General features: G+C 41.4%; 2 protein-coding genes and 1 non-coding gene across 7 annotated transcripts; 1 reads left to right on the forward strand and 2 right to left on the reverse strand.

Annotated features, from left to right (window-relative positions):
• Nucleotides 1-4,881: 4,881 nt before the first annotated feature.
• LOC124788593 (testis-specific serine/threonine-protein kinase 3-like) lies at nt 4,882-64,970 on the reverse strand. The gene is made up of 6 exons (XM_047255863.1): nt 64,908-64,970; nt 47,420-47,566; nt 43,641-43,852; nt 33,541-33,748; nt 24,556-24,746; nt 4,882-5,013 (listed from the first exon to the last, which is right to left on the reverse strand). The coding sequence occupies exons 1-6, from the start codon at nt 64,968-64,970 to the stop codon at nt 4,932-4,934; spliced, it is 903 nt and encodes a 300-aa protein (XP_047111819.1). The 3' UTR covers nt 4,882-4,931.
• A 56,946-nt stretch (nt 64,971-121,916) lies between these two features.
• Nucleotides 121,917-436,180, reverse strand: LOC124787711 (dnaJ homolog subfamily B member 6-like). Of its 5 annotated transcripts, XM_047254548.1 has the most exons (8): nt 436,014-436,180; nt 289,884-289,931; nt 140,305-140,388; nt 136,212-136,321; nt 131,435-131,539; nt 129,908-130,087; nt 127,320-127,578; nt 121,917-123,611 (listed from the first exon to the last, which is right to left on the reverse strand). In XM_047254548.1, exons 3-8 carry the CDS (start codon nt 140,367-140,369, stop codon nt 123,512-123,514), a joined length of 819 nt encoding a protein of 272 aa, XP_047110504.1. In that variant the 5' UTR covers nt 140,370-140,388; nt 289,884-289,931; nt 436,014-436,180; the 3' UTR covers nt 121,917-123,511. The 5 variants fall into 5 exon arrangements, with proteins under 5 accessions (XP_047110504.1, XP_047110505.1, XP_047110503.1 ...); XM_047254549.1 differs by lacking the exons at nt 289,884-289,931; nt 436,014-436,180 and adding an exon at nt 223,806-223,980; XM_047254547.1 differs by lacking the exons at nt 289,884-289,931; nt 436,014-436,180 and adding an exon at nt 166,415-166,473.
• On the forward strand, nt 124,742-124,816 carry Trnat-ugu. Its single transcript has one exon. It is a non-coding gene; the product is annotated as a tRNA-Thr (tRNA).
• Nucleotides 436,181-500,005: the final 63,825 nt, after the last annotated feature.

The raw sequence follows: 500,005 nt of genomic DNA on the forward strand, positions 1-500,005 counted from the left end.
CATTTTTTATCCATTATTTACATTTTCACATGCATTTTTCCATCCCCAATTTCTCTTGTTATTGCATCACTTCTTACTTCTGTCTGTCATATGTCTTACTTACTTTTTAGTCACTGCTGTCTGATTAAATCACAGTATTTTCCTTCACTCTGATATCATCTCTCATTTGTCATTAAACTGTATCATGTATTGTTATTTTTATTTGGCATTCAGCATACAGTAAAACACTGTGTTAAAGTTTCTTTGTTGTGTGCTAAATAAATATTGCAGTTGATTTAACAGCTTCTACCACAGAAAAACCCATAAAATGGACAATATTAAAATGGATCCCACATCTTGTGATTACCTTAACAGATTTTCTATCATTTAACTAATGTCTATAAGTGATTTCTTTCCTGTTGTACCATTTTCCTGTTGTAGTGGGACACTTACTTTTGGTGCAACAGTGAACATTAGTGTGGTCATGTGGTTTATGTATAAGTGTAACAGCGGCCTGGAGTAAATTCAGTGCTTTAAAATAAATAAAAAATAAAAATGTATACATTCCAAATACTTTGTTGCAAGTTATGGCAGTCACGTAAGGATCTAAGAAAGTAGTGACAAAGTTTTAGTTGCCAAATGTTCTGATGTAATACATCCTCTCCAATAACGCAATTATATGTAGCAGAATAAATTTTGCGAGGGACTGCTGTGCTTATGACTGGCTTCAAGAAATTAACAGAGACTTGATAAACAGACACATTTATTTTGCTCCCTTCCTCTTTTAAAGTGCTGGTGCAAAGGTTAAAAGAAAGGAAGAAATAATTTAAAATATGTAAATGATAGAAAATTATTTAGAAATATAATCAAATTGCATTTTTACAGATTAGTAATTCACAAGAAGTTGACTGAATACAAAAGTAAATAGTAAAAGCATATGGAAAAAAATAATACATAAATAAATAAAAAAGAGAAAATGGAATGAGGCATACAATTGTGCATTCAAGTCATCACATTCCAGCATTAGGTGAACTTATTACAGTCTTATTTCATGAAGAGTGTCCTTCAGTACAGATTATCATAGTACATGATACATTACTTTTTTTTTATTTATTCTGAAGATTTCCCATAAATTTTGTTCTGGGCATGTCTTATGGACTATCACTGTAATATAATAAATTATTACATGTGATTTTTACCAAGACTTTCATTTGTATTCACGACACATTGCTCCCAACTCACCTTATAATATTAATGTATTATGACATGTGGAGATGGAAATAATAAAAGTACAGAAATAAGAGACTGGACTTCAGCACAGAAGTATATATGGTAGTTGAGAGGGTGAAGAACTTCTAATCAAGTTCAAATGTATCATCTGTTACAGTGACATGTACATTAAATTCACTACATCACTCACAAATCTCAGGGCCAATGGGAGCAAACAGTCTTCTACTCCTGAAACAGATGACACGTGACACAGGAAAATGAGTTTTGAAATTGGCATCATTTCAATAAATCAAAAGTTAAAGAAATACTACACTAAGACAGTCGTAAGACTACTCCCTATTAACACCTAAATATAGAAACAAATGAGAATGTTGGACGTTTGCAAGCTGCTGTTGAATGAAGTGTTTTATGTAGTACTGGCAAAAAGAGAGAGAGATGGAGATACCACAAATGCAGTATACGCCAAGACGGGAGATGTGCCATCTCCTGGCTCTTTTCCCTGTGAATATACTTGAAAAAAGGACTTAAAATTTTTTCCGTAATATGCGAAAAGCATTGACATATTTTGATGTGAAGTGCATCAAGTGAAAAGAATAAAGGCAAAAAGCACAATTTATTACCTGCATAGACAGTGACTAAAGAAGACTGTTAATTTTCTCTTATAAAAGAGAAGACATTGTACCTTTTTGAGTTGTACTGCTGACTTAGCAAGATGCACTCTTCCTACATTCCACATTAAGAGGTCTGTAATAAGTGTAGTAATTGTTAACATATATAAACTGTTTCCAGAATACAAAATGTTATTTGTTGCTATTGAATCCATCTTTCATTTATATAAGAATTGTGTCCTTTCCTGCAGTTATTGAAAGTTTTATTAGTTATCATCTTACCCTATTGTTGTCCACCATTATGATTGGTACAACTATTTTTGGTAACCATGGCTCATCTAGCATAGATATTATTAAGATAACTTATTCAATTTGTAAATTTATGAAAATATTAAAGCATCTTCATTACTTTCATTTTATGATGTAAATTTTGCTGTACTGGACCACTCATGTCGAGTACGCTATTTTTTTCATGTAAGCACCTTTACAGAGTCAGCTATAACTAAATATACCTCACACAATTAACATTAACAAACCAGTGTGCTACTAATAACTATACATACATTTGAACCCTAAGGTTTCAAGCCCTGAGACACACAGGTATCATGTTCACATATTGTTTTTGCTTTGGTGTGCAGTAATGTATCTGCATAATAATGTAACTTCAAATAAAGGAAATAATTATAATCAATTATTTAGCACAGTGAAGTGTTGGGTGTAATAAGTCTCTGTTAACATTTTTACAGTTTAAAAGATTCTAAGAAGACCTGAGATAAAAATAATTAACCATTATCTGTACAGAAGATGTTTCCAGATATGGGTTCTTATATTCAATTTTTCTCTCAACACCACCCTCTAAGAGTCCCTCCAAGTTTGTCAGTATTGTATTATTACATTAACAGTGACCAAAATAATATGCCTGAACACCATTCAAAATCAAACCTTGAAAGATGTGCAACAAAAAGAAGAAAAATAATTGTAATAGCTGATTTCCAAATTATCTCATGTGGTTTTGAAAGTAACCATCAACCTAGTGATTAATAACAACAGATTTATCTGGTGTTTGTGACAAGTGAGACATAGACCATAAGGGTAAAAATAATGAAGCAAAGAAAGAAGTAAACAGGGGCAAAACTGAGGAGGTTGAGAAAGATATATATGGAATAATTAAGAAAAAAGAGTTGAAGGAGAGTAACATACATTAGTGTATATAAGGGATTGGGAAGAAGGGAGGGGGGGGGGGGGGAGGTGAGAGAAAGAAAAGGTGTATTCTGAATGGTAAAGAGACGAGACAAGATTGGGTTGCAATAAGAAGTTGCTGAAACAGAAAATAAGAGTGAAATAAAAAAAAAGGAAAATTAGAAAGAACAAACTGATGAAACTGAATGCCATGTGAAAAATAGCAACAAAATTTATTTTAGCCAAACCAGGTTCTTGTTATGTGGCATAGTATTCTCTTTATTTAATATTGTGTATTATCATATATTGTCCAATGATTTATTGTTACTGAGAGCTTTGAGGCTTTCATACTCATGCAGTCCACTGAAATTATTATTCTTGCACATTAGTTGACATGAAAGGAAAGTCTTAACTGAGATACAAATAATTATGCAAGAGAACACAACAATTTACGAGTTTACTGACTGCAATTGGGTGGCTAAGAGGATGTCCACAGATGTTAATGTGAAAACCCATGAAAATACAGAATGACCTGCAGAAGTTCTTCTCGTCATGCAACAATTGCCACCCTTAAGATAAATAAAAGTAATGTATTAAAGAGAAGTAGCTGGAATGCCCCATTATTAACAATCAATGGAAATCATAAATTATCTAGGAGTACGTCTGAAACAATTCAAAGTAAAATGCTGCACGTGATTAGTTGTAAGAAAACACAGATGACACATTGTGATTCATGGAAAGAACCCTAAGGAAATACGAGTATGATCCAGCATGAAGGTGCCACAGAAACATTCATCTACGTACAACAGCAGCTGCTGCGATTAAGACAGTGTGCATTATGGAGAGGTTTCTCGTCAAAATTCCTAGTAGACACATTAAAAAAATATTACTTCCTCCATTATGTAACTGTAAAATAACCTTGATAGTTAAATCACAGAAATAGAATTTATTTAAGAGACTTCTCAACAGTCATTCTTTCCCTGCACCTGTCACAGATGAAACATAAGGGGAACAAAATGACTGTACTACAGCAGGCATCTTCAAACACATATCAAGCTGACTTCTAAAGTACAAACATAGAATTAGAATAGTGTTTTCTACTGTTTTTATAGACAATGAATCTACTATCGTTTTGATCATGTTGAATGATCATAAATTACCAGCAGGAGTGGGGGATGGAAGTAGTCAACCACTAGTTAACAAGGATAAATCAATAAATAGCCACACCTTGGGGGTATGTAATGGGGAAAGATAAAATATATTATTGCTATATGGACACGAATTTTCAGCAATTTCAAACAAATGGATATAATCACATGTTCTTGGGTATCATGTATTTGCTGTATCTATTATTTTGCTATGATTTTCTTCTCTCATGCTTCTTCTTTCATCATTACAAAAGGGTTATTGACTGTCATTAATGTGATATTTACAACCATATGTATATTGTTTCCTAGCAAAAATTCTGTAGTTGGTAATTATGGTTGCTTTGATTGTCGGAATTACTTGTCCATACAATAAAAATTATTTTACATTTAAACTATTTACATTCATACTTCTTAAGACTCCTTATGGTGCACTGTTGTTGAGACATCATGTACTACTATTACTTCCCCCCTCGCCCCACCCCCACCCCCACGTAAAATATCTTATGCGTTTGCAAATGATGCACACAAAGAATGAAATCATTGGTAGAAATACCTTCATAAGCTATTTCTCTTTGCAAAAATACATATTCATTGATTTTATTGCATATTTTAACATATTTATTATTTAGTAACATAAAAGCACTTTAAAAAAATAACTTTGTCACGTGGTTTGTCACAAAAAAAAAGAAAGACTTGTGGACGACTCACTGAAAACAAAAATATTGCACAGGACAGAGACACACACACACTCCACTGGTAGGACACTAGCTTTTCGTATACATTTTCATTACAATTCATTTTTCAGCCATGCATTTTGTTTGATGTGTTTAACAGTAGCTCGTCGGGTAACATCTGGTTCCAGAAGTCGCCTGAAAATGCAAATACAGTTTGTGTATACATAAGAAGTCCAGATCACCTGTAAGTAACAATGTATAGAAATACCTTAAATATTAATAAACATGGCCAAGACAGAAAAGCGGTAATTAAGTCGCATTCACAAAACGGGCTTCAGCCAATTGATGTGTGTGGTCCTACACAAACTGTTTATATAGTTGCTGATAAAACAGTAAGTTTTGGTGGGTGTATGATTTTTTGGGATGGTTACTAAAAAGCTATTTTGCAAATATCAGACATTTTTATGTCAACAATAAAACACAAAATATAGAACCACTGAGAGCCATTAGAAACTGAACTGTCCGAAACAAATGTTTCAAATGGCTCTGAGCACTATGGGACTTAACTCCTGAGCTCACCAGTCCCCTAGAACCTAGAACTACTTAAACCTAACTAACCTAAGGACAGCACACACATCCATGCCCGAGGCAGGATTCGAACCTGCGACCGTAGTGGTCGCGTGGTTCCAGACTGTAGCGCCTAGAACCGCTTGGCCACCCCGGCCGGCCGGCCAAAACAATATTGATGCCTATACAATAGAAATTCTGAATATTTATTTAAATATGAGCACACAGACATAAAAAAAATTAACTGTATTATACCAGAAAATGACAAGATCGATGAATTAACTTATGGCCTGTCCATACAACAATAAAAAATATATGATAACCGGGACTTGCTGTTGGATCATAAAATGAGACGCTTCAGATCAATGATTATAGAAGGGCACCACCACTGAACATGCCACCTACCATCTCTCTATCCATATATTACAAAATCTTAATCACCTACAGAATTTTCTGTAATGTGTCTAAGGTGTTTCTATTATGCAAATTACAACAATCTTGTAGAAAAATGTAAGTTTATGGCTTTCAAAGTACAAAGAGTAACTGGTTCACTTCATATTTAACTGATAACCAGCAAGTGATCATGACAGACAGTTCATACACTCTTCATGATGAATCTTCTTTTGGTTGGGGCTAACTACTATAGGCATTCCATGGTATTCAATACTGAGACTAATACTCTTCTTGTCATAAATAAATAACCTTCCATCTTACAGTGATAAAACAGTAGCAATGCTCTTTGCTGATAATATAGGCATGGTAATCAAGCTGAATATGGATGCAGCAATAAAAAGTACAATAACAGAAATATTCAGAACAATTACTGATTGTGAGTAGTTCTTAATATATGATCTATCACTTATCTTAGATAAAACATAGTTCAGATATGTAATTAGATTAGATTAGATTAGATTAGATTTACTTTCATTCCAATTGATCCATAGTGAGGAGGTCCTCCAGGATGTGGAACATGTCAGAAAAACAACAATACATGACAAATATTTAAACTAAAACAAATAAGCTAATGTACCATTCCACAGGTCCCAAGTGGAATGATCGTCATTTTTTAATGAACACTAAGAGTCATTTTACAAATACTATTGCACTGAATTTAAAATAAAAAAGTTTTATATTTATTTATAAGGTAAGAAACATGTAATACAACTACTGTAATACTTATTTACAATGAACACATTACTGCACTGAAATGGTGCAGAAGTTAGATTATACTTACACACACACACACACACACACACACACACACACACACACACAAATTTTCAGTGAACACATTACTGCACTGAAATTGTGCAGAAGTTATGTTGTACTTATATACAAATCAGTTGGTTTTCCTCAGAAATTCATCAATGGAGTAGAAGGAGTTGGCCACCAATAAATCCTTTAGGCTTCTCTTAAACTGAATTTCATTGGTTGTTAAGCTTTTTATGGCTGCTGGCAAGTTATTGAAAATGTGTGTTCCTGAATAATGCACACCTTTTTGTACAAGACTAAGTGACTTTAAATCCTTGTGAAGATTATTCTTATTTCTAGTATTGATTCCATGAATTGAGCTGTTGGTTTGAAAAAGTGATATATTTTTAATGACAAATTTCATTAAGGAATAAATATATTGGGAAGCTGTAGTTAGTATCCCTAGTTCCCTAAACAGGCTTCTGCAGGATGTTCTTGAGTTCACACCACATATAATTCTTACTGCACGTTTTTGTGCCCGGAAAACTTTAGCTTGGCTTGATGAATTACCCCAGAAAATAATCCCATATGACATTATGGAATGAAAGTAAGCATAGTATGCCAGCTTTTTCATTTTTATATCCCCTATGTCTGACAAAATTCGCATTGCAAACAGAGATTTGTTAAGACGCTTCAGCAGTTCTGTGGTGTGCTCCTCCCAGTTGAATTTATTATCAAGCTGTAATCCCAAGAATTTAACACCGTCCACTTCTTCTATCTTCTTGTCATCATATGTTAGACATATACTCTTGGGACACCCCTTACAAGTTCTGAACTGCATGTAGTGTGTTTTTTCAAAGTTTAGTGACAAAGAATTGGCTAGGAACCAGTGATTAATGTCTACAAATATTTTATTGGCTGATCTTTCTAAGACTACACTTGATTTGCTATTTATTGCAATGTTTGTATCATCAGCAAACAAAACAAACTTGGCATCTGGTAATGTTACTGATGAAAGGTCATTGATATACACAAGAAAAAGTAAGGGCCCCAAAATGGAACCTTGTGGGACCCCACATGTAATTAGTTCCCAGTTGGATGATGCCTGATAGCTTGATACATGTCTCTTTCCTAATAACACCCTTTGTTTCCTGCCAGAGATATAAGATTTGAACCATTTTGCAGCATTTCCTGTTACACTATAATATTTTAGTTTACTTAAAAGGATATTGTGATTTACACAGTCAAATGCCTTTGACAGATCACAAAATATACCAGTTGCCTGCAATTTTTTGTCTAATGAATTAAGTACATTTTCACTGTAAGTGTAGATAGCCTTCTCAATATCAGAACCTTTTAGAAATCCAAACTGTGACTTTGACAGTATGTTATTTGAGATAAGATGGTTATAAAGACGACTGTACATTACTTTTTCGAAAATTTTTGAGAATGCTGGCAACAGTGAAATTGGACGGAAATTTGATGCTATTTCTTTATCTCCCTTCTTAAACAGTGGCTTAACTTCAGCATATTTCAGCCATTCGGGAAATATTCCACTGATAAACGACTGGTTACACAGATAGCTTAATATGTTACTTAGCTCAGAATCACATTCTTTAATTAACTTTGTTGATATTTCATCATACCCACTAGATGTTTTTGATTTTAAAGATTTTATGATGGACATTATTTCTGTTGGGGTAGTGAGGGTCAAATTCATATTATGGAAGTTACTTGAAATGTCTGGTCTAAGGTAATCCATAGCAGCATCTACCGAACCTGACAACCCCATCTTTTCAGTAACAATGGAGCACAAGGGAAACAAAATATGTTGAAATTTCCTGAGTGTGCATACTGATCAGAACTAGAAATGGAAATCACAGTTTAAATCTTCCGATATGCATGAGTTCAGCAATGTTTGCGATACACCCAATTGCCGATTTTGATGATGAAATCATCATAAAGCTGGCATATTTTGCAATTTGTATACTTCCTTTTGTTAACATCTTATGGGATAACTTTCTAGGATAATTCCACAACTAGACAGGAAATATTCATGGCATAGAAAAATGTTGTACCGATAATATCTGATGTGCATAATTAAGCATTATGTAGGCAACTGTTTAATGCACATGTGTATACTGAAAATGGTTTCATGAAGTTTTTTGTGAAGAATTAGTCTAGATATGAAGTTATAGCAACATTTATAAATATTGTACTAAGACCAAAAACATCCTCCATTATAAACAATTTAATCTTTCCCTTGCACCAAAAGGAGCAAAGCAAGCCACCATAATTATATTTGGCCATGCCCCATTTGAATTATAGGTGCTGGCAGACAATTAAAACAGTTTTAAAAATAAATGGAAACCATTTCTGCTTGACAGCTTCTTCTCCACACACAGATTTCGAAATATTTCATGTTGGGTTATACAGGGTGCGGTAAATACAAGTGGCCTGTACAAGATGGATATCATTGTACATGAATTTATGCATTAACAAACGAGGAAAAGACTTACAGTTACTTCCAACAGGATGGAGCAACTGCCCATACAGTCAGCCAAATGTTGGAGCACATTCACACAATCTTCATGCCTGAAAGTGTTGTTAGCAGAGGTAAGTCTGATCATGGCTCAAGCTGGGCACCCAGGCCACCTGATCTGTCACTGTACAATTACTTTGTGTGGGAAGCCCTCAAGTCAAAGGTGCAAATTGCAACAACCCTCATAGTCTTCAAGAAGTGCAGCAGAACATTACAGATGAGACTGCAACAATCCCAGCAGTCCAGCTTTGATCCACCTTTATTAACTAGCTGACCAGGGCCCAAACATGCCAAGAGATGAATGGTGATCACTTTCAAGATCTGATATAGTCAAGTTAGTATTGTATTTCCTTTCCTCTGCTTTGTTTCTTTGTACCCTGGAAATCTGTTCTCTGGGCCACCTTTATTTGCCCCATCCTCTATCCATTAAATTTTACTGTAGATAATGATTCAAGTAGAAATCTAGTTATGTAAATTGCCAACTGGTAATAATATGGTATTTTCACCAAAAATGCAACTTATTCATAAACATACTGATGCATGCAAAATTACTATGAGCTGTCACAAATGTCATTCCCAGAAGATGAAAATAACTAACAGATTTAGTTATATGGCTTCTAAATAAGAGGCTAAAAAATGAAATTTATGAACAATATTCAAAGCATCCAAACAAAGGAAAAACACACAACCACCAGTGCTGGAAAGGAGACCATTGGAACAGTGATGGCACAAATACAGGATAACACATTTCTATTGGACTGCTATCTCAAGAGACACAAACAAATTAACAGGAAATGAATTTTTGTGGAAAGTAGAACAGTTAATAGTGGCTTTGAAAAATCACTCAAAACCCTGGGTCTGTAGAGCTCTTGAGCACAGTATCTCACATTTACATCAATAATTTATCAGACATTTCAGTACGAAGGGGTACTTTCAGTTCTTGGTAGCCTATAAGGAAGTAGTACATTATTACATCAAAAAATGGTGAAAATCTGCAAAGAAACAACTTGTTCCAAGAACAGGACAGACAGTCATTTTCAAGTTGCCAATATCATTTATCCATGATGTGGTGTTACATATCACTCCAGAGGAGTGACATGAACCCCCTATGTATTCTTGCTGATAATGAGACTCATGAATCAATGCCATAATACAAGTTATTGCAGGAGAGAGCATGGATATTATGTAGATTTGTTATTTTTATTTGCATGTGGAGAATCATGGCAAGGAATGACGCAGATCTTCAGCATGGGTTGGCAGTAACTTCATGAGACTAAGTACTTGTGTGGATGCAAATATAGATCATAGTATCACTAGCCTACTTTGGAGACATGCAGAGTCCTCAGAGGATATATATATTTTTAACAAAGTTACGATATTGGTGAGGCAAATGAAATGTGCTTGAGATTACTCACATTCATTCTTTGAATAGACGTCTATGTAGAGGTTAGAAGTTGGACATTATGTTTTGATAGGGGTTTAATGTATCCAGTTGATGATGTATATGTTTATAGGTGATGTATGTATTATAATTACTTAAGGTCTTAGTATATTATTCCAGATAAATTAGAATAGCAACACTGAATTTTCTTACAGCAGTAACTATGCTATGTGAACAGGAAGTGTGTCATAGCCATACACAATATCACAGTCAAGCAAAAACAGGTAAAGAAGACACAATACTTAATCTTCATTAAATAAAACACATGTCCAATGAAATCATTACACTGATTAGGAACTTCACTTTGGAAAAGAAGCTAAAGCTTGTCATTATAGCAGTGGAAGTCCTTGATCACTATTATCTGACAGGAAATTAACATTAAAGTGTCAATAATAGTAACTCTTCTATTCATTTTACAAAACAATATTAATATTTCTTTTAAATGCTTGATGAAATTGATGGTATTAACTGCTTATTGTTTGTACACCATCAACACTACTAGTAGGGGCATTTATATATGTTTCCAGGTCCTCTGCCGAAGCACAGAAATCAAACACTGTTCAGTACTACAATCACTAATCTCTGAGGCTAAAGACCTAACTGCAGGTTTTGTATATAGCCATTATTTTCCTTTTACTGTTTATTCAATGACATATTAGCTTTCATTCATCTACTTTTTCTAGTTTGTTTCCATTATTTTAGTGTGATGTTATGACAATCATCTGCTGAAATTCCTGTTTAAAAGTTAATCTTTTTTATTTATAAGATAATTTGTGTTTTTATGGTAAATCCTAAAAGACTGAGTGTTCTTACATATAGGCAATTACCCATTTAAGTAGACTCTTGACAGAAGCATGTCATGCAATTTGTGATGCAACCAAGTGAGGAACAAAGCAGTGACTACATCCATGTGTCAGCACCCTTCCCTCCAGAGAAAGTAGGTTCTGCATTTTTGATATGGGTTTTTGTAATGCTTGAAGAGTGAGATTACCTGCACACTACTGCAAGAACCATTCCCTGCAATGTACCTATCATCATTCGCACTTATGTAACTGAAGTTGTAGCCAAAGCTTTTGTCTATAACTCCAATTACTATGATGTTATATTTCAAAACATACCTTTCACTCTGTAGCCAAACATGTACTATTTTGAAGCTTCCTGACAAGTTTAAGCTGCATTCCAGGCCAGAACTCAAGCCCAGAGCCTTGCTTTTCATGAGCAAGGCTCTGAATAACTTAACTGTCGAGGTACAACTCATGACCTATCCTCACAGCTTCAATTCCACCAACCCTATCCTCACAGCTTTAATTCTACCTACAACTGTCTCCTACACTCCAAACTTTACAGGAGTTCTCCTGAATACCTTACAAGAGCAGCAATTTTGGAAGGAAGGATTTTACAGAGAAAAAGCTTAGCTACAGTCAACAGATTGTTCCCAGAATCAATGCTTCACTCTGCAGTTGATTGTGACCTCGTTTTCCTGATAGGTTAAGACTGTTTCAGTCTGTAATGAAGTTTCGGCATATAATCTTTTCTATCAACATCTAGCCCCAGAGAAACTTAATCAATGCCCAGTACTTGGCCTAAAAATTCTGTTATACAAAGTAATCTACACATGTTTACCTGATTCAACTCTCCCATCCCATGGTGACTCCCTAGCATTAAGACTAATTCTTTGCCTTGCACCTATCTTGTCAGATTACTCTTTAACTTGTTGGGACATCTGCATATTTTGGTTCATAGACTTTGATGCACTGAATCTATTGGACATATAAATCAAAATTACCAGACTTGCACCATCTGTTGAATATTCTTGCTGATTTTGGAGGATTGACCATAATTAGTCATTCTGCTGAACCAATATTGCTGCAAACTATAGTTTGCAATTATGCTGGCTCTCCTCATGCAACTGTCTAACCTTTTCTATCACTCGTAGTAACAGTAATAATCTGTACTGCTAAATGCAAGTATGATTACAATCCAAATAGGAAATTTATTTGATGAGAAATTGTGATTTGTCTTATAACATACATATTCTAATTATTTGACTAGAGTGCAGGAGACAGGTCAAAATATAGTTAATACAGTTTCACTGATATAAAGCTATAGTTAATAAGATGGAGTTGTATTTAAACATAAATGCAACTTTTTTGTGAAAAGATACCTTTACTTATTCACATAACAAGACAATTTATAAACTACCTCCTGCTCAAATATTCACTTCATAAATCATGAAACCTTCAACTGAGTAGTAGCACCATTCAAGCAGAGTATCATGCAGCTTTATTTTCAGTGACTCTAGGTTCATACTCAAAATGTTCTTGGGTTTATAATTTTTTATAAATTTTCATTCCCATGTAATGGAGAGTCTGAGCATATAAGTTCAAAGAGTGAGCAGGGACCATAAAGTTTTCTTTATTTCTTGTATAATTATAAGTGCACTCAAAGCAGTTCTCTTCACATAATTCTAAACCGGCATGCAAAAAAATGATAATATCATAGATATTCAAGGAAGCTACTGTTAATGATTTCAGGTTTGTAGACAATGCGCAATATGATCTCCGTGGATGCAGAGCAATGTGTTTCTAATAATTCTTTTCTGTAATTTCAGTATGGGCATTAAGTTACTCAGATTTCCCCAAGAAACGATACCATGCCTTGTAAATGACTGTAAGTAGCTCTGGTATGCAGTTTTCCTTGTGTCCATGTAGGTGCCATTTGCCATATTTGCATTGCAAATGCAAAGCTACATAGTTTGTTTACTAGTTATTCCACGCGTTTGTTCCAATTTAAATTCTTGTCTTGGTTTAATCCTAGAAATTTTGCACAATCCACCTCTTCTAGAGTTTGGTTTTTATGGTTTATTTTAATTTTCTGGTCTATTGACTGCTTTATTCTGAACTGGATCACATGGGTTTTCAGGATGTTCAGGGTTAATCCATTGAGATGAAACCATGTTTCTAAATGACCTATTGTATTGATGATGCAGACAGAGATAGTTTCTGGCTCACACTCAATTAGTACAGATGTGTCATTGTCAAATAAAACTGAGTGGGCATTTCTATTGATTGATAGATCATTAATGTAGAATAAAGACAAAATAGGCCTAGGATAGAAACTTGAGGACACCTTGTGTTATTGTCTTCCGTTTGGAGGAGCAATTTGCTGCATTTGTAGAGACAACAATTCTTTGTTTCCTATTGGATAGATATGAAGTAAGCAAGTGTGGAACAGCATTCCTAATTCCATACATGTCAAGTTTATGAGTAAGAAGTGCGTGGCTTACTGAGTCAAAGGTTTTTGTGAGGTCACGGAAGATCCCTGAAACCTTATTTTTATTGTCTAATGATGTGCTAATCTTGTCAACAAACTTGTGATTTGCATCTATAGTGATTTTTCCATGCCAAATTGATTTTCCAAAATAATCTCATATTTTCCAATAAAAATCTGAATCTGGATGGCAGCTACTTTTTCAAATACTTTTGAGAGGACTGGAAGAAAAGATATCGGATATAATTTCCCAAATCCTTTCTTTACTCTTTTTTTTAACAGCAGTTTTGCCTCTGTATACTTTATCACCTCTGGGAAGTATCCATGCTCAAAAGATGGGTTTATTATTTCAAACAGTGCATTTTCTATTATTTTACACAAAATTTGGTAACTTTTGTGGGTATCCCATCCCAACCTGCAGAGCTTTTCTTTTTCAGTGTTAATATAATATTTTTTACTTAATTGCTTACACTGTTTTAAATTTTGTGAGGCTTTTATTTATTCTCATGTCTTAAAATTAAACTATTATTTGCCATTTGCTTTGCTGTCTTGGCAACTTTCTAAAACGTAATTTTGTATCGTCTAACATATTCAACAAATTCAGTATTTTTATTATATATTAGTTCATTATTTAGTTGTCTTTTATTAGTACCAATGATCTGTATACCTTGAGTGATCCATTTCAACTTTACTGTCGCTTTATTTAGACAAGTTTAAGGTGGAAACATTTCATTGAAAACATTTAAAAAACTACTCAAGAATACTGCAAAATTTGCACTGCTTGAAATATTTTGGTCAAAGTGCCATTCTGTCTTGCCCAGCTTGTCATGAAATGAACTCATGTTTTCCTGATTAAAATTCCATTTCATGCAGATTTTTTAAAACAGAACTACCTTACTTTATCTCAACTCAATAAATACAGCTGAATGATCAGAAACTCTTAAATCTGAAAAAAATTTATGTGCATCTTCAAAAACGTAATTAGTTGAAATATTGTCTATACATGCAGCTGAGCATTTTCTCTAGTTGATAACAAAAAATTTAATTTTAAACTATATTTTTCTATTATGTCAATAAATTTTGATGCTTCATCATTTTCACTCAACACATTGATTTTGAAATTGGCTGTAATTACGTTTTTTCCTTTTTCTCTTTACTGAGGTTTTCTAGCAAAAATTGAAATTTACACAGGAATTGCTTAGTTGTAACTTTTCCTGGGATTCTATAAATTGACATTATAGCAACATTTAGGTTCCTTAATTTGAAACAGTGTGTCAAAGCAAGCTGGGATGATTTTTACTTCCCCTCTTGTTTTGCCATCCACCTCCTTAAAATTCATTTTTTTCATTTTTGACTACTTATTGTTAACATACATGAGTATAAGCTGCGTTTTTGTAAAAGTGAAAGGTTGGCCATCAGTTCTAAACATAGCACCAAATCTAATTTTATGCTTAGTTTTGTGTATGTCAGCAATTTCCTAATTTATTTTGACTATGCCTAGTTAGTATCTTTTGTTATAGTGTGAAATCAGTAATCGTTTCGTAACTTAAATTCTATTGCTGACTTATAAACAGATACCAGTTCTATACTAATTATGAACATTAGGAGGAACAACTAGTACTATTCTTAAAGGATCTATTTGGCTCTATTTGAAAACATGTTAGCAAAGCCAGTCCTTAATTAATTCCAAAGTAATTAACAGTTTTGTCAGAAGTATTTTTTGTATAATGATATCTGCTAATTTCATAATTTAAACAAATAATTCAGCCTACCTCTTGTAGTAGAAGAAACTATTAAAAAGATGGAATTTTTCGATGTATTCAGTTAATTTAATGAGTTAAATTTTAATTGTAATTTCTGTAAATTAAACATCAAACTATGTGTAGTTTCAGTGCCTATTATTGTGCTGACATACGAGAGTCTGATTTTTGGTCCCGAGACACTCAGTCCACAGCCGAGTTTCAGACAAGAAACCTGTGTTGGTTAGAACAACAACAATGCATCAACTTAACCGTGAAATAAGTGTTACACCAAGAGGCCATGTGTTAAAGCAATGACAGTGTCTGTTCAATTAATCTGAAAGACTGTGAAATCTATGGTTAGGTTTTTATTGCTCTTAGATATTCAACAGTAAACTATTGTAGCAGCATGTTGATGTTTGCCTGCAAACTATTAATGAGGCTTACCAAAAGTTAAACAATAGTGCACTGACCATATAACTGTATTATTGGGAGGTTGTGAACAGTGATAGTAAAGAACTGTGAAACACAAATGTGCACCTGTCGGTGACATCATGTAAAGTAGTCAGTGTTAAACTTTCACCCCCAATTTTTTCAGCCAGTATCACAACTTAGTACATTGACACAAAGGACAACAAATGAAGAAAGAAAGCAGATGAACACCACAACAGCAACCCTCAAAAATCACTCTTCATTTAAACAGTTAAAGTCACTTCTTTCACAGTAATCGAAATGTGAATACATAAGTGGGCATGAACTCCTACAAAAGCTGGTAGCTAACTTAAAGTTTTCAAACTTATTTAAGATTTTTATTGCACCTTCACTAAGCCAGTATTCATTTAAATAAATTACTTTAATATTTTTAAACTCAGACCAAAAATTGAAATTTTAGAACATTTGTCATTTCAGTATTCAGCATTTAATTCAGTTACATTCCAGTGCATGATATATGTACTCCCAGCTGTATTTACACTGAAGAGCCAAAGAAACTGGTACACCTGCCTAATATTGCATAGGGCCCCCGCGAGCAACATGACGTGTGATAGACTCGACTAATGTCTGAAGTAATGCTGGAGGGAACTGACGCCATGAATCCTACAGAGCTGTCCATAAATCTGATAAATCAGTAAGAGTGTGAGGGGGTGGAGATCTCTTCGCAACAACATGTTGCAAGGCAGCCCAGATATGCTCAATGATGTTCATGTCTGGGATGTTCATGTCTGTGGAGTTTGGTGGCCAGCGTAAATGTTTAAACTCAAAAGAGCCACTCTGAAGCAATTCTGGACATGTGTGTCGTCGCATTGTCCTGCTGGAATTGCCCAAGTCTGGCTGAATGCACAGTGGACATGAATGGGTGCAGGTGACCAGACAGGATGATTATGTATGTGTCACATGGCAGAGTCTTATCAAGACGTTCAGGGGGTCCGGTATCACTCCAACTGCACATGACCCACACCATTACAGAGCCTCCACAAGCTTGAACAGTCCTCTGCTAACATGCAGGGTCCACAGATTCATGAGGAGGTCTCCATACCCATACAGGTCCATCCACACAATACAATTTGAAATGAGACTTGTCCGACCAGGAAACATGTTTCCAGTCATCAACAGTCCAATGTCAGTGTTAATGGGCACAGGAGAGGCGTAAAGTTTTGTGTCATGCAGTCATCAAGGGTAAATGAGTGGGCCTTCAGCTCCAAAATCCCATATCAGTGACGTTTCATTGAATGGTTCGCAGGCTGATGCTTGTTGATGACCCAGCACTGAAATCTGCAGCAATCTGCAGAAGAGTTGCACTTCTGTCACATTGAATACTTCTCTTCAGTTACCATTGGTCCCGTTCTTGCGGTATCTTTTTATAGCTGCAGCAATGTCAGAGATTTTATGTTTTACTGGATTCCTGATATTCAGGATACACTAGTGAAATGGTCATATGGGAAAATCCCCACTTCATCGCTACCTCGGAGATGCTGTGTCCCATCGCTCATGTGCCAACTATAACACCACATGCAAACTCATTTAAATCTTGATAATCTGCCATTGTAGCAGCAGTAACCGATCTAACAACTGTGCCAGACACTTGTTTTCTTATACAGGCATTGCCGACCGCAGTGCCGCATTCTGCCTGTTTACATATACCTGTATTTAAATATGCATGCCTTCACCAGTTTCCTCGGCAGTTCAGTGTATAATTTTATGTTTACTATTGGCTGAAAGTTGTTTAGATTCTTTAACATCCCCATCAACTCTTATTAGTTTCCCTTATTTCTCATGGCACAGAAAGTATGAGTGAACATTTTTCTATGTGTTTTGGAGCCCAATCTATTATGATGTCAAACATATTTTACCACACATTAATGGCTTAAGAATGTATTAGGATCCTTAAATACAGCTCCTAAGCTGTTGCAGTGCTCTTTGGTACTAAATAAATTTGTTCAGTGTTCAATGAATAATGGTAATTATAGGTTTCTAAATTTGATTATTTTGCCAAAATTGGGACTTATTCCATAAAAACAGGGTTTGCTTGATTTTCAAAAAATGAGTTGTTTTAGTGAGATGCTGAGATTAATGAAAATTGTGTATGAAATATTTAATTACTTTCAAATACACAATTGCCATCTAATAAATAAACTGGCATACCGCAAATTTGTCGCTGTAGGAGACATCAAGAGAAAAGGAAACAGTTAATGCATCTACACTTATTATTGTGCTTTCTAAAAAGTAATTCATTTACTGTATTTAAACAACCAGTTGAAATTAGGTGCAATACATGATGAGTCTTTCCTTCTCATCCCATCCAGTAGTGTCCGCTGACCTGCAGTTCTGGTGATTTTTCAGAACTCTATCCCTTTTGCTAAACATCTCCAGTCCTTTTCCTTCACCATTCTTCCTTTCCTTTCAAGTCTTCTGCTGGAAGAAGGAGCCACTGGCTCTGAAAGCTTGCATATTTTTATCTATCCAATTAAATTACACTGAGAAAAATATTTTGATATAGTAGTCATGTTAAAAATAATCATGAGGCAATTCCACATTCTGTGCACATTAAGCACGCCGTCTTCAGGCCACAAGTGGCCCATCGGAACCATCCGACCGCCACATCATCCTCAGCCGAGGATGCGGATAAGAGGGGCGTGTGGTCAGCACACCGCTCTCCCGGTCGTTATGATGGTTTTCTTTGACCCGGGCCACAACTATTCGGTCGAGCAGCTCCTCAGTTGGCATCACGAGGCTGAGTGCACCCTGAAAAATGGCAACAGCGCATGGCGGCTGGATGGTCACCCATCACATTAATCATTAATGACTTTAGTTGCTCCCTCTTTTTGTCAACAGAAGTACTTCAGAAAACGTTTCCTCGTGACGCATTGGTAGTGTTATATGCTATTCATTACTCATCTTTTCACTAAGTTTGAAATATATCGTAAGTGTTTTTGAGATTAGAATCTGACAGATTTTTTTCCTAATTTTTATTGGCATAATAATTTCTTTAGTTTCTCTGAAAGTATCCATTTACTGGAAGTGCTGAATATCAGAATTTTCACAACAATTGAAATATACATAAGTTTTCTCTTGAGGCAAATATTTTTATCATTACTCAGTAATTACCTTTTATGGGACAAAGATAGGTTTTTTGGAAGCCCAGCATTTTATTATTTAACTTCACCAACAGCACTCTATAAATACGTAAACACCTAAACACATGTGAATGTACATTTTTATCAATTGAAGACATAAAGTCTGTAACAGATCTATGACCATGTTGGCACTTTATTTATAAATGTCTGTCTTGGTAACATGTGCTATACAGTTCACAAGGACTGGTTTCAACTTACTGCCATTATCAAATCTGTTACAAGTAGAAAAACTCTAATGTGACAAAAATTTCAGGAAAACATAAGAAAGATAACACTTCTACTAAACGTACAAACCAGCCCTACATACCAGTAAAAGTATTCTGATACAAATAACAATGTCAAACACTATGTACACATAGGCACATAAGTGCTGATGATGGGCTGGGGGTGTCCTACACTTATACAAACATAAGTATAGCTAGAAGACACTGCTAGTGCTGAGCTATATAAGTGGTCAGCATCATAATTCGATAGCTTAAAGCAGAATTTGCATAGTCATATGGCAAAATGTGTATCTTACAATAAAAGATAAAATGCTGTGTGATGTGCAGAAATAAAATCCATACTTAACGACAAACAAACATGACAAGGACTCAGTAGATCCAGAGAACAAGAGATTTGTTACTACGTTATACAATGGTGTACTTTCAGAGACAATTGTGGAAATTTTCAGAAAAACTGAAGTTAAAACTGGATTTCAGACAAAAGGTACAATTGATTCTAGATTATGTCACAAAGTTGCCAATAGCATTAATAAATATTTTGAATGTAGGGTCTACAAGATCAACTGCCAGAACTAGGAAAGATTTTATATTTGTCAGATGGGGAAGAATTTTAAGACTCGCATCAAAGAACAGACCTACAGCCAAAATGGGAGTGCATTCAGTACACATTTTGATAATGAAAACCATGAGGCACCAAATATGCAGAATAATTTCAAAGTGTTGCACAGGACACTGAAAGGACAATTATTGAACCTACTGGAGGAAATGGATATCTATGCACATACAGGGTTATTGCTTAACAAACAGAATGTGTTTAACTTGAATGGCTGTTTAAATGTATTCAGGAACTTACTAGTCTCACTGGTGTTGCACACTGCAACGACTCAGCATGTGGCCATGTATACTGGCCACCAAGAGCATAATGACTGCGTCTCCTTCTACAAACACCACCAAAGGGAAACAAAAACATCATACAAGTGGCCACAAGATGGTGCTAACTGGATTCTCCTCTGAATGCTGTATCAACCATCAAGACTTATTATTATATCATTAGTGTTTCATTCATCTTTTTCACACAAGACAGTGTTTCACTTGCTTTGTCACACTGAAAGAAGTTCTGTTAATATATTCTATATTACTTTTTATACCTTTTATTCTGACTTTCACAAATTATTGTGTTATTTACTTTGTCATGATGGGTGGTTTTATTAATTTTTACACTTTTCATTTGGACTTTAAGTATGGATTTTATTTCTGCATATTTTATTTCATTTGATGTTTTATTGTTAGACACAAATTTTGGCATATGAAATCATTTTAATTAGAGACTATGTATGTTCTATTTCAAACTGCTGAATTTATTATGCTGATCACTTATCTACTTTGGCACTAATGCCTGCTACTAACTATAGCTATGTTTGTGTAAGTATAGGACATCCCAGGCCATCACCAGCAATTGTTACATACCTATGTGTACAGACTGTTTGACATGGATTTTTCAATCAGAATACTTTCAGTATAACAATCCTTGAAACATCAGCATTTCAACACTACTACCCAAGTGGAAAACCAAAAGCTTTTTACCAAATGGACATTCATTTCAATTTAATTCTCAAAATTAATTTATGTCACAAAAAATGTCCCCATTAAAGGAACTGAGCAGAATTTTATTTAATTTGGACCAGTAATATGTGAATTTATTTTTTTCTATAGCTTATAAAGACAACATGTTCAATACACATAATTAACATCAGCCATGCAAGGTAATATCTTTAAATAATAAACTATATATAGGACACTATTCACAAAGGATAATGGTTTACATAGAAATGTCCTGTGAGCACCTCTAAATAGAATCTCGGCATCCATTAGTTAGAATTGGGAAATATACCGGTACAGGGAATTAAAAATCGGTATGGCTAAAACCTAATTCAAACACTGTGTTCCTGGGTATGAAATCATCATAAGACAGCTGTTACATGTCATTCAAATCTCTCATAGTCTTGTTTTGCATTTTAACACATTGCAGTTTAATTGGTCCCTTTCATACAGTTTTCCTCTGTGTCAGCTTCAGTACAATGCTTGATTACCCATGAATAGCAAAATTTGTGCCACAGCAGCAGTTTTACCTCAACCCACTGAGACAAGACAAGTATTACAAAATTTGCCAGAATAAAAAAAATCAATAAACATCACATAGGCCTAGTTGAAACTGCTCCGTAGTACAACAACAGCATGATAAACACTTCATACACAGTTTTAGTCATTAAAATCCACATACAGTCTCTGTGCTTTGTTATCCAGAACATGAGGTTACATATCAAAATATTTCTTTGATTTTACTACCAACTTCACCTTAACTTAGGCCATTACCTAAGATATTATCCACCTCCCAAATTCTCAAAACTCTTGTAAGCCATTTGTCTCTCTACATTCTTGTATCTTTATTTTTCTCTCTTAGATGACTTAACTTATTTTTATTTATACTCAAATAGCAAAATTTAATTTGATGTTTATATCAGCTACGATGCATGAGTGAGATGGAGCAGCTGGGGAAGGTTAGGAGGCACATCAACAATGATCACACCATCAAATTTCAAGCTTTCCAAACTCGAAAATAATTGCTTAGAGTGTCAGGCATGAGGTGGGAAAAAGGAACTATGAAACATAATCCATTAAAGAAGGGAAGGGTTGATCACACTGAACTGCAAGAGAGCAGAGAGAAAAGAAACCTGTCAGAAACATCAGAAACTATGTATGTAACATTCAAGATTTTTTTTCCATTTGCACTCTTTGTTTCATAGAAGTTTTTAGCTGTTATCTTTAACCTACTGATTGGCTCCTGCTGTTACATTCAAAGTTGTATCCATCTCCTCTGTGGCTGATTTTGTATCTCTTATCATGATGTTTAAAATAACTTATCTTGCTCAGTTTTTCTCCTTTTTCGTTCATTACTTATAATGAAGGAATAACTTGTAAGTCACAAGGGCTATGTGTCTTCTGTGACTGTTCACCTGCTAGTTCAAGTGTTTGTTGCAGTTTCAATAATAGGGGAGAGGATGAAAATATTAGTCACATATGGCCACTTTATTTATATTTGTTCCTTGAATTTTCAGTAAACCCTGCCTTCGAATTTCAGTCAACAGCTTTTATTATTAATGCCATTCTTTAATAAGTAAACTTCACCAAAGAAACATTATATAGACCACTCCTTATTCTTATAAAAAAGGAAGAAATTTAATTATGGGTAGTGCCTTACAGTGGTGTACATCAATCTGACAGAGAAAAGTAAAGGGTTGTCCTAACACCAAACAAAGGAAAGTACTCTTCAAAGTGGAGAACTATCTCACAGGGAGTACCATAATGCTCAGCCCTAGGCCCTACAATTTTTCTTTTTACATAAATAATTTAGTCTTAAATTTAAATTATCATTCAGTTCTATTTGCTAATGACACACCAGTACCGACAGAAAATAAAATTAAGAGGAAATTCCTGAAAATGTCATTCCATCTAAGTAGTCTAAAACTAAATATTTCAAAAACAGCAATTTAAGGGAAAAAATAAATTGTATTCAGATTACGCACAGAAGTCAGGAACTAAACAGAGCAGAATATGTTAAATTCTTAGTAATGTAATTGGATAGAAGTCTGTCATGGTTGTCGCACATAGGCTACCTGAGAAGTAAATCAAACAGGCTGCCATTTGTTATGTCAATCATAGCCAATATAACCGACACAGACACAAAAAAAATAGTGTACCAAAGCTACTTTGAGGTTGCCACAAGATACAGTATTGTCCTTTGTGAAAATGCTAACAACACAGCAAGAACATTAGCCTTGCAGAAAAAAATTATCAGAGACATGTTTAATGCAGTACCAAGAGATCCTTGTCAGCTACTATTAAGAAACCTAAATATACCAACAATAAGTCTTCCTTCATTATACTTACAAGAAACAATACTCTTCACAAATAAAAAACGCTGTTCCATATAACTTCCAGTACAAGTATGAAACTAGGAACAAAGAAAGTTTCATGCTTCCTACACAGAGTTCATCTTTTTACACAGACCCCACAATACAGGGGAATGAAAGTATATAACAAGCTACAAGACAAGTTTTCAAAGTAGTAAAATATATGGTCAGTAAAAAGAAAATCATATAACACACTGGTATAGAAATGCGATTACTCTGTTGAGGAATTTTTTGATGAAGATTTCACCATTTGAACAGGATATTAAATTCAGATTTTGTAGTTACATGATAACAAAGATAGTGTCCTATGTGTAATCTATTATAGCTATAATATGATAAGTCTCCTGTACACTAAATCAGAGATTTAACTAATATGTTATGAGACAATAAAATATTGATTCTGGTATTTTCAAAATAAAGAAGTGTGTTGTAAGAATTATAGCTGACATCTAGAACTTCACAAAAAAAATTGTAATATACGACTGTTTAATAATACATAGATTCATTAATTACCTTGCTTATTAAGAGGACATCTCTCATTCTCAAAAAATAAAGCAAAGTATGAACATAACAGTAAGACTGGAAGTGCTTAACATTTGTACAGAAATAAGTAAGAGACACTAAAACACATGTATTCAATAACCTGGCAGAGCATGTTAAATATCTTATGGGTAATGTTGTGGTGTTTAAGAGTGAATTAAAGAACTTCATTTAAGGGAACTGTTTCTAGTCCACTGTAGGATATTTTCTCAGAAATCCCTAAAGTTAATTTTCAGGGTTAATCTGTAATTAATATTATCACAGTAATAAAATAAGACTTCATACTGTTAAGACATATTGTTGTATTGCATCTAAATAAAATGTAAATCCTGGAGTTCTTTTCACATCTTACAGACCCCTGTCCACAGGATCTGTAAAATACAAGTAATGTAATGCAATGTATAGTTCACTTTACTTTCTTCCTTGTAAAGCAGGAACTTCAGTGCATATTCTTGTGCACTGGTGTTGCTGCTCCAATCAATAGTTAACACAGAATAGAGTTCCTGTATTTTTTAAATTGTTTTGGCTTGATCTTGAAGAATAAGTCAACAGATACTAATACCCATACTTAACTATAGACCTACTGCATGGCTTATGCACATTTATGTTTCCATTCTTACCTTACAAGTTCCCTTGCATTCATTGACACAGAGTGTTCACAGTGTTTTGGGAAATTGATGACTCGACACAGCTGTGCATATAGCATGGCTTTTGAATTTGTATCATCAAAGGGCATACTTGCTGTCAGCATAACAAACAATACAACTCCAAGTGACCAGGCATCATACAGTTTAGGATTGTATGGTTTTCCCTGAAACAAAGTAAGATTACGTATAGGAGCTGTTATTTACAAGCTAGAAGACATGCTAGAAGACATGTATAGGAGCTGTTATTTAAAAACTAGAAGACATGTTACATAATGCATGAAATGAACCTAAGTTTAACAATGGAAATTAAGCATTTTTTTAATGTTAGAGGCAGTCCATTTGCATTTACTGTTATATCATTTTTATTTTTTTTCTGCAGATGTCTGCTTGTGTCTGTATATGTGTGTGTGTGCGAGTGTATACCCGTCCCTTTTTTCCCCCTAAGGTAAGTCTTTCCGCTCCCGGGATTGGAATGACTCCTTACCCTCTCCCTTAAAACCCACATCCTTTCGTCTTTTCCCTCTCCTTCCCTCTTTCCTGATGAGGCAACAGTTTGTTACGAAAGCTTGAATTTTGTGTGTTTGTTTGTGTGTCTGTCGACCTGCCAGCACTTTCATTTGGTAAGTCACATCATCTTTGTTTTTAGATATATTTTTCCTACATGGAATGTTTCCCTCTATTATAACCATATCATTTATTTGAACCCAACAATTACGTTTGTTATTGTCGCTGTTGCATTTCGAAATCTTTCCTGTCGTCTTATTTTCTCTTTATTTTCTCTTTCTGTTTTTACCAGTAGTCTCACTTTGTATTCACCTTCCCCTTTTTACCGTAATACAATTTTATCCCGCCTATATATACTCAATAATACGTAACCCGCTTCCAAACCATAACCAAAAAAATTTTTAATTTCCGCTTTCAACACTACCGCTGCTATAAAATCCACCGTTTATAGTTCAATAACAGCTGCTTTCACGTATTAAACAACCGTTTCGGCTAGTTCTAATAACTTTCACTTTATTTCCACTTCCGTTTTTCGCACATCACTGATCATTTTTAGCCGCTCCCCACAGGTTTTAACGTCATTATTTCTTCGTCAGACAATTGTTAGCCCCATTTTCGTAATCTTTCACCACAACACCACTCCTTTTAATACATTTGCACGTTTTTTTCGAAATTTTCCCGAATTTCTCTGTCCTTTAACGTGTTTTAGCGGCAACACAACCACCTAACCTTCATGCACATCGCTGTCTACCAACCCAAGTTCACCACAGGATCAACTTAACCAACACTTTTTCGCCTTTTTTCATACCAGATCTCCAATTACTTTCTAGTTCACCCTTATCTCTCCCCTTTTATCTTTCATTTTCATTTCAACCTCATGTAGATGTCTGCTTCTGTCTGTATATGTGTGGATGGATATGTGTGTGTGTGCGAGTGTATAACCGTCCCCTTTTTCCCCCTAAGGGAAGTCTTTCCGCTCCCGGGTTTGGAATGACTCCTTACCCTCTCCCTTTCTCCCTTAAAACCCACATCCTTTCGTCTTTTCCTTCTCCTTCCCTCTTTCCTGATGAGGCAACAGTTTGTTACGAAAGCTTGAATTTTGTGTGTATGTTTGTGTGTCTGTCGACCTGCCAGCACTTTCATTTGGTAAGTCGCATCATCTTTGTTTTTAGATATATTTTTCCTACGTGGAATGTTTCCCTCTATTATAACCATATATATATATATATATATATATATATATATATATATATATATATATATATATATATATATATATATATATATAAATGATTAATGGAAAATCTCATATAAGATGTGAAACAAATACTAACAAAGAGATAGAGGGGCTGGCCAGTACTTACCTCAGCTCAGTACAGCCGATAGATACACATAAAACAGAATTTTCAGTAAATTTTCAGTTCTGTTTTATGTGTATCTATCGGCTGTACTGAGCTGAGGTAAGTACTGGCCAGCCCCTCTATCTCTTTGTTAGTATATATATATATATATATATATATATATATATATATATATATATATATACACTCCTGGAAATGGAAAAAAGAACACATTGACACCGGTGTGTCAGACCCACCATACTTGCTCCGGACACTGCGAGAGGGCTGTACAAGCAATGATCACTCGCACGGCACAGCGGACACACCAGGAACCGCGGTGTTGGCCGTCGAATGGCGCTAGCTGCGCAGCATTTGTGCACCGCCGCCGTCAGTGTCAGCCAGTTTGCCGTGGCATACGGAGCTCCATCGCAGTCTTTAACACTGGTAGCATGCCGCGACAGCGTGGACGTGAACCGTATGTGCAGTTGACGGACTTTGAGCGAGGGCGTATAGTGGGCATGCGGGAGGCCGGGTGGACGTACCGCCGAATTGCTCAACACGTGGGGCGTGAGGTCTCCACAGTACATCGATGTTGTCGCCAGTGGTCGGCGGAAGGTGCATGTGCCCGTCGACCTGAGACCGGACCGCAGTGACGCACGGATGCACGCCAAGACCGTAGGATCCTACGCAGTGCCGTAGGGGACCGCACCGCCACTTCCCAGCAAATTAGGGACACTGTTGCTCCTGGGGTATCGGCGAGGACCATTCGCAAGCGTCTCCATGAAGCTGGGCTACGGTCCCGCACACCGTTAGGCCGTCTTCCGCTCACGCCCCAACATCGTGCAGCCCGCCTCCAGTGGTGTCGCGACAGGCGTGAATGGAGGGACGAATGGAGACGTGTCGTCTTCAGCGATGAGAGTCGCTTCTGCCTTGGTGCCAATGATGGTCGTATGCGTGTTTGGCGCCGTGCAGGTGAGCGCCACAATCAGGACTGCATACGACCGAGGCACACAGGGCCAACACCCGGCATCATGGTGTGGGGAGCGATCACCTACACTGGCCGTACACCACTGGTGATCGTCGAGGGGACACTGAATAGTGCACGGTACATCCAAACCGTCATCGAACCCATCGTTTTACCATTCCTAGACCGGCAAGGGAACTTGCTGTTCCAACAGGACAATGCACGTCCGCATGTATCCCGTGCCACCCAACGTGCTCTAGAAGGTGTAAGTCAACTACCCTGGCCAGCAAGATCTCCGGATCTGTCCCCCATTGAGCATGTTTGGGACTGGATGAAGCGTCGTCTCACGCGGTCTGCACGTCCAGCACGAACGCTGGTCCAACTGAGGCGCCAGGTGGAAATGGCATGGCAAGCCGTTCCACAGGACTACATCCAGCATCTCTACGATCGTCTCCATGGGAGAATAGCAGCCTGCATTGCTGCGAAAGGTGGATATACACTGTACTAGTGCCGACATTGTGCATGCTCTGTTGCCTGTGTCTATGTGCCTGTGGTTCTGTCAGTGTGATGTATCTGACCCCAGGAATGTGTCAATAAAGTTTCCCCTTCCTGGGACAATGAATTCACGGTGTTCTTATTTCAATTTCCAGGAGTGCATATATATATATAATAGATGGAAACATTCCACGTGGTAAAATTATATCTAAAAACAAAGATGATGAGACTTACCAAACAAAAGCGCTGGCAGGTCGATAGACACACAAACAAACACAAACATACACACAAAATTCTAGCTTTCGCAACCAACGGTTGCTTCGTCAGGAAAGAGGGAGGGAGAGGGAAAGACGAAAGGATGTGGGTTTTAAGGGAGGGGGTAAGGAGTCATTTCAATCCCGGGAGCGGAAAGACTTACCTTATGGGGAAAAAAAGATGGGTATACACTCGCACACACACACACATATCCATCCACACATACACAGACACAAGCAGACATTTGTAAAGGCAAAGAGTTTGGGCAGAGATGTCAGTCGAGGCGGAAGTAAAGAGGCAAAGATGTTGTTGAAAGACAGGTGAGCTGTGAGCGGCGGCAACTTGAAATTAGCGGAGGTTGAGGCCTGGCGGATAACGAGAAGAGAGGATATACTGAAGGGCAAGTTCCAATCTCCGGAGTTCTGACAGGTTGGTGTTAGTGGGAAGTGTCCAGATAACCCGGACGGTGTAACACTGTGCTAAGATGTGCTGGCCGTGCACCAAGGCATGTTTAGCCACAGGGTGATCCTCATTACCAACAAACACTGTCTGCCTGTGTCCATTCATGCGAATGGACAGTTTGTTGCTGGTCATTCCCACATAGAAAGCTTCACAGTGTAGGCAGGTTAGTTGGTAAATCACTGGGTGCTTTCACACGTGGCTCTGCCTTTGATCGTGTACACCTTCCGGACTACAGGACTGGAGTAGGAGGTGGTGGGAGGGTGCATGGGACAGGTTTTACACCTGGGGCGGTTACAAGGGTAGGAGCCAGAGGTTAGGGAAGGTGGTTTGGGGATTTCATAGGGATGAACTAAGAGGTTACAAAGGTTAGGTGGACGGCGGAAAGACACTATTGGTGGAGTGGGGAGGATTTAATGAAGGACGGATCTCATTTCAGGGCAGGATTTGAGAAAGTTGTATCCCTGCTTTGCCTACGTAGATCAACACCTTCAACCCATTACATGCAGTCTCCCATCCTTCATCAAAGACACCAACCACTTTCTCGAACGCCTGGAATCCTTACCCAGTCTGTTACCCCCGGAAACCATCCTTGTAACCATTGATGCCACTTCTTTATACACAAATATTCCGCACGTCCAGGGCCTCGCTGCGATGGAGCACTTCCTTTAACGCCGATCACCTGCCACCCTACCTAAAACCTCTTTCCTCATTACCTTAGCCAGCTTCATCCTGACCCACAACTTCTTCACTTTTGAAGGCCAGACATATCAACAATTAAAGGGAACAGCCATGGGTACCAGGATGGCCCCCTCGTACGCCAACCTATTCATGGGTCGCTTAGAGGAAGCCTTCTTGGTCACCCAGGCCTGCCAACCCAAAGTTTGGTACAGATTTATTGATGACATCTTCATGATCTGGACTCACAGTGAAGAAGAACTCCAGAATTTCCTCTCCAACCTCAACTCCTTTGGTTCCATCAGATTCACCTGGTTCTACTCCAAATCCCATGCCACTTTCCTTGACGTTGACCTCCACCTGTCCAATGGCCAGCTTCACACGTCCGTCCACATCAAACCCACCAACAAGCAACAGTACCTCCATTATGACAGCTGCCACCTATTCCACATCAAATGGTCCCTTCCCTACAGCCTAGGTCTTCGTGGCAAACGAATCTGCTACAGTCTGGAATCTCTGAACCATTACACCAACAACCTGAAAACAGCTTTCGCATCACGCAACTACCCTCCTGACCTGGTACAGAAGCAAATAACCAGAGCCACTTCCTCATCCCTTCAAACCCAGAACCTCCTACAGAAGAACCACAAAACTGCCCCACTTGTGACAGGATACTTTCCGGGACTGGATCAGACTCTGAATGTGGCTCTCCAGCAGGGATACGACTTCCTCAAATCCTGCCCTGAAACGAGATCCATCCTTCATGAAATCCTCCCCACTCCACCGAGAGTGTCTTTCTGCCGTCCACTTAACCTTCGTAACCTCTTAGTTCATCCCTATGAAACCCCAAAACTACCTTCCCTACCCTCTGGCTCCTACCCTTGTAACCGCCCCAGGTGTAAAACCTGTCCCATGCACCCTCCCACCACCACCTACTCCAGTCCTGTAACCCAGAAGGTGTACACGATCAAAGGCAGAGCCACGTGTGAAAGCAGCCATGTGATTTACCAACTAACCTGCCTACACTGTGAAGCTTTCTATGCGGGAATGACCAGCAACAAACTGTCCATTCGCATGAATGGACACAGGCAGACAGTGTTTGTTGGTAATGAGGATCACCCTGTGGCTAAACATGCCTTGGTGCACGGGCAGCACATCTTGGCACAGTGTTACACCGTCCGGGTTATCTGGATACTTCCCACTAACACCAACCTGTCAGAACTCCGGAGATTGGAACTTGCCCTTCAGTATATCCTCTCTTCTCGTTATCTGCCAGGCCTCAACCTCCGCTAATATCAAGTTGCCGCCACTCACACCTCACCTGTCTTTCAACATCTTTGCCTCTTTACTTCCGCCTCGACTGACATCTCTGCCCAAACTCTTTGCCTTTACAAATGTCTGCTTGTGTCTGTGTATGTGCGGATGGATATGTGTGTGTGTGCAAGTGTATACCCATCCTTTTTTCCCCATAAGGTAAGTCTTTCCGCTACCGGGATTGAAATGACTCCTTACCCCCTCCCTTAAAACCCACATCCTTTCGTCTTTCCCTCTCCATCCCTCTTTCCTGACGAAGCAACCGTTGGTTGCGAAAGCTAGAATTTTGTGTGTATGTTTGTGTTTGTTTGTGTGTCTATCGACCTGCCAGCGCTTTTGTTTGGTAAGTCTCATCATCTTTGTTTTTATATATATATATATCAGTTGGTTCTACTGAGAAATTCATCATTGTATTAGAAGGAGTTGGCCACAATAAATCCTTTAGGCTTCTCTTAAACTGAATTTCAATGGTTGTTAGGCTTTTTATGGTTGCTGGCAAGTTATTGAAAATGTGTGTTCCTGAATAATGCACACCTTTTTGTATAAGACTAAGTGACTTTAAATTCTTGTGAAGATTGTTCTTATTTCTGGTATTGATTCCATGAATTGAGCTGTTGGTTTGAAAAAGTAATATATTTTTAATGACAAATTTCATTATGGCATAAATATATGGGGAAGCAGTAGTTAGTATCCCTAGTTCCCTAAACAGGCTTCTGCAAGATGTTGTTGAGTTCACACTGCATATAACTCTTACTGCACAGTTTTGTGACCGGAAAACTTTAGCTTGGCTTGATGAATTGCCCCAAAAAATAATCCCATATGACACTATGGAATGAAAATAAGCATAGTATACCAGATTTTTCATTTTTATATCCCCTATGTCTGACAATTCGCATTGCAAATACAGATTTGTTAAGACGCTTCAGCAGTTCTGTGGTGTGCTCCTTCCAGTTGAATTTATTATCAAGCTGTAATCCCAAGAATTGAACAGTGACCACTTCTTCTATCTGCTTGTCATCGTATGTTAGGCATATACTCATGGGACACCCTTTATAAGTTCTGATCTGCTTGTAGTTTTCTTTCTTTTTTTTTTTTTTTTTTTTTTCAAGGTTTAGTGACAAATAATTGGCTAGGAACCAGTGATTAAAGTCCACAAACATTTTATTAGCTGACCTTTCTAAGACTACACTTGATTTGCTACTCACCATATAGTGCAAGTTCTGAGTCGCAGACAGGCACAACAAAAAGACTGCTAAACAAGTGGCCACTGTCTGTGAGTGACAAGGACACACAGTGAGCAGCAGTGCATGATGGGAGAAGAAAACTGAGTGGTGGGGTAAGGAGAGGGCTGAGATAGGGAGGGCAAGGGACAGTGGGTAAGGGTGAGTGTACAGGGATGAGATGGGGTGAGGATAGGGCAGCCAGTTGCTGTCAGGACATTGGATTGAGGGAGGGGAAAGGAGAGAGTGGTAAAGGAGACAAGTAAAAAGACTGTGAGTGCATTGGTGGAACAGAAAGCTGTGTAGTGCTGGAGTGGTAACAGGGAAGGGGATATGTGGGTGAAGGACAGTGACTAACAAAGGTTGAGGCCAAAAGAGTTAGAGGAACATAGGATATATTGCAGGGAGAGTTCTCACCTGCAGAATTCAGGAAAGCTCTTGTTGATAGGAAGGATCCAGATGGCACACACTGTGAAGCATTATTTGAAATAAAGAACGTTGTGTTAGGCAGCACGCTCAGCAACTGGTCAGTCCAACTTGGCCACAGCTTGTTGGTAGCTGTTCATGCAGACAGACAGCTTGTTGTTTATCATGCCCACATAGAATGCAGCACAGTGGTTGAAGCTTAGCTTGTAAATTACATGACTGGTAGCCTGCCTCATGACTCACTATCACCTGGGACTGGAGCAACTGAATCAAATTCTCCTCCAGGGCTTCAACTACTTTTCATTTCTTGGTAAATTATTTCCCATAGTTCATTCTATAAATTCTCTCTGAATGTTATGAATAGATAAGCATTTGAGATGCTACTAAATAGTAACTACTTTTCCCCTCCTTAGCTAAATCTTATTGATTTGAATGATTTAATGTTGCCATTTGGCCATATGAACTAAAACTGGGTATCAGCACTTCTGCATGCCCTTGATTGATACAAGATGAATTACTGTTAAAATCTGCATATACAGTGACTTTCCAGTAATCTGTGCAACGTCTTGTTAGTGTTATCTTCAGCTGCCTGATGAAGTTTAAAACATTTACTATTGATGTATGTACAATGGCAGAAATGTTTTCCAAGGTTATTACTGAAGTGTACATCTGAGACAACCGTTCAGTACACTACTCATTTAGGTCTATGGCCTGGGCTTAATTCTATCTTTTGTATGTATCATCATTTCACCTTTCCTTTCATCATGCCTATAGTGGTGTAATACCAACAACTTTATATCTATCTTTGTCAATCTATTCCATTTCTGTAACTTGCAAGTGATGTTCAATTACTCATATCACATCTGTAGAAATAAATTTAGATTTTTTAATTTACTGTAACAACTTAAGATGCTCATCTTTCTCATTTGACAAGCTTATTATGTTTTTACTGTAAAGTCTAAATTTTGTATGACTGTCATACACTGAATTGTCCATGCTGCTGTTTTTTGTTCCTTCCTTGACTGCTGCAACTTTGTGTATATTTATTCGTTGTTCGAAAGTATTAATGCTGAATAAGGCATTGTGAAAGTACTGGAAATGACAGGGATTGGGCAGACTGCTTAATGCCTCAGATACACAATGAGTGCTTTCCTATATTCTTTCCACTATTTATTACTAAATTGTTCATCAGTATTTCGCAGTCGGCATCATTTGGTTTTCTTTCCCAAGATTTCCAACCATGTGAAAATTATAGTTACTAACTTTCTAACATACATTTTATGCAACTAGCATTTTGTATCACCTGCAGGATCTCTGGAGCTGCATATGCTGCACTACCACAGAAGGTTCGGCTGAGCACTCGTCGGTTGTTCTCATCTGTGCAGCACCGAGCGAAACCAAAGTCTGTGAGTTTTACACACTCATTAGATGCGAGTAGAATGTTCTCACACTTGACATCACGGTGGCTGATGTCCTGGGAGTGGAGGTAGTCCACTGCAGAAACAATCTGGCTGTACACAACAGCAGTCTAGTCAATAACTTTCCAACAAGAAGTCAAAAGAACTCATCATATGTAAAATTTATGCATGATAATAAAAGTAAAATAAGGTGTTTAATGATTGTTCCACAAATCTCACAATTGTTTAATGAATTTAATTTAACTCCACTTACAAAATACTTAATGTGGTTATTATGGATACTATGGACCAACAAACAGATTTTAAATAAACTTTAAATTTGGAACAATTCTCAAAAAATTAAATTAAACTCTGACAGGAACTCCCAAGAAATTGAGGGTCCAAGTATAAGCAATATATTATTCAGCACCGCATGTAACTCATGGAAATACTTTGGTAAATGAAACAAAAGTTTCAATATGTCCTCTTTAAATTCACAGACCTATTTTTCGACATGGTCAACTGCCCGCTCAGTATCGCTTCTCCCAATGCTGAACTAGATAAGTGAAGCTTTCTTGAACGAACTGCAAATTCCTTTTTTGTATGTTTGCTTGTGGAAATGATGCAATAGTAAAAAATCAATTAAGTTGCATTCACAAATTATGTAAGTTGTACACTGTATAACATGAAAATCAGAGACTCACATTATTCTCTCTTGGAAAATATACTGTAAAGCCTCTTTTAGCTACACCTACTTATCTTTGGAGGTAAGTATTCAACACTACTTCCACCCATTGCTATTATTGGCCTTGGGATGTTATCCGATATACTTCACTAGCTGCCATTCTCATGCCATTGCCACATTCATAATGTTTTAGCATTGCAGAAAACACCTTTCACTATCCTGAGGAAACACTTTTTTTTTTTTCTTTTCAAGGTTTGGTGACCCTATTACATGTCATTCCAGGCATGCTGTGGGGCCATCCTTATGGCTATTAAGGACACAAGAGCCAGCATCCAGTCGGACTCGCTCCAACCTGATCTAATGGTCTGTGGCCAGGGACTTACTTATCTCGTTTGAGAGTTGGTGACTTTCTGGTGATGGTAGGTGATTCCCAGCCATCTGCTGGAAATAAATTTGAGAAAAGTTGTGGCAGGAAGCAGCCTTAAAAATGAACAGTGCTTTAACAGCTGCAGGAAATGACCAATGAGAATGTTTGCATTCTGCTCCCAAGGTTGACTGGCTGAAAGGCCCAAGTGTTTAAATATTGTTCCTGAATTTTGCTGATAAGCAGGATCCAGGATTAGCCTACAGCTCTCCTAAGTGTTGGGGACAAGACATGGGCCCTCTGTATCCAAGGAGTTGTTAAAAGTGTTAACACTTCTCAAGTCATGAGTTGGTGATTCTTTATCTTCCACCATGCTGTTCTTTCAACACAGAAAGGTATTTACATGTTCTGTTCCAATATTGACAACAGACTGTCTGCTTCACACAGTTAAGAACAATGGCCTGAATATCATTTCTTGATATAACATACACCAAATGAAGTTGGCTACTAAGAAAAATAGCATGATTGCAAAATTTGTTTGGATTGAGGTTTGTGATAATCTAGCTCACTTACTGCTGTTTTTGCAATGGTGTTTACATCATTAATTTTATCTTCAACCATTGTGCCTTTACAGTACGTTTGCCTAGCACTTTTAATGCATTTCAATAAAATTTTCATGTATGTTTTAATGATTAACCAATTCAAATACACCAGTATGCTTATTCTCTCCCCTGAGTATCCTTCCAGTTTCCACCACTAAACACAATATAGATGAGGATTTCGCAAATGGTGTGTTACAATTATTATTGTGTAGTGTACTCCTTTGCAGTGTATATACAGGGTCTTTGGGGAGGAAAGGTCAACATTTTACACAGTGACAGTATAAGTAATCCTGAACAAAAAATGTTATATGAACATAGGTCTGTAAATGCTTCGTTAGGGAGGTATGGGTATTGAAGGAAACTTTAATTCTGCAAAATTGATGTTCACAACGAGAACGTATACGCAATACAACTGGACCGTAACAATGTTACAGAGAAGTCCAATTATGTTACACATTTTTTACATAATGATTATTTACTTTTCATTTAGTACATAATGCATTACAACACGCATGTTACATGTAATCAGTTGAAAAAGACGTACGACGTCTTTTACAAACGGCTTTAACACTTATCGTGCAGATGTTGTAGGGTTCACAGAACAGGTTCAAATATCCCACCATGAACATCAATGCACTTTTGCGCTCTAACGATAACATGTGTTGCTTGTTCAACTGTCTGTGGTTGGTTCCTAATTAGGCCTATTTCAGCAGCGTCCATGATGCGACGAAGCAGTTCATCTCATGTATTTACTTTCACTTTTTGCACCTCTGTTTCATCCAACCCTATAAACAGAAATCTACAGGTGTAAGGTCAGGCGATCTTGCAGGCCAGTTAGCACTGCCATGGCCAATCCAGCGATTAGGGCCGGTGCAGTTAGAGATGGTACCTCAATCGTTAACGAGGAGGGGCACCGTCATGCTGAAAGTACATTCCAGTTCGCTTGGCTAAAGTAACGTCTTCCAATAGTTCCACTAATGAATTTTCCAAAAAATCAAAACGTTACCAATCGTGCCGCACCAAACATTTATGGCAAAATGAACTTGGAAATTGCTACCCACTGAAGTGTGTGTATTTTCCCGTGACCATCAATGATTATCGCGTGTGTTGTTTATTCCATGTCGTGAAAACTGGGCTTCGTCAGTGAATAGTATGTATGGAAGTAAATGACTATTCCCAATTACCCAGTGACAGAATTGAAGTCGTTGGGAATTGCCAACGTGGAGATTTTGGACACACTGTATGGAAAATGGATACGGATTTTCCGCCAAGTAACGTTCCCCACGCGGCACGCATGTATCCGTGGGACATTCACATGCAGGGACATTCTTTGTATGCTTGTACCGGGTCTTCGCTCAACACTTGCGATAATTTCTTCCTGTTCTTGCAAAGTTTGTTGACATGCATGCTCAGACGAAAAATGTCTACTTGGAAGAGAGCCAGTCGCACGCAAAGTGATACACACTTTGGTAAACACTCTGACAAGGGGAGGCCGCCAATTGTGAAATTCAGATTCAATTCATACTGCGCATAATAAAAGCTCATGGCCAGAGGTGTAATGTGGAAAAGCACCAAGATGCACTTCTCAGCCGTTGTCGAGAAAATCGACAGTTAAAATGAACCGTTGCTGTGAAGTACTCTCTACGATTAATAATTTTCTAAAGCGTCGTGGCGCAGCGGTAAGCGCTCGGGTTCGTAATCCGAAGATCGCCGGATCGAATCCCGCGCCATGCAACTTTTTTTTTGTATTTGTTTTTTGTAATTCAAATGTGTGTATACACACACACACACACACACACACACACACACACACACACACACTTGAAGGACAGATGTTGAATGGGCCGAAACGAGCCGCCGCATAGCAGCGTAGTTGCCTGCTAACTTCGAAAGAAGGTAGATGCGGTCCCTAGCGCAACTTATAACATCGTCGAAAATCAATGCGGACGTGAGACCTGTTAAACAAACGGAATAATGGAGGCGGTACAATTGGAGAGCGATCCGCCTTCACCAACATGCATAAGCAATTCATTAATAGTTTATATATATATATACTGATTTTCGACGATGTAATAAGTTGCGCTAGGGACCGCATCTACCTTCTTTCGAAGTTAGCAGGCAACTACGCTGTTATGCGGTGGCTCGTTTCGGCCCATTCAACATCTGTCCTTCAAGTGTAACGAGCGAGTAACGGAGTTTATATTTCATACCTGCCACAGAAAATTTGTGTTAGTGGGGTTTCTATTCTAATTCGAACGTCCGCTATACGTATTCGTTTCGGAATATCGTTTCTACGTCTTCCGTTAACTATACGTGGTTAACATTATGAAGACAATATATATATATATATATATATATATATATATATATATATATATATATATTTGAATTACAATAAAGTAATAATAAAAAGATGTTGTATGGCGCGAGATTCGATCCGGCGACCTTCGGATTACGAACCCGAGCGCTTACCGCTGCGCCACGACGCTGTAGAAAATTATTAATCGTAGAGTATTTCATGGCAACGGTTTCTTTTAACTGTCGATTTTCTCGACAACGGCTGAGAAGTGCATCTTGGTACTTTGCCACATTACACCTCTGGCCATGAGCTTTTATTATGCGCAGTATGAATCGAATCTGAATTTCACAATTGGCGGCCTCCCCTTGTGAGATCAGGTAATCGTCGAGTCAGAAAGTGCCTGTGGTATTCTTCTCTTGCAGCGGTAGCACTACCATTGCAGAAGCCATAAATATACACTATATATGCGTATTCCTCATTACTGTAGACATATGACATTTTTAGCAGTGCAAGTGCGAATACAGTTAACAACATACACTACACAGCTAACAGATCCGTTACCAGTACACTACACAATGCGGCTTACACGGCACAGCTGCGCAAGCAACGGATGATTGTACTATATACGTCACATGACCATAATACGTGGTAGGTTGCACAGCGTAAACATGGCATGTACCTGTGCATTGTTTGCAAGAAAATCACGTTACGTTTCAGCTGTACCGGTATTGCGTATACGTTCATGTTGTGCCCATCAATTTTGCAGAATTAAAGTTCCTTTCAATACCTATACCTCCCTAATGAATTATTTGCCGACCCATGTTCATATAACAGCTTTTGTTCAGAGTTACTTGTACTATCACTATTTAAAATATTGACCTTTCTTCCTCAAACACCCTGTATATACGTGTATGTGTGTGTGTGTGTGTGTGTGTGTGTGTGTGTGTGTGTGTGTGTGTGTGGTCACAAAATTTTGTCCAGTGGTCTTAGCCCTGTAAGTTTATCACACAATATCTATTACTTTTTAACTTAAACTGTAATAACTTATTGACAATTTCTGAAAGTTTGAACAAGTCTGCACATGCTACACAAAGCACTTTAGCAGTTCTACTCATTAGCATTTGTGCAATGGTAAAGAACTGGAACAGTGATTACCATAGTCTTCAGCTGAACATTAAAGCCTGCAAGAAAACTAGATGGAAATGCATTGAAACATAGTAGGGGAGAGTTAGGTTAAATGGACAGGTCAGGTCAACTGGTTTTTGCTTTGCAATTCTAGCGTAAGTTGTTTTCCGAGTCCTCCACTAAATGAGTCAAAAAATTCATTAGGTCTAACAATTTAGGCAGTTGGCAAGCAATAAGAAACTGTTTTGAGTGGTTCTGTTTCTTTGCTAAGGTCAGACTTTTTTTTCCTACCCATTTCATTTATTGCTTGTTACTTCAACAAGAGTTTGTAGATGCCAAATACACCATAACAATTGTAAGTGTTAACTCTTTACAGCAGTTTCTTTTGTTTCTGAGTACGCCTAGTTGAGCACTTGTTTTAGTGGTTTATAAAGAAAAAATGTGTGGTTAGGTTAAGTGGACATGAAGTCAGTTAGGTTATGTGGGCTGGTGCAGTTAACCACATTATAATTATTTACTATTTTAATTTGCAGACCTTTTTAATTTAAAAAATTCCAACATACTATTAGCAACAACGATGAAACATTTGGAGAAGCAGATTTTCTGTGTTCACCTGTGACAGACCAGCCTTTTGAGCATCTGAGAATGAATGATTAGTTCCAGGAAATAAGGGTTCTACTACAGCTCCAAGTCTATTCTGTCTGTTTCTTCTGCGTCTGCTATTGGACTAGTTCCTTCAAGATCTAATATGTCTGCTGATATTATTATAAAATTTCCTTTAAAGGCTTACATCAAAGATTTGAAGACGTAATTTATATCAATTTTGATTTGTATGAACACAGCCTTTGCTAAGACTGATTTTACTCAAAACTTCAATCAGTTATATTTGGTGTATCAAGGGCTAACAACTAAATGCTATTGCAACCCACTTTCACAATGTTTTGAAGATAAAATTACGTTACTCTAACGCAATTTTACTGATTTTGCTAATCAGAGTAGTCAACTTCACAAGTTAGGATAAATGATTACTTTCCAAATGAGTTAATTAGTTCAGATTTCACAATAACTGAATATAATGCAGAGCCTTTGACAACCTCATTGTAAAGACAACTTTTAATCCAGCATTCCCATGAAATTTAATGCAGACCAGTTTTAAAAACTGCGGTCCAGTTAACATAACTCCCCCTGAGACAAACATACCGTAAATAGGCACAGTTATTCAAATCAAAGTTAGTGAAACTGATATAAAACAGAATCACGGAAACAGCACTAAGTGAGCTAGATTATCACTAACCTTAATACTCACAAATAACTATTGGAATTCATGAGTATTCCGCCGCTGCAGCCAGCCACGTTCTTGTTTTAATTTGTTTTGTTATTCATCTCTTTCACTACGCTTTGCGGGAAATGATTACCATTCTCAAGTGCCTTTTTTGTGTATTACAGCATTTATGTATGATGTTTTCAACGTGTGCCATCATACACGAAAAATGCACTTGAAAATGAGAATTAATGTCCAGAATGCGTCGTACAAGAAATAAATAAAAAATTTGCGCCTAGCAGCAGCGAAAGTTATTTTGTAAACAAACTCATTGCTTTTACAATTGCAGGCTTTCACGAACCATTTCTAATAGACAAATTAAAAATTGAATTACGTCAAATGTGTTCTTCAAATGTTCAGATGTTGTTCTTGTTGTTGTTGTGGTCTTCAGTCCTGAGATTGGTTTGATGCAGCTCTCCATGCTACTCTATCCTGTGCAAGCTTCTTCATCTTCCAGTACCTACTGCAACCTACATCCTTCTGAATCTGCTTAGTGTATTCATCTCTTGGTCTCCATCAACGATTTTTACCCTCCACGCTGACCTCCTAAATTGGTGATCCCTTGATGTCTCAGACTGTGTCCTACCAAGCGATCCCTTCCTCTTGTCAAGTTGTGCCACAAACTTCTCTTCTCCCCAATCCTATTCAATACCTCCTCATTAGTTATGTGATCTACCCATCTAATCTTCAACATTCTTCTGTAGCACCACATTTCGAAAGTTTCTATTCTCTTCTTGTCCAAACTAGTTATCATCCATGTTTCACTTCCATACATGGCTACACTCCATACAAATACTTTCAGAAACGACTTCCTGACACTTAAATCTATACTCGATGTTAACTAATTTGTCTTCTTCAGAAACGTTTTCCTTGCCATTGCCAGTCTACATTTTATATCCTCTCTACTTCGAACATCATTTATTTTGCTCCCCAAATAGCAAAACTCCTTTACTACTTTAAGTGTCTCATTTCCTAATTAATTCCTTCAGCATAGCCCGACTTAATTCCATTATCCTCGTTTTGCTTTTGTTGATGTTCATCTTATATCCTCCTTTCAAGACACTATCCATACCGATCAACTGCTCTTCCAAGTCCTTTGCTGTCTCTGACAGAATTACAATGTCATCAGCGAACCTCAAAGTTTTTATTTCTTCTCCATGGATTTTAATACCTGCTCCGAATTTTTCTTCTGTTTCCTTCACTGCTTGCTCAACATACAGATTGAAGAACATCGGGGAGAGGCTACAACCCCGTCTCACTCCCTACCCATCCACTGCTTCCCTTTCATGTCCGTCGACTCATATAACTGCCATCTGGTTTCTGTACAAATTGTAAATAGCCTTTCGCTCCCTGTATTTTACCCCTGCCACCTTCAGAATTTGAAGGAGAGTATTCCAGTCAACATTGTAAAAAGCTTTCTCTAAGTCTACAAATGCTAGAAACGTAGGCTTACCTTTCCTTAATCTAGCTTCTAAGATAAGTCATAGGGTCAGTATTGCCTCATGTGTTCCAATATTTCTATGGAATCCAAACTGATCCTTCCCAAGGTCAGCTTTTACCAGTTTTTCCATTCGTCTGTAAAGAATTCGTGTTAGTATTTTGCATCCGTGACTTATTAAACTGATAGTTCGGTAATTTTCACATCTGTCTTTCTTTGTGATTGGAAGTATTATATTCTTCTTGAAGTCTGAGGGTATTTCGCCTGTCTCATACATTTTGATGGTAGAGTTTTGTCAGGACTGGCTCTCCCAAGGCTGTCAGTAGTTCTAATAGAATGTTGTCTACTCCCGGGGCCTTGTTTCGACTCAGGTCTTTCAGTGCTCTGTCAAATTCTTCACGCAGTATCATATCTCCCATTTCATCTTCATCTACATCCTCTTCCATTTCCATAATATTGTTCTCAAGTACCTCGTCCTTGTATAGACCCTCTATATACTCCTTCCACCTTTCTGCTTTCCCTTCTTTGCTTGGAACTGGGTTTCCATCTGAGCTCTTGATATTCATTCAAGTGGTTCTCTTTTCTCCAAAGGTCTCTTTAATTTTCCTGTAGGCAGTATCTATCTTACCCCTAGTGAGATAAGCCTCTACATCCTTACATTTGTCCTCTAGCCATCCCTGCTTAGCCATTTTGTACTTCCTGTCGATTCATTTTTAAGACGTTTGTATTCCTTTTTGCCTGCTTCATTTACTGCGTTTTTATATTTTCTCCTTTCATCAATTAAATGTAATATTTCTTCTGTTACCCAAGGATTTCTACTAGCCCTCGTCTTTTTACCTACTTGATGCTCTGCTGCCTTCATTACTTCATCTCTCAAAGCTACCCATTCTTCTTCTACTGTATTGTTTTTCCACATTCCTGTCAATTGTTCCCTTATGCTCTCCCTGAAACTCTGTACAACCTCTGGTTTAGTCAGTTTATCCAGGTCCCATCTCCTTAAATTCCCACCTTTTTGCAGTTTCTTCAGTTTTAATCTACATTCATAACCAATAGATTGAGGTCAGAGTCCACACCTGCCCCTGGAAATGTCTTGCAATTTAAAACCTGGTTCCTAAATCTCTGTCTTACCATTATATAATCTATCTGAAACCTGTCAGTATCTCCAGGCTTCTTCCATGTATACAACCTTCTCTTATGATTCTTGAACCAAGTGTTAGCTATGATTAAGTCGTGCTTTGTGCAAAATTCTACCAGGCGTCTTCCTCTTTCATTTCTTCCCCCCAATCCATATTCACCTACTACGTTTCCTTCTCTCCCTTTTCCTACTACCGAATTCCAGTCAGCCATGACTATTAAATTTTCGTCTCCCTTCAGTATCTGAATAATTTCTTTTATTTCATCATACATTTCTTCAATTTCTTCGTCATCTGCAGAGCTAGTTGGCATATAAAATTGTACTACTATAGTAGGCGTGGGCTTCGTGTCTATCTTGGCCACAATAATGCGTTCACTATGCTGTTTGTAGTAGTTTGCCCGCACTCCTATTTTTTATTCACTATTAAATCGACTCCTGCATTACCCCTATTTGATTTTGTATTTATAACCCTGTATTCACCTGACCAAAAGTCTTGTTCCTCCCGACACCGAACTTCACTAATTCCTACTATATCTAACTTTAACCTATCCATTTCCCTTTTTAAATTTTCTAACCTACCTGCTCGATTAAGGGATCTGACATTCCACGCTCCGATCCGTAGAAAGCCAGTTTTCTTTCTCCTGATAACGATCCGAATGGGGGACTATTTTACCTCCGGAATATTTTACCCAAGAGGACTCATCATCATTTAACCATACAGTAAAGCTGCATGCCCTCGGGAAAAATTACAGATATACATACAATTATTTTATGTGATCGCATTTTTAGTGTTATTATTATTATTTCCAATGCTTTAAAATTACTGCACCATCACGCACGCAAAGGTTTACTGTTTTGGATTTAAAATTGCTAGTGGGTAATTTGTCCCCGTAAAAAATACGCAGATCGGAGAGGGGGATCTTGGCTGCGCTGGACCGGCTACGGAGGCACGTGCTACAGCGATATCTTTCAACTGTATAAAATTATTGTTACTATTGCATACTCGAGACAGAGAGGGCTTTAGAGTGGTTTGTTACCTGAAGTAGAGGCGCGCCTTTTGCTCCGACAGAGGACCGCGACGAGCACGAATGTGCTCCAGCAAATCCCCCTTCTCACACAGTTCCATGAAGATGAAGATCTGCGAGCCGAAACCTACAACGTCGAAGATCTGGACTATGTGCGGATGCGTCACAGCGCGCAGTACTTCCAATTCTCGAGGGAGGAAGCGAGCTACGAAGTCCTTTGGCGCCTGTGTAATTAACAGACCGAGACTCACATATTGCATTACACTTCAATTCCATTATGTATTTTCAACTTATTATTATTAATTATATTTACTTCAATACATAGAAATTACTTCAGTATATTCGTTGGAGACGTGTTTGGAGGCAACCCGGCCAGGCTGAACGCCCTAGACACACTGTCCAGCGAGTGCAGCAAGGTGGAGGTTCCCTGCTGTTTTGGGGCGGCATTATGTGGGGTCGACGTACGCCGCTGGTGGTCATGGAAAGCGCCGGAACGGCTGTACGGTACGTGAATGCCATCCTCCGACCGACAGTGCAATCATATCGGCTGCATATTGGCGAGGGATTCGTCTTCATGGACGACAATTCGCGCCCCCATCGTGCACATCTTGTGAATGACTTCGTTCAGGATAACGATATCGCTCGACTAGAGTGGCCAGCATGTTCTCCAGACATGAACCATATCGAACATGCCTGGTATAGATTGAAAAGGGCTGTTTATGGACGACGTTACCCACCAACGACTCTGAGGGATCTATGCCGAACCTTTGTTGAGGAGTGGGACAATCTGGACCAACAGCGCCTTGATGAACTTGTGGATAGTATGCCACGACGAATACAGGCATGTATCAATGCAAGAGGATGTGCCATCGGGTATTAGAAGTACCGGTGTGTACAGCAATCTGGACCACCACCGCTGAAGGTCTTGTTGTATGGTGGTACAACATGCAATGTGTGGTTTTCATGAGCAATAAAAAGGGCGGATTGATGTTTATGTTGATATCTATTCCAATTTTCCGTACACGTTCCGGAACTCTCGGAACCGAGGTGATGCAAAACTTCTTTTGATGTGTGTATGCGTAGGCACTTGGTAGAACTTGCTAACTCACTGTTAATGTCGTCTAAGGTAAAAGAGCAAACTTAATCCAGACTTTTCTTAATCTCCCTCGCATGATATATCTAAATTTTTGCGGTATTGCCTCTCATGTTGTGAATTTAGCTACATTACTGGTGGGATGCCTGCATAGAACGCTTCCTCTGCTGATATCTCACGCTCACATTTAGGGTAGAAACAGCACCTCTCCGTTGCAAGTGTCGTTTCCACACTGAACTGAAGTTTTATATCCAGTCTGTAGGCCAGAGATATATGGTAAACATGTTCTTTCTACATAAAACTGTAGGCATTGCTTCTATGAGAAAATATAAGTAACTCATATAGTATCAATAAGTAGAGAAGTTCTGTTTCTGCAATAAACGATTCACACTGCCAAGACGTACGTCACCTATGGCAGAGACATGACCACATCCTATCAGTGCTACACCACACAGAGCTCTCCAACATGACCAGTGTTCTCTTTTGTAGGAGCGTGAGAATGCTATGTATTTAGGTTAGGCAAGTGGTCTGAGGCGCCCTTGCCACGGTTCGCGCGGCTCCCTGGGGTGGAGGTTCGAGTCCTCCCTCGGGCATGGGCGTGTGTGTCGTCCTTAGCGTGAGTTAGTTTAAGTAGTGTGTAAACCTAGGGACCAATGACCTCAGCAGTTTGGTTCCTTACCACACATTACCAAAAATTACTGCGCAGTTAGATGCTGAAGCCTGGTATGAAGGTAAGCCAGAGAGCGATTGAACAAGCATTTTTTTCCTAATTTATTACAACAATTGTACAACAGTAACAATTATATCATTTGTCATTATAGTTACCCTCATTTTCAATGCGTTTGATCCATCATTGCACAAACTTTCCAATACCCTAGGAAAAAAGTATGGATTTTATTTCCACGTGTTGCATGTCAGTTTATGTTTTATTGTCAGACGCTTATTTTGCTATATGAAATATTTTTAATGAATAACTATGCATATCTCATTTTAAATATTGGGCATACAGTTCTCTGGCATTACTGCCCTCTATTGGCTACAGTTATTTCTATAAATGCAGAATGTCCCAAGGCCATCACCAGCACTTACTATGTACCTAGGTGTACTGACGTTGATACATCAGAATTTTTTGTGGAAAGTATGACTGATTTGCATGGCTGTTAGACACGTTATTGTTTTTACTGTTATTTCTTCTGTATTCCTAGGCCTTTTGTACATTTAGCTTCAGCTAATTGAAGCTGGTTTGCCAACAACAACAAAATGTTCAAATGTGTGTGAAATCTTATGGGACTTAATTGCTAAGGTCATCAGTCCCTAAGCTTACACACTACTTAACCTAAATTATCCTAAGGACAAACACACACACCCATGTCCGAGGGAGGACTCGAACCTCCGCCGGGACCAGCCGCACAGTCGATGGCTGCAGCGCCTGAGACCGCTCGGCTAACCCCGCGCGGCAGTTGGTTTGTCACGCTGTTGTTTTTCTGTTTGTAACAGTCCTGAATATGGCTGTAGTCGAAACCGGTAATTGTGAATTATACACCCTTTGTGATTAAGATAGACCTTTACAAATACAGTGCCATAACATGATCGCGGATTCATTTACAAACTTAATGTCTTCAACTGATAACCTTTAGCGGAGCTCAGTCGACGGCCTCTGATACCATTTAAGTTGGAGCAGACACATGGAAACTCGACAGGGAGAAACCAGGACTGTATGCATGAAGCTTCGGCTCCTCGAAATGCTTATTCTGCAGGTTTTGAAAGATATGGATAGTCATATGTGGACGCCATTTGTCAATAGATCTTGGCAGTTGCTTCAAAATGAAGGCTTCGATTCGTGGCATAGCACTGACTGTTTAAAGTTGATCCCTTTTCCAGGTAATGTTCCAGAACTGGCCGCTGCAGACCTAAAAAATCTGTGAACATCACTTTTCCTGTAGCGAGCTGATTCTTAATTTATTTTTAACTGGACATCCGGGATATTTCAATCCCATGCCCTGGCATTTTGTCTCTAGTTCAAGGTGATGAACCCATGTTTCACCTCCAGTGATGATCCGCTTAAAAAACATTTCACTTTCATTAGCACGACTGACAGATTTTCTTGCGATTGCACCTTTGCTCTTCATTGAATAGTTCCGGGATTCATGTTGCACAGACTGAACGAAAGTTGAGTCTGTTATGGATGATGTCCATAAGCAGAACCATCACTATAATTCACATAAGGTTTGCCATTCCGTCAAAAGTCACTCGTTGGCTTTTCAAAAGAAGAGTTGTTCAGTGCTATCATTAGCATTGGATATGACTGGATGTCATGTCCTTTGCCTCGTCTCTCAAGTCTGTCTGACTGCTTTTGATTTCTTCTTCATACTTCCCCCCTCCCCTCCCAGTCTTCTGTGTTGGAAGTCTTCTGCGGATTGCATCTACTAGCACACCTTCGGACCACAAAAAAAACGGATCGCTGAACTTCGCTCATCGCTCTCATAACGGAGAGTGGAGCAACTATGTTCACTTCAGAAAAGCACGAAGCGAACAGAGTGACAACTCTGAAACTTGCCACAGGCGAAGAGAACGGTGCTATCTAGCAGGTGATGAGAACAATAAGCCGTACCGGCAGCCTAAAGACGAATAGAGCAAAAGTGTAGATAGTAACTGACTCACCCCCGCAGTTTAAATCATCGCCGGCAGAGAGACGTACCTGGCGACAGTCGAGCTGCTTGCAGGCGCACCGCAGGGGTCTGCCCCTGGGCCTGCGGAACCAAGCGGTGCGCACCTTGCTGTACGACCCGCCGCCGATGGTGCGGCCCAGCCGGAAGCCGCGCTGCTGCAGCACCTTCTGCAGTTCCTGAGGACACCCACCCGTGTTCAGAAGCTGTACCAGGCTGGCGACTTTGTTTCATCAAAACACTTTTCTGAAATTCCGATGTTTCTTCATGTTGAAATTCCAAAAATTCCTAAACCAAATTACAATATTATGAAAAGGACAGTTGCTACTCACCATACAGCGGAGATGCTGAGTCGCAGATAGGCACAACAAAAATATTGTCACAAATAACTTTCGGCCAGAAGGCCTTCGTCAGAATTAGACAACAAACACACACATACACGTTCATGCAAACACAACTCTCACACACACGACTGCAGTCTCAGGCGACTGAGACCACATTGCGAGCAGCAGCACCGGTGCATGATAGGAGTGGCGACTGGGTGGGGGTAAGGAGGAGGCTTGGGCGGGGAGGGGGAGGCACACTAGGATAGGCATGGTGGACAGTGACGTGCTGTTGGGGAGCGCGGAGGGACGAGCTGGAAAGTGGGTAGGTCAGCTATGTGCAGTCGGGAGATTAGACGGAGGGAGCAGAGACCTCCATCTGATCTCGCGACTGTTGAAGTATTTTAAAATACTCATGTGAATAAATACAAGGTTAGTCACCTAACGTTACCGCTGGATATAATTCGTAAACTACATCAAATACTGACGAACCGATTCCACAGACCCCACAGACCAAACGTGAGGAGAGGGGCTAGTGTAATTGTTTAATACAAACCATACAAAAATGCACGGAAGTATGTTCTTTAACACAAACCTACGTTTTTTTAATGGAACCACGTTAGTTTTGTTAGCACATCTGAACATATAAACAAATACGTAATCAGTGCCGTTTGTTGCATTGTAAAATGTTAATTACATCCGGAGATATTGTAACCTAAAGTTGACGCTTGAAACCTCCGACGTTCAGTTGCGTGTTGTAACAAACACGGGCCACGATCGGCGAGCAGCATCTGCAGGGACATGTTTATGATGACGACCGTGTTCACGAGTGTGGCTGTAGTGCACTAGTGCACTGTTGTGGTTTGGTCTAGCTGTCGCAGTGTCCGCATGTAGCGCTTGCTGCTATTGTTATTCTGCATTCGTCTCCGCACGCAGACCAACTGTAGTACACCGTGTTACCAGACGTCTGTGATAGTGTAGTGTTGTAGGAACTGTGACCATGGTGTATTCGAACTCTGAAAAGGCGGAGATGATACTCATCTATGGCGAGTGTCGACGAAATGCAGCTGAAACCTGCAGGGTGTATGCAGAACGGTACCCGGACAGAGAGCATCCAATGTGCCGCACATTGCAAAACATCTACCGCCAACTGTGTGCAACAGGTATGGTCGTAGCACGCAAACGGGTCCGTAACAGGCCCGTCACAGGAGAAGCGGGTGCAGTTGGTGTGTTAGCTGCTGTTGCCATGAACCCACACATGAGTACACGGGACATTGCGAGAGCCGGTGGACTGAGTCAAAGTAGTGTCATCCGCATACTGCATCGTCACCGCTTTCACTCGTTTCATGTGTCACTACATCAGCAATTACATGGTGATGACTTTAATCATCGAGTGCAATTCTGTCAATGGGCATTAACAGAGAATGCGTTGCAGTTATACCTGTTTACCGATGAAGTGGGTTTCACAAACCACGGGGCAGTGAATCTACGGAACGTGCATTACTAGCCCATGGACAATCCTCGCTGGCTCAGACAGGTAGAGACAGCGACCGTGGACTGTAAATTTATGGTGCGGAATCATTGGCGACCACCTCATTGGTCCTCACTTCATTGCAGGGGCCCAAACAGCTGCAACATACATCGCGTTTCTACAGAATGATCTGCCAACGTTGCTCGAAAATGTCCCACTGTAAACGCGTCGACGTATGTGGTATCAGCATGTTGGTGCACCTGCACATCCCGCAATTAACACTAGGCTGACCCTTGACAGGATGTTCGACGGGCGTTTCATAGGACGTGGAGGACGCATAAATTGGCCAGCCCGTTCTCCTGATCTTACACGTCTGGATTTCTTTCTGTGGGGTACGTTAAAGGAGAATGTGTACCGTGATGTGCCTACAACCCCAGAGGATATGAAACAACGTATTGTGGCAGCCTGCGGCGACATTACACCAGATGTACTGCGGCGTGTACGACATTCATTACGCCAGAGATTGCAATTGTGTGCAACAAATGATGGCCACCACATTTAACATCTATTGGCCTGACATGTCGGGACACACTCTATTCCACTCTGTAATTGAAAACGGAAACCACGTGTGAACGTGTACCTCACCCCTCATGGTAATGTACATGTGCGTCAGTGAAAAGGACCAATAAAAAGGTGTTAGCATGTGGACGTAATGTGCTGTTCCAGTCTCTTCTGTACCTGAGGTCCATCACCGTTCCCTTTGGATCCCTACGTAATTCGGTGCTCTCCGATATACACGATCGAACAGCGGAGGAGTGGTACTCAAGCGTCAACTTTAGGTAATTAACATTTTACAATGCAACAAACGGCACTGATTACGTATTTGTTTATATGTTCAGATGTGCTAACAAAACTAACGTGGTTCCATTTAAAAAAACGTAGGTTTGTGTTAAAAAACATACTTCCGTGCATTTTTAATGGTTTGTATTAACCAGTTACACTAGCCCCTCTCCTCGCGTTCGGTCTGTGGAATCGATTCGTCAGTATTTGATGTGGTTTACGAAATATATCCAGCGGTAATGTTAGGTGACTCACGCTGTATAATTGTTATACTAAATTCCTCCATCATTTCTATTTTTACAACACCCACATTCAATATCTAGTCCTTTATCAGGTACTGTTGACAGATATTAATTATTCATTTTATTGACAACAAGAGTATGAACCAGCAGGAGAAAATAGTTTTCTGAGTTAGTTTTTACCTACTGCGTGATAGGAAAAGTGGCAACTCAAGGGGGTAGTGTTTATCAGTATTCTGATATAGTTTATTCCGAAATTAGGCGAACTTTGCACTTCTTCACCTCGCACATTGAGCTTTTGGACAAAGAATTCTTCATAGACGAAAACACTCACTCATGCACACAAGCAGACACACATCATGCACGCATGACTACTATCTCCAGAGTCCAGCCACTATAGCCACAATGCAACTCTCATGTTGAATGAAAGCAACTATTCACAGTGGGACAGGGAAGGGGAGGAGGGATAGCAGGTTACACCAGGGTGTGGCAGGGTGTGCAGCGACTAGATGGCAGCGGGACAAGGCTGGCAGGCAACAACAGGACAAAGCTGGCAGGCACTGCATCGGGAGGCTGTGGGAGATAGAGTCAGGGGGATGGAACAGGGAGTGGAATAGGAGACGAGCCAACTGGAGCATAGATCAGAGGGTGCATTGGCAGGGAGTGGCGCACAATAACGGTAAGGGGATGTGAAGTGAGAGGAGATGATAGTACATAGAGGGAAGAAAACTGTTGGGTGGAGGGTCTGAGACAGTAGGTTACTGTAGGCTGAGGCCAGGACAATTTTGGGAGCAAGGAATGTGATGTAAGGATAACTCCCATCTGCACAGCTCAGAAAAGCTAGTGGTGGAGGGGGTGATCCAGATTTGTGAAGCAGCCATTGAAATCAAGCATGTTATGTTCAGTTTCATGTTGTCCCAAAGGGTGGTCCACTTTGCTCTTGGCCACAGTTTGGCAGTGGACATTCATCCTGGTGGACAGCTGGTTGGTAGTCATATCAATATAAAAATCTGTGCATGGATTGCATGGATTGCATGACAATGCACCATCTTGGATTCCTTTGCCTCATATGAGACATTGCCCTTTTGCTAAAACTGTTAAAGTGGAAGGGAGGGAGAGGGACCTTGGGTGACAGTGCCCTTTGTCCAAGAAGCATAGTCTCAGACTGGCAGGAGAAAAACAAATTTTTGTCTATCGAGCAGGGGAAACTAACATTCTTTGTCTCAGGGGGAAAACCCAGGAAATCTGACTACAATATGGGCTGGGCCAGTATCCCTGGTCAGGCATCCAGAGTGCCAACATGACTATGCAGCATTTTGGATTTTTTAATTTTCTGCCATTTCATATGTAGGACAATTGGCCTATGTCAGAGGTGTGACCAAGTGAGACACTACCTTTCCAGAACTGGGAAACGTGTGGGGGAGGAGGGAGGGAGGAGATGGGGGAAGGGATGGGAGGGGGAAGGGGAAAATATGAAAAGCCATTTAACAGAACAATAGGGGTATTAGAGAAGAGCAGCCCTTTGTTCCAGGAGGATTAGAGAAAAATAGGGGATTAAAGAGCAATAGCCCTTTCTTCTACAACAATAAACGGGAGAAGGGGAGGGAGTGATGGCATTCTTTGTTGCCGAATCAGCACTGTCTACCTACTGACAGTAGTACACAAAGTACCCTCCACAAAGCACCATATTGCTTGCAAAGTGAACATGTTGATGTATGAGAAACTTCGGTATTTCTAGACGTCCAAAGGCTTTTGATTCAATGCCATACTAACACCTAAAAAATATTTTTTCCTGTGATGTCTTCCCGGGTTTGCAACTGGATCGAAAATTTCTACGGAATGGATGCAGCACATTTTCGTAGATAGAGAGTCTTTTACAGACACTAGAGTAATATCTTGTCTGTCACAAAGTAGTGAAATACGACCATTGCTGTTCACATCACATATTGACAAACAACTGAATGGTGTTAGTTACAATCTCAAGGTTTTTGGAAATGATGTAGTTATTTATGAGGAAATTCTGCGCGATAAAAACTGAAGTAATAACCAGTTAGATCTTGACGAAATATCAGCGTAGTGCTAAGACTGGCGATTTGATCTTAATGTAGAGAAGTGTACTGCATTAAATGTATAAGGTTGGTATCTTTGGACTATAGGATTAATAAGTAATTTATAATGTCGTGTCAAATATATTTTGCGGGATAGAAATATAGAAAGACATGGAAGGAAGGAAGTTCAGATCATAACCTGTCGTCGATAATGAGGTCATCAGAGATAAAGCACGTGTTCAGATAGGACAAGGATGGTAAGGAAAACAGTGGTGTGCCTTTCAAACGATCCATCATAGCATTTGCATGAAGCAGGTCAGAGCAACCTTAGTCGAATAGAGATTTGAACCACGTCCTATAGAATGCGAGTACAGTGTGTCTGTTAACCACTGCATCACCTCACTCAGTTGTACATACACTGTCTGATGAAGAGCATCCAGACACCCATTAGTAAACATTAATATGGGGTATGTCCATCCTTTGCCTTTATAACGGCTTGAACTGTTCTGGGGACATTCTTAATGAGACGTCTAAATGCCTTTGCAGAAACGGCAGTCCACTCTTCCTCAAGATCCGAAACCAGAGAAGGTAGTGAAACTGGGCGCTACGAACTGGAGCGAAGCCGATGCTCTAATTCATCCCAAAGGCGTTCCATTGGGTTCAGATCGAGCCACTGATCAGCCTATTTCAGTAATGTTATCGTCCACAGACCAATGCATCACAGATGCTGCTTTATGACAAGGTATATTGCCAAGCTAATGGAATCATCATCTCCTAACTACTGCTCTACTGTATGAAGAATACATGTTCATATCCTTCTGCATTTAGCGTTTTCTTAAGCACAATAATGGGACCACATCCTATATGTAACATCACCTCCTTCATACTTCACTGTAGTACTATAAACTGATCAGCCAGAACATTGGAAGTCGCCACTGTATACCTCGAACCAGTCCCTCCTCCCCTCCTGACATTGTGAGATGGTGGATAATCTTTTTGAAAAATTCCATTGCTGTCGGGAAACACGATCGTGATGAAGGAGTGTAAGTGGTGTACGATACTCCTTGGCCGTCATGGTGCCTTGCACGAGTTCCACTGGACGCATGGATCTCACATGAATGTGCCCCAGAGCATAATGGAGCTGCTGTCAGATTGTCTCTGACCTGCAGTATAGGTATCAAGGAGCTGTTCCCCTGGAAGACGACGTATTCGCGCTAGCCCATCGATATGGTGAGGAAGGCATCGGGTTTCATCGGGCCATGCAAGGCTCTGCCATTTCGCCAACGTCCACCGCCGATGGTCATGTGCCCATTTCAGTCTTAGTTGCCGATGTCGTTGTGTTAACATTGGCACAGACATGGATCGTCAGCTGCCAAGGCCCATTATTAGGAGTGTTTGGTACACTGTCTGTTCAGACACACTTGTACTCTACCCGGCATTAAAGTCTGGTGTTGGTTCCGCCACAGTTCGCCGCCTGTCCTGTTTTACCAGTTTGCCCAGCCTACGACGTCTGATGTCTGTAATGAGGGTGGCCGCACAACCCCACGACGTCTGGATGTGGTTTCATCTTGGTTTAGCCACGTGTTGATGACACTCACCACAGCACTCTTCAAACACCTGACAAGTCGTGCAGTTTCTGAAACGCTCGAGCCGAACCTTTGGACCATCACACCTTCTCTCGCTCAAACTCAGATAGATTGTGCACCTTCCCCATTCTACACACGGACAGCACGCTAACTGATAATACAGTCACCACGCGCGTGTCTGCGTAGCAGCCATTCCTCGCCAGATGACACTGCTATCGTCTGTACAGATTTATATCGATAGTAGGTCGATGGTCATAATGTTCTGGCTGATCAGTGTACATGTGCGTAGCAGCCATTCCTCGCCAGATGACACTGCTACCGTCTGTACAGATTTATATCGATAGTAGGTCGATGGTCATAATGTTCTGGCTGATCAGTGTACATGTCAGGTAACGTTCCCCAAGCATCCGCCAATCCAAAACCTTTCCATCCGATTGCCACAAAGTATAGCGTGATTCGTCTCTCCACATCTCTTGTTCCCCGTCGTACACTGACCATTGGCGTTGCGTAGCACTGACTACATAAGTATGTACATTACAAGAAGCTGCTCAATCGTTGTACGCCATTACTTTTAAGTCCCTAAGCACAGTCAGTGTGCTACCTGGACTGCTGATTGCACTTTGGAACTCACGAGTGATTCTTGCTGCCAATTTCATATGATTTTGGTACAACGGTCTTGCACAATGCTCGATTGTCCCTGTGCGCCAGTATATGAGGTCTGCCTGGCCTTTGGGTTAGCTGTGGTTGTTCCTCCGCGTTTCCATTTCACATTCGCATCAACAACAGTCGACTATATCAGCTTTAGAAGGGTGAAACGTCCTTGATGGATCAGTTACTCAGGTGACATCAAATGACTAGTCCACATCTGAAGTCACTGAACTATGCAGACCAACCTATTCGGCTGTTACTGCTCCTCTACTGGCAACAGTATTCTCGTCCTCCTTTTATTCTGGCGGGTCCGCCTTTCGTGACATGTACTAGTCACTTTCATGTTACGTAGGAGTATCTGAATACTTTTGTTCAGATAGTCAACTAGTGAACAAGGCTGGAACTAGTATTCTTGGAACCTTATCTGAGAATTATGCACGAAGTTATCAATTTACTGAACAAAATGGCAAACTGTGACTTCATATCACTTGCTTTTATTTTGAAGTTCGTTACAGTTGGCAGTATTTCCTTTTTAACACCAGGGTCCACAATTTGTGTAACTTAAGCTTCTTTATGCTATTTAATTTGATGTCCGTTACCATAGTGGACAGCGCACAGGCTTGTGCCGGGAGGTCGGGGTACGATTCCCGGCTGGGTTGGAGATTTTCTCCGCTCAGGGACTGGGTGTTTGTGTGGCATTTACCATCATCATTTCACCCTCATCGACGCTCAAGTCGCCGAAGTGGTGTCACCTCAAAAGACCAGTACCAGGCGATCAGTTCTACCTGTCAGGAGGCCCTCACCACACGACATTCCATTTCATTTAATTTGATGACCTGATAAAGCCTTGTAAATATTCAGATTCAGAACTCACAAAATATTAGCGGTTGTGTGTCAACCGGGGACCTAGAAACTACAGAGAGGTTCCGTCCCCACCGTAGCCGCAGTGGTCCACAACCCCACGACGACTACCACAGTCCACTTCACCCCTCCGCCGCCCCACACCGAACCCAGGGCTATTGAGCGGTTCGGCCCCTATGGACCCCATCCCTCCCGCCCCCCCCGCCCCGCCCCCCCCCCCAGGGAATGTCTCACACCAGACAAGTGTGACCCCTATGTTTGAGCGGTAGAGTAATGGTGGTGTACGCATATGTGTAGAACTTATTTGCGCAGTAATCGCCGACATAGTGTAACTGAGGTGGAATAAGGGGAACCTGCCTGCATTCGCAGAGGCAGATGGAAAACCGCCTAAAAACCATCCACAGACTGGCCGGCTCACCGGACCTCGACATAAGTCCACCGGGCGGATTCGTGCCGGGGACCAGGCGCTCCTTTCCGCTCCGGAAAGCCGTGTGTTAGATCGATCGGCTAACCGGGCGGGCTCAATATCAGGGGTACTTGGAGAACAATACTAACCCCAGACTTTTTGCAGATGCCGTGACATAAAAAGAAGTGCAATCTGAAAGAAACTGCACAAACACTCAATCATGTCTTAACATTTCAAAAGCCTGCAAGAACTGGCAATTTCTTCAAAGTGTCCAAACATGTAAAATTGTCCATTTCATAAAACGCTAAAACATAGTATCGTATAACTATAATATCAATGAGGCACAAATGGAATCTATCAACTCATGCAAATACCTGGGTTATTAATTTGTAGTGATATGAAGTGCGATATTCACATAGGCTCAGTCGTACATAAGGAAGGTGGAAGGCTTCTGTTCATTATTAAGATACTAGGAAAATGAATACAGTTCACGAACGAAATTGCTTACAAAACATTTGTGCGACACATCCTACAATAGCTTTCAAGTGTGTGGGACCTGTACCATATAGCCGGCCGGTGTGGCCGAGCAGTTGTAGGCGCTTCAGTCTGGGACCGCGCGACCGCTATGGTCGCAAGTTCGAATCCTGCCTCGGGCATGGATGTGTGTGATGTCCTTAGGTTAGTTAGGTTTAAGTAGTTCTAAGTTCTAGGGGACTGATGACCTCAGATGTTAAGTCCCATAGCCTCAGAGCCGTTTGAACCATTTTTTGCACCTTATAAGACCAACGGGGGATATTGACCGTACACAATCAACACAGCACGAATACTCACAGGCTTGAAACAGCCTGGTAGATTAAAAATATATGCCGACTGGTATTTGAACCACGCTTTCCAAATTTCGCAGAGGTTCTCCTGCAAATGTCATGAGACGTGAAATGCTGGAAGAAAGGGTACTACAAAGAGATGCTGGTAGAAGTACAGGGCAGAAGAACAGCTACATAATGGGGAGGGAAGGGGGAGGGGCGGCGGATAGTTCACGAGCCGTGCCTGGACAGCTCAGTTGGTAGAACATTGCCAGGAAAAGGCCAGAGTCTGGGTTCGAATCCCTATGTGGGACACAGTTTTAATCTACCAGGGAGTTTCCAAGCAGTGCACACTCCGTTGTGGACTGAATATTGATTCTGGTAACAGGATTGTTTGCCCACGGCAGAGAGTCTGCCAAATGCTGGAGAATCTGAAATGTTAGCTGCATGCCGACAGACGTACGAGGGTCACTCCAAAAGAAATGCACACTATTTTTTTTTAATCCGTCTTTTATTCTACATGTTTGAAAGCTTCACAGTGTGTAGATACATCCTTTCTCCACATAATTTCCATTCCTGTCAACTGCCTTTCGCCATCTTGGAACCAACGCCTGTATACTTGCATGGTAAAATTCTGGACCAACCCGTTGGAACGGGAGTCATCATCTTCAGATCTTGTTCCACGAAGAGAGTTTTTCAGTTTCCCAAAAAGATGATAGACACATGGAGCAAGGTCAGGACTGTAAGGTGGGTGTTCCAGTGTTGTCCATCCGAGTTTTGTGATCACTTTCATGGTTTTTTGACTGACATGAAGCCGTGCATTGTCGTGCAACAGCAAAGCATCCTGCTATTGCCGATGTGATCGAACACGACTCAGTCGAGCTTGAAATTTCTTCAGTGTTGTCACATATGCATGAGAATTTATGGTGGTTCCACTTGGCATGACGTCCACAAACAAGAGTCCTTCGGAATCGAAAAACACCGTAGCAATAACTTTTCCAGCAGAAGGTGTGGTTCAAATGGCTCTGAGCACTATGGGACTCAACTTCTGAGGTCATTAGTCCCCTAGAACTTAGAACTAGTTAAACCTAACTAACCTAAGGACATCACACACATCCATGCCCGAGGCAGGATTCGAACCTGCGACCGTAGCAGCCGCGCGGTTCCGGACTGAGCGCCTAGAGCAGAAGGTGTGGCTTTGAATTTTTTTTCTTGGGTGAATTTGCATGATGCCGCTCCATTTATTGCCTCTTCGTCTCTGGTGAAAAATGATGGAGCCAAGTTTCATCATCTGTCACAATTTTTCCAAGAAAAAAAAAATGAAATGATCGTATGGCATTTTTGGCCGGGAGCCCCATGCGGGGAAGTTCGGCCGCCGTATTGCAAGTCCTTTTTAGTTGACGCCACTTCGGCGACTTGCGCGTCAATGATGATGAAGAACACACAACACCCAGTCATCACGAGGCAGAGAAAATCCCTGACCCCCCCCCCCCCCCCGGGAATCGAATCCGGGACCCCGTGCGCGGGAAGCGAGAACGCTACCGCAAGACCACGTTTCCAAGAAATTCATCTCCACGATTCTTGTACTCTTCCAAAAGTTCGCTGCATACAGTTTTTCTTGTTTCTTTGTGAGCCACTGTCAACATCCTGGGAACCCACCTGCCACAAACCTTTTTTAACGCCAACACTTTCCGTATTCTGCAAACACTTCCTTCCCCTATCTCAACGTAGCGTGACAATTCGTTCACTGTGATGCGTCGGTCAGCAGTCACCAATTCGTTAACTCTCTGCATATTGTCTGGAGTGTGTGCAATACGAGGCCTGCCGCTGCGAGAAAAATTCTCAATATTGCCGTGCACCCTTTCATCACGTAACCTGCTTGCCCACCGACTGACTGTACTGCGATCGACAGCAGCATCTCCTTACACCTTTTTCAACCTCTTGTGGATGTTTCCGACTGTCTCGTTTTCACAGCACAGGAATTCTATGACAGCACGTTGCTTTTGACGAACGTCAAGTGTAGCAACCATCTTGAAGACATGCTGTGATGGCGCCACTCACGGGAACAAGTTGAACTAAGTTTGAAAACAAGCGGGAAGGATATATCTACACACTGTAAAACTTTCACACATGCAGAATGAAAACTGTATTTTTTTACAGAAATAGTGTGCATTTGTTTTGGAGTGAGCCTCGCATATTATACCAAGAACGCCTACTAACAAAGTTTCACGAATCAGTATTAAAAAAAGGAGTCGAAGAACATACTGCAGCCTCCTAACTATCGCTTCAGAACGGTCCGTGAAGATAAGATAAGCTAATTACAGACGCATTCGAGCAGTCTGCTCCATAAATGAGTGTTATGGAAATAAACCCTAACACTTCGTACAAAAAAGGAAGAATGGGATTAGGTCATCGCAGACACTCGGAATGATTCCAGAATCGGGAAAGAAATCCCTTCTTTTAGAGGATTCACGGAAAACCTAAATCTGGATGGACGGAAGCGGCAATGAATCACCATCCTCCCGAATGGAATTCCAGAGTGTTAACTACTGCGGCACTTCGCCCCATGTCGTACAATGGGAAGTATACTAGGCGACACACTCCGCTGTGGTTTGCAAAACATGGCTGCAGAAGGGAATGACAAAAATCACACGCCTAATAGAATGCAGGAAAAACGTTGGCATTCAAAACAGCTTCCAGTCGTCTTGAAATGGATAAATACAGGCTCTGTATGGCTTTCAAGGATATATCATAGCATTCTTCCTATAAAATAGTAACAAGTTCAGGTAAAGAAAATGGAGATGGAAAGCAATCATGCACCTTCCTCTTCAAAGTAGATCACGAGGCCTCACAAGGGAACCTCCCCATCGCACCCCCCTCAGATTTAATTATAAGTTGGCACAGTGGATAGGCCTTGAAAAACTGAACACAGATCAATCGAGAAAACAGGAAGAAGTTGTGTGGAACTATGAAAAAAATAAGCAAAATATACAAACTGAGTAGTCCATGCAAAGATAGGCAACATCAAGGATGGTCAGTGTTCAGTAGCACCGTGGTCCCGTGGTTAGCGTGAGCAGCTGCGGATCGAGAGGTCCTTAGTTCAAGTCTTCCTTCGAGCGTAAAATTTTATTTCTTATTTTCAGACAATTATCAAAGTTCAGGCACTAACACATAATCAACATCGCTCTCCAAAATTCCAGGACATGTTCAGATTTGCTTGGACATATGCAGGAATTGACGGTCTACACACGGAAAAATTTGAAAACGTTAAAAACATATGTTTTGACAGAGCACAGGGAAAAGTGTGCGACTGTGAAACTGTTGGATTCATTTGTTGCAGTTTATGTGACAAACTCTTATGTTTTCATCACTTTTTTGGGAGTAATTCTCGCATCCACAAGAAAACCTAAATCGGGCAATGTAGATGAACCTTTTTACCCATTCGCCAAGTGTACAAGTTAGGTGAGTCGACAACATATTCCTGTCATATGACGCACATGCCCTCACCAGTGTCGTATAGAATATATCAGACGTGTTTTCCTGTGGAGGAATCGGTCGACCTATGACCCTGCGATCAAATGTTTTCGGTTCCCATTGGAGAGGCACGTCCTTTCGTCTACTAATCGCACAGTTTTGCGGTGCGGTCGCAAAACACAGACAGTAAACTTGTTACAGTGAACAGAGACGTCAATGAACGAATGGACAGATCACAACTTTGCAAAAATAAAGAAAAACTTTTCACTTGAGGGGAGACTTGAACCAAGGACCTCTCCTTCCGCAGCTGCTCACGCTAACCACGGGACAACGGCGCTCCTGGGTTGTCTATCTTCGCATGGACTACTCAGTTTGTATATTTTGCTTGTTTTTTCATAGTTCTACACAACTTCTTCCTGTTTTCTCGATTGATCTGTGTTCAGTTTTTCAAGGCCTATCTACTGCACCAACTTAAAACTAAATCTGAGGGGGGTGCGATGGGGAGGTTCCCTTGTCAGTAATATTGAGATCTGTCGACTGTGGTGACCAGCAGATATGCGACAATTCATCCTCGTGCTCACGAAACCATTCCTGCATGATGTGAGCTGTGTGAATAGGAATCTTGTCATCTTGGGACACAGCATCACTATTGGGGCACAAATTGGCATATGATCAGCCAAAATGGTTCATAATCCTTGGCACTAACTTGACCTTGCAGAGCAACCATGGTACTCAGGGAACACCACGATATGGCTGCCTAAACCATCACCGACTCCGCCATGTTTCACTCTTGGGACACAAACTCGGCCAGAAGTTGGAAACATTGTGAATCAAGACTCATCCCATTAAGTGACATCCCTACACTGGTCCATAGTCAAGTTTTTGTGCCTTCGGCATTATGTTTTCCTGTCACAGGCATCTGCGTCATTGATGAGTGGTTTTGGAATCCCAGGTCCCTTGAAATTCCATATATATATGCAGCTCCCTTCGTGTTGTTTTGGTGTTGTCAGGATTTGCGAACGAGACAGCCAGATCTGCACTGACTGTTACAGCTGTCGTTCTCTCATTTTTCATTCATTCAGGCACTCTGTTTTTAAAGAAGTTAAAATAACAGAAGACCCCAACGAAATGCTTCAGAATGCACAGAAAAGTGAGGTTAGCTTATTTCATCAAAATATTAGAGAACTGAGTAATAAGGCAGAAGAGCTTCTTGTCTGTTTGGAAAATTTAGAGAGCCCTGGGAAGACAGACATCCTGTGACTCACTGAGCACCACATAACCACAGGGTTAGATAGGTTACATATAAAAGATTACACTCTAGTAGCATACTGATGCAGAAGTAGTATGGGAAAAGGAGGTGTTGTTACACATATCAAACAGAACACAAGTTCAGAAACGCTGAGATTATTAAATTTTGTAATGATTAGCACACAGAAGTGTGTGTGTGTCATCCAATACTGAAAAATTGTCCACTTTCAATTATGACTGTGTATAGATACCCACTGGGAAATTCTGAACTGCTTATGAGGAATCTGGATTCCTTACCATGCTATCTGTCAGACAGCAGCAAGTAGTCAATAGTCTGTGGTGACTTCAGTGTAGACTCTGTAAAGAATTTTGAAAGGAAAAATGATCTGGAAACCTTAATTGGAACCATATAATTTGAGCTCAGTAATTAACTTTCCAACATGGGTGATAAAGGCAGTAGGACCCTAACTGAGTGTTTTCTTTGATGAAGCTCAAAGCAAGATGATAACTGTTTACCCAGTAGAAAATGCTCTCTCTGACGTTGATGCATGCTTAGGATAAATGAAATCGTGCCTTACAGTATGGCTACTCCTCTCTAGAAATCAGCTAGAATAATTAATGACTTCAGGGAAAATGTTTTTAAGAAAAGTTTACAAGAAATGATTTGAGATGAAATTTATAGCGAACCAAACGCTAACACAAAATTTAATATATTCCGTGATAAATTCATATCATTATTTGAAAATAGCTTTCGACAAACGTAATCAGAAAGTACATTAAACAGCCACGTAAAAGCCATGAACTACTAAGGTGGTTAAAGTGTCTCGTAAATGGAAATTGGAAATGTGTCCGTTGGCAACAACAAGCAGAGATACTGTAGTTGACGCACACTACAAGAAAAAATCAAGTAACATGTACATTATGTCAGAAATCAGTAATTCCGACAATATCGAATGAAGCGAAACGAGAGGCAGGTCAACCAGCCACAGAAAACGATAATATCTCTATTGACCTGAATGGATCAGCTGTAATTCGTGAGTCACAGGTAGCAAATATATTTACTAATCATTTCTTAAATACAATAGAAGGTATATGGAGAAAAAATCACAGCAGTATTTGAAAAACAACACTTACAGAATTCATTCAAATGAGTGTATCACCAATTTCTCATTCTGAAGTTAATAGAATTATATTTTCTCTAAAAAATAAAAGGTCATCTAGTTTTGATAATGTTGCCAATCGAGTACTACAGTTTTCTTCCAGTATAATAAGCCCTGTCTTACCTGAAACATGTAATGCATCACTCATTCGAGGCATTTTTCGAGAGAGACTGAGATATGCCAGTGTCAAACCCCTCCAAAAGAAAGATGAAAGGAGAGAGATAAATAACTATCAACCTGTTTCACTGGTGACATTATTTCCCAAAATGTTTGAAAAGGTTACGTATTCTAGAATAGTAACTCACTTGAGCAACAATAATATCCTCAGCAAATCACATATTGGATTTCAGAAGAGCTGCTCTACTGAGAATGTCATTTACATGTTCACTCACTAAATTTTACAAGCACTAAAAAATAAAATAGCGCTGGTATGTATTTTCTGCGATCTGTCTAAGACACTTGACTGTGCGAATCGCATTGCTCTCCTAGATAAATTGAAATTGTATGAGACTGCTGGTATAGCCAACTAGTGGATAATTTCATATCTAACCAAAAAAATGTAGAAAATTGTACTTAGTTATTCAACCAGTGTAGTCTGGGGACATTATTCTAATTGGGGAGAAATCACGTGTGGGGTTCCCTAAGACAGTCTTAGATCCGCTATTGTTCTTTGTGTGTTCAAACGATCTTTCGTCTAACATAAAAAAGCAGAATTAGTTCTTTTTTGAGATGACACTAATACTGTAATAAATCCAAGTGTACATATAGAAACAGAAGAAATCATAAGCAATGTTCTTAAAAATATCATTGTACTACAGCATTTGTAAGTGTAACGCATGGTTGGGAAATAATAAATAGGGTGGAAACTTCAAAATTTTAGGTGTCCATATTGATGAGAATTTAAACTAAAAAAAGCACATTTTGGAACTCCTAAAATAACTTAGTTCAGCCACACCTGCCTTTAGAATCATTGAAAATCTTGAAAAAAGACACATCGGTATGTTGACGTATTTTCATTCATAATGGCATATGGGATAATGTTCTGGTGTAACTCATCTTTAAGAAAGAAAATCTTCATTGCCCAAAAATGTTCTGTAAGAGTAATATTTGGTGCTCAGCCTTGAACATCTTGTAGACATCTTTTAAGCCGTTGGGCATTCAGACTACTGACTACTGCTTCCCTCATGAAGTTTGTTGTTAAAGGGGTGCACAATGCTGCGGTGATATAAAATGTCTGACAGATAACAAAATTATCTTTGAAAAAAAATTGTTTTCCTTGACAGTTTCTTATATTCCCTGCAGAAGAATTTCTATTATTGTAAAGTGTAAAAGTTGTGGGGTAGGAAACAGCATCTTAGATCTATAAATAAAAAAGAATCTTTACAAATGTTCATCAAGTAGCCATATTTAGAAATTAAGTTGCGATGTGAATGTAAGTATGATGACTTGTCCCACATAATTACGACGTATAGTGCAAATCATCCATGGAACATGATATTAACTAGCTAACTAACTCAAAATCGTCTTCAGTGACCGTCCGTTTCGATCACTCAACATGCACTTTCGTCCGCGTTGTGACTTAGCGGGTGCTGTTTTTACGCTTACGCTGACACGGTATAGATCTTAAATACGATGGCTTGTGAAATACGAACATTCGGCTGCCTTGATTACGGAAGCACACACCACGCGAGCGGCAACAATTTGCTACGTACGAATGTACTAAGCTGCGACGTAACGCACTCACAAACACACAAAACGCTGTTCTTACCACGACTGATACTTCTAACGTATTGCGAATATTGTACTGGTTCCTTTCGTTGTCAAATACGTCAGTTCAACCGGTACGCTTGGCTAGCATCTGCACTTATGTTCAGCCATGCATTTCTCATGGTGTTTTCCCTTTGTTCATCCCCTGTGGATGTAGATGTTAGATGGTTCAATTGGCTCTAAGCACTATGGAATTTAACATCTGAGATCATCAGTCCCATAGACTTCGAACTACTTAAACCTAACTAACTTAAGGATACCACACACATCCACGCCCGAGGCAGGATTCGAACCTGCGACCGTAGCAGCAGCGCGGTTCCGGACTGCCTTTGCAACTGGTGGAATGGTACGCTTACTCACCATACATGAAATGTTAGTTACGTACTGAACGCAACAGCAAAATTTCAGTGCTTAGTACCAAAAAAAAAATTACTTGCTCTGAATATCTCTTATTTATTTTAGAAAGATTACATTTCAATACTCACTTAAAATGGATAGGAAAACAAAACTAATATTCATATGCGATGGCAACAGTGTCGCCTGCGAGAAATTAACAAACATACCAGGAAACGACGTTCTTGTAACACTGTTTCTGAATAATAGCTTGAAAACTTAGCTTGGTATTTGAATTACGAATACGACATACCTTATCGGTGGAGTGTGCGCTTGTTTTCACAGAATCGACGGCTGCCAATTTAGCCACAGACATAGCGGGAAGTGTCACGGTAAAATTTTTTTTTAGGAGTGAAACGGTACTCTTTGAAAGTAACTTGGAAATAACTTGGGATTTTTGTGCTTCACATCCCAACTTCAGCTCTTCAGCTACGAAGAGTTTATGAACTGGTGTCAGTTGCTAGGAAATGTAATGTGTCGCGGTTTTCATTGTAGCAGCAACTGCAGAAGAGTTGAGCTTACGGAATGTGCTTAGACCTCCACAAGATTCGGCAACAAGAAGTCTCACAATTCATGTTTGCGTCGTTTATTTTATGAAGAACGAGGACTTTATGGCCTGAAAGAACGGCGTTTTAGAAGAATAGGCCACACAAATTACTGCTGTAGCTTTTTTTCTCGAATATGCTCAATTATGAACGATTTACAACAATTACAAATGATTACTTATTATCAAAGGTATTTGTTTCCATCTTTCTTCCTCCCAAAGTCCTTACTTTTGGTTCTGAAATGCTTTGTGTTTTGGATACTTTCTGTAAAAACATTTCGTCTTGGTCGTTTTGAGTTTCATTGGTCCAGTTATGTTTGTTCTTGTCGCTGTTGAAATATTGGAATATTTGTTTAACAACAATGAATATTTGTGGATGGAAAAATACGTGAAGTAAGGGAAAGGCAAACACTTACCTGTAGGGGACTCGTGCGTGACGCACAAAAACAAGATATAGACAAACGTTAACACTAGCATTCAAACTCTTGCTCTTTTTTATAGTAAGAGTGCACATATTCACACACACAAACACACAGACACCCAAAGTATATTTTCGCGCCGGTCGGAGTGGCCGTGCGGTTCTGGGCGCTACAGTCTGGAACCGAGCGACCGCTACGTCGCAGGTTCGAATCCTGCCTCGGGCATAGATGTGTGTGATGTCCTTAGGTTAGTTAGGTTTAAGTAGTTCTACTGCTACGTGTTTCTGTGCGCCACACACCAGTCCACTTTAAGAATACTGGTTTAGTTAATCGCTTCCACCACTCCATTTATATGTCTGAACAAAGTGGCACTTTTTCCCAGATTTTCTCGGGACGTTTCAGCACTTACCGACAGAGGTCTTTATTTCTCCTTTTTGTAGTTATATTTCTCATTTTTCATCAGTTTTCGAATCCAGAATTTTTCGGAGGTGTCCCCATGCCCCCCACCCCCCTCCCTTACCAAGTTTGAAACGCGCCTACGGGGAAGCAGTTTACTTCCCCACTAACGAATACAAAGATCGGACGTTCCTTCAGTGTGATAACCTGCCTATAAATCCCGTAGAACTTCGTGAACGACATGGTCAACCCATCCTGCGCAGAACTGAAGTACTGGGTCTCAACAAGATTTATACAGATCCAGATAGGGCCCGCGAAAGGATAATTTCGATTCCTATCAGGAAGCGTTGGGTAAGGGTTCTTCTAGTAGCGTGAGTACGTCAGTGAGATGAGTCTTAGTACTTTACGAAGAGACTCGCAGTACGATTTACTAGAATATACGAACTAACAAAGTCAGGTACACACAGAGTTCCTTCCACATACATATAGAAAAATGACCGTGAATATCAGATAAATTGAGCTCATGTGCGAGCTTACGAAGAGTCGTTCTTTGACCGCACCAACGGCGAACGGAACAGGAAAGCGAGAAATGATAGTGGTACACCGAGTGACCTGCTTCATATGGTGTTGGGCCATGCGCTGTTCAGATACGCCATCTCATGAAAAGTGTTTGGATACTCCATGCAATGCATAACTGACTATTTTTTTTTTTTTTTTTTTTTTTTGCAATTTACGTTCCATCTGTGATGAGAAAGACGGGCCCGTTTTCGAAATAACGCAATAACGCATTCATTACCGCCAGAGAATACTTGGTGCTCCTGGACGGGCGGGGGGGCACTGTTTACACGATAAGCCAAAACATTACGATCACTGCCCGTCACGTCGCTGGATGCCGCCTGGTGGTATTGCGAGCACTTGGACGCAGTAACAAAAATATGTAAACGGAGCAGACACGGACGGTGGATCACCTTATCGAAGATATGGGTATCAAATGGGGAAATTCATTGAGATAAGCGACTTTCACAAAGGGCAGATTATTATTATACTTATTATACAGAGCCTGTGAACGAGTATCTCGAAAACCGCGAAGCTAGTCTTATATTCATGTGCTACTGTCATGAGCATCTACGGAAAGAGGTAGAAAGACAGTGACACTACCACTAGACGCTAAATGACTGGACGTCCACGACTCTTCACAGAACGTGGGGTTCGGAGGATTGTGTGCTCTGTATAATAGGATAGATAGTAATCCGTGGCATCTCTGCCGAAAGAGCACAGTGCTGGTGCACGCACTCGCACTTGTCTTTTGGAGCACACCATTCATCGTACATTGCTGAACATGGAGCTCCCCAACAGACCATATAACACTCCCCGTCTGCTAACTACTGTACCATAACCTCAATGCCAGAAGCAGGTTGTAACATAAAACAATTTTGTAAAAGTAACTATGGCACAAAGCAACAGAGCAGTGTTACCCTCTGAGAGGAATTTTGTTAAGTTGACCGTATTGTTCCTAATGGAAGTGGCTTATCGGAAATGAAAGTCAGAATTACATTGATATTGGAATAGTGACAAACAAAATTTTGCCTAGCTATACTGTTTATAGAATAAGGGAAACGGTCGCCAGCCTAATTAGGCAAGAGAAAGATTAACATTCTCGTTTATGAAAGTAGGTATAAGTAACTATAATGGACAACACGACAGACACAAACTAGACTTAGCAACACGCGAGTGCAATGAACTCTAACACACATATGTTTTAAGATTGAAGCTAACAGTTAGAGCAGCAGGAACTATTTTCAAAATTATAACAGGTACAGAAAAACACTATCACTTTCAGGGTTTACACAAACTGAGTGGTCTTTATACTGTTAATATGCACACAAGAGAGACAAACACTTGGCATACATGAGAATGTAACGTTTCACAACTGCAGCTTTCTCACTTTTACTACAACGAAACACAATGTTGACAAAATTGCAAGAAACTGACTCTCCTTTTTTAGAATTTACTACAGACAACAACGTGATCATTTACTTTATAAGACTCAGCCTAAAGTTTGAGTTTGGTAACAGCACTTTAAATAACAGTTTCAATAGGCATTATTTAACAAAGCTCTAGGCTTCAACGTACTTTCAGTAAGGGCACTCGGTAATCACTTTACTTCAAACGGAGAGGACCCTGAGAGGTGTTATAATGAGGAGTAAAACCAAGGTAGGTAAATAAATTCCGATATGAATTACCTTATATTTCAGCACACTAACACATCCATTAGGCTGATCCTTCACTGTACATCAATATAGTATTACGTTACAGTGATTGCGCAATGTGGTAGCAACTGCATGTTGGTAGGTGGAATTACAGGTAGAATTGCCGGACTTTATCGTATCTTCATGGCGATGATTCATACAAATTCCAGAATAGATCCAGCTATTTATCCACCCATCCGAGGCATTGGAAAGAAGCAGTAAAAGCCTCTCTCTGAATCAGCATGATATGCACCTTTACATTGACAGTGCACAGACTGGTAGCTCGTCTCCGACTACTGGCTCATCTCCGACTGACTATCAGTTCCACCTTTTCCACCTATGCCAATCACAATTTGCGCGCGCTACATATTTCCGTTCCTGAGGGGAACCACTACACCTTTTACATACAGAATAACTAAGAGCCCTAAGTGAGGATCAGCAATTTACATAACAGCAAACAAATACATTAAATAAAACAGAACATTCTCACATATTAACACTTCTACAAAAAATTATTCACACAAAATTACAATTACATACAATAAGTTCTGTTCCCTCCAAATGGGACAAATAACTTTAAATTACAGATACACTACTTTGCATAGAATCAAATCACGACATCAAAGGTTTGACAAAGAAAAGAGTACACAATTTTATGTTATCGATTCAATCACACTTATAGAAAATCAACAACGTAACATTAAATAAAGGAAAAGCAAAATAAATTCATACAGCATAAGAGCTGTGGTGTTACAACCACCCCTACATGTTCACATGTTGATCCAAGGACATTGTCAATTATGATTGTAGTGGGCACGCGAGAAGCGGGATCTGGGCGAGATGCCCCATCCAGAGAGCATCTGGAGGCCCTAAATGGCAGAAAGTGTGAGGGGAACATACCCTCCACCACTTACCAGACGCCCTCTACCCAACAATATACAGTTGAGGCTAGCGACATGGACAGGACGAGAGAAGCATAGAAATCAGGGAAGAACACCACATCAGACAGACATGCGAGAAAGGGAAGAAGAGTAACACAACAGGTAGGGCGAGGACACCAAGCTCAGGCAGCCATTGCCCAGTCAGGACACAGGAGGCAACAAGGCGTCCTACAAAACCCTAAATGGGCTGACAAGATTGAGGATACTTCCCTTAGAGTGAGTGATAAAAAAAACCTCAGGAATAAACCATAAAACCAAGACAGCCACTGAGGCATCGTCTGCTAACACCAGGAGTAGCGAGTCAGGAAGATCAAGAGTCCGCCACAGGATGGCTAGGTTAGGCCAGTCGAGGAAAATGTGGACCATCATCAGGTGGGCACCACAACCACAGTGGGACAGATCCTGATAATCGAAGAGATAACTACAAGTCAACCAAGTATGGCTAATGCAGAGTCATTAAAGGACAGTGGAATCCTTGCAAGAGGCCCACATGAAGGGACTTCACAAGCTCACAGACTCCTTTATCGCCCACAGTGTGTTCGGCGAAGTCAGGGTATGCCCTTCCGTGTTCCAAATGAGTAAGGATGCACCAGTGGAAAAACAGATACGTTCAAGAGCACAAGAGATGGCTGCCAACCCTAAAGTGAAAACACTGCAGCCATCCAGCAAGGGCTGGAGTTCATTACATCCCACATGAATATAAGCAAAGCCAGTGTGACCATCAACCATCGAGCCATCAGTATATAATGAGAATGGAAAAGAATTTGTGGCGAAAGGCCTCAGGCAGAGCTGAGTCTTTCATAACTTGTGATAGGTCAAGACAGAGCTATGGATGGGGGATGCACCACAGAGATGTGAACGAGTGGGCCTGGAGAAGCATGGAAGAGGAGAAAGCTGTAGCTCGAAAAAAGGGACCAGATGTGGTTGGTGATCATAACCCCAGACCTGGGTCGCCATTGCAGGAAGTGAATCTCTGTATCTGGAAAGGATAGATGGTAGTTTGGGTGCTCTGGGAACAGTGGATGCGTAATGCATAAGCTATTAACTGTTGTTAGCACAGAACCTGCAATGGTAGGACCTCTGCCTCCACTAGCAGGCTGACCATAGTTCTAGTCCAAAAGGTGCCAGTTGTCAGTCGTACCCCACAATGGTATGTTGAGTCCAGCTTCTGTAACGTCAAAGGTGATGCTGAGCTGTTTGTGAGACTCTCGTAATCTAGATAGGACTGGACAATGCTCTGTAGACCTATAGCAGATTAGAGCAGCCCGCGCCCTAGTTGGTACTGCAGAGAGATTGAAAAGCGTTGAGGTGTGACGAATATGTCTGCTCTAGTTGATGAAGATGGAGAAGGCATGTAAATTGGGCATCAAAGACCTGTCTCAAAAACCAATGAGAGTGCACCATATTGAGAAGCTCAGCTAAAGAGCTGCTTCACAAGTAGTAAAAGAGGCACATAATTGTGAATTGATGAAAATCTTTGATTTGCCACGAATTGCTTTTCCTTTGAAAATGCCGAAGTTTTAGTACTAATGAACATAATTGTGGTTAGTTAAAATCACTTGCTTCGCAAGTGGTGTTATAAGGCACTTAATTTTGATCCCATTTGGAATTTAACTCTAACGTTAAATCATTTTGAAGTTAATTAAGTATGTCAGTGCTAATGGTTATAAAGCATTGCAAAATAATTAATATCAAGTGGGATTGGAAATCAGTATTATTATAACGAAAAGTGTTTCTGTACGGTGTGCACAGTTGATGATAAAGGAAGGAACAGTTTAAGGGCCCCCACTTTAATCTTTAATGGCAGGAGAAAGTTAATTTGCATCTGGGTTTTTGTTCATGAATCTGAAACATTACCACTGTGGAATGAATATGAAATGTGTTATTTCAGTGCCATATTATTGCATTTGTAATATGTATACGTGTGGTAGTTAAACTTTAACTCTTGTCAGGTACTACTTAGTTTCGTGTTGTCTTTGGGAACATTTTATGTTGAATTAGTTAAAGGCTGAAGTAACGATTATAGTTAACAGGGGCAAAACCTCTTTTACATTTCTGTGATTGCTAACTTACGCTGTTGATAACTACTGCTACCCACTGTGTAGTTCGCCTGGTCGTTGTAGGTGTTCATTGCTCTTTACTTATAAAGAATTAATGAAAGTCCCTTTCAAAAGAGTATATTTAAATCCTTTGAGACTAATGTTTTCACATTATTATGCCCAATTAGGCTTGCGACCATTTTTTTGTTTCGTTTACGTAAATTTTTCACTACTTTCATTATTTTCAAAATTATAGTCTTAATGCTTTCTACTAGTTACCCCAACACGAAGTTCATGTTCGATACCCTCTATCCATTAGGTTAATTCACGGTCAAACTTCAAAATTCCTCCCAGAGGGTAACGCTTACTGCAGGTCAAGGTTATATTTAGCATTTTACATTTCGCGGTGGCGTTATACTTGGCTTTCCTGTGACAGACTAGAAGTTCTGTTATTAGGAAACACGTAGCACGCGACGGTTCGTAGACACACGCGCCATGGTGGGCAGACGAGCATTGTCCTGTTGGAAAATGGCACTACGACACAGTCGCACATGAGCACGCAGTGACTGTGAGGCGCGTAGTCCCACGGCTCATGAATCAAGACCAGACAGATCTTTGCCTCGCAATCTGTGATGAGTTTTTCCTTTGGATCGCACAAATTAGAACATGTTCCTTAAGAGAATCATAACTGGTGACGAGACGTGGGTCTAGGATTATGATGTTGAGACAAAAGTTCAGTCTTCACAATGGCCCGTGAAACGTTCTCCAAGACCAAAAAAGCTCGTCAGGTCAGGTCAAATATCAAAGTCATGCTGATAGTTTTCATTGACTTTGAAGGATTAGTTCATCATGAATTCGTGCCACAGCGACGAACTGTTAATCGGTGGTGCTATCGAGACGTGTTGCGACGGCTGCGCGAAAATGTGAGAAGGAAACGGCCTGAAATGAGGCGAGACAATTCATGGCTCTTGCATCACGATAGCGCATCCGCACATTCTTTCCTGTAGGTGCGTGACTATTGCACGAAAAACGAAATCACTGTGCTGCTTCATCCTCCGTAGTCTCTGGACCTGGCCCTTGCGGACTTCTTTTCTACTTCCAGAGTTGAAAACCCCGTTGAAAAGACGAAGATTTGCAACGATAGACGAGATAAAAGTAAATTCGCAGATGGCGCTTCGCGCGATCCAACAAGAGGCGTACCAAGACTGTTTCCGGAAGTGGAAATGGCGTGGGTAACGGTGTATCAATTGTGGAGGAGACTATTTCGAATGAGTTAAAGTAAGTGCAGAAACATTTTGTGGACAAAGTTCGGGAATTTTTTGAACAGCCTTGAGAATGTGATATTTTTGACGCTTTGAGATTAATCTGTCTTGAGTGTTTCACATGTGTAGTAACAATGAATTATCTGATAGGCAGAGTGCGCACTAAACTCCTTCGCCCCTGACTGCACAGAAGGTGCGGTAGTAAAGGGGACAATGATAGTGAGGAGAGCTCTGCTGTAAGTGACCACTTCTCAATAGGGGATGTGCAGCTCGACAGCTGTAGTCTAAGAACAAATTTTTGTTTTGCATAATTTGTAAGTTACTGTTAGTAAGTCTGCAAACTGTCGTATTAATGAGTTATGACAGTACGACCGATAATTATACAAAATAGAAGCTCGGAGTCAATAGTTTCTCGTCACGGGATCATTTAGCCGAAGCGAGAGTGTTACGAAGATTCTCAGACAAGCTCCATTTGCAGGCGTTACAAGAGAGGCGTCGTGCATCAGGGACAGATTTACTATTGACATTTCGAGAGAGGACTTTCCGGGAAGAATCGGACAACATATTACTCCCCATCACATACGTCTCGCGTAATGACTACGAGGAGAAAATTCGAGAAACTAACGCCAATAAAGAAGCTTACATCTTCACACGCGCTATTCGCTAGTGGAACATGGTTGTTAATGGTACAAAAAGTACTCTCCGCCACACACAATTAGGTGGCTTGCGACGTATGATGTGGATTTAGACTAGAGTATCCTAAATGAAAAACGAGCGGCATTCAATATGTAATGCAACACATTTTTTTCATGGCTAATTTCGTTGGAAAATTTCGGAATCTGTTGCAGGATATCATGGAGTACTCCCGCTTCAGCGCCTATAGGTTCATGAAGTTCCGATAGCTGGCGGCGCTATCTGTAGCACTCAAAATGGCATCTGTAACGGAGGTGCGTTTTAAGCAGAGATTTGTCACTGAGTTTGTTTTAGAGGAAAGCCAGAGCATCGCAGATATTCATAAGAGCTTGCAGAGTGTCTATGGAGACCTGGCAGTGGATAGAAGCACGGTCAGACGTTGGGCGAGGCGTCTGTCATCATCGTAACAAGGTCAAGCAAACTTCTCAGATCTCCTGTGTGCCGGCCAGCAGCACACAGCTGTGATTGCTGCAATGCCAGAACGTGTGGACACTCTCATTCGACCAATAAAACAATACCAATCGCCGTTATTTAGGTTTATTCCTAGGCTACCAGTTTCGACGATACACTACGTCCATCTTCAGGCCTATACAGTGAAGGCTATAACAGAGTAATAAGTACATATTAAAATACAGAGCATATTGTCTAAAAGGTGTCACTGTTGCATATTAATTTACGTAACTAAAATATATACAGTGAATATTATAATAGAGCAGTAAGTACATATTAAAATACAGAGCCTATTATCTACAAGATGCAAGTGTTACATATTAATTTACACCATTAAAAGAACTCAGTCTTAATTAAAATCTACATGATACAACTTAATATGCACTATCAGAAATTATTTAGTTATTCGTGCATATTGTGAAATCCTCAGTAACGTAATGGAAGTATTCATAAAACAAAAGTGTCACAGTAATGTAACCATCAGTTCAGTATATCCATTGACTGCAAAAATGTATTGTTACACGTGGCAGACTCTATTGGTTTTGTCAAAAAGTAAAAGACGGGTAAAGGGACCGACTAATCATATGTAAAGTAGGTACCGCGATCACATCAGGTGAAGTAAATGGGGTACGCTACAAGCAAAGGGACTATTTATAGTAAGTCTACATAAAAGAACGACACATTAAAAAGGCATTACATCTATTGAAACACCATAGCTATATTAAATGGTTATTAGAAAATATTCCACAGGGAGGAACCAAAAGAACACTCTAGGATGATGACTGTAAGAAGTAAAAAATAAAAATACGAAAAGTAAAAAAGTAAACGTGTCCACCCATGCGATAAGACCTTGGATGCCACACCCGAAAAGTGGAGATTGCATATGGTAACTTTTCAAAAATCACACCTTCTCCGCCGCGCGGGATTAGCCGAGCGGTTTCAGGCTGCAGTCATGGACTGTGCGGCTGGTCCCGGCGGAGGTTCGAGTCCTCCCTCGGGCATGGGTGTGTGTGTGTTTGTCCTTAGGATAATTTAGGTTAAGTAGTGTGTAAGCTTAGGGACTGATGACCTTAGCACTTAAGTCCCATAAGATTCCACACACATTTGAACATTTTGAACACACCTTTTCCAACAATAACACAAGGTAACAAATTTGTTTGTGTTGCCATCCTCCGCAGCAAGCATATAAATACTTGTTTTGCAAATCAAACTGCCTTTTCCTGCTGCTATTTACTTTATTTATCCCATACGCGTTTCGCCTTCTCCTGTTCTAAGGCGCCATCAGTGGGATGTATAACGATACAGTTTCGTTAGTTATAGATTATCAAACAGTTCACTTAGCGATTTTTTGTGAACATGTAATTACTTACGATTTTCTGATCTGCGTTTCCTCACATCAGAAAGCAGGTATATACCAGTTACAGTGTAACACTTGTGAAGGCACATACATAGGGCAAACAGGGAGAACATATGATGTCAGATACAAGGAACACATGAGAGCATGGAAATAAGGGACAAACCAACCACTAGAGAAGATGACATGAGAATAATTAGAATCAACAATAAAAAGCACCTTCTGAGTATGCAAGAAAATTACCACATACATAAAACCAAAGCAGAGGGAAAAATCCTGTTGAATGACCAAGTACACATGCCAAGCAATTCATTATATACACTAATAGAATAATGTTCGCAAAAAGGATAAATATAATAATACTGTTTAATGTAATAATAATAATAATATAACCCAACATCTTTACACTTACTCCACCCCACCCCAGAATATTGAAACTAAAAGTCAAAACAGCTAGTCACCAAAGTTTTCAGCCACTCGCTAACAGCTAGTATAACCGCCACTCCCCCCCCCCCCCCCCCCCCACAGACACACACACCAAAAAATAATATCGGCTCTATCCCCCCTCTCTCTTTCACTCATACGCACACACACCGTATAAACATCATAAACAGAAGTTAGTAACGAAACGAACATAAACTTCGTTAGGGTGGCAACACAAAGGTAAACATACCAAAGACGATGAAACACGTAATGGAGTCACAATATTTACGCTGTGAAAAGAAGTGTACGACGAAATAGTTGCATCAAGTGACAGATGAACGATAGTCCAACACAAAAAAGAGTGAGAAACATGGTGAACACTGTGTGGATGGAGAAAACACAAAGATGTGAATATAGAACAGTGATAAAAGTGATAGTGCGACCTCCAGACCAGATGTGAGGAAACGCAGATCAGAAAATCGTAAGTAACCACATGCTTACAAAAAATCGCTTAGTGGACTGTTTGATAATCTATAACTAACAAAACTGTATCGTTATAGGTCCCATTGATGATGCCTTAGAACAGGAGAAGGCGAAACGCGTATGGGATAAATAAAATAACTAGCAGCAGGAAAAGGCAGTTTGATTTACAAAACAAGTATTAATAACATAAGGTTTTTATGTTTCTATTTGTACGAACACTATTTGGAAAATGGAACCCCATCAGTTATTGGGGCAGGAAATTCCTAATATCTATCTATGGAATGAATAAAATAACAGTAGTCTCGTTATAGCAAGTCGCGCAAATAACAAATATATTATTAGACTACGTCATTATGGATTTTAAATATCGAATAGCGCTCAACCAAACCGGACATTGACTGTTCCATATAGATCGCAGGGGAACGCAAAACCATGAGCAACCTCAAGTACATATCACGAAATGTTAAATCAAATGAGAGTCCACATTGGGTCCAAAATTAGCAAAGTACAGGATGATACATATTCATCATATAATATATGAATATCTCTCTTGTTAATCATGTAATCACGGAACAGTTACTAGAAAATAATCGCCACTACATAGACCATCGTTACAATATTTAAATGCAGATAAAAATTGCATAGATGTGGCAGTTACATCCGTCATTAGGGTACAGTAAAACCGAATGAACAGAAAACATCTACGTAACTAAACCTAAGGTACTCATAACTTAATGGTCTAACTATACCAAACATGTCATGTAAATCCACTACTATTTGTTACGTCGGACCTACATTCAGCCATAATTGACCACAGACACAGATCAACACGAGATGGTGTCTACTCACCTGCTTCAATCGGGTAACCTTCGTGTTACAAAATACAGCAGCACTTTTAGCTGGTCTCGTAACGATTATTCTGAAGAAAGAGGTCAACATGAGTAACAAAGTAACGAAAAATATATCACAGATACGGTCTGGTACCCACAGAAACATACTCGCATGGGCATGCGTGCTCGTTGGAGAACTGTAAAAACATCCATTCAGACTAGAGGGCCAAGATGACCTCACAATCTGCTCCATATCGCCTGGAAGAGCCTACTTGAGACGAGTCGATATATCGCAGTTCAGTTAATGGCACAGGAAAGAAGGATATATCATCAGAAGATGGACGCAAACTTGACAAGGAAGCCGATGAATGAACGACAAGTAATACCTAGTGCCCAACTAAACCCACACATCAGGTATCGTCAACCTCTAAAATACGTACGAATACACTACTGGTCATTAAAATTGCTACACCAAGAAGAAATGCAGATGATAAACGGGTATTCATTGGACAAATATATTATACTAGAACTGATATGTGATTACATTTTCACGCAATTTGGGTGCATAGATCCTGAGAAATCTGTACCCAGAACAACCACCTCTGGCCGTAATAATGGCCTCGATACGCCTGGGCATTGAGTCAAACAGAGCTTGTATGGCGTGTACAGGTACAGCTGACCATGCAGCTTCAACACGATACCACAGTTCACCAAGAGTAGTGACTGGCGTATTGTGACGAACCAGTTGCTCGGCCACCATTGACCAGATGTTTTCAGTTGGTGAGAGATCTGGAGAATGTGCTGGCCAGGGCAGCAGTCGAACATTTTCTGTATCCAGAAAGGCCCGTACAGGACGTGCAACATGCGGTCGTGCATTATCCTGCTGAAATATAGGGTTTCGCGTCCGCAGCTCGTGGTCTTCCGGTAGCGTTCTCGCTTCCCGCGCACGGGGTCCCGGGTCCGATTCCCGTCGGGGCCAGGGATTTTCTCTGCCTCGTAATGACTGGGTGTTGTGTGTCTTTCATCATCATTTCATCCCCATCGACAGGCAAGTCGCCGAAGTGGCGTCAACTCGAAAGACTTGCACCAGGCGAACGGTCTACCCGACGGGAGCGCCCTAGCCACACGGCATTTCCATAGGATTTCGCAGGGATCGAATGAAGGGTAGAGCCACGGGTCGTAACACATCTGAAATGTAACGTCCACTGTTGAAAGTGCCGTCAATGCGAACAAGAGGCAGGGATGTGTGTGATGTCCTTAGGTTAGTTAGGTTTAATTCGTTCTAAGTTCTAGGCGACTGATGATCTCAGAAGTTAAGTCGCTTAGTGCTCAGAGCCATTTTTTTTTATTTTTTTGCGAACAAGAGGTGACCGAGACGTGTAACCAATGGCACCCCATACCATCACGCCGGGTGATACGCCAGTATGGCGATGGCGAATACACGCTTCCAATGTGCGTTCACCACGATGTCGCCACACACTGATGCTACCATCATGATGCTGTCAACAGAACCTGATTTCATCCGAAAAAATGACGTTTTCCCATTCGTGCACCCAGGTTCGTCGTTGAGTACACCATCGCAGGCACTCCTGTCTGTGATGCAGCGTCAAGGGTAACCGCAGCCATGGTCTCCGAGCTGATAGTCCATGCTGCTGCCAACGTCGTCGAACTGTTCGTGCAGATGGTTGTTGTGTTGCAAACGTCCCCATGTGTTGACTCAGGGATCTAGACGTGGCTGCACGATCCGTTACAGCCATGCGGACAAGATGCCTGTCATCTCGACTGCTAGTGATACGAGCCCGTTGGGATCCAGCACGGCGTTCCGTATTACCATCTTGAACCCACCGATTCCATATTCTGCTAACAGTCATTGGATCTCGACCAACGCGAGCAGCAATGTCGCGATACGATAAACCGCAATCGCGATAGGCTACAATCCGAGATTTATCAAAGTCGGAAACGCGATGGTACGCATTTCTCCTCCTTACACGAGGCATCACAACAACGCTCCACCAGGCAAGGCCGGTCAACTGCTGTTTGTGTATGAGAAATCGGTTGGAAACTTCCCTCATGTCAGCATGTTGTACGTGTCGCCACCGGCGCTTGTGTGAATGCTCTGAAAAGCTAATCATTTGCATATCACAGCATCTTCTTCCTGTCGGTTAAATTTCGAGTCTGTAGCACGTCATCATCGTGGTGTAGCAATTTTAATGACCAGTAGTGTACCAGGTAATTCGCAAGGCATAAAACTTACGAAAAGTTTATAGGACGATATTCCACTACTATTAACACTTCTATATAACAAAGTTAGTTAGAAATATATGTACAGCAATGGATATATTGAACTGATGGTTACATTATTGTGACACTTCTGTATTATGAATACTTCCATTACGTTACTGAGGATTTCACAATATGCACGAATAACTAAATAATTTCTTATAGTGCATATTAAGTTGTATCACGTAGATTTTAATTAAGACTGAGTTCCTTTAATTGCGTAAATTAATATGTAACACTTGCATCTTTTAGACGATACGCTCTGTATTTTAATATGTAATTATTGCTCTGTTATCACATTCACTGTATATATTTTAATTACGTAAATTAATATGCAACACTGGCATCTTTTAGACAATATGCTCTGTGTTTTAATATGCACTTATTGCTCTGTTATAACCTTCACTGTATAGGCCTGAAGATGACGTAGTGTATCGTCGAAACTGGTAGCCTAAAAATAAACTCAAATAACGGTGATTGGTATTGTTTTATTGGATACTGACCAGCCGTAGTCCCATACTGCAGCCAGAAGATGTAGTTACATTCACTCTCATTCGAGGTGGTCAACGGGTCACAATCAAACACCAACGTCTCTGATGGTAGTACTGACGCACTAGTCCGGCAGTTGGGGTACTCGAAGTTGTGTGCCTTCTGTATTCGCCGCCCAACGGAAGACCATAAGGAGCGACGAAGGACCATCTGTGCAGTATTACTTACGCATTACGAGGCTGATCGTGACAATGTCTTGTCGAACATCGTCATAGGCGATGAAATATGGGTCCATCACTTCGAACCCGAAACAAAACAGTAATCCATGGAGTGGCACCACACCACCTCTCTTCCCAAGAAAACGTTCAAACTCGCGCTCTTAGGTGACGTCAGGACGTTGCACTGAACAGAGAATAGGTTTTGTAGCCAAAAGAGTGGGGAATAATATGGTGTATTGGAATACTGAATAAAGCCAACCTGATATCAGCAAAAAGAAACGTGTTGCTTACTTACTGAACGGCCCTCGTAGATATTTAAACTATGGTTTTCGGTTTATAAAACGTATTGTTTAAGGTTACTGAACACACAGATTCTGTAGAGCCTACTTGCCAATGGTTTTGACATGGATTAAACTGGACAGTGCGTCATCCTTGTACTCTCAAGAAGAATTAAAAGCAATTCTTCAACGATCTGTTCGAATTCTATGGACTTACTAAAATGTGATGTTTGATCTTTGGGGTTCATTACAAAATTAAAATCTTCAGCGAGAACTATACGATCGCAGCGGTTCCTAAAGAGAGGAACAATCTCTTGTCTAAAGAATTCGTCCCGACGGTGGTTATCTGTTGTGCCGAATGTCGTGTATATGTTGAGAAACCTTGTGATGTTAGTGGCGGAGAGACACCTGTTATTTTCGAGTCTTTTTACTTGTTTCATAATAAATGCCTTCCTTAGTGAGGATCTCGGCGCAGTTGCCAGTTCTGTGTCATTCCCTGGATTTATAACAACATTACATTCGGGTATCTGCTCTAGATGGATGTGTGACCTTCTGGCGCAACAAAATGTCGGAGTCTTCGGCGTATAAAGGATCTTGAACATTATTCAATTTTAATCCGCTGCGAATCTTATTTATGTTTAACATGGCGATTTCGTATGCTTGTAAGGAATTGAGAAGCAGTTCGAAAAAGCATTTTTGCATATATTCAGTACATTCATGGCTATACCTTCAGCTTCACCAACGTTGTTTCTTGGAGGCAGTCCTGTGCTTCTGTAGTCTGCTGAGGTCTCTGTCAATCTTTCATTGAAATTTTCTTCTGCTGCTGCACAATTGGTTGCAAGTGAGATCTCATTTAAATCCTTACAATCCTTTGCCTATGTCTGTTTTTTTTCTTTCGTCTTTATTATCTTCCTTTCATATCTTATCGGGTGCTACTTTGGTGTTTGTTGCTGAGGTCGCCACTCTCTCTTGGATTTGCGTTTTGTCAGAGTGCTCTGTGTTGGAATTTTCTCCGACAAGGTTGGCTTTCTCTCGCAGTGGCTTTGGTGCCTTCTCCGCCCCTTAATGTGCGGATCTTCGCTCTTCGTTCTCTCTCTTAGTCTGCACGCACCAACATAAAAAAAACAGCGCCATCTCTCTTTCGCGTCTGAGCAGATTACGACTCACATAGTAGTCCCGAGCGTGACAGACATTGCATAGGGCGCGATTTATGGTCTTTTCGCTTGAAATTTTGAAGATAGACTTGTGATAACGTTCAGTTTGTGCGCGTTGATGAAGGTATTGATGTATGACTCGGATAAACTCGGGTTCGGTCGCTGCGAAAGCGGCTGAGAGCTCCGAACTAGCGCGAAACAAACCATAACTCAGCGACGCCCTCCGTGCAAAGCGTTCAACTCGAGTTAGTAATAATCCAGTCCAAGTTAGCCCGTTCCATGAACCGAGTTGACCCTAAGCCCATTTAAACGGAGTTCGCAGGCAAAACTAAATTAACGATTGACGTTGTTCGCCACGTTCGCGTCTGCTCACGTTGTAACTTCTCTTAAAATACGGTAACCAAACCGAGCGAGTAGTAAAAATTTCCAGCGTTCACTTCTCACGTTAGTGTCTGCGCAGTTTGCATACCTTTTGACTACATTTTGTCTCTTATATTAAACCGGCGATCAAACTGAAAACCCTTTTTTTAGTGCCTGACATCAAATTATCTGATGTTTCATCCATTGCAATTTATTTTTTACAAGCTATGCACTGAATGTTATTATAAATCTTCTAACGTAACTCTCAGTTTTTTGCTTGAGGGCAATTCATGATCGAATTTGTAGCCAAGTGCCCCGCCATGAGCACGAATGGCTACCGCGCTTCAACATTTAAATCTAAATGGTGATGACCCATTTCACAATGAACGTAATTTCTGTATGTAGAGGTCAATGTCCCGACTGACTCTTTAACTCACAGACTCATCATGGCCCAGCCCAAATCACTAAGGATAGAAACTTGAAATTTTCAGAAGCTGTTGATCTTATACTGTAGGCGTCATTTAAGAAAGGATTTTTCGAAATTCCACCGCTAAGGGGGGTGAGATACGAGATCATAGGTTTTTTTAAAACATATCGTCATTAAGGCAATTTTCAAACTAGACCTACAAAAACGATATGTCGTTTCTCGCTCAGAAATAAAGAAATACTTGTTTCAGCATTTTTTGAAATTTAGCTGCTATGGGGGTAAAATAGTGGGTGAAAGGTTTTTGGAAAATAAATCATTATTAAAGAAACACTTAAGTATCTTAAATTCTACATATATTAAGACGAGTATTTGACGTCTCGGTTAAAAATTAAATAAAAAATTTGTTTCAGTGTTTTTGGAAACTCAACCCCTAAGGGGGCGTTTTATGAAATAGTTAATTATGAAAGCATTTTTAAAGCTAAGTCTACGAAAATCTGAATTTGGCTTCTTCGTTAGAAATAAAAGATACATCTTCACTATTTTCGTAAACTGAGCCCCTATGGGGATGAAATTGAGGATGTAAGTTTTTACGGAAATATTTAATTATGCAAGCATTTTTAAAGATAAATCTTTGACATTTCTCTGACAGGTGCAAAAAAATACATATTTCATTGTTTTTGGATACTCATCCCCTGAGTGTGAAACAAGGAAGGGGGGGGGGGGGGAATGTTTCATGAATAACTTCACCGCGAAAGCGTTTTCAAAGCTATCTACACTATGTGATAAAAAGTATTCGGACACCCCCAAAAACATACGTTTTTCATATTAGGTGCATTGCACTGCCACCTACTGTCAGGTACTCCACATCAGCGACCTCAGTAGTCATTAGACAACGTGAGAGAGCAGAATGGGGCACTCCGCGAAACTCACGGACTTCGAACGCGGTCAGGTGATTGGGTGTCACTTACCTCATACGTCTGTACGCGAGTTTTCGACACTCCTAAACATCCCTAGATCCACTGTTTCCGATGTGATAGTGAAGATGAAACGTGAAGAGGCAGAAGTGTGCAGCCCGACCTCGTCTGTTGACTGACAGAGACGGTCGTAATGTGGAATAGCAGACATCTATCCAGACCATTACACAGGAATTCCAAACTGCATCAGGATCCACTGCAAGTACTATGACAGTTAGGCGGGGGGTGAGAAAACTTAGATTACATGGTCGAGCGGCTGCTCATAAGCCACACATCACACCCGTAAATGCCAAACGACGTCTCGCTTGGTGCAAGGAGCGTAAATGTTGGACGACTGAACAGTGGAAAAATGTGTGGAGTGACAAATCACGGAACACAATGTGGCGATCCGATGGCAGGGTATAGGTATGGCGAATGCCCGTTGAACGTCATCTGCCAGCGTGTGTAGTGCCAACCGTAAAATTCGGAGGCGGTGGTGTTGCGGTATGGTCGTGTTTTTCATGGAGCGGTCTTGTACCCCTTGTTGTTTTGCGTGGCACTAAAACAGCACAGGCCTACATTGATGTTTTAACCACTTTCTTGCTTCCACTGTTGAAGAGCAATTCGGGGATGGCAATTGCATTTTTCAACACGATCGAGCACCTGTTCATAATGCACAGCCCGTGGCGGAGTGGTTACACGACAATAACATCCTTGTAATGGACTGGCCTGCACAGAGTCATGACCTGAATCCTATAGAACACGTTTGGGATGTTTTGGAACACCGACTTTGCGCCAGGCCTCACCGACCGAAATCCATACTTCTCCTCTGCGCAGCACTCCGTGAAGAACGGGCTGCCATTCCCCAAAAACCTTCCAGCACCTGACTGCATCTGCCAGCTACCATCGAGGCTAAGGGTGGGCCAACATCATATTGAATTCCAGCATTACCAATGGAGGGCGCCATGAACTTGTAAGTCATTTTCAGCCAGGTGTCCGGATACTTTTGATCAGGTAATGTATGACAACTGGTATTTGACTTCTCAGCTACAAATGAAAAAATAAGTGTTTCACTGTTTTTGGAACTTAAATCCCTGAGCAGGTGGAATGTGGTCAGAGTGGTTCACTGACTCATCGTCACCCAGCCTATACCGCTAAGGATAAGAATTTGAAATTGGAGATGGTGCGGATCTTGTACTGTAGACATCGTTTAGGAAGACATTGTTCGAAACTACACTCCTAAGAGGGTGAAATAGGGGACGAAAGGCTTTTTGTAAAGACAATTTTGAAGCTAGAACTAGGAAAATTAGTATATGGTTTCTCAGTCAGAATTTTTTTAAAAAAATATGTGTTTCAGCAGTTTTGGAAATTGAGCCGCTAACGGGGTGAAATAGGGGATGAAGTTTTTTTAAATATATTTCGTTATATTAATTTTTTTTAAAAGTCTGAAGTAATAGGTTTAACATCAGAAGAGGACCCATGTTAGCACTGAATAGGGGATCATGGAGGAATTTTATAAGGGGGCTATGCTCCAGACTGAACGCTGAAAGGCATAATCAGTCTTAAATGATGATGATGAGTAAATCTATGAAAACTAATATTTCACTTCTCAGTTGGATGTAAAGAAGTACGCCTTAGAGGATGAAGTTTCTATGGAAATACCATCAGAGGACCGCAAAAGGCATGATTAACAGAAACATTGTACTCCAGCTACCAGAACTACTTTTTGATCAAAAGCCCTTTCCGCAAATACCATGCTTCTATGACATTATTTAGCGTGAAAAGTTTAGTAGGTGTAGCAATGTGTGAACAACATAAAAATTCGATTAAAAAAATTTTTTTAAAAAATTCTGCGTAAACTATACACTCTACACGTTCGAAGCAGCGGGTGGTAAGCTAGTATTCAATATTTTCAGATTCAGGACCTTATTTACACATCACTACCTCTTTATCTCATTTCTAAGTCAAAAACAATTAACGAATTTTGTTTTTTTTTACTTTTTTTGAGGTGCACATAAAGTACATCATCATGTGATAATGCGTGTTATGGAAAATGCGTTGGTGTTGTTAAGGTTAATGAATTCCACGCTACAGGCTGAAATTTGAGTACATTCATGAGGCACTTTGGATTTCCTGTAAGATTGGACGGCGCCCGGACTATCTTAACCCCCTTGAAAATAACATTTTATCAAACGCTTCACGAAATTCGGCCAAACAAATCGTAATAGGATACTGCACTTTTAAAGATCACAGTGAATGGCATCCAGCCGGCCGAAGTGGCCGAGCGGTTCTAGGCGCTACGACAACAGGTTCGAATCCTGCCTCGGGCATCGATATGTGTGATGTCCTTAGGTTAGTTAGATTTAAGTAGTTCTAAGTTCTAGGGGACTGATGACCTCAGAAGTTAAGTCCCATAGTGCTCAGAGCCATTTGAGTGGCATCCCGTTCTGTAGGCATAGAACCAACTTGGTTCAACTTGGGTACGGTCGGCGCGACGGCGGTTAACTCCAGTCTTGGGCGGAATCGCCATCGGCAGCAGCGGCCGCCGCGCTGCGTGTGAACACAACTAGGGTTAGCAATACTTTAACTCGGGTTGACTTGAAATCCTCTCAACCCGAGTTAATCCGGTTTGGTAACTCGAGTTGACCCATCTCTGGGTAATGTTCTGAATTTAGTTCCTCATCGATAATTCCTCATTTGTGGGCAATCAAGTCCATCTCATCTGTTGATGGAGAGCAGGCCTTCTCTGTTTCCTGTGGGACACAGGTGGCTGCTTATGGTCTCTCGTTGCATTCCACAGGAGTCTCTACTTCATTCGGACTGCAGTCTTGTGTATGTTCAACGCTGCTCTTGTGCAGAGGCAAGGTGAGGCTCTAGTGGGCCTCCAACCACAACTGTATACGAACTGGACAATGTTGTTATATCGGGCTCTTGTGCGGGTTCACTTTGAAACTTCTCCTTTGAAAATTAAGAATGACAGTGCTGGAAAAACTCTTACTATATTTCATTTTCAAACAGCTGAGCAAAACTCTACCTACTCAGACATTTCGCTCTTTCCCTATTCTGATCAACACTAAACTGACACACAATATTTTTTTTAACGCAACGCAATCTGACTTTCAGTAATCCCTACAAAAGAATGGCCCTGGCTAACAATAACCTATACCTTTCATGAATCACTTACCTCACAAAAATCTTCGTTACTCGAACTACCGCAATACAGCGAGCGCCAATGCTGCCACCTAAATAAAACGCACTAACTACTGATAGGCATAGTTAGCAATGGAAGATTTTGATAGAGAACAAACAATGTGTTTATCTTAATAGTGTTCACAAGTCATAATATGTACATCAGTTCATGACATCCAGTCTTACAAATTTCCTTTTTCTGACGGACACACGTCCAGATCGTCCGCTCTCAAACTCTGCCATCTCTCTCCCCACATCCACCACTGCTGGCGGCTCACCTCCAACTGCGCAGCGCTACGCGCTGTTAACAGCCACCTGCCCAACACTACAATAGCAAATATTCCAACAACGAGTCCAACCAGCCACAGACTGCACACAGCGCTGTCAGCGATTTTTATACCTAGCACTGAGCCTTGTGTCTGCTCTCAACATATATTGCGTTCTTAATATTGTTCTGAGTCCTTCCATTCCATCGTTAATTGATTCTTTCATATTTATCGTTATGCTGCGTACGATTCTGTTGAGATTCCCCTCTGGCGGCGTGTCTGGTCTTATCGATCTTCGTGTCGTTGCTTCCTGTTAGCCTTGTGTAATGGAATAAGATCTTTGGGGGGATGGCCGGTTGGTTGCCTAGCGGTGACGAGTCGGTCGGTCGGTTTTTAAGATCGGGAATTACAGAATGTCGTACGAGAGATCACGGCGTGGCGTGGCGTGGCGGTGGAGAGTTGGCTGTTGTTCTGAGAAGCCGCATGGTCTATCCCGGCGGTGCGAGACGTGTGGGACGAGTTGACGGGGACAAGGCTGTAAGCTCTTGCTGTGAACACCCGGGGGCCACAGCTGTGGTTCCGAGTCACTACTTGGTGGGAGCGGCAACGGATGTCTTTAAATTTTCCGTCTGGAGGCTGGAATGATGGACTATAGTTCAATTCTTTTATCTTGGCGGCTCGCGCATGCCCGCCCAGACGCTGGAGATTGCTGCGTTGCCAGTTGCACACGACGCACGCGCCAATAGAAGCAGCGCCATAGTATAGTATAGTTCGCAAGCTTACGTGTAGGGGGGAGCGCGCAGTTCATGAAGTAAAGCCACCACGGCCGCATTAACCCTTTCGCTGCTACAACGACGTGCTCCCTGCATTCCGCGCTGTGGGCGATTTTGTCACTGCACTGCTCGCCTGTGCAGACACATTGTGTTCCGACTGCTTTGACACTCTTTATCATTCGATTCCACAAAAACTATTTGGCTCAAAAATTAGATTTTTACCTATCTTCTTGACTGATACCTTCCCCCCATAAATGACTTAATTTTGTTTCGATGTTCAACGCAGTTATTGTGCAGCATTAAATATAGTAAACCTTTGCAGCATTAAATATAGTAAACCTTTGCACGAAATTTTGAAGAGTTTGCAGAGGTAAAAGTCCATAGAGTATACTTTCCGTATGGTCGATTTTAGTTGCCACAATGTTGAGAATGAAATGTGGACAAGATACCTATATATTTAATTTAATTTAAGTACCACATAAGTGTCGTATGTAATATTGAGAAATATTCCACCTTTCGCGACTGTAACAAAAGTTTTACTTACACTGGGCACGTTTGGCTTTATTTTAAAGCACTTCAATCAATCAAAAGGAAGTAGACAAAATACATTAAACAAAACTGTGGACTTACAAAAACATTAGGACTTGAATATACCGTCTGTCAGTGAAGTGCTCAGAGCTATGTCAAATACAATTTTGTGTGTGGCACACACAAACAGCATTTATTTGCTAAAACACTGATGAGCCAACACAAACGTTGTATATTGTGCTACCGCAGCACAAAACTACGAAAGGTGACTTGGCAATGGAGGACACAAAATGCTTCAAAAGAGAGAAACGCGTCTGCTCTAAATAAGTCGCTTATTACAGTTGCAGAAGAGGGATATATTTCAATACCATTGGTAAAACTGCGACTGTGGAACAAAAACAAGAAATAGAACATGAATACCATTGTGTATGTGCCATACCGTTCACCGATGGAAGTGCTTTAAAATAAAGCCAAACGCGACGTGTGTATATAAAACTTTTATTACAGTCGCGAAAGACGGAATATTTCTCAATATTACATACGACACCTATGTGGTACTTAAATTAAATGAGATATTGTTATACAGTATATATTATATGAAATTTAGGTATCTTGTCCACATTTCATTCTCAACATTGTGGCAACTAAAATCGAGCATACGGAAAGTATACGCTATGGACTTTTACCTCTGCAAACTCTTCAAAATTTCGTGCAATGGTTTACTACATTTAATGCTGCACATCAAAACAAAATTAAGACATTTATGGGGGGAAGGTATCAGTCAAGAAGACGTGTAAAAATCAAATTTTTTGGCCAAATAGTTTTTGTGAAATCGAATTATAAGTGTGTCAAAGCAGTGGGAACACCATGTGTCTGCACAGGCGAGAAGTGCAGTGATGACAAAATCGCGCACAGCGCGGAATGCGGGGAGCACGTGTCTGCAGTAGCGAAAAAGTTAATGAAGAGGCAAAGCACTAGAAATTTCATTCAAACGAATAAAATTCGTGAAGTAAGGCACTCCAATATTGTTTTTAAATAAAGAAAATTTTACGCACCGCACAAGGTTTGAACTCATAACCGTTCCGCTACCTCAGCTCATCGAACAGTATAACTCCATAAGGAGTCTAACACCTCACGCAACTACTTATAAACACTGTTGGTATGACTATGAATTACTCACGCTTCGTCGAAGTACAATAGGAAATAAACAATTACCGCTGTTCTTTATTGCGAAAAAGCAGTTCGTGAGATTGAAACAAACACCTTTCCTTGCTATCGCCTGAATTAGGAGTCTTATTGCTTGTTTGGTTTAATTAATAGAATATGAAGCAATTGGTATAAAGAATGCTTTTTCCAAAATTTCTATAAAAGAAAGTCTGCTATCAAGACATTGCTTTTGTTCTATTACTTTATTTATGACAGAACGTTTCTAAAACTGAAGACACTCGTCCGTGCTCTGCACTGCAGTCGAGATCTGGCAACGTCGTTCTCTGTTCATTGGCTGACTGTGTTTTGTGACGTCAGATGCGCAAAACGAACCTAAACTCGGCCGCCAAGATATATGACGCGCACTTTAGTTACTCGCCTAACCTGAGGAGTGGTATTTCGCCGCCGTGGGTGCAGAGAAGACGAGGGCTCCGGTGACAGAGCGCGTGGCTGCGTGGCTGTGCCTACTTGGGTACGCTGGCGACGTGGACACGGTCGGGTGTGAGGAACCTTTGCATCGGAGTTCACCTGCTGTTTCTCTGATAAACTACAAGTTAAGTTAGTTAAAGGTTTAAATGTTAATTGAAGAATTTTGGTTTGTGCAACCAGCGTCTTTTCTGCCTTGTGGCCGCCTGCGTTCGGGTTTCCTGTCCCTGTCGCCTGTGTATTTATCCACAGTGATCTTTTCCGCTTCTTATTAGTACTGCCCGGTAGGAGGTGTATTTTTGGGCAGGGATAATTGTTTTAGATTACATTTCTTCTGCCTTTTGGCCTCCTGCGTTCGAATTTCCTGTCCCTGTCGCCGGTCTAATTATAGACAGTCATCTTTTGGCTTCTTATTAGTACTGCCTGGGAGGAAGTGTATTTTTAGGCAGGGATTATGGTTCCTGATTTGATTCCTCCTCCTCCCCTGGCCTCGCGTGAGGTCGATGTGATTACTGAATGTGAGGCGTTGTGGGTCTGTTAGTCCGCTTCTAGCCTGAGCATCCTTCGGGAGACAATTGTGGCCGCCCTTACACCCGGTCGGTTAATTATTTCTATCCTAGGACATTTTGATGGAAGGACATGGTATTAATGTTGTTAGTTATTGTATAAAATGTTAAATGGTTGTATTTTACTCTGATTGTTTTTGGCCACTGTTTAAAAAGGTTAAGTTTGACTTTCATTGGTGGGTTTTTAAAAAAAATTACGTGTCTTTAAAATTGTTAGTTATTGTAAAAGATGAATGACTGTATCTTTACTTTGATTGTTTTAATCTACTTGGCATCCGTTGAAAATGCTAGTTCTGCCTCCCTGTTAGCGAGCCCTTGTAATTTAATATCTTGTTGTGCCAAAATTTAAAAGAAGTGGCTCCCTACATGTTCGGTAGCGAAATTTTATGCAAATTGGTGTTTTGTTTTATTACTTGGAAAGTTTTAATTTTGTTATTAAATGCTTTTTTCAAAGTCTGTTTTAAGTAAAATGGCTTGGCCGTTAACTGTAAAGTAAATTGTTTGGAAAAGGCACTCATGCCTGCTAGCTTTTTTGGATCTGTTCCTGGTCAAGTGGTAAAGAAATGACTTTTAATGGTTGAAGTAATCAATAAAGAAATTGTAAATTGCAACTAGACAGTAACCAACTAATTTTGGCCACGTTTCCCAATTGGGGGTTTTCCTTGATTAATCGTAACACCCGTCTCAGCACTACGTGGCATTACCAACATAAAAACCTAAACAGCCTACTTACAACTTTTAGGTAAATGTGCGAAGCACCTCCGAAAGCGCTCCGCACGAGCGTGAGCGGTAGAATTACGCAGCACAACAGAATTAAAGGATCACTTTTTCGAAACTCCGTAATTGCCTTCCATTCCGACACATATTTGAAATTTGGCTCAAAGGTACCAATAATCTTCCTCTGTAACAGTGGCGCCCTGCGATGCATCCTCAGCAGGACTTCAGACAGCAAGATGTCGTAACATGCGAAAGAGACGGCGAGAGCTCAGAAGTTAATGTGACGTGTAAAGTGGGTTGATGATGGCACACTGGTACCGAAATTCATCACAACTCTGCCCAACGCTACCGTGGACATGTCACACGAGGGGGAGGTCGTCACAGCACCTCTTACCCACAATGCGCCTCTTCTTTTAACGCTTCTGCTATGGAGGTCAGAACAACGACGCCCAGATTTGAAATCATGCGGTTTTGTTGTGAGTGGCCGAGAAAAACATTGCAGACCCATGCCGCTCAGCATCGACACGAAAAGGCCTCAGGAGTGCCGTAAAGGGTGTCAATGGAAACACCCCCTTCCTTAGGACGTTGACTCCCACACATTTCGAGGCCGAAAACGACAGTCGGCAATGCGATAGCCAACAGGACGACGTTCTTGACGACCGCTGACATTGTTAAGACCTCCTGGGCGATTCAAGCCTTCTCGACGGACATCACAGGGCTGAAACCGCATTGAACGTCATTTCACCCATTTTGAGTGCAGTGCGACCTCAATTTTTGCTCTGGTCTACAGAGGGACTATCCAAGACCATTCGACGAAATTTGAACATGATCTGAAGCAGCAAAGTGTAGTTATGGTTTTCCAGTGTTCCCGTTTCACGCCCTCCTGTGGCGTGATCACGGAGGCAAGCGACATTAACACATGTGTGAATACTATGGCAAAAGGTCTGTTTAAGCCCCTCCACTTCGGCTTTACTCTCGGTGGCACCTGCCCACAATTATTGAGAATTTTAAGAAAGAACCTTTACAGAGAAAAGTTGCGATGTAATCCTAGACGCCTGGCGGCCTGTGACTGGCATCGGAAGTGTGTCAAGTCGAAACAATTTGCAGTTACATTGTTTTTAATGTTGTCATCATAAGGTATGTTATATAATTGTTGGTTTTGTGTGTGATTCTGAAGAACCTTATGATGACCAGTAGTTTTAGCAGGAAATTGAACTAAATTAATGAAGCTGCTATCATCTACATATCGCTTATATTGACCAATAGAGCATCTTATTCCTACCCGCCAGGGTAGCCAAGCACACTAACGCGGTGCTTCCTGGACTCGGGTAGGCGCTCCGGCCCCGGATCGAATTCGCCCGGCGGATTAACGACGAGGGTCGATGTGCCGGCCAGCCTGGATGTCGTTTTTAGGCGGTTTTCCACATCCCGCTAGGTGAATACCGGGCTGGTCCCCACGTTCCGCCTCAGTTACACACTTCGCAGACGTTTGAAACACGTCTGCACTATTCCACGATTTACACTGGACACAGACAGTTGGGGTATACTGATTCCATTCTGGGGGGGGGGGGGGGGGGGGGGGAACGAGGTGGCGGCAGGAAGGGCATCCGGCCATCCCTAACACTAACACTGCCAAATCCGATGTAACCACACCAACCCTGCGAACGCTGCGGGACTTTGTCACAGGGGCGGTGGAAAGGGGGCTATAGCCCCCCCCCCCCCCCTCGAATGGATTATCGTATTACACTGGACTTAAGAAATCAGTGAATATATTACTCCAACAGATTCAATCATTTTTTTTTTTATAATTATGTAGTAATATAGGTTGCAGTGTATTTCAAACACATTTTAACAAAAGAATGACAGCATCAAATAGCTTACTATCTAAACCAATTAATATCATTTAACTTAAAATGAGCGTCTTATTATTTATGAATACACATTTTTTACCCTGAACTCCAAAACGGTTACCAAAAATTGCTTTAAGCAAAACCAAATTTTACCAATTTGTTGGTTGGAGGATACCCACTCTGCTTTTGTTAGGCCTAAGTGATATTCCATTACCCCAACCCACTACCCCCCCCCCCCCATTAGCCCCTCCCTTGACCGACTTCTAGAATCACCCCTGCTTTGTCATAAGCAAAAGAAAGAAAGAAATAAATAAAGTGCGTCTTATTCCTGTATACAGTGTGTTTGGAAAAAACTCCCTAGTTTTAATGTGTCCTAGAATCTGTACAAAGTGACATACACTATTTTAGTTTGTAGTGTTTGATTCATCAACTCTCCAAGTTTGGCTCCCGTGCAGTTGGCAGGTCTGCTTGACCTTGAGACGGCACCAGTGCTGTTTTTTACCTCTGTTCCCTCAGTTCAGTCCATGCGTCCTTGCAGTGCAGTGCAGAGCAACTCAGCAACAATGTGTACTCCGCAACAGAAAGCACAGTGTGTTATTTGGCTTGCGAAAACTGAGTCAGTTATAACAGTGCAACGTAATTTTAGACGTCAGTCTGGTGGTGAAGCACCTACAGCAAAAACTATTTGTCACTGACTAAAGTCTTTCAAGGAAACCGGTAGTGTTTTAAGAACAAAATCACCAGGTAGACCGAGAACTTCTAAAGATGTTGTCGAACAGATCCGTGTTTTGTGTATTCGGAGCCCGAAGAAGACATTGGCCAGAGGTAGTCTACAATTAGGAGTGCCCAAAGTGACACTCGCTTTCCAGGAAGGTGGATATGCGGGGCTGGCCCAATACCTTGGCCACTACGAAGCCCAGATTTAACCCCACTGGGCTTTTTCTTTGAGGACCACGTAAAAAATGTTGTATACAGTGAAAAGATCAGAGACATCAATCATTTAGGGGAAAGAATAGTTGCGGCATTTGGGACAGCTACACCTGAAACGTTGGTGAATACGTGGAGAGAAGTGGAATATCGTCTCGATGTCTGCAGGGCAGCAAATGGATCCCACACTGACGTCTACTAACATTAAACAAAACTTGAAGGAATTCTCTTTCATGATATGTACTCATTGACGTAATTTTTCATTAATTTCCCCACTAAATTTATACTAAAACTAGGGAGTTCTTTTTCAAACACCCTGTGCAATTTCCCTTATGCTTATCAGCTGCAAGTGATAAGGCGAAAATACTTCCATCGAGTATCAACAGAATGTTGCAGTTATAATAAATCTCTTGCTACATGTCAGTGTCAGCGAGCAGAGGGTTTGAAGTCCGTAAATTCATGATCAGTATAAGGAAACAAACTGTATAACGTTTTAAGTGCCCTGCCATTCTCGTTCTAACATGTAAATGTCAGAAAGTCTCTAAATTCGCGCCGTTGCTGTTTACAGGTTTTCTGTAAAAACTGAGAGCGAGGAACAAAGCAAAACAACAAATTTTTCATAATTTTATAATTATCATCATATAAATGATTTTCTTGGAACTCGCCCATCATATAAAGCCTATGTAATACCGAGTGCTTCTGAATACGCAAAACAGTTTAGCTTCTCCATGATTAATTTCTGCCGGCCGGAGTGGCCTGCGGTTCTAGGCGCTGTAGCCTGGAACCGAGCGACCGCTACGGTCGCAGGTTCGAATCCTGCCTCGGGCATTGATGTGTGTGATGTCCTTAGGTTAGTTAGGTTTAATTAGTTCTAAGTTCTAGGCGACTGATGACCTCAGAAGTTAAGTCGCGTAGTGCTCAGAGCCATTTGAACCATTTTTGATTAATTTCTGAATTGTTAAATATAATAAACCCGCCTTCTGTAGCCAAGGACGCAGACAGAGTGGAAGTACCTGACGCTATTGCCACTGGAGAGGCAATATCAACTGCCGTTTGTAGTCAGTTGTACGTTGAGAACAGACTGCCATTCTGTGTTGTATCAAGTGATAGAGTTCAGCTTCAATAACTAATACATACAGCTACCTGTGGATATGAACTGTTTCCAAGTGAAGTATGTCATACAGTTCAAACTTTAATAAAGTGGTGTAATATTTTGTGTGTGTAGTAGTATCAGCTTGGTCTCCTCCCGAAGTGCATATAGACTTCCTAGAGCCCATTACAGTGCCGTCGCAAATGCCTCAAGTGTTTTTTTCGTCCGGCAATACAATATGAACAATGACTAGGGCTGCCAACTGTTACAGGAACAGATAACGTATCTTATCCCTTTCGTGAGCCGTGGGAAACATGCTTCCCACTACAATGAACTCATTACTAGCCCCGTAGGATTCACAGTTCCCACCTCTGTATGGTGCTGCCATCTAGTGAACAGTATAGGTACTACTTCCAATCAGAAGTTCCCGCCGTTTTTGCTGTACCTACGCGGCTAAGCGCAGAGGCATTGTAAGGCTGAGTGATGCTATGTAGAGGATCCTTTCAGTGCTGTTTGCGTGACATTTTGTGATTTTTATCATCAACGCTATAGTATAAGGTAAATACTTTCGATTTTTGGTATGGTGTCTTATTATTTGGTGTTCCCTGTTTGTTGTAAAATGTGTTTTACTTACATTACTTGTGGACTTTACTTGTAGTATTTGATTTTGTTGGTGGGAAGTATCCTTCCCACCGCCTCTTTGGCAGCCCATTGTTTTACGTCTCTAGAACGTATATTTCTATATTTTGCCACATTTACTTGACATTTTTTGACTTGGTGGGTTTCAGAAATAATGCACAAATCATTATGTTACTAAAGAATGTCAAGTTTACCAAACCAAACCACGTGCTTTCTACCATTGAATCTGTCATAGTGTTTTTTACACTCTCCAGTTCTCTATTTCTTTGCATTGCTTTCCTTTCAGATGTCTCATTCCCTAGACCTCAGCAATCCTAAACATGTTAACGAAATTTACAATATATTATTTTTATTACTTGATGAAAGTGATTCAGAAACTGAAGAAGATGAATGTGCTGCAGATGAACTGAATGTTCTAGATAACACAGTCACCAGTGATTCAAGGCATGTTTCTGTGGAACAAGACATTTATGTCAATGAACGTGACAGTGAATCATTCGTGCCTCTCTGACTGTTCCCAGTAGTGATACATTGGACAGTGAAAGTGAAGAATAATGGAATGGCGACTGTTCTTTCTTTGACAATGTGAAGAACAACTTTGAAACATGGATGGAAGGAAAACCAAAATTTCTCTGTGGTGCCAATGATCGGGAACTCACTTATTTTTCTAAGTTCTTTGTTGACGATGTTTTCACTCTCATTTTAAATGAAACTAACTTGTACGCAAAATCGTGGTAGTAGATGGCCATCAAAAACCTGGGTGGACAGACTACTCAAGAAATGAGAGCTTATATAGGATGTCTTATTCTAATTGGAATTCACCAACTTCCTGCTCTCTCTAACTTCTGGAGTTTGGATTCTATACTAAAAGTAGAGCCAATTGCTAATGTGATGACAAGTAAAAGATTTAAAAGATTGTAGAGAATGTTCACTGTAATAATAACAAAACTGTAAAGCCAAGAAATCATCCAGAATATGATAAAGTGCATAAATTATGGCCATTGATTGAAAAGCTTTTGCAGAGGCGTAAGAATAATTATGAGCCCTCATCATTTATGTCAGTGGATGAATCGATGATTCCTTTCAAAGGACGATCATCTATGAAACAGTATATGCCAATGAAGCCGGTGAAATGAGGCTACAAAGTGTGGTGCTTATCAGATTCACTCACTGGGTATATAATGAACTTCGATGTTTACACAGGCAAGTGTAAGGCAGATAGTGGCTTGACATTGGGCGAAAGAGTTGTTGTAGGTCTAACAAAGAAAATACATAATAAAAATAATGTAGTTGCATTGGACAGATTCTTCACCACCATGAAATTGATGTCAACACTTTTGAAGAAGTGTGTGTATGGATGTGGAACAGTGAAGTCCAACAGCAAAGATTTACCCAAATTTATGAAGGAAAACGTAAAATTTGAACGAAGAGAATTCCAGTTTGAAACGAAAGGAGCCATTTCTGCAGTTAAATGGATGGATAACTGTCCAGTCACTTTCCTGTTTTCCATTCATGACCTAAGAGAAACAGCCACAGTGAAGAGGAAAAACAAGGATGGTACTAGTACAGAGATTTTTTGTCCAGAAGTTGTGGCAGAATACAACAAAACAATTGATGGTGTCGATAAGTTTGATCAGTTACAAGAAAGGTATGCTATTGGCAGACATTCTGTAAAATGGTGGCACAGAATATTTTATTTCCTGGTAGACATTGCTATAGTGAACAGTTTTATCCTGTGGAAAATAAGTAAAAGAGAAAGTGGACAGCATGATCAGTTCACATACAGGATCCATCTAGCCAGACAATTGATCACTGGCTTCTCATCCCAAAGAAGGCGTGGACAAAAAACCTGTCTTTCTGGCAAAAAGGGTAAAGTACCTGAAGATGTTCATCATGTGGCTGTAGTGGAGCATCAACCCATTTTAGGAGAAACCTACAGGAGGTGCTGTCATTGTAGTACCAAAGCTGCAGAAAAGTGCACATATTGTGTTTGTATATATTGTCAAATGCCACTTTGCATAGTCCCATGTTTCAGAAAATTTCATAGCAAGTAATTGTGAACAATCATTGTAACAAAAGAAGTAAATTTATCAAATAAATATGACATATATTGAAAAAGTTGTTTTTGTCGTTCAACTCCAAGGAAGGGCAATGGGAAGGATACTTCCCACCTTGTTGTGTGACCTCACTTTCACAGTTGGAGCAAATTTGGTATTCTGTATCACACATACACCTATCTGTAAACTACTATCTGCTCTCCATTCTTTAAAAAAATTGCTGAATAATTTTGGCCATGGAAGGGTTATTTCAAGGACAGGTGAATCAAAAGTAAACTTCAAAAATTAAAGATTTTAAAGAGTCAGGTATTTCAGTACTTAAATACGAATTCTTCATACTTCTGGTATCAAATATGGATTTTTGGTTGGTTTTAAAAAGTTGTTACATTATAAATAAATCTTTACACAAACAAACAAATACATATTTATTCCCACTAGTTTCCAATGATCGGAAATAATTCTACACTGACGGAAAGAAATCTCAAGACCAAGAAGGAGTTGGGAGGCATGTTTCTACATCTGAAAGACGATGTCTACTCAAATTTCATGCCAGTCGCATAAGACTTTTTTGGTGTCAAGCAAGAGCTCACTGGAGGAGAGGGGAAAGTCCTGGTGTGTTTTCTGATGACAGCTGGTTCTGCATCAGTGTGGTGGTTAGGAAGAGGCCACCAACCTGACTGTGTGCTAGACACACTGGACCTATACCTGGAGTTATTGTCTGGGGTGTGATTTCACACAGCAGGAGCGCACTTGTGGTTATCCCACTCACCCAGACTCTAAATTTGTACGTCAGTCTGGTGATTCGACCTTTTGTGCTGGCATCCATGAATAGCACTCCAGGGGGTGTTTTCCAACAGGATAACATTCACCCACGTACCGCTGTTGTGACCCAACATGCTCTACAGTGTGTTGACATGTTGTGTTGGCCTGCTGGCTCACTAGGTCGGTCTGCATTCGAGCACATATGGGACATCATCGGACGACAACTTTAGCCTCATCCATAACCAGCATTAACCATCCCTGTATTGACTGACCAAGTGCAACAGGTACGGAACTCCACCCCATAAATGACATCCGGCATCTGTACAACACAATGCATGAATGCAACATTCTGGTGGTTAACACCAGATATTAATGCATCAGCACTTCATATTTGCAATGGTTTACCTCACACTTACTTTAACCTGTGATCTTGAAATGTTAATCATGTACATTATTATGTTACCTAGACAAATGTATTACCAAAATTTCATTACTGTACATCAATTATTTTTTGGTGTTGCGATTTTTTTCCATCAGTGTATTTTTATAACTGTTTTTAATTGGTTGTTGTCACTTGCTTTTTAAGTGTATAATGTCACTTGTCGGAAATATTTTAGTTGCATATATTATATATCATATTGAATTTATCTTGAGAACAACTTTTTTATCCATTAATATGATTTATTCCATTCCCACGCCACTGAGAATTTCTACAACTCAATCCAGGCATGAAGTTCACTATTCACAAGAATGTAAGGGTAACTGAGCTAAAAGCTATTTATTGGCACTCAGTAAAAAGCAAATATCGGAAAGACAGCAACAGTGACGACAGGCGATAACAGGGTGCAGTCAACACTAATGGTTTAACGATGTCAGAACAACAGAGTGTTTCCGCTTGCAGCTGAATGTGTCTGATGTGTCGACTACTTTTAGTCCATTGCACCCATAAACTTGTTTCACTCAAAAGATAGAATGAACAGTCCAACTGATATGTGAAGCTGCAACAGACTAATTGGATGTTTTCTATCTGTTGCTCTCCACAGGCTGGTTTCACTCAAAAGAATAAATTAATAATTCAACTGGTACCTTAAACTGCAATCGAATCATTTGGTTGTTTTCCATCCACCGACTGAATCAACTGTTTTCATTCAGTTGATTCCATCAATAACTTTCACAACAGTGTGCATTTATAGTCGCGAGCCGAGGAAATAGCTTCTTCTTGTAAGCATAAGAAACGAACACGAGAGACAGGAGAGCTCACTTATCTCTCTCGGTTCATTATTAAACCGTCTTCCTAGCTCGTTTTTTTTCTTTTTCAGTTAGGTTTTGCACCCTCTCTGGGCCTGCGCCATTGCCGGGGTCCTATCTCGCCACCCCTCGGGAAGGTCCTAAATTTAAGGAAAAAAAAAGAGCTCGTACTTCAGAGTTCACAAGGGAACAATTGCTCCCTCTTGCGGCTTGGAGACAAATGTGGTTCCATTAAGAATAAGAAGCATAATGATTACAGCAGCATATTTACAAGCGAATAAAGAAAGTGGCTGAAAATTTGTGGACGCCAGTGATTAGCCTAGTATTGTTGTCAGTGGTATGCCATGCCTTTATTGTGTCATACTAAGAACTTGACTCATCTTGGTCAGTATTCTCGAGTATGCTGTGTTTATGTGAGAAGAGGAATTCAGCCATTCGCCCAAGCACATACTGACCTCCTTATTACTGAATCTTCTTCATACAGGAAACGATCCATCACAATAATCTTGATTACCAGATTTCGTGTTTCTAACATTCTACATGTAGATTTGTGTAGCGCAAATGGAAGTTAATTTGATCTGCACTGTTTTTTCGCCTTGTTCCACAGAGCTCCAAACTTTTTTCTTGTAGTTGTAATGGGTTTAGCTAACAGCACAATATCATTAATATGTCCAAGCTTTTTGTTGTAAGGTATTTCAAATATTTTATGTCACAGAATGGAGGCCCTAGGACAAACCCATAGGTGGCCTGTGGTGGTGACACTTGATGTGCAAAATAACATGACGCACAGTAACAATGTTTGTTCGGGCACTTTGTTGAGCCCCACATATAGGCAGGTACACGAAGGATCACAATACGTGCAGAACCTCTGTGGGCTGCACCTGTCCAGTTTAACTTTATACAGGGTCACGTATGGCTCAGGCACATTTGAAGCAGCAATTTGAACAGCTCCGAGCCAGACGCCGCATTCCACTGACCACAAACCATCGTCATTTGAGACTTCAGTAGTGCCGAGTGAGAGTTCATTGGAGGGCAGGGTGGAGGTCAGTTGTGTTCTCTGATGAAAACTGGCTCTACCTCAGTGCCAGTGATGGCCCTGTGATGGTTAGAAGAGGCCAGTTGATAGCCTGTCTGCATGCTAGACACACTGGACCTATACCTTGAGTTGTAATCTGCGGGGCGATTTTGTATGACAGCAGGAGCAATACTGTGTTAATCCCATGCACCATGACTGCAACTTTGTTCATAAGACTGTGACTCGACCTTTTATGCTGCCATTCATGAACAGCATTCCAGGGAGTGCTTTCCCACAGAATACCACTCGCCCATATACCACTGTTGTAACCACACATGCTCTACAGAGAATTGACATATTACCTTGGTCTGCTTGATCACCAGATCTGTTTGCAATTGAGCACATATGGGACAACATCGGACAACAGCTCCAGGGTCATCCACAAACAGCATAACCATCCCTGTAGCGGGCGAGGTGGCGCAGTGATTAGCACACTGGACTCACATTCAGGAGGACGACGGTTCAATCCCACATCCGGCCATCCTAATTGAGGTTTTCCGTGATTTCCCTAAATCGCTCCAGGCAAATGCCGAAATGGTTGAGACTGATGACCTTGCTGTTTGGTCTCCTCCCCCAAAATAACCCAACCCCTCTCGTCGGCTTTTCTGTCTCTCACCCCCAATCCCTGTATTGACCAATCAAGTGGGACAGTTATTGAGCTCCATCCCACAAACTGACATCCGACACCTGTGAAAGTCAGTGCATGAATGTTTGCTTGCTTGCATTCAACATTCTGGTGGTTACACCAGTTATTAATCTATCAGCATTTCACATTTGCAATGTGTTTCTAATGGTTACATTATCTTGTGATCTTGCAGTGTTAATCATTTACATATGTTCCCTGGACAAATGTATTCCCGAAATGTCACTATCCTACATTAATTATCTTTTGGTGTTGCAGTTATTTCCGTCAGTGAATATTCAGATAGGTGAGAAAGTGCTTGTACATTTAATTATGTACAGTCTCTTTTCATAGCTTAATTAATTTCAGAGATAACAGTAACAACTTTATTTTTCCAAATGGAACTATCCTAATTTCTGCTACTGGTATTGTAATTCAATTTCACTCAGCAAATACAACTGACACTTTCAGAGTGATCACAGTATTTAGAACTTTGGGTTTAGGTTTTCTGAACATGAAACCGGTTGCTGTCTTACGCAGCAGTTTGTTATTTCATATCCAAATAATGAAATATGTCATGTGACACCAGTATAAAAGGAATCAGGAAGAGATGTAGTTCTAATTCAATCTATGTCATTCACGTATGTTGAGTGGTGGTTAGTCTGCAAAATAAATGTCCTTCACAAAGAAAGAGAAAGTAGATTTGACCCCTATTCAACCACTTTGAGTGTTGAGGTTCCCATAAATGATTTCATGTGAATGACAGAACCTGACAGCCACTCCTTTCCCATATGCTTTTGCTGATGCTTTTGATATTGGCAGGATGTTTCTTTCTTGAATAACCTGCACAGCCTTTATCTTAACATAATAGTACTCCAGCAACAAGACCAAAAGTTTCTTTTTTATCTTAGATAAAGTTAAGCTCCTGTTCATTTTAACTGTGATGTACTTACATTTTATTTTACATACGTTATAACTAGTGCACCAGAGATACTTTCAATGAAAGGAAACATGGATTGACAAGGTAGACAACAGGGGCATTCTGAGTTATATAATCAGTGATATCTTTTCTGAGGTCTACCAGTGGGTAGGAAATGTATCAAAGATTAAAATATGCAGGATTCTAAGCATGTGCATCCAACAGATGACAGAACCACAAAGAGTGTAGTGATCTTATGACTACTGGTAGATCGAAAATTATTCACAGTCTATAACATGGAGCCATCTGGTATAGCATTAAGGACTACAGGAATTACAAGGAATGTTGAGAAAAGTAGGAAACTATTTTTGCTTAGCAAGGTTTACGGGAAACAAATTGCAGAATGTCTGAGAAATAGACATCAAATATTCAGGACTGTGGGCAAAGATGAGAAGCACAAATGGATTAAAAAAGCATTAAGCAACACACCATAGACAACTATGTGGTGTGGGAAGTTGTGAGTAATGAGAAAGGACCACCATGGTTCAATAGTCATGTTAGAAAGTTACTTCAAAATCAAAAGGACTTTCATCACAGATTTAGGCAAGGTCAAGGCCTTTTTGACAAAAAAAAAAACACACAGAACAAGGCCAAAATGACCAAGAGGACAGCAAATCCATAAGTATTTACTGAATTCAAAGTAAAATGTTGTCGAACACTCTGACCAAAAATTCTAAGAAGCTTCAGTCTTACATACAGTCAGTAAGTGGATCGAAATTATCTACTCATTAGCATTAGCAATCATTATGCTTGCACTACAATGGAAGATCACAGAGAGAAGATTGAAACTGTCTCACGCCAGAAAACGGTAGTGTAGGTCTCCATGCCAGTCGTCACATGAACACTGAATAGCAGATAATGTGATAAGAGATCATGGAATAGATAATTGACCAAAACTGCAGTATGTTGGAAAGGCAACTAAACTGTATGAGATATTAGTGACGTTCTATAAAGATCATGCCAAAGAGCATGATCTTTTAGCAGCTGTTTATCACAGGTCACTGAAGCAATGCCCTGGAAAAAAATGCAGTCATTCCTGTTTTCAAGAATGGTAATGAAACAGATGCACACAATTACAGAACTATGTCACTGATGTCAATCTATTGCAGAATCATGGAATACAATTAATACTTATACACCAACTTTTCAATTGAAAAAAAAATCTCCTCTATAAAAACCACCATTGGTTGTGCAAATACATCTCTTGTGAAACTCATCTTGTCCTGTTTGTCCATGAGATTCGTAGTGCTATAGACAACTACACTGATTGATGCTATGTTCCTTCACTTCAGCAAGACGTTCAGTGCAACTCTGCATTGTCGTTTAGTGAACAAAATAAGAGCTTGCTAAATATTGGACAAGATTTGTGACTGGATTCAGACTTCCTAGCAGGTAGAATTCAACATCTTGTTCTTAACAGGGCTAAGTTGATATACATGAAACTAATCTCAGGAAGAGGACTTAAAACATAATTACTGATTATATTATATATAAATGATTAATGGGAAAATTTCAGAAGCTGTGTGACACTGTTTGTGATCAATACTGTTGTCTATAGGAAGTTCGCAGTGTCAGAACACTGTAGCAGATTGCAGGAAGACCTGATGATTGCTTTCAGGACAGGCAGTTGACCCTGAAGGTAAATAAATTGTACCATGTACAAATAGCCAACGAGGTATACTACTTTTCGATTACACTCTCCGTGACAAATCATTGAAAACACTAACAGTCGTAAAACACTTGGCAGCAACTATGCAAAATAACCTAAATTGGAGTGAGCTTATGGAACTACTTGCAGAAAAACAAAGTTCACAGACTGAGATTCACTGGAAGAATCTTAAGAAAGAATAATTTCTTGCACAAAACAAGTGGTTTACAAAACACCCGTTCAGCAAATTCTTGAGTATTGTGCATCACTCTGGTACCTTTACCTGGTTGTATCAATGGAAAAGATGGACAACGTGCAGTGTTTTGTCAATGGTTATTTAGTAAGTGCAAGAGAGTTATGGAGATGATCAACAAACTCCTGTGGCAGGTGCTACTAGACACTAGACACATATCGTGCAACATATTATTTCCTCTCACACGTTTCTGAAATTACCATAACGGAGAAAAATCAGAAAACTGGAGCTTACTGGCAGTCACACTTCTCTTGCAACATCCTTGACCACGAATAGTGTTACCAGAAATACCCTCTATCCCACACTATTAGATGGCTTGGGGAATACAGATGTAGACACTTCCACATGTTTGTTTACTCAATATGAGAGCATAATAAAAGCGTCAAAAAATTACAGAGGGAGATCCTGTAGGAAAGACACTGTGAATAACTTAATTTTAAAATTCCAGAGTGAACATTTCTAGACAAGTCAGCAAACAAATTATTTCCTTTCACAGATAGGTTGCATTATGTCAAAATTAGGTGAATTTAGTCTGGAAGTGTACCAACAGTTATTCGTGCTGTGTTGTTATCAAAAAATGAAATAGAAAAGTGGCTAAATGTTGCTCACACGCTGTCTCACCTAACCCCACACAGTATGGAGGCTTGGTGTATGCATGTAGATGCAGATATAAATCGTTACTTGAGGTGCTTCTTTTGTACTATTTCCTTTACCATTTTATGACCTATTATTTCACCATCAACCTCTGTCCACACTACATTCAATGTTCTCTATGTGTATGATCTTTCTTATAGTGAATCCTGATTCACCATTACTCTTGAGAGAAAATGCCTTCTCCTTGTCTTAACTGTTTAACACAATGACAGAGTGTGTAGTCATAAACTACAGCATGTGAAAACTGCTTCAAAGCAAACACTAGTGCATTAACATTAGTTGAGTATAACTCTTTAAATTTCCAACTGGAATCACTACCAAACATTGTGTCATTGTGTAAGGTTTCAAGTGATATGTGGTTTATAAGAGCTAGGGCTTTTATCCCTCCATACTGTTCCTCCCATTAAAATAGTATATCTTCAAGGACCATTATTAAAACAGCAAAAGTGCAATAATGTATCAGGGTGCTTGTTCTGTAGAACAAGTACACAAATTTTCTTGTAGCCTTTGGACGGGAACATGATGATGTTAAAAGGATATTGGCATTGAATTACAAAACACTCCATCATATTCCAATTTTACCATTCAGCCATTTCACTTTTTAGTAAGTTTGCTCCCGTGCCCCCAAACTTTAGATGATAAACAACTGTAAAATTCTGCACTATGACACTCTTTCCTCCTCATCAGTCTCATTTGCAGAGATCAGTTCTGACACATAACTCACACCTAATTAGATTGTCCGAAGGTCACCAAATGATGCATGGCAGAGGGTGCCCAATACCACTACTAGTCAGTTCCTTTCCTGTTCCACTCGTAAAAAGATCAAGGGAAAAACGACTGTCTATATGCCTCCTATGAGCCCTAATTTCTCAAATCTTATCTTTGTGGTCCTTACAGACAATGTAAGTTGGCAGCAGTGAAATCGTTTGGCAATCAGCTTCAAATGCCGGTTCTCTAAATTTTCTCAATAGTGTTTCTCAAAAACAACATCCCCTTCCCTCCAGAGATTCCCATCTGAGTCCCCAAAGCATCTCCATAACACCTAAATACTGTTCAAACCTTCTGGTAAAAAATCTAGCAGCCTGCCTCCGAATAGCTTCAATGTCTTCCTTCAATCTGACCAAGTACGATCCCAAACACTCGAGCAGTACTCAAGAATAAGTTGCAACAGTGTCCTATATGCAGTTTCCCTTGCAAGTGAATCACTCTTTCCTAAAATTCTCCTAATAAACCGAAGTTGATCATTTGCCTTCCCCACCACAGCTCTCACATGCTTGTTCCATTTTGTATCGCTTTACAACATTACATCAAGATATTGTAATGACACTAGTAATACTGTAACTGAACATTACACTTTTGTTTGTCCTACTCATCCCCATTAACTTTCATTTTTTTCACATTTAGAGCTAGATACAGATGGATACAGGATGGTATGAATGGATAGGGAGGGAGGTCAGAATTTTGTTTGAAATTCCATCAGTATTATATGGCTTTTGTTTTTGAGAACTTTTATGAGTCCATTAACATGAATGGAGGATATTAGTGATATTTCAAATGGCTTAAATTCATGGAATGGCACTTGTGACAGTCTCTTGATTTTTCAGTTGAACCACTTGATCCTACTTAAGCTGCTACATCCAGAAATAAATATTAAAAATACTTGCAGTTGTAACTATCAGTCACAACACAGTCATACAAATTAAGCATAACAACACCACGTGCACTGACAGATTGCCATCTCTCCCATTTTTCAATATTAATTTGTGTATCCCTGTGTTTTTAGGCTGTTCAGACAGGCACAGAACATCTGTCTTCTCATATTTTTCAACATCTCGTACACATGGAAGCTCATCTGTCTTACTTTTTAATACCCTAATGTTCTAATAAAAAAACAAACTACCAGTAGCTTTACTTTTCAAGGAACTGTTAGATATATTGTAGTCCTGTTCTCTTCTGATGTTTGCAAAGCTACTTATCTGAAACCCAGCTCTAACCTAAAAATAATAATGAAAAAGTACCTCTCTGGTTCCAAGAACAACTAGGAATTTTGCCTTTGTGCCTGTAGTCTCTTTTATACCTCTCAGAATCAAGAAATGAGCATGATTAGATCCTGTGTGTTGATCGCCATTCTCACATCACTTTGCTGCCTTAGGTGTCAATCACCACAGTTAGTTGCACACAGAGGCTGCACCTGGCAATTTTGCAGTTGTGATTAATTTTTGTTGTGCACTTTGGAAATAGAATAGCTGAGCTACCAGTGAAAGAATGCAAAAATAGATAAGATTATTATGACACTGTAAAGTGAAGTCAATATTATAAGTTAACTGGAAATGTGGTAATGAAATTAGCATGAATGGTGCAGCTGTTGTTGCAAAAACTACACTGCACCTCTAACATAAATAATGTCACCATTGAGTTCCATGCTCAACTGAAGGCACTGGTGTAATATTCACATACGACTTGTTGACATACTTTCGAGTCAATGCGAAAAGTTGTCCAGAAACTGTTACACATCGTTAATTGGGCTTGTGTTTTCCTAATTTTTATTTAGGCTGCAAAAATACACTTAGAACATATTACATCATCAGACGAAGATTTATTATGATATTTATTGAATTTTTAAAAGTCAGAGTTTTCTTGCTCTTGCACTAAACAACTTCGTTTTTTGAATATGATGTCAAAAAAGAAAAAATAACCAAGTAACTACAGAAACAACAATTATTACCACTTTACAAGTTCTGAATATGATGAGGAGTCTCACAGAATTAACAAAAATGCACTTACAAAAGTACAGTTGTGGATGTTTATTGTTGTTCTCTTTCTGATGAACTGTATGTAGCATCCGTAACAGTCCCATTGCAGACCACCTAAGTATAAAATTCATGTCTGAGGCTAGCACATACTACTCGACAAGCTTCACAACATCTTCACATTTCTCAGATTTAACTTGCAGAGGCACTTCATAAAGTTTTCCCTCAGGAAAAGCCAATGTAGTTGGGGCTTTCTGAATGATGAAATCATGATAAGTTGTGATGCACTGCAGAGAACTACATGCTTGCTTGCAGTAGTGTACTCAAAGAACCTGTACTTATGTGACTTCTTATTATCGGCACTATTAATGTTAGGCCGAAACATCTTTTTGGGTAGAACAATAAGTCTAAACATTGATCTCGTGTAACATCAATCACAGTGAACTACTTAGGTGTAATTCACATATCAGAATCTGACCAACATTTGGTGCTATCACAAAGCGAACCCTGGACATTTCTGTCTGTTACCCAAACACTGGATGTTGACAAGTCCAATTCTTGTTGTTCTTCTGAACTGGCCCTGTGGACAGGTCTCATTCTTGCACCACATGGAGTAATTTTCAAACTACGCAATGGTAATAAAATCTCATTTTTAGCCAGAAGTAGGCATTTCTGGTAATTGCACCAAAAACTTCAATTTTGCTGTAACACTCAGTCACTTTGTTGGTCTGAAACAAGTTCAGTGCATCTTTACTTCAAATTATGTTAAAGGTGAAACCAAACTTGACAAGACAAGATTTTAGAGGCTTTTATTAGGGGCCCAAAGTCCTTGGTGGCTTGTTACAAAGTGATTGTAGTTGGTCCAATTTCTTACTCATATTTATCTTTTTAAAAATGCATAATAGATCTTTTTATTTTTTTTACATTGTTTACAACTAATCACTTGATCATTTCAAAACTTTTGCAACTGATTACAGCACTGTGAAGTGTTGTTGACAACACAATGCAAACTGCTTACAGCACAATTATCTTTGTTCCTGTATAGCACTGAAAGTAACTTCATAGCAGTGCAAATGTGTCAGTGGTATGTATGGTTTTGGAAACAAACTTGTTCCATTCACTCAGGACAATTCTGTTGACAGCAGTAATCACCATTTTACTCTTCACCCTCATGCTTGCATTGAGTACTGTTCAGTTCTCTTGCAGGTTTGTTCACCCAGCAGCATTAGTTCCACATTAACAATGATACACAGCAGTCTGGGTACGTTTACTGATTAAGAGCTGGCCAACACAACCCTGTGTATGTGTGTATGGTTTCACTGGATACAATGTGTGAGCGGCACAGTGATGGTATACTGGGCTTATCCAACAACAACAGCTAGATAGTAATTTGTTCTCCTTACTTTAGTGAGTGTTCCTTTTTCCCCACATGTCCACCACTCACATTGCTGAACTGCTAATTACTTTATTTATTTATTTGCAAAAAACTGTGCAAAAGACAATTTTATGTCTTATGAGCTATATTAGCTGTAGCTGTGGTTATCATGTTGCATGTATCATATGCTGGGCAAGAGAGCTGGAGCAACAGCAGAGCCATCTAAAAGAGACAACATAGATCACAGACGCCGCCAAGCCCCAAAGATGTCACTCTAACATCCCACCACTAACAGCAAAGAATCAAAGGACACACTTCTGTCCATAGAAGAATGATCTATCTCAGTTTTTATCAAGAGTATGAAGTCGGAGCCAGCCACAGGAATGGTAATGTACAATATAGTATATATTTATAAAATACACTGGAAGGCAATAAAGGAGTATGTTTTAATTCAGTCAGACATGTTGTTCGAATTGGATTGTCAGAATGTTGTGTAGACTCAAATTGGGAGATTTTAGACAATCAGAGGAAGGCAACACATGAAGAGTGAAAAGTGTATTTTGTATAGTAGGTTGAAAAATGGTGGTGCCAAGTAAGGCTCTCTCTGAATAAGCTTAGATTGGAAAATTGACTAGTCAGATGCTAATCTGACTAAACCTCATGCCAACTAGTGCACTGCTTTTGGCAAATAAAAAGAAAACGTTGTTCCATTATCCTGTGCCTGGTACTTATCATAGTAAAGGTAATTAATATTACTTACCATAGTAACTCTTTAAATGACTCTATGCTGGTTCTCATTCTTGAATTACTCAAAAACAGGTGTAGGTCAGGCAATTACAAGAGAGTCAGATGCATATTAATTTTAAAATACAATTTGAAGTTTTTTATATTTTTTAAATAATGAAATTATTCCTTTTGTGCAACTAACTATGCACTGCTAGCATGCATTGATAGCTCTGAAGCAGAGATATTACTTGGGCAACTAGTCTCATATTACAGAGCTGTTCCTATTCAACACTACATAACTCTTTTTTTTTTTTTTTTTTTTTTTTTTTTTAACTTCAAAGGAACGAGTATAATCTTTTCATCTAACTAAAACAATTTATAATTAGTGATTTGTTCTAATGTGTTTTAGACAACAAATAAAGGAGAGCATAGCACTAATTATGTCTTGTACTAGAGATAATACTAAATCCCAAATTAAGGAAAGTTTTAATGATAACACAATTACTCAGCACATCTTGTAATAAAAATATAATGAACAGTCAAACAAAAACAAGACAGATAGAAAAAAGTGAATAAACTTTATTATTTCAGAAGTAATTACCATTAAACTGTTAACATTTATCCTGCTGTGAGACAAGGTGATCAATCCCTTCATGGAAAAATGTTTGCGGCTGCCTACGGAACCATGATTGTACTCCGGCTTGCACATCTCCATCCAAACCAAATTGACAGCAACAAATGTCTTTCTTCATGGCTCCAAAAACATGAAAATAACATGGGGAGAGATTGGAACTGTATGGAGGGTGCATTAGACTTTATCAGCAACATCTCTCCAGTGTAGTCTAAACAGCTTTGGCAACACATGGGCCTTCAACAGAAAACTTCTGCAAAGTGTCCAAGTACAAGTGTGGTGCCATGTCCCAGGAAGTCAACGGGCAGCAAGCCCTTGGGGTCAAAGAAAAAGGTCCTGACATTCATGGAGCTGGCGTTCAGAGCTTTGGACTTTTTCAGCGGTCACGAATCCATGTGCTTCCATTGTTGGCTCTGGCACTTGCTCTTTGGCTCAAAATTATGACACCCCATTTCATTTTCCATGACAATACAGGACAGGAAACAATATTCATCATGACACTATTCAAGTGCTACAGTAATGTCTACATTATGTTCAAATTTTGATCCTCCGTCAGCCTATGGGGATCCCCTTATGCGCAGATTTTCCTACTCTGTCACAATAACGTGAGCAACGACTGATGCCCATCATGAGCCAAATGTCTTCGACCATCCGCCATTGGTTATTTCTGATGGCAGCATTGACTGCATCAATAACATAAGTGGTAACAACCTGATGAACCTCTCCCGACTGCCAGACAACTTTCAATGACAATCGAACTTCCCGAAATTGTTTAACCTGCACAAACCCAAGTGCACATGACGTATTGTGTCTGCCATACATGGCAGACATTTGGGCACGATTTCAGCCTCTGACACCTTCCACAGTCAAAACTGCACTATGCCTCGCAGTTGCCCTTTTCCATCTCCTTAGTGATGTTGGATGTACACAGAACTCCCTGACACCATGTCAAGTAAAGCTAACACACAAATGGCACACTGTGCCTTTCTGACTCCTAGTAGAGAACACTTCTACACACACTCATCTACTTACGTTACCTTTGTCTGCCACTGCACATGTTGTGTGGCCTGTCTCATTTTCATTTGACTGTCCCTTACAACAATTATCTGACTACAATTACCATAGCCCCAAAGGGGTATCACATACCACTATATTTAAGCCATACAGTGTAAAAATTATTAATAGCTAGTGCAACTAATTTGACATGCACTGTTGTGGCCATTTTATGAACTCAGAGAGAAGACACTGTGGTATCTCATAGGTTGCATTACTCTTCATTGTGTGTTGTACATTTTGATAATTGCATATCAGAGCCTTTTCACTGCTGTGAAGGTATTGCACAGAAATGAAGGTAATTAGGATAACTAACTAAATAATCATAATTACATTATTATTGTGTAATGACCCTGGAAATGACAGGTCTCTCACACCTGAACACACATGAAATATTCCTGAACATTGTCTTCAGTGTCAGACACTGTTTGGCAGGTACAAAATTATTCCATCTTAAATTGTAATAAGAAATCTACAATAAATAAATAAAAAATGGTTAAGATGACAGACCACAGCGCATTTTAAATGCAAATGGTTGCAGCTGCCACTCATTCTGCACTGAAAGGTCATTTTCTTACAATATAGGTATCTGGCAATGTGACATACGTACTGACAAGCAATTCCAATCGGTGTAAACAATGGTCTCTACTAGTAGTAGAATCAGTAACCTGATTCTCAGAATGTAATCCGAAAGAAATATATTTTTAATAGTGGAGAAAATATAGAAATGTGAATTTTAAGATATTTGTATGGAATCTGAACTGCAATACTACACAGTGATGAAACTGATGGCTGGAATTTCAGTCCACATACATACAAAAATCATTTAGCATTATCAGTGTCCTAATTTGTAAAAACAAAATTAGATTTTCATGAGATAGAAAGATAATTCATTTAACAAAAGTCATAATACAACTTCATATTTATGCACAAAGACCTATCAGTTTTAATGAAAACTTGAGTATTTGTTCTTCATAAATGCACTTTCCGTGGTGAATGTTTATTTCATTGATAACCTGAGTTTGGATTTGGACTTAAGTGCAGTTATGATGTGACAACATTAGGAAAGTTACACTACTCAAACATTAGAAAATATGAATCTCACCAGCACATGGATACAAAATGTAGTTAAATAGTACAGCTGGTCAGAGAACAATGGTTTTTGTACAGTTTTCTGCTGCACAATTATTTTATTTATGTTCGTGAAAAGGAATCAGAAGTGGTGTGTATCTTTCATCACAGAACAAATTTCAAGGTATTAATGACAGACATTTTACTGGAAGTACACTTGTTTGAAACATGCAAAGCAAGCAATGATGGATTGCTTCAGAAAATGAAGAAATACTTCTGTCTGTAAAATGTCATCAGATCAAAGATCATCTAGCTTACACCTCACTAAAACATTTGTAATCAGATACAAGAAGTCACAAGTGAGATGCCATTTGCTAACTAGTGATTTCTCGCAAGTACTGTCCACTGCAGACTTACCATCTTCCACTTCAGGGAATTTTGCTGTAAAATCTTGGTAGTCCTGAATAAGATACAGATAATGTCTTCATGTATACTGTTATGTACACAGAAAGTGCAAAATCCAAAGGGTCTTTTGCTTATACAGGATGGTGAGAAGCAGTCTGAAAAGCTTGTAAGGGTGTTGCACGGGAGATTGTGCTGAGAAATAATTGTTAAGAAATAAATTTGATATGTTGCACCATTTCCAAGTTATTTATAACTGAAGTGTCCAGCCCTGGTAGCTGAGTGGTCAACGCGACGGAATGTCATACCTAATGGCCCGGTTTCGATTACCGGCTGGGTCGGAGGTTTCCTCTGCTCAGGGACTGGGTGTTGTGTTGTCCTTATCATCATCATTTCATCCCCATTGACACGCAAGTCGCCGAAGTAGCGTCAACTCTAAAGACTTGCACCAGGCAGACTGTCTACCCGGTGGAAGGCCCTAGCCATACGGCATAACTGAAGCTAGCTAATCAGGTCATTGCTTGCATAAATTCAAGCAGGCTGCCAGAGACAGTGTTCCCAAACTTATTCTTCAATTGGTTTCCTCAAACAAAACAAACACTGCTTTTGCTCAACTAGCCTAAATTTATGACTTCCTAAAATGACTCATTTTAACTGTCAATGAGCATCTGAGCAAGTGATAACTCACAGACCCACAGATCTTCCCTGTCACCCTATTACTGGATTTTAGCACATGCAGGTGCTTGAATTTGTGTTCACAATGACCAGTTTGGCTAACTTCAATGCAAAACAACTCTGAAATGGTGCAACATGTTTAATTTTTTTCTTAACAATTATTTCACAGTACAAGCTTCCATGCAACACCCTTACACGCTTTTCAGACAGTTTCTGACGACACTGTGTACCATACAGAACATGGCAGAAAATGTACATCATAAAGAAACTTCGTTTTATTTTCAAATTCATATTTGGGACAGAGCAAAGTTGACAATATTTAACCTATGTTATGCGCTTCATTGCTAGGGTCTGCAGATAACATCTAGCACTATTGGTACCACAGCACTCTTATTTATCTAGTGGCAGAGACATTTCTGTGGTAGAGGAAAAATAAGATGCACCAGTCATATTTACATATCAGATCAGCAGTGTATGTTAAAAAATCACACATTTCAACAGCATATGTGTTGCGCAAATAAAACAAGGCATCAGGAACTACTAGATCATGAACATAGAAATACTAAATGGTAAATGTAAAGATGATGCTGCAAAACTAAGAGACTTTGCCAACGAAACTGTGAAATTCACAGTACTGCCTCACCAGTTTATCTTCCATTTTGAGATAGTGTATCAGACCGTGAAAATTCCAGTGAACATGCCAGAGAAATTTAATGTTGAAATATTGTTTGCATTTTAAAAACTTCAATGTTTTAATGAATGTATATAAAAATTACTCATCTGCAGCAATTATTCACTTTCTTAACATCAAGTCTATGCAGTAAAGAAAATAACAGCTGAATAGCAATGGAGAGAGTGGATCACCTTGTCTTACAGCAACTATCACTCTGCAAACAACAAAGACGATGACGCAATAGTTGGCAACTACAGGAAAAAACAGTTGATCACTACACAACAGTCTACAATGACAGAACTATCCCTTACTCTTAGAGCCCCACGATATCCTCTAACAGAGCATAAACTATTCTCAATTCTGATCTTTGTAGAAAAAAAATCTAACGTCAAATACCTTTTGAAAGTGATATTCTGCTGCCAAGTAAATCTGAGAGATGTCTTGGTCCTGCCTTACACCATTCCTTCTCCATAACTCCATCCCTTCAAATGACGCACATGAAAAATTGTCTCAGGCACATACCCTGTACTTACTATACTAATATTTTAACAGGGATCAATGAAACAATATAATTTCTGAAAATATCAAGCCACTAACCAATACCACTTTAACTAGCATGCAGCATTTTATGCAGATGTGGATAACCGATCAGCTGTTCACACAAATCGATAAACAGCCGCAATTAATCACTAAGGCAAAGCAAACTATCCAATTGTAGACTGAGGAATAAGCTCCTAGTAACAAACAAAATGGATTACAGCAGCTGGTTTATAACCCATCATGTGGATACTGCCAATCATCTCTTAACTCTCCCATAAGGCACTGGCTGTCCAGTGAACCTCATGGTCCTGCACACTGAAGTGACAAAGGTCATGGGATACCTCCTAATATCATGTCAGATCCCCTTTTGCCCATTGCAGTGCAGCACCTCTATGATGCATGAACTCAACAAGCCATTGGAAGTCTGCAAAAATACTGAGCCATGCTGCCTCTATAGCAGGTCATAATTGCTAAAGTGAAGCCAGTGCACGATGATATGCATGACCTGACCTCTCAATTATGTCACATAAATGTTGTATGGGATTCATGTCGGGCAATCTGGGTTCCCACAACATTCGCTCGAATTGTGCAGAATGTTCTTCAGACCAATTGTGAACAACCGTGTCCCACTGACAGCGCGCCCAGTAATCCATAAAAATTCCATCATTGTTTGGGAACATGAAATCCATGAATGGCTGCAAATGGTCTCAAAAAGTAACCGAGCATAGCCATTTCCAGTCAATTAAGGCTCACTTGGACCAGGGTACCCTGTCCATTCCATGTAAATGCAACCCATACCTTTATGGAGCCAACACCAGTATGCACAGTATCTTGTTGAGAACTAGCGTCCATGGCTTTGTGGGGTCTGTGCCATACTCAGACCCTACCATCAGCTCTTTACCAATTGAAATTGCGAATCATCTGACCTGGCCATGGTTTTCAGCGAGCCAGGAGAGGCACTGCATGTGATTCTTGCTGCTAGCAAAGGCACTTACATCAATCGTCTGCTGCCACAGGACATAAACACCAATTTCACCACACTGTCCTAGTGGATACATTCTTTGTACGTCCCACATTGATTTCTGTGGTTATTTCACACAATGCTACTTATCTGCTAGCACTGACAACTCTTGCACAAACACCAAGGTTCTCGGTCGTTACGTGAAGGCCCTTTGCCACTATGTTGTCAGTGGTGAGAGGGAATGCCTGAAAATTGGTATTCGCAGCACACTCGACACTCTGGATCTCTGAATATTGAATTCTATACTAATTTCCAGAAGGGAATGTTTCATGCGTCTAGCTCCAACTACCATTCAGCATGTAAAGTCTATTAATTCCCATTGTGCGGCCATAATCATGTTGGAAACCTTTTCACACGAATCTCCTGAGTAGACATAACAGCTCTGCCAATGTATTGCTGTTATATACCTTGTGTACGCAATAGTACCACCATCTGTATATGTGGATATTGCTATCCCATGGCTTTTGTCACCTCAGTGTGGCCTCTACAGTTTGAACCTCTTAATTCCTCCTCTCTAGCCTCTCAACCCTTTTCACTCACTTCCATCAACCTCTTCAAATTTCTCTTCATTTTTTTTTGCTTCTGTAATAGTTTTACATTCTTCTGACATTTTGTTTCTCCCTCACTAGTCCACTTTTCGTTTGATTTATCACATAGTTCCTTCACTTCTGCTCATTTCTCCTCCTCCACATGCAAGACAGCAGTAAGTTTATATGTAGCACTAGGAGATATTTCCAAATTCCTAATCCATGCTCTTCCACCCCGTCAGTCTATACCCCCAGCTGTACCCATTAATTCAACTCTGAAAGTGTACACAACAGTGATGATAAAACTCTCTCTTCTCCAAAGAAGAATGAAAGTTACATGTTTCAATAGTAATCTTTTTCTACTGAGTTTAATGTACCTGTGCTCCACTCTCCATTGTCACATGTGAGTCCTAGCTTGTTCTTTTCATCATCAGTTGAGTGATAATTTCCTAGCTGCTGCAGCAGCAGCAGCAGCAGCAGTGTAGTACTGTGAGTTGACCCAACTTGTCAGTGTTCTTCAGCTTCAACCTCTTATATTTTGTGCATGTCTATTTTTATCAGGCCGTCTTCAGTATGGATTGGAACGGCCATTGCTGTGTTCAGATGTGAGCAGAGTTGGCGACCTCCTGCTCATAGCTCCAAATGGTGTTGGCTTCAGTTGTGCACCTTCAAGCTGCTGCCACTGGGCATCACAGTGCGGTGGGGGTAAAGGGAGGGGGGGGGGGGGGGGGAGGGAGGGCAAGACAGGGTGGTCGAAGGGACAGCCTAACAACACACATGTCCTCAATCGGTCCATTACTGTGGTTGCCCTGGGTACTGCCCGCAATGAGGTTGACCTCTCACCTGTGGACGACTGGGAGATGGTTTCAAGGTGTGGCTGGCAGTGAAAGACTTTCCGAGGTGCTAATTGGAGGAACATCCCCGATTCATCTGATGAAAATGTTTTGGGTGCTATCTGTGGCTGACAAAGTCCCTGAGCCAGATAAAATCTATCACCCTATTCTAGAGGAATCCTCTTGGCCTGCAAGGTCTGGGCGCTCACAGAGGATGGAATTATTGGTAGTTGGAAGCTCCTATGTTATGCGTGTATTGAGGATCCTTAAGGATATCGCTGCACAGGAGAGGGAGGAATCCAATGGGCATTCTATGCGCATCTCAGGAGGAATCATGTCAAACACGGAACACGTGCTTCCAGAAGCCACGAAGAGTATAGGTTGCAGCCTATAGTACACAGTGGCTCACATTGTTACTAGCGATGCGAGTCACTTTGGAATTGAACAGATTCTCTTTGATTTCAGGCAGCTAGCTGAAGTGGCAGAGTGCCAGTCTTTCAAGATGAAGGGGCAGCTCAACATCTGTAGCATCATCAACAGAACCAATTGTGGTCCTTTGGTACAGAGCCAAATGGAAAGTCTGAATCAGAGGCTCAGAATGTTTCTGTGATAGTATAGGTTGCAGATTCCTTGACTTGCTCCATGGGTTGTGGGTTTCTAGGTTCCGCTGAATAGATCAGGAGTCCACTACGTGCAGGAAATGGATTCATGAGTAGCGGGCATGATTTGCAGTAACTGAACGGTTTGTTAGGTTAGGGGGCCTCTGAAAAGTGCAGAAAGGGCTTTAGCTTCAAAGGGTGCAGGACGAATACAGGGAGCTGGTAGGCATAGGAACAATCAATATTATAGTGGTAAACTGCCATAGCTGCAATGGGAAAAAAACTAGAGTTCCAGGCACTAACAGAAAGCACTGAATCTCAAATTGTTAAAGGTATGGTATGCTGGTTAATTTTTACAAATAACCTAACGGTGTTCAGGAAAGGTGGATTAAATACTGTTGGTGATAGAGAGGGTATTGATGTCAGAAGTAGTTTACCCTGTAGCGAAATTGAAGTAGACACTTCCTGCAAGTTAGTATAGGTAGAGATTATACTCGACAACTAGTATAAATTAATTAATTCCTTTTACCAACTGATGACTTGGATGATACAGCTGCTGAACAGTTCAAAGAAAATTGAAGTGTCATTTCAGACAGGCATCTCCCCCCCTCAGAATTATTATTGGTGGCGACTTCAATCTAGCCTCAATATGTTGGTGAAAATATATGTTTAAAGCTGATAGTAGGCATATAATGTCATCTGAAATTGTACTGAATGCTTCTCGGAAAATTATTTTGAACTAGTTCAGGAGTCAACTCAAAGTGTAGATGTTAATGAAAACATACTTGACTTCTTAGCAATAAATAATCCTGACCAGATGAGGAGCATCATGACATACGTGGATTAGTGACCACAAAGCGGTTGTAGCTGGACAACACCATATACCGCAAACATACCAAAAATAAATACTAAATACGAAATACAACTAGTTAAAAAAGCAGTTAAAAATCTGATCTTCTTAAGACATAATCTGCACTACTCCTGATCTGACATGTAAGTGTACATCACAAGTGGCTAAAATTCAAGGAAATAGTATTGATGGCAATCTAGAGATACACACCAAATAAATTAGTAGAAGATGGTACTGGTCCCCCTTGATACAAGAAACAGGTCAGATCACTATAGCAGAAGCAACGAGAAAAGCATGCCAAATTTGAAAGAAAGCAGAATCCCTAAGACTGGCGAAGTTCGACAGACACTCAAAATTTAGCACTACTTTGAATACGAGATGCTTTTAATAATTTCCAAAACGAAACACTATATCAGAATCTGGCAAGAAGCCAAAGAGACTCAGGTCATATGTAAAGTACACCAGCAGCAAGACGTAAATAATAAATTTATTTTGGGACAAAAATGGTCATGTTATTGACGACAGCACCACTAAAGTAAAGCTACTAAACATGGTTGTCCGAAATTCCTTCACAAAAGAAGATAAAGTAAATACTCCAAAATTCAAGTCAAGAACAACTGTCAACATGAGTAATTTACAAGCAGATATCCTCTGTGTAGTGTCATACACTTCTGAAAAGCAAGACTTCTGGTCCAGATTATTCACCACTCAAGTTCCTTTCACAGTATGCTGATACAACAGCTCCACACCTAGGTGTCATACACATCCGCTCTCTCGTAGAAAAATCCGTACCTAAAGACTAGAAACTGAGGAAGTCACACCAATACTCAAGAAAGGAAATAGGAGTAATCTGCTGAATTACAGACCCGTATCACCAACGTCGATATGAGTAGGATTTCACAGTCTTTGTTTCGCCTTCCCCACAATATTATCTATGTGGTCTTTCCAATTTAAGTTGCTCGTAATTGTAATTCCTAGGTATTTAGTTGAATTGACAGCCCTTAGATTTTTGCGATTTATCATACGCCCAAAATTTATCGGATTTCTTTTAGTACCTATGTGGATGACCTCTCACATTTCTTGTTTTGTGCCAATTTCCACTTTTCGCACCATACAGAAATTCTCTCAGGATCATTTTGTAATTGGAATTGGTCGTCTGATGATTTTACTAGATGATAAATTACAGCGTCATCTGCAAACAACCTAAGGGGGCTACTCAGGTTATCACCTATATCATTTATGTGCATCAGTAACAGCAGAGGGCCTATGACACTACCTTGCAAAATGCCAGATATCACTTCTGTTCTACTCGATGATTTACCATCCATCACTACGAACTGTCACCTCTCTGAGAGGAAATCACAAATCCAGTCACACAACCGAGACGATACTCCATATGCACGCAATTTGATTAATAGGTGCTTGTGAGGAACGGAATTCTAGGAATAAGGAATTGATCTGAGATCCCTTGTCGACAGCTCTCATTACTTCATGAGAATAAAGAGCTAGCTGTGTTGCACAAGAACAGCATTTTATGAACCCGTGTTGGCTATGTATCAGTAAGTCATTTTCTTCAAGGTGATTCATAATGTTTGAATACAGTATATGTTAGAAAATCCTACTGCAAATTCAGGTCAGTGATATGGGTCTGTAATTCAATGGGTTACTCCTATTTCCTTTCTTGAATATTGGTGTGACCTGTGCTACTTTCCAGTCTTTAGGAACAGACCTTTCGTCAAGTGAGCGGTTGTGTCTGTATACTCTGAAAAGAACCCGATTGGTACACCATCTGGACCGGAAGACATGCCTTTCTTAAGTGATTTCGCAACACCTAAGATATCTACTTTTATGTCACTCGTGCTAACGGCTGTTCTGGTTTCGAATTCTGGAATATTTACTTCATCTTCTTTCATGAAGGAATTACTGCTTTAGAGGCACCATCACCAGTAACATTTCCATCGCTATCGCACAGTGACGGTATTGACTGTTTTTCGCCACTGGTGTACTTTACATGTGACCAGAATCTCTTTGGGTTTTCTACCATATTTTGAGACAATGTTTCACTGTGGAACCTATTGAAATTCTCGCGAACTAATGAGTGGTACTGACAGGGGACATCAACTTGATTCCATATTTCTAGATTTCCAGAAGGCTTTTGACATTGTTCTTCACTAGAGACTTCCAATTCAATTGCATGCCTATGGAGTAACATCTCAGAAGTGTGACTGCATTCACAATTTCCTGTCAGAAAGGTTAAAGTTCTTAACAACTGACAGAAAGTCATTGAGTAAATCCAAAGTAATACATGGCATTCCCCAAGGAAGTGCTGTAGAGCCTCTGCTGTTTCTGATCGACATAAGCAATTTAGGAGACAATCTAAGCAGTCCTCAGATTGTCTGCAGATGATGTGTTATTTACTGTCATGTAAAGCCATCAGATGATCAAAATGAATTGCAGAATGATTTAGGCAAGACACCTGTATGGTGCAAGAGGTGGCAATTGACTCTAAATCGTGTGCTCATCTACATGAGCACTGAAGAACAACCTACTAAATTTCAGTTACACGATAAATCACACAAATATGAAGGCTATAGGGATTACAGTTACGAACAACTTAAATTGGATCGATCACACAGATAATGTTGAGAGGAAAGCAAACTAAAGACTGCGATTTTTTGGTAGAACACTTAGAACATGGAACAGGTTTACCAAAGAGACCGCTTACATTTGGTGTGTTCGTCCTCTTCTGGAGTACTGCTGTGCAATGTGGAATTCACATCAGGTAGTATTGACAGAGGACATTGAGACAGCTCAAAGAAAGGCAGCTCATTTTGTATTATCATGGGGTGGCAGTCTTTTTTTTCTGCAGCAGGACGACCTCATGAAACTATTCACGAACTTTCTCCTCAGAGTGAGAAAATATTATGTTCGCACCCACCTATATAGTGAGAAATAATCATCATATAAAATAAGAGACCAGAATAGTTTAAAGGTGGTTCGGTTCAATGAACCCTCTGCCGGGCACTGAACTGCGAATTGCAGAGTAACCCTGTAGATGCGAATGCTTTTATGCTTTTCTGCTTTTATTCTTCAGCAATTCAAGTCATTTAAGCAAACTCCCATAGTTTAACCATGTCTGCGTATTCCGCAGGCTGCTGGTGGATTTCACATTGCAAATACTCTTTCCAATTACAAAATTTTGGATTAAAACTCACTATGAATTTACAAAATTTTGGATTAAAACTCACTATGAATTTACAAAATTTTGGATTAAAACTCACTATGAATGCCTGCCACACAGCAGACGATCTACTTGCAGCAGGAACTTAGAAAAAAAGACACACAAATTTGATATGTGATGACTAATAAGCATAGATTTTTCAAAAACATGCATACACACCTTCTTTTCTATCATGTTATTCTACATTGTCATTACGCACCATTTGTCGCCTTTTCTAACAGTAACTATGTATTAAGAAGCTAATGGGAATTATAGTTTATCGATTACTCCTATTTGTTTCTGAGATTACAATTTCTTACCATTTTTCCACCCTGTTCAGTCAACATGGACAACCCAACCTTTGTAGTAAAGTTCTATTAAAAGAAAATATAGGGCTGGTAATGTCAATCACAGTTTGTATGTCTGTGTAAAAAAGCAGAAATAATCTTTCACATTTATTCAGTATCTGTTGTGTGATCATTTACTATCTCGAAACAGCTCTCTGAATTTTCTTTACGAATCTGCAAGAATTGTAATGGCTGTTAAATTATCTGTAAAGATCCATTTAGTGCACAATTTTTGGAGAAAGGAGACTGGTATTGTTACTAAACATTGTTTATTTTTACTCTTACATAATACAACGCACAAAATTAAAAAGAAATATCGCCATCCACCCAAGCGTAGGGTAATGTTTCTAAATTAAATATGACATTCACTCTGGCCAAGTTTCACCTTAAGTACTTAAAATTCATTTTACAAAATACAAAACACTATTCCTGGTTTCTCAGGAACTGCCTCTAATAAACAATCAAAAAACAGGAACATTCTCTCTTAACTGAATAACGTTAATGAACTCAAACTATCACTCTCACAATTCATACTGCATTATAACTAAGATCATAATCATTAAATCACAGAGTGCAGAATTCAACAATTATGTTTAAGTAAGCTAGATGAAAATATCTTGAAGCTTCAATGAGTTAAATTAAGAAGTCTTTTGTTCACTGACAATATTACTTCATTCTTTCTTACTTTATGTACTGTCACTTGTGATCTCCAGTAAATCAATATGGCTCACATTTGCCTTAAAATATGAAGAGAAGCAGTGTAGTCCTCTCAGGAAGTCACTCAAAAATTGAGCAGTTGATCCTAAATTTAGAAAATGGCACAGATTGCAGAGGAATGTTGTATACGAAACACCCAATTATTTTAATACATTCTCAGACAACAAATGATATTTACAATGCTAATATGAATGCTGGCAGATTTTTATAATATTAAAACAGCTATCATGCCATTTGCAAGAAACTATCAAGCAATGGCATAAGTGGGAGGAGAAGTGTGGTATGCACACAGATTACACAAATGTAGTACATCTAACATTTTATGAAACACTGATAAGTTCTTTACATAATAGCTATAATGCCAATCAACAGTGACAAGGATATTTAACAGCACACGAAATTATAATACAGTAACAACAACTTTAACAAGCTTGAGATAAGCCATTTTACATCCAAAATGTCAAACATTTTTTCTGTACATATTTAATCTAATCATAGTTCAGCCCACCTGTTCATGTCCTGTGAAGAATTTACTCGGCTACTTTCTTTCTTCTGGTGGTATTAGAATGTTGTGTGCTTGTTATATTCTGTGCCAGTTCACAATCACAAAGACAAGAATCAGTTTCAAGGCTTCTTTAATGTTACAATAATGATACCACTTATTTGATAATCCACAGATTACAACAATAATTTATACAGTTTGTTCATAATAGCACATGTGCAAAACTACAATGTGACTCAAGTGAACAAAAATTTTTATTGGTCATCAATTCTTTTTACTACTGATGAAACTTACCACTGAATAGAGTTAGAAACAGTACGAAGATCATATACTTTTACATTACAGAAATGAATCAAAGGGGAAAATAATGGTAGACAGAAATACAATGCCACACATTTGCCTCAAGAATCCACAACATGAAGAGTCTGTTTAAAAGTGAGTTTGGAAACTCCAAAATGGCAAGTTTCATGTCAGTCACTTGTTTATTCAGAAATTGATGTGTAGATGGATAAGTATTTATTTCACATAAACTCATCAATAGTTCTATCTGTCTTATACCACCATCAAATAATTTTAACTTGTAAATTTATCAGTCCATCACATTTCACTTAGTTCAGGTTCGACCACTTCAACTCTGCGTGAGTGCCTGAGGAACACCATTGACAGTCTTTGAAGTTAGGGTGTCATTTTCATACACCATGACAGTCTCTCTTCCATTTTCTACAATCCTAGAAGCAAAATAAAATTACCTGCATTTATGTGTTTATCATAAATTAATTAAATTGCAATTGATATAAATTATCATGTGTTAAATCGAATAATGAAGTCCAAAAACATTATGTACAGCCACTTGACAAAAACTAGCTTTTGAGATGTGAATAAAGGAACCTGGATCAAAGACTATTGCTGAAACAACAAAGAACAGATTCAATTCTAAATAAATAGTAACTATATTGTCTTCTGCATGGTAACACAAAGTTGCTTTTTATTAGACACTTTCGTTGAGTATAATCATTAAGCTAAACCTTGAGTAAATTTTCTGAAACAAACCAAGTTTTACTTCTTATTTGCACTGTGATTTTAAGTATTGTAATTATCTTATTCTCCTAAAAATAGGTTTTCTTAGTCTTCATCTCATTTAACTGAAAAGACACACACCTTTCCTGAATTCTGTACTTTTGTTATATTTCATGAGAGGGACAAGACAATGTGATTGAAAGTGCTTAAGATTTGTACTTCTTAATGTCTTCTTTTACCCTTGGAATGATGAATTACACAAACTTTTCTGATTGATGAAATAAGTGTACTGATAGCTATAAGGAATTTCTAGTAATTCAGTATCAGAATAAAAATTTAACTCCCCTAAAATTTGTAAGACTTAACAATAACCTTTCAAAAATTTTCATGAAGACCTGAACAGTAGGCTAGTATGGTTCAGGTTCACTGACAATATCTTCATTATCTGGACTCAGGACCAGGACACACATCTTTGTTCCTTCACAACCTCAACACTTTCTCTCCCATCTGCTTGACGTAGTCCTCCTCAACCCAGTGTGCCACCTTCCTAGATGTTACCACCTCCTCTCTGATTATATTTAAATGGATATGGTGTCGAAAGAACAGACACCATATCCATATAAATATATAGTTCTGACAATACCGGCCATGACCTCCTCCTCCTGTGCGGAGGCACACATATTCCCCGAACTCTTACGGGACTTGGACAGAACGTCTTCCACGAGTAATGAGTGTGTCGGCGTCTGACACTACGACTGTAGTGTGTGGACATACAAAGCGAGAGTGTGAGTCTCGCGGGAGGTGCGCGCAAGATAGTCCCTGCAGTCACACTATCCTCTGTGCCCTCGGTGGCTCAGATGGATAGAGCGTCTGCCATGTAAGCAGGAGATCCCGGGTTCGAGTCCTGGTCGGGGCACACATTTTCAACTGTCCCCGTTGATGTATATCAACGCCCGTGAGCACTTGACGGTATTAATATAATTCGAATTCCTCTCTAATTGCTCCATCTGCATCTCTGGCCACATTAAGCCCACTGACAGTACCTGCATTTCGACAGCTATCATCCCCTTCACACCAAAAAACCTCTCCGATACAGCCCGGCCAGTTGGGGAGTACATATCTGCAGTGACAATAACTCCTTTTCTCAGTATGCTGAGGGTCTCACCTAAGCCTTCATAGACAGGCACAACCCCCGGACCTAGTCTGGCAAACAGATCTCTCATGCACTTACCCCACACTCCCCGAATCCTCCCACCAGCCCCAAGAGCCAGCCACGAAAGCAAGTGTCCCCTTTGTCACTCAGTACCAGCCCGGATTGGACCAAGGCTTTGATTACCTGTTATGCCTTGAAGTGAGGGACATCCTACCAGAGATACTTCCCACCCCTCCTGAAGTGGTTTTCCGTTGCCTACCCAACCTCCACAACATCGTAGTCCATCCCCACACCACTCCCAATCCCAACCCTTTGCCACAAGGATCACATCCCAAGTTCAAGACCTGCCCAATCCACCCACCCAGCACATCCATTTCCACTCCTGTTACAGGTTTACCCTACCCCAATAGGGACTGGGTCATCTGTGAAAATGGCCATGTCATTTACCAGCTCAATCATAGCAGAGCTCTTTATACTGGTGTGACTACCAACCAGCTGTCCACCAGGATAAATTGCCACCACAAAACTATGGCCAAGAACAAGGTAGATCACCCTGTGGCACAAGATGCATCTGAACATAACAAACTGCTTCACTACCCGAGCCATCCAGACCCTTCCCTCCACCACCAGCTTTACCGAACTACGCAGCCGGGAGTCGTCATTACAACGCATTCTCTGCTCTCTCATTCATTTTGGGCTCAACCTACAGTAACATACTGTCACAACACCCTCCACCCAACAGTTTCCAAACCCTTGTTATATCATCATCTCCTCATTCTCTACTCCCACCTTGTTTATTTGCCACCCTCTGCCAATGCACCCACCCATTTTTCCCCCCTCCTCTCAAAAGGAGCTCCTTTTTTCTGCACCTCCCTGTCCTACAACCTACCGACACTGCGCTTGCTGGTATTCCAATAGCTGCGCACTCTACCAGACAGTGTTCATTTCACTCCCCAACCCCACACTACCATCCCTTCCCCTTCCCCACCCTCGCCAGGTTGCTTGCATCTCACGTGATAGTCGCATTTCGGCCTGATATGCTGGAGTTGGCAGTCATGTGTGCATGGGGTATGCTTGCTTAAGCGTGTGAATGGTGCGTGCCTCTCTTTTGCTGATGAAGGCTGTGGCCGAAAGACTTATCTGATTTGATCCATTATAAATGGTTTTTGAAAGCCTGCGACTGTAGATACAATAGGTTTGTTTATAAATAAATAAATCTTCTGCTACCAGTCACGATTTTCTTTATTTTACTATTTGCACGACGCGTTTCGAGAAATAATTCCCATTTTCAAGTGCCTTTTTATGATGTGTGTTAAGCCATTTCTTTTGATGTTGTCAGTGTGTGTGAGTCTGCTTTGTTTTGTTGACTTTTACTGTAATACATAAGAAACGCGATTTTTAGTTGGGTATCAATATTTTCTGTGAGGTTAGTGGCTAAGGTTTGAGAACAATTTGTACTTACAATTTTCTAATGGTCCATTTGTGTAGAGAGTCACACACACTTAACATCACACACAACTTGTACATTTTACACATCGAAAATATCTTATCTCTGTGAACTACCTATAAGAAGATCTTTGTAACTGTTTTGTTTATATAAGATATTTTCGATGTGTAAAATGTACAAGTTGTGTGTGATGTTAAGTGTGTGTGACTCTCTACACAAATGGACCATTAGAAAATTGTAAGTACAAATTGTTCTTAAACCTTAGCCACTAACCTCACAGAAAATATTGATACCCAACTAAAAATCGCGTTTCTTATGTATTACAGTAAAAGTCAACAAAACGAAGCAGACTCACACACACTGACAACATCAAAAGAAATGGCTTAACACACATCATAAAAACGCACTTGAAAATGGGAATTATTTCTCGAAACGCGTCGTGCAAATAGTAAAATAAAGAAAATCGTGACTGGTAGCAGAAGATTTATTTATTTATAAACAAACCTATCGAAAGACTTATGTAAGTGTGTTTTCTTTATGGTAACAATCAGTCTGTTTTTCCTAGATTGTTGACACATCAAAATTAGATCTCTAAACAAAAATTTTCTGGTACCATTACTTAAATGGAAACTAAGGAAATTTACCTACGTGGGTTGCTCTAATGCTAACGAAAGTTTTCAATTGTCAGTGCTGCAGCATAAAGAAAAGACACTTCTTGTTATCTTCATAAAATTATTATTTTTATCCTTTATTGTTTTATCTAGATGTATGAATCCACTTCTGAGTACTGAAAGTGGTTTACATACACAATGCACTTACTTTTTAGTTGTTATCTTTTTGCCATTTATGAACCGTGTGGAGGTAGATGTCCTTTTCACAGCAGCTCCACTGCCAGCCCCACCACCCATATTTGAACTGCTGAGTGATGTGAATGATGTAAAACCAGAATTTCCATCCATTCCAAAGAAATCATCTATCTGAAAGCCACCCAGCTGCAGTCCAAATGGGCTGAAGAAGCTCGATGTTATGCTGTTGTTGCCACCATTGCGATTTCCTCTGCGTGTACCATGGTCCATGCCTGCAGTTACACAATTTTAGCATTTAGAAGTGACATAATCAAATATGCCATGCAGAAAATAACAAAATTACACCACCATGATCCTCCTAACTATGAAACTTGGATCGTTACCTGTTGCTATGAAAAGTATAAAGCATGATATTTTTATAATTTTCATGCCTGACTTTAGAATTTTATGAAGTAAAAAATTTCTTTAAGCAATAGATAAGTTTATGATGGCTATTATGAATTCTCTAGACTATCTCAAGCTCAAACGTCAGATTACTTCTACTTCTGCAAATGCAAAATGCCACATTTATAAGAACAAAGCTATAAAACCTCTAACAGAAAAACCTCTAACAGAAAAACCTGAACGAGACAATTTTTGTTTTTAAACATGCTGAAAAATTTGTGTCTGTGGGCAATCATCATTTTAGGCTTTTATGTTGTTTGCTTCATGGAAATCTGTTCTCATTCTCCACCAGGGCAAGTTTAAAGCCCATGCGACACAAGCCGCACTTGGGGCGCTAAGTTGGTAGGGCTTCCAAAGGCACTACAACTGTAACAGTTCTACACACAAAGTATCACAATTAGTTGTGGCCACATGGGGTGCTAAACTAAGAGGAGTGCCAGAGCAGCTGAAGTGCAAGACCGGTATACAGGGCAAACCACTATTAGTAGCTAAAACTGGCACATGCGAAAGTGTGTAAAGGGGGAGGGTGGGGAGAGGGGGCACAAAATGATTAGTCACTTTTGTGGAAAAATCTTCTCAAGCCAGCCCTGTTCTCAACACTTGCAAATAGAAAATTTTTGTGGAAGTCACTTACTGTTATTCCAAACATGGTTCTAATGGAAGTGACACACCTGTGCCTTTTTCCTGTTAGTAGCATGATACTACTAATTAGTGGACAGGCAGAAGTGAAAATTATGGAGATGTTAAGAACCTAGCCCGACAGCAAATGTATTGCCTGTTGTACCACTTCTGAAGAATTCTATGCACATTTAAAAAATTACTTATTGCTACATACTGCTGGTTGTAGCATACATACTACCAATTTCTGGCATCACCTGCACTACACACAGTACCCATTGTAATCCATGTTCACGTCAAATGCCACAGAACACGTTTTATTTGATTTACTTGATTGGCTTTGCTTATCAGATGCAGGCCGCCTCATATAGTCTTTTCCCCAATATCCTAGTGTGAAATCATTAACAAATGAATTGACGAACTTATTTCAGAGAATTGTGTCTGCAAGATAAAGCTTTCCAACTGGCACATAAATAAAAAGAAAAAGGAAGAGGCCAATGTAATTCCCAAAACTTCACTGAGCTCCACTTATGAAGATTGGGCAAATATTTTCATCAGAATTTTTCTTTAATCCATTTCTGTCTTACTGATCTGCCCCTAATTATCAATGTTTCCAAAGCACGCAACGCTTGTGCTTTGATTAATGTGTGGTAGTTTGTGGGTTTTGCATTCAGAGATACTAAGTTGTTCTTGTTTTACTTCATTTAAGATTTAAGCCTGACATATTTTTCGCTGGATATCAACATTTATATATCTGGGACATTTTGTCAGACTGAATTAGTATGGATTATCCACCAAGGTACTGAGTTTTTCTGCTAAATGGGTCTCCAGTTATGAGATTTGGAGTCCAGTTTTGTCTGCAATTTCTTGAAGTTTTTCTCAGGGGTTCATCACTTCTTTTCTATTTTGGAGAGGACTGCTACGTCATCTGGAAAGGCCCAGCACCAAACAAGAAATTACATGTAGTCTGCCAATACATTTTTTCTTAGATCATGATTACTTTTTTCCAACAGATGTTCATCAGGATAGACTATCCCCACATTTTTTGACCTTCCGTTTCATTATCAAACGGTTCACAATTTTTTTTAACTTTTGACATCATGATAGTTACTGTCTGTTTTACCTATTATTTTACTTTACTACTTCTCCTCATGGCTCATGTGATGTTTAAAATATCTTGTAGGCCTGCTGAAAATTTAAAGAACATGATGCATCTGTGTGTCACGTATTATGAAAACCAGGATGCTGTGTTACAGAAAGAAACTGTCCTCCCCTCCACAAGATAATTTTAATTTAAAAATTAATGCTGTGGATGATTATTTAGTCCAGCAAGTGGCATTTTGAAAATTTTTCATCATCATCATCATCAGGAGATTACACCAGAGCTGCATTTATGCACGATTTTGAAATGTGTCCTCAAAATTACACATATATCGTGTCCTAATTTCAATGAGTTTACTTGATTATTGCCATCATATTACACTATACCACAAAAAAAAGCTGTTGGTAATTGCATTGCATCAAAGTTTTAATACTTGCCTCCAAAAACATCTTGGAACGGTGAACTGCCAAAGAATTCTCTGAAGACGTCTTCGGGATCTCGGAATGTAAATGGAAAAGCAAAATTTGGATCAAAGAAATCATCATGCCGGCCTCTGGATCTTCCTCCTTGGCCAAGACCTTCTTTACCATACTGATCATACACACGGCGTTTCTTCTCTGGAACAACATTGACAGAACAATGCAGTACACACAAACCAGCTAATCATCATAAACCTAGAATACCCGCAATACATGCATTTTGTATGTGATTTATTTTAATGTATTTTCATTGACATCTCATTAAACTAAGTAATTCCAAGATAAATCAATATTGAAGAGGTATTTACAGTCTTACTCTGATGTACAATATAATATGAATTTAATACTATGTAAGGCATTATGAAAATGTTAATATTAGCAGATTAGTAAAAGCTGTTTGATATCCAGCAACACACATGCATCAACACCAAGGTAAAACAAAAAATATTTATCTTCCTCCTCCACATTTCATCACAGCATTATAGCCATAAATGCTGGCAAAACCAAACTGTTACTGTATTTCATGGTACATAAAACAAATGACAAGGAAATAACAGGTTAAGAAGGGTGATTCATGGGTGAAGTTCAACATTTCTCATTACTTATGAGCAACATGTTCATTATTGGAATTACTTCTTATATCCACACATTCAAAATAGGATAATTAATTTAGAAGTGTAACAATGATGCAAAATTTTCTAATTTTCAGTTATAAGCTTGTAATAAAGAGGATGTCTGCAACTTACAAGTGTTGCCAAGAACTGAAGAGTCCTAGTGTGTCAGACTTAAATAGAGAAGTAGTATATAGTGCAAATGCTTATGTAGCACAAAAATTTTGTAACTGCTGTTCTGACTGTAGACAATCCTTGCAAAGATAGAAGGATGTATCAGGCGTGATCCTTACCGACACACATTTAAACAATTTCACACACTACCTGTAATGAACTGAACTTTTTACATTTTTACTGTTCACTAACTGATTTTGCCAGCAGTTTATATAACAGGGAAGAGGCAGAAAGTTAGAACTGCTCACATTTGATTTCTGCTATGGGGGAAATTTTTCCATTTATTTAAAGAATTTAGCTTTTTTTAAGTAGCATACACAAGTGTTCGTACTACATATTAATTGCCATGATACCATATGATCCCAGAAAAAGGTTCAATTAAATAGCATATTTACCAGTAATAAAATCTTACTTGAAGCAATTATTATCTGTGCCTTCTCACTTATCAACTAATTCCCTCCACTGAAGCCAAATTTAAGCATATATGACTATGAAAGGGATAGGACTCTGATATACTAGAATTTAAAAGTAAGGCAATACCATCCCTGATATTTTTATGTGGACTTCAAAGATGTTAGGCTGTGGGAAAAACACCATTTTGTGGTTAGAAATCAGATCTACTCAAAAAGAAATCATATTAATTGATTAGCAATGGGAGATGGTGTTTTAAGCACTCTGAGATCTTAAAAATAAGAAATACCGAAGAAACGACGGAAAGGTGTCTCAAAAAACCCTCCAATATTGAAGCTTCGCGGGGACCTTGCTGATGCCTTCTGTCTCTGGTCGTACACTCGCCGTTTTGATTCTGCAGTGAATATGAGGAAAGAAGATTACTTTCACAAGCCATTTACACAAAAATTCGCTCTCTCACCATGGCTTTGAGAATCTGGTTAGTTTCACATGTATTCAAACAGTTAAATGTTCAAAATAGGTTAAACCAGAGCAACACATGAGAAAAGTTAACACAGGTAAATGCCATTCCAGTTACCATCTTCCCACTGCCTCAGGTATTAGCATTTGCAGCAACAATTGTGGAAATGGCTTGTAAAAAATTTTAAAAAAGAAAAACATTGTGATGCTAGATTCTTCCACTTCTCAGATTTCAAATTGTAGCCTGTTGCAAAACAATCAAGTAATTCCAGTTGTGTTGAAAGTTGTTAAACTATAGCAATGTACATGCAACAATATACATGTATTTTAACAAATCTCATCTACCTCTCAAAAGTAAAGCCTGTCCATGTACACAAGTTAGTCGCCAAGTTTTTCTTTATGCAAGTTGCAAGAGTATGTGGCTTACTACTGTATTATTTGCTGCCATTTACTCTACTGTCTCTTACAAGGTGCAAGACTGGCTGTTTTTTTATATTCTGAAGAAATAATTTTAATGGAACAACTTAAATTATCAAGGAGTGTGGGATTATTGCTATCAACTGTAGTATTTTTGTAAGCCACAGATTTAAAAATAAAAGGAATTCACTAGTGCAAATAGTGGGTACCTTACTAAAATTGTGATATAAATTACCCTACAAGCCTTGTGAAAATGTGCAGCAGCAGAGAAAACCATTGCAGATACTATATGAAAAATGCACATAAAACAAAACTGTTTGTATGACAAATGCAACAACTGCTTAATGATGTAAGTAGTCAAAACTGGAAATATCAAGCTCCTGACAACACAAAGCAAGTGGAAAAAATAAAAAATCTCACTGGCCCGATTTCAGGCAAGCACATCATCTTCCTGTTTAATATTTGTCCATAAATTATTTTTCCAATTATTAGATTACCTTATCTTTTACTTAGGCTGCCTGTTTGATCTCTCCAACATGCCTAGAAGTGTGTCCCATGTTACTTTCAATCTGATCATAATTGCACAATTCAAAGAGTAGGGCTTTTTTCAGTTATACTGATGGAAATGATTCAGTAACTCATAATGCTAATAAAAAATCCAGGATGGAATAATAACAATTATGAAAAGCTTATCTTGTTATTCACGGTATTGAAGGTATGTTAAATCACAGGCAGCACAACAAGAGAGTACTGTATGTTGCGCCTGTCTGCCACTCAACATTTTTGTGTGGTGTAAAGCAATCTATCCTTTTCATAATGTTATTATAATGCTAAAATAGCAATAAATGTAGAAAAAGTATGTAGCATTGGTGGAAATAAGGCCGTGAGGGCAAATCATGAGCCGTGCTTCGATATCTCTGTTTGTGTAGCACTTGCCCATTAAAGGCAAATGTCCCAGGTTTGAGTCCTGATCCAGCACACTGTTTTATCTGCCAAGAAGGTTCAAATCAGTTCACACTCCACTGAAGAGTGAAAAATCATTCTGGAAGAAATACAATTCCAGCAAAGAAATAAAAAATAGGAAAGGATTAGGTAATGTCATTTGGTAATCTACTGAGTATCATTCCGTGAAATTTATGTTCTCTATATTGCTGAACATACCGCATGGTTTCTCACGATGGCACAATATTTGTTGCACACGTAGTAGATGAGAAATATCAGTCTGCCAAGATAACAAGAATAAACGAAAAACACACACACACACACACACACACACACACACACACACACACACACAACAATGTATCTCAGTGCTTCACTGGAAGGTAAATAGTAGGGTAACTTTACATAAAATGACACTTAAAGATAATCACTATAGAAGACTGATAGCATCCAGCCAAGTTAATAGATTACAATACAGTTATATTCTGAAAAAAGGCTATGATTGTTTAGTAACTGACATGCACAGTACAAAATGTAACTCATTTGCCACTTGCCAAATTAAAATTGACATTTTTTCTTCAAGTCTGATATGCAGTACAATTCAAATTATTATTGTTGTTGTTGTCATGATTTAGAATAGTAGAGTTGAATATAGAGGGGTCAGAATCTGATGGTAGTATCACACGAAAAACCTGACAGCCTGCTTCAAGATTCTGCTTCCTGCTCTGAAGTCCTGTTGATACTTCTGCCAAAGTATGTTTCTTATTATCAGCAATATATGCGACATATAAAATCAAGTCCTGTCATACGGTACTGACGAGTTTCCTTATATCTCAAAGGAAATTTATGTGATCAGTGAAAAATACAAAATGGATAAAGTTTCTTCTTTTTACAAGGAACACTTTCTTTTAGAAAAAACAGACACACACACAGGTTAATTTTTTTTCCCTTGAGACTTCTTACGTGAGTCTACACTTTCAAGGAAACAACCATTCGGCAGTCCTTTTTAAAACTATATTTCAAAATAACAGTCACTGTTTTTATTGTTTCTCTTAAACTTCCTATACAGTTACAAGTTTTCATTGAAGTCTTCTTACATAAATGCCAAGAATGAAGACATGTTAAAGATCCCAAAAAGCAAGAAAAGTAAATTGGACATTTTTGCATGATACATAACTTTTGTTTCTCTTAACAGAACAGTCAAACAGAATCTATGGACACCAAATTATATCTAGTAAACAATGTGCCACTATGAGAAACAGCATTTCAGAGTAAGCTTTGGCTGGGATGAGGTTGAGAGAGCAACATTTTTATTAAGTCAGAACAATGTATCAAAAACTCACTGTGTTTGAAACATAAAATAATGAGGAAATTCTACATTTGCTATGAGACCCGTTAAACTGGAAATTACACCTTGTTCTGTCATATTAAAGCAAAACTGTCATCATCCCAAATGTTGGTTTGATCATCATACTTCTCTACAAGGCATTATTGAAGGTGGTATATACCCCTGACCTCCAAAAGGGAGGAATATGCAGTGTAATGTGGACTCCAAATGCAGCTTAGCATTTTCATACTAACAAATCATTGCTACTGGTAAAAGAAGTAAGATAGAAGACAATAAGATCAATGAGATCAAATCCCGGACCTTTGGATATGTACACTATTGCAGTGCCTGTATTCTCTGGAAGTACGATCCAATATTGACAATATGGTTGACAACATACCGAAGTTTGGGTCTGGCCATGAGGCGAGCTTGGATAACCTAATGGAAAGGTGACTGCTCGTGGTTAGCAGGAAATTTGGGTTCAAGTTCCAGTCCAGCACCAATTTTTATTATTGTCATTCTATTATAAAGCCTATGATTGTTCACATTCTAACTACTAATGCAGTTCATGTATTTTGGATATATAGACTGCCACCTACCCAATGAGCCAATGAGCCACTGAGTCGTGTACATTTATACTGAGTGAATAAGGGATGACAACAGATCATGTTAGTAGGATGGTGAAAGTTGATGGCTCCTGGTCTTTTCAAGAGACTGATGAACAGTTTGAACTGAAGACAAGTGCCTAACCAACAGCTTGCATTTCCATGCTATATCTGCTTATCTTGGAACATTTAAATGGAACAGACACACATATAGTTTCATATATATTTGTTTTACAGAGAACTCATATGCTGGTGAAATGATTCCTACTTGATGATGTGTGTGCACTGAGTGTACAGATGCAAACACTAACGCAGAACCTCTGCAGTTTGTGGATCTGGGGAAAAACTGCATCACTTCAATGAAACAAGTATAGCTATTTTTGAACCTGAGTGCACAACAAGTCAGTGGATGTTATGAGAGCATCTGTGGCATTTCACAGCAACTGTAGACGCCTTCTCACAAAAGTATCTGAAAAGACAAGTCAGCAATGTGCATTATCTGATAGAAGGTTATTATTTCGATATCTCCCCATCGGATGTTACGAACAGAAGAAAATTGCGCTAAGACATTTTCTGTGTAGTGAAACAGAACTTTTCCTGGTGAAGGTGTGTGCACACGCTCCCCTTGACACACAGCTACCATAAAACTGTCACCTGTTTCCACAGCTTACTTTTCAGAAAAATAACAATTTATGACAACTATGAGATAAAATTTTCTGAAATATGTACTAGAATGACAAATTAATATAGTTAACACTGAGAAAGAAGTAATTGTACACCATCTAAAGGCAGTCAAGAACCTGAAGGTCTACAGAACATCACGATGATGGAGTTCTACATGCAAAAATAAAATTGGTCCAGTGCAGTTTGCAGCAAATCACTTTAAATTATGTTATCAGTTGAAGGAGGATGATAACTGAACAAAGATTTGTATTTTATGCGCCTCCAAAATTTTTCAGTTCATTACAAATTCCAATGTTCAAAGGAAGCTACATAACAAGAGTGAAGACCTAGAAAGTTATTGCCAATTTAAGATTTGACATTTAGACTAAATGCTGTCCTTCAAAGTTACGTCGAAAAGTGTGTTACATGTGTCTATTACCGGTACATGCAAAAATCCCATGATTCATGCTAGTATAATTTGAGAACAAACTACTAATATCTATTCCAGCTTTAGAAGGTGAAAGAAGATCACACCGGCTCTCTCATATAGATCTTTCTTCTATAACATAGCCTTAAGTCTAACAAGTTGAAATAACATGCAAACTGTTACACAAAAATATTTTGTACAATGTTTTAAACAACAGGATACTTACCATCTGATAAAACTTCATAGGCTTCTGATATTTCTTTAAACCTCTTTGTGGCTTCCTCCATGTTGTTTGGATTTTTGTCCGGATGCCATTTCAAAGCCAATTTCCGGTACCTGATGATCATATAACCAAAGCAAGCTACAGCATTACAGAACAACAATGATTTCTAATATGAATTAAACAAGATAAAAATCAAAACGTTGCGAAGCCATTTCTTTCAATAATATACAGAAGCAATGTTTACAGGGAAGGAGACAAGGGACATTTGTGAACAATAAGAACCCTTAGTATAAGAAAGAGAAGAAAACTTTGAGCTCTGTGTATAACGAGATGGAATGGAGGAGGGAGATTGTGGATGAAAATTGGGTCACAAGGAAAAACAGGGAAGGAGTAACAAATAGATTCAAAGGGAGGGAGGAGGGAGGACATTGTGCGAGTGTAACATTTAAAGAGAGAGAGAGGGGGGGGGGGGGGGGGGAAGGAGTATCTTGCAAAATATACTTTCTCCGGTTACCCTTCCATTAGGAATGTGGGTGCATTCAACAACTGTTTTACGACTTTCAAATGATAGAGCACAGCAATCAGTCGTCCTTTTCTCGCAGGATTTATTTGGCAAATCTAGATTTCAGCTAATGCCTAGCCATTACCAATGCATCATTTCATAGTATCAATGCACATTCTAGTACATCAGTCCCCTATTGTTCAGGCTTCTGTCACTGTTCTTTGAAGAAACAACTGTGACAGAAGGCACTATCCAAAATCTGTATTTGCCGAATAAAGCCTGCAAGAAAAGGCCAACTGACTGCTGTGCTCTATCATTTGAAATAACTTTCTACTAGAAATGGCAACCATTAGCATAGGTGCAAGTACCTGGAGATGTAACAGCACCTAACAGTATGCTAAAATAGAAGTACGGCACGGAATCTAAATGCACTATAATTGTGTTGAAGTACTGATACGTAGTGCACCTGCATACTACATACTAACCAATGACGGCACTAAAATGAGAAAAAGTTTCACACATTGCCAGAAGTCTTCCCTGCTAATTGTAGTTTCCAACAAGCTGCCACAGTGAACAGTTACTTTCTTACTGCAGCACAATTAGACCACAAGTAGAAAGTTTACCACTGTGAAGTAAACAATACCATACTGTGCTTTTGTTTGTTAGAGTCACTCCAGTGGATCTGACAAGGTTAATGACAGCTGTTTATAGTCATTTGTACCAATGGGGGGTGATTTTTAGCACTGGGTCAAGCAGTATGAAGAATCCAAATTTTTTTTTTAACATCCATACTCATCACACATAAGAAGGAATGGATGCGCAAGGGATGGGGGGAGAATTTGAGAGGGGGGAGAATTTGAGAGGGGGGGGGAGAATTTGAGGGGGGGGGAGAATTTGAGGGGGGGAGAATTTGAGGGGGGGGGAGAATTTGAGGGGGGGGGAGAATTTGAGGGGGGGGGGAATTTGAGGGGGGGAGAATTTGAGGGGGGGGGGGGAATTTGAGGGGGGGGAGAATTTGAGGGGGGGGGGAGAATTTGAGGGGGGGAGAGAATTTGAGGGGGGGGGAGAGAATTTGATGGGGGGGGGAGAATTTGAGGGGGGGAGATGGCAAGGAGGAAGAAGATACTACTACTGTCAGCAGTTTGTTGCACTGTTACTGTTGGAAGTTAGTTAAACTGATTGACTAGGCTTAGTGCATCATTCCAAAATAATTTAATAGGACATTTTAATACAGAATGTTTTAGCTGGACAATTTATATTACATGAAAACCACAACAATGAAGCAAATAAATTAATGTATTAGGATTCAGTGAACGTAAGTAGATAAGAAAACACATCAGAGTCTAACACATTTTAACATCTCATAATGACAGGCCATTCAACATATAAAAGACCAAAAGGTTTCTATTTATTTCTTTCTAATATAGAATGGGAAATACTGAACTATATGAATATAAAGATGCAGCTTCTGTAACTGAAAATGGAATAGATTATTCGACCATTTTAGATCTAGAGCACCTGTATTGAAAATCAATACGAATTTATTGGAGATTCCAGTATGAAGAATGTGTAATGGTAGTACGAGTCCAAATTTTCAGTAGTGGACGGCTATGAAGGAATGAGTGAGTTAGAAGAAAGCACTGCATCTCACACATTCTGCCACAATAGGTGGCCTGCCTTTCCTATCCTAAGAAGACCTTCACTGAAGTGCATCACTTGTGCACAAGTAAACAAATGGCACAATACGTATGTTGGATGGAATACTAATAGACATTACATAATGACTCAAATATTTTAGTCTCCACTGACATGTCACATTCTTTGTGACGCTTGTAGTAAGTAGGTGGAATTCTCAAGTTCATAATCTAAAACTGGATGTTACAATAAAATTTGCTGTGTCAGAATGGACTCCTGCATATGAGTCAACAGTTTCCTAAGTTGGCTACCTCCACGTAACAACAATTTTCATAAAGGAGAAAAAAAGTGTCACTCAGTTGTAATTTGGTTTTTATTGTCATTATTTATTTATCGCAATTTTTTCATATTCTGGATGTATATTTATACTCTTCATTAATCTCACCACTATGTTTTTATTTGAAATAAATATTTTACTTTGAAGGTAATGACTTTTTGAACTTATCTGGATGTAACTTATCTGGATATAACTGTTTCTGAAAATGTTTAGGTTTTAAAATGATGGGTACAAATGAAAAATAACAGACAAAATTATTACTGACCACTGGAAAGAACAACATAGTACATACCTACTAATTAAATTTTTTGAACAGTTGCTATCATCTTTATATTAAACTAGCACATCATTTTGAGATTACCATTCTTTTTACATCACAAACTGATCTGCTCTTCAGCCTCATCTGGTAACTCTCCAACATTAGATTCTTCACCAAGTTCAGCCCGAAGACCGCTGTTGGGAGACATTCTTGTAGAGTAAAAGTTCATTAATATCCATCCAACCTGGTCTATAGCACTTCTATAAAATGATTATTACATCTTTGCTTTTTTCTCTGTTTACCATAATATGTTTACGCATTTTGCTGGTTTTATTCTCATTGAAGATTTATCCTTTTTTCAGATACTTTTACCACATCCTACTTAAGCATTATAACTTTGCTCCCGTTCAACAGTAATAGTGCTGTGACTTTTTTGTTTTAATTAGTGTACTTCTTGAGGGCTTTAACTTTATTTGCCATGCAAAGGGAGGTCTCATGGCAGCTTTAAGAGGGGTCTTCCAGGTAGCAACATGTACATCTGATCCAAGTTCGTAGATAGTTCTGAAGTTTCCAATAATCCCATAATAATCAATGGGGTTCAAGAAAGAGTTTTTTTAGGTAATGTACTGCTTTAAAATTAAGCTCACAATCAGTTACCGTCATCTTAATGACCAGCTTTTGCCTAATAATGTGTATGTGCCAAAATCCAACCTGACAGGTACACCAATATGGAAAATATAAAATACAGAAAGCTAAACAAAGTAAAGATGCAGTTTCCTCACTAGAGATATTTATATAACATATAAAATGCATTCTTAATACGATATGACAAGTGTACTGAAATAACGAATTCTAGAGATGTGTCTTTCTCAGATCATTAAATATCCACCGAATGCAGCCATCATGGATATAATGGAGTGTGGAACTTCAAACATTTTAGTTACTTTTATAATGGAAATAGCAGCTACTGGAACTTGTATAATGTTCTAAACTATGCAACCTGAAGCGCACTCTTTCAGCAAGTAAAAAGTTAATATTGGAAAAAATTGATATTACAGGTTTTGGAAATGTGTGGCTCATATATCAATTTCAAGAAATTTGTAATGTTAAGTAATAGGTCTGCTTAATATGGCATGCTGATCCATTTTATAACAGCTAACTGATTAATTACGCAAGAATAATGGAAATCTATTTTCCTTCATGTATCCTAATGAAGGATGTTGGCAGTTCAGGACTGGGATCCTATTACTGAATTAATTAACTGATTAAGTGCAAGAGGGGTCCTAAACAAATAAATGGGGACAGAACTTTGGAACAGTTTTGTCCATCAAACAGTTGAGTCAGAGACACGGTAAATACATACGCTTTTTTTATGTCTGCTGTGGAGGCTGTTTTGGAGACCTCCAAGATCCGGTAGTAGTCCACCATACCGCCACTCTCTTCTGATCTGAAACAAAACATAAGAATGATAAATTTGTAACAACCTTACATTACTCTTAAAAACTGTGTTATCCCCTCAAACCTGGTACCATGTACAATTCTGGCATTTCTTCTAACATTTCTGTTATTTTAAGTGAGGCTGCAAATATTAGAAATATCAGTTTTATAAGATGGTTTCATTGTTCTACTGATTAAATGATTGGCTACTTATCCAATGACACAAATGGAGACAATGATTACAGTTAACAGATGCTGTACAATGCTGAAATGTGGAAGGTATCATCTGTGTCCTTTCAATGGAATCATCCCAACATTCATCTAAAAGAGTAAGTGTATAACACTACACACGAAAATCACAAGTTGTTATTAACAGTGAAACAGGAAACTGTTTTGACAGAGAGAATTTGTCATTACTTGGCAACCAAGAAAAAAGTAATAGATGCAAAATAAAACTGTATTAACTGCATTTGCTTCTAAATATTATTGTTATGTTTGAATGGATATATTTTTTCAGGTGAATAAATTTTGTCATTCTGAAATGACTGCAAAAAACTGATCCTACTCTTTCAGTTCTTATCTGTGAGAAGTTATTTCCACGAAGAGTAATTTCATGTGATGTTCCCCTGACATCCAGCATGTATCAGTCTTCACACCCATCTTTCTCAGATATGAATAATTGCCTTGTTACTGTAAGAGATTATTCGGAATAAGTCATTTTATATTCACGAATTTGTAAATATGGCAGCATGCTGACCTTTTGTAGGTGTCAAGTATTAAGAAAATACACTTTAGAGTTATTAACTCCTACCTACCGCCTTTTACAGATTCCAATAATAGAAATTCTTTTACGGAGTAGTTGTTTTCAAGAATGAACTTATTCAGTTCGTTTTCAAATTTTACCTGTCCGACCAGGGAACCTCCCCATCGCACCCCCCCCCCCCCTCCCCCTCAGATTTAGTTATAAGTTGGCACAGTGGATAGGCCTTGAAAAACTGAACACAGATCAATCGAGAAAACAGGAAGAAGTTGTGTGGAACTATGAAAAAAATAAGCAAAATATACAAATTGAGTAGTCCATGCGTATCATAAGCAACATCAAGGATATTGTCAGCTCCGGAGTGCCGTGGTCCCGTGGATAGCGTGAGCAGCTGCGGCACGAGGGGTCCTTGGTTCAAGTCTCCCATCACTTTTTTGGGAGTGATTATCACATCCACAAGAAAACCTAAATCGGGAAAAGTAGAAGAATCTTTTTACCCATTCGCCAAGTGTACAAGTTAGGTGGGTGGACAACATATTCCTGTCATGTGACGCACATTCCGTCACCATTGTCGTATAGAATATATCAGACGTGTTTTCCTGTGGAGGAATCGGTTGACCTATGACCTTGCGATCAAATGTTTTCGATTCCCATTGGAGACGCACGTCCTTTCGTCTACTAATGGCACGGTTTCACGGTGCGGTCGCAAAATACAGACACTAAACTTATTACAGTGAACAGAGACGTCAATGCTCGAACTGACAGATCATAACTTTGCCAAAATAAAAAATGTAAACTTTTCACTCGAGGTGGGATTTGAACCAAGGACTTCTCGTTCCGCAGCTGCTCACGCTAACCACGGGACCACGGCGCTTCTGTGCTAACATTAACCTTCGTGTTGCTTATCTTGCGCATGGACTACTCAGTTTGTATATTTTGCTTATTTTTTCATAGTTCCACACAACTTCTTCCTGTTTTCTCGATTGATCTGTGTTCAGTTTTTCAAGGCCTATCCACTGTGCCAACTTATAACTAAATCTGAGGGGGGTGCGATGGGGAGGTTCCCTTGTGAGCACACCTTTATGTGCCGGACAACTTTAATGTGGAAAATGAACGTGATTTTTTTCTTCTGACAATGTAATTATGTTCACCATTGTTACACTGGATTACTTTGAAAAATTTGAATGAGCAAGTAAATATACTGGGAAGCAGTAGTCAGAACATTTGACATCACTGAGTGAGAATATGCAAAACGTTAGCTTGCTTGCATCTCCCCAAGATCTATGTGCAAATGTGAATGAATTAAGTTGTTTTAGGAGTTTCACAATTATGTTCTTTTTTCCACTTTAAATTCTCGTCAATAGTGACACATGAAGATTTTGAAGTTTCCACCGTATTTATTATTTCCTCACCATGTGTTACGCTTATCGCTGGCGTACTACCTCTAGGTGTGCGGAACGGAAGCGGCTCGCGGGCCCCGAGGAATCAAAGACGTCATATTGATTCGTTTTTACGCATTTGCTACTGCTGGTATGGGTTCAAAGAAAAATTCGTGCTGCAAACGTCTCAGTGGTAGTTAGCCTACATTAGTAAACTGCAGTTAATGCGTTAAAAATATTTAGACACATTGTCCTCAATGCGTAATGTGTGTTATCCCATAAATAACTCTCCCTTTTGACAAATAATTTGTAATCAGTTGGCATCAATCAATCACGTAAGACTAATATGTAACTTTGACTTCGCTGCGGATTATTATGTCACCATAATCCAGATTATTCGCATTCAAAACTTCTTTCTACATTTAATTCTGTTAACGGAAGCTTCATTCAAACAATCTGATCACGTTCCAAAACAACAGCTGAAGGCACGTCTGTATAAAAGCTGTGGCCAACGTGTGACGTCACTTACGTCAAGGGGAACAAGAAAGGAGCCTCCACGAAGAGTATGTGAATGCAATACACATACTCGGGCGTCCCCTGGGCGGTAGTATACCAGCTGATCCTTTCACTCCAGAAGCAACATGACAATCCTACAGAAAAGGACCTTATCAGGCCCAGCACTGACGATTATCTCTGTAAATATTGAAGGCCTGTCTGCATGCAAAGAACGTCTACTACAAGACCTCTGTCAGAAAGAGAAATGTGACGTCCTGTGTCTACAAGAAACTCACAGAGATAGCACACTGAAAAGACCCAAGATGAACGGCATGCGACTAGTAGCTGAAAGGCCACACCGAGAGTATGGCAGCGCAATCTTTACCAGGCCAAACATACAGATCCTTTCAAGCAGTATAAACGACATCAATGATACTGAAGTGCTAACCATTGAACTTAGTGACTGCACTGTTACATCAGTGTACAAACCACCAACTGTGGACTTTTCCAGCTCCAACGTAAACAATTTTAATAAAGACAGAATTAATTTTGTAATCGGTGATTTCAACAGCCACAGTACGCAGTGGGGCCACCAAGAAGACGACGACAATGGCACGGCTGTGATCTGCTGGGCCGAGCTAAACAACCTAAAACTGATACATGACAATAAACTGCCTGCTTCCTACAACAGTGGCAGATGGGGGAGAGGTTATAACCCGGACCTCATCTTCGTTAGCCATCAAGTAACGTTCCAATGCTCAAAAGGAGTTTGCTCACCAATACCAAACACCCAGCACCGTCCAATAATGTGCCAGATCACATCTGTTGTTAAACCCCATAGCGTACCTTTTCGCCGTAGGTACAATTTTAAGAAAGCAGAATGGTCAACCTTTCAAAACCTCATGGAAGATTCTGTAAACAACCTACCACCTGAACCAAGATTCTATGACAATTTCGTGAAGGCTGTGCAGTGGTGTTCCAAGCAATCGATCCCTAGAGGATGCAGAAGCAATTATGTTGAAGGCCTTACGCCAGAATTAGAGGATCAGTTGCAGCAATACCTGACACTGTTTGACGCGAACCCTCTATCCGCGGAAACTATCACTGCGGGCGAGCAGCTAATCGAGTAACTAGCTAAACCCAGGAGAGAGAAATGGATGAGGACAACAGAGGAATTGGACATGAAAAGGAGCAGTCAGAAAGCCTGGACACTCCTTAAACGTCTCAACAATGACCCGACTTTCTCTCCAGGACATGCTCCCGTCACAGCCGACCAAATAGCCCACCAGCTTCTCAAGAATGGGAAACCCGACACCAAAATCAGGAAGTCTGAGACCAAAATAGACAGGACTGAACACCAAGAAAATTCAACACTGGCCACGCCTCTCACAATGGCAGATCTGGGCAAAGCCATAGCGAAATGCAAGCTAAGGAAGGCCCCGGGCCTGGACGGGATTTTTGTTGAACAGATTAAACACTTTGGTCCCAACGTTAAACAATGGCTACTGAAACTGTTTAACAATTGCATGGAAACAGGTCAGATTCCCACAATCTGGAGGAAGGCTAAAGTTATTGCCATTTTAAAACCAGGCAAAAATGCTGATGACCCCAGAAATTTCCGACCCGCGTCACTTCTCTGCCATATCTTTAAAATCTTTGAAAGAATACTACAGGATCGCCTCTTCAGTGCCATACAACCCTACCTAATCCCCCACCAAGCAGGTTTCCGCCCAGGGAAAAGCACTACATCTCAGGTAATTAACTTCACGCAGCTGATTGAAGACGGCTATGAGAACCGGAAAATAACCGGTGTCGCCTTTATAGACTTGACAGCCGCATATGACACCGTCAACTTACGTCTGCTAATGAAGAAGCTGTATGCCATTACCAGGGACTTTAAATTTACATCCACAGTTAGAAGTCTGTTAGAGAACCGTAGATTCACTGTGGAATTCCAAGGGATGCATAGCAGGTGGCGGGCCCAGAAAAATGGTCTCCCTCAGGGCAGCGTACTGGCACCCTTTTTAACACACACACCAACGATCAACCACTGCCAGCTGGTACGGAAAACTATATCTACGCCGATGACCGTGCTATGGCCGTACAGGGTGATTCCTTTGAGGATGTTGAGACAAAGCTCACGGATGCGCTAGACATGCTCTGTCAGTACTGCGCCGACAATCAACTCAAGCCGAACCCTAGCAAAACACAAGTTTGCGCCTTCCATCTCCGTAACAAGCAGGCATCCCGTAAGCTGCGTGTCTTCTGGAAGGACACACTCCTCGAACACTGCGTCAACCCCAAATACCTAGGAGTAACCCTAGACAGGGCTCTGACGTATAAACAGCACTGTATCAACACCAAAATGAAGGTGAGCGGCAGAAATAATATTCTTCGGAAAATAACGAACTCCTCCTGGGGCGCAAAGCCAGAGGTAGTGAGGACCACAGCACTAGCAGTTTGCTTCCCAGCAGGCGAATATGCAAGCAGTGTCTGGTACAACTCTACCCACGCTAAACAGGTCGACATTGCTCTGAACGAGACCTGCAGGCTCGTCACTGGATGTCTGAAACCGACGCCAACAGACAAGCTCTACCATCTTGCTGGGATTGCACCTCCTGTAGTGCGAAGAGAAGCGGCAGCCTATAGTGAAAGAGCGAGGGCTGAGATGGCAGAGAGCCACCCCCTCCACAAAACTCAACCAGCCACCAAACGCTTGAAATCTAGACGCAGTTTTCTCAGAGCAACCTGGATCTAGGGTGGAGAGATGGAAGCGGTCGGGAGAAGGGCACTGGATGGAACCAAAGGAAGAATTGGCACCAGGTTACGATGAGGGTTGGGTGGTCTGGAGATCACTAAACAGGCTACGCACCAACACTGCACGGTCAAGAGATAACCTTCTGAAGTGGGGATATTCTACTACATGTAATCTCTGCGACTGTGGAGAGGTGCAGACGACCCAGCACATGTATAACTGCCCTGAATGTCCTTCACACTGCACTTTAGAGGATCTGATGTTGGCAACCCCAAATGCTGTCGACGTAGCCCGCTTATGGGCCAAATGCCTATAACATTTTGTTTCTGTGCACACATATTTGTATATATATTTTATATATAATTCATATGCCTGTAATTAATTTTTTTCTGTGTGCTATTCATTTTTTTTATATTCCTGTATCCATGGTGCTTCTGACACGAATAAAAAAAAACTTACGTCAATAAAGTTGTTTACGGGTCTAGTCACCAGGCAGCGCTTTCACGCTTTCAGCCTTTCAGATAACGTCATGAAGCGATTCCTCGGGGCCCGCGAGACGCACGTGTGCGGAACTGTGTATGCTGTCTTTTTGAAACAGAGATATCATTCGCAGAAAACCAAACAATGACACTTTTAATATCAATGTTTACCATTTCCTCTGTTGCTATCCGTATGCCTGCGTTGACTGCAAGACTAGTGTCATCCGCAAAAAGAACTAATTGTTGTTCACTGGATTGAAAATGGTTTACATAAATGTGGAACAATGGCGGACGTACGACTGAGCCTTGGGGTGCCCCATAGGCGATCTCTCCTCAGGAAGAAAATGTTCCCTGATTACACTGGTTGAAATTACAAAGTGCAACTTGCTGCATTCGTAGTATACCTGTTAAATTTAGAAACACAACAATTGTTCCTCAGTAATACGTGGGCATTTACTGCAACAAGTAGACGATACTTCTAGAGCATTGGGTTACCCCCCTCCCCCAAAGCGTTGACGTACTGGTACTCTCAGAGAAAAACTGCATCGCGAAACTGCTAGCTATTCTTCTTTATTCCACTGACGGATCTCATGACGCTGACCAATCGACAGCTATAAGGATGTATGTTACAAAACACTTATGAGCATATTTACTTAAATTGTTTATTTATGAAGTTCCGTGGGATCATGAGAGCCAAAACTACTTCATACAAATTTTACAGAACTCTGATTAGGAAATGTATGGATAACGATTAAGTAACCAATAAAACACGAAAACTGATTGTAAGAATAAGTATCACAGTATAAAGAACGTTCTCAACTACTGCACGAAACTCCTGTACGGAGCAGCAGCGTGCCACATGGAAAGCTTTCAAATTTGATTTGTATACTCTGAGCTTATCACTTAATTTCTTCAGTTCTATTGTAACTATATGTAGAATGAAGTCTGCTGAATAGTGCACACTTTTCTGTGAGATGCTTCAGGAAGTGTTAGTCAAGTGTATATAGCTTTTTCCGCCAACTTTTCACTGAATAAATGTTGCACTTTGTTAAAGTATCACTATAGTGACCAGCGTATGCCGCGATGGAATAGTATAGGGGAGTCGAATAAAAACGTGAAAGGTCAGGAAATTATACTGTTTATTATCTGAAGAGTAGTCATCATAAATTAACACATTCATCCCGCTGTGTGCAAGACCATCAATGCCTTCACGGAGAAGTGTTCGGTTGCCAACGGAACCACGATTGTACACAGGCGGGAACCTCATCGTCAGAAGCAAATCGACGGTCACGAACTCTTCAGGGCTCCAAAAACACGGAAAACGCATGTGGAGAGTTCAGGATTGTATGAAGGGTGTGTAAGGGCTTCCCAGCGGAGCGTAGTCGACACAACCTTGGCAAACATGTGCCGAAGTTGTTTAGAGTGCGCTGCGGGTCCACATGTTGCCGAAGTTCTTTCGACTACGCTGCAGACGTTCCGCGGGGAATCTTCATACAGTCCAGATCTCTCCCCGAGCAATTTCCATATTTTTGGAGCCCTGAAGAAAGACGTTCGTGGCCATCGATTTGCTTCGGATATAGAGGATGAAGCCTGGGTACAGTCACGGTTCCGTAGGCAACGGTGAACATTTTTCCGTGAAGGTTCTGACTGTCTTGTCTCCTAGCGACACGTATTAACAATTACGGCGATTAGTTTTGAAGTTTAATTACTTTTTCCCTCTTGTCTCGTTTTCATTTGACTACCCCTTACAGCTTTAACATTATACTGATGTCTTTGACGGGAAGTGAACCTTGCCACAGTGTTTAGATATGCACTGATACGTTCCACCGCGCGTACGTACTTTAAGCAAGCATCTCTCATCCTCCTGCAGCTGACTCGCAAGACAGCCGAGCGGCCCTGTACGTGGACATGGCAAGGCCGCTCCATGGCTGCATTTGTTTCTGCAGGAAGCGGGAAGCTGCTATCTGCAGACAGCCTTGAGAGCGGGTTCGTCCCCGCAGCCTAAGGAAAGTTGATCAGCCTTTCCTTGTGGTTACAAGCGTCTGCTGTTGTACCTCCAACACTCCACGTCGTGCGATACATACTTCAATGGGTGGGGGTATCAAAACAGTATTAACCCTCGTAGTATCACTGTGGTCAACACTATCCTAAACTAACTTTTTGTCCCTTGAATTTAAGATTTATGAAAATGCAATAATGATACTTAAGTTGCTTGTTTTTATGTTAGTTCATTAAAATACTGAATGTGCTAAGAGCCTGATATTACAATTAATACTATCCGGTGAGTCAATGTTTAAAATGAAGGGCGACAGTCTTTTAGCAATGTAAAACTCCACTGAGGAAAGAAAGGTATTACTTCAGTGTTTGCAGGTGACTCCACATAAAATTACGTCCCGCATTCTGCAGGTCAGGAAATTTTCGTTGCAGTCGTAAACCGGGCGAGATGTCGCACACGAATTATTTTCTTTAAAAGACGTGGGTGTTTTACTGAACAAAAAGGTTTTCGAAAGACTAGGAACACCGAATCTACCTTGTTTTCTCTGTGAAGATATCACATGTGCAGAACGAGAGTTTGGCATTAACGTTACAAAACATGTTCAAATGTGTGTGAATTCCTAAGCGACCAAACTGCTGACGTCATCTGTCCCTAGAATTACAAACTACTTAAACTTGTGCTAAGAACAACACACACACACACGAGGGAGGACTCTAATCTGCGGACGGGGCCGTGCAATTCGTGACATGCCGTCTCAAACCGCCGCCGCCACCCCCCCCCCACCCACAGAGCAATCCACTGTTAGTCATTTCCTTTCCTTTTCCACTCATAAACGGAACAAATTAAAAACGATTATCTATATGCCTCTACAGGAATCCTCTCCTAATTTTCTCAACAGTGCGTCGCGAAAAGAACGTTTTCCCTCCATGTATTTTCCCGTATGAGTTCACGAAGCATCTCCATAATACTTGCGTGTGAAGCCTGCACTTTTTTCCCAATTACAGGGAACGCATTTCCGTTCAAGACATCTGTGGAAAGTTATGGTGGACATAAGAGGTACTTCATCCGCATATTCTGTACAGAACTGAACAGGAAGGTAGTTTTTCATCGAAAGACTATTGAGGATCCGAGGCTAAAATTCCAAATTTGCATATTATTTTCAGATTCCACGTCGCTTATTAGTGGTTATTCCTAGTTCGGTTTGCGACTGAACACAAAATGTATACGAAATTTATGATTTATCGTTCAACTTATTTGTAACACAGTAACTGCAATAAGTTACATCTTTACAATCGTCCTCTAGCAGCCCGTGCCAAGGCATGTCACTGTATGATAACCCCAAGCATGAGACATGCGTGTTCAGTATGGATACGTTTAAAAATATATAAAAAAAATACTTTTGTTTTTGTCCAAATGACGAATTCACAGGTACGTGACGATTTCTCACATGCACATTAAACTCCATCCCACTGACAATCAGGCATAAAAACACTGACAATGGAGGCAGAGAACCCACGGACAATAACGATGATTTCCGAGGTTGGCGAGCAACCAACGTTGCAATTCAGTGCACTTCTTATGCATGGTCGTTCTCGGTACCGAATGTAAAAAATTATTTTTTATGTTTATTAATATTTAATTCTTCAACGCACAGTGGGTTGTACTCAATAATTAAACATGGAAAAGTATAGAAGTCAATGACTGGTAAAGCTTAGCTACATAAGTATAAAAATTTATGAACTTAGTTCAAAAGTGCAAACAAAATGAACGAAGTTAACACAGAATACAACAAACACTTACGTTCGAACACTAGTAGTGCTCGTGTGTTGATTATGAAGAAAGCCTTTACAACATGAGTTTTCAACCCAGTTTAAATTAACCAAACTTGTTGCTGAAGGATGATCATGTTGGTAAAACACGAAGTTTATGATTATGGCTTACTGTTCAAAGTGAAATGTGTTATTTTTTACTTCAGTCCGAAGACTGGTTTTATGCTACTCCCCACGCTATTCTACTCCATGTAAGCCCGTTCATCTCTGCAACCTACATTCATTTAAAATCTTTTATCTTCATCATGTGTCCTAAAATCGACCTTTTTCTTTTAGTGAAGTTGTGCCATACATTTCTGTACTACCTAATTCGATTGAATAGCCCTTCAGTGGTTATTACATCCACCCATTAATCTTCTGTAACACCACATTTTAAACACTTCTGTTCTCTACTTGTCTGGAACACTTATTGACCACGTTTCACTTCCCTACAAGCCTACATTCCCGAGAAATACCTTCAGAAAGGGTTCCCTAACACATTTGTATTACATATTAACAAATTCCTCTTTCCAGAAACGCTTTTCTTGCTGTAGCCAGTCTACACGATATACCCTCTTTACTTTGACTATGTTATTTTGTTGTCTAAATAGTAGAAATCATTTCTTAAACTACGTCCCTCGGCATCGCTGATTCAATTCGACTACAATTCATTACCCTAGTTTTAATTATGTTCATACTACAAATTCTCTTCAAGAGATGACTATTCTTTTCAACTGGTTTTCTGATGTCTCTTACTATCTCTGACAGAATTACAATGTCACTGGCGAACTTCAGTTTGTATTTCTTATCCATGAACTTTAATATTCTTCCTAAATTGATCTTTGGTTTCTTTTACTGCTTGCTCAACGTACAGATTGAACAACATTGGGCTACAACCTCACGTAACTCCCTTCTTAAAGCCGATTCCGTTTCATGCATTGTGACTCCTAACTGCAATCTTGTTACAGCAGAAGATGTATAAAACATTTCGTTCCCTGTAGTTTTCCCCAACTACTTTAAAATTTCAACTAATGTAGTCCACTCAACAATGTCAAAACCTACAAAGACGTAGGTCTGCCTTTCTTTAATCCGTCTACGGTAAGCCGTGGTGTCAGTAGTGCCTCCCATGTTTCAACATTTCTCCGGAACCAGAAATGATCTTCGCCGAGGTCAGCTTCTACAAGCGTCGACGTGAAAACGTCTATTCGCTCGTCAGTCCAACTTCCTTGTTACAATTTAAACACAGATCTGAATGGCTAATAACTACGAGACTAGTAACGCATTAACATTGGTTGAGCCTACAACGGACAGATCATGTCTGTACTTGTTTGTCACGCAGCATCTTTCCTGCTCGTACCAGTGAAGGCATGCACGTGATAAATGCAATAATTTCATGTACTCCATATCCACTGTTGCAACATATCTTCTTGCGCATCCGCTGTCACTGTGAAGTGGCGTGCTCGTGATTGTTACGAATTAGCTCGCGGAGCTATTGGTTGACAAGTTGCTCAAGTCAGATCTCGTCCCATCATAGCCCACACGTGCTCGACTGGGGAGAAGTCCAGAGATCGTGCTGGCATGGAAGTTGCTGCGCATCTTATAGAGTAGTCAGTTTCACGGGCGGGTTGTGACGTGCATTAACTTGTTGGAACAACGCGCCAAATTCCTGTTGCAAGAACGGCAAAGGAACGGTTCTAGTAACATTCTGCACGTACCCGAGCGCTTGTTGGCGAGTTGTAGCTTATCGCGCCTCAGACCATAAGGCCTACGATGGGGCGAGTGTGTCGGACGAATGTTCTCTACGAGACAGCACTGACCACGTCTACATCTTAAGCCATCCCATGACGACACCGGTCTAACTGTGTAGGCTAATGCTGCGGTATGGGTCGAAGACGGGTTAGAGGTATGTGTGCCTGTAGTCCAACTGCTATTAACTGTTTCGGAACAGTTCGTGTTGCCACATATAGGTTCACAAGCTACTTGCCGCTGCTGCCCTTACAACAGGACGATCCTGATGAGCATCTGTGCTGAGTGGCCGTCCAGAACATCGTCTACGGGTGTGATAATATTCACGTGACAACTGATATCAGCATCACTGCATAACTGACGCAACACGGCCAACTTGTGTTGCAGTTCTCCGAAAGGAGCATCCCACCACTCGGAACGCTAAATTTTTACCTCTTTCAAATTCGCTCAGTTGGCTATAGTAAGCACGACTATCTCCGTGGCATGGTTGCTTCATACTTTTGCACCATACTGAGCCTTCTGGCTGCTGGGCATTCCCTATTAAAGGGTAGACGTAAGATGGCGCTCCGGCTGCTATGCCACTACGCTATCTGTTGGCGGACGACGTTGAAACCATTATCGGTACATCTACTATCCACCACGTGGCATATATAGTGCCACCGGATCAAATTTGACGTCTTTCTATGTGTATTATCTTTTTTTCTTTTTTGCGGCAGTGTGTAAGTGAAAATCGGTATTATATCGAACATTACATAACAAAAATGTCTTGTATGACCTGTAAATATTCTCGACATAATATAAAAACAAAGTCAGATGAAAGCTAGCGTAAAATGGAATCCAAGAAGCCTAAAAATTGCACTGCCAAGCAAATGTGGGACCTACAGCAAAGTCGAAAAGGAAATGAGAAAGGAGTGACCGAGCGGTTCTAGGCGCTACAGTCTGGAACCGCGCGGCCGCTACGATCGCAGGTTCGAATCCTGCCTCGGGCATGGATGTGTGTAATGTCCTTAGGTTAGTTAGGTTCAAGTAGTTCTAAGTTCTAGGGGACTGATGACCATAGCAATTAAGTCCCATAGTGTTCAGAGCCATTTTTTTTAAATGAGAAAAACGACAAAGCGATTATGTGGCTGGCCCGTCAGGTATGCAGCGGCCAGCTACTGTCCGAACTTGTTCCGTGATCATTATACTACCTTGCGTGACCACTATATTAAAGAGATTGATAATTAACTTACATATTAATATGTAAAACTTACGATTTTATCTCCGCGTTTTCGTGATGAATATACGGCGCTGACCCGAAATGCGCACCCAAAATTGTTTTCCATTCTTCCGTAATTAAGTCGTTTGTCACTATTTTGCAATGACGACTTCTTACGCTCAGTAACAGTGACATCACAGTTTTCAAATTTATTTTCGCTGTTGTATCTCGCTAGGTCAAGGATAGTAGCCATTGTTTTACGAAATAATTAACTCATATATAACGTTGCGTAACATTTCTTGTCCATCGAGAAGAGACTATTACATCCCCATTCCCCCGAGCCCAAATTCAATGAGATATCCCTGACTGTCCAGTAAATGCAGTTTCCTTGGGAATTAACAATTTTGGAGCAAATCGCTGCCCTGGACTGTGACAACGGGATCTCGTGCGCTGCTAAGTAAAAACTGCAGAGCATTCTCCACACTGGCCACTAGCGCACAAATCGTGACAAGGACGTCGGGACGAAGTTGACAGGTGGTCGGTCTCGGAAGCAGTAGCAGTGGCAGTGGCAGAGCAAACGTGGGCCGCGCCCGCCGTGCGCGCCCACAGCCAGCGCCGGCGGTCCCGTTGCCATCCGCCTCGCTACTGAGTCATCTCAAGGACGCGAGGGCGGCACGGTACCGTCTCTGCAAAATACGACTCCTCTAAGAGAGGGCGTGCGCAAGCACCCAGTTCAACACTCTTCTTTTGGCTGTACAGTTATTCTGAAGCCATATTCATTAAGTTTTCCAGTGTATTTTCATCTAAGATACAGGGACTTCCATTTTATCATTCCGTATCCTGAAATGCATGGATTGAAGCACTCAGGTGCAGTGTTTTTTACTTTCCAAAAGTAAGTACCACACTAACAAGCAATGACTAAAATGTAATCACTTTTTAACTCTCCAGTCTTTTAACTTGTTCGATGCGGTCTATCACGAATTCTCCTCTCGAGTGAACTACTCATAGAGTATCACTTTCACGAAGTGCTCAATTATTTGCCGAATGTATTCTAATCTCTGTCTTCCTCTACAGTATCTACCCACTACAGCTCCCTCTAGCACCACGTAAGCTTTCTGAAGCCTTAACGCACGTTCCATCATCCCACCCCTCCTTATTGTCACTGTTTTCCGGATGTTCCTTTCTTTGCAGATTTTGCGGAGAAACTCCTCATTCCTTATCTTACCACTCCATCTAACTTTCAACCTCCTCCTATAGCTCCATAACTCAAATGCTTCGATTCTACCGTTTTCCTGTAGTCTTGTTTCGTTGACAGACAATGCTGTGCTCGAAACAACATCCTCAGCAATTTCTTCTTAAAATTATGGCCTAAGTTTGATACCAACAAATGTACTGTTCAGAATGCCCGCTTTGCCTGCGCTAATCTGCTTCTGATGTCCTCCTCGCTTCGTCCGTCATGTGTTATTTTGCTTCCAAAGAAACAGAATTCCTCAACTTAGACTACTTTTATAATGCTAATTCACTTCTGTCATTCCTCATTACTTTCGTCTTTTGTCGGTACCGGTGTACTCCCAATCCATATTCTGTGCTTATTAGACTTCATTCCATTCAACAGATCCCGTAATTCTTCACTTTCACTGAGGTTAGCAATGTCATCAGCTAATCTTATGACTGACATTCTTTCACCCTGAATTTTATTCGCACTCTCGAATCTCTTATTTCTGTCATTGCTCCTTTAATGCACAGACTGAACAGTATAGGCAAAAGACTAAACCATATCGGATACCGAACTAAATATTTGGCTGCATTTTGGTACGGAGGAGAGTCCTCGACGTGTAGAAGTAACTTTAGGTGTCCCCAAGGAAGTGTGTTGTTACCCTTGCCTTCCAGACAATATCAACACCCTCAGACTTTCGAAATTGATCCGATTATCTATAATGAAATTATGTCCAAACAAAACCTGCACAATATTTGCGCAGATCATGATAAGATTTCAAAGTGTTGCAGATATTGACAACGTGTTTCAGATGGCCAGAAATGTAAGATTTTGCCCTTCACAAGACGTAAAAAACAAAATTCTTCGAATACAAAACCTTTAGGTCAGAACAGGCCTCGGTAAACTCATACAGATTACCTGGGTGCAACAATTTGCCGGGGGGTGGGGGAGGGGGGGCGTAATGTCGTAGGTAAAGAAGCTGGTGACAGGCTTCGGTTTATTGATAGAATAGTAGGAAAATGGAATCAGACTACTAAGGAGATGTGCGACCCTTCCTAGAATATTGCTCAAGTGAGCAACAAGGGATATTGAACATATACAGAGATGGGTAGCACTAACGCTCAAAGATATTTTGATCCAGGGTTGAGAGTCACGAAGATGCTGAAGAAACTCAGAAACTCAACTGGCAGACGTTTCGGGATAGACGCCAACTATTTACCGAAAGCCTGCTTACAAAAAATTTGAAAGACCAGTATTACGAGGTAAAGTCAAAGCTTTACGATCTCCTCGAAAATATAAAGCTACGTAATTTTTGTATTTTTATCTTTCGTTTGCAGATAGTCATTAAAATTCCACAGTACCACATCATGGTGCTACGACTCTAAACAAAATAGCGCACTTCGTCTCCATTTTATCACTAAAAAAAACTTTTTTTTTAAATTGATAAAACTTCATGACAATTACCCCACAAGTGAGTAATGTAGAAATACATTACAGCGCACTACTATCGCGTCTGTAGAGAAAGCGAAGAAATTTGACTAACGACAGCGCGCACTGAGGCACTGAAGTTCTTTTTTCCCACTCTCCATACGAGACTGGAACGGGAAGAAATCTTAATGCGTGGTGTTATCGTAAGAACCCTCTGCCATGCGGTTCAAAGTGGTTGATGGTGTAATTTCTATAGATGTGGATGTACGGGAAGAGTGCTGTATTGCTAGTACGAGAACAAAAACGAAATTAGTTCTTTACTAATTTCTCTTTAAGGTACACACGAGCTTTTCTGACGAAATAACTAAATTTCTACTATGCTTGAGAAATGGAACGTGAGACGGACGGGGGAATCAACCACTGTGGTCCGATACCAGGGAGATGTATTTTCGTCAAATCCTACATCAGTTAACATCTTGACAATTGGTTACGGTGGATTTAGTTACGAACTTCATGCGAACCGTGGGAGGTTCCTCGAACAGTCTACAGAAATACCTGAATTATTGCTTTGTATCTGGTGACGTTAAGCCAACATTCAAATGTTTCCTCTTGTGTTTATAAAAGATACGACGAAGAACTCGGCAAAATGATCGATAAATATCTACAGCTTACGCGCGAGTTATATTACCCGCACTTTTAATAATGTCGTTAACGCAGAGACTACATGTCCGAACTGTGTGATGGTTTCCGGAGAGCAAAATGGGCTACAGAGCACGCTAGCAATATTATGCAATACTTAACATCGGTTTAAAATCAGAAAGAAAGGCGTTGAAACAATGAATTGACAACTGCAGTGGACAGAACGCAAGTAGGCACAAGGTCAATGGTAATTGAGAAGGATGGACAGCTAAGAACATTACATTTACTTAGATAGGTATTAAGTAACGGTTGAAGGAACCGAGGCAGGCACTGCACGTGATTGATTTTTCAATGTCACTGGAAGATTTTGATTGCATCCATGTTTCGTCACTACAACATAAATTAAGCGAAGTCTGAACTGCATAATTTACTTGAATATTTGGTGCTATGCACCTTGGTGAAATTGCAAATATGTTATTAATGGTTAGGTATTTGAAGCAAGCAGACGTCATTAAGCAATTTACGTCATAAAAATACGACGTCTGCATAATTTACGCGAAGTCATCCCTGGCTGCGCTACGAAATTAGAGTTCCTTCTGCTTTGCAGTGCGCACAGACTGGAGGGAAAACCAAGCAGGCGGCAACCTCGCGCCTGCCTTTTCTGTTGAGTCCTAGCCTGGCGTGGCCTTCCCTTCCGTTGGCCCCCGCTAAACCGGCCGTCACTAGCCAACGCAGTTGGCCTGGTTGAAGGCCCTGTTACCACACGAAGTGGCTGTGCGGTTTATAGATACACAAATCATCTTCAGTTTCAGACTTTATCCTGAAATCAGGTATCTTCTTAAAGGAATTGCTATGAAAATTTTAGGCGACTATATTCCCGACTGAAGAAACAATTTGATCTAATACCACGAATATAAACTTTAAATACGATTTCTCGCGCTTCTCCTGGCGATGGCCTACGAAGCGAAAACTCCGTGAACTCTACAGATTTCAGTTACATAGTGATGGCGCTCGAACATATCCCTCACTTTAGGGTTAAGCTGAAATAATGTTTCATTGTGGATTTAAAAAAATTGAAATATGATGAAAAACTAAGTGCGCCGATTGGTCGCTCATTCTTCACCCACTTTTCAGGTCTTGTAGACGCCTCCGCCGTTGGAGTTGCGGACTAATGTTGGGGATGAAATTACAGGTGAAGATCGGAACGGCTCCACTTTTGACATAGGGCCAAATGAGTCTGCTCAGTGAACAAATGATGGCAGCTCGACTGAATGCACGGAGAAAATTTGTCGGCTTCACACGGAGACGACGATGACAACAAAATTTTGTTTCTCTTAGGGATACATATTGTGCAATAGCCTTGACCTGCAGAATACGTTTCTTTGACGCAACTTCTCAAAGTAGTAGTACTTCGTACTATGGATAAATTGGAACACAGTGATACAAAATTCTTTGGATGAATATCTCTTGCCCTAAACAGAGACGGTGAACGTTTTACTAAGCTACTCAACACTTCAGATACGGACGGCTGGATTCGAAAGTTATGCTTCCCATGCAGATAGCTCAAGTAAAACTGTAACCACTGATGGAAGCAACATTATTGAGTTCTACATATGCTACTGGCAGCAGTCGATTAAATATAAATGAAATGGCTGACGCTAGTCATATGAACACCCCCCCCCCCCCCCACACACACACACACACACACACACTTTGCATGAGAAACTATGTGAAAGTTCCTTGCTGAATGAATGTGTGTGTGTTTAATGATGACCGAAAGTAAATTAGAAAAAGAATCTCGGCAATATTTGGAGCATTTTAAAAATAATCCAACTTTTGTCGCCGACTGGTTTAGTGAATAGTATTTGACTAACACCTCTTGCTAAAAACGAAACAGAAACCAAAGTACGAAGTGGAAGCCGGTGCTCCAACAACAAAACGAGAGAAGCGAGTGTCATTCGCCAGGAAAGTTTTATTGTTTTTGGGGACGCAATACGAAATATTTTTATTATCTTACGAGGTTTTACGCAATAGATGGTTTAATATGACAAGTCTTCTACCCCACATGAGCCATAAACTGAAAATAGGCTAGAATTCCAAAATAAACTATATTTAATCTAGATAATGCACGTCCTCAGTGGGACTAAAATAATGGGGGAACTGTGAGATAACTTCGAAACGTTCGACTATCCGTCCTGTTTATAATATTTAGCACTGTACGCAGTTCACTTGGAGGCGTCTGGACCTGCACAGGTACATTTAAGTTTCGAGAGTGTAGTACGAGAGGATTCACAGCCCTCCCCTGATTTCCACTCCACAATCACACTGAACACAGCTTGTTATACTGCATAAGAATGGGTTATTCCCTATTACTTTAGAGGGTGCGCAAGGTTATACTCGGTAATACTATACAAGGTGCTCGAGAGCTGCGTCCTTTGGCTAGTCGAGACGTATGTCTGCCCGCTGCAGTGTCTCCAGGAGGCATTAGCTCTCAACGGATGGTCGGCAGTACTTGCCTGAACAGAAGACCTGTGCAGTCCAGTTCCGTATACACAAAGTTAAAAGATTTTCCGACGGAGAGCGAATTATACTGGACAGACTCACCTGTCCGGTTTGCAGAATGCCGCTAGATGGCACTTGGAGTGGCAAATGAGTTACGGAACTCACGAAGATCCTTTCGACTCCCCTGTTTACAAACCTAAAAGCTGAATACAGTTTTTCTGGACACTGAAACAATAATGATAACCGTACAATTAACAGCAGGAACATAATCTGCCGACTGGAAAGACATTCGATGAAGTCCATCTACCTACGACTGGAGTACACTGCATCATAACTGGACTACACAGCATTCGTAGATCGAAAAATAATGGAATTATTAACATGAATAACATTACTTTATTGCCAGATCGAGAACTTATCTTCTCTGAGTCGAACTTATCGTTCGTTTTTCTTCTCGAACTTTTCGTTACGTTGTCTTCAGATAATTACCAAGAGTCGTCTCGAAATCTCCCCGCCTCGTTCCGACGTTGAGGAACGTGTTTGTAACAGCCGTGGCTAATGGACATGACAGCAGACGATAACTCTGTTCCGGAGCCTAGGCTGATCGCTCTCCTGCTGTCGTCTGTATGGCCGGGCCGCAGACAACAGAAACACGGTTCAGCCCACCCGGCGGGGCCTCGCCTGCCGCATATGGTCTCCCGGACACTCCAGGCTCCCACGTCGCTGTGACGACACGGCCGCCTCCAGCTCCAGACGCGCTGGGTGGCTTCGCGAGCCGCGCTCTCTTCTCCTCGTATACCGGCACGTTCCGAGTTTGGTTTCATGTGGCTTTCCAAGTCGACACTGACGAGCACACCAAATGTGATGCGACGACCACCCTTACGCAATAGTGTTCGCTCTTACTCGTACCCAAACCATTCTCTGGAGTAATTTATGCAATGCTCATAAAATTGAAGAAGGAAACGAAAGCAGCTAATTACAGACTTTGCGTTTCTGGTCACAGAGATGCGCAAGAATCGCTAAACTTTTTCTTGTGTTTATGGGATAATTGCATAGGTTTTGTTTAATGGAACAGAATTGCAAAACTGGACGCAGTTAAATTTTTCCTGCGTCTCCAGTGAATCACGATTTTCATCGCCGTTTTTGCAGCGAGGCAAAACGAGTTACAACGGGCGCACCACAGGCGAAAGTCTGGAGTAGTTATTAACACGATCCAATTTTTTTGAGGTTATATGCTCCCTTCTTAAACGCCTTGATGGTCGGTTTCTCGAAATTCCATTGTAATTACGTATACTGTCCCTGCTTTACCAAGATGCTCACTGAACTGTTACACGCACTACTTCACTTCTAGCGTACAGCTTCTATACTGTCGTTTTCGTCACAGTTTCGGACCGCTTTGATCTCTGAAAGCTAATGATTGTAGAAAGAATGCTCCTTGGTGAAGGGGGGCAAAAAAGAACACAGTGTAATAAAACAGACAATTTATTTAGAAAATTACTGAACAAAGAAAATGTTTCGGTTTAAAAATGTGCTACAGTAGCGCGTTACAGAAAAGTTGCCGTTAGAAGAGAAAGCTGCGTGTGTCACTGAGCAATGCCCTATACGGAGACGTGTCAGGGTCACCATGCCCCTACTTAGTCGCTGGAAACTTGGTTGTCAAAAGACCGTACCGAATTTCAAGCTGTTGATTCCAGACAGAAGTTGTTAAAAAAATAAAAAAGTTGTTTCTCCAACATTTCACCCATACATGAGCAATTACACACTGAAAACCAGATCGACTGACAAAATCTGTACACACGAAGTTTAGATTTTCTGCTTGCTGTTGTGAAATTGTAAATTACACACACTGGAACAGCCAGACTGGGATTCAAATGGATTTAATCATTTAGTCCTGAAAACTTCGGAAACCTCAACATCGCACCATCTTTTACTTTAGGTGCTCTGTAGTTTGTATGTACAGGGTCTACATAAAGTCCGGAAACACTTTCAATTATTTATTGCACAAGAACTAAACATTGTACAGATGTCATACATATTGTATTTTGAAGAGAAACTGTGAAAGCTTTTTTTATTTTTTTTACTTTTTTTTTTTACAAACATTCGATATGTGAACCATGAGTGAGGCGGCAAACGTCAATACGTTAATACGTTAATCGAATTCTTGTCATACCCAGCATGGCATCGTCGACTGTGGCAGTTGCTTCCCGTATTCTCTCCTGGAGCTCTGCAACATCACGTGGTAGAGGAGGTACATACACCAGATTTTTAATGTGTCTCCGCAGAAAAGAGTAACACGGAGTGTAGCACACTTGTTTTTGTCGAATTTCAACACACAAGAAGCTCGCTCAGCACCTGAACTCGCCGTGGTTGCGACTAGCGCCGACTATCGGCAAATTACCGAACTACGCTGTAGCGATATACATGAAAAATACTTTCAGGGTTTCTCTTCAAAATGATATATGTATGGTATCTGTACAATGTTTGGTTCTTGTGCAATGAATAATCGAAAGAGTTTACGCACTTTATGTACACCCTGTATTTACGAAAGTGCAGGAGTACAAGCTGTATTTTTCAAAGATTTACATGTACAAATACGATTGAAGCATGAATAGTGCCGCAAACTCGCCAACTTTGCAATTTGCGCTCTACAAATCTTGATCGAGTGACACACTGGTCACACGAGACGCGTTCAAGCGGTAGTTAAGCTCGTTGTATACCTTACGTAGCAACATCCTGTTTATGGTCAGAGCAGCATTGATTTGTTCTCTGAGCTGCTCCAATGTTTTTGGCAGTGGGGTACGTAAACACTACCTTTAGTGTACCCCCAAAACAGTGTGCCAATTCTAAATGTCAGGCGACCTTGTGGAGGGGAAAGGGGGGGGGGGCAACGGGACAGAGCCAAATCATCTTCACCAGCACGTCCGAACCACCGACGCGGAAATTCGTCGTTAAGGCAGCGACGAACATGGACGCGAACATGGACGCTCCAAGGGCTGCCCCGTCTTGCTGGAAGATAAATTCTCGGATTCAGACCCAGTTGTGGAAACAACTGCAACATGTCAAGGTAAGAGGCGCACGTCTGTCTCCTCACAGAAGAAAAATGGCACACACAGCTTCGTCCGTGGATGCACGAAAAGCATTAACATTCGGCTGATGTCTCATGCGCCACAACTTCTTGACAAGGTTCTGTGTCCCACACTCTCACATAGTGGCAATTGATCTTTCAAGATTAATGTAGCACTGCTTCGTCGCGGACACTCAGCTTGGAGGCGAAATGTTCATTATGAAATGCTTCCTGCATTGTGCTACAAAACTGACGGCATCAGCCATAATCTTCCGGTTTTAATTATTACACCAACTGTACGGTTCGAAACTCCTTCACAAACTCTTCGACTCTGTTTGCTACGGTATTCCTAGTTTGCAGCTTGGGCGGACCGTTAACTTTTGTTTGGACTGCTATCGAAACACTCTACGGTTACATCTGGCGGACTTGATCGACCGGTACTTTTCTGTTTACAGAAGCAACAAGTGTTCCTAAACTGTCGATGCCAACTAACAATGCTCTGTTCACATGACGGATCTTTTCGATAATACCTTCTGAATGGAAACTGCACTGCAAGGGACTGCACTCTTAACTCCAGCTGGAGGGCACAAAGCAAACTAATTGAGTTTACGGCTTTGTTCACGCATCAATCGTATCTGTACATGTAAATTTTGGAAAATACTGAACTTCGATAACAATGGAACCATTTCTAGTAGCCCTGAGTTTATTTCCCAGACTGGTATTCGGGCATACAGCTCTTTATCTATGGCGTCTGATACAGGGGATACACAACAAATGTATGCATACCTTTGCCGATAACATAAGAACGCTTTGTATATACAGGTTTTATTAGATTTACCGCACTTCTGCTCCGTGTGTTGTTCGTAACTGATGGTGCCGACCTGTCTGTTTCTACTAGCGTTAATGCTCGCAATACGAAGTGGAGGAGGGGGGGAGTGTACTTCATTCCAACCTTTTGAAAATATTGTAGTCTAGCCAGGTATTGCGTATCTTAAACTGTTTTAAATTTTTAATTTAAACTTAACCCAAAAATTTATGTCTTACAGTAGATCTGACTTTTCAAAATGAATGTCACGTTCAATATTGTCAGCTTTACACGTCAATCTCTCTCTAAGAAGCATGTTGCGAGTAAAAACTCAACAACACTTTATGAATTAAAAAAAGTGGGGGGTGGGCACTATTGCTGCAATAGATTTTTTCTATCTCTCTCACAATGAAACAGTTCTGCCTCAGGGCACAACACTGTCGGATGACGAAAATTCCAGATAAATATTTATGAAAATAGTTGACCGGAAAGTTGAGATCCACCCCTGCTGGAGCCAAGTGGGCCACTGTCCGTATTGCAGTGAACGCGATATTTGCAACCCACGGCAACCACGGGTTGGGAGATACATTTGCTCGTCAGTTGGGCCAGTCCACCGTCGCGTGCCCTCCAGGCCCCCCACCATCACTTTGGACTCCACCTCCCCACCCCGCACTCGGCTTGCAACACGGCCGGCGTATCCTCGGCCGCCAGCACGGAACTTAGCGGACGCGATAAACACTTCCGAGGCCGCGAGTAGCGTCACAGCTGCTGCTAATCTGCTCCCGTCACGGACCGCGCTTGACACGCAGAGCGCACATCTCGCTTTCCACACCAACAATCAAACAAGCATCTGTACATCCTTCCGCTTCCTGAACTCTAGCGCAACAGGTGCGTACTTTTACCATTTTCACTTCCCTGAACGGTCCTTCCGAAACGAAGCAGCTGAACAAAGGAAGTCTAATAAAACTACTGGTGTCACTTCAGTCCAATAATAATACCACCGATACCCGTCTACATCGGGAGTGCCTCTACTGTGGCTCTGGACGAATTGGGAATGCTCTACACGCCTCGGTAACGCTGTACTTACTCACCAGTTGTTAGTCACACTCGTATCGAGTAACGTGACTTGTTCTCGTATATTAACGTTTAATTAACGGTGTACCCTAGTATGGGCAGGAGGGCTCCCAAAGCTAATGTCTGTTGGCAACATTCGTCTACTTGAACACACATCAGCCTCAAAACGAAGCTTTACCGTGGCTATAATTTTCGTGTCTTGCAATTCGCAATACAGAAATAAAGGAAAGGAAAAATCGCAACTACAGTGTCGCTAATTGTAGCAATTCTTGCTCTCTAGTTTAAAAAATGTTCTTTTGTACTTCATTTTTACCGACCCAGACAATGAAGCATCTTTTACGGCTTTTTCTTGCCAGGGCCACCCGCCCTACTGCAAGCTGTTTTCGAATAAGCAGAGGAATCGATTTTGGGGAGTTTGCAGAGACCAGAAAACAGGTCGCCGCGCGGCGGTGTCTGCGAGCAGAGGCGGCCGGCCGCAGACGGCGCGGGCAGGTGGGCGGGTTCAGAATTAGCCCCTACGTCAAACGGCCTCTCCTCGCGACGCCGGAGGACTCGAGGAATGTGTGCGCTTCTAGAAGATCTGACTGACTGCGTGCGAAGTCCGTGTATGCAAACTGTCAGGCCAGGGAAGCCAGTTTACACAGCTGCGTGCGTCTCTACCGACTCCTCCATGTCCCTCCTCCCCCAGGTGAACATCAGCAGGTATAAACTGGATTTATAATCTCCGCAAATTGCCGCGTCCTTGAAGAAAGGAAATGTGTTTCTGAAGTTTGCCCTTAATGTCTATCATACTTATTTAGCAAAGAAGAAAACGAGTAATCACGCTTCAGGGGCAGAAGCTGATTGTGAAATGCTATCAGCAGCAGACTGAAGACCGTAGCGAACCGTGTTACATACGTTACCGGAACTCAATGCTCCGCTAAATACAGTTACAGAAACAACGAACACAGACTTCTGACAGGCTTGAAAACATGAGTATTTCTGATGAAACAAGAAATTCAAACAAATTATCATTTACAACAGATTCATTTTTCTTACTCTAAGAGCAGGGACTCGTAGAACAAAGCTGGAAGAAATTGTCTTTACCACTTGCAATCAAGAAGTCCACCACAAAAATGGAACTAAAATAACTACTATTAACTCTATTGAAGTTTACAAATCCTAAAAAGAAATCATAAGTTATTTTCGTGCATTGAAACATCAAGAGCGGAAATAAAATTCAACCCAATTTTTTATGTAATCGCATATAAGTAGTTCTGTCAAAAAATTGCGAACATTGTCTTCTCTAAAAAGAAGTGCAATTATGCTTTTAAGCATGCCCCAGCATCTGTACAGGAAGACACTGATAAATCCCTGCGCTTGGCAGAAGCTTGCAACTTTCACCACCTTCCAAAGAATTCTCTTACCTATCGAACGCTCAAAGATTAAGCATCGATACGACCTAGTAGTTGAGAAGAACAAAGCTAATGATTCGAACATCCAACTTTCGCGGCAGTAATCTGAACTGAAAGGAAATAATCACGCCTGAATACAGGCTCACCACAGTGAAAGATGGGAAGAAATTACATTGATACAAAATTTAATTCTCTCCTTGTATGTTCGTTTAACCGAAAACATTACGTCTTGTAAATGTTCAAAGTAGTTTTAACGGAATCTCTAATGCGACGTTTTTGGACCTTTATCATTAATGCACCACGAAATAGCTTATTTCTATTCATTTCATGTCAAAAATTCATTACGTCAATGTCAGAGAGGAATCAAGTACTTACGCTCCAGTCTCACACTATACATAGCATGAACAGACGAGTTAGTATTGATTTTTAGAGTTGGCAAAAATTATGCAGGTGCTGTTCTAGCGTTCTCTTCGATGCAGTGCACTAAACAAGCACACATCATCAGGAAAGGTATTCTAGACTCTGAAGTTAGAAATCTGATAAGCCAGTATTATACACATCACTGAGTGAAATGAAGATTTCACCGTTTTTTCTCCACTTCATCTAAATTGCTGTCGTATTTGGAATCTTGCGAATCGCATGAAACGTACTGCCGTACACTTAACTACGCAATTTCATAATCCGCAATAAGGTGACAGAGCTTAAGTGCGTCCGACACGCATTTACATATTTTATAAGGAAACTTAGATGGTAACTTTTACCAGGGTTAACGCTGTAGGCTATTTTCGTATATATAACTCGAGGAGATAAGGGGCTAGAACTAACACAGATCAACGTTGCGCTGCTATCTTCGTGGCGCGAGAAAGTCATCCCCTTCTAACGACTGTATAGCTGAGATAGCCGCGAGATCTATCACGTCAGCGTTTCAACATCTGCTACTTCTCGCTCGGACAAAAAGATAGTGCACGGTGTCCACGGGTGATCGATAACAGTAACACAACAAACTTTTAACGCGGAATCACTGTTGCCGGACTGCGGAGCGTAGGCGGTAGCGAGCCAGCTGGAGATCCCGAAATAGCCGCGGGCCGCTCCCACAGCTGTGACTTACAGGCGGCGGTGCTGCCTCTGGCGCTCCTGCTCCCAGGCCGAGTACCTCATGGCTGCGGAGCGCGGGCTGCTGGGCGCCGGGCGGCCGTCGGGGAACTACTGAGTGCCCGGCGCGGCCAGCGGCGCCAGCCGAGGGCCGCTGACGCACGCGATGGCGCTGACGCTGACGCCTGGCGCGCCGCCCTACCTACCTGCCCATGGCGAAGGATCCGCGAGAGCCCGCCCGTTCCGGAGGCCCCGTGCAGACAGCCGGCCAGGACCTGCAAGGCCGCTGATCCTTCCAGCGCGGCCCGCCGACGTCACCCGGAGAACCGGTACGTGACTCACCTTAGACGCGGCTGGCCGCGTGGGATTCGCAACACCGGCCCACTCGGCTGTTATGTCAGGATCAGCCTTATCCCTGGTGTGGTGGTCGTAAGTAAAAAAATAAAAATACAGCTGTCCTGAACCCGAAAGCTGACTTTACCATCATTAACACTTTACTAGGCAACTAGCCATGATCTTATTGTAGGTGGTATGCACTTGCCTTCGCCCGGATTTGAACTGTCTACCCAGACATTTATGGAGGGGGGCCTTCAGTTTAAGGTCGATTCCGAAGCACGCAACAATTTTGCGTTTTTCGTATCAACATCGACAGGAGTAAAATAAACGATGAGTTCTTGGGCCGATTGGGGATCGAGCCCCGGGACTGTGAATGTGTGTTCCGAGTCACCTAGCGTCTTACTGTTACGATGTCTTTAGTCTGAAGATTGAATTGATGTAGCCCTGCACGCTAACCTATCCTGCCCAAGCCTTTTCACCTATGATAACTAAGATTAATTCAGCTGGTCCCGGCGGAGGTTCGAGTCCTCCCTCGGGCATGAGTATGTGTGTGTGTGTGTGTGTGTGTGTGTGTGTGTGTGTGTGTGTGTGTGTGTATGTGTGTCATTAGGATAATTTACGTAAGCAGTGTGTAAGCTTAGGGACTGATGACCTTAGCAGGTAAGTCCCATAAGATTTCACACACATTTGAACATTTTTGAACTAAGACTAATTACATCCCTTTGCACCTGCTTACTGTAGCATGTACCTGTCTCCCTCCAAATCTGTCTCCCAAACCTCCCTGAATTACCAGATGTATGATTCCCTGGTGCCTCTGCATGTGTCCTACCATTCCTTTCCTTCTTTTAGTCAAGCTGTGCCGTAAATTACTGGATATATATGTACGCCTTTTATGCAAAAAAACTGTTACCCAACCATGTTTCGGCACCTCTGTACCATCCTCAGTGGGTTTCGTTATTGAAAACTGTAAAAAGTGAACATATTTTAGGTTGTAACTCATCTAACAGGGTGATTTCTTTTTGGCGTGATTTTACATTACGTGGTTTTGCAGGACCGTCTGTATGGTGCCCTGCACTGATGACTTGTCTGCAAACCAACTTCATGTTCAACAGAGAATTTTATTCCCAACGTGAAGGGCTGCCAATGGGATCACCAATTAGTGGCCTCCTAGCCAACATATACATGAACAACTTATAGAACAAGGTATCCAGACACATAGTAAGACCAAAAAAATACTTATATACTGGTACCGTTACGTCGATGACATAATATGCCTGACTGATGAACCATACACAAATAAAGAACAGCTACACAATGAAATAAACTTATTCCCAAACATTCACTTCACGTTAGAAAGAGAAAACGCACTTCTTTTTCTGCATCTTACCATACGAAAAACGAACACCACCCAAGACTTCCCAATATTCAGGAAACCAACAACCACGAGCATTACTATTCACAATCCGTCGAATCACCCAGTGGCACACAAGCAAACAAGCTTCAGATTCATGTTCCACAGACTGAACAGAACAGCCATAAGGAAACAGAATTGCACACAGGAACTTAACACGAAACAGACAGCAGAGGAAAATGGTTACAAGGTCCATATGATAACGAAGTTGCCAATGAATTTCACATATCGTTTGGTTTGCAGATGACTATCAGTGCAGGACACCACACAGATGGTCCTATGAAACAATATAAGGAAAATCACGGTAAGAAAAACGAACAAAAGCTTTCTTTAGGCCTCACTTCGTTAGATTAGTTACAACCTAAAATATGTTCACTTTGTATCATTTCATGTAGTTAAAAAGGCATACGAGTTGTATTCTAGTTGCAGAGTTGGGCGACCAAGGTAAACCCTTTTCTCATCTTTGATGTGGCGCACGTGTAAGTAACTTGCGAAAGTGGCCGCAGGATTCTCGACCATCAATGCCATTTACCGTACCAACGGTATCGTGCGAACGGAAGGATGATGCAACTAACTGCTACTTTTGCTTGACCAAAGTGAACGGGTATTCTGCAACATCAAAACATTTAATATCCAAACTTGACCTCAGCCATACGCCCCCTCATGACGCTTCTCCATATCCTAAGCCACCAAGTGATTGAACCATTGATGAACAACGTTTAGAGATGTTACCCGACAGCAATAGCAACCTAGCACAGCACGTACTGGTCCGGATCCAGAGTATTCGCCACCACAATCAGTATCACATCGTATTACGCAGGGGAACTTAACGACCTAATTACTGGCATCTCAAGTGTTGCAAGCAGTACACGAGGACTATTGGGCTGCACTATCCGCCGACAACCGGAACCAAGGTAGGAACAGATGTTCATATTGCAGGTGCGTGCGTGCGTGCGCACGCGCACACACGCACTTAGCATTAGTAGCGTCATCAAGTTCAAAGGCAGTGTTACTTCGTAATGGTAATAAATATCCCTCAGATACCGTCGGATACTCTTATTAACAAGACAGACTTACGAAAATATGCAAGATCTGCTCGTTTACTCACACTATATGTGTAACTGGAAACTGTGTTTCTATCTGAAAGTAATAAGGCTACGAAATAGTATGCAACCAGGTTACACGAAGTAGTGTTGCTTTCCGTGCAAGTGGGACAGCCACAACAAGGAAGAACATTACGTTTGTAAAGAGTGGCCTATGCGAAACGTCGTCACTCCGGGTAAAATGAGTGTGTGGTACTAGCCGTACCAGTTACGATGACGATACCTGTAAAAGCGTTCGACAGAGAAAGAAGCTTTTGCTTACCTGAAGACAAAGTTCCCAATATCTGCGTTGCAAAAGTTAGAGATTATTTATTGGTCCCCAAATATGACAGCTTATGCAAGGCACAGATTTCACCAACTCGTTAAGTGAGACTGAAAAAGATACGAGGAACGCATTTAACTGTGTGTGCGGACACATTCTTGGAACTCAATATCTAGTGACTATAGAGATTTTGTGGATAACACGCTAAGATATTTCTAACGTATGAAGCATCAAATATCACCAAAGTAACATTTCCTTCATTGCTGTCTTGAATTTTTCCCCCTCAGAACTTGGGAGATACAAGTGATAAGCCCGAGGAACGTTTTCACCATGACACTGTAGTAATGAAAAAGCGGTTAGTGGGCTGGTGGAACTGCAGCATGTTGGCAGAGTATTGTTAGTCCTTCGAGACACTGCAGAACCTTCCAAGGTTTCCGAATTATATATTTTTCGTAAGGGAAAGTACCTCTACTTTTCGAAAACTGTGTGGAAATTATTTTTTTTTTATTTCCCATAACTACGGCAAGTGAAAAACCACAATTTTATCCAGAGTGCAGACAAAAAGTTAAAATGCATTGTACAGTATTATTAGACATGACTTAACAGCACTTATCGGTAGAAGAGAGGAAGCTTCAAGTTTACATCTCTTGTATGCTGATTTGAGTAGTTGCATCGTGTTAACGATTATAGATGGAGAAACAAAAACACATACCTGAACTACAAATTTTTATGTATTGCATGTAAGAAACCAATATATTGTTCTACTAATTCATGATGAATACGCATAAAATCCCCAATTGTTGAAGTTATAAATGAGGTGAACGCAGTGGGCACACTAATTTCCTCATAGCACATCAAATTCAGTGACATTATGGGCTTAACTTTCCTCTGCATTGTTACAGTTCACTTAGACTTTGCACTCATCACCACCATTGGTGTCGTCAACGTATGCACAAATATACAGTAACACCATGTGACATAACTTTCATGGAACCACAAATCGCAGAGAGAAACACTGAATCCAAGTAGTCTTATTCTTTCCACAACTGTAGTTCCACAACTGTAGTGGTAGACAGTTGTCATTTTTCTTGTTCTTTGACTTACATTTTCCTCCGTTCTGTTTACCACCACATGGGGGCGTTATCTTTTCAGGTAAATCTGGTACCCTCAGAAGATAATCAACGGATGGTGTGAGGTTTGTTGTTGAAATGGAAGATCTAAATACGTCTTCCACCGAGATTGCGACGTTTTGAAGCTGTTCCGAGAGCTTCTTGGGGAACTTATTCGCTACTCATAGGAAAAATGCTCCTTTTATTGAATGCAACTTTGTGTATTAACTGCTTTTCCTCCAAATCATCTGAAGTACGCCCGTAGATTTGTGGAATAAGCTTGATCACAAATTATTTTTTTCTGCTGCTTTCCTTCTTCACGTATATGCTAAGAGTCGGAGCCATTGTGTCTGAAACGCAAGAGTCGTTTCCCTAAGGAACTGTTCTAATAATGATGCATCCACCTCTGATGACAAATAATCGGTATGTTCCTTAGCTAATGCAACTGGACAAATGTGTTAGAATACTTATTTGAAGAACTTGCCTTAATGAATTTTTATTAGGTGTCAGCCCAGCAAGCTACTAGTTTCCCCCTCCATGCACCACTGTGAACTAGCTGTCCTGCACTCAGCGACCATTTCCGCAAGACAGTCTTCCCTGTCTGAAGACGTCCCTGTCTTGTGGAGAGAGTTGTAATTCACTGTAGAACGGCTACGTTAGTTCTGAACAAAGAATATTCCTGCTGTTATGAAATAAAGTATGTCATAGAACAAGCTGAGTTTATCCTATACGACACAAACTGCGTTTAAAAATGGCCTTTTTGCTATCGTCTGCTGTTGAGACCTCTCCGTACGCGTAACAACTATCGTTGGATTGCACTACGAGATCAAATAGAAAATCATAGTGATGAAGATGCTAATATGAAGCGCAGTCTCAACGGCCCTTATCACTTTCAATAACAAATTTACTAGTTTGCAACCGCGTTCTTGCTCTTCAATGTATGGCATTTGAATACTTTTAAATGTTTAATTATATTACTTATAATCAGAAAGAAACAGCTAGTGCTTGCACTGCTGTAAGTGGCCCTCATGATGGTGGGGTATTAATTCGTATTATTAAGGCCATTTCCAAGTATGCCCAAAAAAGTTGCTCCATAATTTTTATTCGTGTCAGAAGCACCATATTACAGGTTAAAAGAAAAATAATTGCAATACCAGTTGCAGACAAGAGGTCTTCGAGACTGCAATGGATGGGGCAATCAAACCAACGTGAGTTGGAATGTCTGGACCTTACCACCATGGCACACGTTAGACCGTACAGGCTGCTGCTATTTTAGAAATTTCGCTTTGGATCTTCTCCTTCTTCCTGTACACAGTATGGTACAGAATCTCAATACCTCTCAGAATCTCAGAGGCTGATATTCCATACAGCGACAATGTTTTAAAGTTGGCCACATCTTCCGTTTCGGAAGAGCTTGGTATCTGCAGGCCATAGTTTTTCTGAGAAAGCTTTTGCTAGTTTAGTCTCTGTGTAGCCAGTGGAGTGTCGTGCACAAGGGTTCAGAAGCGGAACACTTCTCTCTTTGCCGAACAGTCTGTGTTGTGATTTCGGCCAGTTTGTGGGAGTAGCTTTCACAGTAAATGGCGAGTCTGCACGTTTCGTTCATTGCGGAATCAATTTTCTTATTGTGGCCGTATTTTCAGCATACGGGAGAGGCATATACGACAGCGGAATAGCAAGCTGCTAGTGCTGTTGGTTTTGTCACTTATGATCAACCCAAACTACAGACTATAATGTTGCGGAGGATATTTTTTGCCAGTGAATCATTCTGGCGTTTAAGCAGTGCTGCTTACATTCACAGTCCTGTCCAGGGTAACGCCCAGGTAACTGAGGTTGGAGCGGCGTTCCTCCCCACGTCACCTGGAATCCTCTTGACACAAGCAAGCGTTTTAATGAGTTAGGCTTCAAGTGATTCCAGTCGGTGCTGTTCGAGCCTTTCTGGGGCGTTAGTGAGCCTCTAACGCACTGGCCTAGATAGTCGCAGCACGATCACAACACATGAAGTTCACCCTGTATATCGGTAGTGGCAGGTCGCCGGAATAAATATTGAAAAGTGTTGGGGGCTAATACAGTGCTCTGTAGTAGATCATTATTCTGCCTTCGCCACTCTACAAAGAACATGAAATTTCATGGAGGCCTCTAATAACCAAGGTGAATGTGTAGCCTTGTTGCAGTACAACCTGACGACGTGGTCACACACAACTGACGTCCCTTTACTGAAAGCTTGTGACAGAGGTTCCCGTGCAAGACAGACGGGCGCCTAGCGGCGAGCAGCGCCGCGCTAGTCGTGCAGAACCCGCACGCGTGGGCGGCACGCCATGCCGCGCCCGCCTCCCACCTGCAACACCGAAAGTGGCGCCACGGTGGGCGGCGGCGTGAGGCCACGCTAGCGCGCTCCGCCTTTGCCGTCTCGTTTACATGCAGAAAGCAGTCCAATAAACGCACACAAAGGGGAGGAAAGGCTGCGTTTGCACAACGCCGTCGTGCTATACTCTGTAAATAAATTTGTCAGCAGCGACGCAGCGATCTGAACAGTAATAACGCTCAGCGGGCACAGCAAAGCACTGTTGAAAAAAGGCTGCAGTTATAGCAAAAGACTCAGAAGGAATGATGTTGTCAATAACATCGTCATCCCATAGGCAAGTTTATTATTCACTACTAAAACCTTTATTGGAAAAAAGCTGTAGATGTAATAAACAACAGAAAAGATTAGGTTTTGACGCTCTTTAAAGAAACGCATCTGCACAGACTAGACCTTTACGAAGATGCATTTATTTACGTTATTTAGTCGAAAAACATGTTATACCTTTGAAATGTAAAGTAGACATACAACTCATTCTTCGCAATCTTTCCTTTGAATGACAAGTGCACGGCTTCAATTAAAAAATCTGTACGGCTTGCATTACTAAGTAACTTTGTTATAGGGTACTTATCTTAACCGTAAAGCTGTTTACATCGTGAAAAGTGCCCTTCCGCTGTGACAAATTACACCAACTGATCAATTCATTGGCGTCTGTTGTACCACATACTTGTTCTTGTGCTCTACTGGCAAATGTGCGACGTCTCATGCGAAATAAACAAGAGTGATGCTGTAAATTTATGCACTCACTGAATACTTTGAACGAGTGGTGGCGCAATGTGAGTAGGGTCCCTTTCTGTCCACCCAGGACTACACTGGCTGCTCCTAGTGCCCACAACCTTTTCACGCGCCGTTACATACGAAACTTCCGGGGTAGCGCACGAACATGACTTGTAAACTATTCGTCCACTACCACATTGAGTTAATCGAGTAGTTGACCAAAACACAGCCCTCGGAGTTCAACTACTATGCTACAGCAAACAAGTCCTTAGTACGAGGATTATTCAGTAATTAAAGAGACAAACTGGTCTGGGGAAGAAACTGTTAGAAGGGCAAGTTTGCTTCTTTTATGGCTTTAAGTTGGCATCACTGTGATGAGCCCTGATCAGCTGATGTGTCAACAATGTTTTGTTTATAACCTCAAAAATACACTTGAAGATGGCGAGTCCGCTTGAAACGCCCACATTTGTTGTGCAATGTTCTGTTTGTTTTTTACTCGCTGAAAGCGAGAAACCAGTGACTATAGACTGTAGAATGTCTGAAGTTTATGGGTAAGGTCGCATGAATCGTGCAAATTTTTACAAGTGGGTAAAGCAGTTCAAAAATAGTCGCGTTTCAGTGACTGACGAACACCGTTCTGGCCGACCAGCTGCAGTTTCAACTCCCTCACTTGAAAGTCGAACTGATAATATTATAATATCATTCGTGCGACAGTGGAAATGATAAGGTTCAAGGTAATATAGGTACAGTTCGTAACATCTGCAACAAGTTGAAGTACCGTAGAACAGGGGCAAGATGCGTCCCAAAGGAGTAGACGCGGCTACACAAGGAAACAAGGTTGGGAGGGTACACAGAGCTAAACGAACGTTTGAGAGAGAAGGTGAGCACTTCCTCAACAAAATTTTAACTTGTTATGAAACCTGGGTTCAATATTAAGAGCCAGAATGAAAAAGACAAAGCATGAGTGGAAGCACACCAACTCACCTGTCAAGAAAAAATTCAGAACCAAGCATCAGCAGGAAGTAATGTTAACGGTGTTTTGGGATGCTGAAAGTCCAGTTTTTTGTGACGGATGGTACAATCATACTACCAACTATTAGATCATCTTCCGACGTACTGTCAATCGCAGTAGTCTGGTGGAAGGGATGATACGCGGAACTCCCTGAAACTTCTCGTTGTATTACATAATTCAATGCTCTGCATCAAAATTTAACTGCTGTTTTTGGCGCTTTAATTAAGAAACCACCAAAATTAAGGAACAAAGATAGCGCATAACTCGAAAGGACTCCTGTGCACGAAACCTTCGAAGGAAGGAAGACACGATTTAACGTTACAATATAAAGGCGTACGGCACAAAAATTGTGCTTTATTCAGTTGTGATTAGAAGGTCTGAAAGTAATAGTTATCAGCAAGCCGTAATATCATACGCAACTGAGGGCGACGGGACTGCGGAAGTTAAATGTGTTTCTTCCAATACATTTAACAAGGATACAGTCTTACGCCATGTTGGGAGGCTTTCTCGGTGGTAATCTCGCAGCTGAAATCTAATTTTTACTGGTTGGATATTTTGGTCTCCGGAAACCACTGTCAGATTCAGCTGCTGTGTCATTCAAAACAATACGAAGCCAGACAGCGATTTTTTTTAAAGTAAAGCTATCCTTAACCCGAAGGCTGTGTTAAACAGCACAGTGCTTTAGTGGATACGTTGCTAGAGGAGGACTAACTGGTCCGTCCAATTCACACACAAAACCACTGTCAGAGGTGAAACAAGCGGAATCACAGAAAAAAATCTTAGTACCCACTGTGTCATTTCCCCGGACGTTTATACTGGTTAAATAATTGTCTCAAGTCGGAAGATGAAAAAGGGGAACGGCGTTATGGGAGGGGGGGAGGGGAGGGAGAGAGGGAGGGAGAGGGGAAAGAAGAGACAGGGTGGGGAAGAGAGAGGAAGTGACAATGGGGCATAGAGGATTTGAAGAAAGGTGACAGGGCACAGCAGAGGCTACTGGCCGACGGCCTCGGCGATAGGAAGAAAGAGGCAAGAGGTTGGGGGAGTGGGTGGGCGAGGAAACAATACAGGAAGATAAAGAAAAAAGGAAATACGAAGAAAAAACTGTAGAAAGAAACGAAAGTAAGAACAGGACGACAAAAAGCCGGTAAGAATGCGGGTCTACGATGTGTTGTTAGTCTTACGTTCCGACCATCTCTCTTCGCACAGGAGTATCCATTACATTGATGAAGTTACTTTTGCTTGATTCTCCCCAGTTCATCATCAATATTGCTATCCACATTTCCACATGTCATTTCTATTACGTGCCATGTGGCTCAAATGCACATATGGAATATTTGCGTGCGGAGATTAGTAACATTTCTTATCGGAAACATCCCACCCATCCAGTGCATTTCCGCACTTCTGAGGTCTTCCACCTCTAAATGACCCGCCGTGAAACATTTATCGCGCAAACGACCGCTTCATGGCCGCGCTGTTGTGTTCGGTTATAATTGATGTCGCGAGTATCCAACTAGTTAGCGCCTGGGTGCCGCTTAATCATCTTCAGGTAGGGTCTAGAATCTTCCGAAGGTCCTCGTCCTCGTTCTCCTCCTCCTCCTCAGCCTCCCCCTACCCCCCCCCTCTCTCTCTCTCTCTCTCTCTCTCTCTCTCTCTCTCTCTCTCTCTATCTACCTATCTATCTCTATCGCACACGCACGCACACACACACACACACACACACACACACACACACACACACACACACACACACACGTACTTTACTTTTCGTTTGCCTCACTGCTGCTTTTTCGGCGATGTTCTATTCATCATACGTGCGCGCAGGAAGAATAATGACGATCTCTTTTTAAGATTAAAAAGGAAAAAAGCTTCCTAAACATTCTGCAAAATTTTGTCACGAACTGAACTATGGAAAAATTTATGACGCGAAGGATTTAATAGGTAGTACGAGATCTCGAAATGCACAACTCAGGTCCTTAATCATAATCTTCGCTAAAATAACATACTAAAGAAATGTTCGAGGAATTTGAAGGAGTATCCTTGGAAGAAAGACGACGCAGTTCTCACTAAACCCCGTTGGCTAAATTTAGAGAACCTGCATACAAATATGATTGCCATCATCATGCTACAACAAATTTATATCTCGGGTAGAAATTATGAGGAAAAGATCAGGGACCGTGTAGGACGCATATAGCAGAGGTATATCGAAAGTATTTTTCTCCTAGTCCAATATAGGAATATAATTGGAAAGAATACTGATAATACTGGTACAACGTATCCTCCGCCATGCACTCTAAGTGGCTTGAGAGTATTTGTGTAGTTGTAGACTTCGCCGTGCGTTAGTCAATATGTCTCATCTAGCGTACATTCTCAAAATACCGGAGCTTTGCCATGTGGTCAATGTTTGTCACTCTACTTTTACTGATAGATATTTTATGGATGTCGCGCTGGTTTGAACGTATAGTCTTAAATTTAAGCATTATCTGGAAAAAGGAAAGTAAGAAGTAAGCAATCACTGTGAATTACCATCAAGACTGTCACAAACTGGAATACTATTATCTGTATTAGATTAGCTATACGACTCAAAAGTAACTAAAGACACTGCAATAAACCAATAGTGCCACTCTCGTGCTGTAGATTTTTTTGTTAGCAGGGTGCATTCTCTTGGTAGCGTTCACAATGTAGTGTAATGAAGATGCCATTTGACAGAACCTTTGGGACAAACTGAACACAGATAGTCTCAACGGTATCTAACGCAGTACAAATTGACATTCGAATTATTTGATGACGGTTGAGACACACGGGAAATACAAATCACAAATCAGTATTTCGTACACGATGATGAAACATAACATTGTTACAAATTATATTGTAGACACTAATTCAATACCGTAATTACTGGTAAGATAACGTTTATTCTGTGCTGAGAGATCACAACAACGTTACATTTCTATTTCATGGTATGACCTACTGTTGGCAAAATCGATACAGTGAACTAAATGGGAAATACGTATAATGTCTTTTCACTACAGTTTTTATTATGCGAATGCACATTTCAAGTCACAGCTTCATTGTCAGCGACTCAGTTATTATCTAAGAGCCCTCATTGGAATTTCAACATGCCAGAAACAACTGTGTGTGTGTTATAATTGTCATCTGCGAAACTATGGTGGAATATATACAGAAGTACAAAAGACAATGTCGATAGTTCATAAAACTTTCAGTATACCTGCGAATTTTGTTGGTTTTTTTATATTTGACATATAACGAAGTTCCTTCTATAAGCTGTTTTGACGTTGTGATACATACAAAAGAGACCATATTCGAACGTATATTATCAAATTTAATAAAAATACACTATCTGGCCCAAAGTATCTGGGCTCCTATTAGTGAACAAGAACATAGGATGTTTCCACCAATCCTCCTCTTGACAGCTTGAAATTTGCTGGGGACGTTTGCAGTGATGCGGCTGAATGTTTGTGGAGGAATGGCAGCTCATACTGCCTCACAAAGAGCCGAAACTAGCGAAGGTAGTTTATGTAGGACGCTTTGGTGTGGAGCGAAGACGTCGTTTTAACTCATGGTTTTTCGAACTGTGAGGCGCTGTTCCCAGGGATGTCGCGGCCATACCGTAATGGCGTCACGGTCGTTTGATAAAGACACTGCGATTTTCCTGCTCTTCACACTGCTTTAAAAGACATTGACTTTCAGCTGAGAAGAACTGATTTCAATATTTGTGGATCATTTAACTGAACTCAATGATTACTTTCTGAAACTTTCCAGAAGTAGTTGATAAACGCCAAGTCGATCAATAACCCTTAAGTACAGAACTATTTTCAACGCTTATCACTGAATAACACGAGCGATTTATGAAGATTTCTTTAGACTCCACACTGAAATTTAACTTCGTTTCCTCATCACTGCTTTAGTTTTGGAAGTCTGAAATGTGAGTATCTGCAAGCATCTAACAAGGTCCTCCGGGTTTTAATACACTTTTACTTACGTGGTGTATGTTTCGGTGTTGGCACTTCAACACAAAATACAGATCCCGAATGACTGGACGGGAGAGGAAGGAAAGGAGAGGAAGGAAAGGAAAGGAAAGGAAAGGAGAGGAAGGAAAGGAAAGAAGGATGAAAGAAGGAGGGAGGGAGAGAGGGAGAGAGAGAGAGAGAGAGAGAGAGAGAGAGACGCGAGTCGCGATTTCCAGTCTTATGCCAAAATTTCATGAACTGATGATAAAGAACCATGCTTATCCTTCCCACTGATTTCGCTGCAAGAATACGATGTAATAAATTAAAGTTTATAACAATGCGTTATGTCGACAGCTGATAACGAATTAACTACTCAATTATTATTTTCGAAAGTTTATTTGTCGCACACTTCCGAGTCGGATGTCGTGTACGACCGAGTTGTTGGTATTCATGTTCAGGTCAAGGGAGCAGTGGACTTAAAAAGTTCGAAAACCACTATTCTAACTCATCCCAAAGAATGTTCCACTGGGTTCAGGTCTGCGCTCTAGGCAAACAGGTCCATTTCACGATTGTTGCTGTCAACAAACCATTGCCTCAGAGATGCTGCTTTATGACAGGGTGCACTGTCAAGATAAGGGAAACGGTCATCCTCAACTGTGTTAAGTACACAATGCTATGAAGTGTGTTCATATTCTTCCGAATTTAGCGTTATCTTCAGCGTAACCTCTGCGGTGGACGGCAGGCATTGTCAGTACATGAGGTCTGTATGAAAGAAAATCAGGAGGGATGGCTAGCAATATGTGACGGTGAAAGTTGGAAATTTGTGCCGGACCGGGACTCCAACCCGGATTTACCGCTCCTCGTGAGCGGTTGCCTTAATCGCATCGGCGTTTGGACAAGATCCTTGGCCGACTCTTATTTCCAACTTATCGCTCGTTGCAATGCAGCATCCCTCGTCCATTAAGCCCCTACTCGCAAATTATTGATTCCCTTGCGAGTTCGGGCGATATTGGCTCTTACGTATTGAAACAAACATGAAGGAGCCGTCGCATATGGAAGGTGATCTGCCTGGGCTTGGTATAGCTGCGGTTGTTCCTTCACGTTTCCGCTTCACTATCACATCAACGGTCGGTCGATTTGGGCTAATTTGGAAGGGTTGAAATGCTCTTGCTGGTTCTGTTATTCACTTGACATCCTGTGACCACACGTCCGAAGTCACCGACCTCTCCTGACCGACCCACTTTGCTGTTACAGCTTCTCTACCAACAACGCAATACTCCCCACGTTCTTGTTGTGGAAGGTTCGCCTCTCGTAGCATCTAGCGTTTGATTCCGCATTACAGAGAGACGTTCAGATAGTTCAGAGAGTATAGTGTTCTCTAATTGTATGTACAGGGTGTGTCAGGGATGTAAGTGCAAATGTTGCTATTGGTCACTTGGACAACATTACATCAGTATTTAGTTCATTTAGAGACTAGTAACTACTGCTATTACGAGTCGTATGTTTTTTGCTTGGTTATTACCTCCATGTACTTATGATACAAGCAAGCCAGGGGAAACCTGGGCACCAAGGAAGAAACAGATGTGGACGCAAAATGGATTGTCTATACTGACAGGCACTGTCCGCTTCATGGCGCTGTTACGACGGTGCAGAAACATCACTTAGTAAATTTTTTAATGTGTTTGCGGAAAGAGTGTTAGACGCACAGAAATAAGGAAAACATTGAAATTGGTACATGTTAACGTACCAATGATAACATCTGTGCCTGTGCCTGTGTAAATGGCTATTAAGAATGCACTGTAACAGATGTGCATTTCTGAATAGTTGACATCAGTAAATATCTTTACATAACTGAGCCTCCGATGAAGCTATGAGTGAAATGTACACTGGAAAAGTCAAAGCTATACTTTAGAAGACAGTCGACGAATTTTATTAAGTTTTTAATGAAATTTGCAACATGCTCAGTTCTGACCAGGAGCAACTGATCAGATTGTCCATATCTGTCTCGCAGACTCGAGATCTGGCCGCCATAAGGGTTTGGGCAAGGTGCCAGCCCGCTGAGACGGTGGCAGTGCAGCCGCAGCCTACACGTGCGCCTCATTGTCAGTCTGGCTGCGGACGGAAGGCTTCCGGGGCCTGCCTGCTCCCTCCTCTCGTCTCCGCTGCCTGCCGCTGAAGCACCCCGTGCGGCCTACGCTGCAGGGTGCCGCCGCTGCCGCAGCAGCAGCCTCCCCTGGCGTGCTATTTGCGGCGCCGCGGCTATTCCAGGCGTGGGGAGTCCAACTTAGCGGCGCCCATAGTAAACAAGCGACGCCACGGGCCGCTCATCTTCCGTACCTACGTCCAATGGTCCGAAACAGGAAACGAGCAACTGCAACCATACTAGTCACACTCCAGGTACATAATTCGTCAGAAGTACCACTTCATCAACCAAACATTTTGCAACACTGAAAGCAGTAGATGGGTTTTGCTATTTGGATAGCAAAATAACTGAGGATGGCCTAAATACAGAAAATAAATTGCACACTAGCAATGTGAAGTATCACTTTTAAAGAACTAATTTGTTAACATCGAATATAAATTAACATGTGAAACATGGACGATACTGTTCTAAAGACAAGAAAAGAATGTATGTTTCTATGCATGCATGAATCTGTACAAGTACGATAAAGATTATATGGGTAGGTCGAATAACAAATGAGGCACTTAATCGAACTGAGGAGATAAACTAACGGATCAACCCGGATCGGCTGACAGGACACCCTGAGTTAATAACGAATCGTCAGTTTGGTACTGAATGGAAGTGTGACGGGTAAAAATACAAAGGGAGACCAAGGCTTGAATACAGCCAGCATGTTTCTATGAGAGAAAGTTGCAGTAGTTACCCAGAGTTGGAGAGGCTTGTACAGAATCCACTAGCGTGAAGGGTTGCCTCAAACCAACTTCTTCCTGATGACTACAGCAAACAGAAAAGCAAGACTGCGAGACCTACGGTCGATGCACACCTTAGAGAGTATTAACCTCAAATTCATCACCAACGACGAGGATTCGTATGAGGCTGACTTATCAAGTGATACCCAGGTTATTTTTCAACTTCTACATTCACACAGAGGAAGTGACCCGTCAAGTAGCAGAGCCCTTGTTTTGTTAGAGGACCACCCCCCTTTGGCAGAACAACGAACGACCATCTGTAACCACAGAAAGCAGCAGATAAGTAATCTTAATCACAAGTAAAATTCGTTCCTGCATATCAGAAAGAGGAAATATGGTAGTAACAGCGGAAGGTTCCACTACAAGGTCCTAAATTATTCTCACTTAATACTTACATAGTACTTCGTAAATAAAGCTTGTTGAAAAATGGGCCAAAACTCATATTTAGACAAGAAGGTGATTACTTCGGGTGCCATCATCATTTCCCCTTCCCTTTTCTATTTGCGAATGGTCCATGGGATGAATGACGATCAATAAATAACGGCATGAGCTCTAATTACTCTCATCTTCCCGCCGTAGTCATTTAGCGAGATGTGCGCCCGAGCCTCCTATTTACGTACGCTCTCTGAATTTTGATAGTAACTTCTCCGTGATGCAACAACCCTTCTCTTGTGTCTGCCAACAGAGTTCGGTGAACATCCGTAAGCTCTCGAACCCGTAATAAAACGTGACCCTCTTTTTGTCATCTCTATCTCCTATTCCCATTGGTTAAGTTTTCGAGCAATATTGAACAATCGAATGGACGAGTATTTTGTAAGCCGCTTCTTTCGTGAATGAATGACATTTCCAGTGTCCCACCAATGTTTCTTACCCTGGAATTTGCATTTCCAATACTATTTTTGTATGGCCGTTTCACGTCATGTAGACCCACTCGGATACTCGTTATTTTATGGCTGTTATTCTTTTCACAGACGTATTCAATAACGTAATACACAGTTTCGCTTGCTTATGAGCAATACGTTATAATTGTTTACAGTGAGGGTTAAATGCTAATCACTGCACCAAACAATCCTCTGTATTTCGCTGTAGTTGTTAGGTGTTTCAATCTTGCAACATACTTCCGAATTATTTTCAAACAGCCTCTCTCAGCTTCAGGTATTATCCACTAGATTATTTATAAGAAACAGTCAACAGTAACCGCCGTGTAATAATCCCATGGGCTCATATCCATTCTAACGCAAGTCGATTTCGTTCTGTTAAGAACAATCTTCTGGCTTTATTTGCTAGTAGTTCCTGGATCAAATCGCAAGACTGATACAACATTCGATAACTTCATATTTTATTAACTAGGACACTATATGCGGGACTGTATTACATTCCGGAAATCATGAAAAATGGCATCAATCAGATCATGATTATCTACTACCTACTAGAACTCATGGTTGAACAGAACGAACTGAAGAAAGAGATTGAGGAATCCGTGCTGATTCTAAAGAAAGCTTCCTTCAAGAAAGCTTCCTTCTCTGTCATAACACGGTAAAGTAGAAGTAATATCAGAACTCTACAAGACTGACGTCAGTCATATATACCCTTTTTGAAAGCAGGAATGGCTTGTTCCTTTTATCAGAAATTACTTCGTTGCTCCTACAACCTCCGCTAAACTGCTGTTAGAAGGTGGGCAAGTCACTTCACATAATCAGTCTGAACAAAATACTTTATATGGATATATGTTGTATTCCGAATGAACTCGCAAATAGAACACTTTTAACGTAGTGTGTTATTTTCTGTACTGTTCAGTACCTTGTCATTTTTACAACGTACCACAGTAGTATAGAGGAATTTGAGATGAACAATATGATACAGGACACTGGTGTCTATCAAGTCGTAAAACCACCTCAAATTGGCCCTCCAAACTCCCTAAGCTATAGAGCATGCACGCCGCGCGAGATCTTCAATACCACCTCTCACAAACTATTATCTCCCCCCCCCCCCCCCCAAAAAAAAAAAAGAGGTTCAAAAAATGGCTCTGAGCACTAGGGGACTTGACTTCTGAGATCATCAGTCGCCCAGAACTTAGAACTACTTAAACCTAACAAACCTAATGACATCACACACATCCATGCCCGGGGCAGGATTCGAACCTGCGACCGTAGCGGTCGCGCGGTTCCAGACTGCAGCGCCTCAGAAACCATTTGGAAAGGACATATGTACATATTAAGTTTGTTCAGTATCACCAATAGGCACCCCTCAAATCGTGTTCCTTTTTTCCTGAATTAACTTGCATAGAATTATCTGTCTTCGTGACGTTCGTGCGATGACTGAAGTGGAACTTTACTACAATCTTATTACAATTTCGTAAGTTAAAATTGAGTATATCGCCATTCTCTCTTCAAGCTTCGTTTAGGTGGTTCCACGATCTGCAACCGTACCAAAATTTAGACATCGCTACTACTAACGTCTGACTGCTAAAGTATTGACGCTATATAGACTGAGCTCACGTAATTTACACGAGAGTGATACTGCGTGTTTACATTCACAATGGCATATCTTCGTCTGAAACGCCTAGCGCCGACTTAGAGATAAGGGATCGCATTTACAGGACTAAAATCCAATTTTCCGTGAGGTATGTAGAAATGTTCTTCAGCCATCTAAGTGTAACTCCCACAGACGATACTGAACACAAATCTTTCAATATTTCGTAAATAGACAGGCCAGAAACCTTAACAACTGGATCATGAGAAGAACACATTGCCACTGACTTTACAGTACTTCAGTATAGACACGGAAGAATGTTTAGGGTGACATTTTCCATTGGTATTGTGTTGTACATGTGTGAGGGATGAAAATAGCTATCCCATGATTTTACACACTAAAATCCTCCATATCGTCTAAACACTGATGAAATGTTTTGAACACTGAAACACCAATACCGTTACCTGTACAAATCTTACTACAGAGATTGCACTACAAGCCGGCTTTGCAAAGTATGAAAATCCATTCGCCCTGCAGACATTTTTGGATTCCACAATGATGTTCTTTCATTAGTTTTACGCTTTCAACAGCACTACTGAATAATTTCGAAGGGAACTCTAGAAATCGATCACTGTTCGACTATAAATTCATTTCCCCAGCAAAATAGCTATTGATTCGACATCTTTCAACACATTTTGTTACATCTCGCAAACATATTCAATGACATTGCTTTCGATGCCCTGACTGCTTATCAGTAGCGACGCAGATACACAGAAAGCAAAACTTTATTTTCGGGTAGTGCCACCTGTTTCAGCAATCTCCTGTTCATTATCTTATTTTGCGGTCACTGTAATTTACAGTTTTATTTATTTCCTCTCAGCTTCCCATAAACTGGACAGTTTAACTCCATTAGACTAGGTGACAAAGAAGGGAAGCACTCTCGTGCAGTGAAAGCACACTTTAATCTGTTAATTTGCTGCTCGGAATACCTCTACAGTGTTCCCTAAATTCAGCAGCAGCGTTTCCATTACCAGACCTGGACCCAAATTCTGTATCGATACACCCAAAATTTTTAAATACGTGTGGCATTCTCAAACGATACGCTATAATTGGATAAATAATCATAATCGCAATTGGGAACTCAATTATGTTAACTCAAGCACAACATTTTCGAAACAAATATGAAAATCTATAAATAAATCCTAAACATGCGAAATGAAAACTTCTCCGTAACCAGATGCATCCCTGCTGCCAATAACTGGACACACAATTCCACAGCTTCTTGTCAGATTAAGCCCGCAATATATAGGCTACCTATGTATTTTCTCTAACAGATTTTGCAATAAAGTGAAAATGGTTCAATTCCAAGCGCACATAATAACATCGTTGTAAGGACCGAAAGTTCAATGCAATGTTGAGCCCTGTCGTTGCGTCTGAAGACATGCAGGCTGGTATATACCGCCATGCGTTTAAGTTTGCAAAACACAAAAGGAATTTTTCTAATGCAGAGAGTACGCTACAAACATTTGCTAAGTGTCGTTGACACCTAAATATAAACACACACAAGTATCACGTTTGCAGTGAGGAGGTATTTGTAAAATATGAAATAGGCAACTGTTCGAGAACAGCCCCAACAAGTTTGTTCCCTGAAGTGGATTATATAAAGTTTTACCGATCTTTCCTGCACCTATTCGATCCTAAACAGTCACCGTTTATCTCCGCTGGTCTTTGTTCACACAGAGCAGCCCGCTTTTGTTCATCGACCTACAAATTATCGTCAGAGGAACTCGTCTAGGTGCTGGCTTTACCGGATATCAACTACATAAATTAAGGAAAATGATGCCGGCGCTGCAAATTTGTCACACGACGCAGTCTAGTTACGTACTTATCTTCTGGAAGCATCTGGTTACTGTAGAAGTAAAGGGGACGGTTGACAACACTTACTCTAACACTGTATTTTTGCCAGAAATGACATCAGTGTTGAACAAACCACAGAAACAGTTGAGCTGTTTTAGCACAAAAGCTCTGCTTTCATGAGAACGGGTGATTTATCCATAAACAGAGCTGACAAGAGGTTGCTTTGCTGGATCTACTTGAATAGCTCGCAGGAGTAATGCCAGTTCCAATCCCGACACAATGACAGCAGCAGAAATTAACTACTAGTGACACGAGCATTAACTTCGTATCAAAAACAAATATTAATGAACAATCCAAGTAGCAAAACCACTACCTCGATCCCGAAGCCATTACAGGCACGCTAGCTTATTGGCGCTATTAATCACAGCCTCGATACACTGCCACTGCTGGAATTCTCTCCTTTATGAAATCTGTAATTCCAGTACACGACCGAAAGCCGAACTACGACACTCACTCACTACGCCGGCGCACCGTGGCGCTGCGAGCAGCGAACCTGACCTACGTTAAGGCGAGGCAGGCGGTGCGTTGCGCGCGTGCGCCATCTGACCTCTTTCGTGATCACAACACTAGGGGGAGGTGGCGACTTGCTTCCACTACCGCAAATTACGCGAACATTCTCGCGAATCAGCAATTGCTACCGTAAGCCGGAACGGAGGTGCTGCCGGCAACAAACAGCCAGCAGCAGGCGATCGCGTTGACGGGCACATGACCCACATAGGCTGATCAATAGCAAACCGGCCGGGCCTGACGTCAGACTCACACAGCTGTCGAGCCTGGACCCCTTGCTTGGCCAACGCCTGCCCTCGGCGCACTCACCCCCGAAGCCAGCGAGCGCTGCAAGTGGAAAATTTTCCGTGCACCCGCCCTACGATCGATAGCGCCTGGCGGAGCCCCACCAACCTGTTGGAATGCTGGCCGCCGGCGACCGAGACCTCGCGAAAGACATTAAGGTCAGCCTATCGGTCTTAAAACGCCTGCGTACTTGTATTTACATAACTATCAAAAGAATTAACTAAGTAGTGTCCAGCGTCTCGTCGATAGCAACGAAATTATGAACTGAGCATAATTTCAGTTGGAGGAGGATTGAGGGTAGCTCTATTTGCTCAGTCGTATCTCTTTTCAATTTATACTTTAGAGCCTTTTGTTTTGTACCGGAAGTTTTCCATTTTTACATAGAACAGAGGAAATATAATTTGTAAAATCTAATTTAAGACAAGAAGAAATAATAGAATATAATAAATTAAATCGTACCGATAACCTCAGGGGGAGACGCTTCATCCTTGTAATACCTCTGGAGGAGGGGTGGGGGTGGGGGGGGGGGGGGTGCTTCATGCGCACCTGTTGAAAATGTTATTTTGTCAGGTACTATATACTTTAAAATTCGGAGAAAAATATTTGTTTTTGATACAGTCGCCTGTCAGAATCTAGAAATGGTTCGAATCTTTCAGTTAAACGTAATCCAAAATTTATGACTTAGTAGTACAAGTGATTTTACAACGAGTGTTGTTAATGTAAGATGATTTTTTTTTAAGGATGGGATAAAGTATGTCCGCCGCCTTTTGGTAATACAGGTTATTGAAAATGCGTTCGTATTATTATAATTAACGCGAACGCAAAGACCAAATTTTATATCCTGTTTTTTGGAAATAACTACATCTTATTACTCAACGAAATCTCGCGACAAGGGTAATCATACAATGCACTGGGAACAATAAGGAAAAAAAAAGTTAACGTGATGAAACAAAATGTCTCAAAATGTACGCACTACTTTCTTCAGACAGAACCAGCTTATATTATTTCTGAATCAACGAAGAAGATAATCTTGCCTATCAAGTCTAAAACCTAAGAAATTTATAACTTGCCATGATGTTTTTGAGAGCATCCTGATTTGTTTCTATGCAAATTTACTGTTCAGTTGGTCAGGCGTTCCCTGAAGCATTTCCACCCAAAGTTGGAATAATTGCCTACACACGTTGTCCCTCCGAAGAGTAGTCAGGCGCATTTTCTCTAATATTTGGCAGGTATTTGCAGTTCCGTTTTTGAAATGTCTACCCCCGATGGCCTCAAACGAAAACTGCTCATCACGTCTCTCTTTCGACGCCCAGTGTCAACGGGAAGCGTCAGTTCCTCGTTACAAATAAAGGTTTTCACGAGTCCGTTTGATACAGTGGCCCATAGTGTGTGATTTTTTTAACGATGTGCATTAACAGGGGCAGTAAAACAGAACAACTAGCACTCCAGATAAGACAGCTCCGCCCTGGCCCGCGATGACTGCTACCTCCATGCAGCAGCGCCGGAGTATCTAGTATTCGTGTGTTTTACTGTCCCTGTCAATATATGTAACATATATAATCTCAAGTATCACACTAATATCGAACCGCTCTATCAAACTAGCACGCAAAATTCCGCTTTAAAAATCATTCTGTTTGTAACGTGAAACAAACCGACGTTTTCCGTCAACATTGAGCGTCGCATGAATGACGTGATGAGCATTGTTTATTTGGGCTGATTCCAGCAACACACTGCAAAAACGAAATTGCAAATATCTGCTGAAACATCAGAGAAAATGCGCCTGACGACTCTTAGGAAGGACACCCGGTATATTTGCTCACTCTTCATTCTGTTAGCGCGTTGCTCTTGGCATTTGCTGCCCTGCAGTCAGTCACAGTTAGCCTGTTCACCATCCTTACTCCGTGTACCAGACTACGTTACGCCTCGGCCGAACACTGCCAGTGTCAACCACGTGGTAGCAAAACATCACAACACTTCCTTTGTTGCTTTGGTCGTGACATATATTCAGTGTACGTACACACACACACACACACACACACACACACACACACACACACACACACTTGTGGAAGATTATTCGTACATTCTCTCCCAAGCTGAGAACCAGTGTAGGCTTGTTTTAAACAACTGTATATGATTTCATGTAGTTCAGATCTCTCCTGGTGCACCTTGTGTTTCTTTGTTTCACACAACGACAGTGAAGGTACATTTTTGTAACTCCATTTTCAGAATATACGTTATTGTTAATATTCAACATTATATTTTTCTTCAAATTCCAGCTGTAACCGCTATCCACCTCCACCAGTCTCCTAAGTATTGTACGAATGATAGGAGTCGCCATATACTGCAGACTGTAGTAACAGAGAACAGAGGGGCCAAAGGACGCCAATTACTTGCCAACACATTCTGGACAGTAACAAACTGTGAGCAGACATACCATTTAGAATCACCATCTTGCGATGGTGTACACAGTTCATCAAAGGACAGAGCTTAACACCACCGCTCGACGCTGGAATAGTAGTATCTGTCTGCACTAGTGAGTGCACGTCAGTAGACGCCAATGGCAGGTTACGAGTGCGCTGACAACCATATGAAACCATAAATGCCGCTTCTCAACACGAAACTGTTGAGACAAGTGATGCCCTTACGTAAGGGGACGTTTATACGTCGTCATCGAGCGAGATGCCTGTGTCTTGGACGCAGCTATGTTATGGGCTGCAACTGAGCGTTCATGGATCGAGATCACTGCCCAACGCTTTTTGAAAGCATAGAAACACTCACGAAGCTAGCACTAAAACAATTTCCAGTTACGAGAAAATTATCAGACAATGTCCACGAATCTTTAGTGTGATCCTGCGAGAACGAACCACACGTATATCAAGCTCAAAAGTCGTAAAACACGTTAAGTTCAACAGCCACTGGTGATCGAGTGATATATGCCTCGAATAGACAGCTTTTTTACAGCGGTGCACAAAATGTAGGTAAGAGTTTAAACGTATTGCTTTCTAGTTTTTCTGGGAAATCACATGTTCTTCACATATCCCTCCCATCGCTCTCCTCAGGAAGAAAGCAGTAAACGACAAAGCTCACAAACCTTGTGTGTTCAAACTAACTTTCGGGTTGACAGTAGATTTAGGTAATTATTCTAGAAGGTTATACTTGCGACCGTAAAACGACTAGCTTTCTTCTTGCAAAGAATTAGTAACGACGTCTTCAGCCCAGGTCTCTTCACTGACTTAGTCACAGGTTGCCTCCACAATATAAAACAGTCCTGTAATTTTTCCAGGACTGAACGTGCTAACACGTGTAAGATTCTGAAAGGTACCGCCAAGTCTGCGAGGGCCAATTGCAGTGGCAGCGAGCAGCGCACTAAGACGTCTCGCCAGTCGCTCCGGAAGCTGGCGACGTCAGGCACTCACTCCTTGGAAGGCCAAGTGTGCCGAGAATGGAAGACGCGGCCCTGCAGTACAGCTGCAGCATATAATCCCCACCTCCTCAGTCCCTGTGCTTTACACAACATCCAACCCCACACCCTCGCCTCTGTTTCCTTCTACTCACATCCCATGGTGACTTACCTGTCACGTGCTTCGTTATTAGCATAGTTGCCTTTGTTATGAACTCTGTGTGACGGAACACACTGCCGTGGTTAAAATCGTCTGTTTCGTCAAAAGCGCCTTTAATCACACCCGACATTATGAAGTCAGGGAGGGTTGCACAATTATATCGGAATGCAGAAGCTGTCTTGAATCCTTGTAATGGAAAGGCCGCAAAGCTCTCCCTTCTCAAAACGCGGACATGCGCGACAGAGGAAACGTTCCACAAATGGCTCCAATGCCCGTAGTGCTTAACGTTACTCGCAGTAAACAAAACCTAAATACCTGATAACACCGTAACGGCATCTTTGGAGAATAGGAGAAGCCATGCGACAACGGTCTCTGTATTGACTAATAACGACCAAAAACAGTATTAACCACCTGCCTGAGAATAAAGATATTGACAGTGCCTTCGCTCACAAGAACAAAGGAGCATTCAGGAAGTAAGTTTCAATGGCGCAATACCAACTAACACATTACGGCGGGCACAAACTGTTAACTTGTGCAGGCGAAGAAGACAAAAGGCATGTTACTACTTATTTTCCCATTTCACTTTAAGCCATCAGGCTACTATTTCCGAGAAAATAAGTTCTCTCTCTCTCTCTCTCTCTCTCTCTCTCTCTCTCTCTCTCTCCCTCTCCCTCCCCTCCCTCTCCCTCTGCGTGTGTGTGTGTGTGTGTGTGTGTGTGTGTGTGTGTGTGTGTGTGTGGCGCGCGCGTTTTGCAATAATGGCTCGATCTACTGAAGTTTAATTACTCCATCTCTCAACTGTAGGTTTTATTAGCGTACTTTGAGGCCATTACCGACGTAGCGTAATCACGGATTGTTTCAGGGATGGGGAAGAAAATGGGCCGTGTCCTTTGAAAGGAACCATCCTCGCGTTTCGCTGGAGCGACTTGTAATAACAGACAACCTAGATCTGGATGGACGGGCGCACATTTTGAACCATCGTCATCCGAAATGCGTGTGCAGTGTGCTAACCACTGCGCCATCTCGCTCGGTGTCTCGCCAAGGGTAGGAATGGATATTATCCAGGGTCTGTGTAATTGTTATTATGCGGATTCCGTGCATGGATTCCTTAATTTGTTCCTCCGTGAACCCTCTACAATACCTCGAAGCTCCTCGACATTGTTTCAAAATATCATGTACAATGCTGCTATATCCAACGCCAGGAATGAAAGTAATTGCATTGCGCTCCTTGAGTTGTCATCTCAACCGATCATTTTGTATATTAATGACCTTGAGGAAAATGTTAGTAGTAAGCTCAGACTCTTCGTAGATGATGCCGTTGTCTATAATGAAATACAGTCTGAAAGAAGCTGCACCAATATTCAGTCACATCTTGATAAGCTTTCACAGTGGTGCAAAGATCGTGAACTAGCTTTAAACGTTCAGAAATATGTTGTGCGCTTCACAAAAGGGAAAGGTTTGTATTCTGTGATTATGGTATTAATGATTCACAGCTGGCATCGCCTAACTCATACAAATGTAAGGGTTTAACACTTTGTACGGATATGAAACGGAATGATCAAATAGACTTAAACGTGGGCAAAGAAGGTGGTAGACGCCCGTTTATTCGTATAATACTGAGGAAGTGCAGTCACTCTACAAAGGAGATTGCTTGCAAATCACGTGAGACCCATTCTAGAATACTGTTGAAATATGTGGGAGCCGTACCAAATACCACTAAGGGGGGACACTAAGTAAACAGAGAAGAGCAGCACGAATCGTCACAGATTTGTCTGACCCCGGGAGAGTGTCCCAGTGCTGATGAAAGAATTGAAGTGGCAGACTCTTGAAGGAAGGCGTAAACTATCACGAGAAAGTCTACTTATCGAGTTTCAGAAATCGTCTTTGAATTATGAGTCTAGGTATTTACGTCCCTCAACACATCTCCCACAGGGATTGTGAGGGAAACAAATTACAACGTGGACGGAGGCATTTAAACTTTCTTCCTGTCCTGAGTGCGTGAAAGGAATAGAAGGAAGTCCTAATAACTGGCACAATGGGGCTTGTCCCCTGCCGTGAACTTAACTGTGGTTTGCTGAGTACAGACGTAGATGCGGAAAACACAGCTGTACACGTATCTTTCTAGACCTCAATACAGTGGAAGACGAGAGCAAGGCTGTTGCGTTTTAAACCTTTGTAATGACTTAACCATCTGAGGAAGAGCCAAATCGGGTTAGAACTACAAATGTGAACGTAAGCAATAAGAATAACGTGGTTTTCATTAAGTTTATTCCAATTGTTCCATTGAATCGAATAACCACTATAGCTGTGTACTTCAGCGACAGTAGATTCTACCGCCAAGTATTTAAATTTCATTTTAACCCGGAATGCTTAGAAGAGAAAAGAAAACCAACCGGCCACGACACTGTTCCTCCAAAATACACCGCCGAGAGGACAATGTTAGAACGGAAGCGAAGCGACCCCGACACTTGTGCGCACGCAAGCGGCCGGTTCACGTGCTTCTGTGACGTCGGCATGCCGGAAGTCAGCTGGTCACACTGTATCCAGACAAAGGCGGCTCAACTGTTAATAGGCTGCCCCGTTGCTCACAGCTGCGTGAACGCTTCGCCTGGAACTAGTTCAGCGTACCACCTGTAGGGAGGGGGGGGGGGGCACACTAAATTACTCCTATGTTCTATCTAACGCAAGAGTATGCTGTAATGAACCGGAATACAGGCGCGGATCTAAGAGTGAAAGTGGGCGCAGTTCCGTCTCATGCTGGTCATGACACCCCCACCCCAACAAAAAAAATCATTGTGCTAACAACTGATGTCAACCAAATTATTACAATTATATTAAAATAGTTTATATATGTCTGGAACGTTAAATGTATAGGCGACAGCAACATTGTACTTGGTCGGGAGGGAAAGAGGTGAGGTAGCCGGGAGGAACAACCGTGGTAAAAAGCCCACAGAGGACGAAATAGTTTTCTTTCAGTATCAGACGAAGCGTTGGTATACGGTACCACGGTCGCTGATTTGGTCTACCACGTCCGTTGATTCCAGACGCAATTAACGAACAACTGAAAGTGAAAGGAGAAAACAAATTGACTATCCTTTTCTCAAATTACGTTCACTAATTTTTGTGTCGGGAGATACAGATGAAAACAATGACGAAAACTGCACCAGCTGCTATTTGTAGCCATTCTACTGGGTGATTTTTAAAACTTGCAGCTGCTGCCGGTGTGTTCTTCCTATTTTTTCCCGTTTCTATAGTTTTGTTTTGCTTTACGGCGCAAAAAACAACTGGGGTCATATGCGCCCAAGTCAAAACACTACACTACAGAACAAGGCAAAACTGTAGAACAAGTAGACAGAGAGGAGTTAAGAAATTGACATGAAGACAAACCCAAGCGGGGACGTAAACGGTTAAAAAATGGACATTCTATTGGTTAAGAGCTCGTTAGAGGCGGACGAATGTCTCAGACTGGGAATAATACTTCCTGGTTCGCTGGTACTGATTTTGTGTTTTCCGTGAAATTTGCATCAGAAATGGCTGGCCAACCAGGCGTCGTGATGATTCATGTTCTTTGACAAGAAGTGGTGGTGGTGCACATTCTTATCTTCACGAAGTAAGGTCTACTCAAAGCTCTTTCTTCATGGCCTGGCGACGAATATATTTCTCGCAACGAGAGATCAGTTCTTTAATAACGTCACTGTAGAATGTTTTACTTCGTTGACGGGGCTACGAACTCATCTCTACTTGTACCGCTGGAGCACTACATTTGATGGGTCCAAATCGAGACAGGAGGGTGGTTGATTGCAAAAAAACCCAAGGTGTCTAATTGCGACAAGTGTGTGGTCTGGTACTGTCACGCCGAAGAAAAGGATGCTCCATGTGTGAACATCCTCTCCGTATTAGAAACTCGAGCACCGACATAGTTACGTTATACACCGCCATGCCGAAGCCACAATTTGGAGCCCTCTAGCTGTACAGGGCTGCAAATATGTAGACATGAAGAATAAAGGTACAGAATGTTAATACCGTTTGCTTTACTTACAAATCTTGTAATAATTTTCACATAAATTCGGAGGCATTACTTTTCAGCACACCCTCGTAGCACCATTCGGCCGTTCCTCGTTCGACCCCATTGTGTCTCCTAGAGACAGCGATGACTCCTCGTCAGTGCCGATTACTAAGAACTGCTGCTCGGCAAAAGCAGCTTTTTATGGCGAAAGCAGTTCCCAGCAGGATGAGGGTGTTGGAAGGAATCTAAAGCAGAGAACAACTTATAATTCAGCTATCACCACACTAGCTGCCCATATCCTGTTCATGTCCACAATTACGCAAGTGCTCTTAATTTCGCATGACACCAGCTGTTATTGTACAAAAGAACAGAGATGCAAAACGGATTTTTTTTTAATTCCACTGAATGAACAACAAGACTGAATACATTTCATATCTGAGGATGCCCACTGTAATGACATTCGGTGCCTGACGTCAGCTGAGCGCATTGATCCCCACTGCCAGGAATACAGCTCCTCTCGATGGAGCAGCTGGCCCAGCAGTGTTCGCGGGAGGGCTCTCAAGGAGACTAGAATGGGTAGTCAGGCACGTGGGGATATCCGAGTGGCTATAGCGATAGTCACTATCACTACTTCTAAAATATTAGCTCAAAGTTAAATATTAATCCGCCTCAACAGAATGAACAATCTCATCTCGTTAAATGAAGAATTATGTCAATTTTAACTACTTTTCAGATAAAAAATATCTTGCACAGTGAAGCTTGTACAAGTTTAGTCGTCATCGTACTTTTCGTGAGCATATTACAGATACCAAAAGAAAAATAGAAACAAGTAAAGGGAAGGAGAATATTGCTATTATAATGACTGCCGTAACTCAAGAATACCGGGTTCACGGTTGGAATTTCTGTGGAATGCGCCGTCCTGGCGAACTTATCTCGTGTGTGTGATTCAGCTTCATCACTGAAGTGTTAGCCACCACGTGAATGGGAACCGAAACTGGTGTTACTGATACAAATGATGAACTCAAACGTACTTCTGAAGCAATGTCTCATATGGCTGATTTGGAACATTTCAAACATGAGGAACTGTGGAACAAATCTTCGTAAGAATGTACAGCAAGAATGGATCAAACCCTTCCCACCTACATAGGATCGGAATGGAGTATATGCTGTGAACTCCACCAGTTACCCTGCAGTTTTTTCCGAAAAGCAGCGAAGCAGCTCTACAAATACATGTGCTTATGCTTCCAAACGATCTTCAGTTTTACTTTTTATGTCACAAACCGTTCGTACTTTCAGTTAGACTAAATGCATAAAACTAAAATGTATAAGCATATTTTTTTTAATGTTTCTGTAGTGTTGGCAGAAGAGCCAACACTGTTTTTCTAGAGGAGGCCGAAATGCACGCGTTTAATTACACGCTGACTGGCGTGAGGTCTGGAACAGGACAATATCTTGAGAATTGCAAATAAAGTACGTAGTTGATATAATACTTAACTTTAATCCACAATTGTAGAACATCTCTCGTTACGGTACATGCTTCATAATATTAATTATCAATCGAATACGGCGCCTTGCTAGGTCGTAGCAAATGTAGCTGAAGGCTATGCTAACTATCGTCTCGGTAAATGAGAGCGTATTTGTCAGTGAACCATTGCTATGAACGTCGGCTGTACAACTGGGGCGAGTGCCAGGACGTCTCTCTAGACCTGCCGTATGGTGGCGCTCGGTCTGCTATCACTGACAGTGGCGACACGCGGGTCCGGCGTATACTAATGGACCGCGGCCGATTTAAAGGCTACCACCTAGCAAGTGTGGTGTCTGGCGGTGACACCACAGCTTCAGTCACGGAATTTGTTTTAATTGGTTTTAATATAGAAAGGCTTGTCAAGAAGAATGACTATGAAACATGTAAAACACGTCTGACGCTGCACTTTCCGTAATATGGTGCTAAACTGTTTCTATTAATCAGGCTGGTAATTTCGGTCAACGACAACGATCTCCAGACCTGAGTATATACTACACAATTCGTGTCACTGACCATTTTAATGGTACAATCACATTAATTAGCCCTACAAGCTTCGTCAAAATTTGAGTACCATGGAAATCATTACGCCAGAGATGTTGACACTTTATGGCGTAATGATGTTAATGGTACTCAAAATTTGTAACACTTTAACAGTGCTTGTAAGTCAAATTAATGTGTGTGTGTACACCATGAAAAGTCGGAATGAAAATATTTGTGTAGTAGACTGCATCTACTCAGGCCTGGAAGATAGTCATCGTTGACGGAGATTAACAGCCTGACTAATAGGCGTGACTGAACTGTTTTCCGATATTTTTCCGGTGATTGCTGCATCTGGTTGTAGTTATTACTGTACAAAGCTTTGACAGTACGGGAAAACAGCAACACTTCAAGAAGCCCGAAAGTGTGGTGAAATTTTGCAATGTGGAATTTAATAAGCCGTTACGAACGGAACCCCTATGTCCCTAATTAGAGTCGACGACAAGCACTTTGTCACTGGAATTTAAAGTATTTCCAAGATATAGCAATGTATAAGGTCTACATTATACTTGCAGACACTATAAATAACATCACATGACAGACGCTAAACGTTGCAACTCCTCGAACACTGATGCATAATGTTGTCATTCAAAGTTAGATAAACATGTGGAATTTCATCTCCAGGCGCGACCCGGAAAATGACAAATGCAATATCTGGAAACTGCAGTAGTCTAAAGTTAAACAGAGTACGCAAATGAGAGAGAAGACAAAACGGAACACGTGGATAGGGCACGCAATGAACAGCTAATTTCATAATAATTAGATAGGTACAATTGTGAGGAAGCAAGTAAAGGCCTAGCCCGAAATTTAGTTCCAAAACACAGTTGTGTTCATAACAACGGTCTACCGGCACGGAAGCAAAACACGCTGTTACGACCTCAACAAGTCACGAAGCGGACTCACGCCGCAGTAATTTGCCCCAGCTGGCGGCTGACTACCAGACAGGCTTGTGGGCGAAAATGCAAAATTTTCACGGCGTTGCTTTAACAGCATTCTCTCTACGTCCTTCGTAGTAGCAAACATGGTTTCCTTGCCTGCTGGCGTAATCCACACTCTTGTGGGTGTGGATTACGACGTATTGTTCGTGGTAACGAGTATTGAACTAACAAAAACAAAGTGCCACAATTTTAAACCCAAAGTGTAGCACTTCTCGTCGTTCTTCATCAAATTAAAGATGAGATTTCTAAGTATTCCTTCTGCAAAACAGTGCTACACCCTTTCCTGTACTCTACGACTTCAATAGTTCAGATTACTTACGGAGTCAGATATAATGTAGTGAAGAACAGAACCCCAGACTTTCTAGATTTTTCGAAATGCATGACATACCGCCGCAGCGTACGAAGAGGAATTAAACGAATTGGATGGAATACGGTGGGTTCAGTGCTTTTAATACAGTTCTCGTTCTGAAGAAACCGCACATAATGAGAAGTTTACTTTGAAAATGAATTCAGTTGCTTTTGGTGTATTGTGCATAATCAAAGACATCTACCGACTGGAGTGTAACACGCCCTTACGTCCTGGAAACAGCAATGACACTTCGTGGCATGGACTCTACGAAATGCCTAAAATATTGGAAGGTAATCTTGATGAACCACAGGCGCTAAACCGCAGTCCACAGTGCAGTGACTTGTCGTAGCTGGGTCCAGGGCGCACACGTTTCGCTCGATGGCGTCCTGATATTTTAAACAGCGCTTACGACCAGTGACCTGAGATTCACACAACAATCTTTAAGCTCGTGAAGTGTCCCTCGAACCTTGTCTTGGGTCGGATTGTTTGGGGGAAGAGACCAAACTGCGAGGTCATCGGTCTTATCGGATTAGGGAAGGAAGTCGGCCGTGCCCTTTCAAAGGAACCATCCTGGCATTTGCCTGGAGTGATTTAGGGAAATCACGGAAAACCTAAATCAGGATGAACGGACGCAGGATTGAACCGTCGTCCTCCCGAATGCGAGTCCAGTGTGCTGCGCCACTTCACACGGTGAACCTTGTCTTAACTAACTGATGGTACAGTCGCCTGCGGAGTGCTACGGACAAAAAACAATGGTATTTTATTGCTCAGTAGACTCTTCATTGTTCGTCGCCGAGAGAACACATCCACAGATAACCCACACGAAAATACTTGCAATACTTATCTGATTTCAAACGTCAAAAACTTGGATGCACCACCTCGTATGTTTTCGACCAATTAATAGCACCTTGACGTTAGCGTGTACTAAGGTGTAATGCGGTTCATCAGTCCAGGCGACCTTTTTCCATGCTGCCAGGGTCAATGCTAAGCAATGTGCCGTGTCACATGCTATTGAAGACACATAACGCGAACAGACAGACATAACTGAAGCGTGGTTTCTATACCCCAAAGCAACGTGGACGGTATGGAATGAATGGCTGTTCGCTTTTGGTGGTTGTTATCCAGCACTGAACTGGCGAACTGTTTGCTGCACCGCGGCGCGTCTATCCCCCGTTACAGTATCCAATAGCCGACGCCGACCTCTGTCACCAACATGGTGTTGCCCTCGGCAGTTTACTTTGGTCATCTCTGGTTTCCCCGAGTTGCGGCACGGACGGGATTCCCGAGCTGGTACGTGAAAAGCCAAGTGCCCTCTGCATTACCTCCGAGATAGTTGGTGTCCCAATGGTGGGGAAGACACGAACTAGCTGCAATCAAATGCGCTGATTTCGTGCGCCACGCCTGTCACGGTAGAGCGTTAGGTAGAGGACTTCTCACGAATTCTGATGACATCGCGTTCAAATGACCGTGCAACTATTTCGTTTGACGTGACATCAACGGTTTTCTCTATCACAAGAACTGACTCCATTTTCATCACTGTTTCTTTCCAAGTATTAGGCTAAGGATGTTATATCGAGACTCGGCACAGAGACGGTGTTCACTTCAATATCTACACTTAGGCGATAAAAGTCATGGGGTAATGATACGCGCATGTACACACGACTGTAGTATCAAGTACACAGGGTATAAAAGGGCAGTGCATTGGCGGAGCTGTGCTTTGTACTCAGGTGGTGGTTCTTGTGACGGCTTCAGACGTGATAATGGCTGCACGACGGGAATTAACGAACTTTGAACGCTTAGTGGTAGTTGCAGCTAGGAACATGGGACATTCCATTTCGGGAATCGTAAGGAATTCAATATTCTGAGATCCACAGTGTCAAGAGTGTGGCGAGAATACCAAATTTCAGGCATTACCTCTCACCATGGACAATGCAATGGCCGACGGCCTTCCCTTAACGACCGAGAGCAGTGGCATTTGCGTAGCTGTCAGTGCCAATAGCCAAGCAGCAATGCGTGAAACAACCGTGGAAATCAATACGGGATTTACGACGAACGTATGCGTTAGTACAGTGCGGCGAAATTTGGCGTTAATGGGCTATGGCAGCCAACGACCTACGCGAGAGCGTTTGCTAACTGCACGACATAGTCTGAAGCGCCTCTCCTGGTCTCGTCACCATATCCGTTGGACCGCAGACGACTGGAAAACCGTGGTCTGGTCAAATGAGTCCCGATTTTAGTTAATATGAGGGTTCGAATGTGGCGCAGACCCCACGAAGCTATGGACCCTGGTTATCAACCAGGCACTAAGCATGCTGATGGTGGCCCCACAACAGTGTGGGCTATGTTCACATTAAATGGACTGTGTCACTGAATGGAAATGGTTATGTTCGAGAGCATGATTTGGTCACCCAGATCGCTCGACATGAATTCAATCGACATAATCGAGACGTTGGTTAGTGCACAAAATCCTGCACCCGGCAACACTTCTGCAATTATGGATGGCAATAAAGGCAGTATGGTTCAATATTTTTCCAGGGGACTTGCAACGACTTTGTGAGTCCTTGCTACGTCGAGTTTCTGCACTACGCCGGGCCAAAGGAGGTCCAACACGGTATCAGAGGTTTCGCATCAGGCAATGACGAATCATTTAATTCATTTGCCACAAGATTTACAAATGGTGTTTTTCAGATGCAAAATTGATTCATTTATTTACTACTTGGCAAAGGGTTGTACTCGTGATTTGGAGTCGACGTTAAACTGAAGGTCCCCCCCCCCCCCCAACAGGATGCGTAACTCAGTGCAGAGGTCGGAGGATGGCAACGGTGTATCACTTTCAGTGTGACCATGCACTGTGGTGTTCAAATCAACCATTCGGCTCATCACAGAGCTACCTTCTTTAAGGGTTCTGTCAGCTATGCTATAACTGGTGAATACTATGTATGTCTTACGGCTCATATACATGAAAAAGTACGTGGTAAGAGGCACTGACCGCAAAAACAAAATCAATAGAAACATAAGGAATGTGCTCTGGCAACTACGCTACGTACTTATGTATTTTACGCGAAAATTTTTGGAAAATCTGCTACTTTCACCAGTTTCGATACAATTACGCGTCCACATATTCGTTCACCTAAAAAAACGTTGCGCCTAGCAAATTCTTTTGGTGTAATGAAGACAACATTCAGCGGTAGATGGGTGCATGCTAATCCCCCCTCCCCCCCGAACCGAATTCCAGGGATGGGATCTACGAGAGCTATTCGGAAAGCAAGGTCCGATCGATCGCGAAATGACGAAGCTTTGCACAGATGTATTGGACAGTTTCTCTAGTACACCCGCCGATCGCGTCACGTCGCTCTTTTCAGTTCCGAGCGCACAGTGAGCAGACAAAGGTGCCCACATAAATAGTGTCTCCCGGTTAAGTATGAGGGCCTGTTGAGCATGAGGGGCCTAGTAGGAGACTTAGTTCGACTTCGTACAGCCTACACTACATAACCGTCATGCATTTCCTTCTTCATGACAATTCTCGGCCGCACACTGCAGGGGCAATGAGAACGCAAATGCAGCGTTTTCGATGGGAAGCGTCTGATCATCCACCATACAGCCCGGACTTCGCTCCCTCTGATTTTCATCTCCGCACACACGAACCGCTGGAAATTAAGACAACCTTTCGCCACAGACAAGCTGCAGATCAGTGTAGAGAATTGGCAGAAAGTACAAGCGGTTGCCTTCGATGATGAGGATATTACTTGGTTGGTACAGTACTAAGACACGTTTCTTACTTGGAGCGGCGATTATGTAAAGAAGTAGCTGTAAGACGTAGCTACTTGTTACAAATAAAACTTTTTGATTTTCAGTGTGGTTCCCATTTCGCGAGCGGTAGGACCTTACTTTCCAAATAGCTCTCTACTTACGGGATCAGCGCTGGGGAAGTGTATAGTGCTAATAGGTAACGACGTCGAAAATTTAAGTGCATTTTGGCACAATAAACAGCATCCCAGTGCCAGGGAGATAACAAGTGACCTAGCAGAAAAGGTTAAGTTCGGCAGGTGCGACGCCCGCCCGCGTTGCAGGTGCTGCCCGGTGGAGGCGGATGCGTACATGTCCTGCTGTCAACTGCGCCTTATTTTCCACAGTGACAGGTGTGTCTCCTAAAATAGAAGCACATCCGGTCATTACAACGGTGCTAGCCTTTGTATCACCACATCTGTCGCCACGTCTGAAGAAACAACATCGCAGTGTTTGTAGTGTGGTTCTCCATCAACAGGCACCGCAGCTATGAGCTAACGTTCCGTCTGTCAACGCCTCGAGGATATCGTTAATTTATTTTTCCTAAAAATTCTAAACGATTTATTTTTATTTTTATTTAAGGATAATTAATCTCAGTGCAAGTAAATTAATCAGATAACTTTTTAAAGGATATACTAAGGATTAATACATCACCACCAAAACTATTAAAACTGAATGGCTGTAAGTTACAGAAAGGGTTGTGCCATTTGAAGATACGAAATGTATCACGCCCAGATGTCACATCCAGATGCGGCGTGCGCCTAACCTGAAGGCTCGATGTTTGAGTGTGGCGTTACTGACATTTGTGAACTGAATACGGCATGACGTCGCGAGTTAACGGACTTTGAGCGTGATATGATAATTATTGTGCATGGGTCATACCATATCGGAGATTGCACAAGAACTCTGATTTCAGAGGTCAACAGTGCCTAGGGCGTTTGCAGTATTTCACACTGCAGCGTGAGTGGGCGTTGTCTTGAAACTTCCGGGCTCCGTCATGGTCTGAGCTGTGTTCACACGGTCGGTATGATGTCCCATTGTCCGATTTCGAGGACCAATGGCAGGTTCGTGTTATGTGGACATTCTCGTATAACATCTGCATTAATGTCCTTTGGTTGCATGTTTGTTGTCTTGGTGAACAGTTCAGTTCAGTGAATTCAAGCCCATGGGTTGCCCCTCCAGATCGCCCGATCCTAAGCCAGTCGACGTCTATGGGATGCTGTCTATATCAGAACACGCTCGTGTACCTGGTACCATCTGCCTTGCTTACCAAAAGGCTCGTGTAATTTATTTCATTTTTCAGCATACACACCACAACAAGAACTTCAGTCAGTGAAACTGCATTCACAGTGGATTACAGGACAAAACTGCTATGTGATAGCTTTGAACAACTAGAAGCGGAATGAGCACGCGCTGTGAAGTTTTTAAAAATATTATGGCAAGTGGAGCTGGGGGAAGCCAAACAAAGGAAAACAATCTGTTCGGATTTGCCACTCTAGATCAGAGTCCCAACATTAAATAGTACCTTGAGCAATGAACTATGAAGATGATATCTGTGACATCTTTGGGATTACTCTTATGCTGATTACGGAAAGCTGTTCTTAACACTTGCGTTTAACATATCGTAATCAATTATTGAGACCTAGAAGACCTTAATTCACAAAGATACATCAGAAACAACAGGTAAAACCCGTTTTTCAACCGTACGTATAACTAGGTTTGGTGCATGATTAGTGTTAACAAAATGTATGTTAGTTAAGGCTGTGGATGTAACATACGATCAACTAACTTCAGTGAAGACCTTGAGCATTAAACAAACGCAGAATGACACACTGGCAGGAGGGATCAAAGGCCGGCAATGAGCTCATCAATACAAATACCAGCATAGTGATTTCTCACTTTCTCTGTAATGACCTCGTTTATTAGAAGTTGACTATTATGGGACGTAGAGGCAAATCCATTGCTCGATACCTGAGAGCGGAGAGAGAGATTTCCATGTAATAAAACTACCGTAAGGCCTGGTACGGCGACACTCGTGAGATTTTTAGGTGGTTGCCACACCCATCTCAAGGAACACCGAAATTCTCCAGAGACTAGATCCAATAAATAAACCGATTAATTTGACTTTCTCCTTAGCATGCGTGACCCCGAACTCCCAAACCAGTGTTTCCTACTAAAATACAATGTAGAAGATTAAGCTGCCCATTACGTGGTAAGTGCAACTTACAGCGTTACAGACTATCTTCAAGCCCTTAGAGGACACGTGGTTAGCGTAGACTATGGTAATTATTTTAACACAGATTAGTGGATGAAACAAACGACACCTCAGGAATAACTATTTTTCCCCTTTACCCTACTAGTGATTGTAGCGACCATGACGGAAAGAGATTTCCGTTTCTTTGCTAGAGCCCTTCAATCGTTACGGGATAGGGCACTTTGAAGATGTTGCTTATTAAATAAGTCGAGGATTACCGCATTACATCTGATAAAAAGCGATTCTAGGACTACCTTAACGTAAAGTCACTTAATCACAACGAAGCTTTCCAGAGAGAGAAATTACGTTCGAAAGAAATATTCGTTCTGCCTCAGCGCCAGGTTGCTTACTTTGCCTCAGAGTTGAATGAATGTACAAGAACAGCACTATTTTATGCTAAGTGCTTAAATCTTTTTTATGTGAAGTTACGTCAACTTAGGTGTGGGAAATAGCTAAGTTTCCACTCTTTTATATTTTGGATCAGTTCCAGACCTAGAAGAACGATCTGTTATTCCCAGAACCAGATTAGCTGTATGTATGTGCCTCGCTGTAAATTTTCTTTTTTAACAACTTATCGTGTGCCACCACTGGTTTCATCCTAATTCGACTATCACATACATCTCAACTTCTAACTCCAGTTAGAGCACACTAACACATCTGCGTCAACAAATATCTGATCTGCCATTTTCTGGATCTCTCGCTCCCCTCAAAGGAAGACCACGACTTTTTTGCAAATTCATTCCATTTGTGACTGACGTAACATCTACATCTGAATGCCACTGTCGGTTTACAAAGCATTGTGGAAGGAAACAGACGTACCTTTGCTGAAGTTCGTATTCAACATGCGTAATTGAAAATAACTTTGAAAACAATCACGACAGTCCGTCAGAGATTTTAACTTTGGTTCTCCTGATAGTAGTTTACAATCATCAACCTGCGCCTCATTCCATACAGTAAATCACTAATCTTTTTATTACAGGTTGTGTGGACGTCGAAAGTATACAAAGTCACACTCCCATGTCTACAAGAACAACATTTTTGTGTGAAGCTTGCGTTTCGAGCGGTGACTAAATTCTCAAAGAGTGTGTTGGGAGCAATTCAGGAATACATTAATGCCCTCCTCATGGAAGGTTTTAATGGAGGTGGTTTGTCGTTGCCCCTCTCCAACGTATTTTAGAGTTTTAAGTGTACCGCTCGCAGCTCGTGGTCTTGTGGTAGCGTTCTCGCTTCCCGCGCACAGGGTCCCGGGTTCGATTCCGGGCGGAGTCAGGGAATTTTCCGGCCTCGAGATGACTAGGTGTTATTGTGTTGTCTTCATCATCATCATCATCATCATCATCATCATCATCATCATCATCATCATCATCATCATTCATCCTCATTATGGTCGGAGGAAGGCAATGGCGAACCACCACCTCTAGGACCTTGCCTAGTACGGCGGTGCGGGTCTCTCGCATCGTCCCCTACGCTCCTCGGAGTATGGGACATCATCATCATCATCATCATCATCATCATCAACAGGAATAAGGAGCCCAGTGAGCTTAACTAACATTCCTGTTCGCTCACTGTCTACAATTTCACGTGCCGTTCCCCTACGTGTCGCACTATGGAAAAGTTTAGTGCTTAATTCAGAATAATGGAACAAAGTCTGGAAACAGAGTACTTCGTGTCACCGTTTTTCTTCCCTAGTCAACAAAATGCTAGCAACGAAAATGTCTCGAAGAATTCCAACGGGATATCACGAAATCGAATGCCGCAGCGTAAGGTCGCATTAGCGACATTGGCTGTATCAGGAGATGAAAATACTGACCCAAGAATTTCGGCACAATCACATCGCCCATTCGCAGAGTCATGAGCAAGTTAAATATTTTCCATATTGTGATACGGGCCGAGTTTATCGAAGTTACGTACACTGTGAAGGAAATACGAGACAGTCGCAGTGACGCACTTACCTGTTTTACAGGTGCTTCACGATAACGCGACCAGCGTTTTGGACTGACGTGTCACAAATACAGGGCTATTACAAATGATTGAAGCGATTTCATAAATTCACTGTAGCTCCATTCATTGACATATGGCCACGACACACTACAGATACGTAGAAAAGCTCAAAGTTTTGTTCCGCTGAAGCCGCACTTCAGGTTTCTGCCGCCAGAGCGCTCGAGAGCGCAGTGAGACAAAATGGCGACAGGAGCCGAGAAAATGTATGTCGTGCTTGAAATGCACTCACGTCAGTCATAACAGTGCAACGACACTTCAGGACGAAGTCCAACAAAGATCCACCAACTGCTAACTCCATTCGGCGATGGTATGCGCAGTTTAAAGCTTCTGGATGCCTCTGTAAGGGGAAATCAACGGGTCGACCTGCAGTGAGCGAAGAAACGTTTGAACGCGTGCGGGCAAGTTTCACGCGTAGCCCGCGGAAGTCGACAAATAAAGCAAGCAGGGAGCTAAACGTACCACAGCCGACAATTTGGAAAATCTTACGGAGAAGGCTAAAGTAGAAGCCTTACCGTTTACAATTGCTACAAGCCCTGACACCCGATGACAAAGTCAAACGCTTTGAATTTTCGGCGCGGTTGCAACAGCTCATGGAAGAGGATGCGTTCAGTGCGAAACTTGTTTTCAGCGATGAAGCAACAATTTTTCTTAATAGTGAAGTGAACAGACACAACGTGCGAATCTGGGCGGTAGAGAATCCTCACGCATTCATGCAGCAAATTCGCAATTCACCAAAAGTTAACGTGTTTTGTGCAATCTCACGGTTTAAAGTTTACGGCCCCTTTTTCTTCTGCGAAAAAAACGTTAAGGGCACGTGTATCTGGACATGCTGGCTCATGCCACAACTGGAGACCGACAGCGCCGACTTCATCCTTCAACAGAATGGTGCTCCACCGCACTTCCATCATGATGTTCGGCATTTCTTAAACAGGAGATTGGAAAACCGATGGATCGGTCGTGGTGGAGATCATGATCAGCAATTCATGTCATGGCCTCCACGCTCTCCCGACTTAACCCCATGCGATTTCTTTCTGTGGGGTTATGTGAAAGATTCAGTGTTTAAACCTCCTCTACCAAGAAACGTGCCAGAACTTTGAGCTCGCATCAACGATGCTTTCGAACTCATTGATGGGGACATGCTGCGCCGAGTGTGGGAGGAACTTGATTATCGGATTGATGTCTGCCGAATCACTAAAGGGGCACATATCGAACATTTGCGAATGCCTAAAAAAACTTTTTGAGTTTTTGTATGTGTGTTGCCAAAGCATTGTGAAAATATCTCAAATAATAAAGTTATTGTAGAGCTGTGAAATCGTTTCAATCATTTGTAATAACCCTGTAATGCACTGGCCCACACACTGTGTACTGAGTTAACGGATTCAATAGAACTTCGTCTCCGAGTTAGAAAGCTCCGTCCTTCTGACAAACTGAGCGTTCGATTTTTTTGAACCTGAGGCGCCAAGATGAAGGTCCCAAGTTTGAACTTGGGAAAATCAGAAAGTCACATAGCAGTTACAACATTGCCGACTGTATAGCCCGGTTAGGTCGAGGGAAGTTGCTGTCTGCAAAGCTGTCCCAGTCCACAACAAATGAATGCAATTGCCGTCCGGTCTCATTTTTGTGACAAGGTAGAAATATTAGGTAAGGCAAAAGAGAACGGAAAGAAGGTTGGCGAGTTAGGAGGAGGAAAAAGAAGAGGAAGATGGAGAAGAAAAATGGGGGCAAGGTCTGGAGGCCGCAGGTCTGGGAAGTAGTGGGAATGTACGACAGGAAATGACGGAGAGATTTGGCCTGGATTATATTGAGTAACAACCCCAAAAGACCCATCTTCCTCTATTTTGGACATGATTATTGCTTACGGCTACTAGACTGGGATACTCTCGCTATGCTGAGTAAGCCAAAGCAGCGAAAGTGTAAAATATGTTTTGTGTTTCTTGTTTGGTTTGCGCCGACTTTGCGTTCATCGACAATGTAAACATGAGAAACAAATCGCGATATTTGATTATTTTCTATCATGGGAATGCAGCTGCGTGATGTTTTTTAACTATAAACGCATTATCCTCTGGCTGCAACGTTGTTCTTAATTTTTATTCAACAATCGATTCCGGGACTGCCAGTCCCATCTACAGACGCACCTTGCACATCTATTGCAGCCAGGGGTTAATTTATTTATAATTGCAAACCGCAATATCGTTGCTAGCAACTGTGTGTTGAATCGTGTACTGAACTGTATCATTAAACATAATTACTGAAATGTATATCTTTTACTATTTTATAACGTCGTGTATATTTCAATCAATGTACAAAGCAGCGATGGGGTTTAAAACAAATGGTGACCTCCTAAGCGAGGGGGGGGGGTGGGGGTAGGGGGTGGGGAGGTGCGCAAGAAGTCTAATCCTCCCCATGATGCCATTGAAACCACGTCCACTTCCGACTGCGGCAGAACAATCGGGTAGCCTTCGACTCAGATTTCGGTTCCAGTAAGCCCACTGCCATTACAACATTAAAGTGAAGAAACTGAAGTGAAACTTGCTGGTAAATTAAAATTGCTTGCCAGATCGGAACCTTTGCCTTTCTCCATTTTGCTCTATCGCCTGAGTGACCCAGCACTCCAGGAGCGCCAGTTCCGCAAGGTATACTGGAGAACTACTGAGAAGTTGAGAAGGTAGGAGACAGGTACTGGTGGAAGTAAAGCTGTGATGGTGGGTCAATGAGTCGTGCCCGAATAGTTCAGTGGATAGAGCACCTGACCGCCAAAGGGAAACGTTTTGGTTTCGAGTACCGGGCCTGAACACAGTTTTAATCTTCCAGAATGACTCAAATAGCGCACACTCCACTGAAGAGAGAAAATCCATTCTGGAAAAAACGGAAGGTCAGCCGGCAAGTTAGACCTAACAACTGCAACTCAGGAATGTTGTGAACTTCTGCTCGCAATTTGGTATCTGTAGTGTTCAATCGTCCCCACTGTCAATACCGTACACATCAGTTATTCGACGTTAAGTTTGCCGTGGGAAATTCCGTGTTTATATGTGGATGTTTCTATCATGTGTCTATTAAAAGTTACACAAAGGCTGCACCTACAACTGCGAGCGTTTAGGTGTGTTTACGATATGTGCCCACTACGAGAAAGCGACCGTTGCACGAAGAGGTGAGGTGAGGACAGGACACCGCGCGCAGGCGCAGGAATCTCCCCGTCCCAGATGGGAAGAGATGCGCAATAGTAGTGCGCTTATTCTCCGTTTGGCGCTTTTTGTTTTACTACGTTTCACTGTTGAAAGTTTCAATTTTTCGCACGCATTCAAATGGACTTTCGCGTTAGCACTTTGGCAGAGTGGTCTACCGAGGAACACATGGAATCTGAACAGTATTAATTTATTTTCTCCTCTTTCTGACTAGTAAATTCAGTAGATTATAAACACAGAACGAAACTAAATAATTTTCAACAGTTCCTCACAAATAAGAACAATCTGGAAGGATCAAACGGAAACTTATACAAAAAGAAAAATCTTCGTCCGTACTTCTGATGAATACATGTGGAAGAAGGCTGATTCTGAGTCCCTTGATGTGCCGAAGCCGTCCTGGTTCCTCCTCTACGAGCCGCTCTGATTCACAAATAGTTCGTGTCGACGACAGTAAATAAAAGAACACTGAGATATCTAGCAGAAACGCGCATCCAGAAACCACTTTTTGATTTGCATATCAATTCGGAAATGCAAAATCTACTGTGATATATTTTCACTAAAAACCTATAAGGACTTTAAAAAAGGCTGGATTACCGCAGAAAAACAGCTACTAAATGTTCTATAGACCCGTTTATTTCTCTCATTAAGGGTTTCGGGCTCTGACCAACTTTTATGGCTCGATAAAAACCCAGTAACGCCTTTATGTCAACACGGTGTAGTCAAAACAACGATGTCTTAAATAAGCAATGTAGATGCAACATATTTGCACATTTATTTTTGATGGAAGAATACTTCTTTCAAGTGTTATATATAACTTCGGTTAAGTACGTCAAAAATTGTCCGGAAAACCATGAAGATAATCAAAATAGCCGCAGTAACTAGGTACAACGCCCTAACAAGAACAAAACTTCAGTGAAATAACAGGAGCGGCAGCTTTTTGCCTGCTGGGTAGACAATCTAGCGACAGATGGCATGACTATAGTGGCGCCGCGTTCCATTATAATTTCATCGTTATCCGCAGTTACATATCTGTACATAATATTGAAAATCAGACTTTAAAATGATAAATGAAATTAAGTACTTATTTATGAATTTTACGAGCAGTTCCTGCCAAACTGTAAGGTAAAAAAGGCATATAGAAGGAAATATAATATCATATCGTCCCATAAGAACAAAATAGTGATGTTTTTCTGTTTTTAGAAGAGGGAAGACATGAAGACAAACAACAAAAGAAAAAAATTACCTCCGTGACAAGTATTTTACAATTTGGTTTTACAAGATTGTAAGAGATTATAGACAGCCTGTCCTTTCATTTAGTATTAATCACGTTATGTGTAGTTTTCTTCTGTTGCCCATTTTAATAAAGAAATTAAACTGTTTGTATAAAAAATTCATTTCCTTTTATATATCTTTTTGTCTCGTATGTTGATACGAAGAGCTCTTTAAATTTATAAATACATATTTCATTTCATATATTATTTTAACTAACTTTCATTATGCACAAATATGTAACTAACGACAACAATGAAGCAAAGTTGTAAAGCAGTGTCGCTATAATCACTTATCTTTTGATGGATTGCTTACCTACCAGGCATATTATTCCACTTTAAGTTTTCTCCGTGTTAGTTCATCGTGTCTACTTATTGCCGCTATTTTGTTTAACTTCATGTTTTCCTGACGATTTTTGAAGTACTTGTCGAAGATGTTTAAAATGGTATGTATTCGTGTATCAAAAATAACCGTTGGGCAAATATGCAACAACTACGTTGTTACTGCGGTTTGTTTTTTTAAGGTCATCTGGAGGTTGGCAGAGCCCGAAACGCCTAATGAGGAATAAAATACACATGTCTAAAAACCTCTAGTATCTGTTTTTCCGCTATCATCCACCTTTTTTTAAATTCCTTACAGTTTTTGTGATTGTAATGGACACACCCCTCTACCAACACCTTCAGTCAATTACGATATTTCTTCATTAGCCGCCAGCCAGTTCCCGTGTGTTGCAGATCCATGCACTGCGGTAACTGCTTTCCTCTATGCTGCACTAACCTTAATTCTCAGCTAACTGAATTCATTGGAGCAGCAGTAAAATGTACAGACGTCTCAGACTCTTGCCAGTGCTTCAATCAACGGGTTCTTGAAGTGACGAAAACGTATGCATTCATAATATAAACTGAAGGACTTTCCAAGCATGTTTATTTCATGATTGTTAAGTTTCCTCATGCTTTGAATTCATCATCATGATTTCACCTTTCGCGAGGTAAATAACTGTAATTGCATAATTTTGACCTGTTCATTGTAAATGCTGAAATCTAGCAAGTGGTTTGTTCCTCAGAGGAAGCCACATGAGCGATGTTGAGTGGCCTTCAGGATGCCTTAAGAGGGCACGTTTATGGCGCGGCCTCCCTCATACGCATCGCCTCTGCAGATGCACATCGCCAGCTCACCTGGCTGGCACTGATAACCGAACCTAATGCCGACTGGCCAGCCACACAAGCGCATTTAACTTGCAACTGCAGCCTGATCATTGGAGTGGCGTTCGTGCTGCTCTCTAGATATGAATGGAATCACTGATGTGCACATGTTGAGAAAGACACAGACACCAACACGTTTTCCTCGATTTGCGTGAGGCGCAAACACAGGCGCACGGCGACTAGGTGCAGGGCGCACAGGTGCAAACGCACCTTGAGCCTGATATTCAAGACGGAAGGCCACCGGATAAAAAGTCCCAGCAATTGTGCGAACTAAATGCAGTTTACACACGGCGTGGGCGACCACGTTGTGGCAGCGACTGACAGGCGCGTCTGCAGCGTGAATCGAGAGTCGGTGCGAGCGAACAGACGGAGCGGCATTCGGTTCAATGGCGGACGGCGGCTCCGAAATAGCAGCAGCTATTCGGGGAGCTACCGCGCGCCGGCCGGAGGCTCCCCGCCCGTTAAATTTACACCACTTACCGCACACCTTGCGCAAACCACGGGGCCGTCGCCCACCTGTGCTCCCATCCACGCACGCTCTCCGTGACTGATCGTAAATAAACGGTAACAAAACACCCGGCAGCGACCGCAGGTAGCGTTCTCCTCAATGAAGTGGCTACCCTGAATACTGTCCTTAGCGGCCAATTAAGCCTATCTAAACTGAATTTATAACTCTATTTTGCGGCGTCGGCCATCGAGTGTCATCAGCCGTAAACTTTCCGGCCAAAGGGGTTTGTCACGGCACTCTTCCAGAGTTAATGTGTAGCCGCCCCAGTTTCGAACATGACTACTACGAATAGAGTCCACTGCTGAAGTGCGTGTAGTCGGACTTGGTGTGTCATTCTACCATTCCAGAGCGAGGACACTTGACTGATTTACTATGTCTGAAGGAAACATACGAAGAGGCCGCCCACCGAGTGATTTATCAGAATAATTCACACAGTGATAGTTTGCTGGCGACACTGTTTGCTCCATCTCTTAAGGCGCTCTGAAGAAATTTAGGACATTAATAAAAGTTGTCATTGTTTGTAGTGAACGATGGCCCAATGCAAAATATAATTTACAAAACAGATATTTGGACATTAATGAAAACACCGATGGCAGGTTACAAAGCGTTATGAAGTGGAAACAATGACACAAGCGAAGAGTTAGGCAACAGACTTTTGACGTAGTGAAGAGCGTCTACTCATACAAAGCCCTAGTTCGACTTGTTCTTTGTTTGGAATTGTAATGAGCTCCGTCCGTTAACAGAACCCGGCGGTACCAACGTTATCGATTGACCGCGCGTCGGCTCACCGTTCTCTCGGCCGTCGTCAGTATTCGTGAGGTGAAGCCGCTACAACTCGGTATAATAGCTCCTCATTTGGCGTCACGGCGCTGAGTGCATCCCGTCCCGCCGCCGCTCCCACCAAGGAAAAAATACCTGGCAGTACTAGGAATCCAACCCGGGTCCTCCGCATGGTAGTCAGCAGCGCTGACCACTCGACTACGGAAGCGGACGTAATCGTAATAAGGGCGACGTGAAACAAGAAGCTCAAGAAATATGGGCGTGCTGCACACGTCCTGTTCAGCCAATACAAAATTTTCCGCATACACTCGACAAACTTACAATGGATTCGTTGACATGCAAACGAACTTTCCGGTGATGGGCTGCTTGGTAAATTTGGCGAATCACCACTGTGCGAAGACAGCAAAACTATTATTTTGCCCCTACTTTACATTTCCACCAGAACAAGACAACAGCTTGGGGCTCTTTGGGAGCATTTTGACTATTTATTATATTCACTCATTCCATGCAAAATTTGAGCTTGCATTGTCACGCACTGTACAGAGAGTAGTGGATCAGGTAAGCAGCTACAGATGAAAAAAAGCTTCATGTTGTTTGACACTCCCTACAACAGCAAGTAGTGTTTTCAACAGGTATATAAGCTAATATTTACACAGGCGTGCTTTGTATTTGAAATATGTATAAAGGATCGCAAATTACTGGAAACCAAGACAGTTTTACGGGGAACGTACAAAGGCTGCAATGAAGGTTTTGTGTGTGAACTAATTATCCGGCCTTTCCGAACTAAATTACAGTTATACATTTACATTAGTAGGCCACTTACGTACATGGAGGGTTCGTAGAGTAAAATGCCATTAACCTTGAAAAAATATCGATCTGCAGAGGATGAAATACCGTACTACAGTAGTAGTGACTTTTTCTGATACTGGAATTTTTAAGCAGATGGATTGAAGAACGTGGTCACCACTGTGCTCGAATGCTAGTTACGCATATGCTATCTACAGATAAAAGAGCAGCACGAGGGTATGAGTAATTCGTTCCTTTATCTGCAATGTCCATATGCTCTCAAAACATGCATATCACGAGACATGAAATGGTATGAGATTTTCTAGTAAGTTACTGGTACGACGGTATAATGATAACTGCAAAATATTGTGCTGTTCAGCACGGAAAGCTGAAGCCTCGATTCAGACTGAAAAGCTATGTTGAAGGCGACGAAACATTACTTCCTCAACAGAGTGAGGAATTGAAGAACCCACGTCTGTCAACATGATATTAGGAGTTTTCTTTAAGATGATTAAAACTTGGCTTGGTCGACTCCCACTGGAAGTGATACGTACCATGACAACAACAGTTTCATACTGTTCCTTAAATGCCGTAATGGGTTTCAGAGCTGTTAAGGACTCTCCCTACAGCCTCATTCATGCTATGTTAGTGCCCTATTTGAAGTATGGTTGCCGTACGTCCCAATTAATCGGGAATCTCCCAATTTTTCATTCTTTGTACCGGTGTCGCAAACAGGCAAACCCGATTTTCAAGTAAGAGAACAAAATATTTATATTCCACTGGGGATTGAGCAACAGAAGTGAAAACAACACATTTAGTTGATTATAAACGAAGCTTGTGAAGGACTTGGAAAGAGTGGGCTGTCCAGCACACATTTTGCATAACACTGTTATAACTGTTGTAGGCTTGTCTGTTGATGTCGAGTTAACAGTGATGAAACTTTGTAACTACTTTTCCGTCTACACAATCAGAACCTCAAAACGTACTGACTTTTGTGTATTAGTGGGTGCTTGCCACAGAGGACTTTCGTCACGCTCTGAAACTACACGGCTGTCTCTGATCCCTGCAGTCGAGATAATTTTACAATTGTGGGAAGCTCAGAAATATTTTTTCTTGTCTGAAGAAAAACCACCAAAGATCTTGGCAGAATTTTTCTCTGCTCCTTTAAGTGATGCTTACATTAGTTTATTCACCATCAGTTGAATTCTTGGACAGCAAATAAAGAAAATTTAAACTAGTAATATATCTGTGATCGAAGTGAAAGTGATTGAGAATACAATAATTTCACTACGAGCGAAAGGTAACTGTTGTTATTTGGGTATGAAAACTACAGAAATTTTAAAAATGTAGCAGGACATTGCTCTGAACTAACTATCGAAAAATTTCTGTGACCTGAAACAATTTTATTATATTGCCATTACTTATCTTACAACATGGTCTCAACTATAAGGTTTTGACATTTTTGAGTGTTTGTCTTTGACTAAATTAGCGGAATGGGAAGACACAGAATGGATATTAGTTTATTTAAAATGAAAAGAAGTAGATATTTGTGGACAGCAATGTCTGATCAGTACGTGTATGTGAAGAATTTTCTGGCTCCGAAAGTTTCACGGGATAATTGGAAGTCAGTATTAGCTGCCTAGAACAAATGGCTGGAATACAGGAAACAGCGTTCAAAAGTCGGAATTGATAAAGATATGCCAATATATGTTTTCAATCGTAGCAGAAAATGCCGAAGTTGAGAGATTTTTTTATTAATGGGAGCTCAATGGACTGAGGAATGGAATCCTTTGGATGTATCGATAATTGAACGCATCTTACAGTGTACTTATAGAGTTCAAACGAGCTGTGCACAGATTTATAATTGTGGACGTAAACAAATTGATCTTCTAAAGGCTGTTACATCAACTGAGAAGCATGACTGGTCCATAAAATAATCTTTGCAAAATTGTGCCTGTGAGTAATTTATGTCTTTTCAAATATTTTTATACGAGTATTGTGCTCAGTAGTCACGTTAATTTTTCCAGGCATCTGTTCCTCCTCACTCTCATCTTATGATTGGATTTCTGTGGATTTTGTCCCTATTTTAGTACAAATATTTACTGCAACCCTAATTTTAGAGGGACTCTTAACATTTTATCGATTATGATTAAAATAACGTCAGCCGGTATCCAAAATTAAATTACATTACGTTTAGAAATAAGTGAATTAGACGTAAGTAATGTTCGTCCAAATGCACATAAATCTAGAAGAAGGCAGAAAAAAAGCATTTTCCTCTAACGACAGGTCTATCTTAAACGCAGCAGGAACAAAATGGCGGCAGTCACTAAAATCAGAATTGTAACAAGAATAATGTTTGAAAGTAGAATAATCTAGAAGCATTCTAGTTCGTCGTTTACGACGGAGACTACCTCTATCCTTGCACACACTGATTGGGGTGTGTGTGTGTGTGTGTGTGTGTGTGTGTGTGTGTGTGTGTGTGTGTGCGTGTGTGGTTTTTTGTTTGTTTTCTCCAATTGAAAGTACATATAGCATCCTTAAAATAGCTTTCGCTTCTATTTCTTCCACGCCACGAAACGAGTTTTTGTAGAATCTCGACATGCTTTCTCTACCTTACCAGTACCACGGGAGGATTTTCAGCAAATCTTGACCGCCTTTTAGCTAACGCCGTGTCTTCCTTGGGGTATTTAGGGAGGCGGGCAGGTCAGAATAGAAATTTTTTAGCTAATTCTTTACTGACTTTAAACATTCCTTAGAGAGTATTTTTTCGATTCATTCCATAAAGTGTGCCATAAATGTTAAAATATGTTAAAACCGCGATTTACTGCTTGGGGGTCTGGCGTATCACAGCACTCGAATGCAAACTAGGTAGTACTAAAATCGTTACCGACGGAACAGGGGTTCTGTTAGCTTCGAATGGTATCACAAGGTATTAGTATCAACGGAAATGCTTTTCTCAGTAAGATTTCTCTTCGTAGCATAATTTGTTTACTTATGGTGAACAGTCAAAGCACGTAGTTTTCCCGCGTCCGCTTGTTTTTACGTGAAGTAAAACGAAGGGTGGACATGTCATTTTGATTTTTGTATATTATTGATATTCACGTGGAGAGAGAGAGAGAGAGAGAGAGAGAGAGAGAGAGAGAGAGTTATGTTACTTTTAAACCATCTTTGGTCTTCTGGCACAGTCTTTGCCTCTGTGCAGTCTAATACATTCTTAGTGGAAGTGTGGTAGGTGCTGAACGTATTCAGTAGTGCTGTGTTGACTTCTGATTGTATCTGTTAGATGAAGAAAGGTTTATTGTAAAGGACAGCAAGGATGAATATTACATATGTTGGAAAGTGAAGATAATATAAAGTTTTAATAATGTTATTTTGGAAGAGAAGTAGTTTGAGGCACTGACTGCAGCACTGCGAAGCTAATTTGTTAGAAAGACTATTATCAACTAGTTAACTTGCTCACAGCTGAGGGAAAGATCACCCTTCTTCCCTGAGTCATGCATTAAGGTATCAACTGATTACGCTGTTTGGCGTTTTATAGAAATTTTATGTTAACATTGTACCCTTTTCGAAACATTGCTCACTTTTGTGACTGAAGGCTTTCACTTTGTTACGCATAGTATTGTTGACACCAATGTTGTGTGTGAAGATCACGCGAAGTACTACTCTGTCTCTTTTAACACACACTTCGTTCTAAAATCGTTGTCTAATTTCATAGGAATAAGTACTGTTTAAAGGTTTATCACTACGCATTACTATTGCACCATGTGATAGACCATAGTTTGAATACTTATTTAGAAATAGGAAACTAGCTTACCCGCTGCCTCCTTGCTTTTCGCAATTGTGCCTTCGAGATATCTACAACAATGTTGTCAAGTAGCGCCAGGTAATGGATTTAATTTCCTCAAAATTAGTGAGAATCAATATAGGCGAAAAAAGGCAAACTGTACGGTAGCATTGTTAATTAAAGGTTTGTTTTTTCAGAATAACATTTTTCGAATTGGCGGTGGCTATAACCCAGGAAATATACAAGCAATTGCATTATAGCTTTTCGCATACTGACTTCTTTCAGAGTGCCGGCATTTTGTTGAATTTTTTTTAGTATTCCACGTACTTGTTGGACAATATCATAAAACCAGCTATTGAAATTCTGTTCTATGATGAACCGCCCTCGCACTCCGCGAAGGCCTTTCGTCGATATCGTGTAGTGTCTTCTGGGTGCAACCTTTTTTTACTTAAAAAATGAAGTAAGTTTTGCAAATTGTTTGTTATTTTATTGAAAACAAATCATGAATATCAGTTCAAAACTCGAGCGTCAGTCTGGTCTATCCCTTAAATTATATTCTGAAACCAGCATCCTCTCTCGACACAGTTTACGTTGTGTTCAACCGTCTTTCAACTTTAGATTGCCCTCTTCAATCACAGTAGCTAATTCTGAAAGGAAGGATGAAGGTGAATTAAGGTTTCATGTCTCATTGGCGACAAGGCCATTAGAGACGGAATTCAATTTTGACAAGTGCCTGAAGTTTCGTTTGGTATACCAATATTACGCAATTTACAGTATCGATAGCAAACACACCAAAGCTAAGATGACGACGGTGCAAAACTTAATCCGACCATGCTACTGCTGTGCCGCTGCTGACGCCAGCTGCCACCGGAACGCCATCTGCAGTTTTAGTGCAGAATCATTGCTTATTACGTGAATGGTGTGTTGTTGGCAAATTTCGAAACTTTGGATAGTGAGCGCAAAAAATCACGGCTTCAAAAATGCAAGCAGAACGGCGCATCGCAAGAAGAGACTCAAAAATGCTGAACAAACTGGTGATTCCTTAAATACTAATAAAAGCAGACCAGTAACCGAAATTTATCTTCTTGGACATGATATTGTACTACTTTTTTCCTTGAGTGCCGAAATGATATCATTAAAACGCCACTGTATCCACGGCTATACTATTCAGATCCTGCTAAACGCGGCATTTCCTTTAATTCCTTTGAACTGACTGACCGACCCACTTAGTTGTAAGGAGGCTGATTAGGTTAGATTAATACTGTAATTAAATATCACCAGCCGCGTTGTATCTGTATGTGAAAGCTAATCTCAAGAACTGGTGTACGGATTTTAATACGGTCTTGAGTGATTGATAGACCGATTCACGGGGAAGATTTGTGAATACATGTATTTCATTACCGCTACGCCAGAGAAGTCGTCCGCCCGTAGCCACTTAAGTGTTACCCGTGCGGAACCGGGACGGGTCGCTAGTACTTACTAATGATCATGTAATGAAACCAATTGGGGAGAAAAGAGCGTTCTGGCACAATCTGATTATAAGGTTTGATGGAATACATCATGATGCATCAACAACCAGTTAATTTGGTAATGGTACATAGCTGGCAGGTATAAACATCGTGCAGGGAAACTTCGGCATTGTTACAGAAATCAGGTTCTACATTTACATTTGCACTTGGCAAACCATTGTGGAGTGCATGGCAGAGAGTACATATCAATACACAAGGCATTAGAGTTTCTTTCCTTTCCATTCCTGTATGCGAGAGCGGAAAGAGTGATTGCCTTAACCCGTGAGAATTCTCTGACACAAAAATTAATTTCGATAATTGTGAATGAGATCACATAACTAATGAGGAGGTATTGAATAGAACTGGGGAGAAGAGGAGCTTGTGGCACAACTTGACTAGAAGAAGGGATCGGTTGGTAGGACATGATCTGAGACATCGAGGGATCACCAATTTAGTATTGGAGAGCAGCGTGGAGGGTAAAAATCGTAGAGGGAGATCAAGAGGTGAATACACTAAGCAGATTCAGAAGGATGTAGGCTGCAGTAGGTACTGGGAGATGAAGAGGCTTGCAAAGGATAGAGCATCATGGAGAGCTGCATCAAACCAATCTCAGGACTGAAGACAACAACAATAACAACAACAATTGTGAATGTTATAAACATGATAGCGCGTCGAGCGTCTCAGTACCTTATTCATCCCCTCCCCGTGCACCACACTATGCGTCGCTCAGTGTGCCTGTGACCTCGCAGTGAATCGGCTGTGCACGTTGAGTGCGGCATTTTGCTCAACGCGCGCCTATCCGTGGAAGTACTTTTTTCTTGTTATGTAAATATTTATTTCTTGCTTTATTGCGTTTTAAGAATCCGAAAATAAGTATTTTTAGTGATTATGTTCTTTATTTATACAGCTTACAATAATCATTATGGCTGACCGACAAACAAAACAAATACATACTTGCATGGCTGGAAGACCCTGATTTGCACGAAGAATGTATATTGGATGCGGATGATACGGACGACAATCGTGTAGATAACCCTGAAAGCAACTGCTTCGGTATTGATAATCCCCATCAGTCAGATACGGAACGATCTTCGGATGAAGATGCACATGAAGCGCCACGCAAACCAAGAGGTAGGATACCATTTCATACTGGAAAAGATGGGTCTACAAAATGGCTTATACACAAACCCATACCTAATATACGTACTAGAACTTGGAATATCGTAATTCATTTGCCAGGGGTCAAACAAGCAGCTAAGAATGCACTAACTGCTTTAGAATGGTTTTTGGATGATGGAATGATAGATAAAATAGTTACATACACAAATATATATATATACTACAAAATTAAAAGAAATATTTTCACGAGAACGGGACTGTAGAATGTGAAAGAAATGTGAACTGATGATGGTACACACTTTTTTCCCCCCAGAAACAATGGCCATAAAGCCCTTCTTTTTTTGTTACGAGTGTTGCGTTTTGATGAAATCAATACTCGGGAGGTAAGAAAGCGCCTATCCGAGAAATATTTGAGGTCTTTGTTGGACACTGTAACGACAACTATAGACCCGGAGAGTACTGTATTACTGATGAAATGTTGGAGTCATTCAGGGGCCGCTGTAAGTTCCGGGTGTGTATTTCAAATAAACCCGCGAAATACGGCATAAAAATCTACGTCTTCGTAGATGCGAAAAGCTTTTATACGTGTAATTTGGAAATATATGCCGGAAAACAGCCACCAGGAACTTTTAATTTGAGCAACGCTGCTGCTGACGTAGTCAAGAGTGTTGCTGCTCCTGTACTGAGCAGTGGTAGAAACATAACACTGGACAATTATTTCACGTCCATTCCACTAGTCAAAGAATTGAAAAATGCCTACAGAACAACAGGCTGTCGGCACATTACGCACAAATAAACAAGAAATCCCTCCATTATTTTTGTCAACAAAGAACAGGCCGATGCCGAGTTCTATTTTTGGTTTCGGTGAAAACAATTGTCATCGTATCTTACGTACAAGGGGAAAAAAACGAAGAAAATTGTAATTATGTTATCCTCACTACACAACAACGATAATAACGATCAAGAGAGAGGTATTGAAGTTAAACCAGATAGATACATTTTATAACAATACTACAGGGGGTGTGGACGTTGTTGACCAAAAGAAAGAGTATTACTCTGTCGCACGAATTTCTTCAAGGTGGCCAATGAGACTGTTCACTGTTTTGAATATAACTGGTATCAACGTGCAAATTATATACAAAGAAACCACACAAAATGTAATTGCAAGACGTGTATTCCAGAAAGATGTGGCTCTAGAGATAGTGAAATCACATACTTCACGAAGAATAACACTGCAGAACATTTCATCGGATCTCAAGTTCCGAATGAAGCGGTTGGCACCTCTTCCTAACGTGGAAACAGACAGGACCCAGTGGCTTTTGTGCGCTTTGTCCAAGAAGGAAGAAGAGACGCTCTAAAAAAGCATATACTTTGTGTCACAATGCGCTGAGCATGTGACATTCATGTGCAAGGGATGTCATGAAAGACACTTTCTCCGGATACTATGGAAGACTGATTAATTGAAATATAAGCATTTATTGTTTATATATTATATACATAATATGCGCAGCTAGTAAATAACCGAAGTTCTGAAGATTTTACGCCTAAGACTGCATTTTTTGTTGCTTATACCTTAATAACTACTGTAATTACGTAGATAAGTGCCTTTCATTTTATAGTATTATATTTCCTTTTTCCTAAAAAAAATACGATTTATGTAGTGTGAGCATTTTGCTCCTTCGCGCCAAACCGTGTAACTTTCTAAGGCGCGTCTTCTCACGGGTTAACGCCTCGGAGCTTGATATGATCAATTCCTATGGACGCGATACATAAGAAGTTGTATATTACTACTCTCCTCACTCTTTTTGAAACACTAAGTACGCTTTCGCAGGACATCTCTTGAAACGTAATCAATTTCGTGACACACTCCTTGGGTGAAAGAAAGCTGTGATCATTGGTGCTGACTTTCACTATATATTGTCGATAACTCCAGGTAGTTCTATAACAATATTCAATGACGGGTCGCGCAAATGCTTTGTAAGTGATCTCCTTTTAACACCGATTGTATTTTCAGAGTAACCTACCAATGAACCGAAGCCAGTCACCACCTTCATCAACGAGTGAGCCTATACGGTTATTCCACTTCACTTCCCCTACAAACAATGACACCCAGGCACTTGTACAGGATGAGTGAAAAATTAAATTAAATGATCATATGGCATCGATGGCCTGGAGTCCCCACCCGGTGATGTCCGTCCGCCGAGTCGCAACCCTTTTCCACACGGGGGCGAACTGCGCGTCGATGATGATGAAATGATAAGGGCAACACAACACCCAGTCCCCGACCGCAGAAAATCGGCGATCTGGCCGGGAATCGACCCTCGGGTCGCTGCATGTCAGTCACGCTCTGACCACTCGGCTAAGGGGACGGAGTGTATGAGTTGAGTAATTTCAGTTGTGTGTCGCGGATAATGCAGACAAAGGATACTACTTTTCTCCATTTTGTGAAATACACAATTTTACTTTTATGAACATTCAAAGCAAGTTGTCGTGCTTTACACCACTATGAAAACTTACCAAGATCTGACACTGTCTCCGTCTGGCTTTTTGCAAAGACAGAGGTTCATTATAGAAAATATCATTTACAAGAAGTATGAGGTTACCATTAATATTATCTGCCAGGTCGTTAACATACAACATGAACAGCAAGGGTGCCAGCACACTTCTGTGGAGCACTCCTGAAAGTCACTTCTACCCCTGTCAGTGATTGTTAACCCAAGACGACATGCTGCGTCATCCCTGCGAACAATCCTCAATCGAGCAACAAATTTCGAATGAATGTATTTTGCTGTAGTTCTGCTGAGATCATGAGAGTTATACAAAACAAACTGCCGTGAAGATCAGCACCTTTTCTGTCTTCGAACTCAAAGCTACAACTTCAAAATAACAACAATGATTGTAGTTATCGGTAACATACTCTCCTTCACTATTTACAACGCTTTGAGGGATGTTCCAAAGAGAGCGGAAAAGGTGAAAATCTGAGGGCGCAGTATCAGATGAGTAAGGTGGGTGCGGGATAACTTCCCAACCCAACTCCTCCATAGCGTTTCTTGTCAGTCTAGCTGAATGCGTGCGGCCATTATAGTGGAATAGTATCACTTCACGCAGTCCTCCTGGTCGTTGTTCCCGGACTGCGTCTGCAAGACGTCGCAGCTGTTGACATTCATTGTCAGCAGTGATGGTTACACCTCGGGGAAGCAATTCGCAGTACACCATACCGTCGCTGTTCCACCAGATGCACATTATCTTCCGTGAATGCGCGCAGGTCTTTGTACTGGGAGTTGCTGTTTTGTATCAATCATTCCTTTGTTTTCCTTAAGCATTAAGACAGCATTGCTTGTCACCAGTAACGATACAATATAGAAAATGCCACTGTTATTCCGAGCAAGCATAGATGCACATATGGCAAATCGCTGAGTCTTTTAATTTTGACTTAGAACACGCGATACCCATGAACGCCGTTTATGAACCTTCCCCATTGCACGCAAATGTCACACGTTGGTGGAATGACGAAACATCACATTTTCTAGCTCCCGAGAACCTTGACGGGAATAATTGTGGATTAATACGTTAAAAGATCTTCATAGAACTTCAAAGGTCTTCCTGAATGTGGGGTGTCCTTAAAACGAGGAAATCATTTTCTTGCCGTTCTCTGTCCAATGGCATTATCCCCACACACGGCGCAGATGTCTCTGGCTGACTCCGCTGCTATCACGGTTCTACTCAACTAAAACACAAGAATGTCAGAAATGTTCCGATTTCTCCATTTGGCATTCCATTACTAGCGTCCACAGCTACACTATCTTTTAACTACAAACAAAAAACTGACAGATAAACCCATAGCAACAGGAATACCAACATGCAAAATAGAAACGCTACGAACTTACGCACGACCCTTATATTTTCTTCCGTTACCTACTACGAGACCGTGGTGCAAAAATCAACGATTACTGGTTGACCTCTGCACAAAACCAGCTACTGATCGGCTATCACTCGCGCAGCAGTGGTCAACGGCTTGTCAATTCATCGTAGATGCATAGGCTCCTTGGTAACGCATCAGTGCAAGAAAACGACAAGAATGGCAGAACCGCGGATTCGTAACACTCACCGAACGACGTAAGCTCAGCTGCACTGCCCTGGCACTACACGGCATCCAGTGCGTCACCCCATGTGGCCGGACGAGGGAGGAAAACGAATCGATGGCGTGCTGTGTGGAGCGTGAGAACCGAAACCAATAGCGGAGCCCTCCCAGCTGCGCCTGCCTCCTGCGTCCCGACCCGCTCCCGTGGAGGTCCTGGCGCGACTGACCGGCTGGAGCGGCTCTTGCCTTCCCTTCCCCTCTGGCCCAGGGAGCCGGCTCGTTTATTGTATCCTGCCTGCGGGTCCGTCCTCAATGCGCGAGCGCGCCCCTCTCGTCGGGCGCTGCGACGGCCCGCCGCATCGTCCCTTTTGTGCGAAACGGTCCACCGAATATGGAGGACAGCTGCGCACGATCCCTAAAATTCTGTCACGGTACAGTGCATTGGCAAACCGATCAGTATATTCCTTGCTGAAAGGCTGTGACGTGGCAAACCTTGAGCAGAGTTGTACCCAGGTGATCCTGCGCCCCTGGCAGAATTCCTAAACCTGAGGACCTACTATCACTATAAACCCGTCCAGGCGATAGTTTCATCTAGCGAGGAATGACTGCTTGTCAGACACGCGCACGGTGCACGTAGTATCAGTGTGCTGCCGTGTGTATAATGGAGAAGGTGCGCCATCTATTTGGTTTCCACCAAGGGGTACATTGTGACGGCCCGGAGGCTCCTGACGAACATTTCGGAAACTGCACGACTTGTCAGGTGTACACGAGGAGTATTGTGGTGAGTCTCTTCTATACCTGGCAAAATCAAGGTGAAATCACGTCCGGACTTCGTGGGGTTGGGCGGCCACCCCTCAATACAGATGTCGGACGTCGTAGGCTGGGCAGATTGGTGAAACAGGATAGGCGGCAAGCTCTGGCGGAACTAACATCGGACTTTAATGGACAGATTACAAGTGTGTGTGAACACACAGTACACCAAACAACTCCTAACGACGGGCCTCCGCAGCCGACGACCCGTGTACGTGCCAATTTTAACACGACGACATCAGCACACGACGACATCAGCCGCTAGAACTGAAATGGACAGATGACCATCGGCACTGGGCGTTGGCGCAGTGGCAGAGCGTTGCATGTCTGATGAATTCTAATACCTTCTTCACCATGCCAATGGGAGATGTACCGCGGGACGGAGACAAGCTGGCGGCGGCTCCATAATGCTCCGTGGAACATTCACTTGGGCAGCCATGGGTCCAGTAGAGGTCATGCAAGGCACCACGACGGCCAAGGAGTCTAGTACAGTGGTTGCAGACGACGTACAACCCTTCATGAAGATCCTGTTTCCTGGCGACAGTGACACTTTTCAACAAGATAATGCGCCATGTCACAAGGCCAGGAGCGTGATGGAGTGGTTTGAGAAACACACTGGTGAGTTCCAATTAATGTGCTGCCACCCCTACCCCCCCCCCCCTCAATTCGCCAGATCTCATCGCCGCACGTCGACAGCTAGGTCGTTAGAGACGGAGCATAATCTCTAACTGTTTTTGCCTGAGGGACATGACGAAAACCTAAGTATGGGTGGTCCGTCGTCCTTTCGAATCAGAATCCAGTGTGCTAACCACTGCGCCAACTCACCCGGTCCCTTTCAGTCAATGGCAGTTCAATAAGGTGACCAAAATCAAAAAACCAACGGACATTTTGCAAGGTTGCATTTATTTTGCCACTAAACAGTATAAACAGTTGACAGTAGAAACAATTTAAAGAATACAGAACGTAAGCAACTCTAACATGCGTAACGGTAGACAAAAAATTTCTTCGTTTTTTCCAACTTAACAGATTTGCACACACAACTGATTGAAGTGCTCAGAATGGGGTGTGACTACCTCTGGCAGCAACACAGGTCTGACAACGACGGGACATGCTGTGAATGATGTCATCAATCTCATGTTGAGGCAATAACACTCATTCTTCCGGCAGAGCTGCTCTTAACTCTTCGGGAGTGGTTGGCGGATACTGATGTGATGCATCTCAGACATGTTCATTGGGATCCAAATCGGAAAAGCGAGCAAGCCACGCTTTGTATGCAATATCTTCCGTTTCCAAGAAAACATCAACCACCCACGTTCTATGAGATCGAGCATTATTGCCCATCAATAGGAAGTCTGGGCCCACAGCACCTCGCCACAACAGTACCTTACGTCCCAAGATCTCGTCACGATACCTAAAAGCAGTTAAACCCTACCGATTCACCCGTACAATTTCAAGAAGAGCTGTTCGAGTGGTCAGCATAATCTCTGTCCACACCACTAGGAATCCTCCTCTATTTTCAGTTTGTTTCCATAATGTTTGGGTCCCGAAATTGTGTTCCATGTTCCCTCCAGAGACGAATCTTCGAGAATCACTCTCCAGACCAAATCGGGACTCATCACAGTTCTACCGTCCAGGTGGCACGTTGACGACTCCATTCTACACATTCCCTTCTGTGAAGAAGCGTCAAGGCCACTCTGCCGAAACCTTCCGTACACCGTTTGTCTCAATACATCACGTCCAGTGGATACTGCGAGGTCAGATGCCAGTTGCCGTGCAGTACTAAAGCGGTACCGTTGTACCCATACAGCCAAATAACGGTCTTCTCCTTCTGGTGTTATACGTGGTCCGCCCTGCTCTTGTCTTAGGGATACAGTTTCGGCCTCTACGAACTGTCGCCACATTCGAGAAACAACAGAACGAGTCTCATTGCGCCACCGGGCCATACCAGTTTGTAACAATCCTGCTTTCATTCTTCCTACGGCACTCCACTGCAGCGATTCTGGTAGGCGTCTTCTCTGTGCCATGCTGCACCGTTTGTGACGTGTGTACACAACGATTGTGGACGTGGAACTTCCCCACAAATACTACCCCGTTTGATGGGTGCCCTGACGTCAACACTGGCGTGGTTGTCGGTTGACTGGAATGCCATCTTCCGTGCAGAACACGATCGTACGGGCATCTAGTGACGGTTTGTATGATTATATCGTGAATTAGACGCAGCAAGGAGAAATAGCAGCTACTTTTTGCTTTAATTTTGGACACCAGTGTAGTTTCATACTCATCGCCAACCGCTAAAGGTCTCAGAACGGTTTATACGTACTATTTAATCACTTGTATTTATCATTCATTCTTTAAACGTTCACTATACAATTCTGTTGACGCAGACTGTATTTCACTTGTTTTTCCCACACCCTTCACCTGAATCAGAATGTACCTGAAGTCTCAACGACTAGAAAAATTTGGCGAAGAAACTCTTTCAGATTCCAAAGGAGAACAAAGAAATAAGACAGTTGCAAGAAACGATAGCAGGAATTCAACAACGAAAAGAGCTTTCCATAAAAAGAAACTGGTGCTAACAGCCAATAAATATAAACCTCGGGTCTACAAAGTTATTCATGCCAAGCTATGGTTAAGCATAGTTCTGCACACCCTCGAAAGCTGAACAATAAGGAACACACAAATACAGCGATCAGAAGCCTCCGACGTAAGAAGTTAGACACACACTCGATATTTAAAAAGGGTCGAATACTTTGGATGTGGTAGTACTCGTCGAAACAAGAACACCAAGTCCAATAAACGCGGGATCGGATACGTTTAGTTTCTGCAACCTGAAACTCATTCGAAGGAGGTACTCAACGTGAAGTCCAAATGGTTCAAATGGCTCTGAGCACTATGGGACTTAACATCTGAGGTCACCAGTCCCCTAGAACTTAGAACAACTTAAACATAACTAACCTAAGGACATCGCACACATCCTTGCCCGAAGCAGGATTCGAACCTGCGACCGCAGCAGTCGCGCGGTTCCGGACTGAAGGGCCTAGAACCGCTCGTCCACCGCGGCCGGCCAATGTGAAGTCTATCGGTTACAATGCATCCGTCCGCCCTTCGGAACATGGATTCGCGCTTATTTTGATATGCAGTAAGTGCTGCTCAGTTAACAGGATGACACACCATTCCGATGCACCAACCGCCACACAATTGTTCCATGGATCTCAATGCACAAAATGTAGCACTCGTTCTTCCTTGTCACGCGTACGGAATGAAAGTGGTCTTCCACTGTTTACCTTTCTGGGTCCTCGAGCACCTGTGTTCGTAAGCGTTAAAACTCAGCTGAACTGCTTATCAAGTAGTACTGTGCGATACGCGTATTTTTATGGGTACACGACGCAGGCTGTCAAAAACCATGGCGGAAAATCATGACTGCAATACGATTTTTAAAGTAGATGGCTTCCAATGCTTGAAAATGGTGGAGAAAGAGGTGTAATGAACCATTCCTACGTATAAACACCACAATAATAGAGAGAAGAAATTTGTGCAAGTAGGTAAGGCACGCCACGACACATACCCTGAGTTACGAGGAATAATTTATTGTACAGAAACACGAATGAAACTGAAGTACAACACAAACTGAACCAAGCAACTGACTGCAAACTACCAAGTCTCAGACTGATGTGAACTTAAAAGAGTACTGAGGTAAAGAAAAGCATTAAAAGACCCCTGAGCCTGCAGACTTAGAATCAATGAAACGGCTGTGTTTATCTCCACAAACCAAGTCTTTCTGACAACTCCTTCCCGAAATTATGGATTTCCGGTCCCATATTCATTCAACGCTTTTGTTTTTTCGATAAGTCGGGCATATCTCCTAATATTTGACTTTTGTCCACACGCTGTATACTGTAGGTCGTTTATGGAGGGTTCTGCAGTTATTCAGACATGAATACGATGACTAGCAGGCAACACGTCGGGGAACTGCATAAATCAACCTTAGGCGATCGATTTAAGGCGCTGAACAGTAAGGCCATCAGCGCCCTTAATGGATATCAACATACACATTTCGAGGTGTTAGCAGTGTCTCTTCTGACAATCTAAACTGCTGCTACGATAACCAGGAACACATATCAGCACATTTCTTCAGACTGTCTGGTTTAAGTAGACACAAATGCGTGTATTAAAATACTTCAACTGATTGGAAAAACATCTTAATGACACAGTCTGCTATGTGGATGGCTGATCACTTTCAACAAAAAACAGAGGGCGACCCACCAAGTCAGATCTAAATTTCCTCTGTACAAAACTTTACGTAGGAGAACGAATACTGCGCTTCAAAAAATTTTAAAACGCATGTTACACGTTTGCCGTTGTCAGCTACGGTAACAAATGGGTCGCCATCATTAAGGTTGGTGAGCGAATCAACAACATAAATGAGTAAGCAAATAAAGCACAACATGCAACATGAGAATCAATTTTGGCACCAAACACCATCATCTACGTTATCGCTTCGAACCGTGTTAATTAAGAAATATACAGAATTTGTTTAGTTATGACATCTAAACGGGATCTGTACCAGGCTCATTCCCACAGCAGAGTTAAAAGTAGCATCAGCATGCATGAGGACTCCTACTCCCTCTCTCGCATTGTGCCCGCACCACTGAACTTTCAGAACTGAACGACGGAGACCTTCGTAGCTGCCCCACTACCAGACTGTGGTCGCTGCTTTGGCAAGCACCGATCGCCCGAGTATGCCTGGCATGACAGAACACCGTTACGCCGTCCTACGGCCGACTTTATTACAACCGCTGCCGTTCGTCACACGTGGCCGCACGAGAGCGACTGCGAGCAGTCTGCGGTCAGGCAACCGACACGGCCGATACGCCTATATCCCTCGCAGAGCGCCACCTCGTAGCTGCCATTTGCAGATCCGTTAGCGGCCAAACAACATCTATGAGGGATATCGGCTCCTAAAACGCCTGCACTCTAACCTAAGAGCAATACGAACCTTGTTCCAACGTCGAAGTGCAACAGTTTTTGTGAGTTTTTTGTGCTACAATTTCTGGCTTCATCACATTGCTCTCACGAACAACTACCGAGCAGATAACACAAGAAATTATACGATCTGATCAGAAGCATCCAGACACCTACTAGTGGTCATTAATATGCGGTGTGTCAACCCTTCCCCTTATGACGGCTTGAACTCTGCTGGGGCACTGCCAATGAGTTGTCTACCTGTATGTGGAACAAGGCAGTCCGTTCTTCTTCTTCTTCTTCTTCTTCTTCTTCTTCTTCTTCTAGAGTCGAAACCAGAAGAGAGAATACTGGACGCTGGGTCTTGAGCGAAGTCCATATTCCAATTCGTTCCGAAGGTGTCCCACTGGGCTCATGTCGCGACTTTGCGCAGGCCAGTCAATTTCAGGAATGTTACTGTCCACAATCCATTCTCTAAAGGTACTTCTTTATGAGTCGAGTGCACTGTCAACCTGATACAAACAGTTATCGTCTCGAAACTGTTGTTCTACTGTTCGCAGTACACGCTGCTCCGAAATGTGTTCCTGTCCTTATGCATTTAGCGTTTTCTTAAGCGCACAAACGGAAGCGCACCGTAACCACGAAAAACACCTCACGTCCGTAACACCGCTACCTCTGTATTGCTCTGCTGACACTATACATGACTGCAGGTGACGTTCTCCAGACATTCGCCAAACTCAAACCCTTCCGTTGTATTGTATCCAGAATACAGCGTGATTACGAATCACTCGTTTCCACTCATCCACTGTCCGGTAGCGTCAATATTTACAACACCTCAAGTGTTGCTTTGCACTGACTACAGAAATCTGGCTGATGATAAGCTCCCCCCCCCCCCCCCCTCCCCACACACACACACAATCGTTGTTCTAGGGGACTGCCTGTGGCACACTGCAACTCGAGTGATTCCTCCTGCCGATTAAACGCTCAACGATCCCTGTCCGTTAATACATGTCGTCTGCTTGGTCTTTATTTTGCTTCGGTTGGTACCTAGCCTTTCCACTCCACAATCACACGAACAGTCTACGTGGGCAGTTTTAGAAGGGTTCAAATGGACTTGTCGCCCACGGGACATCCTATGACTAGCAGACGTCCGAAATCTGCTGAGTTCTCCTGACCGACCCACTTTGCTATTACTGCTTCTTCTAGTTGGCAACACTACACTCTCTGCTTCCTATACTGGCGGGTCCGACGTGCGTGAGATCTAGGAGTCAAATCTGCATCACATGTGGTGTAAGGATACTTTAGAACAGATAGTGTTTGTTAGAGGGCATATAACGTGAACAAAACTTGCATTATGCACATGCAAATAAAGTGACTACCATTCTGTCAGACCACGTACTACATGTATCGGGAGTATCAGATCTTCTGCTATGCCATAACCGCAAGTGCGTGCTGGAAGCAAAAAGGTAGTCCGCTGCGTTTCGAGTTGCAAATCAATCTCCGTTTCTCCTGTTGATTCACTGCTTGTCACCTTCAGGGTGTGATCGTTTTTGTGACCGACTTGTAGCGAGAAGACAAGAGGATATCTCACATCAAGATCCATAGAGCAAACCCTGTGTCGTGAGTAGCCCAGAACTCATCCTTGAGCAGCTCGGAATTGAGAGTTGCTGCGTTGAACTATCTTGCGTTGACGCCTATGAGGAGTGGATGTATTATTTTAGAGAGCAGATGCTCATTGGACATACCAACAGTATAATCGATTGTAAATACTTTCTATAGCTGAATATTGCACTGATAAAACTGACAGGTCCCAACATCTTTCTCAACCTTGCGGGCAAAGGTACGATCAAGAAGAATTTCGAGATACCCTGAAGAATATTTTAGCGGATTCTTCCGAAAGTTTTAAAAGATTTACGCCAACCTCGTGAAGTCGTAAAGACGCAGTTCTCGCCTATAATGGGCACAGCCTTTTTTTAAGATATCTTAAGACTGGTGTGAATATTGCCTCTAATTTGGTACTATGGGTCGAGTTGCAATATGTGCTCACATTCATTCAATGACGTTGGATGAATGTATGCAGATGATAACCCTATACATGGCACGACTTCTCCCTATCCACCGAAACCACCTTAGACTGGCCTTTGAATGTTCTGAGTCAATCTCAATTTTTGTCAAGTTGTTGTTGTTGTGGTCTTCAGTCCTGAGACTGGTTTGATGCAGCTCTCCATGCTACTCTATCCTGTGCAAGCTGCTTCATCTCCCAGTACCTACTGCAACCTACATCCTTCTGAATCTGCTTAGTGTATTCATCTCTTGGTCTCCCTCTACGATTTTTACCCTCCACGCTGCCCTCCAATGCTAAATTTGTGATCCCTTGATGCCTCAAAATATGTCCTACCAACCGATCCCTTCTTCTAGTCAAGTTGTGCCACAAACTTCTCTTCTCCCCAATCCTATTCAATACCTCCTCATTAGTTACGTGATCTACCCACCTTATCTTCAGCATTCTTCTGTAGCACCACATTTCGAAAGCTTCTATTCTCTTCTTGTCCAAACTGGTTATCGTCCATGTTTCACTTCCATACATGGCTACACTCCATACAAATACTTTCAGAAACGACTTCCTGACACTTAAATCTATACTCGATGTTAACAAATTTCTCTTCTTCAGAAACGATTTCCTTGCCATTGCCAGTCTACATTTTATATCCTCTCTACTTCGACCATCATCAGTTATTTTACTCCCTAAATAGCAAAACTCCTTTACTACTTTAAGTGTCTCATTTCCTAATCTAATTCCCTCAGCATCACCCGATTTAATTTGACTACATTCCATTATCCTCGGTTTTGCTTTTGTTGATGTTCATCTTATATCCTCCTTTCAAGACACTGTCCATTCCGTTCAACTGCTCTTCCAAGTCCTTTGCTGTCTCCAACAGAATTACAATGTCATCGGCGAAACTCAAAGTTTTTATTTCTTCTCCATGAATTTTAATACCTACTCCGAATTTTTCTTTTGTTTCCTTTACTGCTTGCTCAATATACAGATTGAATAACATCGGGGAGAGGCTACAACCCTGTCTCACTCCTTTCCCAACCACTGCTTCCCTTTCATGCCCCTCGACTCTTATAACTGCCATCTGGTTTCTGTACAAATTGTAAATAGCCTTTCGCTCCCTGTATTTTACCCCTGCCACCTTCAGAATTTGAAAGAGAGTATTCCAGTTAACGTTGTCAAAAGCTTTCTCTAAGTCTACAAATGCTAGAAACGTAGGTTTGCCTTTCCTTAATCTTTCTTCTAAGATAAGTCGTAAGGTTAGTATTGCCTCACGTGTTCCAACATTTCTACGGAATCCAAACTGATCTTCCCCGAGGTCCGCTTCTACCAGTTTTTCCATTCGTCTGTAAAGAATTCGCGTTAGTATTTTGCAGCTGTGACTTATTAAACTGATAGTTGTCAAGTTAGCTAGCCTGAAAATGAAGTACTTGCACTTTCGCTCTGCAGCTTTATAATCGAAATCCAACTAAACCAGGACCAAGAATGTATAGTGCAAATGCGTATACGCTATCACACTCTAGATAAAACTTCTGACTACCATTAAACGCGCACTGGTAGCATTCGTGGCGACATGCTGGCGACTTTTAGACCACGGCACGAATACTTCACGAAAGAATGCTGAGGCGACAAGCCATGCGTTAAAACGCCAGCGCCAACCGCCCCGCCGACACTGGAGACTGTCGCCTTTGTTCGGGCCTTTACTTCAGACAGCGTAGGAGAACAAACGGACGCCCGCGAGGTGCGCTGGAAGACGGAAGATCGCCGCTGTTGACAATGGCTGCGGTCCAGGCACGGCAGACGGCAGACGTGCGCTGCAGATCGTTAGCACTGCGCCGTGGGCGGTGTTGCCGCGTGTGCGCGCAACCCCAACCCAGCCTACCTGCAATTGCATCCCCTCTGCGCAAATTAACGTCCGGGCTGCGAGCGGGGTGCGCGCGGTGTACAGCTCGCGCTTGGCGTCGACACAGCTACCGTGCTTGGTTTAAAACGGACGGGAACCGCGCGAGGCAAAAAATCGACATACGGCGACAACAGCACCTATGACGTGAAAATACTGCATTTTGAAAACTAGAAAATAGTATTATCAGATGTAAATGCACTGCGCTTGCCTTCTCCCTTTCCACCAGCACCTTTGGTCCGTCGAAGCTGTTGCCAGCGGTGTTCTGAAACTTTCAGGAGCATCAAGATTCATTACGAACTTTACCAACATTTCATGTTTTTGTTCTATCTTTAATCTCTCACCTTCACTTTAATATGTGCCTCGTCCATTGGTACTTTCTTTTGCTTGGTTTCTCGTTCTTTGCACATGCGCCTCTGTTAAAGAATTACGTTTCGCATCTACGACTGTGTAACCGGTATTTTCTAGGCTGGTCAATTTAATATGCTCTTTTTCCATATTCTTAGATAAGCTCTCATAATCTAATTTCTGACTTCCTGCCTGATGATTTTTCTCTCTAGCTTTGTAAATGCAGTATCAAGCGGAGGGTGTTCTATTTCCCGCACCATGTAGTCATAAGAGGGCGAAACTTAGGTGACATGAGACGAAGAAAGCATCAGTATTATTCAATCATAGACTCATTCAACGCATATATACACTGTTAAGTCACTGACCACCTGTCAAAAGCTATAATAAACACCTTGTACAGCGCGGATCGCTCCGATACGTGCATAAAGTGTGTCAATGAGGTTCTGGAACGTCCCAACTAAGTGTCGTGCCCAGCTGCACTAGACTACTCTGTTGAGGGTCCATGGCGCGAACAGCCCGATCGAGATGGTCCCACAGATTCTCAATTGGGTTTAAATCCGGGGAGTTGGTGACCACAGAAGAACGGTAGACTCATCCTGATGCTCTTCGAAGCAAGCACGTACAGTAACACGTTGCATTGTCCTGCTGATAATGCCATCGTGCTGAGAAGAAAAACTGAACGTAGGGGTGGATTTGGTCTCCAAAGATAGATGCATGCTTGTGTTCATCAGCTGTGTCTTCGACGAGATCAGCCGTGGAATGTCCTCCACCCCGTACTCTTCCGAAGATCCTTGCAGGGTGTTTGTTTTCAGACGTTTCACGCGATGTCAGCGGCCATTTCTCCGATGGAGCAGAAAACGTGATGCATCTGAAAACGCCACCTATCGCCGCTCAGTGGACTTCCACTGCGGTTTTGGCGTGCAAATTTAAGCCTTCATCGCCGATGAACAGGAGTCAGCATGGGCGCAAGAACCAGGCTGTCATACGTAGCAACGTTCGCTGAACAGACATTGTTGTTAACCCCATGTTTCATCTGGGCGGTCAGATGCTCGACAGTTGCCCTTCTAACCGCCCGTACACATCGCCACAGCTTGCCATTCAACACTTATCTACGGCCCGTTGTGCACCACAGCTGCCTCTGCCACGGTTTTGAATAGTGCCATTTTGCGATGCACGGTATACGTTAACCACAGCGGCACGCGAACAATTTACAAACTTAGCCGTTTCGAGAATGCTTCCACCTTTGGCATGAAAGGCAATGATTTTGCGCTTTTCGACGTCAGATAAATCGCTCCGTTTCTGCATTACGTGAACGACCGAACTGCTTTTCGCGCGTCTCCCCGCCCCCCTTAGTGCTAGTGCTGCCACCTGCCGTCTGTGAGTGGTTGTTGCACAATGACGTCGAACACAGGCTATGGTCACATTAATGTCACTGAACTATGTATTTTCTGTGGCTAAACGACATTCGTGTTTCATTCGCCTCATGTTTCACCGAAGTTTCGTCCTCGCTGACAACACAGTGCAGGAATGGAACAGCCTCCGCTTGACACCGCATTAACCCTTTCAGACCCTCTGGCGTCTTAGTTGCAACAGACCTATTTTTTCATAATGTCCGGCTCCTTAGCGCAGCGGTAGCGTTACCGACTACCATGCACGGGGGCCCGGGTTCTATTCCCGGCAGGGGACTGGGTGTCGTGTGTACATCATCATCATTTTCATTATCATTGACATGTAAGTCGCCGAAGTGGCGTTAACTGAAAAGACTTGCAATGCGGCGGCCAAACACCGAAGGGGATAGCCTGGCCAATAAATGCCATACGATCATTACATTTCACAATGGAAACATGAGGTACACATTTATGAATATTCAACCATTTCATCATGCGCAAGTGCTGCGAACTGTTGGGCATCCCTAAGCAAGTCAATATAGCAGTGAGCAGCACTGCGTAGCAGAACATGGGGATAAGGTTGGTTCGATATATTCCACTGTACAATTCAATATTGTTACTGGTATTTTGCGTAGTAATTATTGAATGATTATTACACTATTTATTACAATAGAGAATACTTCGTAATCAGTTATTTTAGTCCATAAAATGAAACCAAATGTACAAAGTAGGTTTTCAAAACGGGTACATATTGTTGTATAAATCTTGCACCTAAAATCATTAGAAAATCACCTACGAGCATGACCACATAAAGAGAACTTTTCCTTCCTCCCGCCGGAGGTTCGAGACCTCCCTCGGGCATGGATGTGTGTGTTGTTCTTAACATAAGTTAATTTAAGTAGTGGCGCGCACACACACACACACACACACACACACACACACACACACACACACACACACACACACACAGAACTGCACCCGTCCCCCTCCCCCTTCTTTGCAGTATGCTTTATGAAAAAGTGTTGGAATTTGTAGGGTTTAGGTACAATGACTTTCCCAGAATGGCTTGTGTCTTCTAGGTCATGTCTATATACTTTCGTAGGAAACAGCACCCTCGATGGGGGTGTTGTTAAAGGGAGCAGGAAATGGACAATGGACGTACCGGTATGTACATTCTGCTTCTGAAGGGTTGTTATAAGAATTTCGTGCAGTGTTTTTGGAAGCTACCGAAATGCGGAGTCTCCAAGTAGCACACTATCTTATTTACAGATACGGAACTAATGGTCAAAAATGATAGTTTAGTTTTTTATTGAAACAAACAACTTATAAATTATAGCAACGACTTAAGCTTATAGCATGCAATTAAGATTAACTAATTTACTTTTGATTTTGTGTCTGTTGTGAGGGCGGACGAGAGGTACCAAATATGCAGTAATGATTACACCGTTTATGACTACTTTTCATAAATTTCGCGGGTCGTGGCTGCTACTAATTCAGAAGTTGACAGTTTTCGACAAGATGGCGATTTCAGCTGTAATGCAGCCGTTAGTTCGTCGTTTGAACGGTCTTCCGTGCAGGGATACCCCGCAGAGGCGCCAGAAAAGCAACTCTGACCGTTAAAGGAAGGAGTGCTAGACAACAACCTAACTAAACTTTGCAGCCTGTCCAGAACTGTGCCAAGGAGCTCTTTTACGCTGGGTGTGAAAAGTAGAGCCTTCAGCACAGTCCGAGACCGAACTTTTCCTGTCTAGACGCGTGTCCGGGTATAGTCAGTTTTCAGACCACATAGCTAGGTGCTATGCGGAGGTAGAATTCTACATCCACGAAGAGGTCGCTCTCATAACATGGATTAGTCGGTGAATCAATGCACGGTCTCGTTGCCCGCCAGTTTCGATAATCTGACAGACTGAAATTACGGTCGCAGTCGGATCCCTGATGACTGCACGTCGCCGCTAAGGTAATATGCCTCGCTCTGCCGCCGAGTACCGTCATTACACCCTTGTATCTCACTCGCCCTCGCAAAAGTGTTTTATTTCTTCCTGTTGTTAAGTGTTCGCTAGTAATTTATATGTACAGTTTTTCTTGACTGACAGTTGTCTACCGATCCTGGTATCACTATATTGCCACTAGCCACTTTTGCCACTAATTACTAAACCATTTTACTTACCAATTTCATTATTGGTATACTTGTTATTTTTTCTTTCAAAATTATACGTCTTTCGGCTGTTATTTCCGTAAAGTTGTGCTACCCCCTTGTGTCCTTAATCTATCATACGCAAGCTACTCCCCTGCGATTGTGTAGACGAGAACGAATCACGCCTGTAGCAGGAAATGAATTCGATTCCTTAGGCCTGGTCAGGACTGAGAGGGGTGTAATAGGTTTGTGTTTCCGAGCCACACAGCTGGGAACGCTGACCACCTTTTCACACGTACCGTGAAAAAATCCAACTAGCGTCACATTATTACTTTCAGCTCCGATCACTAGAGTGTAAAAAGAGCAGTGCAAAGTCACTACACGGTTTCCAAATAATTTCCAGTGACTGACACCGATTGTCTCCTCCATAAACAACACAGGATAACAGAACTGAACTCAGAAAGGAGAAGGATAGACACGAACACCATAAGTAGTTTCAACTGGGACAAACTATTACACTTCGCCAAATCTGCCTTTTTCACTAAACACGACGCGCGCCCTAGCTAATGCCTCCATTATCCGCCATGCTGCCACTTCATACCAAATACGTGTAAACTCACTAAACTGAAACACCCTCCTGATAAATGGCAAATGACCACGACGAATTCTATATCCGCGCGCGGAAACAATCTTGGGAATTCCTTTTATATATTTCTGCAAAAACAGAACGATTGTATTAATCACTGAGTGTCACACACTCGCAACGCGAGATACTCAACAGACTCTGAACACCACGTCCGCCACAGTGTCCACGGCTCACGACCTCCAACCCTCACCAAATTCTTATAGCATACGTACCTATCAGCCAATCAACTTCAGAAGCAGAAAGTGCGTATTTCCGTTGTCCGTTTCCTACTCCCATCAACAACCCTCCTATCGAACGTGCTGCTTCCTACGACAGTATATTAACGACGTGGGCTGGGAAACACTAGGCATCCTGGGAAAGTGACTATACGTCCAGCCTAGCAATACCAACGGATTTTTCCATGAAGCGTACTGCAAAGAATAAGGGAAGCTCAAAAATCTTCGTCACTGATATAAAAAAAAGATGAACCATCCACTCAGAAATAAATAACCTATGCAACAATTTCACCAGGAGGCTACACAACACGCAAGAGATTAAAAACTTTTTCTACATTCTTCTCATTGTTATTTAACAAACAAGAATAACCGTTATCAAGAAAAACTGTTGCCCACTTGTCAGAATATAAAATGCAAGTAAAACGTCGGACGCCAGAAAGACAGCACACTGGCGGCTTCTCCAGCCTCACGAGGTGCCTATGTTTCAGAGAAGAGCGCCGTATTCTAAATCGAGTGGAATCAATTGTTTTCACCAGCATTAATTTGTTAGTCGGGCGTTCTCCGACATAATTTCTCTCAACAACAACGAGGTAATGGCCCTTCAGGGAACAGAACAGGGTAGCACCATACGTTATTTACTTGCATGCATCCTTTGCTGAAGTGTCAGCTTGCTTATTTTACAGAATTGCCACATGGCTCGATGCACAGCAAAATTATACTTCCTTTCTGAGATGTTTTAACGTGTAAAGTGTGTCTTGTATGTTTTGTACTACTTTGTCTGCCCTGCTGGATAAACATGCTGGATATAGGACACTTACGTAATCAGACCAGACGACAAAGTCAGTCCATTGATTACACCTTATCTGCTGAAGTGTCTTTAGGATTGCATGGAGTTCTGTGCCAGAGACTGGAATTTCGTCCGCAAGCGTAATCATGAATAAACTAATGAGCAGCAAACAATATGGTTCTGTTTAGACCTATCAGCGTGAATCAATGTTGAATTTTCTTCATCATCTAAAAAACCCTAAAAGGCTTTTTTAAACCAAAATTTGATGTACATTTTTTTATAATTTGTTAAATTAAAAACTGTGTTTGTCTCACTACTCACCTGGGGAATACTTGCTCTAACCCTACGTTAAAACACTCAGATCCGCCACATACAGCTCTACAAGTACCTTCTTTGCTCTCGTCCCAAACAGTCTTTTTTTGTGATTTATTAAGAGTCCAGTCTATGATCTTCCATCAATTGTATAATTTGGAACACACTATACTCTTTGTTGCGATAAGAATGCTTTGTCATCTTACAGCTAGATGTGTGTACTGAGCTGTTATTTTCAGACTAGTCATTGGCAGGAGCGATGAACACAAATAAGCAACAGCATCGTGCATATAGGGCGACACATCTCTCTTTTAGGTTACCGGAATACTGTCCGCTGAAACAGCGACCAATGCAACTAGAAAAAATTGTTTTAGTCTATGCTAGCTTATTTTACCAACTGGCTCGGTTTCGCTACCAAGCACTATCATCAGATTATCCAATGAACAAACCATCACAGCACATAGTTAAAGTAAGTCTTTAATAAACATTTACAAAATATTTTTGTCTGTGATAGCGAACGCATGGTATAGACTGCACACTTAAAATACACAATGGCCTTGCCTTTTGTGCGCAATCGTCATGCTCGCGCTTCCTAAGTAGGAGCGTAATACATTAAAAGTAAAGGTAAATGCTATCCTTTAAATTGCGGCCATCAGCAATTTTGTGACGCTACCGAGTGAGCCACGCGGACTATCGGAAAAACCGCCGTAAGAAAATTTATGTTCCTCAGTATCATCAATGTAAAGTTTCTCGGGAATTTTTAAGTTAAATCGAACTGGTTTGTATGACGTATTTGGATTCTGTCCTTCACGTATCATAATTATTAAATATAAAAAAAATTCTAACTGTAGCGTGTCTGAAACTTCCTGGCAGATATAAAACTGTGTGCCGGACCGATACTCGAACTCGGGACCTTTGACTGCCCTGCAAGGTTCGCAGAAGAGCTTCTGTGAAGTTTGGAAGGTAGGAGGACGAGGTACTGGCAGAAGTAAAGCTGTGAGGACGGGGCGTGAGTCGTGCTTGGATAACTCAGATGGTAGAGCACTTGCCCGCGAAAGAGAAAGGTCCCGATTTTGAGTTTCGGTCTAGCACACAGTTTTAATCTGCCAGTAAGTTTCGATCAGCGCACACTCCGATGCAGAGTGAAAATTTCATTCTGTAGAGTGTCTCTTTAAAATATCGTTAACAGAGATATATTATTCTGTCGTACGTAAGACACAAACTGTGTTGGCAAATCGGGAGCAGTGAACCACCGAAAAAATTACAACAGTTTCCAGAGTGAAAATGAGTTAACTATGAAATGTGTCGTGCGCCAGTCTACATGAAGGATGGGGCTTTTGCTGCGAACGCCGGGTCCGTGTGCCAGAGAGGTCACTGTCACCTTAACAGATCATTTGCACTATGCAACTAAACTCTCCATGCGTAGCAAAATCCTGTCACAACTATACCAGTTGTTGAAAATACCGCTACAGTTGTAAGGTTCTTTTATTTAACAGACGATCGGTTTCGGGCTCTTATACGGTATTTTCAATCTCTGGTATAATGCTGAGTTGCGGATGTTCCTCCGTCAGGATTGTTTGCCTGTCGCAATTGTTTATCTGATCATTCCCACGGTCAACTGAATTCTGTACGTTCTTCTAATCATTGTTTATGCTTTGAAAGTCATTAAGAATATACGCCGATTTTATCCAGAATTCCTGTGTTCATACATTCTTTTGCATATCCAGCTAAAATTTTGTGTTGCTATCCCGACCATCTCGCAGCTGTGGAATCTACCAACGGTCACCATCTTTCTGTCCAGCCTTTAAAGTAGCGTCATAACGACTCCCTTTGAACAAGGGTATTTCTGTGAATACTATTTCGATTTACGTGTCTTTTAGAAGAATCGTTGAGTAACATTAACCAGGTGGGCGTATTTTATTGAATGATTTCAACTAGTCATACAGCGCAGTTGCTGACACGAGTAATTAATTTCAGGCGGAATGCGTGGGGAGAGAAAGAGGGATGGGGAACCACCACATCAACAACCAAACGGTTTTCCCGCGTTCATCTCATAATTCCGTAACGGTCTCGAGATGAGTTCGCCGCTTCCCCTCTCTGAAACAAAACAACAACACGGTGGTTAGAGTTTGTGATGGAGGCGAGAAGGCGAGCGCATCGGCACACAGCTGTACGGCGCAGTGCCAAGGCTGGAAATACGCGCCCGTGCCGAACTCTAATAGCGGCCCTGCAACGGCTGCTGGCGCCTGCAACCTCTCCGCGACCTGCGTCACGGCCGCTGCTTGACGCACGTGCCATCTCTGCACGACAGCCACCCCCTGTGTCTTCCGCGCCAACCGGAAACAATAAAACACGGCGGCCCCTTCTCACAGGCACTCGCTGCGGCCGCCACCACCGTCTTTCCACCGGTGGTAAGTCAGCCTGCTCGATACGTGTTATCTGAAAGCGAGCTCTCACCAAGCGGCGCACCTGCACGCTGTCTGGTGGGCTAAGGTGGCTACGTCAGCGCGATACCTGTGGCCCCGAGGCCGGCGCGATTCCGCAACTATCTTTGCGTCAACTCACGGGCGCTTAGTGCTGACTAAGCCTCGTCTGTTATTGCTCCGAATTGGGTAACGGCGTTGACTCACCTCCATACTTCCGGAACGGGGAACGAAAGCGTTGGCCCGGTGCCAGAACAACATTATGATCTGCTCTTCGATGTTCCTTTTTGGTGTCGCAGCACAGGCCTCTAGCAACATTAAGCAGTACCCAGGTGTATTACTTTTTACGTATACGCAATTTTTCACAGCAGTTGTATACGATGACTACACGTAACGGTGCTTAAGCCGTTGTTTCGTTCTTGTATTTAGCACAGGCAAAGAAAGTATTCCTCACCAAAGGAAATGTACCAGTATCAAATAGTGGCCGTAATTTGAGAAAGAAATTTCTGAGAATGTTCTGGACAGCGTTTTATGCAAGTGAATCATGGACATTCGGGAACTCGGAAAAGAACAGAATCGACGAGTTTGAGAATTCTGAAACTAAGGTGGATTAAGTTAACGGATGAGAACGTTCTCACAACGGGCGTGGGAAGAAAGTGTGAAAACGCTTACAGGCAAAAGGGACAAGGTGACAGACATGTTATGGCATCAGCGAATAACTCTCGTCTCGTGGTAGTATAAGGAGCCGTAGAGGGTAAAATATGCAGAGAAAGACAGAGATTGAGATAACCAACAAATAATTGAGAAGCTTGCGTAGAATTCCTGCTCTAAGATTATCGTTATCTTCTCACGCAGATAAAAGCTACACTTAAAAACGCGACTTCCGCCTACTTTATCCCCGTGAACTGAGCTGCGTCATTAAGATCTAATTTCTTTCAAAATCAAAGAACAGAAGAAACGGAACTGGCATGAAAAAGAGGAAACTCTTAAACATATTAAAATAATTGCAAGGATTTTCACATTCACTGAACACCGCACTACTTGTCACAAGTCTTGTACTCTAAATACAAGTGCCCTGGTTTAGGCTCAGGCAGCACGTATCAATACACATTATAAATTAAGGAATTAAAACATCCCGCATTTTGATACTGTTTTCAGTAACAGATTGATTCAAGGGTAAAGTCTGTACATAAATTTATTACCGCTACGCCAAACAAGTCGTCCTGACGTGGATACTTATCAACTTACATGACGACGTAGGTAGACCACTGCCTTTAAAGAGCAAACAAATAAACTATCAACCTTTTATCTTTTTGCCACCAGTTTATTAGTAGTACATCGACAGGTTTCCCACTTGGAATATATTTCCTTTCATATCGAATGACGGAAACAGTGCCGTTAAAATCTACGAACGAGCTCCAGTCTCCACCCTACTACCTATGAGTGAAAGAAAAAGAAGTCCTACGTTTTAGATTACTTTACAATGCGGTGCTTTTCTTGTCTATCGTTTCTACAGGTACCACAATTCCGAGCAACAAACCTGATGTATTAAAATACATGCTGCTATTAATATTCAGCCATCCTTTACGACTTTCACCTCATGCGCAGTAGTCTTGACCAACAGGGAAGAGTCAGTTACGGCATCTCACCGAATATTAGCACAAACAAGAAAGTCAGAAGATACATATCGCAATGAGTACACAATCGCCATTTTACATCATAAACCAGAATATTATCAGCATGTTAAGCTTTCTACTGTTAGGTCCGCTTTTGTATGCGCCATGCTTCGTTTGCAGGTCTTTACTCCCTTACGTCTGCCTACTGATTTTCTGCCAATAATATAATCAGTAATTAATTTAGATTTTCTATCATCCTTGACACACAGTTTTTTCGACCGTTCTATAACATAATCCTCATCCTGCTAGATTAGTATGTTCTTTCTCCTGTGTGTTATTCTATAGCCAGACATCCCACTCAAAAATCTTCTGACTTCGTTAAGATGGATTCTGTGATGATTTCCTATTTTTGTAATCCACATCTCGATGCAACATGCGCCGTATTATTGAATCCTGTTTTCCCGATAACGCTACACACTCTACAATTACCGCATATCTGCGTTGTGTTGAATTTAATAATTACAAAGGGTACTTTTCTCCCAAACACAGAGCACACAACATTTTATACGGTTCACATTTACTAACTAGCCGAATCTAATGAAGTTAACCTTCCTTCTACTACAATGCACAAAAGAATAAAATGTTTTCTTCGGATGGCATTCTGCGAGCAGGTTCCGTGAGACAACGAGATTATTATTATTATTATTATTATTATTATTATTATTATTATTATAATACAATCGCAACGTCTTGTAACTGATGAATAATTACTCAATTACTGCAGTGACAGTAAGAGAGAGAGATAATTGAAGTCGCTCGTGTGGTGGTGATCATAAAAAATAAAATGTTTCAGTAAACCGTAAACTATAGAGCCGCACAAATTACAGCGAGAACTAAAGCTTCACCTAACTACTCCACGATGCTCCAGCCAGTTAGAGGGAGGGGGGAGGCTATGGTGTGCAATGAGCCTTGGTTATAACTAGTGGCTACTTTAGTTGGTAATATTGCCCGTTAGTTCAGAGCTAAAAGAAACAACAATGTCATGAGTTTGGCACCAGCTAGACCCTTCGGCACAGATCGTTAAGTTTTGGCACGGAACATTGCGGAGAAACTGTGACTCACGCTAGGGTGAATAGTTACCAAGCTCCAGCCAAACATGGCAGCGGACCTCAACTGCACACGGTAAACAATGGAAAAGTTTCTACAAGAAAACGCCCGCTATATGATATTTACAAACAAAAATATAAAATTGCCAATAGCACAGGCAGCAATCTGGCCATTAGTTTACAGGGGAACTTAGTTATAATATCCATGAACGTTCATGGAACATCCTGGAGCAGAGAGACACTTTGCTCAGCGCAGTGCGTGATGGGTCTGGGCCAAGTAGATTAATGACTGACTAGTGCTAGTGCAGCGTAGTGTGTGTATGTTCTTATGGGTGTTCATGGAGAGAAACAGAGAAAATGAAACCCAGTGCAATCATAGGTCATACTCAAGTTGATGCACTCATCGATATTGCTAAGCACAACGTTCTCATGCGATAGCGGGTCACCATGAACCACGCCGTTTGCCTTCACTCAGTAACACTCTGTGGACAGGTTTGACAAAGGGTTAAAAGTAAGAGGCAGTATACTGACAGATAATTTCTTGTTGCTACACCCCCCTCCCCCTCTCTGGTCACGCACTGATGTTACAAATTTTGTCCAGCTTCAGGATTAAGAGCGGCTACATCGCAATAGCATACATATAGAAATTTTACTGAAATATTGTTGCCAAACAGATCGAAAATTCTTGGGTGATACGATAGCAACAACTTATCGCTGACCCCCTAGCAAAACATTTATTTTGTTCATAAAATAGACGCTGTCTACTTTTCAAAGAAGGTAGGAAATACTGCCCAATTGTACACACACACACACACACACACACACACACACACACACACACAAAAAACACACACACGAATGAGGAGTTATATTTTTATCAGCACGAATAGTAAAGGAACTTCCTTCGAATTTAGCATGATATTGGGAACGAAGAGTTTTTTTTTTACTGGTTAGCCATCTAAGCTACATAGTTCTCTCTCTCTCTCTCTCTCTCTCTCTCTCTCTCTCTCTCTCTCTCCGTCCGAACAGGCCTTGGAAGGTCCAACGCTACCGACCGGCGGCCGTGTCATCGTCAGACAACGGGAGTCACTGGGCGGATATGGAGGGGCATGTGGTCAGCACACCGCTCTCCCGGCCGTATGTATGTTTCCGAGACCGGACCCGCTACTTCTCAATCAAATTGCTCCTCCGTTTGCCTCACAAGGGCTGAGTGCACCCCGTTTGCCAACAGCGCTCGGCAGACGGGTATGGTCACCCCATCCAAGACCGACAGCGCTTAACTTCAATGATCTGACGAGAACCGGTGTTACCGCTGCGGCAAGGCCGTTGGCAGCTATATAGTCAACTAACTAAATAACAAATCTAATTTGCACTAGTTATATCTATAAAGGAAAAATAGATGTTACAAATCGACCATTTAAGATATATATCTGACTACTTCTGAAGTACTGATTGAATCTATTACGAATCTGAAATAGATACAGTTGTGTACAACCAGTAAATAATTTTCAAAAAGCTTGTATTCCCATTTTCTCTGCAGAAGTTTCTTGGCTTGCTCGAAACAAATTATTTTTTTTATATCGACAAAAAGAATCAATGTCACCTCCCAAAACAAACTGCTAAGTATCGTTGAAGACCTCGATACCTCTAGGACCGCTAAGAGCGCTTCATAGGTATATCTTCAGCATGTGAAAATTTGGCAGAGGAACGCAGACATACTGAGTATGAGGCGACATAAAAATGCTCATTTTACACTAACGGTAAATATATAATAATTTGGAGAAGACTGTACTTCACGTCGTCCTAATATGCAACTGTGGAACGCACAAATCACGTATATTGCACCTATATTCTTGGACAGGTAACTTCTAGTGCGCTAATGTTGATAAATCACAATACGATCACAGTAACTGAACTATATTCTGCAGAGTAAAACTTCCATCCTGTTGCCTGCTTCACAAGAGCCTCCAAATTCCTTTTTAGCTTCACGTCTTAACAATCCCACAAATTGTCACACAGTGACACTTTGCTGATGTCAAACATCGCAGACGGGATGTGTAACGCAATAACGTACATTACGTTGACAGTCAACACAAAACACTGCATACTGCCGACATCGGCACTGGTGGGCCCACGCGACTTCCGTCCGAGGAGGCCACAGCCCCGACGTCGGTGACCGGCTGATGGCCATGGGAAAGCGGAGGCGGCCGTAAAGGAGGAGAAAGAGCCGACAGGCGGTTTGTAGGCCGTTTAAGGCGTGGCCTGCTGGGAACAACGCTCCCCTGATCCGGTAGCCAGCGCCGGAAGTGGGACGACGCACATGCGCAGCCCATCCCGGCCAATATCCCGCGGCGGCGCTGCGTTTACCACCACAAAAACGCGCGCGCCTAATGAGGGACCGCTTTCCAGGTGCCCCCGACACTCGCCAAAGAAACTCCAGGCAAAGGCGAGCCCGCCGCGTCACGCCTGGCTTCCCTTCGACACGGTGTCTGCACCGGGATAAGCAACCACGAGTTAAAAACGACATTTATAACTCATCCCACACTAAGTTACGCGAGCGATCTCGTGCGTGCCAGTTCCCGCGGCCAAATGAAGCCGTTATTTTCGTACACGCCGATCTATAAACCCGCCGCCTTCGTACGGCTTGGCAGAACTCCTTCGTTCATGTTGGACTGCTGCGGTGTAAATAAACGGACCCTCGCGAAACTGCAGTAAATTTTTCGCGCGACGGTAGTAAACGAGCTTCTGTTCCCGCGGTCACATATCCTCTTGCACCGGAGAAACCTCTTCTAGAGACGCAAAGGAATTTCGCGCATGGAGAGTAAGATGGTTGTCCCTCTTCCAGAATGGCATCCCTAAACGGAAGTTAGGAAAGGAAATCCGCTGTGCTCTTTCAAAGCAACCGTCGTAGTATTCGACTTCAGCGAATTAGGAAAATCACAAGAAAGCTAAATCTGGAAAGTAGTACGGGTATTTGAACCACCGTCCTCCCATCTACTACTCCAGTGCCTTACGACTAAGCCATGTTAATTGGTCGTGTTATGCCTAGAAGTAGTCAGCTACTTCAACAACATCCGATCTACTCTGTTACTTCCATGAAGAACGCTTCTCTTTAGAGCTTGAAAAATAGGTGCACTCTCTTAACTACTTCATACAGCTATATCTAGGAAATTGCGAAACCAGGCTGACACGGACAGTGTCCGGAACAGTTCATGGCTTTCAGCTGTCATATGACAACCGCCAACTAAGAGGAGCAGATGTTTCTCCTCTGCGTGACTGGGAACTTGCAACTCGACGCTGCCCGTATGGTGCTAAGTCATGCGTCACAAAATGTCGCCATCTGTATCTTATTATTATTATTATTATTAGCCAAACGGAAGATGAAAGTGGAGGCATGGAAATCCCTTGGAATCAAATTCACGTAACACGAAACAAATTTACGACCTATGACGGAGCTTTTCCACTTTGGGTGGCGCAAACTGTCGACATGTACACTGTTACCACAATCGCGAGACGTTGCTGGCGTCAAGTACGTGGGAAAGTATTGGAAGGAAAGTAGTATTTAGTTCAACGTTATAGGCCCCATGCAAACTAAAATACTAATCAGCACGTGCTAAGCTAGGCAGCAGTCGGATGAGGCAACAAGGGATATAAGACCCAAAATGGTATTTACGGTTGGCGCAAGGTTTTCGATGGGACATCCCAGCGGCAGTCCACGTCAGCGCCCAAGCTGGATTCCCCTGGAAAGTAACGATATCGACAGCAGGAAAAATCCGCCGTCTCAGACAGACAGAGAGCACCGAAGCGATTCAACTAGCTGGTTAGATCAGCTGCGCACGACGCATATCGTGAGCAGCAAAGCTAGGAACGGAAATAGTGCATACGAGGGTTGAAATGAAAGCCATAAGTGACATATTAGTATTATTTCCACAAGTATATTTTGATCTGAATGCTTAGCAGGTCACCCACTCGAGCAACTTTATAACTGTGAATTCTTTCTACTTACATCGGAATGAGAGAGAGAGAGAGAGAGAGAGAGAGAGAGAGAGAGAGAGAGAGAGAGATACCAACTGGGAGGCATTTCATTAACTATGTCGTTCGGGATGGTTAACTTTTCACGGCTCCATGTTGAGAAGTGGGCACATTGCTAAGCATCACGTTGAGCGCCCAATAGTTAGTGGTGCTTATTTGTTGACTCTACAATGGAAAACCATTAATGCAGTGACATTTCTCTCGTAGATCGCTAACGGTAGAACGTAGTCTCGGTGAAAATTTATGATATAAAGGGGCACTCTAATTAGACACATGAAAAAAGTAGGTAAACTGTTTGCTATTTCAAAAGCAACTGACATAGCTGTTAATATATTTATCATGCTGTATGACGAAAAGGTCAACGCCTTCATGGGAAAATGTCTGCGGTTGTTTACGCAACCATGATCGTACCCAGGAGTGCACTGTTTATCATTTAATCGCCATAACTGTTAACACATTTATCCCATCGCGAGAAAAGACCGTCAGTGCCTTCACGGAAAAAAAAAAAAGTTTGCGATTTCCTACGGAACTCCTCATGCTATTTCCGACACTATTTACATTACCTTCAGAGACTAACATTCATCAGCTTTGTCCAACTGCTCAGAATAACACAGTTTTTCACCACCCGTGGAATGGTAGGAGGGGGGGGGGGGGGAGGAGGAGGAGGAGGAGGAGGAGGAGGAGGAGGAGGAGACTAAATAGTAATTGTCAATTGAAAATTTTGCTTCCCCCAGTGCAAGAACAATGTTCTTCTGCCTGCACAGTTAGGTAGATCTCACATGTGCTGGCACCTTTCATCGTTGACAGGTCTCTCATATCTTGTTTTCTTCAGTCCCAAGAGTGGTTTGATGCAACTAACCACGCAAGCCTATCCTGTGAAAACCTCTTCATCTCTGTGTAATTACTGCAACCTAAATGCATTTGATCCTGCTCAAGATAGTCAATATTGTTACATCTACAGCCAGTTGCAGTACTAATCTGCCCTTTAAAAATTAGTACAAATGAGTTTATCACCTCAAATTAAATTTCACATTAATGTACTACTCGATTTATATTAGCAGTTAAGGGCAATAAGCCGTTTGTTAATGATACAACTTTGAAATTTCGTGATACGAACTGTTCAGTCATGTTGCACCAAATGTTCTTGAAAATTTACCTCTGCCTTATTTCTGAAAAGCTACGGTGTTTATTCGTTAGCTACGGTGTTTATTCGTTACGATCATCTAGAATGATAGCTTACTCGAGATCAAATCGAAATACTATTAATAATATTTTATTCAAATCAACGGGTCATAATAACTAAAATATAATTCATATTATTGTACTTTACATTCTTTGGAATTACGCGTGGAACTATAGAAAATTTTCCTAATTACATATCAGAACTGATAGGGCAACATGTGGAGTGGGCCATTTTCTGATATATGTAACCAAAATTATCTAATGACTTAATTGTCATTCTGTAAAAATTTCAAATTCAATACTGTATTCGATTGTTTTGTTTTATACGCAAGGTAGTGGGGCATGAGCCACGAGGTCCGTCTGCATTATTGTCTTTCGGAAGCTGTGAGAGTCTTGAGGAGACTGACTGACGCCCAATGTGTATTTCACTTATGCACTTGGTAATCAGTCACAATATATGACAAGAAAAGTATCAGACTGTTTTATTTCGAAATTAGTACTGTAGCGCCGCAAATATCGAGGACTTTCTGAAGCAACAACCCCAAGGATATCGAAGTTGAATATCTCATCATATGGAGCAGTTAAGTTATTATATGAACTTTCATTAACTGTGATTCAAATTTTCTAGTTTCACTCGTCTTCGTACTTGTGAATGGTGGATGTCCGAATTATTAAGTTGCTCCGGTGGTATGATTGAGAAGCCATTATTACCACTTTCCTACTGCCAGAACTTGAGATACTGTATAATTTACTCATTCAGCGTCTGTGGTAATTAAAATGGTTCCCTGCTCTCACTATTAAGTGTGGCATTTTAATCCACAGTTCTTCGTTCCCAACACTTCCCTCTATTATCACACTGATGATTCCTTGATGTCTCGTGGTATGTCCTATCAATCGAGCCCTTATTTCTGTCGAGTTGCTTCATAAATTTCTCTTCTCACCAATTCGATTCAGCACTAGATATCCTATCTGCCGACATAATTCTTGGCATCCTACTGTGGTTCCACTTTTCTTCTTGTCTGAAATGCTTAGTGTCTACGTTTCACCTCTGCACAAGGCTACCCTCCACCTTGCATTTAAATTTATATTCGATGTTAACAAACTCTTCACTTTCGGAAACATTTATACCGTCAGTTATTTTACTGCGCAGAAAACACACTGTCCAAGACAGTTTCAGGAATGACAATGTAGACTACGCTTTAGTGGTACCACACAGCACCTGGTTGCCAATATCTGCTCACACTAAAAGGAACTGAAAGACTACAGGGAACACAGCACTGGCTGCTACTGCCCTTGAATGCATGACATAGTGAGATTCAGCAGGTATCGAGGGAGGCATGATGGTGGGTGAACAATGTTACGGATCTCTTATGGATTGATTTAAGACAGTTGCATGGAATGCGCGCATCACTGCTTCTATCCAAGGAAAGTGCCACACAGGCATTACCCTGCTGAGTTACGAACAGAATAGTAGCAGCAGAGGTGGCACCAGTGCATACTGAGCACTAAGCAACGGTCATTAACAATTGACTCACAGAGAGCACCTGAAGAGTACGTCTCCTAGTTACAAATGGAGTGCAGTTTCTTTCAACATAACTTGGTGTGCTGTGGCGGGTAAGTCGGGATATGAACAGTAACATTATTGCATCATGTGGAGATATTCCTACGAGGACCATCGGTAGTTTGGATTCTGGGGCTGTTTGCGTGTGTGATTCCCTGGAGCCAATAAAAAAAGAATGAAGTCGCTCCATTCTCTTCCCATGGGGGGCGTTGACACAGCTGCAGTTTAAACTGGGCTGAATGAAAAGGAATGGTACGTGGCACCTCACATTTGCTCTATGTTCAAGCAACGGACATCTCACGGAGCTAATCAAAAATTGATCCTTCGTTGTTGCATTACGGGAATCTGCCCGCTCGTAATGATGCAAGCACTATCCAGTTTTTGTCGATCCTATCATTGCGCCCAGATTTAAGCTTGAGTAATATCTTCGCGACTACGAAAGTGCAGAACTAGCTACCGGAGACGGTACGTCTATTCCCATAAAGATTTTTTCTAGTTCTCAACAAGTTACCAATGAAAATGTAGAATAGAAAAAAAATTGTTTCCTGGATATGTTTAACTCGACGTGTTCTGTATAACAACACATTACAGAATGTGAAGACAAAACAAGAAATCGGTACCAAAACAAGAACTTAATATTTTCAGATACAGACAAACAGAACGGCGCGCAGCTATTGACAATGAATACCGTTTGCATCCTTACTGTCCTAGGTAAAAAAAAAGTTTAGGCAAACATAATTCTGATCCTGGTTCGCCAGACAAACTAACCGATCACAATTCATATAATTCATTAAGTTTCGAGAATAAAAGCAGCTGTAGTCACAGACACCAGACGTGAAATCTCCGAACTATTCCGCCATTTACTATGAAATTAACTCTTTGCTACTCCTTGAAATAGCTCCCTTCTTCCTCCACGAAGCTGAATGAATACCTTGACAAGAGTTTCATTGGAATAAAAATCCATCAAATATGCAGACTGTTAAGTTGCGAGAGCGGGCTGTAGTCTCATATAGCGGCGAACCATTAACTCATGTAGCGTGAGAAGCGGGAGAGTCACAGGTTTACTTCGGGAGGCAGGAAAACTCAAGTGGTATGAACATATTTGTAAAACTGTTCATCCCTTGGGCTGACTTCTAAATACGAATTATGTGTCGGACAATAGCTGATATCCAGTATGAACAGGAGGAAAAATGAACGCTTGAAATTCAGCTTTCCAGCTATGTTATAGCTGCTGACGTATGCTACAATCATGCGTACATAAGTTGGTACGGAGACTGGTTATTTTTCATAAATGACGTACATACATTTTGTCTCTGAAAAATTTAGCCGCAGTCTCGAACAGAGGGCCTGATTGCGTATTATGTCCTCGAAACAGGTAGCCTATAAAATAAACTGGAAATGAACTTACAGCTGACGGCTTTTTATATATTTATTACACATACATATCAATCCACCTGAATATGGAGATTTAAACCTCTCCACAGGCAAACTAAACTGTAATTGGTAACGGTAAACTTTTAGTTTGAGTCGAAGCCACTTACCTAAAAAAACACACTGCATTTTGCTTCTGCGGCTCGTGCACGGAACGGAGGTTAAGCACAAGACGGTTGAGCACATTACACGAACAGCAGCGATAAACTGAAGTACACGCGTTTTCTGATACTGGACAGCTGAACGATACCAATGTGATCAAGAAAGCACCATGGACTTACGCGTAATGTAATTAATAATCTATTTATATGGTCTCCCGATGAACCAGAAAAAAACTAAGCACTTTTTTTTCAATCAGAATTGAAATAATGCGTGGATGAAGATTTAGATCCGGGCCTCCGCATTTCGCAGACAGTATACAAGGAGAATTTCCGGTTCAAGTGCTATCCGTGTGCAGAACTGTAGTCTATTGCGTGTATTTATACTAGCTCAAGCTAGAGCACAGGACGAGTGGCACCATAGTATAAAGGAAGTCATACCCTTCTCCTAAGAATTCCAACAATGCCACGTTAATTAAAGAGGTTTATGGAGCTTTAATAAGGACCCCAACACTTAACGCCTAATTTGATATTAAGTCATTTTCGTGTTTTCCGTCGTTCCTTAGTTCCTTCTGTATTTCTGGAGTTGTGGCCCGTCTACGTAACTAAATGAAAGGCTATCTCTGTTTTGTGCATACGGATTTCACTTCTTTTTATTTATGAAGCATCTTCAGCAACCAGTAATACATGTTGTCATGATAATCGCGTTGTACAATGATTCCAGATGAATTATATTACAATTTTTTGTTATTTTCTTACTGCTAAATAATGAACAGTTTCATTGTGTATGTTAAGGTCTCCTCTGGGAAAAGGGAGATTTTGCCGGCCGCGGTGGTCTCGCGGTTCTAGGCGCGCAGTCCGGAACCGCGCGGCTGCTACGTCGCAGGTTCGAATCCTGCCTCGGGCATGGATGTGTGTGATGTCCTTGGGTTAGTTGGGTTTAAGTAGTTCTAAGTTTTAGGGGACTGATGACCACAGCTGTTAAGTCCCATAGTGCTCAGAGCCATTTGAAAAGGGAGATTTTGAGTTGGGGGAATCACAATTCCGGTAGGAAGTGAAGTCTTAATTAGCCACAACTTTTCTCCTTTTTTAATAGATATTGCACTGGATACTTACAGAGATAAGCAATGTTAGACCATTCTGTCTCGCAAAATTCTAGTGGCGATCATGAAATTATTTTCTGTCGTCACTCTAATATACAACATAGTAATAACAGTAGACGTAATCCCATGGCATACGAGTAAAGAGGTTACTGGAGAGGCTTCCTGATTACGGATTAAGCAGGAAAACTCAAGCTGATTAACACTGTGAACACTAACAAGCATTCTAAAACGGAGTCCTTGAAACAGGGACACACCTTCGAAAGCAGTGTATTACCCGCCATCTACAAGTAGAGAAAAAAATCGTCAGATTTTATTTTTTTCTGTGTTTACCGATTTCGAAGACTCAGAGTCGTCGTGACTGACACTGAAGTTGCCGTCTGTCGCGCCAGGAAAACATTTCACACAACACGTCTTCGGCTCTATTAGCTGCCTTCGCGCCATTCGTCGGTACACAGTGAAAAGTGTTTTCTGGTCTGAGAGTGTACCTCGCGTCACATGATGTGAAGTTCCACCCTGGCATTATGCCACACCAGCCTGGGGAGGAAATTAGTCACACGGGTACTGTCTTTTTTTACCTTGTGTAGAACCAGCAGTATGCGGAACCACGGGCTTTGCTCCAGAAGGAGCAGCCAAAACATTGTTAGTTCTGTACCTGTGAAACAGGGCAACCCCCCCCCCCCCCCCCCCCACACACACATACACACAGCCAGAGAGAGAGAGAGAGAGAGAGAGAGAGAGAGAGAGAGAGAGAGAGAGAGAGAAATACACTCCTCATACTACAGGGACTTTCGGGTCAGAACGCTTGCGAAAGGGAAACAAGATTCATACGATTTCACAGGGCTTCTACATATGTGAAGATAAGAGATCTCGGGTGCATTTCGACTTGTTCACAGGGGCAGGAGAATGAAGTTTTTATTTTCAAAAGAACGTCATATTTTAGAAGACCTTTTACATCCCATCCCATTTAACATTCGGTCATTCTTGCAGAAAATGAATAGACGCTGATCCAAATACTAAATTACCTAAACCAAGTCTGTGTAGCAGACGGTATGAAAATAAACAAAATGGAAAAATGAAGGCATGGTTATAGACTCAAAGAAAAGAAGAGTCAAGAATAAGAAAGAGCCAAAAAACACTGAACAGCTGACCAGCATTTAAGTATTTGGGGAGTTGGATTAGGGAAGGTATGCACTGTGAGTAGGACATCAAACTCAGAACTGCGCTGGCGAAAGAGCCATTTCGAAAGCAGAAAAGATTCTTATACAGTGGTTTTAACACACAATCAAGAACATCGACACTGAGAAAGCAGGGCCACAGGAAGACTGAAGCTTGTGAAATGTGGGAATGGCGAACAATGGATATCAACTGGACTGATAGTTTGGAATGACGGTGTACAGAGACGAGTTGGAGACATTCGGAGGATGTTGCTGACAGTGAAGAATAGGATTCTAAACTTGTTACGACAGAATTTCAGACAAAACTGCCTTCTAGTAGAGGCAACTGAAGGTTTTATTCTGAAGAAGAGAGATAAGGTCAGAAGATATACCAGACACGGATGACGTCAGTAAACCATAAGGAGGGTACCAAAGAATGATGAGAAAAGCAGAGGACATAAGCACGGAGAGCTATGAAACTAAACCTACCGCAAGTACATAACCAAATAAAGATGATGATTTATATGATTGCACACACACCTTTCATCCAAAAAGTTCCGACATTAATTTTATTCCTGACATACAAGCGACTTAATCTAAAAACTTTAAACAAAAGATGTGCATTCTACCAGTCAGTTACGAGCAGGAAGTGTTATGTAGCGGTTGAACGGCTGTAGTGTGGTAGCGTTGTTGCGTCGCAATGGAGCAACGTCTCTACAAAAGTGTTTAAGACATTCTCCAGAATTTTTTTGAAAATGAGACAAGTGTGTGCGACTTGGTGTTATCAAAAAGGACCACTACAACAGGCAGAAATTCACGTGAACTCTACGACATATAACCGGCATTCAAGACAATGTGGACAACACCCACAGGAGGACTTTTATAACGTATCTCGACTACGCGTAGTAGTGGATGGAGGGAATGAAGCCGTATATGATTAGCAATTACAAATGAAATAGTCTCTGGTTGTAAGGATGGTTAGAATTACTCTGACACATAATAAATTTTGGAAATGCCTGCCCTATCCAGCAAGTTTGCTGATCGATAATTATAGCCAGCTGTTATTCTGGAAAAATACCATACATTGACTTGATGTGCATTTTAACGTGCGTCTAAAATGTCGTCGAAACTCCAGGAATCAATTACGCATTTAAAAAATTTAAAACCATCCTTGCAGGCAGAAGCTACTTTACTTATAATCAGCTGTTACAACTGTGCTCGCATGTCAGTAGTTACGTTAATATGAATGATTGAGTAAGTGAGCTACCATACGTGCAATACCATCAGCTGGCCTCACGTCTGCGCTGTTCAGGTAAGTATAGCTCGTTATGTGCCTCGCGCCCCATCTTCCGCCCAAACGCACGACGATGCATCATAGAAGTGTCGCTGCCGACTGGTTCGGAGGGGCGTGGGCAGAATCGCACATCTATGTACTGTGTTATGGCAGTAGCTATACCTTTCACAACGTGTATTACTAAATTTGTTGTATAATGTACTTTTCATAATAGTTTGTGTTAACTGATGTAAAAAGTGATGTTCCACTCACTCCATTTTAGCATATGGCTTACATTCCCCACTTCACCCCGTTAGGATTTTTTTTCCTTCAAGCTATCTCCATACCAAATTTCATAGAGTTTTTGTATGTCCAACCTTGTGATAGGCCTGGTGGGATTTCAGCCGTTCACTTATGTAAAAAAAAAAAAATAAAAAAATAAAAAAATGAAACACCTACAGCCGTCTTTATGATGTCATTTATTGTATGGCTACCAGTTTCAGTGCTTCAGCACACCAACTTCACGCCTTAGCTGATGCTACAGGGGTTAACACCATCCGCATAAACGATGCATCAGTGGCCAACATCTACAGCTGGTTTACTGGTTGATGGTTGGAGAGAGAACATCAAAGTTACAGGTAGTCTGCGTAAAACAGTTACGTTGGCCACTGATGTATTGCGTATACGGATAGTGTTAACCCGTTTAGCATAAGACAGCTGTAGCTGTGAAACTCCTGGCAGATTATAACAGTGTGCCATGAAATTTCGTATCAGCACACACTCCACTGCAAAGCGAAAATTTCATTCCAGCTGTGGGTGTTTCATTTTCTTACACAAATTTTATCGAAGTCGGTTACGTTGTGAAAGGGTAAAAGAGAAACTTGCTTTCACATTAATATTAGTATGGATCACTTTTGACAGTTTCATACGATTATACGAACGTTCTGAACAGTTCTCAAATGTGTGTCTTGGGGTGGGGTGGGGTGGGGGTTAGTAGACGACGATCTATGGAGAACACCTGAGGTATTAAAACTATCATATTAATTTCTTGATTTTTATTAATCCTGACCCTAAATATTTTGGACTTACGGTATACAATCGACAATTACTTGTAATTATTTTTTTTAGAATTACAGTTTCCATTCACCTTTCACGAATGTGCCTTCCATGGGACAAGACTATCAGACGCCAGTCAAAACTCGGGGTACAAACCCACAGTTGTTGGATGTGGAGGTATATAGATCGTACTGTCAGATCAGGCGACCTTTGAGGCCAATGGTGCAATGCAATATCCATATTCCCCAAGCGCTGTAGGTGGTGTGGTGCCTTACTCTCGACGAAACGCACACTGCAAAGTTGCAGCTGGGCTGCGCCTGTGGAACGTAGAACGAAAAACGCATTCTGTTGCTGTATTATCGGCATCTCGACTCGACTCACATTGGGAAACGAACGAGCACGTTGCACCAGGGACAGCCCTACAGGAAGCCAGGTGAACCCGGTACTTTCTACTGGCACCTTAATTAAAATATATCTTAAGTTTCTATCTTCAACAATGACGACGATATGTGAAAGTGGGTAAATTTTTGTGAAACATCTTATATATCAGCTCGTACAGTGGCGATGAAAGACTGCAGCAACCAAAGAAAATCATGTGCAGACAAGAATCCTGCCAAAATAAAATACGGGCAACAATGTAGGAGGGCAGTACCCCGACCGGTAACGCTTCTTCCTTCCTTGCAGCGACTGTTATGTAGGTTGAGCGAGTTGGGCAGCTTCGGTTGCGCGCTAAAGTTTTTTGTCTTCACGACCTGGCACTCGTCTCGTGTTTTCCTCCCCGTTTGTCGAGCGCGAGCCGCTAACACTCTACACGCTAAAAGTAGCACGGGTGGGAAACAAACAGGATGTCTGCTGGTGAAACGCAACTTACATTAAGCCGCCCAAACGTGTACAGCATAGTGTTGCAAAACTCCCGCACGACGTGTGGCTCCAAACAAAATTTCCGATGGCAGAACGATCACTATATAGTATTAACCATGTCATCAATAAGGTCGTAAGAGACAGAGTGTACTTTAGACATATGAATGACCAACGAAGGATTTGTCAGAGGAAATATCCTCAAACTCGCCTGCAGTGAATAACTGAAAAGAACAGGAAATCTAGGCAAATATACCTGAGACGGAACTTAAATCACGGGATCCGAGTTGGAATTTATCGAACACACAACGCAGCTTTTTCGTCACAGACGCGTGGAACTGGCCACCTATTCGTTTCGCACGTCACAAACAAAACGATGTGCTCAACTTGCTGGCTTGCGAGGCATGACAGGTCTGGATTGCCAGTCACGACCAAGTCTATTACACCAGACAGACTGAGTGGTTTTTAGGAGCTCTTTCATAATGATCTGCGCACATGTCGGGATGGTTCCCCATGCTCGTCTCAGGAACATAATAAACCAACAGTTAAAATACGAATACGCACAGAACAGGATTCTCTCTTCCTTACGATAACTGGCTTTTGGGGCGACGGAAAGATATCCTTGTCAAAATAAAAATAATTCCAAATCGCGGAAGGCAAGATATTTTCAAAAAGACTTATAGCGTTCCTCAGGAGCCAGCAGAACATCGTCCTCGCTGATGCCTGCTGCTAATATGTAAATACCTCCTCGTCTTCTTCAATCTGAACTTTTCCAGGTTACCTCTCGTCCGACTCTTTAATATTATACCCTTGCACGGAATGGTTATCAAATATGACGTACAGATGAGATACACAATGCTCAACCAACAACAACATGTTTCTGGAGTCACCACCAGTGCATCAAAGACAGACCCAAAAATTCCCACAGGAAACCATAAAAGAAAGGCGGTGAGTTCCGCTTGTTGGCCAAGATAGATATGACTTTATGGCACGCGACAACTAAGGAAACTGGTGTCATCTGATACACCAAAATGCAGCTCGAGTTTAGCGTTATTGATGTAAATGTCCTTCACCAGCTGGCAATCAGAGGGTTTCTGTTAAGATGTTGGACGTCTTAAACTTCGAAATAACTCTGTAGACACATTAGACGTAATGGTAGTCATAATTCCTTCTGTTCATGGACGTGAAATTTTTTGGTGATAAAATATTTATGCGTTACTTCTGAGTCCAGCTCATCACGAAATCTTGAAACGACTTAAATATTATTTCGGCCAAGGTGTAGACGGATTTTACTTAGGAAGTGCTCTATGTCTTTTTCCTAATTGGAAATATAGTAAGTCTAAACCTACAGTTGAAGAATTCAGTATTACAGCGATGACAAATACCAGCAACGTCACCTTACTTTTCTCTCATTATTGAGAGCCCCAATGTGAACTCAATCTGCTGCAATATTTTGAGTTTGTTTCACACTGCAACGGAGTTTTCTCACCCCGAAGTCCAAAGATTTTTCATTAACATGCAGCAAGACAAGAAAACATTTCCTCCTCCTCGCTAATAAAATCACCTAAGTAGATAAAATTTATTAGTACAAGGACGTAACATACTCCATACATGTTTAGTGGCGTTATCTCAGTTAACCTCATCGTTGCAAATTCTCTAGTCTTAGTATACTTGGCTATAAAATCGAATTCTGGGGAAATAAAATTGCGATTTGTCACGCAGAATGCATTTTTTTAAATTTTTTTTTCTATAAATGCACTTATGACCTAAGTCTCCATAAATAGAATTCTCCTTCAAACAAGTACCTGAATACTTGCATAAAAAGTTCTCGGTTTACTTGCCGCGTCAAATTTGGATAAAATCCCAAGCTTTCGATGACTACCTCCGTCATCTTCATCAGGGGTAAAACTGACTGTCGTGGACCGGTGAGGCTTCCGCTTTTATAAGCAGTGGACGGCTTCTCATTGGCTGGATGACGTCACGGTGAAACAGGCGCGTACTGAGGTGGCGGCCTCTATATCCATAGATTTTGTTTGCACGCTTTATCCAGCGTTGCTTGCAGCGCCATCCATCGCAACAGGCGGAGAACTGCGAAGAATGTAAGAAGTCTCCCTCTGCGCTCTTTCTTTATCAATTGCGCGCTTCCATGCATTGCTGAGTGCATAACCGGAGTCTGTTGGAATTATTTTCACAGAGTCTAATTTCAACTGCTTCCCTGATGACAGAGTCCCAATAATTTGAAGCGTGAGCAAGTAGTCTTGTTTCATCGAATAAAATCTTATGTTTATTTAACAAACTGTGCTCAGCCACCGCTGATTTTTCTAGATACCTGTTTTTCAGGTGGCGCTGATGTTCCACACAGCGATAGGCAACAGTTCTTATAGACTGGTCCACATAATTTTTCCCACACTCGCAAGGAATGCTTTAAATTCCCGGTACTCTCAGGCCGAGACTATCTTTCACGGGTCGCAGCATTTCCTTAATCTTCCTGGGTGGCCGGAAGACTGATCTGATTCCCTGCCGGCTCAGGACTCTGCCGATCTTGCTGGTCCAGAATGGTAGCCGCGCGATGTGTTGGTCCTCTTGATCTGTTCGAACAGCATCCTTCCTTGGTTTCTTCGCCGCCAGAGTAGATCTGATATCACGATCGGAATATCCATTTTTTATGAATACCGTCGTCAGATGGTTAATCTCGGAGCCGAGATGATCCTTGTCCGAAACAGTCCTTGCTCTGTGTACCAAGGTATTCAGCATAGCTCTCTTCTGAGCTGGGTGGTGAAAACTACGCGCGTTTAGATATAAATCTGTATGCGTCGGTTTTCTGTACACAGAATGTCCGAGACGTCCATCTGATTTCCGCTCCACCAGCACATCTAAGAAGGGTAACTTTCCCTCCTTCTCCACCTCCACTGTAAAGTACCTGCATAGGTTCGATACACGGCGTACAGTAAGGTAAACAAACTGTAGCGTACTTTAAGACGGATCTTTGTTTAACACCGAAAATGCAGATAAAATATCTTCTGCACCATCCAAAATTTTTCGGCATTTAATATCCGTTGATAACTTGTACTGTATTTCTAATTTTGAATAAGTAAGCTTTATTACAGACACTATTTTTAATATATAACTGATGTAATAGTGTTTTGTCAAGGTATATAATGTATCATAATTTTAATGTAAATATTGTAAATTGCTGGGAAATTTATGTAAGTATATCGATAGGAACGACGAGATGGCAGTAGCTGTGTCGTTGTTTATCTTCGCGTATGGAGAGTGTTTGTCGGGCTGCGAGCAGTGAAGAGACACGGCAGCTTGAGTCGTGAAAGAGTGCGGAAGTGTCTGTTGGGTGCTCCCGCAGACTCTGTGTGCAGCTATGATTGCACCGGCGTAGGCACACCTAATTCGTTAACCCCTGAGTATTGAGAGCACGGTAGTAGTGGGCAGGTGGAGTAACCTGCAGTTCTAACTATTGCCTGTCCCATAATTATCCGTGGCTTTGGAAACGACTCGTGGTTTCAACCAGCAGCGACGGCGGCGGCTCAGCATTGTCGTGGGCTACATTCTTCGTCATCCGCACAGCTACAACAGCGTAAGACTATCAAGTAATAAAATACAACTAACACTGTAAAGGCATCATTGAGTGGAATTTCTTTCAGACAGTGTACCGAACTTTAATATAAAACTAGTAGGTCACCTGTGTTGTCATTGTTCTGAGACATTCAGCACAAATTAAGAGCGGGCAATTTCATTTATTCTGCATTTAGCTTAGCGAGTGACTTTTGAAGCCTTGGTATGCATTTTCTTGTTGTTACATTGAAAGAAATACCAGTTGCTCATTTGCTTAACCCTTGGGTGGGCGCGCCTGCGGCAGATAGCAGCAAAATTTAGTTTTCTGTTAGTATCTCAGATAGCGTTACAGTTGCATCCACGTCCAGATACGTATTTGTTGTTCTCAACGAATGTCACCACTTACTACATTTGCGCTATTCATACTTTCAGAAGTTTGGTCGCTATTGTTGTTGGAAACGTGAGTTTTGCGTTTGCGGTGTGTTTGCCGCTAGGCGCCTTGTGATGTAAGTATTTTCTATACTTCTGTTTTTCTTTCGCCTCAAGGCACAACTGCTTTTATATTAGTATATAATGAATATTCGAATCGAATCGAATCAAAGTTCCCATATGCAATTTTCATTACTTTTTAAAGTCTTGGATATTTATTTGCTACAATATATTATTTTTACAAATACATGTGTTTCATTACGTCTCATAAAAGCGTGGAAATAGAGGAAATGAAGGCATTTGATAGGCACCGTCTAACTGTACGTCCTGAAGACCATGAGAAAATACTGCGAGAACTGTCAGAAGAAGAATTAGAAGACTTGTCAGATTCATGTGAATCTGAGTCGGAAGAGCACGTTTTTGAAGAAGAAAACCACAGCAGTGACTCCGAAAAGTCAACAGAGGAAACATATGACAACTTGGTTGAAGAGGGGAGACAACAAACGGAGTATTGCCGATTTTACGCAGGAAAAGATAAAGAAACTATTTGGATAAGTGAACAGCTTCCTCCTCCTCCTAAAACCAAGGCCAAGAACATCCTAAAAGTTTTGCCAGGTCCAAAAGCAAGTGCTGAAATTACGGAAAAAGAAATTGATGCATTTTACCTATTTATTACTGATGGGATGGTTATTTTTCCTTGGGTTAAAAATTTAAAACTAATTGCGGTGCAAAAGCCGCAACGAGCACACTCTTGGAAGTATTAAATGCGCGCCCACCGAATGGTTAAAGTAAATTCAAATCAATCTTTCTAAATTTTCCATTACGTTGCACTAAGGTTGCTGAAAGCTATTCATTACATAACTAAATTTTAGTTAGCACCAGTCATTTATTTAACCAGTAACTTCATTTAACTTTACTTTCAAAATTTAGTATTTCATAGTAACTACAAAACCAGTGCTTTCTGATTAATTTGTTTTCTCGTGAGTTGCTGTGCACTTGGAAAGCGAAACAACGTTCTGTTGACATGCCAGCGATTATTTTCTTAAATTTCTTTGCCATTACCTTTCTTAATATTCTGGAAATTCATTGCCACAGCGGGCTAGCAACCGTTTAAGTATTCCCATTTTTGCTAATCAGTATTGTTTGTCTTATCAGTACTTTTTGTATAGAAAATATTACGTGGTACCCCTTTCCCTCCGTGTGGTTCGTTAGCGATCTTACTAAATTTTCACCCATTTCACAATTATAATCAGCATTTAGTTTAGAATAGATTCTTCCTTCAGAAGGGTCTGTTGTACACTTTCCTCCTAACAGGTATTATTTTCCTTAGCTAACGATGGCCTTATTCACTGTAAAATTTCACTGGGCATACGCAATAACAATCAATCACATCGCAATCCAGTAGGGCAATTAGGAAGGGGGAGGTTACACAGGCCACTTTCCTATACAGAAAGACGTGCTGATAGAGGTCCAATTTTACACACAGAGTCGTCGCAGAGTTAGTTGAAAGGATCTCACCGTTAAGAAGCGGAGCAAATGTTTAGCAACTGTAAATTCAAAGTTTATAGCTGTTTAAGACCGATTGACGACGAGTTCAGTTTAGCAAAATTTCGTTAGAACGGGTTGCTTGTCACTCCATTGCGTTTGTTGTTTTTTCAACTATTTGGTAACTAAATGGTCGGTGATGTACACATTACAGAAAAATCACTACTTTCACGAACAAAATTGATTTTTTGGGCGCACATTTCAATAAAAATAGCCTTTAAGGAACAGTATACCAATACTGATGATAGATCTGTGAAACGCCGTGACCGACTGTTTGTCTAAACACGCTTATCTTTCATGGGATTTTCACAGATAAACTTACGTACAGCTTGGGGGCACCGTATAGGCTTTTATTTCATCAAAATATTTACTCTTTGACTTTTGATCTTTGTCATATTTGTAAAAAAAATGCTCTTATTGATTGTTGTGTGCTACAGGATACGATTCACAGTAATGAGTAAAATGCTTACACAATCTTCAATGTATTTAATCCAACCTTTTGCACTATTTGTTGCACATTGTATAATCTATAGCTACCTCAGAAGCACGATGCATAGGTGCACGCTTCCTGCCCATGCCCCTCTGTACGCAACGCTGTGATGCCGACGCATCGTGCACTGGAGCCGGGCGGAATGGCCACTCGGTTAGAGGTCTCCTATCAAGGATTGCAGGGCCGCTCCTCCCGGAGGTTCGAGTCGTCCTTCGGACATGTGTGTGTTTTGTTCTTAGTTTAAGTTAGCTTAAGTAGTGTATAAGTCTAGAGACCGATCACCTCAGCAATTTGGTCCCTTAGGAATTCACACACACACCGTGCGTTGGGGGCATACATCACGAGCTCTACTTACCCGAACAGGCAGGTTACAAACACCGTCAACGACTCGCCTTAGTTCTCTCTCATTTCTGAGAGCAGCACATACAGTAGCCTGGTTACTCCCCATCACTCACTATAACAAAACAACTGATGTGCGAGTGCAGCCGCACGTAATAGCCAACCCTTAATACGATGTACATCCGAGTTTTGCGATGGAGCGTTGCAAGCAATCCGTATGTCTTTCAGGAACTGGAGGTACTCTAAGTAAAACACGAGCGGACCCTCTGTCTAGTAGACACCTAAGATTACGAGCAATAACAGATACGTGCCATTGATAGCACCCAGTCCAATTCAACAACGTGTTGATACTGTAAAAAACTGCATAGTATTAACACTGTGCAAAACATAACAGTTCGCTAAGTGTGTACAATGTTGCTATGTTATATCAAATTCATATACAATGGACTAATAATCATGTAAATGCTGTATGTTTTTAACACTGGTAGAAACGAGAATTTGACCAACACTTCAGAAACACAGCACCTAACTGCATGAAAGGCAATTTAACAAGACACCAACCTGCAACGGAATGGATAATTCAATCGGTATCGTAAGATGTCGAACTCTTGTCAGATACATGAATGTTGGCGGGCTTCGAGATTTAAAGAAATTTTGCTTTGATTAATGGTTTACTTTAATCACATCATCAGAAACTAGGCTACAGCCCAAATCCCACATGTAACATATCAGGATGCTCTTTTGCCCCTTTTCAAATTTGAAATTGGGCCGGTAATGCTCTACGTACAAAGCCATAAAAATAGATAATCTTGGGATTGGATCTACGTAGAAGGCAAGAACATCAAACAGAACCGCACTGTCACAATAGCTGTTGTGATCTCGCCCGTGGCAATATAGCTAGATACCAATGAACAAGAACGTTTCATCTACTTTCAGACGCAAATTTACTCAGCTATAAATGGGATTTCAATGAATAACGTTCTCTGAAGAAACAAAATTCAACATGAGTGCAGATGAAACAGCGAATGTTAAATGCGTATCTTTCAAGTTTACGGCCCCAACACACAACGGAACTATTCTTTGGTCGGCAGACGAACAAGATGGTGGGACAGAATGAGTATGTCGGGCGATCGAAGGCGCGTGGCTAGCGCAAAGGTCGCTCGCTATATGTCTGCCTTTCTGAACCGGTCTGCAAGCAGCTCGCCGAAAAAGTCCGCTCCACGAAGCTCGATGATGCTGTAACTGGACGCAACCGCAGCTGCCACCACACCATACATGGTGTGGAATGGGAGCGAAATGTAATGCGTGCAGTTCATAGCATGGAAATGATTTGATGCCACTCGAAGCAGTGTTGACAGTCACTGACAGTTACCTTCAATATACATGAAACAGAGTCCAGAGTAATGTATATAATCACAGCCTTTCAAAGAAACAGAAAATAAAGCGACGAAGCTACTAATGCAAGAACAAAGAACTTTTTTAAAGTCAGCCCCGTGCGTCAGACCCAGAACTCTTAGTACATGGTTTGCATTATGCTGACAACGTTCTACAACTGAGGGAAACAAACATACGAATTATAATATACCTGTCCACTAATCACCAGTACGGCAAGTTGGCCGAAACTTACTGCGTTAGGTACAAATGGACCAAAGGTCATTGTTACGAACACACTGTCGTAATTGATGTTATAATGGTATTTTAAGTATTACCAATTTACGTAGTTTGATGTCATGTACAGGCCAAGAAATTCACGTATGCTACCAGAGATTACGCCGCTGTCGGCGAAGGACGATGTTTCATTACCGGTACCGATCTCTTCTGAAACTTTCTGAATACAGTGTTTCCGTGTAGCTGAAAAATGTAGTTCCTAGTGCGCCATTTTCAGCGCACAAAGGCACAAGCAGTGTGTGACAGTTTTTCCACTTCACTGTTAAAGGATTGTGATACTGATACCGTAAAAGCAACCAGTGGAAAATGACAGCAGTTACGTCTTACGTCTGAATTTGTTACCCTTTACTTTAAACGTAAACACCTACATTTTACTACAACGATTCTAAATTTCAGTTTGCCTCCAGTGGGACGGCATCCGTATTTCAGAGCCAAAACCGGAACTAGGTTTGCAGTAAGGATCTTGCCTTGCACTGATGCGCTTAAACAAACATCACTGTACATTTATATTCTTTGTTTCGGAGTTTACAACATAAGAATCACGTTCAATGAAAAACATTAGGTTGCCTTCTATTTGCATCGTTATAATATAAACGAATTACGATTTTAAGGCGGTTATTGTATTTCACTTCAATGACATAATAGTCTTCAAAGACGCTTTCTAATAGCACGACCACATAACAGGGCCTGGTTTCCGTAGCAATTCGATTGACTCGCTTTATTACAGCAAGAGTGGAAGTGATCTTACAGAAACCGAGCACATTGATTTCGGAGTATAAAGAAAAAAACTTTTGTCTGCAACGCAAAAAAAAGGACAGGATTAGAATCAAGTCTCTCGTTATCACGAGCCTAGAGTTTCCTCCCCCTCCCCCCCTTTCCTTCCTTTGCCCTCCCACTCCTTCAAAACCTACCAATGTCGATTGCTGATCATCTGACTGTTAAACTGAAACGGAACTAGGCATACCACATGTACTGACGGACATGGACCGTACAGTGTAGCAGAGGGTGGTTGTAAAAATAATCTCATGAAATCGGTAGTGCTACCAGCATCCAGCTAGCACAATAGCTGTGTGTAGGCAGTTACAAGAGCGACACCACTGGACAGTGGATGATGGGAAACGAGTATGATGAATCATGCTACACCCTGTGCGGCAATCCGATGGAAGGGTTTGGGATTGGGGAATGCCTGGAGAACGTACCTGGCATCATGTAGTGTCATCAGTGAATTACGGGGGATGGTTCAAATGGCTCTAATCACTATGGGACTTAACTTCTGAGGTCATCAATCCCCTAGAACTTAGAACTACTTAAACCTAAGTAACCGAAGGACATCACACGCAGCCATGCCCGAGGCAGGATTCGAACCTGCGACCGTAGCGGTCGCGCGGTTCCAGACTGCAGCACCTAGAACCGCTCGACCACCCCGGCCGGAAATATGGAGGAGCTAGTGGTAGTACGGTATGGGAGTGTTTTTCGTGTTTAGGGTTTAGTCCCTTTACTGTGCTTAAGAAGATACAGAAGAATACGAACACATTTTACAACATTTTGTACTACATACAGCGGAAGAACAATTCGGACACGATGACTGATTTTAATTGCATGGCGTTGTACCCCACCATAAAGAAACATCTAGGCAGGTAATGGTTTGTGGATAGTAACATTTCTGCAATAGTCTAACACGTCCACAGTCCAGACCTGAACCCATAGAACACCTCTGGGATGAGCTAAAAGGTTGACTTCGCTCCAGGTCCCAGTTTCGGTTTTTGAGAAAGAATGGGATACCATTGCTCCACATACATTTAAATACCTGATTGACAGTATCCTAAGCAGAGTTAAAGCCGTTATAAATGCGAACGTTGGACATTGTTCATATTAATGTCCACTGATAGATGTCCGGATACTTTTAATCACATAGTGTATGTCCGATCTCAGATACAGGGCAGCGTATAGTACTGGTAACGTTAACAGACGCGTTCACGATATTTTCACTTCATTTCTCTCACCTTACTGACATAACAGACACTGATAAACCAAAACATTACGACCATTGCCCACCGTGACGCTGGATGACGCCTGGTGGCACTACAGGCACGTGGCGCAGTAACAGAAGTCTGTAAGCGGAGCAGGCACGGACGGGAATCACCCTAGCGAAGATATGGGCAGCAAGTGGGGAAATCTTTTGAGATAAGCGAATTCGACAAAACACACATTATTATTACGCAGAGCCTGTGAACGAGTATCTCGAAAACAGCGAAGCTGGTCGAATGTTCACGTGCTACTATCATGAGCATCTACGAAAGGAGCTAGTTCAGTTAAATTACCAGTAGGCGCTAAGTAGTTGGACGTCCACGACTCGTCACAGAACGTGGGGTTCGGAGGCCTATCTGCTCTGTGATGTAGGACAGATGGTGATGTACCGAAAGAGCACAACGCTGATGCTCGCGCAAGTGTTTCGGAGCACACCATTCATCGTACTTTGTTCAACATGGAGCTCTGCAGCAGACCACCACTACGTTGTCATATACTGCTCCAATGGCAGCCAATTACGACATGAGTGGGCACGGGACCATCGGGATTCGACTGTCGATCAATGGAAACGTGCCGGCCCTGTGGGTGAATCATGTTTGCTACACTAGGTCGATGGTTGTCTCCACAAACGCTGAGTTGAACGGCGGGCCTGTGATAGATAACAAAGATACGTTGATAGCTGCGAACCATCTGCATCCCTTAATGTTTGATGTCTTTTCTGACAGAGATGTCATTTTTCAGCAGTATAGCTGTCCATGTCTCGGAGTCAGAACCGTGTTACAGTGGTTTGAAGAGCATTATAGTGAACTCATTTTGATGTCTCGGCGATCAAATTCGCACGATGTAAATCCTTTGGAATCCATCTGCGTCGCTATCGGGCATCGTCACCATATATGCAAACCAGCGGGCCGTTATTTACGCGAATTACATGACCTGTGCGTAGACATCTAATGCCACATACTTCCACAAATATACCAACAAGCTGTCTGACACCTGATACGCAGGATCAGTGCTGTATTTCGTTGTAAAGACGGAAAACAAGTTTTTAAGCAGGTGGTCATAACGTTTTGGTTCATGAGTGTAAACTGCATACTGGCAATGGATTTTCGACACTTTTGTGACCGTGCAACAGGCACTGTTCATTGCTGGCAAGGACTGACACCAACCTACCTGCATTCCTTCAAATTCCCCCTGCAACGTGACTTTACATTACACGCCGCGATAGTCACACGTCGCCTGCGCTGAGCACATTAGACGGACGAAGAACAGTTAATGGAATGAACGCACAACAGAAACTCCGAGTGCAAGGAACCCGCGCCTGTGTCCTTGGCAGGGTATCGCGTGTTCCGCCGCGGGCAAAAACCTGTTGCCAGGACAATGCGTGCACGTCGGCAGCGCCTCTGCCGCTCGCGGTGGACAATGGATAGTTTCCGATGGCGGACACGAGCTCCGCAATTCGGAAAAGGTCGAACAAGTATCCATTAATCCCTCCCTCCAATTCCACAACTTGCCCCTCAGATAAACGAGCGCGTGCACATGAGTCCTCTGCAGTTTGGAGAACGACGAATGCGTATTAATTTCTATACTTGCTTTAACTACGTTTGAATCTGCTCATACTAACATTTACAACTGTGTTAGTAACTTTAGGAGAGTGCAAACAGACTCTTGCATTCGGCTACGTAGTATTGCCTCTAGTTGTGTACCAAAAACAGACCACTATACATCCAGAAAAAAATCGTGCAATGGAAAAATGGTGTAACTGAGATTGCGTTTAAAGAAGCGTGTTTCGTACTAATGCCCGCTGATATTCGGCACAGTTTTAATGTTCCAGGAACTTTCGTATCAGCGCACACTCCGATTTAGGGTGAAAAAGTGATGCCGGGAACATCCCCCACGCTGGGGGTAAGCCATATCTCCGCAATGTTCTTTCTTCCTTGAGTGCTAGTTCCGCAAGAAAACTGAAGTTTGGAAGGAAGAGGAGCGTCGTCCTCTCACGATTCGTTAGTCGTGCTTGGGTAGCTCAGTTGGGCCGGCACGGTAGCGCAGCGAGTTCGGTCAGAAGGCAGGTTGCTCTCTGTAATAAAAAAAATTAAGAACGAGAATTTTTCAATGACGTCCGCCCAGACCACAAGCAGAGAGGAAAAAAAAAAAAAAAAAACAAAACAACAACAACAACAACTTCGGTAGAGCACTTTCCAGCGACAGGCAAAGGTCCCGAGTTCGAGTCGCAATCTGGCATAGTTTTTAATCTGTCAGGAAGTTTCCTATCAGCGCATACTCCATCGAAGAGCAAAAAATTAATTCTGGAAGCATGTTTTCAACTATCTTCACTTTGAACACTTTTTCGTGCTCCTTCTGGCAGTTAGGGTATTTAGACTGATAAATAACCCATTTTTAAATTTTGTGCTAAAAACGAATTAGTATATTTCAGCTTCACGTTGCTTCACTACTACAATTTGCCTTACTGGCTTGTGGGGAGTGGCCAAAAAAAATCGAACATTTGCTTCTGTTACGATTTCGAGTACTGGCAGCAAGGCTATTTTGGGCAGATTAGGGAATTGTGGAGTTGAGCAGGTAGAAGTTGCCGAGTTCGTGAGAGATGTACTCCGATATCTTGCAGGTAAGTTATATACGAACTGTGCTAATCCTGTGATAATTTTAATTATCTCCAGGGTTCTCTATTTCCTCAACAAAGTTGGTTTTTTTCTATTGATAAGCGTAACAGAAAATTCACTAAGTTATTTTATCAATGACGGGCATGTCAAGTATTTCCAGTTTCAAGAAAAACGTGAATATTAACGGCAAATCTGCGCAGTAGTAAGCATTGTTGGTCAACTAAATAATGAAATTTCTTTCGAAGACTTTTTTCATTAAATACGTGAAGCGCGTATCTCACGTGTCAGACGAGCACAGTAATACGATTCGATTACATTTTGGTATGCACCTGTCTTATGCCTTCCACCATCTGTATGAACGCAGTGTCATGCCTCACCTGCCGTGCCGTGGTCTACAACTGCGGTTCTCATGCTTTGACTGCGTTAAATTTCCACTGCCCAGAGGACGGGTGACTGCCACAGCGGTTCAGCGTTGACATGCCGTGGTGCGACTTGCTACTGCAGTAGTTGACACAAGCGCTTCTCTAGCACAGCACTTTGATGTGGTGGAATACAAGATCCACTGGATTGTAGCAATACTCGCGGACTCTCGACGCGTATCATTTGCTCTAAACCAGGGGTCTGCAAAATATTGCCTGCGAGCCGGTTGCGGCCCTGGAAGAATATTTCGGCCCGCGCTTGAGCGAAATTTTTTTGTAGTTGTACGCAGTTCTTCCAGCCCGTGTAACTCTACGTTGAGGCCGCTTGACTTCACTTGTTCACCAACAGTGATGCCACCAGGGGCGTTCTGCCTGCAGCTGACTGGCTTTCTGGCTGTGTTGTTGTTTAAAGTTTTCTTTCTCTCGAGTGTGTGTGTGTGTGTGTGTGTGTGTGTGTGTGTGTGTGTGTGTGTGTGTGTGTGCACGCGCGCGCGCGCAAATTGTCCACTGAAAGTAAAACGAGAAGAATGGATAGTGATTGTCGAATCTTCAGTACAACGTTGGTCGTGAAATATTTCGTCAAAGAGAGAGCCAACAAACCTATGTGTATTGTCTGTAGCGAAGTTATTGCTGTTCTTAAATGAATGCACTACTCGTCGCTACTACGAAAGTGGGTAATGCACAGTCTGATAAATTCAAGGATAAGGTATGTAAACGTGAACTTTTAACGCCGAAACGTGGGCTGTTTTCAATAAAACATATTTAGGAAACGTTTTCGCGGAAACAAGTTTAGGAATTGTCGATAAAATCGTCGAATTAAGCAAGCCAAACTGTTCACTGACGGTGATTACTTCAAAAGGTGCATTACAACTAAGAAACTGTTTCCAGAGAAAACTGGTTACTCTTTCAATAGCGGCGCGTCGACTTCAAGATACTGTTTGTAACTGATACAGTCAGTAGCCCTGAATGGTGTAACAACAGGCGAGACTAACTTTCACAGTAGAAATGTGTTTAACAAATGGCGGGAGATGTATGGCAAATGATGCAGGTTTCGTAGGAAGAACGTGAAGCCGATGGTGTAACCAAATCCTTGACAATACACTGCGTTCTTCACCAGGAGTCATTTTGAGCAAAGTCTATGGTTACGTTCTGTGTGACGAGGCCATTCAGGTCTAATGTTAATTTCATTTCATGTCCTGGACTCTAACACCGTCAATTCATGTCTTTCCAAGGAAAGATATAATATTTGTCAAGCAATTTTCCACAATGCACGGCAGTAACGTGAGCAAATTTTGGCAAAATTTTGTCAAGTGTCTTTTCCTTGAGAATAGAGATTAAAATATTTCTGAATGAGAAAGATAATCCTTTGTAAGTCGTTTCGGACATATAGAGGCTATGGAAACTAGCTTTCTTGGCTGATATTGCTCTCCATTTGAATGACTCGAATAAAAACTTAGAGGGGAGACATAATTATTTGCGACCTTGAAACGTATGTTAAATTTTTCAGACACAAATTTGCTTTTTAAACACAACGCCAGACAGAAAATTTTCTCACACTTAACAAGTTGCCGGTCACTGAAGGCTGAACGGTGTTCATGTTTCCCACACCTGTTTGCAATGGAATTTCTTAGTGACCTGAAGAAAACGTTATCTTCCAGATACACAGATTTATACGCTCATTCGAAGGAGATCCACATTTTCCGGAACACCTTTCTTGAGAAGTGCAAAAGGAAATAGCTGATTTGCAAGACAATGACATCATGAAGAACAAGTCTGAAGAAGAAAGCTATGTTCAGTTTTACAAGACTCTTCTAAAAAATACCTACCTCAAGATCAAAGACTTTCCAGGCGGTTTGTTATCTGTACTTGGCACTACCTACATCTGTGAACCAATGTTTCCTTTGCTTGAGTTTCAAGAATCTAAACACATAAATAACTTGTTTCCTCGAAGTGCCAACCTGTATGCCGCAGTGGTGCTTAAGGTACTCAAACTTTATAACTTAGCGACGATGATTGATTTGGTAATTACTGTGACTCCTCTAAATATGTAACGGTATCAATTCACGTCTGAAGATGGTCACAGACTGATATCAATAACCTCATAGATCCGCGACCCGCGACTAGAATTAAAGTAAATATTTTCCGGATCGTCGCAAAAAGTCTATTATGACTGTCGCAACTCTAACATTTACGAGATATTTTTTTCATATAATATACTAAGTTAGAGCCCTGGTTTTAGAAAATATTTGATTCAAAAAGCAAATTTCATACTTCAAAATCTTAACAGCAACTGTATAAATCCGAAGAGATATGGCAGCTAAGGAGGGGAAGAAATCCAGTGTGCACTCCGTGTGCATTCCGGGTGGAGTCATTCCTGATGTGGAAAGGGTCCTTCCGGATGCCATGAAGAGCACAGGGTGCTGCCAGCTGCAGGTGGTGGCACATGTCGGCACTAATGAGGTGTGTCGCTTTGGATCTGAGGAAATTCTCTCTGGATTCCAGCGGCTATCTGATTTGGTGAGGGCTGCCGGTCTTGCTTACGAGATGAAGGCAGAGCTCACCATCTGCAGCATCGTTGACAGAACCGACTGCGGACCTTTGGTGCAGAGCCAGGTGGAGGGTCTGTATCAGAGGCTCAGACGGTTTTGCGACCTTGTTGGCTGCAGATTCCTTGACTTGCGCCATAGGGTGGTGGGGTTTCGGGTTCAGCTGAATAGGTCAGGAGTTCACTACACTCAGCTGGCGGCTACACGGGTAGCGGAGGCTGTGTGGCGTGGACTGGGTGGTTTTTTTTTTAGGTTAGAAGGCCTCGGGAAAGTACGGGGTGGGCTGCAATCTCAAAGGGTTCATGGCAAATACAGGACGTGCTCGGATCAAGGAACAGTCGGAATTGTAGTTGTAAATTGTTGTAGTTGTGCTGGGAAAGTCCCTGAGCTTCAAGCGCTAATAAAAAGCACAGAAGCTGAAATCGTTATGGGTACAGGAAGCTGGCTAAGGCCTGAAATAAGTTCTGCAGAAATTCTTACGAAGTCTCAGACGGTGTTCAGGAAAGATAGATTAGGCAGAATTGGTGGAGGAGTGTTAGTGTCTGTCAGTAGTGGTTTATCTTGTAGTGAAGTCGAAGTAGATAGTCCGTGCGAATTGGTATGGGTGGAGGTTATACCTAACAGCCAAACTAAGTTAATAATTTGGCTCCTTCTACCGACCCCCAGACTCCGATGATATAGTTGCTGAACAGTTCACAGAAAATTTGAGTCTCGTAACAAATAAATAACCCACTCATACGGTTATAGTTGGTGGGGACTTCAACCTTCCCACGATATGTTGGCAAAAATACTTGTTCAAAATCGGTGGTAGGCAGAAAACATCTTTCGAGATTGTCCTAAATGCTTTCTCCGAAAATTATTTCGAGCAGTTAGTCCACGAACCCACGCGAATTGTAAATGGTTGCGAAAACACACTTGACCTCTTAGCCACAAACAATTCAGAGCTAATAGAGAGCATCATGACTAATACAGGGATTAGTGATCACAAGGTCGTTGTAGCTGAGCTCAGTACCGTTTCTTCCAAATCCACCAGAAACAAACGCAAAATAATTTTATTTAAAAAAGCGAATAAAGTGTCACTAGAAGCCTTCCTAAGAGACAATCTCCATTCCTTCCGAACTGACTATGCAAATGTAGACGAGATGTCGCTCAAATTCAAAGATATAGTAGCAACAGCAATTGAGAGATTCATACCTCATAAATTGGTAAGAGATGGAACTGATCCCCCATGGTACACAAAACAGGTCCGAACGCTGCTGCAGAGTCAACGGAAAAAGCATGCGAAGTTCAGAAGATCGCGAAATCCCGAAGATTGGCTAAAATTTACAGACGGGCGAAATTTGGCACGGACTTCAATGCGAGATGCCTTTAACAGGTTCCACAACGAAACATTGTCTTGAAATTTGGTAGAACATCTGAAGAAATTCTGGTCGTATGTAAAGTACACAAGCGGCAAGGGCTCTGAGCACTATGGGACTTAACTTCTACGGTCATCAGTCCCCTAGAACTTAGAACTACTTAAAACTAACTAACCTAAGGACATCACACAACACCCAGCCATCACGAGGCAGAGAAAATCCCTGACCCCGCCGGGAATCGAACCCGGGAACCCCGGCGTGGGAAGCGAGAACGCTACCGCACGACCACGAGATGCGGGCACAAGCGGCAAGACGCAGTCAATACCTTCGCTGCGCAGTGCCGATGGTACTGTTACCAACTACTGTGCCGCTAAAACAGAGGTACTGAACGCAGTTTTCCGAAATTCCTTCACCAGGGAAGACGAATGGAATATTCCAGAATTTGAAACACGAACAGCTGATGGCATGAGTTTCTTAGAAGTAGATACCTTAGGGGTTGCGAAGCAACTCAAATCGCTTGATACGGGCAAGTCTTCAGGTCCAGATTGTATACCTATTAGGTTCCTTTCAGATTACGCTGATACAATAGCTCCCTACTTAGCAATCACATACAACCGCTCGCTCACCGATAGATCTGCTCCTACAGATTTGAAAATTGCGCAGGTCGCACCAGTGTTTAAGAAGGGTAGTAGGAGTAATCCATCGAACTACAGACCTATATCATTGACGTCGGTTTGCAGTAGGGTTTTGGAGCATATACTGTATTCAAACATTATGAATCACCTTGAAGGGAACTATCTATAGATACGTAATCAGCATGGTTTCAGAAAACATAGTTCTTGTGCAACGCAGTAATGGCCGCTATCGACAGGGGTTGATTCCGTATTTCTAGATTTCCGGGAAGCTTTTGACACCGTTCCTCACAAGTGACTTCTAATGAAGCTGCGGGCCTATGGGGAATCGTCTCAGTTGTGCGACTGGATTCGTGATTTCCTGTCAGGGAGGGCGCAGTTCGTAGCAATAGACGGCAAATCATCGAGTAAAACTGAAGTGATCTCAGGTGTTCCCCAGGGAAGCGTCCTGGGACCTCTGCTGTTCCTGACCTATATAAATGACCTGGGTGACAATCTGAGCAGTTCTCTTAGGTTGTTCGCAGATGATGCTGTAATTTACCGTCTAGTAACGTCATCCGAAGACCAGTATCAATTGCAAAGCGATTTAGAAAAGATTGCTGTGTGGTGTGGCAGGTGGCAGTTGACGCTAAATAACAAAAAGTGTGAGGTGATCCACATGAGTTCCAAAAGAAATCCGTTGGAATTCGATTACTCGATAAATACTACAATTCTCAAGGCTGTCAATTCAACTAAGTACCTGGGTGTTAAAATTACGAACAACTTGAGTTGGAAAGACCACATAGATAATATTGTGGGGAAGGCGAGCCAAAGGTTGCGTTTCATTGGCAGGACACATAGACGATGCAGCAAGTCCACTAAAGAGACAGCTTACACTACACTCGTTCGTCCTCTGTTAGAATATTGCTGCGCGGTGTGGGATCCTTACCAAGTGAGATTGACGGAGGACATCGAAAGGGTGCAAAAAAGGGCAGCTCGTTTTGTATTATCACGTAATAGGGGAGAGAGTGTGGCAGATATGATACGCGAGTTGGAATGGAAGTCATTAAAGCAAAGACGTTTTTCGTCGCGGCGAGATCTATTTACGAAATTTCAGTCACCAACTTTCTGTTCCGAATGCGAAAATATTTTGTTGAGCCCAACCTACATAGGTAGGAATGATCATCAAAATAAAATAAGAGAAATCAGAGCTCGAACAGAAAGGTTTAGATGTTCGTTTTTCCCGCGCGCTGTCCGGGAGTGGAATGGTAGAGAGATAGTATGATTGTGGTTCGATGAACACTCTGCCAACCACTTAAATGTGAATTGCAGAGTAGTCATGTAGATGTAGAAGGGAAAAAAAAAAAATCAGCCAACCAGTTGCAAAACAATGGTTTATTAGCCCTTCGACTAGGTTTCGATGGTTCTAAAAATGTCTTCTTCAGAAGGAGTGGGAAAACTTGTGGTAAGATCCTAAGGAACCGAACTACCGAGGTCAACGGTTCCTAACTTTACACACTACTAAAACTAACTTACGCTGAGGCCAACACACACACACACACACACACACACACACACACACACACACACACACACACACACACACACACGAGGGAGGACTCGAACCTCCGACGGGGGGAGCCCCACGGACCGTGGCAAAGCGCCTCGACCATGCGGCTATCTCGCGCGGCAACAAGAGTGGGGTTTGTTACATCACTTAGTGGTCCATTACATTAGCTGAAGCCGAGCGGCTCTTGTCATATATAAAACTGACATATCATGTGTGATGTAACAAGACCCACTCCTCCTGAAATAGATATTTTTATAAATATAGACTCCTAGCAGAAGGATTTTTGCTCCATTTGGCTGCCTGATTTTTTCAATATCTTCAAATTTCATAGCTCTCACTAAGTGTGCTGAAGAGTAATAAACGTACCTGTGGTTTTCACTTAATATTATGTCTGTGTTCCATAACAACAAACTTCGTTACAATTTTCTTCTTTAATTTCTGAGAAAATCTGTCATTCCGCCCCCATGCTCCAAACTAATCACATGGCATTTCACTTAACGCTGCACAACTTGACTGTCAGTTCGACGTCAGCACTCAAGTTTCAATTTTGAGGGACTATGTCAATTCTGCATAATGGAGCATTCCTGCGAGACTACTGTTGTAATAGGCTACAGTAAATATTCTAAATAAATTTGGCTAACTATCCCAGAAGTACTCCAAGGCTGCGAACACTAACAAAGCTGAAAAACGGTGAGAATGTTAGAAGTCTTTGGTACATACTATATAGCAAGAGGCGTGACAACGCATCTCCCGTAGCACAACTGCTAAGTCTCGCAAATAACAGTCGAAGGCTTACGCGCATTGACAGACCATACTAAACTTCGTATTTAAGGTACCGCCAAGCGGGAAAGTGGGTGAAGGAAACAATAAGCTCATGCAAGACCTCCCGGAAAGTAACGTACAGAAGCGTTCTGCGCAACGCAAAGCAATGTTTTGCGCAAAAAGAATAATAATGTATACAGGAGGAAGTATGTCACAGGTAATGAGATAGACAATCTGCTGTTGACAAGTGCGACACATAGCTGTGCAAAATGTTAGAGGTAAAGGGAAAGTTATTTGAAATTATGTTCTTCATCTACATATTCATCTGCATCTATACTCCGGAAGGTACCTTACGTTTGATGGTGTAGAGCACCTCTGGGATCACACAGTTTCCACCTTACCTTTTCTATTCGTGAATGGTGCGTGGAATGTACGACTGTTCATAAAATTCTGTTCCTCGTCGTCGTTATTCCGCGAGACGTATGACGGCGGAAGTATTATCTTACCCAACTCTTTTTCGAACGTACACTCTCACAGCGTCTACAGTAAAAGCTCTGCGATAAACAATGCGTCTCTTCCGCTGGAAATTTGTGAGCATTTCCGTCACGAAACACACCGTTTCTCGTCAGACGGTCTTCTCTGTTCCATCAGACCTACCCGGTAAGGATCCCAGGTTGACGAACAACACTCAAGAATAGGTCGAACAAGCGCCTAGTAAGTCACTTCCATTATGGATGAATTACATTTCCTTAAAATACACTCGATTAATCTCAGACGGCACCTGCTTTTCCTTAGTTTTATGGTCATTCTACTTAAGGTCATTCAGGATTGTTATTCCTAGATATTTTACGGTAGATACTGTTTCCAGCAGATTGTCATGAATGGTGTAGTTGTCCAGTAGTTGATTTCTCTTCCTTTGAGCACGCAGTATGTTGTATTTATTGACGTTCAGGGTCAACTGCCAGAGCCAGCACCATTCAGCAAACTCTGCAGGTGATTCTCATATCGTTCTGGCGTTGTTACTTTTTTATGGAGAATCATATAATCTGCGAACAAAAAGAGCATCCGACGTTTTCTACTGCATCTTTTATACGGATTATAACAACAATGTTCCCGTCACACTTCCTTGGAGGACTTTGAAAATTACCTTTACATCTGTTGAATTTGTTCCTTTAAGAGCGACGTGTTATGTTCTATCTGCAATGAAGTCCTGAATACAGTCGCGAATCAAGTCCGATACCCAGTACGTTTTTTTTTTTTGTTTTCCCCCTCCTTCACTGAATGGCAGTACGGGACCGTGTCAAATGCTTCCTGAAGTGAAATACGGCATCAACGTGAGCGCACAGTACTATGTATCTCACGGAGGAACAGGGCGAACCGAGCTTCGCACGCTCTCTGTTTACGGAATACATGTTGATTTTTATAAAGGAGATTTTCGTTCTTCAAAGAAGTCATAATACGCGAGCACAAAACATATTCCGTAATCCTACAATGGGTTGATGTATAGGTCTATAATTGTGTACATCTGTCCTACGGCCCTTCTTCGAAACTGAAATGACATGCACTTTCTTCCAGTTGCTGAGTAGGCTTCGTTACTCCGGCGATCTACGATAAACTGCTACTAGAAGAGGAGCAAGTACTTTCGCACACATTTGGTAAAATCTTGTACGTGTATCATTTGATCCTGTTGTCTTTCCACTACTATGCAATAGTAGCTGCTTTTCTATTAATCTATCAATTACCTCAATATCTGCCATTTCGACGATCTTCTGCGGCGAAACAATTTCGGAAGATTGAATCCACTATTTCGGTCTTCTCTCTGTGATCTTCCATTTCGGTGACAATATGGTCAGAGACTGAATGATTAAAGGATTTTGAACGGGTTACTGATTTTACATAACACCAAACTTCTTAGGGTTTTTACTGTTATCGGTTGATAAAATTTTACTTTCTAAGTCATTCAAAGTTTTCCACATTGCTCTCCTTACGCTTATTTTTTAAATATTCTTCCAGTAAATCTTAACCAGGCATCTGCTTTAGATGCAATTAGTTTTATGTAGTCATTCAACTTTTAAGTCGCTTTTGACTATTACTCGTAGGAATCTTGAGGTTCTTACTGCTTCCAGAGATTTTTCATCAATAGAGTAACCGAAAAATCGAGCGTATCTTCGCCTGTTTCATTTATTTACGTCCAGCGTCAATTGCAGATACCTGCATCAATCATCGATCCTATGCAGATCTTCCTGTATTTCGCTAGTCTTCTGGCGTCGCCGTGTTCCAATGTACTGCACAATGCTATCGTCCACGAACAGTCTCATGAAGGTTGCACTGTTATCCACTAAACTGATTATGTATACTGTGAACGATAACAGGCATAGAGCACTCTATCTTTGTTATTCCCAAAATTACTTCTGTATCTGTCGATTTCGTCACGCTAAGAACAACATATTGAGTTCCATCTCCCAAAAAGCCCTGAATCCGGTAACACATATTACCCGATAACACTCTAAACTCATACTTCCTCGTTGTTCCCTCGTAACTCTTTTAGTCCGAGTTTTATAGACTTATTTCTGGTATAGGCCAGCAACCTGCCGTGTGGAGCCCGGCATCATGGAAAGTGCCAGGCGGTGCGGCCGTGTAACCTTACTCTCTCGCCGGGCTGCTGCGGAGTCGCGCACCGTCTCACACGGGTGCCCGCAGATACTTCTCACGCCGAACACGCTTCCGCGTAACAGGGCCCACCTGCTGGCAGAACACGCCAGGAACTCTGCATTCAGACTCTGTTGCTACTTCACAGAACACCACCTCTCTCCTCCGTTCATGTGACGTCACACGGGAGGCGAGACAGAGCAGCGCCTTAGAGGCGGTCCTACACAGGGAACGCAAGCTGTGCAACGCATCCGGGCGCCGAAGCCAGAGCGCTCGGTTCATCACTGACCTCATCATTAATTTGTACTCACAGCTACTGTATTTTGCATGTAAATATAGGCAACAGATCTGTTTTATTTATATGCCAACCTTCTGAAGACTAGTGACTCACTTGTTTAACTGGCTTTACTTTCAGTCTTTTCAGTAGTTGCACAGACAAAAATCGGGGTGATTGATTCGGAGTTGTAACATTAGCCAACACTATCTTACTATCCTGGTACTATGAACGACTGAAAGGAAGTGGGAATCTACAACCATTACCTTTCGCGACGGCATGCAGTCTACTGCATGGCTTAATCATGATGGCATGCTCTTGGGTAAAGTACTTCGGAGATAAAAGGAACTAAGCTCTGACGCACGTTACAGTAATTATGCTGTGATGAAGAGCTTCGAACACAACACATTAGCATGTCGATCTGCATCAAAGAAGTCTTATGACTCCGTATAACAAGGGCTGGATTAGCTAATCAACGTAGCTTCAAGATGAGCCTGGAACGTCGACGTAGTGTTCATACATCAGAGGAGCATAGGCTAGGGCCGTCTCTTGAAGGTCAAATGACGGCGTGTCTTAATTTTACACGGCCACAACATGAAACTATACGAGATACACAGCACTGGTCTTCGTATGAATGATAGTCTGTGTTTGGTTTGTTAGTTGATTTGCAGTATTTTGTGTGTGGGGGTGGGGGAAATACTGGGTTGTTTCTACACCGTGTCGTCATAAAATATTTCATTTTGCACGGTTTACTGATTATCCATCTAACGTCCTACACTCCTCCCACAAATGCCACATGTGATGTCAAAAACCACGACTTCAAATAAATAAATAATAATAATAACAATCATAACAAGCCATATATTATATTGATCGCATGTATGCCTGTATGTCAGTTTGTGTTCCACACATTCTAGCCAATGGAACAATTTCAAAGAAATTTGGTATAAACATCACTTGCTATCTGTAACAAATCGCTTTTGGGTAAGGACCAGTTACCTATCAAAGGTATGGGAGTGTAGCTTACGAGGCAGGAATCCCCAGACTTTATTCATCCAGTATCTGACAATGAGAGTACTTAGCAACTGGCAATAAACTTTACACCTAATTTCAAACCTTCACGAAACTTGTTCTCGCTAAAACCCCCCCTCAAAACGACGAATGGAAAGAAGTTTATTGCTTACTACTTTTTTACAGTTTACGCAGTACAGCTGTCGCATCATGCACGACGTTTAAATTTATTACTTCTTTGATACTACGTATGTACCCGGACACCTGGCTGAACATGACTTACAAGTTCGTGGCGCCCTCCATCGGTAAGGCCGGTATTACACTATCAAATTTCTTTGTCCAATATCTTTGTCAAAGATATTTGATAGTGTAATAGGAACTTTGTCAAATGTCGTCCAATATTTGATCAAATCTAGGGCCTCGCTGTATATTTGATCAAAGAAACCGCTTGTCTTCTGTTCACTGCAATGTGACATGTTACCACATGGAGCGCTAGCATCGCTGCCGCGTTCTGTCGTCTGTAGTGTTTTTATAACCATTGCCGGTACATACAATTGGTGTGTGCCGACAACTACAAAATTAATAGAGATGTCTGAAGCTGATGACGCACCCTGAATACAAAATTAGATTAAGAAGATTGGAGACCTAACCTGACCTAACCTAACATAACCCTCTCCTGTAGCAAGGAATCGGAGTGTTATAGTGAGCTTGTCTTCTGAAGATGTAGCAGTTCTTAAGTGAATATTGTGCTTTGTGATACGAGGATACACTTCATTGAGCACATACAGAAATGTATGCTCATCCATCCTTAAGTAATTGATGTACGACTTGACGTCTTCCACTGTAAGCTCACGTAACAAGTTTTGTTGAATGCTTTTATCGTGTCGTCGTAAAACCCACGGCTTCACCCAGATTAGATTAGTTTTTCGTTCCATAGATCCGTGCTGAGGAGATCCTCGTGGATGTGGAACATGTCGATTTTTTTAAAAGCTGAAATAACAATACTAGTAGTATGAATAAATACAATACATCATTTGTTTCTATTAAAAATTTCGCCAATATAGTAGAAGGAGTTGGCCAGTAGTAAGTCTTTCAGGCTCCTTTTAAACTGATCTTTATTTCTAACTAAATTTTTTATGTTTCCTGGCAAATTATTGAAGATGAGTGTTCCTGAGTAGTGGACCCCTTTTTGAACTAAAGTAAGTGCTTTTAAGTCCTTGTGCAGATCATTTTTGTTCCTGGTATTGTATGTATGAACTGAGTTGTTTGTTGGAAAAAGAGATATATTATTTACGACAAATTTCATTAAGAAGTAAATATACGGAGAGGCAGTAGATAGTATACCCAGTTCTTTGAAGAGGTTTCTGCAGGAGGTCCGTGAATTTACTCCACAAATAATACGTATTACACGCTTTTGGACCTTGAAAACTTTTGTTTGACTTCAAGATTTACCCCAAAATATTATCCCATATGACATTATGGAATGAAAGTATGCAAGCTTTTTCATTTTTATGTTGCCTATGTCTGCTAACACTCGAATTGCAAATACAGATTTGTTAAGGCCTTTCTGCAGTTCTGTGGTGTGCTCCTCCTAACTGAATTTATTATCAAGTTGTAATCCCAGGACTTTTAAGACTGTCAACCTCGTATATATGGTTCCATTTCCCCCCCCCCCCCCCCCCCACTTCTTTTCTGCATGTGCACACAATGCAATTGGAGTACGTAGAACTGCTGCGGTTAATAACAAGTTGTTGTCAGTGTAATACCCCTTGTAGCGCTACGTCAAAGGTCTTTGTCAAATACATTGGACGGAATATTGGATCACATCTTTGATCAAATATTTGACAAAGAAATTTGATAGTGTAATACCGGCCTAATGCTGAAATTCAATATGGAATTGGCCTTGATGACAGCCACTCTCGCAGGTATGCGTTCAATCAGGTGCTGGAAGGTTTCTTGGGGAATAGCAGCCCATTCTTCGCGGAGTACTGCACTGAGGAGAGGTATCGATGACGGTCGGTGTTTCAAAACATCCCAAAGGTGTTCTATAGGATTCAGGTCAGGAATCTGTGCAGGCCACTCCTTTACAAGGATGTTGTCGTGTAACCACTCCGCCACAGGCCGTGCATTAGGAACACGTGCTCGATCGTGTTGACAGATGCAATCGCCATCTCCGAACTGTCCTTCAACAGTGGGAAGCAAGAAGATGCTCAAAACATCAATGTTGGTCTGTGCTGTGATAGCGCCGCACAAAACAACAAGGCGTGCAAGCCCCCTCCATGAAAAACATGACCACACCGTAACACCACCGCCTCCTAATTTTACTGTTGGCACTACACACACCGGCAGATGACGTTCACCGGGCATTCGCCATACCCACACCCTGCCATCGGATCGACACATTGTGTACTGTGATTCGTTACTCCGCACAACGTTTTTCCACTATTCAATTGTCCAATGTTTACGCTCCGTACACCAAGCGAGGCGTCGTTTGGCATCTACTGGCGTGGTGTGAGGCTTATGAGCACCCGCTCGACCATGAAGTTCAAGTTTTCCCACCTCTCGTCTGTCATAGTACGTGCAGTGGATCATGATTCAGTTTGGAATTCCTGTGTGGTGGTCTGGATAGATGTCTGCCTATTACACATTACGACCCTCTTCCACTGTCGGCGGTCTGTCAACAAACGAGGTCGGCCTTTATGCTTGTGTGCTGTACGTGTCCCTTCACATTTCCACTTCACAATCACATCGGAAACAGTGTACCTAGGGATGTTTAGTAGTGTGGAAATCTCGCGTACAGACGTATGTCACAAGTGACACCCAATCAGCTGACCACGTTCGAATTCCGTGAGTTCCGCGGAGCACGCCATTCTGCTCTCTCACGATGTGTATTGTCTACGGAGGTCGCTGATATGGGGTACCTGGCAGTAGTTGGCAGCACAATGCACCTAATATGAAAAACTTATGTTTTTGGGGGTGTCTGGATACTTTTGATCACACAGTGTAGCTCTATTCGCAACACACTTCGCGGACAATATCCACATATATCGTTGAATTTACATACAAAATTTGTACTACACATAGTTCAAGAGATATGACGTCATAAACATTGAGCTGCCTGAAAACGAAACTGTACGGCAAATTCATTGTAGATACGAGTAAAACACATGTACAAATATGAGAAACTGCGGACAAAGTCAAGGGTAACAAGCCCTATATTGACATCAACCGAACTTCGTACACATACTTCTTACTATCTGGAAAGAAGTATTGCGTCGGGGCAGGGGAGAGGGAGAACCAGCATTCTCCTATACGGATACTGGCGATAAAGCGGAGAGAGGGCGGGGGAGGGGGGGGGGGCAGACAAACGGAGGGGGGAGGCAGGCAGACAGACAGACAGAGAAACGGAAGAGGACAAAATGGAAAGAGAGAGGGAAAAGGAGGAGTCGGACAGACAAAGGAAAGAGGACGACTTGGATAGGGAGTGGGAAGCGACACAGAGCGGGGAGGGAGAGATGGGTGGTGAGAGAGGGGAGGAGAAGACTGACATTGTGACACATGAAAAAACATTATTTCGCAGCCTTGTTCGCAATTTTTTTTAATAGAACTCACCTGATACTGAGTTCGCCAATTTATGGTATCGATGACAAGTGGGTCCTAAACTTTGAACTATAAACGAAACTATGTCCCGCCAGATGCAACAAAAATATTGCACACTGCTTTCTCACATTTAATTCTTAATGGAACAAATTTATGGTGGCACTTATTTTGTGCACTTGATCGAAGATGGTTCAATCCTATTTTGTGTATCGCTCTAGAATAAAATAAGTTTCTTCGCAGGAATCAGCATAAACAACAAATATATAAACTCGGTATGGCTTCCGGAAACAAAAAAAAAAAAAAAATTCTATCGCACAGCATTTACTTCGCTCTCTTCAGGCTTATCCCCAGTATCAAGGAAAGAGGAAATGAGGTTCGTGTGGCATTTCTAATCTTTCGAGAAAGTATTGAGTCAGTATCACATCGATGATGTCTAACTAGGTTAGCAACTGGATAGAAATATTCTGGCAGAGGGGGCGCAACACGTTAAGGTGGATGGAGAGTCGTCTACAGATGCTGAAATAGTTATCTGGTGCCCCTCATATGGTTGCCATTCATGTTCCACATTACAGATAATATTAGTAGCCAATGCAAACATTTGACAGAAGACGACAGCATATACGAGGAAATATACCACCACCTGGTAAAAAGTTTAGTAATATCCAGTCGATAAAATATCAGCCTGGTGAGAAGACTGGCAACTGTAGTACAAGCGTCTATTGTTGGGTAGGATACTGGAAAACTGCAGTTTGTCCACGGTCAACGTAAGAGAGAGCATACAAAACGCTAGTATGGCCCATACTTTTAATACCTCTGAAGTGTACGGGACAGTCATCAGGTGGCACTAAAATGTGAGAGACGGCCAATGTACACAAAGAAGGGTTATGTGAAGGGTCACAGGCTTGCTGAATCGGCGAAAGAGTGTAAGGAAATGTTGAAAGAATCTAAACTGACACACGCTAGGTGAAAGATTGCGCTTATCAGTAACTATTGCATCAAAAACGGTCTTTCAGGACGAAGTACAAACACATATTCTGGAGCCTCCCCTACACGTATCTATCCCATACAGACTGAGAATATAAAATTGGGTAACCGTTCGTATGGAGGCGTGTAGTAAGTCGTACGTTTCATGCTTCATCAGTGAACACTTAATTCCCATTCAAATCGCGCAACCTCACTTGGTCGATGACGATATGAACATATACTCGACGTTAGCTCCCTTCAAGAGGGTTTATACATAGTGAACCTAATACGTCATCGTCTAGAGCGTCATCGTCTAGAGTGAATGCTTTCGACAGAACAAACGAACCTCACATTTTATAATATCAAGCAAGGAAGATAGGGTTTAACGTCACGTCGATGGCAAGGTCATTAGAGACGGAGTCCTAACTCTGATTGGGTGCCCTTTGAAAGGAATTATCCCGGCATTCACCGTAATTTAACTTCGAGAAGTCTACATGACCGGTCAGGGATTTGAACTGACGTTCTCCCTAAATACGAGACCACTGACTTACCACTGTGTCACACGCAAAAAGTTTGTTCAGTAATAAGCGGCCTCTACTGACATAGTCAAGCAGAATCTGACATAAAACTGAGAATGGCCTATGAATTGTCTCACACGCTGCTTCACGACACACGAGTTTCCGAAGACTGACACAGAGGAGGAGGAGGGAGGAGGAGATTAGTGTTTAACGTCCCGTCGACAACGAGGTCATTAGGGACGGAGCGCAAGCTCGGGTGAGGGAAGGATGGGGAAGGAAATCGGCCGTGCCCTTTCAAAGGAACCATCCCGGCATTTGCCTGAAGCGATTTAGGGAAATCACGGAAAACCTAAATCAGGATGGCCGGAGACGGGATTGAACCGTCGTCCTCCCGAATGCGAGTCCAATGTGCTAACCACTGCGCCACCTCGCTCGGTTGACTGACACAGAGGTGTTGGGTCTGATGCTTATGCGCAGTCAAAACGGAATGGTTCAAATGGCTCTGAGCACTATGGGACTTCACTTTCTGAGGTCATCAGTCCCCTAGAACTTAGAACTACTTAAACCTAACTAACCTAAGGACATCACACACATCCATGCCCGAGGCAGGATTCGAACCTGCGACCGTAGCGGTCGCGCGGTTCCAGACCGAAGCGCCTAGAACCGCTCGGCCACTCCGGCCGGCAAAACGGAATGTTTGCAACCTCTGAAGTAGAAAAGAATTGGGAGTCGCCTATGCACTTAACCTTGCTGTACACCAGAAACAACAGTTACTTAACGGCAAACTGGCCAGCAACGTAGGCCACGTGGGCATGAATGGCAAACACAGAACTGGTGTACGTTTCTACTTGTATACGGAAGTAGCGATTATCGCGACAACGTGTAAATGCCAGCCAGCTGTCACTACTGTCGTGCTCACGTAGTAAAACTAGGAACGAGTTGCATCAGACTCTACTTATCCAGTTTAATAAATGGCGTTACACAGAACATATGTTTGTTTTCTATTGGTGTGAATCAGGGGTGTAAATGCGAATGATTTTGGAATTAATGTGAGGAGTGTGTTACAATGCAATACCGCAGTGAACACTGCGAATTCACTGGAAATAAAGTAAACTGTGTCAACTATCAAATACTAGTCAAATTATTACCTAACTGAGACACTCTTGTAGCAGGCACATTATAGCGAATTCTGATATTGTTCTAGAGTTTAAAAGTATGTAGGAAATGTTCTTCAAAGATCTTAAGCAGAAAGTGTCGCTACCGTTATTTTTGAAAATAGCGCCGACTTCTACAGAGGTGAATACGGGGAACCATTTTATTTTGTTTCATATGGTTTGTGGCATTGTATTCTGATACTGAAGTTGGTTTACTTATTTATTATGTTTAACCGCGAGCCTCATTCTGGTCTAGAGCCGCATAAATGCAGAACTGGTACATCCTCTGCCATGAAAATCGCTGTAAATATCACAAAATATTTAAGTCGAGTTTCCAGCTACCAATCGTTCAATAAGACAGAAATGCCATCTGTCCTTTGACTCCATACTCAACTACCGTATCCATTTTCGCTCATGTTCTATTGGAACATAACATTTATGCACAAAACCTGTCAATTTTAGAACGAAGCTGGAGAAAGCATTTTTACGGATGCTAAAAATAATTATGCAGTATAGAAGAATTGCTTTTCTCTCTGTGAAAGTAACAAATGTAGGAAATGTAGGTCCTTGCTATGTCCCGCGTTCATTTCGTTCTGCCAACTATTTCGATACCTGTTTCTCGAATTTAGTCTTTGACGGCCACAATTTAGCGGAAGAAACAGAACTGGAAGTAAGTAATCGAATAAAATATTCAAACGATGACCAAGAGCATTTTAAATATGCAGCCTAAGTGGGGATCTATTCGTCTACTTATATGCGAACCAGATTAATTTATGTAGATCTACTTCCTGTGTGTGTACTGAAAACTCGCCCGTAAGACTGTGTAGTCGAAAATGAAAGAGGGACACAATCTAGCAATACTTGCCGCAGAAACGTCCGCGGAGCCTTTCCGGGTACTGTAACAATATCGAAAGCATTTTTTTCTTTCTCCTATCGCTCTGAATTTTCCTTTCCCGCCTGTAAATACGATCCCAATACATCCAAGAAACAAAGCCACACGACCAGCCTACAGTATGTATCGCCTTTTTGAAGATTTCATCACCTATTTTCGTTCTCTTAACGCAATAACTGTAAAACATGTATATTTCCTGCATGCACTAAGAGTTTATGCTCCGAAAGTACTGTTGCAAATTTAGTCAGCGATGATGTACACCTTGGAAGGCAGCAACAGGGCAACAACGTTAGAGGATAGGATAGCCCTAACCATTCGAATGAAGCACTGCTCCATACCCAGACGCTAATCAGGATTCAAAAACCTCCTTTAAGTCATTTCGATAATTTCGTCGTTTAAAACAAAGGATTAGTAATATTTAGTCTCAGACAGATTCAAATTCGATGCAGAACTACACGTCTCCATAGCTGCTGTGCAAATTACTGAGTTACAACAAACTATCGAAAATCAGTAGTATTACGCCACTGATCGCAACTTATTACGAGTGATTGGCAGAATTAGTAATTTAGTCCAAGAAATTGAGGCAAATGGAAACGACGTCCAGAAACACAGGGCACTGCCACATGTTCGAAGTTGAGATACTCACCACAACGAGCTGTCTGCACGTCCCGCGATGCGGGTCAGCAAATTGGATCTGAAACACAAACATAAGTGTATATAGCACAATCGTCCGACACAATCGGCAGACACAGACGTCTCCGCGTTCAGTCATAACGTAACTATATTATGACCGCACTTCACTATATTACGACCGCACTTCACACGCAATAACACGTACAAGACCGAAAAAACAATTAATTAAATTGTATCTTTCAACTAATTTTATCGTTTCTCTCTAACTTACCACTCTCGTCCATGATAGTGTTAGGCTATGTATCGTCACCTATGTAACTAATCATTAACCTGCAAGCGTAACACTCAGATACACTCATACATAGGCCGAGTCACCTAACTACTCGTTTATTTCGGGAATACTTGCAAATATCTAAACTCGATTTTCGGCAAATGTTACAGTGCTCGGTTAATAATTTTAGCGCTGGTATCAACTGAGATATTGAAGTAAGTGCATTTTTAAAAAAATGGAAAGTTTTACTTTTTAAAACTGCATTCGACAGCTCTTGAGAAGACGATTACAGTGATATAGCGTCCGATAGCGTTGACGAGAAACCTTTCGTTAACAAGACTGGAGAAATGTCCTAGAATGTGAGAGCACGGTGGCCGGAAACTGCATTTGCGATGCAGACACTGCCAAATAGCAGTCTCGGACCAGGCTGCGTAGTTGTAGACCGTAAGGTACGTCTGCGCTACGGTAATACGTCTCTATTTGCCCTTTAATAAACTTACGACCTAGATGCAGGTTCACCTACGAATGTTGTATACGGAAATACGACGTAGGCTAGAAGTTAGCGATCACCATAGGCTTACGAAAACTGTTTCACATTTGTGTATCCCCCCCATATTTACGTGAGATACGCTGCAAAAAGCAACTACTGTATTGAATATCTATATGTCAGAAGGAAGATTTGACCTATATTTTCCTGTACGTGGCTGTGTGCTTCTTGCGGGTAAACTATATGCTGTTTGGCAACTGTTTTTATCGACACTGCTCTTCACTGTATCATATGGGATATGCTGATTGAGCTCAACATTTTATTAAAAATATTTTGGGGACCACCCGTACACAGCAAAAAAAAATATTCTTTTTAACGAAATGTCGTTTCATGCTGCACGTAAGCGCGTAATGACAGTGTTACCAGCTACGCGCAATACACGCTGTCGACTTCTTTGACATTACAATGCAAATTCGTACACACGTAAATGAAACAAACAATTTACCAACAATGATTTTGTAACCACCCAAATCACATAATATAAATGTTGTCTTAAAATTATCCTTTATTTAACCATGTGTTCAAACTGTTGACCATGGACTGAAAGGCATATTTACCGCCGTTCGAAAGAACGATGAATTGATGTAGCCAGAGCGGATGATGCTGAGAACATGCACTGGCGATTCGACGACACGTGCCGTCTGACGCAGTTGGGGCTTCTTAATGTACTTCATCCTAGGGTGCCCCCTGAAGAAAGAAATCGAGAGGAGTCAAATTGGGGGACCTCGCAGATCATTTGACAACAGAATTTCGGCATATCAAACGTCCAGGAAGGTTCATGCAGTATTTGCATTTCACCACGGGAAGAGGCAGCAGGACAACCGACGTGTTGCAGCCACATGGACTGCCGACTATACAGTGGTACAGCATCTAGAAGAACCGACAGAATGTCCATTTTAAAGTCTCACAATGTGATTTCCTATGATCATACGTTTACGCTCCACGACCGCTGATGTTACAATTGAAGAAGCCAGAGTGGATTTTCGACTAGCCAGTAGCGCACGTTATGCAAATTTACATTAGCGTGCTTAGTAACCGTTGCTTCATCCCCGACATAATTCTCTACGACGCTCGAAATCACGGTCGTCGAGTGCTTGATATAGTGACAGATGATAGGGATGGACGTTCTGTCGATACAGGATGCGAATGACACTCGTCTGGCAGATTCCATATTCCTTCACGAAGTGTCTCGTACCACTGTGGTATTCATTAGCGTCGTAGCCAGAACAGCTTCTTCGTCCTCTCTGTCAGTTTCAGTCTTCTTTCTTGTTCTCTTTTTGACGTTCAAGCAACCTGTCCGCACTAGCGTCTAATGATTCGTTCAACTGCCTGGCGCGTCCGACACTGGCGATCCGGATAGATAGGCTTATACTGCTGTACTGTTTTTATGGCATTTCTTTTACAGTCAACATATAAAAGTAGTATATCCATCATCTCCTCACTGGTGTACATGTCTGCACGCAAAAAATGTTGACATGACCGGCCTACGGAGCACACAAGCGAACAGGCAAATGTGTTGACACTCCGATACAGCGTACCACGAGGGCTCTGCTTGTGTGTATGTTTGGTCTCTAATGCCGATTCCGGCCATCATGTTCTCAAATTGGAGGAGATTTCTCAAAAAATTTTACGGCGTTATCGCAACTGCGCAGATTATCTCGGCACGCCTAGCGGCGGATCCACACTCCCATCGAGCGACACGGGGTAGAGGGAGGGGGGGGGGAGAGGCAGCGGGGGAGGGAGGTGGAGGGAGAGAGGGAGAGAGAGAGAGAGAGAGAGAGGGGGAGAGAGAGAGAGGGGGAGAGAGAGAGAGAGGGGGAGAGAGAGAGAGAGAGAGAGAGGGGGGGGTGGAAGAGGAGGGGTGGCACTCCAGATTAAAGTATGACTCCGGTATCATTGTAAAAAATGAGAAATGTTGAAGAATTAGATGCATAGGGGCCAGGGTAACAGTTTGTTGGCCTCGTTCCTTAACGTCACAGCATTTTTAACGTGTCACGAATACCACAGATAAAATATTTAATAACGGCAAAACTTCCTAAGAAACTACAATTTTGAGAAATACAGCATTTGCCCTAAAATTTGCGAAGCACATGTATCCTACAACTGATTTACGAACACTGACAGCAATAAACTCGCACAAATTTGATATCATGGTGTGCACAATATAAAATATTAGTGTGCACTCACCATTATCTGTATTTCATTTGGTACTATGATTGTCAACTCAGGTTTCCAAACTACGGCTATTGTGAATAGTGTATTGTGAATATCTGTGGGGGGAGGGGGCGCTCTTTTTAGCTTTCTGTCCTGCGTTAAATCCCAACGGTTTGCCAGTTCCACCTGTGGACTCCAGAACGGTCGGCCTGTGGCTGTGCGCTTGCCCCTGGCAGTAATCTTCTTCGCAGGAATCAGGTTGCAAGCCTATACAAGTAGACTAGCCATCACACAAAGCAACTAAAAAACTATCCCGTGTTAAACACAGCTTGCGATTTTTGAGAAGCTAGGTTTTCAAGTTACTTTATCCTCCAAAGTTAGATGAGAAATTTTGAAATTAGTGTATGTAAAAACTAGCTGTACCAGGCCACACCCTGCTGTGGTTCACTCTGCATGAAGTGGAAAAGAAAGGAAAGAGAATCTACACGTTTCTAATATGAATTGGATATACGTCCTTGTTTTCTCTCCCCGTCTCTGCCCACCTCCCCTTTTCTCTTCCTTTGTCCATTTCCTCTTCATTCGGCCCCCTCTACCCCCCCCCCCTCCTGACACCTCTCTCAATCCATCAAATCCTCCCCCCTTTCCTACTTCCTACACCTCCTCCTGGTCCCCCTGTATACCTATCTCCTCCTTCCCGGTTTCTGTCCATTTCCTTCCACCCCTCTTTCATATTCCTTCCCCCCCCCCCCCCCCCCCCCCCCGCTCTCTCTGACCTTGAGTCTTGTTTACAGTAACTACAAATTCCATAGTAGAATTCTGATCATAAATAACCCATAAATATAACTTCCCTGTTGCTAACAACGTTTCACTTTTGTATATTTTATATATGTATTTATACATTAGAAGTTATATAGTCTGTGTGTCTAAACATTTATTACAGTAGGTTAAAGAATTAGGTACCTAAAAACAAGTTCGTATTAGAATTCAACGTTGTGTCAAAGTACTCGTTCAAGAACTTCCAGAGATACACGTTTTTGAACAAACGTATACTCATATTTTTATTTATACACATAATAGCTATTTTACTATTTTTGGGGAGAGACATGATTCCTCCCCACTCTCCCCGACCCGGATCAGCTCTTGATTATGGTCGACCATAGTTTCCAGACATTAAGCCAAAACGGCTAAACAAAATAAGAAACTAAAAAGTAAAGAATTTAGTGAGATTACCCAGATTAAGGGAAAATCGCTTTCGCCTGACTTAGGAGCTATGGGCAACAAAAAGTTGTTAACACATACAGCCGTAAACTACCGTGGCTTGGAAACGCGAGCAGGCGCGCCACAGTCCAACAATTCAATCACCAATCCAATGATGAAAAACAACTACCGGAAAGCAGCCACATAACTAAGGCCCTCCTCACTAACACGAATACATCCGTTCTCCTGATGTCACGGGCACAAACGCTAGTATGGAAAAATGTCGCCTAGACTGATGAGTTGGTATACGCCAGTGACGACTACGTCAACAACCACTCGAGGCGAAGAGCCCCGCTTGCACATGGAGTACGATTTGCGCAGGTGGAGCTCTTCTCGTATACGTTTAAACGGAATGAAACTGAACGCTCGATATGTCAACCGTTATTCCTCAACAGCAAATGTTACATGAAGGTATTGCACGAATACGCGTATCATGTGGACCTCGAGGCATGTACTCAAAGTGGGGCGTCCCTACCTTCCACAATGGGTCTGAGTTCCCGCTTTCAGAAAGTGTTAAGGCATTGCGGAATCGTATTCGGAAGAACTGCGGCTCAGATCCCCGTCGACTGATCTACTTCACGTTTTCCATGGTCTTCCTAAACCGCTTACAACAAATGCTGGGACGGTTCATTTCAAAAGGCATGCCCGATTTCCTTCCAAGTTATTACACAATCTGAGCTTATGACCCATGTCTACCGGCTTCGTCATCGACCGGACGTTTAGCACTGATCTTTCCTTCCTTACTACACTAAGGGAATTTTTATGAAATATAGAAACAAAGTTTTTTTCGTACTTAACAGAAACGAAAAGTTATTTTGAAAGAAGCAGCTAACCATGAATACCCATGTTAAAATAAAAGCTGCTTGTGAAATTCACGTGCTTGTAGACCTACATTTTACTCTTATGAAAATGCTTCCCCCACCCCCTTTGTCCCTGAAGAAGAAGAAGAAGAAGAAGAAGAAGAAGAAGAAGAAAGGAAATAATTTGAGAAAAATCGATTTCACGTAGTCTTTCATTTTCTGTTTGCCATTACTGCCGCAGTAGATAATAATTCATAGCTTACTGTAGAATATAAAAGTTTTTCTAACAGTTTTATCCTTAAAAAACGCCCAGCTTTTGTGCTATTACACACATCAGAAAGGCTGTACACACATGTCAGGATAAATCTCTACCAGTGAGCTATGTTATACTAACAGTAATAGCTCTGCTGATGCTTGAGTATCGGACGGTTTTGATATTTGTTCTTCATTTAAAATTATACATATGAACTGTGTTGCAAACTGGGTAAATTTCGTCCAGGAATGTCACTACCATAAGTGTTTTTTGTTTTAAGATGTGTGTCGCAGGCGCTACGTAAGTAGAAAGGTTTTCTTCCTTTGCATGCGTTTATGACTTACTTCATTCCTTGAAACCACATACTTAGTTGCGAATAGATGTGTGAATCATTAGATACGAAAGTATGTTACTAGCCATCAGAGTATCGCCTTTGTGCGCCTCGTCGTAGTGTTTTCGTTTTGCCGTTTCTCTTCGGTCGTTGGGAATTTACACTCTATTCTCCATCTTCCACCGGTACTCAAAGTCTGTCAAGCAGTTTCTCTGTGCTGCTTTTCTAGTAAACATCGATACGATTCTCTTCTATGCATTATTACATGGAGACAGACCTACATCGACACAACCCCCTCATTTCCTGTATCTTCCACTTTAATTTCCCATTTTAGATAGCTTTTGTTTTTAATTTCCTTCTTTCGGGCGCCACGGGGTTCTTACACTCGGGAGCTCCGGGGTTTTGTCCAGGTTGCCCCCGCCTACTTACGCCCCTGATGAGCGCCTACAACATTTAACAAGAGGTCTGCGCTTTCAGCACAACGCGTCCCTCAAACTGCGTCACAAAGGCGTGAGGAACACTTGCAGAAGACGAGGATTTTGGATGACTTTCAAGATGTACTGACTTCAATTCTACTGAGTATATCAGGGACGCAAGTGGACGTAACGTGCCATTGCTGCTCTCATCTTCGTGCTAACACTGATGTGTGGCCGATGATTGAGCTTCCTGTGGGTCGGGGAAACCATGCCACGACGGGTCTCCGCAGATATCCATCATTGGTGAGAAAGGAGATGGTGCTACACGCTAAAAGATAGAAGCCCTCACCAAACTGTAGATGTGATGACGGGCATTGAGTCATACCTGGATACATCAGACGCTGAGGCGAATGACAAATTTCCGATTTTGTATCCTAGTTCTAGATTTAATCTTCCAGCAGGATTCAAAACAGTGCACGCTCCGCTGTAGAGTGGAATATTGAACTACATCTTGCCCGCTGACACGGCACTTGATGCCAAGCGCACTCACTGCGCAATTAAAAATTCGCTGTCACCGGCGCGTGACTTCGCATGCTTGTTGGTGTTGTTACTTAGTTTCAGATCTGCCAAGCAGAAAATACAGAATCGTCAGTATCATGGAGGCTAGCAGTTGCGGCTGACTGGCGACAGCCAAGGCCGTTTAAAATTCGCCTGGCTGGCCTCCAGCGACCGAGTGGTCCCAAGTACCGTATCGAAGGGGCACCAGCTAGTCGACTGCAACCTAACTGAACTTAGCAACAACTTTTTGTCTACACAAGTTAACGCACGAATTTTGAAACTTTTTACCATTATAGAGAATATTTCTTGAAGGGTGAAACAATTCAGCACCTTCACAAATTCACAATTGCATGTAACACAGCTTACAAAAAATTACAGACATAACAATAGCTCAGAGAGGCAAACACTACAGGGTCTAAATTAAAAAAGAAAATACTATCATCGACTTTCATGCACTTATCTCTCTTTACTGGGTACAGGTCGGACTTCGGCCGAAGCACTGGCCTACTTTTATTAAAGCTACAATACTCCCATTGCGAATTATGGATTCTCTTAACGAGCTTTCTTTTCCATTGTAGAATTTGATTTTCATCCATATACATAAATAATCCAATGGAACAAGTTGCGGCTACCATCTTGGAGCTCACGCATCGCTTAAGGCCTACACGTAACGCGGTCTGCGACCTCGAGGCGGGTCGGGCAGGTCGCGTCGTTAAAATGCGTGTTGTTGCATCGTGTCGGTCACACAGACAAGGGCGGTCTTGCCGCCGCCGCGGGAAGCGCAGTGTGTCTCAAAACACAGATTCGCCGCAGCTGTAGGCGGCTGAGAGCGTCTCCCGGCGCATTTTTCTTTTTTTTTTGCTGCGTTTTCACATTTATGGCTAAAAGCAGCATCGGGAGGCAGATCTGTCGTATTGGTGAACGTACAATGCACTCACAGGTAATGGTGGAAACAGAAAAACGTATCGAGCAACTACTTGTATGACACAGGCGATGCTGATTACAAGAACATTTTGAAGAAGGCCAAAGCATAGAGACAGCTTATAAACCGGTTAAAATTGCAAATATTACATTTTTAATGTTTACACATGCAGTATGTTACGTAAAATGAGATAAAGTGCAGTATTAAGTACTGGAAATCAATTAGTATATATTACATCTTGAAGCATCTGAAAGATATTGCAGAAAGTATGTATGCACCATGTGATCAAAACGGAAAGCAACAAGTAGAATTTCATGTGAGCCAATTATGTGTCTCATTCAAACGAAAATTGTCTAGCTTCACATGGTATTGCTGATGTCATTTCCATGCTTGCTTCTAATACCATCAACCTAATATGTTATTAGGTACATTTGTTTTATAGGGTACAAAGTATAGTTCTTGGCCATGTGACAGTTGTTGGCCGTTCATCCTTTGCTTCTTTATTTTAAGGCAAATTTATTGTATAATGTATGCTCTAAGGAAAGTATTTGTTATAACGTTGCCTAAACTGTTTGCTGTCCGTTTTCCCTCCAATTTTCCATTATTGGTAACTGTGAATATTATAATATTGTTGATGCCTGTAGCTAGCAATTTCTAAACGTTTTCGTAAGGACCGTCGATCATCTAATTGGGAAGTACCTGAATGAAATTTAATAAAATTCATTTATGTGGCCTATAATTAATTCTAGGAATTTTTCCAATTAATTTTGTAACCTTCTCAAGTTTTTAACCTCTAGTAAGTCTCAGACTGCTGGGTGACAACAACTGTAATCATATTTTGCTGCTTTCTACTTCTTGGCAACACATGCCAACTACTAGATGTGTATGGTTTGTATTAAGTTTTTTGCATGTGCTCTCCCTCACCTCAAAAAGCATTTTTATATATTTGAAATTAAATTTTCTTCAACCATTGCAGTTGGTGGCATGGCAATGAAGATTTGAATAATGGTCTTTAAACAAAAGCTGCGGGCAAGAAGTACAACATCCCAAGAGCGGCAATGCCATTTCATAAGAAACGGCATGTTATAAAAACAAAGCGAGGACCACAGCCAATCTTTTCAGAAAAGCAAGAGGACACACTAGAGAAAAGTATAATCGACAGCTGCAATAAGGATTTTGCCAGACGTGCGCCAGACATCTTCCACAACGCGAAGGAGATTCTGCTCGTAGGGATGAACGAGAGGGAAAATTCTTTCAAAAACAGAACACTGAGTCTGATGATATCCAGGCTTTCTTCAGAGACACCAGAGGTAACATATGCAACTTGAGAAACTATGACGGCAGCTGGTAGGTAAATGAGAAGGATATTCGTATTTGTGCACACAAATTATTTAATGCCTTAAAGATGAAGGTCATTTGGATGTATTACCGGATGCAACGAGATTATTTAATGGTGATGAGACGTCTTTTTTAATAAATCAACAAGCAGTAAAGTTCTGGGACCAAAGGGGGGCTAAAAATGTGTATGAAACCGAAAGAGGAAAGAGTAAGACTTCAGTTAAATTTTCCTTCTCTGCATCATGACTGACGGTCATGATGCAGGATTCCTGCGTATGTTCTGCTTCAGATTTATGAGTTATTAGTCGTAGCGAGAGCTGCTGGATGGCAGTCGAAGTCTTCTATCATATTTGCCCCATTTATCAAAAACAAAGATATCAGAACTCCAATAATAGTTTATGCTGACGGTCATAAGAGTCACCTCACGAGGCACGTGTTTTGTGCACCCAGCTTGATACTGTAGTTATTCATCCTAATCCCTCCCGCATTAGACAACCTGCAGACGTAGCAGCATTTAGGCCAGTTAAAGAGGGATGGAGGAGTTGTTGAAAGGGGAATAATCATCAGGAAAAAGACCCAAGGTTCAGTTCTGTCCCTTCTTGAAAGCTTTCTTAGGCGAACTTGTGAAACCAGCGGCCCTAAAGAGTGGTTGTCAGATTGTTATCTAGTCCCTTGGAATAGAGACGCATTGGATTTCACAAAATGTCTTGGCAGTTCATATGTTGGACGTGTGACAACAAAAGCAAATGACATAGGCGAAATACGCCAATCAGATTTTGAAACTTTCAGTAGTATGGTTGGAAATGAGGTACTAAAACTGTTTGCCAACATTTAAAATGAATGTGCAGACGAACACACAATTTAATTTTACATTCTCTTCCGTATATGAAATAAAGTAATTAGTAAAGGTTTCCCACAAACTGTATTAGTTACAATTCAAGATGGACTAGCAACTTAACAACAGAAGCAGCCATCTATCAGCACTGCTAATGAAACCACCATCGTTCTCGGGACTCCTGATACAGCTCCAAGTTAAGTAATCCAGAGTCCATCTCTGTCTTGCACAGACAGAGGGGAAGAGGATCATAACGCCGAACAGTGCAATCGGAAGAGAAGCCGCCACTTTGCCAGGAGGTGTAAATTCTGAGACAATAGGAGCTGGCTCTACGCCAACTCAAAGCACTCTACTGGTGAAGCGCAAGTTGTTTGATACTCCTGAAAAGTATACGTACTCTCAACAATTACGTGAAATTTTGGCGTGGCCTGAATCACCTATGAGGAAAGGAATGCGACAACTACTTCCTTCTGTTGTACCAAGCGAAGCAAGAAAAGGTAATAAAAAAGAAAGGAGAAGAAACTGGAGAGAAAAAGAAAGGATATGAAAAGAAGGACCTGAAGGAATACGATATCAAGAAAAAAAAAGGGATGGATCTTCACACGTAATTAGGCCTACAAATAACTATTCACAAACTGGAGCAAAAAGTATGAAATCTTATAAGCAACGCATTAGTTATACGTGTGCTAGAAATATCAGGTCACATAAAGAAGATTCACTGAAGTGCTCCCTGGGTTACAAATTTTTCCAACCAAAATGTGCAAAAAAAATAATCAGTTACCTGAAGTTGAAGAGCACTTCATTTGCCACCTGTGTTTCAAAGTGAATGGCAGAGATTCAGATGATAATGAATAAATAACCTATTTGTTTCTTTTGTCATTAGTATCTTCGTTTGCTCTAACCTGCCAAGAACTGTACAATGTAGTGCCAATTACTGTACCTGACCTGCCACGAACTGTGTTTTTTGTTATTCATTTAGCAAAAATGAATATGAAAAGCTATAAAATCTTTGTCTAAGGTAACTTAATATGAATATTAAACATCAAAGAATTACAGAAATATTTCAGATTTTCAATTGGAAAATAAATGAATTCCCTATTAAATTTTCCCTGTGATAAGATCCTTAACCCTGCCAACAACTGTACCTTTCCCCCCCGTATAATTTGAAGCAATATCTCCGGAATTATGAGAAATTGTATGCTAATATTTGCAGTCAGTAAAGAGCTTAACAAGTTGTTAACACTGAACAAAGCAAGCCCCCGTGCCAAATGGAATCCCTGTCAAATATATTGGGGGTGAGTTAGCTGCTCTTTTAACTATAATCTATCGTAGATCGCTCGAACAAAAAACCGCACCCAGCAGTTGGAAGAAAGCCTAGGTCATACCCATGTACAAGAAGGGTTGCAAAAGTGGTCGGCAAAATTAACTTCCAATTCCTTCACATAAAATTGTTGTAGTATCTTAGAATAAATTCTGAGCTGAAACATAATGAGGTTCCTCGAAGAGTATGGCCACCTCCATGCCTAGCAGCATGGTTTCCGAAAATATCGATTATGTGCAAACCAACTCGAACTTTTCTCACATGATATACTAAAAGCCATGAATAAAAGGAGTCATATGTAGTATTTCTCAATTTCCGAAAAGAATTAGACTCAGTACCACACCTATGCTTCGTATCATGAGTACGAGCGTATGGGGATATAAAGCGAAATTTCTGACTCTATTAACGATTTTCTGTTAGGAAGAACGCAGCAAGCGACGTTAGATGGAGAATCATCGACAGATGAAGTAACTTCGGGTGTGACTCAGGGAAGTGTGTTGGGACCCTTGCTTTCCACGTTGTGTATTAATGACCTTGCTTACAATATTAATAGCAACTCAGACTTTCTGCACATAATGTAGTAATCTATAATGAAGTACTATCTGAAAAATAATCTGCATAAATATTCATTCAGATCTTGATAACTTTTCAAAGTGGTGCAAAGATTTGCAGCTTGCTTAAAACGAAAACAGAATATCCTATGAGGGCAGCATCAACGAGTCACAGCTGGAATCGATTTACTCATACAAATAGTTGGGCGTTATACTTTGTAGGATATGAAAACTCAGTCTACGAAGGAGATTGGAAATCACTCGTCTTATCCATACTACAATACTGCTCATGTGATGGTACCCATACCAAACAGAACAGAGGATACTGAACGAATACCGAGAAGGGCAGCACAAATGGTAACAGGTTTGTTTGATCCGCGGGAGATTGTCACAGAGATGTTGAAAGAACTGAACTGGCAGATACTTTAAGATAGACGTAAACTAGCCCGAGAAAGCCCACTTACAAAGTGTCAAGAACCGGCTTTAAATGATGACTCTAAGAATGTAACTCAAGCCCCTACGTATCGTTCCCACGGGTGTTGTGATGACAAGGTTAGATTAATTACAGCACGTACAGAGGCATTCAAACTATCATTCTTCCCGCGCTCCATACGTGAAAGGAACGGGAAAAGCTCTAACAAGTGGTACAATAGGGCATACCTACTGCCACACACTTCACAGTGGTTTGCTGAGTATAGATGTTTATGTAGAAATATGTTTAGATGTACAAAAAAATAAAAAATAGGTCTTGGATACAGTTTCGAAGAGACGTCGCTTGGTTCTTCTTCCTTTAAAGATATTAGATGTAATGCTGTAGTAGTCTACGAAACTGCCCTGTACTAAATATGCGACGTACCTAGCTCTGTACTTAACTGCGTTATGAATGCTAGAGATTATGTCTCCGTGACTACGACAGATTCAGATTGTTAAGTGTTGACACAGCTCAGACAATTTCTTGTCTAGTTGCGTATAACGAACCTAATTTTAATGAAAACTTGCTTTACTGTCTTGAAAACGGTAGAATGTTCTACCTGAAGTGACTATTCTGCTTTTGTTCGTATTTTCCAGTATGCGGAAAATGGCATTTATAACAATACATGATAAATTAGCTACTGTAGTTTTCAAAGTATTTTGATTGTTCTTACTTTAGTGTTATGGCTAATTTCGCGTCGGGTGTTACTGGATACAACTATTTGATTAATTCTCCCCAAAAGCTTCTTTGAGCAGATCTAGGAAAAGTTAAACTGGGAAATATTTAACCTGTAGAAATCACAGAACTTTGTCTTCACGGGATATGTTTCAACTGTTCTATTATGCAACTGATGGAGTAGAGTGTCATTTTACTTCAGCAGTAAGTACAATAATAATTTGCGATGACAAATTTGAAAAAGGTGCGCGTATTTCCACATGTTCACGTCTGCGCTACAGCATACTGCACTTGCCCGTGGCGCGCTCAGGCAGCGCGCTCGGTACCAGCGTGTACAGAATAAAACACTGTACTATTTTCTATATACTGTAGTGAGATACGGCGTTTGTTCCAACTTCAGCAAAGTATTGCCTACAACGAATGAAACGTGAAGCAGTCAGCGACCACATTTTTCACTGCAAACCCATCAAAATTCATGCTACATAGTACTTGCAATATCTGAAATATAAATGTCACAATAACTGTGACCAATCTCGACAAAATAGGCAATTCATTATCAAGCTATGATGTGAAGCTAAGAGACGTGCAAAATAAACTTTTCTGTGACAGTTATTTCCCTCAGAATGGAATGAGAAGTATTTTATAGTGAAGAAAACGCACAAATAGAAAGAAATGGTTTTTAATTTTTTGAAAGATAAGGAGAATCTCTCCCAAAATCTAACTCTGGGAGTTAGCACAGCTTTGTTTCATTTATATACAGTAATTTTTTTTTTTTACAGCAAGAAATTCGGAAAATTCTTTTCTCGTGTACTGCTATCAGCCGCTGCGTCTGAACTGTGTGGCGTCCTTTGCCGCTGAAATCGGTGTGAACCGCGCCGCCAAGCCGCTGTCTGGCCAGGCCTTAAGGACATAAGGCCATAAGGAACGAGAGATGATGGAGACCAACGGACACAATGTTTCTAATTTCCGTTATACCCAAAGAACATTACTCGTCTTTAACTCCTGGGAACCTCATCAACAAGGTAATTCATTCTGGAGGATGTTGCCATATAGTCTGTAAAAAAATTCCACAAAAGAACGGGATCATAAAACCTATGGTCGATAATACCAAAAACATTACTTAATAGCTGACGACTCAAAACATTGTGGCTACTTGCTTCACAGCTATAATCCATCTCTGGAACGAGTTATAGCAACGATACTGCGTGGTAGGGATTCGAAAAGTCGTTGGTAGGTTTCCGGAGGCATGTGGTACCAGATGTCTAAGCACAGGTCACGCAGTTACCGTAAATTACGGGCCGGTGGTTTATACATCACCATGTGTGTGTTTTGTATCAAAACGCACGCATGCAAGCGCAAGCCCGGTCTCTCTCTCTCTCTCTCTCTCTCTCTCTCTCTCTCTCTCTCTCTCTCTCTCTCACACACACACACACACACACACACACACACACACACACACACACACACACACAGAGAGAGAGAGAGAGAGAGAGAGAGAGAGAGAGAGAGAGAGAGAGAGACGGAGACGCGCGTGGGCGATGATAAAAACAGAGACATAAAACTGAAATAACATACAGGAATTACACAACATTTTTTAATTTACACGTTACTTCATATCTCTCTTATAGCCTCCGTTATGACGGTATAAAGATCTTTTATATGTTGCGAAGTCTGCGGTTGCTTAAAGCGTAAATGGTGAATCTTATTCGCAACAATCCTTTGCAACTTTGACGTGAGGCCTCACCGGTTAGTGTAAGAAAAAGTGTCTGATTTGAATCTTACTCTACGTCGTAGTCACACATCGATGCTGTTATGCATATGAGGTGTAGATGCTATATGAAGTGGCAATAGTTGGTTTAATTTCAACCGCGCTGTGGTAACTGCTAATTCTCGCGTACGCGAGACTCCGTGATATCAAGGCCTGGTTGGTATTACTGGCGTTATTTATCAATAGCATCTTCCTCTAGCTACCTGCGAAGCTCGCCACTTTTTCCCAAACCCATGTTGAATCATCTTGATTTCGGTAAAACATCTTCCGCTGAAAAATGAGAATAAACTTCTGTGTCTGACAGTACTGCCTCCTTAAAAGAGAATCTGCAATCTCATTTCTCCGTATTATGCTGTGGGCTGTAATCTATCTCAGGTAGAGACTGCGACCTTTTCTTTTTGAAGTAACTATCTCGACGTGCACCTGATGTAATTCTTGTGAACATCGTAAAATGTATATCAGGATGGCCAATAGGAATCCGAACCGTCGCCATCTTTCAGAGTCCAGTGTCTTTTACAATGCCATCCCTCTGGAGGACACCGACCACGTCATTGGCTTTTCTACTTACATTTTTCTCAACTGCACATATTACCAAAATATCTACGGGGAGCTGTTATCAGACTCACTATGTTCATTGAAATTGCGAGTGATGAGAAGTAGAACGTGAAACCACACGTGAAACCGTCTCCTGGGACACCTCGTCTTTCTGTAATGGCTCATATATATCGCTCAGTGTACAGAAGAGGGGTTTTTCTTTGGTCTAGCTCTACGTAAGCGTATACTGGCATCACATGGCCAACCCCTTGACGCCCATCTCACCAAAGCTCTGTCTTTGGGATGGTAACTTGCTTGCTTCTAGTCCATCCCGATCAGGCTTTTGATATGGTCTATCCACAGCAATGGTGCGCGCTATGTCTTCGGCCGTCGACTCTCTCCTCTATGATCGTTATTTTCAATGGCCGCGACCGAAACATTACGACTGATTTAGGTTGACAAGAGTCGACAGTCTTGTTCTGATGTCGAGCTGCCTCTGGATAGATTAATTAGTTAGACGTGCTGTCCACGGTATTCGAGGTCATTTTATGCGGCACCATATTTCCAGCACATGCGACGATCCGCCGTGTGCATTGCACAAGTTTCTGATGCAGAGGTCACGATACGGAAGCGCACGAACATCTTGAAATTATATTTCCTTGCCTTCTCTATGAGCTGCCGGATGTTTAGTATATGTTCGCGGGTTCCCTTGCCTCGAATAAACCCAGTTTACTCGTCTGGTATCTGTGGAAGTAAGGTGGTCTTCATCCTCTCATTCAACTTAGTGAGCGTAAGTTCACTGGAAAGGGAGATAAGGGCTATTGTTCGATAGTTCGTACAGGAGAACCTTTCTTGAGCAGTGGTATGAAAATTATATAATAATACCCGCGAAATGAACAAAAATGAGTTAATGGAAGTTAATGCCCCTCTCCCGCATTTGCATCCCACAAGGAAAATATTAACAAGAAAACGACAAATCGGGCTCTGAGGACGATGTCTTTTTCAAGTAACTGAACTGCTTCCGAAACTAACTCGTGGTGTGACGTTGAGAAAAAAATTTTAAACATGGTTTTTAACACATCGTACAAGTAATTCGTTCGAGAACTGGTAATAAATACCAAAATGAAAGCCTCTACACCAATTACAACCAGATTGGCGGTTACCGATCAGTTTTTGACTACTGGTGATTCGTAAATCGATATGCTTCTTAGTACCAGACATTTGAAGTTCTTTGCTGCAAAGACTCATAGAATTCCTTAAAATGCTCTGTAATAGCAACGCAATTTTTATATTGATTTTTACTGCGTTTCATCAGCACAGAGAGAGAACTATGAATTTCGTAAATGTGGTACACCTACGATCAAATTTATGAGACATGGAAATTAATGTATAGAAAGACTATAATAAGAAAGGACAGTTGGCAAGTTGCTGACCATGAACACTTAAAGACACTTAATAGAGCTTCAAAAATATTTAGAACTCTTCGGAACCTATCCAGAACACAATTATGGTTCACGGCTACCGATCTTCTACGTCGGTAACAGCGGGAATTTCTTTCGGATTGTGGTTTTTTATGTTCCACACCTCTGGTCGTAGATGTCACGTCACGTTTATGAAAACTAATTCTCCTGACTGCCCTCTTCTACGTTCCCACACGCAACGAACAAATCGAGTATCTTTACGTACGCGCGCCGTCTTTCGAATTATAGCGAAATAATATTGTTCAGTTGGTGTGACTTGACACTTCAGCGCTGTCGACGTGAGGAATATTCGACAAAGCTGTGAGTGATATTGAACCACTTACAGACAAGGACCGAGGTATATATGGCTCGCTCATAAGAAATAATCTCGCCCTTGGTGGACAACACCGTCAAGACCTCTGCCTTCCTGCCTGCCTGCCTGCCCGTAAGTCTACTCCATCAGCAATATCGCCATAAAATACGTCACAACAGAAGGCCACGCACTGTGCTGAATTTTTGCAGTGCCTAATAGACGTGCATCAGCTCTTCCACAACTACCGTAATGTGTTCCGTCAGTTTGTTCGTATGAGAATCAACGACGACTATCATTTTGCAAATTACGAGATTGTTGACAACTTTTCTTTTCCTTGCACTAACACCTGTCGCGAGCTTAAAAGATGTTAGGGAAGAAAGTAAGTCCTCTGAGGTCAACAAGATAGTGTGTAACGACGAAAAGATGGGGGAGAATATAGTACGTATGCTTGACATTTTTTGCCATACATTGGTTCCTGATGGCGGACGGACTTGCAAATACGGAAATTGCTGTACGTTATGATATGGCTACATTTCACATTTCCAGGACTGTTGTTGTAAACATTATTACAAGCGTTTCGTCAAAATGACATGATTCGTTCGAGAAAGAGCAAATAATACGAGTAATGAAAGCTGAATATCCAGAAAAATGGTGTTAACAGGTAAGTGAATTAATTAATAGACAACTAAAAACTTTTAAGCGCTGTCATTTATCATATGCCATGAATCGTGTTAGTACGAGTAAATGGCATTTCACATCGCCATCTGCCGGTGTCGGTACCGCTGACTTTCCAATACCCGCAGCCACTCAGACCCTATGAAACATTCATAGCCGGTCGATATACAAGCAGCAGCGGACGGGGCCAAGTTCTCTCCTCTGGGAGGGGTGGACAAGTGCTCAAATTCGTACGTCCGAATACAGACCACCAAATTATACAGCTATACTCCACTTGTAAAGCTGTTAATACTCCTATAAATTCTCGCTTAACATCTTTCTCAGTCCTCGATTTGTTGTTGGATTACAAAATGTCAAATATTAACCCTAGCGAGGTATCAGCTCTGGAGAAACATGTTTGGGGTCTTTTTTGACCCCACTGTGTTTCTGGTAACTTTATGGCGATAAAATGTAAAGTATTTCCACAAAAGTAATGATGATTTATTGAGAGACCCATGTACGACGTTGAATTTACGACTCCATAGCCGCTTGCTGCAATAATTAAGTTCTTACAAGTTGTAATTATGCACATGTTTGAAGTATGGAAAACATATATATTGTTTAGTTTGCTTCGTTAAAAAATTATTTAACAGAAAATATTCATACACTACACACTATGTAACAATACTGAAATTAATTAACATGGTGGAGAACATCACTTACAAGGAACAGTGTTAGTAATTAACTTACAATCGCTCTCCACGTCATATGATGAACCCTCATTACACAACACTTACTCTAGAATGTTCTTTGCAGACAAACTTGTGACGCTCATCACATTGTGGATTCACTTTCCTGTCCTATCTTGGACAGGAATCAAACATTATTCAATTCAGATTTTGAACACTGTCCGTAATTGTGGTCTAAGGTGACATGACGTGGAATATGTAGAGTTTCATGCACTGTATTTTTGAAATTTGTTGCGCCCATGAGGTGGCACTATATCATATGTTATCTGTCTAATTCTAGATACAAGAACAGACGCACTTGTTTCCTGAATGCCATTACAATCTTTTTCACATTCACTCGTATCCACTTCATCTCCGACCTATGTATCTTCCCCCTACTGTATCTGCATCGGCATCACACTCGTTCTCATTTCCAAAACTTTTACTATCACTATGAATATCGATTATCTGTAAATCTGCTAAGGTCTGGTCGAGACTGTAGCCTCTTCCAAACGTATATCATCATCCATGCGATTAAAATATAACATCACGTCTTACTTCAACTAAACGCAATTTATTTTATACGAACTGTTTACAACAGTGATATATAGATGTCGGCTTCGAAGGTGCATTGTTGCCAAGTTTTAATTATCTTAATAAAGTTCAAATATAACACTGAAAATCACATACTATATACCTGGGCTATTTTCTGACTCCATTGCCAAAATTTCACATTTTACTACGAACCGTGATATAACCGTAAATTTTTTTGCATAGTATCATGTCCATAAAAAGCATATCTGGAGAATGAGAAGCCTACGTCCACATTAAAACTCTGTCTGTAGTTAAAACGAGCCTTGGAATCTGGAAAGACCCCAGATACCATGTGAGGGTTAAAATATGTGCATACCCCGAAACCTTAATACTGTCAATAGCTAGTTCTTTTTGAACTATATATTCAACGTGTGTCGTTAACAATGATTCTTAGATAGTATTCACGAAAACACTAAGTGTCTGCACAATGTTTCTTTTTTAGACATCAGCAACAGCTCTATCTTAAAAGTACAGAGATCAGTGGTAGTACTATACGTAAGGTTCTTCCTCGGGTCCTCTATTAGGTTACGTCTACCACGTAAGAGCTTATGGTTAGTATAGAGTATTGAGTATAGTACCACAACTGTGAGATATCAGTTGATGTATTAATGACTCGCCTCTCTCGGGAACTAAACTTTTTTTTTTACTAAGGCTTCGCGTTTTCAAATTAGTTTTCATACTTTTTTATTAGTGTAATAAAAGTATATTCAATAATACTCAGTGTTACGTAAATGTAAGTTCGCTCTTTCTGAGAGAAGAGTTTGTTCGATTGGCTTAATTTACGAGGGGCGTTAAATAAGTAATGCAGGTTGGTTTTATTCAGGATTCCCCAGTCTTCTCTCTACTAAACACTTTTCTTTTAACATAATCTCCGCTGAATGCGACGGCTTTACGCCACCTTACTGAGAGGGCATGTCTACTCGCATAGTAACACACTGTTGGTCGACGTCGGAGCCAACGTGTCTTGCTGCTTCAATAACCTCCTTATCATTCATGTACCGCTTACCGCAGTGTGGATTCTTCGTTGGGCGGAACACATGCCCTTTATGGTCCTCTGTTAGGCGGCGAGGAACCCCAATTAGCGAACGAATGTGTCAGCGCTACCTACAGCAACGTCCAGCTGAGCAGTGGGGTGTTTGTGATCGGGCTTTCGCTTCGAATGAATGTGTCTGTACGTTCCTACACACAAGAGTCACAGCTGCGTGCCGCCGGCTGACACGCGGGACATCGGACAGGTCTGAACCACCTAGTTGCGGTGGTGACAGACGCCTCGCCGTGTAACTCACCGTGCTTTTGTTCACTGCCAGGTCTCCACAGACATTGTGCAAGTGCCTATGAACAACTGCGATGCTATCGTTTTCTACCAAAAGTAATTCAATGACAGCTCTCTGCTTGGAACGCACCTCCGTTAGGTGCCATTTTGAAGGCTTCATATAGCGCCAGCACCTATCGAAACTTCATAATACAACAAATTTCACATTTTTCAACACAAATTGCACTACTTACTGAACGGCCCCCATACAAGGCAGCTTGCTCTACTTGCATTAAGATATTTTGCACTTTATGTTTCGTATTTTACATGCTCAAGATTCTGCTACAGAACAATAAAAACTTATCAAGTACAAATGACCTTCAGGTTTCACTAAAAAACGAGAATGATGAAATAACTTATTTTACGTGAAGACTGTTGTAAATTTGTACTGCACTATTTCTAATGGAATTTTTACAAGCTGATGTCCTTACTTCCCTTTTTGTCTTAAGACGTTCATGAATATTGCAGTTTTTATTTATGCATATTACAGACAGAACAACGTGACAAACATAATGGCAAGGGAAGAAATGTCCGTTTTAATAGCGCTAACATTGGAATTTATACCCGTCCATTTTGTAAACAGTTGAGACACATGTACCGTATGCAAAGGTCGCATCGTTTGAGCACTCAGGACTCAACACACTCAACGTTGAAGTTTGAGAGCACGATCCGTGTACCGGCGGCTTTGCGCACAGTGCACTCGCTTGCGGGTATGTAGTGAGCCAGGCCCGAATCGAAGCTGCGCCACGGATTATCGACCGATTGTCTACTACAGCGGTCACAGCCGCAGTATTTTTTGTTTTCCACTCCCGCTTAGTCAAATGCTGGTCCCTACTTTCCGCCTCAGAAATTTCTACGCACAAACAATTAAAATATGAAAACACACAGAACAGAAGTTAAAACGATTCACAGACAGATGATCCCTCCTTAGGTTAAATTACTGCTTCTGTGACAGGAAGGCTATGCGTCAAGGAATTAATAAAAATATATTACCCAAACCATGAAAGCAGTGGACGCCGTACGACTGGATAAATGCTGGGAAAGAAAGAAAGGTGGGCTGCACTTTTTCTAAATAGCAAGCAACCAATAGCTTCGCGATATCATTTCATCTCACGAAGTGATATGTATGCGTTCTCTTGCTAAAAATTATCGCCCTCATATGTTTTCCATGTTTACTCAGGCAAAAGGATGTTTCTACCACGATGAACCTCCTTAAGTTGAATCAACCGCTCTTAAGATTCTCATGCTACACTACTGAACATACATCTGGAAGGAATGAAACTCCGCCACGAGCTTGTGTAATACTATTATTCTTATTAAGTAGTATTATTCTCATTACAATGAACCAAACATTCACTAAATAGACAACATTGAGATTTAATTTTTTTTAAATTTAGAGCAACTTCGACACCTTAGAATGATAGGCAAATGCTGTTGGGAAGGAGGAGGATTGATTTTTTTAAATATATCAAGTTGAAATGATTTTGTCAAGACACACTTGAATTGAGGTTTTATAATACTTGATTTATTAAAGATTCAATATCACAACCATGTTGATCTATTCGTTAATACGCAAATTACTTCAACACACTACACACTGTTCTCAAATTTGAAGTACGTGATCTGGTGTTGCATTACACACAACATAATCACCACCAGAGATTAAAATCATTTTTTGACCAGAGTATAAGCTAACTAGAAAGGTTGCGGTTTAATCCTGTCGACGGTGATGTTTTTAGAGACGCAGCACATGCACGAATAGCATGGAAAATTTGGGGAAGGAAACAAGGGTTTCTCCAGTTTTTTTTTTTTAACGAATCTTCGCAATGCTATTTTAAGACTTCAATGACAAAGAAAACATAAAAAATACGTTCAGGTGACTGGACAAAGATTTTAATGTCCCCTTTCCAAATACGTGTCCTATTCCTTAACCACAGATTCACTTAGCTCAGTCTAAGTACAACGAGGACAGTAAAGTCCACGCATGATCTCAATACAGCTTTAATTCTAAATAAATTTAAAACGATACATAGCATCTTTGTATCGGCCAACAACATTTTGGAGATTCATTCGGCTTACTGTGTATTTATGGCGTAACAGAAGACATGGTTTCGATTATTTATGAGGAGACTTAAGTAAGTACCGTTTCAAATACAAATAATACAAGTACACTTTTCCTGGAAATTTCATTTTTACATGAATGCCTGTACTTTAATGTACTTTTCTACATAATTCACACCAATGTTAAGGCACTTATCGTATCGTACAATCAGCTTTGAATACTATTCTCGTAAAAATCTGCCGCCATTGTAAAGCTTTGTTCTCTCTCACTTTCTGATAAACTTTCTGTACCAAATCTTCAGTAACGCCTAAAGGTCGCTCGCATCGTTCCTCATCAAGCACATTCTTTAAAAGCTATCGTTCATTTCCGCACCATCCCACCGCTCGTAAGTGTCAATAAGTATGCTTTATGCAATTGATACACAAAGTTTAAATTATCAAAAGGCGGCATATTTCTACGAGGGTGGTATTCAAAGCTGATTGTACGATACGATCCCCCAGTGCCTTTATATTGGTGGGAAAGTAGATCAAATATAGGCGTTCAGCAGCTATGAGCACTTTATCAACTTCGCCAGTGTCAAACACATCATCTCTATTGAATAAGTGCTCATAGCTCCTAAAGTATGCATTTTAGAGCCCACGTTTACTTGACTTTTTTCTTTGTTTTGGTCCATACTACCACCTCTGAACATAGTACAATCTAACCAACAATGCACCAGTACATGTATTCCACTGCCAGGGGTAGCAGAACCGTTTTCGTTTATAATTTGCGACTCGTTGTTTTCCGGTACATGAACCCTTGCCTCAGATTAGTACATTTATCCATCTCCATCACCCTAGAAGGCTCTTATCATCACGGAATCACCCTGTACCCACTGCCTGTAACTTTGACGCTCTGCGGCGTCGTTGGATGACGTTTTCGGACACGGGCTCCTATTCAAAATGCTATGTACACATTCCCCTCTATGAGCCCTAGGAGTTTGTAACGGTAATTGCCGAACACCCTATACAATAGCAAAAATCATCTAATTATCGACACTGGGATTAGTTAGATGTAAAATCTTTACGAAAGTTCTGAACGTATATCACATTTAATTACTTAAAACCAGAAAACAACTTTAAAAACAAAATACACAGCATGTCTGCTCTCTACGGCAGACTATGAAAGAAACAGAAAGTAAGAGTGACTCAGCTCCCGCTCTTATACAAAAACAAGAGGAAAGTTTTCCTACTCCTTCCTGTTTAAGTAAAACGCCATCTCAGTATCACTGATCATCGATAAATTTTCGCTACTGTGCCACAGGATACCATAGTGTATTATTAACAGACACTATTAAAAGAAAAAACGTAAGCAAAGCAGACTGGCTCTTAACAAACATAAACAAAAATAACTGTCAATGTCAATTAAGTTCATCAACAGCCGTGTGTCCTAAGATGCAATTTTCATTTTGAAGGCTAACTGTTTCAGCATTTCAATATGCTATCTTCAGGCCCCATACATATCTCTCCGAATAAACAGAAGTGTCATATATAGCCATAAATCTCTAACAAGTTGCTATCGAGCCTTCGAATGACGCACTAGTGTAACGATTGAATTCACAACATACAGAAAATTATGGCTCTATATGACACTTTCGTTCATTTGACGAGATGCATATGGGGCCTGATGATGGCACAGCGAAATGTTGAAACTGGCAGCCTTCAAAATAAAATAACAAGACACAGGGCTGTTGGTGAACTTTCATGACATGACAGTTACTTAACCACCCGATGTCCCGTGTCCATGGTACACCAACAGAGACTAAACGAAAATATGTTCTTCCTTAAAAAAGGAACACTTTACGTGGCACACTTTCATTTTTCAGAGCGTATTGGTTGATACAAGCAGCATTTTTCTTGGGAGAAGGCTGTAAGATGTTTGTTAACCAGCACTTTCATTTTATTCATAGTTCTGTTTTCTTTTGATCGCGAAACTATATTTTCATATTTTTCACACAGATATCCTGTAATCGGCATTGATAATATCCTGTAATCGGCATTGATACGCCATGCAAACTCTGAGTTATTTCTTGGTTAGGGAGTGTAGTAGCGGAGTGTATCACCTCCGGCGAGTTCAGCTCGGTTCCAGCGAAAAACGCGTTAGGCGATTGCATAGGCCACGCGACCGACTGAGTTTCAATTTTGAAATCACACTTTTGCCTGGACGTGGAAGTCATGACTTGGAGGCTGTTCGGAAATGGAGCTTGCAGACAATTTCCTTAGACCGTTACAGTTACATTTCAGGAGGGTGATATTAGTATGTGCATATTTAAGGTGCTATCATTTCGTGTGCTGAATTGGTGATAACTTGCGAAGTTGGTCACACATTTACTCGTGCGGTATTACAGAGGCTCAGATCGATTACTTTTCCTGAGTTGGAAGCTGATAATAGAAACATATCTTGGTTACTAAATATAATGCATTAGGCACTCACTATCATCATTCTCTCCCGCACTTCGATTATTCAATGCATTACCGGAAGGTGTGTATATGAAACTCTTGTTTCTATACGATTTCTATAAATTAGTTTCATTTTCACGTGTATTGTAAGGTCCACGTGTTGTATATCTACCTCTTTGTTATTAATACGGAGTACCAATTCAGTATCGTGATTACTCACTTATGCTCTCCTCAATAATTTATTTATTTTTGTGTGTAATCTTGGTGCACATGTTATGCGACACTATCTTGGGTACACTTGTTATCAGTGTTCCCTATGTCAATGCAATTATCGTCTATACAGATAATGGAATAATCTGGTCGTATCCAGTTTTTTTCCACAGGTAATAATAAATATCTTTCTCTCTGCAAGTATAATTTTCGGACTTGAGCACTGTGTGTCGTTGTTGTATATGGCGCATTTCCTTTGCAATTTAAGTTATATTCGTTTTTTTTTCTCTCGTTTAAGTTTTATTCTGCAATAGCGGGATACAGTAATATCCTTTCTTAGAGTATCGGTTCTTACCAGTCAAAATTACAAAAATTTAACTGAAAACTAAAACAATGAAAAATTCCCGGAATTCTACAAATATCTCGGGTTTTTCCCGGTTTTCTCCCGGATAAAAAAATTCCCAGGCTTTTCCCGGATCTCCCTGTTGTCCCGGGTCGTATACACCCTGTTTATCAAAATATACCATTTATCAGAAACTTACAAAAGTGGAACAACGGTCCATAAATGGGTTAATCTGCGTGTTAAATGATAAATCTGTCTTTCGTTTTAAGTCTAACGGCAGTATCGTTCACGAGAAGAGTTCTAAACATTGTTTACACACACCCAACCAAAGCGGAGAAGACGGACGATGAGCTGGAAGAAACTGCTATAAACAGGGTGGACGACTCGTGCGTAACACTGAACCATTAATCCACCGCGTCACTAGGCCAAAGGCTCTACAAATCTTCAGGCGAAACACTTAAGATTCTTCCAAATTCTGGTACGCATACGTAATGTCTGAACCAGTGCAATATTTCAGCTTATCTAGAAACCTGTGAATGTTTAAGTCATTCTAGTTCTGGTTCAAACAACAAAAGCATTTTTTTTCTCTTATTTCTTCTCGTTGTCTCAGCACGCTAATATGAAAGTGCCACGGGACGTCAGACACCATCCCACGTGGCAAACCTTGCATGAATTCCGTAAATGTTGCAGCCAATTACCCAACAAATACGTCACGATATTTAATACACAGACCATTCAGGTAGGCATACGAAAACCAATAACATAATAGCAAATTTAAGAAACTTTGTGCCTTGCGGGATTTCTATGGTGAAACTCCGTCTTCCATGTAACAATAATAGAGCTACACCAAGTGCCGTACCGAAACATTTAACTACAATAGAGGCTGAAACTTTATAGGTAAGGAAAATGCTACAGCAAGTGTTCCTTTGTTGTCTAAATATTAATATCTGTAAGCTCGTACGATGATTATGGTCTGAAACTGTCAGACAACAGCATTACCACAGTTTCATTCAACAATCACAAACCAACTTTAGGATGGAAAAATTCTACGGTTACGATTCAATGAGGACAATATGCAATGTACATTTTTAAACCTAAAATAGGCAACTGTTTAACAAACTTGGAATATTAAAAGAAGAAACGCAAGTTAATATATTTACTCTGCTATAAAGTTCATCGCTGAAAACCATTCGCAATTGAAAACAGAAACTTACGTAAACATGACATTTTAAATCCCTCGTAAATGCGGACTTAAATGATAAGTGGTAAAAAATGAACGACATATGGATGATCAAGTAAAACAAAGCCATATAAGGGTTTTACACTGGTACACCGACATTAAGTATATTCCAAAAATGACTTTACAATGGTGAGCATGACGAAAAAGCAAGGGTTTCATTTTTAATAAAATAAAAAAACAAGTAACTAGGTAACTCCAGTTCTATGTAAGACGCCCGTCACGAGAGACTAGTAAGAACAGACTTTATGGTAACTATACAGAATAGAGGAACCGACGGAAACATCTTTCCAGTCTCGCAATAATGACTTCACATTTGTTAACACTATACAAACATTCACTCGCCTCTTGCTTTGTCTTCGGGCAGTAGATGCAGGCATATCTGTTGACCTACATTTTTACAGAGCAGGTGCTCGGAGCTAAAATATTTACAAGCTTTTCGAACTAGCCTGAAGCGGATGTGAGGTTATTTACTGTAGTATTACAACACTGAAAATACATGAAGATTACGGAATTGAAGAAGTGATGGTGGGTCAATGACAGTTAAAAGGTAAAAGAAGACCTAAACTTCTCTTCATTTGATCCATACTGTGAAGTACAGTTGTTTCGGTGATCAACCACGAACTCGGTTTGATGTAGTTTTCAATTCCTGTCGCTCGACAGCTGTCCACTTAATTTCAGCACAGCTACTACACCTTGCATAAACTATCTGCGGTATGTGCAATAGCTAGGCAGGTCTGCACCCTGTGATTCCTTCCTTCCACCATTTCTTCAAAAACAGTTTTTAACAACGACTCATATGCTAATATGCACGTAACCGTATTCTCTCTCTTTTCGTTATAAGGCTTCTTTTTAACCGTAGCTGTACGTCTTCGTTCCTCACTACTCTTATCAGATCAATCCATTTGATCTTCGGTAGTCTTCAACTTTCAATAGCGTCTTATCAATTCACTTCAATTTTTCTCACTGTCCACATTTTGTACTCATACGGAGCTTATAATCATTCTTGCAACTCAAAATTTGAATTGTCAACAGTTACAACGACGGAGACTGAACAGGACCGAGCAGTGTATGAGCCTTAGGATTAAAACGACAGTGCCTCTTTAAAACTATTATCCCGTTCCACATGGTCATCTGATGACTCATAGCAGTGTAATATCAGTAGAGGAAAATACGTTGACAGATGGAAGTCAAGAGAGACGAGGAAATACATGATTACGATATCAGTGTCCGGGCATTCGAGCCGACGAGGCAAAGGTCTACCGAACAAAGGACTAGTTAAAGCAGCACTTGTTGAACAGGGTCAATCATTTTTAAAATAGTATTACACTGTAAATGATACGACTATGCTATATGAGACTTCTGTGGGCCAGGGAATAAAGTGGCCAGGTGGCCGTAGTATTAGAAGACAGAGAGAACTTCCTGCACAGAATTTCTTCGAGGCCAAGGCCGAGTGATCACGCGATTCTCGGGATTTTTCCGCAGCGTAGAAGTGCACGCAACAGGGTGACTAGCAGCAGTGCTTCCGAAAATAATTAATGACTGATTCCGAGTGAAATAACGAACCTAACTATTAGTTACTTTGAGCCGGTATTGACTGACAACGTTTACGACATTTAGCACGTATAGCTGAACCGGTTCTTTAAGATTTCTGCGGACAGTATCGTCTCAAACAGTTTTCCTGACCTGTTGTTTTATCGAGTTTGGTGCGCGAAATTTTTCCGCCAAGCTCATCATCGACATATTTGTTGAATATAATTCACTGCCTCACTTCTACTTTGCACCGATCTGCATAAAAATTGGGAAATATTAAACATTTTATGAATGGTTTTTATTCTTTTGAATACTGTCGTCCTGATTTTCGAATTATACAGAATATGACGTTTTTGCTAATTCCAATAAGTCAGAGTTATTTGTAATTTCTAAGTGCAAAAATAGCATAAATAAATGGATAAACGTGAATGAAATACATCTGTTGGCAACAAACGGGCGAAAGACAAGTTTGTGTTTACAGATTGTTCCTTTCAAATACTAATACTCCGGTCATTACCTATACAACCCGTAACATGCTGTTTTATGAACATATACGTACCCGTTTTTATGAACATATACGTACCCGGACCTCTGGATGTGCGTAACACCAAACACCAACACCTAACACCATACACGCACAAAGCATCACGTTTCAGTACAATTATTTGACACATGTAAACCACTTGCTGACTTATGTATCAAAATGTTTCTGTATCTTTATGTAAAGTACTAAATAGCTGCATAGATGTCTCTATATGGGGTTATCATCTATCGCTACTAAACTTCTCACATTTGTTTGCAATTCGTTTCCCGAAGATACCACTTCTTGCTATCATTTTTTGGTCTTATGCTGTTTTCGCGGGTAGCCAAAGAACATATGGTTGAGGTCTTCTTCAAAACTAAGTCTCAATAGATGTTGGTGGAATCTCCCGTGATGGAATCTAAAGAACGGTGTTTTCACTTGCAAGCTCTTAGTGGCTCATAAAGAAGTGTTCAATATGTAGCAACAAATATTTTGATCATTTACCCTGTAACATAAAACGTCTGACAGGTAACAAAGTTTTAATTCTAACCTAAAATAATTTTTTATAGACAAATGGACTAAAAAGTATGTGTTTATTAGTATTAACACTAAACATGTATACATATTCTGTAAACTGAATCGTTCCAAATTATTTCTATAAAAGAATCGTTCAAATGACCTAAGAAACAAAAAACTAACGGCAATTTCTTCTGTCACACCAAAGCTGTTTTGACTTATTACGGGCCAATTCTGCTTAATATCTTCCTTAATTTGGTATGACAGGTGTAGCTTGACATCCTACTGACTCCTAATTTTGTTCCTGATGGACAGGTAATTTGTCGTTATCACGAATCTGGCGTACACTGCCTCCTTAGCCCAAGTATCCAACTTTTTCACTGCCCCTTATATCCACTATGAAACTTCATCCACAACATAGTTTTACTCTGCCTTTAAATTTCCTCCGCTTCGTGTAACGAGCGCCACAGGGGAAAACTGGTTGTATTGTTACTATGGTGCTTTAATAGTGCCAACGCCAGATTGTGAGTTGTACAGGGTGGGGCAAATAAAAGTGGTCCGGAGAATAGCGTTCCAGGAAACAAAGCAGAGGAAAGGAAATACAATACTAATATGCCTATAGCAGATATAAAAAGTGACTACCATTTATCTCTTGGCATTTCAAGGGTTGGTCGGCAAGTTACTGAGGGCAAATCGAAGCTGGACTGCTGGAGTTGCAGCAATCTCTTCCGAAATGCATTTCCTGAAGAATACGATACTTGTTGCGATGCACCTTAATCGTGAGGGTTTCCCCACACAGAGTATTCGCACACTTGACAGATCAGAAGATCTGAGTGGCCTGCTAGGACCGCGAACTGACTGATTTCTGCTAACAACTCTGCCATGTGTGAAGATTGTGTAAATGAACTCCATGGTTCGACCGGCTGTGTGGCCAGTTGCTCCATTCTCTTGGAAGTAACTGTAGGTCTTTTCCTCTACTGATACAAATGATTTCAAAATGTTGGCAATGCAACACGCCGAACGTCTGGGTTACTTTTATTTGCGCCAACCTGTACAATACGGAAACTCGCGTCCTCAAGAGAGTCCTTTTGGGTAACTGAGTTCTTCCATAAAATGAAGTGCTTGCGAACAGTCTGTGAGTTATACTTATTGAGGTCGAATGGGCAAAAGTGACTTTTGTTGGGTTTTAACAACCATAGTTGCAAAATGGGTACCCAGTTTATCATCGTGGTCAGCTTTGCGTAGAGTGAAGTTCCCAATAACTAGAATTAGGTATTATCTGACGATGGCAATTGTGTCTTGACGTACGTATTTTCGACAGCACCTATTTTATCCCGAGATTAGATGACTGTATAATTACTCGATCAGATACCCAGTTAATACTTTTAGGAATAACCAATGTCAATGAACACCATTATCTATGGTTTTCCAGCCATTACAATAATTTCAAGTAGATAGACCGATTATTTACATGTGGTAACGAAGTATGAGTCGGCTACTTCAACTACACACTTTTCTAGAGTGGCAAACAATATGTCACAGTCAAATTTCCAACGGAGCTTAAGCTAACCCGAACTATGGGCGATATCGTTGTCCTGGTCTTAATGAAAAATACTGTAACTGTAAAAGCATCGCATGCTCATTCGCCAATGAAAAGATCACGCAGAAAGACACCTATCACATTGAAGCAAGGTAGTTAACACGAAAGGCATCCAATTGTGGTAACAGTTGTTTTTACAACGCTCCTATTTTCCTGAACAGTAGTTTCGAAATCTGGTAACCGAAAAGGAGTAAAAAGACGATTTTAGTAATGCAAACATGTGAATGGTTTCATGTAACACAATAGGAGCGGTCAACACGAGACATTCTCCATTCCAGTGTGTTCCCGGTGTTGCCGAAAATCGGTGTCTATTGCTGGAATACCACAACTTCTCGTTGTCCACGGGAGGTAGGATCGTATTCGGCAGCTTTACGAAATTAGAACAAATTGTGTACGGCAGATCACGTGGCTAAATAATAAATAACAATTTTAACTTTTTGTCAAGAATTTTAAAATAAGAAGTTAAAAGATCCTGGTGAGCTACGAAAGTGTGGATCGACAATACGTGGGATTCTCAGCTACAACTCTATAGGACGCGCTACATCTTTTATGTAATAAATCAGGAACTGTCTCCCCAAATCGAGACAGACTGCCTGTGAGGCCAGACTAATTCGCCATCGTAGTATTCTAGGCGGAATCCTACGTCATCTACACTGTATCACAGTGATGAGGTTTAATCTCTGCGCATTCATTTCCAGGCAGCGCTTGGGGGATTAGAGTAAGACACAAAGCCTCAGCAGGAAACGGAATGCCACACTTGGAACAAACTTTTCCCGCTGACGCAACGGATGCTCGGCTCATGGGCGTGTTGTGCTTCCGTCAGCACATGCCGCTGCCGTGTTTCCTGGTACCCCCTTCGTGACGTCCACAACGGCAAACTGCAGTTCCACTACTTATACGCAATAAAACTTCGAAAGGTACCAAGGACAAGAGAGGCGGGACAGCGGGATAACATTCCAAAGACAGGAATAGCCTACATATAACGAGCAAATCAATAAACAAAAGTCTTCTCTAAATTTGATCACAAATTTATCAACATTTGAAAGGTTTACTAAATTCTTTCATTACGGCATCCATTTTTGCGACGTATGAATGTTATGTTTAAAGAGTAGCTCTTCAGGGGATAAGATAACTGTACTTCTCTTAGGCACGTCACATCTATGCATTTACAGATATTGCTAAGAAACCATACACGTAAATAGAATAGGACACAAAATTGATAATATTGATACCATGTACCCTCTCTGCTACGCTCTATACAGTGGTTTACGGAATTGAGATGTCGGGTGTCTTTTTATAACGAATTAGAAATAACAGCAATTCGATTACGACACTGTTCTTTACTGTTTTAACTACGACTAGCAGATAAGTGAACAGCACATACAAGATAGCTCCGCAGCAACTTAACATAAATCTAACTGAGTGCGTAATGCACCATTTAGCACCAGTCACTATCTTGTTTTATATTTAATTGAAGTCATTGAAGTCACATTCAGCCAGAAGCTTTCAGAATTCTGATTCGTCTACGACCCTACCACCCGCCGAGAATGGCGGAACGAGGCTCAATGCCCACACACACACACACACACACACACACACACACACACACACACACACACACACACACCTCTGGGGCAGCATCCCAGACATGTCAGCAGGATTGTGTCTGTTGACTTCCGTTGATGAGGTAGTACCTGCATTTTTCGTTAGCGCTCATCCAATTCGGGACAGCGAGGTGATACGTTGTCTTATGAATGTACACGTCTCCACTTGGGCACTGTTGACGCACAACAGGAAGTATGTAATCAGGCTTTATTTTCACCTATCTTTCTCCTGGAAGAATTTCCTTGGTATTCCATTTCACAGGAGGATTTCAGGCCAAACTGTACCCTACGTTCTGCGTACACGTATCCTGCCAACGGCATAATCCAATATACACCCTACATTTGTAATAACTTCTTTCATGTTGAAGCAGATAATGGCAGTGCCCTGTGGCAAGCAATTTCTAGAAATAAACTAGTGAGCAATGCGTTGCGTTCTGGTCGCTTCTATCAAGTCCATGAGTTCTTAATTGTGATAACGACCCCTGGTGAAGGTGGTCTGACTGGAAACAAAATGTGATACCTTTGTCAACGTGTGTCATGAACCCAGTTTTTGTACTTTTTCAAAGAGAAGCAGGCGTCTCATAGTCCAGTCTCCCGTCGACGTGTAAGTTATTATAAGCAGAGCCCAAAGTCAGGTTAAACAGGAATCGGAAAGAACATAAGTCATCGTATCGTATAACAACCACAGCAACATCAGACTCGAGATATTTAGAACAACCATTAAAAACAATTCATGAACGTTGAATGGGGGCTTTTGAACCCTTTGGCTACAGAATACTAATAGAGTGAGGAGGGGTCTAATACAATTACCCTCCAGTGTCAGTAAAGAGGGTAAACGCCATACACGGCTTTATGGAGTGAGAATGTGAGAGTGAGTGAGTGAGTGAGTGTGTGTGTGTGTGTGTGAGAGAGAGAGAGAGAGAGAGAGAGAGAGAGAGAGAGAGAGAGAGAGAGAGACCGACCAGTATGGAGTAAACATATATTTTAATCAATACTGACAAGAAAATCAGAAATAAGAGCTCTTCGTTCCTTCCACATATAGGAAACAGGGTATATTTGGCCGATTTTCAGATTAGAATTGACAATTATGACTGCTTTTTTAACGTCTGTGATATTTATAACAGTGACCATAGGAGATTGTACGAAAGGGTTACATACTAAACGGTATAATAAATTTTCTAAGATGCAACTACCACTCCATTTGTGGTCAATATTTCAAAAACTCAACGACCACCCAGAAATACAGACACCACTCTTAAGTTTTCTTATGTGCTTTTCTTAAGCCTCATAAAAGAAAAATCGAATACAGAACGTAACTCAAATTAGTTGGTTATCCACCATCAAAATTAAAAGTATAACGAAAGGTGCTACGAAGCAGTACCGCACACATAGCTCCTAATTTAGTTTCAAAGTTATCAGTTCTTCATTTATCGAGTCAATCTCTGGCACTTAGGACCGAACAAGCTTTATTAACTGTTTCCAGAGATGTTGGACATTATATTATTACTGAATCGCTGCCTGAACCACGATAGCTTGCAATCTGAGCAATGTATGACAAATTTGTTTTTCTTAGTTGTAAACACATTAAGGATTACAAATGAGCCGCCGCCTCTATACTGATGACTAATATGTGTGTTCCATAGTTCCACACTGTCATTGATATCAAAATGTTTAATAAACTGTGTATCTGTAACCATTGGGTAACGATGACCAGTGGTCAAAGTAACCCCGAGAAACAGAAATCACGCACACGACCTCATAAATCTCAACACACTGGCAAATATGTACGTGCTAAAAAAAAAAATAAAAAAAAAAAAACAGTGATCTGTTTTGATAATTAATGGAGTAACAAACGATATAATTGGAAACAACGATGGCTTAGCAGTTCAATGATATCAGTGGATTTTGCACAACCAAATTTTAAAATACTGCTTCCTATACAGTTGTCTCAGCAGGTTCGCCAGCTGTTGTCCAAGAAAATCGGCGTGCATGGCACCATCTAGTATATATTAATGAAACTTTTCCACTACAGTATGTACTAAACGCACAACTGAGAGTCAGCAGAGAGCTGTAGAACTTCCGTTGTGTGAGTGGCCAAAGTAACCCTGGCAGTCCAAATACGCCCTGTTTACGACACTATTCCTGAATGGAACAGACAAGGGCAGAAAACATAGTGATAAAAAAAAGAGGCATCCTCCAATAGACACCGTAAGGTAGCTTGCGAAGTATAGAAGTGACTATCAGATTTAGTGGATCATTGTTAAGAGAGACATTGTTCGTGCTTTATTAAAACGTTTTTGTTAACATCTTACACTGCCCTCCAAGAACACTGAATCTGCTCCCTCCAACTTGTGTGGGAAGTTGAAACATCTTTGAACTGAGTTCGAGAGACCACGAAGCTCACGAAAAATATTTTAAGTATCTAAATGACCTGAGTTGTATTATACGCCACTGCATAAACAGTAACACATTCTTTCGCCTGGACGTTTTGTTCTCTATGGTAACACCAAGGGTTTAATGATGACATAAAAGCCCAGACAGATTGTAAGTTTCCACCTTAATTTTGTAGGTAAAATGTGCACCGGAATGCTGCTCTGGCGATGCGACAGACGTGAGCTGAACAGTGAGGCCGGCGCTAAGGTCATAGGCGAAGTGCTCAGCCGGCCTGCGTCTTGAGACATGGAACCTGTTGGAGCTGCTGCCACCGCACCAGCTGTTCAAATACTCCCCAGTACAAGGCGACAAACGTTATTACCGGTACACATGGTGTTACTAAACTATAGCTCTCTCCTGCTCTTAAGTAACTGTTCTGTTATACATGTAGCAGTAGTAATAGAACACTCCATCACGCTGTTGGTTGTGGCGAGCAAAGCCTAAGATCACAGACCTTTGGGCCACGTGGTAGAAAAACTGGTAAGTTTCAATCCGAAGCTGGGCGCGTCAGACGCTTGATCCGATTGGAAATGTGCATTGCCATGAAAAGATCACAAGGAAAGAGTTAAATCGTGCTACTTGTAGGTAATTATGCAGTTGGCGGTATCGCATTGAAAGTTTTAGGGCGTTAACATTGCGTCGTTGCACGAAAGTGCCTTTTCAGACACCATCTGGAAATATATACTTTGCGCTTGATGACATCAAATCGATGACGTGCACGGTGCATTTCTGGGCTCGTGAGCGACAGGTTGCTACAAGTACACTCACCCAATCGAAATCCCCCACGCAGAACCATTGACAACAATTGTAAATTGGTGAGGGAATACAGCACAATGAAATGACGTGAGAATAGTCTTGAAAATTCTATATGGACTCCAAATTCCGCGATTGCTGGCTTTTGACTAACGAAAATTACAGTAGTTATGCTCATTGTCAGATTAGTGGCCACTGACGTAACCACAATCCACCTCACACATTGGTCAAGACGAAACTATAGCTGGACACATTTCCAGTTCAGTATTGAAGCCTTAAGTGTCACTGCCGCTAATGTAGACTGGCAGTCCACCGAAACTCCACACTCCCAATGAAAGTGACGATTCTGATGAGAATACAAAAACGGGTCCAAGACATTTCAACAGACTAGAAGGATAATATTTTCGTTTTATGTGTGCTGGTGAGGACATTGGGGTTTCAGGATAGCGGATCAATTTTCAAATGGCGTCGCTGAGGTGTACGCCAGTTCGGCGGGCAATTTCCCTCTACAACAAAGTGTTAAGAACAGCTATAAGATTAACCTAGTACAAAACAATTAATGAAACAATACCAACGAAAGAAAAATACGAAAAATACACGAAAGATATACGTCGGAAACTAAAAGAAATCTACTTCTACATCCTTACTCCGCAAGCCCTTGACGGTGTGTGGTGGAGCGTACTTTGAGTACCTCTATCGGTTCTCCCTTCTATTCCAGTCCCGTACTGTTCGTGGAATGTGGTGTATCTGTGTAGAAAGAAATTTGCTTCGATTTGCAGAACAGCACTACAGCACACCTCACCAACGTCCGTCGTGCAACTATACGAAAACTACTATCCCAAATGGTTCAAATGGCTCTGAGCACTATGAGGTCATCAGGACCCTAGAACTTAGAACTACTTAAACCTAACTAAGCTAAGGACATCACACACATCCATGTCCGAGGCAGGATTCGAACCTGCGATCGTAGCGGTCAGACTGAAGCGCCTAGAACCACTCGGCCACAGCGGCCGGCCAACTATTCCACATGAAGATAAATACCTGGACATGGTTGGTAGGACACAGACACTTACTTAACCAGTGACTACGAAGACCGATCTTATTCGGGCTATACAGTATACATCGCAGCTCAAGCACAACTACTAACGAAAGACGCTAAATATAGGCAAAAGTATACAAACTACACTGTCAAGTCACATTAATGTGGGCACCTGTAAAAGCCTCAATAACAACCTTGTGCAGTGGGGATCGTTGCGAGATGGGTAGCAAGAGGGTCAATGAGATTCTGGAATGTACCGACAGGAATGTGGAGACATTCGGACTCCAGTGCAGTGGCCAGCTGTTCTAGGTTTCTCGGATGAGGATCAATGGCGCCAACAGCCCCCTCTAGGTGGTTCCAGAGATTCTCATTTGGGTTTAAACCGGGTGAGTTTGGTGGCCAAGGAGTACGTTAAACTGATGCTGGTGTTATTCAAACTATGCACGTACGATGCAAGCTGTGTGACACGTTGCAGTGTCCTGCTGGTAGATACCTTCGTGTCGAGGAGAGACAAACTGCATGTTTGTATGAAGTCCCCAGAGATGCATACTCTGATTGCTCAACTGTGCCTTCCAGAATGACGAGATCGCCAGGGAATTACACGAAAACATTCCCAGACGATCATGCACTCTCCTGGTTGCAGGGTGTTTGCTTTCAAGACGTTTCACGCCGTACACGCCAACGGCCATCTGCCCGAAGGAACATAAAACGTTATTCATCCGAAAAGTTCACCTGTCGCCACTCAATAGACGTCCAGTTATGGTACTGTCGTGAAAATTCCAGCCTTCGTCGCCAATGAACAGCAATCAGCATGTGCGCATGAACCAGGCGATTGCTGCAGAGGCCCATACGCAGCCACTTTCGCTGATCAGTCTTTGCGGAGACACTGCTGGTAGCCCCTTGGTTCATATGGGCTGTCAGTTGCACAACAGTTGCAAGTCTGTTCGCTCGTACTAATCTCCGCAGCCGTCGTTAACCACTGACATTTATACCCCATGGTGAATTACAGTTGCCTCGGCCCCGATTTTGGATGAAGCCATTTTGCCATAGCACGTGAATAGTTTACAAACTTAGACGTTTCGGAAATTCTTCCACCCTTCACCCGAAACCAGGCCCTTTTGGAGGTCAGCTAAATCGCCCAGTTTCCGCATTACAAGTCCATTGTTACTCGCGTACATATCCACCCCCTCCTCCTTCACGCTTTATACACCCTCCATTGCTAGTGCTGCCACTTGCCGTTCTGTGAGTGGTTATTATACTTTGACGTCTAACATACGCGGTCATCACATTGAAGTGACTGAACCGTGTGTACCTCAGCACTGGACGTATTTATTATATGAGGTGAAAAAATGTAGGAAAAACGACAAAAAATTAAGAGGCAGAAATAAGAAAGCAAAGGCTGCGCACTGAAATTTTTGTTTGTGTGGTTGGCTGCTGCTGGTGGATTCCTCTAATGATTTTGGTACTCCTGCTCAAGCTAATGGACACAATATCTACGTGCTATGAGGGAGAACAAATGAAGCACGAGATGGACGACTTAGCTGTGCCTCGTCACTTCCCTAAGTTAATGTGTTTCTATCGCACACCCAGTAGCACTGGTTGTTTTGAGTAGCCATTCACTGAACTTGAGAAGAGGGTAACCGACCATATTTTTAAACGCTAAATGCTTACCGAGAAAATCCAGAAGAGCTTACTGAACGAGATATGACAAAAACACAGCGGAGTAGTGAAGCAATCAAGGCAATCTGACTTCCAGCCCGCTGTTGAACTGCCCTAGGCGAAGAGTAACAATAATAATTTTATTAATGAAATTACATGTATGAATATATTAGATATGAATTACAATGTAATATTTTTCTTGTTTTGCACATAATAACGCAAAATATTTCTTCCAGGCTACACCGATGAGTCAAAGTAGCTTGTCAGTCAGTCTTTGGAACGAAAAACATCACAGATTCTGTGAATCGGGGATCCGAAGTTTGTTAGTAGGTTTGTGAAGATATGTAGCATTAGATGTCTACGAATAGGTCATGTAATTCGCTTAAAGCCGATGATTTGCATACGCAATGATAGCGCCCGACAGTGACCCACACGGGTTCCATAGGATTTACACCAGGCGAATTTTGTAGCTGAGACATCAACGTAGCTCACTATAATGTTCTTCAAACCACTGTAACACGGTTCTAGCTCCAAGAAACGGACAATTACACTGCTGAAAGATGACATCGCCGTCGGAAAAGCATCAAACATGAAGGAATGCAGGTCGTTCGCAGCTATCAGCCTGTCTTCGATTACTACCAAAGGCCCCGTGAAAGTGCAGGAGAATGTCTCCCATAGTATAATACTGCTCCCACCAGCCTGCGTCGGTGGCGCGCTGGGCGTTTCGAGCCGCCATTCTCCTCGATGACGGCATTTGTGGAGACGACCATCGACCTAATGTAACAAAAATGTGATTCACCCAATGAGCCGACATGTTTCTATTGATCGATGGTCGAATTCCGATGGAGCCGTACCCACTGCAATCTTAATAGACAATGACGTTGGATCAACATGTGACAGATAGGGGTGGTGTGCTGCGGCGCTCCACGTTCAACAATATACGATGAACGGTGAGCTGCGGAACACTTGCTCATGCACCAGCGTTGTGCCCTTTCGGCAGACATGACACAGATCACCATCTATCCTACTTTACAGAGCAGACAAGCCTCCGAACCCCACGTTCTGTGATGAGTCGTGGACGTCCAACCATTTGGCGCATAGTGGTAATTTCACTGTCCTACCTCTTTCCGCAGATGCTCACGACAGTAGCACGTGAGCATTCGGCCAGCTTGGCCGTTTTCGAGATACTCGTTCACAGGCTCTGCGTAATAATGATCTGCCCCTTGACAAAGTCGCGTATCTCAATGGCTTTTCCCATTTGCAGGCCTCATCTTCGCTAGGGTAATCCCTGTCCATGTCTACTCCGCTTACATACTTTTGTTACCGCGTCACGTACCAGCAATACCACCACGCAGCATCCATCGTCCAGATGGGCAATGGTCATAATGGATTTGGCTTATCAGTGTATATTTACACATTCTGTGTACTACATACCACTTTCTCAATGACTTGTCCACATCACTGTACAAAATAATGAAAGGCTGGATAACTTTTATTATTAAAAAACTGGCAATCGTTATTAATGTAAATTGCCAATGCACGCTTGGTCTAAGAAGGAGACCACAAATCTACTGGGGATTTTTGTAATTTTTTGTATTTATGGTACGTGAAAATCAGAACTCAAATACACCTCTTCCAAAGCAGCCTTGCAGCTCTCAAAAGTTCTTGAGAAAATTGGCTTAGAAATTTTCCAGTCATGTTTAATATGCTAAAGTAAGTTATACTTTTTTTCAAAGAGCTGTGTTAGTCAGCGGTCGACTGTTCGCTCGCTGTGTAGGGGGCTTGGGATCGATTCCATGTGTATCAAATTTTTAGTCGAAGGTACGTGTTCTACGACCATTCTCTTAAAGTGCAGAACACGAAGTGCAAGAGACTGATAATCGCTAGATCGAGTCACGTTTCAGGCTTTTTTTTTTTCGTCCTTTTCCGTTCAGTTCGAATGCCTACGTCCCGTAAATATAAAATTTATCAAATATGTGCTAACACATCTGTCATTTTTATGAAAAATGCAAGTAGTCTTACTTCTAATTATACACTGTACACAAAATTCCAGTTTTCAATAAAAATAAAAGTTCTTAATGCCGATCTTTTATAAAAGTTTGTTAATCAAGGGTATATTACGAATTAAATTTTTTCTGTCTTCCTGTATTTTGCGCTACACGTAAATGCTAACACAACATGCACCATTGTTTAGAAATTTGATGCCGCCAGGATTCGACCCCCCCCCCCCCCCCCCTCGAGTCAGGCAAGCATTCCACCACATAGTCCTGCTGCTTTTTGAAAGACCACCACCATAGTTTAGTGTACTAAAAAGGTACAGAAAACTTAAGTAGATTTTTCCGAGTATTTTTGAGAGTTGCAACGAACTGCTTTAGGAGAGGTATCCTGAGTTCTGAATTCACGAATCATAAAAAGTACCAAAATCCTATTGCCGTGTGGTCCCCCGTGTACGCTTGATATGACCCCTTCCACACATGTTGATATGACTCCTTCCACACATGTTGACAGCCTGCACAAAGTACACAACTAAGTGTCTCATTCCCGATTGTAGACATAGCACGTTCTAATGAACTGAACAAAGAAAACAGGTTTAGTTTTAGCTCCGATTCACATGTATCTGAACGTGGCAAAATCCTGTCGTCAAAAGAGTATTAAGAAACAGGTTTAAGTTAAAAAGACTGCAAACCGTGAGGATGGAGCAAAATTTTTGGGAACAGCTTAAATAGCCTTCAATCCTGGTGCAGAACCCGCATGAACTACTGCCAATTTAGTTTTGATCTGGGTAGCTGTTCAACCACTCTAAAGAACATGATGAGTAGAAGTGTGACTATTAACACTGACCATCTGAACAGTTACTTAAGATCAGACATCCCTCAAACATTCAACAGACGCATTAGTTTTGATCTGGGTAGCTGTTCAACCACTCTAAAGAACATGATGAGTAGAAGTGTGACTATTAACACTGACCATCTGAACAGTTACTTAAGATCAGACATCCCTCAAACATTCAACAGACGCATTAAAACGTATGTTTCCAAACACTGACTTTGTTTAACAAAACTTCCCGATTTTACACACGTTTACCTGAGTTATGAAACTGTTCTGCAGTCCACATAAACATCAACTGTCAGTGGGTGCGACGTCGACTTGTGAATTTCCAGCAGCGTCCTGCCTACAGACGTTATATTTGCCATGAACGGACTGAGCTAACATTTTTCTGGAACGTCTGATTTCGAACATAATGAAAATTTCTCGCAAAACTGAAAGACAAAAAGAATTCCAATAAACACAGGACGAGAGGGGGTCGTCGGTACATTAAAAAATTTGTGCAAAGTATACATGGATGTCACTCAAACGGACGAGACGTTCCTCTTTATGTGGCTTCTTTACGGTTTGCAAGGCACTCCGAGATTTCCGCGTACCTCAGAAGTCTGTTGCTTTGGTAAAATCATCATACTGGTCGGATGTGCGCTAAATTCCGTAGAAGCTGAAGTGCTGCTGTAGAACGCCCTACACTTCGGCTGATCATCGCGAAATGTCCTAACTCGACGGAATGGGGCCTTTCCCAACCCTCCTATTGATCACTCGACGGATTACGATGAGTTTTTTGAACGAATTAAGTATATCCACAGCATACGTTTGTAAGTATTTTCATTTGCTACGCGGGCCACTATGTCCGTAACGAATGATCACCGAGTCATTTATTTGTAATTACACATCTACAAATTAATGGAGAAAGATCTGCTATGATGAAAAGCTTAGGAATGGCAACATAACTGACAGACATCAACATTTTCTATTCAGTAACAACCATCCCCGCATTTTTCTCGGCTAATCGGGGAAAATCCAGTAAGGCCAAATTAGGTTAACAGCCCTTAATTCTCTTGTGATGAACAGTTTTGTCTTTCATCCATTCAAGTGAATTATACATCCTCACTGGACGATAAACGGACCCAAAATATATCACTCCACGAGAAAATCCTTCACAAGCGTTCGGAAAACTGCGATCTGCTACTAATCAGTTTTTAACGGAATCCTCTTACAACTCTACACTTATCTGTAGTTTGATTACGCATGGCAAGATGTAATATATTTTGGAATAACACACCTGATGAAGTATTACTGCTTAAAATCGAAGCAATGAGAAAAATGTATAAATAGCACAGGTCAACGATAGAAAAAATTTTTTGGGTTGGGAAATCCAAATATGATACTTAAAAAACTATCACCCATCATTTCTTCACATTTTACAGTTAAATTAATTTAAAAAGGAGGTGTAATGAATGTAGATGACGTTGGTAGCACTGCTGAAAAACATTTGCTGGCAAAAAAACGTTAATTCTATTTTTGTGTTAAGAGATGGTGTTTTGTTTACTGTCAACCTAACCTCACTTTCCCGTTTCCTGTACGTTTGCTCAGTACATTGTCTAATCGTGTTGTAAAAACTCTGCTGACAGTTTTCGTTATATTTGTGGTGAATTTGTGATTAAAAAACACCAAAGAATCATTACAAACTTTGTGAAAAAGGTTTATCTATCATACTTTGGTTCTCAACTTGATGATCAAGATAAATGACCTTAAATGAGAAAGCTGCAGGGGTATCATTCAAGCAAGTAGTTACAAAGTTCTTAGGACACGAAACAGACCCAGAATATGTTTCTATTACAGCTACAATATTAACAAAGTTTAAAATTTTAGGATGTTTAATGAGCCTGAAAGTTCACTTTCTGAACAGTCACCTTGACTACTTCCCGGACAATATGAGACATGTTAGTGAGGAGCAAGGAAAGTGTTTTCACAAGGACTTTAAAGTGATGGAAAAACGCGACCAAGGCCGCTGGAACACCAACGTGATGGGGGACAACTGGTGGTCACTTCACCGGGAAGTTCAGCAAGCGACTCATCGTGGAAAAAGCTACACAAGAAGCTTCAAAGAAAAAAGAGAAAGAAAATACAAACCAATTCCAGCTGAAAAGTGAAACCTCTAACACACATCATTGTTTTAAGTAGCTTACTGTAAATACAAACCATGCTTATGTTGTAACAAATGATTTCCCCATTTACAGTATAGCATAGGATTTTTATACTATATAATAAAAAGCATATTGCTCGAAAACTATAAGGGATGCAAAAAAAAAAAAAAAAACTAAGGTTAGATTTGGATTCAGGTCATAAAAATCTATAAAGATCAGCTATCAAAGTAAAAAAAGTTTTTCAAAAAATTTTTCGTTGGCCTGTGTAGTTGATACAAAGAGCAAACCGGATTGCAGACAAGGAAACAGCGCCTGTGGCAAGTTGGATCGATTGTTTCATATATCTCAGCGATAACACGTATCACAGAAATGTACGAGTGATGCAAACAGATGTGATCTGAATATGAGAAATTATGAGAAATTCGGCTGTATTCGCATGTCATCTCTATTTGTACTTTGATACCACTAGTAGTGACGCATGAAGGCGAATTCGCTGACTAGATATTTGGCCGCAATACTTCCACTCGGATGAGAAGGATTAGAAGCTCGCAATCTTATGGTAGCAAATTTTAAGGTATAGCAAAGTTCAGAAATCATTGAGATATACAGCGAGTTAACACAAACACACATATACGCCGAATGCAGACGCGCTCTACAAGCACCTCCCCTTTCCAAGAGTACTTTGGAATGACAAACGGCGTTTTGTGCAAAGCTTGACGATCTAACGTCAAAGGATGATTCCTCAATTTAGCTGATTTAAAACTGAGTACTTATATCTTGTACGCTCGGTTAATACTATAGCCCATTCCTGTGGTGTCTACTCCACTGACAACAGCCGTCAGAGTCTAATCGTTCACAGTGTTAGTCCAACACACAGGGCTATTTGCGGGAAGAAGTCTCCAAAGCCACAAGCAGAAAAAAAAAAGAAAAAAGACATCGCAGAAAGTATCCAACTGCTGTGTTCTCGGCTAAGTAGATATTTGAGAGGGGGGGAGGGGGGGTCAGTTCCTATGCGTCCAGAACGCAAAACCAGAGGTTTTATGTTGTGCCTTTTTGGGTGCAGTCAACACCCATTTTATTTCGACGGCGCATTAATTATACTACACGGGAGTCACGTTCAAAGACGCATACTGACCTGATCGAAGATAACGGTGTTCTATGAACCACTCAAGCCGGTATGTAGTCAGGATGCATACTTTAACGAAGTCACGGATGATTATTTTAGCTCATGTACATGTAGTAGCTTGTAATGATTGATACTTACGTAAAAGAATTTATGTACAAATTTTATCAAAACACACTATCGGCACAGCTTCATAATGACAATGCCATAAAAAGCATTCTACAAAACTATAGTTTTTATGATCTATTTCGATATGCCTTTAACAATATAGAAAAACGGGACTAGTGCAGCAGGGGATACAACCCGTCGGCTTTGAACAATGACGTCACAAGTCGCCAGAGAGCATGTATTACAGAGATGAAAGAGCCGAGGAGAATGTTGAGAAACAAAGGAATGCGAGAGAGATAAACATTGATCTTGTCAAAAGCATAAGTGTTTTTTGACTTAAAAAAAATCTCACGAGATAGAATAAACTGATCCTACTTTATTAAGCAATATCTTGTCAAAAGCCGAGAAGCGATTGTTCTTAATGTTGTAGCTCCCTTCAGTACGTAATAAGTGTTTTTTGACTTAAAAAAAATCTCACGAGATAGAATAAACTGATCCTACTTTATTAAGCAGCTCCCTTCAGTACCTAATAAGTGTTTTTTGGCTTTTTTTAAAAAAAATCTCACGAGATAGAATAAACTGATCCTACTTTATTAAGCAATAGTGTTTTTTTGGCTTTTTTAAAAAATCTCACGAGATAGAATACACTGATCCTACTTTATTAAGCAATAGTGTTTTTTTGGCTTTTTTAAAAAAAATATCACGATATAGAATAAACTGATCCTACTTTATTAAGCAATAGTGTTTTTTTGGCTTTTTTAAAAAAAATCTCACGAGATAGAATACACTGATCCTACTTTATTAAGCAATAGTGTTTTTTTGGCTTTTTTAAAAAATATCACGAGATAGAATAACTGATCCTACTTTATTAAGCAATAGTGTTTTTTTGGCTTAAAAAAATCTCACGAGATAGAATAAACTGATCCTACTTTATTAAGCAGTATCTTGTCAAAAGCCGAGAAGCGATTCTTCTAGTGTTGTAGCTGCCTTCAGTAGCTGATAAGTGTTTTTTGGCTTTTAAAAAAAAATCTCACGAGATAGAATAAACTGATCCTACTTTATTAAGCAATCAGTAAAAAAACGAAATTGAAACATAACAGCAAAAGCTTATTAGAACACAGAACTGCTTTATTATCTATGCATCGAAGTGAAGACATTAAGATCTATGACTAAGGAATGACGTCATTGTTCAAAGCCGACGGGTTGTATCCCCTGCTGCACTAGACCCAGAAAAACTAACCATTAGCCGTTCATTTTGACTTTTACATTTGCAGATGTCAATATAACCCACCCGTCAATTGTAATGACACAATCTAATCAAATACGTGAACTGCATTCAATTTCCGGAGAAAAATCCAGCCAAGTATTATTTATTGTAAAATCACTTGAGAGCTTATGAAGAGTACATAACCATCTTCACTTGGGAATAATTAAAAAAAATGTATTACAAATGAGTCCCCACCTACTATTATCTTTTATGTTCGTATGTCAACTTGAACATTTTATTTTCTGATAAAATACACGAATGTAAAGAGATTTCTTTCAAGAAATTATGTGAAGGTAACGGGGATATTTTCTTCGTAATTAGGCACAATGGACGCGTGGTCTTCAGTGGCTCGTTACATGACAGTGATGCAACTATGATGTTAATGTTTGTTACTCCAGTTATATATGTGTATTTGAAAATACTTTCACAATACTTAAAAGCTATGTAATATTCGACACAAACGTACACACAAAACACACAGCAAAATCACAGATAGCCGTCGTCGGCCCGCTTCTTCATGGGTAAAGCCGTGAAACTGGGTACTACTGTAACGTAAAAAATACACTTTGCTGAAAAAAAATCCGAGACAGAATAGAGTAGTACTGAACGCCAACTTGAGATCTAAGAGTGAAGCGGGTATTACTGTTAACAGTAGATTCCGCGAGCGATTTCCAAACAACACACACAGCGCATGCAGTCGAGATTTGCACAACTGTATTACATGCGATCACTCCGTGAAGAGCAACCGATCGTCGTGTGTTCCTTAGATCAAAACACTCAAAAGCATCTCTAAACTATTGTAGGTGGCGTTCGCGTTTACCCTTTGTATGGCCAGGTTTTACGGCAATATGTCGTAGATATATGAATTCACTGGAATAAAAGTAACTGAACTAAATTACAAATGTAATAAAATACTACGATGCTTTCGCCTTTACTTAAGGTACTTTCATTTTGTTCTGAAACTGTTGTCTACTAAAACTGTTGTTTTTCCTCTACGTATGAGGACTTCGCAAGCAGTAGTAGACGCAAGTATCGAGAAAATTACAAGCGATTCGTCAACATTTTTAGCCAAGCGCTTCGCGATACCGGTGTGCTCTCTTATACGTGATATTCGTGGAAATCCCTCACAGCAATGCAGCAAGTAGACGGAGCAGCTAGTTTGACAGTCATCCAAGACCTAGGAGCTGTACGTTGGTGCCACTTGATTGTGTGTATACAATCCCGCTTCCTGGACAAGAAAGAGTAGAAAAAGGGATTGTTCCTACAATAATGTGACCTAGCGCACTCGTTCAATATTTAAACCAAGGTTTTTACGGCAGTATTTTCAGCGATGATAGTTGCCACTACTCCAAATGGTCTGGTAGGAAGTTAGGAATGACATCACTGATGACAACATTTTATCAGCGCGGTGAGTTAACTGGAGCGCGAATTGATTGTGCCGCTTGACATAAGCTGCTCTTATATTAATTCCTATGGTTATTAGGCAGCTAGAACTGCCTTCTTAAGACTTGGGGATGGTGGCATTCGTCTGATTCCACCAATCTACAACCCCTGCTATCGCTCAGATGTACGAATTGAAGGATTGGTCCATTGATCAGTGCTAATGTACAGAAGAAATACAGGATGTTCAAAAAACGTGGCGAATACTTTGGGTGGTGGTAGTACTCACCGAAATAAGAAAAATGAGTCATAAGCATGGGCCCGGAAACGTATACTTTCGGAGGTAAATATATGTTTATAGATAGGGCTGCGCGACGCTCGGTTACGCATGTTAGCACATCCATTGCATTGGCGCTCCACCAAATGTGTCGCCATGGTGTTATGATGTCTTACTCACAGTACACAACCTAGCATTAGGTAGTCTGGAATCATTGGGTGTGGTTCGACTCGTGTTGAAGGCCACGTCAGTTTGCGTCGTGTTTGTGTGCCTTATTGTACAGCACTTTCAGCCGCGGGTACGTAACATCGTGTTTCACCTTCTTCCAAACGCCGAGTCACTTGTGTGTTTACTGTTGTAGCGATGTTTGTACGTACAGATAGTATATTACATTTTCTCTCTTCCATCTCCTGTCAACAACGGAAGCCCACTGCTCGACAAATGATATGACGGATATGATATTCTGTTATGGTTTAGCAAATGGACGTACCCTGCGAGCCCGCGTCCTCTAAGCTGAAAAATATGCAAAGCTCGGAGTGCTCTCTGATAAGCTGCTGGGCAGACTTTTCCAGGGTCTAAGAGGCAAAGGTACCCCATGCAACTCGGAATACTGACAGTGGATGATCCCGCACTGTCCACACGCCTGATATTGAGGAGCGTGTGCTACGTTCGGTGGACGAAATACCTGGGACCAAAGTGCGACGATTAGCAGCAGCAGCAGAAAGTGTGTCTCACTCTTACCTGGTTGGTACTTTATGAACAATTGTATGCCTGTCATGTAGAGCACGTTCAGGCCACAGGATGATCATGGCAGACGATGGTTCTGTCAATGGTTGGTTGGTTGGTTTTGGAGTTTGATGGGGGCTAAACATCGAGGTCATCAGTCCCCTGTTCCGAACATACTTGTAAAAGGCCTATACAGTAAAGGCGTAACCTCTGCACCCAGAAGGAGGGAACACCAAGGGGTACAGAGCTAAAATGAACACCGCAATAACACAAAATAGAGGACACTTACAAGGAGCAGAGCAAATAGTTGACTAGAGAAAAAGAGACTAAAGTGGTTGATGGATTAGGTAAAAGGTCAACCACTCAACTACAAACGAAGAACCTCCAGCTGCAAAGCGTTGAGAGAGGTACCAACAAACTTGCTACCAGAAAAGACCCTATTTTGGTATCCACGTCACAATTAAAAGTCGCTGGAGTGGGTGTAGCCTGATAAATCATGCGAGAGCGCCCACAATAGTGAGTGATAAAATCCAGCTGCACGGATAAAACGTAAAACTGAGTCAGCTATATAGGCATCGTCACCTAGAATTAAAAGAAGTGCAGCTGGTAAATTAAAGGACTGCCGCAAGGGGGCTAAAAGGGGGCAGTCCATCAGAAGATAGACCACTGTCAGCCCTGCATTACAGCGACACTTGCGCGGGTTCTCACGACAAAGGAGATAGCTGTGGGTCAACCGCGTATGTCCAATTCGGAGACGACAGAACAACTGAGTCCCTACGCTTGCTCCTCAAGGATGAGTTCCATACGGCCGTGGACGACTTTACCATGCGGAGCTTATTTGGAGCGTTCGAGACACACCAATCAGAGCTCCAGACATCGCGGGACCTTGCGATATAGGGCTGACCGGAGGTCTCTTTCAACGAGACCAAACTCCAGGGGTGGCGAAGTGGTGGTCTGCTTGGCCAACCGATCGACACGTTCGTTTCCTGGAATGCCGATGTGGCCCGGGGTCCACACATACGTCGCTGAACGACCACACTTGGCGAGAGCAAGAACAGCCTCTTTAATACCGCGCACCAAAGGGTCCCGAGAAAAACACTGGTCGAGTGCTTGCAATCCACTCAGGGAGTCACTGAATATGACAAATGACTCCCCAGGGCAGGAGGAAAGGTGAGCGAGTGCACGATAAAGAGCAACCAGCTCCGCAGTGAAAACACTGCTCCCACAAGGCAGGGAATGCTGCTCAACGTAGTCGCTGTGGATGAAAGCAAACCCAGTGCGTCCATCGACCACAGAACCATCGGTGTAGACTACATCTGCATCGCGAAACGTGGCAAGAAGAGTTGACGAAGACTGGCATGTGGAACGGAAGACTGAGTCGCAGGACAAAGCCAAGCAAAGCCGCAAACGAGGAAGGGACCAAGGAGGGGTAGAAGAAGAGGGCCGGAAGGATGGAGGAAGGGGAAAGGACTCGAGTGACGAGAGGAGGGAACGAACGCGGACCGCGATCGGGAGACCCCACCTAAGCCGCCGTCGTGGGGAGGGGAGGGCAGAAGATGGAAAAAGGCGGCTGCGGTTTGGGTGGTCGGGCGAGGCGTGGACGCGGGCGATGTATGACGCAAGCAACTGCTGTCGGCGGAATCGTAGGGGAGGGATTCCAGCTTCTACAGGAAGGCTAGTCACCGGACTAGTGCGGAAGGTACCTGTCGCCAGTCTGACGCCACAACGGAGAATCGGGACGAGGATCTGCAACGTTGAAGGTGCTGCTGGGTTCTGTCAATGGCCGTTGCAGAAGTGTACCGCACATCCACTGTTTACATTCAAGATTTTATTTACCGATGAGGCAGGGTTCACAAGGATGGTGTGGTGTGAATTTCCATAACCAGCATGTATGGGCAGACGTAAATCCCTAGCAATTCAAGAAAGAGTGCATGAAAACAAATTCTCAATCAAACTACGGGCAGGCGTATTTGGCGAGAGATTAACAGGACCGTAAGTGCTACCACAAAGGTTAACTGAGGCGCATTATCTGAACTTTCTCATTAATGTAATCCCCACCTTATTGGAGGCTGTGCCATAGCAGCAACGAATACAAACGTGATTCGTGCATGATGGCGCACCAGCACACTTTCGTCACAATGTGCACGAACATCTGACGCAGACATTTCAGAACCGCTGATCGGACACACACACACACACACACACACACACACACACACACACACACACACACACACACCTTAGCCTCCTTGTCCGACATACATCAATCCCCTAGACTTTTGGTTATGGGCACAATTTAAGAAATTTATCTATGCCACATCAATCAACGATGTGCTGACACTGCACGGTCGCCTCTTCAATGCGTGCCAGCAGGTACAACAACAACCGGTTACACTTCGAAGGGTGCGTCATTCCTTACGCCAGATGGCAGAGGCGTGCAATGTCGTGAATGGACGTCGGATTTAACACATCCTGCACTACGTGTTTATCGCAAAAATATGCACTTCCGAACCAATGTTTATAGGACTTATTTTTCTACTTTCGATGAATGCTACCACAGTATTCGGCACTTTTTTTTGGACACTCGTGTTCATCAATAGAGAATATGAGCTAAATGCTTCAATAGAACAGTTTTAAAAAATTATTTGCGCAGGCTGTTCGGCGCACTCTCTTCCAGAAGGCTGTTTGCATACTGGGTTAACCGACCACACAAGCGAACAGCAAGCAATTAATAACGCCCGAGAAGGTTAACGGTCGAACGAGCTATTACATCCAGCGAAGTACCGCCCGAAAGGGCTATTAAACTGAACAAAGTATCCGTGACCTAGCGTGGATGGATCAATGAAAGTTAAGATCATGATCCCACTTAACATTGATTAGTGCATGTGTGAAGGGTAAGACAAACAAGTTTACACCACAATAGGAGCGATGTTCGATAAGTTACAGTGCCAACTAACTTTTCAGTACACTTCTGAGGGTACAGAAATGGTATAAAGAAATATTTGGGCATTTTATTTGTCAGTTTGCCTTTTGGCGATCTTAGGGACATGGAAATTATCTTCAAGCGTGGAAACAGAGGAAAAGCAAAGTCGGTTAGCGTGAGGTTAACTTACAAATGTTATGTGACCTGTAGGGTACGGGTGCCCAATAGTTTTTTTTGTTTAATCTAAGAGCACTTTCTATCTGGAATATCGGGCTGGCACTGAGCGCCATTTATTTTTCAAGGTAATTATGTAGTTGGGCCCAATTATACACAATATTTATGAAAAATTATTCCAAAACAATGATTTCAACATGTAAAAATTGATGTTTATAATCTTGAAGAAATAAATTATTAAATATTTATAATCTTTAAGTAATTATTTAATATTGTATAGAAAAGATAACGTGGTACAAAAGTTCTTCAAAGGAAATTCAAATCTCAATGTGATTTTCGGCACTGCATTTCATTTCATTGGTCACTGTTTTGCAGTTAGTACAGTATCACGATATTCTTGCTAGTAAGAAATCATTAAGATTTTGATCTGTTAGTCGAGATCTGTAACTCGAGGTTATGAGTGATTCATACAAGCATCTGAAACAAAAAACTTGCATGATCTTGTATAATCCTTTTTTCTTATGTAGAACGGAAATTTGTGTCTTATTACATAGTTGCATTTTAGTACAGCGTCGTTCTGAAGTTCCGAACTTTCTAGTTCAAATTCAGTCTGTAACTAAGCAAATTCTGCAATGTACATAGCTATCTGTTTATATTTACTCGGCAACCGAAATGACTAACAAAACAGATGACCACTGCCTCAGACATACTAACGCTCGTGAAATAATTGGAAGTCGACAAATGATAAGTTAATAGCTGCATCACTGCCGCTTTCTTCATATCTGAGAAACGTTTCATTACAGCTACATCTACACTCTGCAAACCACCGTGAAGTGCATGGTTGACGGTACGACCCATTGCACCAGATATTAGGGTTTCTTCCCGTTCCATTCATGTCTGGAGCGCGGGAAGAATGACAGACTGACTCTGTGGGTGCAGTAATTATTCTCGTCCTATCCTCACGATCCCTATTTGAGCGATGCGTATGGGGTTGTACTATATTCCTGGAGAAATAATTTAAAATCGCTTCTTGAAACTTTGTTAATACACTTTCTCGGGTTAGTTTACGTCTATCTTCAAGAGTCTTCCAGTTCAGTTCCTTCAATATATCCGTGGTACTCTCCCACAGATCAAACAAACCTGAAACGACTCGTGCAGCCCTTCTCTGTATACATTCACTATGACCCGTTAGTCCTCTTTTGGTACGGGTTCCACACACTTAAGCATTCGTCTAGAAACGGTCGCACGAGTTATTTGTAAGCAGTCTCCTTTATGGACTGACTGCACTTCCCCAGTTTTCTACCGATTAACTGAAGTCTACCACCTACTGTACCCACGACTGAGCCTATGTGATTATTCCACTTCATTTCCCTACAAATATTACACCTACGTACTTATGGGAGTTGGCCGATTCCAACAGTGACTAACTGATATTATAGACCTAGGATACTCCGTGTTTTTTCCCCCCGTTTTGTAAAGAGAACAATTTTACATTTGTGAACATTTAAAGCAAGTTGCCAATCTTTGCAACACTTTGAAATCTTATCAAGATCTGACTGAGTGCAGCTTCTTTCAGATAGTACTTCATTGTAGGTAACTGCATCATCTGCAAGAAGTCTAAGGTTACTGTTAATATTGTCTACAAGTTCGTTAATATACAACCAAAACAGCAAGGATCCCAACATTCTTCCCTGGCGTACACCGAAGTTATCTGCACGTCTGACAATGACTCTCCATCCAAGATAACATACTGCGACCTCCCCTACTAAGATGTCCTCAATCCAGTCACAAATTTCCCTTGATACCCCATATGATCGTAATTTTGACGATACGCGTAGGCGTAGTACTGAGTCAAATGCCTTTCGGAAATCAAGAAATACTGCATCTACCTGACTGCCTTGATAAAAAGCTTTCAGTATGTCATGTGCGAAAAGTGGGAGTTGGATTTCTCATGATCGATGTTTTCGGAAACCTCGCTGGTTGGCACTGAGGTCATTCTGCTCAAGATACTTCATTATGTTTTGAGGTCAACAAATTGAAGTCAAGAATATTGGACGGTAGTTTTGTGGACCACTTCTGCTACCCTTCTTGTAGACGGGTGAGACTTGGGCTTTTTCCAAGAACTGCTTCTGTTCGAGTGATAGTGGTATTTTTTTCCTTTTTCTTGCAGCTCCTAGCAGAAATCGATTTTTTCCACATCCATCATTCACCAGATTGCACTTGTCAACAAAATTTTGATGTGTTGCATTGATATATTTTTGTCAGTTACAAATCTTCCAAAAACTTTTACTTTTTGAGCAACGTATTTCAGAGCGCAGAACGAGATTAGAATTTCAGGATGTTCGGATAATGCCCTGAAACGACGGAGTTGGAAACGGGCTACTCTGATAACGTTTACTACTTTTGTAAATATTTTATACTGTTTAGGAAATGTAATATTTCACCTCGAATAGCTTGCTGGTGGATAATACTAGTTAGTCGAGTTAAGATTCCAGAGACGCTTACGTGCGTAGATCAAATATAGCTGTATTTATTTTTGTTCTACTCGCTATCACAAAATATAAAAGACAACCATCATTTTAAGATTCTCTCTTCTGCGACAGATTTTGCTTCGAAGCTTATTGAGCCGATCAGTTACAATATATCATTAAAAATGTTTCGTAGCAGAAGTTCAATATACCACCGTGAGTGTAGCTACACAGAATGTATTGGAAGGTGAAGTAAGTTCCCAGTGAATAAATGGGACAGATATAGTGATATCAACTATACGTGTGAATACTTAGGAAAGTAAAACAATTATCATCCAAACAGTGATAAAATATAAACCGCATTGAGTAAGAAATCCATTGAAGTCAGCCACTGCTGGTGCTCCAGCAGTATCGGGTGGTTATAATTGAACTTTCGCTATTTAACACGTTACAGCAAGGAAACTAATTACCGTACGAGGATCAAAGTTTGTAGCACTGATGTCAAGGACATGGGGGAAGAGAAATAATGCAGAATCAATTCAAATGACACACTTTTAATGTGTTGCTATGGTGCTAGGCTTACATCATACCAATACATACCGGTATCATTACTGCTACAAAAGGGGCACGATGTGGCGCCCATTAGTGTCAAGAAGATTCCGAAAGCGCAGGATTGCATTCTGCACAGCAGAATGAAGCATGTCCTCAGGTATGCTGCGCTGCAAGTCAGCACGTGTGTGAATGTTCCCCTCGTAAACTGTCCTTCAGGTAACCCACAACAAAAAAATCACAGGGAGAGAATACATGTGACCGTGCCGGGCAAGCATTTGGAAACGATCCGCTGATAATTCGATTGTTTCCGAAAGTGTTTCGGAGAAGCAGGTGAACTTCACGAGCGGAGGGGCACTATCTCTCATGAAATTTGTGGAGTCCAATGATTCTCTTTCCTGTAGGGCGTATGACATGCTGGCGAAACATATCGCAGTAACGCTAGCCAGTCACACTGCATGTCTTTGGTGCTTGAACGCCAACCTGTTCAAAAAAGGATGGGCCAATGAAGAACGTAGCCGTGAAGCCAAACCATACGGTGACAAGTTCACCATACAGAGGAACTTCATGCACATGACTGGAAGTGAAGATATCCACACTCTGCAATTCTGTGTGTTCACCTCACCTGTCAGATAAAAAAAGAGCTTCTTCTGTCCCTAGGACGGTCCCGGGCGAGCCCTCACCAACTTCAATCCTTGCGAGAAAGTGGAGAAAGGAGTCAACACGTCGTTGTGCATCCTGTGGTGCAAGCTGCTGTTATGATATGGATTTGTGGATAGCATTTGAGAATGGTTCGTAGCACCTTCCGTACTGTGGACCACGGGATGTTCAACTGTCATAACAGCACGCGCATTGCCTGAAGATCGGGAATTGCGCACAGCGTTGTCTGCCATACCAACAGCGATTTCATCAACCACCTGCGGTGCAACCTGTCGTCGGCCTCTTCCGGAGCGACGCCCACTTCTCCAGTTGATTCGAACTTCATGCTCCGCACAGCAGGTGGAGAAAGAGAACCCTACCGTAATCCTTTCAGCCAGCGATATTCTCAAAGTTCAGCTGCAGCAGTACTATTGTTTTGATAAGAGATCTTCACCAATAATGCCCTGCTCCTTTTGTCCAAGCTCGTGTTGACACTTGCACTGCGACTGGTCAAGTGTATGAGACTATGAATCACGATGACTGATCACTGCACCTGGTTGCCATAGTTGGAACTGGGCGGAGGCGCTGTAACGCATGGAAATCATGCACCTCATACTCTGGACATTAATGCTACAAGTTTGGCACTCATACAGTAATTAGTTTCCGTGTTATAATGTGCTGAATTGGCGAAGTTCAATTATAATCAGCCGGTACTTATTGCCGAAATTAACTGCTAGCCAATTCGGGTTCCTCTCCACATGCAGCCAATATTAACCGCAATGTGAGTAGACTATGCTTACAATCTGTCGAACTACCCTTAACATTTCACCTATTTATCACAGTATATAGTGACGGGCACACGTTGAACTGTCGCCGAGGTCAGCGTCACCGTGGGCATAATGATTGGGTCACCTGTTGTAAAAAAAAATTAACTTTTTTGTGGAATACATGTTTCGTCATGGTTGGTGATACACGGAGTAGGTGCAAGATGGGATTATGGTGAAACTGCAAGGAGCTACACCACTATTTGGACAGAGGAAAGGAAGCAGTTTAGCTTCCTGTCGTATTTGAGATGATTCAAGGCAAAGTACTTGCTCGGACTGAGTAAGGATGTAGTAGAAAATCGGCCTTTGTTTTGTTTAACCCTATGGTGCCAGATTTTTACTGAAGTGGACAACTTTTAATAGCCACTTTTCTGGCGTTTTGAAACATTGATGAGGCTGCAAATGCATGTAGGACGACACCAGCAGGGAGTACACACTGCAGTGGACTGTGTAAATTTGCAACCTCAGGACTGATTAAAAACGTCAACGAAGCGACCATTATCGGGGTTGGAAATTATCCTGGCGTTTAGCTAATGTCAAACCACCGGACACCATAAACAATGATTGGAAACTACACGCATTCCACAAACGGTAAGTGTAATAACATAATATACCTGTGGAAATTAATTCCCCGTACTGCACCGCGTGTAGCTAACATGCGACTTCCGTGTTCAACAATGGCTGGGTGCGGAATCGCATTCAGGTGACATTTCAAATCTCCGCCCCATCATACAGATTTACGCCTTCTATGATTTCACTAAATAGCCTAAAGAAAATGCCACGATAGTTCCTTTAAACCCAATCCGAGATTATGCTCTGTTTCTAATGATCTCATTCTCGGTAGGACGTTAAACCTCAATCTGCCTCCTTTCGATGTACACGAGAGATTTTGTATCGCGAGCTCCCAGCGCCATTTCCTCGCGCATTTTAGCAGTGAATGTGAAACAATGTTGCCACGCACACTACCGCTGTTACGCTGTGAACCCATCGCGAAGACGCGGCGTGGTAACTGTCCTCGCCAAACACTGTTGCTTAAGCAGTCATTTGTCGATCGCTACGAAGCAGCATTCACGGTGGAATACGTACACATAAGTATCACGAAGTATTTTGTTTCTGTGTTCTAAATCAACAAATGGACCAGGGAAGAAGTTGGAGGAAATGAAAAATGATAGTTATTCGCAATGTTGACATAACTCCTCTTACATTGTTCACACTGACATCTGTCCTCGTTTAGTTTATTGTTATGCTGTTAAGGTCTTGCTATGAAAGATTGATCGTAAGTCCCTCATTTGTCTTGCTTTTGTTGCAGATAGATCATGACCGCTCCATTAGAAGTTTGCACCAAAGAGGAACAACGAGAGGTGATACGGTTTTTGTGGTCGGCAGGTGTATCGGGGGATCGCAGTCAATTAAAGACTTTCGCCACAATACGGGAATCATGTCTTGCCGCAATGGAGTGTGTATAAATTGATTGCAAATTTCAAAAATAGTCGCACAATTGCTATGCATTAGGAAGGAGCCAGACAATCATCCGCTGCCACAAATGACAACATAGAGCATGCACGTGACTCGGATCTGGCAGACAAGATACTAGTGATGAACTGGCACATCGTCCGCAAATTAATCATGGTTCTGCCTACAAAATCTTCCACATCAGCCTGGGTCTCAAAGTTTGTGCAAGATGGCTCCCGAAACAACTAGGGCTGTTGCATAAACAAACGGCGCTTCGATATTTGTATCGCTAAGGTAACGAACCTGACGGATTTGGAAGTTAAATGGCAGAATATGAAATGGAAACATCCACAGTCGCCCAGCAGGAAAAATTGAAATCCCAACCATCCACAGGAAAACTGATGCTTACTACTTTTTGGGGCACACAATACCCAGCACTGCAACATTATCAGGTGAAAGGCACAACAATAAACAGTGCGCCTTACAGTGAATTGCTTACTCATCCTACGTCCTGACTTGCCCTTTCCGGCTACCACTTGTTTGGTCTGTTCAAAGAGGCATTAAAGGGCGTCGATACCACTCGAACTAAGAAGAGAAGGACACAGTGCACGCATGGCTCGTTGCTCAGCCGAGTATCTCTCTGAGGGCATCGGAACCTTGTGCAAACATGGACCAAGTGCATTGGAAAGCTGGGGAACTATACAGGAAACTGATATTACCGTATGGGTCCTATTTGTACTGGAATAAAGAGTATGGGTACATTGCAGATAATTTTTTAACTTAACTCTCTTAAGTGGGCCATATAACCGAGTGAATCCTGGAAACAGGAAACGACAGACATGATGATGCAGTGGAAGATTGTAAATATGCGGGACCAGTATGAATGCTTATACTTCGAAGTACGTAATACGTAGAGCACGCCGGGGGTAGTCTTGATTCAGCAGTGGACAGGATGTCTGTCGCTGCTGCTTATGATGATGTTTCTGAAGAAGAATATATTACATCCTTACTATCGGCACATTTTGAAAGAACAGAGACGATACATGAATGTATTATAAGCCTTTAAGAAAGAAACTTTTCGGCGAGCGTGTTTCGTCTCGCTGAGAGTGGTGGTCCTCTGTGCGGCGCGGCTCCCATAAAGGCGGCCCTGTTATTGGATTTAACGACTGCTCGGTGATGAGGTCACCGCTGCCATCGCGGGCGAGTCTGCTCCACGATCTACGACCACGAAGGTCAGCACCGAAGGTCAGCCAGAAGTTCGAGGACCTTGCAAGGCGGAAGTTCAGGATGGGAATAAACTACGGCAAGACAATGCATATTGGAACCAATACTCGTAATATTCAAGTGATACAGTGTTTCACAGTTTCATAGCGAACTGTGGACAACAAGGGAACGTGTACACAAATGATTTCATTCTTCCTCCGCATGGCTATAGAAGAAGTTCGTCTACTTTATTTTTTCTTTTTCACACAGTGGTTTCATTATCAGAGGGCAGAAACAAGCCTATCAATAATACAGGATTTGGTTCAAATGGCTCTGAGCACTATGGGACTTAACTGCTGAGGTCATCAGTCCCCAAGAACTTAGAACTAATTAAACCTAACTAACCTAAGGACATCACACACATCCATGCCCGACGCAGGATTCGAACCTGCGACCGTAGCGGTCGCGCAGTTCCAGACTGTAGCGCCTAGAACCGCTCGGCCACTCCGGCCAGCGATACAGGACTTAATTTCCATTTCAGGCCTCGGGTATCGTTCATTTAGCTAGCCCTTAACACACGGACATCTAAAACAGTGCACTCCATAAATTAAATTCCAATGTTAAGCTGAACATTAGCACACACGTGAATACATGCACGCGCAGCACATGAAATATTGTCCACAAAAAAGACGTTTCAGGTAGGTGCCCAAGGTTATCACAGGTACTGATTTTGTTAACTTATGATCATCCACAATATCGTCGCATTCGGATGTTCGGGAGACTAAATCACGCGGTACTTAAACTGCAAATCATAGGTTTCGGAATTGACTTTTGTAGTACTTATTTTTAATAGCTTCAAATTAACATTACTGTTAATCAATGATACTTCCGATTTAAATGAAAGAATAATGTCTCTTTCAGAACACTGTGCTCTATTCTGAAAGTTTGTGATTATTCTTTGATTGCTTTTTTATCCAGAATGAAACTTTCACTCTGCAGCGCAGATTTGAAACTTGTTGACATTAAAACTGATTGCCGGGCCGTGGCTCGAGTCCGAAAGCTTGGCTTTCGCGAGCAATGCCCTGACCTATTGAGCTACCAAGACACTATCTACCATCATAGCCAGTACATGAATAACTTCATGTTCTGTCGGTGAAGGACCGTGGAAGTCAATGTCACAGTCTTTTTCCCTTCCACAATCATTTGCATAGAAAGCTTGATCCTAAGCTGAGTTTTCCGGACTGCCTCTTCTCCTTTTGAATACCACGCAACTGTGCATTCGGTCCTACAGTACACACACGTAATCACTGAAACTGCTATGAGACTACGTATATCAACGGTTCAGTCACTGCCATGTGGGATATTTTCGTTACTAGTAGTAATTTGGAAATGAACATTTTGCACTGTTAGTTTACGTATTCTCTCCGAATGCCCTAGGCCACGCGCCTTTGTTTTGACTAAATAAAACGTGGCAGCGGGTTGTTACAGTCTCATTTCTTTCAACGCCGAGGCAGCCTAGCCTCTACTGTATTTTCTCTTTGCTATCGACACTGTGCAACCCTCTTTTCACCGTGATTCTTTCGCGGTACGCCCAATGTTATTCAGCAAGAGCAGCACGCTAATACCTATGCATGCATCTTGCAGTTTAACACGCTACACAAAAAGTTCTCGCTACTCATCATTATACGTGGTTTCAGTATTTTGAGCTCATTTGAAATGGTTTTACCTGACAAAAGAGAAAACTGAACCTGATCACCGACACAACTCACCACAGTTTCACAAACCTGTGTTAACAGGAATTCCTCCTCATTGTTTGAAAAAACAGATGCGGTGGTCCACAAGGAAGGAATGCTTTCTTGTAACTAGATATTTGACCATGCTTCGAATATAAACATGAAGTGAAATACGACGAGACCAGTAGCAAACGCCAAGTTTCTGGGATAGCATAATAAGATCTCAATCGAAATAAAAGTGTCAGAAAACCTAATAAACAGGGGCGGCGGTTTAATTTAAATAACGCTCGGGGTCCGACACTAAATTTATTAAATTTTCGCCGGCCATCAGTCCAGCAGATTTGGAAGAGGCTGAGAAAATTTGCTTTTCACGAAATATTGGTGCGAGCTCTGAAGAACAAAAGATCAGAGAGCGTATTGGGCGTCGGGAATCGAACTATGCCATCAACAGTGGTATCAGACCAACAATATTTCACAGTCTGACTGGAGTCCAAATAAACACAACAGAAAAACTCGCGGCAGCTTAAGAAGGCAGTTGGGTCATTCGTCGAAATACTGCGCATAACACGCAGTGCATGTCTGTCAATACAACTCTACATTAACTGTCTGCAAATCATTACTGAAATGCATGGCAGAGCGCTAGCTTTTGACAACGTGAAAACCACACAAAATGCGCTTGACGAACTGTGGTAAAGTTATCAGATGTACTACATAAGGCAGGCAGCGCCATGAACAGTATTTGCGATTTAGAAAAATGAAGGGATCTCACCAGAGATGGATGGACATCACCGAAAGGTCCGTGGGTGAATAAAACCAAGAAGCTGTGTTTTGCTGAAGGCAGTATCTTTATGACACTCTTTTCTATTCAATGACTTGTGCTGTAGACGTGGAGAACGCAACTGCACAACCAGCCTTGCCCTAGAGCGTCTCCACGAGGTACGTTTCCGGGCTCTGATAGTGAACGTTTTGGCCGTAGGACAAAGTACATCCAACAAAATACAAAAGGATACGCGGCCGTCGGTTCTCCCCAAGTATTCAAGCAACCGGTGAAACAAAGCTAGCCATAGTAACCGCAGTCCTCTCACTTCAAAATAGTATCAAGACTCCACTAATCGTGAATCTTTCGCTGTTTGGGTATGAGGTTCAACGTTTTTGACATACGGGACGTAAACGTTTACTAAGTTAAGATTTATGAAACAGACAACACGAACCACCACCCATTTGACAAGCCACTGCTAGATAAATGTTTCCCTCTGGACTACTACATGGATTACGGCATTCAGTTACATGCATCTACTTTGTTTCTGTAGGTTTTCTAATGTCATCTACCCGCCATTGCATTAGTTTGACGGTCTTGTCTTTTCACGTCTCCTTGAATCAAGTAAGTTCTTTGCTGGGTTCCATCCACCATCTACTCGCCCGGCAACGTGTCTCGCCAACCTCTTATGACTTTCTCAATGGACATAAACACGTCTTCCCCTCCACTTTATTACGTCACTCATTTGAACGTTTTCCTGCATCTCACTGTTATTCCCTACATGCATCTCTTCGCTACTCGTTCAAAACTCCCGAGTCTGTCAATGGTTTTAGCATTATCAGCCCACGGTTTGCTGCCGCAAGTCAAAACTGGTAATACACAAAACTTTACTCTTCGAGCAGATTGGAAGGTTAGGTTCGATAACTATCTATTCCACCAAACGTTCCAGGCCATTTTATTCTTATGTTTATTTCTTCGGCAATCGTCGTTATCTATAGCTGTCCCAAACACGAGAACTCACAACTGATTCTATGACTTTATTGTTAATTTGTAATACTTTCTTATCCATCTGTTCTTATAAGCGGTTTTTCAGGCCTGTTTACAAACTAGCTTTCGTTCGATACTTAGATTTATTTGAAATGGAGTTAAGCAGCGCAATATCATTAGCAAGGCAGCAATGGTTCAGGTTGTTTCATTAACATCTATTCCTTCATTTTCCCCGTTTACTGATTTGGAAACTACCTCAGAGCAGTTTTGGTAGTACGGAAATTCATCGCTTTATTTTTCTTTCGACTTTGGATTTCTTAGATTATAAAATTAATCGAAAATAAACTTTCACGAACATACGCCGAAACAATGGCTCCTTTCTTAAGAGTTATTATTACACTTGTTGATGAAACTGGAAATACTCTTCAAAAATTTATTTATCCCAAACGAAATGGCGATTCATACTCATTTATCCGTATTTTGTTGACATGTATATGGTTTATAGTACTACGTACACAATGAAAGCCTGCTGATCTTTTGCCTGACGCAAATTCAATGTTTTTTTTCCGTATGCAGTATGTGACAATTTTAGTGAATATAACAAGATTACGGAGAGATGGCTGATAGGTCAATGGATTTTTATCGACTGATGAGCAAAAAAACTACAGTTTCACCATTTATATACAACCATTTATATACTGTCCAAGAAGGAATAGATATCAGAACAATCCAACAGATACGGATTGTTAAGTACAATGTCTAATCGAAAGTACCCGGCTATCTGTTATTGGGCACGTATGTAGTATGTTCACTCTTCGTGTTTATGTCGGCTTGAACCCTGTTGGGGACACTTTTAATGAGGTGTCTGGCTTACGACGGGGTGCATTGTCATGCTGTTACGGTCATCGCCTCCGAACGGTTTCTCCGCCGTACGCAATACCGTTAAATGGGTTCATATCCTTAAGCATTAAACGTTTGATAACCATGAAAAACACCCCCATTCCCTAGCACCACCTCCTCCGTACTTTACTGTTGGCACCACGTGTTATTGAAGGTAATGTCCTCTAGACAGTCACAAACTCTTTCCAACGGCTTGCCACAAGGGATAGAGTGACTCGTTACTCCAAATCACTCGTTTCTAATATTCTACTGTCCAGTGACGTTGCTATTTACGCCACCTCAAGCGTCACTTAGTACTGAGTACAGAAATGTGTTGTCTTATGAGGAACTGCCAGACGGCTGTACCGCATTCTTTTCAACTCCCTACGCATAATTATTAAGCTAGCTGGACTGCTGGTAGCACTTTGGAACCCATGATTTTTTTTATTTTTATTTTTTTACAACCACTCTCCGCAAGGCTCCACGGCCCACAACCGTCAACACTTTTCTTGCCTGGCCTTGGTTTAGCCGTGATTGTTTTGATGCGCTTCCACATCACAAACATATCACTAGGAGTCGACTGACAGATCTGTTACGCAGGTGATGTCCAATGACTACCTCACGTTCGAAGTCACTGAGCTCTCCCGACCGACGCACTCGCCTGTTACTGCTTCTGTAGTGACAACACTATACTCCCCCGCCTCCGTTTTAATGGCCGATTCGTCCCTCTTGAGCTCCAGTGGTCAACCCCGCATTAAAATAAGGGTGCCTGGGTACTTTTGATCAGGCAGTGTAAACTTTAAAATGAACTACGCAGAAGGCGCATGCTAGAATGGTTTCTTTGAACAGGGCACGTTCGATCCCTCTCCCCCGACCCCTCCCGATCCTTTTCTGAACGAAGAAAGTGCACTACCTCTAATGACATCACAGTCAACGTGACGCTAAGCCGCAAGCTTCCCAGCTTTGCCGTATGGAATGTTATTGTGTCAACTGTGCCCCCAAATCCAGAGCAGTTGCTTACAATTGATGACTTTACAAAGTCCAAATGAAATAACGAAGGAACGAATATATAAGCATCGAACTCCCATTCTTTCGTATCGTGTAATTAAAACGTAAAGTCACTGCCTCGGCCGGATCAAAGTACGAACTACAGAGAATCACGTGTCCTATTTTTCGGAGCTTGGCATCTGGAAGACTGCAATCAGGTGTTAACAGAAAGCCAACGAAAGCGTGGAGTAGAATAAAGGGTATGGCGACGCGGGCGGCATGTTAGCGCTAGAGTGATCTCGCCCCCGCACCGCGCCACAAGAGAAACGCCAGTTATACAACACAACCCACGGCAGTGCCGTTACGACAGCTGTGTGGCTGCAGCTGCAGCTGCATGCATTCGGCGGCTACCCACACGTGCCTGTGTGAAAGCGAGGGCTGACGCTCGTGGGCAGGGCCCGCGGCGAAGGAGACAAGGATCGGCCAACAACATAGCCACCTCAACAGCGCCGACGGTCTTTTCTTGGATCTTTCGAAATAACTCGAAGCTACTGTTGAGAAAAGGGAGAGAAGTTGCACGAAGATGAGATGAGTGATGCGACAATGTGGGTCAACTTAAAGATCACAGATATACCTAAGATGGAGAAAGCCACCTGGAACAGTCGGAAGTCCCTCAGAGTTACTGAGGTCCTTGGAGATGCCAACCGTGACATGCTATTCCACCTGCTATGCAAGATACGTAGCAATCTAAATACCCTCAGACTTCAAGAAAAACGTAATAATTCAAAGAGGAAGGTACTGAAAGAAGTATCTGACCCATAAATTTAATAGGTCACTGTTTCTATGTACCAACACGACTTATCTACATAAAAAATAGAAGGCTTCGTACAAGCCAAAGTAAGAGAGCAATCTGACTTTTTTTTTTTAGAAGTATGTGCATTTGCAATATTTACTGAAATATATTCTTTCAAATTCCGAACTAATCACGGATAAAGTACAAGGAGTGCAAGGTTATCTTAAACTTGTACAGAAACCACGCTGCAGTTATACGAGTCGAAGAACCTGAAAGGGGAAACTGGTTGAGAAAGGACAGAGCTGTATTCTATGTCACACATTATACTATCTGTGCGTTGAGCATGGTGTAAAGGAAACTAAACGCTAGTCTGATCAGGGAATTGAAGTTATGGAAGAAGTGAAAACTTCAATGCGGACTGGCAACAGCGAGAACAACATTACGTTAAAACAAAATATACGGTAAGATAAATGTGTTACTTAGTCTTGCCGGTCGTTGTGACCGAGCGGTTCTAGGCGCTTCAGTGTGGAACCGCGCGACCGCTACGGTCGCAGGTTCGAATCCTGTCTTGGGCATTGATGTGTGTGACGTCCTTAGGTTAGTTAGGTTTATGTAGTTCTAAGTTCTATGGGACTGATGACCTCAGCTGTTAAGCACCATAATGCTCAATGCCATTTGAACTTAGTCTTTTCTAACAGTACCACTGGGCCATCACCGCCATTTCTTTAAAGAATCGAGCTCCGATTTATAAAACATCGTATCTCCCGAACCACGTGTCACACGATGACATAATTTGGTAGGTACATTCAGTGACACCTCTGGATACTGGGCGAAATAAATTGGGAACAGAAATGATAGTAAAGAAGTAATACATTAAAATATGCCTGATGCTTAAAGTATTACTGCATCAACAGCGAAAAAGTAGTATGCGATGAAATTTTCTCGTTTCACCATTTTGTTTGTGTGGGTGGGAAGGCGGTGTATCTGCGAGAAAAAGTTTCGAAAAGGTTTGAAATTATGTGTACAGTTTGTTGGAAGTCACTAAGTGCTCTCATCCTCAAATACTGGATAAATAAATAAAGTCTCACTGATCTACACGCTGTGAACTACGCTGCCTCACGACACACACAAAGAAAATCAACTTTTTTTTTGCATCTTGATGTCGTTACATGGGCAACTTGCGATGGCACTGTGGCCCGGTTTAGCCGTTTAGTAATCCAGATTTGTTTGGAGAGTAGCTTTACATGAAATTTAAATACAGACGAGAATACAAGCTTTAGAAATTTGATGCTATTAAAGACTGCTGAAGATTACAAGCAGACCTGTTAACTAATGAAAAGTTACTGTATCGAATGGGAGGAAAGAGCTTATGGCACAACCTGGCTAGGCGGAGGAACAGTACGATAGGACACAAATGGTTCAAATGGCTCTGAGCACTATGCGACTTAACATCTGAGGTCATCAGCCGCCTAGAACTTAGACCTAATTAAGTCTAACTAACCTAAGGACATCACACACATCCATGCCCGAGGCAGGATTCGAACCTGCGACGTAGCGGTCGCTCGGTTCCAGACTGTAGCGCCTAGAACCGCACGGCCACCCCGGCCGGCGATAGGACACACCCGGAGCAAAAAGAAATAGGCCTTTCGGAATTTAGTTATAGGACGAAGTGTGTCGGTAAAAATTTTGGAGGGAGACGAGGATTGAAAACAGTACGCCCGTTCAAATGGATGTAGATTGCAGTAGCTAAGCAGGTATGACACTTGCAGAGCACACATCAGCTTCGAGAGCTGCAAAGAATGAGTTTTTCTATTTACAATGATGACTTTCTTCGAAGCTGTCACCCATTTTGCGAGACTGGATATAGAAGTCGCACGAGGAGATTGAGATACAATCCGTAGACTAAAACAGTTGTCCCACCCATGTCATAAGATAACCTAGAGATAATTATGAACGCTTTCCATTGGGTATACCGGAATACGGAAATCTACCTAAACCGAATCAGCGGAATTTAAGGAAATGAAGGTCTTCTTGTGAAGCCTCAGTGGAAACGAAATTACAGTATGTCATGTAGTTTTGTACCGCTGAAAGCGTACGGAACTTTCAGAATGAATCTTTTCCTCTGTAGAGTAGTGTAGGTTTAAAACTTCGTGGCTGAGTAAAGCTGTGTGGCCGAACGCGACACGGATCCGGAACAACTTTGGCATTCGCGGACAAGGCACTCAACCCGACCTCACTGCTAAAATTATGCAGCACCTCTCTCCTATTTTACGATAGACGCTCTCTTGCATACCTTGTCAAGCATGTACTAGTGAAAGAATCGCGGAAAATGACTGTCACTATCTAAGGCAGGGGTGGGCAACCTTTGCTGATCCGCTGGCCCGATTCACACACTTACCTACGTTCACGTGCCGCCTCGACACGACTAAAGTTCTGTATAAAGGAAAGTATGGTTGTCCTTTTTCCCTGCGTTTGCCGCCGTCCACACTTCAGGGTTGGCTTAAACCGCGTCATGTGACGTTTGCAGGCATTGTGGGCCCAAGCTTTAACGTGTGAAGTACAGAAGTGTTGTGTATCTTCGGAGTTTTAAGTAGAATAATGTCTCAGTGCTATGCTTTTGGCTCTTCGTTTCCAGGCGAAAAGGGAGGAAAACTGTACAGAATTCCTTCCGAAGGGAGAGATGCAACAAGGAGAATATTGGCTATGGGAAAGGGTTGCAGGAACCCGACTTTAACATTCAGTTAATTTTATTGATTTCTGGTCGTTTGTCTTGGTCTCCTTTTTACGTTTCTGTTACTTAGTTCCCAATCCAATCGAAAAGAAAGAAAAAAGTTAATAGGGTGGTTAAATGGTAATTTAACCATATAATAGAAATATTAGAGATAAAACTGCCACGGTCAGCACATAAAGCGAAAAATAGTGAGTGGTACCGTACAAAGTTATCATGACTGGTAAAAAATTTGACCTGCCTGGCTGTACAGTATTGTTTAAACTTACATTTACGATGCTCACAATAATGAATTGTAATTTGTTCCACACAATGTAATGTACAAAAAGGGAAGTACCGAACCTACGACATATCAATCATTCATTAAACATTGACGTTACCAGGTGACTTATTACAGTTGCCACCTGACGGCTAATTTACAGTATATCAATATAAATGCAGTTGTAACTGTTTCCTACAGCCTACTTTTGCTTGTAGGCATAGTTTTATTCGAACACTTTTTTAAAATATTGTATCCTCTTGTACTTCCGTAATCGTTCTCCTAATGTCATAGATGAATTTGCAGATAAAATTTTATGGGATAGCGTAGTCATACAGGCACATTTATCAATTCTATTCACTAAGATACCGTGCATATATTTGAATCCAATGCTTTATTTCGTATAACAAAAAAAAAAAAAAGGTTCAAATGGCTCTGAACAGTATGGGACTTTACAGCTGTGGTCATCAGTCCCCTAGAACTTAGAACTACCTAAACGTAACTAACCTAAGGACATCACACACATCCATGCCCGAGGCAGGATTCGAACCTGCGACCGTAGCAGTCGCACGGTTCCGGACTGAAGTGCCTAGAACCTATAACAAAAAAAAAAACACGTTGGGCGAATTTTCGTAGCACCGAGCAACAGGAACAAGAAATAAGTCAATACACAGCTTTAAATGAGGGATGAGTTTTTTCCTTGCACTTGCGAACTAATATCGATTCCCTTCTGTCCTGCTGACTATTGGATAGGACCAATTTAAAACTAATTACGAAAACAGGTGTTCAAACTAGATACGGCAACAAGAACTGCGAAATCTATTTTCGCCACTAATAAAGGATAGCAGAGAAAAAAAAAACTGTTTCATGCTCGCCACAACAAAGGCTTTTTGACACATTAAGCTCAAATTTGTTGAGTTTTTTGTTGCTAAATACCCGACATTTTCTGTTAGAAGCCAATGATCATTTCTAGCAGTCTATTAGACGGTTGAGTGCACTTCTTTAATATACACAGCTAAATATGCTACAGATATCAATGTATCACCTGCAGGGCAGTGGGCCCAAAATGGGGGCCACTGGCAAGTTGGCTGTGCTTACCCTACAACAGAGCTTTAGTCGCGACGCGACAGCAACGCCCCTAGAGCATGAAATCTAAACTATTGCGTCCGTGACTAATGTTTATGAAATAACGCACCGAAACGTTCGGCAATCCTTTCCCGATACAACAAATTATGACTTAAAAAACACGTTTCTGAGAGTGCGTTCATTTTATGTACATCCGGGATTTCCTCCGCGGGCCACATTGAAACCAATTCCGACTCGGATGCGGATGCAACCCGCAAGCCGCCGGATGCCCCCTCATGGTCTAAGGGTTGTTAAAAAGAAGGCACCTCCACCACAGAACCAAAGCACTACTTAGATGCAAAAATGAACAAGCACTTCTAAAGAATTCCCGCAACTTCCAGAACTCTACACTACTGTTGTTACTAGATGGCAATAAAATGTTTGTGGCCTTTGTATGTACAAGCACCTTCCACACTTCTGAAGTGCTACAATTTAGATCAGCTGTTGTATTACTTTGTTTCTTCCGTCCACGGCCCTGCAATGATTTAGCAATGACGCCTGTCCTGTTATTAACGGTATTTATTTATCTACAACGTCCGTCCAAAAGGTTCTATGACTGATTATGTCCTTGGCGTATAATGAACAACCAGCTCGGGATCTGTGGAATCAACTCTAGACAACACACTGCATTCGACCAGTCAGTTGTGACGAGGCAGTGTTAAGTAGTGGACGTATGGCTGGGGTGTGTTTAAGTATTCGTGTCACAAACCGCAATATCTTTTAAATCATGTGTTCAATACATTCTCCAGAATGTTTTGAAAATGAGAAAAGCGTGTACGAAGTTGTCCTGCACACCTTGACTTCCGAACAAAAACGACGCGTCAACGCCTGCCGCAACTTGTCTGAAATGCGAAATGCAGACAATTCTTTCCTGGAAAAAAAATCATTGCGGGTGAAGAGGCTTACTGGCACCCATACGAATCTACCACAAAACGACAAAGTGCAGAAATTCACATGGAGGCTCAACGCTTTTACGACATAACAGATGAAGTCTGTGTAATGCTCAAGTTGAACAAGATCCCAAAGAAGAACTTATCTGACAGTTCCACATGTTTTACGGCCGTTCTGTACGTTGTACTGAAGTGGACTAAGGCTATGTAAATACCTGAAGCGTTAAAAATCATCATCAATTTAATTTTTATTAATCCAGTCTCTAAACTTTTTGGACTGATACTGTACGACTGCGATTTAAACTATTTTTCCAGCAGCTATTCAAAGAAATGCAAGACAGGTTGGGGCAGAAGTAAAAACTTAAACTAATGAGATGACACAGCCCCCACAACAGTTCGTAACTAATAAACACAACTGTAAGAGTTTCACTCTTGAAGAATTCATTTAACACAGCCAAAAATTAAAAAAATGAAGCCATACTGAGGGAAGTGGCGTAGTCGTCAACCCGAACAGCTTTTTTTTTATTTTTAAAATCCACGTCCACGATTTTAAGTTCTTCGTGACTGCTCCGAAATCAATGAAGGCGAATGCAGAGAAAAGTACACAGTCTATGTACATCCCTACCCTCTTCCTTCATAAATGTGTCTTGTTTCCCCAAATGGCCCCGTAGCCGACGGGACGTGGAACTCAATGTAGTCCCTCCTGCTCTCACAACGACGGCACACGTAATTTATGGCCGTTAGAATGTTTACAACGAAGCCGAAGCTTACGTGCTCACCTACACATTTCTGCCACAGCGAACGAAACTGTATATACGCACAATCTAACCTGTTTCCCCAATTAACTTCACAAAACACGAAATGATCAAGATTCGAATATGCATCCACAAGACACACTTCGCACAGCATGGAATGGTACTCGGGTACATAAAGAACGACTGCGGCCTCGAAGGTCGCTGATACGTAGAAACAGTTTCGGAACGAGGCGCTGGTTTAACGACTGCGTTGGGGAGGGGGACCCAATAGCTTTACTATCTCCCAATGCCACTTATGATGTTTGCTCTTGCGGTAATGTTTCCCACTGATAAGCTAATACGACGATGCCTCATTTCCGTTACTTGTTATTTCGCCACAATTGTTTAAGCAGTAATGGGGCGTGCTTGAGGCTTTTATTACGTCTAAGGAAAAATAGCCTCAAGTTTTCTACGGAAATTTCGTCAATAACAGAAGTTGGACTAACTGCAATGACGAAGAGAAGGTACAGGTGCCACCAAACGAAATCAGATAAGACTGAGCCTATTCAATGTATACTACCGTAATTTAAAGCTGTCATTTATTTCTCACAGTCCACATCCTCTCAAAAATTTTTAACAGTCTTGGAAGACACCCCAAGCAAGGTAAGGGATGCGGTGTCGCCTTGCTGTCATCTATACTAACGTTACTGATCGTAATATCGTCCCCGCTCCTCATTTTGTTCCCCTTGGAATTTTAGAGTTCCACAGTTGGAGACCGTTTGCTAGTCAAATATTGGGCTGTATTTCAGTCGTGTGTTGGTTCCGGTTTGTAATTATCATAGTCAAAGGTTTGGCCTATGTTGCTGCAGCGGTCAACAGAATATATCTGGAGATGTTCCTAATTTCGTGCCCGTGCAATTCCTATTTCGTCCCGGGGACGGAATTTTGATCTGTTATGAAACGCTGACTTTATTTGCTATTTTTAAAACACAAGGAGATAGAAATGGACTCTTTGTAGGAAATGCTTAGTATGTTGTTACGAAATTGCTGTTTATCTACAAAAACATACAAATTCATGTGGTACACATCTTTTGACAGCTGAAAAAACTTGAAAAGATTGTTCGTTCGTGATATTCTTGTGATGCAGAGTAGTGAACATGCCTGGCAATGTTAGAAAGGAAAAACACATTTAAGTTAACTGTACTTTAGAGAATTTTTATGGCGATGAAATTACGAACAGTTTTTTATTTCTGTTTTTGCAGTGTTAAATACTGGATTTAGTATGTTCCAACAATTTAATGGCAACTTGCCTTCGAGAGGAGCATATATTCAGGAATATAAAAAACAACTGATAGCCTATTCTGGAAGCTTTCAGAACTTCTGCATGTCCAAAAGACTGAGGTGACGAAATGTGGGCCCCTGTCTTACTAGACATTTGGAAGGAGAGAGCAAAACAGGGAATATATAGTTTCTTTATAATTTGTAATCGATGTGAGAAATCTGTGAAGGACTTGGTAACCAGGCTGTGACGTTCAATAAATACCTACTTGCTGGGTAAATCGAAAAATGAAGACATCGTCGTTCTTACTTATAACTTACATGAAAATTTATAATATGTTTATAATACGACTTTAAGGAAAATGTGCTTCTTTAGAGCTCAGACACGAAACGTATTTACGAGTCAAAACATTATGACTACGGCCCACCGTCTGGTGGCGTGAGCGCGTGATACGGTAAGGGACATATATAGGCTTTGCGTAGACGAATGGGACATTATACCGATGGGGAAATCTGACGTAGGGACATCCATGAGGGGCAGATTGTAAACATCCGGCACCTCGGAACGAGTATTTCGGCAATAACGAACCATTAATTTTTTTGAACAGTCTCCGAGCTTCTATGGGGCACGTGGCAATAATCTAAAGCAGGACTACGCGAACATTATTGCAGACCACCTGTATCCCTTCACGCTTGATGTCTTACCCGACGGTAATGGTATCTTACTGTCCCCGTTCACATGGCCACATTCGTGCTACTGTGTTTTGAGGAGCGTGGTCGTGAAATGACGTCTTGGCCATTAAATTCGCCTGATCTGAACTTGGTAGAACAGACCTGGAAAGCTGTAAGGAAAAAATTCCGCGCTCACAAACCATGGGTCCACCTGGTGTCACACCTCCGGAAACTTAATAATGACTTGTTCGAATTCACGCCACGCACAACAGCTTCAGTATTGCGTTCCAAATGTGGACTAACATGCTATTAAGCAGATTGTCATAATGTAATGTGAAAAAAATTGTTCAAGTGGCTCTGAGCACTATGGGACTTAATTCTGAGGTCATCAGTCCCCTAGACTTAAAACTATTTAAACCTGACTAACCTAAAGACCCCCCCCCCATGAACCATGGACCTTGCCGTTGGTGGGGAGGCTTGCGTGCCTCAGCGATACAGATAGCCGTACCGTAGGTGCAACCACAACGGAGGGGTATCTGTTGAGAGGCCAGACAAACGTGTGGTTCCTGAAGAGGGGCAGCAGCCTTTTCAGTAGTTGCAAGGGCAACAGTCTGGATGATTGACTGATCTGGCCTTGTAACAATAACCAAAACGGCCTTGCTGTGCTGGTACTGCGAACGGCTGAAAGCAAGGGGAAACTACAGCCGTAATTTTTCCCGAGGGCATGCAGCTTTACTGTATGATTACATGATGATGGCGTCCTCTTGGGTAAAATATTCCGGAGGTAAAATAGTCCCCCATTCGGATCTCCGGGCGGGGACTACTCAAGAGGATGTCGTTATCAGGAGAAAGAAAACTGGCGTTCTACGGATCGGAGCGTGGAATGTCAGATCCCTTAATCGGGCAGGTAGGTTAGAAAATTTAAAAAGGGAAATGGATAGGTTGAAGTTAGATATAGTGGGAATTAGTGAAGTTCGGTGGCAGGAGGAACAAGACTTCTGGTCAGGTGACTACAAGGTTATAAACACAAAATCAAATAGGGGTAATGCAGGAGTAGGTTTAATAATGAATAGGAAAATAGGAATGCGGGTAAGCTACTACAAACAGCATAGTGAACGCATTATTGTGGCCAAGATAGATACGAAGCCCACGCCTACTACAGTAGTACAAGTTTATATGCCAACTAGCTCTGCAGATGACGAAGAAATTGAAGAAATGTATGATGAAATAAAAGAAATTATTCATATTGTGAAGGGAGACGAAAATTTAATAGTCATGGGTGACTGGAATTCGAGTGTAGGAAAAGGGAGAGAAGGAAACATAGTAGGTGAATATGGATTGGGGGACAGAAATGAAAGAGGAAGCCGCCTGGTCGAATTTTGCACAGAGCACAACCTAATCATAACTAACACTTGGTTTAAGAATCATGAAAGAAGGTTGTATACATGGAAGAACCCTGGAGATACTAAAAGGTATCAGATAGATTATATAATGGTAAGACAGAGATTTAGGAACCAGGTTTTAAATTGTAAGACATTTCCAGGGGCAGATGTGGACTCTGACCACAATCTATTGGTTATGACCTGTAGATTAAAACTGAAGAAACTGCAAAAAGGTGGGAATTTAAGGAGATGGGACCTGGATAAATTAAAAGAACCAGAGGTTGTACAGAGATTCAGGGAGAGCATAAGGGAGCAATTGACAGGAATGGGGGAAATAAATACAGTAGAAGAAGAATGGGTAGCTTTGAGGGATGAAGTAGTGAAGGCAGCAGAGGATCAAGTAGGTAAAAAGACGAGGGCTAGTAGAAATCCTTGGGTAACAGAAGAAATATTGAGTTTAATTGATGAAAGGAGAAAATATAAAAATGCAGTAAGTGAAACAGGCAAAAAGGAATACAAGCGTCTCAAAAATGAGATCGACAGGAAGTGCAAAATGGCTAAGCAGGGATGGCTAGAGGACAAATGTAAAGGTGTAGAGGCCTATCTCACTAGGGGTAAGATAGATACCGCCTACAGGAAAATTAAAGAGACCTTTGGAGATAAGAGAACCACTTGTATGAACATCAAGAGCTCAGATGGAAACCCAGTTCTAAGCAAAGAAGGGAAAGCAGAAAGGTGGAAGGAGTATATAGAGGGTCTATACAAGGGCAATGTACTTGAGGACAATATTATGGAAATGGAAGAGGATGTAGATGAAGATGAAATGGGAGATATGATACTGCGTGAAGAGTTCGACAGAGCACTGAAAGACCTGAGTCGAAACAAGGCCCCCGGAGTAGACAATATTCCATTGGAACTACTGACGGCCATGGGAGAGCCAGTCCTGACAAAACTCTACCATCTGGTGAGCAAGATGTATGAAACAGGCGAAATACCCTCAGACTTCAAGAAGAATATAATAATTCCAATCCCAAAGAAAGCAGGTGTTGACAGATGTGAAAATTACCGAACTATCAGCTTAATAAGTCACAGCTGCAAAATACTAACACGAATTCTTTACAGACGAATGGAAAAACTAGTAGAAGCCAACCTCGGGGAAGATCAGTTTGGATTCCGTAGAAACACTGGAACACGTGAGGCAATCCTGACCTTACGACTTATCTTAGAAGAAAGATTAAGGAAAGGCAAACCTACGTTTCTAGCATTTGTAGACTTAGAGAAAGCTTTTGACAATGTTGACTGGAATACTCTCTTTCAAATTCTAAAGGTGGCAGGGGTAAAATACAGGGAGCGAAAGGCTATTTACAATTTGTACAGAAACCAGATGGCAGTTATAAGAGTCGAGGGACATGAAAGGGAAGCAGTGGTTGGGAAGGGAGTAAGACAGGGTTGTAGCCTCTCCCCGATGTTGTTCAATCTGTATATTGAGCAAGCAGTAAAGGAAACAAAAGAAAAATTCGGAGTAGGTATTAAAATTCATGGAGAAGAAATAAAAACTTTGAGGTTCGCCGATGACATTGTAATTCTGTCAGAGACAGCGAAGGACTTGCAAGAGCAGTTGAATGGAATGGACAGTGTCTTGAAAGGAGGATATAAGATGAACATCAACAAAAGCAAAACAAGGATAATGGAATGTAGTCTAATTAAGTCGGGTGATGCTGAGAGAATTAGATTAGGAAATGAGGCACTTAAAGTAGTAAAGGAGTTTTGCTATTTGGGGAGCAAAATAACTGATGATGGTCGAAGTAGAGAGGATATAAAATGTAGGCTGGCAATGGCAAGGAAAGCGTTTCTGAAGAAGAGAAATTTGTTAACATCCAGTATTGATTTAAGTGTCAGAAAGTCATTTCTGAAAGTATTCGTATGGAGTGTAGCCATGTATGGAAGTGAAACATGGACGATAAATAGTTTGGACAAGAAGAGAATAGAAGCTTTCGAAATGTGGTGCTACAGAAGAATGCTGAAGATTAGATGGGTAGATCACATAACTAATGAGGAAGTATTGAATAGGATTGGGGAGAAGAGAAGTTTGTGGCACAACTTGACCAGAAGAAGGGATCGGTTGGTAGGACATGTTCTGAGGCATCAAGGGATCACCAATTTAGTATTGGAGGGCAGCGTGGAGGGTAAAAATCGTAGAGGGAGACCAAGAGATGAATACGCTAAGCAGATTCAGAAGGATGTAGGTTGCAGTAGGTACTGGGAGATGAAAAAGCTTGCACAGGATAGAGTAGCATGGAGAGCTGCATCAAACCAGTCTCAGGACTGAAGACCACAACAACAACAACCTAAAGACATCACACACATCCATGCCCGAAGCAGGATTCGAACCTGCGACCGTAGCAGCAGCGCGGTTCCGGACTGAAGCGCCTAGAACCGCTCGATCACATCGGCTGGCTGACGTAATGTGAAACTTGATGCCGCCACTGCTTCAATACGTTGCAAGAGGAACAGAGGCTGGAGATATTTAGTACTTTTTTACGATTATGAAACCAAAAATGAACAGTATGTGCACCCATATAGAATAACATAATAACATCCCATTAAACGCCGAAAACCTTGCCTGTTAATGAAAACTGAAAAGCATCAAAAGTGGAACTTGGATCTGCATACAAATATTTTGTAATTAGACGTCAGGAGTGAGTGTGTGTGTATGTGTGTGCAGGTCTGTAGGAATGCATTCATTAGTTTACGCGGAGTAACGTAGAAGTGTTTATTCAGGTTTGTTAAGCCGCTGGCGAAAGGTGGGCGGCCAGTGGACAAGAGAGGATTCAGTAGAAAGACACATGCTACATTACGTGAAATCCGCACTGAAATTCTCCAGTTCCCTGTCAAAACATCTCATTATGGGGGTAAAGAAGCAAATTACTTGGGTGCAAGGCTGAATCTTTAAAAAATGCACGATTTATTTAACGAGGAGCATCCTAATCTTGAAGTAAAATATACATTTTGTGTTAATTATTTCAACTTTGGCTACAGATTCGGTAGATCCCAAATAGATGTGTCTAATATCTGCGAAGAACTTCAAGTCAAAATGAAGTCTCCGCACTTATCACCAGCAAGCTAGCTACGTATTCACAAGCGCTGAAGTTGTGTATTTTATTTCTCCATGAAATCACGCTCAGGACCCTGCTTGCCCGATGATGCAGTCTGCGTTGCCTTTACTACACACAAAATTTCCCTCTAACTCATATACCTCTTCAGGAAATATTCTTCCCAAGGCAGCTGTGGGTACAAGTATTTATTATACACAGCCTTCAAGACAATAGGTGCGAAGTATACATGCATTATATAAGGGGACAGACCCAGAAAGGGGCCGATGAGCTGTGCACATTCATACTGGACTAGCTCACCAGTAAGATTAAACGAGGCAAGAAGAAATTTGACACGTTCTCGGATACGTGTCCAGGCCAAAACAGGAATCATTCATTTATTTGTTTTTTGTTTGTTTATGGGATTGGTCAAAGATAAACGATTCGAGGAAATAATTCACCGTTTCCCTATTATAGGTCATCCCCTCCTGCCTTGCGATAGGGATTTTGGTGTTTAAAAGAAAAAAAAAAGTGCTTTGACAGAATCAACCCTCCACAAGAATATCGTACAATCATTGCTAATGCAAAAAGTCATGTTACAATAAAAATGGTGGGTGTAACTGACATCACTGATACGGATGCGTGGTTGCCTAAGTATTGTAGGAACACAACTCTCAAGTGATGAACAAACAGAGAAGCACGTTCCTAGAAGCACGAAGGTGCTGTTTGCTCCTGCGCCATTCTCCAAATTCTTGTATAGCAAGTTCCTGTATTCAGCATATCTTTCTGGCAGAGTGGTTGCTCCTCCCTTCATTGGGAGCATAGTCCATCATACATTCCATTTGTCTCAGCCTGGACCAAGAAATGGTCCTCTTCAGAACCTGTTAAGGAAGGCCTATGAGGGAGGACGAATAGCAATCAAACCAGTAAAACAGGACGATCTTAAGAAGATTCATCGTTATGTCACGACTTCTGAGGCAAGTAAAGCATTCTTTCATTAAGTAACAGAATGGCGGTATCAGTGAAAAAGCATTACTTGCTTTTTCTAGCAGTATGACTTCTTTTAGTAACTGTTTTGTTGTATATCTGTGAGTATAGTGTAGCTGTTTTATCAATAGTGGGGTTGTACAAAAATACAGCATAAGATGTAAGCAATTCCGTGCGTTGGATGAAGAAAAATAATGTTTATTCCATTTATGTTATGTATGCATATACTCCATTTAGAAATGATGGAAATAAACTAAGTACGTGAATTTTTCTGCTCGCTTACAAGTTCTGTTCATCCCATGTTGAAAGGAATCAAGTCCAGTTACGTATTTTGTCAGTAAAAGTGCTAATAACTTACAGAACAGCGCTATTTTGGCTTCGTTATAGCGGCGCGTTGGCGCACTTTACACTTACAAACAATTACGTCTCATATTACAAAAGCGGAAATATATTTGTTGCGTGTATTTCTAAACTTAAAAAAATTGCACTTCGTATCTTTCAGAAATAAGCAATTCAACTGTGTACCAGGCAGCTACATAGCAGGCTTCCAGGGACACTCGAAAAGAAACATTCCCGATAATGAAAATTGTCAGGACTCGAGTTTTAGACACTATTATGTCCGCACAGTTTCACCTGACAGATTTATCAACTATCAGTGCAAGCGACATTTTACATGGTAATCAATGCCCTGTTAAAGGTACTTTAGAAGCTCGACGTTATCAAATAATTCCTCCCTGTTCTGAGACTACGTTATTTGTAGTTTTGTTACAAACACTCCATAACAAACTATTCTGTAGACATGGGCATATATAAGCTAAAACATTTACGATAAATTAAAATTACTTATTTTAAGTTCAGTGAAAAACGTTCAACAGATCAGGAACAATACCATGATCAGTACAAGACTTAGTAACTAAACACAAATAAGGCGAAGAGTTAGAATGAGTACAACACACGAACAATAAAAAACTGAATAAAAAATGTGAATTAGAAAAGAACAAACCGAAGATAAATTACCAGGAACACCAGTATACGATAAACACAGAACACAGGGCAACAGGAACATATTAACAGTAACACCTTAGAACCTTAAAAAGTGAACACCCTCCACTTACACAGATCATTTCTTAAGGGAAATCAACCAACCAAATTACATTGGAACTGATCAAGGTCCTCAGAGAAAGATAATCTCTACCAAAGGCATACAAAGGGGGAAAACTTCCACGTACAAAAAGCAGTAAAACAAAATGAGAAAGTTAGGAACGAATACACAAGGCTATGCAGCAGAAAACGGTTTCCAACATTTTAAGAATTATCAGACTTCCTAAAAGAAGACTAGCATTTTAAACTTTTTTATATTTTACACGTCTAGTTCCGTAGAAACAAATTGAGGATCAAATTTCCATGGTCAGTACACGAAATGAAAATCAGGAAAGTTAATAATTCTACAATATTCAAACATTTTGTTGCCGAAAAACACCGGTTCCTGAATTATTACAGAAAAAGTTGTAAAAACATTAGCAAGCAAATTTTTCCAATTTCTTTGTAGGTGGCATTCTGTCGAGCCATGAAATTGCCAAAGCAAGTAAATTTGTACAGTTCCATTTCCATAACTAATATAGTTCCAGGTCAGCAATCAAAGTGTAAAAGATGCACGTTTTATAATTTTTATGCCTAAAACAGAATATTAACCACAAACTTGGTATAATAGTTTTACAGAAATGAAACGAGAGCGACTGAAGATGACACATAAGATGTCGAAACACGTTTGGATAAAGAACAGGAAAAAAGTAATAATGTGCTTTGCAGAAGGCGAACTTTTAAAAATTCAAATTAAAATGTAACAGCTTATCATTTTGGCCGTTAAACATATGTTGAAAGTAACAGTTTTATGGCAAAATTAAATCTTGTATCATATATAATGCTGAACACTTTTATTAGAGTCACTGTCGTACTGTGCCACACTGGCCTGGTGTTATAAAGTTTTATCACAAAGTGCTAACAGTGTTATGTGACAAATCTCAAGACTACCAGGAAGCGCAAACAATAGTCTTTATCGCACGCAGCCACATGAAGCAACACGCTTCTCCTAGTCTTGAAAGAAGATAAAAGGTAATTCCTCAGGACGATACCTATCGCTATGAATCTTTGGAACTACGTCAGGAGTCGAACAGATGCGAAACTCACTTTCTCTCTGTGCCATTGATACGTGATAAATCTTTATATTTCTTATCGTTGTAGTCTTCGACGAGATGAGGAGAACACATGCCAATTATGAAATGGGGGCTCCCTGTATAAGACCCACTTTGATCAGGGCAGTTAAAATGAGTGCGAGAAGCATAATCATTATGTTGTACGGGTATAAACGGACCTACACCTGCATACAGCAATGTGCACGACCATGACTCACCAGAGCTCCAAATCGTTGGTAGGAGAAAAACCTTCCTCGTGTAGCTTGATTTGTTGTGTGGCCACCCCAATACGACTGAATCATTAATTCAATTGCACTACTTAATAGGAAGCAACGAAATTTAACACAGAATTAATTGCCCGCCGACATTTGGACGACGTAAAAGGCACTGAAAAGATACTGCGTTACTCAGCAATGATGTGTGGTATCTCCCGATCCTAAACAAATGGCCACGACCACACAGGTGCAGAAAAGATAGGGCGTAACAAGTAGAAAAAACCTACGAAACTAATGAAGACCTTACCATCAAAGCTGCTTCTAATACCAGGTGGATGTGAACTATGACAACTTCGTTTTGTTTACTGGCTTTCAGGACGTGTCCACACAGCCATCTCAACAGTGGAATGTCAATTACGATGATATTAACGTAAGGGTAAAACACCACCCAATCCTCGATCGCAGAAAATCTCCGAACCGGCCGGGAATCGAACCAGGGCTCCTTCGGTTCGCATTTCGCCACGTTGACCGCGCAGCTACCGAGGCGGACCTGACTAACGTTCATTCTTTGTTTTCCAATATCTGCGAAGTAGATTTCTATAAGGAAACAATATCCCGAGTGTGTCACACCGAGTAATTTCACTTTCGAGAGGTTACGCGGAAACACCAACAAAACTTTAAACATGCCTACCACTCTTCCTGAAAAATGTGTTGTTGTTGATTTGAAAGCTTATGTGGGTCGATTTGGACTGGGCGTGGCCAAACGACGTTAGGGACCATGTTTACACGAAGTTTGGTCGACAATTAACTGGACGTAGAGGTCTCTCCCCTTGGTGAACTTTATCACGACGCCAACGGATGTGTTCAGACATTCAGAGAGTACTTTGAGAATCAAATTTATAAACTTCAATACTTAATTGTTACACTATCGCTACACATTGTCTTCAATACGTCGATGGATTTTTTTTACTTTGAAGACACAGCAACTGACTGGATAATTAACAATACTCTTAGGTTTTACACTGCTTATGGAATTTATTTTAGAAGTATTTTCTTGTAATTGTACAGAAGACCTTACGGACGTCAGAACGAAACATATAGTTGAGAGACTTGTCCTATGTCATATTACACCAGCCCACACGTGATACGTATTAATCCACTTATCTACGCGTCGCGGTAATCCACGTATTGTGTTTTTGTAGTTCTCTTTTTAACGATTACCAATTCAACTGAGATCTTGTATTTTGGCTGCTCTCTCGATTTCAATTGTCATTCGAGACGAACAAGAAGGCATTCAACGATGAGAGGAACCATTAGGCCTGTAGCCACTCCGGAATGATGATGCTACAGTGTGTGTGCTGATCTGAAACTTCCTGGCAGCTTAAAAATGCGTTCCGAACCGGAAACCTGGGTGCTTTGCCTTTCGCTGGCAAGGGTGGCTCACGACCCTCCCTCACGGCTCTGTTTCCGCCAGTATATCATCTGCGAGTGTGGATTTTTGCTAGTTCAGTCGGTGGAGCACTTGCCCGCGAAAAAATCCCGGTTCGGTACAGTTTTATTCTCCGAGCAAGTTTCAATATGACCAGTGCCCACACCGAGATGAACGCCGTCTGGTGACGCTACGGCTACGTGGCGCTGTAGAGTATAGAAGCGGAGCAAAGACGAATGGGAAATGATTCGAGCGACGATACGAGTCACTAATTGGGTAATCCACTGACATAAGCGAGTTTGACCGAGAGCAGATTGTTATCGCCCACTGCCTGGGAACGAGGATCACGGAAACTGAGAATACTGAGTCACCATCTATGAAAAGGGGTTGAAGGACGGTGAAACCACGAGTAGGCGACCAAGTGCACATCCTCGTCTCAGTGCAGAGCGTTGGCGTCACAGTTGCCCGCTTCGTAAATCTGGATGGGAGCAATCTGCGGCAGATCTGACAAAATTTTACAATGCTCGTGCATGCACAATTGTTACTCGGAGTACACCGTGCGGCGCACTTTGTAGATGATAGTACAGGATACGGGAACATCGAGACTGGACCGCGGACAATGGAAAAATGTCGCTTAGTTGGCTGAACTTTGTTTCTTGTTACACTAGGTCGATGGTCGCATCCGGATACACCATTATCCAGACGAAGGGCTGGTCGAAACATGCACTGCTAGCCTAAGGCAGTATTGACGGACATTTACATGGTATCTATGGTAGTGAACCCAGTGGAACATGTCTAAAGACGCTGTAAGACGCCGGTTCCGTCTCCACAAACCAACATTCCGTAATTTACAGAAATTGTGGGACCTGTACGTAGACATCTGGTGCCACATACCTCCGGAAATCTATCAAGGACTTGTCGAATACACGCCGCACGGAATTACCTCTTGTGTTACGTTCCACAATGGACCAACATATTATTAGGCATGTGGCCATAATGGAAGGTATCCGAAACCAGTGATCTGAAATAGCACATGTATGTTAGATTCCATACTTCACTGAAGACACACGCACTATTAATACTCAGCGAGAGGTTATCTCAGGCTCGTGAAATATGAGTTATACGAATAAGCAGACTTCTATATTACTGGCGAACTGCTATTTACCTACTCAAACCAGTTCCATTATAATACAACACACGGTGCACTGAAACTCCGTCTCTAAAGTGACAAAAATGTGACTATTATGACAAAACAAGAAAAAGGGGACTGAGTGTCTATAGCGCATTTAAACTAATTTGCGACTTCTGACTGTTCAGTACTGTGCGAGTGGATGAAAGTGTCGTTGCCACTTGCCAGCGCGTGCTGGGCGCGTCAGTAGGCGACGACAGTATAACTCCAGGCCTACGGCAGACTCGCTTGACTGACTCAACAAGCGGCACAATCCAGCCGATTTACGATCTTTCTCAAACGATTTTAAACAAACCAGTTGGTAATAAATTCTTATTCTCACACATCTCATAGTTTAATTCGTCAGCTTCAAGACAAATCGCATATCATTTCGTTAATGGTAATAGCTATTGTGCTATTTCGATAGCAGACAAGCTACTGCAAAAAATTCATAGTTTGCAGTGAAATATGGGTGTTGCTAAGAATTTGTGATTGGTGTGTGAGAGATTACATGTTTCTGAATTGTTCTTTCAATCTGGAACGATAGTGCTGTTTGTTTCTAATCTCGAGAAAATGGAATGTATGTAAAGCGCTCAGTCACGAGCTCTGAATCAGTGGAAGAAAAACAAAATAAAAAATAGAAAGAAATATTCATAAATTCCTCGTATCAAATGGTTAGAGATACCAAAACAACATTTTGACAAATAATAGCGGTCAAAAACGGGAGTGTTTTGCTATCGAATAATATGCGAAACTTCCATATCTACCGCGACATTCAAGCGACTTCAATTTTTTTTTTTTAAATGGAGTAATGTAACTACTGAGCGTCATCGATAGCGGGTGAAACGAGAACTGCTGTGAAGAAGTTACACATTTATTTTTATAGTGAGAATGGGCCATTCCATAAACTATGACCAGACTTGCACTCAGTTGTTAGTTTGATAATACACTAAACGGCTCAGATCAAAAAAATGTTGAAATGTGTGTGAAACCTTATGGGACTGAACTGCTAACGTCATCAGTCCCTAAGCTTACACACTACTTAACCTAAATTATCCTAAGGACAAACACACACACACACACACACACACACACACACACACACACACACACACACACACAACCATGCCCGAGGGAGGACTGGAACCTCCGCCGGGACGAGCCGCACAGTCCATGACGGCTCTGAGCACTATGGGACTTAACTTTCTGAGGTCATCAGTCCCCTAGAACTTAGAACTACTTAAACCTAACTAACCTAAGGACATCACACACATCCATGCCTCAGGCAGGATTCGAACCTGTGACCGTAGCGGTCGCGCGGTTCCAGACTGTAGCGCCTAGAACCGCTCGGCCACACCGACCGGCGATAATACACTATTTCAGGATTCTATTACAATTTCAATTGCATCAGAATGTCAGTGAGATGAATATTTCTAAAATCTGCTGTGTTTTGACAAAAGAAGTAGATTTTAACATGGCAACAACCGAAGTTACATATTCCTCAAAACTTGCCACAGTCCTCCATGAATCGATGTCTTCTCAACTACCCTCCTGGTATGGCTGCCAACTCAAGACCAGCCCTGCAGTGTAACATTTGCAGTGGGGTTCCTTTTGTCAGCGTTGCAAACTCAGTGAGAGTAAACTTTTTGTGTTTTTTTGTCACATTGCTTTTCACCTAAGCCCATATACTCTATCGGATTTAAATGAGCATAATACGGAGGAAGTTTGATTAAATTATGCCCAATTCTTCGACCGGTAACGCGAAGTTGTGGCTTGTACAGCACTGTTAAGTTCGATTAACTTCATCTTATACATGCTAGGTTCAGCTTTCTCTCATGGGAAATTTCTTTGTACACAGAGAAAATTATCCGCTTCCCTCCACTGCACTGTTGGAGCTTTATGCATCACAACAGAGTGGTATGGCTTTTCGTCCATTACTAGTGTCGAATTACGAGGAATTTGTTGCAGCAGAACATTATCTTCCCAGCCGGTGAACGTGTTCTTGGACGAAACTTTTATTCAAAATCTGATATTCAGATGTACTGCACCGTTGTTAATGCAATGCCAGCACAAAACACTTGTTCACAAAATCTGACGATTACAGAACATTTCAACGCCAGAAAATACTACTACACAAAGAGAGCTGAAGGACGTTGATACACCTAATGCGTGACACTACGTGGTACTGTTTACTCAGGGCGTGGCAAGCCGGCTCGCCATTGGTGTTACCTGGGCAATGGCGTAACGTCCCCTTCCGGTCAGCCGAACATCAAAAGTCGCAACTAATTTTAAACGCACTATAGAGACAATACAATTATTTCATATCAAAATTAAATTGTTGCACAACTGATCTTAGACCAATATTACTTTCCGCTTATGTGGTTACACGAAACTGAAAATTCTTGGATTGACGCCAAGTGATCATAATGTCTACGTCAATAATCAAGATAATGAATAATATTTAAAATAAGTCTCTTGACATTAAAAGACAATTACAACAAACTGGTAGCTCTCTAAGAACGCACAATCTGATCACCTTACACACTTACAACAATAGTGCGATGAGTGGTCTATAAATGTTCACTCTCGATGGGGACATGTAAATTCTTCCTGAAACAAATCAGCTTCAACAATGAAAGTCTACAACGAATATCTACACGAGGATTAATACAATAGTCCTGTCATAATGAACGACTCAAAAACCTACTATGCATCCCAAGACAATCTCAACTAGGACAATTCACAGCATTATCAAATTCCAATTAAAAATCCTGAACAATTCAAGCCACAACTTCCATTTTAATTTGGATAAGTAGCTTAAGCGGTAGAAAAGATGTAACCGAAAAACCAAAGGCTATTCACGATGACTCGTAACCAGTTCCTCTCTCTGGAAAAGAGAAACAAGAAGCACTTTGTTTTGATCATATGGATGTGGAATTAACACGGATAGTAATTAACGTACAATGCCCGGCACTTCACTACACACTGCGCATACACGACAGTCAATCGGCAAAAAGATATTTTCAACCATACTGTATTTCAAAATCCAGCTTAAAATACATACAGCCCCCATTTTAGAAGCTTACGTACGGGAATTATTCTGTGCTGGTAATGACTGAAGTGATACAGCGGTAAAGAAATCAGACTCGGATTCGCGTGGATGGCGGTTCAAATCCCCATTCGGCCATGTAGATTTAGGTTTTCTTGGTTTCCCAAGACCACAAAGCAAATGTCGTGATGGTACCTTAGAAAAACGCACGATCGGTTTCTTTCCATTTTTTCTCTCAATCAGAACTTCTGTTCCGTCTTTAATGTTGTCGGGGCTTCCATAGACACTAGCACAGATATATACTTCAGTACAGATATACTGGGTGGTCCACTGATCGTGAAGCGTATAGCGTATAACGATGTACGTGCATACAGCTACTATTTTGACAAACTGACTACAACAGTGTCACACAGCTATCAATTTTTAATAAAGGCAACCAATTAAAGTATGAAATTAGTAACACTACCGGAAAAAAATGATAGAACTATAGGCCTATATGACTGACGCCGGTCCATTGTAGAGTTTTGGCACACACTGCTGGAAAAGGAATGTAGCACCCTTAAGGACAAGGTCATTTTATTGACAGGTGATTCATTATTGTAGGACTATATGATAATTTCAAATCAAATGACGCACGTGTCACAGTACACAGTGGGATCAACACAAAGTTTAATCTCCTCTAGCGGCAACGCAGGCACGTATTCTCACACGCTGATGATCATTAAGGTGCCGAATGACATCCTGAGACAGACTGTCCCAAGCATCTTTGCTTCTTTTGTTACAATTCGGCAATGGTTCTTGCAGACTCTGGAGAACGAATAAGTTTTCGCTTCATAATGTTCCAAACGCGTTCAATTGGTGATCTTGCTGGTCAGGGCACCACGAAGAGCGCGTTGCGTCGCAGCCTTATGTGGATGCGCACTGTCCTGCTGAAAATGGACATCACCTTCCTGCCGCAGAAATGGATTAACAACTTGTGCAATGTAGAGGTTACTTTATCCCGCAGGAACGCCAAATGTGACCGCGAGAGTTTTAACTGACTGCCTACCCTGCCCAAAGAGCCGAGGCTGGGTTCTACGGGTCGGGGGCTACTGCACTTCATTCTAGCTAGCCCACAAGGACTACGCCATACACGTTTACGTCGAACACACTCATACGGTTAGACTCTATACTCATCACTGACGACAACAGAGCGCCGTGCTACTCTTCACCTGGCTTTCACAACACCAGAGTATACATGATGCTTGGTGGTGTCCAGTTGTCAGTGGTAACCCGGCCAGAGGCAAGCGTAATCTTAGTCCTGCTGTAAGCAGACTGTTCCTAATGTTCCCTCGTAACACAGCAGGTGCAACATGTGCAGAGATTTCGTCCAAGATGATCGGTCAGTCCCCGTTGCTCGCACAATGCTTCGAGCCTTACGTACGTCTGTACTACCCAGACGTTCAGAACCTGCTCTACACGTGTAGAAGTGTTGTACGGATCACTGTTGAAAGCAGTGACACACCACTGATATACTGCGCCCAACATGTGCTGCAAATCGCCGATACTATCACCCAGTTTACTGGAGGACGACCGTAGTGATCCCATTTAAACGGATGAAGCTGCTCAACTAGAGTACGTACTCATTGGTGGGGCATGGTTCTATCATAGACAATGTTGCAAACACTGTTCACCTCTAAACTCAGCACAGTTACCGCCTGCAGAGTCAAAACAGAGGGTGCACAGACAGGCCTCCAGAGCGCCATGTGATCGCTGATGACAGTCACAAATAATCGCTAACACACACATTATACCGAGATGCCACTGAACACAGTCCTTGAAGGTACTGCATTTCTTTCCACCAGTGTATTAGGAGAAGCGAAGTCCACTAATCTCTAGCGATAGAAAACACACATTACCACCATCTGTGCTCTATCACCTCGTATTTCCACCGATCAGCATTTCCACTTCATCGTGACAGTTTTACACGACAGCGAGAAACGTAAATAACGCTACAATGAATGTCCACACAATACAAAACCCACTAATGGTGATTTGATCTTCCTCGTCGGCAATGGTTGACTCAACCTTATTCAGCGGAACAAACCGCATGCGATCACATTTTTAAGAAGTGGTGTTATTGTGAAGTGCTGTGTGTGACAGGTTCAGAGGAACAGAAAATGGGGCATTTTGTGAACAACTGCACGTTCCACCCCTTTGGAGAAGATGTGAAAGATCTGCTTGAAGTGGCACCGAGTGCAGCGATGTGGTTGTCATATTTAAACACGTAAGGCCATTGTATACGTATATAATCCATAACACCATCCTGTAATAATAAAGACATTAGAAATTCACTTAAGATCATATTCAAAGAAAATTATCTGAGACTCTTCACGACCATGTGTTTTTACACTCAGCCAGAGTATGTTACCCTACCTGCAGCGCCCGTATCTATGCTGCTCACCACGTAAATATTTTATGGTGGTAAAACGTATTTGATTTCGTTTATTATTAAGTACGGAGGATTGCTAGTACAATGAAAACGTTTCGGTCCACATCTACGATGATAGCCCTTGATATCAACAATTTGTTGGCCGCGAAATACGATTTCGAATTAAAAGTATGTGGAAAGCTGCCCACAGTACAGTTCACATCTCCGTTTCGCGACCATAGAGCGACCCTCGCCCTTCACGCTCTGCCTGCCATGCGATGACACGCCCAGCTGCATGGAAAATTCCAGCGAAGCAGAAGCACGATGTGCTAAACTTCTTTACCGGTCTTTAGCTTCCTGTGGGATTTCCTGTATTGCGTAGGCCTATGTTGCGACGGTGTGTGTACATACGAACGCTTCCGTAAACGGTATCTGAGCTTCAGAAGAGGGAAAACCAAGTTACTTAGAGTGCCATGTAATATCTTTTACATTTTCCGCCTTCCATTATGGGTAGAAATTACACCTTAACTTTTCACGAAAATGTTAAGTAGTAATTCAGTAACTTCGATCTGACATTAGGGTTAATCAAAGACAAGAATCAAATGCGCACCTCTGCGTATCATGTGTGTTCCCTTCTTTAGAGGAAAAAGTCACGTATCCATTAAGTGTTCAATTGCGCCCTGGTCCATAGCCACCATTCAATCAAACTGTATAAATGAGCTGACCTATATGAAATTCATTACGGTTGGTGATAATTTGACGTCGCATACTATGACACTGCGCAAGCCTTGGAGACTAACAAGAAAAAAGATATTATTCTTCAAATGGTACTAATCGCGTTTAAAGTTGTGAGCCCACATCCGGTGTCTACTCTGTGGCCCAAATTATTTTTTAATTAGATCTGCCTCACACTGGATAGCCTTTCCTGGGGAGCACTGATCGTAAATTGTATTTCAGGCTAGCAGGGGTGGATCTTGCAGCCATTAGCTGCCTTGCTGGCAACAAATTTCTTAGATGTCAGGCACCTGAGAGAACAGTATAGGCTACAGCTCGTGTTCTCGACTGGTATACGACTATAAGGGTCACTTTTTTTGCAGTATGTGAAAGGTTGTCAGATTCCCATGTTTGTTATGAATAAATTCAAGTTCTGACCGGGACACGCATTTATTTATGCGACAAGTGTTCGCATACAAACGGTGCGGAAAATTAAACTTTTAAAAATTTATTTGGCCATTTTTTTTAAACACACAGCGATTTTCAAACACCAATTATCTCTCCTAGGTCAACAAGTAAAATAACTGAACAATATTTTAAGGCATGATACACAAAATATACGATACTTTACACTCAGAAAAGATATCTGAAACAGTCGTTGAAACACACTGCAAGTCGCCTGTCTGCACATGTCCCATATTCAAGACTCTTTGATGCTTGTGAAAATAAAATTCAAGATGAATCCGATATCACAAAATTACATCTTCTATATGAATGATAGAAACTTGGAATTGATTTTAAATTGTGCAAAGAAATTAAAGGTTTACTTTGACATCAGTTTTATGTTGCCGGTAAGGTTTTCCTTGCGCAGCTACCTCGCTCAGGAATCACGTACGTGGATAAGTTGCAGGTCTGGCTTTTTCAGTAATGTGAGAACATTTCGAAAATATCATTTTTCCACTGGCCGGAGCGCAACCGCACTGACACCTGCATGCAAGAGTATTTCCCAACGATGAGGGATTCACGAACTTGCACTGTACCATAGGAAGCTAACCCAACCTCTCCAAAGTCGCCTGATGATTTCTTTTTTGTATAAGTTTGTGAAAGACCCCACGTGTGTGCCTCCAAACAAATTTGGGCAAACTGCGACGTCGCATAATGGCAGCAGCAGTTCATGTAGTAACATCAAAGATGCTCGCAGAAGTATGGGACGATTTTGACTATATTCTGGATGTGTGTCGTGCGTCCGGAAGAGGCGCGAAAAGCTCAGTAAGTGAAAACTTTCTATCGTAAATGGAAATTTAGAAAGTTTTTCAATTTTGTATGTGCATGCATGTTGTAATGTAGTCAAGCTCAAGACATGGCAAACCTTACGATGTCAGCGGATATCTATTGTCTTCGTTTACGAAAGGGAAAGCGCATATAAAAACTATGTCCGTACAAATTAATTATTTCACGCCTAAAAATTTTATATTCCGTGTATTTAATATAATGTTGAAGTTCAAACATAAAATTTTATAAATTCAATTATATTTTTGGTTAAATACATTACAGCTTGTAGAAAGTGTTACACACAGAAGCAATGATCTGCAACAACACCACGATAAAAGGACGCGTAGGACAGCGGAACCGTAACAAGTGATTTAAGTAGTAGAGAGGTGGCAGCTACCACTACATAAGGGAGCTTTTACAGCCCGACGAATTGCCCATTCGGCAGGCCGCTCCACATGTCACATTTCAGTAGGACAGCGCCCTCTTTTGTGTGACCAGACAGGTCAGCGTTACGCAACGTTCAGTCTGTGGGGAGCAGTTACATGATGTGGAAACGCGTAACTTAAGTGCCATTATGCCTCACCGATATCACAGAGTGGAATATCGCCTCGGCATGTGAGCGCGTTCGAACGAGGCAGAATTGGTTCCTGGAAGGCCGGTACGTCGTTCCATGACATTGTGGCTCGTGCAGGCCACGCAAGTCAACAGAGAGGCATATGTGGAACCAGATGAGAGTAGAGGCCCGCACACGTTGCCGACAGGGTACTGGGAGAGACAAGGCGATTATAGTCATTTTGTCCACTTGACAGTAACGGACAGAACAGCTTCGGCCACAGTGTTGGTGCCACGCTGAAGCACTGCAACGGGTCTGTGTCGACCTTTCGTCGCTTTCTTCTGCAGGCTGAACTGGTGACGCATGCCATTGCTTGGGGGGGGGGGGGGGGGGGGGGGGGAAGCACGCGAATGCCGAACTGAGTGGCGGAATGTAGTGTTTTCGGACGAGTTCCGCGTCAATTTGTCCTACAGTGATGGCCGCATGCACGTTCGACGCCGCCTTGGTGAACGCTATCGGGCAGACTATATTGCAGAGCGGCATAGTGCACAAATGCCAAGTGTGATGGTTTGAATCACCATGGCCTGTAACACACAATCTCGGATCCTGCGTCTTGAGGGTAATCTGAACAGCTACCACTACATAAGGGAGCTTTTACAGCCCGAGGAATTGCCCATTCGGTAGGCCGCTCCACATGTCACATTTCAGTAGGACAACGCCCGGCCGCAGGTGGAGAGGAATGTGCAAGCTTTCTTCGGAGACGACGGATAGCACTGCTTCCCTGTCCTGCCCTTTCGCCTGAACTGTCGCCCTCGAACATGTCTGGAATACGGCCGGTCGGCAACTTGTTCGTTCAGGTCCTCCTAGTCAAAGTTGACGCTTTGGATGCGCCTACAAACCGCGTGGTACAGTATTCCCCAGCGACATATTCAGGCACTCTTGATTCCATGTCACGACTTATAACGGCTCAGATTGCAACACGTGTGGCGCTAGTCCGTACTGAAATTCCGCAATCACTGTGCGTACAGGTCTGTAAAGCTAATCATTTTTGTAGTGACATATCCCTAAACGGCGGAATAAATTTCACTGTCATCACATCTCTGTCATGGTGTCACTTTTTCCAAACAGTAGTGTAAATATCAGCGATTGTTTCTAAAAATTTTCTTTGACAGTACCCCTTATTTTCCACTCTGTGGAAACTTTGTGGCAAGTTGTGAATGGTGGTCACGTCGTTCTGTGAGGCGGCAGAAAGGCTTTTTCGAGTTGTTAGTTCAAACTGTGTCATCTTTCTGCGTAGAATGTTTCAGAACACAATACTAGTTAAAATACTTCACTCCCTTTAGTAATTTGAGAACTAATCGATTTTCACAATACTGTCATCAGTTAAGTCTCTACGTACAAGAAAAGCCTACGAACGTTATCATGCCTCTAAATAAGACAACGGTGCCAACTTCAAGACAATCAATGAAGTATAACTTTCTAGTTGTGTGTTTCAATGCCATTCACTTCAAAATAATGGCTAACGTGAGATCTGAGGGCAAGCAATTGAACACACGCAGCACTGAAAGGGCGTATTACAATGTAAAATATGTGCCCTAATAATATCGGGTGGTTCTCTTGTACATAAAATTTTTTTATGTCCTATCCGTAAGTTAAAAGTTACCCCAACTTGTTATCTTCATTCTCTTGCAGAAGATGTAGTCTTGTGAAATCGGATGAACCTTTTGCGAAGCATTATGTATTCTTCTGAATTAGAAGCGTCAACTGGGAAGTACTGACCCAGGGTAACTTTTCTGACTGGTTTATTTCTTGTACGTCTCATGGGTCACCAAACATAATTAATTTCACATTTGCAAATTAAACGGAATACCACTGTCAGGAGGTGTGCAATAAGGGCAAGCAAGTTCGAATTACGCGATGTACATATGCTATGAATGTCTTTGGACCAACATACACAATATTCAAAAAATTTTACTCGTTTCACTACTTCGCTTATTTCCCGGATTGGAAATACCACGACGCAAGTATCGTATGACGCAGTGCAATGGTACACATACTGTAGGCTTACTCACACTTTGGAGGGAGGGGGGGGGGGGGCAGCTCGAATCCTCGCATACTCCTAGTCGTGGTCATTACGAGCTAATGTTTCATGTCTAACATCTAGACGCAGAACACCAGTTTTATCGTAGAACTTTTACCTTAATTACACAGTACATCAGAAACGACGGAACGACTCTGCAAAGTTAGAATATTATGAGGAAATATATCGTGTAAACCATGATTAAACGTGAAACCTTTTATGAATGAAACAGTTAAGCAGTGTGTACTCCCACAGCAGACGCACAGAGCTATTAAGATTGTGTGGGTAAAAGGTCACTGCGGCTATTATGTTAACGAATTGGCATATAAACTTGCAGAAGAAGCTACAACAATGGCCCATCAGGAACACAGCACGCTCCTACATACCAACCTAACAGATGCAGTCAGCAGGCAACAGACTACAAGATGGAACGAAGAGTGGGAAACAACTTCGTTACCAGGAGGCAGAAAAAACTGGGGAAAAAACATGCAGAGGTATCTTCCTCATACGGTTCATGATACAATTGTCCTGCAAAAATTCAACTATGGCCGTTTCGGAAAGCGTTTGTACAAAAATTAACACTCCCGGTCGTGAGAGTTTTTTGGTGCATACTGGGTATTGAGAAACTAAGGTACACCACCCGTTGAAGCAGTTGTAAAGTTAAGGTGCCAAGGACTATGTAACACTCCACTATTCTAGTAACTTACGCCGGCCGGAGTGGCCGAGCGGTTAAAGGCGCTACAGTATGGAACCGCACAACCGCTACGGTCGCAGGTTCGAATCCTGCCTCGGGCATGGATGTGAGTGATGTCCTTAGGTTAGTTAGGTTTAAGTAGTTCTAAGTTCTAGGGGACTTATGACCACAGCAGTTGAGTCCCATAGTGCTCAGAGCCATTTGAACCATTTAGTAACTTACGAGTCAAGAATAAGCAAAACATCTAGTATCATTTTTCACCATCGAAGGAGTCTCGATGTAACGGGGGACGTGCCAGCTTCATGGGAGACTATCTGCGAAGTACAGCTTTACAGAACACGGCATCGATAGGCACTTGGACTATTCAAGCTTTAACAGAAGTAATCACCTGAAGGTGAGGACAGACTATTGAAAACTGGGAATTTACAACGCTACTATGTGTATAGTTAACGACCGTTTTAAATGTTCTTGTCTGAAAATAACAACAAAAAGGACTTTTGTAGTGTCGGAACACAGCTTACTCATATCTAATTGAAAGATAGCCTTCGAGCTTAAAGTCCCCTCTCCGCCGACGGATCATCAAGAGCTACATTTCCCCACTCCACGAGACATTTCGGAATTTGAACGAGAATACTGACGCAGAATCTCGTAAACAGAAACTTTACGTGGCCACTTCTCCTGCCTCTGCCAGCCACAGCCTGGCGATGAAACCATCTGATGGCACCAGATTTCTAATCGGCTACATCCGTCACCAGCAATCGCACTAACTTGCGTTAGCCATCTACAATGGATGCCTGTTATCCTCACAACTGACAGGGCCGACCGGTTCTAATGGCAGATGCATACTGACTACAGAAGATCAATGTCTACTAAAACACTGTGGTTTTCAAATCAGTATTCCAATTTACTGTTTTACATTTACGACGGTATTCAGAGCATCAGTGCAGTCGCCATGCTTTCGACCAAACACTTCTTTTTTGTGCAACACATTTCGTACAATGTCCTCTTCAGTGAGACAGGAAACACAGTTTGAAGATCGTATTAATTTCAACAAACGTCACGTTTTATTAGCATCCACGAAGTTTTGCCTCATACATGCGCTAAAGCTTTTTTAAAAACCTATTAATAGTAAATATAATTAATACATACATATTCACATCAAGTAGCATACGAAAGTGTCTGGTTTTCGGTATTATTAATGTAAGTTTCTTATGTTATCACAGTAATTAGCATTCCTTTCTTTTAAAGGCTGATACTCCAGTATCATCACTACTAGTACTCTAATCATCGTCGTCGTCATCTCCTCCTCGTCAAAGTAGGGAAATGAAACAGGCACAACTATGTCGTACACCTCCGATGCTTCACCTGTTTTCCCACTCAGCAAATTTTCGTAGATAATTTTCCACGCAGCATGTCTATGTAGGTAATGTGTCCATTAGCAAGGGCAAGAATATCAAATTCATTGGAGAAAGCTGCCCGCCACCAACAGCAAACCAGACATACTGTTAAAGTGGCATTCATTTTCCTCTACTTTTTCCTTTTTTCCGCCTCATCAGTAGTTCCAGTAATCAGATACAGTTCGCGTACTTTTGCCTATATTCAGCCTCTTTCATTAGTAGTTGCGCCTAGGTTGCAATACATGACGGTGTCAAAAGAAAAGGTACGAAACAACACAGTGGGCTGATTGGCGTCTTTATTCAAAACTAATCCCCAGAGACCTGACCACACCTAGCCTACTGATTCGTGAACCGAAAGATTCCCTGTTTCGAGAATTTCTGTGACTCAAACTGTATTATTCAGTTTTTTCTCTTTTCTTTTAGCGGACTAAACACACACAAGCCGCAGGGCGCCATGTCCAGACTGTAGGGCGGATGCTCAAGCTGCTACAACTTGATTTTGGCCATTACACTGCGTATGACCTCGGCGACGCGTCGAGGCTCGATATCGTGGAGCACAATCACGCCCTCCGTGAGCAGTCCAGGCTGTTTGCTCTTGATGGACTTGCGTAGGTTGCAGAGTGTTTCGTAGTATACGTCACTGTTAATCGTTTTTCCGTGTTCGAGGGATTCGATGAGTATCGGGCCTCGGACGTAGAAAATAGCAGCAAACATCACTCTGCTGCTGAGGGCACACCTCTGAATGTTTTTAGGGGGAGGTGACGACACTACATTCGGGTCCCTAGCAACATGTCTTACTGCGTTATCCCAAACCGGCATATGCAAATATCAACCGGGTTGGTTGTTACGTCGTCTCGCACCTTTTCACTTGAACTCAAACTTTACAGCCTGGTCAAAATCGCCCTTACTGATCCTCCATAAGATCGATCTTACGTGCAGCACTTACACACCATCACACAGCGTTTACAATAATAGAGAGCATGTCATAACGGCCATATTCACGTATTTTCCTTGGTTGTGGGGTAGTAGTTTTCGTCTGGTAGTATCACCTATGTCAGTGGATGTGCTGTCTTGCTATTCTCCAAATAAAATTACATTTTCTACATTTGTCGGTTTCCGACAGATGTATACAATGAAAATATTCTTTCGTTCGTATTGTTTCATGAACTATTTTGTACCAGGTTGATCTTACACCAGTTAGTAACACTTGTTATGGACGTTCTTCCAGATTATGTTCTAGTCCTTAAAGAGATAATTTACTTCCATACGGTTGACTTCTCCATCGGTGTTCAAGAGCTGGTATAGGTTGGTGGTGGTATCCGTATTATGATGAGAGCTTTCGACTCTACTCGAGCTATTACATATGGCGCTTGCAGGTAGCATTCGCTGACAGGGTCGGGTCGCAACAGAATGAACTGTTCTGCAGCGTGTTGAAGGGAAACTATTTTTAATCCGGACCACAAGTTAAGTAGTTATGCAAGGCTATCACGTGTATCATGATCTACAAAACATCTGTGTGACAAGCACGTTACTTCGAAATCTGTGAAGATGTTGGTGGTGATTATTGTTTTGCAAGACCAAACTGTGTGGTTGCCGGATCCTTGAACAGCGAAATGTGTAACGGTTGTCGACGATGTGACGTGAAAAGAATAACTGTTTACATTCCAGCAAACTGGATGCGGTGGCGAAATCCGAAGCACGTACGATAACCAGAGTGATAAGTTGTCTTTCGTGTTGCGCTATGGTGGCAGCAGTGCTCACAGAGGCCTTTTCTTGAGTTGTATCCAAAAACAATGCTTGTAGGCGCTTAGTTTAATATGACCTGAGATGAGATCGATGTTATGTGTAGCAATAGCAGCGTCACACAGAGCGTTTCGAATAGTATTTAGAAATTCTAATGACGAAAATAACTATACAGGATCTGGCGCCTATAGAAACTGAATTCATCAATTATTATAAGAAATTTATTTTTATATGTATCCAATAAAAGATGAATTTTTCAGAGGGTCATATGATATCTAATTAACAACAACAACCCGGTGGTGACTTAAGTAGCAAATCCGTAAGAAGATGTATTACGAAAAGAAATGAATTACAAAGGTTTGGAAACGTAATCGGGCTTGGTTACAAAAACAAATTTGGCAGCTGACTAAACAGCTTTTGGAGATGATCTTGAAACTTTTTATGATCGCTAGACACGTCTGCAGAACAAATCAATGTATTGAAACCAAATGCGTCAAAGACGAGACTCTACATCTCCTTCGATAAAACTGAATTTATTACAAATATCCAGTAATCAAGTGTAGCAAGAGTAGATGAAGGAGAAATCAGACGGACGGAGAAGTTAAAATATCTACAGGGTGCGGCAAAAAAATCGTCGGAGAAGAGTTCCACGGTGCAAAAAAATAAAGCACAGAAAAGAAATACTGTACTAACCTGACTACAGTAGATGTTGAAAGTGACCACTATTCATCTCTCGGCATTTCTGGGCTCTAATCGGTAAGCTGCTGAAGAAGGCAGATTGAAGCTGGACAGCTCGAATTGCTGCAATCTCATCCGAAATGTTCTACTGCAATTCTCTAAGACTATTAGGGTTGCGGTGATAGAACTTAGACGTGGGGGCTCCCCACACAAACTTATCGCACACTGACAAATCAGGTGACCTCGGTGGCCAGCTAGGATCTCGACCAGACTAAGCTCGGCGAACAACTGTCAGGCGTGGAGATTGTGTAAATGTGCTCCAAGGATCGGCCGGCTGTATTGGCAGTTCCTCTATTCTGTTGGAACTAATTGCAGGTCTTCTACTCTGTTGATGCCGTCACAAATGGTATCCACTCATGCGGGTCACTTATTTGCTCCACCCCGTACAAGAGTGGATACAGCCAACCACTTCTGAGAAACAAGCGTTTGCATCAAGGATCACAAAAAACGAAACAGCGAATGAACTACTCAAAAATGTGTGCAAGTAGTAATCAGTTAATACAAAAAAAATGGTTCAAATGGCTCTGAGCACTATGGGACTCAACTGCTGAGGTTATTAGTCCCCTAGAACTTAGAACTAGTTAAACCTAACTAACCTAAGGACATCAACAACATCCATGCCCGAGGCAGGATTCGAACCTGCGACCGTAGCGGTCTTGCGGTTCCAGACTGCAGCGCCTTTAACTGCACGGCCACTTCGGCCGGCCGTTAATACCAAAATACGACATTTCTGCACAATAATATCGCTAGAGGCCCTATTTGGTACAGACTGTCTTACCATGAATAGAAATGGTCTGATCGAGAAATTAGAAACAAGATATATCTTCATGAAAACCCTACGCCCGATCGAAATGAATATTTCGCTGCACATCGAAGCATCCGCTGCTTTAAAGCTTCCTGGCTGATTAAAAAACGTGTGGCAGGCTGGGCCTAGAACCCTAGTTAGAGTTCCGGCTTGTCACACTGTTTTAATCTGCCAGGGAGTTTCAAAACAGCGCATACATCGATGTACAGTGAAATATTCATTCTGGGAACATTATTATAGGACGTAGATAAGCCATTTCACCGGAAAATGCTTTCTTCCCGTAATGCTAGTCTATGTTTGTCAGAGAGCAACTTTAAAGTCAGAAAGTAGTAGAGGTACTGACCAAGTGAAGCTGTGATTGTGGGTTGCGAGCCGTGCCTGGACACTTCAGCCGATAACAGCGCTGCCAGTGAAACGCAGGATTCCATGATCTAGCTCATTTCAGGCGGGTAGTTTCAATCTGCCAGAGTGTTCAAGACACTTTAGAAATAAGCAGAAACTGAAGACTCTAGAAGAGTGCCATTACGGACTGGAGACGACTGACGATCTAATGCGGTAGAAATAAAAATCTTCTAACTTGGTAAAGGTATCTGAGAAAAGGGGAAAGTAGACTCAACACCAACTGGAAGTCCTCAAGAATTTGAATATACAGAATACAGAGTAGCGGAACGAGAAGAGATAAGTAACGATCAAGAGAGACACGACGGATCTTCTGGAAGGAGGAAGGAAAATTAGTGTTTGAAGTCCGGTCGATGAATGAAGCCATTAGAGACGGAGCACAAACAAGGATTTGGGAAGTAAATAGGCGGTGTCGTTTCAAAGGAAGCATAGCGGCATTTTCCTAAAGTGATTGAAACATTAGTCTGGATGGTCGTCGAAGATTGGAACAGTCGCCATAGCAAATACGCGTCGAGTGCCGAACCACTGAGCCACATCCCTCGGTAGATTTTTGGGGCGACGCATACGGAAACATCTACACGCCTCTTTTTCAACGTCTGCCACTGGAGTTAGTTGGCCATCTCCGTGACGCTCTCACATGTACTAAGTGAACCTGTAAGGAAACGCGCTGCTCTTCTTAGGATTGTCTATTTCCTCTACCAGTTTCCAGGGAATCCCACACTGATGAAGAATTTTGAAGTATTGGTGTACGAAGGTTTTGTGGGCGGACTACACTTCCTGAGGAATCTTCCAATCAATCTCAATTTGTCATCTGCTTTACCACCCACTAGTTTTACGTGGTCGTGCCACAAACTGATGCTATGAATCCTCACCTAGATTTTCAGGCTGTCCACAAGAATGTGATCAAGTTCTCGGCGTCCCTATTTCGAGTATAACGTCCGTCAACATATAACACTTCGGAGGAGTACAATATGCTAGGAATGGAGTATTGAAGTGAAGTTATCGGACCAACGGCATACACGTGAGATGTGCGGAAGAGATAGCGGTAGAGGTACTGACGCTTACAAGCCTTCCGCCTACATTATGAAGCGAGGAATTTCAGAACTGAGGAGCTCTATAACTAGCTTACAGCGTGCAGGCGGTCGGCATGTGTACTGGTAAAGGGCTGCTGCATTCCAAGACCGGCTGGGCGTTCAAGGTGCGTGCATACAACGCTGTACCACAGCGTCTTGTTTCTCAGCCCAGTACCGCACAATGAAAGTGTGTTAGTAAGAAACCGTCCGTCTTACAGAAAGTAGGGATAGAGTACCAGCAGTAAGGAACTAGCAGTAATCATAATAGCGTCTATAATCTGAGAAAGCAAAATTCATAATCAGCGCACCTCACAAAAGTCGTATAGTAAATTCTATACTGTAGATATTTCAAAGAACAAGGAAAGCATCGTACAAATATTTCAAAATAACAAATACGTTCTCGAGGAAGTAAATACGTGTGTAAACAAATATTTAGAAGGCAATAGTTGTCGCCTTTTTGCTCTATCCTTTGCGCGTTGTGTTTCAATTGTCAAATAACGACTAAAAGACTATTTCCCCTCTCAGTGGAACTGACTGTTCCTCTGATGGAGCAATTTTCCTTGAGAACTGTTTTTATCTCTATGTTTTTGTTTATGAAAAGTTTAAGCGTATCTACGTCCAGACACTGTAAAGTGCGAATAACATTTCGTTTCCAGATACTGGGGCTCATTTGTGGAAATGCTTTAATATATTGCTATGCCTTTTGAACAGGTTTTCTCGTGTGAAAATAAAACTTATTTAAATCTAAAATCCACTATTTCGATGGCTTCTTGTCAGAAAATGGGTGGTGGTGGTGGTGGTGGTGGTGGTGGTGATGTGGTACCAAGAAAGTGGCTTCCACCGGTGTTAGCTGAAGCAGCTGCTGTTGCTGCTGCTGCTGCTGCTGCTGCTGCTGACGTGATGCTGGCCTGCATCTAGTTGAATGGCATAATGTAGCCGGTTTTGGATGGATGAAGATACTTTTCTGTCAATAAGTTGAGTGTGGAAAGATTACGTACGACATGATTTGTAATTTATGAAATATTTTGTTTGTTTTGTATATTATCAGCAACAAGTGTTTTCACTTGTGTGCAGAAAACGAGACATGATGACAATCAAAACATTCTTGAAATGTGTAGCAATGTAGTATATTCAAACAAACAAAACGTAGATGGTAACAGCAGAAGATAATTTATTCATAATAGTCACAGTAGCTATACTTAGCCTATTTACCCACAGCAAATATGATGGAAATTAAGACAAAAATAAAAGCAGCACAAAACGCACTACTAACAATGTAGGAGCACGTCGATAAGAGAATGATTTCCGATGTCGGAAGACTGCCTCACACACACAAGTTTCGGTTATAAACAGCAATCAATCAAACGCAGGCAGGCACGGATCCAGGGTGCAGATCTAGCGACGTCTCAGTTTCTTACAGCCCCCCCCCCCCCCCCAAAAAAAAAAATCTACCTTGTCAGATGTACAAACGTGTGCGATTTCCTAAGTTACCAAACTGCTGAGCTCATCGGTCCCTAGTCTTACACACTAGTTAAACTAACTTAACTTATGCTAAGAACAACACACTAACCCATGCTCGAGGGAGGACTCGAACCTCCGGTGGGAGGGGCCGCGCAATCCGTGACATGGCGCCTCTAAACCGCACGGCCTAGCTTGTCGCCACCACCATTTCCAACGTGTCAGTGATTTTGATGATAAGAAGAACAGAAATTATATAAAATGTTTTAATATAACAATAGTTTGCTAAAAATGTCATCAATATGAAACACACTAGGGTGACAAAAGCCATGGAATAGCGATGTGCAAATACACAGATGGCACAGTATCGTGTACACAAGGTATAAACGGGCAGTTCATTGGCGGAGCTGTCATTTGTACTAGGAAGATTAATGTGAGGATTCCGACGCGATTATGGCCGCACGACGGAAATTAACAGACCCTGAACTAGGAATAGTGGCTGGAGCTAGACACAGGGGACATTCCATTTCGGAAATTGTTAGGGAATTTAGTATCAGAGGACCGACGCGAGTGCCTTTGCTAACAGCACGTCATCGCCTGCAGCACCTCTGTTAGGCTCGTGACCACATCGGTTGGACTCTTCACGAATGCAAAACTGTGACCTGGTCAAATGAGTCCAGATTTCAGTTGGTAAGAGCTGAAGGTAGAGTTCGAGTGTGGTGCAGATCACAATCTTAACTGAACCGATCAGACTGGAGATGGTTATATTCGGCAACTTGGAGACCATTTGCAGCTATTGATGCACTTCATGTTCTCAAACAAAGATGGAATTATTATGGATGACAACGCGCCATGTCACCTGACCGTCGGAGGTTCGAGTCCTCCCTCGGGTGCGCGCTTTGTGTGTGTGTGTGTGTGTGTGTGTGTGTGTGTGTGTGTGTGTTGGCCCAGGGGCGGATGACCTCAGTAATTTGGTCCCACAGGAACTTACCTCAAATTTCCGTTATTCTTCGCTATTGGTTTGAAGAGCACTCTGGACAATTTGGGGCGAATGGTTGAGCCACCCAGATCGCCCGACGCGAATCCCATCGAACAGCATTTATGAGTGGCTGCAGAGGCATCATCGCTCACTCAATACTCCCAACGACTTGTTGAGTCCATGTCACGTGAAGTTCCTGCACTACGCCAGGTAAAATGAGGTCCAACGCGGCTACGCGCAAATTGAGACGCGTATAGCACGTGTGACATAACACGACACTACTGCGCGACGCGCATGTTCCACACATGTCGCGCTTGTCCTGCGCATATTGCGACGCGTACACGTATTTCGCACGCGCCTATTGGCGACGCTCTGCGCCGACAGAACCGAAACGCGCGCAAACGATTTCACAGAAACCATTCAGTGAAAATATTTGATTTTCGTCTTACTTGTAGCGTTATATATCAGCTTCGTGGCGAAGTCACGCTAATGGTCATGCTTATTGTGATATACATAGTTTATTAAGACGCTATGCAAAATTCGAAAACTTTGCAATGAAAAATAGAGGATGCTATGATTTTGCGTTTGGTGCGTATTACACCATATGTTTCTGCGTATGAAATTTAGCTAACATTTTGAATTTTTGTTTAGACTTGGGAGGATGTGTCTACCTGTCTTCGCTCTCGAGAAAATGGATCCTATGTAGCGCGTGTACTCCCGGGAATGAAATATTTAGAACATCCCTCATATCTCCTAAACCGCTCAAGACGTCGAAACGAGATTTTCGCGAATGATGGCAAACAACGAGGAGAGTCCTTGGACAGTTCGTAAACACACTGAACTTTCTTATCTATGGCGATATTATCCGCAGTAGTACTTTTTTTTTCATTTCAGTGATTGTAATTCTTTAAGAGTTATCGACAGCTAGTGAAACCAGAGTTTCCTAGTATGAAAATAATTTCTTCTCTTATGTTACCACAAACCGACACAACGAGATTTTTCTTGTAAGCTATTAAGGTCTCTGGTCGCCAATTACTTGTTTAATGAGACCCTCTGTTTCAGAATTCTGTCACAGTAGCTGCAGCGAAAATGAATTTGTGCAAATTATGCTGTGTTTTGGCAAAAGAAGTACAATTAAACCTGTCAACAAGAGAAATGTGACCGTTACTCATGGATAGTGATGCTTCTTCGAATGAGAAAAGGTTAACAATCCACACAAAAATAAATCGCTAATTCTGTTGGAATTTTGGTTGAATCCCATAACCCATCGTGTTTTCAACACTGAGCGACTGGAATGGAAACTTACAAAATTCTTTTATTCCTTTTCTTCATCTGAGTAGTATTAAAATAATGACGACGTACCCTTCAGGCAATATGACACGCGCATGCCAGAAGCTAAATACTCACCTACAGCTTGCCAAACTGACGACGTGTGATTCGCGAATAAAATGGTTGTTATTGAGAACAGTAAACAATTGATATGTAACATAACACAATGGTCAGTGAATCGGCAGCACCTGAGAATAATGCGCGATAGGAATGCCGAAGCTAGCCAAGTATGCTTTGTGAGAGAGTGAGTTCACGTCGTTCGAAAGGCATTGTCATGTAATTAGGACTCTTTGTCAGCAACTATCTTTATCAGCAATAAATTTCAACAAATTAAATACATCAAATCACCACACTCTTTCAGGATACTCATACTCTCGAAATAATACCGACCACAACTTCATTTGTGTAGCCTGTTGTACAATTAGTTTATTAAAGCTGATAGTGTGTATGCAACCACTGAAATGCTTTTTCTCGTCACGACGATCGGATTAAAACATTGTTATTCGTGAGGGCTTCTCGACTTTTTATTGCTTGCAGTCGAAACGTGATGTTCATATGTAAGTAGTATAATGTCCCTCATTACATCCATATCCAAATAATGATACTGAAACTTATGTCCGTATCTCGGACGCTTTTTACCAGGAGCACAAAGGCGTCATACATGTGGAAATTACGCATTTTCGACTTTAACAGATCGTGGAAATGTGTCAGCATAACAGGCAGCAAGCACATAGCCTTGTTTCACTTCCCTGCTTCTAGACCACATGATTTTATAATATTCCTTACTGCCTTATTCACTTCCCTTACCATGAATCGTCTGCTTCTATCTGAAGACATTGTGGAGGCAGAAGATATACTTGCAATTCCAAAGGCTAATGGTTGGTTGGTTTGTTTAAAAGAGGGGGGGGAGGGGGGGGGAGGGAAGGGACCAAACTACGATGTCATCCTTGTTCCGAAGGAAACAATGCCACAAGGGTAAGAATGACACAATGAGACTTACAACAAAAAACAGAATGAAAGGGAAAACCACAATGACTGAAGGGCAAGAAACACTTAAAAGGACAAAAGGGGGACAAGAAAACCACAAAGACGCAAAAAACAGGTAGAAGAGGTTAAAACAAAAAAGTAGGTTACCACGGATGGCTGACCATGAGGATAAAAAGGAAAAGCCAGCCACTCTGCAACACATTAAAACCTCCACCCTGAAAGCATTAGGATGGATGATACAGAGGGACAAAGGACACGTGCTAAAACTTAGAGCAAATGGTAAAACTCACCCTCACGGATAAAACGTAAAACTAAAGCTACTGCTGAGGAATTGTTGCCCGACACCGAAGGTAGGGTGCAGAGCGGCTAAAAGTGGGCAGTCCAGCAAGAGATGGAGGACAGTCATTCGTGAGCCACAGCGACACCGAAGTGGGTCCTCGCGACGGAGGAGGTAACCATGCGTCAGCCACGTATGGCCAACGCGGAGCCGACAGAGGACCACACAGTCCCTGCGAGAATCGCGCACGGAGGTCTTCCACACAATCGTAGTTTTCTTAATGACACGCAGCTTCTTGTGCGTACTGAGGTTATGCCATTCCGTCTCCAAAAGCCGCAAAACCTTGCGGCGTAAAACTGAACGCAGATCAGTTTCAGAGAAGCCGATATCCATATGCGGTTTCCGCGTAGCCTGTTTGGCCAGCCTGCCGGCAAGTTCGTTGCCTGGGATTCCGATGTGACCTGGGGTCCAGCCAAACACCACTGAACGACTGGACCGTTCCAGGGCATAGATGGACTCCTGGATGGTCGCCACTAAAGGTTGACGAGGATAGCACTGGCCGATAGCTTGTAGGCTGTTCAAGGAGTCAGTACACAGGAGAAATGACTCGCCTGGGCATGAGCAGAAGTGCTCAAGAGCACGAGATGTGGCCGCCTGCTCTGCAGTGAAAACACTGCAGCCATCTAGCAGGGAGTGCTGTTCCATATGTCCTGCATGAACATAGGCAAAGCCAACGTGACCATCAGCCATCGAGCCATCGGTGTAAAACATTTCATGGCCCCGGTAAATGTCGAGAATCGAGAGGAAGTGACAGTGAACAGTCGCAGGGTTAACTGAGTCCTTAGGGTCATCTGAAAGGTCCAGGCGAAGCCGTGGCCTAGGTGTACACCACGGAGGTGTTCGTGAACGAACCTCCAATACAGGTGGCCAAGGCAAGGACTCCAGTTCGGAGAGAAGAGATCGCACACGAAATGCAGTTGTAAGCTCCGACCTGGGCCGCCGATGCGGGAGATGGACCGCCGTGGGCGGGAAAAGGAGACGGTAATTCGGATGCGCAGGAGAACTACGAACGTGTGCAAGGTAACTAAAGAGCAATTGTGCATGCCTAACCTGCAATGGAGGGGCTCCAACCTCTACCAGGACGCTGGTCACCGGACTCGCCCTAAAAGCTCCTGTCGCTAGGCGAACGCCACAGTGGTGCACTGGGTCGAGTAAACTCAACGCTGAGGGTGTCGCCGAACCATAAACCAGACTCCCATAGTCAAGGTGGGATTGAACAAGGGCTGAACTGCAGCAAGGTAGAGCGATCTGTACCCCAGTTGGTGTTGCTCAGGCAGCGGAGGGCACTGAGGTGCCGCCAGCACTTCCGTTTAAGCCGACGGAGGCGTCGAAAACCAGTCCTAAGAATCGATATGTCTCCATTACGATGAGGGGATCGTCATTACGGTAAAGTTCTGGTTTTGGATGAACGGTACGACGCCGACAGAAGTGCATAACAAACGACTCTGTAGCTGAAAACTGGAAATCATGTGATAGAGCCCTTGACTGCGCTTTGTGGATGGCTCCCTGTAGGCGACGCTCAGCAACACCAGTACTGGTGGACTAGTACGAAATGCAGAAGTCGTCTGCATACAGAGAAGGTGAGACGGACGGCTCAGCAGCCGTAGGTCAGCCAGGCGGTGGAAAAAACCGCCGCAATTCCACAGGAGGGTGACATCGTGAGACTAGGAAGGCATGGAACATTCAATGAGGCAATTTACGCTTCAGGGTCACCTGCTGCCACCGACTTATTGCCTAAGCAGTCTATATCCATTGTGTCTGAGGGTCTGGCGAGATCTAGGTCCTCAGCGCGGACGCCAGAATCTCCACCTTATCCCTGGACACACAGCTTGTAGGTAGCAGAGGTGTGGGTGCCACCGCAATTTCCTTGGTCTTAGGGGTCTTCTTTTTGGATTTCTCTTGCTGCTCCTTGGGTTTCCCGGGCAGGGAGGACTTCACTGGCACAGTCTCCGGGACTGAGGATGAGCGTGAAGCCCTAAGACCAGCTGCTTTTGGGCACTTCAGCCACTGGTGGGCGACATCTTTCGCAATAGCAGAAACCTGGGAAGGGAGTGACCCAAGGGACCCCTTCCTGGAGAGAGGAGTCGAAGACTTGCGCTTCTCCAGATGAGAAATGAGGACTGGTGTCCCCAGTGGTTGGGGGGGGGGGGGGGCGGGACAGTGCTCTTGAGGTAGGTAGTGTTGGAGCAACCGCGGTGGGGGGGTGGGGGGGGGGTGCCCCCCACGTTCTGAGAGCCGACTGGAATTCGCAGAACTGATGGGGCTACAACTGTTCTCGTAGCAGTGGCGTATGAGGTGGTCATAGCCACAGGATATAGGCACTCATATTTTCTCTTAACCTTGGTGTAGATCAGTCGGTCCAGGGTCTTGTATTCCATGATTTTCCTCTCTTTCTGCAAAATCCTGCAGCCTGGTGAGCAAGGTGAATGATGGTCTCCGCAGTTGAGACAGATAGAAGGCAGGGCACATGGAGTATTGGGATGTGACGGACGTCCACAATCTCGACATGTGATGCTGGAAGTACAGTGGGAAGACTTATGGCCGAACTTCCAGCACTTAAAGCACCGCATTGGGGGAGGGATATAGGGCTTGACATCACAGCGGTAGACCATCACCTTGAACTTCTCCGGTAATGTACCACCTTCGAAGGCCAAGATGAAGGCACCAGTAGCAATCTGATTATCCCTCCGATCCCGATGAACGCGCCAGACGAAATGAACACCTCGTCGCTCTAAATTGGCACGCAGCTCGTTGTCAGACTGCCAAAGGTCACTGTGGAAGATAATACCCTGGACCATATTTAAGCTCTTATGTGGCGTGATGGTAGCAGAAACATCCCCCAACTTGTTACAAGAGAGTAAAGTCTGTGACTGGGCAGAGGGTGCTGTTTTTATCAAGACTAATCCAGGGCGCATTTTGGACGAGCCCTCTACCTCCCCAACTTGTCCTCTAAATGCTCTACAAAACACTGTGGCTTCATTGAAAAAAAGGGAGTCCCCATCGGTTCTCGTACATACGAGGTACCGGGGTGAATAAGGTACCCTGGCGTTCCTCCCATGGTATGGCCATGTACTGAGGCTTTGAACACTTAAGAGTCTGCTAGTGTTTGATCACCAGCAAGTGATGATGTGGTACGCTTCACTGCGCGTCATCCGACCTGATGCCATCCACTCCGACCAGGGGCCCTCCTCACGGGTGCCAACCAACAGCAGCGAAGGCCACCTCGCAGGTTGGTCATTGTCGGGAGTCCCGATGCCCCAGGATGACAGGCATCTACTCCTTGGCATACATGGGGAGTTAACGGCGCTGGCATCAGCAGAGCGATCCCTGTGTTGTCAGGGAGCTACAAACAACAGGGTACATGGCGGATCCACCACAACAGACTGGTTACCGTGCTGGATATGAGGTGCAAAGAAGTACATGGTCATCGTCGGCGCAAAAAGCGACACTGCATAGTGCATGGTGGAAAACGCACCCAGGAAGGCGTCTTCGCCCAAGAGACGAGAATGAGATGGACTGCAGTGTGACGGCGATAAAGTAGGTTAAAGATCTCAAAGCACGATCAAGACGATGCACCATGTAAGGCGTCCTTCCCCAATTTGCTCGCTCTTCGGGGAAATTTTGAAAAATGGAGGTCAAACCCTACAGGGGACCATCAAATAAAGGCCGAAACTTGTGAGACTGTCTTTCAGTCGCCTCTTACGGCAGGCAGGAATACCTCGGGCCTATTCTAATTCCGAGATCCGCAGGAGAGCAATGGCTAATAGCTCATTAGTTATTGAACTGTGCATTGTTCTTGACAAAAGAATAAAACAAAAAAGTATACAGATATATGTAACTGAAAACTATAGTCTAATAACGAAAAGAAATGGAGTGCTTGAACAGCGAAAAATATGCGCCATGCCGAAGTGAGCATATGGCAGGAGTGTCTTCCCATTCCCCGCCACACCCCTCCCGCAGTGCTCGCATGACGCGCGGCGCGAGAAACTGCCACTACCACAACGCCACGTGACCTGGCGCAAGCGCGTGTCGCGTCGCGTCGCAATTTGCGCGGTCCTATTTGAACTTGTGAAGTTACAAAAATGCGCGGTGCGCTGCGCCACACAAGTTATACGCGTCTCAATTTGCGCCTAGCCTTAGGAGGCACTCCATGACTTTCGTCACCTCAGTATATTTGTTGGTCTGGTAGGTCAACCAAACAGTTAATATCCTGCAGTTCGGAGGTTCTACCAGTGAATCAGGAACCGTGTCGGGTTTGTTGCTGGTAGCAGGTACGATCAGTCAGTGAACTTTACTTGGTGAGAATGTGTTCTCTGCAGGCGGTCAGGCTGCAAGCTCATCCGCATGGCCAACAAACTAAGTATACTATGTGAAGCATGGTTTCTCAGTTTCTGGTATTCTTTCAATTTTCGAGACACACGTCATTTTGTTCTCCGCAAGTTACTTGGGAAATCTGGTAACTGATGAGCCTAGAAATGTAAACACGCTTATGCCAAAATGTTTTCTGAAAGTTATGAGGTCTTGTAAGCGTGCTTGCCCTGCCCCGATCCGCGTGTGCTCCACGCCGTGGCTAGCGGACCGTGTTGGGACCGCTGGCTGTTTCTCAGAAATAGACGACGAGTTGGCTGGACCGCGCCCTGTGTCCTTGACCACGCACAACGGCCTCGCCAGACACCGCGGCGGGAGTGTTTCCCGCGCTTCTCATTACGCCACAGTAACGGCTGCCCACTGGCGCAGACTGCCTGACAGCCGGTGGCTCTTGGCGGAATAACGCCGCGTCCCCCAGCTGTTATCACGCCTCTCCTGCCTACGTCCCATACGCGGTGAAGTTCGGTATGGGACTTATAAAATTCTTGGTGGCACAGTGGTTAAATGCTAGACTCCAGATATCTCTAATTTGATCCCAGGTTAGCCACAGAATTTTTACTTTCAGACACCGCTGTTTGTTAATGAGGAAAATGCCGAGATGTAGCGTGGTTTGGAATTAACGTTCAATTGTTTGCCTCTGTAACTGGCTCGGTACATCAGGTCAGAGGTCGGAAGAAGGAAAGAGCATGCAACCTCCAGAAACAATGCACTGCCTACTAAAGCAATGTGATGTGCAAACCAGCCAATGCGTTCATGACAGCTTGATCTTAATTTGCATCGAAAAACTAAATTAAAACAGAGCTGCTCAAGGTACGGCAGGAACACTGGAAGAACTGTCTTCATTTGCAGGCAGATTTGGATTTTTGGGGACAGACCGTACAAACTCCTGTCGGAAAAGATTAAAACACCAAACGGTTATGTCAACGCTTACACGGCTCTCAGGGATGGAGACAAAAAACCGAATTTCTACTAATTAGTCTCCTTGTCGATGTACAATGCACAGTGATCTACATTATTCCAGACTAAGAGAAATCTGAATTTGTTGCACTCCAACTGTAAGTAAATGCCCATTCAAGCAACAGGAGGTTGCGCAGGCGCTGGGAAAACTTATGCCTAATAGAGATCAAGTCCTGACGATATTCAACCGTAAGTTCTCGATAAAGCAATACTAAAGATCGCTCACTTCCTTATGGAAAGTTACAACGCTTAAGAATGGGAATCGTTTCCGAGTGCAACAAAAATTCAAGAGGAGGCGCGATTTAAAATCCTGTGAGCCTATTTCTTTCAATGCGCTGCATAGACTCAGGAGCGCCTTTTGCGTAACGGACTGTAGGAATACGCGGATCTTCGGGGTCTTGAACGGTGCCAGTTTGGCTTTAGGAAGGACCGTTCCATTGATAATGCAATCAAGCGCTCCCCTTACTTAGTAATTCGACGCGGAAACATGCGGTTGCAATACTGATCGACATTGGATCGCGACCTGTCATGCTCCATACTTGCGCGCTTACAATACTTCCAGTTTCCCGACACACTATGCCTTATCGCCAAAACTTATGGGAAGGGTAGTGGGGTGGAATGCTGGCAATCGTAAGGTAATCACACGTATTACGAATGGGTGCCCTGAAAGGTCAATCTGGGAACCGATATTTTGTGATACATACATCCATCTCCTCATATTACGGTTGGACATGAATTAACTGAAGGCGTGGCGGCATACGCAGAAGATTGGTTGGTAGCGGTTTCAGTTAACTCCTGGGAAGTTTCGGAGAATAATACACGTTCGAGCCTTCGTCGGGTGCCACAGTGGTGCAGAGAACTTGCAGTGGCAGTGAATAAGACAATGAACATGCTGCTACGCGTGATCTTTCCACTAATATTCAACTACAAGATTCGGTTGCAATTGTACCTCGTCTGGGGAGGTTGAATGCAAATATCTACAGGTATGTGAGACCTTAACTTTTCCCGGCGAATTGAATGTTCAAATAACTTACGGGTTTGCTGCCGGGTGACGTCGTCGACCACCGCCGATATTCCCTTGCACATTGCTTCCTCCTTGCAGTTGTGCCTTGAGAATGGCAGGGTGTGCTCCTGTCGAAATATCGGCGGTGGTCGACGACGTCACCCGGCAGCAAACCCGTAAGTTATTTGAATCTACAGGTATATCTCGACGACAAGTTGGTGATCAAACACCGCGAACTGCAACCTCGAGAGCGCCTACAGCAGTTGTCAAACAGTCTTGTTCAAGAGCCAATACTGACACTGTGGGCGGAACTAGGGCCGCATATGCACTGATATTATTAATTGGTAATCTACGTAAATTAGTATGTTATGAGTCTCCAATGGACTAGCTAGGGTTTGGGCGCGTTAAGTTGGTCGCCGGCGCCAAGTACTGATCGTTAAAAGTAAACACCATTCGGAACACTTCGTGTAGACTGTTCCCTGTTTCACACCTCTGCCATCCTCACCAACCACAAAGTTGTGACACTGACTGCCTGATGAATCATCGGCGTGTTGTCTGTGTGAGAGGACGATAATTGTATTTATATGTAAATGCATTATGAAATATGGGACACTATCACAAATATATACTAAATTTTTTGAAAGTTATTTTTCTTCTACTCACTGCGCTGTACTACAATCGCCTTAATTTAATTTCATATTCTTTGTCGCAAATAACAGCCACATTTGAAGACGTTGAAGATGACCGTCTCTGCAACGCGCATTCACGAGTCAGTGTTACTTTCGTGTCAAATATACACCATCGCAGCTGACCGGTACGAGTCGCGCACGCCCTTGAGTTGTCGGAAGACAGACAATAAAACATTCCCCTCTCACATCCTCTAACACAGCAGTGGCCGCGCTACTTACCCGTCTATCAGGTAAGAGGCCACGTTACTTAGCTCAGGATCGAATTCACAAAATGGTTCAAATGGTTCTGAGCACTAAGGGACTTAATTTCTGAGGTCACCAGTCCCCTAGAACTTAGAACTACTTAAACCTAACTAACCTAAGGACATCACACACATCCATGCCCGAGACAGGAATCGATACTGCGACTGGAGCGGTCACGCGGTTGCAGACAGTAGCGCTAGAACCGCTCGGCCACTCCGGCCGGCTCGAATTCACAAACGTCAATTAAAATTGAGTACATTTTAAAATATTACTGTCACTGTAAGTATTTTTAACAAATCCAGCTAATGCGTTGGACTGTGGATACTCAGGAAAGCGATTCGTGCTCATCTGGTAAGGGTGGTCAAGTCTACGAAATCTCAAACATCCGAGGAAGGCTAATAAGGGAAACTCCCCATCTCACCCCTTTCAGTTTTAGTGGTAAAATGGCCCAGAGGATAGCCCGTCACAAACTAACCACAGATCAAACATGTAAACTGGAAGAAGGTGTACTGGACTGTGAAAAAAGATGCAAAATAGAAAAGTGAACGGTCCAGGCTCAAGATGGGCAACATTGAGGAAACTGCAAGAAACGCGGCGTTGTTTGTGGAGTCATGATCGTGGACCGTGTTCAAATCTCCCTTGTGCCCTTTTTTTCCTTCAAAAATTATGAACTTTCCGTCTGGTCATTGACATGTCTGTTCTGTAATCTTGGCAATTGTCATACTATACACTGATTATAGAATATGAGGCATGTGGTAAGAATGTATTACCGTCGCAAGTAAATGTAATGAATAGTGAGAGCAGGCGAGATGCCGCATAGACTTCTCACAGAAATGGAAAACACCAAACGGATGTGAAATATGTTAAAAAAAAAAGGAATTCAAGAGTCATAATATGTGGTACTTGCGTCGAACAAATAAGTCGTATGTACACGTGGACATCCCTTCCTTACTTTTCGCTGTTGCAAACAGACGTTACACCACGACAGACAAAAATCTGAATGTAGCGGACACGACGAAGACAAGATGGACAGTTTATAACTTTGTGAAAAAAATATAGGGCAGGAGGGAAGTTTAAACAGTGATCTCCCTCATCGGAATCCAACGCCGTGACCACATAACCACGACGCTATGGCTACTCGAATTGTTAGATGTTGCACGTCTTAAGACTGGGCCGTTCATTGTTTCTATTTTGCTTCTTTCGTCACAGTTCAGTACACTTTCTGTTTACTTGCTTGATCTGTGTTCAGCCTTTGACAGGCTATCCAATGGGTCATCTTGCCCCTAAATCAGAGGGGGGTGCGGTGGGGTGTGTCCCCTGTAAGCTACACGACTGTCAGCCGTCGAGGCATAGGCATCTTTTTTTGTATCTCCATTATTGCTTAATCTATGGGAAGTTGAAAAAAGTACCTAGCAGGTATAGAAATCACCACGCAGCGAAACCCTGTAGTTACTTCAGTACTTTTGATGTACAAAAAGCTGTACAGAAAGCTAATCCACATCTGGTAAGATTATAGCAAGACAGGGTGGTATCAAGAAAAGATACTTCACAAGTACGAAGCGATGCACTCAAACAACTGCAAATCCTTATTCGCACTGTACCGGTTGGTCAACATTCGTAAAATGAACAGTTGGGATACCGCAGTGAAAGCCAGAAATAGCTCCTCTGCAAATCAAGAATATACAGCGTATTTATCACTACCTCCATGCTATAAGAACAATAACTACCAAAGGAAGTTAAAGTAGTGCCAATAATCTTAGTTAATCCGGGATCAAATTCGACCTGGTAGCTCTAAATAAACAGAAGAAATTCGGCTAGCAAGTCTCGTCGCTATTACTTTACCAACAATAGCGCCGTTGGTTCTTTGTACCAAAAGCACGAACGGTCGTGAACAGAAGTGCGGGTCGTACAATAAAGACGTTCCTGGCAGCGTGCCACGAGATGTTCCGCTTCATACAGCAGCGCGCGAATTCGTTGCAACTGCCTCTTGACTGAGTCACTCTTGACGCAACGCCCCAAGTAGTTTTGAATACTGTTTTACCGCAGAGAACACCTTGTTGGTCACACAATGAGTAGCTGCCGCGTGCAGCACAGTTGTCAGAAAAGAACAATCCTAACACGAAGCTTAGGAAACAGAACAAAGAACTGCCTCAATGTTACAGCATCACTCAGAACGTAAACACTTGTGGGAAAAAATTATTACCATGTAGTATTCTGAAACAACGTTCCGCGGAACAGTGCAATGTGTTTAAAAAAGAGGCATTTTTCAGAAACTGCATTGATAATTCTAATATGTGCAGCGACGCCTGCGATTCGGTATGGACGGCTGAATGACCAATCTACTACACCAAGTACATAATGTGTATTATAATGAAGAACACAATGTATTACGATGTGAGTCTATGAACACAGCAACCACAGTGGCCATGATGATCACTGAATCGTTCGTCGTGGAACACATGCTAAATATTTCCTAAGTCTTCAACGGCCGTGGAAGCTTAGACACACATAGATAAAAGGAAAAGTTTCATTCACACGCAAGCTTCAAACTTTTGAGAAATCTTCTAGCAAAATTGGGCAAAATCTGTATTAGCACGTGAGCAAGAAGGGATTAATTCTATTTACTTTCCTGATGAATATTCAGCGAGATCTAGCCAAGACCGGCACTCATTCATATGCAAAAAACGTGTAAATATTGTATATCTGGGTATAAAACAACAGATAATGTGCAGAGTTTCCTGATATACATGAATAATTTTTAACGTTTATATCTACCTAATTATGACACCGACATAACTATACACTCTTTCTGTGGCACTCGACGGAAGTGTAGATCTTCATAAAATAATAATACGATAGCAGCGCCATGAACCACTGTTCCGCTGTCAGCAGAAGAGGTCCCACAAATGTCTGCTCTACTATACCCAATGAATACAAACATTTAACTACAGTGCAATGTTGCATTGTAAAATTTAAAATATTGAGACTCAATTCTCCTTCGATAGATATGTTACAAAGGTCGTCTTCCTCCCCCCCCCCCCCCCCCCTTCTCTCTCTCTGTAAGAAAATAATTCCCACATCTAACTCGCAGTCTGCTTCGACAGACACACGCATAAATTCAGTAACAACTTCAGTATGTAACGTATGACGTATACTGACTCGTAAAAAGTACATCCAGAATCATTTGTCAAGAAATCTCGAAACTATTTCATCGTTCACCGAGAAACTAATACGACTTGCCACTATTGGACGCTAACTATTGGAAAAACTCGTCTGGAATGTTCGAATTGTGGTAAGGTACAATGACGTCGAAAACAATAGGAAGCAATGCAACTTACATCTGTCTATAATACGTAAGCCATAACTTGGTGAGTGGCAGAGGGTAATTTGTGTATCATTGTCCCTTCCTTCCCTCACTTTACTCACGTATTGTGCGAGGGAAGAACGACTGTTGATAATTCTCCCTGTGAACCAAGCGCTCTAATTTAACTCCATGCTCTTTTCGCGATATACCAGTAAACCCTCGTTTGGATAACCAGTCACAAACCGAGTACAGATCAAGCATGGAAACAAGAATGTGTACAGAACTGTGAAAAATGAAGCAAAATAGAAACAGTGAACGGTCCAAGCTGAAGCTCTGCAACATCGAGCGCCTTGCAAGACCGACGGCGTCGTGGTTATGTGGTCACGGTGTTGGACTGCAAATCGGGATATCTGTGTTCGAATCTCCCTCGTTCACCATATTTTTTTCACATAATTACGTGCTGTCCGTACGGTCACTGCCGTATCCGTTCGCTGCATATATATATATGTGTGTGTGTGTGTGTGTGTGTGTGTGTGTGTGTGTGTGTGTGTGTGTGTGTGTGTCCGTTTGCAATAGCTACGTGTAACGAAGAGACCTCTAAACGTACGTACCTCATTCTTTTTCTACACAAGTACCTCATGTTATGCCTCTTGCATTCCCTTTTGAAAGTTTTGGCTAACTACCTCGTTGTAACATAATTCATAGCCGTTTATTTGTTGTTTTCATTTATTGCAACGGTAAACCACGTGACTCATATTCTGTAACCACGTATAGTATGACAACTGCCACGACTTCAGAAACAGACACGTCAATGACAGTTAATAAATTTGTGAAAAAATGGGGCACGAGGGAAAGTTCAACACGGATCTCCCGCTTTGCAGTGCAACACCGTGACCACACAACCACGACGCCGTGGCTCTTGAAACGCTCCATGTTGCGTATCTTGAGCTTGAACAGTTCAGTTTCTACTTTGCTTCTTTTCTCGCAGTTCAGTACGCTTTCTTCTCCAAAGTCTGAACTGCGTTCAGTTTTTGGCTGGCTATCCACTGGACCATTTTACCACTAAATCTGAGGTTTTTTTTGACTTATTTAAGAACGCACGCTCTCGAAGTTTTCACGGTAAACCACACTGTGATGATACACGACGCCTCTCGTGTAGTGGGGTGAGTCGTCTGCTACTGGGATTTTGATGAGCGTATTCTTAACGATGTAGCGTCTACCAAACGAACCAGTGACGAAAAGCGCTGCTCGTCTTCGGCTCTGCTTTGTTTCTTATTATCAATCCTGTCTGTCGGATATGGGTCCCAGGCTACCGAGCAGCATTCAAGTATCTGTCGGAAGAGGTTTTTGTGTTACCTCCACTATGGGTCAATTAAAACTCCCTGAGGATTCTTCCAAAATTAATCTCAGTATGGCAACTGCCTTTCCTAAGATAGTCGTCCACTTTAATTCGCTCCGTACGCGTCCTCCCATATATTTAATGGTTGTGATTGTTTCAGAGTTTTGTTAGACAATCGTGTGAATCATAAATGCCAAAAAGCCACTATTACATACGTGGTGGATTTCTATAGTGGGGAACGTTTAGATAGGATGAAATGAGACTGCATGCCAAAACGCGTCGCGGTCGTCATTAGGCCAAATTAGGATATACCATGGTACATGAGTGTTGCCTAGCAAAAGTGAAGAAAAAAAGAAAAACAGATTTTCTGCATTTCTGTTTGCTTTTTGTCTATTTAGACACCACGTAAAAATACTGACGTATCGTCGGAGCCCTACTGTTGAAGTGTTTTCTCTGAGACTACACTATTGCAAATCATGGCAAAATCTAATAAGCCTCTCACTACCAAGTTACATCATGGAGAAACTGTAAAAGTTTACTACAAACGAACGACGTTTAGTCAGTGATCAAGAAGTCTCTCAGTTAGGAGCGCTGCTTTCCATGAATGGTTGTGAATACCTTAGCAGTTTTCGTGAAAGGCTTGCATTCGCACAGAGGAAACTGTGTTCCCGAAAGCTGATAGTAACGGGTTTAGCTTTCTTACCTCTCGGAAAGATATCGCAGCTACTGTCAAATCCACGTTAGTATGTCCGAAGCTTTCCGATTACAACAATGTCTGCAAAAGAATACTGAGAGCACATTCTCTAATAATTCGACGAAAAGGAAGGAAAAAAATTAAGTCTCATCAAGATGTTATTAGGAGCGGAACATCAACTGGGTTGGGAAGAGTATCAGACAGGTATTCGGCCGTGCTGCATGTCGGCATTCCCAAGACTTGATTTAAGCATACGGTGTAAAGCTACATCGGGAACCTCTGCCAGTGTCGTGTTTTCCAACTGTGTGCACTACTCGATTTGCCTTGAATACCCTAACTGAAATGATAAAAAACCTGTTGCAGTCCACACCATCGGCTGAATACATTTAGGCATAATAATTCGCCAACCACTTAAGAGGCAATATCGGCCTATAATGCAAATTTGTGCTGCGACCGTTTCCTGGAAAGTAGAAACTGTTTGACAGTAGCTTCACATAAAACTCGAATTTAACCTATTCCAACGATGAAATATCACAATTGCCTCCTGCAGAGAGAAACGCTTATCCGACGGTCACCGGCTGACGTGCCAGCAAAAAATAGCAAGGTTGAGAAATGACGATGCAGAAAGAGCAAAGTGGTCACGGTAAAAGAGAACGGTCCCTGCTTTGGTGAAAAAATCCATGGTAACACATTTCACTTTTACCCTGCTTCCCTCTCAAGTTGAAATTTCAACTCAAAATTTGAACTTGTACACAGTAGATCTAGGCAGACCCAATGTTGGCCTTCTGCGAGTATTAAAAAAAAAAAACTATAAGAGGGAGCTCACGAAAGTGGCATGCTACAAAAATTCACACTACTGGATTCTCTGGCCTTTCATCGCGCGGAACAAGAACGAGGTGCGCTAAAGATAACTTGTTTTATTTACTGATAATACCGTACGGTTAACTTTAAGCACTAGAGAAGTAAACTCTTCCGAATATTTGCGTGCAACTTTAAATGGTTCAGTGATTTATTGAAACCACTGTACAATCAAAACAGAGGTCTCGTCTCCCAGTTCTTTGCCCAGCGAACTGAAGGAGCCTACGCCTTTACCTGATGGCATAAAATAGCTCATATCATGAAGTACAATACTGATGATTAATCACAGGGTGTCTAAAACCAAGGTTCCCTTGGTAACCGCCCAAAAGGCGACGAACAGTAATAAGTAGATCCGGACGGACATAATCGAAGACACCTACCGTGAATATGGTGAGCCTTAAACGATAAAACACATGATGGATTTATATATTATGCGCTCATATAATTGCACACAAAATGATTAAACATTGGCAACACCTACTGCAATTTACGTGTCCTAGTATCGGTATAATCAACACTGCTTGACAATTGCTAAGGAACAACCGACCAATGATGTAAAAGGAAATATAGAGGTCGGAACGTCTCAAATATAGTAAAACCTGTGCACGAACGCTTCCTGCAGTACAGAGTTCGACGAAGGATGTTATGAAATCGATAAGTGTGACATTCAGTGATCACTGCAAGAGTTTGGGTGCTTATGATCGTTGACGAATAGTTGGACGGCTCTTAGCCACTACCGTGGCAAAAGTAATGGGTGCGTCCAAAAGTGTCATCTCTCAGTTCAAAAAGGCCGCCGAAGGTGGAAACGCTGTGCGCAAGCATGCCGTTGGTCGTATACGGGCCACCAAATCGCTGGAGTATAGATACGTAGTCCTTGTGACGAAAAGGAACGTACACTGCACTCGTTGGCAGATCGCTGCAGACCTTGCAACCGCTACCGGTACCCGTCACTGCCATAACCACTTCGCGACTGTTACATCAGGCTGGTTTGTTTGCACAGAAGCATCTCACTTCAATCGAGCCATCGTCGCGAGTGTTCCTTGGTGTACGGAGCAAGTTGGTAGGGTCAGCGACAGTGGTCTAGAGTGATGTTCTCCGATAAAACCCATTTCACTACGCCATGAAATTCTGGCCACCAGTTAGTGTGGCGAGATAGGGGAAACCGTTACAAACCACAGAATGCTCATAAACGTCATTGGTATGGCCTAGACATTATTGTGTGGGCAGGCATTATGCACAATGCCAAACACCGCTGCGTATCTTTGCAGAACAAAAATAAGATGCCGGAAACCAGATGTAATAGAAATACAATCTTTAAGTGGACTACTTATAATTGCTGAATCTTAGAGAGCAGCTAAAATGAATTTATAAGATCTGTTTTCTTCGCAGGAACTAGGAGTAGAAATATTTCACTCTACTATGTCACAGACTTTTGTTCCTTATGAGGTGTTTGAGATTTGATAATATTCATGATCGGGGGCAACGTAAGGAACTGGATAAAATAGCTGCAACACGGCAAGTATTCACATTGTTCAACGAAAACTGCAGAAATGCATACAGCCTTGGAAGTTATATCGCAATTGATGGACAACTGGTTCCCTTCGGAGGTAAATGGCCCTTTTTGGTATATATACCTAGCAAACCTGATAAATACGGAATAAAAATGCAGACATTATATGATGTGAGGACTTTGTATACATCTCAAATAGAAGTGTATGCGGGAAAACAGGCAGAAGGGCTTTTCCAAGTTTCTAATGCAGGTAAAGACGTCGTTTTGAGACTTACTGAGGGGATCCAAGGAACTGGACGAAATATAACAGATAACTGGTACACTAGTATCTTTCTTGCTGAAGAATTACTGGAAAGCGGCTAACACTTGTTGGCACAACGAGAAAAAGTAAGCCTCAGGTTCCTACTGAACTGACTGTCATAAAAGGGAGAGAAAATGCAAGTAAAATTTTTGCTTACAAAGGGGACATCACTTGCCTTTCATATGTACCTAAACAAGGTAAAAATGTTATACTGCTGTCAACAATGCATCCAAATTCCAAGAGTATTGACACAACAACAGATGACAGAAAGAAACCTGAGATCATTACCTTCTACAACCTTACAAAAGGCGGAGTTGACACAGTTGACAAGTTGTGTGCAACATACACCGTAGCAAGAACAACAAAACGACGGCCATTAGCTGTGTTCTTCCAGATGGTAGATATTGCTTGCATTAATGCTCAAGTTATAATGAAGGGCAGCATCCCCAGTTTTGCTGCGGAAAGAAGGCAATTTATATAACAGGTGGGGCAAGAGCTTGTGCATCCTCAGGTTTTAAAAATAGCTTCAAACACTGGTGTACCAAGATCCATCTGGCTGAAGGCAGCTAAGATCTCATTCCAGCAGCTCAAAGTAATAAAGGCACATCAGGAAGATTTACACTTTGTCCGAGAAATGTTGACAAAAAACCAAGTTGTTCTGTTGCAAGTGTAACCAATTTGTGTTGAAATCACAAGAAAAACATCTGCAGTAAATTTATCAATCCAGAATCTTCTTCCAGTGTGACGAAAATGTTTACGTGTTGAAATGTGATTTTTCTCTAGACTTTTGACATGAATGATTGTTTTAAGTTATATAAATATGTCGGTTGCTTTGTCTGTTAGCAGCTCTCTATAATTTTAAAATGGTTAAAGCTTTTCTTATTTGATTAATTTGAAAAATAGTTTCTATACGAATATTTGAAACCATTTCACACGTTATTGATTTATCAGTTACGGATAATTATTGGAGTTCCTTAGTGATAAAATTGTTTTTAAATGAATTAATAAAAGACTAAATGTAACATTTATTGTACAGTAGACTACTTACGAACAAATCGAGACCTCAGTATCGTATTTGTGTAGGGTGTTGTGAACACCCCACGTCCCTAGTTACGTTATGAATGCTCACCTCCGCGGTTAAAAGCTAAGCAGGAATGCCTAGATGAACTAACGAGTGTCGACAGTCCGTATCGAAGGTGATACACTACGATTACAGCTGACATCGCCATGGCCCTATCCTCGGGAGTTCGCAGGACAGGCTCACAGCTTCTCTCTCACGCACATGCGCTGTGCGTGCAAGCGGTCAATCAGCCAACGCTGGTAGCGGCAGGCTCTGATGTGGCACAGTAGGTCGGAGATGCGGGCTCTTCAGCGCCCATCTGTTTGTCTTCGGCAGGTTAGTCTTCTCCCGGTAATAGCGTTTTCTCCCTGAGAAATCGGCGCTGCATGGAGGCGCTGTTCCTTTCTCTAGAAGTGGTTCAGTGAACTCAACCTTTCCCACATTTGAATCTCAAATGTTTCAGTTAATCGAGGATAGAATAGATTGTGGAATAATTTACATTAACGTTCATACTTAGCAGAGCACTCAGTGTAAGGCCGGCCTGTGGGAAGCACACTGGACAAAAAATGAGTAAGCCACAGAGAACATCAAGCCAATACCGCGGAACACCGTCTGTGACCGTGTAATGACCTCAATTTGATGCCAAAACGAGTCAAAAAATTTCTTTGGGTATGCCATATCCAGGTGCCGTCATTTATTGGTGACTCAGAGCAGCAATGAAAAAGTTTCAGCTCATTCTCACGATCGGCATCTGCCAAATTCAAAACTGAAGTCAGAAATGTTCCATCGCCCACAAATTTTTTGTAATATTACAACAACTGTTTTCAGGTTTATTAGCATAGGGAGCTAAACGCAGTGATTAAAAAACCTCATTTTATTTGCCTGGGTCAACAACTGAAATACTACCTGTAGGTGACTTGTCTGCGAGTTCAAGAATGACAATGTTCAACAATTAGCATTTCCTCACAATAATGGCTTTTCTTCCCGCCCTAGGTTTCCTCAACAATAGGTAAGGCAGATGATTTGTTACACATGAACAGATCCTGCTTAGTTTCCAGATGAATAGAAGCTTTGTTTAATGAAAGCTAATCCTGTGTGTTCTTCAGCTATGAACTGAGAAGCGCAGTGTCAGCTCTAGTGTGTTTTCATTCTGTTTTAGGAGAAAGAATATGTCTCGCAAATGCGTCAACGACAAGCGCACAGGCGAAATTTTGACTTCTCGAATTTGAAGAGCTTACGAATGCTATTTTGGCAACAAAATAGACCAGAATAAGTTTTGGACTACAAGAAACTGTCGTGCCAAATGTGTTTATTAACTGGCTGATTAAAAGGGTCCAGTCATATGTCTTTTGCAGTTCCTATGAAATGATAGGAACGTAAGGAACATTTAACACATTGCTACTTCTATTTGACAGAGATATCTGAAATTAATTCACAATACAAATGCAGCCTCGGTTTTATTGATGTCAACAATTTCATGTTGACAAGGTCGTCTCACTGATGGCGTTGCATGCTGCGTATCCTATATCGACGACGCAAGCACCTTCTACATCTAGCGCCATCATTCGAGAAAACACCCGACTTCTCCAGTAGTACGGAACTGCAACTATTTAAACAGCTGCACGGAGAAGACTGGACGGTTCCCATCTGAATAGCGATCTGATACGATGATTCTTTCTAAACGGAATACGAACAACGAATGCAAGTTCGTAACGTTTCAGGTGTTTACTGCGGGTTTATAGGGCGTGATGTGTGTAGTGACGTGTACTTTGATTACTAGTATTATTGTCGACTGTTTACCGTCTAATAAACTTACCATAGCTTACAAAAATGCCGAAGGATGTAAAGAGAAAGTGTCACTTTTCAGATGATAACGCAAAAGACGGTTTTTTGTCAAGGAAGTACGTACGGATCAGGAAGCGTGTTGTGAGATTTGTAGCTGTTTCATCTCCGCAACTCACGGAGGTAAGGCAGATGTGAGTCATCACACTTCTACGAAGAATCATGCAAACAGATTCGCGGTAGCATCGACATCAAAGCCTATTTCTACATTCAAGATTAGAGGAGGATTGCTCGTTGCTGCTTCAGAACTAACAGCAGCCAAGCATCATTAACCCTTCAGTTCTCTTGACTGTCCGTAAAACTGAATTCCGCAATGTATCCTGACTCAAAAGTCGCCGTAAAGCAGTCTACAGCCAGAAACAAAGCTACAGCGATTGCAAAAAGTATTCTCGTACTACACTCCGTGTCCGAGTGCATAAAACAATTGCAAGAAATGTCATTTCACGGCATAAGCACCGATGCATCGAACCACAAGGCTGAAAAAATGTTTCCTTTAATTATTACGTACTTTACTCAAACTGACAGAATCCCAAGGAAGCTGTTGGAAATTGATTCGCTCAATAACGAAACATCGGAGACAATTGCAAAACTTAGAGACAGCTGCAAATTCCATTAGATAAATCAATCGATACAAACTTCGGAGAGCTTCACCGACGCGGCCAGCAGAATGCGTTCCACCAAATTAAAGACAAACTAGGAAAAAATGTAGACGGAACTGGATGCCCTGCCGATATTCTCCACAGTACTATATCAAGCGATGCTGGAGTCTTAATTGTCAACATTGAAATAATCGCGATGAAAATATTTATTTTCAATTTACACTGCAAGGACAGCAGCTGAAAGAGTTCTAGTTATACGTTGATGTCAACCCTCAGAATCTTCCATTTCACTCAAAAACAAGATGGCTGTCGTTAAAACTTTATATATATATATATATATATATATATATATATAAGCATGGAGAATATTAAACTCGATAATTGAAATAAGAAGTATATTAATCGACACTCAAATATGTCTGAATGAAAGGAAGACTGCCAATAGTATTGGGACAAGGAGAGTTCTTGCCCACTCTGCATTGTTGCCAGATGTATTCAAGATGGCGGCGATGACATCAAGGTGAGGATAGGTCAAATTGGACTAACTCCACTAACCTAAGAGAATGGCGGGAAAGAAAGGGCACTTATGCTACCTCCAATTAAGTCATCCGACTGCCACCTCTTTCTAGGGATTGGCTGAAAATAAATGTTTATTTTGCATGCACTACCACCATCCAGTGCGCCATGGGGTCCGGACTCCAACTGACCTGGCACTTAGTATCACCGCGAGAGGGTGCTCTCAACTGTGACATAATCCAAGATGACGTCATGACATCAGCTGATGACGCAACTAATATTATCCAAGATGGCGAGAAACCATGTGTTCGCCACGAGGTCCGGGTCTAGTACACAGTACTACCACCGCAGTGCGCTATTGTCTATTCTGTGACATAATCCAAGATGGCGGTCTGGTGGTGGAGAGGAAGAGTCTCATAATGGGAAATTCAAGGGTATATTGTTTATTTATAAAAAACAGTTTGTGGGGGTTGGATTTCTCTTGTTCATCATTCTTTGATGTTTGGAAACATGTAGGTCTTGTAAGAAGTAATTACATGGAGCAAATACGTTGCATAACCTCATGTTTGGCTCTTTGTCGGCACTTAACCTATGGTTCTGTTAAGTGGTTCCCATGTCACCCCCATTTCCTTAAACTATTCTACCGCCTTTGATGCCAAATTAAGTAATTAGTTATGTCATCTCACCATTTTCTGGTACACTTTTCGGATTTTGCATGCTTTTGAACGCCATCTCTGGAGCATTCTTCTTTGTTACCCACCCTCTGAAACTATTGCACTGTGATTTACATGAAAAATTTGCAAATTAACCTAGCATTCTGCACTTAACCTACCGTTCTGCTCAATGGCACCCACTCACGCACACCCTCCCCTTCATTATTGCACTGCTAACACCACATTGAAATATAAAATTTATGCAAATTAATTAAATCGATGTTTTTCACATGTAGGTGGTAGATTTTTAAAATTCAAAGCATCCTATCAGTCAGTAAAATTTATGGAATACAGTTTTAACAAAAGATTTTTAATAAAAAACACATCCCACCACTCATCACCGCCTCTGCCCCTGGTCCCAACCACAAACCCGGGCGCCACAGCATTGCTCTGGCGCCCATGGGCCGCTCTCCCTCAGGCTAGCGGGTTAGCTTTATAAATTCGGTATAGCTTTTAACGTGTGCACGTGTAGAACCAGGACCGATTGTCGCAGTAACATACTGTAGTTGTTGGGATAGGGTTATTTAACATCTGGCAGTTTGTAGGACGATTAAATCTCTCTTTCTGTGACACGGTGGTAGCACTCGCAAGAAAAACATATGAGACATGTCCACCTATCGCTGATTTTCGGTCAGTATTATTTCGTATCGCCAGTGATAAGTTATTGATGAAGTATTATACTTCGTAGTAGGGGGTATGTGATAGGCTCGCCTTGAGCACCAGGCTTATAAAGCATGTATTTGAGTTCCGACATGGGCAAAAGGGAATGACTATGTCCATTTGTAAGGAAGGTATGGATTTGACATCGAGTACTGTGATACGAAAAAGAAGGAGTATGTCAAGTCATAAGAATGGTACTGATATTTCTATTTCCAGAGCCACAGCCTCAACAGGGTGTATATCCGATACTTTGCTCATTGTTGAGTGTCATTCAATTGAGACCGCAATGATAACATTTAGTTTTAAGTACATGGATAAAATATATATGTGACATTTCTTCTTCTTCTTCTTCTTCTATCTGTGCGTGCTTGGTGCACATCGCTGTAGGATACAGTAAATTCGAGACATTTATCTTTCTGTATAAAAGTGCTTCAAATTCTGTTTGTGTAATTGTACTGATTTCTCCCAGTCTGTGCTTAGACAAGAATGCTTTTATGAGTAACGGTGTTTTCACATGAGTGCACAGGCTTTTTAGCGGTGTGAACGTTAACGTTTCTGAGACGTATATTGACAGCAGGATGAACTTTTCACCACGAAGCGTTAGCCACGCTGGTTACACATTCACGCTAGACACAGCTCACAAGTTTCGTCACGATCCCGAGGAACAGTGTGCTCTGTGCTATTCTGGAAATGATTTCATAGGCGTCTGCGAGGGGGAGTCGCTCGGCAATTAGCTGATCGCTGGACCGCAGGTAGAGAGAGATGGTTCACACACCAACGCCGAACACACGCGTGCAGCCCAGATGTGTTTCACATATGGGATCGGTGTGTGTGCGCCTTTAAGTTCTGTGGCAAGTTGGACAGTGCTGTGCGCTGTACCTCACGTGATCGGCAAGGACGTTATGGCAGAGGAGGAGACGCTGTGGAATCAAGCCGCTGTGAGCAGCCTTGTTGCTGCAGCCCTAACCCGCTAGTCTGAGCAGAGCGGCCCATGGGCGCCAAAGCAATGCTGTGGTGCCCGGGATGTGGTTGGGGCCAGGGGCGAAGACGGCAGTGTCAAATGGCGAGATGTGTTTTTTACTAGTGATCTTTTGTTTAAAATGTATTCCATCAATTTCACTGACCGATAGGATGTTGTGAATTAAAAAATCTACCCATACACGTGAAAAACATCGATTTAATAATTTGCATAAATCTTCTATTTCCAGGTGTTAGTAGTGCAATAGTTTAGGGGAGGGTGGGCGTGAGTGACAGACATTGAGCAGAAGGCAGGTTAAGTGCAGAACACTAGATTAATTTTTATGTAAATCACAGTGCAATAGTTTCAGAGGGTGGGTGACAAAGAAGAATGCGCCAGAAATGGCGTTCAAAAGCATGTGAAATTCGAAAAGTGTAGCAAAAAATGGTGGGAGGGCATAACTAATTACTTAATTTGGTATTAAAGGTGGTAGAATAGTTTAAGGAAATGGGGGTGACATGGAAAACCACTTAACAGAGCAATAGGTTAAGTGCCGGCAAAGGGACGAACATTCGGTTAAGACACCCGGAGTACAGTGCCGAACATTAGGTTATGCAACATATTTGCTCCATGCAATTACGTCTTACAAGACCTACACGTTTCCAAACATCAAAGAATGATGAGCAAGAGAAATGCAACCCCCACAAACTGATTTTTCTTAGAAATAAAAAAATATACCCTTGAATTTCCCATTATGAGACCCTTCCTCTCCACCACCAGAACGCCACCTTGGATTACGTCATGGAACGGAAAAACAGCACTCTCTGGTGGTAGTACTATGTACTGGACCTTGGACACATCGTTTACCGCCATCTTGGATAACGGTACTTGCATCATCAGCTGATTCGTGATGCCATCTTGGATTACATCACGGATGAGAGTGTCTTCTTACGGTGGTACTGTGTACTAGGTCAGTTTGAGTCCAGACCATATGGCAGCTACACTGGATGGTGGTAGTGCCTACAATTGTTTAACTAAATAGTGAACACAAAATAAAGAGTTATGTCCAGCACAGGTAGAGTCCTTTTCCCCCCCAACCCCTCGGAAGATGTGGCAGTTGGATGACTTAGGTTAGTGGAGGTAGCCCAAGTGCCCTTTCTTTCCTGCCATTTTCTTATGTTAGTAGTGGTTGCATTGTCCTGATGGGCTTAACTTTCCACCAGGGGGGACGTGGCACTTTCCCGCCATCTTGTATAATGGTACTTGCGTCATCAGCTGACGTCACGGCCGCCTTCTTGGGTGACGTCATCGCCGCCATCTTGGATACATCTGGCAACAATGCAGCATGGGCCAGAACTCTCCTTGTCCCAATATTGCCAATTTTATTGGCATGCAAGCTAAGGTGAATTTGAAAATATTAAAGAATGAGAACACTAACCAAGAAATAGTTAACTTGATTTCGAAATTTGAGGAAAAGACAACGGCTTTCTATATCAGAGCATTTGATTACTTACAGAAATGGACTATTTCCTTTAATAAATATCAGGTACTTGACTGCATGACGCTATCTTAAACCCCAGACTCGGCGATGACTGAAAATACTGTTACATAACTAAAACTGGTGTTAAGGTTTCAGGCGACTATTGTTTTCAGGAATGTCTGTATCTGAAGAGCCTTTTAGTTACTATTTTCGATTCCCACATACAACGCCACTGTGGAAAGTGCATTTCCGCCAATGACGGCCGAGTGGACTGATGAAATCGATTGCTGCCAGAGACTGTGGAATCAATCATACAGCTTCAGTTTAACTACAGGCTGACTTGCATGGAGTTACACAAATATGCAAACGGTCAAAGAAACTTGCTGAAAAAGGTGAATTATTCCGAAAAATGTGTACTACTATTTCTGCCACTACAAGTTCCACGTAGCTTGAGTTCTAAATAAAGAGTAATTATATTAAATTTTTTATTTCATTTCTACACCTCCCTCCCAGTGTCCCAAGAAGTCCCAAGTAGATTCAACCCTATTCATGACTGAAAGACTAATACCAGCTCAATGTCAAACAGAATTTGAAGATTTATTTTCTAAACATCACGCAACGGATCGTGACGGGGGTGCATTTCTCCTCCTGAAGGTCAAGTAAAAAAAAAAAAATCCTGTTCGCCGTCGAACTGGGGCCTTAGCCTGTTACTTATACAAGAATAGATTGTATGGTTCTATTTTAGAAATGCTATCATCCAATTCTCAGGAAATTGCAGGTCCAACATAACAGAGAACTAATACGTAACTAGATTGAGAACTACAAGGTCATAAAAATACACGTTGGACTCCCATCCTGATTTCTTTCCGTAGAACCTCGGCACCGTCAGTGAAAAACATGGCAAGTGTTTCCACCAGCATTTCACTGAAGTGAAAGAGCGCTACTACGGAAAATGAACTAGTCTGTTGACAGACTACTGTAGAACACTCAAGCGATTTGTTCCTCAACTGAAGTTTAGTCGAAAAACCATTTCACGTAAATTTTACGCTTTTCATTTACTGAAATGTAAAGCCTATTGTTATTAATGTGATTACTCACCAACTGTGGACGATGAAAGTTACGTAAAAAGATTTGATTACGGTACAAAAACTATGAACCCATTACATTTCTTTTAAAATTAAAAATCAGGCTACAATCAGGCGCCGCAGAGATATCAAACTACGGTCATGATTGCTACGTTTCACGTCCTGATCTAATAGTCCCAGACATTACTACGGGATTATTGGGTGATTTAGCGAACCAGAGGTAATGCGACATGGAGCCTTAGTGTTTGTCGAACTAGAAATGTATGCGTGCACTCCTGTGAACAAGTCTGTTGTAATCTTGGAAGACTGGAGTTTCCACGTCATAGACTTCTTGAAGATATAGACGGCAACACGTCTTCACCGACAAAACTGAAATTAACACTTGCAGCCGGAATATACTGCGGATTAAACACAATCAGTGAGCCTTCGGTGCACTGGACGTCTTGCATTTTTTTTTTAATTTTTAGGATAATGATAACAGCTACTGGTCGGGCCACACTACATGCCTCCAATCTTTTACTGTCCAATTTTCCTTGTTGCTTAGCCCCAATTGGACAGTGTTTCGTAGCCGCTACAAGCAAAGCCGTTCTGTGAGTTATCAGACTCCGTGCATGTATTTCCCTTCGCAACGTTCGCTCGAAAAAAGGTTAAGGTGGACCTGCATAGTGACCGGGGGCGAGTGTCACCTTATCAATGACAATCAGTTTCAAACCACCTTATCAATGACAATCACTTTCAAACTGGGCAGGAATTAGCTGCTGTCAGCGAATAAGGACCCACCTACCTGTAGTAGTAGTAGTAGTAGTAGTAGTAGTAGTAGTGGTGGTGGTGGTGGTGGTGGTGGTGGCAGCCTTTTATTCATCCGTGGATCAATTTCACAAGGGTACTGGACATGGCATAGTATTATAGTCAAAAACTTGCATATCCAAGAACATACATAGTTACAAGTCTAGTCTGCCAAGGACGAGATAGTTTCGACCGTGGCCCTGTAGTAAATCTTTCTTCGACTACTTATTTCGTTGAATATGGCTACGAGTGGCACACCACTCCTTGTACGCAAGTTGGGCAATCAACCAACAATTCGGGTTAAACCAACTTTTGGAAGAAACTTCGTCTGTCAGGTGAACGCGTCAAGCTCTCCTAATAGCTATACTAAAATGACAGACTTCTTAAGCAACAAGAACATATGAACACGTGGTGAGGATAACATGAGAATTCAAGAAATTTCTGAGTATAGCTACACTTTCTCTGAATGCAATGCAGAGTTGTAAGCCCTTTTTCTCGCTACACACCTCTTTACTTTCTGAATACAAAGTATTCAATACAAGTGTACGTCCAGATGGGTCTGCCTTACTATAATGGAAACCAATGGGAATTTTGGCACAATGTTAAGTGCAGATTCTAGTATTTACATACAATTTTGAGATGTCATTCTCCGTGTCACACTGAAACCTATATCAGGTTGGTGCACAAGTTCGTAGCATTATTATTATTTCTTTCTTTTCTCAGACATTATGTCTGGTCAAAAATGGAAAGTGACGCGGACCTTGATCAAGCGTGACTTCCTTTTAACTGTACGGTATATATTATATTGCATTTAGCAACTTTCGGGTAATTGAACATGTATCAATAATTACGGATTTCTGTAGTTGTATATACAAGTTTGGATGTAGTGTATTGCATTGATGTACTGGTGGATATTGTGTGGTATAATGTCAACTTTATCCTGATGCCACATGTCCTTGACTTCCTCAGCCAGTTGGATATATTTTTCAATTTTTTCTCCTGTTTTCCTTTGTATATTTGTTGTATTGGGTACGGATATTTCGATTAGTTGTGTTAACTACTTCTTTTTATCGGTGAGTATGATGTCAAGTTTGTTATGTGGTGTTGTTTTATCTGTTATAATGGTTCTGTTCCAGTATAATTTGTATTCATCATTCTCCAATACATTTTGTGGTGCATACTTGAATATGGGAACTTGTTGTTTTATAAGTTTATGTTGTAAGGCAAGCTGTTGATGTATTATTTTTGCTACATTGTCATGTCTTCTGGGGTATTCTGTATTTGCTAGTATTGTACATCCGCTTGTGATGTGATCTACTGTTTCTATTTGTTGTTTGCAAAGTCTGCATTTATCTGTCGTGGTATTGGGATCTTTAATAATATGCTTGCTGTAATATCTGGTGTTTATTGTTTGATCCTGTATTGCAATCATGAATCCTTCTGTCTCACTGTATATATTGCCTTTTCTTAGCCATGTGTTCATCTTGATCGATGTATGGCTGTGTTAGATGATAAGGGTGCTTGCCATGTAGTGTTTTCTTTTTCCAATTTACTTTCTTCGTATCTGTTGATGTTATGTGATCTAAAGGGTTGTAGAAGTGGTTATGAAATTGCAGTGGTGTAGCCGATGTATTTATATGAGTGATTGCTTTGTGTATTTTGCTAGTTTCTGCTCGATCTAGAAAGAATTTTCTTAAATTGTCTACCTGTCCATAATGTAGGTTTTTTACATCGATAAATCCCCTTCCTCCTTCCTTTCTGCTTAATGTGAATCTTTCTGTTGCTAAATGTATGTGATGTATTCTATATTTGTGGCATTGTGATCGTGTAAGTGTATTGAGTGCTTCTAGGTCTGTGTCACTCCATTTCACTACTCCAAATGAGTAGGTCAATATTGGTATAGCATAAGTATTTATAGCTTTTGTCTTGTTTCTTGCTGTCAATTCTGTTTTCAGTATTTTTGTTAGTCTTTGTCTATATTTTCTTTTAGTTCTTCTTTAATATTTGTATTATCTATTCCTATTTTTTGTCTGTATCCTAGATATTTATAGGCATCTGTTTTTTCCATCGCTTCTATGCAGTCGCTGTGGTCATCCAATATGTAATCTTCTTTTTTAGTGGGTCTTCCCTTGACAATGCTATTTTTCTTACATTTGTCTGTTCCAAAAGCCATATTTATATCATTGCTGAATATTTCTGTTATGTTTAGTAATTGGTTGAGTTGTTGCTGCCAGGTTTTAGATCATCCATGTATAGCAAATGTGTGATTTTGTGTGGGTATGTTCCAGTAATATTGTATCCATAATTTGTATTATTTAGCATGTTGGATAGTGGGTTCAGAGCAAGGCAGAACCAGAAAGGACTTAATGAGTCTCCTTGGTATATTCCACACTTAATCTATATTGGCCGTGATGTGATATTATTTGAATTTGTTTGGATATTAAGTGTAGTTTTCCAATTTTTCATTACTATGTATAGGAACTGTATCAATTTAGGATCTACTTTGTATATTTCCAATATTTGTAGTAACCATGAGTGGGGTACACTATCAAAAGCTTTTTGGTCATCAATGTATGCGTAGTGTAGTGACCTTTGTTTAGTTTTAGCTTGATATGTCACCTCTGCATCTATTATCAGTTGCTCTTTACATCCTCGTGCTCCTTTGCAACAGGCTTTTTGTTCTTCATTTATAATTTTGTTCTGTGTTGTATGTGTCACTAATTTCTGTGTAATGACTGAAGTTAATAGTTTGTGTATTATTGGTGAGCATGTTACGGGGCGATATTTAGCTGGGTTTGCTGTGTCTGCTTGATCTTTAGGTTTCAGATAAGTTATTCCATGTGTAAGTGTATCAGGGAATGTGTATGGGTCTGCAATGTAACTGTTAAATAATTTAGTTAGATGTGAATGTGTTGAGGTGAACGTCTTTAGCCAGAAATTTGCTATTTTATCTTTTCCAGGGGCTTTCCAATTGTGAGTAGAATTAATTGCTTCGGTGACTTCATGTTGCAAAATTATCACTTCAGGCATTTGTGGTATCATCTTGTACGTGTCTGTTTCTCCTTGTATCCACCGTGCATGCCTGTTATGTTGTACCAGGTTTGACCATATGTTGCTCCAGAAGTGTTCCATGTCTGTTATGTTTGGTGGATTGTCTATTTTAATGTGTGTGTTATCTATTGTCTGGTAAAATTTCTTTTGGTTTGTGTTGAATGTTTGGTTTTGTTTCCTTCTATTTTCACTTTTTTTGTATCTTCTAAGTCGTTTGGCCAATGCTTGTAATTTCTGCTTTTTCTCATCTAATTGCTCTATCGCTTCTTGTTGTGAGATTTTACCTAACCTTTTTCGTTTTTTTCTGACATTTCATTTCTTATAAATTGTGTTAGCTGTAGGATGCCTTTTCTCAGTTTTTCTATTCTGATCTGTAGCCTGTGTTGCCATGCTGGTTTTGTGGGTTTCTTCTGTGTGTTGGTTGGTTCTGATCTCTGCCTAGTGTGTATATTTAGTGTAGTGAGTGCTCCTATATAAACCAGTAGTTGTAACTCTTCCTTAGTTGTATTTTCATTTATTTTGTTTTGTATGATTGTGTTGATAGTTGTTATTGTTGTTTCGACTTGTGGGTTATTTGGCGGTCTATGCAAGAATGGTCTAATGTCTGTATTTGTGTCTTTGTATTCTATATATGTCCGCTGAAATTTTTCTTCTATATCTAACCTGTGTGTCACTTCGTGTTCTATTTGTGCTTGTTCTGGTGGCTGTCTTAATATTTCGTTTTCCTCTGATTGTTTAATTGATGCGTGTTGTTCTTTGTTTGTTTGCTCTGGGATGTTTGAGTCCATTACTGTATTTTCTTCTTCTTCTGATTGCACATTATTTTGTTCCAGTATTTGTTGTACTTGTTGTTTGATGTTTTCTAATTCTGACTGGGGTATCCTGTTATTTTTGATTATTACACGGATCTGATCAGCTAGCCGTTGTTCTGTTAAAAATTTTAATTCTGGGTATCTGGTAATAAATGTTGTGTATACTTGTGATCTGTATCCAGTTGTGTTGGTTCCTAGGTTTGTTGCTTGGTAATAACAGAACATGAGGTGTCAGTTAACTTCATCTGACCATCTCATCCTCTGTCTTTGTTTTCCTTCTAGGGTGGTTGCAGGAAGCATATCCTGCGAAACACCTCTATTTGGATTTAAATCATTTTCCAGGTGCTAGCAGTGTCGTCACCATTGTGGGCGGGCATAGGGTTCAAGCGTCGTCCCCGACCATGACGGCGCTTGTCCGAGGCTTCTTTAGTTCTGTCCTGAACCAACTAATCACACTAAAAGGGGCGGTTAGCCCTATTAGTGGTTTGTTCTTTTCGTCGCCTTTTACGACTGGCAGAACATACCAGAGGCCTGTTCTTTTCCCGGGCCTCCACGGGGGTTATTATTATTATTATTATTCTGGCTTAGTTGAATAGAGGGGTGAAAGAAGTGGAGGCAGCCAGCAACATTTGCACCGTGGATGGTGATACAGCCCTTGGATTGAGCACGGGAAGAAAATGGTTCCCTCGTTTCAAGAAGGACGTTTCGATATTAGTGACTCAACGTTTAGGGAGATCTTCGAGGTTTGATGATCGTCTAAACGCATTAATCCTCAATGACCCACGTCAGTGTACTCGAGAACTGGAAAATGTGATCGAGGCTCCCGTTAAAGATAGGCCGTGGCGCGTACGTCACGAAGGTAGTCCTGCGCTCGCTCAGCTCAGCAGATAAAATGCGTTTCTAAACCTGTTAACTCGCAGCTGGGCGTGTAAGTACTAAAGAGAATTGCATCTTCCACTGGAATCTGCTATTATGAAGTCTTACTGATTAACAGTACAACAGCAAAATTTAATTTAAGATCAATACTCGATTAAATGGTAGGCCTATAACGGGGTGTTTATAGCATTTAGTCTCTTCTGCTTAACAGTACTCATTACATGCTGGTGCCTTATGCAATTTATAATCATTTTAGCATGACTATTTTGTTGTACGCCAGTACAGCCGTAACATATAAGTAGGACCATGGACTTCCCATCATTATGGGACTAATAACAGTAAGATTCCATAATAGCGGATTCCAGTAAAAGATTCTGTTATCGTGTGTACGGACACGCCTAGTTACGAATTAACAGGTGTAGAAACGTAGTTTGTCTGTTGATTTGAGCGAGCGGGCGCAGGACTACCTTCGTGACGTACGCGCCGCGGCCTGTCATTCTCGTAGGCCTCGATCGTCAATAATCCACGTCAGTGAACACGATAACTGGAAAATGTGATTAACTGTGACCATTTCGTTAGCATGCGACATTTTCATTTTCATGCAATGGGGAAGGTTCAAAAATGGGTACCGCATGCTCCAAGCCAAAATTAAAAACCAGAGGGTGCGTCTCTGCTTTGGCTCGTCCACATCGCCCATACCTACTCTGGTGACGAGTTATTGTGTCTTTATGCTAACTTAAAGGGGAAAAAATGGAATGGTTGAGCCCAAACAATGGAGCAACTCGCAGTGCCAAGACCTGCGCGCATCCACAAAAGATAATGTGTATCTGGAGGAAGAGAGACGGTGTAATGTACTACGAATTGCTTCCCCAAGGTGCAACAATCACTTCTGACATTTATTGTCAACAACTCAGACGTCGTGCAGACGCAACCCAGGAACAGCAGCCCGAAAGACTGCCGTAAGTGATGCTACCGCATTGTTATGCCCGCCCGCATTCAGTTAGACTGACAAAAAACGCTACACAGGAGTTGGGTTGGGAAGTCATTCGGGACCCACCTTGTTCACCTGATCTTGCGTCCTCCGATAGTCACCTTTTCCGTTCTCAATAAAACAACCTTCAAGAAACTTCCTTTCCGGATGAAAATGCGCTCCGAACATGGCTTCACGAGTTCTTCGCCTCAAAACCACGTGATTTCTACTGTGACGCAATCGAAAAATTACCCCAGAGTTGGCACACTGTTTTAAATAGATAAGGAGAATATATTATTGATGAGTAAGTGTGTCTCTGGACAACAACAACAATAAACAAGTGTATGTTACACGCATGTTCTGTTTATTATAAGTTAATGGAAAAACGATACGAACTTATGCAGCAACCCACAAGCTCTCGCGGTAGCATACCTTACTTACAGATTAGCTCCAGGGCCTGAAGGAACCCCTGTCAGATTCTATATTCAATGAGCGGGTGCGTTAGCCACTCTTCTACCTATATTGTAGATTGCTCGAACAAAAAACTGTGCCCAGTTCTTGGGAAAAAGCAAGGACAGGAATCTCTTAACAGAATGACCTCATCAATGCGAAAAAGCATGGATTCTGAAAACATCGCTAAGCAAAACTAAAAATGACATCGTTGTTGTTGTGGTCTTCAGTCCAGAGACTGGTTTGATGCAGCTCTCCATGCTACTCTATCCTGTGCAAGCTTCTTCATCTCCCAGTACCTACTGCAACCTACATCCTTCTGAATCTGCTTAGTGTAATCATCTCTTGGTCTCCCTCTACGATTTTTACCCACCACGCTGCCCTCCAATGCTAAATTTGTGATCCCTTGATGCCTCAAAGCATGTCCTACCAACCGATCCCTTCTTCTAGTCAAGTTGTGCCACAAACTTCTCTTCTCCCCAATCCTATTTAATACCTCCTCATTAGTTACGTGATCTACCCACCTTATCTTCAGCATTCTTCTGTAGCACCACATTTCCAAAGCTTCTATTCTCTTCTTGTCCAAACTAGTTATTGTCCATGTTTCACTTCCATACATGGCTACACTCCATACAAATACTTTCAGAAACGACTTCCTGACACTTAAATCTATACTCGATGTTAACAAATTTCTCTTCTTCAGAAACGATTTCCTTGCCATTGCCAGTCTACATTTTATATCCTCTCTACTTCGAACATCATCAGTTATTTTACTCCCTGAATAGCAAAACTCCTTTACTATTTTAAGTGTCTCATTTCCTAATCTAATTCCCTCAGCATCACCCGATTTAATTTGACTACATTCCATTATCCTCGTTTTGCTTTTGTTGATGTTCATCTTATATCCTCCTTTCAAGACACTGTCCATTCCGTTCAACTGTTCTTCCAAGTCCTTTGCTGTCTCTGACAGAATTACAATGTCATCGGCAAACCTTAAAGTTTTTGCTTCTCCATGAATTTTAATACCTACTCCGAATTTTTCTTTTGTTTCCTTTACTGCTTGCTTAATATACAGATTGAATAACATCGGGGAGAGGCTACAACCCTGTCTCACTCCTTTCCCAACCACTGCTTCCCCTTCATGCCCCTCGACTCTTATAACTGCCATCTGGTTTCTGTACAAATTGTAAATAGCCTTTCGCTCCCTGTATTTTACCCCTGACACCTTCAGAATTTGAAAGAGAGTATTCCAGTTAACATTGTCAAAAGCTTTCTCCAAGTCTACAAATGCTAGAAACGTAGGTTTGCCTTTCCTTAATCTTTCTTCTAAGATAAGTCGTAAGGTTAGTATTGCCTCACGTGTTCCAACATTTCTACGGAATCCAAACTGATCTTCCCCGAGGTCCCCTTCTACCAGTTTTTCCATTCGTCTGTAAAGAATTCGCGTTAGTATTTTGCAGCTGTAACTTATTAAACCGACAGTTCGGTAATTTTCACATCTGTCAACACCTGCTTTCTTTGGGATTGGAATTATTATATTCTTCTTGAAGTCTGAGGGTATTTCGCCTGTCTCATACATCTTGCTCACCAGATGGTAGAGTTTTGTCAGGACTGGCTCTCCCAAGGCCATCAGTAGTTCTAATGGAATGTTGTCTACTCCCGGGGCCTTGTTTCGACTCAGGTCTTTGAATGCTCTGTCAAACTCTTCACGCAATATCATATCTCCCATTTCATCTTCGTCTACATCATCTTCCATTTCCATAATATTGTCCTCAAGTACATCGCCCTTGTATAAACCCTCTATATACTCCTTCCACCTTTCTGCCTTCCCTTCTTTGCTTAGAACTGGGTTGCCATCTTAGCTCTTGATATTCATAGAAGTGGTTCTCTTCTCTCCAAAGGTCTCTTTAATTTTTCTGTAGGCAGTATCTACCTTACCCCTAGTGAGACAAGCCTCTACATCCTTACATTTGTCCTCTAGCCATCCCTGCTTAGCTATTTTGCACTTCCTGTCTATCTCATTTTTGAGACGTTTGTATTCCTTTTTGCCTGCATTTTTATACTTTCTCCTTTCATCAATTAAATTCAATATTTCTTCTGTTACCCAAGGATTTCAACCAGCCCTCGTCTTTTTACCTACTTGATCGTCTGCTGCCTTCACTACTTCATCCCTCCGAGATACCCATTCTTCTTCTACTGTATTTCTATCCCCCATTCCTGGCAATCGTTCCCTTATGCTCTCCCTGAAACTCCGTACAACCTCTGGTTCTTTCAGTTTATCCAGGTCATATCTCCTTAAATTCCCACCTTTTTGCAGTTTCTTCTGTTTCAATCTGCAGTTCATAACCAATAGATTGTGGTCAGAATCCACATCTGCCCCTGGAAATGTCTTACAATTTAAAACCTGATTCCTTAATCTTTGTCTTACCATTATATAATCTGATACCTTTTAGTATCTCTAGGATTCTTCCAGGTATACAACCTTCTTTTATGATTCTTGAACCAAGTGTTAGCTATGATTAATTTATGCTCTGTGCAAAATTCTACAAGGCGGGTTCCTCTTTCATTTCTTCCCCCCAATCCATATTCACCTACTATGTTTCCGTCTCTCCCTTTTCCTACTGACGAATTCCAGTCACCCATGACTATTAAATTTTCGTCTCCCTTCACTACCTGAATAATTTCTTTTATCTCGTCATACATTTCATCAATTTCTTCACCATCTGCAGAGCTAGTTGGCATATAAACTTGTACTACTGTAGTAGGCATGGGCTTTGTGTCTATCTTGGCCACAATAATGCGTTCACTACGCTGTTTGTAGTAGCTGACCCGCACTCCTATTACCCCTGCATTACCCCTATTTGATTTTGTATTTATAACCCTGTAATCACCTGACTAAAAGTCTTGTTCCTCCTGCCACCGAACTTCACTAATTCCCACTATAACTTTAACCTATCCATTTCCCTTTTTAAATTTTCTAACCTACCTGCCCGATTAAGGGATCTGACATTCCACGCTCCGATCCGTAGAACGCCAGTTTTCTTTCTCCTGATAACGACTTCCCCTTGAGTAGTCCCCGCCCGGAGACACGAAAGGGGGACTATTTTACCTCCGGAATATTTTACCCAAGAGGACGCCATCATCATTTAATCATACAGTAAAGCTGCATGCCCTCGGGAAAAATTACGGCTGTAGTTTCCCCTTGCTTTCAGCCGTTCGCAGTACCAGCACAGCAAGGCCGTTTTGGTTAATGTTACAAGGCCAGATCAGTCAATCATCCCCCTGCAACTACTGAAAAGGCTGCTGCCCCTCTTCAGGAACCACATGTTTGTCTGGCCTCTCAACAGATACCCCTCCGTTGTGGTTGCACCTACGGTACGGCCATCTGTATCGCTGAGGCACGCAAGCCTCCCCACCAACGGCAAGGTCCATGGTTCATGGGGGGGGGGGGGGGGCAAATGACATACTGAAAGCTTTTTGGTGAAGACAGACAGGTACATGCGATATTTCTTTACTACCGAAAAGCATTTGACCCAGTACCACACCTACACCTATTGCCAAATGTACAATCATGTGAGGCATCAAGTGAAATTTTTTACTGGATTGAGAACTTTTTAGTAGGATGGACGCAGCATGTAATTTCGGATGGAGAGTCATCGTCAGCTGCAGAATTAACTTCAGTTGTGCCGCAGGCAAATGTTGGGGCCCTTGCTGTTCACGTTGTTTATCAATGGCCTTGCAGAAAATATTAATAGGAACTCCAGACTTTTACAAATAATGCAGTTGTCTATGATGAAGTACTCTCTGAAAGAAGCAGCGTAAATATTCAGTCAGATCTTAACAATATTTCAAAGTGGTGCAAAGATTGGCAGCTTGTTTTAAATGTTTAGAAATGTAAACTGTGCACTTCAAAAACGAAAAACTATAATATCGATGAGTCGCAGCTGGAATCGGGAAACTCTACAAATACCTGGGTGTAACACTTGGTAGCATGGGCGTACCCAGCGATTGGCAGGGGGGGGGGGCGACAGATGCCCCCCCCCCCCAGAAGATATTCCCAGTTTTTCACTAGTTTACAGTTTTATTTAATAAGAAATGCTGCATGTTTTCTCGGATTGTACAAGTGCATTCTTGTATTTAAAATGTTTATTAAAAGCAGTTTTTCGCTGGTTTACTGTTCTATTTAATAAAAAGTGCTGTATGTTGTCTCGAGTCCTTGTTTCCTGAGACTAGTATGACCAGCCCCCCCCCCCCCCCGCCCCCCGATCAGGTCCTGGGTACGCCCTTGCTTGGTAGGGATATGAAATGGTATGATCACATAGGTTCAGTATTGGGTAAAGCAGCCGGCCGAAGTGGCCGTGCGGTTAAAGGCGCTGCAGTCTGGAACCGCAAGACCGCTACGGTCGCAGGTTCGAATCCTGCCTCGGGCATGGATGTTTGTGATGTCCTTAGGTTAGTTAGGTTTAACTAGTTCTAAGTTCTAGGGGACTAATGACCTCAGCAGTTGAGTCCCATAGTGCTCAGAGCCATTTGAACCATTTGGGTAAAGCAGGTGGCAGACTTCCCTTTATTGGTAGAATACTGGAGAAGTGCAATCAGCTACGAAGGGGACTGCTCACAAACCACTTGGGCGACCAAATAGGAGTAACTGGGGATACTGAACGTATACAGAAAAGGGCGGAACGAATAGTGGTATCAGTTTGATCCGTGGAAGAGTATTCGGAGATACTGAATGAATTGAGCTGGAAGTTTCCAGAACCGGCTTTAGACATTGGAATTGTGAGGGTAAGATCAGAAAAATTACTGCATGCGCAGAGGCATTGGGACAATCATTCTTCCAAAATGCGCTCCATCCGTGAATGGAATGGGAAGAAACTAATAACGGGTACAGTGGGACGAACCCCCTGCCGTGCACCTCACTGAGATTTGCAGCTTAGAGATGTAGAGGAGGTATGCAGAAAATGATTAAAAACCACCACAAGCGACCGAACAGCGCTATGTCTTAGAATCGGATATTTCGCTTCGGAAGAAGGATGGTCGTAAAAAGAAGTACTAAGTTTTCCAATTACATTTTCTTCAGAGCGCAAGAGCACATGGGCATCAGACAAGTATCAAAGAAGCTACCATGTAAATATCTAAAACAATATAGTGATACAGTGGCAAATACTAGGATGGCTGTATTAGTATTCTGCAAATTATTTTAACAACGTCTTTTTAACATTTTACAATAGAAATGTTAACAGTTGGCAGAAGCACCGATTATCTCCAAATGTCTTTCCCTCCGCCGTGCCTTGAATGGCGTTATACATCTCATCTGCCTGTTTTATCACCTTCAGCTATACAAAAATTTAAACAATTGTTAGAGCGCTCGTGAAACGTTCTCTTTGTCGTTTACTTACTTCGTCACCTGCCATCTTAACAGATGCAATGTAGAATCCACCGAGCAAAGGTTTATTTTTTACATTTATTGTTTTCAAACATTTCACTTACGAAGTCTAAATGGTATCTCCTATACCCTTTCGCTTCTGTTTTAATAGCTGCCTTATAGCCTACCATTTGACTTTTTTACTTCAGATCGTCTCCACGTTACCGTCTTCAAACATCTGCGTTCGTTATGCCCGTGCCCTATAATAGTCTTCCTACGTACCACTAGATTATCACGGTAAATTCAGGAATGAATTTCTAAGTTCATCTCATTAGTTGAGTACACTAAACTAAGACCATTTCAATTTCGCAAGTGACACAGCATTCTCACCTTTTACCTTTCATATAATCCATCTGTTTTCCGTCTCCCTCATTATTTGCATGTCCCGTTGGTCAACTTCCCATGTTCGGCAGTTGGCGCATTTTAGATTCACCTCTCACGACTATAGGTTCCAAATTGGCAGTACAACACATACCGGTTACGCTTTCCGCTTGAGACTGAGCATTTACTTCGCACCCATTTCTCGGTTTCCCACGTGGACTCTTTCTTTCCCCTGTTTATTTCTTACAGAGTCCTTGTGCTTCTTGTATTTAGTTACCCCTACGGCGTGAACATAAGTGGTTCTATGAAATCTACCTTTGTCTTCCTCTCTGCATACTATAACTAATTTTGGACTTCCTATATGGGTAATTTTCAATTGTCCTTTTCCGAAGACATTTTCAAGTTCAGCAGAAAAAGTAAACAAAACCGTGTCGTCCGCAAACAGAAGAGACTTCGTTAAGATGAATTGAAATACTCTGTCAGTACATTCTAACATTTTCCAAAGCTGAAAGAATTTTTTGTGAAATTTTGGTTCTGAATTTTCCACATACTTGTTACGGTTTACCTACAATATTAGCAGTAATTGTTCGGGCATGATCAATCTATCTTATGAAGACATCCGTAACTTTGAAGCAGCCAGATAATAGCACCCGGGAAACAAATTCTATACTGCCACCCTAGTATATTACGGGTCCAAAGCTCTTACGGAATCTCATGGGGGCTTCAAATGAAATAGCGCTTGTGCTCCATTCGTCTGTAACCGCTCCTAATTTGCTGAATGTTAATCATACGTCGCACATTGGTGTTTGAGTCGTTTCTTAGCAGCGCTGGTATCTATACTGCTACACAGGGTGTTTGTTGTGACTTGAGACAACTAAATACCTGGGAAACAACATATCGCACGAGAAAATGTTCTAGGTGACAAGTTAATATTAGTAAAGAGGAGATCCGCCTATGCTACAACCGGCAGCCTGCTAACCACGCCTCATCCGGGGACAGGGTCAACTTTGTATTTTCAAATGGAAACCCCCATTTTTATTGCTTATTAGGATTCTACGCCAAAAAGCAAGTACGGTTTACTGAAAACATCGTTTCCCATTCGTTGAATATAGCACTGTAATCGACAAATATCAAGAGTGCCTGTTATTGCAATTAAAGCGCGACGCATCTGACTACATTTCATTTACGATGTGAATCCTTTGTGTCCTAACGGTTGATATTTATGTTTAGTGTTGAAATGTGACTAAAGCACAAATAATGGCTAGACATTTACATTTCTGACAAATACGCTACTTGTATGGTAACGTAGTTTACTGTTACCTACGGGGTAGACTGTGGAGTCTCCCATCCAAACGCCGGTAACTCTCGCTGGCCGCTGCGCGGCTACCGGCGAAATGCGTACGAACCCCAGCCATTGCAGTAAGTTACAATGTCCATGAATTGATATTGACAGGCTCCTATGGATACTCACCGCAATGGTGAGGGATAAGGGGTCTCACTGATATGATCTCGATGGGAACAGGAAACTATTACATCCACGTCACTGTTCCTGTATCACGCTAAACGTAATTTCTAACCAGACATTGAAACGGTTAGCCATATTGCATTTTACCTTCAAATGTGCAACGCTTTACCTTCAAATGTGCAACGCTTAAGTAAATTTCCAACACATATCAACAACTGGAACACAAAAGTTTACACTTACATCATTAATGAAATGTAGATACACCGTAAATCAAATGTGACACTTCTTAATTGCCAAAACAGGCACACTTGATGTTTGTTAATATCAGCGTTTTTGCGTAGAATTCGAGTATGCAGTAAAAATAGAGGGTTCCCACTTGAAAATACGAAGCTGACCTCGATCACACGAGAGGGGTACCTTAGGTGATGTCCATTTGTAGCACTACCAACTTTTCACCTAGAATTTTTTTCCCCCTTCTTTTTCGTACGATGCGTCGTTTTCGAGTTATGCAGTTGCCTCAAGTTAAACACCACATACAGTCTAAGAAAAAGTAGTCGTTTAATATCGTTACCAAAAATCTCCATCGCACTAGACCGATTTACTTCTAAAAAAACAGAACATTCTTGACCAATTTACAAGTTTTTACGTGGTGCGCAAACATTCAGATGGGCAAACTATAGATTTTTTTAAAAAATAGGAATGTGGAAGTTCACTGCTCAAATGGACAACGAGAAAGAAAATGCTGTGCTATAAAAATGTGCGGTTTCGTTTCTTTCCTTGCAGTCAATTTCAGCTCGATAGCAAGGCATGTAAACCATTAGGCAAATGATCTCTTATTTTTTTCTACTTATACAAAACGTTTTGTTTTCTTGATTGCTGTCGGTTTTACAGAAAATAGGTGTGTTATGGCTTATGATTAGAGAACTACTACGGAATCAGAATGGTCCGAAACTTTGCATTCTACCCATTCGCAGATTAAAATTATCTGAAATACTGCCACTGAAGCTATCCTCACAGATTCAGCATCTCCAGATGTGTGTCTCATACCGCGTATACCAATAATCACAACTGATTTACCCGTTCATTTTAACCTTAGGTTACTAAACCCTCGTAAAATTTACGATTGCAGTAAGGTATAGAACAGGGCATGTTGTACTTAATTTGGTACATAACATACGATTGGAAATCTAATTGCAATTGATGCCTACCTTATAAATGACTTCCTTTGAATACCTTGTGGAGTACGGCAGCAACTTAACATTTCCTGCCTCTAAGGTTAAGCGTCTTCAATTACCAATGAAGGTTTAGTTTTCAATAACAATAAACAAGGCTCAAGAGCAAGAGGGGGGGGGGGGGGGGGGGGTTAGAGGGCATAGTGGAGTGGCTAGTGGTGGAAGTACGTGTGGGCGGAGGAAAGACATACCGAACGTACCAGTAATTTTTAAAAAATACATAGTGCTGTAGAACTGAAAAGAGCCAGGATGAATATTTATGTCTACTACGAATACTGGAAAAAACAGATGACCAATACAAATAATAAGAGCCTGCTTTTGTTGGCTGCTAATGGCATCATGAAGATAAATTACTACGCTTCCATTAGATTGCAGTTTTCCACACGTTAGGTTAGTTTCGTGGTGGATGACCGGTAGTGTGTGATTTCACAACTTCTGTGTGTACTTATAGCGAATGTACATTCTATTTTGCTTTCTTGTAACTAATATTGGACTGGTGCCGCACGTCTCATAGGACATGATGCGGTTTCGGTTTACAAATATTTTTATTTTTCCCGCCTCACTGGGTAAGCGCATGGCAGAATGTGTTCTGTTTTAAATTCAATAAGGATTGAGAGCACGAATCAGTGGCTGATGTACATCATTATTATTTAAATGGCTGACTACTCTGAACTACTGCGTACGCTACAAGAAATTATCCGTTGACTATGCCGCCTAGGAGCCCCTAATACTGACTCTGCAAGAATCCAGAAAGTGAAGTACCTGCGCGTGCCTTAGCAGCTGTCCATACATCAGCACGACAATGCTTTCATCGCTGGCGCTCCATCAGTTATAGCTGTGGGGTAGACAATAACTGTCGACCACTACAACAATGAATCTTTAATAGTCGGCATGCTGTTTGTCAACATTCCATCTTACCGGATTATCAGGAGCAACAAGAAATCCTGACGAAAGTGATGTTTATTCAGATCCGTAGGGATTGCAAAAAGATCCAATATTATTTAATATTACTGCTTGGCGCAAGGCATCAGTTAGAAATATCTCTTTCCTCCGATTTCCACAAGCATGAATGCAAAATACTAGATGCCGAAAATCGAGTCTTACCAACAAATACAAAGATACATGTATGCAAATGAAACATTCTTATCGATTGTAATGGTATTGAGCAATTTGCAAAACGAAAAGAAGGCCGTTTATTCTATACATTACTCACATCCCAAGTGTAAGGGTCCCTTCGAATTCCCCCGTTTTTCCGAGACCTTACCGATTTCTTGTATTACAGAAAATTTACTTCAGTTTTGCTAAAGCGCAAACCAATAATTCAAAACACTTTATAAACTGCATGATTACCTACAAAGAAACAAGAATTCAAAATTTTGCAACAGCCACCCAAATTAATCGGATCGACTTATTAGATGTTTGTACGACTTTCTGGAAGGGTAGCAAGGCACCACAAATTCTGAAAATCTGGATAGTTTCCTATTTCTGCAATTATAGCACTATACCTTACTCCAGGTTCAAAGAACATGTATATGCAATCTCTTTTCATTAAAAAAGAATCAGAAAATTGTACACAGCGTTCAACGAACAAATGGACGATTATCGCTACACTGTGTAAGCAAATCAATGCCTCTACCATGCGCGCATTGTCATGGTGTATCTTCACATGAAGTGACGAGATTTCAATAGCGACAGATAAATTACATACCTATTATAACAGTAACGAAAACTTAACAAGTTTTACACAAGTGAGAACCAAACAACTGTGTCCTACGCGATGTCTCACTGAACCAAATATGATTAAATTATCAGCTGACACTGGCCACGCATTAACATGGGCAGGACACACTAACGCCTCATCATGTGTTGTCGAATCCACTATCTGCCGCTTATAACGATCACATAATACATTTTAATTTAATTCCACACTAATTATGTTTGCAAACGTAGCTGATGATGCTAGCAATGAAACAACTGATCATTGTAAACAACATCTTAGGACAACAAGCAAGGCATTAGCTTTTATTTCGTCAAGTTCTACGATTACACAAAGTAGCTAACCGAAAATCCACAAAAATTATTAATATCCTCCAGAAGGGACATTTACCCATAAATAAGGGATAGTTATACATATTTACGGAACTGCATACGAACATAGAGCAGAAGTATTACCTTGATCACTCCAGATGACGCTGTGAAATCTCGATTCAGCGGCTTAACACTACAAAATCCCTTTATTCAAACAAAATTTTCATACACATTGCACACGAACTACCAACCGAGTAGCACACCAAAATTTTGAGTACATAGGTGGCAGCATGTGCAACGATAACGAAATCATGAACTCTGCGCCTGGTGCCATCTGTACGGAAATCGCACAGCATTTGTTTCATGAATTTGTTGTCGCAGCTGCCACCGCGCCGTATTGACATTTTGTGGCGCTTTTTTTGAAAGCCTTGTTAATTCAAAATAACTTTGTAAGCTAAACCAGTTTACTGTGTGAAGCTAAAAATAATATTTCGAGGAAACACATTTCATTTTTGCTCACTGTTTACTCTACACTAATTACGACTCATTAAGGTCAAAGAATAAGTACACAGTTACGAGTTGTATTAACTGAATGCCAAAGAGAAGTAGTTTCATTCATTTTTTCACAAAAGAAAAGTTTCTTTTTCAGAACTGCCAGCATGCAGTTACTGTGATATTAGGTATTTTCTTTTGCAGTTAACATGCTATTTATGAGTGACGAGAAATGTTAGCGACTGAGATATTATATAGAAGCGCCACGTCAAAAAAATTGGAAAATAATACAACATCCAGGAAGATGAAGTGTGAGAAATTGGTGGTTCTTACATTTCTCCCGTATCATTCTGAAACTGTTGTTAATGTAAGTTAAGTTTAGATGGTTATGGATTTGTACAGAGGTCAGCAGCTTGTGTGACTACTGCTTGATCTTCTGTGAAAATACTAAAACAGTATTGCTTTATGCTTCTTTAATGCCGTTATTAAAGAAGAGATGACACACTGGTAAAGAAAAAATTAATTTACACTCATGATGTACTAAACCCATTAAGTGACGTGAGTCACGTTTAGTTTATGAGTGTATCATTAATGTCCATTTTTTATTTATTTTTTAAAGGAACGTGTGTTGAAAAAATTGAATTATTAGCATCGTCTCTGGTTATAATGCCCTGTGTTTTCTATTTATGGAGTTTTTAACACTGCATTTTCAATTGCTTTTGTAAGATACCACAATGTTGTTCTTACAGTCTCTAATTTGCACGAAAATTGCCTTTAGCTACTTGTGAGATTTTTCTGATGCTTCATAAGTTTTCTAAATTTCTTTGTGCTCTGATTGTCTTCAGTGGATTTTATGGCATGATGTAGATAATCTATCTGACCCATTTCACTAAGATATTATTTATTCAAATTACCTCTGTCACAGCATTTATTAAGAGCATCAGATTCCAGTCCAGTATTAATACTGCATTAATTTAGTCCAATTTCATAGCCTGCATTTCTATATATGTATTGATCTGTTTACCAGGCTTTTTTTAACAAGCTCTGTTTTTATCACACTGCTCTGTATTTTACCTTGATCATATCCTCAGAATATAATTATTAAACAAATTTACCATTTGACACTTGAGGCAAGGGGAGCTTGAGGGTATTGGAGCAGATGAGATGCGTATGTGCTCCAATTTTTCTCATCTGCTCTGCTGATTAAATTTCAAAACAAACAATGCAAATACCCAGTAGAGAAATTTGATCAGTCCATCCAGGAAACATTCCTTCATTTAGAACGATGATGGAAAGGCGATTTTGTGCTGGGTTCTAAGTCGTGGGAGTTTAAGGCAACAAATTTGTGAATGTGTTAGTGAGTGTGTTCTTGCTGCTATCTGTTGCATGATTTTAAATCCTTTTAAATGCAGTAACTTCACTAAATGGATTCGGTCTTGTACCATTGAGAAGAAAGCATTCGCTGGTGTGTCATGATTGTGATGCAAGAGTAACTGTATGCCACATATCAGAACAGTAGACCCACCTATTAATGAGATGGAGCCCATAATTTTGAATTGGCTTTTGCCCTCTATTTTATATGCCGGACACACATATGGCCATGTGTAGTACATTTGTGTTCACTTTTTCAGCATTTGTACAATATGTTAGGAATAGACAAGTTTGGTCATTAAATTGTTCTTAACCAACTAACGCTTTCTTTTATGGAGGCCTTGAGAACTCATTACAACTTTATGCATATTGCTTCTTATAATTAAACCTATTTTTTTAATTAGTTTCCTTATGAAAGTGATAAAAGGTTGTAAGAATTCATTATATTTTTCCACAACAGTTTGTTCATTACACACCTCCTGCCATTATGGTAACTGATAAGTGAATGGTTGATCTTATCCAAATAGGACGATGACTCTTAATATCCAGCATGTCAGTGTATGGTACGCTTTGTTTTTGTCTTAATGCTTTCCAGTGCTCTGATGAATGCTGATCTCTCTTGCACAGTGAACCTTTTCGCTAGTAAGACATTTCTGAAGTTTCTATTGCTGTTCTGGTCATTGCTCGTATTCTTACATGGCGACTTTTGTTATCCACATGTAATGTTTGAGAATGAAAGCAGAAAATATATTCCCCCGTACAAGGAGTGTGGCTGTCTCTTTACTTCGAACAAGGTGTTCTAAGAGCCATTCTGTATATGACTTGAGATCTGTTTCTGTTTTGTTAACTTTTCTCTTTAGTCCCTTTTGCTCTGATAAAAAGCTTGCAACTCTGTAATCTGTTCTGTCTGTAGAAACTGAATGAACTTCTTTAAAGGGTACAGACTTCACGTAAGAAAGGACATCTGTCAGCTCTGATCACTCTAAAAACTCCCAAGACCTCCTTGAGAATAGTGACACAATTGTCCTGGCAGCTGACCAAAACAGTGCTGTTAACAGTCAGATGGCTATTAGCATAAGATTGAGATGCCATCACAGAATCCAACATACAAGCAAGTGAAAAACGATTCTACACCAGCTATGATAAGAGAGACCATCTCATTCGTCAAATGCTGTAACTCAGAGCACCAATACTACCACAGCTTTACATTTTTCCAAAAATTCAGAAAGGTGTAACTCCACCACATCCGACACTGAACCCTATGAATTCGTCAATGTATGAGACAGTGAAACACCTGGGACAGCCACTGAAACCTCTCATGTATTACTGTCCAACAAGAACTCGACAAAGTTTGTGAAAGTGCTCAAGAGATACATCTGGACACTCAGCATGAAGCTAATCAGCTTTGATGTCATGTTTCTCTTCATATAAGTACCACCAGAGGATTGAATGTTATTACTTGACAGTCATTTCACTACTGACAGATTAAAACTGTTTTGATAATGCTCTCGACCGTACACTGACCTACAAGGAACATTGCCTGAAGCTGAAGCAGAAAGTATCCTCCAGAAACTGCCTTCTTCAGAAACTGGCGGGATCGTGCTGGGGTAAACATCCACAAACATTAAGAACAACACCTCTTGCCTTATGCTATTCTGCAGGAGAGTATGCTAGCCCAGTGTGGTACAATTCAGTACATGCAAAGCAGGTTGATGTAGCCTTAAATGACAGCTGTGGGATTGTTACAGGCTTCGTAAGGCCAACCCCCATGGACAAAGTTCAATGTCTTTCTGGGATTGCTCCATGTGACATCAGAAGAGAGGTCGCCGCTAACATCGAGAGGCATAAATCAAATACAGTGACCTCACATCCACTCTTTGGACATCAACCTGCCAAGCCAAGACTGAAGCCCAGGAAGAGTTTCCTAACAACTTCACAACCCTTAGAAGGATCACTTGCAGCTACCTGACTCACCAAGTGGAAAGATGCTAACACCTGTCAAACTGGATGACACCACAAGAACCTCTGCCACCTGGACACATGGAGAAGTGGGTCATCTGGAAGCCCTTGAACAAACTACAGACCAATGTCGCAAGATCGGGGGACAATCTCCTGAAATGGAACTTCCAACTGTCAACACAACACTGTGTGAATGCAGTGAATTGCAGACAACCCGGCGTCTCTTCAAATGCAACTCTTGCCCAACCAGCTGTAGCATGAATGACTTGACGTCTGCAGCACTCAGTGCTATTAAAGTTGCCGAATTCTGGGTGAATATTGTATAGTTTTCTTTGTATGTATTGTATATGTGTTCATTTTAGTATACCTGTGACACACTACATCTAATCTGGCCTGCAGAACTCTCAAAACCACATGTCCAAAACCAAAAACATTCTACAGATACATGGGTGGAATGTTCATAATTTGGCTGCATTGTGAAGAAAATATACAGGAATTCCTGTACTACTTAACAGCATACATGACAATGCCAGCTCCACCAAGGAAGTGGAAGAAAATGGATGCCTACCATTCCTTGACATTCTGATGAAGAAGCCTGATGCTACACTGGAACATTCCGTCTACAGGAAGAAGAAACACATAGACTTGTACCTAAACACCAATAGCTGCCATCATCTAGTGCACCGCAATTATGGGCTCATCGCTGTGGTACAAGATGCATGCTATGTGCAACAAACTCTGCCTACGAGTTATAGATTTGTGCAAAACCCTTCACAAGAATGGCTACTTGGAGACATAAATAAGGCATGCTCTCTTGCTGAGCAAGGAGGAGAAAGAAAACAGTTGAGAAGAAATCAAGTGCCTAGTGTTCCTTCCTTATGCAGGGCCATCCACAGCTGAGATTGTGAGAGTAAGAGAGAAGCATGACATAAAAACCACTTTCCATTTAGTAGTTAAAATCAAGAACATGCTTGGGTCAGTCAAAGACCAACTAGGGTTATGAACACCTGGCATCTACAGCAGCAGTTGCAAATGTGGCAGTCAGTACATCAACCAAATGCAGTAGTGCATCTCCCAGCACTGTTTAGAATGTGAGGAGTGTTCACCTTAGCCAAACAAACAAGTTTGCAGTGGCAGAGCACAACATCAATGAAGGGCATGTATTTGTTTTTGAGCAGACCAAGTTGCTGTACCATGGGACCCTGTTCTGGGATTTGGCCATCGAAGAGGCAATGGAAATAAAAATACATGACAATCTTGTCACTAAGGTCAGCAATTTCCAACTGAGCTCTGCATGGGATGTGGCATTAGCAAAAAATATTCCAGGAATGTTCTGCTGTGATAATGGCAGACAATGAGGGGAGTAGACAGGCAGCACCAAGATTAGACAGCCAGACCACCTTCCTCTGCACCAAGAGGTACCGCCCCCAGCTGTGACATATCTTCTGCAGGCACACTGTAATAAATTAATATATATAGTAATGTAACTAGATAGATAAAATAATCTACTCACTAAGTAGCAGCAGGAGAACCCACACATATAAAGGTTAATGAAATTTGCAAGCTGGACCCAGTGTCTCCTCCTAGCAAAAAGGTTGAAGAGGGATTAAGATAAAGGATTGGCAAGGTTTAGGAAATGGGAAGAGTTTGGAAAAGGGGGAAAATGTTGTTAATATAGGTGATACAGATAAATAAATGTGCAAACTAGTGGACAAGGTCAAAAACAGACATCATTTTGAACAAGATAGACAACAACAAAGGCTGAAAAGGGATCTTTCTTGTTGTCTGTCTGTGTGGTGGGCAAAATGTCAACAGAGTGGATCTCATTTCAGGGCATGATTTTAGGAAGTCATAGCCTTTGGGAAGTAGCTGTTTAATACATTCAAGCCCCAGATAGTACTGAGTTACAAGAGGTGTGCATCTAATATGTTTTTGAATGAGTCATTGGATTGGATGTCATTTCGTGGGAAATCTGCTTTTTAACTAGGCTTGTGGGATGGTTATGTACAGTGAAGGCCATGAGAGAGGTAGTTTACAGCTGCAGAGAGTCTGTATCTGAACAAATACATTTACCTCAAATACCAGGGAAGTGTGGGAGGAAATGTTTGACATGAAAAGGATGGCAAATGTCAAAACTTAATTTCTATTGTTTGATTGTATGTTTAACGTGAACAGAAGTGTGTAGCTGACCTAGGATCAGGATGACCTTCGGTGAGGACACGATCAATGTCAAGAAAAGAGGTACTTGATACTGAAAAGCACCATGTGAAATTTAATTGGGAGAACAAGTTAGCATCACCATGAGTCCATATGGCAAAGATGTCATCAATGTATCTAAACCAAACCAGGGGCTGAAGGCTTATGGATCCCAGGAAAGCCCCCTCCACACTACCCATGAAAAGTTGGCATAAGAAGGAGCCATCCTGATTCCCATGGCCATACCACTGAGGTCTCTGTGTCTGCCCCTGAAATGTAAAGCGGTTGTTCATAAGTATAAAGTTGGCTAAGGAGAGCAACCCTTCTGCCAGAAAAAGGAGCTAGTGGCTCCAAAAGCTTGGACATTTTCATGTTCAAATGTGTGTGAAATCTTAGGGCACTTAACTGCTAAGGTCATCAGTCCCTAAGCTTACACACTACTTAACCTAAATCATCCTAAGGACAAACATACACACCCATGCCCGAGGGAGGACTTGAACCTCTGCCAGGACTGGCTGCACAGTCCATGACTGCAGCGCCTTAGACTGTTCAGCTAATCCCTCATAGCCACATTTCCATATTATTTATATGTGTTTCTTCCTACCACTACGTGGTGAGTAGATTTTTTATCTATACATATTATATTATATTGTATTCAGTAAGCATTTTAATGCTTTTATTGAACAGCCAAATGTTGACTTAAAATATCTAATGCAGGACATAGTAACGTACCTCTTATCAAATGAGGGAACTGTAACAGATGCATACAAATATCACCCTATACATTCTTGTGCATAATACAAGGGGCATTCAGTTAGTAATGTAACATGTCTTTTTCCTTAATGGAAGTTGGTTTTATTCAGTATTCCAATACACCGTATCATTCTCCACTATTTTGGCTACAAAACCCTATTTTTCAATGTAATTCAATGCAACAGCCTTACCCCACATTACTTGGAGGGCTTGTGCATCTGCATGACACAACTACATCTACATCTACATCATACTCTGCAAGCCACCTAATGGTGTGTGGTGGAGAGTACTTTCCGTACCACTATTTGATCCTTCCAAGTTCCACTCGCGAATAGTGTGTGGGAAGAATGATAGTCGATAAGCCTCTGTATTGGCTCTAATTTCTTGAATTTTCTCCTCATGGTCATTACTTGAGATGTATGTGGTGGGAAGTTCTCTGACTCCTGAAAATTGCTGTCCCGAAATTTCAATAGCAAATCTCTCTGTGGTGCACAATGCCTCTCTTGTAACATCAACCAGTGGAGTTTGTTTAGCATCTCTGTAATGCTCTCTCACCAGCTAAACGATCCTGTGACAAAACGTGCCGCTCTTCGCTGGATGTCCTCTATCAGTCCTACCAGATAGGGATCCCAGATAGAGGAACAACACTCAAGAATCGGGGGAACAAGCACCTTATAAGCCACTTCTTTTGTGGATGAGTTACATTTCCTTAAGATTCTTCCTATGAATCGGAGTCTGGTGTCTGCTTTTCCCACTATCTGTTTTATATAGTCATTCCACTTACGGTCGCTCTGGATAACTATGCCTAGATACTTCATGGCAGATGCTGTCTCCAGCTGCTTGTCATCAATAGTGTAGCTGTACAATAGTGGATTTCTTTACCTATGTATGCGCAATATGTTACATTTATTTACATTCAAGGTCAACTGCCAGAGTCAGCACCATTCATCAATTTTCTGCAGGTCGTTCTGCAAATTTGTATTATCTTCTGGCGTTGCCAATTTGGTACAGACAACTGTATCATTCGCAAATAGCCTTAAAGAGCATCTGACGCTTTCTACTAGATCATTTATATATATTGTAAACAGCAACAGTCCTATCACACCTTCCTGTGGTACACCAGATATTACCTTCACATCTGTCGATTTAGTTCCATTAGAAGTGACGTGCTGAGTGCTGAGTTCTATCTGCAAGAAAGTCTAGAATCCAATTGCAGGTCTGCTCCAATACTCCACAAGCTTGTATTTTTTTCATTAAACAGCAATGCGGGACGGTGTCAAATGCCTTACTGAGTTCAAGGAGCACAACATCAACCTTAGCATCATTGTCCATTATGCTGTGGATCTCGTGGAGGAACAGAGCTAACTGAGTTTTGCAGGATCTCTGTTTATGGAATCCATTTTGAATTTTTATAGAGGAGCTGTTCATTTTCCAAAAAGTCATAATTCTTGAGCATAAAACATGTTCCACAATTCTGCAACTGATTGATGTCAACAATATAGGTCTATAATGTGTGGATTTGTCTTATGACCTTTCTTAAAAACAGGAATGACCTGCGCTTTGTTCCAGTCATTAGGGATCATTCATTGATCAAGCAATCTACCATAAATTACTGCTAGAAGGAGAGTAAGTTCTTTTGCATAATCTTTATATTGTCTTATATGTATCTCATCTGGTCCTGAGGCCTTTCCACTACTAAGCTATTGTATCTGCTTTTCAATTCCGTGATCAGTTATCTCAATATCTGGCATTTTGATGTTTGTATGACGATTGAAAGGAGGGACAGTGTTCTGATCTTCTGTGGTGAAACAACTTCGGAAGACCAAATTCAGTATTTCAGCCTTCTCTCTGTTATCTTCCGTTTTGGTGCCGGTGTGGTCGCTGAGAGAATGAATACATGATTTTGACCCATTTACTGATTTTACATATGACCAAAATCTGTTAGGGTTTTTACTCATGTCGGTTGACAACGTCTTACTTTCAAAATCTTTGAATACTTCTCTCATTGCTTTCCTTATGCTAATTTTTGCTTCATTCAGCTTTTGCTTGTCAGCTAGATTTTTACTCCTCTTGAATCTGAGATGAAGTGCTCTTTGTTCATGTAGCGCTTTTCTAACATGGCTATTAAATCATGGTGGATCGATACATCCCTTATAACCTTACTCGAAACATACTTGTCTAAGGCATATTGAATGGTGCCTTTGAATTTTTTCCATTTGTTCTCCACATCTTCATCCTCATCACCAAATATTTGATGTTGGCTGCTGAGATATTGTGAAATTTGAGTCCTCATCCGTGCTGAGCAAATATATCTTCCTACTTTTCCTAACATTCCTTGTAGGACCCATCATCATAGATGCTATCACAGCCTTATGATCACTGATACCTTACTCTGCGTTAACCAGTTCAATAAGTTCAGGTGTGTTTGTTGCCAGGAGGTCTAAGATGTTACCATCATGAGCTGCTTCTCTAACTATCTGCTCAAGGTAATTTTCGGGCAAGACAACCAGAACAATATCACATGATTCCTTGTCTCTGGTACCACGTTTGATAGCATAACACTCCCAATGTATACCAGGCAAGTTGAAGTCACCCCCTATTACAACGGCATGATCAGGGAAATTACTAATGATATTCTGCAAGTTCTGGCTGAAGTGCTCTACAACTACAGATCCTGACCCAGGTGTCTCTGGTTAACATCAGAACCAATGTCTTTATGCATCAATAATCACCTAATCACCCATGTACAGCTTCCTGAAGACAACATCCTTCATTAGGCCAAACAGATGGAAGCTCTTTATGGTCTCCTATTAGGCAGCAATGGACCCAGTGGGCACACACCTATGAGTACCCCAACTAGTGGCCACGTGTTTAAGCACTACCAACCGAGACATCCAGCTGAGCAGTGATGTGATCCATCAATCACCTTGAATGAGTATCCACACAATCCTACGCTGCAGTAGTCACAGCGGCGTGCGACCAGCCGGCACGCGGTTTTGTTGAATGGACTGGTTTGTGCAACCTCATTGCAGTGATGATAGATGCCTTGCCCAACAGCTCACCAGGCTTTTGTTCGCTGCCAGGTCCCTGTAGACTTCTGGAAGTGCCCATGAGTATCTGCAGTGCTCTGATTTTCTGCCAAAAGAAACTCAATGGCAGCTCTTTGCTTGGAACGCATGTCCATTACAGATGCCATTTTGAAGTCTACATACATACAAGTCTGTTACCTATTGGAACTTCATGAGACTGTTGGTGCTGAAGTGGGAATATTCCATGATGTCCCACAACAAATTCCACATTTTTTCAACCAAAATTGGCTCAAAAAAATGCATTGCACCACTTATTGACTGCCGCTCTACATGAGAGTGTTTACATTACATGTAAACAAAATGAGGTTTGACACCTCATGCAAATTTAAGTACTGGCAGAAGAATGGAAGGAATGTACGAAGGAACCACAGCTTATGTCATACTGGAGCAAGCATCGTATGGGACGACATTATACTATATCTCTCAACAGATTTTATTTATGTATTTCGTGTCCATATAATTATCAGTCTCCAGACATGTCGCCAAGAACAGACACCACACATTCGAATAATTGATTTGCCTAAATAGGCAATGGATCCACTTCTTCAGTGTGAATGCACAAGTACATTTGACATCCTGCGGGAATCTCAGCGTAGCAAGCACGGAGGAAATGGACAGGGACTGTGGGTAGGTGGTGCTCAGTGGGAATGTGGGTTGGCCATGAGGTGTGCCGAGACAGTCCACACAGTTGTAATGAGCGCTGTGTCCTGGGTGGCGCTGAGGTTAATTCACCTGCCTAGTAAGCAGGAGATCCCGCGTTCGAATCCTGACCCAGCACACATTTTCACTTGTCACCACTGATTCCTCCTAATGCCTTGATGCAGCTGATATAAGTAATCCCTTCCCTTTCTGTGCCATTCTCCCCCCTCCATCTCCAATTTACATATAATATATCACAGCTGCAGATTCCATGTGGTATCTTTTCTTTTCAACATGTCTGTCAGAACAGAAATCGCCCATTGTTATCATTCATATAACACACTGAAATGTTGTGAAATTTCAATGTAGCCTCCTAGATTGAAGCCCAAGAAGTTTACATCAGTGATTTCACTGCTGGTGGCAGCAGTTTCTATGTCACTGGCCCAGCTGACAAAGTATGTGTCATCTGCATATTACAATAAATCATTAACATACACAAGAAAAATAGCCCTACTATATTTCCTTGAGGAACACCACTTTGAAGTAATCTGTATGTCGTTTTTGTTGTTAGCAGTACTGTTCGTTCCTTTTACAAATTTTGAGGGTGGTTTGAAAAGTTCTCAGAAGGAATAGAAAATAAGTACTTACTGGTGTGGGTTGGCAGGAGAGCCAACACCGGGTTACAAGAGGAAGCCGAAAGGCACGCGTTTTAGCTCACGCAGGCTGGCGTGAGGTCTGGAACAGGAAAGGAAATTAGAATTTAGAAAAAACGGATGTAGCTGGTGGAATACTTAACTTTAATCCATTGGTGATGAGCGTCGCTCTTGACGGTACATGATTACAGTATCAATAGTAACTGGTACTGGCGCCTTGCTAGGTCATAGCAAATGACGTAGCTGAAGGTTATGCTAACTATCGTCTCGGCAAATGAGGACGTATTTTGTCAGTGAACCATCGCTAGCAAAGTCAGTTGTACAACGGGGCGAGTGCTAGGAAGTCTCTCTAGACCTGCCATGTGGCGGCGCTCAAACTACAATCACTGATAGTGGCGACACGCGGGTCCGACGCATACTAACGGACCGTGGCCGATTTAAAGGCTACCACCTAGCAAGTGTGGTGTCTGGCGGTGACACCACACTTACATCACTGAAACTTTATTTTTATTTTTCAATGTAATCTCCTTGTAGGTTAATGCACTTGGTCCAGTGATGTTCCAGTGCCTAGATCCCATCTCGAAAATGATTTTCTTCCAGGCCTGAAAAATAGTTGTCAACTCCTGCTATCAATTCTGCATTTGAAGTGAATCTTCAAAGTGAATTTTCAGTTTTGGGAAGAGATGGAAATCTGACAGAGCCATTTGAGGTGAATAAGGTGGGTGTGGCAAAAATCATACCTTTGTTTGTGTGATTTTGCCATGGCAATGGTACATGTGTGCGGGCATGCATTGTCTTGATGGAAGATGACGTTCTTCCTTACTAAGCCTGGCCTTTTGGCGATTATTTTGTTGCAATTTGTCTAGGAGGTTAGCATAGTATTCTCCAGTAATTATTTGCCCAGTGGGGATATAATCTACAAGCAGAATACCCTTCCGCATCCCAGAACACTGATGCCATGACCTTTCCCACCAAAGGAATTGTCTTTGCTTTCTTTGGTGGCAGAGAATCCGCATGTTTCCACTGCTTTGACTGTTGTTTTGTCTCTGGGGTATAGTAGTGCACCCAAGTTTCACCTGTGGTCACAAACCAGTGTAAAGAATCTTGTCCGTTTCTCCTAAAACAGGCCAAACATTTTTCTGATATGTCCAATCTCATGCATTTTTGATCCAGCATCAAGAGTTGCGGTATTCTTTTTGCAGATAATTTTTTCATTTCTAATTCTTCAGTTAAAATGTGATATACCCTTTCAGATGACATCTAGCAAGTGTGAGCAATTTCATGCACTTTCAGTTGGTGATCTTCCATGACCATTTTGTGCACTTTTGCAATGATTTCTGGAGTAGTGACACTTCTTGGCCAACCACTGCGCAGATAATCATATAAGTTCTCCTGACCAAATTTAAATTCATTTGTCCACTTGGAAACAGTTGAATATAAGCAGCAGAGTCCCCCGGTGTATTCCGGAAATCCGCATGAATGTCCTTCGCTTTCATACTTTTCTTTACAAAGTACTTAATCACTGCTCAAATCTTGAATTTTTTTTTCCTATCTTTGCAAATCACTGTGTGGGAACAACAGAGCCACATCGCTGCCACAGCTCTCTTCCAAGATCACTGACAAGGCATGTGTTTACAGGCAACAGTCCAAAGAATATCACGTGAACAACTCGTTGCGCTAGTGCTGACCTCTCGTGGTGATTCCAAGAACTTTTCAAACCATTCTCATGGCTTAACACACTGTTCCTTGTCTTTTATATAGGAGGTAAGTGCTGAACTTTTGTATGAATTTCCTGCACAATTTTTTTGGATCATTCATTATTTCTTTGTTTTCTTTTAACACCGTTCTGTTGCATTCACAATATTGGATTTTCTCACACTCATCCCCAGACTGTTTTACTAACACAACTGGAGCTGCCAATCTGACAGGCATGTATTGAGTGTTAAGCTTCATCTACATCTACATGTATACTATGCAAATCACACATAAGTACCTGGCAGAGGGTTCATAGAACCACATTCACAATAATTCTCTATTATTCCGATCTCAAACAGCGCGAGGAAAAAATGAACACCTATATCTTACTGTGCAAGCTCTGATTTCCCTCATTTTGTTATGATGATCATTTCACATTTGGAGGAGAAAGTTGCTGACTGAAATTTTATGAGAAGATTCCGCTGAAATGACTTTTCTAAATCATTTTGCAGTTTATTTTGGTCTTCTGATGGCTCTACTAGATGGTAAATGACAGCATCATCTGCAAACAACCTATGGCAGCTCCTCGGATTGTCTCCTAGATCATTTACACAGATAAGGAACAGCTGAGGGCCTATAAAACTACCTTGGGGAACACCAGAAATAATTTCTGTTTTACTCGAAGACTTTCTGTCAGTTACTATGAAGTGCTACCTCTCTGTCTTGTCTTAATGATGTCCACCCCATTCCTGTAACATGTCAGTGACACTCTCTCCCCTATTTTGCGATGATACAAAATGTACTGCCCTTCTTTGAACTTTCCCAATTTACTCCATTGTTCCTAACTGGTAAGGATCCCACACCATGCAGCAGTACTGCAAAAGAGGATGGCCAAGCATAGTGTAGGCAGTCTCTTTACCAGATCTGTTACATTTTCTAAGTGTCCTGCCAATAAAACGCTGTCTTTGCTTTGCCTTCCCCAAAACATTTACTGTATGTTCTTTACAATTTAAGTTGTTTGTAATTGTAATTCCTAGGTATTTAGCTATATTTACAGCCTTTAGAGATTTGACTGATTTATAGTGTAATCAAAATTTAATGGATCCCTTTGGCACTCATGTGGATGACCTCACACTTTCGTTATTTAGGGCCAACTGCCAATTTTTGAACCATACAAATATCTTTTCTAAATCATTTTGCAATTTATTTTGGGCTTCTGATGTCTTTACTAGATGATAAATGACAGCATCATCTGCAAACAACCTAAGACGGCTGCTCAGATTGTCTTCTAAATCATTTACATAAATAAGGGAACAGCTGAGGGCCTATAAAACTACCTTGGGGAACACCAGAAATAATTTCTGTTTTACTTGGAGACTTTCTGTCAGTTACTATGAAGTGCTACCTCTCTGTCAGGAAATCATGAATCCAGTTACATAACTGAGACGATATTACATAAGCATTCAATTTCACTACAAGCTGCTTGTGTGGTACAGTGTCTGGAAACCTAGAAATACAGAATTAGTTTGAAATATCTTGTCAATAGTGCTCAACACTTCGTGTGTGTAAAAAGCTTGTTGTGTTTCCCAAGAATGATGTTTTTTAAATCTGTGTTGACTGTGTATCAATAGTCTGTTCTCTTCAAGATAATTCATAATGTTCGAACACAATGTATGTTCCAAAGTCCTGCTACTTATCAACGTTAATTATATGGGCCTGTAATCTTGTGGATTACTCCTACTACCTTTCTAGAATATTGGTGCAGTCTGTGCAACTTTCCAGTCTTTGGGTATGGAGTCTCAACAGTTTTTCCTAGTAGTTTATATTTTGGTAGTAAGGATTTTAATTTAGTATTCCTGAAGCATACATAACAATGTTCTTTCTCAGTTTAGTGATTTCAGAAGGGAACTTTTCAGCTTTGTGTTTTACTGCTTCGTTTAGTTCTTTTACTGTGGGACATGTTTGGTTTAAAATTTTATTGAATAGTTTGTAAAACTTCTCCATTTTATCAATCACGTAATTTGCATCATATACTGGTGCCCTTTTTTACTCCCTAATGCCTTATTAAGTTAATCATAAGTAAATTTTCCATTATAAAGTAACTATCATGTTTCGTTATGCCTAAATTTGCTACCTGGTACCTGCAAAATATTTGAAAAGGCATGATGCGGTTACCAAAGTAATCCTTGTAGATAATGAAGAACTCAAAATTTACTGGAACTTCAGAATGATAACGAATAAAACAATGTGTTGAGTTGATCTGACATAACAATGACCAATAAATCTGAGCAAGTCCCCTTCCTCGAAGACATAACTGTACCCAGCACCCATAACTTGCAAATTACCTACAAGTATTTGGAAGATGAGCTAAAATCTAAGAGGGAACAGAAGTCCATAAACACCATCCTTGTGCTAATATTAGACACTGGCATTATCTCAAAAAGGCCTCTAAAGAAACTGCAGGACAAAATACTGCAAATTTTGCTCTGTTGATAGCTGCAGAAGGCAGACGTACTGTTACTTAGTTACGTATTCAATAGATTATTTGAATGATTTTTTTTATCAAAGTAATGTGGATTGGGTCAGTTTACAGGTTATGTAAACATGGTTAGTATTAACATTAATGAATACATTTTTTTAGAAATTTGTCCATGGAATACAAGGAGTTGTCAAGGAGAAATGATTTTAGGTAGGTTATATTTTATACTTGCTTTTGCTTTGCTTTCTGTCAGATATTTTATGTTACTGGGCAAATGATCAAAAATTTTTGTTGTTGCATATTGAACTACGTTCTGAGTCACCGGCAGCTTTAATAATGGGTAATAAATGTTGTTTTTTCCACTATTCTTGTAGGTATGGACACAACTGTTCTTCTGAAATATTTATGGGTTAATGAACTTTTATAATACTATCAATACTGTGTAAAAATAATAAGCTAATAAACAATAATAATATGAAACACAGACAGTTTCTCCAAGTTGCACATGCTAGAGGCCCCACAGTATCACAGATCAGAATTGTTTATTATCTTGGAACAGATTAACTATTACCAATTTTGAAATGAAAATATCAACACTGTGTAGGAGTAATGTGTGCATGATTGTGCAGTGTTTTTGAAGCATTAGAAATAACAGATAAGTGACATAAAATTTCTGTAGTTTATAACATTTGAAAAATACAGTCAGTGTAAATGTGTTTAATTAAGCCACATTATAAACATTAAAAATTGGAATAACAGTTTTATTTACATGCTTTGTCAAGAGCACACCCAGGAAGAGAGCTGGGGGAGGAGAAGGAGAGGATTCACATTAGTTTAGTGGTGACTGATAGAAGTATTTTGATACTACAGGACAAATAGCTCTGGACATTCTTCCTATTAACTGACATCCATTATCTACCGGTACTCTAATTTTCTTTAATAATCTAATACTTCAAACAAACCATTTACTTAACTTTACATAGATCACTATCACTGTCTACACCTGGAGAAGTGAAGACTGCCTATCACAGATATTAGAGTAACACAGAATTTACGTTTGTGAGTGCAGAGATTCTGACAAATTTCAGGAAGAGTACTTGGCATTCTATACTTTTGAAGTTGGAATGTTTAGTTTCCTACTTGATGTTCTCTGTCAACCTACTATAAACTTTTGTATTTAAATATAAAACTCCATTCTGAACCGTATGAAGGTTTGCATAGTAAATGTAATGGCCCAAGAAACACATTTTGAAGTATTTGATACCATATTAAGTTCATTATTTGAACAACATGTTTATAACTAATTTGATTAATGACTTTATTTATTTATTTATGTTATTTTCTGAACAATATATAATTACTGAACACAAACTATATTATTTTTTTGTACCTACTGCAACCTACATCCTTCTGAATCTGCTTAGTGTATTCATCTCTTGGTCTCCCTCTATGATTTTTACCCTCCACACTGCCCTCCAATACTAAATTAGTGATCCCTTGATGCCTCAGAACATGTCCTACCAACTTATCCCTTCTTCTAGTCAAGTTATGCCACAAATTCCTCTTCTCCCCAATTCTGTTCAGTATCTCCTCATTAGTTACATGATCTACCAATCTAATCTTCAGCATTCTTCTGTAGCACCACATTTCAAAAGACTATTCTCTTCAATCAATCAATCAATCAAATTTTATTGCCGTTCAGCTCATAAAGCAATAGGCAACGTCAAGATAACTTCAATTTTTAACATTAATTACTAAATACAATTTAGTTTGGATTACGTAACGCCATCCGCTAGATACAGTGTTGAAAGACAGTATTTTCAGTTTCAAAAAATTTGTCTACTGTGTAGAAAGTATTATTTACTAGAATTCTGTACAACTTAGCTTTGAAGATATTGACAGGTAAATCTTTTAAATCTATACTTAACTTATTGTACAACATAAATCCAAGAACTAAATATGAATTCTGTGACTTGGATAGTCTTTGATATGGTACATCTAAACATGATTTGTTCCTGGTGTTATGGCTGTGTGCATCCCTTCTTAATGATATATTTGAAATATTGTTCCTATCATACAATAGAACATTATAGATGTACAAGTTTATTACTGTCAGGCATTGCAATTTAACAAACAAGGGTTTACAGTGTTCTAACTTATCTGAGTTGGTTATTATTCTTACTAATTTTTTTTTTTGTAAAAGTAGAATGCCCATTACGTGACTGCTATTGCCCCACAATAAGATTCCATATGATATGATACTTTGAAAGAAAGCAAACTATGCTGATCTTATATAATTATTAGGGACATGTCTTTTTAAGTTTCTAATTAAATAGATAACTCTTGAGAGTCTGGCTGATAAATGTTTGACTTGTGGTTCCCATGTCAACTTGTTGTCTGACTATATTTTTTAGTGTGTTTAAATCTGAGCTTTTATTTAAAAAAGTTGTGTCATGGGCATACATTATTGTGTGAGAGTTTACAAAAGATGGCAGGTCGTTAATCATAAGTAAAAACAATAGAGGTCCAAGTACTGAGCCCTGTGGCACGCCAGACAAAACATTAATCAGATCTGACTTCTCCCTGTTTATGCATACAACTTGTTGGTGGTTCTCAAGGAAGGATATAATCATATTTGTGCTGCTATTAGCAAAACCATAATAGGATAGCTTATTCAGTAAAGTATCATGGTCCACACAGTCAAACGCTCTGCTCAGATCACAAAATGTAGCCTGAGAAAACCCCTAGCCTCAAATATATCCAGGACAAATTTTACAAGAGAATCCATAGCATCTGTTGTGGATTTATCTTTCATGAATCAATATTGTTTGTCACTTATTAAGTTTAAGTTATCTAAATACATGCTAACTTGATTATACATAATTGTGTCAAGAATTTTTGAGAAAACAGGAGTTAATGATATTGGTCTGTAACTAGCAGGACAGTTCTTATCACCTTTCTTATATACTGGGACCACTCTAGGTATTTTTAGTACATCAGGAAACTTGTTTTCAGCTAGACATTTATTTACACAGTAGGTTAAGGGATCAATTATGCAGTCAATAATATCTTTCAGTAAGTTACATGATAAATCATAGTAATCTTGTTGTCCCCATCCATGTTTCACTTCCATACATGGCTACACTCCATAGAAATACTTTCAGAAAAGACTTCATGATGCTTAAATCTACACTCAATGTTAACAAATTCCTCTTCTTCAGAAATGCTTTCCTTACCATTGCCAGTCTACATTTTATACCCTCTCTACTTTGACCATAATCAGTTATTTTGCTCCCCAACTAGCAAAACTCATCTGCTACTTTAAGTGTCTCATTTCCTAATCCAGTTCCCTCTGCATCACCTGATTTAATTTGACTACACTCCATTATCCTCATTTTCCTTTTGTTGATGTTCATCTTATATCCTCCTTTCAAGACGCTGTCCATTCTGTTCAACTGCACTTCCAGGTCCTTTGCTGTCTCTGACAGAATTACGGTGTCATTGGCAGACCTCAAAGTTTTTATTTCTTCTCCATGGATTTTAATTCCTATTCCAAATTTTTCTTTTGTTTCCTTTACTGCTTGCTCAATATATAGAATGAATAACACAGAGGATAGGCTTCAACCCTCTCTCACTCCCTTCCCAACCACTGCTTCCCTTTCATGCCCCTTGACTCTTACAACTGCCATCTGGTTTCTGTACAAATTGTAAATAGCCTTTTGCTCACTGTTTTGATGCCTGCCACCATCAGAATTTGAAAGAGTGTATTCCAGTCAACATTGTGAAAAGCTTTCTCTTAGTCTGCTAATGATAGAAACTTAGGTTTGCCTTTACTTAATTTATCTTCTAAGATAAGTCGTTGGGTCAGTGTTGCCTCACATTTTCCAACATTTCTACGGAATCCTAACTGATCTTCTCTGAGGTCAGCTTCTACCAGTTTTTCCATTCATCTGTAAATGATTCGTGGTAGTAATTTGCAACCATGGCTTATTAAACTGATAGTTTGGTAATTTTCACACCCTTCAACACCTGCTTTCTTTGGGATTGGAATTATTATATTCCTCTTTAAATGTGAGGGCATTTCGCCTGTATCATACATCTTGCTCACCAGATGGTAGAGTTTTGTCATGGCTGGCTCTTTCAAGGCTGTCAGTAGTTCTAATGGAATGTTATCTACTACCGGGGCCTTGTTTCGACTTTCGGTGCTCTGTCAAACTCTGAACGCAGTATCATATCTCCCATTTCATCTTCATCTATGCCCTTTCCCATTTCCATAATATTGCCCTCAAGTACATCGCCCTTGTATAGACCCTCTGTATACTCCGTCCACCTTTCTGCCTTCCCTTGTTTGCGTAGAACTGGTTTTCGATCTGAGCTCTTGATATTCATACAAGCAGTTCTCTTTTCTCCAAAGGTCAGTTTAATTTTCCTGTAGGCAGTATCTATCTTACCCGAAGTGATATATGCCTGTACATCCTTACATTTGTCCTCTAGCCATTCCTGCTTAGCGATTTTGCACTTCCTGTTGATCTCATTGTTGAGACACTTGTATTCCTAATTGCCTGCATCATTTATTGCATTTTTATATTTTCTTCTTTCATCAGTTAAATTTGTTATCTCTTCTGTTACCCAAGGATTTCTACTAGCCCTCCTCTGCTGCCTTCACTGTTTCACCTCTCAAAGCTATCAATTCTTCTTCTGTATTTCTTTTCCCCTTTCTTGTCAGTCCTTTCTAATGCTCTCCCTGAAACTCTCTACAACCTCTGGTTCAGTCAGTTATTCAGGTCCCATCTCCTTAAATTCCCACCTGTCTTTGTCTGTCAAACAAGCTGACATTGTCAAATCTGTCTCCACTTTACTAGGACTGCTTGATAACTACCTTGCTTGTCACCCAGCTATTGTCTTTGATCACATCTTGGATTTGTCCCTCCAGTGCTCTGGGCCTTGTTATATTGTGGCAAAAGCTTTGCTTAGTGCCTTCATTGTCATATATGTTGTTTGCTCTTGGCTGGGTCTGTTGTTTTGTTCACAGTATGTCTGTTGTGTTTCGCTTGCCTGTTGTTAGATTGAGCCACTCTTCTGCAAGTGGCTCTCCCATGTGGTGGCTTCTGCCATTTCTGCTGGAGCTCTGGCGTGTGTACCAATATCCATCTAGCTGCGAATATAGCATTGGTGGAGGGAGGAGGGGGTGAGGGGGGGGGGGGGAGGAAGATGAAGTTATTTAGTAGCATGGCCACTCAGCTGGTTCACCTGCTGGAGTAACATCAGCAGTTAATGCAGCAGCAGCGACTCCAGTTAGACTTGTTACAAAAATCACTTCAGCTTCAGGTAGCCAAACTCAGAGTACATGAGGTTCAGCTGCACCAGGCCTCAGCACCCTCACTACTGAGGCCCCATATGTCCTCTGTCGTTTCCACCTTTCAGTGACAGTGAGGAGGACTGGGACACACACTTGCATCATCTGAAACAGCATTTCAGAGCATTTCAAGTCACAGATGTTTCATTGCAGAAATCATTATTGTCGTCTTAGGCTTCACCAGACACTTTCTTTCTTCTCCAAAAGTTGGCAACTTTGTTGAACCCTCCCACACTCTCCTTTCAGGATATATGCATTCTGTTGACTAATTACTGTTCCCTGAGATACCATGTAGTTGCCTCCAGGCTCAAGCTCTATCACTACCACCAGCAGCTGGGACAGCCATAACATTCTTGAGTCTGTGTTTTGCATGGTCTCAGCTGCATATGCAGGTTCACTTGCACCAATCAAGGTTGCAAGGCTTCATATGCAGAACCCTTGATTTGTAACGTGGTGATCCAACTTGCACCAGATCCAGAGGTATGCACTGCAACAATGAAAATAGATAACCATCATTTGCTGGAGGATATTTTGCACATTCTGCATCACTGCAACATTGAAAATAGATAACCATCATTTGCTGGAGGATATTTTGCACATTGTGCACACTCATTCAAAATTGCATAGGCAGCTGACAAATGACTCGTGGTGAGGCTGGAAACTGTGGTGGTCAATGCACCTCCATGCACTCCACTCTCACATTGCAGGCATAAGATAGCCTCCAGGCTGCAGCACCATCCTGATTCATCCTTGTTTGATGCCTCTATGGCTCCTGATCCTCCAGTTGCACCGTATCACAAGCCACAGTGGCCACTCCTTTTGTGCTCACAGTGTTTTTCCAGTGACTGTGGGTCCTACACACTTTGAGGCAATGAGGAGCATCTTCAGTTGATGTGTTGCAGTTGCACAACCTGCTCCCATCCCACCATATCAACACACTGAACATGTGTTTCAATCAGTAGGCCCACTGGATGATCCTTCCATGCAGAAGTTATTTCTCACACTCCACTTTTATAATGAGGATGCTCATTTTCAGGTGGACACAAGGGCCAGCATCTCCTTGATCAGTCTGGCAACATACATACAACTAGGCTCACCTGAATTGTGTCTGCCCTCACAGCATTTGGTGGCCTATGGGGACAGTTCTGTTCCTCTTTCGTGGGCCATTCTTGGTGACAGCAACCTACAAATATATTACATGTCTCATTGCTTTAGTGATAGACCACTCATTGGATACTAACATTTTTGGCCTCAATGCTTTACACTCTTTGGGCTTCTATTTCTGACAAAATCAAGGTCTTACCTGCCACAGTCCCTTTCCAGGAACTAGACAATCTTTGCTCAGCATCTGCATCACAGTTTAGGCTGGACTTGGGGTGTGTCTCAGACTTTCAGGTGTACATCACCTTTTGGCCACACACCTCGCCTTGTTTGTATCATGCCAGACCCATTCCGATGGACCTACATACTGCAAAGGAGATGTAGTGTGAGCATCTCCAGGCTGCTGGAGCTACTGAGACAGTGAAATCTAGTGCATGAGCCACCCCACTGCTCATAATCAAAAAGCCCAATGGTTCTCTTCTGTTATGTGAGGATTTCTCAGCTATGATCAATGCTCAATTACAGGTCAAAACTTATCTTATCCCCTGGACAGAAGACCTCCTTACCAGACTTGCTGGGGAGGGGGAGAATACTACTCAAAGATCAATGCTTACCTTTAGTTGCTCTTATATGAGGAATCTCAGAAACTTGCCGTTGTCAACACACCTTTTGGATTGTTTGAGTACCAGCAGTTCTAATTTGGCATTGCCTTGGCCCTCATAATTTTCCAAAGGTATCTGGAACCCATGAACCATGGACCCTGCCATTGGTGGGGAGATTTGTGTGCTTCAGTTGCACAGAATAGCTGTACTATAGGTGCAACCACAATGGAGGGATATCTATTGAGAGGCCAAACAAACAACAAACATCTGGTTCCTGAAGAGGGCAGCAGCCTTTTCAACAGCTGCAGGGAAAACAATCTGGTTGATTGACTGATCTGGCCTTGTTACATCAACCAAAATGGCCTTGCTGTGCTGGTACTGCAAGTGACTGAAAGCAAGGGGAAACTACAGCTGTAATTTTTCCTGAGGGCATGCAGCTCTACTGTGTGGTTAAATGATGATGCCATCTTCTTGGATAAAATATGCCAGAGGTAAAACAGGTCCCCATTCAGATCTCCAGGTGGGGACTATGCAGGAGAATGTTGTTAATCAGGAGAAGCAAAACTGGCATCCTACAGATTGGAGCGTGGAATATAAGATCTCTCAATTGGGCAGGTAGGTTAGAAAATTTAAAAAGGGAGATGGATAGGTTAAAGTTAGATATAATGGGAGTTAGTGAAGTTTGGTGACAGGAGGAACAGGTCTTCCGGTCAGGTGAATACAAGGTTATTAATACAAAATCAAACAGGGGTAGTGCAGGAGTAGGTTTAATAATGAACAAAAAAATAGAAATTCAGATATGCTACTAAGAAACAGTACAGTGAACATATTAATGTAGCCAAGATAGACTCAAAGCTCGCACCCACCACAGTAGCACAGGTTTATATGCCAACTAACTCTGCAGATGATGAAGACATTGAAGAAATGTCATTCAAATAATTAAGGGACATGAAAATTTAATAGTCATGGGGGACAGGAAAAGGAAGAGAAGTAAAAATTGTTGGTGAATATGAACTGGCGGAAAGAAATGAAAGAGGAAGCTGTCCAGTTGAATTTTGTACAGAATGTAATTCAGTCATAGCTAACATTTGGCTTAAGAATCATGAAAGAAGGTTGTATACATTTAAGAGACCTGGAGGGACTAGAATGTTTCAGATTGATTGAATAATGGTAAGTCAGAGATTTTGGAACCAGATTTTAAATTGTAAGACATTTCCAGGGGCAGATGTCAGCTCTAACCACAGCTGATTGGTTATGAACTGTAGATTAAAATGGAAGAAACTGCAGAAAGGTAGGAATTTAAGGAGGTTGGGACCTGGATACTCTGAAAGAACCAGACATTGTAGGTAGTTTCAGAGAGAGCATTAGGGAATGATAGACAAGAACAGGGGAAAGGAATACAGTAGAAGAAGAATGGGTAGCTTTGAGAAATGAAATAGTGAAGGTAGCAGACAATAAAGCTGGCAAAAAGATTAGGGCTAGTAGAAATCCTTGGGTAGCATAAGAGATATTGAATTTAACTGATGAATGGAGAAAATATAAAAATGCAGTAAATGAAGTAGGCAAAAAGGAATACAAACATCTTAAAAATCAGTTCAACAGGAAGTGCAAAATGGCTAAGCAGGGATGGCTAGAGGACAAATGTAAGGATGTAGAAGCATATATCACTAGGGGGAAGATAGGAGTCACCTTCAGGAAAATTAGAGACCTTTGGCGAAAAGAGAACCATCAGTATGAATATCAAGAGCTCAGATGGAAAACCCATCTTAAGCAAAGAAGGGAAAGCAGGAAGTGGAAGGAGTATACAGAGGGTCTATATAAGGGAGATGTACTGGAGGGCAATATTATGGAAATGGAGGAGTACATAGATAAAGATGAAATGGGAGATATGATACTGCATGAAGAATTTGACAGAGCACGGAAAGACCCAAGTCGAAACAAGGCCCCAGGAGCGAACAACATTCCATTAGAACTACTGATAGCCTTGGGAGAGCCAGCCATGACAAGACTCTTCCATCTGGTGAGCAAGATGTTTGAGACAGGCGAAATACCCTCAGACTTCAAGAAGAATATAATAATTCCAGATCCAAAGAAAGCAGGTTCTGACAGGTGGAAAAATTACCAAACTATCAGTTTAATAAGCCACTGTTATAAATATTAACACACATTCTTTACACAAGATTGGAAAAACTGGTAGTAGCTGATCTCAGGGAAGATCAGTTTGGATTCCACAGAAATGTAGGAACATGCGATGCAATACTGACCCTACGACTTCTCATAGAAGATAAGTTAAGGAAAGGCGAACCAATGTTTACAGCCTTTGTAGATCTATAGAAAGCTTTTGATGATGTTGACTCGAATACTCTCTTTCAAATACTGGCAGGGGTAAAATACTGGGAGCAAAAGGCTATTTACAACTTGTACACAAACCAGACAGCAGTAATAAGAGTCGAGGGGCATGAAACTGAAGCAGTGGTTTAGATGGGAGTGAGACTGGTTTTATCCTATCTGCAGTGTTATTCAATCTGTACATCGAACAAGCAGTAAATGAAATCAGAGAAAAATTTAGAGTAGGAATTAAAGTCCAGGGAGAAGAAAAAAAACTTTGAGGTTTGCTGATGACATTGTAATTTTGTCAGAGACAGCAAAGGACTTGGAAGAGCAGTTGAATGGATGGACATTATCTTGAAAGGAGGATACAAGATGAACATTAACAATAGCAAAATGAGGATAATGGAAAGTAATCAAAGTAAATCAGGTGATGTTGAGGGAATTGGATTAGGAAATGAGACACTTAAAGTAGCTATTTGGGCAGCAGAATAACTCATTATGGTCAAAGTAGAGAGGATATACAATGTAGACTGGCAATGGCAAGGAAAGCATTTCTGAAGAAGAGAAATTTGTTGACATTGAATATAGATTTAAATGCCAGGAAGTCTTTCCAGAAAATATTTGTATGGACACCACTACATACAAACCTACAACCACAGTCCCATCTTTGAAGTCCCATTTGACCTCCAGCACGACATCTCAAAATCTAACACTTGAATCCTTCTCACTCCTCACAACAGCAAGTGAAACATGGATGATAAACAGTTTAGGCAAGAATAGAATGCTGAAGATTAGATGGATAGATCACATAACTACTGAGGAGGCACCGAATAGAATTGGGGAGAAAAGAAATCTGTGGCTTAATCATACTAGAAGAAGGGATTGGTTAGTAGGACACATTCTGAGACATCAAGGTATCACCAATTTAGTGTTGGAGGGAAGCATGGGGGGGAGGGGGTAAAAATTGTAGAGGGAGACCAAGAGATAAATCCAGTAAGCAGATTCAGAGCAGTGCAGGTTGCAGTAGTTACTCAGAGATGAAGAGGCTTGCACAGGACGGACTAGCATAGAGAGCTCCATCAAACCAGTCTTCAGATTGAAGACCATGACAGCAAAAACTGACACAGGACCTCCTAGCTTGTGTGAATTACCTGGATGATTTCATTGTTACCCCCTGCCCCCCCCCCCCCCCCCCCCCCAAATCTCACCAGGAGCATTTGCTAATTCTTTGCAGCCTCTTTACAACCCTGCAGGTCACAGCTCTGCATTGTTGTTTGGAGGAGTGTAGACTTTTTAAAATGGAAATGGAGTATCTGGGACACTGGCTCACCAAAGAAGAAATCAGGCCCACTGATTGAAATGTCACTGCCATTGATTCCCTTTCCTGCCCAAGGAACTTAACCAAACTGCAGGTGTTTTTGGGCAAAGTCAACTATTACTCCAGGTTCCTACACAAACCATTCCACATTATGCAACCCCTGAATCACTTGTGTAAGAAGGTAGTGCCCTACAACTGAACCTCTGCCTGTGACTAGGCTTTTTTCTGATTAAAAACAACGCTGAAATTCACTCCTTGCCTCACACCTTTCTCTCCCAAACATCCATCAGTTGTGGCAGCAGATGAATCCTGATTTTGATATTGGGCTGGTTTTGTTGCACTGTAACGAGGATGGCTCTGAGCAGTCGACTGCAGATGCCGTGAACCGCCCTTTGGCAGGTCCTCTGGTACATGACTCATGGCTAGCCAACCTACCTCACTCGTTGGATGGTGACCAAGCAGAAACCCTGGAAATGCACTTCTCCCAGGCTCTCAATTGTCGATGACATCATTTGTTTGGATGTTGAGACTGAAATGCATCAGGTAATCATCCCAGCCAAATTGCAACAATGAGTCATGAGCCTGCTGCATCGGGGCATTGGGGTTTGTAAGGTGTTTTCTTGCCGACACATGTACTGGCTGGGTATCAAAGGTTGCATTGAAAGAACAATCTATGGCTACATAGTGTGTGCCCAGCACTAATCAGCACCTCCAGAATCATTTGCACCCTGGCCTACAGTCCACCATCCCTGGAACCACATCCACCTCAATTTTGCTGGCCTGTTTTTGGCATCAATGTCATTGCTCATCATGGATGCCTTCTCCAAGTACCCATATGGGGCATACCTGGCATCCAGCATGACCAGTGACACTCTCACTGCCTTGGTCCAGGTTACGGCCGTCGAAGATTCACCTCCCACTTTGGTCTCTGATAATTGGTCTCAGTTCATGACGTCCGCGATTGAAGAGTTCTGTGTGGCCAGAGGCATAAAACATAGTCTCTGCCCTCCATTCTATCCTTCCTCCAATGGTGAAGTGGAACGTCTCATTGAGACATTTTAGCAGGAGATGAAGAAAGTTGTCGAATCCTCTGCCACTACATTGGCCATCACCATGTTTTTGAGCATTACCACACTGTGACAAAAGCCAGTCCTAGCCCCACTGAGCTGCTCCACAGGAGACAACCAAGGACCCTGCTTCATTTTCTGATACCACCCTCTTCGGCAACCTGCTCCCAGCCATCCCAGTATTATGCTCCTATGAGGGTACTGTGGCTTGGATGCAGGCAATGGTAGTAGAGACCCACAGGCAATGAGATGCATCTGTCTAGAACCAGAAGGGGCTCAAGCACCATCACAACAACTAGCTCCAGCCTCAAGCACAGGTGTCACACATTCCATTGCCTCCTGCCACTCCACTTTCTGGTGACCATGAGACTCCAGGGCCGACACAATTGGTGATGGCTGATAGTTCCCCACCTGCACAGTTGCACTATCTTCTGCATCCATCAGATTGGGAGAACCCTCCAGCGCACTCACTTCCAGCACTGTCCCGGTGAACACTGCCGAATGCACTCCCTACCCCCCATTGGCAGATGAAAGGGCCAGGCCTTCACCCATACCTTCTAACCACACCCCACAGCACTGTCTGAGGCTTTTCCACCTGCACATGCCTGTTTTTGCGGAGAGGGATGTGGCATTGGGCATTGCAGAGGTTGAATGCCTGCCAGAACAGATGGACTTAGACAACTTTTAGGGATCACCACAGCCATCAGTGCTATGCTTGCACAGTGACAGCACCACCATTTTATGCCATGTGAATACGGCAGCCAATAGTGTTCCACATGGCTGGTATATAGGCATCATCCCAGTACACAACTGGTCAGTTCAGTGCTCACGCTTGATACTGTCGAAACTATCTTCACTGTACAAGGACTACTTGATAACTACTGTCCTCATCACCCAGTTACTTTCATTGGCTGCATCTTGGATTTTTCTCTCTGATTCTGTGGGTCTTGTTGTCATCACTGTGGTGAAGGCTTTGCTTAACACCGTCATCGTCATCTAGGTTGTTTGTTCTTATTCTGGTCTGTTGTTTCTCAGCAGTCTGGCTTCCTCACTTTCTCCCTTTTCTTCCAGAGCTCCGATATGCACACTGACATCTGGCTACCCGCAGGAAATTAATTAATGTGAGCCGTCAGTGTGAGGCTAGAATATGAGCCAAAATCAGACTAATAATTGTAGAAAATGGTTTAAAGAGAGAAGAAATCCAAGATATTATTGGCAAAAGGTGAATAGGTTCTATTTTGATAGAGAGTTTTATAAAAAGATGAAGGATATTGTAACAGGTAACAGAAATTCTACTCATACATGCAATGAAGAGGTAGAGTTGGATGCAGAAGGGATGATAATTTTCTACCACCAGCCAGGAAATGAAATTTCAAAGGAGGAGGAAATGACAAATAGTAACAATAATCAGGAGTTTGACATATTTAAATTAATGATGAAATTAGAAGTAAAAAGTAACTTGGTTGAGTCTGATGTAACTGGTGGGTCTGATGGTCATGTACTGGGGGAGAAGGATGGGGGTGAGGGTGCAGAAATTTTAATGTTAAATTGTAACATTACCGATGACGTGTTTGTTACTGAAGAGAATGTTGGTGAGAGTGGTGAAGGTAACTGTGTTGGAGGAAATGATTGGATGACTTATGTAGAGATTAAAGATGCAATATCAGAGCATAGTCACTCAAAAATGGAAGTAGGGTAGTCAGGTTTCTGATAGTGATGAGAACCAGATTATTCCAGTCAGTATTAGTAATCAATAGGGGTATAATGAAGAGTGTTAGAAAAAAGTAGGTCATGAAATTGTAGGTGTAGTTTAGAATAAATGTATTAACAATAACTAAAATAGTGAATTCAGGGCCAAATTAAAGGATGTTTGTAAGAAGATTGTTGTGACAGTGCCACGACATTTAACAGTGCTGCCACTACAGTACGCACAAACGGCGATAGAGGCGCTCCGCAACTCGGCTGAGCGCGGGAGCGCCACCTAGCTACGAATGGCCCCAGCCGCATGTCACGGCATGGCAGTCAAGTAAGAGATACTGAGTTGTTATCATGTAACCAGCTATTGTTTCTAAGGGAGTGTGTTTGAATATCCACGCAATTATTGTTGATTAAAGGTTATAACACTTTTTGGCAATGAGGTCGGATATTTTCACTGCGTTGTGGATTTGTGTGTTCGTGACGAGGCAGACATGGAACAGCTTATGCAAGTGCTCATTGAACAACAAACACAGCTGACGGCTGCTGTTCAGGCACAACAAACACAGCTGATGGCTGCTATTCAGGCGTTGTCGACGTCACTTACTCATCGTCTGTCTTCCTCTTCTCCGCCTCCATTCCCTCCTTACGACGAGGCCGCTGAAGACTGGAAGGATTATGAGAAGCGTTTGCGGCAACACTTCTTGGCTTTCGGGGTTGTTGACGCTCCTATGTGTAAGTCGTTATTTCTATCTTGGATTTCCCCACGGATCTATCAGCTGCTATCTCAGTTAGCCCCTCTGCGGGAACCTGCCTCTCTGTCCTTCCAAGAAATGTGTGACTTATTGTCATTGGCGCCCGCGTGGCGTTCTACCGGTGTGGTAAACAGCCCCATCGATCTTACTGGGCTTGGGTGGCAGAACTACACGGTCTGAGTAGAAAATGTCAGTTTGTCATGGACACTCATCATGAGTCTTATGCTGATTCAATGGTGAGGGATGCTATTCTATGGCTTGCTCCTGATAAAGAAGTTCGGCAATGTGCCCTACAACTGCCAAACCCGTCGTTGTCGGAAGTTCTAAGCATCGCTCAATCATTTGAAGTGTCTCACGCTGCTGGCACGCAAATTGACGCGTGGTGTGATGTAGGCGCTGTACAGTCAACTTTCGACATGGACAATTTGCCTGTTTCACAGGAGAACGAAGATGTGGCGGCGGTTCACTCGCGTAAGCAACGTCGCATTGGGCCGCAACGCGTGCAGCGAAAACAGCAACCACAGAAGCAGGTTCGCTCCGCACTTCCTTCTTGTCCACATTGTTTCCTACAGCATGACAGGGCGGCGCGTCCAAAGGCCACATTGCTTGTGTGTGTCAGTCCCCTAAAGTTCCTGTCGACGAGGACAAGGCATCGGGCATGGATGTTAACTGTGTGCTTTCTCAAACAAATAAGATGTTTGTTACTGTTCGTGTTCTGGATAAAGACATTCGCATGCAAGTGGACACTGGCTCTGCAGTAACTCTCATTAATTCTCACACGTATTTGGAGTTGGTCTCCCCTTCCTTGTCTCCAGGTACGCGAAATCTGAGAACTTATAATAAACAGAAAATTCCTATCATTGGCCAGTTTGATGCTTCCACTGCCTACACGTCTGTTGTTAGGCCCCTCACGTTTTATGTGGTGGATCATGCGGGCACTGAAAACCTGTTCGGTTATGATGCTTTCCAGTTGTTCGGGTTCTCCATTGATGATGATGTGCACCTCATATCTGAGGATATTCCGTATCAACAGCTGGATGGATTGTGTTCTGAATTTTCGTCCGTGTTCTCTGATGGTCTGGGTCGTGTCAAGGATTTTGAAGCCCACATTACTCTTAAACCTACAGCTCGCCCTAAGTTTTTTTGGGCACGCCCTATTCCGGTGGCGTTGCGTGCACCTGTCAAGGCTGAGATAGACAGGTTAACAGCTTCAGGGATTCTCCTTCCTGTTACCTCCAGCGAATGGGCATCGCCAGTCGTGGTGGTTTCTAAACCAAACGGGAGTCTGCGATTGTATGGTGATTTTAAAGCCACTGTCAATGCTCATAGCCTCATTGACACTTATCCTCTTCCCCGTCCTGAGGAGTTATTTACCAAGTTATTTACCAAGTTCTTTTCCAAACTTGACTTATCGGAGGCGTACCATCAGTTGCCGTTGGATGCTTCTTCCAAGGAATTTCTCGTCATCAACACTCCTTGTGGGTTGTATCAATACCAGCGGTTGCCATTTGGCGTCGCTAGCGTGCCGGCCATTTTTCAGCGGTTTTTGGAACAGCTCACGGCTTCCGTTCCCAGCTGCATCAACTATCTGGATGACATTGTTGTCACGGGGGCCTCCACTGAGGAGCACCTTCGCAATTTGTGTTCACTATTTCGGGTTTTGCATTCGGCTGGGTTGAGGTGCAATCTGGACAAGTCACAGTTCTTCCAACCCTCCATTGTGTATCTTGGTTTCCACTTGTCCCGTGAGGGTATACGTCCTCTACGTCAGCACGTTGCGGCCATTAACACTCTACCCCAGCCGTCTATGGTCAAAGACCTTCAGGTGTTTCTAGGCAAGATTGCTTATTATCACAAATTCATTCCATCCGCGGCGGTGGTAGCTCATCCTCTGCATCAGCTGTTACGCAAAAACGTCCCTTTCTGTTGGTCCGACGAGTGTGAGCAGGCTTTTGTCTGCCTGAAGGCTCATTTGCAGTCGCCACCTTGTCTTGCCACATTCCGTCCGGGTCAGCACTTGGTTCTGGCGACTGGCGCGTCACAGTATGGCCTAGGGGCTGTTCTCGCCCATCGGTATGAGGATGGGTCGGAACGACCCATCGCCTATGCTTCCAAGACCCTCAACGATGCCCAACGGCGTTACTCTCAAATCAAAAAGGATGCACTCGCTATCATTTATGCTCTAAAAAAGTTCAGCATTTTTTTGTATGGTTCTAAGTTTCACCTCATCACCGACCACAAACCGCTGGTCTCTCTTGTTCAGCCCACCGGCGTCGCTTCCGGATAAGGCAGCTCACCACCTGCAACGTTGGGCCTTATACTTGTCTCGTTTTCACTATGAGATTCACTATCGCCCCACAGCCAAGCATGCCAACGCTGACGCATTGTCGCAATTGCCGATGGGCCCCGACCCGGTTTTCGATCGTGATGAACTACTCTGTTTCCACATTGATGAGGAAGAACATCGTGCGGTCAAGGGTTTTCCACTTACAGGTTCGCAGGTCGCGTCGGCTACTGTGCGGGACCCGGTCCTGCGTCAGGTGATCGGTTTTGTTCAGCGGGGTTGGCCGGACGGGACCAAGGGCAGGGCATTGGATCCCCTTCGCAACTACCATGCCTTGCGCCTTCGTCTGTCTGTTCGTGATGGTGTTGTTCTTCTGGCCACGGATGGCGCATCTCCACGGGTCGTGGTGCCAACCTCTCTTCGCAAAGATGTTCTCAGACTGTTGCATGAAGGCCATTGGGGTATTTCTCGGACTAAGTCCCTGGCCTGCAGGCACGTTTATTGGCCCGGTATTGATTCGGACATCGCCCACATGGTTGCTGCGTGTGGTCAGTGTGCTCAACAACTGGCTGCAACTCGTACAATGCCCTCTCCGTGGCCTGATCCGGCACAGCCATGGGAACAGGTGCACGCTGACTTTGCCGGCCCCTTCCTCGGTACTTATTGGCTACTGTTGATTGACGCCTTCTCGAAGTTTCCGTTTGTTGTTCGATGTCCATCGCCCACCACTGCGGCGACAACACTGGCTTTGTCCAAAATCTTTGCACTAGAAGGTCTTCCATCCACGATCGTCACGGACAATGGCCCTCAGTTCTCTTTGCAGGCCTTCCATGATTTTTGTTCTGGACACGAGATTCATCATGTTACAGCACCGTCCTTCCATCTGCAATCGAATGGGGAGGTCGAGCGCCTTGTCCGCACTTTCAAAAGCCAGATGAAAAAATTCCTTAGTGATTTTTCCACAGATGACGGTCTGCTGCAATTTCTGAGTTCTTATCATTTCACGCCTCTGGGTGATCGCAGCCCTGCTGAACTCTTGCATGGCCGCCAACCACGCACTCTACTGCACCTGCTTCACCCTGTCAGGCCTTGTGCTGTGTCCTCTAGTGCGGGAAAATACTCGGTGGGTGCTGACGTGTGGGCACGAGGGTATGGATCTCACCCTAAATGGATTCCAGGGGTGGTCAAGGCTCTTTGTGGCCGCCGGCTTTGTGAAATACGTATGGACGATGGCATGGTTGTTCGCCATTACGACCAGATGCGCCCACGAGTGGTGGCCACACCGGTGCCACCGCCCCTTCCTTCGCCTCCACCAGCCCGAGAAGCCAGTCCTGTCGCTGCTGCTGATCTACCGTACGTGTTGATGCAGCCGACGTCGCTACCGCTTCCGAGTACGCCGGAACCGGCCCCAGTCGCGACGCCGCCTTCTCCGGGACCCATCTTGCTGGAGCACACCCCCAGGTCCACGACACCTATGGATGCTGCTCCGGGGTTTTCACCCATCATCTCGTCCAGGTGGCATGTTCCACGCACGAGCTTTCGTCCTGGACATTTTCAACCATACTCTCGTGTCTCTCCGCGGGATCTTCTCAGGGCCTGACAAGAGGCCATGGATGTCTCCGCACTGTCCATGTCTCCAAGGAAGTGAGTGTTCTTTTTTTTTTCAAGGGGGAAAAGTGTTGTGACAGTGCCATGACATTTAACAGTGCCACCACGATAGTACGCGCAAATGGCGATAGAGGCGCCCCGCAACTCAGCTGAGCGCGGGAGCGCCACCTAGCTACGAACGGCGCCGGCCGCATGTCACAGCACGGCAGTCGAATAAGAGATACTGAGTTGTTATCATGTAACCAGCTATTGTTTCTAAGTGAGTGTGTTTGAATATCCATGCAATTATTGGTGATTAAAGGTTATAACAAAGATGCATGCTGATTATTGGGAAAAGATGAAAAATACAACAGTGTTGTTCTTGCATAAAATCAGTAAGATATTTTCCTCAACACTTCATGGTACTCCGGCTTTCTTCCACTGGTCTTCCTAACTTACAGCAATTCTCGACAGTGTTGTTGATAGATGCATTCCTTTGAACAGTGAAACGAGATGGAACTACAATTTTCAGATCCCATTGTTGTGATGAGGAGCAAACAATGTACTTTTCAAACTGTACTTCTCAAGCTGCTACTCCTGATTGAACCCGTTATATGTGCACACCACTTGTGATTGTCATGGGCAAAGACCATTTCATACACTGCCTCTGATGGCGGGCTGCAAGGTTGCTACACTGGGGAGGGAAAAGATCAATCTCATTGCTGTGTCACACCTTATACTTAACCGTGTAACTGAGGGAAGATAACTTACACTATCTTATTGATATACTGCTTCTTTGGTCTATCTACTATATACACTATCAATCTTACTTAGGTCATATGTCATACAAACTGAAACTTATGTCATTGATTATGCACTCATATTGTCTAGCTTGGGAAAAGCATCATACTGGATATATACTGTTCTGATGTATTAACTAACAGCCTGTTAAAACAATTTATCAGTAACATTAACTGATTACATTGTTGTTATACACCAGCTAACCTACTCTTTTTTTAATTTTGAATCCCTCTATGCTACATATCTTGCAAGATGTGCACTATTGCATTACATTGATGATTACTGTTTATTTAAAGAAAATGAGATGCCTTTATCCCTTAATGTATTTTGATTATTCAATATTTTGTCCATATTATGTGATATGTTAGAAAAGGAAACCTATAATATTGCTTGATCTACTGTTGAAGCTACTTGACTGCAGCATCACAACCGTGCTGTTTAAATAAACAAACATTATTTTATCCGTAGAAAGGTTCAATAAACTAAAACTTGTGTGTGATACTGACTAAGTACCATCACCGTGTGTGATAATATTAAAAAAGTAATGTACATGTTCAAACAAATTTCGGGCTTGCAGCCGGTCGTCGTTCAATACTTCGCACGATATTTCAACTGGGCACCTGCCAGTTGAAATATCGTGCGAAGTATTGAACGACGACCGGCTGCAAGCCCGAAATTTGTTTGAACAGTCAATTCGCCAGGAAAATTTTAAAATTCACAAGTAATGTACATATTTGAATTTTCTTATTAGCAAACCCATGACTTTGAAGATGTTACTACAAACATGCCACTGAGCGAGGTGACACAGTGTTTAGCACACTGGACTCACATTCAGAAGGATGATGGTTCAGATCCACACACGGCCATTCAGATTTAGGTTTTCCTTGAATTTCCTTAGATAGCTCTGGTTCCTTCAAAGGGCATACCCAATTTGAAACTTCCTGGCAGATTAAAACTGTGTGCCCGACCACTGCAGAGTGAAAATCTCATTCTGGCATACCCAATTTCTTTCCCAATCCTTGAAAGAGAGTGAGCTTGTGCTTCACCTCTAATGATCTTGACAGCAATAGGACATTAAACTCTAACCTTCCTTACTTATTGTTCAAACAATAGATTAATGCATTGTAATTATGATGATACTATAACCACCTATAGGGATTATCAATGGATTATTGTGATGTGCTTAGCAGAATTATTATTGTATGTTTCTTATGAGAGAAATTCTGGATAGGGACAGGGGTCAAATCAGTTCTTTTCACTTCATGCACTGAATATTCTTATGGTGGAACAGAAGCATTATCTAATTTAGTGGAAATAACTGATATGTTGATCACTCTTAACTTTCTTGCCCATTCATCCTTTACAGTGGTACTCTACATAATGCAGAATAAGAGAAGCTCTTTAGATGAGGTAAGATCATGCAATGTAAACATGGAGACTATTATTAATACCATACAGAATATGCTGTGTATGATGAAATGCATGTCTGTATTACATAGTTGGAGAAAAAAGTGAAGCACCTCGAAGAGAAGGAATAAATGAAATGAAACTTCATGGGTCGAGACAGTGTGTGATATTGTTTCAGTGATTACAAAAGTGAGCCAAATTTACAAAGTACATGGCAATATGAGGCCACTTATCAGTGTGACATTGCACCCTCTGTGGCCAGAATGCAAGCACTCATTTGGTTGGTTAGTGCATCAAAAGCTGCTGTACCCTCTCCTGAGCTAAGCTGGCCCAAGAGCTATTGTAACTGGCCATTTATATCCTGGATACTGGCACTGGGATAGAGTTCACATCCAAACTGTCCCACACTCATTCCACTGGGGACAGATCTAGAAATCTTGCTGGCCATGGAAGTACTTCAACATCACTTCATAGAGACATGTGCTATGTGTGGGTGAGCATTATCCTGTTAAAAATGTCACCACAATACTGTTGCATCAGAGGTGACATATGAGGATCTAGGATGTCCATTACATTCTGTTGAGCCACAAGAGATCACTAAATCACCACCAGCTGTGACCTGAAGTCAAACCTGATTGATTTGCAAACCATGATGCCAGGAGTAACACTGCTGTGCCTCTCTAAGCATTGGAAGAATGGAACATCTCCACGGGTCCCCATCCTATTAGCCAATGATGATCATCTGGGAAGTGCAGAATTGTGATTCATCACTGAACCTATTGCAACACCATTCATCTGTAGTCCGTGCTTCCCAGTCATGCCACTGCTCCAGATGCAGCCATTTGTGATGTAGTGTTAATGGCAGCTTATGCGGGAAATGGTAATTCCCTTGTCTGGCTGCAGCTTAGTCTCTGACCAATGGTATGGCATGGTACAGAATGTTGCATAGAGCCCATTACTTGTTCTTGGATGACAGGCACAGATGTAAAAGGATTACAATGTGTTTACTGCATAATACGGTGATCCTTCCTTGTGGTGGTTAACCAGAACCTCAGGTTCCAGTTTATTTTAACATTGAGTCTCTGCCACATGTGAATGCCTCATTAATCTGGATATTGCATAATTTGACTAGCTGACCAAATGGAGGCCCACAATGAGGCCCCCTTTCAAACTCTGTCAGATGCTGATAATGCTGTCTCACATGCGTACACAGGATCTCTGTGTCCTTCACAGTGATCAGTCAATATCTGACACTGTTCACATCCCTTATATGCCATACTGTGCCTGATGACAACACAAAACATGAACAACACTAAAGCACTCTGCCGGCTATTCTTCTTGTCACAGAGAATTGTAACTCTAATCATTTACATACCCATCATATTATGGTAAATATGAAGCATTGTGTGTGTTATTGAAGAAGTAGTGAGAAATATTATGACCTTATGATTAGGGATTGTCATGAAATGTAGTGTGTTATGTGTATGGAATTATACACGAATCAACTTATAATGGAGAAAGTAATTTATAGATCTAACAATGACAAGATAAAGGGATATGCAATAAATATGTTCACTGAGTTCTCCAAAACTGAAACTGCAGAAATTTTTGAAGCATTCCGTAAACTCAAATTGAAGCTGATGTTTTAGGGCTAAGAATTTAACACTGTTTAACTGAATGGCTAATGAGAATGCAAAATCATTTATGCTGTCTGTAATAAGAGCTATACTGAAACACATGGCAACAAGTCCTGATAAGAAAAAAGTAAAAAATAGTGAGAGATTTGAGTAGGAAACTGAAAAACCATCATTACTAGATATGAGGAGAATTTTTTTAAAAGAAATGAGATGATGTATACTGTATAATATTATAATAGTTGCCATTTTTCACAGTTTAGTTGTCGTACTCTGTATATAGTAGCAGTGAGTTGTCATTGTAAGATAAGATACACATGATGTATTGCATTAACTTATTGGTCCTTTTCAGCTCTGTAATCATGACTGAGACATTGTTTTATTATTGAATGTGTTTTTAATATAATTTTACAAGAGTTTTTCATGCTTTGCAGGTAATTTGGCTTGATATTTGACCAAAAGTTTTCTTTTTAGCACACATTCCATTCACAGTTACCTTTACACAACCTGTACAAATAGTGGGTAGATGTTTTATGTAATTAGCTACTTAAGAGTAGAGATTTGATTCTGCTTATATGACTGATATTAATAATTAATTATCTTATGTTACATAATTACTATTGATTTTTGCACTGAGGCTGTATTTGCTATGTTTTAACCACACAAGCATAGCTGTTTCATGTTTTATTTATTGTTTTTTTTTTTGCCTTGATTTTGACAGAATTGCGTTATTTTGGAGAGTGACCAAATATGGAGACTGGTGAATCATGCTAGTCAGTCAGAGAATGGCCTGGTGGATGTGAAGTCAAGTGGGCAACCATAAGGATTGTGAGATTAAAAACAAAGAGGCAGAAGATATGACATTAATAAGAACATTCTACTTGTCAGATGGAGCAATGTAATAATTGAAATATGAGCTCAAAACAATGGATAAAAATATTTACAACATTAGATGCATGTACACATATCATTTAAAAAATATGAAAGGCTTTTTACTCTACTCACTTTATGAAGCCACAATATGTGCCCTGTTGAGGTTTATCTCACAATTTATACTCTGATAAGACAGGTTAATAATAATTTGTTTTATTTATGTTTTCTGTTAGAGGACGTATGTCATACTAAAACTTCTTTATGGTCATTTAATGAATTTGTTCATTTTATGCTAAGATTTGTACTGTACCTTGAAGACAGGATAACTGATTTCTGTGATCCAGTGGTTTTAATTATTTTGTGGCAGGGTTAATATCATGTTAGAGTTGTTTAATAATTTTGCCAGTCTTGTTCTATATTCTGAAACATATTAATTGTTATGCTAATTAATTTTCTAATTATGATTTTTTCCCAATTATTCCACTAGATACAGCAAGGAGTGTAATACAAAAGACAGATTTGCTAAATTCATTAACATAAAACAAACAGTGACGCTTAAGAAAAAATTTTATAACAGAATGAAATTTTTACTCTCCAGCAAAGTGTGTGCTGATATGAAATTTTCTGGCAGATTAAAACTGTGAGCTGGACCAAGGTTGGAACTTGGAAGTTTGAGTCTAGGCCTGGCACACAGTTTTAATCTGCCAGGAAGTTTAAAATTTTGTAACAGTGTGTGTGTGTGTGTGTGTGTGTGTGTGTGTGTGTGTGTGTGTGTGTGTGTGTGTGTGTGTCTAATGTAACAAACCGAGAAGCACATTTTGAAGCATTTGGTACCAGAACAAGTTCACCACCTTAGCCACATTTTGTCATGATTATAAGTATTTGATTAATTATTTTATTTATGCTGCTTACTGAACAATATGTCATCTTAAACACAAAATATGTTATGTTTTGTCAAACATTTAGAAGTTCTAATAGTTTGTGTCATTGTCATATGTTTTATTCATACATAATTTCTGTTGAAAAGAAGCTCAATACATAAAAATGTTGATTGTTGTATTATACTGTAATTTGTAGTAAACAAGTAAAAACATCAGTAATATGTTTAAATAAGATTTGATGGCTACTGATCATTAAGTTGAAAATTCAGAGTTAAAAATGTTAACTATTATCTATTTTCCCATCTTTTTTTACTTTATTATGTACAAAATGGTGCATTTAATTTGATTTAAAATTAATTTTGTGATTATAAATTCATTGAAATTATAATATAAACCATATCTCCATATTTTTAATTATTAAGACTGTACAAATACTTCTTCAGCTGTGTCTGTAATACCAGTTCTCTACGAGTTCACTGCAGTTCACTTGAACATGTTAGGGGCATTATTGTTCAAAAGTAATTAACGTTCATTAAACTTCAGTTAAAAATTATATGTTCATCTTTTTGTTGCAGTGTCCTATCGATATCTACCATATTTAAAATACCAGAAGGAGGAAACTGCTGCAAAGCGATAGCAGTCCTCATTGTTGATATATTAATGAAGACACAATCTGAGTATTTCTCATTATTTTTGTGACTTAAAACTACCAGTATTTGTATAAAGTGCATCCTAATAAGCACCACACAAAATTATGAACTTTGATTTTTACTGTTGAACTGGTAGTGAAATGTTGCAATAGTCTAAATGAAAATTATTTGTATTTCTAGTACTGTGGTTGTGAATTGCTGAGTTCATTCTAAATTCACACTTGTTATCAAGCGCAAATAAACACACACTGGCATTTAAGTGTGAGAATCCCTAAATCACTAAAGAGCCCTCTGTTTGATTATCAACTTTGCACAATATTCGTATTGCACACTTCTGTAAAATAACTAATTTTTTTACCTTAGATGCAGTGCCCCATAAGATTTGCCAAAGGACAGAATTGTATGAAAGTATGCTAGCAGTCCTGTCTGCAGTTCAACACAGTGAGAGAGATTTCTGAATGCTAACCAGACAGAGCAGAAACTTTCAGTTAACTTAGCCATGTGCTGGTGCCACCTCAGTTTGTTATCCACCTCGATGCCCAGGAACCTCCTGCATGGAGTCTTATCCAGTGTATGTCCATTGATGTCTACTTATGGTAACTGTAAATCAGTTTTGGTTGTTTGGAATTGCATTATATCATATATTACTATATTTGAGGGTTAAGATGTTCTCTGTGAACCAGTTGTAAACATGTTCCATTACTCTCCTGGCTGTGTTTGGGCCCTTTATTGATATACTTATGTCATCAGCTAACATTACAGGTTTTCAAGGAAAATCATTTATGTAGACCAGGGCTTCCCAACCTTTTCAGCTGGTGGACCCTTTCTTCAGTCGAAAATCCATGGCGGACCCCTAGTCTGTTTCCAATTACCCCCCCGCCCCCAGAAGTATCAATAGACTTTGGTTTAGAGATGAATGAAAACAACTTGAAGGTCAAAAATTGACTTATGAAATAGGTAGTGCACTGACAAAGCAAGTTTAAATGATGCCTGGGGCCGCATACGTGCCAGCAAGTGCTGTGATTGGTCGACAAAGCTCGCTCCGCGCATACGTAAAAGGTTTCAGCGCATCTACCGCCATGAGCCAGCACACAAACGACCCCCGTATTGTTGCGAAACAGTTGATCAGAGAAGCCGCATTCTCCGGCACTATACTGTGTATGCGTTCTCACTTAGGAACCGCAAAGGCTGCTTGGGAATATGACCTGAAGTAAAAGTACATATTTTTTTCACACGAAAAAAAGTGATGGATTTGATTTTCACCTTTTTATTCAATAATTTTACTCATTATTTTACACAATTTGGTGAAGGGTGGCCGCGGACCCCCTAGAAAGAACCGGCGGACCCCTAAGGGGTCCGCGGACCACACGTTGGGAAGCCCTGATGTAGACCAATAAGAGGAGCAGGCCAAGTATCAAACCTTGTAGCACAGCATACTTAATATTTACCCACTCTTAATTTAATCTTACTGCAGTCATGTAATTCACTAATTCACACGGTAGTCAGTTACATCCTCAAAGTTTCTGAGAACAAAGGCTTTGCTCAGGTCTCATTCTGTCACCTAAGCAAGGCCTTCGACTGTGTTGAGCACACGCCGCTACTAGAGAAACTAGAATTCTATGGTATCAAAGGAAACAGTCTCAGACTGTTAAAAGCTTATCTCATCAACCATGAACAGGTAATTTGTGTTGGTAAGGAAATGCCAAACATAGAAAATGTTAAAGTAGGTGTGCCTCAGGGATCTGTATTGGGCTCCTTCCTGTTTCTGATAATGATCAATGACCTCCCCTCGTTTATTAGACCCACCACTGTATTGTATGCAGATGATATGACTTTTCTTCATAGCAGTAACAGTCTTAATGATCTTAAAATCTGTGCTGAAAATACACTCACTCACGCAGCGTATTGGTTCAGAGCTAATGGTTTCCTGCTAAATGAAAATAAAACTCAGCAGATAATCTTCACTCTAAGAGACAAGCCACTATCTGATGACCGTAGTTCTGTTAAATTCCTGGGACTTTATTTGGACGAAAACTTATCCTGGGGCCAACATGTAAACTATATTAGTAGTAAGCTATCTAGAGTAATTTACACTCCTGGAAATTGAAATAAGAACACCATGAATTCATTGTCCCAGGAAGGGGAAACTTTATTGACACATTCCTGGGGTCAGATACATCACATGATCACACTGACAGAACCACAGGCACATAGACACAGGCAACAGAGCATGCACAATGTCGGCACTAGTACAGTGTATATCCACCTTTCGCAGCAATGCAGGCTGCTATTCTCCCATGGAGATGATCGTAGAGATGCTGGATGTAGTCCTGTGGAACGGCTTGCCATGCCATTTCCACCTGGCGCCTCAGTTGGACCAGCGTTCGTGCTGGACGTGCAGACCGCGTGAGACGACGCTTCATCCAGTCCCAAACATGCTCAATGGGGGACAGATCCGGAGATCTTGCTGGCCAGGATAGTTGACTTACACCTTCTAGAGCATGTTGGGTGGCACGGGATACATGCAGCCGTGCATTGTCCTGTTGGAACAGCAAGTTCCCTTGCCAGTCTAGGAATGGTAGAACGATGGGTTCGATGACGGTTTGGATGTACCGTGCACTATTCAGTGTCCCCTCGACGATCACCAGTGGTGTACGGTCAGTGTAGGAGATCGCTCCCCACACCATGATGCCGGGTGTTGGCCCTGTGTGCCTCGGTCGTATGCAGTCCTGATTGTGGCGCTCACCTGCACGGCGCCAAACACGCATACGACCATCATTGGCACCAAGGCAGAAGCGACTCTCATCGCTGAAGACGACACGTCTCCATTCGTCCCTCCATTCACGCCTGTCGCGACACCACTGGAGGCGGGCTGCACGATGTTGGGGCGTGAGCGGAAGACGGCCTAACGGTGTGCGGGACCGTAGCCCAGCTTCATGGAGACGGTTGCGAATGGTCCTCGCCGATACCCCAGGAGCAACAGTGTCCCTAATTTGCTGGGAAGTGGCGGTGCGGTCCCCTACGGCACTGCGTAGGATCCTACGGTCTTGGCGTGCATCCGTGCGTCGCTGCGGTCCGGTCCCAGGTCGACGGGCACGTGCACCTTCCGCCGACCACTGGCGACAACATCGATGTACTGTGGAGACCTCACGCCCCACGTGTTGAGCAATTCGGCGGTACGTCCACCCGGCCTCCCGCATGCCCACTACACGCCCTCGCTCAAAGTCCGTCAACTGCACATACGGTTCACGTCCACGCTGTCGCGGCATGCTACCAGTGTTAAAGACTGCGATGGAGCTCCGTATGCCACGGCAAACTGGCTGACACAGACGGCGGCGGTGCACAAATGCTGCGCAGCTAGCGCCATTCGACGGCCAACACCGCGGTTCCTGGTGTGTCCGCTGTGCCGTGCGTGTGATCATTGCTTGTACAGCCCTCTCGCAGTGTCTGGAGCAAGTATGGTGGGTCTTACACACCGGTGTCAATGTGTTCATTTTTCCATTTCCAGGAGTGTATTTATTACAACAACTCAGAAATTGTGTTCCTGAAACATACATCAGATCATCTTATTTTGCATTTTTCCAAAGTATAATATCCTATGGCATTATCTTGTGGGGTAACTGTAGCCATATACATGGCATCCTATTATTGCAGAATAAAGTCATTAGGATAATTACCAATTCTTCAGATAAGGTTCACTGCAAACCCTTATTTACTAAACAAAAAATTATGACAGTAATAAACCTCTATATATACAATGTCTTAATCTTTACGAAGAAGAACCTACAAGATGGGAAACGTAGAGAAAATGTACATTGTTACAACACAAGAAGCATCAAAGACATAGACACGCCTTACCACAGATTATCAAAATCAATAAATAGCTATGAAGTCACACGGCACAAACTATTTAATAAGCTGCCACATACTATACAGGATCTTCCTGAACATACATTCAAAGAAAGACTGCGTGAATGGTTTATTGCTCACCCGTTCTATGATATCAATGAATTCTTCAACTGTAAAATGCAGTAATCCAACAGATGACCCACTGTACATTTATTGTAATATAAGCTAAAATATTTCAGTCGTCAATACCTTATCACACTGTATTATAAATTGTATCTTCATTTGACGTTGTCAATTGCTGTAATGGCCTAAAGACAATAAAATCTTTATTATTACTATTATTATTATTTCTTTCCTTTCTCAGACATTATGTCTGGTTAAAAATGGAAAGTAACGCAGACCTTGATCAAGCGTGACTTCCTTTTAACTGTACAGTATATGTTACATTGCATTTAGGAACTTTCGGGTAATTGAACATGTATCAATAATTACAGATTTCTGTAGTTGTATATATACGTTTGCATGTAGCTGTATTGCGTTGATGTACTGGTGGATATTGTGTGGTATGACTCCTGTAGTTGATAGTATAATTGGTATAATGTCAACTTTATCCTAATGCCACATGTCCTTGACTTTCTCAGGCTGTTGGATGTATTTTTCAATTTTTTCTCCTGTTTTCTTCTGTATATTTGCTGTACTGAGTATGGATATTTCGATTAGTTGTGTTAATTTCTTCTTTTTATTGGTGAGTATGATGTCAGGTTTGTTATGTGGTGTTGTTTTATTTGTTATAATGGCTCTGTTCCAGTATAATTTGTATTCATCATTCTCCAGTACATTTTGTGGTGCATACTTGTGTGTGGGAACGTGTTGTTTTATTAGTTTTAGTTGTATGGCAAGTTGTTGATGTATTATTTTTGCTACATTGTCATGTCGTCTGGTGTATTCTGTATTTGCTAGTATTGTCATCCGCTTGTGATGTGATCTACTGTTTGTATTTGTTGTTTGCAAAGTGTGCATTTATCTGTTGTGGTATTGGGATCTTTAATAATGTGCTTGCTGTAATATCTGGTGTTTATTGTTTGATCCTGTATTGCAATCATGAATCCGTCCGTCTCACTGTATATATTGCCTTTTCTTACCCATGTGTTGGATGCGTCTTGATTGATATGTGGCTGTGTTAGATGATACGGGTGCTTGCCATGTAGTGTTTTCTTTTTCCAATTTACTTTCTTTGTACCTGCTGATGTTATATGATCTAAAGGGTTGTAGAAGTGGTTATGAAATTGCAGTAGTGTAGCCGATGTGTTTATATGAGTGATTGCTTTGTGTATTTTGCTAGTTTCTGCTCGTTCTAGAAAGAATTTTCTTAAATTGTCTACCTGTCCATAATGTAGGTTTTTTATGTTGATAAATCCCCTTCCTCCTTCCTTTCTGCTTAATGTGAATCTTTCTGTTGCTAAATGTATGTGATGTATTCTATATTTGTGGCATTGTGATCGTGTAAGTGTATTGAGTGCTTCTAGGTCTGTGTTACTCCATTTCACTACTCCAAATGAGTAGGTCAATATTGGTATAGCATAAGTATTTATAGCTTTTGTATTGTTTCTTGCTGTCAATTCCGTTTTCAGTATTTTTGTTAGTCTTTATCTATATTTTTCTTTTAGTTCTTCTTTAATATTTGTATTATCTGTTCCTATTTTTTGCCTGTATCCTAGATATTTATAGGCATCTGTTTTTCCATCGCTTCTATGCAGTCGCTGTGGTTATCCAATATGTAATCTTCTTGTTTAGTGTGTTTTCCCTTGACTATGCTGTTTTTCTTACATTTGTCTTTTCCAAAAAGCCATATTTATATCATTGCTGAATACTTGTGTTACCTTTAGTAATTGGTTGAGTTGTTGATTTGTTGCTGCCAGGTTTTAGATCATCCATGTATAGCAGATGTGTGATTTTGTGTTGGTATGTTCCAGTAATATTGTATCCATAATTTGCATTATTTAGCATGTTGCATAGTGGGTTCAGAACCAGAAAGAACTTAATGAGTCTCCTTGGTATATTCCACGCTTAATCTGTATTGGCTGTGACGTGATATTATTTGAATTTGTTTGGATATTGAGTGTGGTTTTCCAATTTTTCATTACTATGTTTAGGAACTGTATCAATTTAGGATCTACTTTGTATATTTCCAATATTTGTAGTAACCATGAGTGGGGTACACTATCAAAAGCTCTTTGGTAATCAATGTATGCGTAGTGTAGCGACCTTTGTTTAGGTTTGGCTTGATATGTCACCTCTGCATCTATTACCAGTTGCTCGTTACATCCTCGTGCTCCTTTGCAACAGCCTTTTTGTTCTTCATTTATAATTTTGTTCCGTGTTGTATGTGTCATTAATTTCTGTGTAATTACTGAAGTTAATATTTTGTATATTGTTGGTAGGCATGTTATGGGGCAATATTTAGCTGGGTTTGCTGTGTCTGCTTGATCTTTAGGTTTCAGATAAGTTATTCCATGTGTAAGCGTATCAGGGAATGTGTATGGGTCTGCAATGTAACTGTTAAATAATTTAGTTAGATGTGAATGTGTTGAGGTGAACTTCTTTAGCCAGAAATTTGCTATTTTATCTTTTCCAGGGGCTTTCCAATTGTGAGTAGAATTAATTGCTTCGGTGACTTCATGTTGCAAAATTATCACTTCAGGCATTTGTGGTATCATCTTGTACGTGTCTGTTTCTGCTTGTATCCACCGTGCATGCCTGTTATGTTGTACCGGGTTTGACTATATGTTGCTCCAGAAGTGTTCCATGTCTGTTATGTTTGGTGGATTGTCTATTTTAATGTGTGTGTTATCTATTGTCTGGTAAAATTTCTTTTGGTTTGTGTTGAATGTTTGGTTTTGTTTCCTTCTATTTTCACTTTTTTTGTATCTTCTAAGTCGTTTGGCCAATGCTTGTAATTTCTGCTTTTTCTCATCTAATTGCTCTATCACTTCTTGTTGTGAGATTTTACCTAACCTTTTTCGTTTTTTTCTGACATTTCATTTCTTATAAATTGTGTTAGCTGTCCGATGTCTTTTCTCAGTTTTTCTATTCTGATCTGTAGCCTGTGTTGCCATGCTGGTTTTGTGGGATTCTTCTGTGTGTTGGTTGGTTCTGATCTCTGCCTAGTGTGTATATTTAGTGTAGTGAGTGCTCCTATATAAACCAGTAGTTTTAACTCTTCCATAGTTGTATTTTCATGTATTTTGTTTTGTATAATTGTGTTGATAGTTGTTATTGTTGTTTCGACTTGTGGGTTATTTGGTGGTCTATGCAAGAATGGTCTAATGTCTGTATTTGTGTCTTTGTATTCTATATATGTAAGCTGAAATTTTTCTTCTATCTAACATGTGTGTCACTTCATGTTCTATTTGTGCTTGTTCTGGTGGCTGTCTTAAGATTTCGTTTTCCTCTGATTGTTTAATTGATGCATGTTGTTCTTTGTTTGTTTGCTCTGGGATGTTTGAGTCCATTACTGTATTTTCTTCTTCTTCTGACTGCACATTATTTTGTTCCAGTATTTGTTGTACTTGTTGTTTGATGTTTTCTAATTCTGACTGGGGTATCCTGTTATTTTTGATTATTACACGGATCTGATCAGCTAGCCGTTGTTCTGTTAAAAATTTTAATTCTGGGTATCTGGTAATAAATGTTGTGTATACTTGTGATCTGTATCCAGATGTGTTGGTTCCTAAGTTTGTTGCTTGGTAATAACAGAATATGAGGTGTCGGTTAATTTCATCTGACCATCTCATCCTCTGTCCTTGTTTTCCTTCTAGGGTGGTTGCAGGAAGCATATCCTGCAAAACACCACTATTTGGATTTAAATCATTTTCCAGGTGCTAGCAGTGTCGTTACCATTGTGGGCGGACATAGGGTTCAAGCGTCGTCCCCGACCATGACAGCGCTTGTCCGAGGCTTCATTAGTTCTGTCCTGAACCAACTAATCACACTAAAGGGGGGGTTAGCCCTATTAGTGGTTTGTTCTTTTCGTCGCCTTTTACGACTGGAAGAACATACCAGAGGTCTATTCTTTTCTTCTTCTTCTTCTTCTTCTTCTTCTTATTATTATTATTATTATTAATGTGACCATCTGTTGTACAACATGAGTCCGTTAATGCCATACTTTTTTAGTTTGCCTAGCAAAATTTTATAATCTACACAAAGGCATTACCAAGATCAAACAAAAATGTTAACAGGATAACATTTGTTGTTTAGTTCTCTATTGCAATCTCAGTAGCAAAGTCATATTTTAGAAGTCAAACTGAACTGTTGTTAAGAGGTTATTCTCTGAGAGATGGTTGTAAGCTAAAAAAAAGCTGAGAACACAATAAGTAGTTCAGTCTATAATTTGGCATCAATTGATTGTCTCCACTTTTGTATATTGATGTTACTGCTACATTCATCAGTCTTTCAGGGAATACACATAAAGTCATTGACTGGCTCCAAAGGTGACTGAAGGGCAATGCTACTAGGTCAGCACAAGACTTTAGTACTTTGACTGAGATACCATCATAACCAAAATAGTTATTTCTTGTTCGTGAATTAATGATTTTTACGATCTTTATAACAAGTGGGCTGGCAAAACTGGTGTCTGATGGAGGAGTATTCATTGCATATTGAAGTAAGTTTTTATCTTCTTTTAGTGAAAATTAACTGAATTTAATAGCCAATGATTTTAATGTGTCATTATTTGTCTCACTGCAACTGTCATCTTGAAGTTCGTTGTCATATCCTTTGCCTTGATTATTTGTTTCATTCCTAATAATGTTCCAAATTGTCCTGATCTTGTTCTTGTAATTTCTAATTTTTTGTGCATGGTACATGATTTTTACATTTTTGGTGATATACTGAAGAATTTTGCAACATTGTTCATTTTTAATTTTTAGTTAGAGTTAGTCCTTTACAATTTGATAAAGCTCCTTTTCCTAAAGAACTCATTATGATCCCAGATGTTAGCCACTTGTTTTGTTGGCTTCCACTGTAAATTTCTCTGGCTTCTTGTAAAGGAAATAAGATTCATATTGTTGTAAGAATATTTTTAGGAAATAATTAAATTTTCTAATTATTGTCTGATCTTGATAAAATTCTTTCTGTTTTTCATCCCATAAATTCTCTGTGCATAGTGTAACTGATTCAGTATTTACAATTCAGTGACATTTTTCTTTTCCTTTCTTAATTAAACCTGACTGAGGGGAATGCTTTAATGGTGCCATTTGACCATCAAGGTCAGATAAACTATTTATTGTAGGAGTCACGTCTGTTTCGTTAAAAATAGTTTGTTTTAGAAGTGCTGTTGCACTTTGCACTATACCTGTATATTCTAATAGGAAATATTACTATGGGGTTTAAACCAAAGCTGGACATCAGTAACTCTAGGAGCATTCAATTAGAATTATTTGAGATTAAATATAGATTTAAATCTCCACATAAAATCACTTCCCATTTATTTCTGCTAAGTGTGTTCTGTACCCTCTTTAATTGTTCAATGAGGTTTCAGACATTTCCTGTTGGGGACCTATAAACTGTAAGAACTGCTATCTTGTATGTGTCTAAATCTATTATTGAAGTACAGCACTCAAATGACTGCTCAGTGTGGTATTTTTGAGGTCTATGGCCTGGAACTTTTCCCACATTTTGTGTGTACAGCAACATCCCTCTTCATCATGTTACACCTGCAGTAAAGTATCCATCTAGATGTATTTGTTCAATTTCTGTGACATCCAAATGATGTCCCAATATGCGTAGTATGACTATAGCATAGTCTTTAGATTGTTTTATTGTCCTATATTGATATGAGAAACACTTGTTGTGTTTTGATGGAAGAGTCCAAATGTGTTATGACTGTTAACCTTTGTATACCAAAGATGCCTTATTTCCATTTATTGTTGCAACTGTGTCTACAGTTGTTTGGCAGCTCTGTCTCTCAGAAATGTTTACCATGAAGAGGGTACAGTGAAGGTAATGGAAATCACAGGGACTTGACAAACAGTGTTCTGGTTGCATTGAATGCTTCTGAACATTAGTCATGTAAGTAACCTCTCCTTTGAAACATTCTGATGTAGATCATGTCACGTGTGGTGTAACTGTGTGAGAGGTGACGCATCAGTCACACTCATGTGTGATCTCTCCAGTCTGTTGAATGACTCACGTAGCTCTGCATTTACGTATTCAATGCAACACTTCATCCAGGGCTTATCAAATCACTCACAGGGTGACATAATCTTCATATGTGTTCTTATCTTTCACTGATGAGAGATATTGATACAGAATAGCTAGTTAATGAAATAGGTGCCTCCAAGTTCCACATTAAAAAGCTGGTGAAGAGCATTCACAAAGCTATCCATTTGAATATTTTTAATTTTTTTAAAAAAATATGAGTTTAGAGATGCTTATCCAAACATCAAAATAACTTTGAAGATATTTATAACAATGTCATTGATTGCAGCACATTGTGAATAGAGTTTCAGTAAATTAAAGACAATAAAAATACTACTTGGGGTCAAGTATGGGTGTAAGCAGACTGTCAAATTCAGCTACCTTGATAGAATGTGACCCACCTGCTAAAATTGACTTTAATGACATAATGAATGAATGTGTTTCACTTGAAGCAAGGAAATGCAGAGTAAAATGTAATTTACACCATATTAACTGTCCATAAAGAACTAATAAAATCTGTTCTTTGATATAATTCATATTAAAACCAATTTACACCAGCTGCCATGAAAAATAAGATTTAGATTTTGTTTTACTGTCAGTTTTTTTAAAGTTTATGCAAGCTGTAATTTAGGCTACATTTAATTTAATTTGTTGCATGCTATATTTTATGTCTATATATTTCATTTAAGTAAAAGTAAAAAGTCTATATATTTCACTTAAGTATTATTTTTCAATAATTTTTGTTAAACCTACTTAAAATATTATAAAATTTGCTAAACCTTTGTAGAAAACTTTTAAGAAAGCTGATTTGGGAGGAAGGGGTGAAGGACTCACATTGTTGGCAGTTCTGTCAGGGACACAAAATCACTTTGGTACAGGTCTACTGGATATACTAATTTCTGTTTCTTAGTCAATGTATTCCTTAGAAAACTTTATCTCTTTTTTTTTTAAAAAAAAAAAAACAATTGGTTACTTTGCAGAATAAGTACCAATGATGGGGAAAAATCTGTGTCAAGATTTAGTCACTTGCTTTGGCCAGAAAAGTGCTCATTAATCAGTAACACATATTTTCAGTAATTTGCTGGCAACCATAGAATGTTCAACTACCAATAAACTGCATTTTAATAGGAGCCTAAAAGATTTATTTATGGTCAACTGCTTACATGCCAGTGACAGATTTCTTAAGAATACCAATTAATGTACACATGGTGAAAGAAAAAATACCACACTTGGAGGTTGGCACATGATTCCTCATCCAAATTCAAGACGGAAGTCTGTCTAGCAGAATCAGATCAAGTGCATTTTGAAAACACATATATTAAAATGAGGAGCTGGTGACACTGTCACATTGTGCAGTACATCAGAATGTACAGGAGAACTTGTATCACCCAGCACTATCATACCAGCCATTATAGCCCACTGAGTAGACTGCTAGAATGTCAAACCCACATCCACCACAAAGCTATGGTCTGAATCCTCACCAGGTTCCTTTTTTATTTTATAGATGTCTGTTCCCTAGTTCTCATCATTTATAAGCAGGAAATCGTTTTTTTACATGACAATAGCCTATCATATGACAATGGGACCATTAAACTGCGTGCATGGATCTGCTAACTGCACAATGCACAACCATAACTGATCCCGCCAAGTTCATGTAGGGTGGCTTCCCGATGGAGTAAACAAACAATGAAAACGTTCATAGGTTTTGGCATCGGGTGCATCTGCTGCTCATATGTATGCTGCAATGTACTCTCAAAGGCAGCATCCCAATAAGAATGTTTTTCTTCACCTGGAGCAATGCCTTTGGGAAACCAGCAATCTTTGTCCACAAGTGACGGACAGAGGTTATCCACAGACTAGACATACCCCACAAACAGAGGACACGATTCCTGAAACCATTCACGAATCATCTCAGTGAAGTACCAGTGATATTGCAAAGCAGCTCAAGATGCCTCTAAAGCTGGTTGTTGAAGTTTTTCACAATAAAGAACTGCATCCACATTATTACACATTAACTGAACACCAGCAGCAGGAAACCACATTCAACCAGTACTGTTTTGTGAATGGCTTTTGCATCTAGTGGAAGGTAGCAAATATTTTATAAATAATGTGATATGGACTGACGAATCTAGCTTCACTCATGAAGGAATTTTCAACCTAGACCTCAGCCATTATTGGTCAGAACACAACCCACAACCACCATGGCTTTCATGCATGCTTTGGCATAAATCTATGGCTGTGTTTGTAGGAGGTCCTTACCTATTGCTAGACAAGTTAAATGTGTCTGTGTATCATACATTTCTTTGCAATACTTTGTCTGACACATTAAAAAATGTTCCACTTTGTTTTCAGTGACAGCTATGGTTTCAGAATAATGGTCCACTGCCACATTTTGGAGTGAATGTGTGTAATTATTTAAACAATGTTTTCCAGGGAAATGGATTGATTGTGAAGGTCCTGTGTTCTGGCCTCAAAGTTCTCCAGACCTTAGTCTACAAGATTTTTATTTGTGGGGACACTTGAACAAATAGTACTTTTTAAAAGAGTAAACTTCCATTTGATTGTGTATTACTACATTTATTTGCTGTACGATCTAGATATTCTGCCCTTATCAAGTACAATCCTAAAAGTTGTTGGATTATTATTATGTCACATTTTTATTTCTTTTAGCATTGTATTTGAGAATGGCATAAACACCAAAATGCAGATAGTACGGAAGATAAATATGGTAATACACAGTCAAATGGTGGTTTACTCTTAAAAAAATATATATATAGCATGACTGTGGCTCAACACCATAAAAAAAAGTTTATAGTGCTCCACCCATGGATGAACATCATCTAATAGCTTGTGTGCATGCCGCTTTGGCTTTGGTGCGTGTAAGTGTGTTAGGTAGGGTCCAGCAAAGTATGATCCAGTGAGTCATGAAGTGTTTGCAAATGCGATGTGGTTGCTTTGAACATTTTCTCTAGTGAACATTGTGCGTAGGTTAATGTACCAGCTCTAGGAAGATAAGCCTGGACATCAAACATGCAGAAATGAATTATTGTGGGTAGCATAATGTGCGGTATAGTGTAGCTACCTGTTGTGTTTTTTGTACCTCATTGATTTCAAATGATGTTATTGTACCCACTACTATTTTCTATTGGCTTTATGTGTGTTTTGGACAAAATAGTCATCTTTTACATCAGGAGTACAGAGTACAGTTTGGTGAAGTCACCCAGTACCACGGGCCGGGGAGACCTACCAGACAGTAAGTATCCCCTGACATGGGATTATGGATGACTTCTCCAAACTGTACCCCTTTTCCTAAATCTCTCCAGTTCTTTTCCTTCACCCCTCTTTCTTCCCCTACAACTATTCTGCCAGAAGAAGGAGCCACTGGCTCCAAAAGCATGCATAAATTAAACCTTTTTGCATGTGTGTTCCTCTGCTGCCACTTGGTGAGTAGATTTTTTTTATCTATCCATTAATAGGTATATTTTTGCATTTATGTAATAAGTTTTATATTAATTGTTTAAAATTTTTGCTGTGTTCTATATCCTTGACAAAAATCAGACAATGGGAAATCCGGTATGGAATGTAACAGTATTATGAATAGGAAAGTTACCACTCACCATATACCAGAGTTACTGAGTCGCAGATAGGCTTGACAAAAAGGCAGTCACAAATAAAGCTTTCAGAATGTAAAAAGACTGGGTGTGACGGTGGAGTGACGTCTGTGTAGTGCTGGAATGGGAACAGGAAAGGGGCTGGATGGGTGAGGACAGTGACTAATGAAGGTTGAGGTGAGGAGGGTTACAGGAATGTAGGATGTATTACAGGGAAAGTTCCCACCTATGCAGTTCAGAAAAGCTGGTGTTGGTGGGAAGGATCCATATGGCACAGGCTGTGAAGTACCGTATTTACTCGAATCTAAGCCTCACTTTTTTCCTTTTATTGTAATACAAAAAACTGCCTGCGGCTTAGAATCGAGTGCAAAGTAAGCGGAAGTTCTGAAAAATATTGATAGGTGCCACCACAACTAACTTCTGCCATCGAATATTATGTAGTGCTACACAGGCAACCTGTGCGTGAGTAAATAAATTAAAAGAAAAGGTAAAAGAATGTAAACATTATGCCATGTACTCTTTTGTGTTTGCTGCTATATCATTTAAATCCTGTCTGCCTAATAAACTACGAAACTAGATTGAGACAACCACAAACGCGGAAGAATATACATATCATGTCATGTTTATATTCGTATTATTCTTATGCTGAATAGTGCTACAGTCAGAAATGTAGCACAGCAACTGACTAGATTTTTAAATCTAAGACGACTCTAATTTCTGTGCAGAATGTAATGTACTAAAGAGATTTTCAAACAGAGAAAAATTTTCGCTGAACTCTCAGAACATCATCTGTTATACGCAGTCTATTACTTGGTTCTTGTTGATCATTATCAAAGAAAGCAGCAGTGTAAGTAACAACAAATAGCAGTCTCTTGCCATTGTTCCACTTATGAGACAGTTCCACAGTTCCTTTTTTTTTTTTAAAAAAAAGAAAAAAAAAAAAAAAGAGAGAGAGAGAGGTGGTAGTGCCCACAAAAGCAAGCCATGCGGCAAGCAGCGACAGGTTGTAAACACTCATTATCAGAATGCGACAAACAATGCACGACACAGTACAATAATGCATTTTCAGTTTAGAGTAACGTAAACACCTATAAGAAAGAGAACGGCACGTAACAGATCAAAGCAAAAAAAGTAATCCATTCAAACCAGACGAAACATCTGAAAAAGGAAGGGTACCCGTATAAATACGGACGGAACGCCCAACACATAGCAATGGCTAATTTGTAAAGCTTAACTGTTAAAGATTACAACTCGAACCAAACTACTGTAACTGTATGTTCACCCATTCGACCTAAATTGTGTCCCATGTTACAATGGACCAACTTTGTTTCGATTTGGAGGAGTGGTCTAAAACTTTCCTCTCCCCTTGTATTTAGAGTCTCAAACATCAGGTGCGGCTTAGATTTGGGAAATTTTTTTTCCTTGATTTCGAGTCTCATTTTTCAGGTGCGGCTTAGATTCGAGTAAATATGGTAGTCAATGAAATGAAGGATGTCATATTTGGCAGCATGTTCAACAACAGGGTGGTCCACTTGTTTCTTGGCCACAGTTTGCCAGTGGCCATCCATGCGGACAGACAGCTTGTTGGTTGTCATGCCAACATAGAATGCACAGCATAGTGGTTGCAGCTTAGCTTGTAGATCACATGACTGGTTTCACAGGTAGCCCTGTCTTTGATGGGATATATGAAGTTTGTGACCGGATTGGAGTAGGTGGTGGTGGGAGGATGCATGGACAGGTCTTGCATCTAGGTCTATTACAGGGGTATGAGCCATAAGGTAAGGGGTTGGGAGCAGGGGTTGTGTAGGGATGGACAAGTAGGTTCAGTGGAATACCACTGTGGAAGTGGTGAGAAGGATTGTGGACAGGACATTTCTCATTTCAGAGCATGATGAGAGGTAGCCGAAACCTGGAAGAGAATGTAAAATTCAGTTTCTCCTGTCCTGGGTGGTAATGAGTTATGAGGGGAAAGCTGTGACTCAGTATCTCCACTATATGGTGAGTGGCAAATTTTCATAATATCCTTGAAAAACATTTCCCTTGTGATCTGGAAGGACCATTAGCAAATCAATTCTTGTATGAATTGTATTATGGTTTTTTTTATTGGGCTTCCAAAAGCTTACTCCTTGCTATGCATCTCTAGAATGATCAGTATAGCTAGTTTAGTCTATTCCACTGATAGATGTGCAACTTACAAAAAGAATGCCTTTAAAAAATTGTAATTATCCTTGCTGTGCCTTTCTAGCAATCTGCGTATATAGTCGAGCAGATTTTCCAAATCAATTCCTTGTATTTCCAGGGAAATTTTGTAGGTGGAAGGAACAGGGTGCACCCAGCTTCACAAGGCTAATTGAGGAGCTTCTTCAATGAGAAACAGGAAATGCAAGGTCTGGAAAGCTGAGAACTCCTTCGAGTTTAGTGTGATGACCTCCATGCCCCCTCATACTGGACACAGATTGTGTCATGTTGCAGAGGATACACAGTGAGTGGTCAACATTGCAGAGTTTCTTTTGTTATGCCTTCCTAATATGATATTTAGATCTTGTAAAAGCCTGAATTGAATTGCCTTTGTAATGTCATTGACTAAGGCATATTTCCTGACAGTTTTAAATATGTAGTAAAGTTGCTCATCTATGAAAATGAAGATCAGTGAGCCCCTCCACCTGATTAAAACTTAGCATAAGTGACTTTCAAAAGAGAATTGACTCATTTTTCTCAAAGAGGATTCCCTACAGAGAAATCCTTAAGTAACCTGACAGTAAAGTCTTGACAGAGCTAGGAAAAAAAATGTTGATGAATTCTGGTACCTTTTATTGTCTTACCTTTCTAAAAACAAAAAAAAGGGAGGGGGGCAGATGGTTATGCCACTGAACAGCACCACAAGAATAATACTAAACTCCCCCAAGGACTTACCTTGGGGGAAAAAAGGACAGATATACACTCGCGCACACACACATATCCATCCGCTTGTAAAGGCTTTACAAATGTCTGCTCATGTCTGTGTATGTGCGGATGGATATGTGTGTGTGTGCGAGTGTATACCTGTCCTTTTTTCCCCCAAGGTAAGTCTTTCTGCTTCCGGGATTGGAATGACTCCTTACCCTCTCCCTTAAAACCCATATCCTTTCATCTTTCCCTCTCCTTCCCTCTTTCCTGACGAAGCAACCGTTGGTTGCGAAAGCTAGAATTTTGTGTGTCTGTCGACCTGCCAGCACTTTCATTTGGTAAGTCACATCATCTTTGTTTTTAAATATAAATGAAAGATTGTGTAATATATGGTTATTTTAACATTGATATGGGAAGAGAGACACGAAGGAAGCAAAAATTTGAGGAGCTGCTAGCACAATACAACATGAAGGCAACTGTTATGGAACCAACAAGAGTGACTTTGGAAACTGAGTCAATTATTGACAATATTATCACTAATATAGATAGCAATCCACACACAACAAAGGTTCTACAAACAGGAATTTCTGATCATTTTGGGCAGCTATGTGATGTATATGGAAATCTGAACTCACAAAAGGAAGATAAAAGTGTAGAAAGACATGTTAGACTTATCAGCCAACAAAATATCAACATCTTCAAAGTGATGTTAAGAAAAGAACAGTGAACAGACACACTCAAGCCCAGGGAACAGATGAAAAATACAATGCTTTCCAAGACACCGTAACACATTACTTCAGTTTAGCATATCCAAAAACCAAGAAGAAAAGAAAAAAATCTCGAAAATAAGCAGTGGATCACGAAGGAAATAATAGAACATAGAGCTACCTTAAGAGAAATGAAACAGAGAGAAAATACTGAAATCTACAGGCAGCACCAGTAGAAACATAGGCAGTTGATAAGACAAGAAAAAGCAAAATCAATTGAGACTACTTAAAAATCAACAAATAAAGTGAGAGCAGCTTGGAACATAATTAACTCTGAGAGGGGCATGAAAAAATACCCACAGAAAACAAATGAAACAGAAACTATGACAGTAAATAACAAAATCATTACAGATGCAACAAAAATTACCAACATCCTTAATAATAACTACACAGATGCAACAGAAAAACTAAAGCATGGATATAATAGCCAAGGAATTCACCAAAGTATTGTGGCAGACAAGCCAAGCCACTCAATGTTCCTGAAACCAGTGTCTGAAAAGGAACTGACAAATATTATGAAAAAGCTAAAAGCAAAAACATCTGCTGGACATGATGAAGTGTTAAACTACCTAATCAAGCAGGTGGCAGCAGAAATAATTACTGGATATTGCCAACTGCTCATTCCAAGAAGGAGTATTTCCAGATAAACTCAAATTAGTTAAAGTAGAACCCCTCAAAGTGGTAGAAAGTTTTACTTATTTAGGGAGTGAAATATCTAGGGATGGAAGAATAACTAACGAAATTAATAGGAGATTACAGAAGGGAGGCATTTTCTACCAAACATTAAAACACCTGATTTGGAATAAAGAGCAAAACTCCTTATGTATAAGAATTATTACTTCCCTATTGTCACCTACGGTGGAGAAACATGGACAATGACAGCAAGGGACTGGAGAAGACTGCAAGCAGGGGAAATGAAATTTCTCAGAGCAGTTAAGGGAAAAACAAGAATGGACAGAGTAAGGAATGTAGAGATTAGAAAGGACCTCAAACAAGAAAGTATAAGAGAGGAAATTGAAAGAAAGAGATTAAGATGATGTGGGCATGTTAAGAGGATGCAGGGGAAGAGACTCCCCAAAATTATGGAAGAACTAAAGATGGATGGGAAAAGACCTAGTGGGTGCCCAAGAACATGGTGGAAAATGGGAGTGAGAATATCTATAGAAAGGAGAGGTGTGACCTGGCAGCAAGTGGAGGAAGAAAAGTGGTGGGAGGACCGAGCCAAATGGAGAGGACTCATCAGCGCCCAGACCCGGCAGTAGCTGGAGCGGGATTCGGATATAGATAAGATAGATAGAGAACATGTATACACAAAGGGAAAGCACGACGACCCCAACAACTACAGGCCAGTATCTTTAGTTTCAGGCTTCTCCAAAATATCATAAATTCTCATGCTAAACAGTCTAACTGCTTATTTGGAAAAACATAATGTACTAACTCCAGCACAGCACAAGGGAAATCAATGGAAACAGCAATTGAATCATTAACAGAATCAACTGTACACGCCTTGGACAACAAGATGGTAGTGTCTGAAGTTTTTCTTGATCCATCCAAGGCATTTGACACAGTTGATCATACAGTCCTAGTGAAGGAACTAGAGAATACTGGTATTTGTGGACATGCAGCAAACTGGATAACATAATATCTAAGTAACAGAAGACAATATGTAGCCATTAATAACTTACACAGATCAGAAGTTAGAAGCATTAAGTATGGTGTACCTCAAGGATCTGTGATGCGACCTGTTCTCTTCAATCTGTTTGTGAATAATATACAAAAATGTGAAAATGAAATCAAAATACTTTATGCAGATGATATGACTGTGCTAAATGTTTCCAACAATTTGGAGGCACTTGAACAAAATACATTGATATCAGTCAGTAGTACAGCACAATGGCTCTCTGAAAATGAGCTAATTATTAATCTGAAGAAAACCATATACATGGTATTCAAAAATAAACAAAAAGAAGAACATATGAATGTTTTCTTAGATGAAAAAGGACTGGAAGAAGTAGCTTCAGTTAAGATTTGGGCATTACAATAGACAGTGAGCTAAATTGGAAACAGCAGATAAATATTGTTTCCAGTAAGCTAAGCTCAGTGATATTTATAATGAAACAACTGGCACAGTATACTCACCAAGAACTCTTGTGCACTGTCTATCATGGACTTTTTGAACCATACATGTGATATGGAATCACAATATGAGGGCACTCAACTATCACAGGAATGAAGAGAATATTCACATTACAGAAGCAAGCCATTTGAATTATATTGAAAAAGAAGCAAAAAGAATCGTGTAAAGGTTGTTTCAAAGATCTAAACATTCTAACATTTCCATCATTGTATATATTCAAGACCATTGTGACTGCATTATGTGATCACACAAAACTGGTGACTAATGAGACTGTTCAGACACACAACACAAGGAACAGAAAACAACTGCGGTGCATTCCACATAGACTTAAGATTTTCGAAAAGGACCCAAATACTCTGGCATCAAGTTAATACAAGCAATGCTAAGGGAATTACAAGACCTCAAAACAGAGAAAACATTCCCCACAACTCTAAAAAAGTTTCTGATACAATGAGAATTTTATAGTGTAACTGACTACATTAGCAACAGTGATCAAAAGTTCATCCTGTGAGTGATAAATATCATGCATCATAAAAAGAACTAGCAACAGAAATCAGTGTTAAAGGAATTAACTATATAATAAGGAACCACTGATGTATAATATAAGCTAATTATATCTCACAAAATTATTATTTTTTTGTATGTATCATGGACCATAAGTCATTTTGTACTGTGTATTATTATGAATATACTGCATCATAAGTCATTGTGTACAATGTAATATAATATTACATATTATATATAATATATATATACTGTGAAAGCTTCTATGTATATTTAATGTGTAAGCTATTTTATATACTTTTATATTTCATATTATCTAAATTGTATGCCTAATGACCTGTCCTATGTTACAAGTACGTATCTGTACAAAAGGTAATTTGGGACCAATAAAAATCACAATCACAAGTTAAAATTGGTATTCACTGAGTGTGTCTGGGATAAGAAGGAATGCATCTAGACAAATTAAGTGACTGTGAGAGTAATACAAAATGCACATATGCACAGCCAATAGAATTTGTTGCTTAATGACAATTTTAAAAAGGTAGTCTATGAGGAAGTTCGCATGTAGTGGCATCACTATGATGTTCTGAAGATATCCTACACTGCACATTGTAACATCATAGATTAAGGGTCGACCTGCAACAGCAATTGCACAACTTGCGTTTGGGCCGCTAGAAGCCGCTGCGAGCGCTAACAGTGCATTGCGATAGCAGGCACGCGTGTTGCTTATGGGCCGCGAGGTGCCGCCACGAGCGCAACCGTATATAAGTGCCGACGGAGTTCGGCCATGTCTCTTTTTGTTAACATCTCATTTTTGCCTATTCTCTTATTTGCTTAGTTGCTTAGCTCTTATTCGTTTATGGCTCATGTTATTGTGCTCTCTTTCAGCCATTCTGATTGTTTTGATTTACTTACAATTGAGAAGTGCTCATTTTGGCATTTCACTTTTCATTGATTAACATAGTCTCATGTACTGTTTGTTCATTTCAGCCTGTTCATATTTTGATGTTTTTTAAATACTGTAATAATAATCGGAAGCATTTCTTCCCTTAAACTTGTGTAAAGTATTCTCGATGTAGAATTTGTTAGGTGACACAGGTGTAAGGTTTTGAATATAAATTATATATGAAACTGTGCTTTAAAAGGAATTTATTTTTTCAGTTCGTACTACATCAGACGACAATTTTGTGATATGAGGGAGGAATTTGAGGGGCGAACCCATGGATCCCCTGTAAAAATAAAAATTTGTGTGACACTGAAAGACATGACACTGTAGGCACTGAAAATTTATACGTCACAACATGGATGGTATCTGTTGGCCTCTCAATGCCTCAGCTATATAGTGGGTGGTTATTTTTTTTTTTCTTTTTTACTCCTTAAATTGTTTGAAAGAATAAACAGAATTTCATATGTCAGTCAGCAGCCTATATATCACTAGAAAGAATGTACACTGAGGGGATTTTTCAAAAAGCAATGAAAATGAGGCAGTCCTGTAATTAAACTTCCAGGAAGATTCACTGGTAAAAATTTGAAGCCAGCAATCACCATAGAAGATACAAACAAGTCTGGCAGAAGAAAGTATCAAATTTTTAACTGTTGAGTTGCGTGTTTTCAGCCAGATGAATGAAATAGATTGGAGATACGAGCAGGGCAGAACTTAAACTGAAATAGACAATCAATTTTACTGAGATCAGAGGCAAAAAAAGCTGAGACATTTACTGGAAGCAAGGCAACAGATATGAAAACAGGCTGGAGTACGTGTGGCTGTAAGCAGAGAAACTCACTTAAAAAGGTTCAGCTATGACAAAGGAATGAAAATTTTATTTATTTATGAATGGTTTCAGTTCTCTTCAAAAACCATCTTCAGATTTTGTGAACTGTTTATTGTGCAAAGTTACATACATGATACAGGTGCTACAAGATCTGGTAAGAATTGAAGCTGGTTATAATAAATAAACAGAACCTTTGTGATCCAGATGATGAAAAAAATGTTTTAAAGGCTCAAGGATCCTAAAATACTATGTCACAATTTAAAAAAGGAAGGTAATGCTACCGGAAGAAAAGATGTCTGAATGTCAATTGAAGCATGGAGAAAATTTGTAAGATGCACAGTTAAAATGACAAAAAAATCAGATAAAGTGTTAAACGCAAAAAGATGAGTAATGTTGAAAAGAGGAAGAGAAAATAGTGGGAATGTCAGTGATATCTACCAACAGATATAACACAATGTGTGTAATGATGTATGTATACCCTTGTTGATTATAGTGTGATCCACATCAAATAGCCAACAAAGAAGGGAAACATTTAGTACGAAATTATGTATGCACCAACAGAAGGGACAGAGTGCTATAATGATAAACCTACCTTGTGTGGCAGCTGACGCAAACAAACAAATCCAAAGTGGTATTCAGTGATTTGTAGGTATAACAGGAAGTTGCATGCTAGTTCACCCATCCGTCCAACAACAGCCAGTGCCATCTGCACAAGTCACAAGTGTTAAATGCAACACATGCTGTCAATAGTGTTGACCCTTGCAGAAGAGTTTTACATAATTTAAAGAATAATTACTACAATAAAAGGATAAAATCCCATAACATTGTATAGACAGGGATCAATAAAGTAAAAACAAATACAATTGGAGGTATAATAATGACATGTATCAAAAGGAAAAGTCACTCGAGAATATTGTAAAACAAGAACAAAATGGCTGACCACTAATTACCTGCAGAAAGTGAAAATGAAAGTGCTGCTGGCAGGCACATTTGAAAGTAGGAAAAAATATACTTAGCTTTCAGAACTGTTAGTTTTTTCATCAGAATGGAAACAAGTATAGGTTATTGTCAATGATAAAATACACTACAGTTGTAAAAATTATTTAGTTCTAAAAAGAGAAGCACTACCCAGTTTCAGGACATATGTTCCATCTTCTGGTGTATCTGCAAAATTTTTAAAAGAATAACAATACCTATCCACGTGGTTAAGTTAATTGAAGCTAACCAGAACCAACAGAAATTCTTAGGAAAAAACCCTTGTACATACGTTAGTTTTCATCCTTTGAGGACTCACATTTTAGTGTACGTATTATGCATCCTTTGTGGACTCACATTTTATTGTATGTATAGCGGATTTTTGCTAGGAATTTCTTTTAGTACTGTTTAGCATTGATTAGCTTAATCGTATGGATAAGTATTACTGGTCTTTTAAAAATTCTGAGATGCACCTGCGGATGGGACATTGTCCTGAATCAGGTAGTGCTTTCCTTTTTAGAAATAAATAATTGTTACAGCTGTAGCAGTTTTTATCATTGATGATTGAGACTGGGGAAGGTTGTATAGGAGAGGCACATCACTCAGACATCAGGTTCAGGGGGTCCCATCTGATGTGAGAACAAAGGGAAACAAAGAGGAGAAAAGGGTAGGGTGTGCTAGAGAGTAGGAGATCAAAGCTAATACATTGGTAAGCATTGTGGCAGCTTCAATCCAGGGATGGAAGGACGGACCGAGGAGTAAGAACAGAGTAGAGGAAGAGAAGTAGAATGAAGAATACAATTCAAAATTTGGAGAAGAGCAGAAAATGAAACAAAGAGAAACAACAGGAAGTGAGTGAGAGAGAGAAAAAGGTGTGACTATTCTTGCATACTGCCACTCTGTTGGTATTCATATCTTTTGACACCACACCCCCTCCCTTTTTTTTTTTTTTTTTTTTTTTTTTTTTTTTTTTTTTTGCAAAATTTCATTATTTACTCAGTCATTTATTCCAATACTTTTTGTCTTCACTCCTCCTTTTTCTCCCTTTCTTTTGGTTTTTCTTCATCTCCTTTCTTGTTTTCCGCCTAGTTCTTCACTGCACTATTCATTCCACTACTCATTTCTCTTTCTCTAATCCATTCTTGCTACACACTCTGCCATTCTTTCATCTCTGGATTGAAGGTGGGACAGCATTTACCAATGCACTATCTTTAATCTCCTACTTTCTCTCACATCACCTCCTTCACCTTTCTCTATCTTCATTTTCATAACAGGTGGGTTCCTCTCAACCTGGGATCTGAGTGACTTGCCCCCTTTTCCAACCTTCCCTTTCATCTTTCCTTAATACTAATAGTTTTGAAAGTTACTTATAATTATTTCTACTTAAAAGTTATCTGCTTGAAATACACCTAGCAGTTGCAGGTACCGACCTAATAATAATAATAATAATACATCATGACTTTTGTAGAATTTTTAGACTTTTCTATCACTCCTCATTATCTGAGAGCTACATGGTTGCTTTTATAAGATTTATTTTAGTTGATAAGTCCTAATATAATTTGATAAAACACACCTTATTTAGAGTTTTAGTTAGTTTTGGACTAAATCTATGTAGCTTTGTATTCTTCCTGCAAAATCTTTGCAAATTAAAAAAAAAAAAAATATATATATGTTGGGGAATTGATAGGTATTCTATGTTGGGCTGGTATTATTTGTGCTGAGTAAACTCTTACTTTAGTTAAGACGTTTCCAACTGCTCCACTGCTCAG

The sequence above is a fragment of the Schistocerca piceifrons genome, chromosome 3 (genome assembly GCF_021461385.2).
Source record: "Schistocerca piceifrons isolate TAMUIC-IGC-003096 chromosome 3, iqSchPice1.1, whole genome shotgun sequence".
NCBI lineage: Eukaryota > Metazoa > Arthropoda > Insecta > Orthoptera > Acrididae > Schistocerca > Schistocerca piceifrons.

What these genes read in the sequence shown, in the direction of transcription:
- LOC124788593 (XM_047255863.1), bottom strand. Translation starts at nt 64,970, where the DNA reads ATGTCTGTGGCTAAATTGGCAGCCGTCGATTCTGTGAAAACAAGCGCA. An exon ending in AAGGCGCGCCTCTACTTCAG is followed by an intron (nt 33,749 to 43,640) that starts GTAACAAACCAC and finishes TGTTGTGTACAG; the next exon opens with CCAGATTGTTTCTGCAGTGG. An exon ending in AATGCAAGGGAACTTGTAAG is followed by an intron (nt 5,014 to 24,555) that starts GTAAGAATGGAA and finishes TTGCATTTTCAG; the next exon opens with GCGACTTCTGGAACCAGATG.
- LOC124787711 (XM_047254546.1), bottom strand. Translation starts at nt 166,274, where the DNA reads ATGAGGTACTCGGCCTGGGAGCAGGAGCGCCAGAGGCAGCACCGCCGC. An exon ending in CTATGAAGTTTTATCAGATG is followed by an intron (nt 131,540 to 136,211) that starts GTAAGTATCCTG and finishes TATTCACTGCAG; the next exon opens with AATCAAAACGGCGAGTGTAC. An exon ending in ACCTTTCCGTCGTTTCTTCG is followed by an intron (nt 130,088 to 131,434) that starts GTATTTCTTATT and finishes ATGTTGTTCCAG; the next exon opens with AGAAGAAACGCCGTGTGTAT.